Source organism: Scyliorhinus canicula, chromosome 3 (assembly GCF_902713615.1).
Source record: "Scyliorhinus canicula chromosome 3, sScyCan1.1, whole genome shotgun sequence".
Lineage (NCBI taxonomy): Eukaryota > Metazoa > Chordata > Chondrichthyes > Carcharhiniformes > Scyliorhinidae > Scyliorhinus > Scyliorhinus canicula.
Window position 1 is genome coordinate 199,795,343 of NC_052148.1, and position 568,778 is coordinate 200,364,120.

The 568,778-nt window shown below is 47.0% G+C and overlaps 5 protein-coding genes across 13 annotated transcripts in view; 2 read left to right on the forward strand and 3 right to left on the reverse strand.

Moving 5' to 3' along the window:
- Positions 1 to 31,357, reverse strand: part of lrba (LPS responsive beige-like anchor protein) — a 981,767-nt gene extending 950,410 nt beyond the window's left edge. The window contains 1 exon segment of the mRNA XM_038791976.1: positions 30,582 to 31,357. Coding sequence (XP_038647904.1) covers positions 30,582 to 30,848 — 267 coding nt within the window. The 5' untranslated portion in view covers positions 30,849 to 31,357.
- A 132,599-nt stretch (positions 31,358 to 163,956) lies between these two features.
- On the forward strand, positions 163,957 to 180,037 carry rps3a (ribosomal protein S3A). Its single transcript, XM_038791978.1, has 6 exons — positions 163,957 to 164,108; positions 164,589 to 164,692; positions 166,053 to 166,240; positions 168,226 to 168,434; positions 175,813 to 175,922; positions 179,883 to 180,037. The coding sequence occupies exons 1-6, from the start codon at positions 164,047 to 164,049 to the stop codon at positions 180,005 to 180,007; spliced, it is 798 nt and encodes a 265-aa protein (XP_038647906.1). The 5' UTR covers positions 163,957 to 164,046; the 3' UTR covers positions 180,008 to 180,037.
- An 11,372-nt stretch (positions 180,038 to 191,409) lies between these two features.
- Positions 191,410 to 455,797, reverse strand: sh3d19 (SH3 domain containing 19). Of its 4 annotated transcripts, XM_038791979.1 has the most exons (21): positions 455,551 to 455,796; positions 389,660 to 389,705; positions 323,778 to 323,818; positions 321,634 to 321,679; positions 319,863 to 320,010; positions 319,577 to 319,763; positions 313,727 to 314,749; positions 299,793 to 299,906; positions 298,941 to 299,044; positions 252,123 to 252,163; positions 249,523 to 249,781; positions 239,695 to 239,763; positions 239,045 to 239,185; positions 234,741 to 234,816; positions 227,263 to 227,393; positions 222,263 to 222,336; positions 216,071 to 216,294; positions 211,159 to 211,211; positions 209,882 to 210,068; positions 204,702 to 204,805; positions 191,410 to 192,228 (listed from the first exon to the last, which is right to left on the reverse strand). In XM_038791979.1, the coding sequence occupies exons 1-21, from the start codon at positions 455,669 to 455,671 to the stop codon at positions 192,109 to 192,111; spliced, it is 3,309 nt and encodes a 1,102-aa protein (XP_038647907.1). In that variant the 5' UTR covers positions 455,672 to 455,796; the 3' UTR covers positions 191,410 to 192,108. The 4 variants fall into 4 exon arrangements, with proteins under 4 accessions (XP_038647907.1, XP_038647911.1, XP_038647909.1 ...); XM_038791983.1 differs by lacking the exon at positions 209,882 to 210,068 and having other exon boundaries at positions 455,551 to 455,797; XM_038791981.1 differs by lacking the exons at positions 209,882 to 210,068; positions 211,159 to 211,211 and having other exon boundaries at positions 455,551 to 455,797.
- A 16,938-nt stretch (positions 455,798 to 472,735) lies between these two features.
- LOC119963657 (S-antigen protein-like) lies at positions 472,736 to 494,199 on the reverse strand. The gene is made up of 2 exons (XM_038792977.1): positions 494,104 to 494,199; positions 472,736 to 474,223 (listed from the first exon to the last, which is right to left on the reverse strand). The coding sequence occupies exons 1-2, from the start codon at positions 494,197 to 494,199 to the stop codon at positions 472,736 to 472,738; spliced, it is 1,584 nt and encodes a 527-aa protein (XP_038648905.1).
- A 31,723-nt stretch (positions 494,200 to 525,922) lies between these two features.
- The window catches only part of fam160a1a (family with sequence similarity 160 member A1a), a 225,551-nt gene continuing 182,695 nt past the window's right edge, over positions 525,923 to 568,778 (forward strand). For 2 of the 6 annotated variants that reach the window (XM_038791988.1, XM_038791989.1), the window contains exon 1: positions 525,923 to 526,287. The gene's annotated coding sequence lies outside the window, so the exon portion shown is untranslated. Of the gene's footprint in view, positions 526,288 to 563,249; positions 563,392 to 568,778 lie in introns of those variants that run through there. The other 4 variants (XM_038791987.1, XM_038791990.1, XM_038791984.1 and 1 more) reach the window with 3 other exon arrangements.

Genomic DNA, 568,778 nt, shown 5'->3' on the forward strand with positions numbered 1-568,778 from the left:
CAGTTCCGCTTTCTCCCGCCAGTGGAAACAACCTGCCCGCATCTATCCTATCTATTCCCGTCATAATTTAATATGTTTCTGTAAGATCCCACCCCCTCATCCTTCTAAATTCCAACAAGTACAATCCCAGTCTACTCAACCTCTCCTCGTAATCCAACCCCTTCAGATCTGGGATTAACCTAGTGAATCTCCTCTGCACACCCTCCAGTGCCAGTATGTCCTTTCTCAAGTAAGGAGACCAAAACTGAACACAATACTCCAGGTGTGGCCTCACTAATACCTTATACAATTGCAGCATAACCTCCCTCGTCTTAAACTCCATCCCTCTAGCAATGAAGGACAAAATTCCATTTACCTTCTTAATCACCTGTTGCACCTATAAACCAACTTTCTGTGACTCACGCACAAGCATACCCAGGTCTCTCTGCACAGCAGCATGCTTTAATATTTTATCGTTTAAATAATAATCCCGTTTGCTGTTATTCCTACCAAAATGGATAACCTCACATTTATCAACATTGTATTCCATCTGCCAGACCCTAGCCCATTCACTTAACCTATCCAAATCCCTCTGCAGACTTCCAGTATCCTCTGCACTTTTCGCTTTACCACTCACCTTAGTGTCATCTGCAAACTTGGACACATTGCCCTTGGTCCCCAACTCCAAATCATCTATGTAAATTGTGAACAATTGTGGACCCAACACGGATCCCTGAGGGACGCCACTAGCTACCGATTGCCAACCAGAGAAACACCCACTAATCCCCACTCTTTGCTTTCTATTAATTAACCAATCCTCTATCCATGCTACTACTTTACCCTTAATGCCATGCATCTTTATCTTATGCAGCAACCTTTTGTGTGGCACCTTGTCAAAGGCTTTCTGGAAATCCAGACATGCCACATCCATTGGCTCCCCGTTATCTACTGCACTGGTAATGTCCTCAAAAAATTCCACTGAATTAGTTAGGCACGACCTGCCCTTTATGAACCCATGCTGCGTCTGCCCAATGGGACAATTTATATCCAGATGCCTCGCTATTTGTTCCTTGATGATAGATTCCAGCATCTTCCCTACTACTGAAGTTAAGCTCACTGGCCTATATTCTGGCAATAGTCCTGAAGACTTGTGCTCCATAGCTTGCTGCACCCGTAGCCAAGCTGTTCCGGTACAGCTACAACATTGATATCTACCTGGCAATGTGTAAAATTGCCCATATGTGTCCTGTACACAAGAAACAGGACAAATCCAACCCAGCCAATTACTACCCATCAGTTTACTCTTCTTCATGAGCAAAGTGATGGAAGGAATCAACAGTGCTATCAAGCGGTACGGAGCCAGCAACAACCGGATCACGGATGCTCAGTTGGGTTCCGTTGGGGTCACTCAGCTCCTGACCTCATTACAGCCTTGGTTCAAACATGGACAAAAGAACTGAACTCCAGAGGTGAGGTGAGGTGAGAGCGACTGCTCTTGACATCAAGGCAGCAGTTGACCGAGTATGGCATCAAGGAGCCCTAGCAAAACTCGAGTCAATGGGAATTCGGGAGAAAGCCCTGCTGGTAAACTCAGAGGGCGGGGAGGGCCCTTGATTAAATACATTGTGCCAGTTGGCACCCTGGCTTCACAAATGGGCATACTGTTAGATTTAAACAATGTGAGATTGATCTTAGGCACTCAGTATCATAAAATCCATAGAGTGCAGGAGGCCATACGGCTTATTGGGTCTGCACCAAAAAAGAGCATCCTAGCTAGGCCCACCTCCCCATAACCCCACCTAAGAACACCCTTCATGTTACAAAGCTTGAAACTCTGAACACGAGTTTGAAAATCCATTAAGCAATCTACTCAATTTCAGAACTGGTTGCCTCCCCATGCCCAGAGTAAACTTGAAAGTTTAACTAAATTCAACCACATCATGTGCAGAATGGTGAAATACCAACGTAACCCTATCCTTTACATGGCTCAGGTCTTCAATGAAGTATTTTGATGATGAAATTTATATGCACTTCAGTGTCTGTATTGCAATAATGGATTATTGGTTTGGAATTTTAATTGAATTCCTTTACATAGAACATAGAACAGTACAGCACAGAACAGGCCCTTCGGCCCTCAATGTTGTGCCGAGCCATGATCACCCTACTCAAACCCACCCTATACCCGTAACCCAACAACCCCCCCCCCCCCCTTTAACCTTAAATTTATTAGGACACTACGGGCAATTTAGCATGGCCAATCCACCTAACCCGCACATCTTTGGACTGTGGGAGGAAACCGGAGCACCCGGAGGAAACCCACGCACAAACGGGGGAGGACGTGCAGACTCCACACAGACAGTGACCCAGCCGGGAATCGAACCTGGGACCCTGGAGCTGTGAAGCATTTATGCTAACCACCATGCTACCCTGCTGCCCCAGATTACACCTTTCACCAATTCCATTAACTATTGAACATATCTCTTTTTGTTACTTCATGATTGTTAAATGTTTGCATGTTTTGAACACGATTGCTGGGTTGATAAATACATTTTTTGATCGAAGTCACACAACTTCGTCCTTATGGCTGTGAACATATTCTTCAGTAAAATACCATTATTATTAGTCCATGTTCATTGGGCTCCCTCACATGGTCTAGTGCAAGCACTTCATGCCAATTTTGCAGATAATTAAAATATGGAGTTTGAAGTGGTAATGAAGTACAATGCATACAGCAGTTGGTAAAAATGGAGGGAAGTGAGGGGTTTTACTCGCGGGAGTGAGAAAGGGGAGGCGGGGAACAGCAGGAGCGAGAAAGGTAGGGGGAAGCGAGACGGGGGGGGGGGGAAGATGGGTAGTAGGGGAGACAAAGGGGAAGCTTCGAGGGGGTGGGGGCAGTGGCGACTAAGAAAAAGGGTTGGAGAGGAGGGAAAGAGAGAGGGAGAGATGAAAAGAGATGGGTGGGAGCGGGTCAGAAAAATCACCGGAGGGAGATAGAATAACACATCACTGCATGTATTCATATCCCAATATTTGTTCTGGATTTGGTATGCTTTTTAATAAATTGTACGGTAACTGTTTCCATCATATTGCACATAGTGAATTTAAGAGTATGGTGATGAAGGTATCGTAATGTGTATACATGTAGGTATGTCAGGGTCACTGATTTCCAGAGTCCAATTTAACTATGATAGTATTCTGGAATTTCCTCAGTCCTAGCAGGTTTCTTTACACATCACACCTTTCTACTTCACTCTTAACTACGCACCACCAACCCACCGCCCCGCCCCATCCGCCTACCACCGCAGCCAGGTAGCTCTGAAGGTGTGTTGAGCAGTGTCACATACTTTAAAGATTCAAGTCAGGAGCTAGCAAAACCTGTAAGTATATTGCTATATATAAAAATTTTCATGTCATTATAGTTTTATATATATTACAACTAGTTAGAAGCAGTCATGAAAGGGAAGCATTACTGGAAATGGGATATTTACCAGAAAGCCTGAATGTTATTAAAGACAGCATTGGCTTCCTTTTCCTTACAAAATAATTCTTACAAACCTTTAGACACAAACACACTCCAAAATGCCTCAAAATGTCAAAGGGCTGCAGATTTAGAATATTTACCAGTACAAAACAGGTTTACACCACAATGGAATGATCTTGTTTGACCAGACTCAGTGATGTCGCAATTTTGACTCTGTCTCTAATTTGTATTATTAGCAGAACCACAGAAACCAGAGCAAATGATTTTTTCCCCATGGAAAGAATGACCTTGATTGTCACACATATCTACTAAAATCAGGTCAAGAGCAGGACTAACAAAGATCTGGGAACAACCCACCTGTGATATATGGTTCTGGACTTTCAAGTAGAGAATCCAAAAATAAAGACATGATAAATATAGACAAACTGAAAAACATAACAATTGTATTGCTTCATTACCATGGTTCAAGGAAGAACCTCCTCCACTCAGTTGATTAACAGTCCATTATAAATACAAAATGAATAGGGATATTCTGTGATCGACACCTTTTCTCAACAAATAAGACACAGAATTCTTCCCAAAATGGCATAGTTTCTAAGAAATGCAATCAAAGCATTATTTTGGGGGGGAAACTGAACTGAACTGAAAATAATTGCAAACATTCACACAGGAACTGAGTGGAATTGGCTCTGAAGGCTGCAAATCAACTTCAGGCATCATGTGAAATCTCTGAAATGTATCCAGCACCTGGCTTAAACCACTATACGTCACACAAAAAATGCAAAAGGAGGAAGGATTTTATTACTTTTTTTATTGCCTACTCCTCCAACTATCTTGCTCCCCTGGAAAAAAAAAATCAACCCCAATATTTTCATCTGTCCAGTTGTCAACTGATTTTTAGGATCCTTCATTATTTGTTCAATTTTTAGAGTCTTTTATAGCGCTTTAGAGTTGCCCAGATATCAGCAGAAAGTCCCAAATATTCTTGTACATTACTTACACGTAATAGTGGAAATTTAATTTAAACTGCAAAATATTCACCATTTGACAAGATATTGACAGTTATTTCCTCAACTCCCCATCAGCAAAAACAATTTGAGGAAATGTTCTAAAAAGGAAAAGATACCCTTGATACAGATAAAGAGTCAGCATTTGAAACAGCAGGCTACAAAAGATCAACGGTAACATGGTATTACGATTCCAGACCAGACCCCCAAAAGTGGCCTGCGGCACTGGACAGAAGCCCCAATACTTTAGTTTCATTCTGCAAGACCGTGAGGAAAGGATACTTCAACTTCAGGAGTGATTGCATGACGAATCAGGGATATGGTATGTTAAAACAAACTTTATTACTAACAGTATGGAAAGCTTTAGCACCCCGGAAAATAGCTTACAATTACCCCTAAAACAATACTACTCAATACAGTGAATACAATGCCCTTAAATTGCTATCTTTATTCCCACTTAAACAACAAGAAAATAAACCACCTCAGTTCTGAATCCACATTAAATCCCAATGGCACAGAGGAGCACTTACTTTACAGAGATACTCTTTGAGAAAGAGATCTCATAACATTGCTTTACAGACATACTCTTTGAGAAAGAGATCTCATAACATTGCTTTACAGAGAAGATCTAACTCCAGTCAGAACCATGCAGACACTCTGGCTGTAAGACTTCAAAAGCTCCTTCAGCTGGCTTGTTTCAACTGCCCCTTGTCCTCAGACAAGCCTGCACTGCTTTAAACACTATTAATCCCTTTTTAACTAAACTGCAGAGAGCAAAACCTGACTTGTGGTACCAGCTTCATCCTGGACAGAACTGAAAATGCTTTCTCAAAATGCATGATGCCCAAGTTCTACCCTGCAATGACATTACGTCACCAAGCTGAAAACTAATTAACTCCCAGGTAAAGAGCCACATGGCAGCACAGTGGTTATCACTGCTGCCTCACGGCACCGAGGACCTGGGTTTAATCTGGGCCCCGGGTCACTGTCCATGTGGAGTTTACATATTCTCCCCGTGTCCGTGTGGGCCTCACCGCCACATCCCAAAGTTGTGCAGGGTAGGTGAATTGACGACACTAAATAACCCCTTAGTTGGAAAAGAAACAAATTGGCTAATTGAATTTTTTTTTAAGTTCCCCAGAGAATTCCCTTAATCAAAACAAAACTGCATTAGCCATCGTAAAACACCCCTGGCTCCTAAAAGATGCTTGCTTTTCAAACAAGGATTTATTTTAAAACATGACTGCAACTGTCAAACACATTTAACCCTTACTTCACCAAATACCTATAATACAATATATCTGAACTTCTTCCAGTCATCACAACAGAAACACCATGGACATGGTGGGGATGGTAAATATAAATATTACTTGCAGGAATGAGAAGTCCAGCAGCAGATTGGCTACACTAAGGGGACAGAAGCAGCCTTCATGGAGGGGATCAGACTCGGTTCAAAAGGAATACCGGGGAGTCAAATGATGTGAGCGTAGGAACGGCTGCGTTTTCACGGGTTCCTGCTCTACTCATCTTTTAATCCGTCTTTTCATCCTTGTGCACATTTCCTTTTCGGCTTTTCTTGGTTTACATAGTTTGTTCCAAGAATTGTGGGTCGGTGTTCCTGCATGGTAGAGTAGAATTAGAATGTATAAATCCTCGCTTGATTGTGGCGACTGGAAGGAGTTGGGGTGCGGCTCTGCCTTTACTTGCACAGTTGCTTTTGAGCAGGCTCACACACTGACAGAGTGATGTACATTGATGGATGATGGCAGCCAACCAAGATGCTGTTCGGGTTGGGAATCTCAGCTGAGGTACAATTTGTTAAGGCCCAATTCCAAGAGTTGCGGGGTGCTTTTATGGAGGTAATGGTGGTGTACAAGAGGGTCCTTGTAACAGAGAGAGCACTGTCCCTGGTGTAAGCCGACCTCCATACAGTTGAATTCCTGCTGCATGGCCTGATAGTCGAGAGAGATGGGGGAACAGGAGAAGAGTGTTGCTCAGTCCTGTTTCTGTGGTGAAGCACTGGAGAAGTTCCCAGTTGCGTTCAATAATTGGGTGCCACGTTTCAGAAATCGCGATCCGAAGGCTGGGCAAATTAACTTTGATGGAGTACATTTAACCCAGTCTTCTGGGCCTGGGGTCGGTGTGGCCTTTTCACCATTGGTCCTGCGTTCTCTTGTTCTGGATGTCAGTCGTGAGGAGTTGGAGCTGGCCAATCCGATCGAGTCGCTCCCCCCCCGGCCCCAAGTCAGAGGCTAGGTTGTTCACCACCTGGGTTCTGGCGAGATGGCATGGTGGACATAATGGTGCCTCGTGCTTCAACCATCAAAATCCTTAGGAGATACTGACAAGTGCACATTGATCCTGCTTCATCTTCGATTGTGGCCTTCTTTATGCGCCAGTGAAGAAATCTTTGTCCTGAGGTCTGCCTTGCATTTCTGCATCTTGATTGTTATCCTGAACGTAGCTCCCTGTAGATCATGTCACTGTCCATAAGTCAATAAGAGCATAAGATATAGGATCAGAATTAGGCCATTCGGCTCATCTCCGACATTCAGTCATGGCTGATGTTCCCCATCCCCATTCTCCTACCTTCTCCCCATAATCCTGGATCCCCTTATTAATCAAGAACACCAGATTTGTGCTGTTACCTACAGGGCTACAGACCAAGAGATGGATGGTAAAATCAGATAGAATAGTTCTTTCATAGAACATAATAACTAGGAGCAGTAGGTAATTTAGCCCCCGTGCCGGCTCCACCGTTCAATACAATCGTGGTTGATCTCACCATGGCTTCAACTCCACCGTGCTGCCCGTTCTCCGTAACCTTTCAACCCATTACTAATTAAAAATCTGTCTTAACTCCTTAAATTTACTCACGGTCCCACCCAACATCCACCGCACTCTGGGATAGCAAATTCCACAGATTTGCGACCCTTTGGGCAAAGTAGTTTCTCCTCATCTCTGGTTTAAATTTCCTGCCCCTTATCTCGAGACTGTGACCTCTTGTTCTAGAATGCCCCACAAGAGGAAGCATCCGCTCCACATCTACTTTACCCGTATTTATCATCTTAATATACCTCAATTTGACCTCCCCACATTCTTCTAAATTCTAGAGAGAATAGTCCTAAACTGCTCAAACTCTATTCATAAGATAAGCCCCTCATCGCTGGAATCAATCTAGTGAACCTCCTCTGAACTGCCTCCAATGCCACTATATCTTTCCTCAAATAAGGGGACCAAAACTGCACAACACTCCAGGTGTCAACCTAGTGAAGCTATACAGGACTAGCTGAATGCCAAACAGCATAAGCAGCAAGTAATAGTCAGAGCGAAGCGATTACACAATGAACACCTCAGATCGAAGCTCTGCAATCCTGCCACACCCAGCCGTGAATGGTAGACAACAATTAAACAACTCATTGGAGGAGGAGATTCTGTAAATATCCCATCCTCAGGAGGAGCAACGCATATAATGTGCAAAAGACAAGGCTGAGGCATTAGCAACAATGTTCAGCCAGATGTGCCGAGTGGATGATCTATCTCGGTCTCCTCCGGAGGTCCCCAGCATCACAGATGTCCGTATTCAGAGGACAAATCCAACCCAGCCAATTACCCATCAGTCTATTCCCCATCATCAGCAAAGTGATGGAATGAGTCATCAACAGTGCTATCATGGGGCACTTCCTCAGCAATAACCTGCTCACAGATGCTCAGTTTGGGTTCCGCCAGGGTCACTCAGTTCTGATCTCATTACAGTCTTGGTTCAAATTTGGAAAAAGAGCTGAATGCCAGAGGCGAGGTGAGAGTGACATGCCTTGATATCAAGGCAGCATTTGACCGAGTATGGCATCAAGGAGCCCTACCTAAACTTGAGTCAACGGGCATCAGGGAGAAAACTCTCCACTGGTTGGAGTCATACCTGGCACAAAGGAAGATGATTGTGGTGGTTAGAGGTCAATCATCTCAACCCCAGGACATCACTGCAGGTGTTCCTCAGGGGAGTGTCCTGGGCCCAATCATCTTCAGCTGCTTCATCAATGACCTCCCTTCCATCATAAGGTCAGAAGTGGGGAGGTTAGGGTGGCACGTGGCACAGTGGTTAGCACTGCAGCCTACAGTGTTGAGAACGTGGATTCGAATCCCGACCCTGGGTCACTGTCCGTGTGGAGTTTACACATTCTCCACGCGTCAAAGATGTGCAGTTTAGGTGAATTGGTCATGCTAAATTACCCCTTAATTGGAAAAAAATAATAATTGGGTTTAAATTTATATTACAAAAAAGAAGTGGGGAGGTTCACAGATGACTGCACAATGTTCAGCACCATTTGCAACAACTCACACGGTAGCACAGTGGTTAGCACTGTTGCTCACAGCATCAGGGTCTCGGGTTGGATTCCCGCTTGTGTCACTGTCTGTGCGGAGTCTTCACATTCTCCCAATGTCTGCGTGGGTTTTCTACAGGTGCTCCGTTTTCCTCCCACAAGTCCCGAAAGACATGCTTTTTAGGTAAATTGGACATTCTGAATTCTCCCTCAGTGTACCTGAACAGGCGCCGGAATGTAGCGACTAATTTGCACGTTCTCCCCGTCTGCGTAGGTTTTCTCCCACAGTCCAAAGACGTGCAGGTTAGGTTGATTGGCCATGATAAATTGCCCTTAGTCACCAAAAAGGTTAGATGGGGTAATTGGGTTACGGGGATAGGGAGGAAGTGAGGGTTTAAGTGGGTCGGTGCAGACTCGATGGGCCGAATGGCCTCCTTCTGCACTGTATGTTCTATGGCTATGACTCGGGGCTTTTCACAGTAACTTCATTGCGGTGTCATTGTAAGCCTACTTGTGACAATAACAAAGATTATTATTAAGTGCCAGACAATGACCATCTCCTACAAGAGAGGATCTTTCCATCGCCCCTTGACATTCAATGGCATTACCATTGCTGTATCCCCCTCAATCAATATCCTGGGGGTTACCACTAATCAGAAACTGAACTGGACTAACCATATTAATACTGTGGCTACCAGGACAGGTCAAAGACTAGTAATCATATGGAGAGTAACTAACCTCCTGACCTCGCAAAGTCTGCCCACCATCTGCAAGGCACAAGTCAAGAGTGTAATGGAATACTCTCCACTTGCCTGGATGAGTGCAGCTCCAACAACACTCAAAGCTTGACACCATCCGGGACAAAGCAGCCTGCTCAATTACTCCCCTTTCCAAAAGCATTCCAGCCCTCCACCATTGACGAACAGTAGCAGCCCTGGGTACCATCCACAAGATGCACTGCAGGCATTCGCCATGGTTCCTTAGACAGTACTTTGCAAACCCACAACCACTAGCATCAATAAGGGCAAGAGCACCCCACTACCTGGAGGCTCCCCTCCAAGTTACTCACCACACTCTGACTTGGAAACATATTGCTGTTCCTTCACTGTCACTGGGGCAAAATCCTGGAACTCCCTAACAGCACAGTGGATGCACCTACACCTCAGGGACAGCAACGGTTCAAGGCAACTCACCACCACCTCAAGGGCAATTAAGGATGCGCAATAAATGCGGGCCTAACCAACGCCCCCACATCCCGTAAATAAATTTTAAAATACTACTCTTTCTTACCTTGATACTTTATTCCTTTAGCTATAAATGCCAACATTCCATTTGCTGTCTTTATTACCTGCTGTACATGCATGCTAGTTTGTTGTGACTCATGCACAAGGACACTCAGATCCATCTGCACCAGAGCATCGCAAAGTACCTCCCCATTTGGCTATAAAGTTGTATTTCCATTTTTCTTCTTTTTAATAAATTTAGAATACCCAATTATTTTTGTTTTCCAATTAAGGGACAATTTACTGTGGCCAATAAACCTACCATGCGCATCTTTGGGTTGTGGGGTGAGACCCACGCAGTCACCGGGAGAATGCGCAAACTCCACACGGACAGTGACCCGGAACCAGGATCGAACCCGGGTCCTTGGCGCCATGAGGCAGCAGTGCTAACTAATTTCCATTTTTCTGACCAAAATAAATGACCTCACACTTATCCACATTAATTAAACTCCATCTTCCATATTTTGGCCCACTCTCCTATAACTTATCTATGTCCATTTATGGGGGACGCGATTCTCCCAAAGGGAGACAAAGTGCCGACGCCGGAGTGAAAACCTGAGTGTTTAACTCCGGCGTCGGAGGCCGCTCCTCGCCCCCTATTCTCCCACCCCCAGGGGGCTAGGAGCGGCGGCACGTCAATCACGCGCGCCGGGCCTTGGCGCCCACGTCAAAGCAGCGTTGCCTCAATGACGCGGCCGGCGGCGCATAAATAACGTCACCCGCACATGTGCAGATTGGCCGGCGCCAACCCGCGCATGCGCAGTTGCCGTCCTCCCATCCGCCGCCCCGCAAGACATGGAGGATTGACCTTGCGGGGCGGCGGAGGGAAAAGAGTGCGTCTTTCAGAGACGCCGGCCCGACGATCGGTGGGCAGCGACCAGGTGTGGTTGGTGCCGGTGTGAACCGGTCGTATTAGGCAGGCCGAGCAGCCTGTCGCAGAACGCGACACGCCGTTTTGGGGGGGGGGGGGGGGGGGAATCGCGTGCGGGTGCCAGGGCGGCGTGGCGTGAATCGCCCGGCACTCCCGCGATTCTCCCACCCGGCGTGAGGGTCGGAGAATCGTGCCCACGGTTCTTATTTCCTCATTGCAAATTACTGTCCCACCGAATTTTGTGTCATCTACAAATTTGTCTATAGAAACTTCTATCCCGTATTAAAGTTGTTAATGTAGATTGTAAATAGTTGGTGTCCAAGGACCGAACCATGTAGCACCCCATTCATTATATCTTGCCATCCAGAAAAAGACCCATTTACCCTGACTCTTTGGCTTCTGTCCATCAGCCAGTCATCTATCCAAGCTAATAAATTACCCCTAATCCAGTGTGATCTAACCTTGTTTATTAACCTTCTGTGAAACACCTTATCAAACGCCTTCCAGAAGTCCAGATGCACTACATCTACAGGACCCCCATTATCCACTTGGCTTCTAACATCTTTGAATAACTCTAGCACATTAGTCAAACATGATTTACCCTTCATAAAACCATGCTGACTCTGATGGATTGTATTCGACTTTCCAAATGTCCTGATATTACTTCCTTAATAATGGATTCTATTAATTTCCCAACAGATGTTAAACAAATTGGTCTGTAATTTCCTACATTCTGCCTCCCTCTCTTTTTGAACAAGGGCATCACATTCTTATTTTTCCAATCCACTGGAACCTTTCCCGTGAGCACTGCCACTTCCTTTAACACCCTAGGATGTAAGCCATCAGGCATTGGGGACTTGTCTCCCGTAAATCCCAATAGATTGTTGAATACTGATTCCCTACTTTTGCTGATTGTTCTCAGTTCCACCTTTTCTATTATCTCTGAATTACCCGTTCCTATAGGGGTGGTGCAAGTGTCATCCATCGCGAAAACTGAGGCAAAATATTGATTTAGCATCTCCGCCATTTTGGTGTTCCCCACCATTAACTCTCCGATGTCATCTTCCAGGGGACCAACATTCAGTCAGTGACACTCTTCCCTTTTGTGTACTTAAAGAAGCTTTCGCTATCCTTTTTTATATTTTGCTCAAGCTTTCTTTTGTAATTTACCTTGGCTCTTTTTATTACTTTTTTTAGTAATCCTTTGTTTATGTTTGAAAGTTTCCCAATCTTGCAGCCTGTCACTGGCCTTTGCAACATGGGTATACCTTAGTTTTTGTCTTTATATTGTCCTTAACCTCCTCGTTAAGCCATGGATTTTTTTTAACCCTCTTAATGTCTTTCTTCCTCACCGGAATATTTTCTTGTGGAAAAACTGAGTATCTCCTTAAACAATTGCCACTGCTCATCAGTTGTCATACCTTTTCGCCTTTCTGCCCACTCTACTCAGGCCAAATCTATCCTCATGCCAATATAATTACATTTGTTTAATTTCAGAATGCTAGTTGGCTCCAGTTTCTCACCCCCAAACTGAATTTTGAATTCAACATACACTGGTCACTATTCCCTCGAGGATCCTTAACTATGAGGTCATCAATTAATCCTCCCTCCACAATACCAAATCAAGAATAGCCTGCTCTTTGGTTGGTTCCACAACATACTGTTCCAAGAAACAATCTCTAATTCAATGAACTCTCCCACAAGGCTGAAACTGTGCAACTACTGTTTGGGGACCTATAGATTACTCCTACCTATTGCTATTTCTTTGCTATTTCTCATTTATACCCAGACAGATTCCACATCTCGAGGTCCGAAGCTCATATCATTTCTCATTACAGCACTTACCCTTTCTTCAAAAGCAAAGCTACACCACCGTCTTTTCCTTTCAATCAATCTTTCTGAAATACTGAGTACCCTTGGATATTCAATTGCCAGACCTGGTCTCCTTGTAACCATATTTCAATAATCACTGCCAAATCATTCCCATTTGTTTCTATTTGTGCTGTTAAATATTAGTTTAGTTCTGAATGCATCAAGTATTTAGATACGGAGCTTTTAAATCAGTTCTGTTGTCAAATTTCCCTACTCTTTTATAGTTTCTTGATGCAAAAAGACATTCGCCCATTCTGTCCCTCACCGTCATTTTCTGGTAACCATTCGCCACATCACTAACCTGCACTCCTGCCTCATCAGTAAACTTTGGTTTCTAATTTTGCCTGCAACTGAATCCTAGCCCCCCCCCCCCCCCCCCCCCACCCCCAATTCAGTTTAAAGCCCTATCCACAGTCCAAGTTATGCAATTCACCATGACTCTGGTCCCAGCATGATTCAGATGAAGACGGTCCCATTGCAACAGTCTCTCCTTCCACAGTACTGGTGCCAATGACCCATGAATTTGAACCCATTTCTCCCACACCAATCTTTAAACCACAGATTTACCTCCCTAATCTTATTGACTGCGCCAATTAGCTCACGGTTCAGGTAATCCAGAAATTACTACATTTTTGGTTCTGCTTTATAATTTAGCCCCTAGCCGCTCATATTCCCTTAGCAGAACCTCTGTCCTTGTTCTACCTATGTTGCTGGTATCTACATTGACCATGCCAACTGGATCTTTACCCTCCCACTCCATGTTCCTCTGCAACACAGATGGGATATCCCGATCCCTGGCACCAGGTAGGCAACTCACCCTTCGGGACAATCGATCCTGGTCACAGAGAACAGTGTCTGTGTCCCTAAGTATACTATCCACAATTCTGACCATGATGTGGAGATGCCGGCGTTGGACTGGGGTAAGCACAGTAAGACGTTTTACAACATCAGGTTAAAGTCCAACAGGTTTGTTTCAAATCACTAGCTTTCGGAGCACTGCTCTTTTAGGTGAGGAAGGAGCAGTGCTCCGAAAGCTAGTGATTTGAAATAAACCTGTTGGACTTTAACCTGGTGTTGCAAGAGTTCTTACTGCATAATTATGACTACATTTCTCTTCTCTCCTCCCACTTGAATGGCTCTTGATACTATTGTGCCGTGGTCAGTTTGCTCATCCTCCCTGCAGTCCCCGATTCCGTTAACAGAGAGAGCAAGAAGCTCAAACCTGTTGGACAAGGGCTGAGGCTCCTGCAACCCTGTCTCCACTCGCAGCCACACCCTCCTGCCCCTGACCAGTGGCCAAATTCAGGGTAGTTAGTCTGAGGGGTGTGACTGCCCCCTGAAACGGTGTTCAGGTAACTCACCCCCTCCCTGATGCAGCATCCGAAGCTCAGACTCCAGCTCATCAACTCTGAGCCAGAATTGCTCGAGTAACCAACACTTACTACAGATACCGTCACTAGGAATCACAATGGGGTCCACCAGCTCTCACATCATGCAAGAACAACACATCACCTGGCCCTCCATGCTTATTTCATTTAATTTGTTTTTGATTTGTTTTTTAAAAGTTTCAACTGATTCTTATATCTCTCATTTTCTTGATCTGAAAGCAACTTATAATCAGTAATTTAAAATGGATTCCCTATTAACCAATCAAGTTACAGCCTTCCTGTGATATCACTTTTCAGTCTCCCTCCACCCGTGATCTGCTTGATACGGTTAATTTTTTTCCCAGTTTACAGGGAAACTAAAGAAAAATGTGCATGTGATGGCCTGGACCATTGATTATCCTGATTTAACAAGTCTCTAAGATAATATCATGCTGATAACATGTTACGCCAAATGGTGAATACAGGATTTGTGCATAGTCTTTATCCTAAATGTATTTGGATCTTTTTTTGAAATAAATTTAAGAGTACCCGATTTATATTTTCCAACTAAAAGGCAATTTAGCATGATAAATCCAGTGGTCGAGCGAGGCTACCGTGGTTTACTAAGGTAGTTGAATCACTTGTCAAGAGGAAGGAGGAGGCTTATGTAAAGATGAGACGTGAAGGTTCAGTTAGGGCTCGAGAGTTACATGTTAGCTAGGAAGGACCTAAAGAGAGAGCTAAGAGGAGCCAGGAGGGGACACGAGAAGTCCTTGGCAGGTAGGATCAAGGAAAACCCTAAAGCTTTCTGTAGGTATGTCAGGAATAAAAGAATGACTAGGGTAAGAGTAGGGTCAGTCAAGGACAGTAGTGGGACGTTGTGCATGGAGTCTGAGGAGATAGGAGGGGCGCTAAATGAATATTTTTCGTCAGTATTCACACAGGAAAAATACAATGTCGTTGAGGAGAATACTGAGATACAGGCTACTAGATGGGATTGAGGTCCATAAGAAGGAGGTGTTAGCAATTCTGGAAAGTTTGAAAATAGATAAGTCCCCTGGGCCGGATGGGATTTATCCTAGGATTCTCTGGGAAGCTAGGGAGGAGATTGCTGAGCCTTTGGCTTTGATCGTTATGTCGTCCTTGTCTACAGGAATAGTGCCAGAAGACTGGAGGATAGCAAATGTTGTCCCCTTGTTCAAGAAGGGGAGGAGAGACAACTCCGGTAACTATAGACCAGTGAACCTTACTTCTGTTCTGGGCAAAGTCTTGGAAAAGATTATAAGATATAGGATTTATAATCATCTAGAAAGGAATAATTTGATTAGGGATAGTCAACACGGTTTTGTGAAGGGTAGGTAGTGCCTCACAAACCTTATCGAGTTCTTTGAGAAGATGACCAAACAGGTGGAGGAGGGTAAAACAGTTGATGTTGTGTATTTGGATTTCAGTTAAGCGTTTGATAAGGTTCCCCACGGTAGGCTATTGCAGAAAATGCAGAGGCATGGGATTGAGGGTGATTTAGCGGTTTGGACCAGAAATTGGCTAGCTGTAAGAAGACAGAGGGTGGTGTTTGATGGGAAATGTTCAGCCTGGAGTTCAGTTACTAGTGGTGTACCACAAGGATCCGTTTTGGGCCACTGCTGTTTGTTATTTTTATAAATGACCTGGAGGAGGGCGTAGAAGGATGGGTGTGTAAATTTGCAGATGACATTAAAGTCGGTGGAGTTGTGGACAGTGCAGAAGGATGTTGCAGGTTACAGAGGGACATAAATAAGCTGCAGAGCTGGGCAGAGAAGTGGCAAATGGAGTTTAATGCAGAAAAGTGAGAGGTGATTCATTTTGGAAGGAGTAACAGGAATACAAAGTACTGGGCTAATGGCAAGATTCTTGGTAGTGTGGATGAGCAGAGAGATCTCGGTGTCCATGTACATAGATCCCTGAAAGTTGCCATCCAGATTGATAGGGTTGTTAAGGCAGCATATGATGTGTTAGCTTTTACTGGTAGAGGGATTTAGTTTCGGAGCCATGAGGTCATTTGCGGTTGCATTTGGAGTATTGCATGCAGTTCTGGTCGCCGCATTACAGGAAGGATGTGGAAGCATTGGAAAGGGTGCAGAGGAGATTCACCAGGATGTTCCTGGTATGGAGGGAAGATCTTATGAGGAAAGGCTGAGGGACTTGAGGCTGTTTTCATCAGAGAGAAGGTGGTTAAGAGGTGACTTAACAGGGGGATACAAGATGATCAGAGGATTAGATAGGGTGGACAGTGAGAGCCTTTTTCCTCGGATGGTGATGGCTAGCACGAGGGGACATAGCTTTAAATTGAGGGGAGATAGATATAGGACAGATGTCAGAGGTAGGTTCTTTACTCAGAGAGTAGTAGGGGCGTGGAATGCAACACTAGTGGACTCGCCAACGTTAAGGGCATTTAAATGGTCATTGGATAAACATATGGATGATAAGGGAATAGTGTAGATGGGCTTCAGAGTGGTTTCACAGATCGGTGCAAAATCGAGGGCCGAAGGGCCTGTACTGCGCTGTAATGTTCTATTCTATTCTGCACATCTTTGGGTTGTGTGGGTAAAAGCCATGCAAATACGGGGAGAATGTGCCAACTCCACATGGACACTGGGATCGAACCTGGGACTCGGCGCCGTGAGGCAGCAGTGCTAACCACTGCACGACCGTGCTGCCCAAGTATCTGGATCTTATATGGTTTTGTAATCCTTATGGTGGAAGGAGGGGGTGCATTTTATTGCCCACCCCCAGAAAGAAGATGAGCAGAGCCGGAGCAGGGTGGGAGTCAGTAGGGTTAGTTGGTCCTTGCTATTTGGAGGTAGGTCGTGTGTCGTCTCTCCCCCCCCCCCCCAGTTTGAGCTAACCAGCTTCAGTTTGTTTTCTCTTTTAACTTTAATCCAGAGCACCTGTGCTTTTATCTTTCGGGCTCAGGTAGACAGTTTGTTATCCTGATGAGGACTGGGTTATATTTGTCTACTCCCGAGGGTCAAGTCAGTCTTTTCTCCTCAGATGGGTCTCCCTCTCGGATTGTTTTTGTTGCTGTTGGAACTTTTCTGAGGACATGGCTGGCTCATAGTATCCCTCATGGGACAGTAGTTCTGTGATTTGGCTGGGTTCTACCCCTCCCTTCCTTCCAAGTTGACAATGACTTTATGTGCGGGACCTGTTTTGCATTGATAGCTATGGCATTTTTCCCCTTTTTCCTTTGATTCTCTATGACTACTGTAAAAAGAAATCTTGGGGGAGGGGGGGGATGGAATATGTGGCAAGGACATGGGAGTTTGAGGTGGGGGTGGAAGGGACAAAGATAATGAGAAAGAAAGTAGAGGGGTAAATGAAGATTCAGGGCGAGGACAATCGGGGATGAGGTACTGGTGGGTAAGTGAGAAAGAACCAAGAATAGCCCATTTTGCCTCTCGAGTCTGATCCACCGTTGGATATGATCATGGCTGATCTCATCTTGGCCTCAACATCATCCTGCCCGTTCTCCGTCACCCTTCAACCCATTACTAATTAAAGGTCTGTCTAATTCCTTCTTAAATTTAGTCACTGTCCCAGAATCAACTCTCACTCATAATGAAGTAAACTTAAACAATGCTGACTACATTTTCCCTACCCCCTTACACATAGAACATTCAGTGCAGAAGGAGACCATTCGGCCCATTGAGTCTGCACCGACCAACTTAAACCCTCACTTCCACCCTATCCCGTAACCCAATAACCCCTGGGTAACCCCAGGATATTGATTGAGGGGGATTCAGCAATGGTAATGCCATTGAATGTCAAGGGGCGATGGAAAGATCCTCTCTTGTAGGAGATGGTCATTGTCTGGCACTTAATAATAATCTTTGTTATTGTCACAAGTAGGCTTACAATGACATCGCAATGAAGTTACTGTGAAAAGCCCCGAGTCATAGTCATAGAACATACAGTGCAGAAGGAGGCCATACGGCCCATCGAGTCTGCACCGACCCACTTAAACCCTCACTTCCTCCCTATCCCCGTAACCCAATTACCCCATCTAACCTTTTTGGTGACTAAGGGCAATTTATTATGGCCAATCCACCTAACCTGCACGTCTTTGGACTGTGGGAGGAAACCTACGCAGACGGGGAGAAGGTGCAGACACCACATAGACAGTAACCCAGCAGGGAATCGAACCTGGGACCCTGGCGCTGTGAAGCCACAGTGCTATCCACTTGTGCTACCATGCTGCCCACATAAGAAATGTCAATTTACAGGCTTACAATACTTAATTTCTTCTGAGTATGAAACAAATTGTTGTTCACTATCGTAATGGTTTCAATGAAAATCAAGGTGTTGCTCATCTTGCTATTACAAATACGGCCTGTTTAGCACACTGGGCTAAATCGCTGGCTTTGAAAGCAGATCGAGGCAGGCCAGCAGCACGGTTCGATTCCCGTAACAGCCTTCCCGAACAGGCGCCGGAATGTGACGACTAGGGGCTTTTCACAGTAACTTCATTGAAGCCTACTCGTGACAATAAGCGATTTTCATTTTCATTTCATTTTTTCATTTCATTTCATTGGGGTATTTTTTTAATAATTATTCTCCAATTCACTCCTGTAATCAGTGATAACAGTTTACTTTATAACCTGAAAGTAATGTTTTACTAGAAATCAACTTGGCTTTCATATGAAAGGGTTATTATTCCAGCCTGGAATTGCTTGTGTGGCATAACAGCAGGAATAATTATTTGATATAAATTATTGCAACGGTGTTCTTGGGAATTTAAAATGAAGCTCATTGGATTTGAAAAGCTTTAAAGTGTCAGGTGAATTCAAATAATACATCAGTGTTGAATCCATAGATGGTAATATAGTCTATCCTTTCCAGAGATTTTATAGATTCTAAATTTAATGGGCATACCACAGCACAAAATTTGACTTAAGGCAGAAACAGTTATGTTGCTATGAAACCGGAATTCTAAACAAAGAGTTTGTAATGGAACACATTTGGCAGTGAAGAATGGTTTTCTTCAATGATAGATGTTGAAATTATAACAGATAGATTTCAAGGAAATAGTGTTGAGTCTATCAGATGTATGTCTTTTGAACTCAGGAGAAAACAGTCCCCAATTAGGTTTTTATATTCTGTGACGATAAACAAGTCACAAGACCTTGTCTTGTTAAAACTTGTATTCATACTGTTCGGCCTGATTTTACGCACGAACGGCTTTATGCAGCTCTGTCCAGAATGAGAAGTTTAAATTGTTAAAATTTTGGATGAAAAAAATAACTAGAAATCATATATTTAAAGAAAAACTGTCACAATAAAGACACTAAGTTGACCATAAACATTTCACAGGTCTCTGCTGGTTTTTGAAGTTACCTGAACATCCTTCAACATGAAAGAACTGTAAAAGAGCTCAGCTCCTCCTGATGCAACTGAATGACTTTCTATAGCTGCAATTACCAATTATTTCAAGCTTTCATTACATACAAATTGTTCAGGTACAAACTTCCATTTGACTTCGATTCTGCTGCACCTTTGTTAACCAAACTGAACTATAGTTAGTTTATACAATTATAGGATGATGCATACATTAAATAAGTACACCAGAACATAAAGGGGAGTATGCCATCTATGTAGCAACTTATTGAATGTCTTTGGGAAATCTAAATGCAAAACATGTGCTGCTCCCCCTGCCCCCCACACCTTTTCCTTTTGTATGGTACATCCTCAGTGCAATAATAAATTTATCAAATAAGGTTGCCACACCGGACTGTGTTATCATGATCTAAATAACATGCTACTGTTTCCTTAATAATGGATTCTAGCATTTCTCCCAAGGCAGGCTAACTGACCTTTAGTTTTCTGCTCCAGGTCTCCCTTCTTTATTGAACAGAGGTGTTACACTTTTGATTTTCTAATCCACTGGGACTTTTAAGAATCTTGAAATTACAACCATTGCATCCAACATCTCTGCAGCCACCTATTTTAAAACGCACAAATGCTGGTCATCATTTCCAGGGGACTTGTCAGCCTTTAGTCTCATTAGGGTCCCTCGTATTTTTCCTCGAGACAAGTTCCTCCCTCCATTTTACCCTTCCATTTTCTACTAATCTTAAGATGCTTGTTGTCTCTTCTGTGAAGACAGATACAAAATACTTCTTCAGTCTCAGAATTGGTCCCATTACCAATTCCCAAGTCTCACCATTTAGTTCAGCTGCACTTGCAGAAGCACCTGTTTTACTAGTTTGCTTTCTTGCAACTTTACTTTCATATTCTAATTTATCCCTCTTTTTTTTTAAGTCAAGCGTGCCTGGTTCCTAAGATTTTCCATAATATCCTGGCTTGCCACTAATCTTTGTAGTAGAGTTACTCCTTTTCTTTCAACTTGCTTTAATTCTTAACTTCTTTCATTAATCACATATGACGATTCTCTCTCAACTTTCTTTCTCAATGGAATATCTTTGCCGAGTTACGAAATATCTCCATAAATATCTGTCCTTGCTTATCGACTGTCTTACCTTTAACACAGAAACATACATAGAAAGTAGAAGTAGGAGGCCATTCGGCCCCCCGAGCCTGCTCCGCCATTCATTATCACAGCTGATAATCAAGTTCAATAACCTGATCCCACCTTCCCCTCCATATCCCTTGATCCCTTTAGCCGCAAGGGCTGTATCTCATTCCTTTTTGAAATTGCACAACATTTTGGCCTCAACTATTTGTGGCAGTGAATTCCACAGATTCACAACTCTCTAGGTGAAGAAATTTCTCCTCATCTCAGTCCTAAAAGATTTCCCTCTTGTCTTCAAACTATGACCCCTAGTTATGGAGTCCATCATCATCAGGGGGATTCTTTCTAAATCTACCCTGTCTAATCCTGTTAGAATTTTATAAGTTTCAATGATCCCCTCTGACTCTTCTAAACTCCAATGAATATGATCCTACCCGACTTAATCTCTCCGCATATGACAGTCCTGCCATTTCAGGAATCAGCCTGGTAAGCCTTCACTGCACTTGATAGCAAGAACATCCTTCCTGAGACAAGGACACCAAAATTGCACACAATATTTCAGGGGCGGCCTTCCCAACACCCAGTACAACTGCAGTAAAACATCACTATTCTATACTCAAAATCCTCTCGCCATGAAGATCAACATACCATTTGCCTTCTTTACTGTCTGCTGTACCTGCACACTTATTTTCTGCAACTGATGAACGATGACACCAAGATCTCACTGAGTATCCACCTCTCTCAATTTACAACCTTTCAAATAATAATCTGCCTTCCTATTTTTGCTACTGAACCAGATAACCTCACATTTATCCACATTATTCTGCATCTGCCATGCATATGCCCACTCACTCAGCCTGCCCAAATCTCACTGAAGCATCTCTGCATCCTCCTCACAGCTCACCCTCCCACCCAACTTTGTATCATCTGCAAATTTGGAGACAAAATACATTTAGTTTCCTCACCCAAATCATTAATATATAAATTGAACAGTTGGGGTACAAGCACAGATCCCTGTTATACCCCACTAATCACTGCCTACCAATCGTAAAAAGACCCATTTATTCCAACTTTTTGCTTCCTGCCTGCTAACCAACTTTCTATCCATCTCAAGAGACTACCCACAATCCCATGCGCTTCAACATTACATAGTAATCTGCTATGCAAGGCCTTGTGAAAAACCTTCTGAAAGTCTAAATAAATCACATCCACTGGTTCTCCCTGATTAACTCTACTAGTTACATCTTTAAAGAATTCCAGTAGATTTGTCAAGGATAATTTCCCTTTCGTAACTCCATGTTTACTTTGTCAGATTATACCACTGATCTCACCTTTATTAACGGAGCTACCCCACATCTTTTTTCTTTTCACTCTTCTCACCTTTACTTACAGAGCTACCCCACATCTGTTTCTGTTCACTCTATGCTTCCAAAATGTTAAATAGACTTGATCATTCAGTGCCCACTCTTGCTCACTTTACACCCATGTCTTTGTGCCAGCCATATCATTCCCATTTATTTCTATTTGTGCTATCTGTTCATCCATCTTGTTACAAATACTGGATGGATTCAGATAAATACTGTTAATACTATCTTTTTACCGTTTTCTCTACTTTGCCCGATGTACACTTTAATATTGGTATGCTCTGTTGCTCCCTGTCTTAATAACATTTTGTTTAACATTATTCAATGCTGCCACCGCCACCTATGATTTTCTCTTCCAGCCAGCAATGGACTCCTAAGTATGCCAAGTTGCATAACGCACTAACTCTGCCACTGAACTACATGACATTTCAAAGACGACGGTAAAACACAATTATGTTCATTACCTTTTTTGGTGGCTTAGAGAGAAAGGTGACAACAACACCATTTCCGCATGCTCACATACAGAATCCTGTATTTTTGAACTGATATTTGAAAAATTAAGGGGCGATTGGAAGATGCAATCTATTTTAAGTTAATGATGGCTCAATAAATCAAGGGTAACTTCGAACACCAGTTCTTCGTGGTGAATCAATGCCTCACAATTTAATCATTGTGGGAGACTTTAAAAATGTTCTACTCTGTCTCCATTCCCACCTAATACCATTGTTCTTTCCCTCTATTCTCCTTTCTACACAGGATTTACTTTGGCTGAACTATTCCAACTTGTACTTCCTGGTTCATACTCTGCATACGTCAAGAAAGGTTTCCTCAGTCTGATTATTTGAAAAGGCGCACTTACCCAGATTCCCTTTATGGACTTTCACACTGTATCAGACTCTCAAAAGCACACAAAAGATCTGTGGGTAGGTGTAAGCTTAACGAACAGCAGACACCATTTGCTCAACAAGCAGTTTGTTTGTCACTGACCACAAAATACAGGTCACTGCCTCAAACTACATAATGTCATACAGATAAAATCACAATATAAATATAAAAAGATGCAGGCAAACCTTTCCAACTTGCACTGAATCCCACCAATGCATATTGCAACTGCAAAACTTTAAAGTTCCTGTTGACCCAATATACAATGGACATGGTCCACCCATAGAGATACACTCCAAATGCTAAGCCCATTGTGCTTATGTGCAAGTTGACAAAGCCAATCCCCAGGCATCCCCAAGTGCAATGGGACTAACTATGGAATTACGCTTTTGGGGGTACCCACGCTCTCCCTGTTTGCAGCGACCACAGAAACCCAAAATCACTGCTTGGCAGACTGCTGTAGGCCCTTTAACTTATGACAACAATAAGCCTGTACTAATTGATACATTTAAATCCAAGCCAACCTGTTGTACTCATTTTCTTTTAAATAAATTTAGAGTACCCAATTCAGTTTTTCCAAATTAAGGGGGAATTTAGCATGGCCAATCCACCTACCCTGCATGTCTTTGGGTTGTGGAGGCGAAACCCACACAACACGGGGAGAATGTACAAACTCCACACGGACAGTGACCCAGAGCCGGGATCGAACCTGGGACCTCGGCACCGTGAAGCATGCAGTCCTAACCACTGCACCACCGTGCTGCCCCCTACCTGTTGTACTCATGACGGTTGAGATGGTCAAGAGTGTGATCTCGGTGTCTCGCAGCAATCAAACATGGACTGGCTGATCTAATGGGATGGAGAAATCAGCCGGTAATATATGACAGCAGCACAGCAGGCCAGTGCAGGACAGAATGAGCCAGCAAAAGTCCAGCGCAGGAGTAAATACTCCAATGAAGTGGAATGTCCAGTCAAGTCTAATATCAGTGGCTTTGCTGGCAACTGTCTGGCAGGATACTGTTCTTTAGCCAGAAGAGACTTTCTGAAGGCCAGTAAAGATCACTGGGGGATGACAATTTTTAAAAAATATAAATTTAAACTACCCAATTATTTTTTTCCCCCAATTAAGGACCAATCCACCTACTCAGCACTTTTTTTGGGTTGAAACCCACGCAAACATGGGGAGAATGTGAAACTCCACACGGACAGTGACCCGGGGCCGGGATCAAACACTGGCCCTCAGCGCCTTGAGGCAACAGTGCTAACCACTGCACCCGCCATGCCGGGAGGATGACGGTTACTCACTGGTTATAACTGTTTACACATGACCACCAGCCATTATATCAGACCAGCATATGTTCTCTCTTGAAGAACAGAAAATGGCAAAGGGACAGACATTTTATACTTTCTTGCTTCATCAGTTGTTTGCAATCCATGAAAACGTAGGTGGCTTTTCGTCTGCACTTTTTGTTCACAAAATCAATGTGATTGTAGGTAAAATCTTGTAAGGATGTATTTTCAGTTGTCAGTATTTCCAAGTTTGTCAAATGCCCCTGACTCACTGTAATTCACAGATAATTTGTCACTCTTAATACAGAGAAAGAACATTCATCAGAAGTATTTGTGACAGGTATTGATAAAAAGATCTTCAGAATGGTTTCCACATTTGAAAGGGCTGCCTGCAAACCATCACGTAAAAGTCTGTACATATCAGCCGATGATCTCAAAACACTGTGCCTATCTTAATGAAATGAATGAATTGTACGACTTCATCTTCAAAAAGTTTTGGGTCTATATTCTCCCAGTCAAATTCAATAACCTCTCACTGCAGCAGCTTTTAGCATTCTCATCCAAACTTTTGTCAAAAAGCAAAATGATTCAACAATGTTCTTCAGCGATTTACTTCTATTCTGCAACTGTACCATTATTGTGTCACAAATAACATTGATAGTCTCAATGATGATCTTCTTTCCCCCCTTTTAAAGTGATTTTATTGTCTCTGGTTTCATCAAAAAAATTACTTCTGGTGTCTCGTACACTTATCAGAGGGACCTGTAATCCTTTGTTAACGTTAATGCCTCTGCTTTCACTGAGGTATCGCCCATGACAAAATTTCCACCTGAGGCTAACAATGGTGAAGCATTCAAAAAGGTTGTACCAATGTTTTACAGCAATTTGCAAAAACATCAATTATTTGAAGAACACAGTTTTCAACTTCTCTGCTAAGGATTCTGCTTCAGCTTGTCTGATGCGCATTTCTTTATATCGCCAATGTTCAGTCTCAAAGCCAGAACAGCATCTGCACAATCATTATTTTTTCATTGTTAATTGTTTTCTAGGTGCCTGTTCGGAGCCTGATTTCAGCATATCCCACCAATGCATAGAAACGGAAAAGGCGGCATACAAGTTTTGAACAAAGTCAAAAAAAATGTACAGCTCCTACATTGCAGATTAAATTCAAGGAGTGACTGGAACATGAGATGAATAATGCAGTCTTGTTGTAGACCTGAATATTTTCCTGTCATATTTGGGGCATTATCAAAGATCTTCCTCTGACAATTTTTGATGCCAAAACCTAATTTGCTTCCTGTGTCTGCGTGGGTCTCACTTCCCACAACCAAAGATGTGCAGGGTAGGTGGATTGACCACGCTAAATTGGCCCTTAATTGGAAAAAAAATTGGATACTCTTAAATTTTTTTTAAAAATTTTTAAACTAAATTTGCAATGATTTCCAAAACAGTTGTCTCCAGGCACTCAGAAAAGTGGGATTGAAGTTGGACAAAACAGAAATCCCTCTACAACTTCACCATTGCTGATCACGTACCTTAAAACTAATGTTAAACGGTCTACACGACTCACATCTAGGTGTTGAATCAACTGTTATGGATTAGTATTTGGCATCTTTTACTTCATTAGCGAATTGATTTCTGAACCGCTCTACGATTATAGTGATGAAGTAATCGTAGGTTCTGTACGTTAAAATGTTGGCCTTCCCTGAGCCACAATATTGATAAAGGGCATTTGAAAAGTTGAGAAGCTCAAATTTACCGAGATATTCAAGACAGGATACAAAATTACCCCAACTTGACACTGATGACTCATCATGTCCTCTTCGGAGGTAGTCCCAAGGAAGGCAGCAGTTTGACTGCGGCAACACATCTCAGCACGTTCTTCTAGAAAGAACACTCCTTTTCAAACTGAGCTGATAATGCAGAATCAATTCTTCCAGATAATTTACATATTTGAACGATGTACACGTAGCCTTTATATGACTTTTGGAGGTTTCATGAACAGAAATCTCTCTTCCGGGCAGCACAGTGGTTAGCGCTGGGACTACAGCGCCAAGGACCCAGGTTTGAATCCCGGCCCTGGGTCACTATCCGTGTGGAGTTGGCACATTCTCCCGTGTGTGCTTGGGTTGCACCACCAAAACCCAAAAAGATGTGCTGGTTGGATGGATTGGCCACACTAAATTGTCCCTTAATTGGAAAAAAAAATAATATTGGATACTCCTTTTTCTAAAAAACAATATCTCTTCCAAAGTTTCTCCAGTTCAAGTACCCATCGACAAATGATTGTTTCCCATTACTAGGATCAGGGAATAAATTTGAAAACATAACAGTAGACTGCCTTAGAGATGTCCAGAAAAGCAAAATCAACCAATTCTCTTCACCTCATAAAACGGGACTCAGAAAGACTTATAAACTGCTTTCAGCCTCGAACGCCAGATGTTCCATGTTACCCATGTTCGTTGGTGTATTTATTACGAAAAGTTTTATCCATACCCAGTAGAATAGATTTTGGCCATAAGGAAACATCTTCCCTCACTTCAGCAGGAGAGGAATAAGGAGTTTGAGCAGTATCTTGTAGTCCCATTCCCATTTCAAAGTCCACATCTTGTTCACGTTTTTCAGGGGATGTTATCATCTCTGGAAATCACCAGGTTGAAGTCACCAGGCAAGTCACCAAAACTTTTTGTGGATGCTGTTGTGCAGTTTGGGCTCTGCTCAATATTTCAGACCTCCAAACTGTCTTTTTGACGAGCTTCGTCCTCTTGCCTCTCTTTCAACATCCTGTGTTTTTCACTTCCAGATTCATAGTGTCAGTTCACGTTGACTGGGGATGATTCATCTTGATTTCAACGATTCACGAATAAATCTTCAGAATATTCTGTCAAGTGAAGCCTCTTTAAACAAAATCAGCTGATTGTCTAAATTGCTCAGAAGCAGTGACAAACAAAACTTATGAGTTGGTGGTGGGGGTGCTTGAGGTGGTAGTCTTCGAAAATTGTGAAAAGAATTGGAGAGAGGATGAACCTGAGGTCATCCTGTGATGCCGATGGATGGTCAAAGAAAGCCACGTTTCATAAAAGACACCACAATCGACCAGAGAGAAATGACTGACACCAAAAACGCCAGTAAATTCAACTTGCCAAAACAATGAGATATGTTGGTTGCTGCCCCGCCTTCTCACACTCAGCCCTGCCTGGTTGTCCTCTGGCTCTGGTCGGGTGGCCCCACCCCCGAAGGCTTCTGCTCCCCAATTGCTTGAGACATGATGCCAGCACTTGCCTGGCCTTCTTCACACCTCCCAACTGGTGCTCTGCTCACCTCCAGGATCTCGCTCCGATGGCTGGGCCTCGAGCCTCGGTGACCATGTCTGCTCCTGCCTGGCTGCTGCTGATAGTTATCTGGCTTTTTGGACTCTATTCTTTTTGGCTGGTTGTTCATCCGTCCTCCTCAGCCTTGGCCTGGAGGTCACCCACCTCCCCTTAAATGAACGTTTGCCAGCGCATCTTATCGCCTTGCTGAAGGCTTTGCAGACACGCACCCCAACTTTAGGTCGCCTACCTCACTTTTGCCTCAGGTAGTCCGCCAGACCGAGTATCAGAAATCTGGCTACTGCTTTGCACCTTTACTCAATGAAAGTTCAGAAACTTTTCAGCAAATTCAGGAGATCTATGTCTCAACTGCTCTAAGTCTCCACTACCTCGCAACATCTGGCGAACTGTTCTCTAAAGGGGAGACCACCTCTCCATATGGGGCCTCCACATTGGCCAGGGCCCCGCGCTGCAGTGCTGAGTGTTTCATTGAAAGTCCGCCTCTGGCACTAACTTAATATACAGGTGGAGTTTAACCAACAAATCGAATACAATCCACCAATGCTGGTAAGCTTCCCACAGTTATTTCCATGAGGACCAGCCTCCCAAAGGGAAAGTGTTAACACATGAAGCTGTTCCATGACCCTACATAAGCGAGGCAATCTGATCAGTCAATCAAAATTGCAGTTGACCTGCTCCGCATAACTTGGTTTCACTCAAATATTGGGACATCTTGTCTGCAACAAGGCATTGGCCTTGTTCTAAACTTCCATCAAGCTAATAGCCCTACCTCAGAGTCCCCATTAAACCCCAGAAAGATAGGGGTAGCATGGTGGGGCAGTGGTTAGCATTGCTGCCTTACGGCGCCAAAGACCCAGGTTTGATCCAGGCCCTGGGTCACTGCCTGTGTGGAGCTTGCACATTCTCCCCATGTCTGCGTGGGTCTCATCCCTTGAACCCAAAACGATGTGCATGCTAAATTGGCCATGCTCCTTAAATTGGAAAAAAGAATTTCCAATTTATTTATTTGTTTCAAAAAAATAAACCCCAAAAAGGAAGGGAAGAAAGAACTATTAATGCCTTTCACAACTCCAGGACATCCTAAAGTCCTTTACAACCAATAAAGCAATCTTGAAGTAGTAATTTTTGCACACAGCAAGCTCTCACAAGCATCAATATGACAGTGACCAATTAACCAGTTTGTGACATTGTTTGAGGTATAAATACAGCCCAGGGACATCAGAGAGAACACCCCAGCTCTTCTTCAAAATAGCACCATTGATGTTTAAGTTCGCTTCAGAGGGCCAACGTTAACATTTCATCCAGAAGATGGCACTTTCCTCACAGCAGTACTCCCTTGATACAGCACTGAAGAGCCAGCCTTGATTTTTTGCTCAAGGCTCTGGAATGATAACCAGCAAGTGGTCATTAGACAACTGACAAGCACAGATTTGAGCCTCTGTTGGGGAGCAGGTATTGTGATTCATACGCATTGTGCCGAATAGCAAGTCATAAAATGAGAATGCACATTATCACAACCGACCTGACAAAAGCATGGATATACACCATATCTCAATGAATGATGGTTCCACCAAATTGGTTGTAATAGATGCTTCAACAGAAGCTGCTTTTGTGTCTCTGAAACCGATATTCGCACTGTGCAGAAGTTGCAATCTAAATATATTCCTGATCCACACGTTATGAAACTAGTTCCAAGAATTTAGAATAAGATTGAATTTGATTTGTTTCAATATGTTTCATTTCATAGGACAGATTTCTCATTTTCTAATATGTAATACTGTAATTCCAGGGACAATGAGCCAGATTCTGGTACACTGGCTGGGGTTCACTCAAGACATTTAACTAACTGGCAAAATGGGGTGTTTGTAAGTATTGCACTGACTGATGCACTAGTGAAGACATGCATAAAGTGGTATATTAATTCTTTGTGCACTTTTCTAAGCTGTCACCTATACCGAAAGCAACAATTAATGTTTTCTGAAATGTCATCATTGTTACATTTTTCTGCAAAATTAAAGAATACAATACAAATCGTTTAACACAAATGTCATTTCCTATTACATTTGTATATTTCTAGCAATTAGCACAATAGAAATTGTAACACTCCAGTTTTCTTTTATCAAGTAACACCCCTGATCCAAATTGAAACCGATGACTTTCTGTACCAGTAACCTATATCTGTATCAGTGTACTCGTATCCCCCAAAACGCAAAAGGGAGATCTCAGCCGCATTAACTATCACAATTTTGCCTTACGTAACACAGGTGATTTAACATTAACATTTTTTTACTTTCCATGTGCTTGCTGGGAAGTAATCATGGTGCCAAATCAATTGTGCCCGAACACTGGAAAACAAAATAGCTGCGGCACTAGAAAATAACTTTTACTTGAGTGAAACATGCAACTGTGTTGCATAATTTATTACGAAAGCACAGGTATATTGGTGTATATGTAACCTAAATTACAGCACTAAATATTAAATAGATACATTAAAAATATCTCGTTTTCCCCTTCAAATTGGACCCATTAGTGACAAGGCGCTTTCCCAGCGCACCCCAATATTACCTGATGCCGAGATACCGGAGTTTGATGTGGTCGCGCGTTTGTAATTTCACTTCCGCGTCCACATTTCTCACAAACCAACCGACATCAGGTGCTCACATTTTAGGCCGCGGGCAGAACCTTATCGAATAATCGGCCCACCCTTCATACATGCAAAAAAAATGCAGTTGGTAAACTCAGATCAAAACCAGGAATGGTGCAAGTATCCCCACCTCGGTGCGCTGTACGGAAGACAGGTGACAAGGTCAGGCTGTGTCTCCGTCAAAACTTTCAACCCCGAATCATTTTAAAGTTCATTATTGCAAGACGATGAAGCAAAATAAAACTTCTCAAATATCAAACGCACAGTTCTAAGATGTAAAAATGAAAGCGTTGCGTTGGTTGCAAGTGACCATGTGTGTGTGTGGAGACAGAGTGGCTGTGAATTAGGAACTGGTGTTACCGCGGACGCTATCTCTTACCAGGTTAAATATGGTTTCCACCATGTCTCGATTGGTGACTTCGCCGGCTTGCAAAAGACTTTGTAACACGGCGAATTTCATCCGGATCCCTCGAATAGGTACAGGGGGGTTGAGGCCCAGGGAAACAGCCGCATCACCAGCCGGCGAGGTTTTGGTGGTGGAGGGGAGAGAAACATGACCCTCGTCCGCCGCCTGCTCCCCTGGTGTCGGCGCTGGTTGGCCTCCCTCGGAGTCCGCCAGCTGCGGGTTTCCATCCTCTTTGGACATGGCGATTTTCCGCACAGGAGAGAGAGAGAGGAAGATGCGAGAAAACAGCCACCGACAGACAAGTTCAACTTGAATCCAGGCTCGGGTCAGGTGGCTACTCTAAGCCTGCTCGGGCTGGAGAGACGCTGCTGCTCTGTCTCGCCCGTGGGGGGAGGGGGGCTGCCAAATTCGCCGGCTCGTGCAGTGTCGCGCTCGCCTTTGAAAACGACCGTCGGTGTCTCGCGTGCGGACTAACGGTTGGATTCTTTTCCTCGTTCGTCTCAGCCTCGCGCCGCCATGACAGCGTCAAAGCACCGAACTCCAGCTTCCGACTGTACGCGCGCCAGTCGGGAGCAGCTCGAGAGAGAGCCACTGCGCATGTCCGCCACCCAGGGATTGGCCAGCACGCAGCCCAGGTGTGACCAACAGGTAAAGATGAAGGTGTGCACTGGTGGCTGGGGTTGGGAGTTCAAAGAATGCAAGGACGGAGGAAATGTGAGGAGAGTAAGACGAGGGAATGGGAGAGAGGGAGAGGCTCACGGATAGCAACCGCCCTGCAAGTTCGCTGTGAATCAATGGCAGCGCCATCTGCTGCGTGGGCAGACTTGCGCAACCTTAAACCTTAATGTCAAACCGTGCGAACTTCCTGGACGTTTTCTTTGGTAAATCGCAATTAAGTTAGCGTAGTCTTTTTTTTAAAAAGGGGCCGACTCAACTATTGAAAGTAGCAAATAAAACAGATTATGTCGCCATTACATACTAGATTCGTCGGCATCTGTGAAAGAGAAAAGGGCGATTCAAACGCCGTTTGAACGTTCGTCAGGACTAAAATAGGAAAGGCGACTGAGGGACGGTGAGCTGTCGAGGGATTTAAACACACTTTTGATTCATTGGGAGATTAGGAGCAAATGTAATTTTTTAATTAAAAACAGGGGATCAGCAAATATGGGCAGAGGAGTTTGAGATTGTATTATATCATAGAAGCTGTGAGGCCGGGCTGTTGAATCTGAAGGTGATTAAGGTGAATGAGATTTTAAGCGGCAAGTTCCGCTTAAAGTTGCACGTAACTCGATTTGCACATAAATCTTGTTAGGTCATATTACAGTCCAACGACTTGACATATGATATAGGCTAACACTCCAACGCAGGACTAAAAGAAAGAGAATAAATACTTGCATTTATATCATAGCAACGTGAACACAAAATTGGCTGAGTGACAGGGGACAGCAAGTTGGTAAAGGATTTTTTGGGGGCTGGAGGAAGATGTGTAGATGAGTTTTCCAGGTGTTGGGATTCTGGCTTTTCCTGATATATATTAATGACATAGACCTCAGTATACAGAGCACAATTTCAAAGATGTGCAAATTAGGTGGATTGGCCGCTCTTTTGAGGTCCACCCACAAAATAAAAGAAAGGAAACAAACTTAGGGACAAAGCAAAAAAAGGCTGCTCCTCTTAGGGGCACTGCGCGAATGTAACAAAGATCAATGGAAACTTAAAAACATCAAATGAGATTGCAATTAAAGGGGTCAGTAAAGCACCCCAACCCCTGCAATGCCCACCCAGCACAGAAGGCTCAATGGTGCCCGTGGACACCGCATGGTGTTTGCACTGGCTATGCTCACGAGCTCTGACTGTCTCAGAGGCTGGATCCCGAGAGAGCGGGAAAACTAGTGCCCTCTGGCTTTATAGTGGTCGTGTCCTGTCTGGTGATTGGCTGCTGTGTTCTGTGTGCTTACTGGTCATCCTGTGTGTCAAACACTGCCAATCTGCACTCTATTATGTACATAGATGTATATTATGACATCTCCCCCTTTTTTTGTAATTTGTGTTCAGATAATAAATATTAAGGTGCATGTGTGTGAGGACGTGTATATGTGCGTGACTATATACAGAATGTGCTAAAATGGACTTATATACATAGGAAGGTGTCGCTAGTGCAGATATAGGCAGATGAAACAGTAAAAAAAACGATATGTACAGAGGTCAAAACGATGAGGCAACAAAATTGTGCAAACGTTCAGTCTATAAGTTTAGTCTCTGTGGTGGGCGACAAGTCCTGGTTGACTTGGAAAGGCTGGACTGCCGCCAATGCGGTGGTCGCAGAGGTCGGCAGGATTGCTGGTAGATCGGTGGCCTCGTGGCAGGGCGCGTCTGGAGGAAGCAGTGTGTGAGGTGGGACATCATGGTTCGGTGGCGGGCGTGGAACTGTGTGCAGCGCCCGCCTGTTGCGTCGTAGGAAGGAGCCATCAGCCATGCGGACGAGGAACGATCTCAGGGCCACTTGCCTGACCACCACAGCTGTGGCGGACCAGCCGCCATCAGGCAGCTGTACACGAACTCGATCAGTTGCAACCAGCTTGGGGAGATCCGTGGCATGAGCGTCGTATGCTGAATTCTGTTGGGCCCGAGACTGTTGCATCTTTTGTATGACCGGGAAGTTGTCAAGGTTTGGAATGTGGATGGCTGGAACCGTGGTTCGCAGAGTGTGGTTCATGAGCTGGAGACAACCCAGTGGACAGCGGGGTTGCTCTGTATGTCAACAGCGCCAGGTTGAAGTCTGAGCTTGAGTCTGCAGCCTTACATATTAATCTCTTGACGATATGGACCCCTTTTTGGCCTTCCCGTTTGACTGCGGGTAGTGGGGGCTGGAGGTGACGTAACGAAAGTTGTATAGCCGGGCAAAATCAGACCACTTCTGGCTGTAAAAACAGGGGCCGTTGTCACTCATCACCATGAGTGGTATCCCATGTCTGGCAAATGTTTCTTTGCATGTCTTAATCACCGCCGCCGACGTGAGGTCGGACAGTCTCACCACTTCGGGGTAATTGGAAAAGTAGTCGACCAGGAGGACATAGTCACGCCCCTTGGCGTGGAAAAGGTCGCCACCGACTTTGGACCATGAGGAGGTCGCTATCTCATGTTGCTGCAGAGTTTCTTTGGGTTGTGCTGGCTGAAATTTCTGACATGTAGGGCAGTTGAGGACCGTGTTGGCAACGTCCTGGCTGATGCCCGGCCAGTAGACTGCCTCCCGAGCTCTGCGTCGACATTTCTCGACCCCCAGGTGACCCTCGTGGAGTTGGCCGAGCACCATAGCTCGCATGCTCTGCCGAGTCATGATTCTTTCAAGCTCCATAAGGATGCCGTCCACCACCGTCAGGTCGTCCTTGACGTTGTAAAACTGGGGGCACTGTCCCTTCTGCCAGCCATTCGTGAGGTGCTACATCACCCACTGGAGCAGAGGATCTTTGGCCGTTTCCTCACGAATTTGAATGACCCTCTCATCAGAGGCCAGAAAGCTGGAGGCACAGAATTGCACCTGCGTGTCGATTTGGCATATCAAGTCAGTTTGCTCACATGGTGTTGTGATAGACCTGGAAAGAGCATCTGCAACAATGAGTTCTTTGCCTGGGGTGTAGACAAGTTCAAAATCATAGCTGCGTAGCTTGAGAAGGATTTGTTGTAACCGTGGCGTCATGTCATTAAGGTCCTTCTGTATTATGTGGACTAATGGTCTGTGGTCCATCTCAACTGTGAATTTTGGGAGGCCATATACATAATCGTGGAACTTGTCAATTCCCGTTAGGAGGCCCAGGCATTCCTTCTCAATCTGAGCGTACCGTTGCTCAGTGGGCGTCATGGCTCTGGAGGCATATGCAACTGGGGCCCAGGAAGAGGAGTCACCCCGTTGGAGGAGCACCGCCACAATACCATCCTGGCTCGCGTCAGTGGATATTTTTGTTTCCTTGGCGGGGTCGAAAAACGCCAGCACCGGGGCTTTGGTGAGTTTTGCCCTCACGCCATTCTTTCTCATGAGCGAGCAGCCACTGGAATTCCGTCGACTTTCTGACGAGGTGGTGGAGGGCTGTGGTGTGGTACGCCATGTTGGGAATGAACTTCCCGAGGAAGTTGACCATCCCTAGAAAGCGGAGGACCGCCTTCTTGTCCTCTGGGGTCTTCATGGCGTTGATCACCGAAACCTTATCAGCATCTGGCTGCACGCCTTGCTGCGAGATGTGGTCGCCAAGGAATTTGATTTCTGATTGACTGAACGAGCACTTGGCCCTGTTGAGTCGGAGGCCATGCTCGTAGATTCTGTGGAATACCTGCTTGAGGCAATCGATGTGTTCTTGAGGAGTTCCAGACCAGATTATGTCTTCGTCAACATACACGCGCACCCCCTCGATACCCTCCATCATCTGTTCCATTATGCGGTGAAATACATCTGAGGCAGAGATGATGCCAAAAGGCATCTGGTTGTAGAAGTAGCGACCGAACGGGGTATTGAATGTGCATAGCTTGCGACAGGATGCGTCCAGCTGTATTTGCCAGAACCCCTTGGAGGCATCCAGCTTCGTAAAGAATTTGGCATGAGCCATCTCGCTTGGGAACTCTTCTCGTTTTGGTATCGGGTAATGTTCCCTCATGGTGTTGCAGTTTAGATCTTTTGGGTCGATGCAGATTCGAAGCTCCCCTGACGTTTTCTTGACGCAGACCATGGAGCTGACCCAGTCCGTGGGTTCTGTGAGCTTTGATATGATGCCCTGGTCCTGGAGGTCCTGCAACTGCAGCTTGAGGCGGTCCTTGAGGGGTGCCGGCACCCAACGTGGTGCGTGAACCACAGGGGTGGCGTTTGGTTTGAGCAGGATTTTGTATCGGTATGGGAGTGTGCCCATACCGTCGAACACGCTATGGTACTGCGCTATGATGTCATCAATTTGAGCCTGGAAGTTTTCATCAGGTGAGGCCATCGCCTGTGAGAATGGCATGGTGTGGACTTGCTGAACCAGGTTCAGGAGTTTGCAGGCCTGAGCACCGAGCAGGGACGCTCTGTCAGGTCCTACGATCTCAAATAGCAGCGTCGCTTTAAATGACTTATTGGAAACTCCGAGTTGGCATGAGCCACTGGCAGCTATGGCATTGCCATTGTAGTCAAGGAGTTGGCAGGCCGGTGGAAGAATGCTTGGTCTGACGCGGATGGTGTCGAGATCGGATTTCGCGATGAGGTTCGCCGGTGTCCAGCTTGAAGCGGATGCGAGCCTTGTTGACTGTGAGGACAGCACACCACTCGTCGTCAGGATCCACGCTTAGGATTGGGAGGTGCTTCACTATCTTGGAGAAAGGCTGCGCATGCTTTGTAATGATGCCCACCCGGAATAGGGATTTGAGGCACTCGGCATCAGGATCTGTTGGGCTGTCGGGGTCGGAGTCTGGCATGGCCTTCTGTATTGAACAGAGGCTTCTGCGTCGTGGCTGGGATCGCTGGATGCTGGGCAGTGGAGCAGATCTGCAAAGGGCTACGAAGTGGCCAAGCTTCCCACACTGTAGACACCGTCGTGATTTTGCCGGACATTGCCGCTTTAAATGGGCGGAGCCACAATTCGGACACGTCATGACGCCAACGTCAGCGCGTTCCATGCGCCAACGCACATGCACAGTGTGGTCGAATGACATATGCACCTGCGCAGGCTGGTCGTCGGTCTCGCCGTCCCCTCGGTCGTGGCGCGCATGCGCCAGCGCCCGGGAAAAGCGCGTGAAATGGCCACTCTCATCGAGACTCAGGCCCTGCATTTGTGCGATAGCCTGCACCCGTTCCACCTCGTGGGAGTTGAGCTTTGCCGTTTCTGTCGCCCTGATGCGGGAGTACCGATTGTTAGCATGTTCGTGGAGAACGCATGTTTTGATGGTGAGCGTGAGCTGCTTGACTTTCAGGAGCTGCTGGCGAAGGGAATCGGAGTGGACCCCGAAAACGATTTGATCCCGGATCATGGAATCAGTTGTCGAGTCATAGTGACATGACTGAGCGAGGATGCAGAGATGGGTCAAAAAGGATTAGAAAGGTTCATCCTTACCCTGAAGCCTCTGCTGGAAAACGTACCATTCAAAGCTCTTGTTCACCTCAATGTCGCAGAGGCTGTCGAACTTCAGCAGGACTGTTTTAAATTTTGTCTTGTCTTCGCCTTCAGTGAATGTAAGGGAGTTGTAGATGTGGATGGCGTGGTCCCCGGCTGTGGAGAGGAATAGTGCGATATTCCTGGCATCCGATGCAGCCTCGAGGTCGGTGGCTTCAAGACAGAGTTGGAACTTTTGTTTGAAGATCTTCCAATTTGCACCGAGGTTGCCGGCGATGCGGAGCTGCGGAGAAGGGCGGACGTTTTCCATGTCACCGGATGGCTGCTTGCTGGTCAACGCTGATTCACTCAAGATAGGTCCGTCAATTTTCAGCATCACTACCTGGTACCATGATGTGTTGGGCAGGCTGGGTCTATGTGGACTGTGCTTGATGCAGTGTAGCAAGAGACAGACTTCCAACACTTGATGAGATGCAACACGATTTTATTTAACATCTAAACTATTATACATGTTCAACTGTGGGTTGACACTATGCTGACTTGACTGGAGACCTGATGCTAGCCTAACCAGACTTACTGACTACCACATGGTATTTGCACTGGCTATGCTCACGAGCTCTGACTGTCTCAGAGGCTGGATCCCGAGAGAGCGGGAAAACTGGTGCCCTCTGGCTTTATAGTGGCCGTGTCCTGTATGGTGATTGGCTGTTGTGTTCTGTGTGCTTACTGGTCATCCTGTGTGTCATTCACTGCCTGTCTGCACTCCATTATGTACATAGATGTATATTATGACATCACTCTTGCATCCTCCGCAGGACAACAGGGTCAGTGAACGTAAAGAGCACGTAATCAGCGTAACCCCAATTCCCAGCCCATGCAGAACCAGTCCTGACAACCTCCTCCACAGGAGGTGCAGAAAAGACTCCACGCAAATAGAATAGAGTTGGCCAGATAAAGGGACGCCCTGACGCAGTCCTCTCCCAAAGCAAAGAGGCGTAGTCAGGGACCCGTTAACCTTAACGAGACACTCTGCGGTCGTGTACAGAAGTTGGATTCGGGTGATGAAATGCATCCCAAACCCGAATGTTTGTGGTCCACCCTGTCGAACGCTTTCTCCCGATCAAGAGACAGGAAGGCGCTCGACAGGCCAGCCCTCTGGGAATGGTGGACCAGGTCCCAGACCAGATGGATGTTGTCATGGACTGTGCGGCCCTTGACCGTGCAGGACTGGTCAGGGTGGTTCATGTGGTCCAGCAGGCAAACACATCGCCTTGGCAAAGATCTTGTAATCCATGCTGAGGAGGGAGATCGGTCGGCAGTATTTAAAATTTAAGGTGGCGGATATCCCCCCTCTTTGGAAGAAGGATAAGGGGCTGGTTTAGCACAGTGAGCTAAACAGCTGACTTGTAATGCAGAACAATGCCAGCAGCGCAGGTTCAATTCCCGTACCGGCCTCCCCGAACAGGCGCCAGAGTGTGGCGATTAGGGGCTTTTCACAGTAACTTCATTGAAGTCTACTTGTGACAATAAGCGATTATTATTCATATTATTATTAATGGTGGCCCTGTGCCATAAGAGGGGCATCTCCCCAGTCACGGTACTTTCCCCTGGACCCCGCGTAGTCGATTCCCAGGATGTCCCAGAATGCCCTGAAGTACTCCACGGTCAGCCCGCCCAGCCCTGGGTTTGTCCCTGGACAGGCTGTCGAGGGGTATCAAGCCTATAGGCACACTTCAGGTCCTCCCACAAAACTCTGCAAGCATCCTCGCTGGATGGATCCATGGAGAAAAGGATGCTATAGATGTATAAAATTTGGGCTCTGATTTCCTCCGGATCCAAAACGAAGGGCGTATCATCGGCCAGCAGCGTAAGGAGCTGCTGACAGACACTGTGTCTTTTTTCCAGCGAGCAGAAGAAGGGGGAGCCACAGTCCATGTCCTTGAGGATCTGGATCCGCGACCTCATATATGCGCCATGGGACCCGACCAGTTGGCGGACCCACAGCATGCCCTTCTTCTCTCTGTACACCAGCCACAGGGCCAGGTCCTCATCAGGCTGACCGAGATGTGACTCCAGATCGAGCACCTCCTCCAACTCCTTGACCCTGGATTTCCGCTTTTTTTTAAATAATTTTTATTGGAATTTTTACAGAAAATATAAAAATATAACAACAAGTACAGCAACAAGCAGTAATATGCAACTAACAGCCCCATAACATCCACAATTTCCCCCCATAAACCTAACATCACATGTATCACTCCCCCCACCCCCCCCAACAAGAGAACTTAACCATAAATTAAAATTAAATGAATCAAATTTAAATAAAATAAGCAAACATAATCAACGTGTGTCCCGTGTCCCCCCCCCCCCCCCGGTTGCTGCTGCTACTGTCCCAGTACCCTATCGTTGAGCCAGAAAGTCGAGGAAAGGTTGCCACCGTTTAAAGAACCCTTGTACCGACCCTCTCAGGGCGAATTTGACCTTCTCAAGCTTAATGAAACCCGCCATGTCATTGATCCAGGTCTCCACGCTTGGGGGCCTCGCGTCCTTCCATTGTAGCAAAATCCTTCGCCGGGCTACTAGGGGCGCAAAGGCCAGCACACCGGCCTCTTTCGCCTCCTGCACTTTCCCCCAGGAATAGTATGTTTCTGGGTTATCAGACCCTCAGAAACAGTGCAAGATTGGGCGGAAGCAGCAGCAAACAAGAGCCTCTACAAGCAGGCAGGCGGAGGAAGGGCCAGCTCAGATTTCTCAAGCTGACTTGAGGGCCTTTATGAAAGATGAATTCTAGCAGCAGTCGACGCTGTCCCAACGAATCCCAGTGGGGGAAGGTGTCTAGAGGAGCATTCCCCATAATTTATGGTGCTCACCCGGAGGAGGGCAAAGGAAAAAGCTGCAGCAGCTCCCCAAGAAAAGCAGGGGAAGAAAGACAAAATGGCGGCCGGCGGAACACCCGAGGACTGGTGGAAGTGGGCGCAGGAGCAGAAAGCCTCTCTTCTGCGCTGTTTTGCGGAGCTGAAGGCTGAGTTACTGGACTCCCTGAATGCGACTACAAACAAGCTGCTTGGGACCCAGGCGGCACAGGAGGTGTTGATTCGGGAGTTGCAGTAGCAGGCCGCTGAGAGGGAGAAGGAGGCCGTGGTCCTCGTGGGGAAAGTGGAGTTGCACGAGGCACGTCACAAAAAGTGGCAAGACCGCTTGGAGGAGCACGAGGCGAACGAATTTGAGGATCCTGGGCCTGGCGGAGGGGCTGGAGGGGTCGGATCTCCCGGCGTATGTGACCACAATGTTGAGCTCGTTGATGGGAGCGGGGTCCTTCCATTTGCCCCTGGAGCTTGAGGGAGCTCATCGCGTGATGGCCAGGAGGCCTAAGGCAAATGAACCCCCGCAGGCGGTGCTGGTGCGGTTCCATCGGTTCAGTGACCGGGAGTGTGTGCTGCGCTGGGCCAAGAAAGAGAGGAGCAGCAAGTGGGAGAATTCGGTGGTGCGAATCTACCAGGACTGGGGTGCGGAGGTGGCAAAGCGGCGGGCCGGGTTCAACCGGACGAAGGCGGTGCTGCATGCCAAGCAGGTCAGATTTGGAATGCTGCAGCCTGCGCGTCTGTGGGTGACATATAAGGACCGGCACCACTACTTCGAGTCCCCGGAGGAGGCGTGGGCCTTTGTACAGGCGGAGAAGCTGGACTCAAACTAGGGTCTGGGGACACACTATAGCCGTTGCTGTTTTCGCTGTTGCTTTTCTTCAATTTTGACAGGTGTTATTCTTATGCTGGTTTTCTTTTTGCTCTGTTTCCGGGTGGGTTTGTCTGTTGGGTATGGGTGTGGGGTATGTGGGGAACGTTGGGGGTATGTGCTTTATATGTTCTCTTCTGTACGGGGCTGGGGGTTGGGGTGAAACTGGATTTTGAGGAGCTGTGTCAGAAGGGTGGGGTGTGGCAATGTGAAAGCGCGGGCTTTCCTCTGGATGTCCGCGCTGCGGGGCAGGGGGGGCGGAGCTGGAGGTGGGGGCGTGGCCTTCACTGGTTTTCTTTCCCCCGCAGAAGCGGTGCCAAGGAGGTGTGGCAAGAGGGGGATGACCCCATGCCGGGAGGAGATGGGTTTTGGCGGGAGCTGCCGGGTCAGCAGAAGTCAGCTGACTCACGGAAGTACCATGGAGGGTGCGTCGCGGCTAGGAGGGGTCCTAGCCTGGGGGGGTGGGTGGGGGGGGGGGGGATACCGGGTTGCTGCTGGAATGGCCAGGAAGGAGCTGGTGTGGGCCGGGGGGGTAGAGGAGAGGCGTTATCGCCATGGGGAATGGGTCAGGCGGGGCGAGCTGGCCTGGGGCGAGCAGTCGATAAGCTATGGCTAGCCGGCAGGGGAGAGGGGCAGGTTGCCCTCTGATCCGGCTGATTACCTGGAACGTGAGGGGACTGAATGGGCCGGTTAAGAGAATTAGGGTATTTTCTCATCTGAAGGGGCTGAAGGCGGACGTGGCTATTCTCCAGGAGACCCACTTGAAGGTGGCGGACCAGGTTCGTCTGAGGAAGGGGTGGGTGGGGCAGGTTTTTCACTCAGGATTGGATGCGAAGAACCGGGGGGGGTGGCGATTCTGGTGGGGAAGAGGGTGGCGTTCGAGGCAGCTGAGGTGGTGTCGGACAAGGAGGGCAGATATATTATGGTGAAGGGTAGGCTGCAAGGAGAGAAGGTGGTGCTGGTAAATATATATGCCCCGAATTGGGATGATGCTGGCTTCATGAGGCGCTTGTTGGGCCGCATTCCAGACCTGGAGGCGGGGGGCCTGATCATGGGGGGAGACTTTAACACAGTGCTGGATCCCCCACTGGACCGGTCCTGTTCAAGGACGGGTAGGAGACCGACGGCGGCCAAAGTGCTGAGGGGGTTTATGAACCAGATGGGAGGGGTGGATCCCTGGAGGTTTGGGAGGCCGAGAGTGCGGGAGTATTCCTTTTTCTCCCATGTCCATAGGGTTTATTCCCGAATAGATTTTTTTGTCCTGAGCAGGGGATTGATCCCGAAGGTGCAGGATGCAGAGTATTCGGCCAAAGCGATTTCAGACCATGCTCCGCACTGGGTTGATCTGGAGATGGGGGAGGCGCGGGACCAGCGCCCGCTCTGGCGCCTGGATGTGGGGATGCTGGCTGATGAGGAGGTGTGTAGGAGGGTCCGGGGAAGTATTGAGGGGTATCTGGATACCAACGACACGGGGGAGGTCCGGGTGGGGATGGTCTGGGAGGCTCTGAAAGCAGTGATCCGGGGGGAGCTGATCTCCATCCGGGCCCATAGGGAAAGGAGGGAGAGGAAGGAGAGGGAGAGACTGGTGAGGGAGCTCCTGGATGTGGACAGGAGATACGCGGAGGCACCGGAGGAGGGGTTGCTGGTGGAACGGTGTAGTTTGCAGGCCAAATTTGACTTGTTGACCACCAGAAAGGCGGAGACACAGTGGAGGAGGTCGCAGGGCGCGATATATGAGTATGGGGAGAAGGCGAGCAGGATGTTGGCGCATCAGCTCCGCAGGCGAGATGCGGCTAGGGAAATTGGTGGAGTGAAGGATAGGGGTGGGAATGTAGTGCAGAAGGGGACAGAAGTAAATGGGGTCTTTAGGGACTTCTACGAGGAACTGTACCGGTCAGAACCTCCGTTGGGGAGAGGGGGGATGGAGAGCTTCATGAACAGGCTATGTTTCCCAAGGGTTCAAGAGGAGCTGGTAGAGGGGCTGGGGGCGCCGATAGAGTTGGAGGAGATAGTCAGGGGGATTGGACAAATGCAGTCAGGTAAGGCGCCGGGGCCGGACGGGTTCCCGGTGGAATTTTATAAAAAGTATGCGGATCTGGTGGGCCCCGTGTTGGTGCGAGCCTTCAATGAGGCATGGGAGGGGGGGGCTTTCCCCCCGACGATGTCGCAGGCACTGATCTCTCTGATCCTGAAGCGGGATAAGGACCCCTTGCAGTGTGGATCATACAGGCCTATCTCGCTCCTCAATGTTGACGCTAAGTTGCTGGCGCAGATCCTGGCCACCAGGATAGAGGACTGTGTGCCAGGGGTGATAAACGAGGATCAGACAGGATTTGTCAAGGGACGGCAGCTCAACACGAATGTGCGGAGACTGCTAAATGTTATTATGATGCCGGCAGTGGAGGGGGAGGCGGAGATAGTGGTGGCGCTGGATGCGGAGAAAGCGTTTGATAGAGTTGAGTGGGGGTACCTGTGGGAGGTGCTGGAGCGGTTCGGATTCGGGGAGGGATTCATCAAATGGGTGAGGCTGCTCTACGCGGCTCCGATGGCAAGTGTAGTTACCAATGGAAGGAGATCGGAGTACTTTAGGCTCTACCGTGGGTCCAGGCAGGGGTGCCCCCTGTCCCCCTTGCTCTTTGCACTGGCGATTGAACCTTTGGCTATGGCGTTGAGGGAGTCAGGGAGATGGAGGGGTCTGGTGCGGGGTGGGGAGGAACATCGTGTATCGCTGTATGCGGACGACCTGCTGTTGTATGTGGCAGATCCAGAAGGGGGAATGCCGGGGGTGATGGAGCTGTTAGCGGAATTTGGGGGCTTCTCGGGCTATAAGTTAAATTTAGGCAAGAGTGAGGTATTTGTAGTACACCCAGGTGATCAGGAGGAGGGAATTGGGAGACTCCCATTTAAGAGGGCAGTGAAGAGTTTCAGATACCTGGGGGTGCAGGTGGCCAGGAGTTGGGGGACTCTCCATAAGCTTAATTTTACCAGGCTGGTGGAGCAGATGGAGGAGGAATTTAAAAGATGGGACATGGTACCGCTATCGTTGGCGGGTAGAGTGCAGTCCGTCAAAATGACGGTTCTCCCGAGGTTCTTGTTCCTTTTTCAGTGTTTGCCCATCTTTATCCCTAGGGCCTTTTTTAGAAGGGTGACTAGCAGCATCATGAGCTTTGTTTGGGCGCATGGGACCCCGAGGGTGAAGAGGGTCTTCTTGGAGAGGGGTAGAGATGGGGGGGGGGGGGGGGGGGGCTGGCGTTACCCAATCTCTCGGGGTATTATTGGGCGGCCAATGTGTCGATGGTGCGCAAGTGGATAATGGAGGGGGAGGGGGTAGCATGGAAACGGATGGAGAGGGCGTCCTGTGGAGATACAAGCCTGGGGCCCTGGTAACGGCGCCGTGGCCGCTCCCTCCTACGAGGTATACCGTGAGTTCGATGGTGGCGGCTACTCTCAAGATTTGGGGGCAGTGGAGGCGACATAGGGGAGAAGTGGGGGGCTCGATGGAGGTTCCGTTAAGGGGGAACCATAGGTTCGTCCCGGGGAACATTGATGGGGGATTTCAGGGTTGGCACAGAGCAGGCATCAGACAGCTGAGGGACCTGTTTATTGATGGGAGGTTTGCGAGCCTGGGGGAGTTGGAGGAGAAATTTGGGCTCCCCCCGGGGAACATGTTCAGGTATCTGCAGGTAAAGGCATTTGCTAGGCGGCAGGTGGAGGGATTCCCTTCGCTTCCCGCGAGGGGGGTGAGCGACAGGGTGCTTTTGGGGGTTTGGGTCGGAGAGGGGAAGATATCTGATATCTACAAGGTTATGCAGGAGGCGGAGGAGGCGTCAGTTGAGGAGCTGAAAGCTAAGTGGGAGGGGGAACTGGGGGAACAGATCGAAGACGGGACATGGGTTGATGCCCTGGAGAGGGTTAATTCTTCCTCCTCGTGTGCGCGGCTTAGCCTCATCCAATTCAAGGTGCTGCACCGGGCCCACATGACTGGGACGAGGATGAGTAGGTTCTCTGGGGGTGAAGACAGGTGTGTCAGGTGCTCGGGGAGTCCAGCGAACCATGCCCATATGTTCTGGACATGCCCGGCACTGGAGGAGTTCTGGAAGGGGGTGGCGAGGATGGTGTCGAGGGTGGTGGGATCCAGGGTCAAGCCAGGATGGGGACTCGCGATTTTTGGGGTTGGGGTGGAGCCGGGAGTGTAGGAGGTGAAAGAGGCCGGTGTGCTGGCCTTTGCGTCCCTAGTAGCCCGGCGAAGGATCTTGCTACAATGGAAGGATGCGAGGCCCCCAAGCGTGGAGACCTGGATCAATGACATGGCGGGTTTCATTAAGCTAGAGAAGGTCAAATTCGCCCTGAGAGGGTCGGTACAAGGGTTCTTTAGGCGGTGGCAACCTTTTCTCGACTTTCTGGCTCAACGATAGGGTACAGGGACAGTAGCAGCAGCAACCCGGGGGGGAGGGAAAAGGGGGGGGGACAATGACTATGTTTGTTTATTTAATTTTAATTTATTTTTAAGTTCTTTTGTTCATTGGGGTTGGGGGGGTGGGGGGATGTGATACATACGGTCTGGGGGTGTTACAGTTATTATGGGTTATTTTGTTGCATTTCATTGTTTGTAGTTATGTTTTATATTTTCTGTAAAAAATTCCAATAAAAATTATATTTAAAAAAAGAAAATGCCGGAGTTTCCCTCAGGGGAATGAGGGGCGACTCAGTGTCAGGCATGAGGGAGTCCATATCTTCGCTGCAGATGGACTTAAATTCATCCCCTGCGCCCCCCACCGAGCAGCTGTCCTCCCCCGGGCCGTTACCTTCTGGAACCGAGTCCCGCCACATTGACATAGACATAGAACAGTACAGCACAGAACAGGCCCTCCGGCCCTCGATGTTGTGCCGAGCAATGATCACCCTACCTAAACCCACGTAACCCGTATACCCGTAACCCAACAATCCCCCCATTAACCTTACACTACGGGCAATTTAGCATGGCCAATCCACCTAACCCGCACATCTTTGGACTGTGGGAGGAAACCGGAGCACCCGGAGGAAACCCACGCACACACGGGGAGGACGTGCAGACTCCACACAGACAGTGACCCAGCCGGGAATCGAACCTGGGACCCTGGAGCTGTGAAGCATTGATGCTAACCACCATGCTACCGTGAGGCCCTTGAGTGGGGTAGCTGGCACCTACCCACCAATTAGCCCTGGGTCTGCCTCAATCCCACCCCGATTGTCCACAGATGGGTTCCTCCCGGGCTCCTCTCAGAAAAATGGGCAGAGGGAGACTCAGATCCCCGCTCCTCTCGCGATGCCAGGCCACCGGACAGATCCGAGAATGATTCCCCAAAAAAGCTCCGAAATGGAGATGGAAGCCCTCGGAGGCTGGGGTGGAGAGGGGGAGGGGGGGGCACTCCACCACCGCCCAATGACCCTAAGGTCAGAGAGCTGCTGGCGTTGTGAAAACGAACGCCACCGGGGTGCAGAATTGCATCGAGTGGAACGAGCCCTCGGGGATCCCGCTCGCAACCGGCACCAAGGCATCCTGCTTGGTGAACTGCGGCAGCTCAGGGGTGAATAAATGATTCACCTTTTCAGTTTTCCTGCGGGGGCGGGGTGTGATGCTGAAGGGTTCAGTGTGACACCCTATCCGCATCGGGGGTGGGGTCTTGATGTTTTTCTTCCCCCGCCGAAGGAGTGGCGCCGCTTACAAGGGGTGGTCTGCTCTGAGGAAACCTCCAGCCTTGCATCGCCCCCTTCCCTCGACAGTGTGCCCCCGGGGACGCAACTTTGCTGATCTATGCGTCAGACCGGGGTCACGTGCATCACTTTGTTGACCCGTGCTGTAGCGACGCCGGTCCCAGTGCCGAGTCATCAATGGGCCCGGGATGAGATGGAATGTCCGCGGGGCAAGAGTTTTCAGTAACAACCGAGTCGGAGTTCCGGGGTGCGGGGTTCCTGAGGCCGGCAGGGTCGGGGGTGTCTGGGACCGATCAGTGTCTTGCCTTCTTACGGGCCTGCCAGTAGCCAATTGGTTGGTAGGCACTAGCATGGTGTCCCCCCGTGGGGATAGGGCAGCAATGTCAGTGGAGGGGGCAGCAGTGGGTCAGTCGCGGCCATGTTGGTGTACGTGGTGGCCTTGGAGGTGGTGCAGTTCGTTCGCACATGCCCCACTTCGAGTAGGCATGGTACCAAAGGCCATCCGCAGACCAAAATATATGGAAAATCTCCCCTTGATTAGGAGACTTTGAATCCCCCCTCTAATACCTCCTCCCAGGCCAAGCAGATGAAAGCCTGCCGCCAGAAGGAGTAGATGCATGAGGGGGGTATCCTTTAAGCCAAGAGAGAGCGGCGCCACCTCGTTAAGGTGAAGAAGAACTCCATAGGGAGGTAGGGCGGGACATTGTAAAGGGATAACCCTCTCGGTGGTGACCTCAAGAGGGTCCATCGCCACATAGGTCCCGCCCACCATGAGCCCACTCAGCCCTCAGGAAAAACACGAACTTCACATATATACTAGAGGCTGCTGTGAATCTGGAGTGTGGGAGGATAGGGGAATAAAAGCAGATCTTCAGCCCAGGATGGGACCCAGCAAAAACATACTCCATGCTTCCACCCTAGGTCGACCAAACCAATGTAAGTAGGCGCTGGTTTGTGAGCTCTTCAGCCCGAGTAGGGCTCAGCAAAAACACAGTCTGTGCTCCCAGCCTGGCATGACCACTCAATGGAATCCAACCTCCTCCCTGCAGAAAGAAGTCACTGGTGTATGGAGTTTTCAGCCTGGGAGGAGCTTAGCAGAAAACTGGACCCCCCTGTCCTGGAACAAGCACACCTGATAGAATAAGGAAGGCTTCATCCTTGCCAAAAGGCAGATTTGATAATTGGGAGAACCAGGCTGGGCAGGGCCCTCAGCCCTGAGGGGCCCAGCAAACAAGCAGTCCAAAGGGCTCTGTTCCCACCTTGATGTTGAAATCACCTTCTTGTTGTCCTTCTCTCCTCTCTCATTCCTTGCCTCCCTCTCCTTCCTCCAGGCAGCTCATCAGCATCCAACACTGGAAACAGGTAGCAAATTGAGCAACATCAGCAGCAACAGAGAGTGAGCAGCAGCATCAGCCACTCGCCACCACACTAACAACCTCACAACTCCAAAGTCTGCACTGGGAATGTCTACTTTGGATTGGCCATGCTAAATTGTTCCTTAGTGTCCATTGATGTGCAGGTTAGGTGGATTGGCCACAATCAAAGCGTAAGGTTACAGGGATAGGACCGCGAGTGGGCCGAGGTAGAGTATTCTTTTGGAGGGTCGGTGCAGACCCAATGGGCTGAATGACCTCCTTCTGCACTGTAGGGATTCTGATCAATTGGTAATATAAGATTATGGTGTGAATGCAGTTTAGAGTTAGCATTAGAAGTATGTGGTTTGTAGATTTTGAACAAGCATTTGATTTGGTTGACTGGATTAAGCTCTTGACAGTGCTGAAAAACATTGGAAAGATTGAGGAAATCTGTCTGTGGGACAAACAGCAACAGTGAGAATAGCCAATGGGGAATTGGATCCATGTGTAATTGGGAGAGAAGTTCGACAAGGTTATTATTTATCACCAGTCCTGTTCAATGTCTGTGAAGAAGCAATGATTCAGTCAGCATTAATACTGAATCTGGCATTAAGATTAGGGGTGGCGAATGATTACATCAGTTAGATTTGCAGATGACAACACACTTTGTAATAAGCACAGAAGACGGATCACAGGAACTATGAAATAGATATTTAACAGCAGGCGGCAAGTGGAGCAGTGGTTAGAACTGGGACTGCGGCGCTGAGGAGCCGGGTTCGAATCCCAGCCCTGGGTCATTGTCCGTGTGGAGTTTGCACATTCTCCCCGTGTATGCGTGGGTTTCACCCCCACAACCCAAAGATGTGCAGGTTAGGTGGATTGGCCATGCTAAATTGCCCCTTAATTGGAAAAAAATATATTTGAGTACTCTAAATTCTTTTAAAAAGCACTGTTGCTTCTCAGCTCCAGAGTCCCAGGTTCAATTCCCGGCTTGGGTCACTGTCTATGTGAAGTCTGCACATTCTCCCTGTGTCTACGTGGGTTTCCTCCGAACAGGTGCCGGAATGTGGCGACTAAGGCTTTTCACAGTAACTTCACTGCAGTGTTAATGTAAGCCTACTTGTGACAATAAAGATTATTATTATTATAACCAAATTATTATTACAAAACCAAAGTTTTCCCGTACCAGCCTCCCCGGACAGGCGCCGGAATGTGGCGACTAGGGGCTTTTCACAGTAACTTAATTGAAGCCTACTCGTGGCAATAAGCGATTTTCATTTCAAGTATTGCATATCTAAAAATCACCAAAAAAAACTCATATCTTCATAGAAGGAAAATAACTGGACCAGGCAAAAGAATTCAAATGTTTATAAAGCATAATGCCTGCAGAGTGAAATTGCAACAAAGGAACACAATCTAAGATGGCAATAGGAAAGACTGCATTTAATAAGAAAATATAGTTGCTAACCGGAAAGCTGAATAAATAACTCAAAAAGTGACTTATAAAGGAATGTTGCTTTCTATGGACGTGAGACTTCGACCTTCTGGTAAGATGAGACCGACCTGCTAAATAACTTTGAAATGTAGGTTTGGAGTAGAATGAAAAGGATCAACTTAATACAAATAGTATGCTGAGGAGAGTGAACAAACAAATACATTTGCTGAACATAATTAAGAAAAGGCAAAGAGTTGGGGCAATTTTCAGATGAAATGGACTAGTAACAGACATTATGGAGGAAAATTCTCAAGGAAGAAAAGGAAGCGAATATTAATGTTGGATGGCTTGAAAACGGAAAGAGGTTGGTCAGTACTGTGGCGCAGTGGTTAGCACTGCTGCCTGTGCGCCGAGGACCCAGTTCAATCCCGGCCTTGGGTCACTGTGTGGAGTTTGCACATTCTCCCTGTGTCTACATGTTTCACCCCCACAACCCAAAGATGTGCAGGTTAAATGGATTGGCCACGCTAAATTACCCCTTAATTGAAAAAAAATAATTGGGTTCTCCAAAATAAAAAAAAAGAAAATGGAAGGAAGTTATTAGAAAATGAAAAGCCTGGCACAGAACAGAAAGATATGGAGAGGACAATGTGCCAAGCTCCTGCCTTCAGGCAGGGCATACATCAAGATGATGGTGAAAGCGCTTTGGGACATCCTGAGATCATGAAAGACACCATAGTAAGTTTTTCATTCATCACCGCTTACTTCAAAACTGGCAAGATGCCACATCTTCAGTCAATATCAGCATATCTTATCTGGGGCAGAGGTCATGGGTTCAAGCCCCATTCCAGATCTGAGCACATCATCTGCCTCACAATTCAGTGAGGGAATACGACACCATCGTAAGTGCAGTGTTTTGGATGTTGTTATAAGCAGGCCTTTTCTGCAGGGGAAAAAGTATGTGACATTGCATGACACTATTGGAAAAAGAGCCCTCCCAACAATTATCTTTCAATCAACATCTTAAAAACAAATTTTCAAAATATTTATTTCATTGCTGTTTGTGAAATATTGATGTGCGCAAATGACATGCTGTGTTGAATTACAACCGTGATTATACTTAAGTATGTCATTGGTTGTGAAGTGCTTTGCTACATTCCAAGTACACAATAGGTGTATTACAAATGCAAGGCCTTTCTTCGTTTTTGCTGGCCCAATATCCTGAGTTTTTAAATCCTTTCAGTCATTCAGTATTACTGGCAAGGCCTGCATTTGTTGCCCATCCCTAATTGTCCTGAAATATGTGGTGGTAAGCTGCTTTCTTGAATCGCTACAGTCCATGTGGTCTAGCTACACCCACAGTGCTCTGCCTAATGCTATTGTGGGAGTGCTGCACCACAAGGGCAACACAGTTTAAGAAACTCATCATAACCTTATTAAAGTAATCGCAGTTGGGAAATAAATGTGGCCTTGTCACCATTCCCTGTGTTGTGTTTGGTCCTTTGTACTTCACAAACACTTTGACTTGTCCAAACCAGAAACTTTTATTGAGTCCCGTGTGGTAACCAGGACCGGTTTTAAGCCTATTTGACCAATTTCATCAAATTGGGCCCCGCACCTTAAGGTGCCAGCGGCGACAGAGTTACCGTTTGAAGCCTTTTCTGTATTCTAAGAGGAACTATAGGGTAGTTTTTACTTTTGGGGAACGCACCGCATTACCGTCGACAAATCCTTCAGCCCTGCGCCGCCAAATCCTTCCGCCCGGGTAAGTAAGTTTCAAAATTTTAGTATATCAAGCATTTAATGTTTTTTTTTGGTTAAAGACGAGCATACTACACGAAATATAAACATACATAAATTTTTACTTTTGTAGAGTAGGGGCCCCGCCATCACTTTTCTAATTGGGCCCGCAATTCCTAGCACCGGCCCTGGTGGTAACATAACAATCTGATACAGAGCACATTATCACGGAGTCTGCTAACTACTCCTTTGGAACTTGCACCTAGCACTGACCATTCACATATACTGGGCTGTATTCACATGTGTATTCACATACACAGGGGCTGGTTTAGCTCTCTCAGCTAAATCGGTGGCTTATAAAGCAGGCCAGCAGCACGGTTCGATTCCCGTACCAGCCTCCCCGGTCAGGCGCCGGAATGTGGCGACTAGGGGCTTTTCACAGTAACTTCATTGAAGCCTACTCGTGACAATAAGCGATTTTCATTTTTTCATTTCATATGTCTTATTACCCTCTCAATCTTTTTCTCAAGATGGCCAGATCTGTCTTCCTTTATATCGGAGTCGCAAGTCACATGATTTTAGTCTAGAGACCACATGGTGTGTCTGTACCGCCACCTGCTGGTTGGAGGTCGCACACCTTCCAGCTATGATATAACCCATAGGCATATCACCACAGCCTGCATCCTGAAAACAGGAAATAATAATGTGGAGTTGAGACTGTTAAATGAAAATTTGGATAAATTGTCAGAGACAACTGTAAAATACTATTCATAAAAACATGATTAGCAGAACAGGGAATATGTTATTGGGTCCTGATGGCATGCAACTGTTGTTGTAATTTTCATAACTATTCGGCTATAGTGTACCACACTCATTCAAATGACCTGACAGATTTTGGAGTTTTAAAAATGGCCTTTATTTCAAAGTATTGCATGGGAGCTAGTCATTCACCAGGTGCACTTCCATCACCCAGAACAAAGAAAGACAGTGGTAATTAAACCTTTAGGTTATCTTCTAAGTAATTAACATAAACCAATCAAAAGAGTACATTTGTTTAGAAATTATCTGTATCCATTCACAATGAGTAATTAGGATTATATAATGTAAAGCCTATGAGTACAGTTATCCAATCACAATTTGGGCAAATCTATTTAATTATAATATCACCAAGCAGGCATTTTTCTCTATTTAATTGCTAACTTCCGAACATCGGTATGATAGGAATATGTTTAACCAGTGGTGTACCAAACTCCCTCCCCATTGTTCCTTGTTTTAGGTGACATACACGAATTGCAGCTGCATAATGACCAATTTAATCATTGTGTGCGGACTGTGACTAAAGCCTACCTTTTAATTAAATTCCCTGATGGTCCTAGTTGTTTTCTGTAAACAAATTGAAACTAAGGCAGCTAGTGCCTTTTCAAAAGTTCTGTCTCTGCAGTATGTGGGAATTCAGTAGTGAGCAGCTTGTGTGATTTTTAGACATGTCTGACTTTTAACCCTTTCACACCTGAGATTATTAATATTGGTTTTAGGAAAGAGAAATCCTGTTTGACAAATTATCATAGTTTTTTAAGGATGGTGCTAGTAGGGTAGTTAAAGGGGCAGCAGTAGATGTGGTATACCTGGAATTCAAAAAAACATTTGATTAGGTGTTACACAAAAGATTAATAGGGAAGATGAAGGCTCACAGACCTGAGGATAATATATTAGTCTGGATAGAGGATTGGTTAATGCTCAGAAAACAAATAATGCGCATAAATGTGGCATTATCAAATTGGCAGGCACTGAATAGTGGAGTGCCAGTAAGATTAGTGCTGGGGACTCAGCTATTTACAATCTGTACTGTGATGAAGAGGCAGAGAGTAATGTATCAATGTTTGCTGACAATACAAAGCTAGGTGGAAATGTAAGGGGAATACAGGAAGTTGCAAAGAGATAGGGACAGGTTAAATGAGTAACATGATGAAAGATGGAGTATAATGTGAGCATGTGAGAAGTTATTCACCTTGGTTTTAAGAATGGAAAGGTAGAAAGTTTTCAAAAGGTTGTGAAACTTGTAAATGCTGATATTCAGAGAGACTTGGGATGCTAGTACAAGGAGTGCCAGAGGTTAACAGATAGGTAGAGCAAGCAATTAGGAAACTAAGTGGTATGTTGGCCTTTATTACAAGAGGATTGGAGAACCAATTACAAGGGGATTGAAACAACGCGGCCCCAAAGCCCCTCTGCTTAGCTTACTCCTGGCTAATGCCGAATCTCTAGAAAACAAGCTAGACGAACATAAAGCCAGACTCACTTTTCAAAGAGAACTAAGGGACTGCTGTGTGTTCTGTTTCACGGAGACATGACTCACTCCTGCTTCACTGGACTGTGCCTTACAACCAGAGGGCTTCTCAATCCACCAAATGGACCGTACGGCGGCCTCAGGCAAGGCAAGGGGAGGTGGGGTCTGCCTCCTAATCAACATCTCCTGGTGCCTAGATGTAGCAACACTGGCGGGTTTCTGCTCCCCGGACCTAGAATACCTGATGCTAAAATGCCGCCCCTTCTGTCATAATATACACACAAGTATATGATGGTGCATAGACAGGCACTAGTTTTCCCGTTCTCTTGGGATGCAGCCTCTGAGACAGCCAGAGCCAGTGATCAGCAACACGAACATCCACCAGGTGCTAGCAGGATAGTCTGGTCAGGTTAGCCTCAGGTCTCCAGTCAACTCAACATAGCATCAACCCACAGTGCAAGTATGTTTAACAACTCATAGTTCAATAAAATAGAGTTGTACTTCTACAAGTGTTGGTAGCCTGTCTCTCTCACTGCTATGGTAAACCTGAGGTTAAAGACTCTTGGGCTTACCCATGCGTGGAGGACCTGCTTCTTCCGGAGGTCTGTGAAGCCTTTGTTGAAAGATGCGAGGTACACCTCGAAGCAGCTTAGCCAGTGTTCAAAAGTCTCTGTAGCGTCAGCTGCTTGTGGGTTCAGTTGCAAGCGATCAGGCTTGAGTTAGGAGTTCATCTTGAGTGAAGAGTCCATCTTTAGAAGTTTAGTGTATGAAATTGATTCACCATCAATAATAGACAACGGGTGATGAACGTAACTGAGGCTTTAACACACTAAACAGCAAGCCTCCTGCCTCTGGGTGAAGAAGCCAACACGCTCCCGGACGCTCAGTTCTCGACGCCTGCACCCATACCACAGCCGGGACTGAGGCGGTCACAGCGGAAGGTCAAGGCCCCTGACAGACTTGGCCTTTAAGACCACTTCACCCACGCCGGACTTTTTAAAAAAGGGGTGAATGTGGAAAACCACCTTGTGGTAGTATGACTAGAGGTACTACGGTACCTGGGAGTGTGAGCTACCATTGGTGGAGAAGGCTCGCAGTTCATTGGCCCAAGTGTTTGCATTTCATTGGTCAGAATGTAAGGTAGCTCCGCCCAGTGAGGCGGGTTATAAGAACCCGTGTTTCCTAACAGCCAGCCTCTTTCTGTACTCGAGCTGCTGGGGAAACATCTTCTTGATTAAAGCCTTCACTTCGGACTACATCCTCGTTTCAGTAGTTATTGATTGCGCATCAATTTAATCAACAAGATTTTTAAAAGATGGAGCTCCACATCAAGCCAGAGTGTCTACGACTTGGCCCCCATGCGGCTAACGCAGCAGCTACATTCAAGAATTGGCTAGCTTGTTTCAATAGCTACCTCAGCACTGCAGAAAACATACCGACGAGGGAGCAGAAGCTGCACATCCTGCACTCGTGCATAGGTCCCGATATCTACACGCTCATCGAAGACACGTCCGACTATGACTCCGCCATGGAACTGCTAAAAGGACACTACATCCGACTGGTGAATCAGGTTTACGCTCAGCACTTGCTGGCTACGAGGCAGCAGACCCCTGGTGAGTCGTTAGACGATTTTTACCGTGCGCTCCTTATACTGGGGAGGAACTGCGGCTGCCTGCAAGTTTCTGCTAATGAGCACACCGAACTGTTAATCCAAGAAGCTTTTGTTGCGGGTATACAGTCCCCACAGATCCGCCAGAGACTTTTAGAAAAGGGAACTCTTGAGCCTCACGGAGGCACGGGCCCTCGCAAACTCTTTACATGTTGCGTACAGAAACACCCGTTCATACGCCCCTGACCGCGTGGTGGCCCCCTGGGCAGCGTGGAATTCATCTTCCCCTACGGACTCTGAATCGCCTCAGGTCTGCGCTGCAAGACGCCCTGGAAACCCTGCTGGGCCCCGTTGCTATTTTTGTGGACAGGCAAAACACCTCCGACAGCGTTGCCCAGCCCGATCGGCAACGTGCAAGGGCTGCGGTAAGAAGAGCTATTTTATGTCGGTCTGCCAAGCCAAGGCGGTCGCTGCGACTGCAGGACATCACCCCGTCTCTCTCTGAGGGCCCTGTGTGGCCCGCAAACTTCTCCGCCCCCCTCCCCCAACACCACGTGCAACCTCCGGGCGCCGCCATCTTGTCCATCCCCCGCCATGTGCGACCAGTGGGCGCCGCCATCTTGGACCGGATCCGAGGACCCCGGCTTGGGTGACTACGCACCGCCCAATGACGACTCCGATCTTCTGCCACAACTCGCATCAGTCACCTTGAACCAGTCTCGACCCCACACCTTCTCTACGGCGACGACGAAGGTCCTGATCAACTGGCACGAAATGTCCTGCCTGCTGGACTCCGGGAGCACGGAGAGTTTCAAACACCCTAACACGTCCATCCCGTCAACCAAAAAATCTCCCTGGCCTCTGGCTCCCATTCGGTTGAGATCAAGGGGTATTGTATAGCGAACTTCACAGTCCAGGGGAGGGAGTTTGAAAATTACAGGCTCTACGTCCTCCCCCACCTTTGCGCAGCCACACTCCTGGGGTTAGACTTCCAGTGTAACCTACAGAGCCTAACATTTAAATTCGGCGGCCCAATATCTCCCCTCAACAGTCTGCAGCCTCGCGACCCTCAAAGTCGATCCCCCGTCCCTGTTTGCAAACCTCAGCCCGGATTGCAAACCTGTCGCCACCAGGAGCAGATGATACAGTGCCCAGGACCGGGTCTTCATCAGGTCCGAGGTGCAGCGGCTTCTGAAGGAAGGGGTCATCGAGGCTAGTAACAGTCCCTGGCGAGCACAAGTTCTGGTGGTAAAGACCAGGGAGAAGAATAGGATGGTCATAGACTACAGTCAAACAATCAACAGGTTTACAAAGCTGGACGCGTACCCTCTCCCCCGTATATCCGACCTGGTCAACAGGATCGCGCAGTACAAGGTCTTCTCCACGGTAGAACTGAAGTCTTGCCTACCACCAGCTCCCCATCCGCGCGAGTGATCGCAAGTACACTGCGTTCGAGGCGGACGGGCGTCTCTACCACTTTTTAAGGGTTCCATTCGGTGTCACAAACGGGGTCTCGGTCTTCCAACGAGAGATGGACCGAATGGTCGACCGATACGGTTTACGGGCAACTTTCCCGTATCTCGATAATGTCACCATCTGCGGCCACGATCAGCAGGACCACGACACTAACCTCCGCAAATTCCTCCAAACCGCAAAACTCCTGAATTTGACCTATAACAAAGAAAAATGCTTGTTCAGCACCGACCACCTAGCCATCCTCGGCTACGTAGTGCGAAATGGAGTGATAGGCCCCTACCCGGAATGCATGCGCCCCCTGATGGAGCTCCCCCTCCCTCACTGCTCCAAGGCCCTGAAGCACTGCCTCGGGTTCTTCTCCTACTACGCTCAGAGGATCCCCAATTATGCCGATAAAGCCCGTCTCCTCATACAAACTACCACTTTTCCTCTATCAACGGAGGCCCGCCAGGCCTTCAACCGCATCAAAGCGGATATCGCAACGGCCACGATGCGCGCCATCGACGAGTCCCTCCCCTTCCAGGTCGAGAGCGACGCGTCTGACGTATCTCTGGCAGCCACCCTCAATCAAGCGGGCAGGCCTGTGGCCTTCTTCTCGCGCACCCTCCATGCTTCCGAAATCCACCACTCGGTCGAGAAGGAAGCACAGTCCATAATAGAAGCAGTGCGACATTGGAGGCATTACCTGGCCGGCAGGAGGTTTACCCTCCTCACAAACCAACGGTCAGTGGCCTTCATGTTCGACAATGCACAGCATGGCAAGATAAAAAAAACGACAAGATCTTGCGGTGGAGGATCGAGTTATCCACCTACAAGTATGACATCTTGTATCGTCCTGGGAAGCTAAACGAGCCTCCTGATGCCCTATCCAGCGGCACCTGTGCCAACGCGCAAGTGGACCGCCTCCGAACCCTCCACGCGGACCTCTGCCACCCGGGGGTCACTCGTTTCTACCATCTTGTGAAGACCCGCCACCTGCCCTACTCCATCGAGGAGGTCAGGACAGTCACCAGAAACTGCCACATCTGCAAGCCGCACTGCTACCGCCCCGAAAAAGCGCATCTGATAAAGGCTTCCCGTCCCTTTGAACGCCTCAGCATGGACTTCAAAGGTCCCCTCCCCTCTACCAACTGCAACACCTACTTCCTCAATGTGATTGACGAGTACTCCCGTTTCCCGTTCGCCATCCCCTGCCCCAACATGACCACAACCACCATCATAAAAGCCCTCCACAGCATTTTCTCCCTGTTCGGATTCCCCGCCTACATACACAGTGATAGGGGGTCCTCCTTCATGAGCGACGAACTGCGTCAATTCCTGCTCAGCAAGGACATTGCCTCAAGCAGGATGACCAGTTATAACCCCCGGGGTAACGGACAGGTCGAGAGGCAGAACGGTACGATCTGGAAAACCTACGGTCAGAAATCTCCCAGTCTCTCGCTGGCAGGAGGTCCTCCCAGATGCCCTCCACGCCATCCGGTCTCTACTATGCACTTCCACTAATCAAACACCTCACGAACGTTGATGTGACCATCAATTCACACAACACGTAGTTGGAAGTGAACAGTGGTTTTAATGATCTTACAACGGAGCCTGCCTGCGATGAGATGAACTGGCAGGCAGGCTCAGACTGCCAGGCTTTATACTTTCAGTTAGTGGGAGGAGCCATGGGCGGAGCCAAGGGTGGAGCCCAGTACAAACTCCTCATCTCCCCCTAGGGGCAAAGCCGTGCAACTGCTTGTATACCGAGCTTACACAGACACAGTACATCATATATAATAACAGTGTGAAGCACAGGGACTGTGATTCACCACAAACGTCTCCTTGTCTTCCCCAGGAAGTCTTCCTCAGGGACCTCACTCCCGACCTGGCTGGCAGTCCCCTGGCCCATCCTGCTCCGGAAACACTTGCGGGCGCACAAATCAGACCCATTGCTCCAAGCTAACCCGCAATATGCGTATGTGGAGTACCCCGACGGCCGACAAGACACGGTCTCTCTACGGGACCTGCCGCCCATCGGATCCCTCCATCGCCCTCGTCACCAGCCTCACCCACCTCCCCGCCGGCACCTCTCACCGTAGCCCCCTTCCCTGGACAACCCTTTTCCCCACAGGCTATGGCGGGACCCCCTCCAACCGCAACTGCACCCTGTAGGCACCACCCTCCCTGGCCCGCCAACCCCCTCACCTGCGTCACCTGGAGGTCTAGACGCCCCCCCCCCCCCCCCCCCCCCCCCCGGGCCCGGCCTTCACCAGCGCCGTCTAGGGGTGTTGAAACTTCCACAGGGACCGGATCATCACTCCCGGAGTCATGGACGCCCGCAACTCCATCAACATGTCCGCCGAAGCTCCGTCGGTCACAGAGGACGTCCAAGGGCAGCAGAGGGCAGCAGAGCGGTGCTACTGATTGGCTGTTCCGGGGAGATTTGCATACGTGCAGTGCGATCAGCGTAAGTTGAAGGTGGTTTGTGGAGGGGCTATTGTCAAGTGACAGTTAAACCCAAAACACTTCCTCAGTGTTCCCCCCCCCCCCCCCCCCCACCCCCTTCTCTAACCAAAAAAACCCAACCGCGGTCGTTGGGAAGCGGGAGCAGCCTCCAGATTTTCGGCGTCGAGCAGGGGCCTGTCGGGAAGGTGAGTACCTGTATACAAGTCGGGCGGTTGCTAAACCCGAGACACTACGCTTGCAGTGTTCCCCCACCCTTCCACCTCCTCTAACCTAAGGCGTTGAGGGAATATCAGGTAAGCTCTTTTTTTCTTTTTCTTGTTTTTTTATCTAGAGGGGATGGCAGGGAAGGCAGTACAATGCTCCTCCTGCAGAATGTTTGAGGTGAGGGACGCCGTCAGTGTCCCTGCTGATTTCATCTGTGGGAAGTGCACCCAACTCCAGCTCCTCAAAAACCGTGTTTGGGGACTGGAGCTGGAGCTGGATGAACTTCGGATCATTCGGGAGGCAGAGGGGGTCATAGATAGAAGCTCCAGGGAGGTAGTTACGCCAAAGAATAAAGATAGATGGGTGACGGTGAGAGGGGCTGGGGGGGAAGCAGTCAGTACAGGGATCCCCTGTGGTCGTTCCCCTTAGTAACAGGTATACCGCTTTGGATACTGTTGGGGGGGGGGGGACTTACCAGGGGTCAGCCATGGGGTACAGGTCTCTGGCACAGAGTCTGCTCAGAAGGGAAGGGGGGAAAGGAGAAGAACATTAGTCATTGGAGACTCCATAGTTAGGGGGATAGATAGGAGATTCTGTGGGAACGAGAGAGACTCGAGGTTGGTGTGTTGCCTCCCAGGTGCCAGGGTCCACGATGTCTCGGATCGTGTTTTCGGGAACCTTAAGGGGGAGGGGGAGCAGCCTACCAAATACATAGGTAGGAAAAGGGATAGGGATGTAAGGCAGGAATTCAGGGAGCTAGGGTGGAAACTTAGATCCAGGACAAACAGAGTTATTATCTCTGGGTTGTTACCCGTGCCACGTGCTAGTGAGTCGAGGAATAGGGAGAGAGAGCAGTTGAACACGTGGCTGCAGGGATGGTGCAGGAGGGAGGGTTTCAGATTCCTGGACAATTGGGGCTCATTCTGGGATAGGTGGGACCTCTACAACCGGGATGGACTACACCTGGACCAGAGGGGTACTAATATCCGGGGGGGGGGTTTGCTAATGCTCTTCGGGAGGGTTTAAACTAGTTCAGCAGGGGATTGGGAACCTGAATTGTAGCTCCAGTGCACAAGAAGCTGAGAGTAGTGAGGTCATGAGTAAGGTTTCAAAGTTGCAGGAGTGTACCAGCAGGAAGGAAGGTGGTTTAAAGTGCGTCTACTTCAATGCCAGGAGCATCCGGAATAAGGTGGGTGAGCTTACGGCATGGGTTAGTACCTGGGACTTCGATGTTGTGGCCATTTCGGAGACATGGATAGAGCAGGGCGAGGAATGGTTGTTGCAGGTGCCGGGGTTTAGATATTTCAGTAAGCTCAGGGCAGCACGGTAGCATGGTGGTTAGCATAAATGCTTCACAGCTCCAGGGTCCCAGGTTCGATTCCCGGCTGGGTCACTGTGTCACTGTCTGTGCGGAGTCTGCACGTCCTCCCCGTGTGTGCGTGGGTTTCCTCCGGGTGCTCCGGTTTCCTCCCACAGTCCAAAGAGATGTGCGTGTTAGGTGGATTGGCCATGCTAAATTGCCCGTAGTGTCCTAAAAAATAAGGTTAGGGGGGGGGGGGTTGTTGGGTTACGGGTATAGGGTGGATACGTGGGTTTGAGTAGGGTGATCATTGCTCGGCACAACATTTAGGGCCGAAGGGCCTGTTCTGTGCTGTACTGTTCCATGTTCTATGAAGGTGGTAAGAGAGGGGGAAGGGTGGCATTGTTAGTCAAGGACAGTATTACGGTGGCTGAGAGGACATTTGATGAGGACTCAAATACTGAAGTAGTATGGGCAGAGTTAAGAAACAGGAAAGGCGAGGTCACCCTGTTAGGGCTTTTCTATAGGCCTCCAAAAAGTTCCAGAGATGTAGAGGAAAGGATTGCAAAGATGATTCTGGATAGGAGCGAAAATAACAGGGTAGTTGTTATGGGGGACTTTAACTTTCCAAATATTGACTGGAAACACTATAGTTCGAGTACTTTGGATGGGTCCATTTTTGTCCAATGTGTGCAGGAGGGTTTCCTGATGAAGTATGTAGATAGGCCAACAAGAGGCGAGGCCATATTGGATTTGGTACTGGGTAATAAACCAGGACAGGTGTTAGATTTGGAGGTAGGTGAGCACTTTGGTGATAGTGACCACAATTTGATTATGTTTACTTTAGCGATGGAAAGGGATAGGTATACACCGCAGGACAAGAGTTATAGCTGGGGGAAAGGCAATTATGATGCGATGAGGCAGGACTTAGGATGCATCGGCTGGAGAGGAAAACTGCAAGGGATGGACACAATGGAAATGTGGAGCATGTTCAAGGAACAGCTACTGCGTGTCCTTGATAAGTATGTACCTGTTAGGCAGGGAGGAAGTCATCGAGCGAGGGAACCATGGGTTACTAAAGCAGTTGAAACACTTGTCAAGAGGAAGAAGGAGGCTTATGTGAAGATGAGACGTGATGGTTCAGTTGGGTCGCTTGAGAGTTACAAGTTAGCTAGGAAGGCTCTAAAGAGAGAGCTAAGAAGAGCCAAGCGAGGACATGAGAAGTCTTTGGCAGCTAGGATCAAGGATAACCCTAAAGCTTTCTATAGGTATGTCAGGAATAAAAGAATGACTAAGGTAAGAGTAGGGCCAGTCAAGGACAGTAGTGGGAAGTTGTGCGTTAAGTCCGAGGAGATAGGAGAGGTGCTAAATAAGTATTTTTCATCTGTATTCACACAGGAAAAAGACAAAGTTGTCGAGGAGAATACTGAGATACAGGCTACTAGACTAGAAGGGCTTGAAGTTCATAAGGAGGAGGTGTTAGCCATTCTGGAAAGTGTGAAAATAGATAAGTCCCCTGGGCTGGATGGGATTTATTTTAGGATTCTCTGGGAAGCTAGGGAGGAGATTGCTGAGCCTTTGGCTTTGATCTTTAAGTAATCTTTGTCTACAGGAATAGTGCCGGAGGACTGGAGGATAGAAAATGCTGTCCCCTTGTTCAAGAAGGGGAGTAGAGATAACCCCGGTAACTATGGAACAGTGAGCTTTACTTCTGTTGTGGGAAAAGTCTTAGAAAGGTTTATAAGAGATAAGATGTATAATCATCTGGAAAGGAATAATTTGATTAGAGATAGTCAACATGGTTTTGTGAAGGGTGGGTCGTGCCTCACAAACCTCATTGAGTTCTTCGAGAAGGTGACCAAACAGGTGGATGAGGGTAAAGCAGTTGATGTGGTGTATATGGATTTCAGTAAAGCGTTTGATAAGGTTCCCCACGGTAGGCTATTGCAGAAAATACAGAGGTATGGGATTCAGGGTGATTTAGCAGTTTGGATCAGAAATTGGCTAGCTGGAAGAAGACAAAGGGTGGTGGTTGATGGGAAATGTTCTGACTGGTGTCCAGTTACTACTGGTGTACCACAAGGATCTGTTTTGGGGCTGCTGCTGTTTGTCATTTTTATAAATGACCTGGAGGAGGGCGTAGGAGGATGGGTGAGTAAATTTGCAGATGACACTAATGTCAGTGGAGTTGTGGACAGTGCAGAAGGACGTTACAAATTACAGAGGGACATAGATAAGCTGCAGAGCTGGGCTGACAGGTGGCAAATGGAGTTTAATGCAGAAAAGTGTGAGGTGATTCATTTTGGAAGGAATAACAGGAAGACAGAGTACTGGGCTAATGGTAAGATTCTTGGTAGTGTGGAGGAGCAGAGAGATCTCGGTGTCCATGTCCATAGATCCCTGAAAGTTGCCACCCAGGTTGAGAGGGTTGTTAAGAAGGCGTACGGTGTGTTAGCTTTTATTGGTAGAGGAATTGAGTTTTGGAGCCATGAGGTCATGTTGCAGTTGTACAAAACTCTGGTGTGGCCGCATTTGGAGTATTGCGTGCAGTTTTGGTCGCCACATTATAGGGAGGATGTGGAAGCATTGTAAAGGGTACAGAGGAGCTTTACAAGAGTGTTGCTTGTATGGAGGGAAGATCATATGAGGAAAGGCTGAGGGACTTGAGGCTGTTTTCATTAGAGAGAAGAAGGTTAAGAGGTGACTTAATTGAGGCACACAAGATGATCAGAGGATTAGATAGGGTGGACATTGAGAACCTTTTTCCTCGGATGGTGATGTCCAGCACGAGGGGACATAGCTTTAAATTGAGGGGAGATAGATATAGGACAGATGTCAGACGTAGGTTCTTTACTCAGAGAGTAGTAAGGGCGTGGAATGCCCTGCCTGCAACAGTAGTGGACTCGCCAACACTAAACGCATTCAAATGGTCATTGGATAGGCATATGGACGATAAGGGAATAGTGTAGAGGGATAAAAGTGGCAAGTCTTCGCCCCTGGACCCTGTTCAGGTCCAGAGGCAGGAGGCTTGCTGTTTCGTGTATTAAAGCCTCAGTTACGTTTATCACTCGTCATCTATTATTGATGGCGTATTACAGCAAGTGAGATCTTGAACTTACCTTGAGGACCAGTCCAGTGCTGAGTGCCTCCCTATGTCCTCAGTGCAGTACTGTCTGTGGCCACTGCTCTTGGTGGCGCCATTAGTACCGCAGAGCTGCCAGTTTCCGATGAGCTGACTTGAGATGGAACATTATCCTGGGTGGGGACCGAAGTCTTGCCTCATAACAATCACAACTGCTTGCCTGAAAATTAAAGCAGTACGAGCCGGCCAAGCCCTAACATTTACGTTAGGTGGAAGGAGCCTCCCCTTTGCATATAATTCAGCCCATAAAATTCCTTGATGGTAGGCACTTCGATCAATACAGTCACTGATAGATTTATTGGTGACAGATGGATTGGTGAGGATGGGGTCAAGTCGCTCATGTTGGCTGTCTCACCATCTGCCGTAGGCCATACCTGGACTCAGTTAGTCCTCTTGTTGATGTACACTTAGGTCTCCCACTCACAATACATTTCGAGCCCTTCCTACTGTCAGTGCTTCTTCCAAGTGCTGTTCAATATGGAGGAGTGGTGATTCATCAGCTGAGGGAAAAGAGTAGGTATTAATCAGAAGAAAGTTTCCCGGCTCATGTTTGATCTAATGCTATGAGACATCATGGAGCCCAGAGTCACTTCATCCCAAACTGCATCGTATTAATTCCCATTTCCAGGGAGGTACTGTGTGATACATTGTTGTGCCTAAACACAAGCCTCATGGCCTATTGGAGTAGCTACATGATGACTAAATAACAACCTCAGCGTGAATCTGAACAGGGAACAAGCTGATGCTGGATTCATGGAGAAAGGATTGGGAGTGCAAATTATCTGGTTAACCATCAACATCATCCTCCCTGCAGGTCCCGCCACCCCGCCTGGCACTCCCCAACTACCTCAAGAGGGGTCAGGGGCTTAACTAAGGATCATGGATGGAATTCTCCGTAGCTCGATGCCAGAATCGGCAACAGCGATTGGGCAGAGAATGGCTTCCAATGCCGGAATCGGGGCAGGCGCCGGTTTGACAACGGTTCGCGATGCTCCACTCCCTCCAAATCAGTGTCATCAGGCAACGCTGTTGCCGCGTCATCAACCGGCCCACCCACGATGCTCCGCCTCCGATGAGCCAAGCTCCCAACGGTATGGGCCACGTGTGGTCTCAGCGGTCGTGAGCCTAGTGTGCCGGCTGCGGACAGTGTTCAGCACCGCCACACTCGGCCGAGATCCGTGCTGCTGCCCGAGGAGCTTTAGCTAGGACTGGGGGGAGTGGTGGGAGATGGCCAGCGAGTGTGCTCTGGGGTTGGGGTGGGTGGGTAGGCAGCCCAACACGGCCGGCACCATGTTTCCCAGTGCAACCGGTGGGGGTGCAGGTGTGCATGGCGGCTTGTCAGCCCTGGGCATGCACAGCCCGGAACCCGGTGAGGGGTCCACGTCAATTTTCCCGTTGTGAAACACCATGGGCCCTCTGTTGGCATCAGCACTTCACCGCATAAACGGAGAATCCAGCCCCATGCCTTAGAGTACCCAGGCTATACCCACACTAAACTGTCTGGTTCCAAGTGCGCCCTTCATCTCTGCATGCTGTTTTATAATGTTTTACATTTTACAAACAACAATATACAAGATATGGATAAAAATGTTATTTGACTATCAACTTCAAAACAATATAGCCCACAGAGCAATGATACAGAACTTCCTTCATCAATTTCAATGATAAAGGTTGAAGTACAGCACACCAAGGAGGTGGAGGTGTGAGTAACAAGCATAAGGCCACCATTAACTCTGCAGAAGTAAGTAATTACAAAGACAGCTGTTTCTATTTCAGTTTTATTTGTACATCAAGTGTAATTTATATAATAATACTCTTCAAATAATTTTTGAAACTCTCCAAATTACAGACATTTAATCATGAAGCATGAATATTTAAGCATAAGCAACATTTGGGTTTTTTTGTAATTCAATAACTATTGTTATGACCAGAGGAGACAGACAGACTGGAACCTTCCCCCAATTCTTCTTCCCTTCTGTCCATAATCAGGATAGTTTAATTTTAATAAGGCTGGTGTATTCTCAAACCCCTGTTTGTGTGTTTTTTTTACAAAATCACCAGTAACAAACATTCATGGATTTTAAACAAGGAGCATTATTAATTCACACACTTATCCTGGAATGGTTTATCTTTACTTCTCACGCATCATATACACAATAAAGATCCAGCAAATCAAAGGGGGTTTCTCTTCAATAAAATATTATTACCAAACAGATATGTTAACATTTAACATGATTGTAAGAGTCCAGTGGGGGAGCGAACCGTCCCACTCTGGATGAGTCTAGATAGCTGAAGAAAGGATTTTTTGGAGCTTCTTTGGAATAAGAGATACACAGCAGGTAATGTAGGCCGCCTTGGTAATTCTTTCCCAGGTGACCTCTGAATCTTTCAGAACAATTTTCAAAGAGACTTTGAGCTTTTAAGCCTTATGGATCTGGAAAGGCTTGATGCTGTAACTTGCTCTCTGCAGTTATGTTTCTTCAGTTGTTACTTGCAAAGCAAGCAGGATCTTATAACAAAAGACTTGCAAAAAAAATAAATCAGATTTCTGGTCATGTGATGACTGACCATTGACACACAATCAATAAATCTTCATATTGATGAAGTAACATCCACCTTCTATGGTCAGAACTTTTGACATACAATGGATGGGCAGATAGAGAGCCTTAGCATTTACTTGTGCATAGGTTCATTAGCTCTGCTTTGTTAGCTGACAGATCTGGAGTCAGAAAGTCTGAGGGTTTGTTGTCCTTGTTATTTGGGGATATACCCTGACAATGACAGTTATGACATTCCACTAGGTTGTTGTCTCAACATATTTATTATAAAAAGACTTTTAGAAACTTCCAGAAGCTTGACCAACCTGCCTCAGTTGTTCTCGGTGCTTATAATGGTTAACGGTGCTATAGTTGGTCACAGCACTCCATCCTTATTCAGAGTGCCCCACTAAATAACCCATTGTTTCCAAACCATTGGTAAACACTGGTGTGGAGATCAACATCCCTGCACTATTACCTCCAAGGTACTGTCTGAGAAATGAGGAGACTCTGGCAGCAGACAGTTTGCTTGATGCAGCAACAGTAATTCACCATAGGCACCTCCCCTTTAAGAGGTGCAGGCTGCCCATAAATCATGGAACCCCTGCCTGATTTAGTTTGTCTCCTCTTCCCACCAGGAGTAAGTTACTAACTACAAGCAGACGTCACACCAACAACTCGCCCTTACTCTGCAAATTAGGCACACACTTCAAAATGGTCCATCCACTTCATGGTAATTTTGGACACAACTTGAAGCACATCTCCACATATTGGTGACATATCATGCAAAGATCCCAGTTTTTTTGCAACAATCACTTACATTTATATAGCCACTTTAATGTAGCAAAACATTCTACTGCAGGCAAGTGATGTTGTGGAACTAAAGGCAAACTTAATCCTACTGGGATTCCACTGTCAAAGGAGTGACATTATTAAAATATAGGTCGGTGGGGGAGCAATCTGGGTATCCCAAATTACTTTTTAACATCTAATAAAATAGCAGATTAAACTTTGGAATAGGGAAATAAAAATCTCAGCAAATGTCCTGCACAGAGCTGAGAGACACTACAGGGCACTACAGCAATGAGGAACAGTAGATCAATCAAAATCCACCACTAACATTTCTGCAGGATTAAGCTGTTCCCATTCAACAGTTAACAAACTAAATTATCATGGTGAAGTAAAGGGCAATGCTCCAAAAATCTCCATGCAATTTCCACCAGTCACAGGTTTCAAGTGAATTGGTGGATTCTTCTCTGCTCTCTGCCAAGTTCTTGCTTAAAAATAGTAAAGGTCAAGCATTCCAGGTAAAATGGGCCAGTATTTTTTATTATCCAAGAAAATTACAATTGCTCCCTTTACAATTGATTCAAAATCTTCAATGTCCTTTTCAAGCATTCTTAAAAATAGATTCCACAGACTTTTAAAATAAATTACACATTCATCTTACTGCTTAAATGGAAAAGGAAAAAGATGGTCTGCAGAAAATTGTTTTGAATTAGGATTTTATTAAAATAAGGCAGAATCTGGCCAAAGCAGACTGGGAACAGTTCCTTCTAGATAAATCTACAGCAGAAGAGTGGGGGGCATTCAATATGGAATTGGCAAGAGTATAGGTCCAATATGTTCCCTTTAGGATGAAATGTAGGAGCAACAAGTCCAAGGAACCCTAGCTGTCAAAGAATATTCAGGACTGGGTAGGAAGGAAGAGAGGGGCTTTTAACAGGTACAAAGGGAGCAAAGCTTCAGAGGACCTTGTGGAACATAGAAAGTGCCGGGGGGGGGGGGATCTAAGAAAGAACAATTAGGAGAACGAAGAGGGGGCATGACAAAGCACTGGCAGGTAAGATTAGGGAAAATCCCAAGATATTCCATAAATGTATCAAGGGGAAGAAGATTACCAGGGAACGAATTGGACCCATTAGGGAACATGGGGATAATCGGTGCATCACGCCAGATGACATTGATAGGTTGTTAAACAAGTACTTCACATATGTCTTCACTTTGGAACAGAAGGATGTTGGGGCAGAATTCAGACAGAAGGATTTGGGTTCTTGAGAAGTTTGTAGCCAGAAGCTTTATTAATGTGTAAATTTAGTTGTGCATTAATCCTACCCCAACACAATTTTTAAATACATAGTGTGGAATGTGCATGCTGCACCTGTTGGCACTGGAAGTAGAGTGATCTTTATGGAAGTCCATTTCTAATGCCCAAAATTAACCAGTAGCATTGATGTCCATGGAATCATCAGCACCTGATCTACACACTTTAATGGAAATTGACAAACGCTACCCTCCATGTTAGTGCAATAAATATCTTCCCATTAATACTAATCTTTATTATTGTCACAAGTAGGCTTATATTAACACTGCAATAAAGTTACTGTGAAAATCCCCTAGTTGCCACACTCCAGCGTCTGTTCAGGTACACAGAGGGAGAATTCAAAATGTCCAATTCACCTAACAAGTACGTCTTTCGGGACTTGTGGGAGGAGATCGAAGCACCCAGAGGAAACCCATGCAGATATGGGGAGAACATGCAGACTCCGCGGGAATCGAACTCGGGACCCTGGAGCTGTGAAGCAACAGTGCTAATCACTGCTATTGTGCATTAGCAAAGATGGATAGAACATGTGAGCCTGATTATGATTCATTCATTTAACGTCTCCAGTCACTGTGAAACTGCTATCAACAAAGCTAATTAAAACAAAAGATGGATCTCAAGGGCATTTTATTACAAGTCAAAACAGGTTTTGCAAACCTGGTGGAGCTATATATAGAATAGTGTGTTTCATTTTGATCTTTCTACATTCATAATTGAAAGCTTTGGATAGGATTAAGATAACAAGAAATATATTCCTGGACTTGAAGCTTTAAATTGTTCAGAAAAAACTACCCGCAAACATCACTGAAGAAAAGTCTTTTGGGATATGTTGCCCATTTTTAAATATGCCTAAATGTAAGTACGCTTGGATTATGAGTGCAGTACCCAATATTAAGTGACTAAACTTTACCTCCAGTGGAAAACTGATTAAAGTTAAGATTTTCACTTGGGAAAGCCGTTAATTGAATATAATGTATCAACTGTTACAGAAACATGGTTGCAGGGTGACCAGGACAAGTGTGCTCAACATTCCAGGGTGTATAATGTTCCAAAAGAACAGGTCAAAGGGAAAGGAGATGGGATAGCATTGTTAACCAAGGAAGGTTTCAGAACAGTGCTGAATCGTGATATAAAGGCAGTGGATAATGATGTAGAATTGGTTTGGGTTGAAATCATGAATATCAGGGGAAGGAAGTCAAGGGTGGGAGTAGTCTATAGACCACCAAAATGTCACAGGTATGTTTGAAGGGAACTGCAATTATCATGGGAGATTTTAATCTGCCTGTTGATTGGATAAATCAATCAAGCAAGGGTAGCGTATAAGAAGAATTTGTGGAGTGCATCACTGATTGTTTTTTAGAATAGTATCTAACCGGAAATGGGTTATTTTAGATTTGGTTTTGTGTAATGAAGAAGGATTAATAAGGAATCTTGTGGTTAACGGTCCCCTAGGGGTTAGTGACCACAATATGATAGAATTCCAGGTTCATTTTGAGGGTGAGTATTATAGGTCCCTAATCAGTGTCTTCAATTTAAAAAAGGGCAATTATAATGGTATGAGGGAGGAATTGTCTGAAGTGAACTGGGTAAACAAGCTAAGATACAGGTCAGTAGATGAGAGTGGCAGATATTCAATTCGCTGCTCCATAATGCTCAGCAGGGGTTTATCGCAATCAAAAAGAGGGATTGTACGAGAAAGGGCAGCAGGGTAGCATGGTGGTTAGCATAAATACTTCACAGCTCCAGGGTCCCAGGTTCGATTCCCGGCTGGGTCACTGTCTGTGTGGAGTCTGCACGTCCTCCCCCTGTGTGCGTGGGTTTCCTCCGGGTGCTCCGGTTTCCTCCCACAGTCCAAAGATGTGCGGGTTAGGTGGATTGGCCATGCTAAATTGTCCGTAGTGTCCTTAAAAAAAGTAAGGTTAAGGGGGGGGGGGGGGTTGTTGGGTTACGGGTATAGGGTGGATACGTGGGTTTGAGTAGGGTGATAATGGCTCGGCACAACATTGAGGGCCGAAGGGCCTGTTCTGTGCTATACTGTTCTATATTCTATATAAAGAAGCAAAGGAGGTCAAGGATAATGTTAAATTGTTTTGTAAATGTCGCAAGAGTCCACACTGAGTTGTAGAGAGAAATAAAGTTTCATTACAATAACAATTATTATCACATCACGAAAAATCCCAGTCGGGTCTCTCTATTCTGTCAGTACCCAAAGTGGCCAACATTATACAGACGTTTAGCTGTACATGGTTCAGAGTTCCCATCCCTTTTAACGAAGTAGCTCCTAACTCAGCGAGGCTAACTGTGAGTTTAATCATTGCCACTTCGCAAGCTCCTTGCAGGTTATGACACCCCTCCTCCTCCCAAAGTCTTATGGGGGGGCGTCGGACTTGCTTTGTCCCTGGCAATGCTATGTATACCCATGCTGCAGGATTGGGTGGGGTATACCAGGAAGGCGAATGTTGCTTTCGATTGGAACACCGAATCGGAATCTCTGCCGGAGGCTGCTGCACTATAGACTCCCCATCAGAGATCACTGACGGTTGGGTCTCCATCTCTGAATCTGTGTCGACGACCTCTCTCATGTCAGCGTCTTGACTCCCTTGGGGTCAGATCTAGCCTGTTCAAGCATTCAATTCGGCTGGACAAGAACTTTTTGTTATTAAGGAATTTTATGAAGAGTTGGTTGCCTTGGCCTGATGTCCAAGTGCTTTTACATTACTCGACCCTGGACTTGTACTTAGTAGGAAACCGGCCCTGTCTGGCAAATTACAGTTCCGGAGGTTCATTGGGTGCTGTCTGCAAAATTCTGGACATACCATGCAAAGAGAAAAGAGCCTGGGCGGTCAGTATCGAATGGGGCAACACCCTTTAAGGTCCTGGTTGAGGCGCACCTAATAATAATATTAATCACATTGTCACAAGTAGGCTTCAATGAAGTTACTGTGAAAAGCCCCTAGTCGCCACATTCCGGCGCCTTATGGAGAGGCTGGAACAGGAATTGAACCCGCGTTGCTAGTCTTGTTTTGCATTACAAGCCAGCTATCTGAGCCCACTGTGCAAATCCAGCCACCTTCACACCGATGCCAGGAAAAACCATTCTAAGGTGGGTCTGAAGTCTATGGCCCCTCAGCATCTCAATTGTGGCCACCCCAGTCTTGGCATGCAGGGTGGTTTTGTAGCAAAACAGAAACTGGGCCAGCCTAGTGTCTATCGACCCCGAAAACTGTTTTTGCAACCCGCGCTTGATTATCTACACCGCACTTTCCACTAGCCCATGCAAAGCCAGGTTTGAAAGTGTCGTACCCCTTTGCCATTCAGAAATCTGGAGAACTTTGCACTCGTAAAAGTTGTCCATGACTAACACTTTGGGTATGCCATGAGTACAAAAAGACATGCAGCTTCTCAATCATTGCCTTGGAGGTGGTTGCTCCATTCTGTCAACGTCCAGCCATTTGAAATGAACATCAATTAGGAGGAGGAACATGAACCCCTGAAATAGCCTGGCAAAATTGGCATGCAACCATGCCCATGGTTGCCCCTGGCCACTCCCAAGTGGTCAGTGGTACTCTTGACAGACAGTACAAATCATTTAATGTCAGCATCTAGGCCCGGCCACCAAACATAACTGCATGCTAACATTTTCATTTTTGACACTCCGGATGTCTGTTGTGAGATCTTGCAAGATAAAAGTGTGGCCCTTTCCTGGGATGACGGCATGCGAACCCAAAGCAGGACACCATTCTCCACATTAAATTCAGACACTTTGGATGAGTAAGCCTGTAATTCACCTGGGAGTTGTCAATGCTTCCAACTTACAACACGAGATGTCAAACTTTGGAAAGAACCGGGTCCGTTTGAGTCCACTCATGGACCTTAGACGCAGTAACCAGCAACAGTCCATAAAATTCAGGGTGGCCACAGCTTCATCCAACCTGGGAGGAAATGGGGGTCTAGTCAGCAAGAGTAGTCGATTCAATGTCCAGTCTATGTTTGAACAAGTTAATACGACCATCAATTCACACGAGACAGAGAGATGAAGTGAACAGTGGCTTTAATCAATTAGAACAGTGCCTGCCTGCGACTGCTCTGCTCTGAGAGCCGCCTACAGGGCAGCTGCTCTATATACCTCCCTTCAAGGGGGCGGAGCCAGATGCAGAGTCCACGAGGGCACCAACATGATACAATCAGTGTAGTACAGTACAATGGTCCATAGGTGGAGCCCACATGGGCAACAGCATAGTACAATGTAGTACAGTGGTGAATGGTCACCATAATACATTATGTTAAAAAATTGAAGTCCGGCGGGGGTGAAGGGCTCACAGGTTGAGTCTGTCCGGCACCTTGATCGTGCACTGCGATTGCCTGAGCTCTGGTTTACAGCGGGAACGGGTGTTGACTTGTCGGTGCGGGCATGGGTGTTGAACTCTTCGATGCAGGCATGGGTCTGGACTCCGGGGGAGTGTGTCTTTTGGAGCTTCATCCTGTAGGTCGGCGATAGGAGGAGGGGGTATAGGAGGGGTGTGGATGCCATGTAGGGGCGGGGCGCTGTTCGGTGTAGGTTGGGAGGGGCAGGTCATGGTAGGGGATCCTGCGGGTACCAGGTCCCGGAGGGAGACCGTATCTTGTCGGCCCGTCGGGTTGGCTACGTATGCGTACTGGGGGTTGGTGTGAAGGAGCTGGACCCTCCCGACCAGGAGGTCGGACTTATGGCTCCTTACTTGTTTCCAGAGTAGTACGGGCCCCGGTGTCTTCAGCCAGGGCGGAAGCGAGACCCCAGACGTGGATTTCCTAGGGAAAACAAATAGGCGGTCATGCAGGGTCTCGTTTGTGGCTGTGCAAAGAAGTGACCTAATGGAGTGGAGCATGTGGGGGAGGACCTCCTGCCAGTGGGAAGCTGGGAGATTCCGAGACAGTAGGACCAGGTGGACAGCCTTCCATACAGTTGCATTCTCCCTCTCCACCTGTCCGTTTCCCCGGGGGTTGTAAGTGGTAGTCCTGACCGAGCAGGTACTGACGCAGTTCGTCGCTCATAATCAAGGAGCCCCGGTCACTGTGGACATAAGTGGGGAAACCGAACAAGGTGAAGATACTATGTAGGGCCTTAAATAACTGTGGCCATGGTCATGTCGGGGCAAGGGATTGCAAAGGGGTAGCGGGAGAACTCGTCAACGACGTTAAGGAAATATGTGTTGTGGTTGGTAAGGGGAGGAGCCCTTTGAAGTCAATACTGAGGCTCTCAAAGGGCCGGGGTGCCTTCACCAGGTGGGCCTTATCCGGCCGATAGAAGTGCGACTTACACTTCGTGTAGATTTGGCAGTCCCTGGTCACGGTCCTGACCTCCTCAGTGGAGTACGGCAGGTTTTTTTATCATAGAATTTACAGTACAGAAGGAGGCCATTCAGCCCATCGAGTCTGCACCGGCTCTTGGAAAAAGCTATTCAAGGTCAACACCTCCATCCTATCCCCATAACCCAGTAACCCCACCCAACACTAAGGGCAATTTTCGACACTAAGGGCAATTTATCATGGCCGATCCACCTAACCTGCACATCTTTGGACTGTGGGAGGAAACCGGAGCACCCGGAGGAAACCCACGCACACACGGGGAGGATATGCAGACTCCGCACAGACAGTGACACAAGCTGGAATCGAACCTCGGACCCTGGAGCTGTGAAGCAATTGTGCTATCCACAATGCTACCGTGCTGCCCTTGATTGGTTGCGGGCCTTGATGTAGTGGATAAGCCAGGTGACCCCCCCGGGTAGCAGAGGTCATCGTGGGTGGCCCGCAGTCGGTCATCTTGCGTGCTGGCGCATGTGCCGCGGGACAGGGCATCTGGGGGCTCATTGACCTTCCCAGGACAATACACTATATCGCAATTATAGGTGGAGAGTTCGATCCTCCACCTCAAGATTTTGTCGTTCTTGATCTTGTCCCGCTGTGTATTGTCGAACATGAAGGCTACCGACCATTGGTCGGTGACGAGGGTAAACCTCCTACCCGCGAGGTAGTGCCTCCATTGCTATACAGCTTCCACGATGGCTTGAGCTTCTTTTTCAACTGAGGAATGTCGAATTTCGGAGGCGTTGAGGTACAGGAGAAAAATCCTACTGGCCTGCCTGCCTGGTTAAGGGTGGCGGCGAGAGCGACCTCTGACGCATCGCTCTCCACCTGGAAGGGGACGGACTTGTCCACTGCGCGCGTCGCGGATCTGGCAATATCTGCCTTGATGTGGTTGAAGGCCAGGCGGGCCTCGGCTGCCAGTGGGAAGGTGGTGGCTTTGATCACTGGGCGGGCTTTGTCCACATAGTTGGGGACCGACTGGACGTAATAGGAAAAGAACCCGAGGCACCTTTTCAGGGCCTTGGGGCAGTGGGAAGGTGGAGTTGCAGGAGGGGGCGCATACAGTCGGGGTCGGGCCCTAGAACTCCTCTTTCCAAGACATAGCAGGGGGTGGCTAATCTGGTTGTGCAGAAAACGCATTTCTCCTTGTTATAAGTGAGGTTGAGGACTTGGTGGGTTTGGAGAAACTTCTGGAGGTTGGCGTTGTGGTCCTGCTGGTTGTGGCCATAGATGGTGACATTGTCCAAGTACGGAAATGTGGCCCGCAGCCCGTGCTGGTCTACCATTTGGTCCATCATTCTTTGGAAGACCGAGACCCCGTTGGTGACGCCGAAGTGGAACCGGAGGAAGTGGAAGAGGTGGCCGTCTGCCTAAAAGGCCGTGTAGTGGTGGTCCTCCGGGTGGATTGGGAGCTGGTGGTATGCGGACTTAGATCTACTGTGGAGAACACCGGGTCGTGTGCAATCTGATTCACCATGTCTGCCTGATGACCACCACCTGGGCTCTCCAGGGGCTGTTACTGGCCTTGATAATCCTTTCCCGCAAGAGCCGCTGGATCTCAGACTTGACAAAAGTCCTGTCCTGTACCGCCTGCTCCTGGTGGCAACAGGTTTACAGTTGGCGATGAGATTCGCAAATAGCAGGGGAGGGTCGACCTTCAGAGTCGCGAGGCTACAAATGGTGAGGGGGTTAGGGGCCCACCAAACTTCAGGGTCAGGCTCCTGAGGTTGCACTGGAAGTTCAGTCCCAACAGAAGAGGAGCGCAGAGATTGGGGAGTATATATAGTTTAAAATTAGCGTATTCGATGCCTTGTATTGCGAGGTTCGCAACGGTGTACCCCTGGATCTGCACTAAGTGCGATCCAGAAGCGAGGGAGATTGTTTGAAATGCGGGGCAGATTTGGAGAGAACAGCGCCTTACCGTGTCTGGGTGAACGAGGCTCTCCGTGCTCCCAGAGTCAAACAGGCAGGGCGTTTCGTGCCCATTGACCTGGACGGTCATCATGGAGTTCCTGAGGTGCTTTGGGTGTGACTGGTCAAGGGTGACCACGCCGAGTTGCGGGTAGCAAGCGTAATCAGAGGTGGTGGGGTGGTCCCAAGATGGCTGCCTCGGTCGGTTGCACGTTTCGGGCACGTTGAAGACGGCGGCCAAGATGGAGGCCCCCGTTGGTCACACATGTTGGGCGGCGGTGAAGATGGCGGCCAAGATGGCAACCCCCATGAGCCGCACATGGCGGGGGGGGATTCAGGTAACGAGGAAATGGACTGGGCTCCATAAGTGGAATGTAACAACGCTGCTGTAGGAAGCCAGGGAGGATCTTACGAGGTGGGATACACTGCAGTATTCATAGGTGGCCAACAAAAGGGCCCCGCTGGATTCTCACGGAAGCGATAGGCGGGATGAATAAACTAAGTAATGGTTTGTGGTCGGTGATGATGGTAAAATGGCGGCCATATACATATTGATGACATTTCTTTACTGCGAAAACCACCGCCAGGCCCTCCTTTTCTATCAGTACATATTTGCATCCAGCCACAATCAGCGTCCGGGAGGCAACTGCTCTCTGCCATCTGCCATCCTATGCGAGAGATGGACACCAATGCCGTATAGTGATGTGTCACTCGTGACAATGATAAGCTTGGCAGAATTGATGGAACCAGCAATTCACCAGACACGTATTTCCGATATGAATCTAGGCTTTAATCGACTTACTACAGAGCCAGCCTGTTATCCGTTGATGAACTCTCAGTGAACTGCAGGCTGACTCTGGACAAGGGTATTTATACAGCAACACTAGGGGGAGGAGTCGTGGGCGGAGCCAAGGGTGGAGCCCTGTACAAGCTCCTGAGCATTCCCAGAGCTACTCCCCCTAGTGGTCGGATAACGCTACTGCGCTTACAAAGACATAGTGTGAATTATCATGTTACATTCACCATATTCACCCCCTGCAAAAAAATCAAGTCCGGCGGGGGTGGTGGTCTACAACATCAGTCTGTCCGGTGGTCGAATTGTCAGCTGTGATCTGCGGAGCACCGGGGTTGCAGCCTCTTGCGGTGGCTGGATGGGTGTTGTGTGCTGGGGTACGATGGCAGACTCCAGGTAGGGTTGTATCCGAGCTTCATACTCTCCTGGTTCGACCGGGGACTGGGGGCGCTGGCCGGCGCGGGTGCGCGGAACTGGTGGAGCGAGCTCGGGAGCGCGAGGGGGCGGCAGCATGGGGTGTAGGGTGAGAGGTCCTTCTGTGGGGGGTAGAGGGGGCGCTGGATCCGGCGGGTGCCAGATCCCGGAGGGATACTGTGTCCTGACGGCCGTCAGGGAACTCGACGAATGCGTACTGGGGGTTGGAGTGGAGCAGGCGCACCTTTTCAACAAGGGGGTCGGTTTTGTGTGCCCTGACGTGTTTCCTCAGGAATACCGGGCCCGGTGTCCTCAGCTATGCCGGAAGTGAGACCCCCGTGGTAGTGCCCCTGGAAAAAATGAAGAGCCTCTCATGAGGGGTCTGATTGGTCGCTGTGCACAAAAGGGACCTAATAGCGTGAAGCGCGTCGGGGAGGATTTCCTGCCACTGGGAGACCTGGAGCATTCTAGACCGGAGGGTCAGTAGGATGGTCTTCAAGACCGTCGCGTTCTCCCTCTCCACCTGCCCGTTCCCCCTGGGGTTGTAGCTGGTAGTCCTGCTCGAGGCAATGCCCTTGTCGAGCAGGTACTGACGCAGCTCGTCGCTCATGAAGGACGAACCCCGGTCGCTGTGTACGTAGCTGGGGAAACCAAACAGGGTGAAGATGCTATGCAGGGCCCTAATGACTGTGTGGGAGGTCATGTCGGGGCACGGGATAGCGAATGGGAAACGGGAGAACTCGTCTACGACGTTTAAAAAGTAAACGTTCTTGTTAGTTGAGGGGAGTGGCCCTTTGAAATCAATCGCGAGGCGTTCAAAGGGCCTAGAAGCCTTGACCAGGTGGGCCCTGTCTGGTCTATAGAAGTGCGGTTTGCACTCCGCACAGATCGGGCAGTCCCTTGTGACCGCTTTTACCTCCTCGTTGGAGAAACGCAGGTTTCGGGCCCTGATGTAGTGGGCGAGCCGGGTGACCCCTGGGTGGCAGAGGTAATTGTGGATGACTTTCAATCGGTCAATCTGCGCGCTGGCGCATGTCCCGCGGAATAGGGCATCCGGAGGCTCGTTGAGCTTCCCGGGTCGATACTTAATGTCGTAATTGTAGGTGGAGAGTTCGATCCTCCACCTCAGAATTTTACAGGTTTACAGTCCTTAGTGAGATTGGCAAAGAGAGGAGGGGGGGGGGGGGGATTCGCAGCGTGGCGAGGCTGCAGATAGTGAGTGGGGGCAGGGGCCCGCCGAAGCTGAGGGTGAGGCTCTTGAGGTTACACTGAAAGTCTAGGCCTAATAAGAGTGGCGCGCAGAGGTCGGGCAAAACGTAGAGTTTGAATTTTGAGTAGCTAGCGCCTCGGATTGTGAGTGTCGCGGCGGTGCGCCCCTGGATCTGGACCGAATGGGAGCCTGAAGCGAGCAAGATAGTTTGCTGCACGGGGAAAACGGGGAGCGAACAGCGTCTTACCAGGTCTGGATGTATGAAGCTCTCAGTGCACCCGGAGTCGAAGAGGCATGGTGTTTTGTACCCGTTGATTCGGACCTCTGCCATCGAATTTCGCAGATGCTTCGGGCGTGATTGGTCAAGAGTGACTGCACTGAGTTGCGGGTAGTCGGCGGCTCGATCAGCTGTGCTGGAGTGGCCCTGTGATGACTGCCCTCTGAGTTCATAGTCGTATTCTTCCGATGGGTTGTACGAGCGCGGAGATGCAGGTTGGGCCCGTGGATCGCACGTGGCGGGCGGCGAGGAAGATGGTGGCCCCCATGAGTCGCACGTGGCCGGTCGCGTGGTGGAGATTTGCCAAGATGGCGGCCCCCATGGATCGCAGGTGGCTGGAGGGGGCGGAGTCGGGGCATAGGCCGCAGCGTTCCGGGCCCCGCGGGACTGCGGGTGAGGGGAGTGCGGGGACATATATGGACGACGTTTAGAAAGGACACACTCCCGACTGGACGGAACAAGCGAGAAATGGGAGGAAGAATTAGGGACAGAGGTTGGGTGGGGAATCTGGAGTGAAGCCCTGAACAGGGCCAACTCCACCTCCTCCTGCGCAAGGCTAAGCCTCAGGCAGTTTAAGTGGTGGACAGAGCACACCTGACAAGAACCCACAGACTTATCGGGTTCTGGACAGCCTTCTTTGAGGTGTGTCCAAGGTTGTGGGGGTGAGGGTGGAGCCGTGCCTAAGAGTGGAAGTCTTTGGGGTATTGGACCAGCCAGAACTTCATATGGGGCAGAGGGCCAATGCCCTTGAATTTGCTTCCCTAATTGCCCGTCAGAGAATCCTTCTCAGCTGGTGATCAGCAGCAGACTAGCTGGCAGACCTATTGGAATTTCTCCATCTTGAGAAGATCAAATGCGCCATCCAAAGATCGGAAGCTGGTTTCCACAAAGCATGGGGGCCACTTGCCTGTTCCAGGACCTGTTCGAAGGCAACAGTGGATAGAATGAGGGGCGAGGAGTGGGGGGGGGGGGGGGGGGGGGAAATGCACGGGTACCATCAGGGCCACAGAAAGCAGCCAGGAATGTGGAGGGGGGTGAAAAAATTGTTACAAGTAGGCTGGTCAATGTTGTGTTATGTAGTTTGGAATAACACAGGCTGCCGCTTGGTGCAGTTTTAAGTAAAAGATGCTCCAGACTTTGAAATTAGTTCAGTGTGTTTATTTAACTATTAGCACAGTTCTCAATGAGTTTGACTCTCTGCTAATCTAATTGTAGTAACTCAGTCTAACTGAACCAGACTGCTCTAAACCACCTGCTGGGGTGTGATGCTGAAGATACACCCTGTCTCACTCTGTAGATATTGGTCTGTGGAAAGAGGCAGGGTGTGAGGCCTCATTCCTTTAAAGTGAGATACCACTCCTGAGTGTCCTGGGTCCTCATTGGTCGTGTCCTATTCTAACTGTTCATTAGCTGCATGTTTGCATATCATAACAGTCAATGGATGTTTTCTGGGCTGAAGGAAGACTTGTATTTCCCTGGCGGTTGGTATTAAGACTCCTGCTTTTCCTGATATATTTTAATGATTTTAATGATTTTGCTGTGGATAAAACAAAATTTGGAAGCATTATAAACTGTGAAAAGGACAGTGTTGAATTTCAAAAGGACATAGGCAAGTTTGTGGAATGCACAGATAAATTCAACATGGATAAGTGCGAGATGGTGCATTTTGGCAGGAAGAACATGGAGAGATAATGGGCTGGATTCTCCACTGCCTGCTGCCGGAGTTTCCGATGTGGTGGAGAGTCCAGCGTTGGCCAAAAAACGGTGGCGATCTGTTCCAATGCTCCTATCCCACATGGCGACAGCATCTAGGTTTGCGCCCCATGCCAGATTGATGGATTTGCATCCTATTAACGGGCTGGGCATTGGATTCTCCAAGCCTGCGTGAATGTCCAGTCCTCTGGGCTGGGATTCATGTGGGTGAGAATTAGTGCAGGTATTTCCCAATGTCTGGTGCGGTGGACCTCGCGGTGGGCCAAGGTGGTAGACCATTAGGGGGTTGCTCCCAAAGATCATTGGAGGGCCACCCTCCCACCCACAATACAAATCCTGTCCACCTCACCCCCACCAGAGATCCCCCACAGGAGTTACGCTCCATATGAGAGACCCCCACCAGAAAGCACTCCATAAGAGAGAACCTCACCAGAGACCATCCCATAAGAGAGACCCCTTCCTGGAACCTCCCATAAGAGAGATGCCTGCCTGGAAGCCCCCATTACAGAGACCCCTGTCTGAAAGACCTTCATTACAGAGATCCCCGCCTGGAAGCAGGCAGACGAAGCAACACCTGTGACTTCTTAGAAAGCGAAAACCACATCAGCTGTTTTAAATCTTTGATCTGCAAGGCTTTTATGCATATCAATGTAAAATTTACTTTACTAGGCTGTAATTGACAGTTTACACACACAGCCAGCTGTCTGGATTGTTTAACCTCATTTCACATCTCACTTGAGTGAATTTCAAGTAGCCTGCTATGAACCTAGCTGCAATTAACATCAAAAACAGTTAAGTGCTTTCTGGAGCACTTAAATTAGTATCGTACTTTTGCTTTGTTTGTTTTTTTAAACTTTTTGTGATCTTGTTGTTTCTCCCAGTCCCATTTCTAATGTGTTGTTTTCAATTCAGTTTGAGCCATGTCAATTATTTCCTCTCTCTGAAGTTTCATTGTTTTTCCATAATTTCTGAACTATCTCAGTCCAGTTCACTTACCTTTCTTCCAACTTTCTTACAACTCAATCTTGTAATATCACCGACAACCATTTTAAAATCAGAGTCTTTGGTGATTAACTCAGAAAGATCACTTTGCAATATCAGCAAATCTGGTTAACAATTCATGGACGGGATTCTCCGCTTCTGAGACTAAAGGCTGAATTCTCCGATTTTAAGGCTATGTCCGGAGCATGTGTCTAGTATTCCGACCAAAATGTCGGCGTCACCCCCGCACCGATGCTCCACCTGGTGGGGGGCTAGCAGTTGAGCCACATAAAACCCCAGGCTTTGCCGGCACATACAGTAGGAAAATTGCCCGGTCTATGGCCGCGCGTGTGCACAGCGGTGACCTGCAACGGTCGCGCCGTACAACATGGCGCCGGCCGCGTGCTGACTTGGCATGTGAGATAGTGCCCCCCCTATAAACCCCCTTGCCACCCCTGGACCACCCCCCACCAGTTCCCCCAACCCCCGCTGAAGCCCCACCCTGGAGCCCCCCAGGACCAGTGAAACAGTCCCCCCCCCCCCGTGATTTTGGTGGCGCTGGACACAGTCCGCAGACGCCACGCGAGGTTGCCAAAACCTCACACCACAAGTGATCCATGCTGTCAGGAAGTCGGCCCATCAGGGGCGGAGCATTGGGGGAGGGCCTTCAGGTGACGTCCTGAGGCCGTCCCAATGGTGTGCGGCGTATTCACCAATGACGCCATTTTGGAGGGGGCGGAACATCCAAAAAATGGCACCGTCCCTGATTTTGGTGTCAAAAGGGATTCTCCGGCCAATTGCCGAATGCAATTTTGGCGTCGGCATTCGGAGAATCCAGCCCTAAGTATTGATGCCAATGCAGAATTTGTGGACTTTCACGACAGCAAAACTGGTGCCGCACCTGGACTGATTCTGCTACTGTTAAGGGGCTAACACCGGTATATGTGGAGCACAATCTATTCTAATGAGAAATGATGCCAGCTTTGCCCATTTTGTGATTGACACTCATGAACTGGCAAGCTGCAGCCGCATATCCACACTTCACTCCCTACACACACACCATCTCAGCCAACAAGATGGCAGCGATGGGAGCGACACCAAGTTGTACGGACAGCGAGCTGGACACTCTGTTGGATGCTGTGGAGGAGAGGAGGATGACCCTGTACCCTGGTCCAGGAAGGAGGCTGCCAGTTGCCGCTGTTTGGCGTGCCTGGGCGTAGGTGGCAGAGGTGGTCAGCGCCGTGGGCAACATGGTAAGAACCGGCCAACAGTGTCATAAAAAGCTGCACAAACTACTCAGGACGGACAGGGTGTGTAGGCAGCACTGTGACCCTGGCACTAACCCCCCATCCCACACATCCATAACCCTACCCTCTCCTCCCCCCTCCCCACCACCCGGAGGGCGGGCGAACATAGTCCACTGCCTATGCTCCTTGGCCGCCAGTGTGTTGTCTCTGGTCGAGATGGCAGCGGGTCTCCAGGACCGGCAGCGCCAGATTGCGGAGCAGCCTCAGGTGTAGCTCCGCTCGCACCCAGTGTCATGTGAATGTCCCTTTAAGAAAAGTGTGCTTTGTCAAATGGCTCCAGATGTGTCATTGTGTGGGTGTAGCTGAAATCTCTTTTTGGCTCGGTGTTTAGTTTTGCTTTCAGTTGGAGAGCTGCATTGAAACCAAACAGATGTGTATTGATCTTTCTCACCACAATCTAAAGAATGTCTCCAGATTACTTGATGATTTCAAAGTAATACCTGTTTCTGTAAGGAATGCAAAACTACTGGGCGGGATTCTCCGACCCTGCGCAGGCTTGGAGAATTGCCGGGGGGGCGCGCGAATCCCACCGTGCCACTCTGACACTGGGACCGCAATGCTCTGGAGCAGGAAAAAGCTTGCCGATGGGGATTGCGCCGCACGGCCCACAGAATCGGCAGACCTGGCGCGGCGAGCTGGTTCCTGGGCCTGCTGCGAGTCTCCGGCCCGAATGGGCCAAAGTCCCGTCGACGTGACCGCAGCTCACACCGGCGTAAATCAAACATGGGATTTAACGGCGCAACCAGTCATGCTGACTGATGCCGGTGAAGAAGGAGGTAGGCGCTGGCGTGTGGGGGGGGGTCACATGTTGAGATGCTGGGCCGTGGCTGTGGGGGGGGGGGGGGGGGGTTGGGTTTTTCAGGGGCGGAGGCTGGCCAGGGCCGGGGGTGCTGGGCGGTGTCGGGGCTGGTGTCCAGGGAGGGTGGAGGTGGGGGTGGGGGGGGGGGGGGGGGGGGGGGGGGGGGGGTCCGGTCGGAGGCCGGCCAGGGCCGGGGGGTTGGTGTCCAGGGAGGATGGGCAGGTGGATCGGGGCTTGTGTCCAGGGAGGTTGGGGGTATGCGTGGCCAGGTGCCACCTGTCAACAGCCGCGACCATGCAGCCCATGGCACCAGTTTGCAGGGGTGGGTATGTGCAATGATGATATGTCGACTAACCCCACCCCCTGCAGACTGTTATGTTTGACCATCACCCAGCGATGTTGGCCGCTGTGGCAGGGGCCGCTATCACGCATGTAGCCCTATGGCAGCCGGAGCAGGGGTGTTGCCATGGAGGCGGCCGAGGCTGCTGCAGAGTAGCATGCTGCAGAGGGCCAGGCGGCAACCGCGCAGGCTGGATGGGTGGCTGCCCGACAGGACGAGAAGGAGGAGGTGGTGGTGCCACAGCAACGGAAGCGCCAAATGAGGCCCCGTGTGTACCAGCGTCGCTCGTCATGCCAGGTCCTCTCAGACCGGACATGCAGGAGGAGACACCGGATGAGGCTCGAAACCGTCGTCCATGTCTGCCACCTGATAGCACACCTGGCACCGCATGGGACTAAGGGAGGACACCCTCCCCCGGTGGGCGTCAGGGTGACGGTGGCCCTGAACTTTTATGACACAGGGTCGTTCCAGTTGCCAAGTGGGGACCTCTCCAGCATCTCCCAGACATCGGTGCACCGGTGCATCCTTGCAGTGACGGACGCCCTATATGACATCTCAGATTGCTACATCCAGTTCCCTGTGGACTGGGCCCACCAGGATGCCCGGGCAGGGTCTTCGCTGCCATGCCCAGGATACCCATGGTCCAGGGGGCGATTGATGGGGTGCACCTCGCCACGCGGCCACCAGCGGAGAACAGGGCCGTGTTCACGAACAGCTAGGGGTCCTACTGCATGAACGTGCAGGTGGTCTGCGGCCACCGGATGAAGATCCTGCACACCCGCGCCCGGTACCCGGGGAGTGTGCATGATGCATTCATATTGGCACAATGGTTCATCCCCACCATGTTTGAGGGACAGCCCCCGGCTGTGGGACTGGTTGCTGGGTGACAAGGGTTACTCGTTGCGGTCATCGCTGATGATGCCTAAACGGAGGCCACAGACTGACGCGGGGAACCGCTACAACGATGCCCATGCAGCGACCAGGGGTAGGTCGAGAGGTACTTTGGGCTGCTGAAGATGCGCTTCAGGTACCTGGCCCGTTCTGGAGGGGCCCTCCAGTACCCATCGGAGCGGGTCGGCCATTTTGTTGTGGTCTGCTCCGTCCTGCACTATATAGCCCAGCAGGGGGGTGATATGCTGGAGGAGGAGGAGGCGGTGGGGGAAGATGATGATGGGCACGCCTCCCCAGATGAGGAGGATGTGAAGGAGCGTGGGAATGCACGGGACATACGGGCTGGAGAGGGACGGGAGGCTGCCACCGATACCGGATGGGAATGAATTGATAGCCGCACGGTACACAGACTGGGGAGGGGGGGCGGGGGGGAAATCGATGAGCATAGGCACGGACAGCACAGTACCACATCACCCCACTACCCTCATCATACCCATCACCCACCACCCTCACAACGTGCATCACCCACCACCCTCACCACGCCCAGCAACAACCACCCGCATACACACCAGCCCTCCATTACACATCCACCTGCAGCACATCAGGCAGGGCTCACATGCTCTCCAGTGGAAGCGGGTCTATTGCGTGGAGGATGATGACAGCCTGCTCTGCGATGAGCTCCGAGCTCTACATCATTATACAATGTCTGACTCACGGCCACAGTAACACCCTCCACCTGGGTCGTCCCTGCATGTGGCCTGGACACTGCAGCGTATGGACCAGTCGTCTGCCTGGGGGAGGGGTGGCGAGTGCCACCCGGGGGGAGGGCACACGCCACACTCACCAGGACCCGACCTATCACCCCTCGCACACTGGCGCCAACTTCCCACCCCATCCCCGCACACATCGGACAGAGCACAAAGGCAGCTTCTGTAGGTGTGAAAGTAATTTTATCTACAAATGGATCAGACACGTGCCCTAGCCCCTATAACTAGTATGTGCCCTGCAGCCATGCCAACTTACTCCATGTCTAATTTTCTGCCTTACGGGCCCTATGACTATGTCTAGGTGCTTCCCCAGATGGTACAGCAAAACTGGAGGTGGACTCCTGTGATTCCTGCCCTGTGACTAGGGTCCCCTTTGGCGGCCGTTTCCTAGGGTGGCCCAGCCTGGATGGGCCAGGCTGTGCCTCAGGTGACCAGATGGCATGGTGCCAGCCTGTTCTTCCCTTTGCCCACCAGATGCACCTGGGAAGGAGGGGGGGTGGGGAGTCCGAGGTGTCACGGTCTTCCGGAACCTCCCGTGTAGGGGGACCCGTAAAGGGCCCCAGCATCTCCTCCTCACTTGGGGTGCCCGATGGCCCGCAGGGCTCTCCATGGTACAGGGATGCGAACGGATCCAGCACCCGAGGCACCCCCGATACCTGGCGCTGCCAGTCCTGGAGGCCGGCCGTGGTATTAATGAGGGTCTGCAAGTTTGCAGCCATGGAGCTCAGGGAGTTGCCCATCCTGTCTGTGTCGTGCGACACCTGCCAGAACCTGGGCAATGGCGCCGATGCCCTCAGCGATGCCCTGCAGAGACTGGGCCATGGCCTGCTGAGACCAGGCCACGGCGTTGAGCGCCTCTGCGATCTGCAATTGGCTCTCGCTCATGGCTGCCTGTGCGAGGGTAGCCATGTCTTGGGCCACGGATGCCGCTGGCACAGAAAGCCCCAGGCCTTGCATACTGCTACCCATGACCGACACCGTCGCCCCCATTGCCTCCACCACAGATGCCACCCGTGCGGTGTCAGCCTGAGTGGCAGCAATGAGCGACACCACTCGCTGCTTCTGCAGGCGTGTGGACTCCTCCACCTGGGTCTGCAGCTGATGCAAGCCGGCCGGCACCCCCTCCACCTGTCCCAAGGTCCCTGACTGCATCGATGGGTGGGTGTGGGACCTCCAAGAACCCGGGACCCGTCTGGGCGGCAGCTGGTGCTGGGACTAGGCTACCCTCCCCTCGGCTGCTCCTACCTCCACCTGCTGTACCAGGACAGCTGTGTAGTGCGCACCAGTTAGTGTACTATAAGCTTCATCACTAAAGTGCCCAACCGAGGTGAGAGTCTCTGCGATGGTGGAGGGGATAGCCGTGACTTTCCGTCTATGTCCTCATCAGAGCCGAAGTCCGGGGTCCCATGGGGTGGTGTGTCCTGTGTCTGTGTGTCCTGGGTGTCCTGGGTGTGTGTGTCCTGGGTGTGGGTGTCATGGTTGTCGGTGTTATCAGTGTGGGTGCCCTGTGTCATTATATCTTGGGTCAACTGGGACAGGGGGCTGTTGGTGTGGCTGCCCTCCCCGTCGCTGGATGAGTCCCTATGTCGTGCTGGCACCGGCACTGGCTGGGGGCCTATGCCTGATGGCCCGGGTCAAACCCTGGCCTGGGTCGATCCCTGGCACGGCCTGGGGCAGTCTGCATCCGCAGGGATGGGTGCATCGCCCGGTGGTCCTGCAATACACCAGACGGCATGGTTAAATACGCAGAATGGGCTGAGGGAGTGGTGGGGAGAAGTGGGAAGGGGGGATAAGGGCAAAGGGGAGGGGGATGAGGGCAGGGAGCAAGTTGGGGTGAAGGCAGGGGGGGGTGAGGGCAGGGGGAAGGGGGTGAGGGCAGGGGGGAAGGGGGTGAGAGCAAGGGGAAGAGGAGGTGAGGGCAGGGGAAGGGGGCTGAGGGCAAGCGGAGGGACAGGGGGGAACAGGGGAATGAGGGCATGCGGCAATGTCCGGGGAATAGGGCTTCCCTACTCCACTCCCCAGCGTCCAGGAGCACTTTGATGTCCTGGTCCTGAAACCTCGGCGCTGCGCGGCGGGCAGCCATCTTCCCACGTTGCCGTTTCTCCGCTGATGGCACTGCACGGCTTCGATGACGCCGTTCCGGGTCGTGCTTCCCCTGATGCCCGTGCTGGCCCCTTCCGTAGCGCAGAATTCACACAGGTTTGCTGGGTCCAACACCAAAGTCGTCCGCGCCGATTGTGACGCCGGCGTTGGAACTCGGGCACGGTAAGGGAGAATCCCAACCAGTCTTTGTTAAAAAGGGTTTTTTGACTTATGGATGTTGTTTGGAAAGTTATTAAATGTTATCTATAGAGTACTGTATCCTGGGGAGGGGGGCGGGGGGGGGGTTCTCAGTGTTGGTAATTGAAAAGATGTTTACTTTGGGTTTATGAGATGTAAACTGGATTCATAGAATAAACATAGTTTTGTTTTTTAAAAATATTTTAGATCTCTGTTGCATCACACCTGTAGAGTGGGCCCTTGTGCTCCCATAACCAAAATCTATTAAACGTTGTGGGTCAGGTGAACTCCATGATATACTTTGGTGTTCTCTAAACCCTGGATCATAATACTCTTCCCATGGAGTAGCCTGGAGGCCATCAGGCACCCCGAGGGAGGAGAATGTGACAAGGCCTGTGTTGTGACTCCTGCAAGGGAGGTGCCGGCACACCACAGCACCTCGGATTCCTCCCCCCTCCTGTCCCTGGTGCTTCTGGTGGGCAGTGGGCAGCACAGGGTGGCACCACGCCCCTGGGACATTCGAGCAGTAACCAGGCCCATCCAGGCCCAGATGCCCGCAAATGGGGACCCAGGTTGCAGGGCAGGAATCACAGCAGGCTGCCTCCACTCCTGCTGTACCATCTGGGGAACCACCTAGACGTAGCATTAGGGCCCATAAGGCCGAAAGTTAGACACCATTTCAGTTGGCATGGGTGCAAGGCATAGTTTAGTTATATGGGCTAGGGCACAAATCTGTAAATATTTGTTCACATTAAACACCTGTTACCACTGTTACAACCTGCCTCAGTGCTCTGTCAGACGGGTGTGAGGGATGGGTTGGTCTGGGCTACCCACAGAGGGGGGGAGGAATGGGGGATTTTGTGGATGGCCTGGGCTCCCATCCCCCGACTGTCCCCACCTCGATTACCCCAGGGATTCGATGGAATGGCCAGCTCGCCTGCAGGGATCACCCAGGTGGACGGTGGAAAGTGCTGCCGTGGGCAGGTGTCAGACATTGTCATATGTTGTGGAGCACCAGAGTTCATTGTAGAGCGGATTGTCAACATCTTTCATCATGGACCAGAACCGCTGTTACTGGGAAACCGACCCCCCCCCCCCTCCCACGGTAGGGCGGCAGGTATGTATTGAGGTGGCACAGTGGTTAGCATTGATGCCTATGGCGCCGAGGACCTGGGTTCAATCCTAGTCCTGGATCACTGCCCGTGTCAAATTTGCACATTCTCCACGTGTCTACATGGGTTTCATCTATGGTAGATGGATTGGTTATGCTAAATTGCGCCTTAATTGGAAAAAAATAATTGGGCACTCTAGATTTATTTTAAAAGGTATGTATCATGGAGGGATTTTTCGGGGGGGGGGGGGGGTTAACCGTGGTGGGGGGTGGTGCGGTTTCCGTGCCGCTGGCCAGTCCCCCCCTAGTTGGTGAACATGGAGGCGATGAGTGTTCCATGCCCGTTGACCCCAAAGATATGCTGTTAGATAATTTGAATTCTGACATCTCCCTCTGTGTACTCGAACAGGCGCAGAGAATATGACATTAGAGGTTTTGTTAGACATTTAGCTGCTGTTGTTGTATAAAGAGTAAAAGGTTCTCTTTTTCACAAACACCTTTATTTCACTTTAACAGACTCTGCACAAAACTCTATCTTCACGTCACCTCACCCAAAGGCCACCTGAAGCCTCTTTACATATCAGTGTCAATTATTGGATGCTTACCATAAATAAGACAACTAATTGGAATGTCTCTTAACCCATTACTTAACAGTCCCCCCTTCCTTGGAGAAAAAAAAATAATTAGGTGAAAACAAAATTACAAGAAACTCAAAAACACACGCAATTTCCTCCCTTCTCTTTTTTTTCTTTTCTTTTTGGAAGAAAAAGAAACAGCCACAGAAACAGGAACCCTTCATTAACAATATCCAAAAGTTTCTGTGAACTAGCCCCTCTTTTTGTAAAAACAGTCTGACAATTGATAGCTACTGTCGACCCATTTAATTTTTGCTATTTCCCCTCTGTCCAACATCAGTTTCAAACTTGCGGTGTCTATCCGTAACCTTTTTTCATTGACACTTTTTGTAGAGTGCACATTTTCCCACAGGGATTTATTGTCAATGTGACATTAAATAGGTATATTACCCAAATCCCTTAATCCCCAAATTTCTGACAACATCTGAGATATATGAAAGGCCGTATCCACCGCCTCTACAAGGCTTAACATCTCAGAAGCCAAAGTGCTTTTGAACACTCTCCTTATTTTCTTTGTTTCCCACACAAGAGGGCAACATTTGCCATTCTTCCCCAAAAGGAAAATTATAAATCCTCCTGCACTTGAAACCCCATCACATAAATTTGCATGAGGCGCGTCACTAAACTATGAGTTTCAAGTGCCTAAGGTCACCTAAAACTGGGAACCTCAAAACACACTCCTGCATTTTTAGTTTGACCAATGCTTTATTTGCTCTTATTATGTCTTCCACTTTGGGATTATTAATTTTTGTACTCAACTCTCAGACATCAAAACTTACGTCCGGTCTAGTCTGTCTACCTAACCAATTCAGTTGTCCAATTACTCCTTTTCCATCTTTGAAACCATTGCATCTTTTTGTGAAACCCTGCCATGCCTAATTGCTATTGGGCTGATGCTTTCCAAATAAGATTGCTGATGTAAAATTGCCTCTAACTTAGTCTGTCCGATTTCCAGTCCAATATATTTAAATGCATCGGAAGACTGACTTCGAACCCCGAATTCTTTCCTCAAACCAGAGCTTTGAAATCACTAGTCCCACCCCGCAAAAACATCAACATGCATCATAAAGATGCCAGAAAGATTTCCTTCAGAGTGCCAGTAAAACATTGCCGGATCTGCTTTCAACTGGCAACAGCCTAACTTTAACAAAACTGACCTTACAAAAAATGCCAGACTCGAGACGCATCATTTAATCCATATATACACGTGTTCAACTTCCAGAGTACCCCTTCTGTGTTAGCTGCCTCTTTAGGAGGACGGTGAAAAATGTCTCTCTGGAGCTGATGCCCCTGCAAAAAGGCAGCTTTTATATCTATAGATTTGAATTCCATGCCTTTGTGGCTAATAGAGTCAAGAAGTTCTTTAAAATAACCTTTTCTGCTGTAGTTGAATCTACCCTTAAATCCTGATCTTCTAAGTTTTCTTCAAATCCCCTGCCAGAAGCCTGGCCTTTGCCTTATAAGTTCCATCCGGAAGAACATTTTCTGTGCAAATCCATCTGTGGGATAGAGCTCTGGTACTTCCATGTAACCCCAAATTCCCTCCAACTATGCAGTTCTTGCTGTTTGGCATCTTTGACTACTTTTTTATCTAATTTATTGGAAGCCACCAAAATCTCATGTGCATGTGGGCTTCTACTCCTGTTAGTACGTGTAATCTTACTCATGTTCCAAGATCTTGATAAACTACGTCCCCTCTCCCGCCTAGTATCTCATTCTGTACTGCTATTGCTTGATCTATCCCTTCTGCTGTGGGATGTCCTTTCAATAGTTCTCGACCTTTTCCTGTGGACCTGTTCACTATCCGATGTACCATCTGAACTGGCACTGCGTTTCTGTGCCCTCCATTTCTGAACTTCATGTTCCCAATCTATTGTCTTGACTCCCTCCCCTGAATGCTGTACATTCAACCAATATTTATACTTCCCAGTGGCCTTCCCTGCTCTACTCATAACAATTGCATCCTTCCATTGACTAGACCCTTCAAGCAAGTATATCACTTTTGTACCAACTTTTGGCAGTTGTCCTTTTGGAAAAATGGCCTGTTCTAATTAATCAGAAGTGTTGTGTTCCTCTACAGAAACCCTGTCTATATCAGTTAACTGGTCCTCATAGTTCTGTAACACGTGAGTACCAGATGACTCTGGTTCCTCGTCATGCCTGTCTGTTCTGTCTAAATTTGAAAATTTGTATTCTGTATCCATTATCCTTGATGAATGTACCCTCACATTGTTGCAAAATAATTGTTTTGCCATATATGCCTATGATCTTCCCTGGGCCTTTCCATTCATTAAAATTGTCTCTCTTATAAAATACTATGTCTACTTGCTGAAAAACGGTTTATGATGACCATACATTATGCCTTAAAGCTCTGCGAATTCTTTCAGAGACTTCTGCTTCCAAAAAAGCTTTTCTACTGCTATGTAATGCATTTAAATGCGCAGCAAAGGCAGAGCTAATTGTAGTCCCTTCCCAAGCTGGAGGCTGATCTTCCAAAATGGATGGAAATTTAGGATTTCTACCAAACACTAATAGATAGGGACTATAGCCCCCAACCATCTGCGATGCATTCTTTGCATGTACCACCCACGCTAAAGCTGAATTTAGCTTGCAGTTTGGTCTATCTGCCAAAATTTTCCGGAGCATGTCATCTATTACCACATGGTTTCTTTCACACACACCATTACTAAATGGACTTTCCACTGCTGTATTCATATCCATGATATCCCTAAACTCATCATTAAGAAATTCTCCCCCATTGTCCGCAAGGAATTTTGCCGGTGGACCCATTCCTGTCCCTATCCTATTTTTCCCACGATTTGATCCAGAATTAATCTCTTTTCTTTACTTCGTACAATCGCTGATTGACTAAATCTGCTTGCTAAATCTACAAAATGCAAAATAAATATATTATTGGCTTTATCCCAGATCTTAAGGTCCATGGCTACAATGTTGTTAAAATCCCTGGTCAAAGGTAGAGTTACTATCGGTCATGCTGGTGTCCTTCTGTACTTCCTACAAACTTTGCAGCGATCACTAACCTGTTCTATCAGTTTAGTATAGTCTTCATCCCTTAGCCCTGCATCCTTTAATAAATGTTTCAGCCTACGAGGAAACGGATGTGCAAATTGCCTATGCAGTTTTAACACAACAAGCTTTTTATCAGCAAAAGTCCCATTTTCAACTGCCATTAACACATCCTTAACAACTGTACTTGAAATATTGTTTGTCAGTAATGGAATACAACAGTGTCTCGACTGTGTAAATTGTAAGTCCACCGTCTTTCCAAAAACTGTTGCCTTATCCTGTTCCATATCCAGTTTCATGTGTGCTTTCTTCATCGACGGTCTGCTCAGAAGCAAAGGTATCTTATATAGATTTTGTAGAATTTACAGTGCAGAAGGACACCATTCGGCCCATCGAGTCTGCACCGGCTCTTGGAAAGAGCACCCCACCCAAGGTCAACACCTCCACCCTATCCCCATAACCCAGTAACCCCACCCAACACGAAGGGCAATTTTGGACACTAAGGGCAATTTATCATGGCCAATCTACCTAACCTGCACATTTTTGGACTGTGGGAGGAAACCGGAGCACCCGGAGGAAACCCACGCACACACGGGGAGGATGTGCAGACTCCGCACAGACAGTGACCCAAGCCGGAATCGAACCTGGGACCCTGGAGCTGTGAAGCAATTGCGCTATCCACAATGCTACCGTGCTGCCCTAACTTACTTGATACAACATTCGTGCTAATGAAATGATTCACTCCAGCAATATTGGAAGGATCACCACTTTTCAGCAACTTCAGAGTATTATCATCCCCAAACCTGAAAAATATGGAACTTTTAAATTCCTTAACCTTGTTGCGATTTTCGGCATTCAAGGAGTCCAGATAACATTTTAATCAGTCAATTCCACACACAGTAGATGTGCAGCCACTGTCCAGAAAAGCACAATTGAAGGATTCTGCAACCAATACCCTCATTAAAGCATAAAACTGCTTGTTGATAGGACAATGCCTCCTTTCTGGTCACTATCTAATTCCTCTTTTGACTCTTCCATGTCATGTGTCGCTTCAAACACTCTATTATAACGTGTTGGACAGTTGAAAGCATAATGGTATTGAGAGTCACATCGATAACATCGATTTATCATACCCCGGGCATTTCTGGGGTTCATATTCATATTGTAGGTTCTAACTGGGTTTCTGTCTTCATAATTTCCAGGTCCCGATCTCCTTCTATAGCAGTGGTTCCCAACAGGGGGGCAATTTGATTTTTAAGGGGGGCAATTGAGCGCGACTGAGGAGGTCTGGGTCCAAATTTTTTATTTTTATTTTTTTGGATTTTCCAATCTATCAATGCTTTCAAAGCTAATGCCAAATGTGAGCATCTTTTCAAGCAATTTTGTGAAGATAGCAATGCAGACCATGTGAGACTTTTACTTCACACTGAGGCACGGTGGCTTTCGAAGGGGAATTGTTTGAAAAGATTCATGGAACTATTTGATGAGCTTAGTGACTTTTTAAAGTGAAAAGCCTGAAATGAAACACCTGCTAACCGTTGATGGAAAAGCGTTTGTGAGTTATTTAGCAGATATTTTTGAAAAACTGAATGTGTTGAATAAACAACTTCAAGGAACACTTAATGTTTTTTTCTTTTTTCTTACAATTTTTTAGTAATTTCTTGCTCAGAACTTTAACTGTCTTTTGTTTATTTCATTTTTCTTTTTCATGGATGCCATGTTCTTTTGAAGCTTTTTTAAACCAAGGTATTGGCGTTTTAAGCTTCTTCAGCTGAAACGGAGTTCACTTATTGAATGATAAGAATTATATATCACCACATGGGGGGGGGGGGGCATCAGGATTTTAGAGGTGATTAGGTGGGGCATGGCCAAAAAAAGGTTGGGAACCACTGTTCTATAGTCTTGGAACCTGTTTGTAGCCGTGTGATTTTGCCATCCTCTTAGTAGTGTATCTTCCATATTCTGCTTTATTGCAGACTGACCTATTTAGGTCATCAGAGCCATCCGAATTGAATGTTTCCCCAGAAACCTTTTTTAAAACTTCTGTCATCTGATTGAATAAGGTATTCTTATCCGCAAACTGAACTCCTGTCAAAACCAGGAGCCTATCCTTGTTGCTCACTCTCGCACAGTCAAGTAATTTAAAGGCCAACACAGAGTGGAAATTCCAGGTTGTGTTTCTGCAGCCTTTTATATAGTCTGCCAAATTCCATTATATAATCTTCCATGGAGAATTCCTCTATTTTCCGGAACCTATCAAAATCCGACCATGCTTCATACGCACTCAAGTCAGCCTTTTTATAAATCTTATCCTTAAAACATAATAGAGTCTCCAGACCTTCTTCTGAGTCTAACTCTTCCAATTCCAGCTCAGAAAACACTTTGCTTTGGATTTTACTGTCATAAGGTGGAGAAAGAGCCAATGCCATACCTTGTTTTCTAATTCCCAAGTCCACATAACTACTGCACTTCTCCATCAGTCGTATGATCCCCTTTCAGAAAATAAGGCGGAGTAATCATATCCGGCCTTTATTATCCTAGGGTCAGCCACATATCTTTTTTTCTCTTCTCACTCACTCCTTGGCTTGGTCAGGAACAGTTGTATCTTTCAACGCTTCACATTTGCACAGCAACCGCCCTCTGCTACCATTTGTTAGACGTTTGGCTGCTGTTGTATAAAGAGTCAACGGTTCTGCTCCTTTCCACCAACATCTTTATTTCACTTTAACAGACTCTGCACAAAACTCTATCTTCTCATCACCTCACCCAAAGGACACCTGAAGCCCCTTTACATATCAGTGTCAATTAATGGATACTTAACATAATTGAGATAACTAATTGGAATGTCTCTTAACCCATTACTTAACACTTTTCACAGTAACTTCATTGCAGTGTTAATGTAAGCCTACTTGTGACAATAAAGATGATCATTATTATGGTGCACATGTCGTGCGGTCTCCCGTGCCTGCCTGGGCCCCATGTCCTGCCCATCCTCCCCCTCCCCCCATCCTCCACATCAGTCGCAGCCTGGTGTTCATCCTCCTTCAACACATCGCCCCTCTGATGCGCGGTGTGGAGGACGCAGCAAGCCGACACCATGCAGGTGACCCTCTCAGCATCATACTGGAGTGCCTCTTCAGAGCAGTCCAGGCACCTTCAGGAAGCTGAAGCACCACTTGATCATGCTCCCGGTTGCTGTGTGGGCATTGGTCTTGCAGGTCCCTGCGTCGGTCTGTGGCTTCTGGATAGGTGTCATCAGCCACAACCACAGTGGATAACCCCAGCCGACCAGGAGCCAAACCCCCAGCGGGGGTCGTCTCGAATATGTCAGGAAGTGTCGAGTGTGCCAGGATGAAAGCGTCGTGCACAAGGCAGAGAACATAGAACATAGAACAGTACAGCACAGAACAGGCCCTTCGGCCCTCAATGTTGTGCCGAGCCATGATCACCCTACTCAAACCCACGTATCCCCCTATACCCGTAACCCAACAACCCCCCCCCCCCCTTAACCTTACTTTTATTAGGACACTACGGGCAATTTAGCATGGCCAATCCACCTAACCCGCACATCTTTGGACTGTGGGAGGAAACCGGAGCACCCGGAGGAAACCCACGCACACAGGGAGAGGACGTGCAGACTCCACACAGACAGTGACCCAGCCGGGAATCGAACCTGGGACCCTGGAGCTGTGAAGCATTTATGCTAACCACCATGCTACCCTGCTGCCCCTAAGGTGGAGTGATGCGCAGCTGATGGTCACATATCAGCTGCAAGTTCATCGAGTGGTACCCCTTTCGGTTTGTTTAGAGCGGCCTGTCATCTTCAGGTGTTCCTCGGGGTTCATGTATCCTGTTGATCACCCCCTGGACCCAGGGGCATCCTGGTGATGGCAGCGAACCTCACCGCCTGGGCAGCCTGGTGGGCTCGGTCCACATTGAAATGGATGCGTTGAGCCACTTGGGCATCTCCTGCCTCCGTGATGGCGCGGATCCACCTGAGTGCCGAGGTCTGTGAGACCCCGGACAGGTTCCCACACGGCGCCTGGTAGGACCCCGTGGCGTAAAAGTTCAGGGCGACTGTCACCTTGATGGCCACCGTGAGCAGGTGTCCTCCCGCATACCACCGCGGTGCCAGGTGTATCATCATCTGGCAGATATGTAGCACTGTCTCCCTGCTCAGCTGGAATCTTCGGCGGTATGCCCGGTCTGGCAGCTCCTCGAATGACACATGGTGTCGGTACACATTAGGCCTCATGCGCGCCTCCTTGGCACCTTCTCCTTCTCAGCCAGTTGAGCAGCTCACTCTCCATTCTGGGTATCTGCCACCTGTTCCTCTGCGGCATGCCCCACTGCTGCACGCTCCGCTGCTGCAACTTCCTCTTCCTCGAGCAGCTCCATCTCGTACAGCTGTAGGGCATCCCCCAGGACAGCGGCAACTAGCAGGAAGGCCACCATTGCTGGTTGAATTGCGATATCCATTGTTTGCAGGGTGTGAAAGGCCGAAATGTTAGCATGGTGCATACCCCCCATGCCCAACCAGGTTGAAGGGCTACATGTTGCCCCCAGTTGGCACTGCAGGCTCTGCTCCTACGTGTGTCCCCCCATCCCCGCACCCCTAATGCCAGGGGTACCATGGGGCATGGTCCCCAACCTGAGGCAGCCCGGCTAGTGTCTGCCTGGCAGCCTCAGTCGCTCTTCTCCGTTTCCTACCTCCTCTGTCTCTCCTTCATCAGCCATGATGCCAGTTTCATGGTTTTTTTCAAGCATAAGTGAACTGCACCATCGGGAACTCAGCCCATTGGAGGCGGAGGTTCACGGAGGCCCTGGAGAATATCGGGCCAGGCCAGCTAATATGCAAACGGTGTTTACTGTATGTGCGTTCCAGTATGCATTAATGCCACTGTCGAGGCGGTGTCGGAACCTATTCGCCACACAATAACGTTTCCCGATTTTGGCGTCAGCCAATGGTGAATCCCACCACATACTCTCCAATTTTGCAAGTACTTCAGTTGTTTTCTTATTGTCCACTACTGTCTTTTTTTATATTTAGTGTATCTAATTCATTTTTTTTCCAATTAAGTGGCAATTTAGCATGGTCAATTCACCTACCCTGCACATCTTTGAGTTGTGGGGGCAAAACCCAATCAAACACGGGGAGAATGTGCAAACTCCACACGGACAGTGACCCAGAACCAGGATCGAACCTGGGATTTCGGTGCCGTGAGGCAGCAGGGCTAACCCACTGCGCCACAGTGCTGCCCGTCCACTACTGTCTTTGATACATCAGTAAGATTATTTGGATCAGTTCTTTGCTCAACTCAATCGCTGCACATAAATGAGTTTTTATTCATACGAAAGCTTTAGAATTGTGACTCTACATACCATCCACCTTCTTCTTTTTCCCTCCATTTTACTTTCAAATTAAAAAGTCTCATTGTCTTTTTCATGACAAAGTTCTAACAATTTGTTAGTTTTGTTTTTTAATTATGCATTCAACCAATTATTTTGATTTATCATAACCTCAATTTCTTAATCAAGGCATTTTCCACGATACTTCATAAATGCATCTGATTTAAGTTCACCAAGCTTTACCTGAAGATGAGCCCTTGCTAAGTTTGCTTTTTCAAGTTTATCTTTTAGACAGTCAAGGCCTCAGTCAAATGTTCCACTTTTTTCATTCACAAGCTCCTCTTTTAGGCATGAAAGTTGATATTCTGTGTTCATCAGGTTTTCCTCAATTGCTTGTTATCTGCAATAAATGCCTCATTTTCCTCCACAGTATTTTTCAAAAGTTTGTTGGGATCACCATAATCGATGGTCTGTTGCAAAGCAGTTGTCATCACCTTACTGTTTCCGCAAGTAAAATAATTACATAGGATTAAATCTACTCCTCCAATAGGTAATTTAGGAATAATTCTCACAATTCAATTTACAAAATTACATCTTAATTAAAGTTTACACACAGAAACAGGATCAGACCTTCCATAAATATCCCATATTTATACTTTTTCCTTCATAAAATTTCCTGGAATACAAATTGTATCATCAGCTACCATCAGTGATTGATCTGCTCCGATATCTGTTAAAATGTTAATATGTTTACTTACTTTGTTATACGAGTGAGTTACTTTGAAACAAAACATTTGGAATCTCTAATAGCCTGATTTACTTCACCAGTACACAAATAATCCTCTGACCTACCTTGAGACTATCCCTAATTACCATAGAATCTGAAGGTGCACATTTCACCTGCACCACTGTGACACTTTTAACGGCCATTTCCTTTTCAGGTGCTTCCTTTCCTACTACTGCAACTGTGGTTCCATTTAATTTCCAAAAATTTCACATTTTGTTACAATGGAACACTTAGGCCTCCAAATGTCATTTCCACCCTCAGTAGCTTCCCTTTTGATCTGAGGTGAAATTTCCTGACCAACTGGTCCATCTCTTTTTTGACTATTTTCTTTTCTCCTTCTCATGTTTAAAAGGATGATGGAGAAAAGCTTTGGTTCTATGGACCAGTTCATAATCATTAGCTAGCTCTGCTGCCTGTCCAGTAGTTTTAACCTTTTGTCACTCAACATGGGACAAAATAATAATAACCAAAGGAAGTGAATCTTTAAATTCTTCTAAAATAATCACCTCACTAAGGTATACATATGTTTTCTCTATCTTTATGCGCATATCCAATGATCAAAATTATTTTGCTTCATTCTCAAATTCAATATGATTTTGTCCTGCCGGTTTTCTGGCATTTTGTAATTGATGTCTCTATGCCTCAGAAACCAATTCATATACACTGAGGAAACCTTTCTTTACTACATCATAATCTACAGATATCTCTTCCAACAAAGATGCATACATGTCACTAGTTCTACCCACCAGTCTATTTTGGAAAAGTAATGTCCAAATTTATTTGGCCATTACATCTGTTTAGCTATAATTTCAAAAGAAATAAAGAATGCTTCCACATCCTTTTCCTCAAATTTTGGAAGAGCTTCTATAAATTTAAATATTTCCCCACTAAGTTCTTGTCTAGAACTATGACCTTCCTCAACCTGCTCTAGTGTTTCTGCTTTAACTTCCCACATTTTAAGCTTAAATGCTCTCTCCTTTTTCTTTCCTCTTTTTGCATTGCTAACTTCACCATTTCCAATTCCCTTTGGAAAGCTCTCTCTTTGTCGCTTTCCCTTTAATTTTGTTTTTCCTGAATCTCTATTCAAGTTTATTTATTTGTAATTGAATTTTAGCTAATTCAATTGCCTCTCTTTCAAAATACTTGGTCCCCAGACAAACCTTCCAATTATAAATATTTCTCTGTGTTTCAATAATCTCATCTTTCCTTACCCGTGTAGGTAATCCCAATTCCAATTTATCTGCCAATTCAGTTAACTGACTCTTGGTTACGTTCTGTAAACCAGTTTGAGCTACATCTTCCATCTGTAGGAAGGTCTGACTAATTTCCAATGCCATTTTGCAATCTATCCTGTACAATATACCTCACAGTAACTCCAATAATTTTGTCCAGTATCTCAGTACCTCATTTATTCTTTTATTTAAGGACTCATAGATCCCACTATTTAACAGTAAATCCCAGGACAAGTTTTACTATACAGCATCCATAAAATTGCTTTCTACATTTCAAAATATCCCAACAAATTACTACTGATAAGCATCCAATATCTCTTTGTCACATTTTTAAATCCCGCATGAGCCTCCACTTTTGTTACAGTCCCGTTGGTGTTATAATTGGATAGGAAGACAAAAAGACCATAGCTTTACTTTTTTTTATAAAGCATGGAGGAACAGAGTCACAGGACCATAATTAGTTTTAACAACAAGGAAAAACATTTGTTAAACATGAAAAATTGGATTATAATACAATACTTCTTTACTTCCCCCGTAGCTTTACAAATACACACAGATTTAAATATTAACATGGATTACAAAGTACATCTTAAGCTACACTGGTCTCAGGAACACAAATGTTTTCAAGAAGACTGTGACCAATTACACATGGGCGGCATGGTAGCACAGTGGTTAGCACTGTTGCTTCACAGTGCCAGGGACTTGGGTTTGATTTCCGGCTTCGGTCACTGTCTGTGAGGAGTCTGCAGGAACAAGTCTCTTGTTTGGGTGGGTTTTCTCCGGGTGCTCCGGTTTCCTCCCGCAAAGTCCCGAAAGATGTGTTTGTTAGGTGAATTAGACATTCTGAATTCTCCCGAACAGGCACCGCAGTGTGGCGACTAGGGGATTTTCACAGTAACTTCATTGCAGTGTTAATGTAAGCGTGCTTATTGATGGAACAATCAATTCACCAGACACGTGTTTCCGATGTGAATCTAGGCTTTAATCGACTTACTTCCGAGCCAGCCTGTTACCTGTCGATGAACTCGTAGTGAACTCAGGCTGACTCTGGACACGGGTATTTATACAGTTGCACTAGGGGGAGGAGTCGTGGGCGGAGCCAAGGTTGGAGCCAAGTACAAGTTCCTGAGTGCTCCCAGCGCTATTCCCCCTAGTGGTAGGATAGCGCTACTGCGCTTACAAAGACAGTGTGAATTAACATATATACATCTATATTACATTCACCACATTCACCCCCTGCAAAAAAAATCAAGTCCGGCGGGGGTGGTGGTCTAGTCTATAAAGTCAGTCTGTCCGGCGGTTGAATTGTCCGCTGAGATCTGCGGAGTACTGGGATTGCAGCCTCTTGCGATGGCTGGATGGGTGTAGTGTGCTGGGGTACGATGGGGGACTCCAGGGAGGGTTGTATCCGAGCTTCATACTCTCCTGGTTCAACCGGGGACTGGGGGCGCTGGGGGCTGGCCGGCGCGGGGGCGCGGAACTGGTGGAGCGAGCTCGTGGGCTCGGGAGCGACAGGGGGCGGCAGCATGGGGTGTAGGGTGAGAGGTCCTTCTGTGGGGGTAGAGGGGGAGCTGGATCCGGCGGGTGCCAGGTCCCGGAGGGATACAGTGTCCTGATGGCCGTCAAGGAACTTGACGAATGCGTACTGGGGGTGAGACCCCTGTGGTAGTGCCCCTGGAAAATATGAAGAGCCTCTCGTGAGGGGTCTGGTTGGTTGCCGTACACAAAAGGGACCTAATAGCGTGGAGCGCGTCTGGGAGGACTTCCTGCCACTGGGAGACTTGGAGCTTTCTAGACCGGAGGGTCAGTAGGACGGTCTTCCAGACCGTCGCGTTCTCCCCCTGTGGTTGTAGCTGGTAGTCCTGCTCGAGGCAATGCCCTTTTCGAGCAGGTACTGACGCAGCTCGTCGCTCATGAAGGACGAACCCCGGTCGCTGTGTACGTAGCTGGGGAAACCAAACAGGGTGAAGATGCTTTGCAGGGCCCTAATGACTGTGTGGGAGGTCATGTCGGGGCACGGGATAGCGAATGGGAAACGGGAGAACTCGTCTACGACATTTAAGAAGTAAACGTTCTTGTTAGTTGAGGGGAGTGGCCCTTTGAAATCAATCACGAGGCGTTCAAAGGGCCTAGAAGCCTTGACCAGGTGGGCCCTGTCTGGTCTATAGAAGTACGGTTTGCACTCTGCACAGATCGGGCAGTCCCTGGTGACCGCTTTTACCTCCTTGTTGGAGAAAGGCAGGTTTCGGGCCCTGATGTAGTGGGCGAGCCGGGTGACCCCCGGGTGGCAGAGGTCATTGTGGATGACTTTTAATTGGTCGATCTGCGCGCTGGCACATGTCCAGCGGGATAGGGCATCCGGAGGCTCGTTGAGCTTCCCGGGTTGATATTTGATATCGTAATTGTAGGTGGAGAGTTCGATCCTCCACCAAAGAATTTTATCGTTTTTTATTTTGCCCCTTTTCGAGTTGTCGAACATGAAGGCAACCGATCTTTGGCCGGTGATGAGGGTGAACCTCCTACCTGCGAGGCAGTGCCTCCAGTGACGGATAGCCTCCACAATGGCTTGTGCTTCTTTCTCGACTGAAGACTGTCGGAGTTCTGAAGCGGAGAGGGTATGGGAGAAAAATGCAACTGGTCTCCCTGCCTGATTTAACGTGGCTGCAAGAGCTACCTCTGAGGCGTCGCTCTCTACCTGGAATGGGGTGGATTCATCCACCGCCCGCATGGCCGCTTTGGCGACGTCCTCCTTGATGCCGTCGAAGGCCTGGCGTGCCTCGACTGACAGGGGAAATCGTGTGGTCCTAAAGAGTGTGCGGGCTTTGTCCGCATATTGAGGGACCCACTGGGCGTAGTAGGAAAAAAATCGCGAGCACCGTTTGAGGGCCTTGGGACAATGAGGGGGAGGGAGTTCTAAGAGCATACGGTCCGGGTCGGGGCCAAGGACTCCGTTTTCCACGACATAGCCGAGGATGGCTAGTCTGGATGTGCGGAAAACGCATTTCTCCTTGTTGTACGTGAGGTTCAGTTTCTGTGCCGTCTGGAGAAAACGGTGGAGGTTGGCGTCGTGGTCCGGCTGGTCATAGCCACAGATGGTGACATTGTCCAAGTACGGGAACGTGGCCCGCAGCCCGTACTGATCCACCATTCGGCCCATTGCTCGTTGGAACACCGAGACTCCATTAGTGCTGCCGAAAGGGACCCGGAGGAAATGGAAGAGGCGGCCATCGGCCCCGAATGCCGTGTAGTGGCGGTCCTCTGGGCGGATTGGGAGCTGGTGGTATGCAGACTTCAGATCCACCGTGGAAAAGAGCGATCTGGTTTTCCATGTCTGCAATCCTGGGGAGGGGAGACGCGTCGAGGAGCGTAAATCTATTTATTGTCTGACTGTAGTCGACCACCATATGGAATTTTTCCCCGGTCTTAACGACCACCACCTGAGCTCTCCAGGGACTATTGCTGGCCTCTATAACACCCTCACTGAGTAGCCTTTGGACCTCTGCTCTGACAAATACCCTATCCTGCAGGCTATACCGCCTGCTACAAGTGGCTACGGGTTTACAGTCCTTAGTGAGATTTGAAAAGAGAGGAGGGGGGGAAATTCACAGCATAGCGAGACTGCAGATCGTGAGTGGGGGCAGGGGCCCTCCGAAGCTGAGGGTGAGGCTCTTGAGGTTGCATTGCAAGTCTAGGCCTAATAAGAGTGGCGCGTAGAGTTCGGGCAAAACGTAGAGTTTGAATTTCGAGTAACTAGCGCCTCGGATTGTGAGTGTCGCGGCGGTGCGCCCCTGGATCTGGACCGAGTGGGAGCCGCGTAGCACAGGCCTGGGGGAGTCGCTGGTCAGGGGCCCATGATTGAGTCGCGGGGTCCGCGGGGAACGAGTTAAGGCTGCGGAAGGAGACCTCCATCGTGGTAACAGCTTCCACAGTCATTTCTAAGTCCTGGACCCCCTTTTCCAGCAGTCGTTGGCGCACATAGTTAGACCTGAGGCCCGCTACAAAAACATCACGTACTGCCAATTCCCTGTGTTCAGCCGTGTTAACCACTTGATAATTACAGTCATTGGACAAATGATTAAGTTCTCTTAGGGATTCGGCGAGTGATTCCGTAGGCTGCTGACGGCGAATCGTGAATTCATGGCGAGCGTAAACTTCATTAATGGGCCTTACATACTTTTTTTCGAGAACTGCTAGCGCTGCAGTATATGAACTGGCCGAGTTTAGTTGCGCGAGATTCTGTGGCTCACCCTCGCGTGCAGTAGACTTAGCTTCTGATCCTCTGTAGTTTTGACTGTGCTCGCTTCGGCCAGGTAGGCCTTGAAGCACCGGATCCAGTGTGAGAAGATTTCTTTAGCCTCTGCATCCTGCGGGTTGAGTTACAGGCGTCCAGGCTTGAGGGCCGATTCCATAATCGATCTTTACTGTTCTTAACTCGATTAAATTGATGGAACCATCAATTCACCAGACACGTGTTTCCGATGTGAATCTAGGCTTTAATCGACTTACTTCCGAGCCAGCCTGTTATCTGTCGATGAACTCGTAGTGAACTCAGGCTGACTCTGGACACGGGTATTTATACAGCTGCACAAGGGGGAGGAGTCATGGGCGGAGCCAAGGGTGGACCCCAGTACAAGTTCCTGAGTGCTTCCAGCGCTGCTCCCCCTAGTGGTAGGATAGCGCTACTGCGCTTACAAAGACAGTGTGAATTAACATATATACATCTATATTACATTCACCACACTTGTCAAACTAATAAAGATTATTATTGTTATTCCACTCTGAACCCAAGTTAATGTCTGTGGCTATCTCCTCAGAATCTCTGCAGATGATTGTCACATGTGTCTTTCCAACCTTCACTCTCAAAATCACACTTTAAAATCTTCTCTCATAATAATGCTTTCCCTCAGTGGTTTGCATTCCGAACTCCAGTTCAGGTTATACAAATTGAACTTTCAAGCAAAGTTTCTGCTCCACTTTTAACAGTGAAAGCAGTCCAGGATGTCACACCAACCCCTTTAAGATTCCTTATCATGACTGCTGTTCAAAGTACTCACAATTGTTTAACTTTTCAGTCCCAGGCTGTATTAAAATTCATCAAATGTTTAATGTACCTCTGAAGTCTGCTGTCCCACTTTAAATCTACTTATTGTGTCTTTAACTCAGAATACTTTTTTTAATTCTTCTTTGAATTCTTCTGAACAATACCATGATCTCTGCTCTCTTAACTTCAGGTGTCTTAAACATTATTTCTGCCCCAATTCCCTGGTTATCTGGGTTATAATGCACTTTAGGAAGACTGCTTATTTGCAGCTCCTGTCCTGTCCAGTGTTTCTTCCTGCAGAGTTGAGAGGGAAGCAAATCTTCTTCATCCAGCTCAAGGAAGGATCCCGCCACGAGGAGGAAGCTAGTCAAAGACACCTTGAAGGCTTACCTCAAGAAATGGAGCATAGATGTCGATGCTGGGGAGACCTTTGCTCAGAAGAGACCTTCTTGGAGGAGCCTCTTGATTGAAGGGTTACAATTATTTAAGACGGCAAGAGGAGGCCCGGAAAAGGAGCCTGAGAAAGGAATACCCACAACCTAACAGCCAAGGACCAATCCCACCTTTTGGAAACGCCTGCCAAATGAGTGATTGAAGATGTGGCTCTAGGATCGGGCTCAACAGCCCCGCAAGGACCCACAGAATCCAATGACCAGTAACACGAAGTATCTTAAGTGGACAATCGTACTTGTTTGCGATTGATCATTGCATTCTATCCATTATAGTTTCTTTAATGGAATTAACATCGTCATGACAATCCAAAGTTTAGAAAAGATTTTTCATTGTCTGTGAGTCCAAACTCGCTTTATACAGTAAAGTATCCATTTAATGGAATTAACAGCCTCATGGCAAACCACATTTTGAAAATTATTTCACTTTATTTGCAATTTAAACAGATTTATAAACGCTAAACACTAATCATATAAAACATTAACCTGCCGAAAAAATATCTCCCAATGTCTCTTGCCTCTTTTCGATTATCCTAGACCGAAAAATAAAAGTGCAAATAAAAGGTGTAAAAACTCGCAAAAGGGCAAGTGGTCCAAGTTAGCTTTCTCTGCATTTTTCACTGAGCAGCTCCAGCACAGTGAATGGCCCTCGAGCAGGATTGCACCAGGATCTTGACCAATTGGGCCAGTGGGCCATGAATGGCAGATGGAGTTTAATTTGGATAAATGTGAGGTGATGCATTTTGGTCGATCAAATCAGTGCAGGATTTACTCAGTTAATGGTAGGGAGTTGGGGAGAGTTTCAGAACAAAGAGATCTCGGGGTGCAGGTTTGTAGCTCCTTGGAGGTGAAGTTGCAGGTGAACAGGGTGGTGAAGAAGGCATTCAGCATGCTTGGTTGTATTGGTCTGAATATTTAATCCAGGAGTTGGGACGTCTTGTTGAAGTTGTACAAGACATTGGTAAGACCACACATGGAATACTATGTTCAGTTCTGGTCACCGACATGTGAGAGTATCTTTAAGAAATGGGTGTTTGTCAAATAGCTGTAGTGGATGTACGTTTAAGAAATAGGGTTTATCAAATAGCTGCAGTGATGTTACAGTATGGGTGGAGCTGGGCTGTCTGTCTGCTTTAATTTCGCTTTGGACTGGCAGCTACAGGGTGTGTTTCATTTCATTTTGCAGATTGGGAGCTGCACCCAGAGAAACAAGGTGTAATTCTAGTCTCGCTCTGTATGAAAAGAATGTATTCAAATCACTTGCTAATCTAAAAGTGATAACTGCTCTCAGTAGAGAATTTAAACCTGCTCTCTGTGTTTAAAGAGGGTATTTGTCTTATGGATGTTGCAAGGGAAGATTAAGGGTTACTTATAAGGAACTGTATTCTTTGGGGGGAGTATTTGACTTGATAGTTGCTAAAATGTTTACTGTGTGTATTCACAAATGTTAACTGGATTCATAGAATAAACACTGTTTTTGTTTAACATACTTTAGCTCTCTGTTGCGCCACACCTAAAAAGTGGGCCCTTGTGCTTCCCATAACCAAAATCTATTTAAAGTTGTGGGTCAGGGGAGGGGAGCGGTCGCGTGTAGAGGAGCTCCGGAGGGGGGGAACATAGTGCGTCCTGTTCCCCCCATGAAGAACGTGCGCCCAGGTGTGCGAGCTTGGCTGACTGGGCCCCCGCACGGCGGGAGAGAAAGAGGATGAGCAATCCGGACTCCGAGGTGGAGCGGGGCTGGAGACCCAGCAGCTTGGGAACTAAGTGAGCGGCAGGAGAAGCACGAGGGGAGAGCCCTGCCGGGGAGAAGGAGAGGAGGCAGCAAGGGTCGAGCGTTAAACTGCGGCCCGGGGGAGGAAAGGTATGCAGGAAGAGCCGGAGACCAGGAAGCGACTGTAGAGAGTCATGCCCCCCCCCCGAACGGAGATGGCACAGCGGATCGCGGGCCTGCGCGCCGGCCCGACCGACCGAGCCACCCGCCCGCACAGCAGAACACGGGCAGCAGCGGGGCACAGGACAACAATGCGGGGCAGCGAAACGCGGGACAGAAGGAGCGGCGGCCTGAGCCAAAGCGGGGTCCAAGCCAGCAACGAGGTCCAACCCCCCCCCCCCCCCCCTCCCCAGCAGCAACCACCACGAGGCAGGCAGCGGTGGATCAAAGGGGTACTCCCGGCCCGACGAGAAGCCTTTCTCTCTCGCTCTCTCTCCTGGGGCGCAATTCTCCCATCGGGAGACTAAGTCCCGACGTCGGAGTGAAAACCGGAATGTTTCACTCCAGCGTCGGAGGCCGCTCCCAGCCCCCTATTCTCCTATCCCCGAGGGGCTAGGAGCGATGCTGCGTCATTTACGCGCACCGGGCCTTTGTGCTGCGTAAAAGCGGTGCTGCATAAATGACGTCACCCGCGCATGCGTAGGTTGGCCGGTGCCAACCCGGGCATGCGCGGTTGCTGTCCTCCCCGCGGCCGCTCCGCAAGAAGATGTCGGATGGATCTTACGGGGCGGCGGAGGAAAGGAGGCCCTCCTTCAGAGAGGCCGGCCCGCCGATCGGTGGGCACCGATCGCGGGCCAGACCCCTTTTGAGGCCCCCCCCCGGGTGCAAGAACCCCCATCCCCCTCCCACAGACTGCCCCCCCCCCCCCCCAGCGCTCCTGTGCTGTTCCCACCGGCACCGACCAGGTGTGGACGGCACCGCCGGGAACCTGTCGTGTTGCGCAGGCCACTCGGCCCATCCGGGCCGGAGAATCGCCGCTCGCCTTTTGCAAATGGCGAGCAGCGATTCTCCCAGTGGCCAGCCGTGAATCTTGCTGCGCTGGTTTGGGGGGGTGGGAGAATCGCGTGCGGGTGCTGGGGCGGCGTGGCGGAACTCGCGCAGCGCCCTGGCGATTCTCCCACCCGGCGTGGGGGGTGATAATTCCGCCCCTGGTTCCAGGGTGAGTGAGGAGGAGAAAAAAGAAAACAACTCCCTCTTTTTGGGGAGAACAAAAGGAAAAAAAAACAAAAGAAAAGAAAGACTTAGAAACAAGAAAAGTGTTAAAGGGACAGAACACATCCCTCTCTCCTTCCAGCTTCTCAAAAAAAGATAACCAAGCTTACCGGGGGGGGGGGGGGGGGGGGGGGAGAGAATGCCGGGGGGGGGGGGGGGGGGGGGGGGGGGGAAGGAGGTGGAAAAAGGGGGAAGGAAAAAAGTGTTTTAAAAGGGGGGGGAAATACTAGAGGGAGCCAAAGTAGAGGGAGAAAGAGCACCAAAAGCAAACGGGGCAATACACGAGCCCACTCAGATGAGCTAATCGGCGCACAAAGCGGCGGAATGGAAGCTTCACCGCAACTGAAAGAACTGGGCAGACAGGAGCTTTCCCCCCCCTGGGCAAGAGGGGAACTGGAAGGTAGTCTGGTGCCGAGGCGCTGAAGGAATACCAGCAAGAAAGCAAGGCAGGGACCAAAGCAGACATAGAGACCGCAGTACAGACAGCAATGGCCAAGGCCCTGGTGGAGGTGCAGCTCGCCCTGGGCAGAGCTGAGAAGAAACTGGGAAACCCAGGAGGAGAAAGTGGAAACCCAAAAGGCGACCATTCAGGAGCTGAGTGGGCTGCGACAGACATCAGCGATTGGATCACGGCCCGGAGAAAGAGGTGGCGAGACTGGGCACAAAGCAGGGGAGCCTGAAGGGCAGGGTGGACGACCAGGAAAACCGCTCAAGAAGACAAAATGTCAGGATAGTAGGCCTACCAGAGGAGATGGAGGGTAGAAGCGAGACAGTAACTCCCTAGAGTGGGGGAGGTCACCACACTAGCAGAAAGCTAGCACCGGGGGCATGCAAAAAAGGAGGCCGCAGCGCGCCCCTAACAGAGGGGACAGCGCCAGGCGGAGGGCGGGTGGGACCACTCAACAGAGGCGGGGAGGGCAAACGGGACAGGAACAGGGGAAAGAGGGGACAAAGAAGGGATATATGGGAGAGGGGGAGAAGGGGGAGGAAAAGGGCGGGATTGGGAGGGGGGGGGAATACAGGTGGGGGGGCGGAACACAGGGACGGAGGATCAACCAAGGCTAGAAAAGGAACAGCAATAGGGCGACAGAGTGCCGCAACCAAGGGCTCGGAACAAGGAATTGATGCAAGCATCCACCCAATAGCCTCTTGGCGAAGGGAAAACACCCCCAAAGTGAAGGGGGCTACCCGCGTGGCGGCTGGACAAGCGGGCGCGACCATGGCGTGGGCCCCCTGGACGGAGGGAAGCCCCGGGGCGCAGGGGCCCGACCCGATGGATGAGAGCAGTGACAGCGACCACCTGGACGGCCCCCTAACAAGGGCCGGAACCCTGGAGAGCAGGGGCGCGTCCACCAGGTGAATATGGTTAATCCCACAGGAGCGAGGGGACAGAAGCCTCCACCAGTTAGTCACCTCGAACATTAAGGAAGACTCAACAGCCCGAGTTGAAATGATCCAGAGTCCTCAACCACTTAAGAAACATGAAGGCAGATATAATCTTCCTTCAAGAGATGCACCTGAGAGAGCAGGACGGACTGCAGGTAAGAAAGGGCTGGGTGGGACAGACCTACCATTCCTGTTACGGGACGAGGACCAGGAAGGTGGCAATGCTGGTCAGCAAATGGACGATGTTTAGGATGACAAAGACAGTTACGGACCCAGGGGCGGCACGCCATGGTCAGGGATGGGGCATGCCTCTGGATGGGGTATCGATAGTACTAGTTAACATGTACGCGCCCAACTGGGACGACCCGCACTTCATCAAGAAGACTATGGCAGAAATCCCTGACATAGCGACGCACCGGCTAACCATGGGGGCAGACTTCAACTGTGTACAGGACCCAACGCCTGACAGATCGAACCCCAAGACAGGGAAAACCTCAAACATGGCAAGGGAACTCGGTCATTTTATGGAACAGATGGGAGCGGTGGACCCCTGGAGGTTCACCCACCCAGGGGAGAAGGAGTTTTCCTTCGTATCCCCAGGACGTGAGGCTGGAAACGGGCAGGGCCCAACGCCCCACATGGAGGTTGGACATTGCCCTACTAGCTGACAAGGCCGTCAATGAAAAGATATTGCCGACCACAGCAGAATACACGGAGAACAATCAGAACGGGAAGGTCTCGGAAATACTCCGAGGCCCCAACCTTGGAGCTCCTGGCGGAGAGGAAAGAGTTACAAAGGAACTTTGATCTGCTCTCCACCAGGAAAGCAGTGCTTCAACTCCGCCAAGCACGTGGGACCCTATACGAACACGGAGACAAAGCCAGCCGCCTGCTAGCACACCAGCTGAGAAAGCAGGCAGCCACCAGAGAAATTGCACAAGTCAGGGATACTAGAGGCGCATTACAAACAGAGCCAGAAAAGATAAACAATGCATTCAGGGCCTTTTACCAAGGGCTGTACACCTCAGAGCGCCCAACGGGAGAGGCCGGGATGAAACGGTTCCTTGATGGACTGGACATACCAGTCGCGGGGGAGGGCAGAAAACGGGGCCTGGAAGCACCACTAGCATTGGGAGAGATCATGGACAGCATAAGCTCCATGCAGGCGGGGAAGGCGCCGGGACCGGACAGTTTCCCGGCGGACTCCTACAAAGAATTCGCGACAGCACTGGCCCCGCACCTGCGGGAGATGTTCACAGACTCGTTGGCCAAGGGCACACTGCCACCTACACTAGCACAGGCCTCAATCTCGCTGATACCTAAGAAAGATAAAGACCCAACGGAATGTGGGTCATACAGACCCATCTCACTGCTGAACGCGGATGCCAAAATACTGGCCAAGATTCTAGCCAAAAGGCTACAAGACTGCGTGCCAGAGGTGGTCACAGAAGACCAGATGGGCTTTGTCAAAGGTAGACAGCTTGCCTACAACATCAGGCGCCTGCTGAACGTGTTAACGACACCCTCCGGGGAGAGAACACCAGAGGTGATCGTCTCCTGAAACGCAGAAAAGGCCTTCGACAGAGTCGAATGAAAATACCTCATATAGGTACTGGAGTGGTTCTGGCTTGGAACAGGATTCACCTCCTGGGTAAAACTCCTATACAACACTCCCATGGCGAGCGTACAGACAAACAGCACCAACCCCCGATTCTGCAGCTGCGCAGGGGCACCAGACAAGGATGCCCACTGTCCCCGCTGCTGTTTGCCCGAGCGATTGAGACACTAGCAATTGTGCTCAGAACGGCAAAAAGCTGGAGGGGGTTCCAAAGGGGTGGCAGAGAGCACAGAGTCTCACTCTATGCGGATGACCTGCTCCTCTACATCTCGGACCCACAAAGCAGCATGGACGGAATCATTGCGCTCCTGAAAGAGTTTGGCGCTTTCTCGGGCTCCAAACAGGGGCTGTTTAGCACACAGCTAAATCTCTGGCTTTGAAAGCAGACCAAGGCAGGCCAGCAGCACGGTTCAATTCCCGTAACAGCCTCCCCGAACAGGCGCCGGAATGTGGCGACTAGGGGCTTTTCACAGTAACTTCATTTGAAGCCTACTCGTGACAATAAGCGATTTTCATTTCATTTTCAAACTGAACATGAACAAAAGCGAGATCTTCCCAGTACACCCCCAAGTAGGTGGGGCAGCACTAACGGGACTGCCGTTTAAATAAGCCCGACTCAATTTCCACTACCTGGGGATCCAAATAGCCCACGACTGGAAGGAATCCAAAAATGGAAACTCACCAATCTGGCGGAGGAAGTAAAAAAGGACCTGCAAAGATGGAGCACACTCCCACTCTCCCTTGCGGGGAGAGTACAGACAATCAAAATGAACATGCTGCCCAGGTACCTCTTCCTATTCAGAGCCATCCTGATCTACATCCCCAAGGCCTTTTTCCAAGCAGTAGACAAACTAACCATGGCGTTCGTATGGGGGGGGGGGGGGAAGAACGCTAGGGTCACAAAGAAGGGGCACGATTTTCCGCTCCCAACGCCGGGTGGGAGAATCGCAGGAGGGCCTCTCTGACACCCCCCGTGATTCTCCCACTCCCCTCAAAATGGCGTGTCGCGTTTTTCACGGCGACCCACGATTTTCCGGCCCGAATGGGCCGTGCGGCCTGCCGTTCCCGACCTGTTCACGCCGGCGGCAACCACACCTGGTCGCTGCCGGCGTGAACATCGCGCGAAAGGTAAGTTTGGGGCCTGTGGGGGGCAGAGAGGGGATCGAGCACCACGGCCGTGCTCGGGAGGGGACTGACCCGCAATTGTTACCCACCGATCGTTGGGCCGGCGTCTCTAAGAGACGCACTCCTTCCCTCCGCCGCCCCGCAAGATCAAGCCGCCACGTCTTGCGGGGCAGCGGAGGGGAAGACGGCAACCATGCATGTGCGGGTTGGCGCCGGCCAACCTGCGCATGCACGGCTGACGTCAATAAGGCGCCGCCGGCCGCGTCATTATCGGCACGCCGCCTTGACGCCAGCGTCAAAGCCCGCCGGCCGAGTTCCCCGCAACGCCACTCCTAGCCCCCTGGGGGGAGAGAATAGGGGGCGAGGAGCGGCCTCCGACGCCGTCGTGAAACACTCCGGGTTTCACGCTGGCGTCGGCCGTTGCGGAGAATCGCGCCCAAGGTCTTACCAAAAACAAAATCCAGGGGGATGCTAGCCCTCCCAAACCGACAATTCTACCACTGAGCGGCGACAGCCGAGCGAATAAGGGGAAGGATCAAGGAGCCAGAAGCCGAGTGGGTGCGCGCAGAAGAGGCCTCCTGTAAGGGGGCCTCCCTCTGGGCCCTCGCCAGAGCAGCACTCCCATCCCCACCCAAAAAAGACACCAGCAGCCCGGTGGTGATAGCCACCCTCCAGTCCTGGAACCAGCTTCGGCAGCAATTTGGCCTGACCAAAATGTCAGACAAAGCTCCCATCTGTAACAACCGTAGCTTCACACCAGCACTGACTGACGCCACCTTCAAAAGGTGGAGACAGGATGAGGGGACACTGACAGTCAGGGACCTGTACACCGACGGCAGGGTCACGACACCGGACGAACTGACGGAGAAATTCCAGCTGGCCAGGGGGAACGAGCTAAGGTACCTGCAGCTCAGAAACTTCCTATCAAAGGAGACAAGGACTTACCCACACCACCACGACCGACATTACTGGAAGAGTTACTGGACGCAAGCATATTAGAGAGAGGAAACTAGAGACATGTACGACCGACTGGTAGAAGGGGCCGACCCCGTATTGGACGCAGCAAGAAGGAAATGGGAGGAGGGCCTGGGGATCGAGATAGGGTAGGGACTCTGGAGCGAAGCACTGCATAGGGTCAACTCCACCTCCACCTGCGCAAGACTCAGCCTGACGCAACTAAAAGTTGTACATAGAGCCCAACCGGGTAGGTTCTTCCCGGAGGTGGAGAATAGATGTGAACGGTGCCAAGGAGGCTCGGCCAACCACGCCCACATGTTATGGTCCTGCCCCAGACTTGTGGAGTACGGGACTGCCTTCTTCGAGGCAATGTCCAAAGTGGTGGGGGTAGGGGTGGAACCATGCCCAAAAGTGGCGGTCTCCGGGGTTTCAGACAAGCCAGATCTATTCCTGGAGCGGAGAGCAGACACCCTTGCCTTTGCCTCCCTGATCGCCCGACGTAGAATCCTGTTCGGCTGGCGGTCAGCAGCAAAACCTAAAGCTGCAGACTGGCTGTCCGACCTCTCGGAATCTCTCCAAATTGAGAAAATTAAATTTGCCATCCGAGGATCAGACGACAGCTTCCACAGATCATGAGAGCCATTCACCCGATTGTTCCGGGACTTGTTTGTGGCCAACAAACAAGCGGAAGAATAGCCAGGTAGCCAAGAAACAGGGGAAAGTAGCTAAAGCATGAGAGGGGGAAATAGACCGGGGGGGGGGGGGGAGAAACAACTCAATCTAAGAGGAAGGGAAGGTGAACCATGGGGGGGCAAGGAGGGAAGAGAAAGGGAACAATAGAGGAGAGCAAGGGAGGTAGGTGGGGGGGGGGGGGGAGGTGGAGGGGGAGAAGCAGGGAAATGCTAACCAATCTGACATCCACAGGAACAGAGAAAAAGGAGAATACAGGCAGAGGACGGGAGGGCTGGCTGAAGCGGGAGCGTGCATGAGAAGACAACGGCGGCGGCAAATCCGACCGTGAGAAGCGAGGGGCAACATCGGCACCAGACTCACTCGAGGATTGCCCTCTGGAAGTGCCTCACCGGCACAAACGGATGCCTACTTACATATATATAGATATATCATATCCTGTGTACATAACGGCAAAATATACTCTGTGCAAAAATCCAATAAAAAAACATTTATTAAAAAAAAGTTGTGGGTCAGGTGAACTCCATGATACACTTTGGAGTCTCTCGACCCTGGCTAAAACAAATTGGGGGCTCGAGGGGGATAAAAAGTCTATCTATTGGGTTGGCTTTGTGAACTTAAAGACAGTGAGGAGTGAGCATATTGTGGTTGCTTTTCAGGTGTGGTATTCCAGTTTAAGTAGGGAGTGTGTTGTGGACAATGGCTCTTTCAGAGGCTCTGAAGTTTTTGGGGGTGGAGACGGTCACACGCAGTACCTTACAAACAGAGACTAAAAACAGGCTTTTAGATTTGGCAAAAACATTGCAGTTAACATTACCTGTTGGAATACAAAAAGAAGAGGTACTTACGGCTAGCTCTTAAATGCTAGCTGAGCATTTAAAATTGCCTGAGATACAGTCTGACTCACGAGAACTGGCAAATTCAGTTACAGATGAAACAACTGGAACATGAGAAAGAATTCAAGCAGCTTGAATACGCAATGAAGGACAAAGAAAACGAGAGAGAGAAAAGAGAAAAACAGAGAGAAAGGGAGATACAGATCATGAAAAAAGTAAAGGAGAAGAAAGAAACAAAGAAAGACTAGCCCAAGCAGAACAAAAAGAAAGAGAAAGGGAGGAAAGGGTAAAAGAGAGAGAGTTTGAACTTCAGAAATGGCCACGAATCATGACATTCAGTTAAAATTGGCGGATGTAAAGGGAAACGTACAGTTAGAGAATAGTGATGAGGATAAAGAGAAAGAGCGTCATAGTCGAAGGCTTGGTGGGGATCTATTTAAATATGGCCAAGCATTGCCAAGGTTTGATGAGAAGAAGGCAGAAGCCTTTTTCATTTCATTTGAGAAGGTAGCTAAACAAATGAAATGGCCACAGGACATGTGGGTATTACTGATTCAAACAAAGCTGGTAGGTAGGGCTAGTGAAGTGTTTGCATCACTATCAGAGGAGGTACCTGGGACGTATGAGGAGGTGAAAAAATCCATCTTAGGTGCATATGAACTACTGCCTGAAGCCTACAGACAAAGGTTTGGAAATTTAAGGAAAGAATTTGGTCAAACATACATGCTGTTTAAAAGGATCAAACAGAGTAATTTTGATAGGTGGATAAGGGCTTTGAAAATAGACCAAACATATGAAGCTCTCAGAGAAATTATACTTTTGGAGGAGTTTAAAAATTCAATTCCTGATGTCGTGAGAACTCATGTGGAAGAGCAGAGGGTTAAAACTGCGAGGTTAGCAGCAGAAATGGTAGATGATTATGAATTAGTTCATAAATCAAAGCTTGGTTAGCGACATCAGTTTCAGCCTGTGAGGGATGGAAACTGAGGAAAAGTGTAATACTCAAGTGGTAGGGGTAAAGAAGATCCGATGGGAGATACTAAGGAGAGCGTACCTCAGATTAAAAAAGAAATCCAGGAGGGTGGAAGAGACATGAAAGTTTCAAATCTTTCACTGTAATAAACTAGGCCATGTAAAGTCACAGTGTTGGTGGTGGAAGAAAAGCACTAGGAAGGCTGAATTGGTAAAACAGGATAAGTCAGTGGGGTTTTTTAAAGTGGTGAAGGAAAGCCCAAGTGAAGCGAAGGAGATACAAAAGATGGTACAGCCTGATCAGGAGGTGATTGATAAGAAGGTGCCAGATCTCTTCAAATAATTTACTTGTGTGGGTAAAGTTTACTTATGTGTGTCAGGAGGAGCAGGTAAAGAAGTCACAATTTTAAGAGATACGGGAGCTAGTCAATCTGTAATGGTAAGAGATGAGGAGTTATGTAGTTTGGGAGGAAGATTGCCAGAAAAGGTGGTAATATGTGGAATTCAGGGTGAGTAGAGTAGTGTTCCATTATATAAGGTAAGGTTGGAAAGTCCAGTGAAGAGTGGTGAAGTGGTAGTAGGAATAATAGAGAAACTATCTTGTCCAGGAATACAGTTTATCTTGGGTAATGATATAGCTGGATTACAGGTGGGAGTGATGCCTACTGTGGTTGATATGTCAGCGGAAAATCAGACAACTGAAGTGTTGAAGGACGAATATCCTCGGATTTTTCCGGATTGTGTAGTAACAATGTCGCAAAGTCGCAGGTTAAGACAAGAGGAGAAATCAAAGATTGAAGATAAAGTTGAAGTTCAATTATCAGAACGATTTTTCATCATATGGTTGAAAAGGAACAAGAAAAGGTGGAGGATGAGGCTGATATTTTTAGTTCAGGAAAATTGGCGGAGTTACAACAGAAGGACATAGAAATAAAATGGATGTATCAGAAAGCATAAACGGAAGAGGAATTTGAGTGTATATCGTAAAAATTATGTCTTGATGAGAAAATGGAGACCTTTACATATACAGGCAGATGAAAAGTGGGCAGAAGTTCATCAAGTAGTATTGCTGGTAGGGTATAGAAAGGAGGAGTTGCGAGTAGCACATGAGGTACCAGTGGCAGGTCATTTAGGAGTAAGGAAAACTCAAGCTAAAATCCAAAAACATTTTTATGGCCTCGACTACATAAAGATGGAGTTAAATTTTGTCAATCATGTCACACATGTCAAGTGATAGGGAAACCTCAAGCAGTGAAAAAACCAGCACCCTTAATACCCATTCCAACATTTGAGGAACCTTTCACAAGGGTGTTAATTGATTGCGTAGGACCGCTTCCTAAAACAAAAAATGGGAATCACTATCTTTTGACTATAATGGATGTGTCTATTAGGTTTCCAGATGCCATTCCAGTATGCAATATTACAGCTAAAAAGATTGTGGAGGAGTTACTTAAATTCTTTACTAGATATGGACTGCCCACAGAACTACAATCGGATCAAAATCAAATTTTACCTCAAAGTTATTCAAAGAAGGTGTGGATAGCTCAGGGTTAAAACAATTTAAATCAACTGCGTACCATCCAGAATCGTAGGGAGCGGTAGAAAGGTGGCATCAGACATTAAAGACAATGTTGAGGGCTTATTGTCAAGATTATCCAGACGTTTGGGATAAAGGAATTCCATTCGTACTGTTTACAATTAGGGATGCACCTTATGAGTCAACCAAATTCAGTTCTTTTGAACTAATTTTTGGTCATGAGGTAAGAGGACCACTTAAATTGATTAAGGAAAAATTGGTGAGTGAGAAATCGGAACTCACATTATTGGATTACGTGTCAAATTTTAGGGAATGATTAAATAGAGGAGGTGAATTGGCTAGACAGCATTTAAAAATTGCACAACATGTGATGAAATGGGTAGCGGACAAGAAATCCAAAGTTCATAGTTTTGCCAGTGGAGATAAAGTTTTAGTATTGCTATCAGTGGTAGGTGAACCTTTAAAAGCTAGGTTTTGTGGACCTTATCAGATTGAAAGGAAATTAAGTGAGGTGAATTATGTTGTAAAAACACCAGATAGAAGAAAGACTCACCGAGTGTGTCATGTGAATATGCTTAAAAGGTACTTTGAAAGGGAAGGAGAGAAAAAGGAGGAGGTTTTAATGATTCTAACTGAAAGTAACAAACCAAATCCAGATGACTGTGAATTTGACATACTGCAAATTGAATTGGAAAACAAGGATGCTCTTAAAAATTGGGATAAATTGTTGAGTTACCTTCAGAGGAAAGACGTACTGACCTGAAAGAGTTATTGATATCACATGGGCAAGTTTGTGGAGATAAATTGGGAAGTACTAAAATGGCTATACATGATGTAGATGTGGGAAATGCTGTTCCAATTAAACAACATCCAAATGGACTTAACCCTTTAAAATTGGGATAGGTTAACAAAGAGATTGAAAGTATGCTTAAAAATGGCATAATTGAAGTGGATTGCAGCCAATGGAGCTCACCCATAGTGATGGTACCAAAACCAGATGGTACCCAATGGTTGTGTGTGGACTATAGAAAGGTTAATGTAGTTACAAGAACGGACTCTTATCCTATCCCATGTTTGAAGGATTGCATTGAGAAGATGGGGCAATCAGCTTTTATTTCCAAACTGGATTTACTTAAAGGTTACTGGCAGGTACCGTTATCGGAAAGGGCAAAGGAGATTTCAGCTTTTGTGACTCCAGATGGTATATACCAATTCAAAGTTATGTCATTTGACATGAAAAACGCCCCAGCCACATTTCAATTGTTAACTAACAAAGTTGTTTCAGGATTACCCAATTATGCGGTATACATCGACGATCTGGTAATTTTCAGTCAGACATGGAAGGAACATTTAAAGCATCTATTGGAGTTATTCGATCAACTTCAGGAGGTGGGTTTAGAACCTAGCCGAAAGTGAATTTGGAAAAGCCCAAGTCACTTTCCTTGGCAATCAGGCAGGGTCGAATGGTCCCACGGGATGTGAAAACAAAAGTTATTGGGATGTTTGCAATACCCTCGACACAAAGGGAAATAATGCAATTTCTTGGCATGAGTAGATTTTACCGGAAATTTGTGCCGAACTTTAGCAGTGTGGTTGCTCCACTAACGGACTTGCTAAGAAAGTGTAGCAAATTTAAGTGGACAGCGTAGTGTCAACAGGCATTTGACTGCCTGACGGCTGTATTAACCAATGCTCCTGTAGTGGAGAATTACAAGGCGCTCTGTGATCGGATTGAACCAAAGTATCTGACTTTAAAAAGAAATGCCGAGGTGTAGAGAAATGGATGGGTTGTGCAGAGACCTTCTTGTCCAAAGAGACTGTCAATCAAGAGGGTTTCCAGTTGGAGGAAGAAAAACTAAAATGGACTATGTTATTATAAATGTTTGTGTGTTTTGTTTTGTTTAAAAATATATATATATTTACTGTCAATATTTCTTAAAGGAAAGTGAAAAGATGAAAAATGAAACCATCTTGAAGTTGATGGGTTTTTTTTCCTGGGGGGAGGTGTCATGTGAGAATACCTTTAAGAAATGGGTGTTTATCAAATAGCTGCAGCGATGTCAGAGTGTGAGTGGAGCTGGGTTGTCTGTCTGCTTTATTTTCGTTTTGGACTGGCAGCGACAGGGTGTGTTTCGTTTGTTTTGCAGATTGGGAGCTGCATCCAGAGAAAGAAGGTGCAATTCTGGCCTCTCTCTGTATGAAAGGAATGTCTTTAAATCGCTTGCTAATCTAAAGTGATAACTGCTCTCAATAGAGAATTTAAACCTGATCTATGTGATAAAGAGTGTATTTGTCTTATGGATGTTGCAAATAAAGATTAAGGGTTACTTAGAGTGCTGTATTCTTTGGGGGGAATATTTGAGTTAATAGTTGCTAAGATGTTTACTGTGCGTTTAAAAATGTTAACTGGATTCATAGAATAAACATTGTTTTTGTTTAAACATACTTTATCTCCCTGTTGCACCACACCTGTAAAGTGGGCTCTTGTGCTCCCCATAACCAAAATCTATTAAAAGTTATGGAAGAGGTGAACTCCATGATACACTTTGGGGTTCTCTTTGTTAAGTAATGGGTTAAGAGACATTCCAATTAGCTGTCTCATTTATGTTAAGTATCCAATAATTGACACTGATATGTAAAGGGGCTTCAGGTGGCCTTTGTGTCAGGTGATGTGATGATAGAGTTTTGTGCAGAGCCTGTTAAAGTAAAATAAAGGTGCTATTGAAAAGGAGCAGAACCTTTGACTCTTTATACAACAGCAGCTAAACGTCTAACAAATGGTAGCAGAGATTGGTTGCTGTGCAAATATGAAGGGTTGAAAGATCGAACTTTTCCAGACCAAAACAAGGAGTGGGTGAGAAGAAAGAAAAAAAAAGATATATGCTGAACCTAGGATAAAGATGGCCAGATATGACTACTCCCCCTTAGTTCTGAAAGAGGATCGTACAACCAATGGAGAAGTGCAGTAGTTATGTGGACTAAGGTAACTGCCTTGAGAAAGAGAAAACAAGGTATGGCATTGGCTCTTTCTCTACCTTATGAGAGCAAAATCCGGAGCAAAGCGTTTTCTGAGCTGGAATTGGAAGAGTTAGACTCAGACGATGGTCTGCACATCAAACTCTTATATATGGATAAGATTTATAAAAAGGATGACTTGTTAAGTGCGTATGAAGCATGGTCGGATTTTGATAGGTTCTGGAAAATAGAGGATTTCTCCATTGAAGATTATATAATGGAATTTGGCAGGCTATATAAAAGGCTGCAGAAACACAACCTGGAATTTCCACAGTCTGTGTTGGCCTTTAAATTACTTGACTGTGCTAGAGTGAGCAACATGGATAGGCTCCTGGTTTTGACAGGAGTTCAGTTTGCGGATAAGGATACCTTATTCGATCAGATGGCAGAAGCTTTAAAATGTTTCTGGGGAAACATTTGATTCCGATGGCTCTGATGACCCAAATAGGTCAGCCTGTAGTAAAGCAGAATATGGAAGATACACTACTAACAGGATGGCAAAATTGTACGGCTACGTACATGTTCCAAGACTATAGAAGGAGATCGGGACCCAGAAATTATGAAGACAGAAACCCAGTTAGAACCTACAATAGGACGATGAACCCCAGAAATGCACGGGGCATGATAAATCGATGTTTTCAATGTGACTCTCAATACCACTATGCTTTCAACTGTCCAACACGTTATAATAGTGTTTGAAGCGACACATGACACGGAAGAGTCAAAAGAGGAAATAGATAGTGACCAGAAAGAAGGCATTGTCCTATTAACAAGCAGTTTTACACCGGTAATGAGGGTGTTGGTTGCAGAATCCTTCAATTGTGCTGTTTTGGACAGTGGCTGCACATCTACTGTGTGTGGAATTGACTGGTTAAAATGTTATCTGGACTCCTTGAATGCTGAAAATCGTAACAAGGTTAAGGAATTTGAAAGTTCCACAACTTTCAGATTTGTGGATGATAATACTCTGAAGTCACTGAAAAGAGTATTGATCCCTTGCAATATTGCTGGAGTGAATCATTTCATTAGTACGGATGTTGTATCAAGTGAGATACCTTTGCTTCTGAGCAGACCGTCGATGAAGAAAGCACACATGAAACTGGATATAGAACCAGATAAGGCAGCAGTTTTTGGAAAGACGGTGGACTTACAATTTACACAGTCGGGACACTATTGTTTTCCTTACTGACAAATAATATTTCAAGTACAATTGTTATGGGCCAGGGTTTAGAGAACCCCAAAGTGTATCATAGAGTTCACCTGACCCACAACTTTTAATAGATTGTGGTATGGGGAGCACACGGCCCACTCTACAGGTGTGATACAGCAGAAATGGAAAAGTATTTTTTTAAAGCAAAACACTGTTTCTTCTCTGAACTCAAGTTAACCTTTTTAAAACATACAATGAACATCTTAGCAACCATTAATTCAAATACAACCCCCAAAGAATACAACACTAAGTAATCCTTTAAGCTTTTCTTTTGACATCCATAAGACTTAAAAACAAAACCTTTGACAGAAGCACATCAAGTTAAAGTCACTACTGAGAGCAGTTATTAGTTTTAAATCACCAAAGGATCGATTTGCAGTTTTTAGATTACAGAGAGAAAGACGAAAGCCCCTTCTGGCTGTGACTGCAGCTATCCAGCTCTGAAAACGAAACTAAAACACACCCTGCAGCAAACAGCCTAAAACAAAAGTAAAACGCTGACAGACAGCCCAGCTACACCCACTCTCTGACACCACTGCAGTAGTGAACACCCATTTCTTAAAGATACTCTCACTACAGATATTTATATACATACCCATTTATAAACATCCATTTCTTAAATGTACTCTCACATGACATAGTTGTTAAGGATGTGTTAATGGCAGTGGAAAATGGGACTTTAGCTGATAAAAACTTGTTCTATCAAAACTACATAGGCAATTTGCGCATCCGTCTGCTCAGAGGCTGAAAAATGTATTAAAGAATGCAAGAGATGAAGACTATACTAAACTGATAGAACAGGTTAGTGATCGCTGTGAAGTTTGTAGGAAGTTCAGAAGGACACCAGCACGATCGATAGTAACCCTACCTTTGGCCAGGGATTTTAACGACATTGTGGCCATGGACCTTAAGATCTGGCATAAAGCCAATAATATATTTATTTAGCATTTTGTAGATTTAGCAACCAGATTTAGTCAATCAACAATTGTACGAAGTAAAGAAAAGAAAGTAATTCTGGATCAAATCGTGGAAAAATAGATAGGGGCAGGAATGGGCCCACTGGCAATTTCCTTATGGATAATGGGGGAGAATTTGCTAATGATGAGTTTAGGAATATGTGCGAAAAAGTGAATATCACAGTTATGAATACGGCTGTGAAAAGCCCGTTTAGTAATGGCATCTGTGAAAGAAACCACGCTGTAATAGATGACATGCTCCGGAAACCTTTGGCAGATAGACTAATTGCAAGCTAAATTCAGCTTTAGCATGGGCGGTACATGCAAAGAATTCATTGCAGATGGTTGGGGGCTATAGTCCCTATCAATTAGTGTTTGGTAGAAATCCTAAAATTCCGTCCATTTTGGATGACCAGCCTTCAGCTTGGGAAGGGACTACAATTAGGTCTGCCTTTCCTGAGCATTTAAATGCATTACATAGCAGTAGAAAAGTTTTTTTGGAAGCAGAAGTCTCTGAAAGAATTCACAGAGCTTTAAGGAAAAATTGACGGCCATCAAATACTATGTTTCTGCAAGGAGACATAGTATACTATAAGAGCGACAATTTTAATGAATGGAAAGGCCTATGGAAGATCATAGGCATAGATGGCAAAATAATTATTTTGCAACATGGCAATCAAACTGTTCGGGTACATTCATCAAGGATAATGGGTACAGACTACAGATTTTCAAATTTAGACAGGAGACAGACATGGCAGGCAACCAGGGTCATTTATATGCCGTGTTACATAACTATGAGACCAATACTGATATAGACAGGGTTTCTGTAGAGGAACGCAACATTTCTGATGATTGAACAGGCCATTTTTCCAAAAGGACAACTGCCAAAAGTTTGGTACAAGAAGTGACATACTAGCCTGAAGTGTCTAGTCAAGTGGAAGGATCAACCGGTATTTGTAGAGCAGGGAAGGTCACTGAAATTATAAACTTGGTTGAATGTACAGCATTCAGGGGAAGAGTCAAGACAATGGATGGGAACACGAAGTTCAAAATGGAAGGCGCCGAAATGTAGTGCCAGTTCAGATAGTACAGTCGGATGGTGAACAGGTCTGCGAGGAAAGGTTGAGAACGTATTGAAAGGACATCCACAGCAGAAGGGAAAGATCAAGCAGTAGCAGTTCTGAATGAGGTACAAGGCGGGAGAGGGGACGTAATTTATCAAGGTCTCGGAACATGAGAAAGACTATGAATATTAACAGGAGTAGAAGCCCACATGCACGTGAGATTTTGGTGGCTTCCAATAAATTAGATGAAAAAGTTATCAAAGGTGCCAAACAGCAAGAACTGCGTAATTGGAGTGAATTTGGGGTATACACGGAAGTACCGGAGAGGGGACAAAGAGCTCTATCTCACAGGTGGATTTGCATGGAAAAGGTTCTTCCGGATGGAACTTATAAGGCAACGGCCAGTCTTGTGGCAAGGGGATTTGAAGAAAACTTAGAAGATCAGGATTTAAGGGTAGATTTATTTTAAAGATCTTGGCGTTATTAGCCACAAAAGCATGGGAATGCAAATCTATAGATATAAAAGCTGCCTTTTTGCAGGGGCATCAATTCCAGAGAGACATTTTTCTCCGTCTTCCGAAAGAGGCAGCTAACACAGAAGGGATACTCTGGAAGCGAACAAATGTATATATGAGTAAATGATACGTCTAGCGCAGGGGTGGGGCAAACTACGGCCGCGGGCCGCCATCGGCCCGCAAAGGTATTTCTGCGGCCCACCAAGTCATTAAAAAAAAAAAAACTTATTAAAAAAAAAAAAAAATTTTTTAAATTTTTTTTTAAGGTTAATGGGGGGGGCTGTTGGGTTTGCTTACTGGTATAGGGTGGATCGTTGACTTGAGTAGGGTGATCATTGCTCGGCACAATGTCGAGGGCCGAAGGGCCTGTTCTGTGCTTTACTGTTCTATGTTCTATATGAGGCGCCCAGAATCATAACCGGGTGAAGTAATTATTTTACTTAATTACTATGCGGCCCTTTGTGAATTGTGAATTTCTGAATGTGGCCCTTGCACGGAAAAGTTTGCCCACCCCTGGTCTAGCACTGGTATTTTTGGTAAGGCAGTTTGTGTAAAGTCAGGCTGGTTGCCAGTTGAAAGCAGATCGGCACTGTCCTTTACTGGCACTATAGAGGAAATCTTTCTGGCATCTTTATGATGCATGTCGATGATTTTTTGTGAGGTGGGACTAGTGATTTTGAAGCTATTGTAATCTCTGGTTTGAGGAAAGAATTCAGGGTTGGAAGTCAGGCTTCTGGTGCATTTAAATATATTGGACTGGAAATCGGACAGACTAAGTTAGGGTCACTTTACGTCAGCAATCTTATTGGAAAGCAGTCAGCCTATTTCAATTAGTTGTGGCCGGGTTTCACAAAAAGACGCAATGGTTTCAAAGATTGATAAAGACCAACTGCAAAGTTTAATTGGGCAACTGAATTCGTTCAGTAGACAGACTAGACCGGACGTGAGTTTTGATGTCTTAGAGTTGAGTACAAAAATGAATAATCCCAAAGTGGTAGACATAATATGAGCAAATAAAGCATTGGTCAAACTAAAAATGCAGGAGTGTGTTTTGAGGTTCCCGGTTTTAGGTGACCTTAGGCACTTGAAACTCATAGTTTATAGTGACGTGCCCTATGCAAATTTATGTGATGGGGTTTCAAGCGCAGGAGGATTTTGTGCAAAGTCTGTTAATGTAAAAAAAAAGTTTTTGTGAAAAGGAGCACAACCTTTTGACTCTTATACAACAGCAGCTAAACGTTTAACACTCTAACCCCTGGCCTGTAATATCACCCTATTATAGGAATGATATTGTTAAACTAGAAAAGGTGCAGAAGAGATTTATGAGGATGCTACCTGGACTTGATGGTCTGAGTTATAAGGAGAGGCTGGATAGGCTGGGACTTTTTTCCCTGGAGCGTAGAAGGCTTCGGGGTGATCTTATCGAGGTCTATACAATAATGAAGAGTGTAGATAAGGTAGATAGTCAACATCTTTTCCCAAGGTAGAGGGCGGCACGGTAGCACAGTTGCTTCACAGCTCCAGGGTGCTAGGTTCGATTCCTGGCTTGGGTCACTGTGCAGAGTCTGCACGTTCGCCCCGTGTCTGCATAGGTTTCCTCCAGGTGCTCCGGTTTCCTCCCACAGTCAAAAGATATACTGGTTAGGTAAAATTGGCCATGCTAAATGGCCCTTAGGTTAGGTGGGGTGACGTGTTTACAGTGGATAGGATGGAGGTGTGGGCTTAAGTGGGATGTTCTTTCCAGGAGCCGTACAGACTCGAGTGGGGCCAAATGGCCGTCTTTCTGCACTGTAAATTCTATGAAAGAGGGCATAGGTTTAAGGTGAGAGGGGTGTGATACAAAATAGACCAGAGAGCAAATCTTTTCACACAGAGGGTGGTGAGCATCTGGTACAAGCTGCCAGAGGCAGTGGTAGAGGTGGGTACAATTTTTCCTTTAAAAAACAGACTGTACATAGGCAGGGTGGGTATAGAGGGATATGGGCCAAATGCGGGCAAGTGGGACTAACTTTGTGATAGAAATTGGGCGGTATGGACAAGCTGGACCAAAGGGCCTGTTCCCATGCTGTAAACATTTAGGACTCTATGAGATGAACTTCAAGTATATTCAGTGCTTTTTGGTTAGGAGGTCCCAGTTTTGGGTCTTATAGCAATTGTACCGAATGTTATTTCTTTTTGCAGGGCACCGATTAGAGTGAGAATCTACAAGTCAGTCTCAGAATATCTTAGCTGTGTTAGAAAATCAACAAATTTTGGTAAAATTAAAGAACATATTTGCTGAACTGATGATTTTCAAGCAAAATATACAAGAACCAAAATAGGCCACAGCTGTAAAACAATTGCACATCCGGTTTTGCAATATCTATTCTTACTGAAAGCTGTTGAACTTGAACAGATGGGAGATTGGTCTATCTTTTTCTTGTGTCAAAATTATCAACTTTAAAAGTTAAATAGTATAACAGCAACTTACTTTTCTTTGGTGCCTTTTGAAAATGCAAAGCTGGATGTAAAATGATTTTAAAACCATGGAGAGTTTTAACAAGCATTTTAAAAGTAGGAATGGAAGTGATAAAGTTGAGTCATCAAGGGTGAATTTCAAGGGGGTGGATCTAAAGTAGATAAGGAAGTCTACCAATGATAAAACACAGGACACTGATTCAGTCAGTGCTGAATTTTCCCACCCTGCCCACTTTAGATTTGGTGGCGGATGGGAACGGAGAATCTAGTAGGAACCAATGAGTCGGAAACCAGCTGGCGTAAAAACAGTTTGCAATTCTCCCAAAGGCAGGCTAATGGTGAGTCAGTTATTCCACTGCCTGGTGGTGTGAACATTTTTTGCATGCATTAGCACCTCATGAATACTTGCCAGATTCTCCCGATGTCTTCTAATCTTGCGTCACACCAATGGAAAATTATGCCGGCCTTCAACCCATTTGAAAATGCGTGGCATGCACAGGTTGGGCCTCAGTTCTCTACCAACTTTGAGGTGTGTGCAACATACATAGCCTACCTGTCATTGCACTGTGGTGTTCTTGTTGCATTCAATTCAGTCCTGGGGCTGATGGTTTGTGCCTTCTTACTCTACACTGACATTCTCTGTAAGGACAGCACTGCACTGTGGGACTCATGCAGCTTCCACTTCAAACACTGACCAGTACTGTGCCCGGGATTTGGGATTGTGGGAGTCTTCTGCTCCCAGTGCTTGACAACATTGTCTGTAGGGGCACCACTGTGCTGTTGGACTCATGCAGCCTCCATTTGGACTGACTGAAAGTTTAACTGGAAACGGGGTGCAAGGTGAGAGTGGGACTGACAAAGACAAGTGGGAAATGGGGAAGGAAGCTGTGCAGTAGCAGGCCGTAAGAGAAAGGAAGGCTAAGGGGCGTGGAGGTGGATGACAAACAGTAGAAGGCAGAGGGAAGATGGAGGGGTGGATTCAGAAGTTAGGGGGGGTGTGATTTGGAAGGGTCGCTGTTGTCCTAGTATTCATTGCAGTAGAGAACTATGCAAAGGTTTCCGTTTTGTTCAGGGGGCATTCAGACACGGAGTCACAGAATGCAGAAATTCCTGTTGTAAAATGGAAAGGAGTCTCAGATGGCAAGTCAGTCCAGGGTGATTTAGACACGCAGTCAGAAGTCAGAGATAGGAAACAGTGCAGAAGTGCAGCAGTCATGCAGCAGGATCATTGGCAGTATGGCTTACCCCAGTTGCGAGGAAGGGCAAGGGCTGTCTTCGCCACAGGAAAAAGCACAGTTTGATGTGCAGTGGTGTTTTAAAGTGCTGTCCCTGAGCTTGGTGGTTCTGTACTGTGCTGCGGAGGAATGATGATGTTGACTGGGGGTATCTGCACCTGTAAACAGGGAAGATTTAATACTGGGGGGAGGGGGCGGTGGTTAGTGTTTGTGAAACTCTCATGGTGGGATGCAGAGGTCTACATGGGGACATGGGATCTTAGCAGTTGATGAACTCGGGGAGGGTAGAAATGTCCATAATAATAATGATGGGATCCAGTATTATGGGGGAAAGCTGGAGAATAACAGAAAGACAGAAAGAAGCTCAAGCTTCACATCATGATGACCGAGGTAAATCTGAAACATATGCACATGAGGGAAGGAGCACCTCCTCATCTTCAACTTCCGAAGAGGGGTCCTCCTTCTCCAGTTCACCCTCGGGCACGGCCTGACCTCTCTGCAAAGTCAGATTGTGAAGAGCACAGCAAACTGCAAAGATGCAGCAAACCCTCTCCTGTGCATAATGCAGAGAGCCACCTGAGCGGTCCGGGAATCCGAATCACATCTTCAGCAATCCAATGGTCTGCTCTATAAAGGAGCGTTTGACGGTGTGAGCAGTGTTGCACCTTTCGTTGGCTGGAGTCTGAGGGCGATACACTGGAGTCATAAGCCATTGTTTAAGTGGGTAACTCTTATCCCCAGCAACCATCCCTGCAGACCTTCTGGCCCCTTGAAGGTCTCAGGCACCTGGGAGCAAATGAGAATGTAGGAGTCACAGCAATTCCCAGTGAGCTGTGTATAAGCATGCAGGATGTGCTTTTGATGGTTGAATGGCAACTGCACGTTGATTAAATAGAAGCCCTTGCAGTTGATGAAACTCATGGGCCACTGCCAGGGAGCCCATATAGCCACATGAGTGCAGATTATTGCTCCCTGTACCCTAGGAACCCAGACGTAGCTGCAAAGTCTGTGAATCTCTGAGCCTGGCTATCCTTGTCCGGGGCAAAGTTCGCATAATGATGGACCCGCCTGTAAAAGGCATTGGTCACGTCCTAAATACACCAATGTGTTGCTGACTGTGAAATGCCGCATAGGTCCCAGGTGCTCCCTGGAAAGACCCAGGGGCAAAAAAATTGAGCGCTGCCATCACCTTCAGGGCCACTGGACAATCACAGCCTTGCCCTGCGCTGCTTCTCATTCATTTCTAGAAAGAAAACTCATGGACGATAGATCTTTAGTGTTGCCAGTCATCTCCAGTCTGGGCCACTGCGTCTCAGCCTCCTGTTGATATTCATGCTCCCATTGACCTTGTCCCACATGCAATGCCTCCTGCTGAAGCTCTATGTGCAGATGCCTTTCTTTCCTTCATCTCCTGCCCCAAATGAGGATTTGTAGAAAAGCTCACAGGATCACTGGGTCCATTCTCACATTTGGTTCCTCTCTAACAAAAAGATTTTGAAGACCTGAATAGTTAAAGGGTGCTGGGTACAAAGGTGTGATTGAGAGAGCTATGGGAGGAGTTGAACAGCTAAGCTTTGTCAACTAGATCACATTGTTCCTCATGTTGCTTTATCCCTAGGACTCTAGCACACACTGAGAGGTGAGCAACATTCCATTCCACAGGACTTCCGGTGGTGGCCATGGAGTTAGCGGCCACACATTTAGTGCTTCCCACTCATTGAGGATTTTCTTGGTCTTTTCCCCACCCGAAGAGCGAAGCATTTGAGTGCAAGAGGCGCAGGAGTGCCTGGGGAAGGTTTTACTCCTCTGGTGTTGCTGTTGGAGTGACCCATGGACTAGGAGTGAGGCAAGAAGGAAATAACGTCTGGAGCAGGAGAGTCTTTGTTCTGCGCCACAGGATAAGATGGCGGAGGGCAAGGGGGCTGCTCTGCCCACCCAGTGATAAATGGAGCAGTTAATAGAGTTCCTAATAAAAAATGCTGCCAGCAGAGGAAAGAGGCTGTGAAAGACCTGGCCAAAGTGGTGGAGCCGATTACGTCGGGGATAGAGAGGGTAGAGCAGAGGCTGGAGTCCCAGGGCCGGGCGATCCAGAAAGTGGAGGAGGCGGTGGGGGAGCACAAGGAACAGTTGGCCTCATTGGTGGCTGAGGTGGGGGTGATGCGGGAGACCCAAAAGAAGCTGAAGGAGAAATAGGGAAATCTGAAGAATCGCTCCGGAAGATAAAACCTCAGGATCGTGGCTACCCAAAATCATCAAAGTTGCGGAGGCGGCATGTACATGGCCAAGATGCTGGAGAAGCTGATGGAGGAGAAGGAGTTTGACCAGCCCCTGAAGGTAGACTGAGCACATAGGGTGCTGATGAGGAGGCTGCAGGTGGGCGAGCCGCCAAGGGCGATATGGTGCGGTCGCACCGTTTTCTGGACAAGGAGAAGAATCTCCGATGGGCGAGCACCTGGGAAGGGAACGATCTGCAAGTGTGTCAAGATCTGGGAGCAGAACTGGCGAAGAGGACGGCCAGGTTTAACAGGGTTATGGCTGCCCTCTTTAAAGGGGGATGAAGTTCGGAGTATTAAAGCCGGACCGCCTGTGGGTGATTTTCTAGAAATGAGAGTGCTATTTCGGCCGCCAGAGGAGGCAATGGAGTTTATGAGGGGCAATGGACTGGGAGGAGAGTGAAGACATTAAATTTTGGAGATGTTTGTGTGTTCTTTTTAAGTTTTTGATGGTGGGTTTTCAAGAGGACAGGTTTTTCATGGGGGAACATCAAGAGCGAGTGCATCTTTTGTTACTCTTTAGGGGAGTATGGTTATGGAGGAAGGGAAGTGGCGGTTGGTGGAGAGGTTGGAAGTCTTGGGTGGGGGCCACCATGCTAGCTGGATGGGCTAGTTAACGGGAGTGAAGTGGGGGTTGTCAGGAGGCGGGCGTGTGGGGGGATGGGGTTGGTTTTTTGTTCGAGGGTGGGGGGGGGGGTGGGGGGGGGGGAGTGTTTCTGACAAGGGTGTGGTTGGTGTGATGCAGTTGGAAAAGAATCGATGATGGTAGACATCTGAGGGTGGGCCTGGAGATCTGCATGACACGGGCCAGGGGCTGGCTCAAAAAGGGATATGGCTGATTGACAGGAGAGGAGGGCGGGGAGCCCCTCGATCACACGGTCACGTGTGAGTGGGCTGAATGGCCCTGTCAAATGGTCACATGCATTTGTACACTTGAGGGGTCTGAAGATGGATGTGGCCTTTTTGCAGGAGACACACCTGAAGATAGGGGGCGCGATTCTCCACTCCCCACACCGGGTGGGAGAATTGCGGGAGGGCCGGGTGAATCACGACACGCTGCCCTGGCACCCCCCGCGATTCTCCCACCCCCTGCTCGGAGAATCGCCGCTCGCTGTTTTGCACGGCGACTGCCGATTCTCCGGCCCGGATGGGCCGAGCGGCCTGCCCTTCCCGACCTGTTCATGCCATTGGCAACCACACCTGGTCGCTGCCGGCGTGAACATAGCGCAAAAGGTAAGTTTGGGGCCTGTGGGGTGCGGTGAGGGGATTGAGCACCACGGCTGTGCTCGGGAGGGGACTGGTCCGCGATCGGTGCCCACCGATCGTCGGGCTGGCGTCTCCAAGAGACGCACTCTTTCCCCTCCGGCGCCCCGCAAGATCAAGCCGCCACGTCTTGCGGGGCAGCGGAGGGGAAGACGGCAACCGCGCATGCGTGGGTTGGAGCCGGCCAACCTGCGCATGCGCGGCTGACGTCACTTAGGCTCCGCCGTCGCGTCATTCTCGGCGCGCCGCTTTGAAGCAAGCGACAAGGCCTGGCGGCCAAGTTTCTCACAACGCTGCTCCTAGCCAACTGGGGGGGGGGGGGGGGGGGTGAATAGGGTGCGAGGAGCGGCCTCTGACGCCGTCGTGAAACTCAGCCGAATTCACGACAGCCTTCCTGATGCCGCGCGGGAGCGGAGAATCGCGCCCAGGGGACCAGACACGGTTGAGAAAAGAATGGATGGGGCAGATGTAACACTCGGGTATGGGAATGAAGACGAGGGGGGTTGGCGGTGCTGGTGAATAAGCGGGTGGCATTCGAAGTGGAGAACATTGTGGCCGATTCGGTGAGGGAGGCTCGTGAAGGTTAGTGGAAAGTTGGAGGGCATGTCAGTGGCCCTGGTAAACGTTTATACTCCAAATTGGGATGACGTAGATTTTACGAGGTGGATACTAGGGAAGATCCCTGACTTGGACTCTCACTGGTTGATTATGTGGCGGGGGGAGTGGGGGGGGGGGGGGGGGATTTTAGTACCATTATAGAACCGTGCTTGGACCGGTCGAGTCCTAAGTCGACAAAGGTGCGGCAGTGGTGAAGGAGTTGAAAGGGGGGAGGCAGCTCCAGCAGTGGAGGCTGGGTGTGGTATGTTGGCGGATTAGAAGGTGTGCGATTGGGTGAGGGTTCCCATTTGGAGGTACGTTGAGCTAAATGACAGGGGGGCGGTCACAGCCGCAGCGCTGTGGGAGGCAGTCAAGATGGTGGTCGGGGGGAGTTTTTCTCAATTCGGGCACACAGGGAAAAGGTAGAGCAAGCGGAGATGGCAAGGCTGGTAGACAAGGTTTTGAGGGTGGACAGGAGGTATTCAGAGGCCCCGAAAGCAGGGCTGTTGAAGGAGTGGCAGAGGCTGTAGATGGGGTTTGTCTAGTGTTCACGGGGAAGGCGGTGGTGCAGTTACGGACGGCTAGAGGGGCAGTGTATGAGTATGTGGAAAGACATACAGGTGGCGAGGGAGATTGGCAGACGGATGGATGATAAGGGTAGAGTGGTGTTGGACCCAGAGGCGGTGAATGGCTTGTTGGAGGCGTTCTGCAGAAGGCTATACGAGTTGGAGCCCTGGAAGGGGATGCAGCGGTTTTGAACGGGTTGAAGTTTCCCAAGGTAGAGGAGGAGCTTGTTCAGGGACTGGAGGCCCCAATTGGGTTGAAGGAGGTGATGGACAGTGATGCACCATCAATTGGACTCGAGTCATGAAGTAGTTCCAAACAACAGGCTTTAATACACTAGATGTGTGCCCGGCAGTAGACGTACAGAGAAAGGCCGACTGCCAGCCGGTACGGGTTCTTATACCCCACCTCATAGGCGGAGCTACCAACCTCTCAGCCAATCGGCGGGTAGTCACATGTCTAGCCTCAGGCAATTGGAAGAGAGGCACATGACTTGCCTGAGCCAATGGGCAGCGAGTCTTCTGCACCAACGGCAGCATAGTTCTAAGGTACCGTAATCTCCCTAGTCATACTACCACAGACAGTATAGGGCCAATGCAGTCAGGGAAGGGCCCAGGGCCAGACGGAATCCCAGTGGAGTTTTATAAAATGTTTGGGGCGGAGCTGGGGCCACTGCTGGTGAGAGCATATAATAATCTTTTATTATTGTCACAAGTAGGCTTACATTAACACTGCAATGAAGTTACTGTGAAAATCTCCCAGTCGCCACACTCCGGTGCCTGTTATGGGACACTGAGGGAGAATTCAGAATGTCCACATTACCTAACAGCATGTCTTTCGGGACTTGTGGAGAGAAACCGGAGAACCCGGAGGAATCCCACGCAGACATAGGGAGAACATGTGGACTCTGCACAGACAGTGACCCAAGCCGGAATCGAACCAATGAAACAAGGGAGAGGGGGAAACTGCCCCCTACATTGTCGCAGGATTCCATCTCACTGATATTAAAAAAGGATAATGATCCGAAGCAGTGCAGGTCATACGACCTGATGTCGTTACTGAATGTACACACCAAGTTTTTGGTGAAGGTGCTCACCTCGCGAATCGTGTATTGAGTCCCGGGGGTGGTAGGCGAAGACTGGTTTTGTGAAGGGGAGACAGTTGACGGTGAACGTGAGGAATCTGCTTAATGTAATCATGATGCCTCCGGAGGTGCAGGAGATGGATATAGTTGTAATGCTCTTGTCGAATGGCCTGATTAATAATAGAAGAACACTTGTAGCTAAAACTATAAACGATTTATTAACATTAATTGTGGGTCAACTATACACAAAACAACAAATGAATAGCAGTATGATAATGCACAAGCAACCTCTCTCTTCCAGCTCGCCAGGCAGCCTGAGGTCTCCAGACTCTAACATTCACTGCTTATACTAATGAGACTCCTAGTGATCAGTCGGTGAATTACAACACAACCATGATATCATTGCATCGCCTTTCCTTTGAAGGAATAAATTAATACATTATCATTGGTATATTTACATGTGATATCATGAGGCCGTGTGTCTAACAGCATTATTTTTTAAAAATTTAAAAACTGGTTCAACAAATATATATAACAGCAAGCACAGTACGTACCAATAGTCCAAATCTACAAATTGGGTGGATCAGGTTTTCTTCTAACTCTGATTGGTCTTCTCAAAGTTTAACCTTGCTGCTCAAAAGTTGTAGATTCAATGTTCTCCATGACATTCTCATGCTCGGGGACTGCTAAACATCCAATACTGCAGCTGACGTAGATTCGTCATCCATCACGCTGTTGCGAAAGTCTTCTCTGGTTTTCAAGAGTGTGCAATGATTTCTTCTTAAAACCAACCCTTTCTCTGTCTGTACATTGTAGGAATGAGGTGCTCCTTCATCAACTACAATGGCTTTTTTCGACCAACTGCCTGAATCTTCTATTTTCACAATGTAATCACTACTCAGAGGTGATAAAGTTCTACACACTCTATCATAGAACTGCTTTTGTTTTGCTTTAATGCTTTGCATTTCCTGCAGTACCACTGCATTTGCCTCCTTTTCCAAGTTTGGAAGGGTGCTACGCAACCTTCTATTCATGAGAAACTCTGCTGGCGATCCACCATGTGACAATGGTGATGCCTGCAAGTCAATAGTGTGAGATATGGATCAGATTGGCTGTCCATTGCTTTCTTCAACAATTGCTTCACAATATGTATACCTTTTCCGGCTTTTCCATTGGCTTGTGGGTACAACGGACTCAACGTTCCATGATTGAAATCATACGTGACTGCGAAGCGTTACCACGCTTTACAGCTAAAACAAGGACCGTTGTCACCCACGATGACTTGAGGTATTCCGTGTCTAGCAAAAATTGACTTGGTACACAGTATTACACTGTTTGCCATTATGCTTGACAGTGGAGCCATTTCGAGGTAGTTTTAAAAATATTCTATGATCATTAAATAATCTTTCCCTCCTAAGTGAAAGAGATCCACAGCTACTTTCTGCCATGGTGCTGTTGGTAAATCAGATATTTGCATAGTTTCTCTTGTTTGCTTGCAACAATGCATTTAGCATGTGTCACAACAACTAGCCATCCTGTCAATATCCTAGTTTATACCTGGCCAGTAAACAGAGTCACAAGCTCTTCTTAATCCCAAGATGTCCTTCATGTATTCTCTTTAGTACATCTTTGTGAAGAGATTGAGGTGTAACTAGAGTGTACAAATCAAGTACCACTCCATTAATGATACTGAATTCAGATCATATATTGTGGAACTCCAAACATTGACCTCTGGGCCATTGTGAGTTGATATTCCTCATCACCTCTTGAAGAGCCTGATCATTCCTAGTCTCTTCTTGGATCTCAAGCAGTTTTGTATCTGATACTGGTAGTGTAATGACTTAGGCCAGGCCTTTGAGATTGGCCAATTAGAATACGAGTTCCCTGATTAGTGGCCTAATCAGGGAACCGCTTTCTGTGCATGTAACAGGGAGTGTCAGATCCTCTGCACTCCCGGCGTAGACAGCAGACTGAATAGTCATGGTTGTTCAGCTGTTGGGTTTGTAAATAGAAGGAATTCTAGTGACGGGACTTCTGCCTCCATGGACGTATTACAGGTAGTAGTGTGGAAATAAGACTAACATGCAGATATACATCTTCAACAATTTCACTGCTAATATTTAGTATCGGCACTCTCGGTAATGCATCTGCTAAGAACAAATATTTGCCTGGTGTGTAGGTCAGATTGAAGTCATAGCGTTGTAACTTCATCATCAGCCTCTGAATGCCTGGAGACATCTGGTTGAGATTTGTTTTGATGATGTTAACCAAAGGACGATGATCTGTCTCAATTGTGAAAGTTGGAAGCCCACAGATGTAATCGTGGAAGTTCTCCAAGCCGACAACTAAACCTAGGCATTCTTTTTCTATTTGAGCATACCTCTGCTCTGTTGTTGTCATGGATCGTGATGCATATGTGGCTGGTTTCCAATCGTCATGCTCGAGTTGCAGAAGAATTGCTTCTAGACTATTATTGGACGCGTCTGTTGACATTTTAATCTGCTTCGATGGATCAGAAAATGTGAGAACTGGCATGATGGTTAGTAAAGTCTTGAGCTTTTTCCACTCTTGCCCATGTTGCCTAATCCAAGTGAAACCTGTTGTCTTGTGCAGGAGATCACATAGAAGTGTTGTTTTTGCTGTTTGGGATGAATTTCCCTATAAAATTGATCATACTCTTAAGTTGGCTTTCTTGTCGTGTGGTTTTTGCATGTTGAGAATTGCTTGGATTTTTGTCCTTGTCAGGTTCAATATCATGCAATGAGAGCTTGTCACCTAGGAATGTGACCTCAGTTACTCCAAATTGGTACTTTTGTTTGTCGAGTTTCAGCCCATTTCTCCTGACGCTTGTTGGAACTTTAAGCAATCTCGTATTGTGCTCTTCTATGGTTGAGCCCCAAACTATGATATCATCCATGAACACCTTTGATGCCTTCGATTATGTGCTCCATGGCATGGTGAAAAATTTCTGATGCTGAAATTATGCCAAACAGGAGTCTCAGAAAGTAGTACCATCCAAATTGTATTAAAAGTGCAGTACTTTGTTCCTCTTGCTTTAGGTGCCAGAAACCTTGAGATGCATCAGGTTTCATAAAGAATTGCGCACGAGCCATCTCAGATGTGATTCCTCACGCTTTGGTATTTGGTAACGTTCTCTTTTGATATTCTCGTTAAGATCTTTAGGAACCATGCATATGTGAATATCACCATTCTTTTTCTTTACACAAACCGTAGGGCAGATATGGTTAGGGCAGAATAGGGCAGAAAACGGAGTGCTTTCCTCCAAGAAGACACCGCCATTACTGAGAAACATTTTAGAATGCTGTGCTGCTAGCTCGTGAACCTGACAAATCTGAACTGTTCGTTCCAAAGACAACTCCAATTCCCTCAGCAACTGATCCTTCAGCTTATTTTCATTTACACCAAACGCAATCTGGTCCAAATCATAGAAGGTTCCATCGCAGAAAAATTACAGGTTTTAGCTTTTAACTTTAAAACACTGATGAAATGATCTATGGACTCCTCGGTCTTCTGTAAATCTGATCTAAACACAAAGCGCTCATAAATTTCATTCTTTTTGGTGGTGTAATGTGCATCTATTCTTTGAATTACTTTGTTGAAATCTTTACTATTTTCATCGTTTGCAAATTTAAACATATTAAACATAGCAATTGCTTCGGGCCCTGCCGCTGTTAGGAACAACGCTACCATATGCAAATCTGATTGATCTAAATTTACTGCAGAAAGAAACAGATTAAATTGTTGTTTAAACACACACCAGTTGCTTTCCACGTTACCATGAAATCTGAGACTCATTGGTGGCTTCAACAAATCCATGTTGTTAATTCTGGCAGTCTGCAAAATCTTCAAATCACTGTGGACCTTGTGGCAGGTTTTCTCAGTGTTTAATGCCATCCAACCCTGGTACTATGTAATGTTCTTGTTGGGTGGCTTGATTTATATTACAAGATATATATATATATATATATAAGAACACTGGTAGCTATATTTATTAACATTAACTGTGGGTCAACTATATACAAAACAACAAACGAATAACAGTGTGATCATGCATAAGCAACCTCTCTCTTCCAGCTCTCCAGGCAGTCTGAGGTCACCTGACTCTAACATTCACTTATATACTAATGTGACTCCCAGTGGTCAGTCGGTGAATGAAAACACAACCATGATAGCATTACAGTAGTGGTGCCGATGGACGCAGAGAAAGCGCATAGAGTGGGAGGATCTGCTGGTGGTGTTGGGGCAGTTCTGGTTCAGACAGGGGTTTGTGGACTGGGTCCGGTTGTTGTACAAGGCACTAGTTGCAAATCTGCGGACAAACCAAGTGAATTTGGGGTATTTTGGGCTGCATCAGAGGTGCCCAGTCTCCCCATTGCTTTTCGCCTTGGCTATAGAGCCGCTGGCAATGGCGCTTAGGGTGTTGACGGACTGAACATAGAACATTACATAGAACATTACAGCGCAGTACGGGCCCTTCGGCCCTCGATGTTGCGCCGACCTGTAAAACCATCTGAAGCCTATCTGACCTACACTATTCCATTTATAGAACATAGAACACTCTATGTTCACTATGTAACACTGGAGAGGGATTAAGCAGGACGGGTGTCTAGCACAGGGTATCACTCTATGAGGATGACCTATTGTTACACATTTCAGACCCGTTGGCCAGTATCGGGATTTTGGAGGAATTTGGCAGGTTGTCGAGATACAAGTTGAATATGGGAAAGAGGGAGGTATTACCGATTGAGACTAGAGAGCAGGAGAGGAGGTTAAGGGAACTGCTGTTCAGGGTGGAGGAGGCGAGATTTAGATGCTTGAGTATTCTGGTGGCTTGGGGTTGGGCGCAGTTGCACAAATTAAACCTGACTCGGCTGGTGGAGGCAGATGGATGGGGAGTTCAAGAGCTGGAATGCGTTACCGCTGTCGCTGGCAGGTCAGGTGCAGACATTAAAAAAGATGGTGCTGCCAAGGTACCTGTTTGTGTTTCAGAGCCTTCCAATTTTCATCCTGAAGTAGTTTTTTAAGAAGGTTAATGCGTTAATCTCTGGGTCTGTCTGGGGCAGGAAAGACCCCACGGGTTAGGAGGGTCTTTCTGGGACAGGGCAAGGGGGGGTGGTGGCTGGCTCCGTCAAACATGACGAACTACTACTGGGCGGCGAATATTGCCATGGTTAGGAAATGGGTCTTGGGGAGGGATCAGCATGGGGTCGGATGGAGGCGGTATTGTGACGGGGAACACATTTGAGGACTTTGTTGACAGCGCCTCTACTGTTCTCACCGGCCATGTACTCTGTGAGCCCAGTGGTAGTGTCGGCCCTGAGAGGCAGTGGAGGCAGCATCTGGGACTGGAGTGTGCCTCCGTGTGGGCACTGATCTGTGACCACCACAGGGGGTTGGATGCGAGGTTTCGGGGGTGGCAGCAAGCAGAGATTGAGCTATTTGGGGATCTGTTTAAAGGTGTCAAATTTGTGAGGACCTGGAAGAAGAGTATGAGCTGTCCAGGGGGAACGGTTTTAAGTACCTGCAGGTCTGAGATTTCATAAGGAGCGAGATGCCATCCCTTGTGTGGACTGCAACCCCTGGGGTTGCAAGACAAAGTGTGGTTGAGGAACGAAGTTGGGGCGGGGAAGGTGTCCGATGTCTACTAGGTGTTGATGGACTGGGAGGGGGCCCTGGTGGGGACTTAAAATGCAAATGGGAGAAGGAGTTGGGAGGGGAGGTGGGGGCTGGTATGTTATGCTGTTTGATTACCATAAGTTGCTACTGACCATAGACGACGTTGAAAGACACTCCAGTCCTTGAAGTAAGTTGAAAGGATTTATTCAGTAACAACAACTAGATAAATGAGTTTGACACTCTGCTGATCTAACTCTAGTACCTCAATGATAATGACTAACTGTACAACTGGGATCTAGGCCACATGTGTTGACCCAGCCTGAGATCTAAACTATTCTGGTGCTATTCCTACAGTCCCTGCCAGGAGTGAGAGGGAGGGTTTAGTGTGTGTCTGGTTTTATAATGAGTTGTGTAGTGCCCTCTAGTGGGCATGCCACAGTCGTGTTCTGATTAACCCCTTAGTTTCATGTCAGTCTACATATCATTACAGGGGCCAAGACGTGGGCAGAGGCCCTGCGGAGGATGAATACATCCTCATTGTGTGCAAGGTTAAGCCTCATCCAGTTTAAGGTAATGCATAGGGAGCATATAATGGTAGCAAGGATGAGTAGGTTCTTTGAGGGGGTAGAGGATAGGTGTGGATGGTGCACGGGGTGGGGCCCGTGACCCATGTCCACATGTTCTGGGCATATCCAAGTCTGAAGCGGTTCTGGCAGGGGTTCTCGGACGTAATGTCCAAGGTGCTGGGTGTGAAGGTGGTCCCGAATCCAGAGGTAGCGATAGTCGGGGTGTCAGAAGACCCGGGAGTCCAGCGGGTGAAAGAGGCCAATGTTCTGGCCTTTGCCTCTCTGATAGCCCGGGGACAGATTTTGCTTGGATGACAGGACTCGGAGCCAGCAAAAAGCAGGGATGTGGGTGAATGATTCGTGGAATTCCTGAAGCTGGAGAAGGTCAAGTCCATCTCGAGGAGGTTGGTGGACATTGACACACTCCACCCACTCCACTCCATCCTGAGCCCATCACCTGCGAAGCACCGTGCTTAATGTGATCCTGTACCCACCCCATTTGGAGGCTGTGTGTACCATCACTAACGGCAATGCTTCCCCCCCCCCCCCCCCCCCCCCCCCGGCAAGGAACCCTCACATCTCACATTCCCCTTCCTTATTATGTGTTCCCTAAATACAGGCTGCAGATGCCCACTGTGATCATCATCATCTCTGCAGCCCAATACAGACCCTGCCACGACCAGGTACAATAACTGTCGGACAGCCCTGCACACAAGACTGTACATATTTGCTATGAAGCACACAGACCTTGCCTCCCCCTGTAACTGGGGTACACTATACTTCCAATGATTGCTCCTGCTACATGGCTGCTGCTCTTTTGTACTGTCTCCTTTCTCTGACTTAAGACTGAGGTCCACATGGCCCCTAGACTGTCTATCATCTGTGACTTCTTTCCATTTCATAGTAAAAATATCTGCACTCTCTATCTCCTGTCTGCCATCTCTGAACCTAATGGTAGCCTTGATATAGTTCTCATTTCCAAAGAGGACTACGGACAACACACAATTTCACAAAACACTGCAGCCCCGACCTGTTTAGTCTTTGTGAAAACTACCTCTCATGTTTCATAATAACAGGTCACCACCCCTTAACCTGTCCTCTGCGTTCATCTCCTTCTGGTAATACATGTGTTCGCCCTTAGACACCCTTGTTTGTCTGCATGCCATGCAGTCTGACGACCCTGACCTACATAAGAAATCCAGGTACGATGTATGGAAGGCATCAGGGACGCCAAAAGACAATACCGGATCAAACTAGAGTCCCAGGCCAACAACACAAATCCAAGACGTCTATGGCAGGGATCACAGGCTACAAAGCAAGGCCAGGTGGAATCTCTGGGGCAGAACATCCCTCCCCGATGAACTGAACAAGGTCGATGCCCGTTTTGAACAGTCAGCCAATAGATCAGTGCCACCCGCCACAACAGCCTTGGACACACCCATATCCACTATTACAGCCTCGGAGGTAAGAGCTGCCTCCTTGAAAGTAAACCTGTGGAAAGCAATGGGCCCTGATGGAGTCCCTGGGCAAGCACTCAGAGCCTGCGCTGACCAGCTGGCGAGTGTATTCGCAGATATCTTCGACACCTCACTTCTCCGCTCCGAGATCCCTACCTGCTTCAAGAAGACCACCATAATACCAATACCAAAGAAGTACAAGGTAGTGTGCCTCAATGACTACCAACCAGTGGCCCTGATGTAAGTTACCATGAAATGCTTTGAGCAGCTAGTCATGAGACGGATCAACGCCAGCCTCGCAAATGGTCTCGATCCATTGCAGTTCACCTACCGCGGCAACCGATCCACAGCAGATGCTATCTCTCTGGCCCTACAATCAATTCTCGAACAAGGACACCTACGTCAGACTACTGTTCATAGACTACAGCTCTGCCTTCAACACCATTATCCCAACAAACTAATAACCAAACTCTGCAAACTTGGACTTGACCCCTCCCTGTGCAGCTGGATCCTTGACTTCCTCACCAACAGATTGCAATCTGTCAGGATAGGTAACAGCACATCCTCCACAATAGTCCTCAATACCGGGACCCCACAAGGATGTGTGCTCAGTCCTCTACTGTACTCCCTGTACACACATGACTGTGTGGTGAGCTTCAACTCCAATTCAATCTATTAGTTTACAGATGATACGACTGTGGTGGGTCGTAACTCAAACAACGACGAATCAGACTGCAGAAGGGAGATAGATCACTTGGTTGCATGGTGTACTGAAAACAACCTCTCTCTAAATGCTGGAAAGACCAAGGAACTGATCATCGACTTCAGGAAGCGTACTCACGACACACACGCCCGTCTCCATCAATGGCTCCGAAGTAGAGATGGTCGATAGCTTTAAGTTTCTGGGGGTCACCATCACCGACAGTCTGTCCTGGTCCACTCACGTTGATGCAACAGTCAAGAAAGCCCAACAACGTGTCTACTTCCTACGGAAGCTAAAGAAATTCAGTAGTTCTGCATAACCTCTCACAAACTTCTACAGATGTGCCATAGAGAGCATCCTATCCGGCTGCATTACAGCTCAGTATGGCAACTGCTTGGGCCCAGATCGCAAGAAACTGCAGAATGTGGTGAACTCAGCCCAACGCATCACACAAGCTTGCCATCCTCCCATTGATTCTGTATACACCTCTCGCTGTCTCAGAAAGGCAGACAGTATTGTCAGAGACCCCTCACACCCAGGCTTTGCCCTCTTCTAGACCCTTCCATCAGACAGAAGATACAGAAGTCTTAAGATCCGCACATCCAGACATAGGATGACTTCTTCCCCACAGTTACTGGACTCCTCAACGACTCTCCCTTGGACTGATCTGTTCCCTGTAAGAACACTGTTCACGATGCCCTATGCTGCTCTTGTTTGGCCTTGTTCCGCACTGTAGCCAATCATTGTTGGTCGATGTACCATTTGTCAATGCACTCTGTTGATTATTCTTTTGTCTACTATGTACGTACTGTGTACGTTCCCTTGGCCACAGAGAAACACTTTTCATTGTACTTCGTTATATGTGACAATAAATACCAATCACTCAATCAATCGGGCGGCATGTGGCACAGTGGATAGCACTAGGACTGCTGACTCAGAGGACTCGGGTTCGAATCCCGGCCCTGGGTCACTATGCATGTGGATTGGCCCCAGTAAATTGCCCCTTAATTGGAAAAAAAAAATAATTGGGTACTCTAAATTTTTTTTAAAAAATCAATCAATCTTATTGGGGTCCACCTTCCCCCTTGGTCTTCCCTCTGCCTTCCATTGTTCTTTCTCTTCATCTGCTTCCCAGCCCTTCTGCCTACCCTTGTGAGCCCTTGCCCTTCCCCCACCCCACTGCTTGCACAGCCCTCCTTCAACATTGTCCCCCTTGACTTCAATCTGTCCACCCCAACCCATGCTCTCATCTCGCAACCTACCCGCCGGTCGAACTTCGGACCTTTGCTGCGGTGGCTGCCGAGTGCTGCAGCACAATGCTGTCCAGATAAACACTGGTGTGTGCAACCGGGGAGAAGGAGACCCCTGACTCCCCAACCCCAGGTACAGCACTGAACCGAATTGGTGACAGAGGAGAATCCAAGCATACAGCAGCATAGCGCTGTCAATGAAGACCAGCTTGGCGTAGAGATGGAGGTCAGGAAGTAATCTGCCACGACAGACTGATCTCCAGTGCATCAGGAGCAGAGCATATCTATGGCAGGAAGGCTTTGCATGGTGCACTCGCGTCAAAGCCTCTGGCGTCTAGGGACCACCTTGTGCATGCCAGCCTTTATCAGGTATGACGCAGAAGTGATTGCTCTCTGGCATGATGCAAGTTTGCAAGACCTCATGGCATTCCAGCTAGCAGCTGTTTTAATGAGCATTCATGGAACCATAGAATCCCTACAAAGTAGAAGGAGGCCATTTGGCCCATTGAGTCTGCACTAGCCCTCTGAAAGAGCACGCTACCTAGGCCCACTCCTCTCCACTATCCCTGTAACCCCACCTAACCTCCACATCACTGGACAGTAAGGAATAGTTTTAGAATGGCCAATCCACCTAACCTTCACATCTTTGGGCGATGGGAGGAAATCCACGCAGACATGATGAGAATGTTCAAACTCCACACCAAGTGCCGGAATTGAACCCGGGTACCTGGCACTGAGACAGTAGTGCTAACCACTGTGTCACTGTGCCACATTCATGAGATGCAAATTAATACAAATAGTGTTTGCCCCAACAGCAGGAAGAGTGACCCACCATTAACCTGCAATTGGGAGAATTGCAATGGGATTTTATGCCAGTTGGTTTCTGACTTTTTGACTCCTGCCACATTCCCCGCCCCGACTACCACGAAACACGTCACAGGCAGGTTGGGAGAATTCCACCCATTAACATGAACCATGAACTCAATATTTGTCACAGGTGGCAGGTATCAAAAGGAATATGGCCTCGGGCAATGGAAAGATAACACACACAGGAATGTTTGAATGCCTTTGATAGTTCACGTATTTCTATAATTGACTTCATTCTAACGATTTAATTGATAGACTAATCAGGATGTGTAAAATTTAAATGATTGACAGGGGACATGAAAGGAACATTAGGTAATAATAAAACATAACAGGATTTGGGAAAATAATGTAAAAGACTAGTTACTGGGGAAAAGGCCTCAGAATTTGATGAGGCCTGATCAGCCAATAATTTCACCATTCAAATATTTGGTTTTACTGATTAAAAATTTGCAAGGTTTTTCTATAAGCGCTGCTGTTAAGTGTATATTTATTTATTGTCAGTAATAGTTATCACCATATGCTTAATCTGTGAATATCTGTCTTTCTAGATGGTAGTGGTCATGGGTTTGGACAGCACTTTCCACTAATATCTAGGACAAGAACCGCAGATACCTGGGAACCCCACCATCTGGAGGTTCCCCTCTAAGTCACTCACCATCCTGACTTGGAAATATATTGCCGTTCCTTCACTGTCGCTGGGACAAAATCCTGGAACCCCCTCCCCAACAGCCCAGTGGGTGTATCTACACCTCAAGGACTGCAGAGGTTCAAGAAGGCAACTCACCACCACCTTCTGAAGGACAACTAGAGATGAGCAATAAATGCAGGCCTAACCAGTGACATCCACATCCCGTAAATGAATAAAATAAAAACATCTGCCTGGAATGCTTGTCACCCTTTATTATTTTGAAAGCAAGAACATCAAATCTTTAATTGTAAGGATGGAATTGTCTTCGATTTGACAATGCAATGATTTTTTAAAAAGTAACTCTACATTTTGCACAGTTACCGTAAACTGTTATTCCCCCATGTTAGAATAACGTGCAGGACCTTTCCCGATGCATGAAAATTAATTGAAATAACAAAATTATTTGCCCCTAATGACAAGGACAAGAAGGGAAAAAGGAGCAAAATTTTAAGAGCTACAAAGGAGTAAACATTAAAACAGGTAACTGAAATTTCCAACCGTAGGGTTCCAGCATCATCTGTTGATCTATCCTATGGGGAAATAATTCAAGTAAAAGTGCAATCACATGAAGGAAGTAATATAACTAGCTGGTGGTTTGTATTCAACTCTGTGGAACTGGATCGGCCCAGACCAATCAGATGTGTACGAGAGTAAGTTTCTGGCTGGCAGCATGTCAGAATCCATGAGGAAAGACAACAGCACCCTCACCTACCAGCAGAAGGGGAAAAGGGAGGAAATTAGAAATTGTTGATCCATTTCACTGTTGAATGTGGACTGTAAATTTCTTTCCTATGTCATTGTCAGTTGGGTCAGATCTGCTCTGGAGTTGATGATCATCGTAACCAGACCTGCACTGTGCCTGGGAGGAAGAACTCTGGCAGCCTTATACTGCTCAGGAACACAATTGCATATGTTGAAGACAGGGGTGTCCACAGCTGCCTGGACCAGGAGAAGACTTTGACAGAGTATCGCACACCTACATGGTGGATGTGCTCTTCAAAATAGAGTTTGGGGAAAGAATCTGCAGTTGGATAAAACTGCTCTATAGAAGCACAGCACAGTTTCAATCAGTGGGTAGGAAGTAGAAAGCTTTCCAATTCAATCTGGAATCAGGCAGGGTTGTCCTCTTTCCCCAGTCCTGTCATGCGTTGCATGTTCTATATGACCCTAGTGTTGCGAAGGATTGCCATGGAAAACTCCAGGTAGTTGGACTGTGCTGCACCACCTATCCCTCATGGAAATATTTATGTGGAGAGGCATCCTTGACCAAAAGTTCATCAAGCAGTGGTTTGCATAGAGGCTTGTGGGAAAGGGAGATGGTGGACCCTGTCGGATGCTTCCCTGAGCAGTCTGTCAAAGTCATTTTGCAGAATGCCTCATTGCCAGAACTTTCAAACATGCACCATGACATGGTTTGGCTGGTTGTGAGAAAGGCCATCCCTGTCAGACCCTTCCTACATGCCTCAACTGTCATCCGGTCCACAGGTTGCCCTTGAGATAGCTGTGGTCGGAAGATACTATTTTAAAAATTAATTTACAGGATGTGGGTGTCGCTGGTTAGGCCAGCATTTATTGCCATCCTTAGTTGTCCTTCTGAAGGTGGTGGTGAGCTGCCTTCGTGAACCACTGCAATCCATGTCTATGCCTTTGTGTAATGTGCCTTTGCAAAGGTGTGGAGAGAAATGCAGTAGTTTTTGTTAAGGTTCAGCCTAAGCAGTTCTGTGACTGAGGTAAACCACTGATCATACATTACATGTATTACGGTACAGTGCCATTGTACTTCAGTTATTACAGTAAATCCAGGCCTGCTGGCTCCACCCAGCAGGCTCAGTATAAAAGTGTACGCTCTCCTGCACTGCCTCCATTCTTGGGTCCAGCTGCAGGAGACTTAACATCTAGCACAATAAAGCCACAATAGTTCACTATTCGTCGCGTAGTCATTGATGGTACATCAATTTATTGTGCTAGAATTTTGAAGATGAACGTCTTACTCAAGCCGGATTACCTGGAGCTGAACCCTCATGCAGCCAACACCACAGCGACTTTTGAGCACTGGCTAGCCAGCTTTGAAGGATATCTCAGAGCAGCCCCCGAAGTCATCTCAGACCCACAGAAGCTCCAGATCCTCTACGCACAGGTGAGCCCACAAGTCTTCCTCCTCATTCGGGACGCTCCCACCCTACACGGAGGCGATAGAACTACTGAAAGGACAGTATCTCAGGACTGTAAATCAGGTGTTCGCCAGGCACCTCCTGGCCACGAGACGGCAACTCCCGGGGGAGTCTCAGGATGATTTCTTGCGTGCCTTGCGGATACTTGGCAGAAACTGTATTTGCCAGGCGGTGTCGGCAGTCCAACACATGGAGCTGCTGATCAGGGATGCCTACGTCATGGGCATTAAGTCCAACTACGTCAGCCAGCGCTTATAGAAGGGGGTACACTCAGCCTCACAGAGACAGTACAGCTCGCAAACTCCTTAGTTCCTTAGAAGTGGCCTCCCGCAACCTGGAGTCCTACACCTCCGACCATGCGACACCCTCGTGGGCGTCATGGGCCCCGCCATCATCCGACCCGGGTGCACAGCATGCCTGTGCCGCACGGCAGCCAGTTAACTCCAGAGGCCCCAAATGCTACTTTTGTGGCCAGAACAAGCACCCCAGACAATGTTGCCCAGCGCGGAGCGCGACCTGCAATGGGTGTGGCAAGAAGGGCCACTTTGTCACCGTTTGCCAGGCCCGATTGGTCGGTTCTAGGCCCAGCATCGCTACCGCAACATCACACACGTGCGGCCCATGGGCGGCGCCATCCTGGATGTCGCCCGCCATGTGCGCCCGTGTGCGCCGCCATCTTCGGCACCATCTTCAAACGCACCCCAGGACTCCTGCTCGCCTGGCCATACACTGGCTGCCGATACCGCCGCCACCACCGACTGGCCCTCCCACCACCTTCCGCAGCTCGCCTCCATCACCCTTGACCAGTCTCAGCCTCGCAACCTCGCGACCACCACAACGACCGTACGGATCAACGGGCACAAGACGACCTGCCTCTTCGATTCTGGGAGAACGGAGAGTTTCATACACCCAGTTACGGTAAGGCTCCCTCCCAGTTCTCCCCGTGACCCAGAAAATCTCCCTGGCCTCTGGATCCCATTCCGTGCAGATCTGGGGGTACTGCATCGCGACCCTCTCGGTACAGGGCGTAGAGTAGAGTAACTTCAGACTCTTCATCCTCCCCCATCTCTGCGCTGCCCTGTTACTGGGTCTCGATTTCCAGTGCCACCTCCAGAGCCTTACCCTAAAGTTCGGCGGACCCCTGCCCCCCCCTTACCGTTTGTGGCCTCACGACCCTTAAGGTCGATCCACCCTCGCTCTTCGCGAACCTCACCTCGGACTGTAAGCCTGTCGCCATGAGGAGCAGACGGTACAGTGCCCAGGACAGGACCTTTATCAGGTCGGAGGTCAAACGGCTTCTGCAGGAGGGTGTCATTGAGGCCAGTAACAGCCCCTGGAGAGCTCAAGCGGTGGTCGATAAAACTGAGGAGAAGTACCGGATGGTCATCGACTATAGTCAGACGATCAACCAGTCCACGCAGATCGATGCAAACCCCTTCCCCGCATATCTGACATGGTCAATCAGATTGCGCAGTATCGACGCTTCTCCACCGTTGACTTGAAATCCGCGTACCACCAGCTCCCCATCCGCCTGGAGGACCGCCAATACACTGCATTTGAAGCAGATGGCCGCCTCTATGATTTCCTTAGGGTTCCCTTCGGCATCACCAATGGGGTCTCGGTCTTCCAGTGAGAGATGGACCGAATGGTTGACCAGTACGGGCTGCAGGCCGCATTCCATATCTGGATAATGTCACCATCTGCGATCACGACCAGCAGGACCACGACGCGAATCTCCAGAAATTCTTCCACATCGCAAAACTCCTTAACCTTACAAATAATAAGGAGAAATGCATTTTCCGCACAACCCACCTAGCCATTCTTGGCTACGTTGTGGAAAATGGAGTCCTAGGGCCTGACCCCGACCGCATGCGCCCCCTCCTAGAAATCCCCGTCCCTCACTGTCCCAAGGCTCTGAAACGATGCCTGGGATTCTTTTCATGTTATGCCCAGTGGGTCCCTAGTTATGTGGACAAGGTGTAGCCCAGTGTCCATCTTAGCTGCAGGGAGAAAACAGTCTTAGCAAAGGCACGCCCACTCATCAAGTCCACCATTTTCTTCCGGACGGCTGAGGCCCGCCGTGCGTTCAACCACATAATTGCCAAAGCCACGATGCATACAGTCGACGAGTCCCTCCCACTTCAGGTGGAGAGCGACGCATCGGACGTGGCTCCGGCCACCACCCTCAACCAAGCGGGCAGCCCCGTGACCTTCCTCTACCGTACCCTCCATGCCTCCGAAATTCAGCACCTCCTCTGTCGAAAAGGAAGCCCAGGCCATTGTGGAAGCTGTGCGACACTGGAGGCATTACCTGGCCGGCAGGTGATTCACTCTCCTCACTGACCAACGGTCGTTTGCCTTCATGTTTAGTAACACACAGTGGAGCAAGATTAAGAATAACAAGATCTTGAGGTGGAGGATCGAACTCTCCACCTATAATTACGAGGGGCTTGGAATTGTACAGACCCCCCTCAGGGCTGTATGACTCACATTGAATGTATGTAGTGAATATTACATGTATCACAATTGTATTAAAGCACCTCAGAGCGTAGCATGATCTATGTAAACAACATGAATATCATTGGACTTACTGTCAAGGTCAGTTTGAAAAGTCTGTAAAATGCAGCCAAAGAATAAAGACTGATTTTTTTTTAATCTAGTTAACATTTTTGAATATTCAATCCATGTAGAAAACTGTTGTTGCATTTTCTGTGATGGCCATTTAGAAATATTTGGCAATGTTCTTTCAGATATTTTAAGAATAAATTGTATTTTATGCAAAGAAAACCTATCAAGTCGCTTGTTACAAGATGTAAATGTTTAGTCCTTGTAATAAAATCTAAGAAAAGTATAACATCTTTAAAGTAAAATGCAGCCAAAGAATAAAGACTGATATTTTTTTTAAAAATCTAGTTAACATTTTTGAATATTCAAAAATAAAATGTTTCAAATGTGATATTTATGAAAAAGATTACGGATACATATTTTTTGTAATCTTGCTGATGGTGAGTACTTTGCATTCAGCAATGTCATACAGTGCAGTTCATTAATTAGCACAAGACTGAATGTTCCACTGAATTTTATTCAGATCCCATAGGGATAACTTCAGTTGTTTACACGAACCAGGCTGGGGCATATGTTACCATATCTGATGAGCTGTTTTTCATTTTTAGTGCATGTGATTAAGTCATCTGCTTTTTTAATCACATGGTTAACTCTGCTATCTCAACAATTTCAAACACCTGTTCAAGTATTAAATGAAGGAAGATGTTTTGTCATGAAATCGAAGAAGAGTGGATTTAACAGCTCAATCGTTTTAGTTTGAAAGGTGAAAGGTTGCCTGCATGTTAAAAAATTATCCCATATGGTGTGCAGTCTTGAAAATTGTTCTGGATTGAGGAAAATGTTTCATATTCACAATGTCATCTATCGGTGCATTAGTTCCAGCATTTTCTAGGAATAACTGGCAAGTGAACATGTTGTTATCTTGTAAATTTCAACAACTTCAAAAGGACACTGTCTTCACCATATAGTGCAAAGCTTTTTTTGGTTGAGAGATAAATTCTGGCTCGGACAATGAGGAGATTAACCCTGCTCTTCAAATAAGAGTCATGGGACATAATTGTCCATTCCCCTGCTGGCAGGTTGGGGGGTGGGGGGGGGGGGGGAGGTTGGCCATAAAATTCTTCAGATGGCCTTCCCACTGGGCCCTCACCCATCTCAACCTCCATCAACGGTCTCATTTTACCATCGAGCATCCCCCAAAAAGTATGGCCACTGAAGGTGCTTCTGAGGGTAGCACAAGTGGCTAGCACTGAGGCTTCACAGCACCAGAGTCCCAGGTTCAAATCCCCGCTGGGTCACTGTCTGTGCAGAGTCTGCACGTTCTCCCCCTGTCTGTGTTGGCTTCTCCGGGTGCTCCGATTTCCTCCCACAGTCCAAAGACGTGCAGGTTAGGTAGATTGGGCATGCTAAAAAAATTGTCCTTCTTGTCCATAAAAGGTTAGGAGGGGTTATTGGATTACGGGGATAGGGCGGAAGTGAGGGCTTAAGTGGGTCGGTGCAGACTCAATGGTCCGAATGGCCTTCTTCCACACTGTATGTTCTATGTTCTATATGTTCCCCACCTTGGCTTCTTCACTAACATCCCACTCCACTCTGTCTCAGCCCCAAGGTTTCGCTTCATCCCTCAACCTTGCAAGCCCAAAACCTTCCTGGCCCTAGATTCCCAGGACTTAGACCGGAGGACTTGTAGATCCAGTCCTGTCCACTGCAGCTTCTGGTTCCTCAGATTGGCCGGCAGTTCTCTGAGGTGGAACTTCCTCCTGAGTGAGAGGCTGAAGTCCCAACTCCAGTCAATCAAGTGGTTGTGGGGCAGCAAGTATCCGCAGCGATGTGTTGGCCACTGATGTGACCATCAATTCACTTGACACACGATTGGAAGTAAACTGTGGTTGTAATAGTCTTACAACTAAGCCAGCCTGCGACCAGAGGAACTGAGAGCAGGCTTACGGCTGCAGTATTATATATTTCCGGTTAGTGGGAGGGGCCATGGGCGGAGCCCAGTACAAACTCATCTCCCCCTATGGGCAGAGCCGCGCAACGGCTCACATACAAAGCCCACAAGGACGCAATACAACGCAAGGCAATACAGTGTGAATTACGATGCATATAATCCACCACTGCCACCAACTCCTTGGATGACAAGAAGGGAAACTTCTTGGCCATGGGATCTTTTACACCTGCCTGAGAGACCCTATGGGACTCTGTTTAACAACTCATTTGAAAGATATCATCTCCTGATAGTCCCTCAGGATTGAGGATGACTTGCTTCTGCTCCAGTTTGATGGTTTATGAACTGCATGATCTATAGACTCTACCACATACAGAGAAGGTGGTGCTTGAAGGGTTGGGCAGATATGTTGTTTGGAGATTTATGCGCTCTCTCTGCTGCCTCAACTTCATTTTGGTGTATTTCTGATTAAGTCCCTCAATGTGTTCAGTGACTTTCTGAATAGCCCTTCTTCATTTCCTTCAGTCATAAACCCGGGGCCCTAGGAGTTAACATATCTCTTCAGGGACGCTTTGAGAACATCCCTAAGACATGTCCACTGTCCTCCTGGGATTCTCCAGCCATGACCAAGTTCCAAGATGAACAATTGCTTAGGTAGTCTGGTGTCAGGCATACAGACACATCTCTTTCTCAGCCGGTCTGATTTTGAGTGATTAGTGTCTTGATGCTAGGCATGTTGTTCTGGGAGAGAATGCTGCTGTTGGAACGTTTTTCTTATCATCATATTAAGATGATCTTGCGAAGACATCACTGATGGTACTTCTCCAGTGGTTTGAGTTGCCTGCTATAGGTTGTCAAAATCTCCAAAGCATGTGGGAGTACAAGGGTCACTGTTGTTTGATAAACCGTGATCCTCATCTCGGGTTTGAGATCTTGGTCCTCAGATACTCTTTCCCTCAGTCGGCTGAAGGCTGAGCTGGCATAGTGCAGGCAATGATGAATTTTGTTCTATATCTGTGGATTTCACCATTGACCTTAATTGAAGGGGTTGGCTGTTGTGCTGTGGCAGCTGGTTGCAAGAGGACCTTTGTTTTCCAGGTGGCGAATGAAAGAGCCTTTTTTTATATCCCTCAGTACTGCACTGGGAATGTTAGCCTGGATTATGTACTCAAATCTCCAGAGTGTGACTTAATTGCGCCATAAATCTTCTGATGGAGAGATGTGACTGCTGCCCTCTGAGAGATGGTTGACAATTAATGAGCCACTTTTCCATTATTTATGAGGAGGAATTATTGTTGTTAGAGGTAAAGCCATATAAAATCATCGACTTAATATTTTATACAGTTAATAACCATTAGAAGAGTTTCACAGCAAGGGAATGGGTCAGTCCACATTTACACGTGATGATACAACATCGAATAAAGAGAGAACAGAAATTCCTTTCGCTCAACAGGTGGGAGTTTTAATGATAATTAGCTGAGTACATTAACTTGGGTAACAGTACGTATTTATTACCTATTTCTTCCTTCAATGCAAGTTTCCTTGTGAACTCTGGTAAAGTTCAGGAAAGGGCCTGGTTGGGATTTTCCGCTCCCACTTTCGGTGGGTGAGTTCGGCGACAGGAGCAGAAAATCTCGTGAGAAGGTTAAAGTTGTATTTTACATTGGCGGGAAAGCTTGCCACGATTGTCCCCTTATCCCTTCAGTGGCAGGCCATGTTTCCCATCATGCAATGTTCAGAACCTTATTTCCATTCATTTCAATCTCATTATTAGGTCTCTACGCAGGAAACACTCCCCCACCCCCCAATCAGAAAATCCACTCATGCGGTATTATGTCACAACGACACAAATCATGACTGGCTTCAAAAGACGAGCAGACCTCAGAGGGGAGTGCAGAGGTGATCACTGTGCTTTCAGAATAGCTCTGCATATTCAGAGGAGAAAGGGTCCACAGAGAAAAGACTCGGAGTGAGGAGGCATGATTCAGGGTACCGGGGTCAGGATCGGGGGTATTGGGGTATGAGTTCGGGGTACCAGAGTCTGAGACAGGGGTAGCAGGTTCTGAATCGGGGGTACTGAGGTATGAGTTCCAGGCACCAGTGTACAAGGGTGAGCAGCTTTGAACTCAAAGGAGGTTGGAGTAAATGTGGAAGGTTGGGCCGGGGGGGAGGGGGAGACTTCAGGTGAGTGGGGGAAGACTCCAGGCAAGTGGGGGGAAGACTGCCAAGTGTGAAAATCCTGAGGCTTCTTGAAAGGGAAGCCTGGGCCAGTGCTTGGATTGCCAGTCATCACACACTGACCGATCTACCCACATCTGGAGGAGCATGATTGACAAGGGCGAGCCTCGTGGAAAGACGTGTCAGTAATAGTCATCCCACTTCCGGTGGTGGCATTGGAGTGAGTGGCCACACATTTGGCAGCTCCTGCTCGAAGCAGATTTTTCAGTCCTTTTGCCTGATTGCCTTGCGATGTTTTGAAGGAAAAGGGTGCTGGGGTGGCGGAGGAAGACTTTACTCCACCGGTGAATGGATTTGTGGACCAGAAGTGGGTTTAGAAGGAGTTGCAAGAGCCAGAAACTCTTCGTGCGACACAGGAAAAGTTGGGGTAGAGCATGGGGTCGACCCTACCAGCCCAATAGTCGCTAGAGCAGTTGGTTCAGTCAGCAGAGGAGGGAGCTCTGGAGGACCTGGCGAAGGTGATAGACCCTCCGAGAGCAGGGATTGACCGTGTGGAGCTGAGGCTGGAGACTCAGAGCCAGGCAATCCAGAAGATGGAGAAGATGGTGGGAGAGTAGGAGGAACTGCTTACCTCGTTGGTGGCCGAGATCGGGATGACACAAGAAATTCAAACGCGGCTTAAGGAGAAGGTGGAGGATTTGGGGAACTGCTCCCAAAGGCAAAATTTGAAAATTGTGGGGATTCCAGAGGGCATTGAGGGAGCGGATGCAGGCTCTTATATAGCCTAAATGCTGGAGGCGCTGATGGGGGAGGGGGCCTTTGACCAGCCCCTGGAGGTTGATCGGGTGCGCAGGGAACTGATGACAAGCCACTGAGGCGATAGTGGTGAGGTTACATAGATTCCTGGATATGGAGAAGATCTGAGGGTGGCCAGGCAGATGAGGAGATGTACCTGGGAAGGTAATGAGCTCTGGATATAACAGGACCTGGGTGCTGAACTGACCAAGAAGAGAGCGGGACTCAATCGAGTCAAGGCTACCCTCTATAAGAAGGAGGTGAAGGTTCGGGATGCTGTACCTAGTCCACCTCTGGGTGACCCACAATGGTCATGAGGATTATTTTATGGGCACCGGAGGAGGCAATGGCGTTTGCGGGAGACAATGGACAGCAGGAGAGGAAAGACATTGAACTTTGGAGGAGTGAGGGGATGTTGGTTCTCTCTGCCCCTTTTTGGTTTCTTGTTTTTGTAATGCATTATTTTGGGGTATTGGAGAGGGGAGAACCTTGTTGCACTCAGGGATCATTTCTCTTCATGTGGGGTTATTTGGTGGGAGGCTGAAGGAACATGTTGGGTGCGTGAACCTTTTTTTCTCATTGTTATTGTTGTTTGCACCATGGAAGTGTGCAAGTGGGGAAGAGGGGAATCAGTGGGGGGTAGGATAGCTGGCACCATGAGTGGGAGCTGCCAGGCTAGCTGGGCGAACTAATTCATGGAAGCGCAGTGGGAGGTGAACAGGTGGTCAAATTTTTTGAGGGAGTAACAAGGAGGATTGATGAGGGTAATGCAGTGCATGTTGTCATGGTCTCACATGGCATCTGGGCAGAAAAGTGAGATCTTGTGGGATACAGTGGAAGGCAGCAGGTTAGATCCAATATTGTCGCAGTGACAGGAAACAAAGGGTAATGATCGTTGGATGTGTTTGTGTATGTAAAACTGTTTCCTGTGTGTTCCACAGAGCTCAGTGTTGAGACCCTTGCTGTTTGTTGGATATATCAATAATTTAGACTTAAAATGGGAGGCATGATTGGGAAATTTGCAGATGACACAAAGATTGTCCATGAAGTCGATAATGAAGAGGATAGCTGTCATCTCCAGAATTATATCAATGGTTTGGTTAAGTGGGCAGAGAAGTGGCAAATGAAATTCAATTAGGAAAAGGATGAGGCAATGCATTTCAGGAGGGCAAACAAAGCAAAGGAACACTCAATAAACAGGAAAATATTGATGGTTGCTGAGGAAGTGATAAGCCTTGGAGTGCATGACCATAGGTCTTTAAAGGTGGCAGGACAGGTGGACAAGATGGTCAAGAAAGTACATGGAACACTTTCCTTTATTGAGTGAGGTGTTGAGTACAAAAGAAGGATGTAGCATCGGAACTCCACAAAATGCTGGTTAGGTCACGACTGATATTTTGTGTACAGTTCTGGTCACCACATTACAGAAATGACATAATTGATCCAGAGAGAGTGCAGAGGAGATTTATAAAAATGTTGCCAAGGCTTGAAAATTGCAGCTATGTGAGATCGGATAGGCTAGGGTTGTTTTCCTTAGAACAGATAAGGCAAGGTGTGAACTAATTGAGGTGTACAAAATTATGAAGGGTCTATATAGGTTCGGTAGGAAAGACTTGTTTCCCCTGCCTGAGAGGTCAATTACGATGAGGTATAGATTTCAGGCGACAGGTAAAGAATTAGAGGGATCATGAGGAAAAACATTTTCACCCAGAAGACATCTGAAATTCACTGCCGAAGTTGGTGGTTGTGGCTTGCTGTGGAGAAAAATACAGCTATTTTGCTACAATGTACCTCACCTAATCACTCACCAGCAACGAGACGGAGATTCTTGGAGTTAAAAACAAGGCCTTTATTACAAACTATAGCATGGGCTCGAGTGCTCCAACTAGGGGCACACTAGAGCACACTGATTCAAGAATTAGACAGTTAAATTTTGGGGTCCGGTTACAATAAATTAGCATACACTAATCAAAGGTATACAATTATTATTGGTTATTTATGTCCAATCACGACTATCGATTAGGTTTATATCATGCATAGTGAATGAGCACAATTGATTAATTGCAACATGTGCACATCTACTTGATTATAATATCCAATCAGTGCAAAGGCATGTACATGCTGACTAGCTTAATCTAGCACTGGTGAAGATATTCAAAACATATGACTTGATCTTTAAAACTAATTCTCATATAATGTATACAACTGTCCCCCTTTATTCCCTCCTGTTTGGCCTTTGGTTTATTATAATATAATGATCTTTATTGTCACAAGTAGGCTTACATTAACACACCAATAAAGTTACTGTGAAAAGCCCGTAGTCGCCACATTCCGGCACCTTTTTGGGGACACAGAGGGAGGAATCAGAATGTCTAAATTACTTAACAGCACATCTTTCAGGACTTCTGGGAGGAAACCGGAGCACCCGGAAGAAATCCGCGCAGACACGGGGAGAACGTGCAGACACCGCACAGTGACCCAAGCCGGGAATCAAACCTGGGACCCTGGTGCTGTGAAGCCATAGTGCTAACCACTATGCTACCATGTTGCCCAAACAGGCTAATTTTATGTTGTAATTTCCTATCCCCAAACCTCTTTCTCGTGACCAGCAGAAGCTTTAGTTCCATACTCAATGCACAACTTAGTCAGTGAAAGCTGTTGCTTATTAACTAAATGCGTGCCACATCCAACAGTGTGATCAAAGGTGAGGCAAGACTAATTCTTAATTGGCTTACGGGCTATGATGGGGCTAATTTGTTTTTGGAGCGTGATGATCATCTCTTGAAATCATTTCCCATATTTCCCTAAATCAAATAAGCTCAGGGGTTCCATCGGCTCCCCCACTGGCCTTCTGAGGCACTGTTTTTCAAAGTGCGGATTGCAGGCAAGTGTTGGGAGGGTCACACACTAATCGGTCGCAGCATTGCCATGGTGGTCCTGATCATGTGAGAAGCGCCCAAAAGCCACTATTGGGATTTGAATTGAGAATGGCGGCCGCTCACGCTTTTTAAATAAGAAGGAAATGAGGCTGTGTGCAGTCTTCCAGTCAGAAGTGGCAGCAGTGAGCAGGTTGTATACCCTGCATGTACACATGATGTCAAGCAACCTGTATGTATGTGCGTTTGGCATCAAGTCATGGAGGAGTGCTTCTTCCATTTTATAGCTGCTGGAAAGCAAGGTAAGAGGACTGTGAAGATGAATCATTTCCTTACAAGAGATGGGCAGAGACACAAAAAGGCAGTGTACCTGTTGGCCAGGATCTCACAACTGAATCTGCTGGAGAGCTGCCCAGGAGAGTCTACGGCAGGACAGAGCAGTGCTAGTGTTAGCTTGTACAGAGCTCAGGGGCCTCTGGTTAACAGCTTACAAAGAAGAAACGTAACTCGGGAACAGTATAAAGATGATTTCTTGAAGTGTGGTTTTGTCAATTGTGCCAATGTAAATAAGGATGCAACGCCCATGTATGTTATATGCAGGGAGGTACTAGCCAATAAAAGGAGAAATTTCAGATTTTTAAAGAGAAGTTGTGGCTGAATAATTTCTTTTGAGGTTGGGATCCCAGAGTGAGTTACTAGCATATAGCTGACTCCAAATGAAAAAATTTCCCCGCTGTACCTGACCTGTTATAGCACATTAAAAACATGCCAAAAGCCCATGAGGCTATCAGCATTCTGAAGTAGCATCTCCCAGGAGTATCCAGCGCTGAGTAAAACAAGAATTTTGTTGTTATTGCCCTACATTTTCGAGGTTGAATTGTCTATTCTCATAAAGATGAAGGCAGCAAAAAGGAACTGGATGAAGTCTGCATCTGATATGCACATTGCCTCTCCTCCTGTGAACCTGATTAGAGTGAGATCATGAGGATCAAGCAGACTTCCCTTTCACATTAAAGGTAAGTGAACGTGGCATGTGTCATGGAAGTCAGCTGGCGTGAGTCGCAAAGGTTGGCCAGCATGGGTTGCAAAGATTGGTTGGTTCACAAAAGTGGGTCCAAGGAGAAAAAGTTTTTAAAACATGTTCTAAGGTGTCAATTACCAGTGGGACCATCCCTCTCATTAAAGACTGTTTCTGTTACTTCTTGCTAAGGTAAAATAATGTTTTGATATCTCCATGATTGATATCTTGAGCCCATTGTCTCTAAACTTACAAAATCTAAGATGGTTTCACAGTGTGACTTTGAATTAGACAACAGAACTGATCATTTTAATCGCAAGGGTAGTAGATAGTTTGTACCAGTAATTGTTCAACCTTGAACAATATCTCACATCACTGCCTTAGGCCATACGTTCTTTCATCCTTCTCAATTTTGAGTATGAAGCTAAGGCTGAGTAACAGGATGAGCTTGTGTCCCAGAATTCAGTATAAAATCATATTGAGTTGACATCTACCTTGAGGCTGAGATTGCCTGGGCATTTGATGTCCCACAAAATAACTTTACTGCGGTGTGTCAAATATCTCTCAATTGTGTTTTCTTTGGTAAGTGTGGGTAGTAGACTGGCTTTACTAGTGTAATTTTAACTCACAAATTGTTTACTAATCCTGCTATTATTTGTAAAAGATGGACTCTGACCAGTTGCTATGTGATTGATTTCATTCATTGCTTCCTATATGAATTAAATGTAATTTCAACTTGTGAGTCATGTATAAGGTTCCACTTTTCGCAGGGTGAGATCTTACTTCTTCACCCCATGTCTCATTATTATTCTTGATCACTTTCTTTCTTTCTCCAGCCCTTGAGTGGGGTGATCTGTGCAATAAGAAAATGTTGACAAATGTTGGCTGCTGAAAAATACTTTTCACTGTACATGTGACAATAAATCAATCAATCACTTTTTTAAAAATTCAATTTTCTGGTGCCAAATTGTCTTCATAAAATTTCTTTGAATGTCAATACTTTTATTCTCATCGTTGTTCTTGTTACCCGTCAAATAGGATCCATTTTAAATTTCATCCTGCCTTGTTCAACTATCGTCCATCCTTTCCTTGGCTCTCAATTCATTCCGCCGTGACCCGTCAATAATCAGTGTCACATCGGCCTCCTCGAACAGTTCTTCCCTTATCCTATTCCCTTTCTCATTTCCCATCTGCAGATCACAAACACAGTCCTTTTCCTCAATGTTCATATATCCCGCTGGGTTATTTCCCATGTTCGTAATTAGTTTAATCCGCCCATTTTAGGGATTAATAAACTCTCCCATTGAGCCCTTCCAGCGTCTGAAATAGTTCTTAATATTTCCATGTTTGGAATCTGATGTATGGATTTTCTATATCTCGCAGCAGCTGCTGGTTGCTTGTTAGAGTAATAAGCTACACATCGCTTATAATCTCTATGCTCTTGGGTCATTACAGCAATGTAGTAATTCTCATTATTATGGCAGTATATGTGGAATAGGAAAGTCAAATCTAGCAGCCCTAATGCCGGTGATGTTGCGAGGAGTTGTTTAAGAATGGTGAATGTAACCTTGCATTCGTCCATCCATTCTGTCTTTTCAAACTCCTCACTAGAAGCCCGCCCCCACCTTTCACCAGATTTTAAATCGGGCTGACTATTGCCACGATATTCAAAGTTGTCAAATAAATTCTCAAATTCTTGAAGCTACTGCAAATCTTATTCCACTTGCAGATATCAAAAGATTCCTTCTGCTTGGGGAAAATGGGGGAAAACCTGCCTACTCACGTGGCAGCACAGTAGCATAGTGGTTAGCACAGTTACTTTGCAGCTCCAGGATCCCGGGTTCGAATCCCGTCTGCACATTCTCCCAGTGTCTGTGTGGGTTTCCTCCGGGTGCTCCGGTTTCCTCCCACAGTCCAAAGATGTGCAGGTTAGGTGGATTGGCGATGATAAATTGCCCTTAGTGTTCAAAAAGGTTGGGTGGGGTGACTGGGTTATGGGGAGGTTGGAGGTGTGGGCTTGGGTAGGTTGCTCTTTCCAAGGGCTGGTGCAGACTCGATAGGCCAAATGGCTTCCTTCAGCACTGTAAATTCTATGATTCTATGATATCTGACAATTCAAAACTTAAAATGTTGTAATTCACAATTCCTGTAAAAATATAACCACATCTTCAGCTGTGAGCAGACAAGAGTTAATTCTCTGTGAGCTTGAAAGTGGTGGAGTAAAAGTTCTCAATTGGATGTCATTACGTCAACACCCTTTGTTTTAATCTAACAGGATCAGGAACCCATTTTTATTTAACAATCTCTCCTTTATCCCTTTTTGAAAAATCCAATGTCAAATAATTTTTGTCATTGTACCAGTTGTGTCAGGAATCTCTTAATAATAATAATCACTTATTGTCACAAGTAGGCTTCCATTAAGTTACTGTGAAAAGCCCCTAGTCGCAACATACCGGTGCCTGTTCGGGGAGGCCGGTACAGGAATTTAACCCGCGCTGTTGGCATTACAAGCCAGCTGTTTAGCCCACTGTACTAAACCAGCCCCTGGTTCTTTGAACCTGACAAGAAGTTTTAACCCAAGATCAATCCAACACAGGATTGATCATAATCATTTCAAATATCCCAAGCTTTAATTAACCCTATCAACGCATTCTCACATACGTCAATTTGTGTCTGGATTAAAATTCCCACAGGTTTATCACATTATCCTGGAATCATGCTTTTGGCCAGTAAACATGAATCCAGGTAGAAAACTTTGAAAGGAAAGCTTTCTAAATTACACTTTCCCTTTGTTAGCTGTTTGACTTCAATCACTTAAACTATGATCTAAAATCACGATATCAGACAGTAAGCATTAAAGCTTGAAACATACAGCACATAAATATCATTTGTACACAAGCAGAGAAACATAGCATGTGCTTTAGAACAACAGTAACCAACATTAATTATGTTAGGGTCCTTGTGGTTCTGTTGTCAACTTCCACAATGCCTCAGTAAGAAGTCCTGGTAAGACGTTCGCCTGAGGAATGAGCTGTGCTCCGAAAGCTAGTGATTTGAAACAAACCTCTTGGACTTTAACCTGGTGTTGTCAGACTTCTTACTGTACCCACCCCAGTCCAACGCCGGCATCTGCACATCATTAAAAACTCAAGATAAGGTTACCTTTCTGGGGAATTAATCTTAACAAATGTAGCCCAAAATAATGATAAAGCATATCTAAGAACGTTCACATTAAACAAACGAAACACAGATTCTCACAGCTCGTAAATTTCAGTTAATTCTCATCATTCTTTCGCAGCTACAGATTCTTAATTAGAGAGAGCACTGCAAGCTAACAATCCCTTGATTAAAATAAACAAGATCCTCCATTATAACGGAACATATTTTTTTTGTTACCTTTAAGCCAATTTCCAATAACTAATTTTCGGCATCACATATTATTTGTTGATTCCAAATCTCAAACACATTCGCACCCAAAATCCATAATCAAGTCTTATATCAAGTAATTTAGACACATACATTATCCTAGGCATACAGATTTCTGAATGATTAAAAAACAAATCAATTGTCTGCTGAAAAGATTACATAGTTTAAAAACTTATCTTGTTCTATTTTCTTCAACTTTGCTCCAATTTCTTTTCTCTTTCCTTTTGTCTTTGAACCGATCTCAAGTTCCGATATTCATTACTTAATCAAGTTTGAAAGAAACCTTAATAGTTCTTTTTATTCAAATGTTTGAAAAGTTCAAATTGGATTGCTGCCAAGATTATCTCTGTATTGGGAAGACTGGCCGTGTCAATTTGAATAGCTTAATCTCAAACCTAATCTTGCAAATTCTGAAACAGTCCAAATTTGTTTTAGACAGAAACCCATTTGTTATGCTTTGACAGAGTCATCGTACTCGAAACATTAGCTCTTTTCTCTCCCTACAGATGCTGCCAGACTTGCTGAGATTTTCCAGCATTTTCCCTTTCGTTTCAGATTCCAGCATCCGCAGTAATTTGCTTTTATCCAGTGTTATGTTATAACTTTAGCTGACTCAATAATCACAGCCATATCCTATTTACTTCTTACCTTAATTGTTCCTATGTCAGCTGCAGCGACCTGCACCACAGCTAGGGGAGTTGCCATCCACATATACTTCTGAAAGAGCTTGTTTGAGCCTTCCAGCATTTTTTAGTGCACAGTGGCCTGTCTGTTGGAATCCACTCCTATTTTTGCATTTTATCAATTAGGTTCTGATGCTTCTGGGTGAGGAAAAGGGACGTCATTCCTTCGCCTCCCAATTTCAATGATCTTGAGTTCTTCCGTTCAGGCTTTTGCCTTGTCAGATTTTGACATGTCTTATTCATTTTGTGGTTTCTAAACCGTTTGAATGAATTCACACACTGAGGGTGTCCCCTCGAAGAAAACTGCATTACTATGTACTTTATTTCCCTCACACTTGCTTGGGAGAGGTTTCTCAATAATGTACTTCACTCCTTCCCTCAAGCGAGAGGATCATAATCGTATTAAGAAATTGGAGCAACGATGTACTTTGCTCCCCTCGCTCTCTAAAGAGGAGCTTCACAATAATGTACTTCACTCCCCTCACTCACTCCTTTCATCTGGTGTATTCTGAGTTGGGATCTGCTCGTTAATAAATTACTATACGTGTCAGCACCTAGTCAGGAATATAACCAAAGAAAATACTCACCAAACTGAGGTACTGTTATCATGCCTGGCCAGAGCAGATCCCATTCTCATTGCCATTTGTTGCAGAGAAAAATATAACTATTCGGTATAAGGTACTTCACTCCCTCACTTACGACTAACCATGCGGAGATTCTTGGAGTTTAAACCAAGGCCTTTATTAGGAGCTATAGCAATGGCTCAAGCCATCCAACTGGTGGCACACCAAAAAGCACTGATTCAAGGATTATGCACAGTTATAGATATTTTGGTTGGGTTACAAGAAATTAGCACATACCAATTAAGGCTATATATTGGCTTCTGTTTGTAGTTTAAAAAAAATTTAGAGTACCCAATTACTTTTTTTCAAGTAAGGGGCAATTGAGCATGGCCAATCCACTGAACCTGCACATCTTTGGGTTGTGGGGGTGAAACCCACGCAGACAAGGGAAGAATGTGCAAACTCCACACAGACAGTGACCCAGGGCTGGGATTGAACCTGGGTCCTCAGCGCCATAGGCAGCAGAGCCACTGTGCCACCATGCCACCCAAACGTTTACATTTGTTATTGGTTATCTACATCCAATCATGATTATCGATTAGGTTTACATCATTCATAATAAATGAGTACAATTGACCAATGGCAATATGTCCATGTCTACTTGATTACAATATCCAATCAGTGCAAAGACACGTACATGTGGTCTAGCATAATTTAGTACCGACTACAATTATCTGCCTTATGCATATCAAACAAACTCCATTTTCTGGTGCCCCTGGTGATCAGGGGTTGTGGGTGAAGGCAGGAGAATGGGAATGAGGAACATATCAGCCATGATCGATTGCCGGAACAGACCACGTGCGCCGAATGGCCTAATTCTGCTCCTGCATCTTATGGTCTATGGTGTTTAATGACTGCCCTCAAGGTATGGATGTGTCAATAGAAAACAACTCTGTGTGATTAATGCCTCCCTTCCGGTATCCCCAGAAAGTTTTACAGCAGAGCAAATGGTGTAAATGATAAAAGATCCCACATTGTTATTGCTGTCCTTGAGACTAACATCTGTGGTGTCCCGTTCTGAGAACCGTGCCCATGGGTATTTCTTTACAGCTAGTAGCTTGTGCTTTTCAACCAAACTGAAGGTTTTAACTCTTTCAGTAACTGGTGGAGATGTTCAAAACATATAACTAGATCTTTAAAACTTATTCTGATATAATGTATAACGCTGTCCCCCATCATGGCTCAAAAGCTCAATCCATTTAAAAGGTACCTGGATCTGAAGTGCTGTAACCTGCAAGACCGTGGACCAGGTGCTGGAAAGTGGGTTTGAAATGAGTGGCTACTTTCTTTATTTGACCAGAACAGACCTGATGGGCTGAATGGTCTCTTTCTGCCCTGTAACATTTCCGTGGTTCTATGGTGGAAACAATGTGAAAACTGGCAAGTAATCTAAAATAAAATAACAATTTATATGCCAAGAGCTATAATAATTAACTTAACTATGGACAACAGTGACATAAGATCGGTGTCAAGGTGCATTATAGATTGACATTTCAATTATACCATAATTTCCTCATTCTTTCACATTAATCAGGTCCAACAACGTAGTCGCCTGTCAATGGGTTATCGAATTGCTTCATCTTGCTGTGCGCTGGTTTTCCAACATTACAAAGGTGACCAAAGATTTCCACACACTTTGCGGCATCCTGCAGTGAAGAAGGATTCACAGGTACAGCATTTATCTCAGCGTTGAGCTCACTGTCACTGCACAGCGCGGGCGCGGCCAGCGCTTCCCCATTGGACCATCTCGGTATCTCCCAGTTCTCGCGATGTTTCCCGCGCTTGACCCCGTGACCCAGCAAAAGTCTCGCGCGGCGAACTGAGCTCCTCCTCTTCCTCTTCCCAGCTCTTCGAGCAACATGGCGGTCGGCAAAAACAAGAGACTGACCAAAGGAGGCAAAAAAGGTGCCAAGAAGAAGATGTAAGTGAGGCAAAATTGACTGGCCGGCCATCCGCTGTCCCTCTTCAACAGGGATCTTGCGCGAAATGGGGGATATTCCGGGGGATGGCGCTGATATTTAGGGGATTGTGATGATGGTGAGTGTGGGGAGGGAGAGGAGACGCGGTCGCCGGCCTGAGCTACGAGGCGGTGTTGGACCTGCCTTACAATCACAAATGGACGCCCGTGCTTTAGGCATCGCGCGGAAATTAAACGGCAATGTCCGCTGTAACCGAGTCTGGGCTGTTTTAAAGTTCGGAGTTGAGTGGGCCCGGTCTTCCGGAGTGGGATATGGAGTCACGGTACAAGAGTTGGCCTCTATCTTCCTGGCATGGTCTGGAGAACTGTGGCCAGGTGCGCCTACACCTCAGGTTTTCCACGGCTGGTTGAATTGAGAGTTAATTGTGACTGAATCAGGAACTACCATACTGTTCTAAATTTTATTTCACCGTCTCTTTCTAGTGTGGACCCCTTCTCCAAGAAGGATTGGTACGATGTTAAGGCCCCAGCGATGTTTAACATCAGGAACCTGGGTAAAACCTTGGTTACCAGGACACAAGGAACTAGTAAGTGTTTGACAATTAATGGCATTACCATCGCTGAATCTTCTGCTCTTAACACCTGAGGGTTACCATTGACCAGCAACCGAACTGGACTAGTAACATGTATACTGATGCTGGAAGAGCAGGTCAGATCAGGAGTGTGATGGCATGCTATCCATTTGCCTGGATGGGTGCAACTCCCAACACTCGAGAAGCTTGACAGCATCAAGTCAAAGCAGCCTGTTTGATTGGTACCTTACCTACAAACATTTACTTCATCCACTGACAAATAGTGACAGTAATGTGTTCCATCCACAAGATGCACTTTAGGAACTCATCAAGGCAGCACCTTCCAAACACATGACTACCATCTGGAAGGCAGCAGGTGTATGGGAAAATCCGCCTGAACGTTGAAGTTCCCCTCCAAGTTACTCACAACTCACATCCTTCTTTGAAATATATCACTGTGGCTGAGTCAAAATCCTAGACCACCCTTCCTAACAGCGCCGTCGGTGTACTTGCAGCACATGGATTGCAGTGTTTCATGGAACCATGGATTGATGATAAATGCTGGCCTAGCCAGCCATGCCTGCATTCTGAAAATGAATTATAAAACTTAATTCTTTAAGAGTGGTATAATGATTTTATTTCCTGGGCAAATTTAAGCATTCAGAAAATATTAACTCTTTGCCTTGGATTTGTTAAATAATTCCTGAAGTCATGAAGTTTATTAGTAGTTAGAATTTCTGCACTAGAATAAAGACGTGATAATTTAATGGGTGGAAGTCTAAAACCTATATCTAAATCTTAGGGTAGCACAAGTGGATAGCACTGTGGCTTCACAGCGCCAGGGCCCCAGGTTTGATTGCCTGCTGGGTCACTGTCTGCGGAGTCTGCATGTTCTCCCCGTGTCTGCGTGGGTTTCCTCTGGGTGCTCCGGTTTCCTCCCACAGACCTGCAGGGTAGGTGGATTGGACATGATAAATTGCCCTTAGTGACCAAAAAGGTTAGGAAGGGATATTGGGTTACGGGGATCGGGTGGAAGTGAGGGCTTCAGTAGGTTGGTGCAGACTCGATGGGCTGAATGGCCTCCTGCACTGTATGTTCTGCATTCTAAATCATATCTCCTGTATCAGACCTTCGACTTTCGAAGTACAGTCACTAGTGAAACACTGTAGATCCCTGTTGAACAGTGGATTGGCCTTTATGTATGGTAATAGAAATACACTTCTCATTTAAACCTGGGTGACCTGACAATTATTGAGACTGTCCTGATAGTCTCATCAGTATCTGCAAAATTATTTTTGAAAAACGTGCTGCCAGGTAGATGTTGAAGCTTTTATTCTCCAATATCCTCATTTGCCTTGTTTTCTCTATCATGTAGAGATTGCCTCAGAAGGCTTGAAAGGCCGTGTATTTGAGGTGAGTCTTGCTGATTTGCAGAATGATGAAGTGGCCTTCCGCAAATTTAAGCTGATCGTGGAGGACGTTCAGGGCAAAAACTGCCTGACCAACTTTCATGGCATGGACCTAACACGTGATAAAATGTGCTCTATGGTTAAAAAATGGCAGGTACGTTTATTAATTTGCATATCTAGGATTGGAGTTATGAATTTCGCTGCTTTAGATTATTTTGTGCCAATTTAACCAAATTAATTCAGATATGTGATGTAATATGATACAACTGCAAGACCAAAGCGACTGTTCCAGTAACTAAATGATCTATATTTTTGACTCATCTGATGAAGGAGCTACGCTCCAAAAGCTAGTGATTTGAAAAAACCTTGGCATTTCCACATTATATTTTTTATATCTGTTCCATGAAAATGCTAAATTTGAATGAGACAAATTTGGCTTGATTTGTGCCTTTTGTAAGGATACCAGCAGCAGCAGGATGAAATCCTTAAGTGGACATTGTCCACTTGATACCCTCATTTAGCGTCCAGGTAGGAAGGATATCCATGGACCTCCAAGTTTGCACTATGGACGGGTATTAAATTCCACCCATTATGTGTACATCTTCCAGCAGGATCAAAAATGAAGACGCCTTTCATTTTTATTCATGAGTACAACATTTATTCAGTGATCGCTCCCTTGTCTGATTCAGTTGGTCATTGTGCATTAGGCCCCTGATGTAGAGATCAATCTAGGTTGACACTTGAGTGAGTACTGAGTTACTATTTGGAGGTGTTAGGTAAGTGAAGATTAAGTTGCTTCCCTGTGAAGTGAAAATAAAGGATCTGAAGGCTCAATTTGAAGGGGTGGGCAGTTTTCTGGTCTTTTGGCCAATATGTAACCCTCATTTGAGGAAACCGATGACCTGGGATCTTACATATGAAGGTAGATGCTGCATTTCCAATATTGTAATGGTGTCTGCACTTGCAGTGGCACTCATTAACGTTCTTACCTCTTCGCCCAACATTGGTGGCAGTGAGGATAATTCTACATCCACTATAATAATAATCATTATTAGTGTCACAAGTAGGCTTGCATTACACTGCAATGGAGTTACTGTGAAAATCCCCTAGTTGCCACACTCTGGCGCCTGTTCGGGTAAACTGAGGAAGAATTCAGAATGTCCAAATCACTAACAAGCACGTCTTTTGGGACTAGTGGGAGGAAACCGGAGCATCCAGAGGAAACCCATGGAGACACGGGGAGAATGTGCAGACTCCACACAGGCAGTGACCCAAGCCTTGAATCGACCCCGGGTCTCTGGTGCTGTGAAGCAGCTGTGCTTGTGCTACCATGCCGCTATTGACCCATCTTGATTGCCCACAACTGAATTCAGATTTCAGTTTAGGCTTGAAGTTGATTGGAGACTTATATATGTATACATATAAATGCAAACATCCTTGATGGCTCGTTGAAGTATAGTCTCTGTTGTGTTTTGTCTTGTGTAAATATTTTTATCCTACTTTTTCACATTTTCATATTTACAACACATAATTAACAATAACAACAAATACAATGGCAGTCCCCAGGGAGCCGACAATCCCCTCATCCCACCCACCCTCAAACAGCTCCGAACATTTTGATTCCAAAATACCAGGGCAAACAATCATCATTGCCCCCACTAATGTTCGATGTCATCCAATTCGTGAAAATGCATGATGAACAAGGCCCATGAGTTGTAGAACCCTTCCATTCTCCCTCTCAACTCAAACTTTACTTTCTCGAGTGTTAGGAACTCCAGCAGGCCCCCCCCGCCACACCGAGGCACAGTGCGGAGATCCCAGCCTTCACCCCAACAGAACCCGCCTTTGGGCAATCAGAGAGGCGAAGGTCAAGAAAGACATCTGCCTCCGCACCCATTTCCAACCCTGGTCGATCTGACCCCAAATATGGCTTCTCGGGTGATTCGAATCATGCATGCACCCTTGAGATTACCTTAAAGACTTCCCTCTAATAAACCTCCAGTTTTGGGCAGGGCCAAAACATATGAATGTGATTTGCGGGGATGATCTCCGTTGTATATATGGGAAGTAATGTTCTACAGTTTTGTGAATCAGGCAGTGAATGTACTGATGACATTTCTTAATTTATTCTAATTGTAGACCATGATCGAAGCCCATATTGATGTCAAAACCACAGATGGATACTTGCTCCGCCTATTTTGTGTAGGTTTCACCAAGAAGCGCACCAACCAGATTCGTAAAACCTCCTACGCGCAGCATCAGCAGGTCCGCACGATCCGCAAGAAGATGGTGGAGATCATGACTCGTGAAGTGCAAACCAATGATCTCAAGGAGATTGTCAACAAATTGTGAGTAATCTAACATACCATTGTTCTACAAGTTGTGAATTTCGAATCTGGGCATATGCAATCTTGAAGCCGCTTCAGCATAGGTTGTTGGCTACAGAACTGTTTCTGGATGTTGGACACTTGATTTTGGAAATTGAATTGAAACAACTATGGGCTAATACAACTACCATGTTGATTTCCATGGTCTAATGGGATGGAGTGTTGGTGCATGGCTAGGGTACTGAATCCCTAATCATGGAAGCCTTATAGTGCAGAAGGAGGCCATTCGGCCCATTAAGCTTACACCAACCCTCTGAAAGAGCATCCTGCCTATGCCCACTCCCCCACCCTATCCCTGTAATCCCATAGCCCCATCTAAATTTTGGACTCTAATTAAGAATGGCCAACCCACTTAACCTCATCTTTGCACTGTAGGAGGAAACCGGAGCACCTAGCGTTAACTTTGAGTCCCTATGATTCTTCTGTAGAGCAGTTCTTTAGAAGCCAAATGAACTCAAGACATTAACTCTCTTTCTCTCTGCCTAGATAATGCAAGACCTGTTGAGTTTATCCAGCATGTTCTATTTTTATTTCACATTTCCATCCACTGTATTTTGCTTTTATTTGTACCAAATCCCTACTTTGCATATGTTTTTACTAAGGAAGAAGCTGTTGTCAAAGCCATAGTGAAAGACAAGATAAGATGGGATTGTATTGAACTTTGGTGAGGCCACAGCTAGAGTACTGTGCGTTACTGGCTGCCACATTATAAGAAGGATGTAATTGCGCTGGAGGGGGTGCAGAGGTGATTTACCAGGAGGTTGCCTGGGGTGGACAAGTTATGAATAGAGGTTGGATAGGCTTGGTTTATTTTCGCTGGAGTGGAGAAGATTGAGGGGCGATCTAATCGAGGGGTACAAGATTGAAGCGCATGGGCAGAGTGGATAGGGAACAGCTGTTCCCCTTCGTTATGAGGAGACACAAGTTCAAGGTGAGGTTTTTTTGGGGGGGGGTGCGGTTTGAGCAAAACCCTTTTTTTTTTAATAACCTAGAGTGTGGTGATAGTCTGGAATGCACTACCTAGAAGGATGGTAGAGGCGGGTTATGTCACATCCTTTAAAAAGTACCTGGGTGAGAACTTGGCTCGTCATAAGATTAACGGCTATGGGCCAAGTGCTGGCAAATGGGATTAGGTAGACCGATCAGATGTTTTTCATGTGTTGGTGCAGACTCGATGAGCTGAATGACCTCTTCTGCGATGTATTATTATTCTGTGATTCTGGGTAACAATATATAAAGAGGAAGTATTAAAAGGTTAGCTACACTAAAAGTTGGTGAGTCATCCCAGCACCAGATAGGATGTATCTGATGATGCTGAAGGAAATAAGGGCACGAGCTATGGAGGTACAATCCATAATCTTTCAATCCTGAAATGGGGTGTGGAGCCAGAGAACTGCAAATGTTACAAGCTTGTTCGAAAAACTAATGGTTGAACCCAGAAACAAATGCTGTCAGTTGAACCTTAAAGGTAGGGAGGCTTTTAGAACCAATAATCCAGAACAGCAGTAAATTATGGAGTGCCAGCGTGCATGTTAAGGGCCAATCATGTTTCACTAATTTGATTGAGATTTTTGAGGTAACGAGATGGTTAATGAGGGTGGTGGTTGATATGTATGTGGACTTCCAAAAGGAGTGTGGTGAAGTGTCATTTCATGGAGTTGCCAGCAAAGCTGAAGCCCATGGGGGAAAAAGGGGAAAGTGGCAGCTTGGCTAGGAAGGTGGTTGACTGACAGGAAACAGCAGTGAATGGTTGGTTTTTGCATCAGAGTAATGATATGCAGTGGATTTCCCAGTGATCAGTACTAAAACCACTGTTTTACTCTGTATTAATGACCTAGACTTGGATCTATATGGCACAATTGCAAAATTTATGAATGACTCAAAAACTTGCAAAGTGTTATGTACTGGGAGGTGGGTAGTGATGGACTTGAAGAGGACATAGGCTGGTGGTATGGAAGATTAAATTTAATTCTGAGAAGTTTAATGCGATAAGTTTTGATAGGATGAATGAGAGGCAATATAAAACAAAAGGAAGGTGGCACAGTGGTTAGCATTGCTGCCTCACAGCTCCAGGGTCCTGGGTTCAGTTCCGGCCTCGGGTGACTGTCTATGTGGAGTTTGCACTTTATCCCTGTCCGTGCCTGCTTGGGTTTCCTCCGGGTGCTCCCACAGTCCCACGGTTAGATGGGGTGGAGGTGTAGGCTAAAGTAGGGTGCTCTCTCCAAGGGCTGGCACCGACTCGATGGGCCAAATGGCCTTGTGCACCGTAAATGTTTGTCTAATTCTATGAAAATACTGCAGCTGCTGGAATTTTGACGCAAAACCAGGAAACACTGGAAAATCTCAAGTCTAGCGGCCTCTGTGTAGAGAGAAAGTTAATGTTTTGTGTCTATGGCTTCAGAAAAAAAACCTGTAGTAAAAGATACAGTTCGAGGGTACAGGTACAGACCTAGGGGTTTATGCACAAATGGTTGTAATAGCAGGGATGATTGCAAAAATGCTTTAATAGGCATTTATAAACTTTATAAATCGGGAGTACAAAAGCATGGAAGTTATTTTGAACCTTTATAAAACTCTGATTTTGCCTCAACTGGCATACTCTTGTCTAATCTGGGTATTATACTTTAAGAAGGATGTGAAGACTTTTCAAGGATGCAAAAAGATAGACAAGAACCACTCCATGGGTGAAGGTCTTCAGTTGAGAAATTCCGTTGACAATATTGTGAGGATATTGCTATGTGTTCAAAATCATGAGAATTCCAGGCTGGATAGGAGATTGGGACTCGCTGTGTTGCTTTTGCAGAAGACTGACATGGACGTGACAGGCCAAATGGATGCCACCTGTGCTGTATGGTGAGGTTGCAAAACTGGCAGAGATTACAGAATTCGATGTTGAGTAAGCAATTTCACAAGATGGGCCTACAACCGGTTAAGCTGATTGGCGGAAGTTGATTATTAACAAACGTGGCTGCTAACCCATTTCAGATGATAACACCAAGAGGCACTGAAGTTCTGGGTTTGGTAACTTGACTAAAATAAGCTATTTCTAGAAATCCCCTAGTTAAGATTTGATCGTTGTGTGTGGAGCTGTAGGGATGAGACATTAAAAGATGAGATTATAATTGGATCATGTCAAAGGCTGCAGAGAGCTGAAAAAGGACGAGATAATGTGCCATCATACCAGTATCTTTTTTGACTTTGGTTTCAGTTGTTTTGTACTGCCTTGGGTATGGTACCTGCTTGGAGAGGTTCAAATAAGGTAGACAAGAGTTTTAGATGACAACATTTATAAAGGGTGGAAAATAGAAGCTGGCCAGGAATGTATTGCAGTAGGCAAGTCTAGAAGTATAGGCATGGTTTTGAGCTTCAGCACCAGATGATCTGAAGCAAGGGTGAAGATTGGAGATATTCCAGAGGTGGAAATACGTGGTTTCTGTGATGGCATGTATGTATAGTCAGAAGTTCATCTGTGAATTGAGTGTGATATCAAGGTTACAAACTCTTATTTGAATCTCAAACAGTTGGCAGGAAGAGGTGTGAAGTCTGTACTGAGTAGATCTTGTGAGAAACAAAGGAATGGCTGGGTGTTCCCAGCATTGAGTAAGAAATTTCTCCTTCTCTTCCAACCTATATCCACAAAGCTAGAAATCACATAACCCATTTCCTTCTTGACCTTCATTGTCTCCTTTTTGGCATGGACATTCAGTTCATTGACGCCTCCATTCCCACCACTCTTCTTCCACCTCCTATGTCTCTGCGCTCACTTCTTCGGGGAGGGGGTCCCCCTCCCGTTCAACAGATCCTTTTACCCACCTTCAGTATTCTAACTGGACACTCTTCTGGCCGCTTACCCGCTCTTGATCTTTTCATTGAGAACTGTCGGTGTGACACTGACTGTCTTAACTTCTCTGCTCTTCTCACCCATTCTAACCTGTCTCCTTCTGAACTTGCTACACTCTGCTCTTTCTGGTCCACTCCTAACTGTCATCAAACCCGCCGATAAGGTTGTCTGGGGGTACTGACATCTATCCCGCAGAGGCCGAATGACAATTTTCACTCTTCTGTCTATTTCCCCCTGGACCATGGCCCCATCACCAAGCAGCAAGCCATTGTTTCCTGGGCTGTTACTGATCTCATCTTCTCTGGAGATCTTCCCTCCACAGCTTCCAACCTCATAGTCTCCCAACCACGGACATCCCGCTTCTACCTCTACTGCCCAGGGAGGCCCACCGTGTCAGCCTGTTCCTGTCCCAATGACCTCCTTTCTTCCTATCTTGACTCCTATTCTCTCCTCTTGTCCAATCCTTTCCCACCTATACCCTTGATTCCTCTGAGATTCTACATATCAACAGCTTCCAGTTCCCCGGCCCTAACCGCCACCTCTTTGCAATGGATGTCCAGTCCCTCTATACCTCCATTCCCCACCAGGAGGGTCTGAGAGCTCTCCACTTCTTTGAACAGAGGCCTGAACAGTCCCCATCCACTAGCACTCTTCCACCTGGCTGAACTTGTCCTCTCACTGAACAATCTTTCCTTTAATCTGTCTCACCTCCTCCAAAGCAAAGTTGTGGCTATGGGTACCCACATGGGACCCCGGTATTGTCTGTCTCTTTATGGGGTATGTGGACCTACTCCAGCCCCATCCCACAGCTCTATTCGGTACATCAGTGACTGTTTCCGTGCCACCTCGTGTTCCATGTCTATTTCATTAATTCATTAATTTTACTTCCAGATTCTGCCCCTCTATCGCCTTCAATGGACCATCTCTGACTGTTCCCTTCTCTTGATCTTGCTATCTCTGTTTCTGGGGATAGACTGCACTTGTATCCATTAGAAGCAATGCATCTTTCCCTCACTCCCCTTGTCAGCATTCCACAGGGACCGTTCCCTCCGGGATATCCTGGCCCACTCCAACACCTCACCCTCTTTCCATGTACCTTCCTATGTAATCGAAGAAAGTATAACACCTGCCCCATTACCTCCTACCTGCTCACTATCCAAGGGCCTAAGCACACTTTTCAGGTGGAGCAGTGCTTCACGTGAACCTCTTTCAGTCTGGTCTATTGCATTTGCTGCTCCCAGTGCAGTCTACTTTACGTTGGGGAGACTAAATGCAGACTGGGAGACCACTTTGCAGAGCACCGTCGGTCAATCTGCAAGCAGGACGCAGACCTTTCTGTCACTTGCCACTTCTGCTCACCGTCCTGCTCTCATGTTCATGTGTCCATTCTTGGCCTGCTGCAATATTCTAGTGAAACCCAGCGGCAACGGGAGGAACAGCACCTCATCTTCTGATTGGGCACGGTACAGCCTTCCAGTCTCAACATTGAGTTCAACAACTTCCGACTGAATTCTCTCCTCCACCTTCACCCCATTTTTATTTCTATCCATTTATTTTATTTCACCTATCTGGTTTCCCCTCACCATTGCCCCCCACCACCTCCTCCATCTGTTCCCTGTTCCAGGTTGTCCTTGGACACACCATTCACCTTTGTTCTGCCATTAACACATTCTGACCTCTTAATGTACCACTATCAGCACCCTTCTTGGTCATCTCCACCATTTACATTCTGTCCACAATATCTTTGATGTGGAGATGCCGGCGTTGGACTGGGGTGAGCACAGTAAGAAGTCTTACAACACCAGGTTAAAGTCCAACAGGTTTGATTCAAACACGAGCTTTCGGAGCTGCGCTCCGAAAGCTCGTGTTTGAATCAAACCTGTTGCACAATATCTTTGTCAATCTCCACCAATTGCTTACCCTCTATCCAGCCCCACTGCTCCATGCCCCCCACTCCCAGACAGTTAGGTTTGACTAAGTATCACCCAGACTCAAAACATTAGCTTCAATCTCTCCACCAATGCTGTCACACCTGCTGATTGTCCAGTATTTCCTGTGTTTGTTTCAGATTTCAGTATCCACAGTAATTTGCTGTTATCTACCATATGCTTGCTGACTTCCATAACAATCTTGATTACACTTCCTCCGACTTTTTATACGGGCTCTGTTCCATTCTTCCAGTTTCTCCAATGTATCTGTTATGAAGATTCCATCTTTCACACCAGTGCCTGTTCTATTCTCCTCCACTGTGGTTGATGGATTCTTTAATTATATTCTTAGGATTCCAGGCACATCCTCATACCTTCTCCTCCCTTTAAGCACTAGATACTGCTCCTTTTGTCCTCATCATCCACCATCCCAGCCTCCACATTCAGTGCTCATTCTCTGCTATTTCCAGAGCAATGTCACCACCAAATGCATCTTCCCATCTGACGCTCCAAAGGATCTGTTCCTAATGTACTGTTTTGGCTGCTGACGATGTGATGGTCTGAGGCACTATTCAGTTTGGGAAACACAGAATGGGTGATTGCTTTGCTGAGTGTCCATTCAGCTTACACTCACTTCCAGATACTGTCCCAATGCGAATAGCTTTACTGGGGTATAGTTACATAGCACATTTCTACCACGTTCTTGATGGCCGGTTGAAAACGGGCCATGGAATAGTGAGACAAAGTACAATAATCTATTGGGTCTTTTCCATGTTTTGTGCAATATGGTATACGTTTACTCCAGCACTTCTCTTGCTGAGCTTTGAAATACATTATATGGAATTGTAGGAAAGTAAAAATTGAGCCTCCAGTCAAAAAGCTTGTCGCTTGTTTTTGTGTCCCAAACTTGTGCTAGCTTTGATCTTGCTCATGTAAACCTCTCAGGCTCTGTTACAAATCTAACCACGTTTTTTTTTAAGATGGCAGTAATGCCGACCAAATTTGGGGTGGGGGGTGTATTAACCTTTTCTAAATACTAAAACAAAACCTATTTCCCTACTAAAATGGGTATTTTGAATGGAGATGCGAGCGTACAGTTGTGTTGTCTGGCTGTTTTGATAAAGATAAGCTTGATGCATCACAGTTCTACCCCATTCTGTTCTAAAGCCCGCCTGCTTTCCAGCAAGGTTTCTGAGACACTGCTGAGTTTGTGCTCTGTCTGACATGACCATAGAATTCAGGCGCAATTCAGATTTCAAATCATCCCTCCCGAGTGGTGCACTTGTCAATAGCCACAGACTTTGATATTTAAGTTGTAGTCCTGCTTTTATAAACTTGCTTCCTAGTATCCTCCAAATAACCTTTATCTTGATTGAATTCTGGAATGTACAAGTGTGTGGACGAGGCTAGTACTCACCAAGCTTTGTTTACTAGAGTTTATAGTATAGAGAAATGTAAAATCTGAAAGAGACCATTAGACCTGCATGTAATTAATTTAGGAATAAGTAGCTTTAACATGAATGTTGATAATTCCTGTAATGTTCTTAGCTGTCTGATTGATTGCTTTTAGGATCCCAGACAGCATTGGTAAGGACATTGAGAAAGCTTGCCAGTCCATTTATCCTCTCCATGATGTGTATGTTCGAAAAGTCAAGATGTTAAAGAAGCCCAAGTTTGAATGTAAGTACAGTGTACTTGTGCCTTTTTCTATCAGAAGTATTGTGCTTTCGACCGTACAAGCACATCAGATCATGAATAACATGAAACAAAACCAAAAGACAAATTGTTAGGTCTATGGAAGTCTAGAATGGAGAGATTAGATCTGGAGAATGAACATTGCCCATTTCAGGCATATCGTATTTAAAACATTAGGTGGAAGTTTTTTCTAGATACCAATCTTCTATGAAAAAAGTAAGTGGTTTGGATTTATTCAGCACCTTTTAATGCAGAGATACTTGTAGATGGGTGTGTGAAGTGGGTAGGAGCAAGAGAACAGGAATGCAAAGAGGTGTTACTGAAAGTTGGATGGAAATGTCAATTTTCCATCTTTTTGGAGATGGAGATTTGGCAACAGGACCTGGGGAGTTGAAAGTTCTGCCACTAATGGTGGAACATGCAAAAAAGTTTCCATTTATTGGATAACCTATGTGGATGAGGGTGGAAGTATAGGACAGACAGGGCACAATACTTTGAGATGTGCACAAATGTGGGTTTACAGCAGTCAGGACAGGAAGACGAGGGATTTTGGAACAGTATCTACATTTGCTAAATTTGAATCCGCAGCTGCATGCAAGAACTTTGCTACATACCTTAATGGGCTCCAAACTGCACTCCAATTCACCGTTGAAATGGAACAGTCAAATAAACTCCCTTTCCCTGATATGTTGGTTGAGAAATTAGTCCGTGGATTCTCTATTACTGTCTACTGCAAGTCTAACATCACTGGTTAATATATGCATAGGGATTCCTAGTTACACATACTATAAGATTGGCCTTATGGGCCAACTTTTAAATACGCTATTTGCTCACCGTGCAAGTGTGCAGCTGAAATGAAATGCCTCAAAAGCAATTCTGTGGGACAATGTCTAATCTGATCTGATCACTGCACGTTGTCTATTGCTCAAGCTCATGTATGGGGTTCCAGCCGCCATCTTCGGTCCTGAAAAAGTGCACAGTCTGCCTCCAAATACCCTGAAAGGCCATGATATCTGGAGTGAGCCCCAACCAAGGTATGAGAGGGAGCAAGTTCTGCCCTTTCTGGGAAAGACATTTCAAAGAGTTCTGTTCAGCTTGAAACTGAATTGAAACTGAAACAAACACAGACTCGCACGGCAAGGGGATCAGCATCAAGGACCTGTTGAGTCCCAGGAATTTAATATAGCTGGTTGGCTGTCAGCTAAGTCCATCAAGATGTGGCATCACTGGACTAAACCAAGCAGCACATCTCACCGGGGAGGGATTTCTGAGGTCAGTCCAAATAGCACATCAGCCAGGGGTGTCCAGTTTGTTTTTAAAATTGATGCAGACTAAGTCCCAGTAACTGTCCAGGTACACAAGTAGTCAAAGCAAAGAATAACAGAAAATAAAGGAAATACTCAAGGGAAATCAAGTTTCACTGTTACTATACAATAATAACAGAAGCGTATTCTTCACTAACAGGATGCTAATGTCAAGCCAAAAGGTCTACCATACAAATGAGTACTGTAGTGTATGAACAGACCGTACCTGACCAGCCATGCTTACAGAACTCCAAAACATAGTGTCCAGTATTAGATGTGATTCCATGATAGGCTCACACTTGCTAAGCAATCCTGAGTGTGTTAGTCATTGCACTGAAAACCAATTTAAGATTATCAGTTGTGTTTTCTGTGGCTCACTTGCTGGAAGCTACATGTGTTCACATGGGACCTTACCTCTGCAGCCTAAAGCAGCATGTCCATGTCCTTTTCAACTAAACCAAAGCATGGGGGGAGCAACTATTCCCTGGTTTATTCCCTGTGACAGTGCCATGACTAATCAGTTTGTTGAACATGCTTGGCAGTTAACTGTTCTCTGGTGCATTCCCCAGAGCCACCTCTACATATCCGTTCACTTATCAACCAGTGGTCCTTTCTCATGCCGGATAAATTGTTCCCATTGTCAGTATTCTTGCAAGTTGCCCTAAAAAGTGCCAGAGGTCTTTTTTTCAACAATTCTCAAGTTCTGTACTACCAAACGATTTGTGTGTATATATAATGCATTCTTCATCTCTTTATTCAGTATTCGCTTCAAAAATGTAATACGTCTCAACATTGTTTACTTTTGTCATTTCAATCAGGCCATCCTTGATTATCCTAAGGATTTCTAAATCACATTGCAGATTTTGAGAGTTTGCCTCACAACCAATGGGGGTAAACTGGTCTTGCTCCTCGTCAGTCCTTCTCCCTTGCCAGTGCAAAATTGCTGGTCTGCAAATGTGCACTGGCTCGTGCATGTAGTGAGCGCCAATGATGTAATTATGTTGTGCTCGGCCTTCCAGTCCACCTGCGTGAAAAGTTTTTAAATTTGTGTGGGGACACTCTGCAATTAAAAAGATTGGAAGTTTAAGTTTAGCCTGAAGAACAATAAAGCTATTTATTAATTAGGGACACAGACAGGCAATCTTCCAAATTCCAATGTTGAGCCAGCCAAACTCTAATAATAGAATGCTCTGGCATACTGTGCATATCAAGTCTCGCCTATCAAATTGTTAAGTCTGCCAGAGAAGGTAGGCTGAAGCCCAATCTCACATGGATTGACCCCTAAGGAGACTGTACTTACACAGAAGTTGCATGAACTCACAAGAACCTAAATCAAGCAATAATAATAGTTCTGTTCAAAACATAGGAGCAGTTTGATGGTGAAACTTTTGTATATTCACACAATCATTGCTCCAATTTTTTTAATTTCAATTTTTTAAAATTATTTTTTCAACATCAATTTTTATTCTTGAAAATCATGCAGACCACATTTTTCCTTATTGCTGAGGTAAAAAAAATCTGTGGTAGGCTGGTGCTACAATTTGCAATCCACAGTTATTGGGAAGCAGAAAATGGCTAGAAATAAATGGAAGAGATTCATGATCAATTAATGTTAGGTTATGTGCCTAGTGTTGTCTGTTCATAGTTTGTGGAACCTACAGTTATTTAACTAGTCTTATTAATTCTTTATATAGATGCAATTGTATAGGGGATTGGTGAGGCCACACCTGGAGTATTGTGTGGTACAGTTTAGGTGTCCTTATCTGAGGAAGGGTGTTCTTGCTGTGGAGGGAGTGCAGCAAATGCTTACCGGGCTGGCACTTGGGGTGGCATGACTGCTATATGAAGAGAGAGTTGGGATTATATTCATTGGAGTTTAGAAGAGTGAGAGGGAATCTCTTTAAAATTCTAACATTAGACAGGGTAGATGGGATCATAGGTTGAGGATAAGGGATAAACCTTTTAGGACTGAGGAGAAATGTCTTCACCCAGAGAGTGGCGAATCTGTGGAATTCACTACCACAAAGTAGTTGAGGCCAAAACGTTGTGTAATTTCAAGACAGAATTAGACATAGCTCTTGAGGCTCAAGGGATTTTGGGGAGGGGGCTGGTGAAGGTGGGATCAGGGTATTGAATTTGATGATCAGGCTTGAAGGCTGAATGGCTTCCTGCTTCTATTTTGTATGTAAATTAATCTATACAACCCCATATGCCCTCTTTAAAGTCTTATTTTTTAGAGATGGTAAGCATTTTTAATAGACAGAAAACATAAATATGAGAAGTAGACTATTTGGCCCCTGAAATTCTGGCCTTCCAAGTGCACTTTCCTGGCGCTCTCTTCTTCCCCACCCCCAATAACCTTTCACTCTTTTGTAGAGGTGACGGGGATAGTTTTTTAAAAATGCCTGTTTTAAGTAATGGGCTAGATTGTTTGAATTGTTTGAAAGATTGTTTGATTAGATTTTCTAATTTTAGAATAATGGTAACCACCTGTGATTTACTCATGAGGGGTGGACAAATGTTCTGACTGAAGCATTGCTTTATTACAAAATAATCTCATTAAGAATAGATTTGCACCTGTTAGTTGGCTAACCTGATTGCGATGTACTATTAAGATAATCCAAAAAATATTTTCTCCTAGTGGGAAAACTCATGGAACTGCACGGTGAAGGAGGAAGTGGCTCAAGCAAACCATCAGGTGAAGAGACTGGTGCCAAAGTAGATCGAGCTGATGGATATGAACCCCCTGTCCAGGAAACTGTCTAAATATGTATAATAAAACACATCTTCTATGACTATTTTGTCCTTCAATGTTATGTAATCTAAAACATTTTAATTTTAACACCCGAGGCAAACCAAATTCATGCAACCCGCCCTCTTAATATAATCCTTTAAGTCCACCTGTCATATTGCTCAACCTGGGCAATATAAACTTGATGAATTGCAGTGACCAAAACAACTCTAACTGGGATCTAACCATTTTATACAATGGAAACACATAGCTTTCTCCTCTTGTTCATGTGCACTAGCTCTTGGTTTGTTTACCTGGACACCCAAATCTTTCCTCGTTTTATATTTATTGTTAAGCAAATATTTTTCCTTGATCTGAAGTGGGTGGCTTTGCACTTTCCAGTGAATGCTATTTGCCCATGTTGCCTATTCATTTTATCTGGAGTCCTTTTTGCAATTTCCTGGTTCCATCAGTACAGCGTAGTGCCTCTACTATGGATCTGCAATGCAAATAGTTCCACCCTCCTTCAGCTGTGATGAGTGTGTAAAGATTCACTTGCTGGTTGGGATGTTTTGTTTTTAAATTTAGAGTACCCAATTATTTTTTCAATTAAGGGGCAATTTAGCATGGCCAATCCGCCTATCCTGCACATCTTTGGGTTGTGGGGGTGAAACCCATGCAGACACAGGGAGAATATGCAGACTCCTCACGGACAGTGGCCCGGGCTGGGATTCGAACCCGGGTCCTCAGCGCCATAGGTAGCAAGGCTAACTACTGCCACCGTGCTGCCCTCTGGTTGGGATGTTGACAGTATTGTAACAGATCTCTCCGAAAGGTAAACAACTTGTTAGAAATTTAAAATTTAGGTACACGATTTATAAATTAATATTGTACTTTCACTTCTGCATGAAATGTGATTAATATTCTGTGACAGACCCGTTGATTTCTCTTCAGCTAGGACATTTAAATAAAATTGGTTGTCGGGAGTTACTGGTCATATTTAGCAGCAAGGGGGAGGTGGCGCAGTGGGTTAGCCCTGTTGCCTCACAGTGCCATGGTCCCAGGTTCAATCCCGGCTCTGGGTCACTGTCCGTGTGGAGTTTGCATATTCTCCCTTTGTCTGCGTGGGTTCCGCCCCCACAACCCAACGATGTTGAAGATGGGTGGATTGGCCATGCTAAATTGCCCCTTAATTGGAAAAAATGAATTGGGCACTCTAAATTTAAAAAATATATATATTTAGCAGCAAGTATTTGTGCTGCAGTTTATTCTGAATCAAAACTTGCCCTATGCATATTTAAAAATGTGATTATAACTTCCTTGAAGATGCTTTTTTGACACTTTCCCATCCAATTCTACAGCCCACATGATCAATTATGACTTTAGTCATCCACTGGTAACACATTTTTAAAGGTGTAATCCAGTACTTGCACACAACAATAAATGTCTACTAGCTTGTGACTTAAGCAATTGATTGCATTGCACTAGACAATGGTTATGGTACCCTGATACATTCCAGCTATAATCACTGCAGATGATTGTCAGAAGTCAGTTTTAGGACAGTATTGATCTAATAAATGGCATACCCTCAATTGACCAGTTGCAGTACTTGAGCCATGACACAATCCAACATTGTGAAGTTCACTTCAGTAGGTCAGTTATCGTTCAAAATTCACCTCCAGCAATGGAACATTGGCTGCTGTACAGGAAATCTAAAGGTTGTACTGTAGCACAGGAGATCTAAAGGTTGTACTGTAGCAACTTCTCTGAGAATTATCAAAAAAAGATGAGTAGCAATAATCGTAGGAAGACTGTACTTCTGCCAAAGTTATGCAGAAATCTGAATAGGATTTGTATTGCCATTGCTGAATGAATATCCTGGACTTCTCAATCTAGCACTGTCCTAACTACTGCAGGAATTAAAACATGTCCAAAGAGTGGATATTTTTGCTACCATGATTGAGACTATGAAACTGATGTGGTGTCCTTCCACTAGCCCACCTGACCAGACCTGCTGAGAATTTCCAGCATTTCTCTTGGTTTGAACTTGTATCTCTGGTTCCTTGTCCTATTTCCCTCATCCATCAATTCGTGACCATAAGAAATGCCCTCTGTGTGCTTGATCCTATTCCCAATAAACTGCCAATTGTCCACCTTACCTTCCTGTTCCCCAGGTTAGGTGATCATTTTAAATGGTTCTCTGCAAATATGGAATCCCTCTCAAGAAAAACAGCCCATCGTGATCATCTTGTCCTTGCAAACTACCATACTACCTCCAAACTCATTCCTCCTAAAGACTTTGAATGTGTTGCTGCCTCCCAGGTCATTACTGGAACTTCATGTTTGCAACCCTCCAATCAGGATTTTGGCACAATGAACTTGTTGAGGATTTGTTGTGCTGCACGACGGGTGCATAGATCTTTGAAGCATTGAATAGCTATCTGGTTGTAAAACACAGACTTGACTAGGCTAATTGCAAAGGAGTCATAAGCGATGGAACAAGCAATATGACTGGGGAAAAAAGTTGAGTTAGAAGGGTTAAGAGTCAAGGATTGGAATCATTGTTTTATTCACTACGAGGCATTGGCAACAAAAGGAATTCTATCCAATCTTGAAGGCGTGTTGAAAGGAGTTGTGAAAGTCATGAACTTCATTCAATGTAACACACTCAATACCAGGGTTTGAAGTTCTGTATTGTGAGATAGGAGATGAGCACACATTTATTGTTCCACACAGGTACATTGGCTGTCAAGGAGTAGGTGGTTGGCAGTGTACGAATTGTGGAATGAAATACATGCTTTCCTCCTTGAGAACTGGTCCCCTCATTCAGTGATGAAAAATGGCTTTTAACTCTTTCTTACCTTGCAGATATCTTTTCAATTCTAAATAAACAACCTAAAATTGCATGGAAAGGATTTTCTTTTGGCACTGGGAACAATTAGATGCTTTCCAAAAGACATTGAAATTGTGGCAAGTGCCTAAGAAGCCCCAACGACTACATATTCCCTATAATGCTACATCACACTGAAGAAAACAATGTTTGTGAGGAAACTCGAACTTACAAGCCTTATTCAGGCACGTCTGGCTGCATCGATTGATAGTGTTTTTCACTATTTTGCAGCGAAGCTTTACATGTTGAAAGAGGAGGTGGGTGAAAACTCCCTTTGAGTTCAAAAACCAAGGGCTGGATTCTCCGCTTCAGGATTCTCTGTTTCGCCGGCAGCCTGGAGATTTCCAGACAGCATAGACCTGCCCGCAATGGGAACCCCCATTGGTCGGCTGGCAAGACGGAAAATCCTGCTCGTTGTGCCGGTGATTGGCTTAAAGCTGATTCCTAGTGAGGTGACTGAGATGGTGCACCTGACCTGTGACAGCATGTTAAAAACACGTCTAGGGTTATTGTCCTGGATTAGCATCTCCCAGGAGATTCCAGTGATGAGTAAAACAAGCATTTTATTACTGTTGCCCTTCACAATGCCCTCGTGTGAGGTGGAATTTTCTATTTTGACAAAGGTGAAGACAATACAAAGGAACCGGCTGGACTCTGAGCCTAATATGCACATTACTTTCTTATTCTATGAACCTGATTGGAGTGAAGACCAAGCAGGCTCACTTATCAGATTAAGTAAGTGAATGTGGCACACAACCGTGTAATAGTGAAATAAACATGAAATATTTTCTTATGACACAGCCTTTAACAATGTGGTTTGATTGCACCTACAATGAGCTTTATACTGGTTCTTATTATTGGGTCACTTGGGTGAACCATTTGGTTAAAGTGGGTTGCCTGAAAAAACGTGAAGCCTCCCCCACTCCCGGGCAACCTGCACCGCCAGATACCTAAAGTGAGCCCCTGCCCTACGGAATGGCAGCCCCCCCACCCTGGCCGAGACACCACAAAATACTCACTCTTGTCCAGGTTCAGCTTGTACCCCGAGAAAGACCCAAATACTCGCAGTAGCTCCAATATTCCCCCTATCGACACACTCGGTTCCGATACATACAGCAGCAAGCCGTCGGCATATAAGGACACCCTATGCTCTATTCTCCTCCCCCCCCCCCCCCCAGCACTATTCCTTTCCATGCTCCCGAACTTCTTAATGCGATGGTCAACGGCCCAATCGCAACTGCAAACAGCAGGGGGGGGGGGGGGGGGGGGGGGGCATAGGACATCCCTGCCTCGTCCCACGGTGGAGAGAAAAGTATCTCGAGCTGATGTGGTTTGTGCGGACAATCACTTTTAGCTCCTTATATAATAGCTTTACCCAGTTCACAAATCTTGGTCCAATCCCAAACCGCTCCAGAACTGCCATCAGGTACCCCCAATGTACCCGGTCAAACGCCTTCTCGGCGTCCAATGCCACAACCACTTGTTTCCTTCCCTTCCGCTGGTTCCATAAGACATTCAAAACCCTTCTAATGTTTGAAAAAAGCTGCCTCCCTCTCACGAACCCCATCCGATCCTCGCCTATCACCTTCGGGAGGCATTCCTCCAGCCTACCCACCAGTACCTTCGCCAATACTTTTGCGTCCACATTCAGAAGTGATATGGGCCCATACGACCCACACTCTGTTGGATCCTTATGTTTTTTTTAGCAACAGTGAAATCGATGCCTGCCCCAAGGTTTGTGGGATCTTCAAACATCCCCACCATCAGGGGTGCCAGCTTATCCTTGAATTTTTTATAATATTCCACCGGAAACCCATCTGGCCCTGCCACCTTCCCCGACTGCAGCCTCCCAATTGCATCCTTTATCTCCTGCTCCACTATTGCTTCTTCTAATGTAGCCGTGTCCCCCTCCCTTAACCTTGGGTACTCCAACCCATCTAGTAATTCCTGCATCTCACGGTCTCCCCTGGGTGGCTCTGACCTGTACAACCTCTCATAAAACTCCTCAAAAACCTTGTTAACCAGCTCCGGAGCCACCACCAACTTCCCTGCCATATCCCTCACCTGGAGAATTTCCCTTGCTGCTGCTTCTCTCCAGAGCTGACCTGCTAACATACGCCCCACCTTAGCTCCATGTTCATAAACTGCACCCCTTGCTCGTCTCAGTTGGCACACCGCCTTCCTGGTGGATAGTAGGTCAAAGCTCGCCTGTAGTTCCTTCCTCTTTTCCAGCTTCGCTGGGTCCCCATCTTCTGCATAACTCCTATCTACTTCCAACATCTCATCTATTACCCTCTGCCGCTCCAACCTCTCCTCTTTGTCCACCTTGGCCTTAAACGAAATTACCTCCGCCGCCTTTAGAGCCTCCCAGACAACTGCCTTCGACACCTCACCCGTGCAGTTGAAACCTACATATTCCTTTCTCACAGAACAATTGGTTCCCCAAAAGTCCCACATCCAGTTTCCATCCCGGCCTCTGCGCTACCCCCTTCTCCATATCCACCCATTGCGGAGCATGATCTGACACTGCAATTGCTGAGTATTCCGACCCCTTAACCCCAGCGAAAAAAGCGTTCCCCACCACGAAAAAGTCAATCCGCGAGTATACCTTATGGACTGCTGAGAAAAACGAGTACTCCCGTTCCCTCGGGTGCAGAAACCTCCAAGGGTCCTGCCCTCCCATTTCCACCATTAGCCCAGCCAGCGCCTTCGCCCCCCCCCCCCCCCCCCCCCCCCGGTGGGACCAGCGAGCGCGACCGTGACCTGTCCAACCTTGGCTCCTACACCAAGTTCCAGTCTCCCCTACTATCAGTTCGTGTGTGTCCAAGTCGGGGATGGCCCCGAACACCTTCTTTGCGAATCCCACATCATCCCAATTGGGACCGTATACACTTAACAGCGCCACTAGCCTCCCCTCCAGCGCCCCTGTCACAATCACATATCTACCCCCCTGATCTGCCACCACCTTCTCCATCTGGAAGCGTACCCTTTTGCCGACCATTACCGCTATCCCTCGAGCCCTTCCGTCAAATCCAGAGTGAAACACCTGACTCATCCAGCCCTTTTTAAGTCTCACCTGGTCCTTCACCCTCAAGTGAGTCTCCTGCAGCATTGCCACATCGGCTTTCAAACTTTTAAGATGTGCAAGCACCCTTGACCGGTCCTCCTAACTCTCTCACGCTCCACGTGACTATCCTAACTGGGGGTCTCTCACCCCCCACCCTTCTTATCCACCATCATCATACCATCGGGCCCTGACCCATAAGCCTGACCCGCCCTGTCCATTATTAACATCGAACCCTCCCCCCCTCCCAAAAACCCCCCTACATTTCCTCTTGAAAAAACATCTCCCAGCATCAATCCCTTCCCCCCCCCCCTCCCTCGTTCGTCTTGTAGGCCCATCGAAACCTGCTAACCAGGCTCCAATGTCCGCAGCCCTCCTCTCACCTCACCTCCATTCACTAGCCGACTTTAATTAGCTAGCGCGGGTGGCTCCCGCCGCCAAGATATATCGTCTCCTCCCACCCAGTCCCAGAGCAAGAAAAAACAAAACAACAATCCAACCCATACAATTCACTAAAATAAGATATAAACCTGCAGCATTTCTACATTTTCCAGCTCCCAATCACAGTCCAGTCTCTCTTCCAGCACTGCTCCTCACGTCTGTCCCAAACCTTCTGCCCTCACGAACGCCTCAGCTGTCTCGAAATAAAAGTCTTTGGCCTCATACGTTACCCTCAGCTTCGCTGGGTACACACCAATTGCACCCCCTTTTTGAACAGTGCCACCTTCACTCGCCCAAATACCACTCGTCTTTTTGCCAACTCCACCATCAAGTCCAAACTACCGCACCATCCCACTGCACCTCACGCTTCTGCTTTGCCCAGCTTAACACCTTCTCCTTCATGCAATACTTACGGAAGCAGATAATTACTGCTCTTGGCGGCTCGTTCACTTTGGGCTTCGGCCTGAGAGACCGATGAGCTCGGTCGAGCTCGTACTGGGAGGGGTTCTCACCCCCCCCCCCCCCCCCCCCCCCCCCACCATCAGCTCCATCACCTTCTTAGCTAAATATTCTGATATTCTGTGGCCTCGGGCCCTCTGTCCCTTCGGGCAAGCCCACAATTCTCAACTTGTGCCATCTCGAGTGGAGAAAAACTTTATTAAAACTTCTTCTTTCTCTTTTTTGCATCCCTCCAGACTTTCCCTGGGTCTGGACTTCAACCTTCTTAGCACACTCTAGGTGGGAGCCATCCAACATGGGACATCTCTTTTACATCCCGCCCTGGCTTAGGGCCTGCCACCTCGGCCCCCGCTGCTCTGCCCTTCAAGCGCATGCTGGGCCCGACGCCTTGGCACACACCGCCCGCGCGGGTTTCTTCGCCGGTTTTCAAAACTAGCAAGGAACTCTGTTCCGGTTCTGCTTGGGTGCAGCCTGTCCGGTTTCGACAGGTCATATCTTCCCCAGAGCCTGTCCCAGAAATCTAAAGCCTTCCCTCCTGCACTATCTTTCCAGTCACGCATTCATCTGCCTTATCCTCCTATTCTTGTACTTACTTGGACTTGGCACTGAGAGTAATCTGGAGATTACTACATTTGAGCTCCTGCTTGTTACATTCTGGCCACAGGACCATATTATCCCTTTCTACCCAAGTTATTGGCACCAATGTCGATCACGATCTCTAGCTGTTCACTCTCCCCAGAAAAATGTTCTGCAGCTACTCCAGGACACCCCAGACCCAGGCACCAGGAAGGCAACATACCATCCTGGAGTCATATCTACAGCTGCAGAAATGCCTTTCAGCAGAGAATCAGGTTGCTGCGCCTCTGGTCGAGAGCCGCTCTACGCAGCCGGTCTACTGATTCTCGGCCCGGGATGGGCCGAGCGGCTGTGGTAAAAACGGCGAGTCCTGCTGGCGCCATCCACACTGCGCTCAGCCGGTGGGAACATGGCGTGGAAGGGTCGGGGGGCGGCCTGTGGGGGCCGGGGAGGGGGGGGGGGCCTCTGATGTGGCCTGGCCCGCGATCGGAACCACCGATTGGCAGGCCAGTCTCTCTGGCTGCCGACCTTTCTTCCGCGCCGGTCCCTGTAGTCCTGCGCCATGTTGCGTCGGGGCCGGCGCGTCGAAGGAAGCTGCTGCGCATGCGCGCGTTGGCACTGGTGCCACTGCGCATGGGTGGATCCCGCGGCACCCGGTTCACGCCGGGATCAGCAGCTGGAGCGGCGTGAACCACTCCAGTATCGTGCTGGCCAGAATTTCTGATCCTGAGGCCGTGTTGATGCCGTCGAGAAACGCGACGGCGTTTCCAATGCCGCCAACACTTAGCCTCAGGATCACAGAATCCCGCCCAAGGTGTTCAGAAAGATTGAAAAGGAAGGAAAGGTTTGTCAATGGGAACCATTTAGGAGAGAGTGATCATTGTATTGTAAGGTTTAGGATGATGATAGAAAAGAATAATAGGCAATCCAGAGTAAAATTAACTTCAATTAACTAAATTCCAGTGGGACTGGATGTACCCAGGGATGGCGATGGTGATGTCTGGGACATTGTCTTTAGGGTATGAATCTGTGAGTACGACTATCAGGCTATTGCTTGACCATTGTGTGAGACCACTCTCCCAATTTTGGCACAAACCCCAGATTTGACTTTGCAAGGTTGATAGGGCCAAGTCTTCTGTTGTTGTTTCCGATGCCTAGGTTGATGCCGGGTCCTCTGTCCCGTTTCATTCCTTCAAGACTTTTTAGTGGTTTGATTACAACGGAGTGGCTTGCGAGGCCATTTCAGAGGGCATTTAAGAATCAACCCATGTTGTAGATCTGGAGTCATGTGTAGGCAAGACGAGATAAGGACAGCAGATTTCCTTTCCTAAAGGACATTAGCGAACCAAATGGGTTTTTACAACACTCGACAATGGTTTATTGGTCATTATTTCTGAGACTAACTTTCAATTAATTGAACTCCATCAGTTGCTGGGGTGTGATTTGAAATCTTGCCCCAGAACATTAACCTAGGTCTCTGTATTTCTAATCCAGTGACGTTACCGCTATGCCACCATCACCACCAATAGTTTCTCCAAATGGCTGACCAGGAAATTGTCCTGCTCTTACTGCCTGCCATAGGCGCATTGGAAGGATTTACAGGTTGACAATCAACCTGTTTGGTCACGTTACAAACGCACTTTCTATTAATTCCTGGAATGGAACTCAAACCCAGAGTTAAAAATATGGCCACCATCCATTGCTCCACAAGAACTCCTGTCTGAGCACGATTCACAATAAATATTCATGTACTGTTAGGCTATTAACTCACTCTGGCTCATCAGTAAATCTGACATGGCCTGCCCCTTTTGGTTCTAGGACATATTGTTGAAGAAAACTATTTCAGGCACAAGAAATTCTGACATCTGCTATAATCTACATGAAAATTAAAATCCCCGACTAAAACCACCCTGTCTTTGCTACATGCTTGTCGTAAACCTCTGGAGTTTTACTATCTATGGCTACCACCAGGGGGCCTATATTGTACACAACTCCCAATACAGTCTGAAATAATTTTCTATTTAATTCTAGGAATAAAGTCTCCTTATCTTTCCTGTGACCCTTTGATCTGGCATGTTTAGTTCTCACCCTGAACGTCTCACAGCCATGTCTCAATAATGGAAATCATGTCGTACCCTCCTGCAACTTGCAATTAATTCTATTCTTTATACTCTGAGCTTTTGTATAAGAAATGCTCATTTAAACCACACCATGACATGTCCTTCTTCCCTGACAGTTTACTCGTATGTCATTTATTTTTCTAGTTCTTCCTTTACCCTTTGTGCATGAAGCACAATTTCCGATGGTTACTCTGCTTTGGAGCTAATATATATACTTTACCTGAACTGCGATCCGCATGTTTTGGTTTAAAATCCTTATGACCACCCTATCTAATCTTTCCATGAGAATCCTGGTCCCAGCCTGGTTCAGCGGCAGCCCAGCACAACCATAGAGTTTCTTTCTGCCCGCGTTCTGATGCCATACACTTGTGGCGATCTAAAATGGCCGCCCGCAAAGAGTGATGGGAAATATGGCCAAGCTGAGACACAGACAGACTGCAGCCTGCAAATATACAAACTGCAGCCCAGACTTTATGCAGAAACTCACACCGGCAAAAGTCTTCCCGGGACAATGGGCAATGGACAATTGGTCAGGATTGATCAGGGTGATCGAGACCCGATCAATCCATTGGACCTTCACTTGGGACCGCCCAAAATGGCACGGAAGATAGGAGGATAAAAGGAACTGCGCAGGCCACTACTCGCTCTCTTTCGACTGCAGGACAACAGCTACCAACATCAGCCAAGTCCAAGGGCCCACGAGTCCGCCGAAGGACCACAATAGAACACAGGCTACCTTCAGCCTCCGCCAGACTACTAGAACTAGATAAGGCCTTATCTACCCTGTACCTGCCGGTCACCTGGAAGCTAAGTCAAGATAATTTAAGTGTGTTAGTTATAGTCCAATGTGCAAGACGTGTGATCAATTAAGTAAACAATCTTGTGTGTATGTCAAATAAACTATCGTACTAAACAAACTAGTGTGATCATTTGCCCATTGTATACGGTTTAAACACACGTGGTTATAAAAGAGCAACACCCTTTAGCCACATGTGCACCTCCCAAATCTTATTTCTATTCCAATTTGCATGTGCTTTGGTTCATAATCCAGGAGTTACAACCTTGAGGTGCTTTATGTATCCGTATTGCCTGATGCCTTTGCCCCTCTACTCCGCTCAGGGCACATTTTCCAAGGAATATGTGCCTCTCCCCCCCCCCCCCCCCCCCCCCCCTTATTCTTCCTTCTAATATGTAAGGCCTCACACTTATCTATATTGAGGTTCATTTACCAATGACATGTCGGTTCATCAATGTATTAATGTCTTCCTGTATTTTGCCCCCGTCTTTTTCTGTATTTCTCACACCTCTCCACTTAATGTTACCTGCACATTTTTTGAAATTTCACTTCTGATTCAGAGTCTAAATCATATTAAATGGTTAACAGCAGTGGTTCCATTAACCACCTTTTACCTGTTTGTGCAACTAGCTGTAACCCAGATTTGTTTCTATTTCAGCCAGCATGTTATTCATTCTACTACTTGCTCCCTAACTCCACAAGTGCTCACCTTAATCATTTGTCTACTGTCAAAGAGCTTTGGAGAAGTACTTTCTTTGAAGTGAGTATTTCTAGTGTAATTCAATCCACAACTGCAATTGATCGGATTTCAAGCGCATTTGTGGTTTATTTCTGTCGCAGTTAGGTAATGGGTAATCGAGGGTCTTGACCAGCAGGTGTCAATATAACCTGCTAAAGTCAACTATCACTGTGCTGCCAGAATATTGTTCTTTTAGTTTTGCATTGAGCTAAAATACTGGATAGGATTAATATAATACGCAATAATGCCGCATTTTACATAAATTGATTTGCTAAGCTAAATCATGCAAGACAGTTTGAGCGCTGATAAGATTTAAATTGATTCTTCACAAACAAAAGAAGTTCTACATAAATTGAAATAAATACTTTTTATTGAAAAGTTTATCACAAAGCTACGATGCCTGGAAATATTACCAGTGAGGAATCCACAACAGAATAATTTGTCACTGCGAATGTCCAGTTACGGCTGAACAATAATATCACAGCAGTATTCTGAAGCTCTGGTCTGAAAAAGTTTATTTTTTAAAAACATGTTGCCTTCAAAAACCATGCATTCAAAAGAAAAGGTATGCTATGTAATTATGCATTATTTATTGAGATTACATTAAAGTGTTTTTACAATTTGTATGCAAGTTAAAAGATGACAGCGAGAATGGGAAAACCAGCCCTTCTGATGTCAGTACCAGCTCATGCAGGCATCAATGGATTTATTAAAATTGTAATTAGATTGCCTTGACTTTGTTCCTGATTCAATACTGGAATCTGTATTTTAACACTAACATATAAATGTCTTGCAGTAAAATTATAATCTGTAGTTCATCTTGTCATCAAAGTGTGACCACTAACCCACCTACTGCTCCCAGGTGACTGCAGTATGTCTCAGTTCACAGGTAATAGAAATCTGATTAATTAGTTCTCCAAAAGCAACTAAATCTGTTTCAGTCTGTCATGATCTGCATAGTCCACATATTTGATGTGCCTCGGGACATATTAATGATTGATGAAGTTCAATTCTGCTCCGTGCTCCACACTCTTCCTCGGTATAAGGAATTTCACAATGGATCTTGAAGAATCTGGACAAAGTTCCTGGGGAATATTCCCTCCTTCCCCTGCAGTTCTCCTTTCAGCCAATCAGCATCTATTGTTTCGAATATGGTTATCATATCTCCAACCTTGGGGAGAAAAAGTTGCATATTATTGTTAATATTTATGCCTTTAGGAATGCTGCTGCAAGTTAATTATGCCCAAGCTTGCATTGCAATAATGGCATGGTTAGCCGATCTTGAAAAACAAGTTATTTTTGGCAAAATTTCTATTTACTTAATTTTGCTTTGTAGACTGGAAATAATTTTTAAAAATTCATTCATGAGACACAGGCATTGGTGGCAGGGCTACTGTTTATTACTCACCTCTAATTCCCTTGATGAAAAATTCAACAAAAACTAGAATAAATATTTTTCTTGAAAAGTTTATCACAAAGCTTAATTACTCAGGTGGTGGTGAATCACCGCCCTGAACTGCTGCAGTGTAGAACCCATGGTGCGGTTAGGAAGGACATTCCAAGATGGTAACACAGAAACATAGAACTGTACATTTCCAAGTCAGAATGGGCTGTAACCTGAAGGAGAACTGGCAGGTGGTGATGTTCCCATGTGCTTGCGGCACTTGTTCTTTCAGGTGGTGGAGGTCAGAGTTGGTGGAAGCAGCCTTGGCAAGTTGTTGCACGGCATCTTGTTTATCCATAGTGCACCCATGAGGGATTTTAAAAAATTAAAACAAATAATTTTATTGAGGTATTTTACGCATATAGAAAAAGTGATATTGTACAGTACCAAAAAAAAGACACAAATTACAGATTAAACATAGTGCAAACCACGGCTCTGTTCACGCATGGACCTGCCTCAATATCCCCCTACTCTACCCTTGCCCCCCCCCCCCCCCCCCCCCCCCCCCCGGCTCGTACTCGGCTGCCACCTTCGGGCGAACCCTAGTAGCGAACCTCTCAAGGCGAACTTGACTTTCTCTAGGCCAAGAAAGCTCGCCATGTCCGATAGCCATACCTCAGCCCTCGGGGGCTTTGAGTCCCTCCATGTAACAGTATTCGTCGCCAGGCTACCAGGGAAGCAAAGGCCAGAACGTCTGCCTCCCTCTCTTCCTGGACTCCCGGGTCCTCCGAAACCCCAAAGATTGCCACCTCCGGCTCATTACCACCCCAGTTTCCAACACCCGGGACATGACATCTGCGGATCCCTGCCAATACTCCGAGTTTAGGGCACAACCAGAACATGTGTACATGGTTAGCCGGCCCTCTGGCGCATCTAGCACACTTGTCCTCCAGCCCGAAGAATCTGCTCATCCGAGCCACCGTCATGTGGACGACCTTAAACTGGATCAGGCTGAGCCTGGCACATGTTGCGGTCATGTTTACTCTGCTCAGGGCTTCTGCCCAAATACCGTCCTCCAGCCCCCCCCCCCCCCCCGGGCTCCTCCTCCCTCTTAAGCTTCAGGTCCTCGGTCTGCGTATCCTCAGCTCCCATTAGTTCCTTGTAGACGTCTGAGACTCTACCGTCTCCCACCTCTCCCCTAGAAACTACCCTGTCCTGCCTCCCCTTCGGCGGGACACGTGGGAAGGACGGCACCAGTCTGAGTACAAAATCCCTCACCTGCAAGTATCTAAAGTCGTTCCCTCTCGCCAGCCCAAACTTCTCCTCCAGCGCCCTCATGCTCGGAAAGCTCCCTTCCAGGAACTGATACCCCATCCTCACAATCCCCGCCCTCCTCCACAGTCGATACCCCCCCGTCCATGTTCCCCGGGGCAAATCGGTGGTTGCCGCAGATCGGGGATCAAACCGATGCTCTTACCTCCCCTACATGCCTCCTCCACTGGCCCCAGATCCAAAGAGCCGCCACCACTATCGGGCTGGTGGAGTACCGTGCCGGCGGAAGCGGCAGAGGCACCATGACCAGGACTGCCAAGCTAGTGCCCCTGCACGAAGCAGCCTCCATCCTCTCCCAAACCGACCCCGCACCCACCATCGGCAACGCCAGCCCCCCTTCTCCTCTGTTCCTTTCAAGCAGCATCCTCTTCACCCGCGGGGACTTCCCTGCCCATACAAATCCCAGGATAATTTTATTGAGCCTCTTAAAGAAGGACCGCGGGATAAAGATGGGGAGACACTGAAAAACAAACAAGAACCACAGGAGAATCGTCATCTTAACAGTCTGCCCCTCCCCGCCAATGACAGCGGGAGCACATGCCACCTCTGGACCTCCTCCCTCACTCGTTCCACCAGTCAGGACAGGTTGAGTTTATGCAACCTGCCCCAGTCCCGTGCCACCTGAATCCCCAAATATCGGAAACTCTCCCCCACTAGCCTGAACGGCAACCCCTTCAGCCAACATTCCTGCCCCCTCGCCTGAATTACAAACAACTCGCGAGCTTAGCCATGTTCAGTTTGTATCCGGAGAACCGGCCAAATTCCCTCAGGGTTGCCATAATACCGTCCATCCCCACCATTGGGTCCGATACATATAACAGCAGATCATCCGCGTATAACGTGACTCTATGTTCCACTCCCCCCCCCCCCCCCGCCCCCTTCCAGCCCCGAGAAGGTCTCAGTGCAATTGCCAGCGGCTCTATGGCCAGCGCAAACAGCAGAGGGGAGAGAGGGCAGCCCTGTCTTGTCCCACGGTGCAGTCTAAAGTAGTCCAATGTCGTCCTGTTCGTCCTTACACTCGCCTCCGGGGTCTAACCCAGTCGATGAAACCCGCCCCGAACCCGAACCGTCCCAGTACCTCCCACAGATAATCTCACTCGACCCGGTCAAAAGCCTTTTCAGCATCCATGGCTACCACCATCTCGACCTCCCTACTCTCTGGGGGCATCATAATCACATTGAGCAGCTTTCTTATGTTGGCCACCAGCTGCCTCCCCTTTACAAACCCGGTTTGGTCCTCCACAATTACATCCGGTACAGTCCTCAATTCTGGTCGCCAAAATCTTGGCCAGTAACTTGGCGTCTATGTTGATCAAGGAAATCGGCCTGTATGACCCACAGGCCTCCGGGTCCTTATCCCGTTTCAGAATGAGCGAGATGGTGGCCTGCGACATCGTCGGGGGTAAACTCCCTCTGTCTCTTGCCTCGTTAAAGACCCTGACCAGCACCGGCCCCACTATCCCGGCAAATCTTTTGTAAAACTCCACCGGATACCCGTCCGGCCCCGGGGCTTTACCCAACCTCATGACCTTCAGGTCCCCCAATACCTCTTGGATCCTGACCAGGGCCCCCAGTCCGTCCACCAACCCCCTCCCCACTCTTGGGAAGGTCAGTCCGTCCAGGAATCGCCTCATTCCCCCCGGGTGGTTCCGAAGTGTACAGCTTCCTACAAAAGTCCCTAAAGACCTGCTGGATCACCCACTAGATTACCTTCCCCATCCACTACCCTCCCTATTTCCCTAGCCGCTTCCCTCTTCCTCAGTTGCTGCGCAAATATTCTACTGGCCTTCTCCCCATGCTCATAAATCACACCTTTTACCTTTCTAAGCTGCCCTACAGCCTTGCCTTTGGTCAGCACCCCAAATTCAGCCTGCAGCCTCTGCCGTTTCCTGAGTAACTCTGTCCTCGGGAATTCAGCGTAACTCCTGTCCGCCGGTAGAATTTCCTTAATCAGTCGGTCCGTCTCTGCCCTATCTGTCCTGTCCCTGTACGCCCGGATTGAAATCAGCTCCCCTCTCACCACTGCCTTCAGTGCCTCCCAGAGCACCGCTGCCGAGACTTCTCCAGTATCGTTCACCTGCAGGTAATTCTGTATGCCTCTCACACATCGCCTCGTCCGCGAGTAATCCAACTTCCAGCCTCCACGATGGGCGCTGAAAGCTGTCCTTACAAAACAGCAGGTCTACCAGTGCGGAGCATGGTCCAATATGGCAATTGCCGAATATTCTGCCCCCACCATTCTGGCCAGCAGGTCCCTACTCACCACAAAGTAGTCAATTTGGGAATACACCTCGTGGACGTGGGAGTAATACGGGAACTCCCTCTCCGTCGGCCGGCTAAATCACCATGGGTCTGCTCCCCCCATTTGCTCCATGGACCCTCTCAGTTCCTTTGCCATCGCTGGCAACCTGCCCGTTCTTGAGCATGACCGGTCCAGGCTCGGGTCCAGGACTGTATTAAAGTCCCCGCCCATGATCAACTTACGCGAGTCCAAGTCGGGGATCTTCCCTAGCATCCTCCTAATAAAATCCATATTGTCCCAATTAGGGGCAAACACACTGACCAGGACTACTCTCACCCCTTCGAGCTTACCCCTCACCATAACGAACCTGCCACCCCCATTCACGACTGTGCCCTCCGCCTCAAATTGTCCCCTTTTATTAATCAGGATCGCAACCCCCCTCGTCTTAGAATCAAGACCGAATGAAAGACCTGACTGACCCAGCCCTTCCTTCACTAACCTGGTCTGCCACTTTCAGGTGTGTCTCCTGCAACAAGACTATGTCCGCCTTCAGAACCCGCAGCTGCGCAAACACACGTGCCCTCTTCACTGGCCCGTTTAACCCTCTAACATTCCAGGGGACCAGCCTGGTTGGGGGGGCACTTCACCACCCCCCCCCCCCCGCTTTGCCGATCAGCCATCCCCTTTCCTTGGCCAGCCCCCCAGCCATGTGTCACGCTTTCTCTGGCCCGCCTCCTGGCCGGCTCCACCCATGGCCTCCTCACTGTTACCACGCCCAGTTTCCATCCCCGTCAGCAGAACCCCCCCCCCCCCCCCCCCCCCCCCCCCCCGCTGCAACACAATCCTATCACCTAACCCCTGCTCTAATCTAACTACATGGACACCCCCCACCTCGGCTCCCGTTGACTAGCTGCACTCAGCTAGCCTGAGGCTCCCAGCCTCAGCACCAGCCCGTCTCCCACCCATTGTTCCCAGTCACCCCTCCCCCCGACACCACTTCCCCAGATCAGCCCTACTTAAGCAAACACTCTATACAAGTCATAAACAACCCCCACAATAGCACAATTCAAGTTAGACAAGAAAAAAAGAGATAAGAAATAACAGCCACTCTTCAGTCCTTCCGATACAGACACAGAAAAAGATTGCACCAAGTTCCCCTGAAGCATCCATTTTAACGCAACCCTTTTAACTGTTTTCTTTATTAATTCCCCCCCAGCCAAACTCCAATTAAGCAAAGAGCCCAAACAGGAAACATTCAGGTAAACCACGCAAAAACAAGAAAAAAAAGATACATCCCAAAACGGGAGATTCACCAGATATACTTAAAAGCTCTAACATGAGTCCAAACGTCCTCAGCTCAGGGCCAGCCCTTGCTTCTTAACGAAGTCCATCGCCTCTTCGGGTTCCTCGAAATAGTGGTGCTGACCCTTATACATAACCCACAGTCGGGCCGGAAAAAGCAGCCCGAATTTCACCTTGTTTTTATACAGTATCTCCTTCACCTGCCTGTAGCCTCCCCTCCTCCTGGCCACCTCCGCGCTCAAATCTTGGTACACACGCAGGGTGATATTGTCCCAAATACAGCTTTGTGTGCTCTTTGCCCATTGCAGCACCCGTTCCTTGTCCAGGTACCTGTGAAAGCGTACCACCATCGCTCGTGGGGGACCCCCTTGTTGCGGCTGCCTCACCTGCACTCTGTGTGCCCTGTCCACCACCGGCGGGCGCGGGAACACCTCGTTCCCCAGCAACTTCTGAAACATACCCTCCACAAATGCGGCAGTGTCTAGCCTCTCTGCCCCCTCTGGGAAGCCCACGATTCTCACGTTCTGCTGGCGAGATCTGTTGCCCAGGTCCTCCAGCATTTCCAGAAGCACTTTTTGCTGGTCGCTCAGCCTCCGAATCTCCACATCTGCCACCGTTTGAAAGTCAGCCTGCTCCTCCACTGACTTCTCCAACTGCTGGAGCTTCTCAGCCTGATCATCCAGCCTTTTTCCCATCCGATCAATCGACTTCTGAAGCGGCACCAAGTTGTCACGCTTCAAAGCCAAAAAGCCCTCCTGCATAGTCTTCAGCAGCTGCTCCATTGTGGGCTGGGCTGTCGGCTCCTTGCTCTGAACAGCAGCCATGCTGGTCTCTCTCACAGCCTCCACTGTGCCCTTACTCAACCACTTCTTCTGCTGTCTATGGTCCCTCCGGCTTCTTAGGTCCATACAATTCTGTATGGGTCCTGTGCCCGAGTACTATTGCTTTCCAGTTCCACGCTCAAAAGCACAGAAAGGTCAGGGGAAAAGGTCCAAAAGTCCGACCGAAACGGGAGCCACCAAATGTGCGACCTACTCCCTCACAGCCGCCACTGGAAGTCCACCCATGAGGGATTAAATAGAAGGTGGTGGATGGCGTGCCAAGTACGTGTGCTGCTTTGTCCTGTATTATGTTGAGTTTCTCAGGGTGTTGCTGCAGCTGCACTGATCCAGGCAATTGCAGAGTATTCCATCGAGGGCTTGTTTCTTGAAGATGGCAGACAGACATTGGGGAGTCAGGAGGGAGTTACTTGCTGCAGAATTCCCAGCCTCTGTCCTGCTCTTGCTTAAGTTTCTGGTCAATGATGACCTCAGTATGATGATTAGAGCTTCAGTTATGGCAGTGCCATTGAATGCCAATGGTCGATGATTAAATTATCTCCTGTCATTGAATGTCATTGCCTGGCCCTTGTGTGGCATGAATGTAACTTGCTAATTATCATCCCAAGCCTGAATTCTATTCAGATTTTGCTGCATGTAGGGATGGACTGCTTCATTACCTGAGGAATTGTGAATGGAACTGAACACTGGAACAATCAGACAACTTCCCCACTTCTGACCTTATGTTAGATGGAAGGTCATTGATGGAAGCAGCTGGGCCTAGGTCACTACCCAAAGAACTCCTGCAATGTCCTGGGGCAGACACAATCAAACTCCACCAATCAGAACTATCTCCCTTTGTGCTTGCTATGACTTTAGCCAGTTTATGCCCCGATTCCCATTAACATCAATTTTACTAAGGCCCCACACTGCCTCTCTTGGTCAAATGCTGCCTTGATGTCAAGAGCAGTCACATACCTCACCTCTGGAATTCAGCTCTTTTCTCCATGTTTGGGCTTACACTGTAATGAGTCCAAAGATGTGCAGGTTAGGTGGATATGCCATGATCATTGCATAAGGTTGCAAGGAGAGGGTGGGGAAGGGGGCCTGGGTAGAGTGCTCTTTCAGAGGGTTAGTGCAGACCCATTGGGCCGAATGGCCTCCTTCTGCACTGTAGAGATTCGAAGAAGGTCTGGAGTTGAGTGTTCCTGGCAGAACCCAAACTGAGCATCAATGAGCAGGTTATTGGTGAATAAATATCACCTGATAGCATTGCCACAGTTGTAGCTGCACTGGAATAGATTTGACCATAGGTGTAGCTAGTTCTGGAGCACAAGTCTTCAGAATTACAGCCTGGATGGGATGTGGTCGCCACAAAGACTGTGAGACAGTCAGTCCTACCAATATTCTCACGGATAAATGTATCTGCAACAGGTAAATTAGAGAAGATGCGGTTTAGTAAGTTTTACCCTTGCACTGGTTCTCTCAGGAGCTGCTGAATGCCCAGTATGGTATTTCAGCCAGCTCAGTCAGTAGTGGTACAACCAAACCATTCTTGGTAATGAATATTAAAATCTTCCTGCCGGAGTACATTCTGTGATCTTGCTACCCTGAGTGCCTCTTCGCGGTGATGTTCAACATGGAGGAGTATTGAATCATCAGTTGCAGTGGTTTCCTTGTCCATGCTTGGCTTCATGGCATAAGACTTCATAGGGTCTGAAGTCAATATTGGGGATTCTTGGGCTCATTCCTTCCCTACTGTATACTGCCTTGCCACCACCTCTGGTGGGTCAGGATACATCTAAGAATAGTAATGGATGAGTATTGAACATTGGTTGCAAGGTATGATTTGGTGAGTATGACTACATCAGGCTGACTCTTGACTAGTTGGTGGGACAGATCCATAGTGATGAGGACTTTGCAGATCATTGACTGGACTAGATGTGCCTTTGTTGCATCCGGTGCCTAGATCAATGCTAAGTGGCCTGTCGTATTAGACTTTTCTGTAGCGGTTTGATACAACTGAGTGGCTTGCTGGGCCCTTTCAGAGGTCAGTTAAAATTCAATCACATTGCTGTGGGTCTGAAGTTCAGGGCTAAGGATAGTGGGCTCGATTCTCTGGAAAGAGCTTGAAGTGTGGTCCCAAACCCCCAGCCAATTCCCCCCCCCCCCCCCCCAGCCGATTCCCCCCCCACACTCACAATTGAGGGTCCCCCACCCACACCCCACCGAACACTGGGGTGGCAAGCCCAGCGTCCCCGGGCTCTTTGCCTGTGAGCAAAGATGGTTACTCGCCTCATTGGCTCCCCACAGAAGCCCTTCTGCCAGATTCACGTTTTTCAAAAGGACCACTAATCGGCGACAGTGTGGCCACTAGCTGGGGAGGCCTTTGGATATGGGGTGGCTCCCGTTACTGTATGGAAAAAGGGTTTAATGATGAAAGTTGGTTTCTCGCCATGCCACATCGAGACCCCGATTTCGCCCATGTGAATGGGCAGGTCGCATCGCAAACCGTTTGACGCCAGGCGCGGTTCTCACTTTTGGCCTCTCCCACTATTGCGAGAGCGCAATGGGTCTGGAAAATTACACAAAAAATGTTTCCTTCCCTAAAGGACATTAATAAACCAAATGAGTTTTTATGACAATCAGGTAGTTTCATGATCAATAATAAGACTAGATTTTTATTCCAGGTGAATTCATTGAATTAAAATTCCCCTAGTTGCTGTGCTGGGATTGAATTTGTGCCTTCAGAGCGTTGGTCCAGGCCTCTGGGTTACTAATCCAGTAACACAATCACTATGCTACCGTTCCCTGCAGAAAGAATGCATGTCAGGAGAAACTTTTCAAATAGCATAAATTAAATAAATCAATAGCATAAATTAAAACGACAACAAATTTGTGAAATGTTCAATTTTATAAAAAGCAGAATTTAAGACAGGTATCAGTGAATAAGTTTCTATTCAAATACAATGTATAAAGAAAGTAACAGAGACAAAATCATTGGAATGATTAAAAACCTAAACCAGGTTCTACAAAATCATTAGGTCTTTTCTTGTTCCTGATTCTTCTGATGCACTCTATCGCTACTATATTTTACAGCATCAGAGCTCACACCTATTTATTTCTAAATGTCTCCTGCAATTTTATATAAGAAGTCAAGGATAAGTGCACCCCTGTTATTTTAACCCACGTAGAACATTTCACTTGTTGCAATTACTTTGAAATGTGTCAGGCAAGAAAGTAAAACTATTTATAACAAAGTAAAATATTTCAGATTTCCAGCATCTCCACAAAATATGTAGCAGCTCAGGCAGCAACTATGGAGAGAAATAGAGTTAACATTTTGGGTTGATGTTGACCCTTCATCAGAATGTATGAAGTTCTTGACGTTTTTGAGTTCTGGTGAAGCGTCATTACTGATCCGAAATTTTTACTGTTTCTCCCCACAGATGCTGCCCGAATCGCCAACAATTTCTGACCCTGTAAAACAATCTTCACAACAGGGTTCAGATTTACTTCCTAATCATTTGTGTCCTTTGATCCTATTAGCCTAAACTATTTTGGAATTGATTGTTGGATTGATATAGTTTATAATTCCTCAGGCATTTACTATTTTACTTCATTTTTCTTCTTTTGCTTATAGGCTAAGTTTGACTCATTCTTGTTGCATTTCCATGCACCCTTTTTAATGATTGAACACATTACTTCAGTTATGATCTGATCATAACGTTGGCAGTTGTTTCCTTGGTGGACAGATGTAAAGTGATTCATTTAGTCCCTCAACCATACCATATACTTCCATGCAAAATCCACTTTTCAATCTTTAAAGGCAGTCCATTATTATGTTACAATGTGGCCTGTAAATCTTTGGCTCCAATTTACCTGTACCTGATCCATTCTCACTCTACTGAATATAGCCCTGTCCCAGTTAATTAGTTTTACTCTCCTTGTCCTTTTTCATAGATAACCTAATCCTTATGACACAATGATCAAAGTCCCCCAAATGTGTCCTACTGACACTGGATCTATTTAACCGATCTCATTCCCTAGAACCAGAATTCAGTAATGTTTCCTTCTTTGTTGGGTCAGAAACAATGATCTGTAAGTTCCACAGGAACACATCCCTCTGTCTTGATACACTGATACATTTGGAATTTTCTGGTTGTTTATGCCAATAGGATCTTCCGGTTCCACCAATGCCGCAGCCCTGCTGCGTGTTTCCTGGTGGTTCGGTTAGGGGAACATTCAATGGAAAACCCCATTAACAATGCTAGGTCCAGAAGATCCCACCACCAGCTATTGGCGGGGTGCCGCCGCTGCCGGGTTGAGTAGAAAATCCTGCCCAATAGATTTTGCACTTCTCTGTAATTTCCTTGCGCCATGCTTATCCATCAATCACCACATTCCATCACCATGGCCATTTATTGTCACATCTGCAATATTGCTCATTTCCACTTCTCCATCCTTGCCATTGATAGTCTTAACCATGCGGGGGCAGCACGGTAGCATGGTGGTTAGCATAAATGCTTCACAGCTCCAGGGTCCCAGGTTCGATTCCCGGCTGGGTCACTGTCTGTGCGGAGTCTGCACGTCCTCCCCGTGTGTGCGTGGGTTTCCTCCGGGTGCTCCGGTTTCCTCCCACAGTCCAAAGATGTGCGGGTTAGGTGGATTGGCCATGCTAAATTGCCCGTAGTGTCCTAAAAGGTAAGGTTAAGGGGGGGGGGGGTTGTTGGGTTATGGGTATAGGGTGGATACGTGGGTTTCAGTAGGGTGATCATTGCTCGGCACAACATCGAGGGCCGAATGGCCTGTTCTGTGCTGTACTGTTCTATGTTCTATGTTCTTGTTGGCCTCCAATTTTCCACACCTTCCCCAACACTCCATACATTCCAACTTGCCAAACCTCAGCAGACGGTATCCTGTCCTATATTGAGTTGTGTATGTCTACTACTCATGTCTTCACTGACCTCCATGAACTTCCTGATCCCAATGCATTGAATTTCGTTTTGCCATCTTTACATCCCTCAATGAGTATGTCCCACGCTATCTCCTTAACCTCTTACAATCATTTTTTTTTTAAATTTTAGAGTACCCAATTATTTTTTCCAATTAAGGGGCAATTTAGCGTGGCCAATCCACCTATCCTGCACATCTTTGGGTTGTGGGGGTGAAACCCACGCAGACACGGGGAGAACGTGCAAACTCCACATGGACAATGACCCAGGGCCGGGAATCGAACCCGGGTCCTCAGCGCCGTAGGCAGCAATGACCTCTTCCAATCATAATCCTCTTCCACACCCAGTTTGTTGGTACATCGCCCTTTCATGCCAACCTACTGTTATGTTTCTTTGTGTGTGTTTCTGCCCCTGCTGAGTGAGGGCTTGACAACAGGAGTTCACAATAGGCCCAAGGAAGAAGCATTGAGAAACAGCCCAAGTCACTTCCTCAGCAGGGGCTGGTTTAGCACACTGGGCTAAATAGCTGGCTTTTAAAGCAGACAAAGGTAGGCCAGCAGCACAGGTTCAATTCCCGTACCAGCCTCCCCAAACAGGCGACTAGGGGCTTTTCACAGTAACTTCATTTGAAGCCTACTTGTGACAATAAGCGATTTTCATTTCATTTCATTTCTCAAGGACCTTAGTTGAAGTGACTTTAATTCTTTGAGAATGTTTTTTGCTGTGTATAAAGCTGAATTGGAAGGGTAATTGAACCCAAAGCAAAATACTGAAAATGTTGGAAATCTCAAATAGAAATAGAAAATGATGTAAATATTCAGCATGGAGAAAGAAATAGAGATAACGCCAATGACACACAAAAAATGTTGGAAATCTGAAATGAAAACAGAAAATGCTGGAAAAGTCGATTACCTTTTGTCAGAGCTTCCCAAGGCAATAATTACACACTTGCATGGGATTGGAACATTGCCAGTCCTAATATGCGGGAGTCCTAACAAGTTAGGAGCCAGTGATCTGAATGACCAGCCTTAAGTGCACTCAACCATTCATAGAACATAAACAGTAATCTATTGGTTAGCAAGTCAAACGCTTTTTCTGAAGTGACAGGTCACATCCCCGACAAAGCAGAACGCCAGGCCAGCATTCACGGACAGGACTGAGTTATTACATACTGTGGAGATGGAAAAATGTATTAGAAAACAAACAAACAGAATCATCTAATCTTGTGTTGCAGCCTGGATTGTACCAGAGGTCCAAATATTATCCCATTGACTAAGGCGAATTACGCTGTTAGGGTATGTGCAGCAGTGTGGTAAACACAATCAAAAAAGCACATAACCAGAGCAATTCTACCTCTCTCAACACTAGAAGAACAACTTTTGCAAATAATTTTCATTCCATCATAGTATATGTCATAATAAAATCTCCTTTTTGTTGTGTGTGTGGAGAATGCCATGATTCTTTATTGGGACTGACCGTGCTCAACTACCTGATCCATCAGAAACCTATGATCAATCAAAAAGATCACTGGAAACATTAAGGTTTTTTTGATTGGCTTAAGAAAGGTTTCTACAATAAAGGATTGAATAGATATGATGCCACATTACATACCTTAAAATTAAGCTCATTTTTATTCTCCCCAACAAAGTCATATAGTGCTTTGGCTTTTCGTCTTTTATTCCCCGAAACTTGCTGATTTGCTGGGCTTGCTTCTCCTGAAAAAAATGGTTTTATGAATATAAATATTGAAGCTTGTTCAGAAATATCCTCCACAACTTCACGCCATTGTGAATATTATCGACAATATACAACTTTATTTTCCTGTTTTTAAAAACGTATTTTATTCCAAACTTATTCAAACAGTTACAAAACATAAACAGTCCAATAACATGCTCCCCATCTGATGATTTAACATTTTGTACGTGTTTTTCCCCATTTTAACCCCTCTGCCCCACCACTGTGATGAACAGCTCCTCGAACATGGCTACAAACAGTCCCCACCTTGCCTCGAAGCCCTCCACTGAACCCCGCAGTTCATACTTGATTTTTTTCCAAACGGAGAAAGTCATATAAGTCTCCTAGCCAGGCTGCCATTCCAATAATATCCTTCACCAGGCACAGAGAGGCGAAGGCCACAATACCGGCTTTGCTCCTTTCCATCAGCTCCAGCTTCTCCAATATCGCCACCATAGGGTCCAGCCCGACCTCCTCCCCCACAATCTTTGTCAGTGCCCAAACACTCCCGCCCAGTATCTCTCCAACTTTACACAGCCCCAGAATGTGTGCGCGTGGCTGCTGGTCCCCACCCACACTTCTCACACTCATCCCACTCATCCTCGCCCGAGTCATATGCACAGTGTACCATCTTAAACTGTATCAGGCTCATCCTCGCACACAAGGAGGTCAAGTTTACCCTGCGTAGTGCCTCGCTCCACATTCTCCAATTTATCTCCCCTCCCACTTCTCCTTAATCTTCACCACCTGCTCACCCTTCTTGTTCTCCCAACCTTTCATATGTCTCCAAACCTGCTCTCCCCTTCCACATCCAGGAGCAGCAACTGCTCCAACGGGGCATACTTCAGCAGCTTGGGGAACCCTTTCCAGACACTCCGTGCAAAGTCCCTTACCTGTAAATATCTAAACTCACTTTCTCTCAGGAGTTCCACGCTCTCCTTCAGCTCCTCTATACTAGAAAACCTCTCTCCCAGGTACAAATCTCTCCTCCTTACCGGCCTCCCTTCTCCCCACTTCCTATACGTACCATCCGTTCCCTCCCACCCCGCCTCAAATCCATGCTTCTCACACAACGACGTTAACACTGAAATCCCCTCTGTCCTAAAGTGCCTCCTCAGCTGGTTCCAGACCTTTACTGTGGACTGTACAACTGGGCTCTCTGTACATCTGCTTGGCGTCAGCGGCAACGCCGCCGCCACTATAGCCCTCGGGCTGGACCCCCAACAGGATTCTTCTTCCACCATAACCCATTCTGCCCCCTCTCCCTCCCACCACCGCCTCACCTTCTCCACATTCGCCACGCAGTAAATAATGCAACATGTTTGGCAACGCCACTCCCCCCTTCTGCCTCTGTCTTTATAACAGGGTTCTCCTTACCCATGGCATCTTCCATGCCCACATGAACTCTGAAATAACCATATCCAACTTCTGGAAAAAGGCCTTTGGTACAAAAATCAGAAGCGTCTGGAATATAAAGAAGGAACCTTGCCAGGACATTCATCTTCACCACATTGACCCTCCCCGCCAGAGTCAGACGCAGCATATCCCACCTCTTAAAATCGTTATCTCCTTCACCAGCTTTGTCAAGTTCCATTCATGCAACATCATTCACTCTCCCGTTACCTGGATCCCCAGGTATCTGAACCGTCTCTTGCTACCTTCGGCCCGAACCCGAACTTTCCCAGGATCTCGAACAGGTACTGCCACTCCACCCAATCAAATGCCTTCTTTGCATCCACGAACCCCACTCTGCCTCAGATTTGGTACCTGTTCTCTCAACAGGTTCATAATCACGTTCAACGATTGCCTTGTATTACTGGAGAGTTGCCTGCCCTTTACAAAGCCCGTTTGGTGCTCCGCAACCACCCCCAAGACACACCCTTACATCTTCCTCGCCACCAGCTTGGCGAGCACTTTGACGTCCATGTTTATCAGTGATATGGGCCTGTACATCCCAAATTCTGAAGGGTCTTTCCCCTTCTTTAGTATTAATGTGAACATTGCCTGCGTCATCACCCTAATTTTTTATTTCAATACACCTTAATTTATTTTTTTGTATGAATGCCTTTATCAACTGCAGATGGACAAACATGTAAACTGATTAAATCCAAATCAATTGGTTTCGTAAGAATTGTATAGACGTCAATAATAAACTATTAATTACAAACCCCAACAGGTTCTAAATCAAAAAGCACATCTAAGGTACATGGGTCAGCATTTTACACTCTCCCCAGCGGCTTCTGAGGCAGAGTGGGGGGGGGGGGGGGCATAAAATTGCATTGACGGCATTCCCTCCGGAATCCCACCCGAACTGACACAGGAGCCATTTCTGAGTGGGGTGGGCAGGCCCTCAGTCAGGAAGCTCAGTCATGCCCCTAAATAAGGCCTTTACAACCAGAGAATAGAACTGTAGAGTCCCGACAGTGCAAGAGAAGGCCATTTGGCCCATCGAGTCTGCACCCACCCTCTGAAAAAGCACCCTACCTAGGCCCACTCTCCCCGTCCTATTCCTGTAACCCCACCTTGCCTGAACATCTTTGGACACTAAGGGGCAATTTAGCATGGCCAACCCACTGAATCTGCAGATCTTTGGACTGAGGGAGGAAACTGGAGCACCCGGAGGAAGCCCAAGTAGACATAGGGAGAACATGCAAACTCCACACAGCACTGCTGCCTCACTGCACTGAGGACCCAGGTTCGATCCTGGCCCCGGATCACTGTCTGTGTGGAGTTTGCACATTCTCCCCGCGTCTGCGTGGGTCTCACTCCCACAACCCAAAAAAATGAGTAGGGTAAGTAGATTGGCCAGGTTGAATTGCCCAATTGGAAAAAAAATAATTGAGTACTCTTAAATGTATAAAAAATAAAAAACTTCACAGTCATCCAAGGGCGGAATTGAACCCGGGTCGCTGGCGCTGTGAGGCTGTACTGTGCCATTTATACTGCCCAGCCTCAATTTTTTGTTGGCTGCCAGTTGGGTCAGGGTGCCAAACAGAAAAAGTCTCAAGGTGGGGGTGGGCCCTCAATTTGAAGGCCCCTTAAGATTTCCCACCCCCCTCCTCTCCAGCGACCTGGGAGTTCTGCCCTCCATTCCCCCCTTCCAACCCTGACATACCCTCCCTGACACTGAGATCTCCCCCAGGGCACCCCTGCCTCCCGGGACGACTGATACTTGCCTGGGGCGGCCCTGGGTCTTAGGCTCAGGCACGGCACTACAGTACCTCTTCTGGCCACTGCAGTGCTGTGCCTGTAAGGGCTGGAGAGCTGTTAGTAAGTCGGATTGGCTGACAGCTATCCAAGGTGGGACTTTCATCCAAGGGCTGATGGAAGTCCTGTCTGCTGCCAGTCAACAATCAATTGAACGGAAAATGGCAGCGGGGTCTGTCAGAGTCGGGGGGGCGTTCCCTGCCAACTCTCAGGGCAGAAGGCGTTGAGTGCTTGCCATCCTGAAAATTCAAGCCAAGTAAATTATTCCTCATCAATTTCAAGAAATCTGATGGCAGTTTCACCTGGCTACAATGTGACTAGATAACCTACAACTTTGTCACTGGAGTCAACATTTACTGGACAGCTGTAATTTGTGCTTCATTTTTTTTAAAAAGTGGTACATTCCCATTTCCGTCATAATTTTCAGATACATTACAATCTAATTTTTCGTCCCTATTTTGCCTTTCTAGGACACCCATGTCATATGTCAGAGGATGGGTTGGCAATGTGCCCCCCAGCCTTTACATTTACCATCAGGTTAGCAACAACTCTTCCCCTTTCAACCCTTCCTTGTTCTTTTTAGTCTCTTTCTGTCTCTATCCTTCCTGGTTCCTCGATTTCACCAATGGATAACAATTCACGGTATGTCATATAAATTGCCTTTATTCCGATTCTCATGCATCGCATTGGCTGATTTTTCTGAATTCAATGATGACGCTTGTGGTGAGCCACGTATGGCTACGTAAGGCTGTTGTATATATGTTCACTATTGTTCTACTGTTCTATTACTATCATTATCTCCACTGTTATATATACTTATTGTTATTGCTTTTCTGTTATTGATTGTTGCTGTTGTACTGTTGGAATGCTGTTATTGGTGCTGCTTTTGGCTCCGCCCCTCTGAGGAGGCATAAAGCTCGTCGATCTGGGGCAGTGTGGGAGGAACTACAGGTTGGCACACTTTTAGTCTATTAAAGCATTGGTTCACTACTACTCAGCGTCTCGACTGAACTGATGTCCATCAACGCTCCTCCAATGAATTGTTTTAATTATACTATGAATGGAATAATGAGCATTCATAGAATTCAAAGGATTACATGGAACAGGAGTTGGCCATTTCCATAATTCAACTGGATCATGGTGGATCGACATCTTAACTCCACTTACCTGCCTTGGTTCCATATCCCTTAATACCTTTACTTAATAAAGATCTATCAACCTCAGGTTTGAAATTTTCAATTGATATAGCCGTAGTAGCTTTTTGGGGAGGGTGGGAAAAATTGCCCATTTCCAATCAAATCCTTTAACCATTTTAAATACTTCAATTATATACCCCCAAGTCTTCTATACTCAAGGGAATTTTAGTCTTTGCAACCTCTCCTCATAACTTAAGCTCTTTTAGATCTGGCATCATACTGTTAAAATCTGCCCTGTACCCCTGCCAGGGCTACCAGGGGGTGCGGTACCCAGAACAATCTGATACATAAGATGCAGTCTAACTAGTGCTTTTGCAAACTATAGCAAAACATCTACACACTTGAATGGCAGCCCTCTTAACATAACATCGAGCCTTTCACTAGCGTTGAAATTTAGTTTGTGTGTCTATCCACTAGCTTTTAATGACTTACGTATGTGAAGCCCTAATTCTCCCTACTCCTCTACAGTTCCTAACTTCTCATCGTATAAGGAAATATAAGAAAGTATTTTTCTATAACAATATCTTGGTTCCAAAGTTACGAGCATATTGCATTAAAAAAAAATTAAAGTATCCAAATTCCAGGAACAACCAATAAATAAAAAGACAATTCCTTCAAATTCAGTGTTTTGGATTCTTAGCTTAGAGATGGTACCTGAGCAGATTTTAACAAACACAGTTGGGAATGTCCCTTCACGCCCATTCAGTTCCCCCTTGCACCACTCAGAGTCCAACTGCTCTGTGATAAGGATCCGATCTCCCCGTTTAAATGGCAAATCGTCTGCAGATTCGGCTTTGAAATCATAAATTGCTTCACACCACTGAGAGTTTGAGCTTCCAACCTACAGAGTTTACAGAAAACCAGTCAGCTTATTTCAGCAACAGCAGAAAATAAAAACACACATACTGAACCAATTAAAAAGATGACCAGGAGAAATAGTAAATGTCTGTCATGGAAAGTAATTTAATGAATGTAGATAGTACAGGAAGCCCTAAGCTGCTAATGGATCTCGATATCCGGCCTCCCCCAAACAGGTGCCGGAATGTGGCGACTAGGGGCTTTTCATAGTAACTTCATTGAAGCCTACTTCAATTCGCCTAATAAGCGATTATTATTATATCCTGGTAACCACGGGTACACTATTGCTCATTTGTCACCAAACGGGAGTGATCAATACAAATACTCCCTTGTCAAGTTTTAGTAAATTAGAAAATAAGTAAATTAAACTATCCCTTTCATCACAGGTCAGCCCTTGGGAGGACAGAGAGGCACCACTGTGACAAGCTGTTCTGTTAGCAGCTGCTTTGAGATCTGCAAGGCTGGCCCAGGCTGACTTAACATTTTGTCTTACTGTTCTTATGGATACTGCACCCATCAGTACAGTGAACAAATAAACGGCATACATTTAATACCTGTCAATATGTAATATAATAACACATGCTAAATAAGGCGAATATAAAAACTTTTTAAAAATTTTGTTTTTTTCTTAAAAAGAGTACCCAATTCATTTTTTCCAATTAAGGGGCAATTTAGTGTAGCCAATCCACCTAGCCTGCGCATCTTTGAGTTTTGGGGGCGAAACCCATACAAACACAGGGAGAATGTGCAAACTCCACACGGACGGTGGCCCATAGCCGAGATCAAACCTGGGACCTTGGCGCCATGAGGCAGTAGTACTAACCACTGCGTCATCGTGCTGCCCTGAGTATAAACTTTAAATACAGAATTTAGAAAAAGGATGCAAAAATTAGTTTTATTAAGCTAGTTGCACTTAATTGGAATACATTTACGTCCACAGCTCCAGTTTAGTGGCAAATGTAGAAACCTCAATTAGTAACCACAAGGAGGTTGAGAGGGCTCGACTCATTGATATGTATATGTACTTGCATGTAACTTTATGCAAGATTCCATGATTGCAAAAAGAGTCCTACCTGACTACATGAGGAGGTCTCAATTGCTTTACCACCTGCTGATATGTCAGAACCTGAAGAAAGATTCAATACATTTGTTTTTTGTATTATATACACTCAATGATATGATAAAAATACATTATGATCAAAATTACCTTGGAATTTGCCTACATTTCTAGTTTATAGGTGGAAATGTGATAAAGTATTGAACAGTGACTTGGCAGGTGTTTCACTGAGGATGGCTGGTGTCAAAACTGGCTATTTCTCACAATGACATTTTGGCAATAATTTTGAATCAGTCGGTACTTAGTGAAGTCTGATACATGATAGGCAGCATTTCAGAGAAGAATGCATTCAATGCATTTAACTGGCCAATGACATTATGTCTGCATTTAATGGTTCTATTTAAATTTTAAAAACTAATTGCAATTTCAACAGGGATGCAATTAAAATTTTCAAATCTTAGTCAAACCGCTGGTGTAGCAATAAGCTATCAGCACTATCGTGAAAATTGGACAGCAAAGCTGGTGATTACACATGTGCAGTTAATGTGGAAATTCAGAAATTGCTGTCCAAGTTGCCCTGCTCCCCTGAATGTTCCCAAACACTACGGATGTGATTCAGCTAAAAGGGAACAAAGTCCCATAGCAAACACATTTAGCTGCGTGTTTCCCAGTCCTCACAGCACTGAGAAATACATGGCTATAAAACAGCACCCATGTTAGATAAGGGGCCTAAGCGGGGAACGCGCAGCCGAGGCCACACATTGCCCCATTATGGGCTCTGAGGAGCTCTGCTCACCAGAGTTCCTCAGTGCAGCGAGAGAGTGGGACACCATTTAAAAATGGCACCCTGATCTCCGAGGCTCCTGACGTGATCCCCCCAAGCCCCAACATACTATGGGAGGGTCCCCCCCCCTCCCAAAGGCTTCCTGCACCACCAAACTCCTACAGGACACCTCTGGCCCGATCGCCAGTGTACAAAAATGCCAGCTTGGCACATTGGCAGTGCCAACCTTGCAGTGCCCCTGCCAGCTGAAAGTGCCACTGGGCACCATGGCAGTGCCATGCTGCCACCCAGATGGCACTGCTAGGGTGCCTGGGTGACACCAGGAGTGCTAGGGTACCACCCTGCCCAAAAGGGGTCTCTGATCCCCTGGTCCCCATTTGTGGAGGTATCCGAGGCGGAGATAGATCCCACACCTTGGGTAATTCAGGAATCTGCACGTGAGACTAGCCATCTCGCTCTTGTATGCAGATTTAACAAAAAAGTGATCCCGGGTAGGATTGACATCGCAAAGTCTCACGAGATCGTGTTAGATCTCGCCATACGCTGCGAGCCGGGTAGATCCCGGGAGCGAGGTCCCCGGCTTCTATCAGCCACGCTGCGCGCGCGGCAAACTGCTTTTCAGGCGCACAGTGGCCGTTGGATCGTGCCCTACATCTCAGCATCTGACTCACTATTCAAATATACTGAGGAGCATGATGTGCTGTATTTACTTGATGGACAGAGAGTAAGAATAACAGGAAAAAAGTCTCATTCTTTCAGAATTCAATCATTGTTGGAAATTTTAAAAAAATATTTTTTCCCCCAAATATTTTCCTGTCTTTCTCTTTTTATCTCTCTCTCTCTGAATCCAATCTTTCTTTGACCCCCTCGTTTCACTTTCTGCAACTGGTTTGACACTGTATTCACTATTGTAATTGACACGTCATGGTTCAGAATCAGTCTGCTTTTTACCAATTCTTCAGTCTGATAGTTAAAGAGATACACCATTGCTTGGACTTTTCACACACACCCCAAATGCACTGTCTAGGGAGTGGTACTATTTGGATCCTTATCTGGCAGGACCTTGCCATGCAAAAACCCTCATAGAAAGTTTGTGAACAAATGAAAGTCTAACAAACTGAGTGTCTCAGACCAAAATATGGTCCAATGCCATGAGAAAATGCTGCATTAATTTAATAAAGAGAATATTAAAATTATAAAGGAGCACTGAAATTTACCCCATGAAAAGCAGAAGGAAAATAGAATTTTCATCAAGCGATCACTAATTGCGTCCATGAGTAAACTAGCAGGGATTTATGGAATTATAGAAACCCCATAGTGCAGAAGGAGGCCATTCGGCCCATTGAGTCCACACCAACCCTCTGAAAGAGCACCCTATCTAGACCCACGCCTCCACCCTACGCCATAACCCCACCTAACCTTTTGGACAGTAAGAGACAATTTAGCATTGGCAATTCGCCCATTGCACTGTGATTGTAGTGCTGTGACATTTAAATGTTTAAATTTATAGTGACTGATGATGCCATAGTAATAGCCTTGGTGACAAAGTCCCCCCAAAATACCTGAAAGAGCCTTTGTATAGAAATTTGAAGGGCAATTTATTGGATTGATTTCCACTTTGAGAAATGTGGGTTGTGAATCTCACCACTTTGTTTCATGGTAACAAATACAAATGCTGACTTCAGTTTCTGTTGGGCGAGTTTGCTTTATATCAGACAAAGTAATTTTTTCAGCCGAACCAACAGAAATCTAGTCAATCAGAATTCATTTGCAGTAACTTTGCACTTCTGAAATGGTTTGACAACCACTTAACTATTAAAGTAATGACCAAGAATGTGAAATTAGCTGTAAATATCAGGAAACTAATCAGGCATAGCATTGAAATTTCAAAGCCTGATGAATTGACAATACTGTTGCTCTGATTATGAAAGACAATTTTATTACCTCAGGCGCTAGACTCCAAGTATTTACTCTCATGCATAATCAACAGTTGTGTTTTGAAATCATACACACAGTTTAAACTACAGTCAAGTTTTACAAATTGTATGCAAAACATAACTTGCATTGTAAATGTAGGGTAATCATTCAATAACATTTGTAAACTGCAAACGGATGTCAGACGTGTGATCTACCGGTCACGCTGCGCCTGAAAGTCAGTGCGCTGCGGCGCAACATGACCGGTAGATGCCGGCAGCAGGGCCGGTTTTAAGCCTATTTGACCAATTTCATCAAATTGGGCCCCACACCTTAAGGGGGCCCCGTGCCAGCGGCGACAGAGTTACCGTTTGAAGCCTTTTCTGTATTCTAAGAGGAACTATAGGGTAGTTTTTACTTTTGGGGAACGCACCGCATTACCGTCGACAAATCCTTCAGCCCTGCGCCGCCAAATCCTTCCACCCGGGTAAGTAAGTTTCAAAATTTTAGTATATCAAGCATTTAATGTTTTTTTTTGGTTAAAGACGAGCATACTACACGAAATATAAACATACATAAATTTTTACTTTTGTAGAGTAGGGGCCCCGCCATCACTTTTCTAATTGGGCCCGCAATTCCTAGCACCGGCCCTGGCCGGCAGAACCCACTCCCGGGATCTACCCGGTCTGCTACGCCTCACGAGATCTAACAAGATCATTGTGGGCGGGATCACTTTTTGGCAAATCTGCACATTAGAGCGAGACAGCTAATCTCACTCTAACATGCATTTCCCCGAGGTAATCGAGGCATTGGGCTCGGAGACCTCGGGCAATCGGCGTTCAGTATTGATCCCCACAAACGGGGACCACAGAGAACAGCACTCATGGGGATCTCCCAGGGGATTGGAGACCCCAAGGTTAATGTCCTCTGGGCAGGGTGGTACCCTGACACCGCTGTGCCACCTGGGCACTGGCACTGACAACCTGGTAGTGCTATCTGGGTGCCAACCTAGCACTGTCAAGGTGCCCAGGTGGCTCTGTCAGAGTCACTGCCAAGGTGCCAAGCTGGCATTTTGGTTTTACTGACGGGGATCGGGTATGGTGGTGCCATGTGCACGTGAGGTGGGATGTGGAGGTCCAGAGGACTCCCTTATAGGTGAGTTGGGACTTTGGGGGGGGGTTGAGAGATCCTGATGCCATTTCCCGCACTGAGGAGTTCCGATGTACGGGGCTCCTTGGGGCAGGAGACGGGACTAAGTGCAGCTCCGACCGTGGGTTTCCCATGGAGGCTCCATATCTAACCAGAGTCATGTTAGATTGCATTGTGTTTCTCGGAGCTGCGAGTGCTGGGAAACACACGGCTAAACGCGCTCACTATGGGATTCTGTTCCCGTTTTGAGAGATTGGGCCCTAGATCTCAAAGAATAAGGCTAAACAAGAGTTGACAACCCTAATTACACCATTTGGCACAGCAAGACGGTTCTAGGTTTGATTGCTTTTACTCAAATCAACCCGTTCGATTGGACAAAATTGGTCAGGTAGAGTGGTGTATGGATGCAAAGATTAATTTTGTCCTACTGTCTTTGCCTTCTGCTGCTGAATCATGGTTTGACATCAATGGAAGTCCCTCAGAGACACAGATATAGATCAACTAGCAGTTGATTTACAATTAAAGAAACATGGGGAGACAGCAGCCTTTAATCCTCCTTTACTCAACCATTCTCAATTCAAACATGACAATCTATTTTCATTGTGATTTTCAAGTCAAGTAGAACCAAATTAAATCAACTCATGGTGAAATGTCACCCACGTGAGATAATGCAATTTTAAAGAAACAGAATCTCATTAAAACACAAGTAATCTCCGAATCCTTTCTCTTCTACAATTATTTCCTACCTCTTATCTTCCCAGTGCCCCTAAAGGTCTCATCATTATCTTCAACTTCAGATGGGCAGATGAGTGTAGAACCATGTACCATACCAATAAAGCTCCATGTGAATGCAGGAAACCAACCAATCAGAAAAAAGCGATAAGTTCACTGTGAATTACACTGGAGGATTGCAAATTCAAGTTAGGCAGCCCTTCACGGGACTGATCTCATAGCATTTGCATTTTGTAGTTTTTTTTGTGTGTGTGTCGTAACTTTACTGGCTCTGACTCAATATTTTTGAGGTCAAAACTGAAGATTTATGACACTTCACAATTCTCGTCACTTAAAAAAAAAGTCTCACCTGGAGGAGGAGGTGAATTCAGTGCAGCCTGCTGCTCAGAGGTTGGTAGATCCTCAACAATCTCAACAAAATTCAGAGGGAAAATTCCAGAGCGGCCTTTCAGCTGTCCTCGAGCCCACTCCTCACCCATATACTGTTTCAGTGCAATAACATCCCCTTCATAGAAAGTGAGTTCATCAGCCTGATCTCCTTCAAAGTCGAACCGAGCCACACATCGGGGACCCCTGGATGACAAGTGATTGGTCAGTAAATATCGTTATCACACCATTGCACATTCACATTTTATGTTGTAAATCCACTGACTATATATAAACAGCAATTTGGGTTTCCTAATAACATTTCAATCAAAAACAAGAAACATTTAATAAAATACATGTTACGTGCTCAAATTGCCACCAATAATGTTAAAAATTGGTATCATTGAAAATCATCTGCATGCAACAGGTTTCAGCAATATCCGCATAACAAACGTAAAAATATCCAGGTAGGTTTTTTTGGTCTTAAGTTCAATTCAGTCCTGTCGCCAATGGCTAGGCACTGGTGCAGTCAGAAATGCAATGTGTTGACTGTTTAAAATTCTCTCTGGTCAGTTAATTTGCACAATAATCATTCACAGCCTACGGTTGGGCATATTTTAGGCTACTAAAGCTGGAAGGAGACATGGAAAAGTAGTGCTTTCCAAAACTAAAGAGAAAGGAACACCATAGTGGAGGCATGAAAAGAGTTTGTCGGGAGTGATAATGCAGCCCAGTATCACACTGTGTTGTATGGCTGGCAAAGTGGACATTGGGATACAAGAAGTGGGGAGAGAAGGTTGGACATATTTGACACCATGGAGTATCTTCTGTACAGGATATTAGTGTAGCATTCCCAGAATGAGCTGCAGCTTTATTGGGAAAGGGTTAAAGTAGCCTACCTCCTAGCACTACCTAGGAGCTTCAGGTGGAATTTGGCTTCAAGTCAGATTAAAACCAGAGGGCAGTCACTGCCAAGGTGCCAAGCTGGCATTTTGTTTTTATTGACGGGTGGTGCCAAGTGCACGTGAGGAGGGATGTGGGGGTGCTGAGGTGCTTATAGGTGAGTTGGGGCTTTGTGGGGTTCGGGGGGTCACATCGGGGGTGGGGGGGGGGGGGGGGGTCGAGAGTCGAGAGATCCGGATGCCATTTCTCTCTCTGCATAGACCACAATCAGTAAGGATAAACAACACCACCTTCACGATAGCCCTCATACTGGGGCCAAGCAAGGCTGCGTACTTAAGCCCCTACAATACTCTTTATACACACACGACTGAGTAAGAGTACAGGAGAGCGATAGTGAACCTAGTGTGGTGAAACAACAACAATTTCTCCCTTAATGACAGCAAAACTAAGGAGCCAGTCATTAACTTCAGGAAGCAAAGTGTTCTACATGTCCCTGTCCGCATCAATGGTGACGAGATGGAGATGGTTGACAGTTTCACCAACATCACGTCCTGGTCCACCTGCATCGATGACACGACAAAGAAAACGCAGGAAACTAAGGAAATTCCGCATGTTCACATCAACTCTCATCAGTTTTTACAGCTGCACCATAGAAAACATCCTATCCGGCTGCATCACAGCCTGGTATGGCAACTGCTCAGCCCAAGACATTACAGTAAGAAGTCTTACAACACCAGGTTAAAGTCCAACAGGTTTGTTTCAAACACTAGCTTTTGGAGCGCAGCTCCTTCCTCAGGTGAATGAAGAGGTATGTTCCAGAAACATATATATATAGACAAATTCAAAGATGCCAGACAATGCTTAGAATGTGAGCATTTGCAAGTAATTGAATCTTTATAGATCCAAAGCTAGGGGTAACCCCAGATTAAAGAGGTGTGAATTGTCTCAAGCCAGGACAGTTGGTAGGATTTTGCAAGCCCAGGCCAGATGGTGGGGGATGAATGTAATGCAACATGAATCCAAGGTCCCGGTTGAGGCCGTACTCATGTGTGCAGAACTTGACTATAAGTTTCTGCTCGGCAATTCTGCGTTGTCGCGTGTCCTGAAGGCTGTCTTGGAGAACGCTTACCCGGAGATCAGAGGCTGAATGCCCTTGACTGCTGAAGTGTTCCCCGACTAGAAGGGAACATTCCTGCCTGGTGATTGTCTTGCGATGTCCGTTCATTCGTTGTTGCAGCATCTGCATGGTCTCGCCAATGTACCACGCTTCGTGACATCCTTTCCTGCAGCATATGAGGTAGACAACGTTGGCTAAGTCGCACAAGGATGTACCACATACCTGGTGGGTGGTGTTCTCACGTGTAATGGTGGTATCCATGTCGATGATCTGGCACGTCTTGCAGAGATTGCCATGGCAGGGTTGTGTGGTGTCATGGTCGCTGTTCTCAAGGCTGGGTAGTTTGCTGCAAACAATGGTTTGTTTGAGGTTGCGCGGTTGTTTGAAGGCAAGTAGTGGGGGTGTGGGGATGACTTTGGCAAGATGTCATCTTCATCGATGACGTGTTGGAGGCTGCGAAGAAGATGTCGTAGTTTCTCCGCTCCGGGAAAGTACTGGACGATGAAGGGTACTCTGTCGGCTGTGTCCCGTGTTTGTCTTCTGAGGAGGTCAGTGCGGTTCTTTGCTGTGGCACGTTGGAACTGTCGATCCATGAGTCGAGCGCCGTATCCCGTTCATATGAGGGTATCTTTCAGCGTCTGTAGATGTCTGTTACGCTCCTCCTCGTCTGAGCAGATCCTGTGTATACGGAGGGCTTGTCCAAAGGGGATGGCTTCTTTAATGTGTTTAGGGTGGAAGCTGGAGAAGTGAAGCATCGTGAGGTTATCCGTGGGCTTGCAGTGAAATGAAGTGCTGAGGTGACCGTCCTTGATGGAGATGAGTGTGTCCAAGAATGCAACTGATTTTGGAGAGTAGTCCATGGTGAGTCTGATGGTGGGATGGAACTTATTGATGTCATCGTGTAGTCGTTTCAGTGATTCTTTGCCATGGGTCCAAAGGAAAAAAATGTCATCGGTATAACACCAGATATTCAAGCGAATCCGCCTCCCATCCATTGACTCTATCTACACCTCCCGCTGCCATGGGAACCTTATCCGCCTGAGTCGATTGTGGATATTGGTGCAAAAATACACCGGGCTCAGGAACAGCAGGAATGTTGTCCTGTTCCACCTCCTCTGCCCCAAAGGTTTTCTCAAGAGGACACCACTTTTGTTTGGAACCATGCCATTGGTGCCTGCTGGCTCTCGGGGACTGTTCTCTGCAAGGCTGCTCCGGTCTCTTACTGGGTTCAGGTCGGGAACCAGCAACTATAGCACCATTTGGATCACCGTCAGTCGCGCTGACTCCCTCTATGCCCGCTTCTTGACCTGCACCCTGTCTAGGTGGATCCGGTCCCACAGTCTGACAAGCCCACTGAGGCACTGCGTGCTGGACTTGCTATGCATCCACAGGACATACCCTCTTCTGATTCTGACATGAACACGCAGTCTTCTGTGGCATCCGATGTGGACTCCGCCGCATAACCGCTTCCTGCCACTGTCCTACCATGGCGTTCCAGTAGAAAACGTCATTTCCTGGTGCGATATTCACCATCGGACCCAATGCTTTGGGCACACGTTCCGCCAGAGCCAAAGAAAGTCCGTTGCTCCTCCTCTCCTGTTTCTCCTCCCCTGCCAGTGGAGGATCCTTCAGACTTGGGAGGGAAGGATTGAAGAGGTGTATTCATATTACACTTACGGCATGGGAACTCATATTCCCAGAATTCATGGGGAAATACAGGGCAACTAGCATACTTCTTGTACAAAGCTGGTTGGTGAGGAACCGACCGGCACTCACTCGGTTGGATAGCGCCAAGTGCTATGTATCTAGGGCTTTTGAATAAATCGTTATTGTTTCACTCAACTCGGTGTGGACTCCCCCTTCTTGGAGATACCAAATTATTTCCATGATCTATGCAGCCTTAATAATGGCCGAAAACGGGCCCCTTTCCCAATTGCATGTTGAAATAATTGTTCTTCAAATGAACTGATCACAGAAATATGTATGTAGTCAACATGCTACATTTCTCAATGCACCATTGAAATTTGGACAGAATGACAGACATAGGCAAAATGTTGCAGTGACAGAACCCTTGGCACATAGCCTTCTCATTAACTAAGCAAATAAAAAGGACACGTAGAAACACCTTTACAAGGCTCCCTTCGCAAACAATGCTTTATCTTCCTCTGTCTCTTTAAATCACTTCCATTTCCATCATTACCCAATAATTCTGGATGCAGTTTTACTTATGTTTATGAATGGACGAATTAGACCCTGATCTAGTGACCAAATTACATCCATTCTGCCATATCATAAAATGGTAAAGATGTTACCAGAAATGTGCATCATGGGCAGAGTTTGATTACACACAATTTCTCCTCATATTTATGTGCTTCACATCCTAATTGCACTCAGATAGCTCCATATAAAGTTATTTTCCTTTATAACATAAACTTAATATTGATGGTAACAGGCAATTTGATTTTGCTTTCTTCTCTGAATGTGGTGTCTAACGCTGGGATAAAGTACCATCATTGCTGCCATGACTTCCATACCTCAGCAAAATAGCTGTTCATTTATTCGAGATAGAAAGTTCTTTTTCAGGGACATCATAATTGAGTTCACACCAGTCTCCTCACTAGAAAAAGTAACTGGACAATGCTTAGTACCAAGACGCCCTTGGTGTTTCCCGTTCCCAGCCCAAGGGTAGTAATTCTGCACAAATTAAGGATTAAACCTGGACATTCTGGTGCATACCACTCAGTACAAGACTACATAATTTACCCTCTGATATATTCTGGGACTGTAAGTAAAGATGGGTAATTTATTTAAACCTATTTTAGTTCTATCTGATCTTGGAAATGAGGGGCCTGTCATCCAATTCAAGGTGCTGCACCGGGCCCACATGACTGGGACGAGGATGAGTAGGTTCTTTGGGGGTGAAGACAGGTGTGTCAGGTGCTCGGGGAGTCCAGCGAACCATGCCCATATGTTCTGGGCATGCCCGGCACTGGAGGAGTTCTGGAAGGGGGTGGCGAGGACGGTGTCGAGGGTGGTGGGATCCAGGGTCAAGCCAGGATGGGGACTCGCGATTTTTGGGGTTGGGGTGGAGCCGGGAGTGCAGGAGGCGAAAGAGGCCGGTGTGCTGGCCTTTGCGTCCCTAGTAGCCCGGCGAAGGATCTTGCTACAATGGAAGGATGCGAGGCCCCCAAGCGTGGAGACCTGGATCAATGACATGGCGGGTTTCATTAAGCTAGAGAAGATCAAATTCGCCCTGAGAGGGTCGGTACAAGGGTTCTTTAGGCGGTGGCAACCTTTTCTCGACTTTCTGGCTCAACGATAGGGTGCGGGGACAGTAGCAGCAGCAACCCGGGGGGGTGGGGGGGGAAGGGGGAGGGAAAAGGTGTGGGGGGGGGGGCGGACGATGACTATGTTTGTTTATTTAATTTAAAATTTATTTTTAAGTTCTTCTGTTGTTCATTGGGGTTGGGGGGGGTGGGGGATGGGATACATGCGTCGATACGGTCTGGGGGTGATACAGTTATTATGGGTTATTTTGTTGCATTTCATGGTTTGTTGTTACGTTTTATATTTTCTGTAAAAAATTCCAATAAAAATTATATTAAAAAAAAAGGAAATGAGGGGCCTGGTACCCATTACATGGATTCAATGAGACAGAGGTTGAGTGATGGTATATATATGGTTCTAAGTTACATAATGTTGTAACTAGGAGGTAAGTTATAACTGGAACTTCTCAACGGTAATACTGGTCTGCATTCACGTAGCTCAGATCATTCACTCTAATCTCAGTGATGCTAAAACTTATCCCAGAGCTGCTGCACATTCCATGATGGAGTCACACTGCTTGTACAAATGCAGCTTTATTTGTGCGGACCGAGAACGTACAAATAATATTGTTCTTCTCAAAACGGAGTTAAAATTTAATTAAGTGAACAAATAAATAGGCCCATTGAACACAGATAACCTGACATGAATGCAATTAGTTGTGCTTGGCTGAATGGAAAATAAAATCAGAATAAACTATGCATTTTCATATCAGTAAAATGTAATGCACCAGAAAATCAAACAATTCAAAGGGTAAAATATAATAAATATTCAGCTGAGGGACTGAATAACGAATCAGCGCTTCAAGATTCTTGAAATATTTAGACTTGCCTGGCAAGTGAAGCCGATTTAAATGTAACTTTCTTCACATTGCTCTCCTGTGAATCATCTGTCGGCATATCAACCTATCAAAAATAATTCAGTCAGGTTAAAACATTGTAATTATCAGTACTCGAAGCATATCTCAAGAATAACATGCTATCAAACACATGCAATACTAACAATGGGAACTTTACAACATTTAATAGCCCCTCCATTGTGGAGCATTCATTTCGATAATTTCCTCATATGGGGAGTTCCAATCCTCAAGCAGACTATTCTGAAGCTAGTGAGTGGAATGTTTTCCGAAAGAGAGGAAAAGAATATTGATGGGCAGTGGAGCGAGTCTTCATTGCTCCTTTACACACTGTGAATGCCAAACCCCTCTCCAACATTTTTTAAAAATTCATTTTTTACAGGAGATGGGTGTCGATGCCGAGGGCAGCATTTATCACCCATCCATAGTTGCCCGTGAGAAGGTGGTGGTCACTTGAATATTACAGAAGGCGTATTTAAGAAGAGTAAAGAGGAAAAATCAAGCAAGATTCCCCATTGTGAGTGCTACCTACTGGAAGGGGGAGGGCTAAAGAAGAAGAGAAGGTGACCAAGAAAGGGAGAGGGATCATGAAAAGTAGGAATATAGGGCTGCAATATTGTGCTCTCGTTGGTGGTGAACCTGGAGGTGGGAAAGGTATTTATTTAGGCAGGATTGTGCTGTACCGGAACCTCACTGCCCTCCCGACTCTGCCAAAATTAGGTCCTGGCTGGGAGCATCCATGGTCAATCTTCATCACAGCCAGTTGAGGGTCATAAGTGGCCAATTAATGACCATGCAAGGGCCTCATGCCGTTAACGCTGGTATTAACCCAGCTGTAGGTTGATGAGGGAGAGGCCCTCAATCAAAGGCACTCAGTACCCGGTCGATGGATTGGACATCAAGAAGTGGGTAGCCTGCAACGAGCCATCCCTCTGCCCTTGCTGCTGACCACCCCTTCTCCCCAAAACCCTGAAATCCTGAGGTTGCCCTTCCAGCAGCTGCCACATTCACCCAGTGGTGCTGCTGAGTAGGTGAGACCTTCATTCTTGGGGTCCTGATTACAGGGCAAGGCCTGCCGCTGGCCTTGCCAATGTCTGATTCCACCCATCGTTAATGAAAGAGGTAAAGTCAAAATGCAAAGAGAAAAACAGAACAAAGGGGAGACAGATGGGGGGGGGGGGGGGGGGGGGGGAGAGAGAGAGAGAAGAGAAAGGGGGGGGGGAGAGAGAGAGAGAAGAGAAAGGGAAAGAATGAGGAAGATAGAAAAAGTTGTTGCCTTGGTTTTTAGGTCTGCTTGTGATTGAACAGGCAACTGAGACACTGTACAGACATTTTGACTTTGACCGTGCCAGATTGGGGAGACCATTTTCAGTAGGGAAGCTGATTTACAAATTGGCGAGCTAGCAGATTTCTATTTCCTGTACCGCTGTATTAGTATCCCACCCCCAGGTTACCTCACCATTTAGAGAGGGTGGGCAGGATGGAATACCAATTCTATCAATGTAAGGATTTCTAATTAAAGGGATCAGCAGCAATTCGAGGCTGTAAGCACAGGAATGGATAGAAGACCTGGGAAAGCTGCCACCTGGATCCCTCACTCTAAACCTGGACATCCTGCTGCGGGATCTGAGGGACTGCAGTGAGGTGATCTTTCTCAAGGGTGAGAGGAAGAGGACAACATTGCAAACCAAAGAGCTTGTATGGAAGTGGCAAAGTCATAGCTTCCTCCAATACGGAGACTGAGCACCAGGAAGTTAGAGGGGGTCAAGAGGATGGGAAAGATGAATGGTATAACACTTCCAGGTGTCAAGCCCTATACTCTGACTTTTCTAGCATTCTCCTGCAGAGAATTCCTCAGAATCACAGTTCACATTATTCTTCTCTCTCCAGGTACCCCACATCCCCATTCAAACAGCTAACACACACACTCAACCTCAACTTAGCGTCCTCTCACAATGCCTCATGTAACCCTGCACAAATGTTGTTCTGCTCGCTGCATACAAGCCATCATGAATACTCTCTGCTCTCTTTCCTTCCAGTAGAAGAAAGCACACACCTTGATGAGAGGCAAAAACCTGCCTGAGGTTGAATGGGAAGGAGGGGTCCTCCGGTGGCAAGTTCCTTGCTGACCACTGACAATGCATGCCCACTAGGAGGGAGGTCTTGTTTCAGGAGGCTGCAGGTATCAACAGTGACCTGGGAAAGCCCGAGCTCATGAGGAACTGGGAGAGTTGATCTTCAGCATGTAACCCTTTGTTTAGAGTCTTGTCTCCTTCCATCTGGACCTCAGTGCCATGGAATCAATACAGCACAGAAGGAGGCCATTCACTCCATTGAGACACAGCTGGAACACTGTAGAGCAATCCATTCAGACTCCATTTCCCGTTCTGTCCCTGTCGTACTGAAAGTATATTTCAAGCAAGTGCCTACCCAATTACCTTTTGAAATCAGAGAGTTCCATGTCTCCACTTTCACCACCCTCATGGGAAGTGAGTTCCAGGTCATTACCACTCACTGGATAAAAAGGTTCTTCCTTACATCAACCCCTCCACCCCCACTCCCCCTTATCCGTTGCCAAAAATTTGTCCCCAAGTCCTTGTTACTAGCATCTAATGGGAACAGGTTTTCTTTGACGACTTCTGTTATAATCTTGCACACTTCTCTCAGATCACCCTGGACCTCTTCTGCTCCCTGCACACTCTTTAGAATGGTGCCATTAAGTCTATATTGCCTCCCCCATCCCTTCTGCCAAAATGTAGCATCTCACACTTCTAGAACATAGAACATACAGTGCAGAAGGAAGCATTCAGCCCATCGGGTCTGCAGCAACCCACTTAAGCCCTCACTTCCACCTTATCCCCGTTATCCAAAACCCCATCTGATCTTTTTGGTCACTAAGTACAATTTACCATGGCCAATCCACCTAACCTGCACGTCTTTGGACTGTGGGAGGAAACCAGAGCACCCGGAGGAAACCCACGCAGACACCGGGAGAATGTGCAGACTCCCCACAGACAGTGAGCCAGTGGGGAATCGAACCTGGAACCTTGGCGCTGTGAAGCCACAGTGCTATCCACTTGTGCTACCGTGTTGCCCTACATTAAATTCCATCTGCCACTTGTCTGCCCACTCTGCTAGCCTATGTCCTGTTGCAGTTTATTGGTATCACCGTCACTATTTACCACACCATTGGCAAATCAGAACCATTGGCAAATTGTGAAATTTCTCTCTGAATTCCAATACCCCAATCGCTTTGCAAGACTATGATACCGTCACTGATTGGCAGCGACAGCCCTTATCCCTTTTTCCTTCCATATCTTTTCTGAACAAGTTACATCTGTTACTATAAAGTGTCCAGTTTTCACCATCTTTAAGCCACCTTTCTGTTATTACTGTAATCCGAAGCCGATAGGCCAGGTCTGCCATTCACCTGCAGTCTTTCCCACTGCTGACATCACTGATATGTGCCTATTAACTGGTGCCAGTACTTGCTTGTGTCTGCTCATAATGTTATCAGTCTTGCTCCCTGCAGCTTTCCGTTGCTGCCCCCCCCCCCCCCCCCCCCTCCCTCCCACCTGTCCCCTCTTCTGGACCCTCACTAGCCTAGCTCCCTCCACAGCTGCAGTCCCTAATTTCTCCTCCATTTACAGACGCTCCTTGAGAGATCACAGCACTTACTGTTGCTCCTGGCATTTGCCACTTACACTGCACTTTCCAGCCAGGGCGAACCCCGGAACTGCTTTCTCTCTTTGTTTTGGTCTAGGTTGCAGCAGCCAGGATGCCACTGGATTTGATGTCTCAAACACTGCAACGACATGTGTGGGTAGTGTAGCATCTGCAGTTGCAAAGTTTCAGCCTTTCAGTATTGCCACTACAATCTATTCCCACTCGGCTATTTGTCCTTGTAACTCACCAACCTTATTCATCACATTTTGCAGGTTTGCATACGTGTATTCTAAACGTGTCCTTATATTCTCGTGGTCAGCTCCATCAGCCATGGTAGGTAGTACTTCCTTCTCTCATACTTTCCAGCACTCTTGCTCTCAATACACCTTGTATCAACTTTCTTATTCTGGTGTCCAGTTCCTGCCAAACCTAGTTTAAATCCTTTGCAAATACACAAGCGAACCTCCCCACAGGAATATTGTCCAACCCCTCTGCCCTTTGGAGCGGCATGAGGCCGAGGAGAAGACAGTTAGTTGTGCTGCTGGCAATGCTGTTGCTGCTTCTGCTCTTGCCATTCATGAGAGGAGCAAGGTGGAGCTGCTCCCATGCCATGGTAATGGCTGGCAGCAGGATGTGTTGCTGTAGGTGAGTGAAGTGCCTTCCAAGAAGTTAGTAACCACCTGTCAAGCAGTAACAGCACTCTTGGAAAATAAGTGCTTTGAACAGCAGCCTCTCACCTGTCCATAGCTACAGTTCTTCAGTTTTACTGATCATAGGCTCCGCAGCCTGTCAATGTTCACTGAAAAAGGTCTTCCAAATGTGTCAGTGACATGGTAAGTTGCTGACAGGTCTTGAAATAAATGCCCTGCCTAGGAAATCAATAACCAGGGTTAAACAAGCTCTTAATTGCCATTTTAATTGATTTAATTAGTTTCCTGTCAGATCCAATTGAGTTTTCTGATGGCCTCAGAACCTGGGACATTCAGTGTAAAATTCAGGGGATTTAACTGCCCTGATGCCCCACCTCCCTGTTGGCGAGGAAAATTCCCCATATTTTCTGTTCTCACGCATGAAAATATAATTTGGGGAGATGGTAGGAGATGTAAAGAGTAACTGCTGCCTATGGAATAGTATTTTGGTATGACTCGTCATCTTCAGATAAGGAGATGAAAACAAGGAAGGGATCTAAACTCAAGGAAGAGAAGTCAAAGAAGAAGATTTATTTAAAACCCAAAAACTCACGCAAACATTTGGTACTAAATCATGATTAGTACTTTTAAATGGAGAAAAATGTCAACCTACAACTTACAATAACTTTGACAAAGTTGGCAGGAAAAATCCCAGTATGCCCCTTGCATTTCCCACTGAACCAATCTTTGTCCAATTTCTCCAGTAAGTACACGGTATCTCCTGACTTTAGATTCAGTTCATCATTTTGATCTGGAAAAGAAATAAATAACTGGTCTGCTCATTGCTTCCTCAAGGTGCCATGTAACCATCTCCAGCTCACATCAAACACTGTCATAATAAAAAGTATAACTGACAGTTTGACACCCTTTACACAAACATTATTTTTGATTATATACTCATCTGGGTACATTTAATTTACTTCACATACATAGCTGAATTCACGTTAATCCGCAATTAGCTTAAATTGAAATCAAAGTTTGAATTGAAACCTAATTGCGCGTGAACATGAATCTTACATTCCCTTTAAACTGCTGAAACAGGCAAGTGGAGTGGAACAGAAAGAGTAAAACAACATTGGGCTAGAATGAAAATTCCTAACAGGAAAGTAGCCATTGTAGATTTTTTAAAAATCCATCTATTGGTTCATAGAGCAACATTATTATATAAATGGCTGATCGCCCAAACCATTATTGTTCCTCAAGCAAACCACCTTCGCTGGAGCAAGAAAGAAGGGGAAGACCAGAAGAGATTACATTGTGGTGCCACTAGAAGTCACGTACGAGGTGAACTGATACAGGCCAATGGTTCACATCATAGCTATACCATGGCGGATCGATTGGCTGGATGGCTGATTCGTGATTCGAAATGACGCCAACAACATGGATTCAATTCAGTGACCACAATTCAGTTACGTTTACTTTAGCGCTGGAAAGGGATAGGTATATACCGCAGGGCAAGCTAGGGGAAAGGCAATTATGATGCGATGAGGCAAGACTTAAGATGCATAGGATGGGGAAGGAAACTGCAGGGAAACTGCACAATTGAAATGTGGAGCTCGTTCAAGGAACAGCTATGCGTGTCCTTGATAAGTATTGAGCTGTCAGGCAGGGAGGAAGTGGTCGAGCGAGGGAACAGTGGTTGACTAAAGTAGTTGAATCACTTGTCAAGAGGAAGAAAGAGGCTTTTGTAAAGATGAGACATGAAGGTTCAGTTAGGGCGTTCGAGAGTTACAAGTTAGCTAGGAAGGACCTAAAGAGAGAGCTAAGAAGAGCCCGGAGGGGACATGAGAAGTCTTTGGCAGGTAGGATCAAGGATAACCCTAAAGCTTTCTACAGGTATGTCAGGAATAAAAGAATGACTAGGGTAAGAGTAGGGCCAGTCAAGGACAGTAGTGGGAGGTTGTGCGTGGAGTCCGAGGAGATAGGAGAGGTGCTAAATGAATATTTTTCGTCAGTATTCACGCAGGAAATAGACAATGTCGTCGAGGAGAATACTGAGATACAGGCTACTGGACTAGAAGGTCTTGAGGTTCATAAAGAGGAGGTATTAACAATTATGGAAAAAGTGTGAAAATAGATAACTTCCCCGGGCCGGATGGGATTTATCCTAGGATTCTCTGGGAAGCTAGGGAGGAGATTGCTGAGCCTTTGGCTTTGATCTTTATGTTGTCATTGCCTCCAGGAATAGTGCCAGAAGACTGGAGGATAGCAAATGTTGTCCCCTTGTTCAAGAAGGGGAGTAGCGACAACCCCGGTAACTATAGACCAGTGAGCCTTACTTCTGTTGTGGGCAAAGTCATGGAAAGGGTTATAAGAGATATGATTTATAATCATCTAGAAAGGAATAATTTGATTAGAGATAGTCAACACAGTTTTGTGTAGGGTAGGTCGTGCCTCACTGCCTCACAAACCTTATTGAGTTATTTGAGAAGGTGACCAAACAGGTGGACGAGGGTAAAGCAGTTGATGTGGTGTATATGGATTTCAGTGAAGCGTTTGATAAGGTTCCCCATGGTAGGCTATTGCAGAAAATACGGAGGCATGGGATTCAGGGTGATTTAGCAGTTTGGATCAGAAATTGGCTCGCTGTAAGAAGACAGAGGGTGGTGGTTGATGGGAAATATTCAGCCTGGAGTTCAGTTACTAGTGGTGTACCACAAGGATCTGTTTTGGGGCCACTGCTGTTTGTCATTTTTATAAATGACCTGGAAGAGGGTGTAGAAAGATTGGTGAGTAAATTTGCAGATGACATTAAAGTCGGTGGAGTTGTGGACAGTGCGGAAGGATGTTGCAGGTTACAGAGGGACATGGATAAGCTGCAGAGCTGGGTTGAGAGGTGGCAAATGGAGTTTAATGCAGAAAAGTGTGAGGTGATTCATTTTGGAAGGAGTAACAGGAATACAGAGTACTGGGCTAATGGTAAGATTCTGGGTAGTGTGGATGAGCAGAAAGATCTCGGTGTCCATGTACATAGATCCCTGAAAGTTGCCACCCAGGTTGATAGGGTTGTTAAGAAGGCATACGGTGTGTTAGCTTTTATTGGTAAAGGGATTGAGTTTCGGAGCTATGAGGTCATGTTGCAGCTGTACAAAACTCAGGTGCGGCCGCATTTGGAGTATTGCATGCAGTTCTGGTCGCCGCATTATAGGAAGGATGTGGAAGCATTGGAAAGGGCGCAGATAGATTTACCAGGATGTTGCCTGGTATGGAGGGAAGATCTTATGAGGAAAGGCTGAGGGACTTCAGGCTGTTTTCGTTAGAGAGAAGAGGGTTAAGAGGTGACTTAATTGATGCATATAAGATGATCAGAGGATTAGATAGGGTGGACAGTGAGAGCCTTTTTCCTCAGATGGTGATGGCTAGCACAAGGGGACACAGCTTTAAATTGAGGGGAGATAGATATAGGACAGATGTCAGAGGTAGGTTCTTTACTCAGAGAGTAGTAAGGGCGTGGAATGCCCTGCCTGCAACAGTAGTGGACTCGCCAACATTAAGGGCATTCAAATGGTCATTGAATAAACATATGGATGATAAGGGTATAGTGTAGATGGGCTTTAGAATGGTTTCACAGGTCGGCACAACATCGAGGGCCGAAAGGCCTGTACTGCGCTGTAATGTTCTATGTTCTATTCCCACACCGGGTGAGGTTATTCATAAAGGCCCTCCCCCCACTTTCTCAACCTTGCCCCTCGCCTGAGGCGCGGGGCCCTCGGGTTAAACTGCCACCAGTCAGCTCTCTCTCAAAAGAGGAGAGCAGCATATGGTCCTCTGGGACTGTGGCAAAGTTTACACTTTAGACCATGGAAACCACAGTGCCTGAAGGGGTGGATGGGTAATCCAGAGCTCACTCGCAAAACAAGGGAAATGTCGGTTAGTTATTCACTCTGGCTATTACCAGCCATTACTATGTGCCGAAAGTCAGGGGGATGAACTCCAGAAATACAACCTTCATCGCAAGTTAAATAGCAAATCTCATCTACAATCCTCTTTTATTCAGATTACAAAATACACATAAAACTCCAATAAAGTTTGAACCTGAAAATTGATGCATCCCCTGTCGACAAGCAATTTTCCGTTCCTTGACTGACACCTCACGTTGTGAGTAATTAGCCTGTAATTTTATGAGTGAAAGTCTCATTCAGCTGAGTCACATAAGGGATCTTCCCTGTGCCATACTGTGGAGGATTTTGTCAACAGTGTGCCCTTCCCAATGGAAGAACTGGAAGTATGTGCCACGTCCGCTATCTTGCATTTTCCTGGTTCCCTAGATTACGGCCAGAGTTTTAACTGCCGGCAGCAAGTGCGGGAAACACGTACGATTCTGCAGCTGGGGAAGCTTTTTATTGGTGAAACCCATCATCAGCTGACAATGCTGCAGCTAGGGGTGGGCTAGAAACCAGCCTCCTGGCCAAACATGGAGGTTCTTCATTGTGGCTAAAACCTTCCTGACCAGCTCCATTGCCATTAACATTAGACTTGAGAGCGCAAAAGGTGTTTATCAAATTGAAATTTTGCTTATAAATATTTCACATTACACTGGTTTCACAGTGGCACAGTGGTTTGCACTGCTGCCTTACAGCATCAGCGACCCGGTCTCAATTCTGGCCTCTGTCTGTGTGGAGTTTGTACGCTTTCCCCTTGTCTGCGTGGGTTTCCTCCGGGTGCTCCAGTTTCCTCCCACAGTCCAAAGATGTGCAGGTTAGGAGGATTTCCCATGCTAAATTTGGCCTTAATGTCTAGGGACGTGTAGGTTAGGTTCTGGGTTACGGGAACAGGGCAGGGTGGATGGGGGAGTGTAAATGGGCAGAGTGCTCATTCAAAGAATCAGTGCAGGCTCGATGGGCTGAATGGCCTCCTTCTGCACTGTAGGGATTCTATGATTCTATTTGTGCATCATCACTACTTTTGAGCTGAGCTTAGTCAGAAAGGTAAATGTACTGGCACACCTCATGGCTGCAAGGGAGTTAGGGACATTTACTATGTTGCGGAAGAAGCAATGTTGTATTGCATTGATAATTTTTATTGAATTTTCATGTTAGTGTCCAATATTGTTGTTATTTTTGTGGGTTGTTGTTGTGTTGGTGATTGGTCACATTAAGAGTCTAGTCACATGATATCTGTGCCATCATTGGCTACTTCGCAGACTTTGCCTCGGTCTAGCCCCAGCCTTTGTACAGTTCACAGCCGTCTAATAAACCTCTCTTGATCATTGCATTCGACCCCATGTGCTTCAGCATTCCATTCTTTTATCCTATCAGTACAATGCACAACAGTTGTACTTTGGGACATAGCTGAACTTGCAGGCTCAGCTGACCCTCCCTTCTATGCATTGTGAAGGTCACTGTCGGAGATAACTCTCAGCGAGGATAATTGCAATGTTGTAGGTGAACCCTGTGAGGACTTTGCCAGCCAACACCGTGAGGTGGACATACATTTGGACAGTACATTGCCCTATATTCCCCTTTTTTCTTACCTTGACTGATTGTTCCACCAACTCACCCCCACCCTTTGATAACAACACCCAGGATGCCAAGTCCTTCCTACTTGACTAAGGGAGGAGAAGATGAAGTATGAATGCAAGCTAGCGAGTAATATAAAGGAAGATGGAAGAGATTTTTTTCAATATACAAAAGGTAAGAGAGAAGCAATAATAGACATTGGACCACTGGAAAATGTGGCTGGAGAAATAATAATGGGAAACAAAAAATTGGCAGAAGAACTGAATAGTTACTTTGCATCAGTCTTCACAGTGGAAGACACCAGTGGGATGGCAGAGCTCCAGGAGAACCAGGGGGCAGAGGTGAGTTCAGTGACCATTACTACGGAGAGGGTTCGAGGGAAACTGTAAGGTCTGAAGGTGGGTAAGTCACCTGGACTGGCTGGACTACACCCCAGGGTCCTAAAAGAGATAGCCGAGGAGATTGTGGAGGCATTAGTGATGATTTTTCAAGAATCACTGGAGGTAGGAAGGGTCCCAGAGGACTGGAAGGTGGCTAATGTAACACCATTGTTCAAGAAGGGAGGGAGGCAGAAAATCTGAAATTATAGGCCGGTTAGCCTGACTTCGGTCATTGGTAAGATTTTAGAGCCTGTTATTAAAGATGAGATCGCAAAGTACTTGGAAGTGCATGGTAAAATAGGACTGAGTCAGCATGGCATTGTCAAAGGGAGGTCGTGTCTGCCAAATCTGTTAGAGTTCTTTGAGGAGGTAACAAGGACGTTAGGCAAAGGAGAACCAGTGGACACGATTTATTTAGATTTCCAGAAGGCCTTTGACAAGGTGCCGCAGAGGAGACTGTTAAATAAGTTAAAAGTCCATGGTGTTAAGGGTAAGATCCCGGCATGGATAGAGGATTGGCTGACTGGCAAGAGAGTGGGGATAAAGGGGTCTTTTTCAGAATGGCAGCCGGTGACTAGTGGTGTGCCTCAGTGGTCTGTGCTGGGACCACAACTTTCACAATATACATTAATGATCTGGAAGAAGGAACTGAAGGCACTGTTGCTAAGTTTTCAGATGATACAACAATCTGTAGAGGGACAGGTAGTATTGAGGAAGCAAGGGGGCTGCAGAAGGATTTGGACAAGCTAGGAGAGTGGGCAATGAAGTAGCAAATGAAATATAATGTGGAAAAGTGTGAGGTTATGCACTTTGGAAGGAGGAATTTAGGCATTAACTATTTTCTAAATGGGGAAATGCTTAGGAAATCAGAAGCACAAAGGGACTTGGGAGGCCTTGTTCACGATTCTCTTAAGGTTAACGTCCAGGTTCAGTTGGCAGTTAAGAAGGCAAATGCAATGTTAGCATTCATGTCAAGAGGCCTAAAATACAAGACCAGGGATGTAACTTCTGAGGCTCTATAAAGCTCTGGTTATACCCCATTTGAAGTATTGTGAGCAGTTTTGGGCCCCATATCTAAGGAAGGATGTGCTGGCCTTAGAAAGGGTCCAGAGGAGGTTCACAAGAATGATCCCTGAAATAAAGAACTTGGTGTATGAGGAATCGTTGAGGACTCTTGGTCTGTGCTCGTTGGAGTTTAGAAGGACGAGGGGGGATCTTCTTGAAACCTACAGGATACTGCGAGGCCTGGATAGAGTGGACGTGGAGAGGATGTTTCCATTTGTAGGAGAAAGTAGAACCAGAGGACGCCATCTAAGGCTAAAGGGGACGATCCTTTAAAACAGAGATGAGGAGGAATTTCTTCAGCCTGAGGGTGGTGAATCTGTGGAACTCTTTGCCGCAGAAGGCTATGGAGGCCAATTCACTGAGTATCTTTAAGACAGAGATAGATAGGTTCTTGATTAATATGGGAATCAGGGGTTATGGGGAGAAGGCAGGAGAATGGGGATGAGAAAATATCAGCCATGATTGAATGGCGGAGCAGACTCGATGGGCCGAGAGGCCTAATTCTGCTCCTATGTCTTATGATCTTATGAACTATGCCATGCCCCCAACCCCACCGTATGTTCTCTCCTAGATCCTTCCTCCACTCCTCTATGCCCCTCGACCCCACCCCTCATCACTGACTCACCCTTGCCAAGCATCATTCTCCTGCTCCCCTGCCTTGTGCCATTGAGTTAAACAAAGAAAACCATTTACAACAACTGCACGCTACCTTTAAACAAATGTGAATCAGCGGCCATAAGATTCTTGTGCACTGCTGATTTTACCTTGAAGATTGAATGTAATTTTAAATGTTTTACACTAATGAGTTTCATGACGTGCAAATGTATTCCAGGTATGAACTGTCCACGGGCTGGCGTGAGGCTCAACACGACATCAACTTTATTGATTTTATATTCCACCTAATTAAATTACCCTGTATGCCATGTTTCCCACGCTGCGGCCTCCGTCAAATTCTCCTGAGTGTTATTAAACTAAGCTTTGAAACTTACTCCCTCACTACACAATCCCATAAAAATATACTGATTTAATCAACATAATAAAATGAAAGCTTGCCCCCATACATTTAACAGCTTATTTTTAATGTCACAGTCAACATAATGAAAGGTGTAATATTGAGCAATTAATGATAACTCGATGAAACATTTTGATGGAAGTAGTGGATTTTCCCATTCCCAGAGTTGCCGAGTTCCTTACCTGCAGTGAAGTCATGCAGCACTATAGCATGGGGAGCACTATTTTCTCCAAACTGCTGTTCAGAAGGGAAAGGTTTCTAAGAAAACAGAACATGGGACAAAGAAAATGGAAATTTGTGTCCTTTTCACTTTTTCAAATGTGAAGGTAAAAAAGGAGAAGCAAAAAATACTAAACACAAAGAAAGCAGAGCAAAATTGTTAAATTACAAAAATGATGTAACTCAGAAGTTCACAATCCAAGCAGCTTAAAAGAACCATAGCATTGTACAGCATAGTAGGAGGTCATCTGGTCCACTGAATCTGCGTCAACACTTCTGGAAGAGTAATCTAGTTAGTCCCACTCCCTCGCCCATTCCCATATCCCTGCAATTATTTCTGCTTGAATTCCAATATGTTTTTAAGGCTACTATTGAATTTGTATCCACCACTCTATCAGGCTGTGCATTCCAAATCCTAACCACTAGTTGTGCTTAACCTTTTCTACTCATGTCATCTCTGGTTCTTTTGCCAATCACTTTAAATCTGTGCCCTCTCGTTAACAAGCCACTAATGCAAAATAGTTTCTATCTGCTCTATTTAAACCCTTCATAATTTCAAACACTTCTACCAAATCTCATCTTTGACCTCTGCTCTGAAGGAAAACAGTTTTTCCAGTCTATTAATGTAATTGTAATCTCCCATCCCTGGAGCAATTTTAGTAAATCTCTTCTATACACTTTCTAAATCCTTCACTTCTTTCCTAAAGTGTCGTGCACAGGATTGGACACAATACATCAGCTGGGGCCCAACAAATGATTTATATAGGTTCAGCATAACCTGCTGGCTTTTGTACTCTTATGTCTCAAATTATAAACCCAGACTCCTATATGGTTTGTTAATTTGTCCTTCAAAGATTTGTGTACAAATGCCGTTAGGTCTCTATTCTTGCACTACTTTTAAAATTATACCAAGGATAGAACAGTACAACACAGAACAGGCCCTTCGGCCCTCGATGTTGTGCCGAGCAATGATCACCCTACTCAAACCCACGTATCCACCCTATACCCGTAACCCAACAACCCCCCCCCCCCCCCCCCCAAAACCAACCTTACTTTTTTAGGACACTACGGGCAATTTAGCATGGCCAATCCACCTAACCCGCACATCGTTGGACTGTGGGAGGAAACCGGAGCACCCGGAGGAAACCCACGCACACACGGGGAGGACGTGCAGACTCCGCACAGACAGTGACCCAGCCGGGAATCGAACCTGGGACCCTGGAGCTGTGAAGCATTTATGCTATCCACAATGCTACCGTGGTGCCCCTATAGTTCTCTCGAACTATATTTCTAGCTTCCTCACAGTTTCCTAGTGTTTCAGGTTTCATGTCATTAGCAAATTTCAAAATGCTGACTTCTACTCCCAAGTCATTAACATGTACCAAAAACATCAGTGGTCCAACTGATGAATCCTGGGGAACATCACTGTACACATCTGTCCAGCTGAAATAAACATCCACTCACCATAACTCTATTTCCAACCCTTAACCAACTTACCATTAAGCAGTTCATGTTGCTATTTCTCCTTTTATCCCAATTTTCTAACAATTCTATTATGTGCTACTTTGTCAAACACTTTTGGAAGTCCATATACACATCACCAGCTGCACTGCCCTCATCTACCCACTCAATCACCTTATCAAAATCTCAAAATAAGTTAGTCAAACAGAATTTGCCCATAATAAATCGTGCTGGATTTTGGTTATTAGTTTATGCTTGTCTAAATGGCTGTTAATTTTCTCCTTGGTTATTATTTCTAAAAGCTTCTATATCACCAACATTAAAATGACTGGCCTGTAGGTCGATTCTCCTCCTCCTTCTTTGATTGATTATGTGAATCAGAATTTTGCACCAAATTGATCAAGATGATCAGATATGTGCGATATTAATCTTTAATTTGAACGGCTTGAACTGCTTTCAAGTGACTTTTTAAAATGCAAGCAAGGATAGTGACGTAAGACGTCGGCCACAGGTCACTTGATACGTCTAGTTTAACAAGTTGGCCAGCTTCTGGAAATTTCAAGTTTGCATTACAATCAAGACATGTCATGAAAACCGCCTATGGGATTTCACACCGGCTGATGTCAAAAATTACTTGAACTGAATCCGTACAGGCTCTCACCATTTGAATTTCTATAAAACTACCTTTCAGGTAGTGACAAAAAGGCTACCTGGCTTTATAGATGTTCTTTCTCGCTCATCACAGGGAAGAATGGTCCATTCAGATATGATAAAGAAACAAATCAATTGGGTAATAAAAGTAGCTTTGAGTTAATCAATTACAACTGAAACAATAATAATAATCTTTATCGTCACAAGTAGGCTTAGATTAACACTGCAATGAAGTTATTGTGAAAAGTCTGAGTATGGGGAGAGAGGTCATGCAGCCAGAATAACCAAATTGAAATGTCTTTTATTCGAACACATAAGCTGCTAAAATGGCAGTCTAGTAGAAGCCTTTCAATGGAGCAGTAACATCATCTGTCTCAAGTTCAAGACTCTGTTACAGTTTAGAATCCATCACAGAGATAGAAAATTTCCATCGTAAGTAACAAACATTTGGTAAAGACGTGATTATGTTTTTAAAAAAAAAGAAACTGCAGTCACAAATACCGACAAACTCTCTATTTTTTTTTTACATTTTAGCATGCTTGTGTTGCATTGCAAATTCAGGATGTGGGTATATCTTTTTAAATATCTTCATATCTTTCCCCGAGTGGATTTTTCACTCAATAAAGACTAACCTCTGTGTTTAAAGTCAAGAAAGCCTTTCAGACTGAGTTATTTGCCAAGAACATGTAAATAGTTAAATACAGACACTGAATTAATACCTTCGTCTTCACAAATTACAACAAACCCTGTTATGATCTATCAAGGAGTGGGAAAGAAAGGCCGAGTTCTGACACACGTCCTCACTGATCTTAACAATATCAATATAAATCAGCCCGAATACCCTGGTTTAGAGCAAATAAATCGCATTGATACAGCTGGTATGCTTCAGAAACCCACTGAATTGATGGCTTAGCAGTAAATCATTGTTTTAATTCGGAAACCTAGTTGAACAGCCAAGCACAATAGTGCAGGGCAACACCCCATAGACTCTTAAACACACCCAAAACATGTGCAGCGAGGTGAAATAAGCTACACATAATTGATCTGGAAAGAGCCAAACATGGCAGCACAGTAGCATTGTGGATAGCACAATCGCTTCACAACTCCAGGGTCCCAGGTTCGATTCCGGCTTGGGTCACATCCTCCCCATGTGTGCGTGGGTTTCCTCCGGGTGCTCCGGTTTCCTCCCACAGTCACAAAGATGTGCAGGTTAGGTGGATTGGCCATGATAAATTGCCCTTAGTGTCCAAAATTGTCCTTAGTGTTGGGTGGGGTCACTGGGTTATGGGGATAGGGTAGCGGTGTTGACCTTGGGTAGGGTGCTCTTTCCAAGAGCCGGTGCAGACTCGATGGGCCGAATGGCCTCCTTCTGCACTGTACATTCTATGATCTATGATCTATGACAATGAAATCTGCAGAGTTTTCTATCTATACCCTGCCCACAAACTGCAGTGACTTCCTGGTCTGCAGCTGTGTCAACATAAGTTGGCTAACAGCCTGACTGGCTGCACCCACCAAGCTATGGAAAACTTACAGGATTCATGAGATCAGATGCAGCCTTGTATCTTACTGCTCCAAAGACACTTTCAGCTACCATTAGGAATACCTAATGGGGGTAATGATCAGTTTTAGCCTGAAACCTGGCAAACGTGCTCCCAGGCATGCTGCAATCATAGACGACTAGAGATGGTGGCATGGAGTGGCACAGAGGGCAACTCAACTACGTTATGCAGCACTACTTACTGTGCATCCATCAACAAGAGAAGTCGTCTGACTCTTCAGACTCATCTCTGCATCATGGGCTTCCTTTCACTACATTTTGGCTCATCACTTCTTACCCTCCTCACCATAAATGTTTGCAAAGGCTGTTAATGAGTTGAAATACTTTTGAGCCTTTCCAAAGCTTATTGTGACAGTCGCCTATAATTATCTGATCCCTTTAAATTCCTACCACTCATATGTCCCTTGCACAACACCTCATCTACAACCAGGGCCAATTAGAAATAGAAAAATGAATTCCGTTGGAAAATTGGGTGCAAATAGCATATTTTCCTACATACCATTGCAAAGACCATTGCTACTCAAAGTATTTTAAAACAAAATTTGACATGGCTATTCCACCAGGTAAGACTGCAAATGCAGTGTCCACACTGACCTTGCCAGTCCCTTTCACTACCTCCTCATCTAGTGGAGTAATTATCTTCAAATGAGATGAAGGTACTTTGCCAGTATCAAGCCCCTTTTGGCACTGGAAAGACTGCTCCGTCTGTTGCTGGAGAATTAGGACTTCACCTCGCTGTTGAAGCAGAGAGAATAAAGACAAAAATGGAACTTTAATATTAGTTACATTTAACAGAGCTATTTTCCCAGTTCTTCCATTCTATTCCACTCCATAATCCACTCTTCCACAGGATAGCCACAAGTCAAAAATGTATCAATGCAACCCATTCCTTACCACGAGACCAAAAAAAAATTACCGTCGGTGATTCAAGAAAAAGCTGAGACAGAAAAAGAAATCATCATTTGGAATGGGTCAATTGCTGGCCAGTTTTTTCAAACAGTTCCTCAAAAGGCTGAGCAACTCTGAATATTTTCCCTTATCAGCAACAAAAATGCTTTGTTACTTGAAGGAACATCAAATGAAGGAATCATTAGAACCCTCAAACTTAGCAATTTCAGTTGAGAAATAGTTTTGGCAAGATTAAAATTAAATGATGCGTCTCAAGTTGCTGCTTCAAACTAACAGTTTCTTTGCTTCCCATACCCCTGCACAATATAGAATGTCTAAATGGAGGTCCTTCTCACCTGGAATGACAATTCTCCTGGGATCCTGGAGTTAACATCACATTCAGCAATTCCATGGGGCACAGGCAGCTGGAAATACATTGTTTTAAAAATATAAAACTGAGATTTAGAAAAAGGAAGAAGCAACATCCACTCAGAGGATTGTAGACACAGGATCGGGAGTAGACCATTTAGCTCATCAAATCTGTTCTGCCATTAGAACATACAGTGCAGAAGGAGGCCCTTCATTCGGCCCGAGTCTGCACCGACCCACTTAAGCCCTGACTTCTACCCTATGCCCGTAAACCAATAACCATTTCTACCCGTTTGATCAGTAAGGGCAATGTAGCATGGCTAATCCACCTAACCTGCGCGTCTTTGGACTGTGGGAAGAAGCTGGAGCACACGGAGGAAACCCACGCAGACCCGGGGAAAACATGCAAACTCCGCACAGACAGTGAACCAGCGGGGAATCAAAACTAGGACCCTGGCGTTGTGAAGCCACAGTGCTATCCACTTGTACTACCATGTTGCCCTGAAAGTGACATCATGCCTGATCTGCTGTTAGATGTTTAGCTGTTGTTGTATAAAAGAGTCAAAAGTTCTGCTCCTTTTCACCAACACCTTTATTTCACTTTAACAGACTCTGCTCAAATCTCTAACATCACATCACTTGACACAAAGACCATCTGAAGCCTCTTTACATATCAGTGTCAACTATTGGATACTTAACATAAATGAGACAACTAATTGGAATGTTTCTTAACCCATTACTTAACAGTCTCCCCTTCCTTGGAGAAAAAAAATAATTAGGTGAAAACAAAATTACAACAAACTCAAAAACACACATGCCAAACTCAAAAACCCCCTTTTTTTTCATTTTTTGAAGAAAAAAGAGTCACAGAAACAGGTGTCCTTCATTAACAATATCCAAAAGTTTCCGTGAGCTAGCCCCTTTTTTTGTAAAACAGTCTGACAATTGATAGCTACTGTTGACCCATTTAATTTTTGCCATTCCCCCTCTGTCCAACATCTGCTTCAAACTTGCGACGTCTATCCTTAATCTTTTTTCATTGACACTTTTTGTAGAGTGCACATTTTCCCACAGGGATTTATTGTCAATTTGACATTCAATAGATATATTACCCAAATCCCCTAATCCCAAAATTTCTCTCAATATCTAAGATATATAAAAGGCCATATTCACCGCCTCTACAAGGCTTAACGTCTCAGAAGCCAAAGTGCTTTGACCACTCTCCTTATTTTCTTTGTTTCCCACACAAGAGGGAAACAATTACCATTGTTCCCCAAAAGGAAAATTATAAAACCTCCTGCGCTTGAAACCCCATCACAATTTTGCATAGGACGCATGACTATCAACTATGAGTTTCAAGTGCCTACGGTCACCTAAAACCGGGAACCTCAAAACACACTCCTGCATTTTCAGTTTGACCAACGCTTTATTTGCTCTTACTATGTCTTCCACTTTGGGATCATTCATTTTTGTACTCAACTCTAAGACATCAAAACTCACATCTGGTCTAGTCTGTCTACCGAACCAATTCAGTTGCCCAATTAAACTTTGCAGTTGGTCTTTATCAATCTTTGAAACCATTGCATTTTTTTGTGAAACGGCTAACTGCTATTGGGCTGATGCTTTCCAAGTAAGACTGCTGACGTAAAGTTGACCCTAACTTAGTCTGTCCGATTTCCAGTCCAATATATTTAAATGCACCGGAAGCCTGACTTCCAACCCTGAATTCTTTCCTCAAACCAGAGATTACAATAGCTTCGAAATCACTAGCCCCACCCCACAAAAAAATCAATCATCAACATGCATCATAAATATGCCAGAAAGATTTCCTTTACAGTGCCAGTAAAACATTGCCACATCTGCTTTCAACTGGCAACAGCATAACTTTAACAAAACTGACCTGACCGAAAAATACCAGACTCTAGACCAGGGGTGGGCAAACTTTTCCGTGCAAGGGCCACATTCAGAAATTCACAATTTTAAAGGGCCGCATAGTATATTAATTAATAGTCCCGGTTGTAACCAATTAGCGTGCGGCATATACCTCAGCGCTTCCCCCGGCGGCATCCTGCCTTTAGCCCTCTTTTTCTCTACTTTTCAAAAATGGCGCTTCACCCGATTATGATTCTGGGCGCCTCATATAGAACATAGAACAGTACAGCACAGAACAGGCCCTTCGGCCCTCGATGTTGTGCCGAGCAATGATCACCCTACTCAAGTCAACGTATCCACCCTATACCAGTAACCCAACAGCCCCCCCCCCCCCAATTAACCTTATTAAAAAAAAAAAAAATTAAAAAAAAAAAATTTCTTTTTTATGACTTGATCTTGGTGGGCCGCATAAAAACCTTTGGCGGGCCACATGCGGCCCGCGGGCTGTAGTTTGCCCACCCCTGCTCTAGACGTATCATTTAATCCATATACACATTTGGTCAACTTCCAGAGTACCCCTTCTGTGTTAACTGCCTGTTTAGGAGGATGGAGAAAAATGTCTCTCTGGAGCTGATGGCTCTGCAAGAAGGCAGCTTTTATATCTATAGATTTGCATTCCCATGTGGCTAATAGAGCCAAAGAGATCTTTAAAATAACCTTTCCTGCCGTAGGTGAATCTACCCTTAAATCCGGATCTTTTAAGTTTTCTCCAAATCCCCTTGCCACAAGCCTGGCCGTTGCCTTATCAGTTACATCCGGAAGAACCTTTTCCGTGCAATTCCACCTGTGGGATAGAGCTCTTTGTCCCCTATCCGGTCCTTCCGTGTATACATCAAATTCACTCCAATTACGCAGTTCTTGCTGTTTGGCATCGTTGATAACCTTTTCATCTAATTAATTGGAAGTCACCAAAATCTCACGCGAATGTGGGCTTCTACTATTAGTATTCGTAGTCTTACTCATGTTCCGAGACCTTGATAAACTACGTCCCCCTCTCCCGCCTGGTATGTTGTTCTGTACTGCTACTGCTTAATCTTTCCCTTCTGCTGTGGAATGTCCTTTCAATAGTTCTCAACCTTTTCCTGCAGACGTGTTCACTGTCCCATGTACTATCTGAACTGGCACTGCATTTCTGTGCCCTCCATTTTTGAACTTTGTGTTCCCAAACCAGTGTCTTGACTCCTTCCCCTGAATGCTGTACATTCAACCAATGTTTATACTTTCCAGTGGCCTTCTCTGCTCTACTAATAACAATTGCATCCTTCCACTGACTAGACCCTTCAGGGAAGTATGTCACTTTTGTACCAACTTTTGGCAGTTGTCCTTTTGGAAAAATGGCCTGTTCTAATTAATCAGAAGTGTTGTGTTCCTCTACAGAAACCCTGTCTATATCAGTTAACTGGTTCTCATAGTTCTGTAACACTTGCATACCAGATGACACTGATTCCTCATCATGTCTGTCTGCTCTGTCTAAATTTGAAAATTTGTAGTTGTACCCATTATCATTGATGAATGTATCCTAACAGTTTGAATGCCATGTTGTCTCTCTTATAGTATACTATGTCTCCTTGCTGAAAAACGGTATTTTATGGCCTTAAAGCGTTGCAAATTCTTTTAGAGACTTCTGCTTCCAAAAAGGGGTTTCTACTGCTATGTAATGTATTTAAATGCTCAACAAAGGCAGAGCTAATTGTAGCCCCTTCCCAAGCTGAAGGCTGGTCATCCAAAATGGACAGAATTTCAGGATTTCGACCAAACACTAATTGATAGGAACTATAGCTCCCAACCATCTGCAATGAATTCTTTGCATGTACCACCCATGCTAAAGCTGAATTTAGCCTGCAAGTCGGTCTATCTTCCAAAATTTCCGGAGCATGTCATCGATTCCAGCATGGTTTCTTTCACAGACACCATTACTAAATGGGCTTTCCACAGCCATATTCATAATGTGATGTTCACGTTTTCACACTTATCCCTAAACTCATCATTAGCAAATTCTCCCCCATTGTCCGTAAGGAATTTTGCCGGTGGTCCCATTCCTGTCCCTATCCATTTTTCCACGATTTGATCCAGAATGACTCTCTTTTCTTCACTTCGTACAATCGTTGATTGACTAAATCTGGTTGCTAAATCTACAAAATGCAAAATAAATATATTATTGGCTTTATCCCAGATCTTAAAATCCCTGGCCAAAGGTCGGGTTACTATCAATCCTGCTGGTGTCCTTCTGTACTTCCTACAAACTCCACAGCAATCACTAACCTGTTCTATCAGTTTAATATAGTCTTCATCCCTTACCCCTGCATCCTTTAATATATTTTCAGCCACTGAGGAGACGGATGCGCAAATTGCCTATGCAGTTTTAATACAAGCTTTTTATCAGCTAAATTCCCATTTTCAACTGCCATTAACACATCCTTAACAACTCTACTTGAAATATTATTTGTCAGTAATGGAATACAATAGTGTCCCGACTGTAAATTGTAAGTCCACCGTCTTTCCAAAAACTGTTGCCTTATCCTGTTCCATATCCAGTTTCCGGTGTGCTTTCTTCATCGATGGTCTGCTCAGAAGCAAAGGTATCTCACTTGATATAACATCCGTGTTGATGAAATGATTCACTCTGGCAATATTGCAAGGGGTCAATACTCTTTTCAGTGACTTCAGAGTATTATCATCCCCAAACCTGTGGAACTTTCAAATTCCTTAACCTTGTTACAATTTTCTGCATTCAAGGAGTCCAGATAACATTTAACCAGTCAATTCCACACACAGTAGATGTGCAGCCATGTCCAGTACAGCACAATTGAAGGATTCTGCAACCAACACCCTCATTACAGGCATAAAACTTCTTGTTAATAGGACAATGCCTTCTTTCTGGTCACTATCTATTTCCTCTTTTGATTCTTCCGTGTCACGTGTCACTTCAAACACATTATGTTGGACAGTTGAAAGCATAATGGTATTGAGAGTCACATCGAAAACATCGATTTATCATACCCCGGGCATTTCTGGGGTTCACCTTCCTATTGTAGGTTCTAACTGGGTTTCTGTCTTCTTAACTTCCGGGTCCAGATCTCCTTCTATTGTCTTGGAACCCGTTTGTAGCCGTGCGATTTCGCCATCCTGTTAGTAGTGTATCTTCCATATTCTGCTTTATTGCAGGTTGATCTATTTGAGTCATCAGAGCCACCGGAATCGAATGTTTCCCCAGAAACATTTTTAAAGCTTCTGTCATCTGGTCGAATAAGGTTTCCTTATCTGCAAACTGAACTCCTGCCAAAACCAGGAGCCTATCCTTGTTGCTCACTCTAGCACAGTCAAGTAATTTTAAGGCCAACACAGGCTGTTGAAATTCCAGGTTGTGTTTCTGCAGCCTTTTATATAGTCTGCCAAATACGATTATATAGTCTTCAATGGAGAAATCCTCTATTTTCCAGAACCTATCAAAATCCTACCATGCTGCATACATACTTCACAAGTCATCCTTCTTATAAATCTTATCCATGAAACATAATAGAGTCTGCAGACCTTCTTCTGAGTCTAACTTTTCCAATTCCAGCTCAGAAAACACTGCTCTGGATTTTACTGTCGTAAGGTAGAGAAAGAGCCAATGCGATGCCTTGTTTTCTCTTTCCCAAGGCAGTTACCTTCATCCACATAACTACTGCACTGCTTCATTGGTCGTACAATCCCCTTTCAGAAAATAAGGGGGGGGGGTAGTCATATCCGGCCGTCTTTATCTTAGGTTCAGCCATATATCTTTGTTTTTTTTCTTCTCACTCACTCCTTCGTTTGGTAAGGAAAAGTTGTATTTTCCAACCCTTCACATTTGCACAGCAACCATCCTCTGCTACCATTTGTTAGACGTTTAGCTGCTGTTGTATAAAGAGTCAAAAGTTCTGCTCCTTTTCACCAACACCTTTATTTCACTTTAACAGACTCTGCACAAAACTCTAACATCACATCGCCTGGCACAAAGGCCTCCTGAAGCCCCTTTACATATCAGTGTCAATTATGAAAAAATGAAATGAAATGAAATGAAAATCGCTTATTGTCACGAATAGGCTTCAATGAAGTTACTGTGAAAAGCCCCTAGTCGCCACATTCTGGCGCCTGTTCGGGGAGGCTGTTACGGGAATCAAACCGTGCTGCTGGCCTGCCTTGGTCTGCTTTCAAAGCCAGCGATTTACGTAACATAAATGAGACAACTAATTGGAATCTCTCTTAACCCATTACTTAACATATGTAACCAAATTGTAAATATCTACTTCCTACACCTTCAAAATATTCCCAAAGCCAATGATCTATTTCAAAGTGCTCAAAACTATTTTGTAGGCAAGTGCAGCAGCCAATTTGCACATAGCAATGAGACGATTGACCAGTTTAGCAGTTTTTGGTGATGTTGGTTGAAAAGTGCTACAGGATCATTTACATCCACCTGAGGTTTGATGGGGCTCTCAGTACGAAGGTGTCAGCCTGGATCAGCGCTTCCCAAACCTCTTCCTGTTGCAACCTCATTTATGGACTTGAATGTTACCATGAGCCAGGCGAGTGAATAGAGCATTGAGAGTTCGGGGAGGGAATGAAGGGCTGAGAGAGCATAGGAACAAGAGTTAGCTCTTCAGCCCATCGAGTCTGCTTCGTCATTTAATATTATCATTGCTGATCGGACACTTAAATACATTTTACCCACTATCCCCATAACCCTTTATGTTATTGTTAATCAAAAATCTATCAATCTCTAGCTTAAACAAACTGAATGTATGAGTTTCCACAGCTCTCTGGGGGGGAGAATTCCCAAGATTCATAATCCTCTGTGTCAGGAAATTCCTCCACTTCTCGGTCCGAAGTGGCATTTCCCTTGTTTTGAAATGGTGCTCCTGGTTCTTGACTCCCCAACCAAGGGAAATATCTGCATCTACCCTGTCTATTCCTTTAAATATTTTGTAGGTTTCAATGAGATCACCTCTCATTCTTTGATACTCTATAAGGAATATAGGCACAGTTTGCTCAACCTCTCTTCATAAATAGTCCCACCACCCCCGGAACAAGTCTGTTGAACCTTTGTTGCACTCCTTCTATGGCAATAATATCCTTCCTGAGTTAAGGGATGCAAAACTTCACACAGTACTCCAGGTACGGTCTAACCAAGCTCATGTACAATTGAAGCTAGAGTTCACTACCCCTGTACTCAAGTCCTCTTTGCGATAAAGGGTAACATTACATTAGCCTTCATAGCTTGCTGCGCCTGCATGGTAGCTTCAGTGACTGGAGGGGTGTGGTGGGAAGAGCTGTGACAATGGGGGCGGCTGTTTGAACTGCAAGGTTTCTAATAGCAAGTGTCACTGGCTTTTATGAAACAGGGTTCAGGCATCAAAGATCAGTCAGTTGGACCACACACACCATTTCAAAAAAAAGTAAGGGGCCTTGCAGCTGTTAATGGGTGACACAGGGATTAGCACTGTTGCCTCACAGCCAGGTAGCCGGGTTTGATTCCAGCCTTGGGTAACAATCTGTGTGGAGTTTGTATGTTCTCCCCGTGTCTATGTGTGTTTCCTCTGGATGCTCCAGTTTCCTCCCAATGATGTGCAGGTTAGGTAGATTGCCATGATCAATGCACAGGGCTATGGGCGAAGTTGGAGGAGTAGGCCAAGGTGGGAGTACTCGATGGGTGAATGGCCTCCTACTGCACTGATGGGATTCTATGGACACTTAGTCAGAGCTCTCGGGAAGCTATTTCTGCCTTGGAGCTCATGGAGACAAAGTTGTTTTTCACAATCCTATCCACAATTTGCGAAGCTCTGGCCCAGATTATGTGGTCAAGGATTAGACTAATAAACCTCATTACAAAGGTTCAAACAAGACAGCAAACTGCATACCTTTTCCTATCGTCACATCATTTGTATGCAGCTCAATCCACAAATGTAAAATGTTATTTCTTGCAGCAAAATAATAAATTCAAGTATACAGAATGTGTTTCTAATTATGCCACATATATCAAACATGAAATCTTTTACTCCAACTCTCGCATTTGGCTTTTATGATTAAAGATGCATTTCTATCTTCATCTGGCTTGGGTTGCTACCTTTTTTCACATTTAGAGTACCCAATTCATTTTTTCCAATTAGGGGGCAATTTAACATGGCCAATCCACCGAACCTACACATCTTTGGGTTGTGGGGGCGAAACCCATACAAGCACGGGAAGAAAGTGAAAATTCCACACGGACAATGACCCAGAGCCGGGATTGAATATGGGACCTCGGGCGCCGTGAGGCAGCAATGCTAACCATTGCGCCACTCTGCAGCCCGTTGCTACCTTCATAATGTAACATTTATCGTCCAGGGCAACGGGATGAGGACTCATGAACAATTTGCAAATTCCTGTTTGAATAAACTCTCACAAATACCAGGATGTCAATTTTACAAGCACCATGCTATGAAGACAGAAGATGAAAACCGATTCCAATTAGATTCAGATAAAAAGTGAAAGTCTGAAAGTGCAGTTCTGTCAGAACGAAAAACTAAGGGAAGATCTTATTTCAGCTGCTGAGTGTGCATTTCCAACATTTTTCTTTATTGCTGAAAAGGACATTTTGTTGAAGCTTTTCAACTTGCACTCATCAGGACAATCGCAAGAATACCCAATATCAGGGAAATAACGACTGACTCTGTATTCTTGCAATTGACCTACGAGCGCACAATGACAAGCTTCGACAAAATTTTAGCAATTCTTAAGTTCTGTACTCCCAAATGAATTTTGTATATTAAAATTATGCAATTAGATTTCCGGTTTCCTCCCAGGTTCAATTCCAGCCTCGGATGAATGTCTGTGTGAAGTTTGCCTTTTCTCCCTGTGTCTGCATGGGTTTCCTCCGGGTGCTCTGGTTTCCTCCCACAATCGAAAGATGTGCAGATTAGATGGATTGGCCATGCTAAATTGCCCATTTGTTTCCAACGGTTAGGTGGGGTTACTGGGTTACGGGGATAGTGTGGAGATGTGGGCTTAAGTTGGGTGCTCTTTCTAAGGGCCAGTACAGATTCAATGGGCTGAATGGCTTCCTTCTGCACTGTAAATTCTATGATTCTATGAACTGACTGAGAGTGTAAAACAGGCAATATCGACTATATGTATTCTACATTCTGACAGCATAATAATCTCAGGAAGGGTGGGAGGAATCTGGAACTTCACTGATTTGTCACTATGTTTGTTAAAGGGGTAGGAAGTCTAACACATTGCGATGTCTGATCTCTGCCACTTGCAGAGCGACCCAGGTAGGACCTATTGCTCTTTGAACAAAGAATGACACAGAGAAAATGGGGATGAAAAACTAACTTAAAAACTCAATTAATTCAACAATACAAGAGGACACATTGTGTTGGGTCTGTGAGAAAATGGTACTTTTTCTAATTTACCATTTTAAAATTTAAAACATTGCAAACTTGTCATTTCAAAGTTTATTTTTTTTATAAAAGAAAAGAACCAGCACCTACAACCTAAATAAAAATAGGCGCAATTGTAATTAGCTTTAAATCAGCTCTCAGTGTTTGAGTTTCTTTTCATGGTCAATGCTGAGTTGGTTGATGTCAACTGGAGACAGTAGGTGCTACTACAATGGGCCTCAACATAGTGAGGAGGGGAAAAAAAAAATCATGTTCCTCATCACTATCCAGTGGATGTATATGGACATTGGGCAAGATGAAACTGACCTGAAATTATCTCTTTAGTCATATAGTTTTCCAACATTCCCTTTTGAGGCTGTATCTTTGAACTGTATCTGAGCCTTCATAAGAAGAAATTACATAAAGGAAGGACTTCATACTGCACTTCTGGACTGCTGATATTCTCAAAACAGACCAATCTCTATGCCCGTTGATTACCGTGTATTTATTGTAGAGTGGATGCCCAGGAGCTGGTCGAGGTGGAAGTTCAGGGCGTTTTTTCGGAAACACTTGACTTTTGGGGCGAATCTTGGTGTGGGCACGTGGGCTGCTTTTGCCTGCAGTGCTGTTTATTCCCAGTTCAGATGAAGAACGGCGGAGTTGGTTTGGTGCAGCAGAAACCTTTGGGGGAGGAGGCCGAGCTGGGCCAGCTTTCGCTGGGGGAGGACGTGCAGGAGGGACTTTGCCTGTAACTGTCCTGAAATATAAAGAAGCTTCAGTCACATGGTCTGAAGAGACTGCCTACAGGTTGATTGAAGTTATGCCACCTAGAAGCCAACTGTAACTTATGTTAACATAAAGTTCTATACAATCTTGAAAATTCATCAGAATTAGGTTTTACATTTTAAACGAGGTATTGCTTGAACAGCTCTCTTAAATTAACCTACACATTGTCCATCACAAACACCAATAGAAAATCCGATAAACAGTCTTGAGAACAATGACCATTAATCATAGTGGTAATAACAGTTTTTTAAAAATATTGTACTACTAAGATCATTTTGACTCTGCTGGAGTATGACTTTGAAAATCAAAATCAGATCCCTGAATCTGCAAAAAATTAAAATAACAAACTGGGTTAACAAATTAAAATATTAATTCATCAAAGTGATTCAGAAAAATCAAGCGAAACCCTGCAGACTGCATAGTTTGTTAATTAACTTCCTGGCCTTCTTATTTAAATACTATTGCTGGGATGGTAGGTTCACATAGTGAATGTACCGTATAGTAAAAATTCACACGCTCGGAGATAGGCTCTGATTTAAAATTTGCATATTAAAAAATGATCTAAATAATTTCACACGGCTGGAAGTCTCGTATCTATTGGTACAGAGGAACAGATGCTTGATAAACTTGAAGGGGAGAATTTTAGTCTTCAATTTGCACAACAAATACAGCTGAGACTGGTGGAACACACCAGATAATTCACCTCTCCTAAAGCAGTTGATTTCTTGCTGCAGTAGGGGCAGGTTTAGCTTACTCAGCTAAATCGCTGGCTTTTAAAGCAGACCAAGCAGGCCAGCAGCACGGTTCGATTCCCGTACCAGCCTCCCCGGACAGGCGCCGGAATGTGGCGACTAGGGGCTTTTCACAGTAACTTCATTGAAGCCTACTTGTGACAATAAGTGATTTTCATTTCATTTCAGTATGCATGTACCAGACACCCTGATAGTGGCAGTGATAGAGGGCCTGGGGGAAAAGATGATTTGGGAAAGGAAAGAGGCGGCGATGGACAGGAAAGAGTGAAGGAGGAACACAAGAAGATGGGTTTCATGGGTTGGAGGGGCAATGCGGGGAAACGAGGGGCAGAGATCGTGGGGAGGAATGCATGCCGGGATGCAAATGTAGGATCGTGGGGCAGAGGGAGAGGGCGCAATCGGTGCAGTAGTTTGCAGGGACCGACCTGCTGGCTCTGGCAGCTCCCAACTCCCTTCAGGTTGTCGGAATTTCAGGAAACCTGGACAACAGCGGTTCAATTTAAATAGCTGCATAAGACTGGAGAAGGCAGCCTCATTAGAACATTAAAGACTCTCGGGTGCCTATCCATGGCAGGTTACTCATCTGACCCCAAACTCACCCCAATTAAACTGGAGGTAGGACTTATTCATGGTGGGATTGGGTTAGTTTCCATGTACCCATTTAACTGGCTGGGATTAGCAAACTTGGCATTGATCACAGTTGAAGCATGAAATATTTCTGATCTGTATATCACAGTTACATATTGGATTAAACTTACTGAACAATTGGAGTCCACCATCATTACCCAAACACAATTTTAGAACTTTAATTATATGGAATGGTGAATTAAATAACTGTTGACTTCAGAGTTGCATGGACAAATCCACTGTACAATACAACTTGTTAAAGTACTATTAACATGTGATGTGGGTCACTCATTTAACATCTAACTGACCGGAGGTCAGCAGCCTGTAATGCTAACTACACATCTTTCTCCCCACAAATGAGGCCTGTACCTGATATATTTTGGGCATTTGTGACAAATGTTCGCAAGCAGTAACACACTGGCCATTCCCTGAAACAGTTATAACAAACTATTTGAATCCTTCTGGGAGGGTGAGCATATATTATCCCTTATGGGAAGCCAAAAGAAATCATATGAGACTTTTGCTACAATAGAGAAGAATTCTCCCATTTCGGTGCACCTGACCTGGGTGCAATAATCTGGGCCTTGACATTTGAACACACATGTTATTTAGTGTATGAGACCAGAATAAACAGGTTCAAATTTCAAGCTGGACCCTTTGTCGAAACTGAAGAGCCTGAATGGCGGTCCATGTTTCTTCTCCACATATGTGACGGGCCTGCTGTGGATTTTCTGCATTTTCTAGTTTGTTTCAAATTACACATTTGTATTTTCCCCTTTCTACTTCTTATTTTCAACAGTATGTTCTACGCAGGTTGCCAAGGTAAACAGCTGTCCAGAATTTCCATGGAGTCTGCAGCTTCACTTTTGGGGTGGCCGAAAGTAGCTCATTGCATTTTGTACTATAATCTGCTTCAGATCTACAAATACTTACAAAGGCTGGCCAGCAGCTGGTCGTTGCACATCACCAAGATCCTGAAAAAGTGAAAATAATTCTTTTTAAAAACAGGGATAAATATTCAGTAATTTAACAAGCCCACCAGAAATTTGAATTTCTCCTTATGGTTGCTGCCAATGGTTCTCTGTCCATGGCAAAAAAAGGGATGAAAATGGGCCTTGCCGTCCATGTTGATGGGGTATGCAAATAAGATGCAGCCATTAGCATCTGTTGGGGAGGTAGGGTATTTAAAAAAAAACATTTAGAGTGCCCAATTCATTTTTCCAATTAAGGGGCAATTTAGTGTGGCCAATCTACCTACCCTGCGCATCTTTGGGTTGTGGGGGCAAAATCCACGCAAACACAGGGAGAATGTGCAAACTCCACATGGATAGTGACCCAGAGCCGGGATCAAACCTGGGACCACAGCGCCATGAGGCAGCAATGCTAACCACAGCACCACAATGCTGCCCCAGGGATGTAGGGTATTGACAGATGATTCTAGTCCATTTTTCAATCGTCATCAACCATAAGGACAAGAAAGTTCAATTTTCGGGATTAAATGCCTCTCTGAGCTCAGGGCGAGCGCAATCGCAGGAATTTAATGCCTTTGCAAAACGTGGAACACAAAATAGCCATTTGTCATTGTTCCTTGATTGATATCACCAAATAAAACTTGTTTAGGCTGAGTGACCTGATCTGGGAAATGTAGAGACATAAAGATTATTATTATTATAACCTAGCAGAATAGATTGCCAGCCCTTTATATTATTTTGGGAACTAATGGTGACAAATGATCAGCCCCTTTTGAAGGACACTTTCATGTTACTGTCACAAAACAAAAAAAACCCACAAAGGAAACTTTAAAATTGAAGATTCTTCTTTTTAAAAATGTAATTTTATTAAAATTTTTCAGATTTTACAAATAACACAACAACAAAAAAGCAAATAGGAGCAGTAAACAATGCAAAACAGGTATAGTACAGAACAAGAATTACTGCAAACATAGGAACAAATAAGACAGGATAAGTTTAGAACCACACACTTAAATAACTAGTGCTTCCTTTTAAATACCGGATCAATCCAATAACAAGTTAATAATGGATGAAAAATCGAGGGAAATGAGGATAAGGCCATGTAGATATGAAAGGATAACAGTTCAGGGCGTTTACCTACATTTGTTGCTAGGTTAAGACATTCAATATCATATATCATACAAAATGACTCATGGAAAGCCGATCAGGAGCAATTCAGACAATGTGGAGCCTATTAATTTAAAATAGGGATCCCACTCTTTACAGATAATGAACAGCCAGAAGAGCGGTGGACTGTAGTTAAGCAATGGCTGTTAAAATACAACCCGCCAAAAACTGATTAGATAAATGTTTACTGCTTGTATTCAGAAGAAGACAGAGGAAGCAGCAGAATGAGGAAAGGTTTAGGAAATTATGGGCGGAGCACTCAGGAATGGAATTGTCGGAGGGACAGGAGTCTTGGGACACAAATACTCTTGGGCCATTGAAGGTTGCCCTTGTTGCCAGTTTGAGAATAGATTTGTTTAATGCATTAAAACTGGTGTTTCCTGTGTGGGACAGAGTATCAACAACATACGCGATATTAATAGATCGATGTATTCAAATTGACTGAAATATGGATGCTAAGGTTCGTGCTCTCCAGACTGAGGTACAGCCTAAACATGTATCATTTCAGTCAACAAATAATGCTTTACCTAATTCAAATGCTCCATGGGAGCCAAAACCAATACGGGGAAAATGTCACCGTAGTGGGAAGGAAGGGCATTGGGCTAGGTTGTGCCGGGCTAAACAACAGTGGCATCAGGGATATGACATCACGTACTGTGAGCCATTTAGAGAAGCATACGGGCCCCGCCAGTGGCTCCGTACGGGGAGACGTATAGGTCTGACCCACTGTCACCGCCATATCGAGAAATGTATATGCCTCCGCCTCCACTCATCTCTGCTCATCCAAAGATTGGTACAGACTGTATAGTTGATTGCTGGGAAGTATGTTTCCCAGGGTGTTTACGGGTTTTAACATGTTTTGATACATGTCTGTAATAAAATATATTTAAAAAAAAGAAAATATCACCATAACATCAGGCTGCATTGATGGAGTGCCAAAAAAAACCGAGAAAAGCCCGCCCTCAATCCCCTGTCCCTGCCTCGCTTCACGCCTTGATTGACAGCAGGAGGGATGGATTACATGTATTACTGATGGCGGGCGGTAAATAAGTAGACTGTCTTTTTGGTAGAGGAGCAGAGTTAACATGCTTTCCTCTTGAGTATGCAAAATTGTTTCTTTTGGATCACAAAATAACTGTAGCCCATGGTAGAGGGGGCGATACATTGATTATCAAAAGAATTCAGACCATGTTAATACAATTCAGCTCACATGAATTGATTTCTCCAGTCTGGATAGGTCCAGTGGACCAGGCCATTCTGGGTCTGGATATTGTAGCCCAATTAAATTCTTCTTTAAACTTTGAAAATGGAAAAGTAATATGGTCAATCAGAACCATCAGGAAAGATCAGCTTTATAAACATCCAATTTGGGCCAAAGATAAGAATGATTGTGACCTACTACATATGGAACCAACATCATTCACTGGAATTTCCCCATCATGTATCAAACAATATCCCATCAATTGCTCAACTGAAGGAATGCTCCCTATAGTAAAGCAACTAGAGGAAGGGGGGTATTGATTAAAACCCACAGCTCACCGAATAGCCCAGTTTGGCCTGGCCAGAAAACAAATTGCACATGGCACCTGACCGTCGACGACAGAAAGGTGAACCTGTGTATTGATAAGAAAGCTCCTTTGATGGCTGACCCTTCCACCATTTTTAATGCTCTAACACCAGAACTTGAATGGTTTTCAGTTATAGACATGGCCAATGGCTTTTGGTCGGTACCAATAACACAGAAGGGTCAACCATGGTTTGCCGTTACCATTCAACAGCAACAGTAAACCCGGACAAGACTACCACATGGTTTTCATTATAGTCCTACTGTATTTCACATTTAAGGGAATTGCCCGAGTTGCTCTCCAGCATTATACAGTATGTAGATGACATTTTGTTAGCCACCATTAAAGAAGAGGATCATGAGAAAGATTTGTGTGTTCTTCTGGATCATCTCAGCCAGGGGGACATAAAGCCAGCGTGGCCAAAGCACAACTTGCTCAACATGAAGTTATCTATTTAGGTCAGAAGATTTCAAAGGGTAAAAGGAAACTTACCAAAGATAGAACAGAGGCAATTCGGGCTGCAAAAGAGCCCACCACTGTTTAAGGACTTGGATCTTTTTTGGGTTTGTGTAACTTTAATATAAATTGGATTGATTCAGTTGGCACAACCATTGAATGACCTCTTAAAGGGAAATCGGAAATCAAAAGAGGAAATCATCCTTACAACAGAACAGAGAAAAGACTTTGTGAATCTGAAACAGGCCTTGTGCTCAGCACCAGCTCACGGAATTCCAAATAGCGAGAAACCATTAACCTCATTTGTTCATGAGAAAAAAGGATACATGACAGCAATTCTAGCACAGGAACATGGGATCAACAGAGACCAATTGGGTACTATTCAGGAAAACTGGACACAGTAGCCCTCGGATAGGGAAGTTGCCTAAGAGCCATAGAGGCCACATATAAAGCTGTAACGTTATTGCAGGCATTGTCCTAGAAACAAAGTAGACCATTAAATGCCCTCATACAGTTCATGCATTACTTTCAATGGATAGAGTCACACTATCCATGGGCAGCACAGTAGCATTGTGGATAGCACAATCGCTTCACAGCTCCAGGGTCCCAGGTTCGATTCCGGCTTGGGTCACTGTCTGTGCGGAGTCTGCACATCCTCCCCGTGTGTGCGTGGGTTTCCTCAGGGTGCTCCGGTTTCCTCCCACAGTCCAAAGATGTGCAGGTTAGGTGGATTGGCCATGAAAATTGCCCTTAGTGTCCAAAATTGCCCTTAGTGTAAGGTGAGGTTACTGGGTTATGGGGATAGGGTGGATGTGTTAACCTTGGGTAGGGTGCTCTTTCCAGGAGCCGGTGGGCAGGTCCAGGAGCAGACTCGATGGGCCGAATGGCCTCCTTCTACACTGTAAATTCTATGCAAAAGTCACCTCAGCCAGGTGGACTAAATGGACAACAGCTTTGGAAGACCCGAACCTCCATTTCCAAAAGGCAAGCCCGGAAAATCTATCAAGTTCAGAGTGACTCTGCTGCCTGAAGGAGATTAGCAGGGCCCTGGAGTACCTTCAGCGGGCGCCCCATGCGACATGGCGGACTCACACCACGGACCGGACCTGAAAATATAGGGGAACCAAATCTAGGGTTTACCTGAGAAAGAGGGTTCAGTTATGGAGGCCTGCATGTTACCTGCTGACTACCTTTTCCGGATGGTACCAACCCAATTACGACAGAGACCAGAATCCTCTCCATATAAACCTCGCAACCACCTTCAATCAGGAGGGATCAGTATTTTTGACATCTTATCACCCTAAGGTACTGGAAATGGGATATAGTAATTGCACTCATTATTTTAATGTAAGTAGGGCTTACAAATGTACTTCAATATTAATTTAGGTCTCTCTTGGTTCCTCCCTATTGTCAGGCCTACATAATTCTACCGGCGGAGGGGATTTATCAGACCGTTGGTACCCAGAAGATGTTGCTCACTTTATTTCCTATAATGGTACTTATTTTGTTTGTAACCACAGGACCTATCCTTGGTTCCTCTTTTTTGGTCAGGATCATGTTCTCTGGGGTATGTGATAACCGCTATTCGTCATTTCCCTTCTCTATTGGAGGTAACGGGATAAGAAGTAAACGTGCCATCACTATACGAGATAGACTTCTTGCTCAGTTCATTCCTTTTTATTGGGGTGCCAAGGTAACCATAGAGTTTAATAAGATGACAATCATCATAGAAAAGGTAGTTAATGACACATCCATAGCCCCGTTAAAGGTTTCCGCTGAAATGCTGGCTATCTATACTGTGGCCTTTCAAATCGAATGGTTCTTGATTATATTCTCACCAAGAAAGGAGGGACATGTGCCCTCATTGGATCAGAATGTTGTACTTATACTCCAGATAACTCAGACGAGATTACTGAGTTGGCAAAACACTTTTAAGAATTGCTCATTCCAGTGTTGAAGGTTGTTCCTGAACAAAGGGACCATCAAAGACAACCGTGAATATGTTTCTTTTAGCTTTTATTTCATTTTTCTTTTTGCTTTGCTTTACTTCATTCATTCTATTTGGTTTAGAATAATCAAAAGGGGGAATGATAGATTATTGATTTATTGATGTCTTTAGGTACTGATTGAGTGCATGGCTAAAGAATGTAATTATTCAAAATGTCATGACTTTGAAAAAATAGTAATTGGACTTTAGGGTCTTGTGTAGAAATTCAGACACTGTTGAACGAGATTTCATATAGTGAATAGGCCATTGTATTTCAGTGCATTAAGTAATAAGAATATACCAAATAATTAGTTACAGCAAGATTTATGGGCAGCAGTGGCGCGATAAGCCTATTCTCATGAGGCGGCGCACACAGACACAATCATTCCTGACGGTTACCAGTCAATCTTAAGTGATGGCCAATGTTTGCTTAATAAACTGTCCTCTAAGTAACAGACATCAATTTGAACAAATCAGGAGGCCTCCACTGAGAATTAGAAACAAATGAGAGTAAATGAGGATTAGACCATAGATAAAGATTCCCTTACAAGTAAGGACTTGTTCTTAAATCCCTGCCTTCCCGAATTCTTGAATCATCCTATTCGTTTATTTTTAAAAGTGATTTCTTTATGCTTTATGATTAATGATTTCCTTTGCCATGTATTTGACCAACTCATGCATATTTTGATATTTAATTTCTAAGTTTTGATTTAGTTCATATGCAAGTGTATTAAAGTGAATAATTATCATTAAAGTTGTATTTTGGACACCTCCAATCAACCGAACAATTGACTCTTATTAGAAGATAAAATAAGAGATCCTACAATTAGGCATAATATATATAAGCGGAGCAGTATCTTAACTTGAGTCTCCCTTTTCGACAGCGGAGGCGGCCCGCCAGCGGGATCTTCTGTTCTGCCGTTATCAATGCGATTTCCGAATATCCCACTGGCATGAACACCCAGTAAATTCCGCCCAGTGTGTCATAGAACTTACTAATTAACGATTTAGGATCCACAGAATTCAGGATTTCTCTACCAGGGAAATGGAGGAGTCAAGATGTAAAGTCTTATTCAGGATAAAGTCTCTAAGCTGTAAATACTTAAAAAATTGAACATCTTGGGATGTCGAATTGTTGGAAGAGCTGCTCAATGGATGTCAAGGAAGCAATTCTGAACATGTCTCGCAACCTACAATGTGTCAATGCCTCTATCCCTCCATGTGTCAAATCCATGGTCCATAAGACATGGTGGGAAGTCTAGGTTGCCCTGGATGGAAGAGGGAGTGGAAGTTAGTTTCCATCTCCCTTCTAATAAGCAGACCAATCTTCACTCTCTAAGAGTATTGATAATAATAGGATTATCACATTTTCCGGCACCAGCCTTAGTGTTTTTTATTGGTATTTTCCAGTTTTTAGAGTAACGCCTCAAGTGTGTCTGATATTTACAAGTAAAGTTGTTTCTTAGTTACACAGCTTTTACATGTGGTTTCCCCCATCTGCCCCCCCCCCCCCCCCCCGCCCCCTCTCCCCTTCCTTTGTTGGTGGCTTAGTATCCCTCTGAGTGATGCTTTCTGCCTTTGGCGTCACACTACGTTGAGATCTAAAGCATCACCACTACATGCCTATGATACAACACCATAATCCATTCGACAAGGTCCTCACTTGCCCAAATCTCTGCAATGTGCACCCCAAATAATTCCATTCAACCAGATCAAAGGCTTTTTTTGCATCCAAGGAGATCATCAACCCATCCAGAGCCCGCTTCTGAAAGACCTGAATCACATTCAACAATCTCCTAGCATCATTACTAAACCTGTCCTTAATAAACCCTGCCTGATTCTCCGAACAATCGTTGGAAGAATACCCTCCAATGCTGTCGAAAAACATGCGGCGGGTTGTGCAGAAAATCCCGCCTCTTCTGTTAGTACATCGGAGTCTTGGGGGAGAAAAAGACTTGGGGGGTGGGGGGCTGTGGAGCGGAGCTAGCATTGTCTGTAGACTGTAAAGTCAACATTTAAAAGGGAGATTGCCTCCAAGGGGCATCTCCCTTTGGGTATTTACTCATCCTCAAAATCAGGGAGAGTCGGTGATAGGGGCCCTGCCTGAACAAAGTGACAGTACATAACCACCAATGGTTCAAACAGCAAATCCTTAAACTCCCTGTAAAACTCACACTCAAAATCACTTCCCTTCTAGTGATGGCATGCTGCTGTCCCTTAGTGACGGCATGCTGCTGTCCCTTAGTGACGGCATGCTGCTGTCCCTTAGTGACGGCATGCTGCTGTCCCTTAGTGACGGCATGCTGCTGTCCCTTAGTGACGGCATGCTGCTGTCCCTTAGTGACGGCATGCTGCTGTCCCTTAGTTTTTTTTTTTATAAATGTTTTTATTCAGTTTTCGTATTTTATATTGAACAAATTACAAATTGTTAGGAGAGAGAAACAAAAAAAAAAAACAAACAAAAACAAACACGCAAAAATTAACATACATATTTACAGGTAAGCATCTTCGTAGTAGTAACTGCGCCCCCCCCCCCCCCTCAACATGTTTATTTAGCTTGGTTTTGGGCCTTAGCTAGCCATCGAACCCCCGTAACGAACCTGTAGCCCCCCCCCCCCTCCCGCTACCTTCCCCCGACTATTCTTCCTCTTGTACATTGGCCACAAATAGGTCCCGGAACAGTTGCATGAATGGCTCCCACGTTCTGTGGAAGCCGTCGTCCGACCCTCGGATGGCAAATTTGATTTTCTCCATTTGGAGAGATTCCGAGAGGTCGGACAGCCAGTCCGCAGCTCTGGGCGGTGCTGCTGACCGCCAGCCAAACAGGATTCTACGGCGGGCGATCAGGGAGGCAAAGGCAAGGGCATCCGCCCTCCTCCCCAGGAATAGATCTGGCTGTTCTGAAACCCCGAAGACCGCCACTATCGGGCATGGCTCCACCCTCACTCCCACCACTTTGGACATTACCTCGAAGAAGGCTGTCCAGTACTCCACGAGTCTGGGGCAAGACCAGAACATGTGGGCGTGGTTGGCCGGGCCTCTTTGGCACCGTTCACATCTGTCTTCCACCTCCGGGAAGAACCTACTCATACGGGTTCTTGTTAAGTGGGCTCTATGTACCACTTTTAGTTGCGTCAGGCTGAGCCTTGCGCACGTGGAGGTGGAGTTGACCCTATGCAGTGCTTCGCTCCAGAGTCCCCACCCGATCTCCATCCCCAGGTCGTCCTCCCATTTCCTCCTTGTTGCGTCCAGTACGGTGTCGTCCCTATCTACCAGTCGGTCATACATGTCACTACAGTTCCCTTTCTCTAGGATACTTGCGTCCAGTAGGTCTTCCAGTAGTGTCTGTCGTGGCGGTTGTGGGTACGTCCTTGTCTCCTTTCGTAGGAAGTTTTTGAGCTGCAGGTACCGTAGCTCGTTCCCCCCAGCTAGCTGAAATTTCTCTGTCAGTTCGTCCAGTGTTGCGATCCTGTCGTCCGTGTATAGGTCCCTGACTGTCAGTGTCCCCCCGTCCTGCCTCCACCTTTTGAAGGTGGCGTCGGTCAGTGCTGGTTTGAACCTATGGTTGTTGCAGATGGGAGCCCTGTTCGACATTTTGGTCAGGCCAAGTTGCTGCCGCAGTTGGTTCCAGGATTGGAGGGTGGCTGTCACCACTGGGCTGCTGGAGTGTTTTTTGGGTGGGGATGGGAGTGCTGCCGTGGCGAGGGCCCGGAGGGAGGTTCCCATGCAGGAGGCCTCCTCCGCACGCACCCACTCAGCTTCTGGCTCCTGGATCCATCCCCTTACTCGCTCGGCTGTTGCTGCCCAGTGGTAGAATTGTAGATTCGGGAGGGCTAACCCTCCCCTGGTTTTTGTTTTTTGTAAGACCTTCTTTGGGATCCTAGCATTTTTACCCCCCCATACGAACGCCATGATGAGTTTGTCCAGCGCTTTGAAAAAGGCCTTGGGGATGTAGATCGGAATGGATCTAAACAGGAAGAGGAACCTGGGCAGTACGTTCATTTTGATCGTCTGAACTCTCCCCGCGAGGGAGAGCGGGAGTGTGTTCCATCTTTGCAGGTCCTTTTTAACTTCCTCCGTCAGGCTGGTGAGGTTCCATTTGTGGATCCCTTTCCAGTCATGGGCTATTTGGATCCCCAGGTAGCGGAATTTATGTCGGGCTTGATTGAACGGCAGCCCCTTTAGTGCTGCCCCCCCCCCCCCCCCCCCCCCCCCTTGCGGGTGTAATGGGAAGATCTCACTTTTGCTCATGTTGAGTTTGTAGCCCGAGAAGGCTCCAAACTCTTTCAGGAGCGCGATGATTCCGTCCATGCTGCTTTGTGGGTCCGAGATATAGAGGAGCAGATCATCCGCATAGAGTGAGACTCTGTGCTCTCTACCTCCCCTTCGGATCCCCCTCCAATTTTTTGCTGCCCTGAGCGCGATTGCTAGCGGTTCGATTGCTAGTGCGAACAGCAGCGGGGACAGTGGGCATCCTTGTCTGGTGCCCCTGTGCAGCTGGAAGTATTGGGAGTTGATATTGTTGGTCTGTACACTCGCCATGGGAGCGTTGTACAGGAGCTTTACCCAAGCGGTGAACCCTGTTCCAAGCCCGAACCGCTCCAGTACCTCTATGAGGTATATCCATTCGACTCTGTCGAAGGCCTTTTCTGCGTCCAGGGAGACGATCACCTCTTGTGTTCTCTCCCCGGAGGGGGTCATTATCACGTTCAGCAGGCGCCTGATGTTCGCGGTCAGCTGTCTACCTTTGACAAAGCCCGTCTGGTCCTCTGTGACCACCTCAGGTACACAGTCTTCTAGCCTTTTGGCTAGGATTTTGGCCAGTATTTTGGCGTCTGCATTCAGCAGAGATATGGGTCTGTATGACCCACATTCCGTTGGGTCTTTGTCTTTCTTAGGTATCAGCGAGATTGAGGCCTGTGCTAACGTGGGTGGCAACGTGCCCCTAGCTAGCGAGTCTGTGAACATCTCCCGCATGTGCGGGGCCAGCGCTGTCGCAAATTTTTTGTAGAAGTCCGCCGGGAATCCGTCCGGTCCCGGCGCCTTCCCCGCCTGCATGGAGCTAATGCTGTCCATGATCTCTCCCAGTGCTAGTGGTGCTTCCAGATCCCGTTTTCTGCCCTCTCCCACAACTGGTATGTTCAGTCCGTCAAGAAACCGGTTCATCCCAGCCTTCCCCGTTGGGGGCTCTGAGGTGTACAGCTCTTGGTAGAAGGCCTTGAAGGTTTTGTTAATCTTCTCTGGTTCTGTTTCCAACGTGCCTCTGGTATCTCTGATTTGCGCAATTTCTCTGCTGGCTGCCTGCTTTCTCAGCTGGTGGGCCAACAGGCGGCTGGCTTTGTCTCCGTGTTCGTATAGGGCCCCGCGTGCCTGGCGGAGTTGGTGTACTGCTTTCCTGGTGGAGAGCAGGTCAAAGTTCCTTTGTAATTCTTTTCTCTCCGCCAGGAGTTCTACAGTCGGGGCCTCGGAGTATTTATGGTCTACCTCCAGTATGGAGTCGACCAGCTTCTGCCTAGCCACCCTTTCCTCCCTATCTCTTTGCGCCTTGTAGGCTATGATTTCCCCTCTTAGTACGGCCTTAAGCGCTTCCCAGAACGTGGAGGGTGAGACCTCCCCGTTTTGGTTGATCTCAGTGTACTCCGCTATGGCCTGCGCTATCCTTTCGCTGAAGGCCTTGTCAGCTAGTAAGGCACCGTCCAACCTCCATTTGGGGCGCTGGGCCCTTCCCGTCTCTAGCCGCACATCCATGTAGTGTGGAGCGTGGTCTGATATCACAATTGCGGAGTATTCCACCTTGTCTATCTCTGGAAGCACCGTTTTCCCCACCACAAAGAAGTCAATTCTGGTGTACACGTTGTGTACTGGGGAGAAGAAAGAGAATTCTTTCTCCCCCGGGTGGGCGAATCTCCAGGGGTCTACTGCTCCCATCTGCTCCATATAGTGGCTGAGTTCCCTTGCCATGTTTGAGGTTTTCCCCGTTCTGGGGTTTGATCTGTCCGTCGTTGGGTCCTGTACACAGTTGAAGTCCCCCCCCATGATTAGTCGGTGCGTCGCTATGTCCGGGATTTCTGCCATGGTCTTTTGGATGAAGCTCGTGTCGTCCCAGTTGGGCGCGTACACGTTAACTAGAACTACCGGCGCCCCATCCAGGGCCCCGCTGACCATGACATACCGTCCCCCTGGGTCCGTAACCGTCTTTGTCGCCCTAAACATTGTCCTCTTGCCAATCAGGATCGCCACCCCCCTGGCCCTTGCCCCATAACAGGAATGATAGGTTTGTCCCACCCAGCCCTTTCTTACCCGCAGTTGGTCCTGCTCCCTCAAGTGCGTCTCTTGGAGGAAGACTATGTCGGCCCTCATGTTTCTAAGGTGGGTGAGGACTCTAGATCTCTTCACTGGGGCGTTAAGTCCCCTTACGTTCCAGGTGACTATTCTGGTGGGGGGCCTCTGCCCCCTTGCTCCTGTGGGGTTAACCATATTTGTCCGGTGGACGCGCCCCTGCCCTCTGGGGTTTCCCTATGTTAGGGGGCCGTCCAGGATGTCCACTATCACTGCTCTCCCCATGCGGTCGGGTCCCTGCGCTCCGGGGTTCCCCCTTGTCCCGGGGACACCCGCCATGGCCGTCCACTTTGTGTCCGCCACGCGGGTAGTCCCCTGCACTCCGGGGGGCCCCTTCACCCACAGACCGTACTGGGTGGGTGCTTGCAGCAGTTCCCTGTTTCGAGCCCTTGTCTGTGGCACTTTGTGGCCCTATTCCCTTACTGGCCTCTTTTGTCCCTTCGTCCCTGCGTTTCCCCTCCCTGGTCTCTCGCCCCCCGGGTGCCCCCCCCCCCCCCCGCTCTATCCCTTTCGGGGATACCTCTGTGTACCCCTCCATTGCCCCTCTCTCCCCCATTCCTGTCCCCATTTTCTCTCCCACCTTTGATGGGTGATCCCCCCCCTCCCCTGCCTGGCGCCTTCCCCCCTGTTGGGGGTGCGCTGCGGCCCTGCTCTGTTGCGCGCCCCCTTCGCTAGCTTTCCTGCTAGCACGGTGGCTCCCCTCTCGGAGGTTGCTGTCCCGCTTCCCCTCTCCCCTCTCCAGTACTCCCGTTCCCTCGTGCCGGGGCCTGGCCTCCCACCTGGAGCGGGCCCTAGGGCATTGGGTTGTTTTCCGTTCTGGGTGTTCCTGCCAGGGGGGAGGGGGCTGGCTTTGCCTCGCCCCTCCCCACCCCCCCGTCGGCATGACGTGTCTCCTTGCCATGGGCCCCTCGTCCCTACTTCCCATGGCGTTTTTCCAGCCCGTGCTCCTCGACGAATCTATTCGCCTCGGCAGGGGCTGTAAAGAAATATTCCTTGTGTTGGTATGTGACCCAGAGTTTTGCTGGGTACAGCATACCAAAACGTACTTTGTTCTTATAGAGAGCTGCTTTCGCTCTGTTGAACTCCGCCCGTCTCTTAGCTATGTCCGCTCCAAAATCCTCGTAGATTCGGATGGCGTGCCCGTCCCAATTGCAGGCTCTATTCTCCTTGGCCCAGCGCAGGATTGTCTCCCTATCCCGGTACCGGTGCAGTCTGGCTATAACTGCTCTCGGTTTTTCCCCTTCCTTGGGCTTCGGGCGCAGTGACCGATGAGCTCTGTCCATTTCCGGTGGGGTGGGAAAAGTTTCCCGCCCCACTAAGGAGCCCAGCATCGCAGCCACGAATGTTGTGGGATTTCTACCCTCTATCCCCTCTGGCAGGCCCACTATCTTAATATTTTGCCTTCTCGAGCTGATCTCCTGGTCGTCTACCCTGCCCTTCAGGCTCCCCTGTGTTGCACTCAGTTTCACCATTCCCCTCTCCAGGGATATGACCCGGTCGCTCGCGTCAGTCGCTGCCTTCTCCAGCTCTTTAATGGTTGCCCCCTGGGCTTCCAGTATCTTCCCTTGGGCTTCCAGTATCTTCCCTTGGGCATCCACTTTCTTCTCCAATCTGGTCAGAACCTGCTGCACCCCTGACATGGCCCTGGTCACTGCTGCCTGTGCTGCGGCCTCTGCGTCTGCTTTTAACTCTGCCTTGAATGCCTGCAGCTGCTCCCTCACCACCTCGGCAAAGGCTTCCTTCCAATTCACGCCCCCCTCTAACCCCAGGGGAGAGGTTGCCCGCCCGTCCAGCTCTTCTGGATGCGGCGAAGCATCCTTCCCGCCGCTTCGCGTGTTGACTCGTTCGCCCGAGCTGGCTTTCCCTTTGCCCAGTCTACTTCCGGTGCCCCCTTTCTCTTGGCTCCCTTCTGGCACTTTTTTCTCCCCCTTCATCTTTTCTTCTCTCCTTGTTCTTCTTTTTCCCCACCCTATTTTTATTTTATTTATTATTATATATCTATATATGTATATATATATATATATATATTTTTTTTTTAAATTTATTTCCCCTACCCCTTTTCTCTTTACCAGTTTTCTTTTGGGAAGAACAGAAATACAAGTCTCTTTTTTCTTTTGTCTTCTTTCCCCACTCAACCAGGAGAGAGAGTCCCTTTGTCTTTGCCACGTGGTGGTCACAGCAGTTGGGGGGGGGGGGAGGGGCGAGTGGGCCGGTGGTCGCTGCTGGTTGGGGGGGGGGGTGGTCGCTGCTGGTTGGGGGGGGGGGGGTGGTCGCTGCTGGTTGGGGGGGGGGGGGTGTCCCCGCTGCTGGCTGGGGGGGGGGGGGGGGTTGTGTCCCCGCTGCTGGCTGGGGGGGGGGGGTTGTGTCCCCGCTGCTGGCTGGGGGGGGGGGGGGGGGGGGGCCCGCGGCTGGGGGGGGGGGGGGGGGGGGGTTGTGTCCCCGCTGCTGGCTGGGGGGGGGGGGGTTGTGTCCCCGCTGCTGGCTGGGGGGGGGGGGGTGGGTTGTGTCCCCGCTGCTGGCTGGGGGGGGGGGTCCCCGCTGCTGGCTGGGGGGGGGGGGGGGGGAGAAGAGAAGAGGGGCCGCCGCCGCCGCCGCACCGCTCCTGGCCCGCGTGGGGGGGGGGGGGGGGAGAAGAGGGGCCGCCGCCGCCGCACCGCTCCTGGCCCGCGTGGGGGGGGGGAGGGAGAGGGGATGGACCTGCTGCTGTTGGGCCCCCCTGTCGCCGCTCCGCTGCCGCTCCGGCTCCTCCGCTCCGGCTCCTCCGCTCCGGCTCCGGCTCCTCCGCTCCGGCTCCTCCGCTCCGGCTCCTCGGCTCCTCCGCTCCGGCTCCTCCGCTCCTCCGCTCCGGCTCCTCGGCTCCCGCTCCGGCTCCTCTGCCGGCGCTCCTCCTCCGCCGTCCGGCCTGTCGGGGGGGGGGGGGGGGGGGGGGTTGTTCTTCTTGTCTACCGCTTGCGGGAGCCCCTCTCCCTGCGACCTCCTCGCTCGCCGCCCGGAAGTCAAGTCTGCTGTCCCTTAGTGACGGCATGCTGCTGTCCCTTAGTGACGGCATGCTGCTGTCCCTTAGTGACGGCATGCTGCTGTCCCTTAGTGACGGCATGCTGCTGTCCCTTAGTGACGGCATGCTGCTGTCCCTTAGTGACGGCATGCTGCTGTCCCTTAGTGACGGCATGCTGCTGTCCCTTAGTGATGGCATGCTGCTGTCCCTTAGTGACGGCATGCTGCTGTCCCTTAGTGACGGCATGCTGCTGTCCCTTAAGGCCATATTATCTTTTTAAAGATCCTCTCCCCCCCACCCCCCTCTCCACCAACTTCGGAGTGGTATAATTTTATAATACATGTTTATATTTAGTTACCATTACAGTGTATATCACTGGTGAATCTAGGAGTCTCTGTTGTAATAGTAATCTGCTAGTACACCCAGATCTTGTAATTTTAACCTTGTCTGAAGGTTTCTTTAATTGCTCAGTGATCTGTGGGATTATCATTTTTTGGATATTGTTTCTAGTTGTATTTGGGAACTTGTCCTCGATGCAATAGAACATGGTGTGCAGAAGGAGGCCATTCGGCCCATCGAGTCTGCACCGACCCACTTAAGCCCTCACTTCCACCCTATCCCCGTAACCTAATAACCTTTCCTGACCTTTTTGGTCACTAAGGGCAAATTATCATGGCCAATCCACCTAACCTGCATGTCTTTGGGCTGTGGGAGGAAACCAGAGCACCCGGAGGAAACCCCCGCAGACACGGGGGGGGAAATGTGCAGACTCCACACAGACAGTGACCCAGCGGGGAATAGGGCTGTATGGTGGTTGAGAAGCTGGAATGGATCTGATTTGTCCTCAGTTACGCCTCACCATTGTGCCTCTGTGTGTAATGACCTCATCAGACCAGATTCAGAACAAATCCTTGTCAATTCTGTACCAGCATTTTTATCGTGCACGCTGGTCGTCTTCTCTTGCAGTTTTAGAAGTTGTTCTCTTGTTTCTGAGAGTAGAATGCTTAAGAATAGATAAACTGAAATGCACTGATCTGCCAAATATGAGCTCTGCCAGTGATGGAATAGTTACACTTCAAAACGCCGCTCTCAAATGTAGTATTGCAACGTGTAGATCTTGCTTGATCTGTACACATTTGAGAATTAGGGATCACAGTACGTGCCATTTGTTCAGCTAAAACATTAGATCTAAGGCAATGAGGAGAAGTAGTGTGATTGATATTCCACTGTCTCACTTGTGAGTCTTCTCATTTCATCTATGCCCATGTTTGAGTGATGACGTTGTTGAAGAAATCAGGTCGTAAAGATTCCAGTATGATGATCTGCTTGCTTTCAAAATGATTTCCCAGGAGATGCCTAGCTTATCCCAGTAAGGCCAAAATGATCTCAAGTGTTCATGGGCATGTGGCACGGTGGGACAGTGCTTAGCACTGGAGCCTCACTGCGCCAGAGACCCGGGTTAAATTCTGGCCTTGAGTGACTGTGTGGAGTTTGCACGTCGCCCCCCCCCCCCCCCCCCCCCCCCCCAAAGAAGTGCAGGTTAGGTGGATTTATGAGGATATGGCAAGGGAGTGGGCCGAGGTAGGGTGCTATTTTGGAGGGAGGAGTGGATTGGTGGAGAACGTGATGGTCGAATAGCCTCCTTCAACACTGTAGGGATTATGTGCTGAATTGAACCAGGCCATCCTTCGATTGTGGTTTTCTATGGTTTTCTGTGGAATCTTTCACTGTTTCTGGTTGTAGCTGCTGGCGTTTGCCTTGCGCAAAATGTGCCAGATCAATTTGGAGAATAGCGTCAAGTTCAATGAAGTCAACTTGCAGTCTAAGATCTTGTATACCTTCCGTTTTCGTTGGGTTAGGCAATCTGCTAATTGTATCCAATGTGACCATCAAGTTACCTGGCTTATACCTAATTTCACAATCATAACCTTCAATCTTTATCAAGGAGAAGATGCAATCTTGGCACTGCACTGATTAATTGTTTTCACCCAATGATCTTCAGTGGCCTGTGGTCAGTCTCTATCACAAATCTTTTGCCAAATGGATAAGTATTAAAATGCACGATTCCAAACATTAAACCTAATGTTTCCTGCTCATGTTGAGAAGTTAGATTACAGATATTTTGAAGCAAACGCAAGTGGTTTGCCTTTCTGCTGCATTCTCCCAGACCTTTCTGTGAGGTATCTATCTCCAAGGTAGTTGTCTCCCTAGGATCGTAAAATTGCAATGTTGATGCTTCTGATAATGACTGTATCTCTTCCTCGAAGAGATATTGTTGGTCTTTGTGCCACAGGAAAGACACATCTGTTCTCAACAATTTCCTCAGCAAGGACGTTTGTGGAGCAAAATTGGAAATGTACGAAGACAGAATTATAACACTTGGATTTGAGTATATAGTCAAGATGATATTTCTTGGTATAGAAGAACTGCATTTGACGGAGGTGTTGTCATTCAGATGAGAGATTAAGCGGAAGCTTGTTGCCTTTTCAGATGGATGCAAAAGATCTTGGGTAGCACAGTGGTTAGCACTGTTGCTTCATAACGCCAGGGTCCCAGGTTCGATTCCTGGCTTGGGTCACTGTCTGTGCAAAGTCTGCACATTCTCCCTGTATCTGTATGGGTTTCCTCCGGGTGCTCTGGTTTCCTCCCACAAGTCCTGAAAGATGTACTGTTAGGTAATTTGGACAGTCTGAATTCTCCCGCTGTGTACCCGAACAGGTGCCGGAATGTGGCGACTGGGGGCTTTTCACAGTAACTTCATTGCAGTGTTAATGTAAGCCTACTTGTGACAATAAAAAAATTATATTCGCAATCTCTCTGGCCCTTCTTTATTACAGCTTTGTTTGACTCTCCCTAACTCACTAATGATCTGACTCATACCCCACTTACCCACCTTTCCCAACTGAGCTAACCTGGTGCTGATCCTCTTGACGTGCTGTCTCACACACAGAACTGCAATCTCACCACTACTTAGCAGCTCTTAAGCATTTGAAGGCACAGTTCTGGGATAGTGCCCAACTATGCATTCACCACAATGAGATTTTAACACTCTCCGGTGTTATGTTTTTGTACAGAGATAATCATGGAGTCAGCGCACCATCTAGTTCTAGACTAGTCAAATTTATTATTGTATAACAAACTGTGGGTTGGAAACTAATGCTAATAAACTGGAACAAATACAAACACAACTATCCACGACAAATTCTCCTTCAGACTCCCCCTAGATTACAGTGTCACGTGCTATTACTTGCCTGACACCTAGTGGTCAGGGGCTAAACATATTTACATATACAACTGCTTATGCATTTCACTACATCCCCTTTCCTGGAGATTTTGAATAAAACATATTGTACAGTATTTCAATAAATATCACATATGAAATGCATAACAAGGTATTTTGCATCATGTACAGTTACATTGTCCATTCACAGATCCAATCATTCAGGTTTCTTTCTTGTCTTGCTGATCTTCTCAACTTTGGTAGATCTGGTGAATCTGTTTGATAGTTCTGAACTTCTGTAGGTATAGCTGCTGCTCTGACCATATCACTGTTCGGAACTTCTGTTTAGCACAGGGCTAAATCGCTGGCTTTGAAAGCAGACCAAGGCAGGCCAGCAGCAGGGTTCGATTCCCGTATCAGTCTCCCCGAACAGGCGCCAGAATGTGGAGACTAGGGGCTTTTCACAGTAACTTCATTTGAAGCCTACTTGTGACAATAAGCGATTTTCACAATGACATTTCATTCGGCCACTGGTTGTGTTGGTTTCAAAAAATGTAAGTCTTCATATACATCCTCAGCTGGCAGTTGAGCAGCAGGTTATTTCACTTTGAGGAATGCTCGTCTACTCTCCTCAGAACCTGTCCTTGCTCAGTTACTACAGTATAGGATCTTGGACCTATTTTCTGGAATACCATTGTTCATTTTGACCAGCCATCAGGATCTACCACTCTCACCACGTCATTCAGTTTCAAAGGTTTCAGAATCCTGGTAGACTTGTCATAATACATCTTCTGCTTCTTTTGTTGAGATTGCAACTGATCCCTTATCTTCTCAGTTACTTGTTGTTTGGCATGACATGGCAGAATTGTTCGAAGCTTTCGACAACAGATCTGATGAGGACAAACCACAACTTAATGGAGATGTTCGATAACTTAGCAGTGCTAAATATGGATCATCTCGACTGTCCATTGCCTTTTTCAGTAATTGCTTAACTATCTGAACTCCTTTTTCTGCTTTGCCATTTTATTTCGGGTATAATGGACTTGATATTACATGCCTGCAGTCATAGTACTGTGCAAATGCCTTCCATTCTTTACATTTGAAACACTGTTCATTGTCACTCATTACTACCTCAGGTATTCCATTGCTTTTGTGTGCATGACAACAGACTAGACAACTGTGCTACTTCTGGATAATTTGAATAGTAGTCCACTACTAGCAAATATTCTTTGGCATCAAGGTAAAATAAGTCTATCCCAACCTTTTGCCAAGGAACCGATACAATCTCGTCCATTTCCATCGGTTTCTTTCCTTGTCGATATTGATATCGGTGACAAGTGGTGCACTTTTCCACCATGTTCTGTATGTCTTTATTTATTCCTGCCCAATTTACAGTATCTCATGCTCTTCTCTTGCATTTCTCAATTCCAAGATGACCCCATTGAATCTTCTGCCGTATTTCCTTGCGCAGAGACTGTGGTATTATGATTCTCTCTTGCCTTCGTCAGAAAACATTTGCTACACTTAGCTCGGATCGTATGTGATGATACTTAGAACATGGATCTTTCGGTCATCCATTGTTGAGATTGTGTATCACCATTTGTAATCCTTAATCTTTCTCGGTTTCTTCAATAATCAGTTTAGACTTTGCATCTGACACTGGTAGTGTTTCCATGATCATATCTACATGAACTTGCACATCTTCCCCCATGGAATTGTTATCTGGTGTTGTTGTAGCTCTGGACAACGTATTCTTTCTGCAGGAGACGCACCTACGCATGAAGTACCAGGTTAGGCTAAGGAAGGGGTGGGTGGGTCAGGTTTTCACTCGGGATTTGATTCAAAGTCGCGGGGGTGGAAATTTTGATGAGTAAGAAAACAGGGTTTGTGAGTGTGAAGGAAGTGAGGGATCCGGGTGGGAGATATGTGATTGTGAGTGGGGTATTAGAAAGAACGCTGGTGGTGTTGGTGAATGTGTATGCACCGAATTGGGACGATGTAGGTTTTATGAGGGGGTTTGCTGGCAGCAATCCCGGTCTGGCCACACACCGGTTGATCATGGGAGGAAATTTTAATTGTGTCCGAGAGTAGATAGATCGAGTCCCAGATCAATGGGTAGGATACGTATGGCAAAGGAGCTGGGTGGGCTTATGGAAAAGATGGGTATGGTGGACCCGTGGTGCTTCAAGAAACCAGGGGGAAGGGAGTATTCCAGAATTGACTTTTTTTCTGGTGAGCTGGGAGGTTTTCGTTGGGGTGGAGGGGGCAGTGTACGTGGGGACAATAATTTTGGACCATACGCCTTATTGGCTGAAGATTCGGCTTAGATTGGGAAGTGAGCAGATGCCGGGGTGGAGGCTCAATTCGGGGTTGTTGGCAGCTAGACGGTTTTGTAACAAAATGCAGGCTGTGATTAAAGATTATGTAGAATTGAACCAAAATGGGGAGGTGTTGGCAGCCACTTTTTGGGAAGTGCTAAAAGTGGTGGTCCAAGGGGAGATTATCAAGTTCCAGTCACATGCAGATAGAGAGAGGGAGGAATATGTACGGCTAATGAGTGCGACAGTGTGGGTAGATAGGGAGTACTTGAGGGTGCCCATCACAGAGGGATTGGCGAGGAGGAAAAATTTACAGGGGCAATTTGATAGGCTGACAATGAAGAGGGCAGTAGGACCGCTGTGTAGGGCAAGAGAGGTGCAGTACGAATTCGGAGAAGGCAAGTTGAATGTTAGTGCATCACCTATGGAGGCAGGCCGCATCCAGGGAAATATTGAAGATACGGACTGGGGCAGGGGATGTGGTGTGAGAGCCGGGGAAGATAAACGAGACGTTCAGGGATTGTTATAAGGAATTGTACAGGGCGGACCCGGGGGATGAAGAGGGAGAGATGGGTTGGTTCGTAGATGAACTGGAGTTTCCACAGTTGGAGGAAGAGAAGAGGCAGGCGCTAGAGGAGCCCCTGGAGCTGAGGAAGATACTGGACAGTATAAGGGGTATGAAGTCGGGGAAGTTACCGGGGCCCGATGGCTACCCGGCGGAATTTTACAAGAAGTTTGCGATGGACCTGGCACCACATGTCTTGGGGGCGTTTAATGAGGTGTTGGGAGAAGCTGCCGGAGACAATGACACATGCAAAGATCACATTAATACCAAAAAAGGGGAAGGACCCGTGGGAATATGGGTCGTATCGGCCTATAATCGCTGTTAAATACAGACGTGAAAGTGCTGGCTAAGTTGGTGGCAGGAAGGATGGATGGTTGAGTCCTGGGGGTGGTTGCGGAGAATCAAACAGGCTTCGTGAAGGGCAGGCAGCTTTCTAACAATATAAGGAGTCTGTTAAATGTGATCATGACCCCGTAGAGAGCTCAGGTACCAGAGGTGGTGGTGTCCATGGATGCGGAGAAGACATTCAGCCGGTGGAATGGCAGTGCCCGTTTGAGGTCCTGGGAAGGTTTGGGTTTGGGCCGAAGTTTGTCGCTGGGTGCGCCTGTTATATGTGGCACCGAGTGCGAGTGTGCGGACCAACGACATGGGTTCACGTACTTTGATCTACAAAAGGGGAACAAGGCAGGGGGGCCCACTTTCACCACTGCTGTTTGCGCTGCCGACACAGCCTCTGGAAATGGCTTTTAGGGGGTCGGCAGAGTGGCGAGGGATTATGAAGGGACGAAGGGAGCATCGGGTGTCGCTATATGCGGATGACATATTATAGTATGTTTCGGACCCGCTGAAGAGCACGGAGAGGATCATGAGCCTGTTGGGGAAGTTTGGGCCGTTCTCGAGATACAAGTTAAGTGTAGGGAAAAGCAAAGTGTTCCCAGTGAATGAGCCAATTTAGGGGGGATGCCATTTAAGCTGGCCAGAGACAATTTCAGATACCTGGGAACTCAGCTAGCAAGGGAATGGGCAATGGTGCAGAAATGAAATTTCACAGAACTGATGGATGAGGCTAGGGAGGATCTCAAGAGGTGGGACACGCTGCACTTGACTTTGGCAGGGAGGGTCCAAGTGATGAAGATGTACATTCTGCCGAGGTTCCTGTTCATATTCCAAACACTGCCGATCTTTATACCGAAGGCCTTCTTTCCAAAACTAGACACAATTATTTCAGACTTTGTATGGGCAGGGAAGGTGCTTAGGGTTAAGAGGACCCTGTTACAGAGGCAGCAGAGAGGGTTGGCGTTTCCGAACTTGCTACATTATTATTGGGCGGCGAACGTGGAGAAGGTGAGGAGATGGTGGGAAGGGGAAGGGTAGAATGGGTAAGGATGAAGGTGGAATCCTGTAGGGAGTCCAGCTTAAGGGCTATCGTGATGGCAGCATTGCCAATGGCGCCAAGCAGGTAATCTTGCTGCCACTTTGATTGACCACCACTGAACAGTACGTTGTGTTATTATAAGTTTTTTAGCTTATTATTTTAGTCTGCAAATTTAATGGTTTCTCTGCAATGGGTAGCAGATTATCGAACTCCCTTCTAGCCTCAAGTCCTTTCTGTGTCCTTTCTTTGTCGCTCGTTTCCAAATTCAATATTCACTGCTGAAGATCACTTTGTCGGCACAGCAATTGTGCTTTTTGGCAGAGGTATAGGTGATTACATGACCCACGAGAGCTGTTTTGGAGATGTTCACGGGCAGTATGTAGCAGTGGTTAGCACAGTCGCTTCAGAGCTCCAGCGTCCTAGGATCGATTCTCGGCTGGTTCACTGTCTGTGCGGAGTCTGCATGTTCTCCCTGTGTCTACGTGGATTATTTCCTCCAGATGCTTTGGTTTCCGCCCACAGTCCGAACATGTGCAGGTTAGGAGGATTGGCCATCCATTATTGCCCTGAGTGTCCAAAAAGGTTAAGTGGGGGTTACTCGGTTACGGGGATAGGGTAGATACGTGGGCTTGCTCTTTGTAAGGGCCGGTGCAGACTCGATGGACCGAATAGCCTCCTTCTGCACTGTAAATTCTATGATTCAATGTTCAACTGAAAGCACTGGGGCATTCGCTGACATGTGCTGAGTATGCTGTGCTCCCAGGTAAGTTAGGAATGCTGAATCACACAGAACGACAAGGTTCAGGCACGAGTACCGAGGTCAAACTATTCAGAGTGAAAAATCTTGTTTCACAGTTTGAGTGGAGATTTGGAAATCTATATTTGAAGCTCAGAGGTCGCCAAGGACAGCGGTATTTGTCATTTTCAGCTCTTCCTGGTGGCTAAGTATTTTTCCCAATAACATTTCCAGCTCTTTCTGGCCATGTGGCTACCAATCACTCGGCTGCCTCCCTTAAAGCGACTGGAAACGGAAAGAATAAATGTACCAAATTCAGCCATCTGGGGTATAAAGTACACAAGTAATTAGATGCAAGAACCCGAATGCTGTAAGGGAGGAGGTGGCAGCAACCCAAGCAGATAAAGCTGTAGACCAGGCTAACATTACACATAAGCAGTAAATTAGAGAAAATAGCTGAAGAGCTGTGTGGGAGCATTTTGACACAACAAATTTTGTGTACAGACTGGATACGGGTGGGTGAATGCTGAGAGACCCAGTTACTGAGTCATGAACCCGACATTCCTCTGACTCTGGTGCATTGTGTATTGCCACAATGACCCACCCACCTCTCTTCATTTGCAATTGTGTCTTCAGGAATCTAGACCTTAAATCAACATTCAAAACAAACTGGCGGTGGGTGAATTTGCCCTCCAAACCTCATAGAAAAAAATCAAAGCTAGGACTGAAAAAATTAAAGAAGGATCACCCATATTATGTCTATCTATTTCATTTCCACAGTCGAAACCGGGCTGAACAAATGCAGGCACAAATGTTTGATTGTGGATGGGAAAATAATACAAAGGGCTGGATTCGCCACTTTGTGATGGCGGAAGTGAGAATCACGATCGGGTACAGAATCGCACAAAATTTGTAAAATCTGTTTTGCGCCCGGCACCAAATCTGATGCCATGCTCTGGCCCTCACTGTGCAAAACGATAATTTGCATGGATTTTAATCTCATTAAAGGCTTGGACACTTCATGCTCTACATCTCAGTGATGTACCATACTTACTTAGGTGGCGGTCTCGTGGGCGTGAATTAGTGTAAGTATTTCATAGAATAGTACAGAATCTCTACAGTGCAGAATGAGACCATTCAACCCATTGGGTCTGCACCGACCCTTGGAAACAGTACCCCACCCAGGACCACATGCCGACCGACCCCATCCCCACCCAGCCTTTTTGAACACTAAGGGACAACCTAGCACGGCCAATCCACCCAACCTGCACATCTTTGGACTGAGTAAACCAGAGAATCCGGAGGAAACCCACACAGACACGGGGAGAAAGTGCAAACTCCACACACAAATCCACCCGAGGCCAGAATTGAACCTGGGTCCCTGGTGCTGTGAGGCAGCAGTGCTTACCGCTGAGCTAGAGACGGGGCCTGGGCGCCATGGCTATGGAAGGGAGCCTCAAACATTGTTGGGCTTGCTGGGGGCTGGTTACCCCGGCTGGGGGCAGTAGGGGGAAATGACTTGGTGCCAAGTCCGTTGACTCTGGGTGTCTCCCTCGGGGTCGGAGTGGCCTGGATCAGACTGATACTGCTGCAGTAAACGTACCCCTCTGCAGGCTCCTGACTGCTCACTCTGTGTTATGGATGCTCAGAAAGCCTCTGGTCACCTGGGAGCCCATCCAGGCCACTCCTCTAGACACCCTCATACCCCTGTTGTATCATCAAGGAGATGGGCGTGGCCAAGCTCAATCAATGGCTCACCAGGTGTTGGCATGCATCAGAAGTGCTGCCCCACTGCAGAGGAGGCAGGGGATTAGCCAAACTCACCCCACCCAAAGGACACCTGCATCGTGGCCTTTGGAACCCTCCCTGGTTCTCTGCCCCTCTCAAAGCAGAGGCCTCACCAGTAATCGCACCTTTCAGGATCACGAGCTGTCTCCTTCTGATGAGGCTGACAGCAATGGCTGCCTCTTCCACCACCTCCCAGGTGCTGCTCAGGAGGGTGGGCTTGAGTCTGCGGCACACCCCGGTAAAGAGACTGTTCCCCCTCTCCTCACTGACATGGAGCTGTTTTGCGCCCGGCACCAAATCTGACGCCATGCTCCGGCCCTCACTGGCGGCAATATCGGTGTTTGCGGATCTGCGCAAAACTATCATTTGCATGGATTTTAATCTCATTAAAGGCTTGGACACTACATGCTCTACCTCTCAGTGATGTACCACGCTTACTTAGGTGGCGGTCATGTGGGTCTACATCGCAATCCCAAACTCGGAGTCAGGTCTTCTCTGAGACATCTTTGTGGCTGCATGGAGTGTGTGGAATGCTTAAACACAGTTTCAGCTGTCAGTCTCTTTGGCGTTAATTCCAAACCCGGCGGTTACAATGTCCACTGGAACAGGAATTTCTCTCAATTAGCGGCAGCAGAATGTTGGCTCATTTGCATGTCCTGTCCTGACTCGCTTACGAAATAGCACCCCAAACGGAAATGCAAATCACATACTATTCAGTCCCGGCAGGAACACAGGGCAGGATTCTCTGGTCGCCAACGCTGAAATCGGGTTCTGCAATCGGCCGGGGAATCTCTGTTTGTGACGGAATCCGGGGCAGTGCCACTTTCGCGATGTTCCACCCCCTCCAAAGCGGCGTACTCTAGGGGTACGCCGCACGCCGTATGGACGGCCTCAGGACGTTACCCCAGGCGCTCCCCTTGATGCTTCTGACCCAACCGGCCGAGTCCCCTACGGTGTCGGCCACATGTGCTATTCATCGTCGGGAACTGAGCGTGGCAGCTGCGGACGCAGTCCAGCACTGCCACAGTCGGGGAAGAGCCGATCCACGGGCAGGGGGGACTTTAGCAGGGGCTGGGGCCACTGGTGGTGTTGGTCCGGGGGTCATGAGCCTGGCCAAAGAGGGGGCCCTATTTGACAGGCCGGGTCCGCGCGTGGCGGCGCCATGTTGCACGGCGCGGTTGCTGAGGCCACCACCGTGCGCATGTGGGGCCATGGACCCGGCAATTCTCCGGCCATATCGGCAGCTAGAGCAGGGTGATCCACGCTGCTTGCATGCTATCCCCCAGCCAAACGGAGGATCGATAGCCGTCTTGCGCCGATTTCTCAGTCGTAAAACGCCAGTGTCAGAACATAGCCTGAAAATCAGAGAATCCAGTCCACAGTCTCCCAAATGGAAAATTCTGGCCAATGTTTTACTGGAGAAGCAGCGTTTAGGGAGGGATAGAATCTGCAAGGAGCTCCTCCAATCACAGATTCTGGGTGGGATTCCCCGCTGGCGGGATTCTCTATTTTGCCAGCGCCAGGGAGTTTCCCGACGGCGTGGGGCTCCCCACAATGGGAAACCCCATTGACCGGCCGGCGTAACGGAGAATCCCGCCGGCGGGTCGAGGCAGGAATGTGGCGCGGCGGGGCGGAGAATCCCATGCTCTCTTCTCATCTCCTCTAATCATAGATTCCCTCCCTCCAGTTCTTTGGTGCCCCCCCCACCCCCCGGATGTCTTACAAAGTATGCCAATCCACTCCTCAAGATGAACAAGGAGCCATCTATGACCAGATCACATGATGTTACCCTCCCATTGTTGACTCTCTTTCATCAATTCAATTATCCAAATATGGCTGCGCTACAATTAATTGGCACATGAGCACGATTAGCATGGTCATCGCCTTCAGTGAAAAGGCCTGGTTACCTCCCTCCCTTCCTCTCTGGCCTCGGTTTTTCATCCTAATTCCCTCCATGGGGTTTTCGCACATAGTCACTCCTGAAGAGAATTGGGAGGCCAATTAAAAAGCAGGAGTCAAACCGGGTGTTGCTGAACAAGTGCCACCTGTTATCATCCACACACAAGAAGAAATGATTCAGGAAAGCAAGCCGAAAAATCACAATTCACCAAGAATAAGAACATAAGAACTAAGACCTAGGAGCAGGAGTAGGCCATCTGGCCCCTCGAGCCTGCTCCGCCATTCAATTAGATCATGGCTGATCTTTTGTGGACTCAGCTCCACTTTCCGGCCCGAACACCATAACCCTTAATCCCTTTATTCTTCAAAAAACTATCTATCTTTACCTTAAAAACAGGTAATGAAGGAGCCTCAACTGCTTCACTGGGCAAGGAATTCCATAGATTCACAACCCTTTGGGTGAAGAAGTTCCTCCTAAACTCAGTTCTAAATCTACTTCCCCTTATTTTGAGGCTATGCCCCCTAGTTCTGCTGTCACCCGCCAGTGGAAACAACCTGCCCGCATCTATCCTATCTATTCCCTTCATAATTTTAAATGTTTCTATAAGATCCCCCCTCATCCTTCTAAATTCCAACGAGTACAGTCCCAGTCTACTCAACCTCTCCTCATAATAAGACCATAAGACCATAAGACATAGGAGTGGAAGTAAGGCCATTCGGCCCATCAAGTCCACTCCACCATTCAATCATGGTTGATTTCAACTCCATTTACCCGCTCTCTCCCCATAGCCCTTAATTCCTCGAGAAATCAAGAATTTATCAATAATCCAACCCCTTCAGCTCTGGGATTAACCTAGTGAATCTCCTCTGCACACCCTCCAGCGCCAGTACGTCCTTTCTCAAGTAAGAATGTTTATATTTAAACTTCAGGTTTGGTAGGGAACATGATGTTTGAAAACTTTTGCCAGCATGGATACATGTTGGGACTGTTAGTCATTGGGAGCACAGTGTCCTGTGGTGACCAAAACAAGAGACTTTAAAAAGAAAAGCACCAGTATTACTAGCTACAATTTTCAAACAGCAAACGGCATCAATATACTAAGTAATATGCCAGTGGAAAAAACAATCTTGCACACTACATCCATTATGTGACTTCATAGGATCTTCCTGCACTCTTTGGAAAATAGAATTTCACAAAGACTTCACCTTGTTTTCAGAATTAACAAACATCAATTACTGGAAACACACAGGCCAGCAGCTGTGAATATAACAGACACGTTTCCTGTAAAGACTACAAAATATTTGAAGATTTACATCCAAAATGTTAACTCCTCTGCTCTGTCCACAGGTACATTGTGCTTCAAATTTCCAAGCATCAACAGTATTTTGATTTTGAGCTTTCACTACCAAACTAATGTATTGAACAAAATAGGTGTATGATCCAGAAATGGCTTGAACTCTGTTGCCCATTACAAGAACTAATCTGCATCATGTGGTCTTGTCAGCTTGTTGACGAATAGTAGCTACAAAGTTGCTACTCTCAGGAACAGTGGGAAGGTAAGATCAGGAAAAGCATAAATTCATTTTGTAAGCTGAATTTTAAATCAATGTCCCCCACAGCGGTTTCCCAGCAACTCGAGCTGCGTATCCAATCTCTTCCTGCTGGGTTGGTCATTCCCCCCCGCCACCTCCAGCATCATTTGTATGTTTGTGCTACGGTCTTGCCTGACTACATACAAATGATTCTCAGTCTGCTAATAGTCTAAACAGTACATAGCTAAATGAAATCCAGACTGCACAAATGGCCCTTTACCAAATGCAATGTACAAGGTTGAGGATGATGATGGGATTGGGTGGGAATTCATTTGTCACCTCTCCCAATCCCCAACTGGAATATAGTATAGGAAGCCAGGATTGAAGAATCAAAGGGCTGTTGGATGCTGCAGTCCTAAGGAGATGTGGCCATGGAAGGATTTGGAATTCATTGCACTAGGGGATAGGGAACTAAACACTGTCTGATAAAGTAGAAGAATTTAGTGTGTTCAGGTTGTTGGGTTTAGATTTTGTACTCATCAGAGCTTTTCTACGGTGAAGTTAGGGAAAGCCTGTGAAAGTGCAGATGTTAAAGGTGAAGATGGCAGAAAATTGAATAAGGGCTTCAGTATTAGTGGCGAGAAACAGCAAGGAGGGGAATTTCTGTGGCGTTGGAAGTGAACAGGCTTTATAATGGAGACAACGTGAATTCCAAATTTTGTTTGGGGTCAAATAGGACACTAAATTCAAGTACGTGGTTCAGCCAAGGAACGAGCCAGACAGTGAGATCAAGCTGGGGGCAAGGATATAGAGTCAAAACCCACATATGGTATCTTTGATCTTCTCAACAGTGAATGAATTAATCATCCAGACAGCCCCAAGAACTCTGCAGAGAGCAAAATGAAGACCTTTACTCTGTTGACCTAACAAAGGCATTTGACATTGTCAGTAGAAAAGGTCTCTGGGAAACCCACATCAGATTTGGTTGTCCAAACAAATTCACCAACTCCATAATGGCACAATGGCTTAGACTGGTGGAAGATGATCCTAATTACTAGTTAAGGCTGTTATAAATGATAGTAAACAAGGATCCACCCTCACACAATAACTCTTCAGCATTTCATTCACTGTAATGGTTCTTGCAGCTTTCAATCTCAAAAAAATCAGAGTCAAGGTTAGATTCAGCACAGATGAACAACTCTTTAACCTCAGAAAATGACAAGCTAAAACAAAGGCATCGAAGGAAAAAAAGCAAATTACTGCGGATGCTGGAATCTGAAACAAAAACGGAAAATACTGGGCAATCTCAGTGGGTCTGACAACATCTGAATATTATCATCATCTGTGGAGAGAGAAGGGAGATAATGTTTTGATTCTGGGTGACTTTTGGCTGTAGGTTGTGTTTAGCACACTGGGCTAAATGGCTGGCTTTTAAAGCAGACCCAGGCAGGCCAGCAGCACGGTTCAATTCCCGTACCAGCCTCCCCAAACAGGCGCCGGAATGTGGCGACTAGGGGCTTTTCACAGTAACTTCATTTGAAGCCTACTTGTGACAATAAGTGATACTGGGGCTGTTTAGCACACTGGGCTAAATCGCTGGCTTTGAAAGCAGACCAAGACAGGCCAGCAGCACGGTTCAATTCCTGTAACAGCCTCCCCGAACAGGCGCCGGAATGTGGCGACTAGGGGCTTTTCACAGTAACTTCATTGAAGCCTACTCATGACAATAAGCGATTTTTATTTCATTTCATTTTGTCAAAGCTGGAGAGAACTAGATAAATGGGGTCAGAATTATACTGTTGTGGAGGGGGGAGTGGAGCAGTGAGGCTGGATAAATGGGGTCAGAATTATACTGTTGTGGAGGGGGGAGTGGAGCAGTGAGGCTGGATAAATGGGGTCAGAATTATACTGTTGTGGAGGGGGGAGTGGAGCAGTGAGGCTGGATAAAGAGCCAGCGATAGGTGCAGACTGACAAAGACGCTATGGATAGAAAGACAAAGGGAATGTAAATGGCGGTGATCGAAGCTAAGAAGGGTGCTGATAGTGGCACAATAAGAGATCATTTTTTAAAATGGCAGAACAAAAGCAGCGTGTGAAAGGACAACTCGGAACAGCGAACAGATGGCACAAGTGGGGTGGGGTGGGGGGAGGGAGGGCACAACGGTGATGAAAGACGGATCGATGGAAGAAATGAAAATTAATTGATGGAAATAAAAATGGGGTGAAGGTGGAGTATAGAGTTCACAATATGAATTTGTTGAACGCAATATTAAGTCCGGAAGGTTGTAACATGCCAGTTTGCAGTGGGCTTCACCGGAACATTGCAGCAGGCCAAGAACGGATATGTGGACATGACAGAGGGCACAAGTCAGGAGTGTGATGGAATACTCTCAATTTGCCTTGACGCGTGCAGCTCCAACAACACTCAAGAACCTCAATATCATTTGCTTCTGTCTTCACAAAGGAGGACATAAATAATGTACCAAAAGTTCTGAGAAACACAAGTTTTGGTGAGAAAATGGTTTGGGGGAAATTGATGGATTAAAGGCTGATTAATCTCCAGGGCCTGATAATATTTATCCAAAAGTATTTAAGAAAGTGGTCCAGAAATAATAGATCCATTCCATTGATGGTCATTTTGCAAAATTCTCTGGACTTTGAATGGTTCCGACAGATTGGAGGGTAGCTAATGTAAGCCCACTATTCAAAAAGCGGGTAGAGAGAAAACAGGGAACTAAAGACCATTGAGCCTAACATCGGTAGTGGGGAAATTGCTAGAGTCCATTATCAAGGATTCCATAGTACAGCATTTGGAAAGCAGCAGTATAATAAGACAAAGTGAGCATGGATTTACGAAAGGGGTATCAATCCTTGACAACTCTACTGGAATTCTTTGACAATATAACTAGTAGAGTTGACCAGGGACAACCAGTTGATGTGGTTTATTTAGACTTTCAGAAGGCCTTCAACGTAGTCTCACATAGCAGATTACTATGTAAAGTTATAGCACATGGAATTGCAGGTAGTGACTTGTGATGGATATAATGCTGGTTAGCAGACATGATACAAAGAGTTGGAATAAATGGGTCTTTTTCCGAATGGCAGGTTGTGACTAGTGGGGTACCACAGGGATCAGTGCTAGGACCCCAGCTGTTCACATTATATATTAATGATTTGGACGAGGGAACTAAGTGTATTATCTCCAAATTTGCAGATGATACAAAACTGGGTGGGAGAATGAACTGTGAGGAGTATGCAAAGATGCTTCAGGGTGATTTGGACAGGCTGAGTGAGTGGGCATATGCAGTATAATGTGGATAAATATGAGGTTATCCACATCGGTAGCAAAATGAATGAGTGTAAATTGAGAAAGGTGGATATTCAGCGAGACCTTGGTGTCCTGGTAGATTAGTCGCTGAAAGTAAGCGCACAGGTACAGCAGGTAGTAAAGAAGGCAAATAGTATGTTGGCCTTCATAGCAAGAGGTTTTGAGCTGAGGAATACGGATTTTTACTGTAATTTTACAGGGCATTGGTAAGGCCACCCTTGGAATATTGGGCTGGAATTTTCGGCTGCGCCCGCTGCAAGATTGCCAAGGATGGGACATGGACCATGTGACGGTCGATTGACCTCGGGCGGGAATTTCCAATTGCTGGGCGAGTAAAATCTTGCCGATGGTGTGCAATTCTGGTGTCTTATCTGAGAAAGGATTTTCTTGCTATAGAGGTAGTGCAAGGCTGTCGTATGAGGAGAGCCCAAGTCGGTTAGGATTATATTCATTGGAGTTTAGAAGATTGAGAGGGGATTACTTGACTGATACTAATACTTGCTAAACCGTCAATTTTCTTTCACTGCCACTTCTGAGTTTTATTGTTTTTGTTGCTTACATGAATCATATTGTGTATCTTCTGTTGCTGAAGCATTATTCTTTTGGCGAGGTCATTACTGTGAATGAGGATTGGTACTCAATTGACGAAATAAAGGTCAATTAAATAAAATTTTAACAACTTATTGGGAGTGGTAGTGTTTAATTAATTGAAATGAATTAACTAAAAAAGTAAAGTCAATTAATTTAAAAAGTATTACATTAATAACACATAATAAAGATATCAGGGGAGATTATGTGTTGCGACTGCAGAGCGTCAGTGTTCCTGGACAATCAATGGTGCCAGGGTTAAGGACATCTCCAGTAAGCGAATGAGGTATGTGGCTTCAGGAGCTTCAGCTGAGAGCTGCAGACACTGCTCTGCATCAGGGAGGGGGAAAGTACCTGGACACTTTCTAACAGAAGGTGGTCATACCCCTTAACGTGCATAGAGCTTCAGAGGGTGTGATAGGGAGGGTATGAATCAGGAAGGTAAATGGATCATGCAGGCAGTGATGGAGAAGTTCCAACACCGGACCTCACCCAATACATATGAGGTCCTTGCTGCAGTGTGGATGAGGTGAAGGATTGCAAAGTTGTTGAACAGACTGGCCATGGCACCATATGGGGGGAACAGATAAGAATATGGTTGTGAGTGGAGACAGTATAGTCTAGGTACTGCTCTCTGCAGCTGCAACCATGAGCTCTGAACATTGTGTTGACTGCCCGCCCAGTGCCAGGTTTAAAGACATCTTTTTGTGTGTGGTGAAGGGGGGGGGGATTCTATGATTCTATATTAGATAGCACATGTCATTCCACTATTTAAGTAGGGTAGGAGAGAGAAAACAGGGAACTACAGACCTGTTAACCATACATTCGTGGTAGGGAAATGCTAGAATCAATTATAAAGGATGCAGTAAATGGACGGAAATAATAATCTAATTTGGCATATTCAACATGGATTTATGTACGGGAAATCATGTTTGACAAATCTGTTGGGAGTTTTTTTTGTAGTTGTTACTAGCAGAAGTGATAAAAGGGAGTCGCTGGATGTAGTTACTTGGATTTTCAGAAGCTTTTGATAAAGTCCCACACATAAGATTGATCAACACAATTAAGCTTATAGGGTAGGAGATAATATACTGGCATGGATTATGGATTGGAAATGCAGTTTTGGTCCCCGTACCTTAGGGAGAATATTATCACTATAGAGGAGTGCAATGTAAGTTCACCAGATTTATTCCCGGGATGGCAGACCTGTCCTTGAAGAGAGATTGGGTAAACTGGGCCTGTATTTTCTAGAGTTTGAAAGAATGAGAGGTGATCTCACTGAAATGCACACAATACTTAAAGGGATAGACAGAGTAGATGCAGGTAAGGTGTTTCCCCAGTTGGGGACCAGGGGATACAATATCAAAATAAGGGGGAAGCCACTTAGGACCGAGATGGGTTCTATCTTCAAAAAGTACTTCATTAGCTGCAAACTACTTTTGGACTTCCTGAAGTTGAACAAGGCATTGTATCAACTGATTGGCAGCAGTACAGTGAAGTTTCACTAAATTGGTCCCTGCTACGAAGGGATTGTCCTATGATGAGAGGAGAATTTCATTTTTACTCAGAGTTGTGCATTTTTAAAATTCTCTACCCCAGAGGACTCTGGACGCACAGTCGTCGAGATTGACAGATTTATAAATACCAATGATGTAAAGGGATATGGGGATAGTGTGGGGATAATGTGGGGAAAAGGCACTGAGATGGATGATCATCCATGATCATACTGAATAGCTGAGCAGGGTCAATGGGCTGAATTACCTACACCTGCTTCCTTGTTCCCATGGCTCACTCAGAAAATTAGGGATAGTATTTGATTAAAAGAGGCTTATTATATTGCAAGAAACAGTAACAAATATGAGGATTGGGAGTGCTTTAGAAGCCAAAGGGCAACCAAAATGTTGATGAAAAGAAAAGAGTAGAGAGTAAACCAGAGAAATGCTAGAATCGATTATAAAGGATGCAGTAAATGGACGGAAATAATAATCTAATTTGGCATATGGTTGTAAGAGCTTTTTTAAGTATATAAAGAGGAAGAGAGCTGTTAACATTGATTTGTTAGAACCAGAAGCAGGAAAAAATATCATGGGGTATGAGAAAATGGCAGAGGGAATGAACGAAGTTAACACATGGTTCATTCCAGAAATGGACGGTTAACTAGGGGCTAAAAAATGCGAGGAAATGAATATCAACAGAGAAAAGATATTGGAGAAATGCAAGGGATTAAAATGCAACACATCCCCGCGGCCTGATGACCCCCACCCTGAGTTCTAAAGAGATAGTGGATGCACTGGCTGCGATTTTCCATAATTCATTGGATTTAGGAATGGTCGCATTGGATTGGAAGTTTTCAAATATTAGAACCATTTTTCAAGGAAGGGAGAAAACAGGGAACTACAGGCCAGTTAGTCTAACATCAGTTGACAGGAACATACTGGATCTTCAAAAAGCATAGTTTACTAAAGGCAACTCCTGTTTCACAAATTTACTGGAGTTTTTCGAGGATTTAACTAATAGGGTACATAAAGGGGAAACCAGTAGATATAGTGGGCTGGATTCTCTGATTTGCAGACTAAATTTTGATGCCGGCGTGGGAACAGTGACGTTTTACGCCAGAAAAAAATGGTGCAAAAGCTGTACTGATCCTCTGTTTGGTGGGGGCAGCAGCCGTGCTGTGCAAATCCCCCGGTTTTAGCTGCGGATACAGCCAGAGAATTGCCACGTCCGTGGCTGCGCATGCACACGGCGGTGGACTGCAGTGGCAGCGTTGGACTCAGTCCACAGCTGCCATGCAGGGTCCACGGAAAAAAAAAGGATAAGTTCCACGCCGTCTGGGAACTCGGCCCATCAGGGGAGGGCCTCAGGTGACGTCCTGAGGCTGTCCCGACTGCATGCGTACGCCGTTTTTCAGAGGCGGAGCATCGCAAGAGCGGCGCCACACCCTATTTTGGCGCAAATGGGGGTTCACCAGCCAATCGCCGAACACGATTTCGGTGTCGCCGACCAGAGAAACCCGCCCAGTATATCTGGATTTCCAAAAGGCTATTGATAAGGTGCCACACCAAAGTTTAATGGACAAGATAAGTGCACATAGAGTTGGAGGTAAAATAATAGCATAGATGAAGGATTGGTTAACAAATAAGTCGAGAGTCGGCATGATTGGGACTTTTTCCAAGTTGGCAGGTGGTGAAGAGTGGAGTACCACAAGCATCAGTGATGGGGCCTCAGCTATTTACAATCTATATTAATGACTTAGAGAATGACACATCTAAATTTGCAGATAATACCAAGATAGGTAGAAAGGTAAGCTGTGGAGAGGTCACCGAGAGGCTGCAATGAGATATAGAGGTTAAGTGAGTGGGCAACAAGATGACAAGTGGACCATAATGTGGGGAAGAGTGAAGTTATCTAGTATTGTCGTAGGAATAGAAAAGCTGAATATTTTCTAAAGGGTGAGAAACTGGTAAATATTGTTCAAACAGACTTGGGTGCACTTGTATACAGAATGCAAAACGTTAACATGCAGGTACAACAAACAATTGGGAAGGCAAATGGCATGTTGGCTTTTATTGCAAGGGGATTGGAGCACAGGAATAAATCATTCTTGCTGGAGTTCTGCAGGGTTTTGGTGACAACACACCTGCAATACAGCATGCAGTTTTGATCTTGTGGTGAATGTGATTCACATCAGATTATAACCTGTATATACATGTGTCTATATTGTAAGTGCAGTTGCACTACCTGACCACCGGGGGAGCAGCTCTGGGAAAGCTCGAGAGTTGTACGGGACTTCTCCCTTGGCTCCGCCCAGGACTCCTCCCCCTGGAGCTGCTGTAGAAAGATCAGTGCCATAGGGTCAGCCGGCCAGTTCACCAAAAGTTCAATGGCTAACAGGCTGGCTCTGTTGTAAGTATATTAAAACCGCTATTCAAATCCTACAAGCACGTGTCCATAGAATTGTTGGTTTCAACAATTTAATATACTTAGGAAACAGTCGAAGAAATCATGGAAGCAGCCATCAAGCCCAGACGCCTAGAACTGGACCCACAGGATGCAGAGGCTAAGTAAATTTTTTCTCACTGGCTGAGATGTTTTAAAGCCTACCTGGCAGAAGCCAGCACCGCCGTAACAACGGAGGAACAAAAACTCAGCCTACTGCACGCGAGGGTAAGCCACAGAATCTCCACACAGCTGAATCCGGCCGGTTCTTACACCGCAGCGCTGGCAATATTGGACAAAATGTACGTGAGGCCCATTAACGAGGTTTATGCACGCCATGTGTTTACGACTCGCCGTCAGCGGCCTACAGAAACGCTTGCCGAGTTTGTAAGGGAATTGAACAATCTTTCCAATGACTGTAATTATCAAGCCGTTACCGCGGCTGAACATAGGGAGCTTGCTGTGCGGGACGTTTTCGTAGCGGGCCTTAGGTCTAACTATGTGTGCCAAAGACTGCTAGAAAAGGGGGCCCAGGACTTAGACACTACTGTGGAGGCTGCTACCACTATGGAAGTTTCCTTCCGCAGCCTCACGTCGTTTCCCGCGGACCCCGCGACCTCATCGTGGACCCCCGACCAACAGTCCCCCCCAGGCCTGTGCCGCAAGGCCCCCCAGCTACCACGCTGCCAAAGCCAGTTACTCTGCTGCCCCAGCCAGCTACTCAGCTGCTCAGCCAGCTACTCAGCTGCCCCAGCCTGCCATTTCTGTGGCCAAAGCCAGCACCCGCGGCAGCACTGCCCAGCCCGATCCACGACCTGCAGCAGCTGCGGGAAGAAAGGCCACTATGCCAGAGTGTGCCTTGCTAAAAGGGCCCCAGTTTTTAACTCCCCTGCAGAGAGAACAAATCGCTCCCAACACCAGCGGGCCTGCGGGGCCGAAACGCTGCGGCCTACGACCCGACTCCGCCCCCTCCCACCACGTGCGATCCATGGGGGCCGCCATCTTGGCAAACCCCCACCATGCGGCCGGCCACGTGCGACTCATGGGGGCCGCCATCTTCCTCGCCGCTCACCACGTGCGATCCACGGGCCCCATCTGCATCGGCATGCTCAGAAAGCTCATCTGAAGAATACGACTTCCCCGGGCACTCACCACGTGGCCTGCAACTCAACGCAGTCCGCAACTCAACACGGTCACCCTGGATCAATCCCGCCCCAAGCACCTACGAAGTTCGATAGCGGAGATGACGGGTACAGCACGCCATGCCTCTTTGACTCCGGGAGCACCGAGAGCTTTATACATCCAGAACTGGCAAGACGCTGTTCGCTTTCTATTTTTCCGGTGAGCCAAACTATCGCCCTCGCTTCGGGCTCCCACTCAGTCCAAATCCAAGGACGCACCGTCGCTATGCTCACAAGTCGAGGCGCTAGTTATTCTAAATTTAAACTTTATGTCCTGCCCGACCTCTGCGCGCCACTCTTATTAGGCCTGGATTTCCAGTGCAACCTCAAGAGCCTCACCCTCGGCTTTGGCGGGCCCCTGCCCCCACTCACTATCTGCAGCCTAGCCACGCTGCGCATCTCCCCCCCCCCCCCCTCCTCTCTTCACCAATCTCACTCCAGGTTCCAAGCCAGTAGCTACTCGCAGCAGGTGATACAGCTTACAGGATAGGGTCTTTATCCGATTGGAGGTCCGACGGCTGCTCAGTGAGGGGATCATAGAGGCCAGTAATAGTCCCTGGAGAGCTCAGGTGGTGGTGGTCAAGACCGGGGAAAACTTTTGCATGGTCGTCGACTATAGCCAGACCATAAATCGCTTTACGCTCCTAGACGCGTATCCCCTCCCCAGAATTGCAGACATGGTTAATCAGATCACCCAATATCGGCTATTTTCCACGGTGGATCTGAAGTCTGCATACCACCAGCTCCCAATCCGCCCGGAGGACCGCCACTACACGGCGTTCGAGGCCGATGGCCGCCTCTTCCACTTCCTCCGGGTTCCCTTCGGCGTCACCAACGGGGTTTCGGTGTTCCAACGAGCAATGGACCAAATGGTAGACCAGTACGGGCTGCGGGCTACGTTTCCGTATCTGGACAATGTTACCATCTGCGGCTATGACCAGCAGGACCACGACGCCAACCTCCACCGTTTTCTCCAAACGGCACAGAAATTAAATCTCACTTATAACAAGGAGAAATGCGTTTTCCGCACAAACAGACTGGCCATCCTCGGCTACGTCGTGGAGAACGGAGTCCTGGACCCAGACCCGGACCGCATGCTTAGAACTCCCCCTCCCTCATTGCCCCAAGGCCCTCAAACGGTGCTTGGGGTTCTTTTCATACTACGCCCAGTGGGTCCCTCAATATGCGGACAAAGCCCGCCCACTCTTTAAGGCCACACAATTTCCCCTGTCTGCTGAGGCACGCCAGGCCTTCAGCTGCATCAAGGAGGACATCGCCAAAGCAGCCATGCGGGCGGTGGATGAATCCACTCCCTTTCAGGTTGAGAGCGACGCCTCAGAGGTAGCTCTAGCAGCCACTTTAAATCAGACAGGGAGGCCCGTTGTATTTTTCTCCCGTACCCTATCCGCTTCAGAACTCCAACACTCCTCAGTCGAGAAGGAAGCGCAAGCCATCGTGGAGGCTGTTCATCACTGGAGGCACTACCTCGCAGGTAGGAGATTCACCCTCATCACCGACCAACGATCAGTTGCCTTTATGTTTGACAACTCGCAAAGGGGCAAAATAAAAAATGATAAAATCCTTCGCTGGAGGATCGAACTCTCCACCTATAATTACGATATTAAATATCGACCGGGGAAGCTCAACAGTCATTAGGGCCCTGCATAGTGTCTTCACCCTGTTCGGTTTCCCCAGCTACGTGCACAGCGACCGGGGTTCGTCCTTTATGAGCGACGAGCTGCGTCAGTACCTGCTCGACAAGGGCATCGCCTCGAGCAGGACTACCAGCTACAACCCCAGGGGGAATGGACAGGTGGAGAGGGAGAACGCGACGGTCTGGAAGACCGTCCTGCTGACCCTCCGGTCTAGAAAACTCCAAGTCTCCCAATGGCAAGAAGTCCTCCCAGACGCGCTCCTCGCTATCAGATCCCTCCTCTGTACAGCTACAAATCAAACCCCTCACAAGCGACTCTTCATTTTTTCTAGGGGCACTACCACGGGAGTCTCACTTCCGGCGTGGCTGAGGACACCAGGCCCGGTCCTCCTGAGGAAGCACGTCAGGGGGCACAAAACTGACCCCCTTGTTGAGAAAGTGCGCCTCCTCCATTCCAACCCCCAATATGCATTTGTGGAGTTCCCGGATGGTCGCCAGGACACAGTATCCCTTCGGGACCTGGCACCCGCTGGATCCAGCCACCCCCCCCCCCCCCCCACCCCAACTGAGGAACCCCTTACCCCGTTCCCTATGCTGCCGCCCCCTCGTGCCTCCGATTCCGCAAGGTCACCCCACAGGTTCCACGCGCCAGAACCAGCCCAGCCCCAGCGACCCCAGTCTCCGGTTGAGCCAGAGGTGTATAAAGTTCGGGCGAGACCCGCCCCGGAGTCTGCCATCGTGCCCCAGCTCTCAACACCCACCCAGCCACCGCAAGAGGCTGCAACCCCGGTGCTCCGCAGATCGAAACGAACAATTCGTCAACCGGACAGACTAACTCTGTGAGCCACCACCCCCGCTGGACTCGATTTTTTTCACAGGGGGTGAACGTGGTGAATGTGATTCACACCGATTATAACCTGTATATACATGTGTCTATATTGTAAGTGCAGTTGCACTACCTGACCTCCAGGGGGAGTAGCTCTGGGAATGCTCGAGAGTTATACGGGACTTCTCCCTTGGCTCCGCCCAGGACTCCTCCCCCGGGAGCTGCTGTATAAAGATCAGTGCCACAGGGTCAGCCGGTCAGTTCACCGAAAGTTCAACGGCTAACAGGCTGGCTCTGTTGTAAGTATATTAAAACCGCTATTCTAATCCTACAAGCACGTGTCCGTAGAATTGTTGGTTCCAACAGATCTCCACATTTAAGGTATACTTGCATTGGGGACTGGACAGCAAAATGTCCCTAAATTGGTCCCTACATCCTACGCTGCGATGAAAGATTGAACAAATTAGTTTATTTTCTCTGGCGTTTAGAAAAGGAAATCTCATTGAAATGTACAACATTCTGAATGGACCTGGTAGGGGAGAAATTAAGAGATTACTTCTGGTGGTTGGGGAAATATCAAAGGCATGGGCACAGTCACAGGATAAGGGGGCCAGTCATTTAGGGCTGAGATGAGGGGAAGTTACTTTGCTCAAAGGGCTGTGAATCATGGAAATTCTGTGTCCCAGAGAGTTGTGGATGCTCCGTCATTTAATTTTTTATTTTTTTATTTGATTTATTCAAAATTTTTCAATCATTTTTACAAACCACTGGAAAAAGAAAAACAACAAAAAGAAAACATAGCAATAAAACAGAAAACAACTTATCACCCGCCCAAACCACCCCCCCCTCCCCCCGGTCTGGTTTCGCCAACCAGAGAAATCCCACCATGTTCTTGACCCAAACCTCCACGCTTGGGGGCTTCGTGTCCCTCCACATTAACAAGAGCCTTCTCCGGACTACCAAGGAGGCAAAGGCCAGAACTCTGGCCTCTTTCGACTCCTGCACTCCCGGATCTTCTGATATCCGAAATATCGCTAACCCCCGCTCGGTGTTACCCGAGTGTCCAAGACCTTGGACATAGCCCTTGCGAAGCCTTTCCAAAATCCTGTAAGTGCCGGGCATGCCCAGAACATATGGACATGATTTGCTGGGCACCCTGAGCACCTCACACACCTGCCCTCCACCCCAAAGAACTTACTCATTCTCGCCACTGTCATATGCGCCCAGTGCACCACCTTAAACTGAATCAGGCTAAGCCTGGCACAAGATGAGGAGGAATTAACCCTGCCCAGGGCGTCAGCCCACAGGCCCTCATCCAGCTCCTCACCCAGCTCCTCCTCCCACTTGCCCTTCAGCTCCTCCACTGAGGCCTCCTCCGCCTCCTGCAGTTCCTGATATATTTCCGATATCTTGCCATCCCCTACCCACACGCCCGAGACCACCCTGTCCTGTATCCTCCGGGCAGGCAGCAGCCGGAATTCCTCCACCTGCTTTTTCACGAATGCCCGAACCTGCAGGTACCTAAAGGCATTCCCCGGGGGTAGCCCAAATTTCTCCTCCAGCGACCTCAGACTAGCAGAAGTCCCATCAATGAACAAGTCCCCCGTCCTTTTGATACCCGCCCTGTGCCAACTTAGGAACCCACCGTCTATTCTACCCGGAACGAACCTGTGATTGCTCCGTATCGGGGCCCAGACCAAAGCCCTTGCCTCCCCCCTGCCCCCAGATCCCCAATGTCGCCACCACCACCGGGCTCGTAGTATACCGCGTCAGCGGAAGCGGCAACGGTGCCGTTATCAGTGCCCCCAAGCTAGTATCTTTACAAGACACCGCTTCCAAACGTTTCCACGCCGCTCCCTCTCCCTCCATTACCCATTTCCGAATCATGGATATATTCGCTGCCCAGTAATAGCTGCAAAAGTTCGTCAGCGCCAACACCCCACCCCCGACTGCGCTCCAAGAACGGTCTCTTAACACGCGGGGTCCTGTTTGCCCACCCAAATCCAGTGATAATCCTGTACACCCGCTTGAAAAAGGACTTGGGGATGAGGATGGGAAGACATTGGAAGACGAACAAGAACCTGAGGAGGACCGTCATCTTTACGGACTGCACCCTGCCCCCCAGGGAAAGCGGCAGCATATCCCACCTCTTAAAGTCCTCCTCCATCTGATCCACCAGCCGCGTTAAATTGAGCTTGTGCAGGACACCCCAGCTCTTAGCCACCTGAATGCCCAAGTAGCAAAAGCTCCTCTCCACCATCTTAAGCGGTAGCTCTCCCAGTCTCTTTTCCTGGCCCCTCGCATGTATCACACAAAGCTTGCTTTTTCCAACTTTCAGCTTACACCCCGAAAAGTCTCCAAAATCCCTAAGAATCTGCATGACCTCCCCCATCCCCCTCCACTGGATCTGAAATGTACAGGTGCAGGTCACCCGCATACAGTGAAACACAATGCTCCTCACCCCCCCCCGAACCAACCCCCTCCAGTTTACAGACTCCCTCAGCGCCATGGCCAGCAGCTCAATCGCAAGGGCAAAACAGCAGGGGGGCCAGGGGGCACCCCTGCCTCGTCCCTCGATGTTATCTAAAGTACCCCGACCACAGCCGGTTCGTCGACACACTCGCTACCGGGGCCTGATACAACAATTTGACCCACCCTATAAATTCCTCTCCAAACCCAAATCTGCCTAACACTTCCCACAGGTACACCCACTCCACCCGATCGAAGGCTTTCTCCGCATCCATTGCCGCTATCACTTCTGCATCCCCCCCCCCCCTTCCGAGGGAATCATGATCACATTCAGGAGCCTCCGCACATTCGTATTCAGCTGCCTGCCCTTCACAACCCAGTCTGATCCTCATTGATCACTCCCGGGATACCCTCGCAGATACCATCAGCGAGTTCATGATAATGTCACAGCTGACTTTAACTAGAGATTTCAAGCACTTCAAACAGGGCAGAAGCCAAACTGAAGAAATTCAATGATGGGTGACTGAATATGTTGGTTAGATATGGGAAAGTACCACAGATAAGTAGGGCTTATATTCTTCTATTTTGTTCTTACTCTTGTCATTATGGCATAATCCATAATCCATATTTAGATTCACAAATGTGAGCTGTAGCTCATTTTGGCCTCATGAGCATTTTCTTTGGCTCTGAAATCTCGACAAGATTTGGAACTATGACGAGGATAATAAACTTTGCTTTAAATTTTGCTTCTCCTGCTGTCTGTATTCTATGCCTCTTCTCATCTTCATGAAGTGACTGAATATGCAATAAAGGAAGACTTGCATTCATACAATGCCTTTTTCAACCTCAGGAAGTCCTAAAGTACTTTACAGTTAATCAAGTATGTTCTGAAGTGTTGAAACCTTTTCTTTTAAATCGAATATTATCCCTAATTTTTTGTGTGAGCCATCGGAACATGAAATGAAATGAAAATCGCTTATTGTCACGAGTAGGCTTCAAATGAAGTTACTGTGAAAAGCCCCTAGTCGCCACATTCCGGCGCCTGTTCGGGAAGGCTGTTACGGGAATCGAACCGTGCTGCTGGCCTGCTTGGTCTGCATTCAAAGCCAGCGATTTAGCCCTGTGCTAAACAGCCCCAGAACATAGGAGCAGGAGTAGGCCTTCAGCCCATTGAGCTTGCTCCGCTATTCAAATGATCATGGATGATCATCCATCTCAATGCCTTTTTTCCACATTATCCCCATATCCCTTTTAGTCACTGGCATTTAGAGATCTGTCAATCTCTACTTTAAACATACTCAATGACAGAGATTCCACAACCCAATTTCAAAGATTCACAACCCTATAACAAAAATAAAATCCCCTCATCATAGGTCACGGTGGTTAGCACTGCTACCTCACAGTGCCAGGGATCTGGGTTAAATTTCAGCCTCAGGCGACTGCGTGGAGTTTGCACATTCTCCCAGTGTCTGCGTGAGTTTCCTCCGGATGGTCCAGTTTCCTCCCACAGTCCAAAGATGTGCAGGTTAGGTGGATTGAACATGCTAAATTGCCCCTTAATGTCCAAAAGGTTAGTTTGGGTTCCTAGGTAGGGTGCTCTTTCGGAGGGTCGGTGCAGACACAATGGGCTGAATGGCCTCCTTCTGCACTGGAGTGATTCAATCGATTCTATGGACAATGCCCTGATCCCAGGGACCAATTTAGTGAAATTTTGTTGTACATTGAAAGTACATTGTTTCTTCAATGTGGAGAGCAAAAGTGCACAAATACTCCAGACGTGGTCGCACCGAAACCATGTAGAACTCTTCATTACTCATGTAATAAAGGAAACTCAGCAGCCAAGTTGTGCACAGCAAGCTCCCACAACCAAAAATGTAATAATAACCAAGTAATCTTTTTAAAACTGATGTTGATTGAAATATGAACACTGGACAGAACACCAAGGATAACTGCCCTGTTCTGCCACAATATTTCTCGAGAACCTTTGGGTCCACTAAGAGAGCAGGTGATTTAATATCTGAGTTGAAAGACAGCACCCCTGGCAATTCAGCACTGCTTCAGTACTGCATTGTGGTGGCAGCCTAAAGTTTTGAGATATGAAGTAGATATGATTCAGGTCATGGGACAGTCCCGGCCGTGAACAGGGTAGCCAACCTTTTTTTTAAAATTTAGAGTATCCAACTAAATCTTTCCAATTAAGGGGCAATTTAGCATGGCCAATCCCCCTACCCTGCACATCTTTTGGGTTGTGGGGGTGAAACCCACACAAACACAGGGAGAATGTTGCAAGCTTTACACGGACAGTGGCTCAGAGCCGGGATCGAACCTGGGACCTTGGCGCCATGAGCTGACCGTGCTAACCACTTGCACCACCGTGCTGCCCTAAATGCAAGCTTTTCAATTATTTATTAAAATCCCCTATGAAAGCTATTATTGAATATGCTTCTCCTCCTTCGGGCAGAGTGTTCCAGATGATGAGAACTTATTGCGTAAAACAAAATTATCCCCAATTCCCTTCTGGTTCTTTCAATTATCTTAAATCTGTGCCCTCTGGTCATTGACCCACCTGCCAATGAAAATAGTTTCTCCTTATTGACTTTATTTTAAAACCCTGCAGTCTTGATATTGGCTATGAAATCTCCTGTCTAAGGAAAACACAGCTTTACTAGTCTCTCTTATAACTAATGTCCCTCAGGGCAGCACGGTAGCATTGTGGATAGCACAATCGCTTCACAGCTCCAGGGTCCCAGGTTCGATTCCGGCTTGGGTCACTGTCTGTGCGGAGTCTGCACATCCTCCCCGTGTCTGCGTGGGTTTCCTCCGGGTACTCCGGTTTCCTCCCACAGTCCAAAGATGTGCAGATTAGGTGGATTGGCCATGCTAAATTGCCCTTAGTGTCCAAAATTGCCCTTAGTGTTTGGTGGGGTTACTGGGTTATGGGGATAGGGTGGAGGTGTTGACCTTGGGTAGGATGCTCTTTCCAAGAGCCGGTGCAGACTCGATGGGCCGAATGGCCTCCTTCTGCACTGTAAATTCTATGTAAAATTCCATTTGATGCAGCATCGGCCATGTGTGCGTAAGAGTACAATCCAATACATGAAAGGTAGCAGCTTGGTGTTGAGCAGGAAGAGAAGTGATATTGAGGAAGGAATGGGGAAATGATTAGTGGAAGATTAGTAGCAAGAAATACTGGGCGCGACTTAACCAAAACGTCTTTCAGTGTGGTAGTGACCAGGAACGGCCATGAGCTTCCTAATGCTTGGCCTGGCGAGGCCATCATTGCCATAAAACGTTAGCAGGTCCATTTGAGAGGCCCATGGGCTTCACGCCACAAATCATGGTCCCGCCGGCTGATTCACCAGGATTGCACTCACCAGCCCCCCCCCCCCCCACCGCTAACAAGGGAGAGCAGCACTTAAACCGTTCCTGCATAGTCAGCTCATCGCCATGCTGCCGAAAAGACCAGCCCCACGATTAGTGGATGGCAACCTGGGCAGATTACTGGACACAGTAGAGGCATGATTTTGCAATGGGAGCAGACTGGTCAGATCGCAAACAGATTGACACCCGGCGCAGTTGTTGTTTTCGGCTTCTCTGCGATTTACAGGCCTTGTTGCGCTCTCGCTTGAGCACAACGCAGCCATTAAATCATGCCCATTAACTGGAGCAACAGAAAATAGCAGTGGAATAGCAACTGGGCAGAGATTTCCCAAGGTGAAAGACATAGAATATGTTAGTGAATTTTAGATGGAGTTTGAACCAGAGCGAAAAAAAACAAAAGAAAATTTATGGCACAGAAGGAGGTAATTTGACCTGTAGCCAGAGAGGGTTGGAAAATGATGGTCAGAGCCTGTGCTGTTTCTTCCCTTGCTTTTCTTAGCGAACTGTGATATATTTAATCTGGGCCTGATGATTTCTCTATGTTCAAGGACACTAAACCCCTTATTAGTTCCTCCTTCTCCAAGTTTCCTCTGAAACTGCAACGTCGGCCCCATTGTCCTCTTTCGGAAAAACAAATTCAAAGTATTCATTAAGAACCATACCCATATTTTCACCTCCACACATGGGTTTTCTCATCGATTTTCCAGGACCATGTCCGAGCAGCTATACTTTACGTAGGGATATTGATAAGAAATTTGGCTATGGGAGGCTTCACTCCCAAGTTCAACACCGTCATCCTCAATATTGCATGCACATTTACCCGCGAGGTTATAATGAATGGTCACAGGTTTTGTTTTTAATCATTGAGCCATCCATCTGCACTCATGACACTGGCTTGGAAATTCATCCATGGCTGTTCAATGGAAACCCCCTAAAAATGAATCAAGTGGTTGTTTCAGCCGATTGTACCTGCTCTCCATGAATTATACTGGTCTCTGATTAAAGTGTAATGAGGAGACTGGGAGAACTCTTGTGGATTTCTAGGCCATCATCTGCAATTCAGTGACCCCTACTGGAGGTAGGCAGATGATCAGGTGAGAAAAGGACCACACTGAATGTGCAATAACACCACAAACATTGTTCTATGACTCCTTGTAAAGGAGGGTGGGTCATGAGTGAAACACTGGACTGGGGAGAGTTTTGATGCCCTGCATGCCTGAGAAGACCGCTCACACTCACTAACTGAGCTCCTGAATGAAGAGCAGTGGTTCATAGAGGCTGCAACTGATGTTCATGGAATTGTTCCAAGTACCCAAAGAGTTGGGAATTTAAAAAAAAAATTTTGAAAGGTAAAAGCTGGCAAATCACCAACTGTTCATAGTACTATTAGTACTCAGATCAATTTAGATTATATCTATAATACATATTTATAACTGCCTATAAAACTCCCTGTAGGAAATGCGTATCTTACCCCAATGGCAGTCTTGGGCACAATGCTGGGCTTCTGTGCAATTAAATTGCTAACAGGAGTCTCCACAGGGAGAGGGGGTGGACTTTCAATGTCTTCAGAAGATGCTGGTGAAAGAAACGAGAAGGGACAGTCAGCATACATATCTTGCAGGCCAGGTTAAAATTTAAATAATATGGACACAGAAATATCACAAAATTTCAGCTTATGGTTGAACAGTTGAGGACTCTGGGTCTGTACTCATTGGGACTTTAGAAGGATGAGGGGGTGGGGGGGGATCTTATTGAAACTTAGAGGATGCTGCGAGGCCTGGATAGAGTGGACGTGGAGAGGGTGTTTCCACTTGTCGGAACAACGAGAACTAGGGGTCATAATCTCAGACTGAAGAGACGATCCTTCAAAACAGAGATGAGGAGGAATTTCTTCAGCCAGAGGGTGGTGAATCTGTGGAACGTTTTGCCGCAGAAGGCTGTGGAGGCCAAATCACTGAGTGTCTTTAAGACAGAGGTGGGACCTTTCTTGATTAATAAGGGGATCAGGGGTTATGGGGAGAACGCAGGAGAATGGGGATGAGAAAAATATCAGCCATGATTGAATGGCGGAGCAGACTTGATGGGCCGAGTGGCCTAATTCTGCTCCTACGTCTTATGGTCTTATCCAGAAGATCTAACAATATCCCATTTTCCCAAAGAAATTAGGTAATTCTCAATTCTTTCCAACCACTTGTATTCCTGATTGTTGTTGCACAACTTGGATTTGGCAAAAGGTGCCAATCCCAAACTTCCCACATAAAACTTCTGGAGAGGAAGAGAACATAAAAAATCTTGAACATGTTAACAAAGAAAGAACACTTACTTTTATCTAGTTTATTGGGTATGCGAATTACTGTTGGTTTTCGCAATAAAGGTGGCCGACTTGATGTAATATCTGTGGGTGCCTTCTGACCTCTAGGTAAAGTCTGAAAAGGATCTGTTAGGACAGAAAGTAGAATTGGGATAATGTTCCATATTTAGTATTGAATGTGCCCTTCACCTGTCACCCAGCGCTGATCATGTACCTTTTACTAGTAGTAAGTGTTATTGTGCTGGAGATGAACTGGAATAATTATAGGATGAATACAGCAAGCATCTTGTGGAACTGTTGCTCATTGTAGAGAGAATGGAAGAACAGAAGAGAAAAAAAGTGAGCAGAAAGAGAAATGGGATGAAAAAGCTAGAGAAAGAAAAAGTGAAAGAAAGACAAGTGAAAGTAAAAGAATAAATAACAGACTTATATGGCGCCCTTCACATTCTTGTGATGTCACGTGCTTTACTATCTGTGAATTACTTATGCAAATGTAGTTAGTATTTAACGTAGGAAATGCAACAGCCACTTCCACCAAGCAAGGTCCCACAAACAGCAATAGCAGCATAGAACAGGAGTAGGCAATTTAGCCCCTAAAGCCTGGTCAATGAATCATGGCTGATCTGAGACCTGCTTCCATATACTCATATTTGCCACCTATACCTTAATCCTTTTGCTTAATAAAAACGTATCAATCTTAGCTTTTAAATTAACAACTGACCTCATATCAATTCCTTTGTGAGAAGAAAGTTCCAAACTACTTCCACACTTAGCAAGTCGAAATATTTCCCAACCTCACCCCTGAACAGCCTATCTCTAAACTTTAGACCATGCCCCCTTGTCCTGGACTCGGCAACCAGCAGAAATAGTTTCTATCAATCCTATCTGTTCTGCTTGATATCTCAAAAACTTTGATCAAATTACCCTTAATCTTCTAACACGAGGGAACACAATGCATGTTTGTAATTGCTCTTCAAAATTGGCTAATCTACGTTGCTCTCCCTCCAAGACCAATATATCTTTCCTAAGGTGTGGTGCCCGGAACTGCAGGTATAGTCTAAACAGGGCTTTGTGTGGCTGAGAGATAAATAATCTAATTCCTTGCGTTAGTGGTATTAACTGAAGGATAAATGTTGGCCAGGACTGTGGGAAGATTTTAATCCATCCTAACCGACAGATGCCATTCAGTTTATGCTCTTGAAGTATCAGCTCAAGTTATGGAGTGGGGGGGGGGGGGAAGCTTTCCGAGTATGAGGGCGCTGGAGAAGTTTGCTTTGGTGAGGGGAAACAAATTTAGATATCTGCAGGTGCGGGACTTTCTGTGTAGACAGGTATCAACCTTCCCACTCCTGCCGCTGAGGGGATTCAGGACAGGGTAGTGTCCAGAGGATGGATAGGAGAGGGGAGCGTCTTGGACATTTACAAGGAATTTATGGGATCAGAGGAGACGCAGACAGAGGAGCTGAAACGCAAGTGGGAGGAGGAGCTGGGAAGTGAGATAGAGGAGGGCCTTTGGGCGGACGCGTTGAGTAGGGTTAACGCGACCGCAACATGTGCCAGGCTCAGCCTGATACAATTCAAGGTCGTTCATCGGGCTCACGTGACAGTGACCGGGATGAGCAGATTCTTTGGGGTGGAAGACAGGTGTGCAAAATGTGCGGGAGGACCAGCGAACCACGGCCACATGTTCTGGGCATGTCCGAAGCTTAGGGATTTTTAGCAGGGGTTTGTGGATGTCATGGGGGGGGGTTTAGCATAGATTAGGGGGTTAAGTAATGGTGGGACCTGTTAGGGAGGGAGGTGGTATTTGCACTATGTTTATAGTCTCATGTACATTGTTTATATTGCTGCTGTTACAAGCCAAAAAAAAAACCTCAATAAAATGTTTATTTTTAAAAAAATTATGGAATGGGATTGTTTGGGCATCATTACTTCTTTATTTCCAGCAAGTGCAAGTCTTTAAACACATGAATAATTGAAAGATAATTAACTGTTCAAAACTTTTGTTAGTTACTTATACTTTACAGACCTGGACATTTGGGCATGTGGGGTGGGGGGCATGAGGTTTGGGGCAGTGACGTTGGGAACAATTCTTGCGCTTATTTACTGAAACCAGAGGTGCATATTAGGCCTCAGGCCTCATCACCATCATCGAACGGATGTGCTACAAATATTAACAGGCAGCTCACTGGCAGAGTGGAATAGAAGATTATGCTGATACAACACCAGCACCAGCTCTCAGATGGCTAAGGGGATCAGGAAGTGTGAAGACCAGGTAAAGAAAGGGAATTTTGAGGCTATTATATAACAAATGCTAAGAGATTAATTGAATTCGGTATAGCAGAGTTTAACATTCTCCATAAAGTTCTCCATGAAGTGGAAATCAAGTGGAAATCAGGTAGTTAATCTCAAGTGAGAGGGGGATGGAAATTTGAAGGAACCAGCTTGGGTCACCCTCATCTACCTTCAAGCCAGTGTCCTAAAATTGTGGGCAAAGTTATAGCTCATGGAATAAAAGGGACAGGATCAACATGGATACAAAAATGGCGGGGAGACAGGAAACAGTGATTAGTGGTGAATGGAGTTTTTCCTCACTGGAGGATGGTTTGTAGTGGAGTGCCCCATGGAGTTAATGTTGGGATCCTTGCTCTTTCTGTTAGGTTGTTGCACAAGGTTAAATTTCACGGAATCCAGCCAATTGGATGCAAAATTGGCTTGGCAACTGAAGCCAAAGCATGGTTGTGGAAGGTTGTTTTTCAAACTGGAGGCCTGTGACCAGCGGTGTGCCTCAGGGATCGGTGCTGGGTCCACTGTTACTTGTTGTATATATTAATGATTTGGATGAGAATGTAGGAGGCATGGTTAGTAAGTTTGCAGATGACACCAAGATTGGTGGCATAGTGGAAAGTGAAGAAGGTTATACAAGATTGCTACAAGATCTTGACCAATTAGGCCAGTGAGCCGATGAACGGCAGATGGAGAATAATTTGGATAAATGTGAGGTGATGCATTTTGGTAGATCAAATCAGGGCAGGACCTACTCATTTAATGGTAGGGAGTTGGGGTGAGTTACAGAACAAAGAGATCTAGGGGTACAGGTTCCTACTCCTTGAAGGTGGCAGCATGGTAGCATGGTGGTTAGCATAAATGCTTCACAGCTCCAGGGTCCCAGGTTCGATTCCCGGCTGGGTCACTGTCTGTGTGGAGTCTGCACGTCCTCCCCCTGTGTGCGTGGGTTTCCTCCGGGTGCTCCGGTTTCCTCCCACAGTCTCAAGATGTGCGGGTTAGGTGGATTGGCCATGCTAAATTGCCCGTAGTGTCCTTATAAAAGTAAGGTTAAGGGGGGGGTTGTTGGGTAACGGGTATAGGGTGGATACGTGGGTTTGAGTAGGGTGATCATGGCTCGGCACAACATTGAGGGCCGAAGGGCCTGTTCTGTGCTGTACTGTTCTATGTTCTATGTTCTAAGGTGGAGTCGCAGGTGGATAGAGTGGTGAAGAAGGCATTCAGCATGCTAGCTTTTATTGGTCAGAATATTGAATACAGGAGTTGGAACATCTTGTTGAAGTTGTACAAGATATTACTAAGACCACACATGGAATACTGTGAACAGTTTTGGTCACCCTATTATAGGAACAATATTGTTAAACTAGAAAGAGTGCAGAAGGAATTACGGTGATGCTGCCAGGCCTTGATGGTCTGAGCTAGAAGGAGAGGCTTGGTGGGCTGGGACTTTTTTCCCTGGAGCATAGGAGGCTTAGGGGTGATCTCATGGAGGTCTATAAAATAATGAGGTGCATAGATAAGGTCGATAGTCAACATCTTTTCCCAAAGGTAGAGGAGTCTCGAACTAGAGGGCATAGGTTTAAGGTGAGAGGGGAGAGATACAAAAGAGAGCAGATGGGAAATTTCTTCACACAGAGGGTGCTGAGCATCTGGAATGAACTGCCAGAGGCAGTGGTAGAGGCAGGTACAATTTTTCCCTTTAAAAAACAGTTAGACAGTTAAATGGCAGCCAAATGTGGGCAAGTGGGACTAGCTTAGTGATAGAAACTGGGCAGCACGGACAAGCTGGGCCGAAGGGCCTGTTTCCATGCTGTAAACATCTATGGCATCTCTTAATAACCTAAGCCTCGGAGACTTCCGGTGGCTGTGATGGAGTAGGAAGCCACACATTTGGGAGCTCCCGTTTTAAAGAGACTTTTCGGCTCTTTTGAGAGCCCAAAACGGAAATTTTTCGACGTCTCCCGGTGGGGGAAGGTGTGCTGAACGACTTTCCCCGCAGTCCATGCCTCGAACTCGGAGTGGAAAGGGGGAAAAAACAACAGCAGCTCCTCATAAAAAACGGGGGAAGGGATCCAAGATGGCCGCCGACAGAGCTCCAGAGGAATGGAGGCTCTGGGCCCAGGAGCAACAAACTGATCTCCTGCGCTGCTTTAAAGAATTCAAGGATGAGGTACTGAGCTCTCTGCAGGAAACGGACAGAAGGCTGTCAGAGATTCAGTCCACACAGGGTGCTGCCATCAAGGAGTTGCAGACGCAGGCCACTGAACGAGAGGAGGAGGCCGTGGTCCTCGTGAGTAAGGTGGAGGGGCATGAGGCACTCCACAAGAAGTGTCAGGAACGCTTCGAGGAGCTTGATCACTGCATGAGGCGGAAAAACCTGCGGATCTTGGGCCTTGCGGAGGGGCTGGAGGGATCGGACCCGACAGCCTACGTGGCTGTAATGCTGAATTCGCTAGTGGGGGCCGGGTCTTTCCATCTGCCCTTGGAGCTGGAGGGAACGCACAGGGTGCTGGCCAGGAGGCCCAAGGAAGATGAACCCCCGCGTGCGGTGCTGGTGAGGTTCCACCGGTTCAGTGATCGGGAGTGCGTGCTGCGCTGGGCCAAGAAGGTGAAGAGCAGCAATTGGGAGAATGGGGTAGTACGGATCTACCAGGACTGGAGTGCGGAGGTGGCTAAGCGGCGGTCCGGATTTAATCGGACGAAAGAGGTGCTTTATAGAAAAAAGATAAAGTTCGGAATGTTGCAGCCCACGCGCCTGTGGGTAACTTATTTGGACCGGCACCATTATTTCGATTCCCCGGAGGAGGCGTGGGCCTTCGTGCGGACGGAGAAACTGGACTTGAACTAGGGGTTGGGGGTTGCGAGGTCGGCTGTAAGATATTAGTGCTGGATTCTGCTGTTGCTGTGTTCCCTTTTTCTTCTGTTTTTTTTCTTCTTGTTTTAGTACTTTTGCAATTTTGATATGGTTATTTACGGAGGGGTTGTTCTGCTATGTTCTTGTTCTTGTGCTGTGGGGCATTGTTTGGGCTGTGTATCTTGAGGGGAGGGTCGGGGGGGTCTGTTGTATTCTAGGTCGGAGTGGGGGTATGGAGTGGGGCTGATATTTGGGAGCTGCGTCAGAAAGGTGTGGTGGGGTAGGGCGAAAGCGCGGGCTTTCCTCTGGTTTCCCGCGCTGCGGGGCTGGGGGGTGGAGACGGTGACGGGGGAGGTGGGGCCTTAACTGGTTCTTCCCCGCGCTGGAGCGGTGCCTGGAGGAGGGCTAGATTGGGGGATGATCCCACTTCGGGAGGGGTCGGGCTATTGGCGGGAGTTTCCGGGGTCAGCAGAAGTTAGCTGACCCACGGAAGTACAATGGAGGACGGTTTGCGGCTGGGAAGGTTCCTAGCCTGGGGGGGGGGGGAGAAGGGAGGGGAGGAAAGGGGAATACCGGGTTCCTGCTGGCAGGGTCAGGAAGGAGCTGGTGTGGGCCGGGGGGACAGAGGTGAGGTGTTGTCGCCGTGGGGACGGGGTCGGGCAGGGGGTGCTGGCCTGGGGCGGGCAGTCGACGGGCTATGGCTAGCCGACGGGGGAGGGGGGCGGGACGACTTCTGATCCGGTTGGTCACCTGGAATGTGAGAGGGCTGAATGGGCCGGTGAAGCGGTCGAGGGTACTGGCTCACCTGAAGGGGCTAAAGGCAGATGTGGCAATGCTTCAGGAGACCCACCTGAGGGTGGCGGACCAGGTCCGCCTGAGGAAGGGATGGGTGGGGCAGGTTTTCCACTCGGGGTTGGATGTGAGGAACCGGGGAGTGGCGATTCTGGTGGGGAAAAATGTGTTGTTTGAGGCATCGGAGGTGGTGGCGGATAAGGGGGGTAGGTATGTGATGGTTAGGGGCAGGCTACAAGGAGAGAAGGTGGTACTGGCTAGTGTGTATGCCCCAAATTGGGATGATGCGGGCTTTATGAGGCGTATGTTGGGACGGATCCCGGATCTGGAGGCGGGAGGTCTGATCATAGGGGGGGACTTTAATACGGTGTTGGATCCTTCACTGGATCGGTCCAGCTCTAGGTCGGGTAGGAGGCCAGCGGCGGCCAAGGTACTGAGAGGGTTTATGGACCAAAAGGGTGGGGTGGATCCATGGAGGTTTGTAAGGCCGAGGGCACGCGAGTACTCTTTCTTCTCCCACGTACATAGGGTCTACTCTCGGATAGATTTCTTCGTGGTGAGTAGGGGACTGATTCCGAGAGTGGAGGAGGCCGAGTATTCGGCCATTGCAATCTCCGACCACGCTCCGCATTGGATAGAGTTGGAGATGGGGGAGGTGTGGGACCAACGTCCGTTGTGGCGGTTGGATGTGGGGTTGCTGGCGGAGGAGGAGGTGTGTAGGAGGGTCCGGGCAAGTATTGAGGAGTACCTTGAGGTGAATGATACGGGGGAGGTTCAGGTGGGGATGGTCTGGGAAGCCCTGAAGGCAGTGATTCGTGGGGAGCTGATATCCATCCGGGCACACAGGGAGAGGAGCGAGAGGAGTGAGAGGGATAGACTGGTGGGAAAGATGCTGGAGGTGGACAGGAGGTATGCAGAGGCACCAGAGGAGTGACTGTTGGGGGAGAGGCGCAGCCTGCAGGCTAAATTTGATTTGCTGACCACTAGAAAGGCGGAGGCACAGTGGAGAAAGGCACAAGGGGCAGTGTACGAACATGGTGAAAAGGCGAGTAGGATGCTGGCTCATCAGCTCCGTAAGCGGGATGCGGCTAAGGAGATTGCTGGAGTGAGAGACAAGAGTGGGAATGTGGTGCGGAAGTGGGTAGAGGTGAATGAGGTCTTCAAGGACTTTTACGGGGAACTGTACCGGTCGGAGCCAACGGGGGAGAGGAGGGGAATGGAGAGGTTCCTTGACAGGCTTTCTTTCCCGAAGGTGCAGGAGGAGAAGGTGGAGGGGCTGGGTGCGCCGATTGAGCTGGAGGAGCTAGTTAAGGGGATCGGGCAGATGCAGTCAGGGAAGGCACCGGGGCCGGATGGGTTCCCGGTGGAATTTTATAAAAAGTTTGTGGACCCAGTGGGCCCCTTGCTGGTGCGGACACTCAACGAAGCGTGGGAAGGGGGGACTTTGCCCCCGACGATGTCGCGGGCGCTGATCTCGTTAATTTTAAAGAAGGACAAGGACCCCCAGCAGTGTGGTTCATACAGGCCCATATCTTCGTGGGCAGCACGGTAGCATGGTGGTTAGCATAAATGCTTCACAGCTCCAGGGTCCCAGGTTCGATTCCTGGTTGGGTCACTGTCTGTGCGGAGTCTGCACGTCCTCCCCGTGTGTGCGTGGGTTTTCTCCGGGTGCTCCGGTTTCCTCCCACAGTCCAAAGATGTGCAGGTTAGGTGGATTGGCCATGCTAAATGCTAAGGTGCTGGCAAAAATCCTGGCCACCAGGATAGAGGACTGTGTGCCAGGGGTTGTGCACGAGGACCAGACAGGTTTTGTGAAGGGAAGGCAGCTGAACACGAATGTGCGGAGATTGCTGAATGTCATCATCATGCCGGCGATTCAGAGGGAGGCAGATATAGTGGTGGCGCTGGATGCGGAGAAGGCCTTCGATAGAGTGGAGTGGGGGTACCTATGGGAGGTGTTGGGGAGGTTTGGATTTGGTGAACGGTTCATTAGATGGGTACGGCGGCTATATGAGGCCCCGATGGCGTGCGTGGCCACGAATAGGAGGAGGTCAGAGTACTTCCGGCTTTACCGAGGGACCAGGCAGGGTTGCCCCCTGTCCCCCTTGTTGTTTGCACTGGCAATCGAGCCGCTGGCGATGGCGTTGAGAGATTCAGAGAGGTGGAAAGGCTTGGTGCGAGGTGGAGAGGAACATAGGGTGCTGTTGTATGCCGACGACCTGTTACTGTATGTGGCGGACCCGGTGGGAGGGATGCCGGGAGTGATGGAGTTGCTAGCCGAGTTTGGGACCTTTTCAGGTTATAAATTAAACTTAGGCAAGAGCGAGGTGTTTGTGGTGCATCCTGGAGACCAGGAGGAAGGAATTGGTAGGCGTCCGCTTAGGCGGGCAGGGGAGAGCTTTAGGTACCTGGGGGTGCAGGTGGCCAGGGACTGGGGGACTCTTCACAAGCATAACTTCACCAGACTGGTAGATCAGATGGGGGAGGAGTTCAGGAGGTGGGACATGCTGCCATTGTCGTTGGCGGGGAGGGTACAGTCCGTCAAAATGACGGTGCTTCCGAGGTTCTTGTTCCTTTTTCAGTGCCTGCCCATCTTTATCCCCAGGGCCTTCTTTAGGAGAGTGACCAGCAGTATTCTGAGCTTTGTGTGGGCACATGGGACTCCGAGAGTGAGGAGGGTGTTCCTGGAGCGAGGAAGGGATAGAGGCGGGCTGGCGCTGCCCAACCTTCTGGGGTACTATTGGGCAGCCAATGTGTCAATGGTGCGTAAATGGGTGATGGAGGGAGGAGGGGCAGCGTGGAAAAGAATGGAGATGGCATCATGTAGAGGTACGAGCCTGGGTGCCATGGTAACGGCACCGTTGATGCTCTCCCCTAAGAGGTTTACCACGAGCCCGGTGGTGGCGGCGACCCTAAGAATCTGGGGACAGTGGAGACGGCATCGGGGGGAAACAGGGGGCTCGATGGAGGCTCCACTGGGTGGCAACCATCGGTTCATCCCGGGGAACACGGATGGGGGATTCAGGGGGTGGCAAAGGGCGGGCATCAGCAAATTGAGGGACCTGTTTATTGGCGGGAGGTTTGCGGGCCTGGGGGAACTGGAAGATAAATTTGGCCTTCCCCAAGGGAACATGTTCAGATACCTTCAGGTAAAAGCGTTTGCTAGGCGACAGGTAGAGGGATTCCCTTTGCTGCCCTCGCAGGGGACGATGGACAGAGTGCTTTCGGGGGTGTGGGTAGGAGAGGGGAAGGTGTCTGACATCTATAAGGTAATGCAGGAGGTGGAGGAGTCGTCAGTGGAGGAGCTGGAGGCTAAATGGGAGGAGGAACTCGGGGAGCAGATAGAGGACGGGACTTGGGCGGAGGCCTTGGAGAGAGTCAACTCTTCCTCCTCATGTGCGAGGCTTAGTCTCATCCAATTTAAGGTGCTGCACCGGGCCAATATGTCCGGGACTAGGATGAGTAGGTTCTTTGGGGGTGAGGACAGGTGCACCAGATGTTCGGGGAGTCCAGCGAACCATGCCCATATGTTCTGGGCATGCCCAGCACTGGAAGAATTCTGGAAGGGGGTGGCGGGGACGGTGTCGAGGGTGGTTGGATCCAGGGTCAAACCAGGGTGGGGACTCGCGATTTTTGGAGTTGCGGTAGAGCCGGGAGTGCAGGAGGCGAAAGAGGCCGTTGTCCTGGCCTTTGCGTCCCTAGTAGCCCGTCGAAGGATTCTGTTACAATGGAAGGATGCAAGGCCCCCAAGCGTGGAGACCTGGATCAGTGACATGGCGGGATTTATAAAATTGGAAAAGGTCAAATTTGCCCTGAGAGGATCAATACAAGGGTTCTATAAACGATGGCAGCCTTTTCTGGACTTCCTGGCTCAGAGATAGGTAACTTGGTCAATAGTCAAAATTTTTCAATAAAAATTATTTAAAAAAAAAAATAACCTAAGCCTCGTCATACATGGAATCATTTCACAACTTGGGAATAATACAAAATTTGGAAGTATTTTGAACTATTAAGAAGATAGAGTAGAACTTCAAAAAGACACAGACAGGTTCATGGAGTGGGAAACAAGTGGTAAATGAAATTTAATGCAGAGTAGTGTGAAGAGATTCATTTTGGTCAGAATAATGCAGAGAAACAATAGAAAGTAAAGAGTACAATTCTAAAGGGAGCAGTGGAATCTGTGCATATGTGCATAAATCACTGAAGGTGGCAACACAGATTGAGAAAATGGTTAACAAAGTATATGCCATCCTAAGCTTTATTAAGGGAGTTAAATGAAACCTATATCAGACACTGGTTCAGCCTCAACTACATGGGTGGCACGGTAACACAGTCATTAGCACTGTTGCTTCACAACACCAGGGACCCGGGTTTGATTCCCATCTTGGGTCACGGCCTGTGCGGAGTCTGCATGTTCTCCCTGTGTCTGCATGGGTTTTCTCCGGGTGCTTCGGTTTTCCTCCCACAAGTCCGAAAGATGTGCTGTTAGGTGAATTGGACATTCTGAATTGTGTGTGTGTACCCAAACAGGCACTGGAATGTAGCAACAAGTGGATTTTCACAGTAAATTCATTGCAGAGTAATGTAAGCCGATTTGTGACAATAAAGATTCTTATTATTATGACAGTGTTGTGTCCAGTTCTGGGTGCTGCACTTTAGGAAAGATGTGATTAGAGAGAGTGCAGAAAAGATTCACAAGACCTGTCTCTGGGAAGAGGAACTTCAGTTATGTAGACAGATTGGAGAAGCTGGGACTGTTTTCCTTGACGAGGAGACTTTCCAGATGAGATTTGATAGAGGTATTACAAATCATGAGGGGTCTGGGTAAACTAGATAGGGAGAAACTATTCCCCCTAGTGGAAGAATCAATAACCAGAGGACACAGTTTTAAGCTAATAAGCAAAAGAAGCTATGATGACTAGAGGAAAACCTTTTTCACGCAGTGAGTGGCTAGGATCTCGAATGCACTGTCTGAGGGTGTGATGGAGGCAGGATCGATCGAGGCATTCCAGAGGAAATTAGATTGTTATCTGTAAAGGAGGAATGTGTAGGGCTAGGGGGGGGAGGTAGGAGAGGGAGACTAGGTAGCTTGTTCCTAAGGAGAACCGGTGCAGACACAACGGGCTGAATGACCTCCTTCTGTGCTCTAAGAATACTGTGTTTTTGTGAATTAGAAATCTCATCAATTGGAATGATGGAGAAATGAACAGTTTTTAAAAAAAAACAAATTTAGAGTACCCAATTAATTTTTTCCAATTAAGGGGCAATTTAGTGTTGCCAATCCACCTACTCTGCACATCTTTGAGTTGCGAGGGCAAAACCCACGCAAACACTGGGAGAATGTGCAAACTCCACACGGACAGCGACCCAGAGCCAGAATCGAACCTGGGACCTCGGCGCCGTGAGGCAGGAGTGCTAACCCACTGCGCACCATGCTGCCGAGAAATAAACAGTCTTAATAGACAAACTGTTCCACGATTTGTGACCAAGTGTAACCGTTGTTCCCCCCCCCCCGCCCCCGCCACCACCACCACCACCACCAACAAGTGAAGGAGGTAACTGCTGACAACTGGAGGAAAAGATCAAGTCATTTATTCATGGGCAGAATCATCTGAACAGTAATAGATGCAAAAAACACCGATTCAATATCATTCTCTATCAAATTTTTAAATTATCATCTTCAAGTCTCAGATATCGGTTCTACCCAGGGGCCTTGTAGGTACTGGCATCCACACTAGAATAACGAACTAAAATGTCCCAGGTTTCATTCTCAGTCTGTTCTGACTTAACTGTGTGCGTGTGTGTATCTCAGTGGTTCTGTTTGTGTGCGTCTGAGTGTGTGCGTCTGAGTGTGTGCGTCTGAGTGTGTGCGTCTGAGTGTGTGCGTCTGAGTGTGTGCGTCTGAGTGTGTGCGTCTGAGTGTGTGCGTCTGAGTGTGTGCGTCTGAGTGTGTGCGTCTGAGTGTGTGCGTCTGAGTGTGTGCGTCTGAGTGTGTGCGTCTGAGTGTGTGCGTCTGAGTGTGTGCGTCTGAGTGTGTGCGTCTGAGTGTGTGCGTCTGAGTGTGTGCGTCTGAGAGTGAGTGTATGTGAATGTGCGTGTCTGTGTGCCTGAGTGCGTGTCTGTGTGCCTGAGTGCGTGTCTGTGTGCCTGAGTACGAGTCTGTGTGCCTGAGTGCGAGTCTGTGTGCCTGAGTGCGTGTCTGTGTGCCTGGGTGCGTGTCTGTGTGCCTGAGTGCGTGTCTGTGTGCCTGAGTACGAGTCTGTGTGCCTGAGTGCGAGTCTGTGTGCCTGAGTGCGAGTCTGTGTGCCTGAGTGCGAGTCTGTGTGCCTGAGTGCGTGTCTGTGTGCCTGAGTGTGAGTGCGTGTCTGTGTGCCTGAGTGTGTGCCTGTGTGCCTCAGTACGTGTCTGTGTGCGAGTGTGAGTGCGTGTCTGTGTGCTTGAGTGTGTGCCTGTGTGCCTCAGTACGTGTCTGTGTGCGAGTGTGAGTGCGTGTCTGTGTGCTTGAGTGTGTGCCTGTGTGCCTCAGTACGTGTCTGTGTGCGAGTGTGAGTGCGTGTCTGTGTGCTTGAGTGTGTGCCTGTGTGCCTCAGTACGTGTCTGTGTGCGTGTCTGTGTGCGAGGACGTGCCGGTGTGCCTCAGTACGTGTCTGTGTGCCTCAGTACGTGTCTGTGTGCCTGAGTGCGTGTCTGTGTGCGAGGGCGTGCCTGTGTGCGAGGACGTGCCTGTGTGCGAGGACGTGCCTGTGTGCGAGGGCGTGCCTGTGTGCGAGGGCGTGCCTGTGTGCGAGGGCGTGCCTGTGTGCGAGGGCGTGCCTGTGTGCGAGGACGTGCCTGTGTGCGAGGACGTGCCTGTGTGCGAGGACGTGCCTGTGTGCGAGGGCGTGCCTGTGTGCGAGGGCGTGCCTGTGTGCGAGGGCGTGCCTGTGTGCGAGGGCGTGCCTGTGTGCGAGGGCGTGTCTGTGTGCGAGGGCGTGTCTGTGTGCGAGGGCGTGCCTGTGTGCGAGGGCGTGCCTGTGTGCGAGGGCGTGCCTGTGTGCGAGGGCGTGCCTGTGTGCGAGGGCGTGCCTGTGTGCGAGGGCGTGTCTGTGTGCGAGGGCGTGTCTGTGTGCGAGGGCGTGTCTGTGTGCAAGGGCGTGTCTGTGTGCGAGGGCGTGTCTGTGTGCGAGGGCGTGTCTGTGTGCGAGAGCGTGTGTGTGCGCGAGAGCGTGTGCGCGCGCGAGGGCGTTTGTGCGCGCGAGGGCGTGTGCGCGCGCGAGGGCGTGTGCGCGCGCGAGGGCGTGTGCGCGCGCGAGGGCGTGTGCGCGCGCGAGGGTGTGTGCGCGCGCGAGGGCGTGTGCGCGCGCGAGGGCGTGTCAGTGTGCGAGGGCGTGTCTGTGTGCGAGGGCGTGTCTGTGTGCGAGGGCGTGTCTGTGTGCGAGGGCGTGTCTGTGTGCGAGGGCGTGTCTGTGTGTGTACAGAAGTGGGGGGGGCAAGGTGATGGCCCAGTCATGTATCCTGTAATTAATTATACAATCAGTAAAACTTCCCTTAAAAGTAATTTGATAAGGTGCTTCTTTACTCAATTAAGATCTATTTAGTTGAGGTATATAATCTAGAAAGCTGGTCTGCGCTGGGTTAGTTAAGAGAAGCATTGTGGATGCTATAATTGATCGTTGAGCTCTTGGGCAGAAGGTGGGAGTTGAGACAAAGTAAAGAATTTGGGCTGGAGTTTCTGATCCGAACTGCAACGGACAAACCTCGGCAGGCATGTGTAAATGTTGATGTTGGGTGAGGACAGAACCTTCACCATAATGCTCACCATGGTCAACTAACATTCCAGTCCTATTGGCTGGCCTCGCAAGATGATATGCATAAGGTGCCAGAAGGCTGCTGGTATATATGGATAATCAGCCATTTTAGAAGAGAGGGGCAGACAATTGAAAATAAAATAATCCTCAGGGTTCAAATAATACCTTCTCTTTCTGTACAACCATATAGTGCAGTCTAGAGAAAACTGAAGCTAACATTTCATTACCTACTGTCACTAGGGAGGTCACATTATCTCCTGTTGGAAGAGCAGGTACAACGTCATCATCATCAAAACTTATCAGATCTTGCAAGCTTGCAATCATATCTAGAGAAGCTGCATGTTTGTTGGTTGTAGATCCTTCGACCTGCATCAGGGAGACCTTTGCTATGGGTAACACTGAAGGTCGAGAAACAGGAGGTTTCAGTGCTGTAGAAGATGCATCACGGTTTTCAGAAATGGTCTTTTTTGCCACTGTCGGTCTTGGTGCTGGAACAGGAACTTGATTCCTTTTATCTGTAGGTCTTTCGCTCTGAGGGGTGACAGTAGCTGAATGCGCTTCCTCCCCAGGACCTAAATTACTGTTACTCCCATTGTTCGGTTTGGACTCTGCAGAGATACTAGGTTTCGGTTTCTTGGGTGGCTCTGGCTTGGATTTAGCAGCTGCAGGCGTCTTTGGTGGTTTTGGAAGGAGGATTGGCCCATGCCTCTCTGCTGCTACAGGTTTTGTTTCTGCCACCTTATCAGATCCTCCTGAATTCCTGTCAGCCACAGGAGGTTTGGGAGCTACAGTGGGTTTCCCGTGGATCACCGCAGGCTTTGGCCCAAAAGATCGTGGAGCTACTTCTGGTCTTTTTGATGGTCTTGTGTTCCCAGCAGAATTCTCAGAATCAGTTTGTGTTTCAAATGCCTTTATCCTGGCAAGGAAGCTGTGTCCACTGTTATCTCCCATTATTTCCTGGTTGGCAAATTTATCTTCTGTCAATGGATTTTGGCACAATGTTAACCCACGTAGAACACCACTTTCTTTATCTCCTCCCTCAGAAGTCTCACTTTGCTGTTCTTCAAAAAATATCTTGAAGTTAGTTAAGGACCTGGGTTTTGGTATGGGTCGCTCCACAACATTAGTGTTTGTTTGGACACTTTGTTCCCTACTGGAATTACTTTCTATTGAAATCAAAGGTTCACTTTCCACAGGTCTAACAGGAATGAGACACACAGCTGGTCGGGAAGGTTTCACTGGTCTCTGAACTAGAACAAAAGAGGCATAAAATAAGTTGAAAATAAATAAGCTACGTAAAGAATAGACAAACATGTACATCATTTTTTTTTTCAAAGTCTGTTTTGGGATTTGGATGTCATTGGCAAGGTTGTCATCTACTGCCCGTTCCCAATAGCCTTTCAGGAGGCGGTGGGCTTCCTTCTTAAACAACTGCAGCCTATGCCCTGAAGCTACTCCCACGGTTCCATTAAGTAGGGAGCTTCAGGATTTTGAAGGTACAGTGCTATATGGTCAAGTCAGGTTGGTATGCTGCTTGGAGAGGACCTCTGAGGTGATGGGTGTTCCCATGCACCTGCTGTCCTGGTCCTTCGAGCTTGTGGAGTTTACAGGCTTGGAGGGTGCTGCCAAGGAAGTTTGGATAGTTGCTACAGGTAGCACACACTGCAATCAGGTTATGCCAAAAGGTTGGATGTTCAGGCTAATAGGTGAGAAATTAAAAATCATCATGCATATTAAAGGCAACAAAAAAGTATGTAGATTACAACCCGATTGACATGTGTTATGACCTTGGTACCTAACAATGTTGCTCAAGTGGTTGGCTTAAATTCGCAACTCTAATCCTCTGCTAGCATGAATATTTTACAATCATCTTGATATTGCGGTACAAAAATGCTTTAGCCATTTGTGCTCATTGCTATGGGGCAGATTGGACAGCAACATCTGGAACCCACACAGTAAACACAGAAATCTAAAAGTTGTCTGAAACTTTGTCCTTCCATCATCCTTTGCTACATCAGTATCTCTGATAGATTCATCATAAAAGAGCATAATGTTGCCATACTTCCCCACCGGTTACTCATTACAAACACAAGAAAAAGTTAGGACTGGTGCATTCAGGAGTAAACACATTTTTAAGAGCATGATAAATCTTAATTACTGCCAAATAATCTCACTGGCTCTGAAAGCCAGGCTGGCCCATATGCAAGTCTCGTTCTTTCAAAATGTAAACACTGTTGGAGATTATAAAAGAATTAAATATTTAGATATTTTCATTCTTTTTTTCCTGTCTCCTGCATCTTTATCTTAATCTCACCTCTTTTTAATTCATATCCTGTACACAATTTTATATATCATGAAATATTTTAATTTACCCTTCCTGGTTTAGACTTAAATTGGACCCAGAAATAGGAGCAAGGATCCGATAAGCTCATACCCAATGATTGGGCAGGATTTATGCTGCCTGCTCATTTCCATGATTGCTGCATGCAGCCAATATTTCCTGTTTTCTTTATTGGCTACACTCATTAGCAGTGGCCAAATAATTTAGTTCCGGCACTACTAAAGGTTAGACTGCACCTAATGGGTGGCACAGTCATTAGCACTGCTGCCTCACAGCTCCAGGGACCCGGGTCCAATTCTGGCCTCGCGTGACTGTTTGTGTTGAGTTTGCACGTTCTCCCCGCGTCTGCATGTGTTTCCTCCGGGTGCTCCGGTTTCCTCCTACAGTCAAAGATATGCAGGCTGGGTGGATTGGCCATGCTAAGTTGCCCCTTAAGTGTCCAAAAGGTTAGGTGGGGTTACTGGGATAGGTTGAAGGCATGAGTTTACGTTGGCCCGGTGGTTTGCAGTGCTGCCTCACGGCGCTGAGGACCTAGTTCGATCCCGACGGCTCTTTCCACGGGCCGGTGCAGACCCAATGAGCCAATGGCTGAATGCCCCCCCCCCTTCTGCACTGTAAATTTTATGATTCCTAAAGGGTATGCATTGTGGCTGTTCATGGCGCCGTGGTCCTTCTAAGTATCAGGCTGCGGAAGACCCAATTATGGCTGCCCAGTGACAAGAGATAATGGCAGAGTTCACTACCAGGAATTGAGCCCCAAGGAACTGGATGCAGAATAAGTTTAATGACATTATACAAGTTTTTTTCTATTAAGTGGCAATTTAGCGTGGCCAATCCACCTAACCTGCACATCGTTAGGTTGTAGGGGTGAGACCCATGCAGACATAGGGAGAATGTGCAGACCCCACACGGATAGTGACCCGGGGTCGGGATCGCAGTGCTCACCACTGGGTCACCGTTCCGCCCTCAATGATTTTATCCAAGTTGCCATGGTCTGTGAACACACCTTCAAATGTCTATCAAAACTACCACTAACTTCATCCACATATCAATTCACTACACTCCCATTATTCACCTACCAACAATCCTGATCAGTGAGGACTCACAAGAACACAAGATCATAAGAAACAGGAGCAGGCTATTCAGCTCATCCATATGAATATATTATTCCCAATTCCATGTGCTCTAATTTTATTTACTATCCTCCTGTGCGGGATCATATCAAAAGCCTTCTGAAAATCGAAATAAACTCCATAGACAGGTTCTCCTTTACCTATGCTACAAATGACATCCTCAAAAAACATCAATTGGTTTATCAAACATGGGGCGCGATTGAAAGGAAACATTTCTAAAGTGTCATTTTGGGTGTGATTGGCAGGGTGTTTCTCGATGGCCACATTGGCAAGACTGTGGCCTGTAATGAATAGCATTTTGTGCCAGAAATGAGCCCCTATGAGGTTGCTGTCTGATTTGCCAGACTCGCGCCTCAGCTGTCGAGGAGAGACAGGACATCTTGTTAACCCTGAGGGGGTCGGAAGACCACCAGCAGAGCCACCAAAACTGCCTGGGAGGCGGTGGCAGCGGCTGTCAGTGCAGGCAGCATGACCAGGAGGACCATGGTCCAATTTTGGAAGAAGAACAACAACCTCCACCGAGCTGCAAGGGTAAGTTACCATCTCTTTCCTGGCATCAGTTCCACCTGCCGCCCTCAAATTCCCAAACCTCCCCCCGGGCCACAAATCACAGGCTGACACCTTGCACCCTCCCCACATCCGATCTTCATGCTTGTTCCTCAGCAACCCCTGGCATCCATCAGCACAAGCCCTTTATGTCCAGGTGCGGTGCCCACATATGCCACCTGCCATAGACCCCCCCCCCCCCCGATCCATCAAGTGCCTGGCTCACAATGTCTTCTTTTTGTCCCCCCACCCACCAGGAGAAGATAGCCCATAATGAGCAGGGAAGGGCCAAGGCAAAGTTCGGAGTACCAGAGATCCGAGTCCTCATCGCCTATGTGGTATGGGCCCTGGAGATCGTGGGGTTGTCCGAGGAGAGAACAGTCACTGACAGTCGGCCTGTGCCGCAGAGGTGAGGTTGCATTGCCCCTTCACAAAGATGACCTGCGTCAAGTGAGTTGTTCATATCAGGCAAAATGACCCTTCCCTCTCACTGATCACATGTCCATTGTCTCGCAGGTTCTCCATCTGGTGGGGCTGGGCCATCTGGAGTCATTCGCCCACCACAGCCAAGAAACTACCTCAGAGAAGAGCTCGGAGACATCATCACCAAGACGTCACAGCTATCATACCCACCTTCCACCAGCACGGAGATAAGCACCTCGGTACGCGACATTAGTGGACAGGCTTCTGGGGCACAATCTGGTGATCACCACACAGTTGTTGATGCACATCAGGTGGTGGCAGGAACATCCAAAGGAGACAGCAGTCTGGGGTCTGCTGACTCCCAGGACTCAGCTGAGTCCCAGTCAGAGGCCAAGACTCTGGGCTATCCCAGAGCTGGTGCAGATGATAGGCACAGCCATGACTTTCAGGAAGGGATGTCATCGATATTCCAGCGAGTGCAAAGCTGATTGGAAGACCATAAAGGCTATGAGCGTAGGAGATGATACCAACAATGCGTGGCACCAAGGGTAATACTGCTAGGGGTGGCGACCATAGTGGAAAGGCTGGCGCAAGAGGTCAGCGTCTTGAGTAATGGTGTCCAAGGCATGGATCAGTCTGTGGCAACCATGGTTGAGGGCCTTGACATCAGGTCCCAGTCATTGAAGGACAAGTCCCAGACGCAGCTGGACATTGCCAAGGCGCTGCAGAGCAAGGCCCAGCCAGTCACTGAGGACCATCGGTGATGGTGTTGACACCATGGTGCAGACAATGGGGAGCCTCCAGGACTGGTGGAGCCAGATGTCGCAGAGGCCTCTGGAACTCACTCCAACTACCTCGCCGCCCCACAAGTCCCCCCGGGTTCTACGATCACCCTCAGGGAGGAGGACTGGAAGGCAACCCAGGGCATGTCACCAAGGAGACAATGGTTGTCTCCAGTTCTTCTGAATGCCCCCTCCTGACACCAGTGCATTTCAAGGACAGCAAGCAGAACAGGGTGGCACGGTGACGCCGGTGACACAGTAAGTTAGTCGGGGCCCTCCGGCTCCAGGAAGAGGATCTGAGTGGACACTGGGGATGGGTGGGCCACTATGTGTAGCTAGAAGATATAGAAATGTTGAATATTCACTATTAAAACATGTTACACCTGATACCTATGCATCCTCTGTCACATTAATCTTCACAGTGAGCCTACCTGTACCTCCCCCTCCTGTTGCCCTCCACTCATATAATACCTGCAGTGCAGAAGAACGCTATTCGGCCAATCGAGTCCGCTGACCTTCTGAAAGAACACCCTACCTCGGCCCACTTCCCCCACTATTCCCGCAACATCTTTGGACACTAAGAGATAACTTAGCATGGCCAATCCACCTAATCTGCACATCTTTGTACTGTACTAGCACCCGGACAAAACCCACGCAGACACAGGGAGAATGCGCAGACTCCACACAGTCACCCAAGGCTGAAATTGAACTCGGGTCCCTGGCGCTGTGAGGCAGCAATGCTAACCACTGTGCCACCGTCCTGCCCATAGATACTGATTGTAGTCAGTGCAATCATGAGTCATATTCTGCCCTTTACTTCCATGCGGTGTTATGAACAGGGTGCTCCCCTACCTGTCACAGGAGTGATCCCTCTCAAACTTGTAAAATCAGCATCTGCGCTCCTTGTCTCTATATCCTCAAGGTCCTGGTCAAATTCAGTCTGTGTTGATGTGGTAGTTGTTGATCGCTTTGGGGCAGGTTGTCTGGGCGCCGGCTGCTGATTAATTTCTCTGATCACCTGTTCATAGGAAGGTGGAGGCTGCAACCAATGTTCGGAAAATGAACATCCCATCAACATAATCTCAGCAAAACAAATTCTGAAATAAGATCAAACTCTTTTTACAAACAAATTTCTTACTTCTGCTGCAACAGGTTCGTCGATTCTCCAGAGAGTCCGGGGATATGGAAGTCCCAGGCCAGCAGAAGTCACACAGTTCCCTGATGAACCCGGATACCAAGGGCTTGGTCCTATGGGTTCTGCAGCGATGACTGTAATGTCTGGGCGCCTGAGGGAAGATGGAAACATTCTTTCAGTGAGCCAGGAATGTAGCACTGAAGGCACATGTCTCTCGACACACAAACTGAGGCCATATTTAGTTAAATTAAGACAAAACATCACATAGTTGTGAACGATAATAATGCATCCCCTTACTTGCTCCATGGGCATTTATAAAAATGGAAAAAGCTGGACAAATCAATATGCAAAATCTTAAAATGCAGTTATGCTGTCTGTGCCCAATTCATTGATCTGACCCATGAATGCATCGGTCATAATAATTCGTATCTGTACCCTGAGATAAGGAAAAGAATAACTAAAGTTCCCCCTCCTGATCCTACGCTCTGCTGTATAGTGCAAGTCCAGTCAATGGACAAAGACAAAACTGCCTGCAGTTAGGTTGTTAGCACTTTTGTTCGAGTGACTGTTTCATTTTATATGTTGAATAAATTCTGTATTCTACACACTTGAGGTACAACTCATCACATGCTGTTATTGGCCATATATATTGGGCTGGATTCTCTGATTTTGCGGCTACGTCCGGAGGAAGCGTCTGGTCTTATGACCAAAAAGTCAGCGCGCCACCGCACTGATACTCCGCCAGGTGGGGGGCTAGCAGCTGCGCCACGTAAAGCCCCTGCAGATACGGACGGAGAATAGCCGGGTCCATGGCAGTGCATGATGGCGACCTGCGGCGACTGCACCATACAACATGGCAGCAGCTACGTGCGAACCCAGCCTGCCAGATAGTGCCTCCCACGACCTACGTCGCCACCCCCGACCAGCCTCCCCATCACCCCCCCCCCCCCAGCCCCTGCCGAAGCCCCCCCCCCCCCTGCCAGCGGAACGGCTCCACCCCCTACCCCACCCCCAGTTGGACCCCGAAATGCGAGAGGACACGTGACCGACGCAGTTGGGAAGTTGAACCATCAGGGCGCAGCATCAGGGAGGGCCTCAAGTGACGTCCCAAGGCTGTCCCAACGGGGTGCAGCGTACTCCGCAATTACACAGTTTTTGAGGGGGCGGAGCCTCTGAAACACAGCGCCGCCCCCGATTTCAGCGTAAAAACGGATTCTCCAGCCAATCGCCGAACGTGATTTTGTGTTGGCAATTGGAGAATCCAGCCCATTGTATTTAGGTATAAAATACATATATTTTAAATCAAGTCACTTTTCAACACTGATGGATGTTTGAATGATCAAGGCTGGAAAAACAGGCATCCAATGAAGATCTGACCATCACTGAACAAAAGAAACAGACCGACCAATTCAGGGCTTTGCTCACCATTTAGTGAAGTGCACCACATGTTTGTAAAACAAAACTGTGCAACCGTGAGCCATCCCTTAAAACAGTATAGGGCGTTTGGTAGGTAGTAGATTTGGTCCTACCCGAATACCCAATATTATCCACAAAGCTATGGAGAAGCATTTGGCTTCTGCTCATGGAATAGAAAATTGGAAGGAATACTACCCATTCCACTATTCCTGGCTTGCAGTATCGCTGCTAGAACATGGGTACACATACAACCACCTGTCCAAGCAACAGCAAATGTGTGAGCGGGATTAGAGGGAGAAAAGATTAAAGAAAATAAGGGTAATATCAATTTCAAACAGACAAAAATGAGCTTCCATACCTTCGTTCTCTCCGCGATTCACTCTGCGGCGATGTGCGAACTGTTGCTAAATAACAGAATCAGGAGAAAACAGAGAATCTGAACAGGACCGATAAAGCACTAATTTGCTGCGACAGCAGGGAAGTGTTAATGGGAACATTCATTCAATCAACAGTATCTGTTTAGCAGGAACAAATGGAGCCAGTGATTTGTTTTCTGGCAGGACAGTGATATACTCACGAATTAGCATCCTGGGCATAGATTTTCATCAGATTTCCAGAGTTACTGTGGCTTCGCAAGCAATTCCGAACAGTGGGTCAGTGAAAATGAGTTAACCCTCAGTCCTGGACTTTCTCACTGATACTCACTGCATCTTTACGACACTTGCACACCACTGTTTTCTCAGATTCAAACTATTTAACTTGTTGGAGATTGCAGTAACATTGATGCACTTAAATAGCAACAGTGCAAATTGTGACTGGATGGTGCAATGATTGACACACTACCCTTTTGTCTCTGAGATTTAGCCATATTCATTTGGAGTGAAAGATTGCAAGGGTCTATTCTGAAATAGGTTAAAGTAATATCAGCCAGTTCTCAGGGATACAAAACTGCAACAAACTTCAAACATTTGAAGGCCACATTCAAAGGCTAGAAAGTTGATATATGAAATTGGAAACATCACTTTACTGTAGTTTGGAGTACCTTTTTAAGATTCGGATTAAACTACATTGCTAAACAGAGGAATCTGAGTTGGCTATGTTAGATGTGGATATTAGATGACAGAAGTTTACAGATGAATGTTGTGTCTCAACAGAGATGTTCCTCACCTTAATAAGCAGCAAACAACACTTCACTAATTCAACATTTACACTCAGGAAGATTGTGAGGGGATTTTACTGAGGTATTCAAGGTGGGTACGTGCATCAGTAGGATGAGCTCCGAAACATGTTTACTATGGCACACAGAACAATAATCCATGGATACAGAATGGGACAAAGCTGAATTGATTGATCAGACATAATCGCTTCATACATAAGTGGTGAATGTTTGGAATGAACTGAGGCAGATAATATCAGAAGCTTTAGAGAGAGTTGAACAGGCATTTAGTGAAAATAAAATCTCCTGAGTGATATTGGTAGTGAGCTCTACATTTTATTTTTCAATTCTGGGACTGACCAGATGGACCAAAATAGCTTTTTTCCCCCAATTCCATACATTCTTATGCTTCATCCTCAGAAAATTACATATATAAATTTCAAGAAGTGATCCATAAAACAAGGGTGAAAGGGTGAAACTAAACGATGTCCTCATTATTTCAACATGACAAAGACAAAACTTCACGGTTGCGTTAGGAACTTGAGAGTTTCTTGCACTGTGGCTGTTCACACCAGCAGCATATTCCGGCCCCACACCAGTGCACGGCTTTCCCGGCGACGAGGAGTCCCGTTGGTGGGCCACTTCCGCCGCTGAAAAGCGGTTGGTCGGTAAATCAGCATTCCATCTGAGTCTATCATGGAACATCCATATAGAAGCCTCTCCTGTTTTTGAATCTCACCCAGACACAGGAGGTGAAATTTTTCCAATTTTTTTCTAAGTTGTTGTCTCCAGTGGGAAAAGCAGAGGGCAGCCGGCCAGCTGCCTTGGAACCCCTGCCCCCATGGGAGTGGGGAGGGGGGAGGGGGGAGGGGGGGTGGAGATTGATATAACAGGGATGCCGGCTAAAGTGTATGGAAATGTTTGCTAAAGGAGTTCTCGGGCATTTATGGTGGGAAACCTATTACTTCATTGGCAGGGGCTTGGGGACAATCTCAACGGGAACTCACATCAATGTAAATGCTGGTTTTGAGACTCCCACTGGATTCTCCACCCCCTCCACCATTCCCGCCTGCCAAAACCTGGGGCGGTAACTCCCTCCCTGGGAGAATTTGCCTAAAAGTGCAAGCACAGAGTTCGTCCCTTGCTACGTGAGAGATTGTCAAATCATTTGCTTGGCTGTTGAAAGAGTCTGGGCTCTCCTCCTTGGCATCACACTGTGTTCTGCAAACTGTTTAGAACTGCCAAGAATCCCCAGTTTAATGAGAAGTCTGACCTCACCGCAGACCCCTCTAGTTGCACCTGCTGATATGCAAGCTAGAATATATTAAAAGGTGCTGTTTACTTACTTCTCTTGATAGCTGCCCTTATTGTAGATAATGGTCCATTGCTGTTCAAAAAAAACAAACGTTCAATCATTTGGACATACATTTGCATCACATTATTACTTTTACGTAAGTTACTCCTATAAAATTAACATTTCCATTTCCTATCTCAACTTTTTTTTTAAATTTAGATTACCCAATTATTTTTTCCAATTAAGGGGCAATTTAGAGTGGCCAATCCACCTATTCTGCACATTTTTGGGTTGTGGGGGCGAAACCCACGCAGACACGGGGAGAATGTGCAAACTCCACACAGACAGTGACCCAGAGCCGGGATCGAACCTGGGACCTCAGCGCCGTGAGGCGGTTATGCTAACCACTAGGCCACCGTGCTGCCCTCCTATCTCAACTTAAGGTAATAAAAAAAAACAAATACAACCGCACATTTATTAATGAATGAAAGGCAAAGGGCGCGAGCTACCCGTCCGCGACCCACTAGAATGAGGGTGGGACACGGCCGGTAGATCCCATGAGAGGCCTCGCCTGGGATTCCCGACAGTCCTTACACCTTGCAAGATCTAACCAGATCTTGCGGGACATTGCGATCTGGCGGGACCCAGACTCACATAATTAATTATGGGCATCACGGTAGCACAGTGATTAGCACTGTTGCTTAACAGTGCCAGGGTCCCAGGTTTGATTCCCGGCTGAGTCACTGTCTGTGTGGAGTCAACACGTTCTCCCCCTGTGGGGTTCCTCCGGGCGCTTCGGTTTCCTCCCACAAATCCCAAATGATGTGCTGTTAGGTGAATTGGACATTCTAAATTCTCCCTCAGTGTACCTGAACAGATGCCAGAATGTGGTGACTAGGGGATTTTCACAGTAACTTCATTGCAATGTTAATGTAAGCCTACATGTGACACTAATAAAGATTATTTTAAAAAAGCTTTAAAGCACTTTTAACTACGCTCGCGCCAGATGGAACAACCACCTGGGATCCATCAGCCTTGTGGAGGAGACCCTGGCTGAGCGCTGTTTAGCACTGGTCCCCACAAAGTGAGGAGGTGGGGGGGAACTCAGCATTGGGGCCCTAAATGGCAACAAAGTGTCGTTACATAGCAGCACCGGGAACGACCCTGCTAATGCCACCCAGAATGGACTCTGATTATTTTTGGTTACATCACGCCTAGAGTAAAAGAAAATAGGGCAATACAGAATTTCACTGGCCCAGTCGTGATTAGTCGAGTTTACTAAAGTCCTGTAACATGCGATTGGTTGGACAGGGCTTCAAAATACACCACACCCTCTTGGTGCTTCACACCCAAGTAGAATTCTTCTCTGTGCCTCTTGCAATAATTATGGGGCATGGAGGGAAAAATAAACTGAAAAGGAAGTGAATTAATCACTCAAAAGAAACTGGGGTTTAGCATAATTTGCCCAATGATTCAACAATATAGTAGTGTGGGACACTATAACTTAAGGGTCCCAGTTTGACCCCTACACTGACCTAACTGATTGCTGCCAAAGGAGGGTGGATCGTGGATCACTAAAATGTGCTTCGGTGATCCCTTATCCATTTAGTGATCCCTGATGGAAAGTCAGCATGTTGACGTTGGAGAGCATTTACCCGTGAGCCACCAACACATTTAACTATGCCTTCCCCAGATGAGGAGCTCAGCACAAAAATGCAAGTGTTCCCACTGCATGACATATGGTGTAAACACCCCCCCCCCCCCGTCCCATCCCCCCACCTCTGAGATTTCCTGATCACTCATTTTGATGAGTGTCAGGAAAGTGGCGGCTCAAGTACCACGGTGGCGCAGTGGGTTAGCCCTGCTGCCTCACGGCGCCGAGGTCCCAGGTTCGATCCCGGCTCTGGGTCACTGTCCGTGTGGAGTTTGCACATTCTCCCCGTGTTTGCGTGGGTTTCACCCCCACAACCCAAAGATCTGCAGGTTAGGTGGATTGGCCATGCTAAATTGCCCCTTAATTGGAAAAAATGAATTGGGTACTCTAAATTTATGAAAAAAAGGAAAGTGGCGGCTTACACCGCTTTCCTGCACCTTTCACTAATCCTCTGCCGAATTTCCCCCTACAGAGGAGAGTGTACCCACAATGCCAGTACAATGTACTTGCTTCCCAATCTGTGTGCAAGTATGTGATAAACTGAAACATTCAATCTGGTGTAATATTTCACTTGGGTTCAGCATGTGTCTGTAAAAAGGGTTAACACTTTGAATAATGCAGAGAAACCAACAGCAATAAGGGGAAACTAAGGAGCATTTAAGGATGAACTGGTTTATTTTTTTAAAAACATCAATACGTCACAGCCGGTTTGAATGAACTCTACTGCTCAACTGGGAATTAATACTGTCCCACATTAACCCATTAACCATTGATTATTTTGTTGCAAAAGTTGTAAACCTTCTGCACTAGTGCAGAATATTGTATCTCAATGGAATACCATTTCACACTTTGACATTGCAGCTTGTTTTGGGTTATGGTTGCCTTATCCAGAGCAGTGTTATTGCTGTCCTGATTCAAACTTACTGATCAGAATGTCATTATGACATATATATTTTCTAATTGCCTTCTAATCTTACTCATTCTTCCTGCCAACGAACAAATTCCATTTGAATAACCAAACTAAATGGCTCGGTTTTTCATCAGCACACACTTCTCTTGGCACACGGTCAGTTCTGAATCCTGGAACAGAATGACGCTCATGAAACAGCAAAACAGCTGCGGAAGGCTACAAATGTTTGCACCAACTCAGGCAGGGAGAATGCTGTTCTGCCATCTGGGATTCCGACCAGCTACGAAGGCAGCATTCGCTGTGACACCCGTGTGGAATTTCCCTACAGCCTGCCACAGTGTGTAATCACAGGTATTAATCCTCAGGCAATAGCCCTTCTCTAAATGTCAATCAAGCAAAGAAAGTTTGGAACTCTTTCTCACACACAGTTTACTGCTTGATATGATGTACTTATACATAATATAAAACACAAAAGGAAGAGAACTGTTCATGATTGGAACTTAACATTAAGGTTACAGCATTTACTTCAAGGGTTCATTAAGTTATCTGTTTAAGTGTCAAGCGTTTAGACCATACACATGGTATTAAGCCAATTGGTCATCCATCTTTGTGCACAATTTTCACTCAGAATAAATATGGTGTTGCTGCAGAACAAGACACACTTTCACAACATTTCAAAACACATCTCACCCAAGTATCAGCCCAGCTATCTTCATGTCATCATTCTACTTTCCAGTTTTACCAATTTGTTACTTTCTGCAGCATTCCAACCAGTCAACTGACCTCCGTCTTGGTTTGCCAGCTGAGCAGTCGGCCGCTAGCTCTCCTTACCATTCTCCTCCTTAGTTTGACCTCTTCCCTCTCCGAGCCTGGCCTACAGTCTCCATCTCTGATCTGCACAAACGCTCTCAACTGTCAGATGTGGCAGCCTTGTTCCAAAATATATACACCTCCCAGTTCCAGCAGAGCAAAATTAAATTCTCCGTGTTCCACCAAACTTTCGTTTCTCATCTTTGCCAAGCTCCAAACACACATCCTCTTACAATGCTCTTGCTCCTCCCCACATCCTGCCTATTGGATTCATCCCACAATCTCCTGTTCTAATTAACTTTCAGAGCACTGGAATTTCTTACTTCCTTTAGTCTTTCCTTCCTCTTAATTTTTTCAAGCTTTTAAAACCCAAGTACAGTGCCACATAATCGTCACTCCTTCCTAATTCACCTCATATGGCTCTCATTTTTTTCAATCTTGGTCATGTTTCACACTCTGAACTTTTCCAAACCCAAGTAACCACTGGTGAACAATTCAGTGATTCCTTCGCCTCACATGTGATTTGCTCCGGGTTAGCTACCGAGTGCAAGCAGAAGATCCAAATCAAAACTATTTTAGGCACTGCACAGTAATACACCATCCAACTCAGGCCATGTATTGGTGATCCAGTGTTAGTCATTTAGAAGGTGAGGCAGAGGGAAATATATGGATCACGACTGAATGAAAAAGTTTTATCGTGTGGGAGCGAGCGGGAACTGCCGCGAGCTGGCGAGGCCATCACTGCAACTCAATCTTGTCCATGTGGTATATTTGGACTTTCAGAAGGCGTTTGACAAAGTCCCGCATAAGAGATTATTGTGCAAAATTAAAGCACATGGGATTGGGGGAATTGTATTGAGGTGGATAGAAAACTGGTTGGCAGAGAGGAAACATAGAACAGTACAGCACAGAACAGGCCCTTCGGCCCTCAATGTTGTGCCGAGCCATGATCACCCTACTCAAACCCACGTATCCACACTATACCCGTAACCCAACAACCCCCCTTAACCTTACTACGGGCAATTTAGCATGGCCAATCCACCTAACCCGCACATCTTTGGACTGTGGGAGGAAACCGGAGCACCTGGAGGAAACCCACGCACACAGGGGGAGGACGTGCAGACTCCACACAGACAGTGACCCAGCCGGGAATCGAACCTGGGACCCTGGAGCTGTGAAGCATTTATGCTAACCACCATGCTACCCCTGCTGCCCCAACAAAGAGTTGGAATTAATGGGTCCTTTTCAAATTGGCAGGCAGTAACCACAGTATATATTAATGATTTGGATGAGGGAACAAAATGTAACATCTCAAAGTTTGCAGATGATACCAAATTAGGTGGGAGGGTGAATTGTGGCGAGGATGCAGAGATCCTACAGCAAGATCTGGACAGATTGGGCGAGTGGGCAAATCAATGGCATGTGCAGTATAATTTGGATAAATGTGAGGTTATTCATTTTGGAAGCAAAAACAGGAAGGCAGAATACTACCTGAATGGTTATAAATTGGGAGAGGGGAGTGTGCAGCGGGACCTTGTGCACCAGTCGCTGAAGGTAAGCATGCAGCTGCAGCAGGCGGTAAAGAGGCTAATGGTATGTTGGCCTTCATTGCAAGAGGGTTCGAGTACAGAAGCAGGGATGTGTTGCTGCAATTATACAGCGCCACACCTGGAGTATTGTGTGCAATTTTGGTCTCCTTCTCTGAGGAAGGATGTTCTTGCTCTCGAGGGAGTGCAGTGAAGGTTTACCAGTCTGATGATAGGACTGTCATATGAGGAGAGATTGACTAGGTTGGGATGTTCTCGCTGGAGCTCAGAAGAATGAGGGCGGATCTCAAAGAGACTTCTAAAATTTTAACGGGACTAGACAAGGTAGATGCAGAGAAGATGTTACCAATGATGGGTATGTCCTGAACCAGGGGTCACAGCCTGAGGATTCAAGGTAAACCATTTCAGACAGATATAAGGAGACACTTCTTCACACAAAGAGTGGTGAGCCTGTGGAATTCATTACCACAGGAAGTAGTTGATGCTAAAACTTTGAATATATTCAAGAGGCGGCTGGATATAGCACTTGGGGAGAATGGGATCAAAGGCTATGGGGAGAAAGCAGGATTAGGCGATTGAGTTGGATGATCAGCCATGATCGTGATGAATAGCGGAGCAGGTTCAAAAGGCCAAAAGGCCTCATCCTGCTCCTATCTTCTCTGTATGTATCTATGTAATCTTAAGAAGGCTCCACGCCACAAATCATGGCTCGCCAGCCGATTCGCCGGCACTGCACCTGCCAGCCCCCTGCAAACATGTTAGAGCAGCACTTACACAGCCAACCCCACTCAGCTGGCAGCCATGGCATCAAAACAACCGGCCCCACGATTTGGGGTTGCAGACCTGGGGAGGCTCCTTGAGGTGGCCGAGGCCAGAAAGGATGTCATGTTTCCCCCGTTGGTCCCCAAGGGTCAGCCAGTGCCGCCTAGGAAGAAGTGGCAGCGGCCGTCAGCTCGGACAAGGTGACCAGGAGGACCGGCACCCAGTACTGCAAGAAGGTCAACGACCTACACCGGGCTGTATGGATGAGTTATCACCGGACCCCTCCACCCAGTCAAGGGCACTACCCCCACCCAGTACCATGCTGTGACCTGGCCCACCCATGCCACCCCCTCAAAAGCTTCCTCACACCAACCATCCCCCCTCCCCCGCCTGCTGTGAATTACATGTGCAGCTAGTGATGCCCTCTCTGTGTCCCCACAGAAGTTGTTGTCCCACAATCGTTGGGAGAGGGCCCAGACAGGTGACTGGGTGGTGGACATCTGAAACTTCACCATGTTTGAGGAACTGGCCCTGGAGGTGACATGGGTAGCCGAGGACAGAGCGGTTACCAACGTTGAGATCGACACATGGCGCAGAGGTGAATATCCACCAGATGAACTGTCAAACGCGAGTTGTTAATGCCATACAGAATGACCCATCCCTCTCACTGACCACATGTCCAGTCTCCCGCATGTCCTCCAACCCACGGCACCAACCCTGGCCCATCCAGGATGCCCCCCCCCCCCCCCCCCCCCCCCGCCAGCCCAGGAGAACACCTTGGGAGGAGAACTCCAAGGATGCCACCGTAGACACGTCACTGGTGTCATCGCCACTCTCCACCAGCGCAGAGACACACACCTCGGTGGGCACCGGTAATGGGCAGGCTTCTGGGGCACATTCTGGTGAGCACCACACAGTTGCTGATGTACATCAGGTGGAGGCAAGAACACCCAGGCGAGACAGCAGTCAGAGGGATGCTGGAACCCTGGAGCCAGCTGGTTCCCAGACAGATGCTGAGCCTCTGGAACAGGTTCACCCGGAGCTGGTGCAAACGATAAGGTGCAGCCGTGATATTCAGAGGGGGATGTCAGTGACCCTCCAGCAGGTCCATAACCAATTGGAGGAGTTCTTGAGGCTATGGGCACTGGAGTTGGCGCCAGCAATGGATGGCACCGAGGCCATCACTGCTAGGGTGGCAACAACAGTGGTGCATAACGTCAGCAGCATGATTGGACGTGTCCAAGGCGTGGCTCAGTCAGTGACGGCCATGGCTGAGGACTTCAGCAGAATGTCCGACTCACTGAGGGACGTGACCCAGTACCAGGAGGACCTTGATGAGGTGCTGTGGAATATGTCCCAGTCTCAGGCATAGCCAAGGTGCTGCGGGGCATGTCGAAGTCAGGTATAGCCAAGACGCTGCGGAGCATGTCCCAGTCACAGGTGGACATTGTCGCTGCAATCCAGAGCATGTCCCAGTCCCAGAGGTACATCACCGAGGACATCAACACTGTGCTGCAGACATTAGGGAGCCGCCAGGCTGGCAGAACTAGATGCTGCGGGGGCAGCTGGGCTCGAACCAGCTGGCCCTCTGTCCCGAGGTGACCCCTAGGGCCCTATGGGCACCGACCGGGATGAGGGGGCGCTGGGTGCAAATCCGGACCTGTCCGATGGAGTGGTGATGGTGGCCACCAGCTCTCCAATTTCCACCCCTCTGATGACGCGCTGTCTCACAGTGAGCACCCAAAACAGGGCGGCACGGCTGTGCATGTGCCCCGGCAAATGCGCTGGGAACCCCCGGGCCCTGAGCCCCCAGAGAACACCCACCAATGGCATTAAAGACCGTGGGACATAATATAGCAGCTGTCTGCCTCCACCTCTGATGTGCATCCTGGGGATACACCTAGACGCAGTGATAGAACACGGCGGACTAAATATGTTGAGGTTCATTGAGAGGGCGGAGGAGGGTTAGGGGGTGCAGAGGGACGAGGGGAGGATGGGGAAAGAGTGTGCGATGACGGACGGGATCACGTCCTATGCGATGCGGGCGATGATGAAGGCCCCCCTGGACCTCCGGGCATGATAGGCCCTCACCTCCAGCTGGCCTTCCGGTTTCTCCCCAGGATCATCCTGCAGCCACTCCTGGACCGGTGCCTCCTCATCTTCCTCCTCGGAGGTGGCCACATATTCCTCCAAGACAGCCCAGTTCCAGCAAGGCGATATGCGTGTCATCTATGAGCCACTGGACCTGGGACAACCCATCAATGATGGCAAATGCAGCTGCGCAGGCATCCTGTTGGGCAGGTGGTGTCAAAAACCAGGGTTGGAGAGGGGAGGGTTTCGGAGATATACAAGGATTTGATGGAGTGGGAAAGGGTCCCTATCAGGGAGGTGAAGAGGAAGTGGGAAGAGGAGCTGGGAGGAGAGCTGGAAATGGAACTGTGGGAAAAAGCCTTGAAGAGAGTCAATTCATGTCCGCCGTGTGCCAGATTTAGCTTGGTCCAGTTCAAGATTGTCGACAGGACCCACATGACGGCAGCCTGGATGAGCAGGTTCTTTGAGGAAGTGGAGGACTGATGTGGGCAGTGTGGGGGTAGCTCGGTGAACCATGTACAAAGGTTTTGGGCATGTCCAAAATTCAGGGGATTTGCAGACGTTATGTCAGAAGTCCTGGAAGGGAGGATAACTCAGAGTCCAGAACTGGCAATATTTGGGGTATCGGAAGATCTTGGGCGTTAGATAAGGACAGGGAAGGGCAGCACGGTGGCACAGTGGTTAGCATTGCTGCCTACGGCGCTGAGGACCCGGGTTCGAATCCCGGCCCTGGGTCACTGTCCATGTGGAGTTTGCACATTCTCCCAGTGTCTGCGTGGGTTTCGCCCCCACAACCCAAAGATGTGCAGGATAGGTAGATTGGCCACTCTAAATCGCCCCTTAATTGGAAAAAATAATTGGGTACTCTAAATTTATTTAAAAAAAAGATAAGGACAGGGAACATAGTATACGGGTAATTAGAGGATAGGGCAGGGGTAGTAGGGGACGTTGGTTGCTGTTTTTTAGGTGTTTTGCATGTGTCGGCCCGCGGGATTGTTTAAGAAATGTTAATGTATTAAACTGTGAAAAATACAAATGCTTCAATAAAATATTTTCAACAAAAAAAAAGAAACAGCCTTCAGCCACACGGCTGCTCCTGGAATGGGTACACACGTTCCAGGGGTTGGCATGGCAGACCCACGCACGGTTGCCCCACCCAGCTGAGACCCTCTGCTTCGATACCCCCACCCCCATGGCAGCCCACCCCAACCAACGCTGAATCCCCCGGTAGCCGCAGTTGACTCCCCCACCTACCTCCGAGTAAAGGGCAGCAATCCCCGTTCCCTGGGCTAGTTGCTCGGGAGCGAAGCTGGCTACTCACCTCCTCAGGTCCCCTCAACAGCCCCTCCACCAGCTTCACATTTGTAAAAAGAGTACTAATAGGAGCTTGCATGACTACTTGCTGGGGCAATTGGATCACAGGAGGCTGTTGAATGGGGATAGCTCCCGTTAATTGTATGGAGATTGGGCTTCAGTGGTGATTATTGGTTTCTTGCCCTGCTGCAGCAGGATCCCAATTTCGCCTACAGGAGGTGGCCGTTTGGATCTCAAACAGATTGGCCCCTGATGTGGTTCTCGTTTTTGGCCTCTCCTACTATTTTGTTTTGATAAATTTAAAGTGCCCAATTATTTTTTTTCCAATTAAGGGGCAATTTAGCATGGCCAATCCACCTAACCTGCACATCTATGGGTTGTGGGGGTGAAACCCATGCAGACATGGGGAGAATGTGCAAACTCCACACGGACAGTGACTCAGGGCCAGGACCCAGGTCCTCAATGCCGCAATCCCAGTGCAATCCACTCTGCCACATGCCGCCCTTCTCTCCTGCTATTTAACGGCCTCGTCACACTCTTGCTCGAGCTCAATGCGGCCACTGAACCAGGGCCATGGTACAGGACAGGCGAGACATGTGATGGAATAAGCAATGCAATAATGCAGTGCTTTTCAAACTTTTTTTCCAGGGACCCATTTTTACCAACCAGCCAACCTTCGGGACCCACGCGACCGATCTTCGCGACCTACCCGACCCACCTTCGCGACCCATGCCGGCCGACCTTTGTGGCCCACGCCGGCACCTGTGCAACCCACCATTTTCGCTTACCTTGTTTGTTGCTGACAAAAGTAGAGGAAATGGTTTTGGGTCCCTTTGGCTCCAATGGTCCCTTTGGCCCCCCCGAACTTGGAAAATAAAAGGCTGCGACCATATATTTTTTTTAAATGTGGCCGCACTGCACATGCGCACCGATGATTGGGCACGCATGCGCAGTGCGGCCAAATTTTTTTACCTGTTCCTGGCCATTTTGAAGGCCGCTTGCGGCCGGCATTATTAAAAGCCGGCTGCTGCAGCTGTTGCGCGTGGATTTGCGCGATTGGGACCACCGCGTTGAATGGTTCCGTGACCCTCCCGATACCCGCTTGCAACCCACCCGCGGGTCGCGCCCGAGTTTGACAATGCCTGCAATAATGTATATGCATGTTTTGTCAGGGTTCAGACAGGTATACAAATTTAGCAAGTATGTAAAGCATAGAAAACAGAGCACGTTGACCTCTTTTGCATGTATCAAGGCTGTTCCAGCCTCTGCAAGTCATGTTTCTCCCCAAAGTTAAAATTGGAGCTTGGTGGGAGTCTAAAATTCGGTTTTACGCTGGCGTGAATTTCCCGTGGGATCTTTGGCTGATGCCCATCATCGCAGATCAGGAAACCCACTGGAGGCCAGTGTGAAAACTGATTTGTATCTCACTAATAGGATGCAGATGAAGTCCAACTGGAATCTTCCAATCTTCCATCCATGTCCGATTCTTGGGAAAAAAACTCTTCCAACTGACTAAAATCAGTGTATAGATTCCATGGCCTAGCCCTCCATTGCAGTTATCAATCTGCAAAACTACACCCTCACCACCAGCTTTGATGCCTAATGCCCCATAAAAACATCTTATCCTGGTCATTTCCCCTAGTAAGATGCTCACTTGCACTCCCTTAAGTCCAAAGGATGCAGACTTGAATGGCTATTGTGGATAACTGGTTTAGCCATTCATTGCCAGATCTGGCTGGGCCACATAAAAAACTAATGGGTGCCACTCTGGTCTGCAAACAATCCTCAATGTTGCAGGATTATCCTGGACTGCAAAGGTAACCCGCAGCTTATTTTCTTATTGTAAACTGTATTCTTATACCACTCACCCTCCCCCCACCCCCTCTTCCACCACGCTCACCTTCAGAAACAAGTATGAGGACCACATGGAATTCTTTATCACTAAGATATGGCATCTGTTCAGCTGGCCCTATCACTTCCTCCCTTCCATGGCCCACCAGACCAAACTTGCTTGAAAGCTTCCTCTGTCCTAGGCTTGAACTCCCATCTTCCATTCCTATCTCCAGTGATGCCATTTCCCCATTTGTTTTGTTGATGAGTCCCATATCCTACTCCCTTAAATCTATTTAGATAAATTGCTGATCGCCCAATCCCATTTCTCTCCCTGGCCCCTCGTCAGGTACTGTCCTCCTCCCCTTCACATCTGGCTTCACCACCCTCTCAAAAAAAAATCCAGAATCAAACTAGTTTTTTAAAAATTGGAAAACAAAAAAGCAGCAACTCAAAATATTGTGTTCCAAAAGGTCAGTTGAAATTCATTAACACGGTGATTCTGTACAACCAGATATCCTGCTCTATTGTTGCAACAATAGTTGTTCAAATCCCAAAGAGAAAACAAATGCTAGTTTTGCAGGACATTTAAATACAGGACACTGATTGAACAAATACTTCATCCAGGGAACACAATGCAAAACTACAGGACTTTCATGGCTAGATAAATTAAACAGTCTCTGATACAGATCAAACTTCAGCCTTTCCTCTACATTCCTGCGATAAATTTGGGTCTGCTGTTGTTACCTTCTTGGAGTATAGTGTTCAATTCTGGTCACCACACTATCAGAAGGATGTGGAGGCTTTAGAGAGGGTGCAGAAGAGATTTACCAGGATGTTGCCTGGTATGGAAAGCATTAACTATGAGGAGCGGTTGAATAAACTCGGTTTGTTCTCACTGGAACGACGGAGGTTGAGGCGCGACCTGATAGAGGTCTACAAAATTATGAGGGGCATAGACAGAGTGGATAGTCAGAGGCTTTTTCCCCAGGGTAGAGGGGTCAATTACTAGGAGGCATAGGTTTAAGGTGCGAGAGGCAAGGTTTAGAGTAGATGTACGAGGCAAGTTGTTTACACAGAGGGTAGTGGGTGCCTGGAACTCGCTGCCGGAGGAGCTGGTGGAAGCAGGGACGATAGTGACATTTAAGGGGCATCTTGACAAATACATGAATAGCATGGGAATAGAGGGATATGGACCCAGGAAGTGTAGAAAATTGTAGTTTAGTCGGGCAGCATGGTCGGCACGGGCTTGGAGGGCCGAAGGGCCTGTTCCTGTGCTGTACTTTTCTTTGTTCTTTGGTTCAATATCGTCAGTTGCTCCTGCGAGCAGACTCTATGTCATTTTTGAGTCAAGTGTCACTGCCTGAAATCTACTTGGACAATAGTATAACTAAGGATTGTAAAAGGGATACATACCTCCTTGTGATATAAACTCAATGGCAAAGTCTACCGCATGCCTCCTCATCTTTCTGCAATTTTTTGAAGGCAGACTGAGAATACCCTTGGTAAGGTAAAGCTTAATACCAATCTTTAAGCTGCTTTATTTCACAGCACATGAACATAGTGAGCAACCGATATTATCAAACTCACTGAATCCAAACTGGCACAATTGTGCTATAATGTAAAATATTAAACACACTACATTTCCCCACATTGGTGTTTTGCCTTGCTTGGCATAAACAAATAACTAACCTCCTGCATTCTCCTTTAGGACGTGACCAATGTTTCCCACAAACTTTCAGGCTAAAAATGTCCATTTTATCCTTGTGTATGTTAATGTTGCAAATGTTGTGGCTATTGAGTGCATGTTCTAGTTGTGTTTAAGATCAGTTGATTCTAATTGGGGAAAGGGTACGGCACATCTACAAGATCCAACTATGTGGGAGGGAGCAGTAGTCTGCACTTACATTACACTGAGTTTTGTGAGCAAACCTATGTTGAAAACAGAGATGTTTACAGCATGGAAACAGGCCTTACGGCCCAGCTTGTCCATGCCGCCCAGTTTCTATCACAAAGTTAGTCCAACTTGCCTGTATTTGCCCCATATCCCTCTCTACCCACTCTTACCATGTAACTGTCTAACTGCTTTTTAAAAGACAAAATTGTACCCGCCTCTACCACTGCCTCTGGCAGCCCGTTCCAGATACTCACCACCCTGTGTGAAGAAATTTCCCCTCTGGTCTTTTGTATCTCTCCCCTCTCACCTTAAACCTATGCCCTCTAGTTCTAGACTCCTCTACCTTTGGGAAAAGATGTCGACCATCTACCATATCTACGCACCTCATTATTTTATAGACCTCTATAAGATCACCACTAAGCCTCTACGCTCCCGGGAGCCAGCTCATATCACCGTAGTTTAAGATTCAACACCCTCGTCTCAAAATCAACTACGTCACTCACCAACACGATGAAAAATTCCATCATATTATTATGGTCGTTTATCTCAACTATATTGCCAATGATTCCTTTCTCATTACACAGTACCCAGTCTGGGATGGCCTGTTCTCCAGTTGATTCCACAACATATTGCTCCAGAAAACCATCCAGTGCACACTCCAGGAAATCCTCCTCTACGGTATTGTTACCAATTTGATTTCATAGAACAGACCGACTCCAGCTTCTTCCTTTGCCGGACGAAGGTTCACTGCCTTAATACTTTGCACAGACAAAAGGGAAGGCCTGCCAGACAAACCACTGCTGAGCCCCTGGGATCAAACACATCATGGTACAGTGGGAAAGAGGTGTTTCATAATTACAAGAATCAGCTAACAAACTGTAATCTTTTACAGCCTTTGGGGAAACATCTTCAATCTCAGCCTAATAGCATATTAAATATATTTTGTCTCTTTTTTCTAAACTTGGGTAAATACATTTTTCTCCTAGCACTCAACATTTTAAAACAACTCCTCCCCGTACCCCAACTTCTGTGGAAATTGTCTTGAATTCTGGCTATAAATATCAAACTTGTTGCACGTTAAATACATAGTCACAGAGTCACACAGTACAGAAGAGGCTCTTTAGCCCATCGAGTCTGCACTGACAAAACTACACTAAATCTACACTAATCCCACTTTTCAGCGCTTGGCCCATAGCCACGGATGTTATGACATTTCAAGTGCTCATCCACATACCGTTTAAAGGTTGTGAGATTTCCCAGGCAGCGCATTCCAGACCCTTAGCACCTCTGGGTGAAAAACATTTTCCTCAAATCCCTCTAATCCTCTTGCCCTCACTTTAAAATGATGCCCCCTTCTTACCGACCCTTCAACTAAGAGAACAGCTATTTTCTATCCACCCTGTCCATGCCCCTCATAATTTTATACACCTCAATCACATCCCCCTTAGCTTTCGTTGCTCTAAAGAAAACAATGCACGCCTAGTCAGCCTCTCTTCACAGCTAAAATGCTCCATCCCAGACACCATCCTCTGCACCTTCTCCAGTGCAATCACATCCTTCCTCTAGTGCGATGGCCAGAACTGCACACAGTACTGCAGCTGTGGCCTTCTCCACACCTCTGTGAAGATGTGGCCTTCCATTTAGGTTACTGCATGTGCAATGTGTAGTAGCTCCTAATAGCTATAATACCCTATATTCCAGCAGGTGCTTCTCTTTACTCCATTCAAATTCTTTTAAGTCCAGTCTGGGTCAAACACGAACATTTGTCCCCTGTCCCAAGCCAAGTTGTTTGAGATGACATTGTGTAATTGTCCAACAGATGAAATTTAGTCGATTCGATCTTGCATTTGGTTAAGTTCCTTGCTGAGGAGTAAAAGCTCAACGAGTTAGAAACTTGTGCTGCTTCAAACAGAAATCTGAACAAAGATATTTGCAGTGCTTTATTTAATTGGTGCGGTTTTACCTCAATTTATTGAAACGTAGTTTCACAAAGACAAAACTGGCTGCCACAGGGAGATTTCAAATGATGCACAAAATAACCAAGAAAACTTACAGACGGTGAACAATAGCTCACGGCCCTGAGTATAGGTATCTGACATGCTGTTAGGGGAAAGTGAAGTGCCACAACTTCGGCTTCAGGCATACTCAAAACTACCAGTCCTTGAATACACAGAAGACTGCAACAAAAATTACATCAAGTTGCTCTTACTTTCACCTGAACATGTTCCTGCTCCAGGAACCCAGTTGTATGTTGTGGCTGGGAATTCCTGATCTTGCCAGGCCTATCTCAAGTTTTTCCATCCAGCCTGCAGCAGAGTCCCATATTTCAGAGTAGTAGCAGCAGTGGTGGAAGCTACGAGGTATGGGGCTAGGAGACTACATGTGGAGCTTGATTTTCAGCTGGAAATGCACAGACACACCGACTATCACCGACTGTCCATGGGCAATTGACATGTAACACAAATACAAGCAACTTGACATATCCACAATAACGTGTTAGCCAGGATGTGGAAACAAGTGCAACCTAATTTTACCATAATATTTCAATAGTCCTGGAGAGCAATTTGACAACTTAATCTCACAAGGGTAGAGGCAACATGGTGCAGCTGTCTTTTCACTCTCGGAGGTCTTATTAGTTTTATCATAGGCTTCCATTGCACAAATCTGCACCTTGCCAGAACATATTTCTTTGGTGCTTTCACGTCATTTGTGTGGACTGGGACCGAGGGACCCACCCACCCCACCCACGAGGGACCCACCACCCCTCCAGTGTTCGCACAGTCCATCTCCACCCGAAACTTGCATTTTGCAATAATCCAAGACAAACTGGTCTTTCCAGGTGAAGTATGGAATGCCACTCCCTGATAATGATAATGATAATGATACTCCCTGATAAGCCTGTAAATTAAAATTTAAAATCCTGGTTCACTTCACCACACAGCCACTTTGCAAAAGGATTAGAACGGAAACATTTAGGAATTCATTTACGACAGCATAAATTTAGTGACGTACAGATGACCATTTATCCGCTAATTTATTTATTCCTATTTTTGACTCTTTGATCGGCACTTTTAGCAAAAGTGGTAAATTGCACATGTACATGTTCAGAGAAAGGTAATTCATGGCATTAACTGCACTGTGTGACAGTTAGTTCTGCGGATCCAATATTGGAGAGTATTGGTACAGACTAATAAAGCAAAAGTCTTTTTTTAAAAATACATTTAGAGTGTCCAAGTATTTTTCTTCCCAATTAAGGGGCAATTTAGCATGGCCAATCCCTGCACATCTTTGGGTTCTGGGGGCGAGATCGCCTCAACACGGAGAGAATGAGCAAATTCCACACGGACAGTGACCCAGGGCCAGGATGAAACCCGGGTCCTCGGCACCTTGAGGCAGCTGTGCTAACCACTGTGCCGCCGTCCTGCCCTGTAGAGTGGCAAACCAATGCCAAATGATACCAGCAGCACTACTGGTCACTGTCTGTGCAGATGAACTGATAGTAGGAACAAGTTATCTTTAATGGTATTGACTTTTAGGTCACTGATGTACCATCAATTAACGACAGACGAGGAGTTGGGAGAGAAACTGTGGCTTTAATCAGCTTAAAGACACCTGCTGACAGCCGGTCCCAGAATGAGGGCAGGGCTGGAGGTTGGTTACTTGAGCCCGAGGGATGGAGCCACGGGCGGACCCAGCAGGGACAAGCTCAGGCATGTAACAATACAACAGTACAATACAATACAGTGGTTTACCACATTCACCCCTGTTTTTTTTAAAAAGAGCCCGTCGGGGGTAAAGTGGATGGGTTGAGTTATAGAGAGAGTCTGTCGGGGCCATTGACTTTCCGCTATGACCACCTCAGTCCCGGCTGTGGTGTGGATATTGGTGTCGGATGAGGTGTTGAGGCCTGCGTGTCCAGGAGGGTGTTGTCTTCTGCGTCTCGTAGTAGATGAGTAGCAATGGGATGGGGGGGGGGGAAAGAGAGGCGATGTAGGGTCCGGGGTAGTGGTGATGGTCACTGCGGAACCTGCGGGTGCCAAATCCTGAAGGAAGACTGTGTCCTCCTGCCGGTCATGGTGTGCCACGTAGGCATATTGGGGGTTAGCATGGAGGAGAAGGACCTTTTTGACCAGTGGATCCGACGTATGGATCCTCGCGTGCCTCCGGAGAAAGACGGGCCCTGGGACCATCAGCCAGGATGGGAGCGAGACCCCTGAGGTGGACTTCCTGCGGAAAACAAACATCCTCTCATGAGGGGTCACATTGGTGGCGGTACGCAGGAGCGACTGGATGGAGTGGAGCGCATCGGGAAGGACCTCCTGCCAGCGGGAGACTTCTAGACTGCAGGGCAAGAAGGACAGCCTTCCAGACCGTCACATTCTCCCTCTTCACCTCTCCGTTTCCCCGGGGGTTGTAGCTGGTCGTCCTGCTGGAGGCGATGCCCTTGCTAAGCAGGAACTGACACAACTCGTCACTCATGAAAGAGGAACCCCGATCGCTATGGATATAGGTGGGGAAACCGAACAAGGTGAAGAGGCCGTGGAGGGCCTTGATGACTATGGCAGAGGTCATGTCAGGGCATGGAATGGCGAAAGGGAAACGTGAGTACTCATCAATGATGTTGAGGAAGTACAAGTTATGGTCAGTGGAGGGGAGGGGCCCTTTGAATCGACGCTGAGGCGCTCAAAGGGGCAGGAGGCCTTTACCAGGTGTGCTCTGTCTGGCCGATAGAAGTGCAGTTTGCACTCTGCGCAGACCTGTCAGTCCCTGGTCATGGTTCTGACCTCCTCGATGGAGTAAGGCAGGTTGCGGGCCTTGATGCAGTGGAAGAACCGGGTGGGTGACCCCTGGGTAACAGAGGTCATTGTGGAGGGCCTGAAGTCGGTCTACTTGTGCGCTGGCACATGTACCGGGATAGGGCATCTAGGGACTCATTGAGCTTCCCAGGTCGATACAAGATATCATAATTATAAGTGGAGTTTGATCCTCCACCTTAGGATCTTGTCATTCTTGATCTTGCCCCGCTGTGTGTGTTATTGAACATGAAGGCAACCGACCGATGGTCAGTGAGGAAAGCGAATCGCCTGCCGGCCAGATAATGCTGCCATGTCGCACAGCTTCCACAATGGCTTGGGCTTCCTTTTCAACGGAGGAGTTTTGAATTTCGGAGCCCTGGAGGGTACGGGAGAAGAAAGCCATGGGCCTGCCCACCTAGTTGAGTGTAGCGGCCAGGGCAAAGTAGGAAGCATCGCTCTCCACTTGGAACGGGATGGACTCGTCTACTGCGTGCATCGCGACTTTAGCAATATCTGCTTTGATGCGGTTGAAGGCCAGGCGGGCCTCAGCCGTCAGGGGGAAAAAGGGTGGATTTAATGAGTGGGTGGGCCTTGTCCGCATAATTGGGGACCCACTGGGCATAGTAGGAGAAGAACCCCAGACATCTCTTCAGGGCCTTGAGGCAGTGGGGGAGGGAAGTTCCAGAAGGGGGCGCATGCGGTCGGGCCCTAGGACTCTGTTTTCCACAACGTAGCCAAGGATGGCTAGGCAGTTTGTGTGGAAAACGCATTTCTCCTCATTGTGTGTGAGGTTAAGGAGCTTGGCGGTGTGGAGGAATTTTTGGACGTTGGCGAAATGGTCCGGCTGGTCATGGTCACAGATGGTGACGTTATCCAGATAGAGGAATGTGGCCCGCAGACCGTACTGGTCAACCATTCGGTCCATCTCCCATTGGAAGACCGAGACCCCATTGGTGACGCCGAAGGGGAGGGTGAGGAAGTGTAGAGGCAGCCATCTGCCTCGAAGGCAGTGCATTGGCGGTCCTCCGGGCGGATAGGGAGCTGGTGGTACCCGAACTTCAAGTCAATGGCGGAGAAGACTCTGTACTGCGCAATCTGATTGACCATGTCAGATATGCGGGGAAGAGGGTATGTATCGAGCTGCGAGTACTGGTTCATGGTCTCACTGTAGTCGATGACCATCCGGTGCTTCTCCCCATTTTTGACGACCACCACTTGGGCTCTCCAGTGGCTAGTACTGCCTCCATGAACCCTTCCCGCAGGAGTCGCTGGACCTCCGATCTGATAAACGCCTCGTCTCGAGCACTGTATCGTCTGTTCCTAGTGGCGACGGGCTTACAGTCCGGGGTGAGGTTCGCAAAGAGCGGGGGTGGGGTGACTTTAAGGGTTGAGAAGCTACATACGGTGAGGGGGGGGACAGGGGTCTATCGAACTCTAGGGTAAGACTTTTGAGGTGGCACTGGAAGTCAAGACTTAGTAGCACGGCAGCGCAGAGTTGTGGGAGGACATAGAGTTTGAACCCTTTGAACTCGATGCCTGTACTGTAAGGGTTGCAACTCAGTACCCACAGACTTCCACGGAATGGGATTCGGAGGCCAGGGAGATTTTCTGGGTCACGGTTAAGATTGGGAGGGAGCAGCGCCGTACCGTACGTGCTCTCAGTGCTCCCAGAGTCGAACAGGCAGGTCGTCTCATGACCACTGAACTGGACTGCCATCATGGATTTGGCGAGGTGATGAGGTCGAGACTGGTCGAGGGTGATGGAGGCAATCTTCGTAAGGTGGGCGGGCCGATCAGATGAGCAGGGGTTCCGGGAGGCGGCAGAGCGATTCAAAGATATCGGCTCCCACGGGTCGCACGTAGCGGGTGGCATTGAAGACGGCAGGCTCCACGGGGCGGGTGGTGTTGAAGAAGGCGGCCCCGACAATTTACACGCAGCGCTGCTGGGCTTACAAACAGGTTGGGCCTGGCAGACTTTAGAGAAGTGGTCCTTCTTACCACACCCACTGCAGATCACACTCCTCACTGGGCAGCGTTGTCTGGGTTGCTTACCCTGGCCACAGAAGTAGCATTTTGGGCCTCCGGGATTGGCAGGTTGCTGTGCGGCACAGGCTTGTGGCGCCCCCGGGTTGGGTGATGGCGGTGCCCACCACGTCCACGAGGGTGCCGCCTGGTCGGATGTGTAGGCATCCAAGTTGCGGAAGGCCACTTCTAATGAGTCCGAAATTCGGACTGTTTCTTGGAAGTCGAGTGTACCCTCTTCTAGTAGGCGCTGGCGGATGTCATTCAATTTTATGCCTGCAACATAGGCGTCCCGGATCAGCAACTCTTGTGCTCGGCAGCCGATACCACCTTACAACTGCAGTTCCGACCGAGTACCCACAATGCGCGCAGAAATTTGGTTTGCCATTCTCCAGGGTGCTGTCGCCTCGTGGCAAGGAGATGCCTAGCGTACACCTCGTTGACTCCCTTAACATACTGTCCTTTCAACAGAGTTATCAAATCCTCGTACGAGTCAGCGTTCCTGAAGGAATACTTGCGGGCTCACCCAGGAGTTGGGGATTCGCAGCTTGTGGGTCTCGGCGATAGCGGAGGACTTGACGTACAATTCGAAGCAGCGTAGCCAATGTTCAAACAGAATAGTGGCGTCGGCTGCCTGGGGGTCCAGCTCCAGGTTATCAAGTTTTAGCGATGGATCCATCTGAAAATTTTAAGCTGATTAAATTAATGTACCATCAATTGACGACAGATGAGGAGTCGGGAGAGAAACTGTGGCTTTAATCAGCTTAAAGACACCTGCTGGCAGCCGGTCCCAGAATGAGGGCAGGGCTGGAGGTTGGCCACCTTTATACATGGGCCCGAGGGGAGGAGCCACAGGCAGAGCCAGCAGGGACAAGCCCAGGCATGTAACAAGACAACAGTACAATACAATACAATGGTTTACCACAGTCACATTGTCCTGTATTTGAGTCCCATGTTCTATGATGTCAGGAAGGTGTTTGTCTTGTAATTCAAACCATTAAACTTTGTACCTGATCTCCCCATTTCTGTGTTCTCACAGCTGTGGCAAACCCCCCCCCCCCCCCCCCCCCCCCCCCCAACCACAGCTCTGGCTTCCACCTGCTCTCAAAGTGCTGGCGCAAACCCCATACCTCTGCCAGCTTTTATCACTCTGGCAGAACACCTCCCACCCTGCACCTAGTCATTCTGCTTTCGTAGCTCTGGCCCTCACTTGCTGAATTCCGCTAGCGCCCATCTTGTCACAGCTCTGGCAGAATCCTCCCCTCCCATAACTCTGACAACACCTCCATCAACCTTATGGGCCCCCGTGACAGGTGGTCCCTTAATCTTCTCTGCGACTGTTGGTTGCCCTGTTACAGATGTGAAAATATGGAAAAGCAATGAAGTCCAGATGACAGCTAAGCGACAAAAACAAAATATTAAGGACACTGGAAATCTGCAATGAAAACAAAAATGCTGGAAATACTCAGCAGATCAGGCAGCATTAGTGGGCACAGAATCAAGAGTTAACTTTCCAGACCTTATGACAGAATAGGTGAGTGTAGAAGAGTCTTCTTTTTAAAAACCCCACTCTTTGGGAGGGGAAGGGAAACCCTGCCATCCTAAAACCAACACATCACTGTTAATTTAAGACTCCAAGGAGATTAATTGGCTGGAGATGGGAGTTTTGCCCCTCAGTCCAGAGGATGTTCTGCTGTAGAGTGCTCAGGCCAAACTGACTGGCCTGGAGGTCCCTAGTCCCAGCAGTGCCAGAATTTGGACTGTGAGGGAGTCCAGGACCAGGTAAATGTGTGGGTCTCAGAGCAGGGAGGGCTGGTAAGGCCCAGGGACTGGACATATTGGTTAAGAAGCCATGGGAGAGGGGGTAGTGGGAAAAGAGTGCGCACAGAGGACAGCCCTTGTTGGGGGTAGGGGTGGTGGGTGCAGGGAGTTGAAGGGAGGCTGTTCAGGGAGGTGCCTCTCCTTTCCCATCCGAGGCTTGAGCGGGTCACATTCTGGGCATACCCGCACTCCTGAACTTCTCCCACCAGCCTGAAAATGGAGGCTGGGTGGGAAACAGTTCAAGTGCTTATTAATTGGCCATTTAAGTTCCTCAATTGGTACAGGAGCCTAGGCCTCACCATTTCACTGTAAAATTACAGACAGGTTGTGGTAGGCGAGAGCCCACCACTACCCCCAACCACCCCAACTCTCCGGCTTCACAAGCCCTGCCCACGGTCAATAGATTTTTTCATTGTCAGCTTCTCGCCCATAGTGATTTTGCGGCGGGCGGGGCACAAGAATCCAGCCCTTAGTAACACATTTGAGGCCTGGGGAGTATCTCACCAATTTAGGCCACACATAAGATTTTGTTTTCAGCGCTGGGGAGCTGAACTCCGAGATCGAGCCACCATTTTGAAACAGAACCCGGATTTCGAAGTGAGCTTGTGGGTCCCCCCACAACACCCCCCCCTCCCCCCTTCCCCCCCCCCCCCAACCCATGGGCGATGTCACCTGCTCCCCCCACAAACATGGGCATTACCCCATATCCTGACACCCAATGGTATCCCGGGCAGGGGGGGTCCTCCTCGTAAAGCCCCCCACTTACAGGTCCCGCTCCTTTCAAGGACCCCTACCCGTCACCCCCTCCAACCTCCCGGAGGCCCCCACTTAGCTGCCCTGCACACTTCCACCCTTCAAACACCCCTTCCACCCCCCTTTCATGGACATGCCCCCCCCTTGGCACCCAGGCAGTACTCCTGCCAGCTTGGCAGTGCCATGGTGGCAGTGCCACGGTGCCAGCTGGGCAGTGCCAAGGTGCCCACATTCCAGGGGGAAGGCCAGGGTGCCACCCTGCACCCACCCTGACCACCCAGGGGCCTCTGATGACTGGGACCTGTTTGTGTGGAGCAGTGCTAAACGGCGCCCGGCTGTGGATTCGCTGGCGAAGCCGGTGGATCCTGCGATGCCAGTGGATTGCAGGTACGTTCACTGAAGTCAGTTTAAAACCAACTTCAGCGAGCGCTGTTTGGTCACGCCCCTTGTGGGCGTGTTTCTGGCTCGGATGCCTCGCGGGACTTGGGTGGATACCTCAAGGCGTGAAGACTACTGGGAAACCTGCGAGGGGGCTCTCCCGGCATTCACCGGCCACACCGCGCTCAAGTGAGAGAGTGCAATGCAGCCAGGGGATTGCGTCCTCTATCTCCAACCTGCCATATTCTTTTTTTTTTTTTTAAATTTTTTTATTGGAATTTTTTGCAGAAAATATAACAAAAAGTATAGCAAAAAGCAGTAATATGCAACTAACAGCCCCATAACACCCACAATTCCCCCCATACCGTAACATCACATGTATCACATTCCCCCACCCCCCCCCAAACAAGAGAACTTAACCATAAATTAAAATTAGATAAATCAAATTTAAATAAAATAAGCTAACATAATCAACGCCCCACCCCCCCCCCACCCCCACCCCCCCCCCCCACCCACCCCCCCCCGGGTTGCTGCTGCTACTGTCCCAGTACCCTATCGTTGAGCCAGAAAGTCGAGGAAAGGTTGCCACCGTTTAAAGAACCCTTGCACCGATCCTCTCAGGGCGAATTTAACCTTCTCAAGCTTAATAAAGCCCGCCATGTCATTGATCCAGGTCTCCACGCTTGGGGGCCTCGCGTCCTTCCACTGTAGCAAAATCCTTCGCCGGGCTACTAGGGACGCAAAGGCCAGCACACCGGCCTCTTTCGCCTCCTGCACTCCCGGCTCTACCCCAACCCCAAAGATCGCGAGTCCCCATCCTGGCTTGACCCTGGATCCCACCACCCTTGACACCGTCCTCGCCACCCCCTTCCAGAACTCCTCCAATGCCGGGCATGCCCAGAACATATGGGCATGGTTCGCTGGACTCCCCGAGCACCTGGCACACCTATCTTCAACCTGCCATATTCTTAACTGTCCACTCTACTAAAGGCCATTAACAAGATTCCCATTAAAAACCTACATAAGATTCAAGTGACGTCCGGTGGCGACAAGTCACACACGAGTGGCTCCCACCAGGATACTTTATTTGTGGCCCTTTTTGCCCAGATTCTGGGGATAGTTTTGCATGAAATCCCATCTGTTTGATGGTATAAAGTGTGCACACACGGAATGCCAAGAAGGACCAGGTGGGCAAAGAAAATTGTAGATAGCCTTCTCGAGGCTCCTCAGAGGAGATAATGGTGGACCTGCAACTCCGGCCACTCCAAAAACGGCCAAGATACCTGCCGATGTCTTAATTTGAGAAGCAATGGAGGGTTGTGCCTGGGGATTTACGCAAGTCGATAGATAATGCCTTGGCTCCCGTTCGGTCGAAGTTAGAAAAACAGTTAATGCCCATGGGGTGGTGATTAACAGCTTGGAGACGGCTCTCTTGAAACACAGCAACCAAATTGCCTCGCTGGAGGCGGAGATCTTTCTGATGACCAGTGAAAACAAAGCACTGAGAGCCAAGGTAGATGATCTGGAGAACCGCTCCAGGTGGCAGAGTGTCAGAATCGTCGGATTGCCAGAGAGTATGGAAGGCCCAATTCCCACTGAGTAATTTTCTGAGATGTTTGGGATGAAGTTGGGGGCAGGTGGATTCACATCCCCTCCCGAGTTGTATCGAGCCAATCGGATACTCCAGCAGAAGCTCCGACCCAACGAACCACCAGGGGCTGTTATTGTAAAGTTCTGCAGCTTCCAGAAGGAACGGGTCTTCAAATGGGCAAAGGATCATCGGGACTATAAATGGGAAGGCCACACCATCAGGCTTCACTGAGGCATTTGAGAGGAGCTGACAAGGAAGCGGGCGGCACTTAACAAGCCCAAAGCCGCGCTGTGTAAGAGTGGAGTTCGGTTTGGGGTGGTGTACGTGGTGAGGCTCAGAGTGACTATTGAGGCAAAAGACTTTTTCCGATGCACAGGAGGGTGCAGACGCCTTGGTAAAAAAGCATGGGCTTGATTCAATTGTGTTTTTGCAAGGTTTTTGGGGTGGGAAAGTGGTTGTGGAGAATTGTTGGGGCTCGTTATACATGTTTGTATTTCTTTGTTCTTGAGTGGGATGATTGCTTCATATTTGGGTGGAGGGACTTAATGTTATAGAGGTGTTTCTCTTTGTACTATGGCTGTTATGGAGAATAAACAGCTCCTAGTTGGAATATGATATTTGAAGGGGTTTTGTTCCACTGTCTTTAGTCTGGGCAGTAGTTTTTTTTTCTTCACCTGGGTGGGGTTGTCCTGCCAGCTGAGAGTTAACTAGCTAACAGGAATGAAGTGATGGAGGTGGCTGTAGCTCATTATTCGAGTTTGGCTTTGGATAATGAGCTTAGCGTTTGCATTTTGTTTGGGGTTAGGGTTAGCAGAAAGGTGGTTTTGTTCGCTTGGTTGTTATTGGTACATACATTTGGATGTGGTATTGTTTGGGGGTGGGGAAGCTCCCAATTCAGATGGTCACCTGGGATGTAAGGGTGTTGGGTTTTGATGAATAAACGAGTTCTATTTTTGGCTGTTAAGATCGTGACAGAGGGCGGCACGGTGGCACAGTGGTTAGCATTGCTGCCTACGGCGCTGAGGACCCGGGTTCGAATCCCAGCCCTGGGTCACTGTCTGTGAGGAGTTTGCACATTCTCCCCGTGTCTGCGTGGGTTTCGCCCCCACAACCCAAAGATGTGCAGGGTAGGTGGATTGGCTACGCTAAATTGCCCCTTAATTGAAAAAATAATTGGGTACTCTAAATTTAAAAAAAAAAAAAAAAAAAAAGATCGTGACAGATCCTAATAGTAGATACGAGATTGTCAGTGGGTCTTTGGCGGGCACTTTGATGGTCCAGGGCACTGTCTATACGCCAAATTGGGGTGAGACGGGTTTGTTAGGAGGTTGCTGGCCTCCATTCGTGACTTGGACTCTCATCAACTAATCCTGGGACGGGGGGCTTAAACTTTGTTCTAGGCCTGAAGTTGGACAGATCTAGGCCCAAGTCATCAGGGGTGGCAAAGGCCTTTTTGGCTTTTATGAAGCAGATGTAGGGGAGCAGCTTCATTTTGCACCCGAGGGATAAGGATTGTTTTGTTTTTACCCCCATGTCCATCAGGTGTATTCACGGATTGACTTTTTACCGGTGGGTATGTCTCTTCTCCCCTGGGTGAAGTGGGCAGGATATCAGCGACAGGGCCGGCTCAAGGCACCGGCAACTCGGGCAGTCGCCCGGGGCGCCATGTGCTAGGGGGCGCCAGAGACTCGGGTCCCGCGCATGCGCAGTTGGGCCGGTGCCAACCAGCGCATGCGCGGTGGCCGACTCCCCCAGGGCGGCCCCCCCCTCCGTCTGCCCCCCCCTCGGGTCCCCCCCACCCTCGGGTCCGCCCCCCCCCCCCCCCCCTCGGGTCCACCCCCCGCCCTCGGGTCCGCCCCCCCCCCGCCCCCCCCCAAGGGCGCCGAAGTTCAGCTTGCCCGGGGCGCCAGCAACCCTAGGGCCGGCGCTGATCAGCGATTGTGGTTTTGGACCATGCTCCATACTTTTGTGGACTTGGTCCTAGAGTCAGGCACCGCCACGGAGGCCGAATACAGGGTTGTTAGCAGACAAAAGATTTTGTGAATGTATATCCTCCGCCATTGAAGAATATATCAAGTTTAACAAGAGCAAGTCTATCTCATCCTTTATGCTATGGGAAGCCCTTAAGGTGGTCATTAGAGGAAAGATAATTTCCTATAAAGCATACGTGGAAAGGACTGCGTGGGTGGAGCAGCAGAGGCTAGCGGACCCCATCTTTGAAATGGACTATCAGTACTCGCTTGACCCTACCCGGGAAGGATTGCTTGCAAGCAGGAAAAACCTGCAATTTGAATAGTTATCAAGGCATTGAGCCAGCTGCGGAATTCGAAGGGGAATATAGGGAGAAGACGCCTTCCCTTTTAGCTGATCAGCTGAGGCAGAGGCAGCCTCCCAGGAGATTAGGGACTCGGGTGCCAGTTTGGCTTCCGCCCCGTCTAAAATCACTGCGGCTTTCAAAACATTGTGTTGGGATCTTTATAGATCGGAGCCCCCGGGGGACAGTTCAGTCATGGCGGAGTTTTTAAGATGGTTTCTCCTTCCTTTTGGTGGAGAGGAAGGCAGGAGGAGTAGGAATCGCTGTTGAGCCCAGAGGAGATTTTAATGCCGACAGGTAAAGCCTCCGGCCTTGATGGATTCCCCATCGAGTTCTTTTTTTCAAATAAATTTAAAGCGCCCAGTTCTTTTTTTTCCCAATTAAGGGGCAAATTAGTGTGGCCAATCCATCTACCTGAACATCTTTAGGTTGTGGGCGTGAAACCCACGCAGACATGGGAAGAATGTGCAAACTCCACGGACAGTAACCCAGGGCCGGGATAGGGTCCTCTGCGCCGTGAGGCAGCAGTGCTAACCACTGTGCCACCATGCCGCCGCCAAACCCCCCCCCCCCCCCCCCCATCGAGTTCTACAAATACTTTGTGGGTTAATTGATCAAGTCTATATTGGACATGTTCAATGATTTATTGTCCCGAGGTTCGCTGCCTATTACACTTTACAGGCTTCTATTTCTCTGATCCTAAAAATGGACAAGGACCCTATGGGATGGGTGTCATTTTGACCCATATTGCTTTTGAATTCAGACGCTAAATTACTTGCAAAGGTGTTGGCACTGGGATTCTATGATCAGAGGTGATCATAGAAGACCAGACAGGCTTCGTTAAGGGACAACAATTGTCAGCCAAGAAACGTCTGCTGTTAAATATTGTCCTTTTTCCTTCTCCTGTGCCTGAACCAGAGGTGATTGTGTCCATGGATGGCAGAAGGCATTTGATAGGGTGGAGTGAGGATATCTCTCCGAGATCCTGGGAGGTTTGATTTGGGAAAGAAGTTCATAGAACATAGAACTGTACAGCACAGTACAGGCCCTTCGGCCCACGATGTTGTGCCAAACTAGTCTGAAAATAAGATCAAAATCAACCTACTCCCAATCATTCTAGTGCACTCCATAAGCCTATCCAATAACCGCTGGAAAGTTCCTAAAGTGTCCAACCCCACTACCATAGCTGGGAGTGCGTTCCACGCCCCGACCACTCCCTGAGTAAAGAACCTACCTCTGACATCCCTCCTACATCTTCCACCATGAACCTTATAGTTATGCCCCCTTGTAACAGCTATTCATATTGGATTTGACTCCTGTATAAGAGCCCCATGGCTAGCGTCCACACTAATGTCCTGAATTCGGAGTATTTTTTGTTGAACAGGGGTAGGAGACAGGGATGTCCACTGTCTCTGCTTCTATTTACTTTAGCGATTGAATACTGGCCGTAGCATTGAAATCGTCCGATAGGTGGAAAGGGATAATTGGGGAGGGAGGGAACATAGAGTGTCCTTGAACGCAGATGATCTGCTTCTTTATATTACTGACTCGGGTCCACTATGGATGAGATAATGAAGCTACTTAAGAGTTTTGGCTCCTCCTCGGTGTACAAATTGAATCTGGAGAAGAGCAAATACTTCCCGGTTAATCCACTGGGGATTGGCGCCAATCTGGGGATTGAAGAGAGCTATTTGGGCAGCATTAGATGACAGATATTACACTTAAGCCAGTTTAAAAAGCTTTAGTTCCATTATACTGGGAGAAGGTACAGAGTTACACAGTTAAGTGTAATAATACAAGGACACAATTTGTCTCTGAAGAGGCCAGTTCCAGGGGTGAAAATTGCAGGTGTTAGTTCTCAAGGTTTGTTGTTCAATGTGGGACAATGTACCATTTGCTGTGGCTCCAATCTGTCTGCTGATAACAGCAGGGAGGATAGATGGATGGCATCCATGCCTTGACAGGAGCCAGTAAAACGGCAGGAAGGAGGCGATCAACGGATACACCCTAAATGTCAGACCACCAATATCACTAATTGCAAACCAACATATGTGTCTTTGTAAGGATTGGATCGTTTACTTAAGCATGCGGACCTTAATGTGATTGCTTAATTATCCTCATTTACTATGCATCACGTAACTTTAATCAATAATCCTAATTGGACTTCGATCGCTAGTAACAAATTGGTACATGCTAATTTCTTGTAATCGAATCTTGAAGTATAACTGCCTGTATTATCATTAAATCTGGGCTTCTCTGGGGGGCAGCACAGTGGCGAAGTGGGCTAGCCCTGCAGCCTCACGGCGCCTAAGTCCCAGGTTCGATCCTGGCTCTGGGTCACTGTCCATGTGGAGTTTGCACATTCTCCCCGTGTCTGCGTGGGTTTTGCCCCCACAACCCAAAGATGTGTAGGTTAGGTGGATTGGCCACGCTAAATTGCCCTTTAATTGGAAAAAATTAATTGGGTACACTAAATTTTAAAAAATAAATAAATAAAAATCTGGGCTTCTCTGGTGTCCCACTTGGAATGCCAGAGGCCCCAGCTATAGCTTGAAGAGTCTTTGTCTGGTTTCCCACGAGTGGATGAGTCGGATTAGTGGATGACTAAGGTCGAACAGCTGTAACTTTCTCTGCAACAGGATATTATTACTTTCTGCCTTGCCAGATCTAGCTTTTATTATCTGGGTATACCAATGGGCCACGCTCCATATATTAAATTATACTTAGTCTGAAGAATGGGGTCAAATCTAACATAGACATAGAGGTTTACAGCATGAAAAGAGGCCCTTTCTATAATAGGGTGACCAGAACTGCACACAGTATTTCCAGTGTGGCCTTACTAATGTCCTTTACAACTTCAGCAAGACGTCCCAACTCCTGCATTCAAAGTTCTGACCAATGACCCTGTCCACCTGTGATTCTACTTTCAAGGAGCTATGAACCTGTACTCCTAGATCTCTTTGTTCTATAACTCTCCCCAACTCCATACCATTAATTGAGCTGGCTTGCAGAAATGGGATAACCTCCTCGTGTCCTTGGCGGGCAGGGTTCAGACTATTAAAATGAATTTTCTCCCAGGTTTTTATTTATTTTTCAGTGTCTCCCCGCTGTTCGCCCTAAATCCTTTTTTATTAGAGTTAACAAATTAGTGTCCTCTTTTATTTGGACAGGCAATACCCCAAGGATTCGTACAGCGTTCCCCCAGAGGGATAGACAATAGAGGGTTTAACTTTACCCAATTTGATATTTTATTTTTGGGTTGCCTATATTGAGACAGTGCTGGGGTGGCGTCATGGTTAGAGTTCTACAGGGGGGCAATTGGAGGCGAGTTCTTGTAGGGAGAGGCTCTAGTTTGGTGCCTCGCTTCAGTTTTCTCCTGTGAGATTTTCTTCGACTTCGATGGTGGTGCCCACCCTGCGGATCTGGAAGCAATTCAGACGTTTAAATTTAGCTCCATTGCTGCCTCATGCAGCTGAAGACCCGGGTTCGATCCCGGTCCCGGATCATTGTCCGTGTGGAGTTTGCGAATTCGCCCCAAGCCTACGTGGGTCTCACCCCCACAATCCAAAAAGATGTTCCGGGTAAGTGGATTGGCCTCTCTAAATTGCCCCTTAACTGGGAAAAAATAATAACTGGGTACTCTAAACACATACAAGCAAATAAGGTCATGGGAGGGGAAGGGTCTGGAAAGGTTTGGGGACTTATTCGTGGAGGGAAGGTTTGCCAATTTTCAGGAGCTGTCGAAAATATTTCAACCTCCGATGACCAATTTGTTCAGATTCTTCCTGATTCATGATTTTTTGCAGAAGACTATCCCTTCTTTTCCCCTGGCACCACCATCTTCCCTGTTGAAGAGGATTTTATCTTTGGCCGTGTCTGGTGGGGGAAGCATTTCAGTATTTATGGTCAGATCAGATCGGCAGAGTCGGCTCCATTGGATGATGTGAAGTTGTAATGGGAGGGTGAATTGGATGCTGTTTTGGATGAGGTGGTGTGGAGCGAGGCTCTTCATAGGGCAGCTCCACATCCTCCTGTGCTCGGCTCGGTTTGATCCAGTACAAGGTGGTGTGCAGGGCTCACCTGATCAAGGCGAGGAGGAGTGGGTTTTTTTCGGGGGTGGACGACAGATGTGAGCGGTGTTTACATAGATTTACATAGAATTTACAGTGCAGAAGGAGGCCATTCGGCCCATCGAGTCTGCACCGGCTCTTGGAAAGAGCACCCTACCCAAGGTCAACACCTCCACCCTATCCCCATAACCCAGTAACCCCACCCAACACTAAGGGCAATTTTGGACACTAAGGGCAATTTATCATGGCCAATCCACCTAACCTGCACATCTTTGGACTGTGGGAGGAAACCGGAGCATATGAACGTGATCCCACCTCCCTGGCTCAAATCTGTGGTTCCCCTGAATCGGCATTCAGGGGAAGTGTTGGCAAAAACTGCCTCCAAATTCTCAATGAAGCTATTATTACCGGACTCCCTGAGAATTCCCCCGGGGCTATCGCGAGCGACACTGTTGCTAATGCTTTCAATCCCGACCCCCTGCACAAATTCTCCTCCATTCTGACCCACTGAGAATCAACCCCTATGACCCAGCTCCGCACTTTCTCCACATTCGCCGCCCAGTAATGAAATGAAATAAAATGAAAAGAAAATCGCTTATTGTCACGTCTCAGGGGCCAGCCAATCATACGCATATGTCCTGGTCGTGTCCTAACTTGTTCAGCTTTTGGGTCTCCTTCTTTAACACATGTCAGAGATTCTTAACATCAAACCGGAGCTTTGACCTCTCGTGGGCATTTTCGGGGTATTGGACTCGCCGATTCTGCAGACGGATGTCTCATTAACAGCCCGAAGGAGAGTTCTGCTTGGGTGGAGGTCTCCTACTCTGTCCAGTGCCTCGGCAAGGTTGGGTGACCTAATGGAATATTTTCATTTGGAGACGGTCAGATACACCATTAGAGGCTTGGCAGAGAGGTTCTACCCGAGATAGCAGCCATTCATTTCCTTTTTCAAAAAGCTAGTCATTTTCAGTTGTTAAGGGTTTTTTTCAGTTTATTGTTGGGGGGAGGGTTAGGTTTGGATGTGTTCTTAAGTGTTGATTGTGTTCTTTTTATATTGCAACATGAAGCATCCACGTTATATTAGATTATGTTATTTTGTTGAAATTCAAAAGTTTTCAATAAAAATATATATTTTAAAAAGATTCCCAAGTTGTGACCCAAGATGTAATCGATAGCACAATGCAAATTTTACGGTCCATACAGAGCAGGTTCCTTGCTCTCCCCTGCCCACCATCAACAACAGAGCTGGAAGAGCCAACTAATCAGAAGCAACCCAGCTAAGTTTTAAAGCACTGCCAGTCTGAACACCCTGCAGGCCAACTCGGATAATAAGAAGAAGAATTGCTTATTGTAAGTAATCTTCAATGAAGTCACTGTGAAAAGCCCCACATTCCGGCACCTGTTCGGGGAGGCCGGTGCGGGAATTGAACCCGCGCTGCTGGCACTGTTCTGCATTACATGCCAGCTGTTCAGCCCATGTTCAGCACGATGCCCTCAGAACCTTCATCGTCAGATAAACCCCAATACTGGAATCCAATAAGCTTTGGGGAAATCACTCAGTCGCAGCATTCCCCCAAAGATTGGTTTAAAGAACCTCAGGCCGCCCCTCTCATTGCGATGAGGAAAACCTCACCAGGCACTAACTGCCGTGTTCTGTCCGCAGCCTCCCCGATTGTGGCCCATGGTGTCAAGTTCCCACCCTCCCCCGATAGGTCGTCGATTTGGCCAGGTGGTAGGCAGAACTCGAGAAATATCCATTTAACCAAGGCCCTGCCCCCCAACCAGGCTCTTGCACAACCTTCCAGCTCACCTAAAAATCGAGGCCAACAAAGATACACTGCTGAGGGTGTGCTGCATTGTCGGAGGTACTGTTAAAAAGAGGCCCCATCTATCTGCTCGGTTGACTGTAAAAAGTCCCATGACACTATTTAGAAGAGCAAGGAGTTATCCCTGGTGCTCTGGCCAATATTTATCCCTTCATTAACATCTCAAAAACAGATTTTCAGATCATTATCACATTACTGTTTGTGGGAGTTTGCTGTGCACAATTTAACTGCCCTGTTTTCTACGTTAATAAGTGATTAACTACGTTAATAAGTGATTAACTACGTTAATAAGTGATTAATAAGTTAATACAGTGAGTAAGTGAAATGCTTTGAGACATGGGTGTTATATTAATGAAAGTCTTTTGGGTTTTTTCTTTACAGTCAGCTGATGGACACTCATCTGTCTGAATCTAACCCAAAGCAGCACCTGCACAAAGCAACTTACACTAAAAAAGGCTTAAAGGGAAGTTGAAAGTCAAGGCATTTTATTTCTCCCCCATAGCTTTCCTGTAGCTAAAAATGGCAGCTCACCTACATTCACTGTAGAAGTGTTAGATGATGTTGAAGAACAGATCAAGTTGATTCTTTTACACCAGGAAGGCACTTGGGCTGTTACCTTCACACACACAGTAGCAATGTCAAAATCAAACCACAAAAATTGCAGAGTTACATGTTGGCACCACCATACCACATGGAAATCCAGATTGAGGCACAGCAAGAAAACTAGGCTTTGTGTCACCTTTAAGACCATATCTGTTGGCTTAGTATCAATTTTTTCTCTGATTATGGAAATACCAGTTGTTGTTGTTGAAGGTTTTACCTTTGCTTTTGTTTTTTTGTTAATGGTATAAAACAAGAATTTGAGAGCGCTCTATTGGAAAAGGTCATATGGGTGTGCCTCTTCACCCAGCAGAATTTTAGATATGTTGTCTGAATTCCAAAGAAAGTGGTGTCACAACAATCCAGTGTTGCTGATACACTGTTAACTGAAACCACCAAAATACAACTACGTTGCAAAATATTCTGTGGTTTGTAGTTTCTTCTCTTGTCTGAAAATGACTCATTCAGGTGTCACAGTAGTTTACGAGAGCAGATTAGGTGTGCATTAATGTACTCCTGCAAATTACCTCACAAATACTAAGTTATCAGCGATAACTCAAAAGACAGACAGCAAGTTGCTGAACTTTTTACACCACAGTATGCACATCCTCCCCGTGTGTGCGTGGGTTTCCTCCGGGTGCTCCAGTTTCCTCCCACAGTCCAAAGATGTGCAGGTTGGGTGGATTGGCCATGATAAATTACCCTTAGTGTCCAAAATTGCCCTTAGTGTTGGGTGAGGTTACTGGGTTATGGGGATAGGGTGGAGGTGTTGACCACCTCCACCCTAGGGTGCTCTTTCCAAGAGCCGGTGCAGACTCGATAGGCTGAGTGGCTTCCTTCTGCACTGTAAATTCTATGATAATCTATGATTAATCTAGGACAAAGGTTCGGCACCTTATTGACACCTGTTTTCTTCCACTGCTGAAAATCAAATCGCCCCAGGAATATCCATTTTACAGCCTACTTTCCTATCTTTTTTTTCATTGCATCATTCAAAACTTTCTGCCTATGGTCTTTATCTTATTACACCCATGGAGTTTGACCAGCTCATTTGAAAGAAATAATATCACAGAACCTGTTGCATTTGCCCAGAATCTTAAAGGCTCTAGAAATGCACCTTAGCTCAGTCACCAAATCTTGCTCCTGTACTGCAGATTGGGACCTTCCAATTTTTGTTCAGGGAAAGCTGGTTGAGATTGATACCTACCGTCTTATCATTAAATTGACTATAAAACCAAAGATATCAGCACAGATATTCATGGCAAATAATAGCATATTGTTCTGTTAATCCACCTCTCCAGGTTAGAAGACTGAGGAAGGTAAACAGGAATTACAGCAAAAAGAGAGAGTATGATGACAAGCAACATTTAAAATATGCTTAGGGGGAAGTTTTAACCCAAATCAATAAGACAGGATGGCCTTTAAAATGGGAGCTTTAACCCCAACACGCTGTTCCCAAGGGAACCCCACTGGTTACCATTTTAATTTCTCAATGCAGTTCAATGGCTGAGAAACTGGCTCGAAGACTGCAGAAACCGTCTGCTTCACCCAATGTCTGTGTCTATGTATTTACATTGTGTATCTATCGTATGTCCTATGTTTCTCATGTATAGAACCATCTGCCTGGACGGTACGCAGAACAATACTTTTCACTGTACCTTGGTACACATGACAATAAACCCAAATCCAATCCAAACCTCACATTTATACTAATTTATAACTCAGACCTGGGTGGATAGGCCATCATGACTTTCCTACCAAGCTAAATTAGCTCAGCATTCTAGGCAGCACGGTAGCACAGTGGTTAGCACTGTGGCTTCACAGTGTCAGGGTCCCAGGTTCAATTCGCCGCTGGGTCACTGTCTGTGAGGAGTCTGCACGTTCTCCCCGTGTCTGTGTGGGTTTCCTCCGGGTGCTTCGGTTTCCTCCCACAGTCAAAAGACGTGCAGGTTAGATGGATTGGCCATGATAAATTTCCCATAGTGACCAAAAAGGTTAGGAGGGGTTATTTGGTTACGGGGATAGAGTGGAAGTGAGAGCTTAAGTGGATCGGTGCAGACTTGATGGGCCGAATGCCCTCTTCTGCATTGTATGTTCTATGTTTCATATATTGGGAGGACGTAGTTATACCAATTCCTTCATACATAGAAAATAGAAGCAGGAGGCAATTCGGCCCTTTGAGCTTGCTCCGCCATTCATTATGATCATGGTTGATCATCAAATTAATACTCTGATTCCACACCCCCCACCCCCAAATCGCTTGATCCCTTTAGCCCCAAGAGCTATATCTATTTCCTTCTTGAAATCAGACAACATTTTGGCCTCAACTACATTTCGTGGCAGTGAATTCCACAAATTAATTCTTTTTTGGGTGAAGAAATTTCTCCTCACCTCAGTCCTAAAATGTTTACCTCTTATTCTCAAACTATGACCCCTAGTTATGGAGTCCCCCACCATCGGGAACATTCTTTCTGAATCTACTCTGTATAAACCTGTTAGAATTTTATAAATTTCTGTGAGATCCCCTCTCAATCCTAACCAACTTAATCTCTCTCTTCAGATCACAGTTCTGCCATCCAAGGAATCAGCCTGGTAAACTTTACTGCATGTCCTCCATAGCAAGAACATTGCTCCCGAGAGGGGGGCACCAAAATTGCACATTAATATTTCAGGCCTCACTTCAGGCCTCACTGACACCCTGCACAATTGCAGTAAAACATCCTTATTCCTATACTCAAATCCTCTCGCTATGAAGGCTAACATACCATTTGCCTTCTTTACTGCCTGCTGTACCTTCGCACTTACTTTCAGTGACTGATGCATGAGGACACCAAGAGTATCCACTTCTCTCAACTGACACCATTCAAGTAATAATGCCTTCCTATTTTTGCTACCGAAGTGGATAACCTCACATTTATCCACATTATACTGCATCTATCATGGATATGCCCACTCACTCAGCCTGTCCAAATCGCGCTGAGGCATCTCTGCATCCTCCTCACAGTTCACCCTCCCACCCAGTTTTGTAATATCTGCAAAGTTGGAAATAATACTTAGTTGCCTCGTCCAAATCATTAATATATAATGTGAACAGCTGGGGTTCGAGCACAGATCCCGGTGGTACCCCACTAGTTACTGTCTGCCAATTGGAAAAAGACTCATTTATTCCAACTCTTTGCTTCCTGTCTGCTAACCAGTTTTCTATCTATCTCATGACACTACCCTCAATTTCATGTGCTTTTAACTTTACATAGTAATTTGCTATGTGAGACCATGTCGAAGGCCTTCTGCAAGTCTAAATAAATCACATAGACCATAAGACCCTAGGAGCAGCATTAGGCCACTCGGCTCATCGAGTCTGGTTGACCCTGGTTAACTCTATTAGATACATCCTCAAAGATTTCCAGTAGATTTGTCAAGCATGATTTCCCTTTCGTAAATCGATGTTGACTTTGTCGTCTTATATCGCTGCTTTCCAAATGTTGCGTTATGGGATCTTTGATAATGGACTCCAGCAACTCCCCACTGATGATGTTAGGCTCACTGGTCTATTGTTCCTTATTTTCTCTCTACCTCCCTTTTTTAATAGCTGGCTTACAATAACTACCCTCCGATCTGTAGGAATCATTCCAGAGTCAAAATAATTTGGAAAATGACCGCACTGGATGTAATATTTCTTGGGCCACTTCCTTAACCACTCTCCGATGAAGATGATCAGGCTCTGGAGATTTATCTGCCTTTAATCCTGTCAATTTCCCAAAAAAACAGTTGGGTAAGGTGGGTGAATGTTGGTGGGGAATTGCGATTGGGGAGTTGTTTATATAAGCCACACTGGCTGGGTTTTGTTGTTTGATGTGTGGTTGTTTATTTTGTTAAAATTTATATTACAAATGTCTTAATAAAATATTTTTCAAAAAATAAATTGAAGACAAAAGAAACGTACGGACTTAGCTCCTCAGCCATTTCTTTGTTCCCAGTTTCTGACTAGAAGGGGTCTACATTCGTTCTTATTTATCTTTTTCTTTTGACATACTTATAGATACTTTTACAGTCAGTTTTCATGTTCCTCGCTAACTTACTTTCATACTCTATTTTCCCCTTCTTTTTCAATGCCTTGGGCCACCTTTGCGGAATTTTAAACTGTTCTCAGTTGATTGCTTTTTCCTGCCAATTTGTATGCTTCTACTTTGAATCTGATATTATCTCTAATTTCCTTTGTAAGCCATGGTTTGGTCAAAGTTCCCTTTCCACTCTTGCGCCAAATAGGAATAAACAACTTTTGGAGTTGACCTATTCATTCCTTGAATGCCAGCCATTGCTGGTCCACTGACCTTCCTTTCAGTAGTGTTTCTCAGTCCATCAGAGCAACTCATGCCTCATGCCATCACAATTACCTTTATCGAATTCAGGACCCATGTCTCAGAATCAACGACCTCACAATCCACATTGATAAAGAATTCTATCATATTATGGACACTCGTCCACAAGGGCTCCCTCACAACTGGATTGCCAAGAAATTCTTTCTCATTGCACAATACCCGGTCCGATGGCCTGTTTCCTGGTTGGGTCGTCAATGTATTGGTCCAGAAAACCATTCCGTGTGCACTCCAGAAATTTGTCCTTATTGTACTGTGTCACCCAATCTATATGCAGATTAAAGCCACCCATAATCACAGATGTTCTTTTATCACATGCATCTCTGATTTCCTGTCTAATGCTATTCCCAACATTACTACTGCAGTTTGATGGTCTGTACTCCATCGCCACAAATGTTTTTTGCCCTTGGTGTTTCTTAACTCGACTGTACAGATTCCACATCATCTGTGCTAATATCTTTTGTCAATAATGTATCAACATCTTCTTTAATCAACAATGCAACTCCATCACCTTTTCTTTTCTGTCTGTCCTTCCTAAACACAGAATAGCCCTCAATGTTTACTTCCCGTCCTTTGTCCCTTGGAGCCATGTCTCTGTAATCCCAACCATAACGTACCCGTGTACATATATCTGTGCAGTTAATTCATCCATTTTATTTTGAATGTTCCGATCGCTCAGGTACAAAAGCATAAGGCTAGTCCTTTTAACATTCCTTCTCCCTTTTCTACTATTTTTGAAACTGTGTCCTTAACCTATTCTGGTCATTTATGAATCTGTCTATCTCTTGTGGGATTTGGAAAAGCAGGAGTGTTTCTTGAAGTAGCGCAAGGTAAGATGCCGTCTCTCCTGCCTCGGACTTTCACTTTTTCTCCTACAATATATTTCCGAAGCTCCTCCCCCACAACAATCAGCAGTCCCCAATTGCCCAAACTTCTGCTCTTGCCGATTGCCCAGCTGCTGCTTTCCTCACCTTTCGGACATGGAGCATGTGTAGATAAGGTCCCAGAATTAAAATACCTTAGGCCTGCAGTCTGAGTAGTCTGTATTATACACCCGTCCTGTCACTTGCAAAACTCAGTGGGAGCTAAAAATCAACCGCACAGACATAGAATATAGAACATAGAACAGTACAGCACAGAACAGGCCCTTCAGCCCTCGATGTTGTGCCGAGCAATGATCACCCTACTTAAACCCACGTAACCCGTATACCCGTAACCCAACAATCCCCCCATTAACCTTACACTACGGGCAATTTAGCATGGCCAATCCACCTAACCCGCACATCTTTGGACTGTGGGAGGAAACCGGAGCACCCGGAGGAAACCCACGCACACACGGGGAGGACGTGCAGACTCCACACAGACAGTGACCCAGCCGGTAATCGAACCTGGGACCCTGGAGCTGTGAAGCATTGATGCTAACCACCATGCTACCGTGAGGCCCCACGTGAGACAGACACATACACAATCACACATACCGACACACATACACACTCACATATACCAACACACATTCAAACTGTAGCACCTGAGAACAGTTAATATGGCACAGGTCAAGCACCAAATACCAGATCTTTCTAGTCTGTATAGTTCAGCTACTCACAGAACCATTGAGGCAGCTGCACAATTCACTGTACCTTGGTACACGTGACAATAAAACAAATCCAATGTTCTAGTTCAATGGAAAAGGGGAGTTACAGCTTACAATTTCAAACTAATGAACTAAATACCTTTTTCCCACCACCACCGCTTCCGTTTTGACACAATGGGCATAACTTCCTAGCACCAGGATGTCGCATCATGTGCGGAGGGGGGTAACTCCAAAGATAGGTTTTGAACAGCCACCAACCCCCCCCCCCCCCCCCCCCCCCCCCCCCCCAACCCCAGATATTCCCATGTAAGGATTACACAGAAATTGCCTGGGAAGTTCGAACTCCAATCAGTAATTTCCCTTCACTGGGAACCATCTGAAAATGCGACTTAAACATCGCAAATTAGGTACCATATTCTAAAAGGTGTAAAAGGACACAACAATGTGGTCCCAATTATGATCAAGGTTTAATAACCCATCTGACTTATTTATTGAAAAATATTGGCAAAGGACCAAGGCCTCTAGTACAGGAAGAGGTTAATAAGGGGCTGGTTTAGCAGAATGGGCTAAACAGCTGGCTTGTAATGCAGAACAAGGCAGCAGCACGGGTTCAATTCCCGTACCGGCCTCCCCAAACAGCCGCCGGAATGTGGCGATTAGGGGCTTTTCACAGTAACTTCATTGAAGCCTACTTGTGACATTATTGCGATAATAATACTGAATAGAAAATTAAGAGCGTGATTTAACACCCAAAAACAGAGTTTTTAAAAAAATTTACAAGATGTGGGCATCGCTGGTTAGGCCAGCATTTATTGCCCATCCCTAGTTGCCCTTCAGAAGGTGGTGATGAGTTGCCTCTTGAACCACTGCAGTCCTTCAGGTGTAGGTACACCCACTAGTGGGAGATTCAGCGATGTTAATGCCATTGAATATCATGGGGCGATGGTTAGGTCCTCTCTTGTAGGAGATGGTCATGCCCGGCACTTGTGTAGCATGTATGTAACCTGCCACTTGCCAGCCCAGGATCGCCCCTCTGAGACGGGTTCGATCCCGACCCTGGGTCACTGTACATGTGGAGCTTGCACATTCTCCAAGTGTCTGCATGGGCCTCACCCCACAATCCAAAAGACGTGCAGGGTAGGTGATTTGGCCACACTAAATTGCCCCTTCATTGGAAAAAAAAAAGAATTGGGTACTCCAAGTTTATATAACTAAAAGGTCACCCGGGGCGCGGGAGTTCGTTCCCGGGCCTCGGGAGAGTTGGGTGCAGATATGTTTAAATGACCCTAATGGCTCACTTAAGTATGTTAATCTGGATCTCACCCTGCGAGGGGGAGGTCTCAATCTCACGAGTAGTTCCGAGCTTCGCAAATCTTCAAACAGCAATGTTTGTTCTTGCAGTACATCCATGCTGCCTGTGCAATGTTCAATTGACCTGACTTGAAAAGCATGTGGTGCTGCTGCATTAGTACAGGGTGGGGTTGTTTTAGAAAAAAACCTAACCACCGACAACTAAAATATGCCCTGACTCTGTCAAACAAAAAGGAAACGGTCTTCAGTTTCAGCAGTCATCCTGACTGTTCGAAGCATGCCTTGAAATGATGTGTTCCCTATTAAGTACATATGCAACAACATCTTTAAACAAAAACATAGTGCTGTTTTTCATGAAACCATAAGAAGATGCGTTTTCTTCATTTCTCTCCAATAATTTTCCTCCCTCCTTTACAAAATGTATTGACTGCTTGCTAGGCAATGGTTCAATGAGCACCAGACATCTCCAAAATCTTAGCCAAGTGGCTATAATTAATGCATGATATTTGACATAGTAGACTATGTGACCTTGGAGAGCATTTCACCAACCTGGGTCTGTCCTCGTTTTAGAACATAGAACATAGAACAGTACAGCACAGAACAGGCCCTTCAGCCCTCGATGTTGTGCCGAGCAATGATCACCCTACTCAAACCCACGTATCCACCCTATGCTCGTAACCCAACAACCCCCCTCCCCCCCCAACCTTACTTTTTTGCACTTATAGCAGAGGTCTGAGATCAGTAGTAGAAACCCAAGATTAATTGCCTCCTAAAATTAAAAGCAGAAAATACTGGAAACCTGATTCAGGCTACTCCTGTGCAGAGACAAAGGAAGGGTTGACATTTCAGGTCAATAATATGTCTTATCAGAACTGGAAGATGTTACAGATTATGGAAGAACAGAACCTGGGCAAAGGATATGGAAAAAAAAAAGAGAGAATGGTCTGTGAGTGGGTGGAAGTCAAGGATGATTCAACGACAAAGAATGTGGTTACGAGGATGAAAGGAGGTAATAAATTCAGAAATCACTGAAACAAAAGATGTATCTGAAACCCAGCCAATGTCACAGAGGAAATTCCCCGTTCAGAAAGTTGAAAGAGGATTGACGATACGTTTGGTGGTGAGATGGTGGAAATGACAAAAATGTACGATCTATCAAATGCACAGGCAGGAAGGTGAGCATAAAGGAGTCCCTAACATGGGGAATTTTCTCTTTCCGAGCCTAATGGCTCAGAGGACAATATTGGGATGAAAGAAGGCCAGCAGAATAATCTGCTCACTGCAGAATAACCAACCTTCCACATGCTGTAGTAGCAAAGGTATTTTTCTAGCTGGTCCATTGAGTTCTGGTCAAAGGCTCCACCTCCTCCACCCACCCACCCCCCACATCCAGTAAGTTAATGGTGGGATATATAGTAATGGCCACTGCCGCCGAATGTTAAGGGGAGATTTTCTTTTACAATTTTTAAAAGTTTAAAGTACCCAATTCATTTTTTCCAATTAAGGGGGAATTTAGCGTGGCCAAATACACCTACTCTGCACATCTTTGGATTGTGGGGGTGAAACCCACGCAGACACGTGGAGAATGTGCAAACTCCATACAGACAGTTATATTCGGCGCCATGAGGGAGCAATGCTGACCACTGCGCCACCAGACCATCCAATGCGGAAATAGTTAAACAGTTGCTGAGATGTCCATTGCCTGACAGTGGTATGAATGTTACTTGCCACTTAGCAGCTCCAGCCTGTTGTCCAGGTCTTGGTCCATGTGTAGATGAACTGTTTGATTATTGGGGAGTTGGGAATGGAACTAACAGGGTGAAATTTAATATCCTTTGCTGTAGCAAGTTCGGAGGTGGGGGTGGGCACCTCTTGGGTGGGGACAACACAATTTTCCCACATCTGCCCCAATCAAATTCAGGATGGGAAGGCAATTGATGCCCACTTTAGTGCCTAATCGCTTCACCAGTGGTAGCCACATAGACAACCCGAAAAGCAAGGCCTAGTGTTTTTGCTTGCCCCGGGGGTGTATGGTGGCAGTGGTCCCTTGATCCAAGACATTCAAGGGGAGGGTGATGCTGAAAACCACCATCCTGCTGACCTTGCCTTGGACACCACCTCCACCCCCCCCACCCCCCCACTTCCCGCGCACTAACTCCCCCCCCCCCCCCCAAAAGAAAACACAAGCTTCTTTTACAACCCCCTGGTGGGCTGATGGGTGCATTACCAGCAGTTGCAACCATTCCCTGGTTTTGCTGCCTGTTGTTTTTTAAAATCTTCCATCGGATTCGGGTGTCGCTGGCTAGGCCCACACCAAATTGCTCGAGAAGGTGGTGGTGAGCCACTTTCTTGAATCACGGCAGTCCATGTGGTGTAGCTACATGCACAATGCTGTTAGGAATGGAGTTCCAGGATTTTGACACAAAGTCAGTGAAGGAACAGCAAAATAGTTCAAGTCAGGAAAATGTGTACCTTGGAAGGGAATTTACAGATGGTGGTGTGCCAATGCATCTTGACCCCTTCCCTTTCAAGGTAATGGTGATTGGTTAGGAAGATGCTGTCAAAACAACCTGGGTGCGTTGCTGCAGTGCATCGTGTAAATGGTTACCGCTGCTGCCACTGTGCTCCAATGAAGGAAGGAATGAATACTGAAGTGATGTATGGATTGATAATCAAGTGGGATGTTTTGTCCTGGAAGGTGTCCAGTTTCTTGAGTTGCTGGAGCTACATTCATCCAGGAGTATATTCCATTGCAAATAACATTCGCGCCACACCAAGCGCCAGGCAATGATCATCTCTTACAAGGGAGGATCTAACCATCACCCCTTGACATTCAATGGCAGTACCATTACTGAATCCCCCATATAAAATCCTGTGGGTCACCATTGACCAGAAACTGAACTGGACTAGCCATATAAATACTGTGGCTACAAGAGTAGGTCAAGGGCGAGGAATCCTGCGGCGAGTAACCCACCTCCTGACTCCCCAAAACCTGTCCACCATCTACAATAATAATTATTAACATTGTAATAATAATCTTTATTAGTGTCCCAAGTAGGCTTACATTAACACTGCAATAAAGTTACTGTGAAAAGCCCCTAGTCGCCTCACTACGGCACCTGTTCGGATACACAGAGGGAGAATTCAGAATGTCCAATTCGTCTAACAGTACGTCTTTTGGGATCTGTGGGGGGAAACTGGAGCACCCAGAGGAAACCCACGCAGACACGGGGAGAACATGTAGACTCCACACAGACAGTGACCCAAGCCAGGAATCAAACCTGGGTCCTTGGTGCTGTGAAGTAACAGTGCTAACCACTGTGCTACCATGCCGCCCATCCAAGTCAGGAGTGTAATGGAATACTCTCCACTTGCCTGGATGAGTGCAGGTCCAACAACACTCAAGAAGCTCAAAACCATCCAGGGTAAAGCAGCCCACTTGATTGCTCCCCTTCCAGAAACATTCAATCCCTCCACCGACTAACCCATAGTAGCAGCCGTGTGTACCATCTACAAGGAACTCACCAAGGCTCCATCGGTATGCCTTTCAATTCCATGAGCACTAACATCTAGAAGGACAAGGCCAGTAGATACCGGAAAACACCATCACCTGGACGTTTCCCTCCAAGCCAGTCACCATCCTGACTTGGAATTATATCGCTGTTCCTCAGTCAAAATCCTGGAACTCCTTCCCTAACAGCACACAGTGAATGGATGTACCTACATCACATGGACTTCAGCGGTTCAAGAAGGCATCTCATCACCAATGGCAATTAAGGATGGGCAACAAATACTACCTAACCAGCAAAGCCCACATCTTGTAACAATGAAAAGTAAATTATTGACATATGCCTTGTAGATGATGGACAGGCTTAGTAGAGCCATGAGGTAAGTTGTCCTCTGCAGAACTCCCAGGCATTGATCCACTCTTGCAGCCACTGTGGCAGGTCTAGTTCAGTTTCTGGTCAATGGTAACTCCCAAGATGCTGATGGTGGTTGAGGGTGGTGGGATGGGGGGGGTTTGCTGGTTCAGCAATTGTAATGCTATTGAATAGTAAGGTGGATTGGTTGAAATCTCTCTTGGAGATGATGATATCCCAGCACAAATTTTACTTGCCAATTATCAGTCCAGTCCTGAATATTGTCAGGTTTTACTTGATATCGGAATTGTATCTGACAAGAGCAACAGGAAATATACAAGGATAACGATGGCGGAGTTTGTGACAATGAATGATAGTCTTATGCACAGTATCGTATCTACGCCAGGCTGGGTTAGTCAAAGACAGCTTTCCAAACTTCGGAATAATCACAAGGTGACTGTCTCCAACACCAAATAAAGATCAGTTGACTTAACCAGAATGAAATGTGCAGCTTTACTTGCAAAATCAGTCAAGACATGTTACCAAAACATTCGTTTGCAGCACTTATACTGTTGAAAACCAACGATGTAACCACACGTTCACTGCTTCCAATCAGAAATATTGCACAACATTAAATGGACTGTTGACTCATGGCACTGGCTCAGACATCAACAGATCAGAAAGTAAAAAAATAAAGTGCACAATGACTAGGGAGCACTGCTGGTGACCTCAGGCCAATCCCTCCTCCTTATCCATTTTGCCCATCTCTTTGAACATCAAGTATATCCTGCAATATTTAATTCCAAACCTTGAACACTCAGCAACCATGTTTTTGTAATGGTAATTAGATCAAATTTATTACATTCGATATGTGCTGTTAATTATTCTACCTCATTGTGAATAGTGTTGTTAGCTGTAATATTTGTCTTTTTTCCCCATGATGTTATTCTAATCACTAACTAATGCCTAATTACATCTGTCAAGCTTCCTGACCCAATGTGTTGATTTATTCCCAAAATATTGCTTTATCGTGCAACCTCAACATTCCTCTTATTGTTTCGGAATTTATTGTTTTCTGAATTCTCCCAATCTTACTGCATTAATTTAAAGCGTCCTTTATTGCCCTCGTTATTCAATTAGTCAGGACATTAGACCCAGTCTGGTTTTAAGTTAGAGGGAATGGTACAGGCCAAGAGGGAAAGTAGAAAGGAGCTCAAACAGGGCATCAGGAGGGCAAAATGAGGTCACAGGATTAAGGAGAATCCCACTGCATTTTATACGTATATTAGGAACAAGAGGGTAGCTAGAGAAAGAGTTGGTCCACTCATGGACAAAGGAGGGAAATTATGCATAGAACCAAAGGAAGTAGTGAGATCCTAAATGAGTATTTTGCATCGGTATTCACAAAGGAGAAGGACACGTTGATTGGTGGTCAGAGGGATGTGTAAACACTTTAGAACAAGTCATTATTATGAGGGAGTGTTAGGTGTGTTAAAAAGCATTAAGGTAGACAAATCCCCAGGGCCAGATGGCATCTATCCCAGATTACTGAAGGAGACGAGAGATGAAATCGCTGGGCCTCTGACAGAAATCTATGTTTACTCGTTGGTTACAGGTGATGTCCAAGAGGATTGGATGATAGCCAATGTTATTCTGTTATTTAAGAAAGGTAGCAAGGATAACCCGGGTAATTATAGGCCAGTGAGTTTGACATTAGTGATAGCAAAATTATTGGAAAAGATTCTCAGAGATAGGATCTATGCACATTTGGAAGTGAATGGTCTTATTAGCGGTAGACAGCATGGTTTTGTACGAGGGAGGTCATGTCTCACAAATTTAATTGAGTTTTTTGAGGTGGTGACAAAAATGATTGATGAGGGAAGGGCTGTGGATGTTGTCTACATGGATTTTAGTAAAGCATTTGACAAGCAGGCTGGTGCAACCGATTAAATCACATGGGTTCAGGGTTAAACTAGCTGGATGGAATGAGAACTGGCTTGGCCACAGAAGATAGAGGGTAGCAGTGGAAGGCTGTTTTTCCGAATGGAGGTCTGTAACTAGTGGTGTTCCGCAGGGATCGGTACTTGGACCTCTGCTGTTTGCAATATATATATATAAATATATATATAAATGACTTGGAAGAAAATGTAGCGGGTCTGATTAGCAGGTTTGCGGATGAAACCAAGATTGCTGCAGTTACAGATAGTGATGATGATTGTCAGAGAATACAGCAGGATATAGATAGGCTGCAAATGTGGGTGGAATTTAACCTGGACAAATGCAAAGTGATGCATTTTGGTAGATCCAATTCAGATGGGAGCTATAAAATAAATAGCAGAACCATCAGGAGCATAGAGACAGAGATCTGGACGTGCAGGTCCACAGATCCTTAAAAGTGGCAGCACAGGCTTCCGGTTGCGGCGATGCAGTGCTAAGCCGCACGTTCGGTGGCTCCCGCGAATTTCGGGCTCTTTTAAGGGCCCGCAACGGCGCTGTTTTGACTTTTCCCTGGGTGGGAACGCAGCCTCGTGCTTGGCGGCCGGTGGATGGGCTGGACTAGAAGTGGAGTGACCAGAAAATCAACTTTGCAGCAGAAGAAGGTGCGAGGCAGAAAGGACAAGATGGCGGCGGGCGGGGAACCGGCAGCGTGGCAGCAGTGGGCGAGGGAGCAGCAGGAGCTGCTGCTGCGCTCCTTCCAGGAACTAAAGGCTGAGATCCTGGAGCTGTTGAGGGCATCGCTGGACAGGCTCGGGGCGACTCAGACGGCTCAGGCTGCTGAGATTCGGGAGCTGCAGCAAAAGGCTTCGGAGAACGAGGACGAACTCCTGGGCCTGGCGGTGAAGGTGGAGTCACACGAGGCGCTTCACAAGAAATGGTTGGCAAGGATGGAGGAGATGGAGAATCGCTCCCGCCGGAAGAATCTGCGGATTTTGGGCCTCCCGGAGGGGCTGGAAGGTTCGAATTTGGTGGCCTACGTGGTCCTGATACTGAACTCGCTGATGGGCGCGGGGTCGTTCCGGGGACCCCTGGAGATGGAGGGTGCCCATCGGGTGCTGCTGCGGAAGCCCAGGCCGAACGAGCTGCCCAGGGCGGTGCTGGTCCGCTTTCAACTCTTGGTCGACCGTGAGTGTGTGCTTCGTTGGGCGAAGAGGGAGAGGAGTAGTAAGTGGGAGAATACGGAGATCAGGATCTACCAGGACTGGAGTGCGGAGGTGGCGAAGAGAAGGGCTGGGTTTAACCGGGCAAAGGCAGTGCTCCACAAGAAGCGGGTCAAGTTCGGCCTGTTGCAGCTGGCACGCCTGTGGGTCACCTATAAAGACCGCCAACTTTACTTTGACTCCCCGGAGGAGGCCTGGACTTTTGTCTAGGCAGAGAAGCTGGACTTGAACTGAAGACTGGGGGCTGGGGAACATTGTACACAGCCTGGAGGCTTTGTCCTCCATGATATCCTTTCGATTTTTTCTTTGTGGTTCTATTAAGACGATGTTTTTTCTTGTCTGCTTTTCGGGACTGTTATCTGTTTACTTGGGTGTTTCACCATATCATGTTGGGATTTTTATTATTTGACTGGTTGCGGGTTTGGGTGGGGTTCGCAGCCCTGTTGGGTCATGTGCCTGTCTTCCCGCGTTTTGGGTCGGGGGGGCGGGGCTTGGAATGGGGGCGCGGGCTTTTCTCCCACGCTGGAGACGCAGGGGGCGGGTTCGGCATTGGGGAATGGGAGCAGCCGGGGTCAGCAGGAGTCGGCTGACTTACGGAAGTACAATGACTGGAGTTACCTAGCATTGGCGGGGGGGGGGGGGGGAAAGAGGGGGGAAACCAGGTTGCTGCTGGAATGGCCAAGAAGGAGCTGGAGCGTGTAGAGGGGGTCAGGATGGGGGTCTGTCGCTGTGGGGAACGGGCTGAGCGGGGGGTGCGGGCACGTGGCGGATTACAGAAGGGTGATGGCTCGTCGACGGGGGAGGAGGGCAGGTGGCCCTCCGATCTGGCTGATCACCTGGAATGTGAGGGGACTGAATGGGCCGGTTAAACGGTCCCGCGTGTTCGCGCACCTGAGGGGGCTGAAGGCGGATGTGGCTATGCTTCAGGAGACGCACCTGAAGGTGGCGGATCAGGTTAGGTTGAGGAAGGGGTGGGTGGGCCAAGTGTTTCATTCGGGGCTGGATGCAAAAAACCGGGGGGTGGCGATCCTGGTGGGGAAGAGGGTGTGGTTTGAGGCTTCGAGTGTGGTGGCAGACAGCAGCGGAAGGTACGCGATGGTGAGTGGCAAGCTATAAGGGGAGCGGGTGGTGCTGGTCGATGTATACGCCCCGAATTGGGATAGAACATAGAACATAGAACAGTACAGCACAGAACAGGCCCTTCGGCCCTCGATGTTGTGCCGAGCCATGATCACTCTACTCAAACCCACGTATCGACCCTATACTCGTAACCCAACAACCCCCCCCTTAACCTTACTTTTTAGGACATTACGGGCAATTTAGCATGGCCAATCCACCTAACCCGCACATCTTTGGACTGAGGGAGGAAACCGGAGCAGCCGGAGGAAACCCACGCACACACGGGGAGGACGTGCAGACTCCGCACAGACAGTGACCCAGCCGGGAATCGAACCTGGGACCCTGGAGCTGTGAAGCATTTATGCTAACCACCATGCTAATGGTGCTAAGGGGATGATGCAGGTTTCATGCGGCACATGTTGCGCCGGATTCCAGATTTGGTGGCGGGGGGGGGGGTCTGGTAATGGGGGGGGATTTCAACACGGTGCTGGATCCACCACTGGATCGATCCAGTTCCAGGACGGGTAGGAGGCCTGCGGCGGCTAAGGTGCTGAGGGGGTTTATGGACCAGATGGGAGGGGTGGATCCATGGAGGTTCGCGAGGCTGAAGGCCAGGAAAGGGTGAACTCCTCCTCTTCTGGTGCGAGGGTTAGCCTCATACAGTTTAAGGTCCTGCAGAGGGCTCATATGACCGGGACAAGGATGAGCCGGTTTTTTGGGAGCGAGGACTGATGTATTAGGTGCTCTGGGTGCCCAGCAAACCGTGTCCATATGTTCTGGGCATGCCCGGCGCTGGGGGAATTTTGGAAGGGTGTAGAAAGGATGGTATCGAGGGTGGTAGGATCCAGGGTCAATCCAGGCTGGGGAGTCGCAATGTTTGGGGTTGTAGTGGAGCCGGGAGTGCAGGAGGCGAAAGAGGCCGGTGTTCTGGTCTTTGCGTCCCTAGTAGCCCGGTGGAGGATTCTTCTTCAGTGGAAGGATGCGAGGCCCCCAAGCGTGGAGGCCTGGATCAACGATATGGGGTTTATTAAATTGGAGAGGGTGAAATTTGCCCTAAGGGGGTCAGTGCAGGGGTTTTTCAGGAGATGACAACTATTCCTAGATCTCCTGGCAGAACGGTAAAATCAAAAGGTCAGCAGCAGCAGCAACCCGGGGGAGGAGGGCTCTTTATTTTTGTTTTGGGTTGAATCTTTGCCAACGACAGGCGTTTATTTATTGTTTCTCTTTTGTATATATGGGGGGGGGGGGGGGGGGGGGGGGGGGGGAGTTGTTCTTTTTGTTCTTAGAATTTTCTGTTACTGTTTTCTTTTTTGAGAAAATGTGAAAATTTGAATAAATTTTTTAAATATTTTTTTTTTAAGTGGCAGCACAGGTGGAAATTATTGTAAAGAAAGCATATGACATGCTTCCCTTCATCGGACGGGGCATCGAGTATAAAAGTTCCCAAATTATGTTGCAGTTATATAGAACGTTGGTTAGGCCACATTTCGAATGCTGTGTCCAATTCTGGTCACCACACTACCAGAAGGAAGTGGAGTCTTTGGAGAGAGTACAGAAAAGATTTACCAGGATATTTCCTGGTATGGACGGTATTAGCTGTGAGAGATTCAATAAACTGGGATTGTTCTCCCTCGATTGTTTCTCCCTGGAGGGGCTGGTTTAGCTCAGGGCTAAATCACTGGCTTTGAAAGCAGACCAAAGCAGGCCAGCAGCACGGTTCAATTCCTGTACCAGCCTCCCCGAACAGGCACCGGAATGTGGCGACTAGGGGCCTTTCACAGTAACTTCATTGAAGCCTACTCGTGACAATAAGCGATTTTCATTTCATTTCCAAAGACGGAGGCTGAGGGGTGACCTGATAGAAGTTTATAAAATTATGAAGGCATTTGGATAGGGTGAACAGTTGGAGGCTTTTTCCCAGGGCGGAAGTGACAATTACAAGGGCACAAGTTGAAGGTGAGGGGGGATATTGACTGGAGATGTGCGGGGAAACTTTTTACACAGAGGGTGGTGGTGGCCTGGAATGCACTGTCAAGTGAGGTGGTTGAGGCAGATACGTTAGCGACCTTTAATGAAATGAAAATGAAATGAAAATCACTTATCAGAAGTAGGCTTCAAATGAAGTTACTGTGAAAAGCCCCTAGTCGCCACATTCTGGCACCTGTTCGGAGAGGCAGTTACGGGAATTGAACCCTGCTGCTGGCCTGCCTTGGTCTGCTTTCAAAACCAGCGATTTAGCCCTGTGCTAAACAGCCCCTGATAGGACTTATCTAGATTGACACATGAACAGACAGGGTATAGAACAGGGGTGGGCAAACTTTTCCGTGCAAGGGCCACATTCAGAAATTCACAATTCACAAAGGGCCGCATAGTATATTAAGTAAAATAATTACTTCACCCAGTTATGATTCTGGGCGCCTCATATAGAACATAGAACAGTACAGCACAGAACAGGCCCTTCGGCCCTCGACGTTGTGCCGAGCAATGATCACCCTACTCAAGTCAACGTATCCACCCTATACCAGTAAGTAACCCAACAGCCCCCCCCCCCCCCCCCCCCCCCCCCCCCATTAACCTTAAATAAATTTTTAAAAAAATTTTTTAAAATTTTTTTTTTTAATGACTTGGTGGGCCGCAGAAATACCTTTGGCGGGCCGCATGCGGCCCGCGGGCCGTAGTTTGCCCACCCCTGGTATAGAAGGATGCAGGATGAAGGATGCAGACCTAGATAGGGCTCGTGATGGGCGCAGGCTTGGAGGGCTAAAGGGCCTGTTCCTGTGCTGTACTGTTCTTTGAAATAGGGGAAATGGGATATGCAGATATGCTAATGTTGGACCTACATACCAAACAACCTCGTTCTACCCCAAATTACAATTGTTAGAATCTTGCTGGAGTCCAGATTTTACTGGACATCCGAAAACCCACATATTCACTGAAAGAATAAAGTTCACTGTTTGCCATAAAATTATTACCACTGCTTAAATGGGAACTTTCCTCTAGCCAGATTGTTCTAAACTAAACGGCTCGAACAGGAGGAATCTATTCCAGCAATGAACTTCTTTTTAACCCCTCTGCCTTACCATTGTTTATCTCCCAGGCTGCTTGATCACATGACCAGTTACTGGAAGCAAGTTACCTTCGTTTACAAGAAATCACCTTCCAGAGAAACCGAGTACTTAAAGGGACCATCACCGCAACATAAATACTGGGGGCGATTTTGAAGGTGGGAGGGCTTGGAATGCCAGTGAGGATTTGGGGGGAGTGGGGGAAAACACAGGCTGGCAAGGATTGCTGGGGAGTTGTGGGGGGGGGGGGGGGGGGGGGGGTATAGCCATCTGGGATGGCCACTTACAACTAGGAACAGGGAAAGCCGCAAAGCATAGCGGGAAAAATGGACAATGCGAGATTCAGGCAGGCTCAGAGTCTGAAATATATATTTGAGTGTGAGGGATCCAGATGGTATCGAAACCCCAACCGATTAGCATTTGATGGACCGATTAGCATTTGATGGACCGATTAGCATTTGATGGCCCATCTCCGCCAGACAAAGGACTGATACTTGAGCGACCAGTACAGTCCCAGAAATTTCGGCACCACCCCCTGTACTAGGGAAGCGTAAACAACAGGGTCAATGACCGCTTGCTACACGCCCAGCCATCAAGGCATTCAGCCATTTATTGATTCAAATCAAACATAGTGATCAGGGATCACCCGATTAGTGGGGTCCAAACTGAAGGACCACCCAAAAGAGCACGAAAACCCCCAAGCACAAGAAGAGAGTCCACCATGTGTTCGGCCTCTTTGGACCTGGCACTCAGGCAACGTCCATCTCCAATCGCAGCACCACGAGGAAGCAAGTTCAAGTTCAACGCCCGCGACCAAACGAATGAGCCCAGCTGAGCAGCAGTTACTTCTGCAGACCCGATTGATAGATCCAGAATCGAACAACGGCCACTGTTCCTCTGACCTAAGCCAGGTGCCTGAAGTCAAGTACAGGTTGTCTCAGCTGATAGGTGTGGGTTTAACTAGTAATGTTTATGTTGCATGATTAATCATGTGTGTAAATAAAGTACCATTGACCTTGAACTAACTAACTGGCGTTTGGCTCTTTGATCGATAGCCGGCTGAACCTTGTGGTAGTATCATTTGATAACTGGCGACTCTGAGCATTAGAATATTGATATCCAAAGGAAGGAGGTCAACCTCACTGACTGCCATATTTACAGTAGGTACAAAAAGGCAACAGGTGAGAGGGGAGGTTGATTCCCTGATAGCTCTCTGATGGGGGCTGTTAGGCTGCATTGTCGAATTGGGTACCCTTTAAAGATGGCATCCCGATTTCTGTGGAGTTGGTTACTGCCTCTATGATTCCCTGTCCTGTCGGACTGACACTGTAAACCATACCCACTCATTTTCTTTCTCTCAGAAGCTCAATATTTGGAGAGAAAGGTTGTCCGTGGAACAGAGCGTTACAGGCCAGTTTTCAGTCTGAGCCTGACACTTGTAAAATTCTAGTAAGATACCATCCATAGTTCCCCCCCCCTCCCAAAAGCACATGGGCCATCGCGCTGCAATAAGCCCTCAATTGACTTTGTCCAATTGATATGGGTGATAGGCTGCACCTGATAAACTAATAACCTCTCAGAAGATGTTAGGTTCAAATTTCAATTTGGGTACCATCAACTGATTGACGTGGTGATAGGAATGAGTGTATTGTAATTCATTGAATCCCTACAGTGCAGAAGGTAGCCATTCTGCCCATCATGTCTGCACCAACCCTTCGAAAGGGCACTCAACCCATGTCCACATCCCATTGTGATGACAGGGTGATATGAGGATATTGGATCAAAGATCTAGTGGGCAATTTAGGGGGCAAGCCGGAAGGTAAAACTGCTAGTACTGAGTCAGAGTTATATGCCCACACCTGGCCTAAGTTACATTGTCCCATTGAGATCTAAACTAGTTAATGGGCATAAACACGATACCTCTGTTTAACCGGGGTGATTTACCAAAGATCCATTGTCCTCCGGGACACTCTTGTCTGACCAACCATCATTTATTTATTTTCTTTATTCGTTCATGGGATGTGGGCGTTACTGGCCAGGCCAGCATTTGTTGCCATCGCTGAGGGAACTTTAAGAGTCAACCACATTGCTGTGGGTCTGGAGTCACATGTAGGCCAGCCCAGATAAGGATGATAGATGTCCTTCCCTAAAGGACATTAGTGAACCAGATGGGTTTTTTCACCAATCAACAATGTTTTCATGGCCGTCAAAAGACTTTAATTACCAGATTTTTTTTATTATTGAATTCAAATTCCAACATCGGCGCTGTTGGGATTCGAACCGATGTCCCCAGAGCATTACCCCCTGGATCTCTGGATTACAAGTCCAGTGACAATACCACTACCCACTGTCTCCACAAAAGAAAAGCCCATTACGGAGTCTGATGGCCTCTTTTGTCTGTAAATTGGAGGTTAGTTGCATATTCATAGCATGGCCCTGTTCTTTTGTGCAAATGGAAGTGGGTAATCAAAAGTCCAGATAGTGATAATGAATTCAAGTCCGGACATGACTGGACAGAACCATTTTTGAGGGGCTGGGCGGAGCTGAGAGAGATAAAAGTATCCTGTTCGAACAGGTGGGGGCAGAAGGATTTGGAGAATGATCGGGAGAGGCCATAAAAGACTGCCACAGTGGCAGGTATTCGGCAGGATCTGAAAGAGCTTCACTACCAGCAGCAATATGTTCTATAATGCCAAATATAATTTTTGCCTTCATGTCTGAGTGGATTTGAGAGCTGAATGTTAATTTTACGTCCTGTTTAATGATAAATTGTGTGTTTGGCTTAAGACATCCATGTAAGCTGTTCTTGTTAGGTTCGAAGTTTAAAAGTTTAAGTAGTTTTTATTTTGTTCTAATAAAGTTTTGTTTTGTTTGTAAAAATAACCAAGCCCTATTTCTCATACAATCACTCCTGGAGGGAATTGGTCTTTTCGCATAGTCTTTTTTAAAAATGTTGCGGTTCTGGTCTAGATTCTTAGCCACTGTTGGCATCTAGTCTGGCATCCGTAACACCGTCTAACCCACCCTATCAGCTAACTTGCACATCATTCAACATTAAAGGACAATTTATCATGGCCAAACCACCTAACCCGCACATCTTTTGACTGTGAGGAAACTGAAGGAACTAAAGGAAACCCATGCAGACATGGGGAAACGTACAAACTCCATACAGACAGTGACCAAGGCTGGAATTGAACTCGGCGCCCTGGCCTGTAAGGCTAGCAATGCTAACAGTGCCACCGAGCTGCCCATTAGCCTAGAGTCCTGGAATGGAGCTAGGGGAAAGCGTGTCAGGATTTTTGATTTTAAGTACTGACTGGAAAATACAAGATTGGGCTTGACTGTGATAGTGTTCATTATTGAACAGCCTTGGATGCAGTACTAAAAAGCTGCTGGCACCCATGGGACCAAATAAAACTCAGCATTTTCAGGTGGCAAATAAAATAATTAAACAAAAGCTTATAAATATAGCCTGCATCGTCCCAGTTCAGTAATTGTTATGGTGTTTGCATGTGCAAGTTGCTCAGTAGTCCAGACAAGTTGTCATGTCGTTTTCCTATTACTCGTTTTAACCATAGGTGGCAATTCACGTGTCTCGAGTTTGATGCCCACCCAAAATGAGTATTTAAACATAACTGCCTACTACAAATGACTCAACCATTTTCAATGACTATATCTCACCAGCATACACCTTGTTTCAACTAATACTTGGTTGAACATCGACAGCAGCTGTACAGAAATCTGTAACAAAAAACATTCCACTTCCCCATCTCAAAAGAAGGAACAAAGAACCCATAACAAGAGTAAACAATAGCGTTGAATAACTCAAATAAATGTGGTTATTCTTGTGTTTTCTCTTTCATGGAATTGCATTCTGAAGAAGGTTTTTTCCAGCTGGTGGCGTTGGTGGGGAGGAGAGAGGGCAAAATCATGGGACTCTGATACTTTTGACATGGGCCAGGCTTGACCAGGGAGCACAGATTTGTTTCCCCCCCCCCCCCCCCCCCCCCCCCCCCCCCCCCACCTCCAGCCTGGTGTTGGGGAAGAGACAAATGTGGACTAGTGCTCAAATTTCTCATCTATCCATGCAAGTGATACACAAACAAAATTGCCAAGGTTGAGTTTTGTTGTAAACTTAAGAGCAATTAAGTGATTCTGAAATCTGCAAAAAAATCTCATTTTAAATTGTACATCTGTTTTTTGGCTTTATGCTTCATGAATCATTGTTTGCATGCTTCAAACATCTGTTACACATAGAATGTCTGACTGGACTATAATTCATGATTTGTCTATTGTTCACTAGCCAAGAACTATTAACTCTTAATTTTCCACAAATATTTTTAGTGCGCATTTAAACGGCTAAAGGAAATAAAGACAGGATTTGGAGTGTAGAGGAGATAGCTCTCAAATAGTTCAACATATAAATGTGTTGAGCAATGTGTCTGCATCACACAGGTCAGCAAAGTCCAGGTTCAACCGTTGATCTGTTAATGTTCAGCATGGAGGCCTAAGGGGGTAGCACTGTGGCTAGCACTGCTGTCTCGGTGCCAGGGACCCAGGTTCAATTACGGCCTTGGGTCACTGTCTGTGTGGAGTTTTCACTTTCTCCCTGTGTCTGTGTGGGTTTCCTCCGGGTGCTTCGGTTTCCTCCCACAATTCAAAGTTGTGCAGGTTAGGAGGATTGGCCATGATAAATTGCCCCTTAATGTCCAGGGGTGTGCAGATTAGGTTATGGGGTTACAGGGATAGGGTGGGGTGAACGGGGGAGTAGACATGGGTAGAGTAATTCAAAGGGTGGTGCAGACTCAATGGGCTGATTGGCCTCCTTTTGCACTGTAGCAATTTTATGATTCTAAGCATTCACAACGATTCCTGCAAGCTGGTGCGACATTGATGACAATTGAAGACTTTGACATTAAAGAGACACAGTTCAACTGTCAACTCTCATTTAATGGCTACTATAACTTTATTTTCACTGTTGTCATGACTGAACATAGTGCAAGTGCACATCATGTCATAGATTTAGATTTCTATTGTTAAGCTTTATAAATCCCGAACAGTATTTTGTTTACTAAGTGATGCATGGGCAAACAGGAGCAGTGTTGCATTAATTCAAATTTTATTTGTGCCATAGCTACCAGGAAGGTAGCTCCATGAGGTCGCCCAGTGAAGCATGTGCAGAAAGTATTTCCTTTGCTTGGCAGTATTGCAAGTTCATTTGAATACTGGCCCTTCAGCAGAAACAATAAAATATAAAGTATCTTCGAGATTCATAGCGCCAAGATGGTGGACATTCAAGTTTCTTTGCGTTGAAATTTATTCCAAAAAAATATTTTTCCCTTTTGCATATTTAATATCAATCAAAAAAGAGAGAAGCTAGAAGATAAAAAGCAGTGCTGAATATTGGCCCTTCTGGCATCTGAAAATGAACAGATTAAAAGTGCAACAGGACTCAGGCTGATCGTCACTTAAGTTGCAGCGATGGTAAACATTTTATCACTGTTATTTCAGGGGCACAAAAAAAGGCTTGAGAACACAAAAGTGCAGTTTGTAGTGATGGTGGATTTCAAAATTAATGTCAATGTGCATTTCATTTTATTGTGAAACTTGGGATTTTCCTCCGGGTGACAAATCTCCGCCTCTCCCCCCCGACAAACAGATTTTTGGCAACATTTCGTCCATTTTCTGGTATTTTGGAACCAACTTTAATTCAGGAGTAGGCACACATTTTAAGATTATTTTTAATTTTAAGAACTTTGGTAACATTTTATACGGGTCATTTTCATTTATTGCAGCTGTAATTTGAGATATGTCATGCTAACTTAAGAGCTGAACCTCTGCAAGCTTACACCAACCATAGCAAAGGGTGCAAACCTTACATTCAGAGGACAAAACCAGCTGACTATACAAACTGTTCCAATCTGCTGGCAGCCCAATGTCAGAAGGGAGATTACCCTAACTGAGGGCATATTCAATTAACTGTTTAAAAAATGAAGAAATGTAGTGACTTACAAAACTCAAGCTGTCTCCAAGTACGTTACAGAAAATTAATTTCATAACTCCAAAAAAAGTAGGTTTATTGAGACTTTACATTTTATAAAATAATGCAACAAAGTTACAAAATAATACATCACCAAAAGCGGGGGGGGGGGGGGGGTAGAGAGGAGAAAGAGAGAGAGTGAGAGAGAGAGAGAGAGGGGGAGGGGGGGGAAGAGAGAGAGTGAGAGAGAGAGAGAGAGAGAGAGAGAGAGAGAGAAAGGGAACCCGCCAGAAATGGCTTAACCCACAAGAGCACAGCATGGAACAGGAGAACAACGTCACTACTGGCTTAATACTATATGACCGAAAGCAGCCCTATATTTCCTGATACTAGACCACCTGCACCCACATGAGTCAGGATCATATTCCTCACTCCCATCCTTGCAAAAACAAAAGAAAATACATGAAAACCCAAATCTACGGGGAGCTATAAACATACTACACAACACAACCAAACCCCCAGAACGGGCCCCAGGCAGAACTACAATTATAAAGAAAGGCGGGGACTGGCAATAATAACATGTTCGGACTATGGTCAAGCCCGTAAGGCCTCCTAGGGTAGAAAAAATGGAGAAGAAGAACGAGAGAAAATAAACAACCTACCCCATCTATCCCCACCGGATGACAATACCCATCAGTGAAGAGGAGAATAGGCCACTCAATCAACAAGAGGGCGGCCCACCACCCCCAGGGTGAAACGGCAGGATATCCACCAAGACACAGAACCTGCGCATTAGAGAGACAAGGAAACAAAACCCAGTCTCCCAATAAGCCCCACTCCACACCCTTGAGAGGGACATCCCAATACCCAGGGCTAACAGAATAACAGGCACAGGATTGGGCATGGCTTAGCCCAGCACCCACCAACACATAAGGAACTATTCCCCCCGGAGCCTCCAGCACATCCCAACAACCTACACCAGCCTCAAGCCTGTACTTTGTATTCATCCAAAGATGGCCACCTGCAAAGGACCATGGGATTTATGGCCAACCCAGGACTCGGACAGATACACAGCCTATGTGTATCTAAAACACAGGTAACCAGACCGGATTGAAACCCCCAGTCGTTTGCATTTTAATGGCCCATTTTCCCAGGACAATAGAATTCCAATCAAGCAACCGGTACAGCCACAGACTGATCGGTGCCACTCCCTTACTCAGAAAGCACAACTGCCAAGGCCAATGACCGCGAGGGGCCCGCCCAGCTACCAAGACACTCGCCCCTTTATTGGCCGAAATAGAAGAGAGTGATCAGAGCCCTTTCGAACAATTGGGTCCAAGGTTAAGGACCGACCCAAAGAGCGTGAAATCCCAGAGGGATAAAAGAGAACGCAGCCATGTGTTCTGTCTCTCTTGGATCCAGCCTGTGCCCACCCAATTGCAGCAGGAACAGCCAGCCAAGTTCAAGCCCAACGATTTCTACCTGATGGATGAGCCCAGCAGAGACAGAGCCACTTTCTTAGAACCAGACAAATGAAATCCAGATAAAGGCCTTATCCATTTGCACAGTGCCGGTCGCCCTGAAGTTAAGTATAGGTTATTGTAGCTGATAGGTGTAGTTTAACTCATAGTAGATATTGTGTTTACATGTTGAGGTAACTCATGTGTGTAAATAAACCATGTTTTGAACTAACTAACTGGTTGTGTGGTCATTTGATCGATATAAGGGAAGGCTTATGGTTCACCGAGATAAATAGAAATACCCACAGTATTGGCGACGCTTTTGGGACCGAAACAGAGCAACAACTTTTCCAATCCCATCCAGGGCAACGCATCACAACAGGATGTTTATTCAAGCCCCAACCGAGCTACTGCCCGAGAAGAAAGGAAACCATCAAGGGCAGCACGGTAGCATTGTAAATAGCACAATCGCTTCACAGCTCCAGGGTCCCAGGTTCGATTCCGGCTTGGGTCACTGTCTGTGCGGAGTCTGCACATCCTCCCCGTGTGTGCGTGGGTTTCCTCCGGGTGCTCCGGTTTCCTCCCACAGTCCAAAGATGTGCGGGTTAGGTGGATTGGCCATGATAAATTGCCCTTAGTGTCCAAAATTGCCCTTAGTGTTGGGTGGGGTTGCTGGGTTGTGGGGATAGGGTGGAGGTATTGACCTTGGGTAGGGGGTGGGGTGCTCTTTCCAAGAGCCGGTACGGACTTGATGGGCCGAATGACCTCCTTCTGCACAGTAAATTCTATGTAATCAAGACACCCAATAATTAGGCACCCTGGGAGGAAGGGACGATTTTCTTCTTCTCCTGGCACAAACAGAAACCCACCCTCCTCAACCCACTGGGCCAGATCAGGATATGAACCAACAGAATGCTCACACAGAGAAGAGAAAAGGAAGAAAGAACCCCCAGAGATGAGACACCCAGCTTAGATCAAGGTGACCACGCGTGCTGAAAGAATTTCCAGAGTAACTTCCCTCCTCAACAACCCAACCACCACAATAGCCAGGAGAGGAACATGAAGAGAGGCCCAAGCAGAGGAAAGGAAAAATTCATCCTCAAGGAGGAGACAGAAATGACCCAGTCCTCCTCAGGATAAAACTCCCCAGGCCAATGAAGGATGAGGTATGGATTCTTAGTTCAAAGAATAGTGTGATGAATGTAGAAATTGTTATATGTTTTATTTTATATCTTGTATCTGCTGCAGTAATAATTTTAAAAGCCTGGTTAAGGTATATATTTGTTGCAGTAATATTATTAAAGAACCTAGGTGAGGGTATCCAGAGCTGTAATTAAGGAGCCGTAAAAGAATGAGGTAATTATTGATTATAACCACTAACAGATAAAGGGCTAATGGAATTGTGTTTTGATTTCTGGAGATTCCCTAGAGTGTAGATAATTTATGAGGAAGTGGTGTTTAGACAGCTGAGCAGGTCATGGAACCTAGTGGGATACAGATGATGTAATTAATGGGAGGAGCCAGGTCTGTATGTAGTTTTGCAGTGTGTTATAGGATTTTTAAGTTGAACAGTAGTTTTACCAAATGCTGTTAGGTTAGGAGAAATGAACTGAATCTGCTCTTGAAAGTAACTCTCTCCAAAGTCTCTAAATAGCTAATCAAGTAAACCTGAGATGTTAACTTTATTTATAAATGGCAGTTGAACTGTATTGCGTTGCTTAATTGGAGTTAGTGGCAGGTATAGATAGTAAGTTCAAGCTTTTCCTTTGGTTAAGAACTGTTTAACTGATGATCATAAAGTTATTTCTTTGATTTTAATTTGGTTAATTCTGTGTTTAAAGTAAAATTTGTTCAAACTTTGTCAGAGTCATCACTCCTGGGGTGAAGTATCTTTTCCTCACAGTTGTACAAATAGAAACATTGTTTGGAGTTCTCATCCAGTATGACAACAAACTTTGGGGCCTTAAGGATCATAAGACACAATTGCCAAAAGGGGTAAACGATGCAAAAAGCACACTTCCCATAAGTGATTCAAAATGATCTTACTAACACAGGTTACCAGGATACGGATAATAAGCAACACAGGCGATCAGGCTCACATTTCAGACTCTCCTAACTGTCAAAAGACAGCAATAATAAAAAGTCAACAATATGACCAACAGGGATTAACGATCAGAATTCCCAAAGAGTCGCAGGGAAAGTTGCAGGATAAGGACGTCTTCCATGTTGCACAAGGCGGCAAAGGGTAATGTATGATCAACGAGCACTCTCTAGGATTCCATTAATCGAAGCCTGAGACACCATCATTTACATCATGCTATTTCGCCAATCCTCAGCCGGTCCACATCCTAAGACCTGGCCGAGGTGAATGACTCGACCGGCTTGGCCATTTCAATCCCTCATGATGAGCATCAAGAACAGGACGAAATAGGACCAGTGATTGGTGGACCCTACCAACCCCTGGCTTTGTAGGCCAAGATACATTGTGTTCCATCGAATCTGATGCATCCAGCCTCCAAATCAAGATTACCAAAGCATGGCACCCAATTTGCGAACTCAATTGGGAATTTATCTCCCATCGCTCACCAAGAACCAGGCTTAGTGGGGCATCTGCCCGCCCCATCTTCCGAGCCCAGCAGGACAAATGACACACCATGTAGCAGGATTCCGACGACACAAAGACAGCCTCTAACCATGGAGTGGTCTTTGAGTGCAGGAACCCTTGCATGCGCCTCCACCGCTCTTCTCTCGATTCCCCACAATCCTCAAAACGAGCACCAATGATCTGCACCGCAGAGCTAAAATTCTCAGGTCAAGGCAACATCTTCGATGACAGCCATTATCCGTTGCACACAGCGCCACCAAGGCAAGAGCCCAGACAGCAGCAATTGCACCACTACCCAGCCGGGCCCCATCCCAGGCCACTCTGATGGCCCCAAAAAAAGAAGCTATTTTATCTCGGCTCGGTCTTGCCCAATCGGGAACTTCCAAGGACATGGCATTAGCCACTTAGCCCCAAGAAGAAAAAAGTATAAAATGAGCATCAGGATGAAATGACGGATTAAAAGACCAGCAGAGCCAGAGCTAATAAAAACGCACATCAAGTGAACCCTATTATTTTTCATTTTACGTAGCTTCAGGAGGGGCAACATGAGTCACCATCATTGAAACAGTTTCAGACTTTAGCACTAAGCATTGATAAGACAACAATAATTTGTATTCATGCTGCACCTTAAACGTACCAAAATGACCCAAAGCACTACGCACGAGCATTACAAAGCAACATTTGATGCCACGTCATCCAAGGAGATAGCAGGGCAGGCAGCCAAAATCTTGGTGAAAGAGGTGGGTTCTAAAGGACGTCTTAAAAGAGAATAATGATGGATCAATTGAAATCTGGGAAGACAGAATTAGTGGAGTGCAGATATCCCAGGGGAATGTGGGACTGAAAGCAATTACGGAAATAGGAAGTGGTGTGGTCCCCTCTGCCTGTGCGAGGTCATCACAAGGTCCAAGCTCCCACCCAGGGCCTGCCAGCTTGGCCAAGATGAGATCCTTGCCTTGCCTTCATCCAGGCTTCATCGCAGCTTGTTTTCCATCCGGGACTCACTGCAGTCCCGCGGTGGCCATGGCTCCCGGTGAGGCTGATGGGGAAAGGGGAGGTTCTGACCATTTGGTTGGCTGGCAGCTCTGTGGCGGGGCTTAAGGGGACAGATGCCCCACCCTCATTATAAAATTCAGTCTGAAGAGTGAGTTTTTTTTTTAAATCGAGGCTTGGCTCAACTAGAAACCAAGGTAGATCAGTAAGTAGGTGTGAAAAGGTACGAGTTAGGACTCAAGCAGCAGAGTTTGGATGAACTCAAGTTTATGGAGAATAGAGAGCAGGGCATCAGCCCGCATTGGATTGGGATAGTAGTAACATTTAGTTGTAACAAAGGTATGATGTGGAACTGACACCAAATAAGCTGAGGCAGTGATGGAATCATGAAATGCTGCAGAGGTGAAAATAGATAATCTTCAGAATGGTGCAGACAGGATCAAACATAATACCAGTGGCAGAGGCAACTGATGGTATAGTCACAACCTTAGCGACAAAGAAATCCATGAGCTCCTCTAAGCCGCAATCCTCCATTCTTCGGGATTCTGTTTTCCCACTGGCTGCACCCCCGCCCATGGGTTTCCCAGCAGTACGGAGTGGCTTCAATGGGAAATCCCATTGACAAGCGGAGGGAAGAGAGAATCTCTCCACCAGCGAACGGCGTGTCGCTGGGAGACATGTGGCTGGAGACATGTGACTGGATGAAATGAAATGAAAAAATGACATGAAAATCGCTTATTGTCACAAATAGGCTTCAAATGAAGTTACTGTGAAAAGTCCCTAGTCGCCACATTCCGGCGCCTGTTCGGGGAGGCTGGTACGGGAATTGAACCGTGCTGCTGGCCTGCCTTGGTCTGCTTTAAAAGCCAGCGATTTAGCCCTGTGCTAAACCAGTACCAAAGAGAGAATCCAACCCCTAATTCTTATTTGAGGTGAGAGTGGAGCATCACACCAACAGAGTATTCTATTGTCTCATTTCAAGTGCTGATCAGTTTGGTGTACAGTTCAAAATGTTCTGTTCTGAATAGCTTAACATACTTGACTAGAACATGATAGAACATAGAACATAGAACAGTACAGCACAGAACAGGCCCTTCAGCCCTCAATGTTGTGGCGAGCCATGATCACCCTACTCAAACCCACGTATCCACCCTATACCCGTAACCCAACAACCCCCCCTTAACCTTACTTTTATTAGGACACTACGGGCAATTTAGCATGGCCAATCCACCTAACCCGCACATCTTTGGACTGTGAGGGGAAACCGGAGCACCCGGAGGAAACCCACGCACACAGGGGGAGGACGTGCAGACTCCACACAGACAGTGACCCAGCCGGGAATCGAACCTGGGACCCTGGAGCTATGAAGCATTTATGCTAACCACCATGCTACCCTGCTGCCCCCAATGATGACCTGGTTTGTGCTAGGTTCTTCCTTTATATATGCCTACTACCCATTGCTTGACCTATTAAGACATTCTGTGTTTCATATAGGTCTTTTAGTTCTATGATTTCTCTCATTAACCCTCCTGATATTACTTCTGCTTTGTAATCATTTCCTATTCTTCATCTAACACTTGACAGGTTACATCTTTTATTTTCTGCTATGTGTTGGTCTGTTGTTGTATTTCTTCTCCCTTCCCCTCCTTTTTTTCCCCCCAAAAGCTGTTCATCTGTCCTAACTTCCAGTTCTTGGGAATGAGGAATAACTGAAATATCTCATCTGCCCTCTCCACAGATCCTGCCAAGCCTTTCCAATAACCTCTACAATGTCACACAGATTTCAGAGCACCAGCCCCTCCCTCCAACCAATTTGATCGATTGATACTGACATCTTCTAACTCCAGTAAAAAATGTATAATCATGAAATGAATTCAAACATTGTCAACTTAGAACGCAGACAATTGGTGGTGCATGTGTTTGCATGTTGTCGCGATTTCAATTTTCCCCTGGAATAAAGGCTCCCAGCGGCATGAAAAGAAAGAAAAACTTACATTTATATGATGCCTTTCACAAACTCCGGACATTTTAACCAGCCAAAACTTTGGAAGTGTAATCACTGTAGTAATCTAGAAATTGCTGCAGCCAAATTGTGCACAGCAAACTCCCACAACGAGGTGATAATGAGCAGATAATCTGTTTGTGTGATGTTGTTTGAGAGATAAATATTGGCACTATCGTGCAAACAAACCAAGTTTCCATGGAGACAAACAAGAACAGAATTGCCATCCATTAACATTATAAGCATGAACTTTCCATTTAATAAATGCACAATAATATTGAGCAGAAACGTCATTACCAGCCCACTCCCACACAAAGAGGTTAAAGTTGGGTGAAATGCAGTTACCCCCTGTATACTTACTGCAGTCTAAGTAGAATAATGCAACAGAATGTTTCACTAAGTGACCACAATTAATGAAACTGAGTTTCCAAATGGCAATTCATTTATAACGAGGACTATGTGAGAATATCTGTAATCGATCAGGACCCCAATGATTGGAAGAATCTACACCATCAATAATCCCTCTTTCAGTTCAGTCATATCTCTGATCTGCTCCATTGTTCTTTTTTTTAAAAAAAGTAAGAAGTCTTACAACACCAGGTTAAAGTCCAACAGGTTTGGAATCACTAGCTTTCGGAGCGTAGCTCCTTCATCAGACTACGCTCCGAAAGCTAGTGATTCCAAACAAACCTGTTGGACTTTAACCTGGGGTTGTAAGACTTCTTACTGTGCCCACCCCAGTCCAATGCCAGCATCTCCACATCATGGCCACGGTCATGGTCACCCAGGTCTAGATTCAGGTTGGGTTGGTTTAACAGAGCCACTTCCAGCAAAGTTCAAAACCTGGCGAGGGCAAAAGGTGAGATTGATGTCCAAGGCGTCTACTACTGAAGAAAATTTATTGAAGACCAATGCCTCGGCATTATAATAAACAAGTGAAAAATAAATTGCTTGCGTTTAAAGTATGGTATCTGGCTTACAGTTTAGAAAATTCCCGGCTGCCTGTTTAAACCAAATTATCTGGCCAAAAAGAAGGCTGTCTGGTCCAAAACGGAATCTGTAACAAACTTTGTTTGATTCCATTTAGCCCATTATATACATCTTTGGGATAATTCCAACTGAAATAATCTTCATTGCACATCTTCATGCTTTACTTTGCAAAAATAAATATACAATAAATACTGGAAACAGATCAAGAATCAAATTGTTCAAATTGACCTCCATTGTACTATAACAAATAATAATTTAAAAGAGAGCCCAATTCAGCAGAGTTTTTCTTTACTTAAAACTAGTTCCTAAAACAATGCTACCAATTACCACATTTCTTTCTCTGCCTAACACGCTCCAAGGGATTAGTGGAAACCAGGAGAATAACAACATATTCCATACATCCACTTCATGCTTTCCAAATAGTCACTTTTTCCTTACCTAGAGCTGCGAGATGACTGGTCTGGTTTGTTTCTATCGGAACGATCTGTAAACCACAAAAAAAAGGGTCATTTTGGAGTCATGTAATTTACATTTTTCAATTCAAACAGATTATTTTGTGTGACGAACTGTGGGATACAGTACGCAGACAAGTGGTTTAAAACCAATAAATATCTTGTTAATTAGCCCATGTTTGTGGAAGGTGTACCGTGAAAACCTATTACTGTCAGACTCGAGCACGACCACTGGTTTTTAAACTTGACAAGAAATATATCTGCAAATATTAAAATTTGATGATTTGCCCATTAGTATCTGGAAAATGGGTGAAATAGTTTTATCTCTCCCTTACCCCGCAGTTCACTCACTCACCACCTCATGCAATGATGAGTCTTGTTTATATTTTCAATTATCAGCATAATGTAGATGATAATTATGACACTTCTGTTTGTATTCAAAATTCATCTTATTTGTTTTGGGTTTTTTTTTTAAAAGCTTTATTCAAATTAAGATGTGGAAATATGCCGCATTACGTTCTTTCCAGTTTATAGAGTATCCATAATACGAACATCAACTAAAGTTGCAATAAGTTTGTGCTCAGTATATATATTTTTTTCTTTCTTTCTGTCCGCCTCACTTATGTACATGCACGCACAATGAGGGAGAATCTCTGAGCCCCGCGCCGGGCCGGAGAATCGGCACCATTCCCGTTGGCGTGTTTGGCGCAGCGCCGGCCGCGGGCCGCTGGAATCGCCGATTCTCCGGCCTGGATGGGCCGAGCGGCCGCGCCGATACAACAGAGTCCCGCCGGCGCCGTTCGCCCCTGGTCGCTGCCGGCGGGAACTCTTGCTGGCGGGGGGTGTGGAGGGGGGATCCTTCACCCGGGGGTGGGGGGCCTCCGATTGGGCTTGGCCCGCGATCAGTGCCCACCGATCAGCGGGTCGGCCACTCCCCCCCCCCCCCCCCGGGCCTACTACCTGGCGCGGCCAACCCCTGAACACCGACCCCATGTTGGTCGAGGCCGGCGCGCTAAGTAAGTTCCCCGTGCATGCGCAGGTTGGCGCAGTCCAACCCGGGCACTGTTCGCGCTGTCGTGAAATGCGATGGCGCGAACACTTGGGCCCAATATTGGAGAATCGCCCCCAATGTATTAAATAACAATCAGTAAAGCCTTTGGAAATTTGTCCTCCAGTTTCTCTACAAATAATTTTGAAATACAGTCACACAGAGTTTATCATACAAAAGCATTCCACCATTTACAGTTTACAAGTTACAGATGCACCATGGGAAATAGTACAAATTGAACATACTCTGTGGGCTCTACCTTCAACTAGTCACTGTTCTGAGCTTTGGGAGAGGCAGAGGCCTTCAACTGAAACCTTTGATGAAGGTTACGAAAGACAAACATTTCAATTGATAAACAATCAGGTTACTGCAAAACTGTATCATTTTTCAATTCTTTTGTTTGTGAAAGTTTGATGCTCAGAAAATTGTACCGTATGACTTGTCCGATTCATCAACAGCTATGGTGAAATGTTTACAGATAGTTCTTCCATTATAAAATGCCTACAGTATAAACGTATACTCAGAAAATTTCCAGCACAAAAATCATTATAGGAACATTTCTACAATATAGCTATGTTGACACATCGATTGTGGAATATTATAGTGGCATCATGGTGAACTCCAACCATTTTCATTCATGATCTTCGAGTAATACAAAAACTATGTATTGGAACAATGCCATTACGTATGGTTTATAACATGTATCATGTGCAGACTAATTTAGTTTCAACTCAGAATATAAATTAATTAATTAAAGATGAAATAACTTCCACAATGACAATTTTTATGTCGAGACATAAATAAAATTAATAGTGAACAAACTGAAAAATCTCAGTAATTCCCACTGTCAATATACCAGTGATGTGATATAAAAAGCCAGTAATTAGGCTGGGAATCAGATTCCAGATGCGGCTTAACCACCACGTTGCACCCGATGCAGATCTGGGAATGCCGGTTAAATAGCGGTAAAAGGCCAAAATCGAGATGCGCGCTGGGTGCGAAGTGGTTTGCTGTCTAACCAGCCCGTCCAGATGGTGAGTTCCAGATCATGCCCAAATATGATGAGCAGATCAATAACCCCAATGTGCATTAATTTTCATCTCATTAGGGAGATTGAAGTCGAATGCAATGGCCTACCGGAATTAACCGGCCCTGCAGCGAAAAATCACACAGCTGTCCTTTAGTACTCCTTCTTAAAAGCATGAAGCTGCGCAATGGCAGCTGAGGGGAACTGAGGAGGTAAGAAGCCATTTCCGTTTTCCGGCATGCAGCTCAACCCCCTCATGGGGGTTGGGCTTGAAAGGTGGCTGAAGTGTTCCAGGTCGGAGGTAGCCCTGGGCCCGGTTTGGGGGGGGGGGGGACTATTTTGTCCTCGAGGCCTTCAAGTAATCTATAAACATTGTGGATACCCATAACAGGGGCAACTACAACGGCTGCCTGACATCCTACCAATTCCAGGACAGAGTCCTGTTCTTGGTTATATGCTGACGACCACATTAACTCTCTTTGACTGTGAGCAGCCTCAAGCTTCACAGCTGAAGGCTATTGCTGATAAGGAATAGGCCTTGTGAGCTATAAGAGCACTTCACAGCTGCAGGCATGTTTGCTGCTTGCTCCTACATGTAGTTGCAAATGCCTGGAGGCTGCTGTTGCTGTTTCCTTCCTTTCCTGTAGCTAGAAAGAAGAACAATTATTTCTCAGTTGCCTGGGTCCTGGAACACCGGGCTGCGGGGGGGAGAGAGAGGAGGAGGAGGAGGAAATGTAAGAGTTCAGAAGGCAATCCAGCTTGAAACAAACAGTGGGACCTGGTGCACAACATTGATCCAACTGGGCCACCTGGTAACGTCATTGAAGAAATGCTTTCACAGATTGTTGATGCTTTTGTTGCTGGCATAGTGAATGCTGCATTCAACTGGCACGTCACTGCGGGTTAAACACGCCGGAATCCAAAGAGGTGCAACTGCACCTTGAGCGCCAGTGGAATATGTGGATATCAGGATTTAATTCCAGCGAGATTAGACCGTGTAGGAGGGCATGCACAACTGCGGCTCCTGGACGGAGAATAGCACTGATACGTAGAACAAGTAACACTTGATGAACAGATCATTTCTGCGACAAAATTCTGGACACGATCACACAGTCTCAGGCTTATCCTCCTTTTCTTTTTTATAAATAAATTTAGAGTACCCAATTAGTTTTTCCAATTAAGGGGCAATTTAGCGTGGCCAATTCACCTAACCTGCACATCTTTTGGGTTGTGGGGGCGAAACCCACGCAGACACGGGGAGAATGTGCAAACTCCACACGGACAGTGACCCAGAGCCGGGATTCGAACCCGGGTCCTCAGCGCCGTAGGCAGCAATGCTAACCACTGTGTCACCGTGCTGCCCTATCCTCCATTTCTGTTAGAAGAACTTGCGAGGTGTAATACCCTGTGTTTGGTTTTCTTGTGAAAATTAACTGCTATAGCTTTGTATTAGTACCAATATGGAACAGTGACATTTCCTTGTTCTTTAATGGTTAATTGATTTTTAAATCTTTGTTCTGTTGACTGCTTGATAAACTGCTAAAGAGGTGCTGCAGGTTGAGCTTGCTGATTGCTCCTGCTGGTAGCTGCAAATGCCTGAAGTCCATGAGTTTGTTTGTTTCTGCCTCGGTGGCCTGACGTAAGGAAAGGGAAGATGTAAAATGACCAGCTGCCAGCACTGGGGAAGAGGTGCTTTTTCTCTCTTCTGGTGTGCTCTGCATCGGTGTGACTTTCCACTGAGAGTCTACTGCTAGGAGGTGCGGGAGGGGAAGAGAGAGGCGGATTCATCCAAATGCAGCTGCAGCTGTCTGGAGCCTATGTGTTAGTAATCCTGGAATGGTCCTCGAAAATGTCAGGGATCTCAGAGTGTCCCAGGATGTAGTGGTCATGTACAATCCCTGTGAAAGGTGCTTCCCATAGGACGAAGCCTAGCCCGCCAGCTCATCGCTTCCCCACCACCATTCGCTTCCTTCCCCACCCACATGCCTCAAACCACCTCTCCTCCTTCCCCCCCTCCCCCAACTATCCTGTTCTATCCTTGTCAGTGGGATAATATACAAGGCAGGAGAGTGATGTTAACTCACTGTGAGATGAGCTCTGGTGCTCCTTAGTTTCTGTCAAATTCTGACTCCTGTATTTCTGCTGACAGTGCGCTCACACCCTCTGAATGGGGTCTACACATCGGGGCATTTAATCTCGGAGCACTGTACATGGGGGGGGGGGGGGGTGCAAAATGTGGGGTCTCTGTCTCTACAGATGATGTACCTCCTTCTGACCAGCCTAGTTATTAAATGTCGATGACCTTTGTACAGCTACCTTTGGAGTTGGGGTGTAGAGTCCTCAGGAGTTGTTAGTGGCTCCTCACAGATAATATGGTGAGAGTTTTCAAAAAAATTGCCCAAGTATTATCTTTTGTTTAGAGGTCACAGGCAGACATAGGTTCAGCTATTTTAAAGGTCTTTGTTCACAGTTTTAAATTTTTAGTAAGAAGGCTTACAACACCAGGTTAGAGTCCAACACATTTGTTTCAAACACTAGCTTTCGGAGCACTGCTCCTTCCTCAGGTGAATGAAGAGGTACGTCACATGTGTTTGAAGCAAACATGTTGGACTCTAACCTGGTGTTGTAAGACTTCTTACTGTGCTCACCCCAGTCCAACGCTGGCATCTCCACATCTCAAATTTTTAGCAATAGCAATGCACATATTTTATAAAAATATATAGTGTGAGGTTTTAGTCCCTCACCTATTATTGGTGTGATACTGGGATGATATATACCATTAGAGGCACCATAATCTGCTTCAGTGTTCCTTGGCTGCAAAGATCAAACTTAGCCACGTCCTAAACTCAAACATTGTAGTTACTGAGCCTACAATAACTTTTTGATCCAGAATCATCAGAGCTTTAAGTAATTCAAAAGAGACTGCCTGTCAGAAGTTAATCTGAAGAGACAATTTGAAACGGTGGTGATCTTTGAACTGGAAGCAGTATAGAAAGGAATTTTTTAAAGCTCTTTGAAATGTCTGTGGAATCTGTTTTAAATAATATTTGAAAAGGAATTTTAAGAGTTTGCATCAAGTCTAAAAGGAATCAATTATAATTTTCTTGGATTATCAGAAATACTGGTCCATGTGACCTGGTGACCCTTGATTGGAGACTGGACCAACAGAAAGGAAATTAATTCCAAACGCCATGCTGCCAGACATAACGGAGAGCTACAGGCAAAGGAGAGCTACAGCAAAGGGGGGGAAGCAGATAAGGTGTTTTTACAAGGAGCTGTATTCACGTAAAACAATTAACTAGGTCAAGAAACTGAAGGCAGTGTTAGAGCAGGGATTGTGAATTGGAAACTGTTTGAGCTACTGCGTTTAAACGGAGCTGATCAGGCTGTTTAATGGAGTTTATTAAAGGAGTCAGATAAAGGAGTCTCTGGATAATCTGTATCATCAAGCCTGTCATGAACCTAGCTAAGGTGATTCGACAGGTTTGCTGATCTTCTGACAACTGTCGCTGGGGCCCTCAGATAGAATACAGCTGCCAGTCAATGTGACTCGAGGGTCAAGTCGATTGAGTGGGAAAGTAAGAGATCTTACTTTCCCATTACTTTCCCAGATCTGCGGCGCCAATTTTTGCGGGGAGTGATGAGAGATGTACCTCATATTTTCCCTGTATTGTCTATTTAAAGGTAGGTAAATGTACCCTTTTATTTGAAATATTAGTTCCCGTTATTTCATGTTTATGTTGTGTTAGCAATTACCAAATGTTTTGTTAAAAATTACCAAAAATGCAATCTTGCAGTAAAAGAGGCCAATATACATTTATCTTTTTTGTTTTTGCAATTTTCTTCCAACAGTCCAATTATTAACAGATTTTGTAATTTGACATTCTTCTTTATGGCAAGAAACGCTACCTTATATGATTCTCCGCTTGCTCAGGTCAAGAAGGGCTAACGCAAACTGGCTTGCAATCTTTTTGCTGGACTAAACACTGTTTTAAACTATGCTACCAAACCTTTTGAACTGGTAGGTATTTCATAGATTAAGGTTTTAGAGACTGAGGTAATAAGTGAAGTTATTGAAGGTTCAAGAACAATGAGAACATGTTACTTAACCTTCGAAATTTGAGGCTGGATCTTCTGCGCTCTCTGGTATGGAGCTCGGAGGTGGGAAGAGGATAAATAATGAGGAGGATAGTGGCATACTGGAACCCCACCACCTTCCCAATGCAGCTAGCATCAGGTTCTGGGTGAAAAAGCATGAGCCACTCAGCTCCTTGTTGTGAAGCCCACTACACCATTCTCCCCACGATTCTCACCCTGTAAAACTCCCGATCCACATTGCTTACCTGGGTCGCTCAACAATCTTGGGAATCCAGTAGATGTTATACCCTACAGCAGGCACCTGCTCTCCTATGGTGCTGCTGAGCACAAGAACAAGCTGCCAGCCTCTGAATGGCTGTAACTTGAGTAGGCAAGGCCTCTGTCCCCAGGGTTATCAGGGGAAAGCCCGCTGCTGCCGGATCGCTAGCTGGCAGTCAAGACCCCGACACCTCAACACGATTCCACTCTATGGGAGAAATTCTCCATTTGGGAGGCTAAGTGTTGAACTGTGTGCGGTTCGTATTCCCATTGGGGGTGCTAATTGCAGAGCAATTCAGGGCATGCTAATAGGCCAGCACTCTGCTGGCATGAATCCCGAGCAATTCCAGACTCAACGGGTGTTCTAACTGCTGGAGCCAGATTTAGCGCTAAAGAGCCTGGCAGGTGGAGCGGTTTTTCAGTGCTCCACTTATCACACACTCACTGCAGCTATCAAGGTGACTCCGAGTAAAGATGCCCCCCCCCCCCCACCCCAACGTCAGGAGTCCAAGGTGGATCCACATCTCCATGCCAGTGAGGAACGGATGGACATCCTATTCCCCAGGATGGGCCGGAGATTTAAAGCCTGCCCTCCTGAACACTGCCTAGGAGGTGGTGGCAGAGGCAGTTAGTGCTGTCTGCCTCAGCAGGATGAGGCAGCTGGTGATCTGGAGGGGTAGCGGTGACTAGTGAGCCCTCTGCCCTAAGGGGGGCAGAGAACCAGAGTTCCAAAGGCTATGGTGCAGGTGCCCTCTGGTTGGGGTGAGCTCTACTGATCCCTTGCCTCCTACAGACATGCTCAATATATGGAAGCTGACTATTTATGATGTATGCTTACACACTTGCACACTTGTTGGAGCTCTGTCTTTTCGAGGACTGTTGCATTTAGGATTTGGTCCTACCAGGTGTCATGCCAAATAAATGCATGTCATATTTTTACTACTTTTAAAATATGAATTTTATCCAGTATGGAATCTTTTGGAATAGACTTTTCTTTTGCAGCATATGGTATCCATTTGAAAAGATGGCCACTGAAAGTCATCTGATCTGATGTGCAAACTTGAAAACTGCCATTTTCTCCCACAAGGACAAACTGATGCATTCCAGACTAAGGGATGTCAACTCTTGTCAGTCCAAAGATGTGCAGGTTAGGTTGATTTGCCATGATAAATTGCCCTTAGTGTCCGGGGATGTGCAGGTTAGGTTATGGAGTTAAGTGGATAGGGTGTGTCATGTGAGAGTACCTTTAAGAAATGGATGTTTAAGCAATGTACCTTTAAGAAATGGAGCAGCTCATATTACTGAAGTGATGTCAGAGGGTGGGGGGAGCTGAGCTGAGCTCACTTCTGCTTTTTGGGAGTTTTGGTTTCAGTTTGAGAGAGCAGCTGAAAAGTGCCTGGCTGGTTTGCTGAGAGCTGCAAGAAGAAAAGAGCTTGGGTCTGTCTGTGTTTGCAGTGAGCTGGATCTGCTGTGATCAATGCCAGGAAAGACTTTCTCTGAATCATTTGGGTGATTTAAACTCATAATAGTAATGTCTTTAACCTGATGTGTTTCTGTTTAAAGGTGTTAAGTCTTTTGGAGATTTGAAGGAACATTTTGAGGGATTATTTAGTGTTGTATTATTTTCGGGGTTATCTTTGAAGTAAGGGGGTGTTGAGTGATCCAATGTTTATTTAAAAGGTTAAGTTGAATTCATGGAACAAACATTGTTTTATGTTTAAAAACCCACGTGTCCATAATTGTAATACCACACCTGGAGACCAAGCTGTGTGCTTCAAAAGCAACAATACATTAAAAGGAGAGGTTGGTTGAACTCCATGATACATTTTGGGGTTCGGAAAACGCCGCTCCCATAACAGGTGGGATACGGAGTTACCTGGGTATGGTGCTCTTTGGGGTGTTGGTGCAGACTCAAATGGGCTGAAGGGCCTCCGTTTGCACTGTTGAGATTTTATGAACTACCCATATCCTGAGACCATCCAAAAGACATTCCTGAGTTGAATGCGTCTTTCTGAAACAAAGACAGTGATTTTTCTCAATCTTTCTCGGGATAAACGTCTTCTAAATCTTTGTTTATCTGGAATAAACCAGATTGTGTGGCTAATGAACCTAGGACCAACACCATATTTGAAGAGGTAACTGTGAGAAACCACATGGTATGGCAGCTTTGTTGGTCTCCCTTTTAATCTTTAAGCATTGTCTGCTGAAAGACACAGCAGCAGCAAAAAGGATACTAATATCTCGGCCTCAGGAATTAGAGACTGTAACACCACAAGGTCGCCAAGCTGGTTACTTTTTGGGTCCACCAATGCAACAAATTGACATCCTGGTAACAAGACTACAAGCAACTAACTTTGTGATCTGCAAAGAGTCCAGCTTTTTGAGAGAATCTAGAAAACCACTTTGGCACGTGGCCAGTGGCGACAGCAGCTTGGTAACAGGTGCCAACGTCGAAAACAGCAACCCGCAACTACACTTGGTAGCTTCATATGCAGCACTCGTGGTAGAACCTCTATCTCAAGGATTGGTCTTCACAGCAAAAGTGCAACAAAGGAAAACACTCCAACTAAATGGATTGCTTGTTGTACGTCCATCATCTTTCACAGATGGAAGGATACCAACAGCCACAACAATGCCAAACAATAATGGGTTTGATGCTAACATGCCTATTATGTATTTCCATTTCTTGTTTTTTTAATTCTGAAATTCAGCATTTGTAGCTCTTACTTCATTTTGTTAGAATATGCAATTCTCAATTTGCAAGTACTCTATAAATCAAATGGGCGTGTCAGTAAACCAGACTCAATGTTAATTGATAATGAAATCTAGCTCTGTGTCACAGGAGGCCCCTATTAATTGAAATTGAATGAGGCCAGCTACTATTAGCTTACATTTGAACTGTAGAGGTTAGATAGAATCTTTCTCAAACCCACTTCTCTCTGTAATGTAGCAGGAGTGGCTGAATTCAGAATTACTTCTATTGTCTAGCTATTGTGAAGGACATTGAGACACACTGGAATAGATTTCGAAACCAATGGATTTAAAAGTTGTGGGAGATGTTTGAAAAGCAGCAGGTTCATTTTCAAATGGTCTAGATTACTGCCCAAAATCAAAGTCTATCCCTGTCATTCCACAATATAAACATAAAAGGCATATTCAGAATAGAAAATTAAAATCAATATTATACTTTATTGTAACTGGGTGGAAATTACAATGCTTGGGGGCTTAACTGATCATCACTTTTCCCCTGCTGTCACAGAATCATGTTGCTCAGGCCTTTTAACCATTATTCAGAAATTAATTACTATTTCACTTTAAACTCATTTAGTTAGCACTTGTTCAATTATCAAACAACCTGAATGTAAAAGTCATGGACAGACTGTGAAGACATTCCTCTATCTTGTTAATTCCTCCCACTGCAATTGGGACCCACTAAAAGAGCAGATTTCAATTGTGTTATAAAAGTTCTGTTCATTTAAGGATCTTAATCACAAGCGATTTAAAATGATTTCTGAATGCAATTCACAATTTGTGACAAATAAACCAGTTTCTAGTAAATATTCCAATAATTTTACGAAGTAGGTGAACCAGACATGAAAGATCTTTGGTTTGACCCTCCACCTGATCAGATTGTGGACAAGGGACACCGTAATCGGTCTCAGCTTTCTGGGTTAGGCTCTCATTCCAATCACTGAAAAATAGCCCCTGCGGAAATGTATCTGGATGGAGATTCGGTGCACAGAATCAGCTGGTTAGCACTGCTGCCTTATGGCACTGAGGACCTGGGTTCAATTCCGGCCCCGGGTCATTGTCACTGTGGAGCTTGCACATTCTCCCAGTGTTTGCGTGGGTTTCACCCTCACAACCCAAAGATATGCAGGGTGGGTGGATTGGCCACGCTAAATTGCCCCTTAATTGCAAAAAAAGAATTGGATATTCTAACTTTAGTTTTAAAAAAGCTATGTTCTCCCTGGTGTAGAAATATCTTACTAACACTCAGTATCAGATAGATCACACAATTAACTGAGTTATCATAGGCTCAAGGGCCCTGATATTCCAGGAGAGAAACCAGGAAGTAAAAGATTTCTGGATATCCTGCTGAAATTAGGATGTCCTAAACATTTTCTGCAGGTCTCCTGCCCATCAGGTTAAAATTATCCCCCACAGCAATAGTAATTCAGAAAGTTTCAACAAAGCTTAACAAAAAATACATAGCACATAAATCATACTGGCCGGAATTCTCCGGGGCCTCAATCTCAAAGTTAAATTTAAGGCCGCCCACCCCATAGACATCGAGATTCCCATTCCCACCCTACCTCCAGCGGAAAAACACCCGACATACTATACACACAGCAAAATTATGAACTGATTTGCATTAATGAAAATGTGCAATTAGGTTTTAAGCTATTTTTAGAACCGCAAATATTCTGAGACGTCTTCAGGTTGAGAGAGACGAAGAGCACAGTTCTGTCTGCACTTGTACTCATCTCGGGATGCTCTGAATTGTTCCAAATTCTTCTTAACACATACTCTAGAACACAGCAACTGTTTCATTTTCTGTCCCACTCCTCTCCTGTAAGCAATGGCTTCATGCTAGGGTGTGGTTCCATAGTCCGCAATGCTCCTGGTGCTCCATCCAAGTGCTCAATATTCATGTGTGAGTGATTGTGCCAGTGGATGATTCGACAATGGAGGACAGCAAACTAAAATCAAGTCTTGTTACTGGCCAACAGTTTTTCATGCACGTTCTCATTTTACACCACGAGTCATTATAGAACATTGCATTCCCACCATCAGTCCCTCACCCTGCCTCCAAAAAGGCTTGAAAAGTACCTGCCTCCAAAAAGGCTTGAAAAGTACCTGCCTTGTGAACAGAGGCTGCATAGGGAAAACCTCCACACATAAATGCACATCAGGAAATTATATCAGAAAGGTATCCCACCCACCCTCTCTTCCCCCCCCTCTCTTCCCCCCCCCTTCCCCCCCCCCCTCTCTTCTCCCCCCCCCCCCCCCCCTCCCCCCAGGATAAGAATTCCCATAACAGCCAGGACGGAAGCATGGCAGTAACCAGCCCCCAAAGAGATAGGTAGATATCATACAGCAGGAGGAGGATGCTGCTAGTTGGAAGGTCAGGATAGATTAGATCACAGGACTGCAATTCATCAAAGAAAATGTTGCCTCTGGGGTGTTAGTGAAGGTGTTGTATCAAGGAATGAGTTTTTAAACTGTCGTGGGTTGTTTGCTTTAGAGTATCGTGGATTGTCAGCTGTAAAAATATGTGTTTTCAGACTAAGTTGTTGAAGCCTCCTCATTGAAGCGGAAGCTCTTAATAAAAATATTTCACTTTTCAGCATTGTAGTTACAGAGCCTCGAGGAAGTTAACATTGTGTGATGGAGGCGAGTGCCCTACTGAGTGCCCTCTTTGGAAACAGGATGCAAGCCAGTTGATGATGTCAAAACAAGACAGTTTTTAAAAAAGATTTTCATGGGATATACGGGGTCACTGGCAAGGCCAGCATCTGTTGCCATCCCTAATTGCCCTTGAACAAAGTAACTTGTCACACCATTTCAGAGGACAGTTAAGAGTCAACAACATTGCAGTGTTGTTGTGGAGTCACATGTCGGACAGGCAAGGCAAGGATGGCAGATTTCCTTCCCTGAAGGACATCAGTGAACCAGATGTGTTTTTACAACAATTGTTTCATGGTTACCATTACTGAAACTAGCTTTTCCATTCCACACTATTAATTGCCATGGTGGGAATTGAACCCTTGGTCCCAGAGCATTAGCCTGCATTGCAAGTCCTGCGACAATACCACTATATTGTCCCATCACGTGTCCCATTTCACTCAGTCTTTTAGCTCACCTCATGCACAATGTCCCAACTCTCCTCACGCACCACCAGTGTCCCAGCTCTCCTCACGCACCACCAGTGTCCCAGCTCTCCTCACGCACCACCAATGTCCCAGCTCTCCTCACGCACCACCAATGTCCCAGCTCTCCTCACGCACCACCAGTGTCCCAGCTCTCCTCACGCACCACCAGTGTCCCAGCTTTCCTCACGCACCACCAATGTCCCAGCTCTCCTCATGCACAACCAATGTCCCAGCTCTCCTCACGCACCACCAATATCCCAGCTCTCCTCACGCACAATGTCCCAGCTCTCCTCACGCACCACCAATATCCCAGCTCTCCTCACGCACCACCAATATCCCAGCTCTCCTCACGCACCATCAATGTCCCAGCTCTCCTCACGCACCACCAATGTCCCAGCTCTCCTCACGCACAATGTCCCAGCTCTCCTCACGCACCACCAATATCCCAGCTCTCCTCACGCACCACCAATATCCCAGCTCTCCTCACGCACCATCAATGTCCCAGCTCTCCTCACGCACCACCAATATCCCAGCTCTCCTCACGCACCACCAATATCCCAGCTCTCCTCACGCACCACCAATATCCCAGCTCTCCTCACGCACCACCAGTGTCCCAGCTCTCCTCACGCACCACCAATATCCCAGCTCTCCTCACGCACCACCAATATCCCAGCTCTCCTCACGCACCACCAATATCCCAGCTCTCCTCACGCACCACCAGTGTCCCAGCTCTCCTCACGCACCGCCAATGTCCCAGCTCGCCTCACGCACCACCAATGTCCCAGCTCTCCTCACGCACCGCCAATGTCCCAGCTCTCCTCACGCACCGCCAATGTCCCAGCTCTCCTCACGCACCACCAATGTCCCAGCTCTCCTCACGCACAACCAATGTCCCAGCTCTCCTGACGCACTGCCAATATCCCAGCTCTCCTGACGCACTGCCAATATCCCAGCTCTCCTCACGCACCACCAATGTCCCAGCTCTCCTCACGCACCACCAATATCCCAGCTCTCCTCACGCACCACCAATATCCCAGCTCTCCTCACGCACAACCAATGTCCCAGAACTCCTCACGTACAACTAATGTCCCAGAACTCCTCACGCACCACCAATGTCCCAGCTCTCCTCACGCACAACCAATGTCCCAGCTCTCCTCACGCACCACCAATGTCCCAGAACTCCTCACGCACAATGTCCCAGCTATCCCCTATTTCTGATCTTTCGAAAAGAACAATAACTAAACTAATTAATTGACAGCTGTTTAAAGGGGCACTGCAAGAAGAAGACAAAACTCAAAAGGAAACATCGTTGTTTATGGGGGTGATGATGCATTCCAGCTCCTGTGGCACCCACCAATTATGGTCACCTCAAACGTAATGGTGGAATCCCCTATTTATACTTTATTTTAAAGTAACAAATTAACAAGCAAACAGATCAATGAACTAAACAGATGAGATCAAATTCAAGTGATATCTCTTAAAGGGGCACTGTAACAAATGATAAAAATCTTAGAGAATATATCAAATCAATTCAAAATGTGGTTTGGGGGCTGATGGAGAACTCCAGCCCCCACAGTGCCCATCAATCATGGAAGTCCTGAACTATTTTGATTAACATTGTTATGACCCTCTTGACTAGCGTGCGGTTAGTTCCAGCCTCACTTGACCCGGAGTTGCAACACAATTGAAATTAACAAATAATTCTTAGAAACACCCAACATCTTTGGCCTGATGCTGCACAATAACTACAGTCACCAGATTTGTAAAGTTAAACGCAATTAATTTTATTAATAACAATAACTATAATTAAATAGGTAGCAAATACAGCAGGTTAACTATTATCTAATTCCTAACCCCCTCTTTTTCTTTAAAATAAACATTTTATTGAGGTATTTTTGGTGTTATAATAACAAAAAAAACAATGTACATGAAACTATAAACATAGTGCAAAAGCCGTCTCCCTCCCTTACAGGTCCCACCTTTATTAACCCCCTACTCTAAGCTAAACTAACCGCCCCTCACTTCTGCTGACGATTAATTTTCCGCGAAGAAGTTGACGAAGGTTGACACCTCCGGGTGAACCCTAACAGTGACCCTCTCAAGGTGAACTTGATTTTCTCCAAACAGAGAAAGCTAGCCATGTCCGATAGCCAGGTCTCCGACTTCGGGGGCTTGAGTCCCTCCAAGTTAATGATATCCGTCTCCGGGCTACCAGGGAAGCAAAGGCCAGAACGTCTGTCTCTTTCTCCTGGATTCCCGGATCTTCCAACACCCCGAAATTTCTCCGCTGGACTCAGCGCCATCCTTGTTTTTATCACCGTGGACATGACATCTGCAAACCCTGCCAAAATCCCCTAAGCTTCGGACATGTCCAGAAAATGTGGACATGGTTCATTGGTCGTCCCGCACATTTTGTACACGTCTTTCACTCCAAAGAATCTGCTCATCCGGGCCACTGTCATATGAGCCCGATGAACGACCTTGAATTGTATCAGGCTGAGCCTGGCACATGTTGCGGACACGCTGACTCTACTCAACGCATCCGCCCATAGACCATCCTGTATCTCTCCTACCAGCTCCTCCTCCCACTTGCGCTTTAGCTCCTCGGTCTGCGTCTCCTCTGACCCCATAAGTTCCTTGTAAATGTCCGAGACGCTCCCTTCTCCGACCCACCCTCCAGAAACTGCCCTGTCCTGAATTCCCCTTAGCGGTAGGAGCAGGAAGGTTGACACCTGTTTACGTAGGAAGTCCCGCACCTGCAGATACCCAAAATTGTTTCCCCTCGCCAACCCAAATTTCTCCTCCAGCTCCCTCAAGCTAGGAAAGCTCCCCTCTGTAAACATATCCCCCATCCTCTCAATCCCTGCTCTCCGCTATATCCGGAACCTCCCATCCATACTTCCCGGGGCAAACTGGTGATTATTACAGATTGGGGACCAGACCGATGCTCCCTCTGCTCCCACATGTCTCCTCCATTGCCCCCAGACTCTCAGGGCTGGTGGAGTACCGTGCCGGCTGGAACGGCAGAGACGCAGTTACCAACACCCCCAGACTGGTGCCCTGGCATGAAGATGCCTCCATACGCTCCCATGCCGGCCCCTCGCCCACCACCCACCTCCTGATCATGGCTATATTCGCCGCCCAGTAATAGTTACTAAAATTTGGTAGCGCCAGCCTGCTCTTTTCCCAACTCTGCTCAAGCATTACCTTCCTTACCCGCGGGGTCTTGCCCGCCCAAACGAAGCCAGAGATTACTTTGTAGACCCGTTTAAAAAAGGACCGGGGAATAAAGAATTGGAGACATTGAAACACGAACAGGAATCTCGAGAGGACCGTCATCTTCACCGTCTGCACTCTCCCAGCTAATGACAATGGGAGCATGTCCCATCTCCGAAAATCATCCTTCATTTGGTCTACTAGTCAGGCCAGATTTAATTTATGCAGCCGGTCCCATTCCCGCGCCACTTGAATGCCTAGGTACCTAAAGCTTCCCCCTACTAATCTAAACGGCAGCTCCCCCAATCGCCTCTCCTGTCCCCTCGCCTGGACCACAAACATCTCACTTTTCCCCATATTTAGCTTGCCCCGAAAACCGGCCAAATTCCTCTAGAATCCTCATGATTTCTTCCAACCCCTCTATTGGGTCAGATACATACCAAAGCGAGTAGTCTGTATAGAGCGAGACTCTGTGCTCCGCTCCTCCCCCCCCCCCCCCCCCCCCGGCTCATACAAACATACTCCAACATCAAAAAATCCCCACACAATTGCCCAACAGAAAAACACCAAAATCTAAACAAGCACACCTCCATCCCCCAACTGTGCTAATGAAAACCTTAACTCACTCAGCTCTGCTACTAGTCCCAAATCAATGCAGTAGGCATTACAAACAGCTTCCACAACTTAAAATGGGAAACGCTTTTTTTTTTTTAAAAGAACAGAAAAACTGAAAAAATCCCCCCTGAACGTTGCAGCAAAGTTCAAAAGTTCTCAGTCCACCACCCGTCCTTTCCTTTTCACGAAGTCCAGCGCGTCCTCAGGCGACTCAAAATCAAAGTGCTGTTCCTCGTACGTGACCCAGAGATGGACCGGATACAACAGTCCGAACTTCACTTTTTCTTAAAAAGGATAGACCTAATCTGGTTAAACCCTGCTCTTCTCCTGGCCACCTCCACACTCGGGTCTTGGTAGACCCGCAGTATACTGTGTCTCACTTACAGCTCTGTGTCTGCTTGGCCCACTGTAGAATACGCTCCTTATCCAAGTACCTGTGGAATCTCACCACCATTGCCCTCGGGGGGTCTCCCATTCGCTGCTTCCTTGCGAGTGCTCTGTGAGCCCTGTCCACCTCCAAGGGTCGGGAAAATGCCCTATCCCCCAGCAGCTTCTCAAACATGTCTGCGATGTATGCCCCAGCGTCCGCTCCTTCGGACCCCTCCAGGAGCCCAACGATTCTCAGGTTCTGCCGGCGGGACCTATTCTCTAGGTCCTCCACCTTCTCCAGGAGCTTCCTCTGCTGGTCTCTCAGCATCCCCACCTTCAACTCTACCCGCAGTTTGATGTTCCTCCTGCTCAGCCAGCGCCTTCTCCACCTTCTGGATAGCCCAATCTTGAACGTCCAATTTAAGCTCCAGCCGCTCAATTGACTCTTTTATCGGGTCCAAGCAGTCCCGTTTCTGCTTAGCAAAGCCTTCCTGAATAACTTGCATCAGCTGTTCCGTTGACCACTAGGTCGACAAACCAGAGGTCCAGTCCTCCGCCATGCCGTCTCCCGCTGCAGCTTCAGCCCAAGCCTTCTGTCTTTCTGTTTCTGCCTTTATGAGCACTTCTAGTCCTCCTCTCCATGTACTGATGTGGGAATTCAGTACACATCGGCACTGTATACAATTGCCTCTGTCATCGGTTTTACAATTCATGTCCGGTAGAAAATCGGGGCAAAGGTCCAAAAGTCTGACCCTAGCGGGAGCCAACAAACGTGCGACTTACTCCTTCATAGCCGCCACCGGAAGTGCATTAAAGATATTTTAAATATTGTGTTTGTGTTAATAAAAATGTTTAGTTTAATGTACCATATCCTTATTTCATCATGAAATCTCTCCTGGAGCGAGGTATCCTTTCCTCACAGTCTTACAAAATTAAAATCAGATATTGGGGTTTCTGCCAAGTAACTGAGCCACTGTTGGGGTCTGGTATTGTAATAGCCTTGTCATGGACAGGAGGGGGTCTGTTTAAACAGCACAAATTTCTCCTCTCACTAACCCTTCGTAAACCAAAAGGTGTTTTGATTTGTTTCCCTTTTTAATAAGCAGTGGTGTATTTCCCAACCCCTCAATTTTTGTGTAATCCAATTTCTGCTAATAGTCTCACAGCATTCACGTGGTAGGATGAACTCAAAAAAAGGTCAATTTATTTCACACACGCAAAAAATGCAAAAAATAAACTCCTCCACACACATCCAGTAAAAAGAGAAATAGAGAAAACATGCAATATTACAGAGGCCACAGGGAAAATAAATATTGGTTCATGTGAGGTCCAGAGTCCAGAACCATATTCCAATGAGGAATTCCTTCAGAAGGATCGATGGGCTGAAATCCAGGAATTGTAAAAGTCGCTTTTCCGGTGGTGTTGAATTCACAAGTTGAAATAGGCACACAAAGATGAATTTGTAGACAATGGGGTCGAAGATGATTAACCTTCAACAATCACAACCATCTTCCAATATGCCAGCTATGATTCCAACCAGTAGAGAGTTTTCCCCTGACTCCTATTGACTCCAGTTATGCTAGGGCTCCTTGATGCCACACTTGGACACATGCTGCCTTGATGTCAAGGGCAGTCACTCTCACCTCGGAATTCAACTCTTTTATCCACTTAACTATGTGGAGTCCCAGTGTCAATGTTGAGGTGCATTCTGCTGTGTATATCCCAACTTACTGCCAAGCTTGTTGTCCTACATTGGCTTCTGGTTGAGCAATGCCACCATTTTTAAATCCACACTCTTCTTTTCAAATCCCTGTCTGGCTTTTCTCCATATGTGGCTCGGGTGTGAAAATTTGATAATGCTCCTGGGAAGCACCTTGAATGTTTTACTATATTAGAGCTATACAAATACAAGTTGTTGCTTATACATCTGACCAACAGATTTAAAATAGTTACAAGTTTGACTAAAAGATTAATGTTGCTCACCTTGAGGTTGCCAGCCTCATTGTGAGAGTGAAACGTTTTGAGTCAGACCTGCTGAGATTGTCCAGTATTTTTTGTTTTAGTTTCAAATTCCATCATCCGCTGTAATTTTCTTTTATCGTTGTGAAAGGGAACAAATTTTCCTCACCTTTTACACTACCTCATTCCGTCCTGCTCGAGTTAGAGCCTTATTCCAGTCGCAAACGGATTACTCTGTCCGATCAAGCTGCTTCATGGGAGATTTCTTATTTGGGCTTGTGCTGTGCAGACCCCTGGGTGCAATCCAGGGGCTGTTTAGCTCACAGGGCTAATCGCTGGCTTTGAAAGCAGACCAAGGCAAGCCAGCAGCACGGTTCGATTCCCGTACCAGCCTCCCCGAACAGGCGCTGGAATGTGGCGAATAGGGGCTTTTCACAGTAACTTCATTGAAGCCCACTCGTGACAATAAGCGATTTTCATTTTCATCTCAGCTCGGCCAAACAGGCGCATTTAAGCACAATTTGCCAGTTGTGCAGAAACTCCATGCCAAGTACTTTCACACAGACACAGAGCACAAGCGCTCACAGAGATAAGCCACATCATATCCTTCCTTTATGTCAATTGGTCAAAGGAGGGTCACTACAGCATTTCTGCATTTTTGAAATTCTGTATTCACTCCCCTTCCCAAATTAACAGTCATACAGCTAAAATAAACATCAAGATTCCAGTTGTCAGTACCCCAGATTAACATTAGAGAGGCAATGGTTTATTATTAATGGCCGGAAAATCATCCACAACATGGTGCTGAATTTCCATTACGCACTCCTGGTAGCCAAGCTCCCTCCCTGAAGTGTAACATTAGATATTTACAATGTAAAAGTTCACCTGAACATTGTGGCCTTCGCATGTTTGCAGATACAACTCATACATGTGAACAAAAAGATTTTTAATACAGTTGGTGGCACCTTGTGCAACTTTCAGCTGCTAATTTATCCACTGTCAAATACCAGCAAAAATAAACTGGAACAATGTGGTCTTTCCTCATTCTTTTAACATCGCCCAGAGCCGGAAGCAAATCTACCTATACCTACGTATTTGGAAAACACCATTACAAGTTTTAAGACAGTGACAGAAAACCTTTGTTCCTACCTGAGTAAACATGGAGTCTGTGGCACCCCCAAGCCCCTGTTTCTTCAGTGTGATACTGCACAGAGTAAGAACAAAGTATACAAACTAGCCAATAACAATAGTCCGAACACAGCTTCCTTTTCGACAACAGCTATTGTGTCTAACAGGAATGCTGTGTTGCAGGAAGTGAAGCGAATGCCTTTCACAGTTTCTTGCCCATGTCCATGCAGGACGTTTCTCTGTTCAAAGCCAGATGGAGGTTGGGCCAGTTTATAGCAATAGGCAGACGATGGAAAACAAAAGGGGAGGAGGGGCAAGCAACAAATACTTCAAACGCAGTTTGGTCTGTTCAATCCAACAAGGATTAAAGTGTCATTTGCCGAACATGCTGATGACAGCAACTGGATTCTGAACAATTCATTACATCTGTCATACACTGTAGAAAAACAAGTTATTCATTTCCCTAGGATAAGAGATTTCCGAAACTTTCTACCTCTGAACATTAACCATGTTTTCCCCCATGTTAAAAAGGAATCACTTATGAGGTGCTTCTTCTGAACCTTTTGGCAGTTTTTAATCGATCGGAGAGGAAACATCAAAATTCAATTATAAGTAAATTGTCTCAAAACAATACTGCTATCCCGGTTAATTTTTCCCTTCTGTTCCCAACGGTTTTCTCCTTTCCCCCCTCTCCTTCTGACAACACTGGCTCCTACATGTTACAAGGCAGATCTGTTGGGCCCCCCGAGCTCCTGACCTATGGTCGACTTTGCACAGAATAACCTTCAGCAGGGTATCCACTACTACTCTTACATTTTGAACAACTTCTGGATTTAATCTTTTCCTGCCAACCTCTCCAAATTTGAACCCTGGTCCTTCGATGCTCCAAGTTGACTCAATCGAGTCTCCAAAGTCAATTTCATCCCAGCATAGTACCTCTGACTTTAACTCTGGACTTGTCTCCTTCCTGTTTTCGGTTTGTAATCAAGACATCCCTCTTCTAACCTCCGCCACACCAGCGTAAACTGAATTCCCTCCCTGTCAATTTTCAAGCAATTTTGGCTGCTACTCTGAACACAAGTCAGTGATTGGTGAGATATCGCAGGAAGGAAAAACAAAATATACAAACCAGCCAGTGAGTGGCAGGACTTTCATCCCCGAGTCGGAAACTGATATACTCAAGCCCCACTCCAAAGACTTCACATAATCTAGGCCGACACTTCAGTATTTTATGGGGGGATGATGCACCAACAGAGGTACCATCGATTGAATGAGATATTAAAGAGAAGCCCTGTCTGCCTTCTCAGGTGGACTCAGAAGATCAAAGGAAAGCAGGGAAGATCTCTTGATGGCCCGACTCATATTTATCCTACAGCCAACATCTAAAATGGACGATCTGGCTATTTATTTCATTGCTGTTTGTGGTACCTTTCTACCAAAAACTAACTGCCACATTTCCACCATTACAACAGTAACAACATGTCAAAATACTTCATTGGATATAAAATGCTTTGGGATGTTCTACGGTTGTGAAAGGGGCTATAGAAATCAACGTTCCTGCTTTCCCTTATCTACCTATAGTAATATGGCCAATTGCCGCATCCATAGCACAGTCTGGTCAAAAACAAATGACAGTTGAGACTCGGGACTCAGCCCGGTCCTCTCTTCAGAGGTTAAGAGATGGTGGCTTTTCCTCAGCTATTAAAGGAAATTTGTAAATGTATGAACTAAAAAGCAACAGAATTTGCATTCAGATAGAATATTCCAACATCCTCAGAATGCCCCAAAACATTTTGTATTGAATTACTTTTACAAGTTTAGTCACTGTGGTAATACAATGTAACGCAACAGTCAATTTAACCACAGCACCCATTCATTTATGGCAAATTAGATTATCTATTTTAGGACTCCCTTTGCTCCCTTACATAAAGCCAGATCTTTTGCATCCATCTGAAAAGGCAACCAGGCTTCCTCTTAATCTCTCATCTGAATGACGTCTCCGTCAAATGCAGTTCTTCTGTACCAAGAAATCTCATCTTGACTACATGCTCAAATCCAGATGTTAGAATTCTTTACCTGAGGGAGGGATTTAAATACTTTGTTCCAGCAGCCAAAAATACAGGGAGCCATCCTATTTTCAAGCCACCTTCCCTGAAGACCATGAAGCACTCTAGTTCTCACATGATAGCACCTTAACAAAAGATACTCCTCTCAATTTTTATTCAGTACATAACGGAGCCTGGGAACACAGCAGTGGGGAAATCGTACCTACATTCTATTATTCCACAGCACTGTGCAAGTTACAACTCTTAATCATTCACAAGTCCTTCAGACCTTTTTACTGTGCATAAACAATAGGTTATTAAATAATTCATCTCTTTTCCCATTAGGTAGTTTATCAGGTTTACCCAGTGCACACACAGAGTAATTTTTATATTAATATTTATTGAGTTGAGCATTATTCAAGTGTGGCCAAGTGAGTTGATACGAAAACTCATTTTGGGTACTAGCTGTTTGAGGTGCACACATTTAAATGCTTGTGAGCCAAAGACAACGTTCAATAGTGTAATCAAACATGAAGCACCAGTGCACGTTTCACCAGATGAGTTTTAACCCTCTGCTTTTATGTCACATTTATTTATCCTGCAGCACTTCAACCAGCACAAAGCTAAAACCCTTCAGTCTTTCCTTCTCCAGGGAAAGATTTCCAGCCTGTCTAGTCTTTCCTGATAGAACCTCTCATTTCTGATACCAACCTTGCACAGGGAAAATTGTAATGGGTTGTAGTGTGGTGCTTTCTCCACACTCTCCAACAACTCCCGGAAAATTAGAAGCCAAAGAGCATTGGCCTTTGGTGAAAGGGCACCCACCAGAAATTAGTGGTAAATTACACCTTCAAACAGGCCCAGATTCACAAGCTTGTGCACACGGGCTTGATTTGTGCTGCCATCAGCCCTAGAAGTCCATTCATAGTGTCAATTGAATGGGACCACTCAACTGGAAGTCAAGATGAACTGAACTGCTTCCATTTGAAGAGGTCCCTTTAATTAAAGTAGAATATGAATATTATACTTCATTTTTCTCTCCTGCGTATGCCATGCAAGTGGTGATATGGAACAGAATCCTCCGTGGATTGGTAATCACCTTGGACTAGAGCTCTATATTTCTCACCCAGACCTCCAATCTGGCCTGCTGAGAAATGTGGAATGTAGCTGCTCCCGGAGGCCTTCCGTGTAGTGTAGGAGCATCGGAACCCACACCCCTTTTTTAACAGCACTAGCTGCTGTATTTAGGCAACACGGTGGCAGTGGTTAGCATTACTGCCTCAGTTCCAGGGACCTGGGTTCAATTCCAGCCTCGGATGACAGTCTGTGTGGAGTTCGGATTTTCTCCCCCGTGTCTGCGTGGGTTTCCTCCGGGTGCTTCGGTTTCCTCCCACAGTCCAAAGATGTGCGGGTTAGGTGGATTGGCCATGATAAATTGCTCCTGAAGGTCCACAAGGTTAGGTGGGGTTACTGGGCTACGGGGATAGGGCGGATATTTAAATGTCCCTTTGTTTAAATGTCACTCTGACAGGTTAGGAGAGATTAGTATGAAGGACGAATGAGTAAACGGTTTAGATGGGTCGGGGAGGTAGGGTGGTACGGTAGCTGCAGGGGATATACTCAGTGGGATCTTCAGGGTGAATGGATGGTGGAGGCTGTCGGTTGCAGGGTGGGGGGGGGGGGGGGGGGGAGAAAGAGAGCACTACTCTAGTTACCCAATTTAAATCAGAGATTTGGAGGACTCCGCGCACAGGGTGATTGCCCATCAGTAGCTGAAACTTTGCTGGCAATTCCAGAGTAGTCCTTACGTGGGAACCCCCAAGTGGTCACCCAGTGCATCTTCTGGATACCTCCACCATACAACCCTCTGGGAAACAAGACCTGGGTCACACTACGACATGACTCTATTGGTGGAAGTGACTCTTTGGTGTCTTGCCTAACTGGCTATTTTTCATATGTAAACTCAACACAGAATGCCAACGGGCATTTTGGCCGCAATAACCAAATCGGATTAATGTCTGCACACATGAGGAATTTCACCATGGACCACTGGAGAACAATCAAGAGCTAGATCCTTTATAATTTCTCCTTTCGCGGCTTGGGAATGTTAACAATAACTCAGCGATTGCTGAGATTGGCTAAGCGAACCCTCAGAATTTAGCCACAGGGGCCAGGAAATAGACTTGGAACTTTGCTTATCTGTACAATTCAATATGACATCAAGTGGTACATTTATCCACTTAGCAATTAAACAGGCTTCTGTAGGTAATTAATTGACATTCAATTGCTCTGTAGGAGACTAGCAAACTCATCTTGGACTTTGGCTGAAAAGATCAACAATGACCCTTGCTACTTTGCATTAATCTCACTCTGTGCTTTCTATCCAATATTGGTGTTGGAGTATTACTGGAATAGGAACTCAAAATGACTTTCTCTAATCCCCTTCCTATTAATAAATCACTTTAACTCTGCACTCGATCCAAATACTCAATTGGGGTTAGGGGAGTGCAATTTACAATTGGTGGTTGCACTGGACCTTGTGCCTCCATGATCTTTTTTCCACACCAATAAACCACTCAGAAGTCACTCCTTTAAATAAACATAAATGTATTTCTCACTTCATAATTCCTCCCATTTCTCATCTACTTGCTGTCCCTCGGCAACATCATCCAAAGGTGCAGAGTCAGTTTTCACATGGACACTGACAACACCTGGCTCTACATCACTACTTCTCGCCACTCCTCCAATGTTGCTAAATTATCTGACTTCTTATCAGACATCCAATACTGGATGAGCAAGATTTTCCAAACTCTGTTTTTCCAAGGTTCCAGTATCCCTCAGTACCCCTCATTTAATGAATGACTGGAGCTGCATACAAGTCCAACTCCTAGTCAATTGTATGTACACATTTAACACCACTTCTTTTCATTTCAGGGTAGTGTCCTGGGCCCATCCATTATCAGCTGCTTCATCAATGACCTTCCTTCCATCATCAGGTCTGAAGTAGGCTTGGTTGCTGATGATTACACAAAGTTCAGCACCATTTGTGACTCCTCAGATCGGAAGCCGTCCATGTCTACATACAGCAAGACCTGAACAAGATCCAAACTTGGGATGTTAAGTAGAAAGTAACATTTGTGTCACGCAAGTACCAGCCAATAACGGTCTCTAACAAAAAAGTATCTAACCATCTCTCTTTGACATTTAATGACAGTAGCATTGATGAATTCCTCCAACTATCAACATCCTGAGAGTTAACATTGACCTGAAACTGAACTGGACTAGCCAAATAAATATTGTGGCTATAAGAGGTCAGAGGCTGGGAATTCTGCAGTAATCACATCCTGACTCCCCAAAGCCTGTCCATAATCTACAAGGCATAAGTCAGGAGTGTGATGGAATACTCCCCACTTGTCCGGGTGAGTGCAGTCTAACTCTCAAGAAGCTCAACACCATCATGGACATGGCAGCTCACTTAATTGGCACCCCATTCACCGCCTTAAACATTCACTCCCTCCACCAACAAAGAACGCTGATCGCAGGGTGTACCATATAAAAGATGCACTGCAGCAACTCACCAAGGCACCTTCCAAAAACATGACCTCTATCACCTCAGACCAGGGCAGCAGAATCATGGGAGCAGCCTCCTAGTCGCACACCATCCTGACTTGAGTTTTCTCATCATTCCTTCACTATTGTTGTATCAAAATCCTGGAACTTTCTTCCTAATTGTACTGAGTGTACATATAGATGAACCGCAGCAATTCCAAGAAGGTGGCTCACCATCACAATCTCAAGGGCAATTAAGGATGGGCATTAAATGCTGGCTAAGCCAGCAGTGCCCGCATCTCACTAAAAATAATTAAAAAATAAAATACACCCTGACATTTCACCTTCCGTTTATAACCTTTTCTAGTGTACTCCCACCTTTAAAATCTCTTTGCAGAATCATCCCAGGTTTCCTCTCTGTTCATCTGGGCTGGCTCCTTTTAACTGACTGAAATGAAAATCACTTATTGTCAGAAGTAGGCTTTAAATGAAGTTACTGTGAAAAGCCACGAGTCGACACATTCCGGCGCCTGTTCGGGGAGGCTGATACGGGGATTGAACCGTGCTGCTGGCCTGCCTTGGTCTGCTTTAAAAGCCAGCGATTTAGCCCAGTGTGCTAAACCAGCCCCTAAAAAAAATCTGCTCATTTTCAGTCCTACACTTACCTCTGATTACTTTTTTTTTGTCCAGTTTCATTATCCAGATCAGATCCAGCACCGCATCCTTCCTAGTTGGACATGTAGCGTCCTGATTGAAGAAACTGTTCTGGTTGCATTTGAGAAACCCTCCCTGTTTTGAGCACAGTTTTTAAATTTACCCGAGAACAGTAGGATGCCTTGGTTTGGCCCATCAGCTATTATTCCATCTGGAGATAGGATCATAGAATCCTTACAGTGCTGAAGGAGGCCATTTGGCCCATCGAGTCTGCACCGACCCTCCGAATGACCAACCAATCTGGGCCCACTACCCCGCCCCATCCCCCAACCTTTGGACACAATGGCCAATTTAGTATGGCCAATCACCTAACCTGCACATCTTTGGACTGTGTGAGGAAACGAGAGCACCTGGAGGAAACCCATGCAGACCTGGGGAGAACATGCAGACCTGGGGAGAACATGCAGACCTGGGGAGAACATGCAGACCTGGGGAGAACATGCAGACCTGGGGAGAACATGCAGACCTGGGGAGAACATGCAGACCTGGGGAGAACATGCAGACCTGGGGAGAACATGCAAATTCCACACAGACAGTCGCCCAAGGCCGGTATTGAAGCAGGGTCCCTGGCGCTGTGAGGCAGCAGTGCTAACCACAGCTCCGCCATGCTGCTACTGCTATAAAATTCCTACAAGTTTCTTACATAAGTTATTTACAACTACTTGGAAGTTTAGAATACATTTCCAGTCTGCTGACAAACCATTATATCGATAATCAATAAAAGCTTTTCTTTTGTGCCTGTATTAGGTCAAGCGGAGAACATTCCAGTTGGAGAGCACCTCAGGAAATGATTATTGTATAGCAAGGTCGAGGTTAATTTGGAAAAGAACGCGCAGCAACCTACAATAAAAAATACTTAACTGGAGGATAGATAATTTCAGGTAAATTGGAGTCAAAGACCAGCAGGCAAAAGATTATTGGAGCAACTGTAACTTTTAAAGGGGAGATGGTTCATGCACAGTCTAGATATATTCTTTGAAGGCCAAAAGGGAGGGCAAAACAGCCAGAGCTCCCTGGATAACAAAGGAGTTAGAGATTAGGATGAAATTGAAATAGGAGGCATTCGGCAGATGTCATCTTGATAATCGCTTCTCGGCCTTTTTTTTAAAATAAATTTAGATTACCCAATTATTTTTTCCAATTAAGGGGCAATTTAGCGTGGCCAATCCACCTACTCTGCACATTTTTGGGTTGTGGGGGCGAAACCCACGCAGACACGGGGAGAATGTGCAAACTCCACACGGACAGTGACCCAGAGCCGGGATCGAACCTGGGACCTCAGCGCCGTGAGGCGGTTGTGCTAACCACTAGGCCACCGTGCTGCCCGCTTCTCGGCCTTTTGGCCAAGATGAGCGTGAGGTCAGATGTAATGCCTGGATCTGGTATGTCTCTCTTGTGGGACCATGAATTGGATTCAATTTGAATTAGTTTTTGGAGCAGGCAAGGAGCTGGATTAGGGTTTGCCCCTGTTCACACTCTTGAGCTCTGGCTTTGTAACTCTGATAAAGTAATTTAAAAAACCCAGATTGTCATCTTGATAATAAAAGGGAGAATCGGTTTTCTCTTCCTGTACCTGGTGATGGCCGAGGCAAATTTTCATCTGTTCCCATAGCAAGGTCCCTGGAACAGATCGCTAACCTGTCACCAAGGACCTATTGCTTGAGGGGTGCCACTTCATCTCAAGCATCTCCAACCAGGGGAGTCTCCACTCTTTCTGTCTGCCATTGGTGTTGGAAAGATTTTGCAGGTTGACATACTCAACCTGTTTGGCCGCATTATGAACAGACCTTCCCTGACCATCAAATCCTGGGGTTCGACTCAACCCCAAAGCTTCTGGTTTAGAGGCAGGGACATCACCCACTGCACCACAAGACCTCAGTGAGACGCAGGTTTAATAAAGCACGTATAGAGAAGTGAAAAAGGAAATCTGAGGGACAAAGAGGCAATGGAGAAATAAGTTAATGGCTAACGTGAAAATGAATCCAAAGGTCTACGACAATTGGTTATTAGTAATGGGGTTATGGTAGGAATAATGGCACCAATTAGCAATTAGGGACCAAAAAGATGTCTATTGGTGGAGGCAGAAGGCACCCCAGAGGCACTAAGTGAATATTTACCAAGGGGACTTGCCAAAGCTATGGTAAACAAGAAGGTTTGCTGGGAATCTGAATGAAATAAAAAATAGAGCAAAGGTACGAGAAAGGCTGATCGTACTTCAATTGGATAAGTCACTGTGTCCGAATAGGATGCATTCTGGGCTGCTGAGGCAAGAAAGATTAGAAACTGCAGAGGTGCTGCTTACAATCTTCCGATCCTCCTTAGATACAGAGGTGGTGCTCAAGGTCTAGACTACAAATATTATAATGTTGTTCAAAACATGGGGCAAAGGCCTGGCAAATGTAGACAAGTGAATATAACGCCAGCGTTGGGAACGTTGGTGAGAAACAATAATGTGGAGAAAACTAACAGCCACTTGGACATGCACGGACTAATAATGGAGACTCAGCACAGGTTTAAGGGAAAATCTTTTTATTTAATAAATTTAGAATATCCAATTTTTTTTTCCAATTAAGGGGCAATTTAGCATGGCCGATCCACCTACCCTGTACATCTTTTGGGTTGTGGGCATGAGACCCACGCAGACATGAGGAGAATGTGCAAACTCAACACTGACAGTGATCCAGGGCTGGGATCGAACCTGGGATCTCGCGCCAAGAGGCAGCAGTGCTAACCACTGTGCCGCTGTCCCGCCTCGGGAAACTCTTGTTTGACTCACTTGATTGAATTTTTTGACAAGGTAATAGAAGGTGGATGAGGTCAATGCAGTCGATGTTGTGTATGCGGATTTGAAAAGGTGCGTGGTAAAGTGCACAAATTAGACTCTATGGCAAAATTGAAGCCTGTGGGATAAAAGGAGCAATTGCAGAGTGGATACACAATTAGCTAAAGAAAAGAAAACAGAGTTGTGATGAATGGTTGTTTCTTGAACTAGATCGAGGTGTACAATAGAGTACCCCAAGGTTCAGTACTGGGACCGTTGCCCCAAGGTTTCCCAACCTCCCCAGTGCCTAGTTTATTTATTTGGACTGATTTGAAGAATTACAGTAATCATTCATCAGTGTAGTACAGAGGGACAGCTGCACTGTTGAAGTTGCCGTCTTTGGAATGAGACATTAAACCAGCACTCCAAATGCCTGGACAGGTAGTGTAAAAGATCCCAGCTTGAATCTCCAATCTTCTACAGCTCTTCTTTTCAGGCAGGATACCATTATATGACAAAACATGAAGTCCTTGTATTGGCCAATGCTATTGGATTCAATTCCTTAACAGTGCGTTATTCTATTGTACTCATTCACAGGTCAGATTTACAATGTATTAAAAATAAATATTTACTTCCCTAAACAAAGTCACTCTCGTGACTCTGATTGTGAACAGGTATGTGTGGGGGAAACCTGATAAAGGCCCAGTTTGTCAGTGATGTCTTTCAGGATTCAGCTTGGCAAGTGGTGGTACTAACAAGCCACACAATTGATGGCGGATGTGGAGTTCCCTACCTTCTGGGCCCTGCATTCCTTCAGAGCTCCACATGTTAGAGGTGGGGGTGAGCTGTAAGCATTGATCAGCAGGAAGTTTTTTAATGAAGCCACGAGTTATCATGGTACATGGAAACCCAGGGCCACCCAGTTGGTGGCACAAGATGTATATACCCAGTGATGGTGATAGATGAGGCTGGGATGCTGCTTTTTCAAAGTGTTGCCAACGTGAACACCGGTTCCCAAATGTTGGTGAAAGTGATCTGTATGATTAGCTTGGCTGAGAGTGCTCAACTCTTGCCCAATTGGGTTACTTAGGTCATTGTTTATAAGTTTTTAAAAAAGAGAGTAAAAAACTCAGATGGACCCAAGTAATTGCCTACAACAGAGTAATTTCAAAAAGAAATTAAGAGTCAACCACATCTCATGGCACTGGAATCATTAGAGTAGGGTGGCAGGCTCCCTCGCCTGAAAGAAGTTAGTGGTCCAGTTGGATTGCAGCTTTCATAATTATCTTCTGGTCCTAACCCATAATAACCTTTAAACGAGTGACCCCACATTCCCCCAAAAGATTCACTAAATAAAGGTATATTACCTGATCCACTGCCAGGCAAGAGAAAGGCAGACGGTTGTATGCTCAATTTAGCTGCAATCAGCAGTAACAATGGCTGAGTTAATCATTCATTTGAAGCTCTGTACCTGTAGACCACATCATTATCCGGTTTACTCCAGTAAAGTCTTAATTCCAAGGTTCTCACCCATGATCACCCTTGGAACTTTCAAGTGGTTATTGGATAGACACAGAGAGCACACCAGAATGTCAGGGAGTGGGATAGCTTGATCTTGGTTTCAGACAAAGCTCGGCACAACATCGAGGGCCGAAGGGCCTGTTCTGTGCTGTACTGTTCTATGTTTTCTATGATCATTATCCTGCTGTAATATTGGAAAATTGGGTGAGAACAGGAATGGGCTCAACCGTGAGGGCCTCAATCTGAGCTGACTGTCAATATTGAACATTGAAGCTCACACAAAGATAGCAGAGGGCTACTGTTTCCCATGAAGCTGTAGACCAGGATGAACAGGAGGGGAAGAGGAAAACAAAATGGACCCACTTACTATTGTGCAATGTAATTGCAATGCAGATAAAGGATGGCAGAGCTTCACTGAAGTAAACATGAGCACAGCTGTTTACGATCTAGTCTGTGGTACAGGCCTCAGCTTGATCATTAAGCCCCTACTGCCTTCACACACTGTGCTGGATTGACAACATGCAGTATGAGCAGAAATAATGTTTATGTTGGTGTGCTGCAAACACGCTAATCTGAAATAAAAAGGTTAACATTTCCTTGGTAAAGTTTTGGGATTGGTCTAAGTTCATGCACCATAGAGTGTCATGACAGTTGTGGCTTCATGCACAAATACCTTCATTCCGATCTTCTGACTAGATTAACAGCAGGAACTTGTAAACCCATTCCTAGTGTATAAGATGTTTCGATGAGAACATCCACTGCAAGGAATTGCAGTATCATATTTTTTTTTTTTTTAAAGTGCCTGTTGATTGAAATTCTAACAATCAGGAATTCATAGCTTCCCAAGTAGAAACGCCAGCTTTAAACAATCTTTCCACTCAGCACTTTCCAGTGTAGTGGGGCCTGTCAGTCTGCCACAAAGTTTGTAACCAGACTGGGAGGAGAATTCAAACACTAACTTCATACTGGTTTTGTGTTTCTGTTTAACCAAATTCTTACAATCCCTGTGGGGAAACCATAAAGATAAATAACTAAATTTGTCTAAATGAAGAAATTACCAACAAGATTTCACTTTTTGTAGCTATTGGATACAATCTACCGGCCGCGTTTGCCCGAAAGGTGGCGCAGCGTGGCCGGTAGATGCTGGGAGAATCCTCTTCCAGGATCTACCCAGCTTGCCAGCCTTGTGAGATCTAACGTGATCTCGCAAGACCTCGCGATCTGAATCCCGCACATTGTGGGTGGGATCACTGCTTTGCAAATCTGCATATTAGAGTGAAGCAGCTAGTCTCTCTCTAATATGTGCTCCCCTGATCTAGACGAGATGTTGGGATCTAACCCCCTCACCTCAGAGATCTTGGATGAGTGCCATTCAGTGCTGGTCGCCACAAATGGGGACCAGATGGAACACCACTTGTGAGGATCTCCCTGGTGTGTGATCGGGAGACCCCGAGATGGTTGCCCTCTGGGCAGAGTGGCACTGCTGGTGCCACCCAGGCAACTTGGCACTGGGTGCCAGCCTGGCACTGCCAAGGTGCCCAGGAGCACTGGCACTGTCAGGGTGCCAGGCTGGCAGTGTCAAGGTGCCAGGCCAGCATTTTCCCGTGCTGAAGATTGGGCCCAGGGGTGCCCTGCATGTGTGAGGTGGGGTGTGGGGGGAGCTTCAGGACCGCCTTATAGGTGAGTTGGGGATTTGGGGGGTTCGAGAGATAGGGATGACATTTTAAAATGGCGCCTGTAGTAATCCACGGGAGGCAGGAGTTCCGTCACCACACCAATATTTATTTACAATAACGATATTACAGGAGCAGCTACAAACAGTGCTGCTAGCAGTCCAGTCAACTTAAGACTGGCTCACAAAGCCTACACAGGTGATTATATGGGCCCCCTCAATGAGCTATCATTGAGGGAGCTCATACTCCAATTGGCCAATCAATAAAGCCAATTGGAGTTCATTACAGCGCCCAATCTCTTACTGCTCTGAATTCCAGCGACTGGAGCTCCTCGGTCCAGGAAATGGGACTAAGTGCGGCCTCGGCGGGCTGTTTCCCGCTGAGGCCCCGATTTGCAACAGAGTTCTGATAGATAGCGTGGTGTTTCATAATAATAATAATAATCTTTATTAGTGTCACAAATAGGCTTACATTAACGCTGCAAAGAATTTGCGGTGAAAAGCCCCGTCACCACATTCCGGCTTCTGTTCGCGTACACGGAGGGAGAATTCAGCATGTCCATATTACCTAACAAGCACGTCTTTTCGGACATGTGGGAGGAAACCGGAGCACCCGGGAGGAAACCCACACAGACACGGGGAGTACGTGCTGACTCCGCACAGTCAGTGATCCAAGCTGGGAATCAAACCCAGGTCCCTGGCACTGTGAAGCAACAGTGCTAACCACTATGCTACCATGCCGCCCAGTGCTGCAAGCGCCGGGTAGCACACGGCTAAACTCACTCGTCACAGGCCTCTGTTCCAATTTGGTTAGATCTTGCCCTTGACGCAACGCAAATTAAATCTGAATTAACAAGCAAGTTACACTCCAAATGAAAAGGTAAATTTCACTCTAAATAGTGAATACAACAAAGGGTATAGTAAACCAGGTGGATTTTTACAACAATTGACAAGGTTTCGTATTCACTATTGAGGCAAGTTGTTTTTAAATTCCACATTTATTAATTGAATTTAAATTCCACCATCCACCATGATGGGATTTGAACCTGCGACCCAAGAACTGAGCCTCTGGATGACCAACTCCAATGACCTTACCACAACTCCACCACATCACCAGTAACAAAGTTACACAACACAAACATTCCCCTTCAACATGTGTGGCATTATGTAGCTACACAATTTCACAATATTTTGTTCTTCATTCATGCAGCAGTCTTACTCAGAAACAACTTTCACCACTGAGTTTTATGGGTATGATTAACATCAGCAAGATACACTTTTACCACCCACTCTCCCTCGGGTCATGACAGTCCTGGTGGTGTAGTATTCCAGAAGTTGTTTTTCAACCCACCTCAGTTCGTGGTTTGGCCACTGATGGCAAAACACTTGGCTGCGAGTTATTTACACAACTTTCGGGTTTTAAAACTTTCGAACTAGCTTGCACAGTGCCTCTTGAGTTCCTGTCTTGCGTGCCAAGCAGAAAAACTGGCTTCTGCCAAAGAGAGATTTGTTTCTCCTACTCACAGTAATTCTGTGTTCCTCTTTCTGTCTCGGTCTGCTTTCTCTTTTGTGACTACATCTGTGCCTTCACCCTTGAGCTCCTCTACTTATAGTTCTCCTTTGAGTTTGGTATCACAGTTTCTGCGCAACTTCCTTCCAAGTGGTGGTACTGCTTCCAGGTCAAGGATTGCTCGGCCACATGGACCAGTATTATTCCAGAAAATTACAATCAATTCCTTTATGATTGATGCAAACTTTCAAACAAACATTCTTGAAAGCAATTATAGATTCCACTGACACTACAAACTTTCATACCTGTACTGCTTGCGGGTCAAAGGTTGTGACAAAATAGCAAGGATTAATTTTACCAGAGACCAAGATGAGGCTCAAAATAAAAGATACATTGAAACAAATACAGAGAACAATTAGAATTGTTCAAAATTGAACTGAATGTACATATGGAGAAATAGCAAGATAGATTGAAGCATTAAAAATAGTGATTAAAAGTAGAATATACTTGGGGGAAAACCAATAGGGTCATGAGCATCAGTGGCTGGTTCTAACTTCTATCCCACAGCAACGCCCATAAGCAATTATCTTAACACCGACCAGGAACTGAACTTGGAATCTCCTGAGTCTGCATAACACACTCACTGAGGTACTATGGAATCTTTTGCTACATCTGGAGCCAAAGAGTCAGAGTTTTACAGCAAAAAACAGAGGCCCTTCTGCCCATCATGTCCGTGCCAGCCATCAAGCACCTATCTCTTCTATTATATTTTTAGGTACTTTTTCTCATGGTTTATTGGACTGTCAAATCGTTGTAAACGTAGGCCATGCCAAGTTACTTTTCATACAAAATCTTCAAATACTAAACACTAATTCCTGGCATGGAACAAATGGCATACACTGGAATCTGCAAGTTATGGGTAAATACCATCCGAGATACAGCAGAATATCAGCACCTTAGTGCTACTCTTGTCAGTCATGTTACAGACAAATACTGCTGTTTGCCTTCCCATAATACTCATTCCTTCTATTGCCTCATTTTGAAAATAGTTATTGAATGAAGAATTTATCATTTCAGTCATCTTTGGTTTCAATTATCCATGAAATTGAAAACAGCATTCCTCGGCACTATTCTGTCTGAACAACTCTTTCAAGTTCTGACCTCGCTATATTCTGCAACGGAGTAATGCTGACACCACACATACAGAAATAAACAACCAAAGAAAAAGCTGAAAGCAACTGTCTTTAATTCGACAGTTGTTATAATGGTAATGAACCACAACAATATGAAACGGGACAAATGAAGAAAAGCCATTCACACAATAAGGAATGTCTTAGCCCTGCCCCGTCCGATAATAGAACCATAAATCCCTCACAGCAAACTCATTTTGATCCTTTATTTGTAGCTTGATTCAAACACCAGGCCAACCAGACCTTTCCCCTATGTTTAAAATGCAGGCACTTCAAATATATCACAAGTTAAAACTGTTAAAAAGTACTGTATTATAAAGGAGTAAGCACCTACCAGTATTCAAACTGAAACATGCCCCCTCCACAGAATCCTGGATATTTGGCAAACAGGCTGAGCTTTGAAGTATTGCATCATACATTGTGCCAGTTTTGATGGCAAACTAACTGGATTAAGATTGCACACCATTACTGGCGTGTAAAATAAAATCCATAAATGGATGGGGAGGAAGGGCTATGTTATGAGTTGTGAATCGTTACAAATTGCTAAATGATTTACATTTGCTTCCCCATCAGGCTCACAAAACGAGATCTCATAGCCAGTCTCCCCATGCAAGTCAATGTAAATGTGAATTAAACTCAACAAAAAAAGTTATGTCTGGTATTTCACAATGCAAGGACTCTTTCAATTATATGATTTAAATCCTTACACAGCCACTCGAATTTGGAAATCTAGAAAAAAACCAAAACTATGGAGTCTCATTCATAGATGTAGTAAATTGCTTCTAGTTTAAAAAAAAGTAACAGGCAGATTCTCCATCCTGCCAGACCCAGTTTTTGGTGCAGCACACCCCCACCAGCAGCAGGATCCTCCGTCCCAGCAGCTGAACACTGGGTTTCCCATTGTGGCCACCCCCAAGCCATTGGGAAATCCGTAGGTCTGAGTGCTCTGCTGGCAAAGTGGAGAATCCCGCCCAACATTTAAAAAACAAAATTTTACTTCCCTTTTCTGCCTCTTTTACTCTCTTAATTCAATCTTCCTCTATCTATTTCTCTTTTCCGTAACTTATTGACTTTAATTCATCCTATTTCATCAGTGTTGTTTCTTGCTCTATCCTTTAAATTCATTGATTAATGAGATAGGTTGTTGAGCCATGTTCCCCAACGTTCCAGGTGCCCCGTTGGCCTCACTGCACCACACCATTGTCAACTCTCACATCCAGCGACTTCCAGTAGCGGCCATATCCGAATAGGTCGCGTGCACAGCAGCTCCCGTCGGGATCAGAGTGTTGGGCCTTTAAACGGAGCAGCAATGGCACTTTGGCGGTGATTCCCGGCGTGGCAAAGGATGCTGGAGAGGTTCCCCCCCCCCACTGCTGCATGGAGGGAACCAGGAGCGGGGCCATTAAAAGAGAGATTGTGGGGAAGCGAGCGGAGTGGAGGTCAAAATGGCAGCTGGCTGGGACCAAGCAGCGTGGGCCCAGTGGTCGAGAGAGCAGCAAGAGTTTTTGCGAAGCTGCTTCGCAGAGCTGAAGACGGAAATGCTGGCCCCAATGAAGGCCTCCATGGAAAAGATGGTGGTGACTCAGAAGGTACAGGAGAAGGCGATTAAAGAGGTGGAGAGGAAGGTATCTGATGATGAGGATGAGATCCTGGGCCTGGCGGTCAGAGTGGAGGTGCACGAGGCCCTGCACAAGAAATGGCAGGAGAGACTGGATAACCTCGAGTATAGGTCCAGGAGTCACAACCTGCGAATTCTGGACCTCCCTGAAGGTGCGGAGGGGGCGGACGTGAGCACGTATGTGACTACAATGCTGGGGACGACGCTGATGGACGCGGGGGCCTTCCCGCGGCCCTTGGAACTGGATGGGGCGCATAGAGTCCTCGCAAGGAAGCCGAGGGCGAACGAACCACCGAAGGCGATGGTGATAAGGTTCCATCGCTTCACAGACGGGGAGCGTGTCTTGCGTTGGGCAAAGAAGGAGCGGAGCAGTAAGTGGGAGAACGGCGAGATTCGTATATACCAGGACTTGGGAGCTGAGCTGAACTGGCAAGGAGGCGTGCGGGATTCAACCGGGGGCTAAGGCGGTCCTCCACAGCAAAGGGGTGAAGATCGGGCTCCTGCATCCGGCGAGGCTTTGGGTAACGTACCAGGACAGGCACCATTACTTTGATACACCGGACGAGGCGTGGACATGTATTAAACATGAAAAGCCGGACTCAAACTAAGGGGCAGCTGCACATGGGTGAAACACTCTGGCAGGGATATGTAATCGGTTGTTGGCCTGATGTAAGATTCGCAGTAGAATTTAAGTTGTTCTCTTTTCTTTTTCTGGGGTTTTTCCCTTTTTTATTTATTCTGGGTTTCTCTCAGGGCATGGGGTAACGCCCGGGTTGTGTTATCCTGCGCACGGGAAGGATCCGGATGGCTCTTTCCCTCTTACCCTGTGGGGGAGGGGGGTTGAGGACCCAAAGGAGGAGACAATAGTAAGATTGGAGATAGGGGTGGGAGCGGCCGGGGTCAGCATGGGTCAGTTGACTTACGGAAGCGTAATGGGGGGGAAATCAGTGCTAAGCGGGTGCTTGGCCGGGGGGGGGGGGTTGGGATTGGGGGGCTGGGGGGGGAATGGGGCGCTGCTTTGCTGACTGACAGGGAGCCAACTGCTGGGGTCGGATGGAGAGTCGGGTTGGGGGGCCTCCGGCGGGCGGGTTGGAGCGAGCGGGGGGCAAGGGCACGTGGCTGGCCAAAGAAAGGAGATGGCTAGTCGGCGGGGCGGGGTCAACCCCCCCCCCCGTTCAGGCTGATCACGTGGAATGTGAGGGGCCTGAACGGGCCGGTCAAGACGTCCCACATGTTCTCGCATTTAAAGGGGATAAAGGCGGACGTGGCAAAGATTCAGTAGACGCACTTAAAACTCGCTGACCAAACGAGGGTAAGGAAGGGATGGGTGGGCCAGGTGTTCCATTCGGAACGAGACTCCAAGACCAGAGGGATAGCAATTCTGGTGAGTAAACGGGTGGCATTCGAAGCAGGGAGTATTGTGGCGGACAAGGGGGGCAGGTACATAATGGTGAGTGGTAAGCTGCAGAGGGCCCAGATGGTGTTAGTGAATGTCTATGCCCCGAACTGGGATGACGTGGAATTCATGAGGCGCCTGTTGGGTAAAATCCCGGACTTGGAGTCAAGTAACTTGATCATGGGGGGGCGATTTTAACACTGTCCTGGATCCGGCACTGGACCGGTCTAAGTCCAGGTCGGGAAAGAGACCTTCCGCGGCCAGGGCCCTGTGGGAGTTCATGGATCAGATGGGGGGCGTGGACACGTGGAGATTCGCGTGGCCTAGGGCGAAAGAGTTCTCCTTTTTCTCCCACGTCCATAAAGTCTACTCGCAGATTGGCTTTTTTGTGTTGAGCAGGGCGTTAATTCCGAGGGTGGAGGGGGTTGAGTATTTGGCCATTGTGGTCTCGGACCATGCCCTGCATATGGACCTGCGACTGGGGGCGGAGCGGGGGACAGGGGAGGTAACAGCAACAACGGTTTGGGAGGCTATGAAGGCGGCCATTAGGGGGGAGTTAATTTCTATTAGGTCCCACAGACAGAAGAGGGAAAGGGTGGAGAGGGAGAGGCTGGTGGGAGAGATACTTAGAGTAGACAGGAAGTACGAGGAGAAAGTATGGGGAGAAAGCAAGTAGGATGCTGACGCACCAACTTCGCAGGAGAGAGGCGGCCAGAGAGACCCGGGAGTGAGGGATAAGGAAGGCAATACGGTGTTGAGCCCAGAGAGGATCAATGAAATCTTCAAGGAGTTTTATTGTAAACTGTACGAATCAGAACCCCCGAGGGGAGGGGAAGGGATGAAGCAATTTATGGATCAATTGAGGTTCCCAAGGGTGGACGAAGATCTGGTGGAGGGACTGGGTGGGTCCCAATTGAGTTGGAGGAGATAGTTAAAGGACTGGCAAGTATGCAGTCGGGCAAGGCCCCGGGTCCGGACCGCTTTCCTGTAGAATTCTAAGAAATTCTCGGAGCTACTGAGCCCACTCCTGCTAAGAACCTTTAACGAGGCAAAGGAGCCCCCCCCCCCCCCCCCCCCCCCCCCGGCCCCCGACGATGTCACAGGCATTGATCTCGCTCATTTTGAAGAGGGAGAAGGATCAGCTTCACTGTGGGTCCTACAGGCCGATATCGCTCCTGAATGTAGATGCCAAACTGCTGGCAAAAATTTTGGCTACAAGGATAGAGGACTGCGTCCCGGGAGTGATTGAGGACCAGACGGGTTTTGTCACGGGCAGACAATTGAACATAAATGTGAGGAAGCTCCAGAATATCATTATGATGCCCTCAGAAGGAGGGGACGCAGGAGTAGTGGCTGCAATGGATGCAGAGAAAGCCTTTGACAGGGTGGAGTGGGAGTACCTGTGGGAAGTGTTAGGTAGGTTTGGATTTGGTGAGGGATTCATCGGGTGGGTCAAGCTACTGTATCAGGCCCCCGTAGGAAGTGTATCCACGAACCGGCTGAGGTCGGAGTGTTTTAGACTGCATCGAGGGACGAGTGCAGACTGTGAGGATGATGGTTCTCCCCAGAGTCCTGTTCATTTTCCAGTGCCTTCCCATCTTCATCCCCAAATCCTTCTTCAAGTGGGTGAACAGGATTATTACGGGATTTGTGTGGGCAAGACCCCGCGAGTTAAAAGGCTGTTTTTGGAACGCAGTCGGAGGGGGTGGGGGTTGGCACTGCAGAACCTCTGTAGCTACTATTGGGCGGCTAATATGGCCATGATTAGGAAATGGGTAATGGTGGAGGCGTCGGCGCGGGGGCGGCTAGAGGCGGCGTCATGCAAAGGCACCAGCCTAGGGCCACTAGTAACGGCACCGCTGCCATTCTCACCGGCACGATACACCACAAGCCCGGTGGTGACGGCGGCACTGAGGGTCTGGGGTCAGTGGAGGAGGCATAGGAAGGACGAGGGGGCCTTAGTTTGGACCCCGATACGGAACAACCATAGATTTTCTCCGGGCAGGATAGACGGGGGGGGGGGGGGGGGTTCAAGGCTGGTATAGGGCAGGCATTAGAAGGATGGCATACCTGTTTATAGATGGGACTTTCCCTAGCTTGAAGGCGCTGGAGGAGAAGTTCGGCCTCCCCCCGGGAAATGCCTTCAGATACCTCCAAGTCCGTGACTTTCTCAAAAAACAGGTAGAGACATTTCCGTTGCTACCCCCTCGAAGGATACAGGACAGGGTGGTGTCTGGCATCTGGGTAGGAGAGGGCAAAGTGTCGGACATCTACCAAGAGCAGCAGCAGGCGGAGGAAGCCTCAGTGGAGGAACTGAAGGGCAAGTGGGAGGAGGAGCTAGGTGAGGAGCTAGATGAGGACCTGTGGGCTGATGCCCTGGGCAGGGTGAATTCTTGCTGATCATGTGCCAGACTCAACTTAATTCAGTTTAAGGTGGTGCACGGGGCTCACATGATGACGGCGAGAATGAGAAAGTTCTTTGGGGTGGAGGGCAGGTGTGCGAGGTGTTCAGGGAGTCCGACGGACCATGTCCATATGTTTTGGGCATGCCCGACGCTGAAAGAATTCTGGCAGGGCTTTGCGAGGGCTATGTCCAGGATTTTGGACACGCGGGTGAAGCAGAGTCCAACAATAGCGATCTTTGGGGTGTCGGAGGATCCGGGAGTGCAGGAAGCGAAAGAGGCCGAGGTTTTGGCCTTTGCCTCCCTGGTAGCCGGATCTTGTTAATGCGGAGAGACTCGATACCACCGAGTGTGGAGACCTGGGTTAGTGACATGGCTGGGTTCCTCAGCCTGGAGTGAATAAAGTTTGCCTGAGAGGGTCCTTGCTGGGGTCCTCCCGGCGGTGGCAACCTTTCCTTGACTTTCTAGGGGAGCAGTAAAGTGTCAGCAGCAAGTTGGGGGGTGGGGTGTCGGTTGGGGGGGGGGGGGGGGGGTTCAGCTGGGGGAACTGTCTATTTAATGTATATTTTCTTTTTGTACAATGACAACAGCCACCTAGTTTTGTTAAATATTTTTACGTTTATTTTTCTGTTATTAGTTGTGTAAAAATTCTGTTTGAAAAAGCTTTAATAAAACCATTTTTATTAAAACGCTCACTTCCAGCCTAAAGTTAACGTTTGCTACACAGCAAGGGGAAGAAAAGTTCAACTCACAGCACTCACCAAAACATGCCCCACACTTTACTTCTCAAAAGATAAGTTTGCATTTACTGTTTCCCATAACGTTTTACATCCCTTGTGCACACAATACTAACTTCACCTACCCAGGACAGATTAGGATACTTCACTGCCACCGTGGAAAAAACATTTTCAATCTGAATTCAACTTTAACATATACAACCTTTTGTTTTAACAAAGGCAGAAAGTTTCAATGGTTTTAAGGGAAGACAATGAGTTGTCAATCACAGCAGTAAATTGCTCTCTTCCATCATGTTGGGTGGGGTTACTGGGTTATGGGGATAGGGTGGAGGTGTGGCCTTGGGTAGGGTGCTCTTTCAGGGAGCCGGTGCACTCGATGGGCCGAATGGCCTCCTTCTGCACTGTAAATTCTATGTCTATGTCTATATCACTATTTTGGCCAGTTAATGAAAGAACTTCAATTGCAAGACCAAAACTATTTGCAGTTACGCACCATCTCATTTGATACAATGCCCGTAGCCTCCATGAGTCAGCCACTATTCTCTCTAACAATATTTTCATTGTAGTCGCTCTGACACCAAAACTAATTCAAACTATTGCCAGGAATAAATTTATGCAATAAAGCTGGAAAATCTTGCTGTATAGGGAGGCAGTGACATAGAGGTAACGTCACCAGATTACTAATCCAAAGGTGCAGGTTAATGCTCTCGGGACATGGGACCTTTAATGAAGTCACAGGGAGTCTACACAGAGTTATAACAAAATAAATAAAGGTTTATTTACAAGGTTTAAGATGCACTGCTCCTAATAGCACCCAGCCAGGACTGAGCAGGTCGAGGCTGACCTTATATACAATGATAATTGAACTTCCCCCGCGCCCTTAGCGGGGAAGCCCATATTCCGCAAGGGAATACAATTATTCCCACTTCGTAAGGCCCCTGTGGGTACAGGTTATAACAGGATCAAATCCCATCATAGCAGCTAGTGGAATTTAAATTTAGTTAATACATTTAGAATTAAAAGCTAGTGTCAGTAATGGTGATCATGAAACCATTGTAAGAAGCTCTCCTTACTTGCTCTGGCCTAAATGTGACTCCAGACCCACAGCAATGTGATTGACTCTAAAATGCCCTCTGAATTGGACCAACAAGCTGCTCAGGCCTTTGTACCACAATCACTACACCGTTGAATAAAAGGAAGGAAACCACGGAGACCATCAAGCATTAACCAAGACCCCAGAAATGATAATGGCACACCCAGCCCCATCGACAAAGGGCATTGCTGCTAACTGGGTCTGTGGCAGATGGTGAAGGAACCAACAGAAAGAATAAACCTACTTGATCTCATCCTCACCAATTTATCTGTTGCAGATGCATCTGTCCATGGCAGTACCTGTAGACGTGACCACCATACAGTCCCTGTGGAGATGAAGTCTGAAGTCCCATCTTCTCATTCAGGATACCGGCCATCGTGTTGTTATGTGGCACCACCACCATGTAAAATGGGATAGATTTCGAACATATCAAGCAACTCAAAACCGGGCATCCATGAGTTGCCGTGAACCATTTGCAGCAGCAGAACTGTACTCGACCACAATCTGTAACCTCATGGCCCGGCATATCCCCAACTCTATCATTACCACCAAGCCAAGGGATAAATGCTGGTCCAATGAAGAGTGCAGGAGGGCATGTCAGGGATAACACCAGGCATACCAAAACATGAGGTGTTAACCTGGTGAAGTTACAACACATGGGTCTGGATTTGCCATTATTGGGACTATATCCCCACACCAGCATCAAACGGTTGAGTTTCACACCAGGAAAAACTGGCATAAAAGGACCACAACTTCCTAACCCTGCAGGAGACGAGCAGGGACCCAGCGTAGATCGGGCTGATTTTGCTGAAGCTATGGGCCCCTGCACTTGCGGGTCGGAAGACACAAATGCACACGGTGATGGCCTCCAGCGGCCGCGCCATGCTCTATGGCGGACTCGGACTGTGGAGTTGGACCCGAAAAAGAAACACCCCCCCCAATCAGCCGCGCGCCTGACTTTGTCCACCCGCACAAACATTTCCTGGCCACCTATAAGACTCCCCCTGCCCTCTGATCGTCCCGCCCCCGACCAGGGCAGCTGCAGACTCTGCAGCTGTCACGCGAGTATCCCGACCAGCTGGACTACATTAGTGCCACGCTGTCAGGACTTCGGGGGTGGAGAATGGCAGAGTGGGCCTCTGGCAATGGCCCCAGGTCGGTCCTAGGCGGCGTGGCGCACTCCCAGAGTACGCCGCTTTTCGGGTCCCGGAGAATCGGGGAACCAGCTTCGGTCCCAATTCCGTGCGGGACAATGGATTCTCCGCCCCCGCGTCAGCTGTGATTTTCGAGTCCGGGTGCAGAGAATCCAACCCAAGGACTACTTGTGCCAAACAGCAAAAACAGCATGCGATACATAGAGCTAAGCAATCCCATAACCAATAGATCAGAGCGAAGCTCTGCAGTCCTACCACATTCAGTTGTGAAAGGTGCTGTCCAGTTAAACTAACAGGTGGTGGAGGCTCCACAAATATCCTCATCCTCAAAAGATGGGGGAGCCCAGCAGTTCAGTGCAAAAGACAAGGCTGAAGCATTTGCAAACATCTTCAGTCAGAAATGCCGAGTGGATGATCCATCTCAGCCTCGTCCTAAGGTTCTCAGCATCACAGGTGCTAACCTTCAGCCAATTCAATACCAAGAAACGATTAAAGGCACCAGAGGCTGCAAAAAGCACTGACAATATTCCAGCAATAGTGCTGAAGACTAGCCACTTCCCAAGCCAAGCTGTTCCAGTACAGCTACAACACTGGCATCTACCGGTTAGCACTGTTGCTTCACAGCACCAGGGACCCGGGTTCAATCCCCAGCTTGGGTCACTGTCTGTGCAGATTCTGCATGTTCTCCCCGTGTCTGCGTGGGTTTCCTCCGGGTGCTCCGGTTTCCTCCCACAAGTCCCGAAAGATGTGCCGTTAGGTGAATTGGACATCGTGAATTCTCCCTCAGTGTACCCGAACAGGCACCGGAGTGTGGCGACTATGGGATTTTCACAGGAACTTCATTGCAGTGTTAATGTAAGCCTACTTGTGATGTGACACTAATAAAGATTATTATTACCCAGAGATGTGTAAATTGTCCAGTTTTATCCTGTCTACAAAACAAAGCAGGACAAATCCGACCCAGCCAATTACCACCTTATCAGTCTATTCTCGATCATCACCAAAGTGATGGAAGGGGTTGTCAACAATGCTATCAAGTAGCACTGACACAACAATAGCCTGCTCATTGATGCTCAGTTTGGGTTCTGCCAGGGTCAACTCAACACAGCCTTGGTCCAAACATGGGCAAAAGAATCACAGAATGATTTGGTGCAGAAGAGGCCCTCTGACCCATTGAATCTGCACCGATGCATAAAACGAACAAAGACAAGTACAGCATAGGAACAGGCCCTTCGGCCCTCCAAGCCTGCGCTGACCATGCTGCCCATCTAAACTACAATCTTCTACACTTTACAGGGTCCGTATCCCACTATTCCCATCCTATTCATGTATTTGTCAAGATGCCCCTTAAACGCCACTATCGTCCCTGCTTCCACCACCTCCTCCGGCAGCAAGTTCCAGGCACCCACTACCCTCGGTGTAAACTTGCCTCGTATATCTCCTCTAAACCTTGCCCCTCGCACCTTAAGCCTATGCCCCCTAGTAACTGACCCCTCTACCCAGTGAAAAAGCCTCCATCCACTCTGTCTATGCCCCTCATAATTTTGTAGAGCTCTATCAGGTCTCCCCTCAACCTCCGTCGTTCCAGCGAGAACAAACCGAGTTTATGCAACCTCTTCTCATAGCTAATGCCCTCCAAACCAGGCAACATCCTGGTTCTTCTGCACCATCTCTACAGCCTCCACATCCTTCTGGTAGTGTGGCGACCAGAATTGAACACTATGCTCCAAGTGTGGCCTAACTAAGGTTCCATACAGTTGCAACATGACTTGCCAATTCTTATACTCAATGCCCCAGCCAATGAAGGCAAGCATGCCGTATGCCTTCTTGACTACCTTCTCCACCTGTGTTGCCCCTTTCAGTGACCTGCGGACCTGTACACCTAGGTCTCTCTGACTGTCAATACTCTTGAGGGTTCTACCATTCCCTACCTACATTAGACCTTCCAAAATGCATTCCCTCACATTTGTCCAGATTAAACTCCATCTGCCATCTCTCCGCCCATGTCTCCAAACAATCTAAATCCTGCTGTATCCTCTGACAGTCCTCATTGCTATCCGCAATTTCACCAACCTGTGTCATCTGCAAACTTACTAAATCAGACCAGTTACATTTTCCTCCAAATCATTTATATACACTCCGACAGCAAAGGTCCCAGCACTAATCCCTGTGGAACACCACTAGTCACAGCCCTCCAATCAGAAAAGCATCCTTCCATTGCTACTCTCTGCCTTCTATGACCTAGCCAGTTCTGTATCCAACTTGCCAGCTCACCCCTGATCCCGTGTGACTTCACCTTTTGTACCAGTCTGCCATGAGGGACCTTGTCAAAGGCCTCACTGAAGTCCATACAGACAACATCCACTGCCTTACCTGCATCAATCATCTTTGTGACCTTCTCGAAAAAACACCTGGCCTGCCTACCTAATCCCATTTGCCAGCACTTGTCCCACAGCCTTGACTATTATCATGTGCCAAGTGCTCATCCAGGTCCTTTTTAAAGGATGTGAGACAACCCGCCTAAACCATTCTTCCAAGCATTACCTCCTCTGCAGAAAAAGGTTTTCCTCAACCCCCCCTCCCAAACCTCCTGCCCATCACTTTGAACGTGTGTGTCCCTCGTAACTGACCCTTCAACTAAGGAGTGAGCAGCTGATCCCTATCCATGCCCCTCATAATCTTGTGCACCTCGATCGGTTCACTCCTCAAGTCTTCTCTGCTCCAGCAAAAACAACCCAAACCTATCCAACCTCTCTTCATAACTTAAAAAGAGCTGAATTCCAGAGGTGAGTGAGAGTGACTATTCTTCACATCAACGCAACATTATCCGTGTGTGGCATCAAGGAAAACTGGAATCAGGGAAAAAACTCACCAATGGTAGCAGTCAAATATAGCACAAAGGTTTGTGGTTATTGGAAGTTAATCATGTCGGTCCAGGACATGGCTGCAGGGGTTTCTCAGGGTAGTATCCTAGGCCTGAACATTTTCAGATGCTTCATCAATGACATTTCCTCCACTGGGGGCAGCAAGGTAGCATGGTGGTTAGCATAAATGCTTCACAGCTCCAGGGTCCCAGGTTCGATTCCCGGCTGGGTCACTGTCTGTGTGTAGTCTGCACGTCCTCCCCCTGTGTGCGTGGGTTTCCTCCGGGTGCTCCGGTTTCCTCCCACAGTCCAAAGATGTGCGGGTTAGGTGGATTGGCCATGCTAAATTGCCCGTAGTGTCCTAATAAAAAAAGTAGGGTTAAGGGGGAGGTTGTTGGGTTACGGGTATAGGGTGGATACGTGGGTTTGAGTAGGGTGATCATGGCTCGGCACAACATTGAGGGCCGAAGGGCCTGTTCTGTGCTGTACTGTTCTATGTTCTATAAGATCAGAAGTGGGGATGATTGCTGATGATTTCTCAATATTCAACACAATTTGTAACTCCTCAGGCACTGGAGCAGTTCTTGTTCACATACAGAGAAACAGAAACTAGAAGCAGGAGGACAACATTTGGCTCTTTGATCCTGCTCTGCCATTCATTATGATCAAGGTTGCTCATCAAGTTCAATACCCTGATCCCGTCTTCTCCCCATATCCCTTTAGCTGCAAGTGCTATCTAATTCCTTCTTGAAATTACACAACGTTCTGGCCTCAAGTACTTTCTATGGTAGCAAATTCCACAGATTCACCAATCGCTGGGTCAAGAAATGTCTCCTCACCTCAATCCTAAAAGCTTTACCATGTATCCTCAAACTAGGGGTCCCTAGTTCTGGACTCCCCATTGAGAGCATTCTTTCTGAATCTGCCGTGTCTAATCCTGTTCGAATTTTGTAAGTTTCTATGCGATCCCCTCTCACGCTTCTAAACTCCAATGAATATAATCCTAACCGATTTAGTCTCTCCTCATATGACAGACCCGCCCATCCCAGGAATCAGCCTGGTAAACCTTTGTTGCACTCCCTCCATAGCAAGAACATCCTTCCTCAAGTAAGGACACCAAAACTGCACACAATACTCCAGGTGTGGCTTCACCAATACCATATACATAGAACATAGAACATAGAACAGTACAGCACAGAACAGGCCCTTCGGCCCTCGATGTTGTGCCGAACAATGATCACCCCACTTAAACCCACGTAACCTGTATACCCGTAACCCAACAATCCCCCCATTAACCTTACACTACGGGCAATTTAGCATGGCCAATCCACCTAACCCGCACATCTTTGGACTGTGGGAGGAAACCGGAGCACCCGGAGGAAACCCACGCGCACACGGGGAGGACGTGCAGACTCCACACAGACAGTGACCCAGCCGGGAATCGAACCTGGGAACCTGGAGCTGTGAAGCATTGATGCTAACCACCATGCTACCGTGAGGCCAATTGCAGTAAAACAAGACCTGGATAATATTCAGGCTTGGGCTGACAAATGGCAAATAACATTCACGCCACACAAGTGCCACGCAATGACCATCTCCAACAAGAGAGAATCCAATCATCGTCTTGACATTCAATGGCATTACCATCACGGAATTGGCACTATCAATATCCTGGGGATTACCATTGATCAGAAACTGAACTGAATGAGCCACATAAATACTGCGACTACAAGAGGTCAGAGGCTCGGAATTCTGACTCCACTCATGGTGCCCCAAAGACTGTCCACCATCTACAAGGCACAAGTCAGGGGTTCGATGCACTACTCTGCACTTGCCTTGTTGAGAGCAGCTACAACAATAGTGAAGAAGCTCGACATCATCCATAACAAAATAGCCCAATCCATTGGCACCCTAGGCACCACCAGCAAATAGTGGCAGCACGTGTACCATCTACAATGTGCACCACAGCAACTCACCCAAGGCTCTTTCAAGAGCACATTCCAAATGAGTGACTTCTATCTACCACCTAGAAGGACAAGCCTAGCAGATGCATGCATCGCCTGCAAATTTTCCTTCGTGCCACACAGCATCCTGTCTTGGAAGGGAGTCTGGAACTCCCTTCCGAACAGTACTGGGGGTGTCCCTACACCAGATGGACTTCAGCAATTCAAAAAGGCAACTCATCCCCAACCCCTCAACTGCAATTAGGGGTGGGCAATAAATGCTAGCCTATCCAGCGACACCCACCATGGAAGAATAAATAAAAACAAGATGAAATTTTAACAAGTTGATAATGGATCTTTTCCTTGGTGTTAATATTTTTACTTTATGCACACCCTTTTACCCAGAAGCTTCCTCATAATTTTCAGTTTAATTTTATTAGAAGTGTAATCAGAAAAGGAACTCCGAGCTATTGGGTGTGCAGTAACAATCTCAAATCTCATTTATGTTGTAAATGTGTTTCACCAGCTGGAGGGAAAATACCTCCAATACTGCCTTAACACTGGTTCCATCCTCCACCCTGAACTATTCACAGCTGAATTTCACCTCCTCTTGGGGGCTCCCCAAGTCAGACTGTTAGTAAAGGAAACTTGAATTTTGAACCTGAAGATGCTGAGCCTGGTGAGCTGCAGTTTTGTTACCAGTGAACCCTCGCCCTTTTCACACATTCCCCATGTCACAACCACAAGGACATTATAACAAAACCCGATTCTGACCTCACCTGACATTCATGTGCATACTTCTCCAACAGGAATGAATGAATAACAATTATGAGCAAGAACTTGATTTGCTTTCTTACCCTCCGTAGGTCCAAGAACATTCACAAGTGTTCATCGAACACAACCCCCCAACCCCCCCCCCCCCCCAATGGAGGCAATCTGAGCAGAAAAGTCATAGCAGTCCACTTACCATTAGGGCCATTAGTCATTCAGGAACGTAGGGAACTCAGTGAATTGTGGTTAAGGTGTGGTTGTTCTGAACTTTTATCTTTTTAGTAATGCTCTGCTAACTAAATTGTATTATATCTCCTCCATGATACATAATGAAATGTATCTTCAAAATAATTATCAATACTGCTTATAAGAAAAAGAACTTTATTTCGTAAGATATGTTTGGAAATGAGTCACCGAGTATAAAGATGCAATGTGTACTCCTCCCATTAGTATGCTTTGTTAATAAAAAGCAATCAATTAGGGAGGATCCTGCAGACCTTCGGAACCACCCGAGTTTCACTCCTACTCTTTATCTCACTGGATTTCTCGTGGCCAATTTAAAGCATTAAATCCTTGATGCAGTGTCGCTTCACAAGCACTAGTTACCATCAGTACCTCACTTACATGGTCATTATTGATGTACTAGTGCTAACAAACTCACAGGCGGTACTACAGCAAAGCTAGATCCTGTTCTTGCCAATTATCCACAGATTCACATTGCCAGCAGAAATCAGTGGATAGCTAACACAAATGGTTATCACAGTTCACTTTGCCATTCATTTCCCAAGCCCATGTTTAGTGAAATGAATTGAGACAATACTATCCTAGCCTGGATCAAGGAATTCAGCACAATAGAAAATGGTGGAAAAACTCAGCAGGTCCGGCAATATCTGTGGAGAAAGAAACGGTGTTAACATTTTGGGTCCGAAATGATCCTTCATCAAAACTGGTGACTGACAGAATTGTAAAGTGTTTCATGCTGTTGAAAAAGGAGGGGGGGGGGGGGGGGGAGACAGGGGGAGAAAAGTAGAAAGTCAAGGACAGGTTGGAGGTTAGGAGACATTGAATTATAAGGACTGAACACAAGACAGAGAGAGTGGTAATGATGCTATTAAAGACAAATCAGGTGTTAAGAAAGGAGTAAAGGTCTGATAGCAAATCAGCAGAATGTGTTAAAATGATACATATGTGACCATGACAGCAAAGCTGGATCAACTTAAAACATCAGTTCATCTGACATTATGGCCTGAATATTCGCTCCTGGGGCAGCACTTCCATTCCAGAGTATTGGGGTTTTTTGGCAGCCAAGCTGGCCGACACCAGTTTGTGTGCAGAGGCTGTAGGGCACAGAGAGTGGCTGCATGGAAGGGCTGTCTTGGTGCACCAGCACTTCGAAGATGTATTTTATAGCATTTAAACAAAAAACAGCCCTCACCCTTCACCCACCCCCATAACCCATCCATGCCACCATATGCCTTCTACCCCATGGCCACTCATACTCAATGCCAACTTATGCCCCACTACCCACCCCTCATGGGCTCTCGTAATCTATATGCCACAACCCCGCACCGATCTCCATGGGCTTCATCGCCCCAATCTCAATTTAGTGCCAACTCATGCTCACCCACCTACTTTGCTCTAACACCTATTATGCCAACTCAGAGTATCCACCATGGACAGATTTCAGAAGCCACACTGAGATTACATCAAATGAAGTTCTAAATATCTAACATACCCGGTGGCGCAGTGGTTAGCACTGCTGCCTCTCAGTGCCAAGGTCCTAGGTTCCTTCCCAGCCCTGGGTCAATGTCCGTGTGAAATTTGCACATTCTCCCCGTGTTTGCATGGGTTTCACCTCCACAACCCAAAGATATGCAGGTTAGGTAGATTGGCCACGCTAAAATTGCCCTTAATTGGAAAAATGAATTGGGTAGTCTAAATTTAAAAAAAAACAAAAAATAAAAAAATTCTCATTCATAAACCCATTACATTAACATTCCTTCAACTACATAATCTTTTATAAGAACACATATTTCATTGAAGTGGTTAATCCCTTATAAATACAAGCACTGGAATTCCTAGTCCCATTTCAAAGAGTCTATAACCAATTGGAGCTGTCACTCAAACGGTGAAATGGAAGGCACTCCATTTTGATGATGGAAAGCTGAGAAATCAATCATGCAACAAAAACCCATTAATAATAACCTTTAGGCTTATGTCAACAGACAGACTGAAATGGCAACTTTTCTTTAAACACTATTTTGTCAAGCATTTATAGGGCAAAAAGCAGAAGTCCCACATCTATACTGTCCCCAGCAGTCACGTTTCAGCGATATTGTCAAGGGGAACAGCTTCAGCTTTCCTTAATAATTTGTTGAGAGTCTGGATTAGAAGATTCAACGAAGGTTCCATGTTTATGTGGAGGAACTGTGGGGTAATCATGTTTATTTTGTTACAAATATGAAGTTTTGGGACAGTCTCTTTAATTTAGATAAAAATGGAGGAATGATGACCTGCTCTGAACCCTGCCCTGAATCTTGCTCTACAAGTTTAAGTGGCTTGACAGTTAAAGGGGAGCCGCAGGATGTTCTACTGGCAAAATGGTGCAGGATATTCACATTATAGACAAAGGCAAAAGTATCTGCACTGATGTTGGGTAGACTGTTCATCTCCAAGTCTCACAGGGAGACGTTAGGAATCTCAGGTTTTACGAATGGTTAGACATTAAACTGTCAATTTAATTTCAAGATAGAGGGCGTGAATTAACCACCGCTTTGCGCCCTGCGCAGATCTGGGCACGCCGGTTAAATAGCGGGAAAGGCCAAAGTCGAGATCTGCGCCAGGCGCTAATCAGTTTGCTATCTAACCGACCCACTCCCAGTGGAAAGTTCCGGATCACGGCCAAATATGGCGAGCATATCATTAATCCCGATTAGCATTCATTTATATCTCACGAGCGAGATTGAAGTCGAATGCACCAGCCTCCCAAGAATTAACCGGCTCCCCAGCAAGAAATCACGCTGACATCATTTAGTATTCCTTTTAAAAATTGGAAGCTGGCACAATGGCTGCTGAAAGGAACGGAGGAAGTAAGTAGTAATTTCCATTTCAGCCATGCAGTTCAAGGGCACCGGATCTGCTGCCCCAATACTCAGGTAGAGAGGGAGGGTCTGTTTTACCTGGAGTGCAGGGAGGGGAGGATTTTGGCGGGACTACTATCGCGGAGTGGATGCAGGAAGGCTTGCTCGAGAATTCTGTGGATGTTTCTAAAGACCTGTTGTGTGCGTTGACTGTGTATTCTGTTCAGGACCTGTGGGTCGCCTGTTAATGCCCCTTGTTCCTGTGGCACAATCCTCAGACAGGCTGGTGAGGGAAGATCAGGACACTTTTGGGACACTTTCATTGACTTTTTATGTTCAGTAGCCATCTGCTGTTCACGTAACGGGAGATGTGCAGGTCGCTGGTGTTCTCCGCCATGCTCTGTGCTGGAGTGGCCGTTCCTGGTGCGCCTTTCCGATTTAAGTCAGGGGGGCGGTTGTTCTGGGTAGCAACTGATTGGTGTCCTCATTGTGTTGTCTTTTCCATTGTGATACTGTCAATAAACTAAAATATTGCAGGTTGTGTTTGCTGTTGCTTGTGGCTGCGATGCCTGGAGGCTGTTGTGGCTGCTTTCTTCCTTTTTCTGTTGTCAGAAAGAAGGACAATTTTTTTCTAAGATACCCCTGGACAACCGGGCTCAGGGGATGGATGAGTCCAGAAGGCAATCGGTTTGAAGCAAGAAGGCGCTGAGAGACCTGGTGCACGACATTAATCCAAATGGGCCACTGATGACGCCGTTGAAGAAATGCTTTTGCAGATTGCAGTTGTTTTTGTTGTTGGTGTGGTGAGTGCTGCACGCAACTGGGCTAAACATGCTGGAAAACCAGGATGTTCAACTGCACCTCGAGGGCCAGAGGAATATACGGATATCAGGATTTGGTTCCAATGAGATTGGGTCGTTTGGAAGCACAACTGCAGCTCCTGGACAGAGAACAGCACTGATACGTGAACAAGTCACACATTGATGTTCCCAACAGGAGTCTGGGGTCTAGGGGGCTCCTGCTGTGGCCGGGGGGGGGGGGGGGGGGTATAGAGTGAGATTTTCCAGCACAACTGGCTCGGTGGATGGTACTCAGTCCAGACAGGCAGGCGTCAGCAGTGTCGATGCAGGGTTGAGGCGGCACACCACGTGCAGGGGGCTGCTGCACACCCTGACGACCCGGCCGCCCATCAGGCCGAGGAGGAACGTAGAGGGGGACGCCAGTGACGGCCCAAGGTCTTTCGAGGAGATGCTGGACAGCATGTGCCGCAAGAGACTCCGTCTCAACAAAGAGACAGTGCAGTACCTGTGCAATGTGCTCATGGACTTGGCACCCTGTGGAGGAGGAGGAGGACACCCACTCCCGGTGGCCATGCATGTCACCACAACCCTGAACTTCTAAGCAACCAGTTCGTTCCAGGGCTCCAGCAGGGATTGTGCGGCATTTCCCAACCTACAGACTACAAATCCATCCGTGAGATCATGGATGCACTGTATGCCCGGGGAACAGGCTGTATCAACTTTCTGGACCAGGTCCACCAAGATGCCTGGGCTGCAGGATTCTATGCCATTGCCGGGATACCCCAGGTCCAGGCAGTAATTGATGGCACACATGTTGCCTTGCGCGCACCGGGGCATTAGCGTGTGCTCTTCATTAACAGGAATGGGTTCCACCTCATGAATGTTCACTTTGCGTCTGACCACCACTTCCGGATCATGCACAGGGAGCACGCAGGACAGGTACACCCTGGAATCTCGGAGATCCCTGGTATCTTAAAGGACCACCCTAGGATGATGGGTTGGCTCTTGGGGATAAGGGATACCCGCTGAGGTCCTGGCTGGTGATGCAGTGCAGAGACCGAGTTGGAGACATGATAAAAGAGACCTGTGCCATCAGCAAGCGGTCCATCGGACTGCTCAAAATGCAGTACAGCCCCCCTCCTCACCGAGAAGATCTCCCGCTTTGCTCAAAATGCAGTGCAGCCCCCCCCACTCCGAGAGGGTCTTCCGCTTTGCGGTGGTCTGCTGTGCCCTGCACAACCTGGCACAGCAGCAACGCAACAGGCTGGAGGATAGACACGAGGCCTCCTCTGAGGAGGAGGCACAACCAGGAGGCATTGGAAAACGAGCCCGGGGAGGACACACAGGAGAAGCCGGAGGAAGGAAGACAGCCGTTTGTGAGGGGCCAGCATGTCCAGAGGACCAGAGAGGCCCTTAACCTCACCCAATTCTCATAGGATAAGACTTTGTCCGCCAGCTCACTCCCCCCCACCTCTCCCCCCGGCACTCCCCCCGTCCCGGCATTACCTCTCCCTCCCCCCCACACTACCCTGTTCTATCCTCCAGGGATGTGTTTAACATCACCCCAGGGTGATGGGCCAGTGTCGACACTTTCAGCAGGTCACTATACAATGCAGTATAGTGGTCTCGCTGTGAGGAAAGCTCCTCAGTTTCTGCTCCAGTCTGCTGACAGCACGCTCACACCCATCCTCTTAATGGGGTCTGCATCGGGGGCGATTGGTCTTGGACCACTGTGCCTGGAGGGCAACGGGAGGGGGAAGCAGAGGGAAACAGGGGGTGCATGTAGGTCTGCTGTGAAGATTAAAGTGCCAGGGGCTTCACATGCATCAGATGTAATATGTTTTAATGGTGAACGGTTGACATTTCCATTCTCCCTAGCTACAGATAGTGAAACCCCCAGCACCCAATCAGTGATCCTCTCTCTCCTTGATCCTCCATGGTCCACTGATACGTCTAGGTTTGTCCCCAAGATGCACATCGGAAGTGGAGGCAGAACTACTCTGGATGGCCCAGCCCATCAAGGACTAAGATTGGATGTGGGGTATAGTAATGACCAGGGGAGTTCAGCGGGTTCACAGGGAGATGTTTATTCAGCTTTCCAGCTTCACATCCACAGCGCCTGGTTACACATTACCGGGTCTCTACTCCTTTCTCTTGGCTATTGCAGAGGCTGACCTATTACACAAATACTGGTTAATTCCCGGTCCAATCAGGACAAGGGTACAATCATCCCCAGCTGGATGAACCACATGCAGGTTATTACATGGAGAGGATACGAGGTGTCAGCCGGTGGATTGGGGGGGGTTTGGGAATGAGGAGCGGCAAGCAGAACTGATGCCAGGAGAGAGGTGGTAACTTCCCCTTGCAGCTCGGTGGAGGTCGTTGGTCTTTTTTTTTTAAATACACATTTAGAGTTCCCAATTCATTTTTTCCAATTAAGGGGCAATTTAGCGTGGCCAATCCACCGACCCTGCACATCTTTGGGTTGTGGGGTCGAAACCCACGTAGACACGGGGAGAATGTGCAAACTCCACACGGACAGTGACCCAGACCCAGGATCGAACCTGGGACCTCGGCACCGTGAGGCAGCAGTGCTAACCACTATGCCACCGTGCTGCCCAGGTCATTGGTCTTTGACATTATACGGCAGTCCTCCTCGTCATGCTGTCCACACTGAGGGCCCTGCCACTACCTCCCAGGTGGTATTGGTGACCCTGCTGCTGGCCCTCTGACCCCCCTCGGGAGAACGGGATCTCCCGTCTCGCATCAATGCCGTCGAGAAGCCAGGCAGTTCGACATCCGTAGAGCAAGGAGCAGGTCTGTGCACTGCCAAGCTTGTGTGTTGACTGGGAGTAAGTGGTGAGGGAGCGTTTAAAAGCAGCTTCTCCTCGTTAGCAGCACGACACTGAGTTTCGAGTCTAGTGAATCACACGGCGAGGCAGCCAGGAATGGCAAGAAGCTCGTGGGGGCTCTAAGTGCCGTTAAATATGGGCCACGATTTCGCCAATGTTGCCACCGGGAAACATTCCACCAAACACACCCAAAATCACACTTAGAAATGTTTCCATTAAACCGTGCCCAGAATGTGGTTGGAGGTCTAAATGATAGCTAATTAGGATAACCCCCTGGACACAGGGCCCATTTGCTTCACATTGCGATGGAGATTGAATTTACGAAGGAATAGTCAATGAGAAGCCATTATAGAATTGGGTTGCATTCTAGAATTGGTTGGGGGGGGGGGGGGGGGGGGAGAGAGAAAGAGAGAGAAAGAGAGAGAAAGAGAAAGAGAAAGAGAAAGAGAGAGAGAGAGAGAGAGAGCTCCCGCTCCCATTCATTTTTTTCTTACTCAGGAGGCCAGTGTGGTGCTTTTGGATTGAAAAGGAAATAAATTCAGAGGAACAGAATTTTTCTCTTGCTCTGACTCCAAACAACACAAATCGGCATCTCTATGAACAAGATTTAGACAAGAAGACTAATTCATTGCTTTATCTTGTGCAAACCATATAGTTCAGTCCTCCCCTTGCCCTCATCTCCAAGTGTTTCTCCAAGGCCCTTGCTCATCCCACCATCTTCCTCTAGCCCCTTGGCTTGTTTCACCAGATCTCTTGCTCAGTCCACCCCCACCCTCAATGTGTTTCCCCATCCTTGGTGCCTACAGCTCCCAACCTCAGCCTAACCACACATCTGGCCTTCTCCTGGCTCCTGCCCAACCCCACTCCTGTCCTTCTGACCTTTTCCAAACCCCAGCTCGCTCCCTACTTCAAACTCCAGCCCCCAGCCTACTCCCAGCTCTCAAACCCACTTCCACCCACAGCTCCTGATCTTGACCAAGGCTCCCAAACGACCACCCGATCATGGCTCGAGCCAATTTTGGTTCCTGACTCCACGTCTGGCCTGTTCCCACCTCCTGAACAACACCTAATTACGCTCCCATTCCAACCATGGCTTCCCGGATGCTCCAGCTCCCAACCCATCAATTGATGGAGGCTCTCCACCCGCTCCTGGCCCACTGTGGCTGCCAATCCCACTCCCAGCTCCCCTCCCACTAATGAGCCTAATGCAGAGAGAAACCAGCCTGTGATCAGACAAGCAGCTTTACGGGCAGCACGGTGGCACAGTGGTTGGCATTGCTGCCTCACGGTGTCGAGGTCCCAGGTTCGATCCCAGCTATGGGTCACGGTCTGCGTGGAGGTCACAGTCGGCGTGGAGTTGCACATTCTCCCAGTGTTCGCGTGGGTTTTGCCCCACAACCCAAAGATGTGCAGCGTAGGTGGATTGGCCACGCTAAATTGCCCCTTAATTGGAAAAAATGAATTGGGTATTCTAAGTTTAAAAACAAGACAAGCATCTTTACAACATCTTTCCAATCCAAGTCAGCTGTATCACAGGCAGTGCATGGTAGGCCGGATAAAGAGGCGTCACTGGCCTGATTCCAGCCCATGGGCTGGCTGGCTGCCTGTTGCACCAGCCTGGGATAGAGATAAGAATCTTCAAGGTAATCTTCAACATGGAAGTCAATTTGAGGATCAGAAGTTACCCGCCTGGAAAAATAGGAAAGGAAAAAAGGAAGCAAGGCATTGGGACTTACGACTGGTTTTTGACAGGCTCCTGGAGAATTAAGTCTCCATATAACCATTGGTGTGGCACGGTTTCGCAGTGGTTAGCACTGCTGCCTCACAGCACCAAGGACTCGGGTTCGATCCTGGCCCCAGGTCACGGTCTGTGTGGAGTATGCACATTCTCCCGTGTCTGTGTGGCTCTCACCCCCACAACCCAAAAAGATGTGCAGGGTAGGTAAATTGGCCATATTAAATTGACTCTTAATTGGAAAAGAAGAATTGGGTACTCTAAATTTATTTTTAAAAATAACCACAGTGGGAGATTTTCAGTCATTTTAAAAGTTAAATGGAGGATCTTTTCTCTAGTTCAGTGTGTAAGTTGCCTCCTGAATAGTGTTCAGACAATGTTACTTTTACTTTGTTTGGTAGAGTAAAAGTCTTAAAACGTGAAATCTCATGTCATCCGCTCCAATTTCTCTGGCTGTCTACAGCATAAATATGTTCCGTATATCTAGACTTGGCCAAACACAGGAAAACATTTACACTGCAACCATACTTGGCATCATAGTCGCATATTCTTACAAGTGAACCAAAGGAAGGAAAACATAACCTCCCGAACTTGCATTTCTACAGCACTTGTCTGCTGCAGAAAGTGTTGCAAGGGGCATTTTAAATTGAGGAATGCAAACAGAGGAAGCTGATCAGGTGAGAAAAGGGAGGTAGGGAAGGTGACAATATGTTGGGACTAAAGAGACAGTGGAAGATGAGGATTTTGAGAAACTTTTTGAAAGCAGTGTTTGATCTATGGAAGAGTTCCAGAGAATAAAAGTGTAATAATTGAATGGGCAACCACCAGTACGGAGTGGAGATGAGGAGTAGCTCAATGCTACAGAAACAATGGAGGGAATATACAAGGTTGTAAGCCCTCAAGGACTCTGCTTACTTCCACACTCCCAAATAGCATAAATTATCAGTTGGCCATTAGACTGAGGTGGGTAGAAGGTACCAGGTTGTTTTCAAGCATCACAGTAGCACACAATCCAGCGTAACAGCTGCAAACATCGCCTCATTCCTCTGGACCATATTCGGTGCACACCATACCCCAATGAACCACTATTACACCAGTCGTTGGTTGAGAACTTTGATAGCATCTGCTTGCCTTTCTGAAATTCAGTCATACTAGCAGACATCTGCAGCACAGCTGATGAGCTGACCTTCGTAGGTTTTCCACAGCATTGAATTCAAAATCCTTAATCGTGTTCACAAATCCATCCAAGATCCTTCCTTTGCAACATCTTCCAGCTCTTTGTCCTTGGGCCTTGTCCTTCAGTCTTCTGACACTGATCCTATTGGGCATTGCTCCCCTTATTCCCAACACAGCAAGTGTGTGTTTAACCATCTCTGCCCTATTCTTTGGGACTTCGTTCTTAACCCCCCTCTGCATTGCTAACTGCTGCTGCCTTCAAAAACCTCTGCAAAATCTGTCTCTTTCACCATGTTTTTGGTCATTTCAGCGACCTAATTCTTCTCCATTGCTCCCCTGTGTAATGCTCAGCACATTTACTACATTCTAGAAGCCATAGAAATACAAGTTGTTTTGAAGAAGAAAATGGTCTATTATAGAATCTGTGCTTTCAGTAAGACAGTAACATATAAAAGGTGAAGAGGAGCAATTAAAAATGCAGCGTATTTCAGATGCAGGGTGTATGAAGGGTGCAGGAGGGTGTGCCAAGAGCAGCACAGGGTATACCGAAAAATGAGGTGTCAACCTGATGAAGCATGCCAAACAGCATAAGCAGCAGGCGACAGATACAGCTAATGATCCCACAACCAGCGGATCAGAACTTAGCTCTACAGTCCTGCCACATCCAGTCGTTGTTGTGTTATGCTTCTTCATGTAGCATAAGCTGCTTCCTTGATGAAGACTCTGACAAAGGAAGGTTCAGACTTGGAGATAGGTTTAACACATTTATTGAACAGTTAACAATTCTCATATTTGGGTTCGACTCTCCTGCGAATCGTACTATAGTAACTCAATCTAACTAACCAGTCTGCTCTAATCCATGTGGTGGGTATGATGCTTCCCTGATCTGCCCCTGTGTCTCTGAGTGTCGCCTATGGAAAGAGAAAGAGCATGTGTGCCCTGTCCTTTTATATGGGTAGCCCCCTTGTGGTAGTATCACCTCTGGGTGTGTCTTGACTGCCCATTGGTCGTGTCCTATCTTACTGACCTATTGGTTGAATGTCTGTGTGTCATGATGTCTCTGGTCCTCCCTCTAGTGTTTATTTAGTTCTAGTGTATCTACATTAACCCCTTGTGATTTTACAGTGATGCATATCACCACAGTCGTGAATGGTGGTGGAAATTGAACAATTCACTGGAGGAGGCTCCACAAATATCCCCATCCTCAATAATAGGGGAGCCCAGGACATCAGTGCAAAAGAAAAGGCTGAAGCATTTGCAACAATCTTTAGTTAGATAATCCATCTCAGCTTCCTCCCGCGATCCCCAGCATCACAGATGTCAGTCTTAAGCCAATTCCATTTACTCCATGTAATAACAAAAAATGCCTGAAGATATTGGATACTGCAAAGGCTACGGGCCCTGACAACATTCCAGCTTGTGCTCCAGAATTAGCTGTGTCCCGAGTCCAGTGCAGTTACCATACTGGCACCTAGCTGGCAATGTGGAAAATTGCTTCGGTATATCCCATTGATAAAAAGGACAAATTCAACCCATCCAATTACAGTCCCATCTGTCACACTCAATCATAAGCAAAGTGACGGGCAACCATGAGTTTCTCAGGATAGTGTCTTCGGCCCAAACATGTTCAACTATTTCATCAATGACCTTCCCTCCATCATAGGTCAGATGGCGGGGGATGGGGGGAAAGAGCGAGAGAGTGAGAGAGCGAGCGCGAGCGAGAGAGCGCGCGCGAGAGAGGGGGAGAAAGATGTTCACTGATGATTGCACAATGTTCAGCAACATTCGTAATTCCTCAGATCCTGAAGAAGTCCATGTCCATATGCAGGAAGACCTGGGCAACACTCAGGCTTGGGCTGATAAGCGGCAAGTAACATTTACACCCGACAAGTGCCAGGCAACGACCACTTCCAAAGAGAAAGAATTTAACCATCACCTCTTCACATTCAATAGTATTACCTTTGTTGAAATCACAACAACCTGGAGGCTGGCATTTACCAGGAACTGAACTGGGCTAGCCACATAAATGCTGTGGCTACAAGAGCAGGTCAGAGGCTGGGAATTCTGTGGCGAGTAACTCACCTCCAGATTCCCCAAAGTCTGTCCACCATCTACAAGACACAAGTCGGGAGTGTGATGGAATACTCTCCACTTGCCTGGATGAGGGCAGCTCCAACAACACTCAAGAAGCTCAACACCCATGTGGAGTTTGCACATTCTCCCCGTGTTTGCGTGGGTTTTTCCCCCACAGCCCAAAGATGTGCAGGGTAGATGGATTGGCCACGCTAAATAACCCCTTAATTGGAAAAAATAAATTGGGCACCAGAACAAAGCAGCCTGCTTGACTGGTGCATCTTCCCCACCTTAAACATTCACTCCCTCCACCACCAACTGAGTGGCAGCTATACATACCATCTACAAGATGCAGTGCAGCAACACAGCAAGGTCCCTTTGAAAGCACCTAGAAGGGCAAAGGCTGCAGACACATGCCACCACATATAAGTTCCCCTCTAAGCTACAAACTATCCTGACTTGAAAATATATCATTGTTCATTCATTGCTGCTGGGTCAAAATCTTGGAATCCCTACCTAACAGCACTATGGGTCTACATATACCACATGGACTGCAGCAGTTCCAGAAGACAGCTCACCACTACATCCTCGAGGGCAAATAGCGATGCGCAATAAATGCGGATCTCGCCAGCAATACGCTCATTGCGAATTAATGAAAAAATGTGATGGCATAGGCAGGGAAATAATAATTAATGGAGGTAATATGCTGTATAATGTTTACACTGCAAACGGTATGAGCTGAACTAAGAAAAGCAAGTTGCAATAAATGTCTGGTTCAAGAGGGGAATTTGAAAAGTTGAAGAATGATGCTCCATACCTTATGAACCAGGGACTGCTATAAACTGCTTAGTCGTTAGCTGCTAAGTGAAGCAAAGGCAGTACATCACAGGTAAAGGGCAACAGACTTAAGCATGTTGAATCATGTGGTAGATATGACCCGTGTTTCACTTGGGAGAGTGGATAACTAGGATGTAGAACATACTGTATAACATATAGGAGTACTAAATATGAAAAGAGGCACATTTAATTTCAAAGTAAAATCCTCATTTCCTGTTACACCCTTTTTATTAATGTAAAACATTTCATTCTGCTGCCTTGTGATTATATAGCAAACCTTGTCACCCTTATCACTGTGGGCGATATGGCAAACACACTGCAATGGCAAACTTTCAAGGGAGGGAATAAGAAACTGAGATAAATGATATGGAATAAGCATGACAAAATAAAACACTCATGTTTCACGCTCATGACTTAAAGTACTTCAGACATCATTTATCCTCAATCCAAAATAAATATATCAGGGTGCACATCAAAGATGGGTAATTTACACAAAATGATCTCACTGGTGCCAGCTTCCTTATAACTCAATTGATAAATGCACTGTGAATCAAAGTGGCCAGAACAATCAAAAGCAAGATACTGCCACTGCCATAAAAACAGTAAATGCTGACCTATTCTGATGGAAGGCAACTGACCTGAAACATTAACTTGGTTTCTCGCCCCACAGATGCTATCAGATCTGCTGAGTATTTCAGCTTTTTTATTTTAGACCAGGAAAATCCCCTGTTTGATTACAGGTTTCTGTCAATTTCGGTTTTGCATCTGGTCTCTTCTGTGCTCATGTTATGCACTGATTCCAGAAGGAAAGTGATTATATTGACCTGGGGGAGGTTAGAATTGGGATTAGCCTTGATGCTTCTCACGACTAATCAGCCTGCTGATATTTGATGTGGAGATGTCGGCGTTGGACAGGGGTGAGCACAGTAAGAAGTCTTACAACACCAGGTAAAAGTCCAACAGGTTTGTTTCCGATATAGATATAGACAAAGTCAAAGATGCCAGACAATGCTTAGAATGCTCTGGCATCTTTGAATTTGTCTATATATATGTTTCTGGAACATACCTCTTCATTCACCGGAGGAAGGAGCAGTGCTCCGAAAGCTCGTGTTTGAAACAAACATGTTGGACTTTTACCTGGTGTTGCAAGACTTCTTACTGTGCTGATATTTGCTTAGGGCTGGTGCTTGTGAAACTGTATCCCAACACAAACTAATGCGCCAAGTAGAGAAAATAAAACAGTAAAGCTGAAAGGCAGAAAACAATCTAAGCATAAACAAGATGCAGAGGTGTAATTACATTACAACACAAAATGTCCCAATTTTAACTAAGTGCTGTTCCTGTTAATTCTGTTAATACAAAACACTAGGATATAAACAAATTTAACATGGTGGCACAGTGGTTAGCACTGCTGCCCCGTTTCAGGGACCCGGGGTCGATTCCGACCTCGGGTGACTGAGTGGAGTTTTCTCTTTCTCCCGTGTCTGCATGGGTTTCCTCCAGGTGCTCCGGTTTCCTCCCACAGTCCAAAGATATGCAGGTTAGGTGGATTGGCCATGCTAAATTGCCTCTTAGTGTCCAGAAGGTTAGGTGGGGTTACTGGGTTACGGGGATAGGGTGGTAGCGTGGTCTTAAGTAAGATGCTCGTTCCAAGGGCAGGTGCAGACTTGATGGGCCAAATGGCCTCCTGCATTGTAAATTCTATGTTTCTAACATCTTTCAACTTATTTTTGTCAATTTTGATAGCCCTTGTTCGGGAGACATAACTAGGTAGAGGTAATGGAGAAAGATTATCTGTGGCATCATCCGGTTTAAACATATGAATGTCAGTTGGATGATTAAACTAGAGGAGCTGGACTGCAGAAAGATTCATAAATTCGGTCAATATTGATTCTCTGTATGGGAAGACATGAGCATAAATTTGATAACAAAATAAAGGAATGAAGTATAGGAGTGAAGAAGTTATACCAGCTATGATCTTATTGGATGCTGCAACAGGCTTGAGGGGCCAAACAGAATCTTTTGGGGAGCTCGCCTGATGATCTGAAAGTATCTAAAGCAGGGGTGGGCAAACTACGGCCCGCCAAAGGTATTTATGCGGCCCACCAAGTCATTTAAAAAAAAGTAAATAAATTTTTTTTAAAGGTTAATGGGGGGGGGGGGGGGCTGTTGGGTTACTTACTGGTATAGGGTGGATACGTTGACTTGAGTAGGGTGATCATTGCTCGGCACAACATCGAGGGCCGAAGGGCCTGTTTTGTGCTGTACTGTTCTATGTTCTATATGAGGCGCCCAGAATCATAACCGGGTGAAGTAATTATTTTACTTAATATACTATGCGGCCCTTTAAAATTGTGAATTTCTGAATGTGGCCCTTGCACGGAAAAATTTGCCCACCCCTGATCTAAAGTATTGAAAAAGACTAAGATGTTGGATTTGATTTCCTGTCTGTGTTCGAGTGCCACACTTTATGTGGCCAGCTGTGGAGTGCTACAACTGGGCAATGTTGTGGATTACAGAAGGACAGAAATCAGCCACGATTGCTGTTTCTAATCCACATAAGAGATGATCGAGTTTTGATTCTTGCCCTCTCTGAACAAATAGGTGCTGTCATGAACTGTCCAGATTTACACTTGAAGAGTGGCCAGTTGGAAGATGCACCAGAGGAAGGCAGGTGACCAAAGAATCATATTCCAATCACATTCCAGAGAATTGGGATGGAGCAAGTTACATTCAAACAAGATTAATTGTGGGCACTGGAGATTTAAAATTACAACAGAAAATGCTGGAAAAACTTAGCAAGCCTGGCAGCATCTGTGGAAATCTGAAATAAAAAGAAAGTCTGTTGAAACGCATGACCCCAGCCTTCAGCAGAAGGGTAAACCATCCATTTAAACTCAGTGTGCATGAAGTAATGTACAGACTGGCCAAGTTTCTTTGATCAGTTAACGAATAAATTCACTTCCTCATGCCGTACAGAACTAAAATTCCAGTCCAAGGAAGGTTTTATGAGGGTGAAGGCAATTGCTGCAGAGAGTGAGGTGCCGCCAGATTTGCTGTGGTTCAGGTACTGTTTTTGGTCCCTTCATGTTTTTCTGTTCAATACTTAGCTTAGTAATTATTTTTTGCAATGAGGTAAATGCATGTTTCTGAAAATCTGTTGAGTTCAGTAATGAGGATGAATTGGAATAATGTGCCAACCAAATTATTGTGTTGACAGCTATCCAACAATTCTGAATGAAACAGCTACATAGAATCCCTATAGTGCAGAAGGAGGCTATTCGATCCATCAAGTTTGCACAAATCCTTCAAAAGAAGTCTACCCAAACCCATTCCCCCTGTAACCCCGCTCATTGATTATGGCCAATCCACCTAACCTGCATATCTTTGGACAGTGGAGGAAACCGGAGCACGGTAGCATTGTGGATAGCACAATTGCTTCACAGCTCCAGGGTCCCAGGTTCGATTCCGGCTTGGGTCACTGTCTGTGCGGAGTCTGCACATCCTCCGTGTGTGCGTGGGTTTCCTCCGGGTGCTCCAGTTTCCTCCCACAGTCCAAAGATGTGCAGGTTAGGTGGACTGGCCATGATAAATTGCCCTTAGTGTCCAAAATTGCCCTTAGTGTTGGGTGGGGTTACTGGGTTATGGGGATAGGGTGGAGGTATTGACCTTGGATAGGGTGCTCTTTCCAGGAGCCGGTGCAGACTCGATGGGCCAAATGGCCTCCATCTGCACTGTAAATTCTATGATAAAACTCACCCAGATACGGGGAGAATGCGTTAACTCCACACAGACAGTCACCCAAGGCCGGAATCGAACCCTTGTCCCTGGTGCTGTGAGGCCTTGTCCCCGTGCCGCCTTCATGAATGGACAATATTGTGCTCAACAATATTTTGTTGAGCCCTTCTGTTGGCATTCACTGTCCAGACCAAGGAATAGTAACTTAAACAAACGAGTGGATGACCTGAAAATAAGTCAGCATACTGAGAAACACTGAGTAACTATGGTGGAGAGGTAGGGAGATACATGCACTGGCTCCATATTTTCTGGAATTAATTTTACATCACCACTGGATAAACCTACAATGAATCTCTCACAATTGTTAATCCTACTCCTATTTTCATCACGTATAACAATGACATAAACTAATTGTGGCCACTAAACGGCCTAAATTCTGTTAAAAACTCTCGACCCCTTCAGCCAACGCACTGTTACAGAGAATATAAATCCAGCAGGCTCGCACAACGTGTGCAATGAGGAGAAGGAGTCTGGATCCGCGTTTCAAAGGCGAGTTGCAAACTATTGAAACGTCACCTTTGATCTTCGTGCTGTTTTTCCCCAATGACTCAAATTAGTTTTACTGCCTTGTAATCCCACCCTGACACTTTCCCTCTTCATTGCCTGAGCCACAAGCTGCCCGCCGCCCGTCAATGGGGCGTTGAGAACTGCACCAGAGACAACAAGTTAGTCAGTCCAAGATCTCCTGGAAAATAAATTACATCTATTGGGGGAATTTGAAATACTTGGCGCATTAAAAACACACACGCACACAGTGAAATGCGTTCCCGTTTAGTTAAAAAGATCAACGTTATTCCTATTAATCTAACCCAGGATTTAAATGGAATGATCATTCCTGAAGAAAAGTGACAGGAGTTTTAACCAGCCAACAAAAATAAAACTCAACCCTTGACGCCTCGCGCCTGCTGAAAGTATTCTCTCCCAATGGGCTGGGGAGAGTGAGGGATAGTAGACACCCCGGGAGGGTGGGGGGGGGTGTCGCCACCTTTTACCTGCTGAGGAGACGCCGCGCCGCCCGGCAGCCGGAGAGATGTGTCTGGAGCCGGGGTCCCTGTCGATCGCCCCTCGTACCTCCTCCTCTTCCTCCTGAAGCCAGGCTTCCGCCATCATCATACGGAATATATTAGTGCACAGAGCAAAGGCAGCAGCTGCCAGCACCACCCAATGAGAGGAACAGCAGCGAGTCCGCCAAGAGCACAGTGCGCGGCTGTAGTTAGTCAGTCAGTCCCCCCCCCAACCAACCAACCAACCCACCCACCACCACCAGTCAGGCTAACCTCCACCTCCTTTACTCCTACCTCAGCACTACACCGGAGGAAGTGGCTACCTTTCACCGACTTCCGAAATATTCCTCTGCCAACAGGAAACTCGGGAGCTGAACTAAGACAAAAGGTGGCGGTAGCGACCGGGACTTGCATCCAGTCCCAAACCGTGGCAGTCAGCTGAGTAGCTTTTTCTAAATAATTGGCCGAGATTTATCTTTGATTGTGACTTTAGCACAACGAAAGAAAAAAAATCACAATGTGCTGTTCTCTGTGTGAAGTAACATATTTATGGTTACAATGATTCACAGAACAAGTTGTCTTGTGTGGGGGAAAAAAAAACCCTTTGGCGGGACAGGTAGTTTTTCGTGCAGTCGGTAAACGGTCCCCTCAACATTTTCAGCGAGCACGCCTGGTGCCCACCAGAGTTTGTGGGGCAGTGTGTTGGTAGGTACACTGCATACACTGTGAAGGGTGCAGCTGGCATTAATCATGTAAGCAGGAAAGCTGGTGGGAGATATATTTCCCTGGCCACTCTAATCCTGGCCACAATAAGTGTCATCTCCCGCCTTTCATGATGTGGACTACCAGTGGGTACAGAGATAAGTGAGGTCCTGACTGAGCCACACCAGTAGGAGCACCTGGCATACAATACTCCTGCCCTTAGCTTTGCCTGACAATTGGGCAACACAGTGGTTAGCACTGTTGCCCCATGGCGGATAGGTTCGATCCCGGCTCTGGGTCACTGTCCGTGTGGAGTTTGCACATTTTCCCTATGTTTGCGTGGGTTTCGCCCCCACAACCCAAAGATGTGCAGGGTAGGTGGATTGGCCACGCTAAATTGCCCCTTAATTGGAAAAAATTAATTGGGCCCTCTAATTTTTTTTTAAATGACAATGATATTGAGCTTTAGAAACACATGAAAATAGTTGATGCCCCAGGTAACCCTGGTCTTCAACATTAGCAGAACTGCTTGGATTTTCAAGGCCGTTGTACTTTTAACATTTTAACAACTATGTTGTTGAATAATTACGATTTTTTATGAACTGCTGCATCATTCACTTTTAAAAGTGTTTTGTTTCCAGCTCCCTTCCTTCACCAAACTGCAGAGAAATTATAACAGTGAAACAGGCCATTCAGCCCAACCTGTCTATGTTGGTCTCTGATGTCTTGACCTCCATACAAGACTCCAAATCACATACGCCTGTTTTTTTCCATATCTCTTTTATCTCCCTTACCTTCAACCACCTATCTAACCTTAAACATTGACATGATCTTTGTTTCAATCTTGTATATTCAGCATCAACAATTTGCATTTATATAGCATCTTTAATGTAGTAACATGTCACAAGGTGTTTCGCAAAAGAGTTATCAAACTAAATTTGGCAATGAACCATAAAGAAATAGCAGGGCAGCTGACCAAACAACTTGGTGAAAGGAGTAAACTTTAAGGAACTTATTAAAGTAGAAGAGGAAGGTAGAGTGACAAGGAGGTTTAGGAAGGAATTCTGGATGGTCCAAAGGAAATTGAAAGCATAGGCAGCAAGGTGGTGCAGTGGTTAGCACTGCGCTTCATGGTACTGAGGACCCTGGTTCGATCCCGGTCCTGGGTCACTGTCTGTGTGGAGTTTGCACATTGTCCCTGTGTGTGCATGGGTCTCACACCCATAACCCAAAGATGTGCACGGTAGGTGGATTGGCCACGCTAAGTTGCCCCTTAATTGGAAAACTTTTAAAAACAGAAATTGAAAATACAACTGCCAATGATGGAGCAATGAAAACTGGGTGTGCAAGATGCAAGAATTGGAAGGTGACAGGAACATTGGTGATCAGTCATAATTACTAAGAACATGAAAACTTAATTTTCTAAGTGTGAAATCTCATTTCTTTTGAATTTAATTAATGTTGGAGATGTAAACAATTTTTATTTTTCACTTTTTCAGTCTCTCTTTTATCCTATCTTTCTTTCCAACTCTTTATTTTGCTCTCTGTACAGGTTATAAATCTAATTTATATTACCCAGTTTTGTCCCTGCGTGGTTCATTGATAGATTAAAGAGCCTCCCTGTTTGTTGCCCTGCTCACACATGTCAGACCCATGGTAGAGGGCTGGAGTAGATACCTAAAGACAGCATGTCTGTGCTTTAAAACCCACAAAAACACTGTGGACAACTGTCGGTGTAGCGAACAGTGAGTACTGTTCCTTCACTGCTGACTGCGAAACCCAGGCCAATATTTTGTTCTCCAAAGAAAAACTACATAAACATTTTGTTACAGCGATGTTAGTGATGGTGATGTTATTGCATTTCACTGTGTTAGCTTGGAAACAAAAACAGTTTTGCCACTTTAAATGAACACTGTGGGCTTATAAACAAACTTTTAATAAGTTCGTAGCAACATCATGGACTTTCAATATAATAAAGTATCTAATGTGTTGCATGCAACGGAAATAAGCATTGTGGGAGAAAGATAAATGGTGATGAATCATTCAAGTAATAGGTTTTAAAGGAGAGGGATCCGGGAGAATACTTCAGATTGTGAGGCTAAGTTGGTTGAAGACCTAGCACGCATGGCAGGATGAGGAGGCTGTATGGGGGTGACCTGCAAGAGAAGCCAGAGTTGGCAGAGTAAATGGAATATGCAGGACCATAATGTTGAAAGGGATTGGATTTGGATTTGTTTACTGTCACGTGTACCGAGGTACAGCAAAAAATATTTTTCTGCAAGCAGCTCAGACAGATCATTAAGTACATGAAAATAAAATAAAAAGAAAAGATAAATATGTAATTGTAGAGACAGGGAGGGGCAAGACCCTAGATAGATTCTCAGGACCAAACAAAATGATGTGTTCAGGAGCAAAATACTGCAGATGCTGAAAATATGTAATAAAAATAAATAATGCTGGGAATATTCAATAGTCTCACGGCATCTGTGGAAAGAGAAACATGTATTCAGGTCAATGACCCTCTCACCAAAATTTATGAACTGTCATCAACCTGAAATTTAAAACTATGTGTTAGTTTACATGTACTCAACCCGATGGTCAAGACAGTCATCGATGAGACAGTAGCCAGCAATTCCTACTTAATCTATCCTTGCAGGTTCCCTTCACCCTCCTCCTGTAATCGGTTATGATTTACAATCTACAGATTATATAACCATGCACTTCTTGCTTTTCATCCATTGCCCTCACCCACAAAACCTTCCCTCGTGCCTTTATAATGTCAAATACTCAAAAATTGAAGTTTGCCCTGTCCTGCGAGAGAAGACACTGATGACGAAGAAACACAATCCCTCTACCCGACACATGTAACTACCAGCTCAAATACAGCTATTGCACGTACTTTAGAAGATCGCAAAGAGTGGAATCTGCGCATGGTAAGTCACAGAACACAAGTGGGCTCCAGCTAGGTTAAGGGGAAAGAATTGAGTGGGTGTCAGGTACCAGAAGTGTGCCAATGCACTGTTCTGCTGCAGAGATTTCAGACGAGAGCTTTGATGGGGTAGAGTTCTGCTGATGCTTATGCATATCGTGATATGTGATGCATTGACTGGCCAACCAGAATGTCTGCTGTCACTGCCAAAGAGCGTGAAACCTGGCTCCAACTTGGCACGGGGGCTTTGCGAAGACCTTTGAGATGGATAAAAATTGTTTCATTGTGTCTCTATTAGAACATTTCATGCTTGTTTATGAGAAAGATGTTTATAACAACAAGAATGACTTAGTTTGGTGGGGGTGGGGGGGGGGGATGGGAAAGCTGGGGGGAGTGTGTTGATGGTGACTATGGGTGATTCCTGATTCCTTTTTGTCATTTGTTTATGAAAACATGCGGGCTAATGTTTGGGGTTTGGTGGGAGGATGGGATCGTTGTTATTGATATGGGGATTGACATATTTGTTACTGATTATTGTTTGTTGTTGGTGGGGGTAAATTTGGGAGAAAATGTGAAAAAGGAGAATTAAAAATCTTTTTTTAAAAAACAACAAGAATGACTTGTGTTAACATAGCACCTTTAACATTGATGAATGTCCCAAGGCACATCCCAAAAGTATAATCAAGACAATTCATTCAGAACCAAAGGAGATATTGGGAGAGATGACCACAAACTCGGTCAAGGTTTAAGGACAGCTGTAAGGATCGATAGGGAGATGGAGAGGCCAAGTGGTTCGCAGATGGAATTCCAAGTTGTGACACAGAATCATTATGGTGCAGCAGGCCATTCGGCCCATTGTGTCTACACCGGCTATCCAAGTGAGCATTATGACTTTGTGCTTTCTCCCCATATCCCGGCACATTGTTTATATTCAAATAACCATCTAATGCCATTTTGAATGATGCCTTGATTGAACCTTCCAGGCAGGGTATTCCAGACCCAAAGGCACATAAGCAATTGAAGGCAATTTGCTTTCCAAGGTGGGTGATGGGAGGGGAGGATGTACAAGAAGCCGAAGCAGAGTAATGATGTGTTTAGGAGGACATTGTAGGTCGGAGAATGTTACATTGGAAGAGACAAGAACAGGAAGAAATTTAAATGCATAGATGATCATTTTTAATTTGAGGCAGAGGAAGACTAGCAGCCAATGTAGGTTAAGTGGGAACAAGGGCAATATGGAAGCAGGATTTTGAGTGGTTTAGAATACAGGCAAAAGATCCTTGCATGAGTTGAGGTGAAAGAATGTGGTGGATGATAGATCAGCCAGGATGGCATTGGAGATGTTAGGAGATGGAAATAACTAATCTCTGTAATGGAAAAGCTAGGGTCAGAAGCTTGGTTTTGGGCTGACTAGGACACGAAGGTTACAGTTTGGTTAAGCCTCAGACAGGGGATGGGGATGGAGATGGAATCAATGGCAATGATTCACGATATGTGGTAGGGACTGAAGATGATTACTTTGGACTTCCCAGTGTTTAACTGGAAGAAACTTTGGATGATTTTAATTATACATTTATTTAATTAAGAATACTGTCTGATGCCTTTCAACTATGGACATTATTTTCTTACTTTAAGTCTTAAAATAAACAATGGGTTGCATGTTGTATCCAAGCCAAGCACCCACCACCGGACTTACCTGGCTCAGGGATCCATTGGGCTTTCTTCTTCTTCCAGGTTGCAGTCAGGCAGTGCACACTAACATGTTCTTGTCAATGCTGGATTGGCCAGCAGTTCCCACAGGCCTCGCCAGTGAGGGCCAGATGTCCTACACTGTCCCTACTTAGCCTGCCAGCGGAGTGGGCTGGTGTGGAGTGGATTGGCTCCTCATCAACGCTGCTTCCCGCAGGAGGGGGAAGAGGCGGCAGTTGTCCACCCCCTTGTAATATTTATCCAATCTGCATTTATATAGCAACCACAACAAAATAAAACAGTCCAAGCTACTTCACAGGAACGTTATAACACTAAATTTACAGGAAGGGGTAAGACTATGAAGAGATTTCAAAAAGGTTGACAATTTAAAAATGGAGGTTCTGCTGAACGTTAAGCCAGGGTAGGTCAGCAAGCACAAGGGTGATGAGAGGAGCACAACTTAGTGTGACGTAGGATACATGCAGCAGAATTTTGGATTTTGCTCAATTTTATGCAGCATGTATTGTGTTTGGTCTTTTATACCTTATGAATGAATCCACCAAAAATCAGAATCTTTTATTTAGTCTCATGTGATAAGATAGCAATCTGTTACAGAGCACGTTATCATGGATCCTGCTTATTACTCCTCTGGAATCTGCCTAGCACCAACCATTCATTTTGTATTTCTTATTATCCTTTCAATCTTCTTCTGAAGATGGCGGATGTGTCTCCCCTTATAAGGGAGTCACTGGTCACATGCTCTTGGTCTAAAGACTCCATGATGTGCCTGCACCGCCACCTGCTGGTTGGAGGTCGCATACCATCCATCTATGATATCTATTCCACAGCATGGAAGATGAAAATCTGGTCAGAGAGAATGGGAATAGTCTAATATAGATGCAACAAAGACATAGGATGAGGATTTCAGCACCAGAGGCGCTGAGGCAGTGGCAGAGGTTTCACTATGATGAGTGTCTTTCATTTTATATTATAACGTGTGAATCAAATTTTCTTAAACTATATCACCCCGCGTGTTAGAGCAGGGCTGGAATTGAACTTTTCAAGCAAGCCCTTTATATGTAACCATCATCTAGGTAGAATTTTACAAAGTAAGTTGTTGCTGAGTAGTCCTGCATTGTCTTCTGCTGAAAGGCCTTGCATCAGAACTGGTGTAAAATAAGCCTGCAATCAGATTCAGTGGTCTAAGGGACTGCATGTAACAGTCAGCATTTTGAAGAAAAAAGATAGCCTGAATTTCTATTTGTAAGATGGTCTTGTCAAAGTTTGAGGGTAGAGTTGATTTATGTACCACAATTGCAGTTGTCTTGGGAATACTAGCAAACATAGTTCCTCAGAGTTTAGACACACACGTTAAATATTGGGCTGCATGAAAAAGGATCATGACAATTGTTATGGACCTATGTGGCTACAAAGACAATTATTTTTCTATCTAGACCCATGACCCAGACCTTAGCCTGAAAATGATTCAAGCAGCTTCATTCTCTGTATATCACCTATTTTATTTTTCTTTCATTTCTGTTCAAAAATAAAAGAATGTAAAATAAAAGTACTTGCCAACCTTTCCAAGAGGCAGTGGTTCACGCTGGGGTAGAGCTGCACATGCAGTGGTTCACACTGGGATATAGTTACACAGACAGTCGTTCACGCTGGGTATAGCTGCACAGGCAGTGGTTCACGTTGGGTATAGTTACACAGGCAGTGGTTCACACTGGGGTATAGTTTCACAGGCAGTGGTTCACGTTGGGTATAGTTACACAGACAGTGGTTCACGCTGGGTATAGTTACACAGACAGTGGTTCACGCTGGGGTATAGTTTCACAGACAGTGTTCACACTGGGTATAGTTACACAGGCAGTGGTTCACACTGGAGTATAGTTGCACAGGCAGTGGTTCACGCTGGGGTATTGTTTCACAGGCAGTGGTTCACACTGGGGTATAGTTACACAGGCAGTGGTTCACACTGGGGTATAGTTACACAGACAGTAGTTCACGCTGGGTATAGTTACACAGGCAGTGGTTCACACTGGAGTATAGTTGCACAGGCAGTGTTCACACTGGGGTATAGTTACACAGACAGTGGTTCACGCTGGGTATAGTTCCACAGACAGTGTTCACGCTGGGGTATAGTTGCACAGGCAGTGGTTCATGCTGAGGTATAGTTACACAGGCAGTGGTTCACACTGGGGTATAGTTGCACAGGCAGTGGTTCATGCTGAGGTATAGTTACACAGGCAGTGGTTCACACTGGGGTATAGTTGCACAGGCAGTGGTTCACACTGGGGTACAGTTGCACAGGCAGTGGTTCACACTGGGGTATAGTTGCACAGGCTGTGGTTCACACTGGGATATAGTTACACAGACAGTGGTTCACACTGGGGTACAGTTGCACAGGCAGTGGTTCATGCTGGGGTATTATTGCCCAGGCAGTGGTTCACACTGGGGTATAGTTACACAGACAGTGGTTCACACTGGGGTAGAGTTTCACAGGCAGTGGTTCACACTGGGGTAGAGTTTCACAGGCAGTGGTTCACACTGGGGCATAGGTGCACAGGCAGTGGTCCACGCTGGGGTATTATTGCCCAGGCAGTGGTTCACACTGGGGTAGAGTTGCACAGGCAGTGGTTCACGCTGGGGTACAGTTGCCCAGACAGTGGTTCACACTGGGGTATATTTGCACAGGCAGTGGTTCACACTGGGGTATAGATACACAGGCAGTGGTTCACACTGGGGTACAGTTGCACTGGCAGTGGTTCACACTGGGGTACAGTTGCGCAGACAGTGGTTCACACTGGGGCATAGTTGCACAGGCAGTGGTTCACACTGGGGTAGAGTTGCACAGGCAGTGGTTCACACTGGGGTATATTTGCACAGGCAGTGGTTCACACTGGGGTATAGTTGCACAGGCAGTGGTTCACACTGGGGTATATTTGCACAGGCAGTGGTTCACACTGGGGTACAGTTGCACAGGCAGTGGTTCACACTGGGGTATAGTTGCACGGGCAGTGGTTCACACTGGGGTATAGTTGCACAGGCTGTGGTTCACACTGGGATATAGTTACACAGACAGTGGTTCACACTGGGGTACAGTTGCACAGGCAGTGGTTCACACTGGGGTATAGTTGCACAGGCAGTGGTTCACACTGGGGTATAGTTGCACAGACAGTGGTTCATGCTGGGGTATAGATACACAGACAGTGGTTCACACTGGGGTACAGTTACACAGGCAGTGGTTCACACTGGGGTATAGATACACAGACAGTGGTTCACACTGGGGTATAGTTGCACAGGCAGTGGTTCACAGTGGGATATAGTTACACAGACAGTGGTTAATACTGGGGTACAGTTGCACAGGCAGTGGTTCACGCTGGGGTATTATTGCCCAGGCAGTGGTTCACACTGGGGTATAGTTACACAGACAGTGGTTCACACTGGGGTACAGTTGCACAGACAGTGGTTCACACTGGGGTATAGTTGCACAGGCAGTGGTTCACACTGGGGTATATTTGCCCAGACAGTGGTTCACACTGGGGTATAGATACACAGGCAGTGGTTCACACTGGGGTACAGTTGCACTGGCAGTGGTTCACACTGGGGTATAGTTGTACAGGCAGTGGTTCACACTGTGGTACAGTTGCGCAGACAGTGGTTCACACTGGGGTACAGTTGCACAGGCAGTGGTTCACACTGGGGTATAGTTGCACAGACAGTGGTTCATGCTGGGGTATAGATACACAGACAGTGGTTCACACTGGGGTACAGTTACACAGGCAGTGGTTCACACTGGGATATAGTTACACAGACAGTGGTTCACACTGGGGTATAGTTGCACAGGCAGTGGTTCACAGTGGGATATAGTTACACAGACAGTGGTTAATACTGGGGTACAGTTGCACAGGCAGTGGTTCACGCTGGGGTATTATTGCCCAGGCAGTGGTTCACACTGGGGTATAGTTACACAGACAGTGGTTCACACTGGGGTACAGTTGCACAGACAGTGGTTCACACTGGGGTATAGTTGCACAGGCAGTGGTTCACACTGGGGTATATTTGCACAGGCAGTGGTTCACACTGGGGTATAGTTGTACAGGCAGTGGTTCACACTGGGGTATAGTTGCACAGACAGTGGTTCACACTGGGGTAGAGTTGCAAAGGCAGTGGTTCACACTGGGGTATAGTTGCACAGGCAGTGGTTCACACTGGGGCATAGTTGCACAGGCAGTGGTTCACGCTGAGGTATAGCTGCACAGACAGTGGTTCATGTTGGGGTATATTTGCACAGGCTGTGGTTTATGCTGGGGATAGTGGTACAGACTGTGATGGCCATTCTATGTGTAAGAGTCAATGAGAAATTCTATCTTGTGTGAACATTATAATGCGGCTCAATCCCATCCCTATTTTGTACCCATACAATGTATTTTAATTTTTAGTTGGAGTTATTATGTAGTTACCAGTTGTAGGAAAATGAGCTGATTCTTTTGCCTCATTAGCCAAAGTCATTGAGCTGACTGTAGTGTCCCTCAGGTTGTTTCAGTTTCAGTGACCTAAATTACCACATACTGAGGGCTTTCCTGATACATACAGGTCAGCTGAGAGTATTTAGTGCACTTGAAATTATTCAGAATAGTAGGAGGAAAATGATATGGCGCCAAACAGACCTTCGGCAATTTAGCAGGGCAGGCAGTACCACAGGCAGCCCTGAACATCAAGGGGGTGACACGGTGACACAGTGGTGAGCACTGCTGCCTCACAGTGCCAGCGACCTGGGTTCGATTCTGGCCTAAGTGACTTGTGGAACTTGCACGTTCTCCCTCCTGTGTGGCTTTCTTCTGGGTGCTCAGGCTTCCTCCCACAGTCCAAAGATATGCAGGTTAGGTGGATTGGCCATGCTAAAATGCCCCTGCGTGTCCAAAGATGTGCAGGTTAGGTGGATTGGCCATGCTAAATTGCCCCTTCGTGTCCAAAGATGTGCAGGTTAGGTGATGTTATGGGGATGGGTTGGGGGAGTATGCCTAAGTTGGGTGCTCATTTGGAGAACTGGTGTAGGTTTGATGGGCTGATTATCACATAATTTACAGTGCAGAAAGAGGCCACTCGGCCCATCGAGTCTGCACCGCCTCTTGGAAAGAGCACCCTACCCGAGGTCAACACCTCCACCCTATCCCCATAACCCAGTAACCCAATACTAAGGGCAATTTTTGACACTAAGGGCAATTTATCATGGCCAATCCATCTAACCTGCACATCTTTGGACTGTGCGAGGAAACCGGAGCACCCGGAGGAAACCCACGCACACACGGGGAGGATGTGCAGACTCCGCACAGACAGTGACCCAAGCCAGGAATCGAACCTGGGACCCTGGAGCTGTGAAGCAATTATGCTATCCACAATGCTACCGTGCTGCCCCTTCTGCATGTTAGAGATTTTATGGACATGCGAGCCATGGAATAAACAGTTTGCGGCACTGTCTGTCTCGGGGGAAGCTACGTAGTCAGCATCGAGCCACTAAAAGTGGTGATATATGAACTTTTCACCGATGGTTAATAATCCTTCCCCCGTCAGCTGTGGAGCAAATGACAAAAACTCCAGCGACTTGAGCACATAATTCAGGCTAATAGTTCTCAAACTTTTTGGTTGAAGGACCCTTTTCAAAATGGGTTAGTAAACATGAACCACTCCCATTTAAATTGTAATATTGTATAATATATTATATAATAGCCTTGCTGAAAAAAGAGACATATTATCAAAGTTTCTCAACTTGGACTCATCAGGACAACAACGCAAGATGAACCAACAGACAAGCGAACAACAATTAGTGCTGCATGAGAAGATGGTGCTGATTGGTTGGAAAGTGGACTCGTGCAGTTGGGTTTAATTTTAACGACACCATGCTTGCCCAAATAGATTGTGTTGCCATGGGATCCCCTCTCTGCCCAGCTCTTGCATTAGGGGAGGTGGTAGCATAGTTGTATTGTCACTGGACTAGTAAACCAGAGACCCAGAGTAATATTCTGGGGACCCAGGTTCAAACTGCAGATGTGAAATTTGAATTTCCTGGAAGTGTGAAATTTAAAAGTCTAATTTTGACCATGAAACCATTGTCGATTGTCCTAAAACGGCATCTGGTTCACAAATGTCTTTTAGGGAAGGAAACCTGCCGTCCTTAGCCGGTTTGGCCAACATGTGACTCCAGATCCACAGCAACGTAGTTGACTCTCACTGCCCCTTCAAGGACAATTAGGGATGGGCAATAAATACTGGCACAGCCTGTCACGCACATGTCCCTTGAACGAATAAAAAAATACATATTTGTTGGCTTCCACGGCAAATATATCTTTGATGGGATGGTGCCTGACCTCCAATCCCTTGTAAATTTCCCATAAGTAGATGATAAGCTCGCTATATTTATATCTGCATGCAAGAACTTCCTTTCACACCTTAATGGGCTCCACCCTGTGCTCAAATTTACCATTGAAATGGCGCAGCCAAATGAGCTCTCTCTCCTCGACGTACGCGTTGAGAAATTTGCCAACGGGTTTTCTACTATTGTCTACACAAACCTACCCTCGCTAACCAACATACAGGTTTCTACAGTCCCACGCACTATAAGATTATCCTGTAAATAGGGCCGGAGCCATTTGCTCAACCATCCAAGCTTGTTGCTGGGACGCATCAAGGCTATCCTGCAGGATAATGGATACCCTGATCAGATCAGTGCTCGCTGCGTATCATGAAAACTTTTGATTGGGTCGAAGGCCCACTTTTGGCCTTGGAAAATGGCCAGTCTACCTCAGATTTCACTGGAAGGGTAAGGTGTTTCAAAAATTTGAGCGACAGGTGAAGCTAGCCGTTTCATGCTGTTACAATACAACAGTCCATTGACCGGATGCTACCATCAAGATAAAAAGACATTCTGGCTATCATACAAATGGATAATGTGGTACATGAATTTTAGTTTAGATGTGATGCCAGATATGTCTTTCGTTCATCCCAAAGACTGGCGGATTGTATGAAAACATCATGTCGCTTCGGCCGCTCACATCAGGCAAAGTATCTACCCAGCCTGTGCTTGCAAAACTCACAACATTGGCTGGGATTCTCCAATCTGAGTTTGTACCGCTTCCAGCGAGAACGGAGAATTTGGCGCTCAGCCAAATCTCCATTCACTGCAGCAGGACCGGAGATTCCCGTCATAGTGTTCAACATTGGATGTGATTCCATAATTGGACAACACTTGCTAAACAATCCTGATTGTGCTAAGAGTTGCCCTCCTAGCCAATTTAAGATTATTAGCTGGACTCATAGTATAATTCGCTTACACATTCTACAAACCATTTATTTCACACAAAGGACCTCATCCTTTGCAGACATGTCCATGCATTGCGTCTTTTCCAACTAAACAAAAACTTGGAGACCACCATTCCCATTGTTCAGTAGCCACAGAAATACTGTAACCGATAAGTGTTGACCTGCCTGGTTTGAATTTGAAACAAAAGCTCAACAGTTCACTGTTCTCTGCTGCATTTGCCATGACAATGAGCCCACTTGCCAACACATCAGATCTTCTCATGCAGTCTAAATTGTTGTTCCCTTTGCTGTTGATGTTTGAGCTAGGACAATGTGTGTAATATTTGCTTTTGGACTAGATTTAAAACGGGCAATATCGGATTGGCCACCTATTGTACACCTGACCACAACTTTCCCATTCCATTAACTTAATACAAAGGAAAATCAGGCAGGGTGTATAAGAAGCAGTCAATCATAGTTTGCCTGTTTTACACCATCCCAAAAGTTCAAATTACTGCTGGTGACTGGAGGAAGACTATTCAATTGCAGGGAAAAACTCTGCTGATCTTCCCCATGACAATGCACATAATAATAATCGTTATTGTCACAAGTAGGCTTACATTAACACTGCAATGAAGTTACTGTGAAAATCCCGTTGTCGCCAAATTATGACGCCTGTTCGGGTACACTGAGGGAGAACTCAAAATGTCCAATTTACCTAACAAGCATGTCTTTTGGGACTTGTGGAAGGAAACCGGAGCACCCGGAGGAAAACCACGCAGACACAGGGAGAGCGTGCAGAGTCCGCACAGAGAGTGACCCAAGCCGGGAATCGAACCTGGGACCCTGGTACTGTGAAGCAACAGTGCCGACCACTGTGTTACCGTGCCGCCACATAGTGACGAGGAGCAAGAACATTGGCTGATTCTTCCCTCTATAACCAGGAAGATAATTACAACTGTGACATTCTTAACAGTTCAATTCAGATTCCCAAATTGTGGGAATGAAATTTGAAAATCAAACCAGTTGAAGCATTGAAATTACCTTGGAAACCATTTCTGTCGAATGATCCATGCAGATTTTCTTTCTATATAAAGTTTAGGATGTTCATTCCAAAGGCTCACATGAGAATCAATTTTCCTATATCTCTCAGGCCAATGTTATGTTTGAAGTAACATCCAAACATTAGAAGGTGGTGAAAAATTCCATGTGACTCTTATATTGTTAGAGCTCCCCCCTGTGACTCTAATGATTATTACTACCCCAGGAGGCAGCTCTCCCAATCAGTATGCAGGGAAAGGGAGAAAATGTGCCTGTGCTGGCCAGGCTCATCAAGAGGCACTTCAGAAATCAATATCTCCCCTTCATTATGGCCCAACCTCATATGCCAAACTTTGTTGCCTGAGCTGAGTTACCAAACCTCCTTTAGATTATAATAAATGTGTTTTGCTTTGTGGAACACTTCTGGCATTGTCAAGAGACTTCAGACTCTGTCAGGAACAAGAAGGTGTTTCTTTATAAAGACTAACTTGGTACAGGAGGTTTTTCAACCCGAGGCTGCCCTGGAGCAGAGTTCCAGTACTTTACATGGCTTCCAGTTGTAATACTGCCTGAGAGAGGGGCTGGTTTAGCACACTGGGCTAAATAGCTGGCGTGTAATGCAGGACAAGGCAGCAGCGCAGGTTCAATTCCCGTACCAGCCTCCCTGAACAGGCACTGGAATGTGGCGACGAGGGGCTTGTCACAGTAACTTCATTGAAGCCTATTTGTGACAATAAGTGATTATTATTATTATTGTTAGAGGACTCCGTTCTCTGGGATGATCATTCAATCTTGGTTCCCATTGGTCCCACAAGTCAGAAGTTCTTGAGTGGGGTGCTCTTTCCAAGGGCCGGTGCAGACTCGATGGGCCGAATGGCCTCCTTCTGCACTGTAAATTCAATGATTCTATGAGGTGACCCTCTAATGCTATACTCTCTTAAAGAGACAGACGTTACAAACGCTACACTCCTCCCCCTTTACCTTTTTTTATACAATCTTCAAAATCGATTTACTCAAACCCACATTCTAAATAAACATTATACACACAAGTTAAATATTTGTAAATCGACGTGATAATTGTTCAATCTTGAGGCTGACGTTTAACATAACACTTCTACTAGTAGGTTTCAACTTTACACTGTTCCAAAAATGGTCTTGTATGGGAGTCTTCCATATAGGCTTGCTGCTTTCCGAGGTCTGTCCTAGACTCTGTGCTGACCAAGGGCTACATTCTTCTCTCTGCGGACGATATCACTCTCCAATTCTCCGCTGATCCTTTTCTTCTGTCACACACCTTACTCTGCAATGTATACAGGTACCATTATCACAATACAACACAATCTTATGGCTTGGCAGCTCATTTGCAAACTTGGTCTGTTCCTTGTGAAGGAAGGGTCATGTTGCTCTGTTTCTGGTATTTAAGTTTTGTAATAAAGTTCCTTCACTTTCTATTCAGCATCTTTTCCATCGACCATGTTATCATATTGTTTCTTTTTTTAAATAACTTTAGAGTACCCAATTATTTTTTCCAATTAAGGGGCAATTTAGTGTGGCCAATCCACCTAACCTGCACATTTTTGGGTTGTGGAGGTGAAACCCACACAGACACGGGGAGAATGTGCAAACTCCACACAGACAGTGACCCGGGGCCGGGATGGAACCCGGGTCCTCAGCGCCATAGGCAGCAGTGCTAACCACCGCCACCGTGCCGGCCTATCATATTGGTTCTTGTGCATTTCTATTAGTGCGACCATTTCCACTATCTTGTTCTGGGATGTATAATCTCAGTTTCCTTCACTGTCCGAATTGCTGCTTTGTCTTGTTCTCTCCGGCGTAACTTCCTTCAACTGGGTGGCTCCATTGTTCCAATTTCTTTCTTTCATCGTCGGCATCAACGAATCTTCTGCTTGGGCCTGAGCAGTTCTTTTATTTCATACATCTGCTTTCTCCTCCGCCTGCATTTTGCACTCAGCCTCCACCAGTTACAGTTTGGTCAGAGCCAGTTCACGCTCCATCTCCTCTATCTTGACTTTGATCTGAAGGACGCTTCAATGAACTGACAATTTTAAATGGCCCATCTTTGTTAAAAGAGTTCTCTGTACGGAACACAATCTTCAACCTGTTTCCAAATTTGTTGCAACTCAGCTTTCTTTCCCAACTGTTGCTTTCACCCAATTGAGAATTGATTTGTTTGTATCCGATAATTAAGCTGTTCTTCTTGGTTTCTGACTCACATTCTCAGTATGCGCAAGTTCTACTCTGAGTACATTTGACTCCTGTCAACATTGCCCCTTCAGCATTCCAACCTTGATTTCCAGCTCTTTGTGAGAAATTCCCAGTCGACTGACATTTTTCGCCAGCTTAACACCGAACACATCGGAGTTCTTCCTCAAAACACTGCCGCTTTTTTTTCCTGTGAGGATAACTTTCTCTTGTCGAAGAGAATAACAATTATTTTTACTCCATTGCTCTGCTTTTGCAATCCATTCAGTTTATCCGTTTCTGAGTTTCCTCCCAGGTGAATCCATCATTCCCTTTGAACAACATTTGATAATGATCTCTCCCTCTCATGCTTTCAGCAAACTGACACTTTCCCTTTTGTTGTAGTTGCAACTAGATCTACGTCTCCGTTCATCATTTCTGCCGTCTTCTGATTATATTTATTCAGCGGTCCTTGTGAATTGCTAACTTGTTCCAATAATTGTGTTCTCTCTTTGAGTTTGTCCATTGCTAAGTCCTCCTCAGCACCCTCAAATACCAGACAGTTTCTGCCTCTCTGAAGGTTGCCAATTTCTCCGGTTCATTTGTGTTTCCAACACAATTGATCGTTCAGTTGGGCTTCTAGACAATTTCCAATAATGGCTGTGGTAAATGATACCTACACTTTGATTTCTGCCTCAACAGAATAGTGACTCTTGCAGTAGATGATACAGAATGTCCGACACGAGCGCCATGGATCAAATGTTTGCTGCGTTTCACTCTGAGACTAGTAGTTCTCTCACCCGTCACAAAACTGATAGCATCCATTACATGGGATTTCCTTGGCTCTTCAAGTTCCATGCTTTGACCACTGTTGTTGAGCTCTGCTTGTGTTTTTTCTCTCAACTCTTTTTACCTTTTATTCACATCTTCATGCTCTAACTTCAGTTACTTCACCACTTGCTGGTAAATTTTGTCCTGTTTCTTAATGGCCATAATCGATTTCCTAGCTATTTCCACCTTTTTCATCGAGCTTGTTTTTCTTTGAGCTTAAATATAAGTGGAATATAAACTTCTCATTTAGATTGGGGTCACAAACTATTACCTCAGTTTCTATTTCCTGTAGTTCTAGGTGAAGTTTATTCAACTATTTTTTTCTTCACTCTTATTACTTCAGCTGAGATTAATCTTACTTTCTGGCTAATTACAGCTTTATCATTTGCTTGTAATTTATTGAACTCTCAAAGAACTTCTCTTTACAGTGCATCAGGCTGGGAATGCAACGGCGTCTTCCTTTCATCCCTTCATTTAATGATGTCTTTCGGTGCCCTCCTCCTGGGGCCCATTGGTGCCCTCCTCCTGGGGCCTATCGGTGCCCTCCTCCTGGGGCCTATCGGTGCCCTCTTTCTGGGGCCCATTGGTGCTCTCCTCCTGGGGCCCATTGGTGCCCTCCTCCTGGGGCCCATTGGTGCTCTCCTCCTGGGGCCTATCGGTGCTCTCCTCCTGGGGCCTATCGGTGCCCTCTTTCTGGGGCCCATTGGTGCCCTCCTCCTGGGGCCCATTGGTGTCCTCCTCCTGGGGCCTATCGGTGCCCTCTTTCTGGGGCCCATTGGTGCTCTCCTCCTGGGGCCCATTGGTGCCCTCCTCCTGGGGCCCATTGGTGCTCTCCTCCTGGGGCCTATCGGTGCCCTCCTCCTGGGGCCCATTGGTGCTCTCCTCCTGGGGCCTATCGGTGCTCTCCTCCTGGGGCCCATCGGTGCCCTCCTCCTGGGGCCCATCGGTGCTCTCCTCCTGGGGCCCATCTGTGCTCTCCTCCTGGGGCCCATTGGTGCTCTCCTCCTGGGGCCCATCGGTGCTCTCCTCCTGGGGCCCATCGGTGCTCTCCTCCTGGGGCCCATTGGTGCCCTCCTCCTGGGGCCCATTGGTGCTCTCCTCCTGGGGCCCATTGGTGCTCTCCTCCTGGGGCCCATTGGTGCTCTCCTCCTGGGGCCCATCGGTGCCCTCCTCCTGGGGCCCATCGGTGCTCTCCTCCTGGGGCCCATCGGTGCTCTCCTCCTGGGGCCCATCGGTGCCCTCTTTCTGGGGCCCATTGGTGCCCTCCTCCTGGGGCCCATTGGTGCTCTCCTCCTGGGGCCTATCGGTGCTCTCCTCCTGGGGCCTATCGGTGCCCTCTTTCTGGGGCCCATTGGTGCCCTCCTCCTGGGGCCCATTGGTGCTCTCCTCCTGGGGCCTATCGGTGCCCTCTTTCTGGGGCCCATTGGTGCTCTCCTCCTGGGGCCCATTGGTGCCCTCCTCCTGGGGCCCATTGGTGCTCTCCTCCTGGGGCCTATCGGTGCCCTCCTCCTGGGGCCCATTGGTGCTCTCCTCCTGGGGCCTATCGGTGCTCTCCTCCTGGGGCCCATCGGTGCCCTCCTCCTGGGGCCCATCGGTGCTCTCCTCCTGGGGCCCATCGGTGCTCTCCTCCTGGGGCCCATTGGTGCTCTCCTCCTGGGGCCCATCGTTGCTCTCCTCCTGGGGCCCATCGGTGCTCTCCTCCTGGGGCCCATTGGTGCCCTCCTCCTGGGGCCCATTGGTGCTCTCCTCCTGGGGCCCATTGGTGCTCTCCTCCTGGGGCCCATTGGTGCTCTCCTCCTGGGGCCCATCGGTGCCCTCCTCCTGGGGCCCATCGGTGCTCTCCTCCTGGGGCCCATCGGTGCTCTCCTCCTGGGGCCCATCGGTGCCCTCTTTCTGGGGCCCATCGGTGCTCTCCTCCTGGGGCCCATCGGTGCTCTCCTCCTGGGGCCCATCGGTCCTCTCCTTCTGGAGAGTCTTTCACTGCTTACTCCGAGTCTGGTGTTGCCGCTTCCTTGAGGGCTTATTACCTCGTGCTGCCTACTCTTTGAGGTCTTCATTGCTTCCTTTGAGGGCTTGTGTTGCTTACAGATCCCCTTTTTAGAGTTGCCCTCTCTCTGGGGTCTTCGCTAATTCTTCTGTCCCTTTTCCTTTCTTCATTCTTGTGGTTGTTGCATTAAATGTTGTATAACATTAAATATAGTAAGAAGTCTTACAACACCAGGTTAAAGTCCAACAGGTTTGTTTCAAACACGAGCTTTCGGAGCACTGCTCCTTCTTCAGGTGACTGGAGAAGTATGATCCAGAAGCATTTATATAGACAAAGTCAGAGATGTTGGACAATGCTTGGGATGCGAGCATTTGCAGGTAATCAAATCATTACAGACCCAGAGAGAAGGGTAACCCCAAGTTAAAGAGGTGTGAATTGTCTCAAGCCAGAACAGTTGGTGGAATTTTGCAAGTCCAGGCCTGATGGTGGGGAGTGGATGTGATGCGACATGAATCCAAGGTCCCGGTTGAGGCCGCACTCATGCGTGCGGAACTTAGCTATAAGTTTCTGCTTGGCGATTCTGCGTTGTCGCGTGTCCTGAAGGCTGCCTTGGAGAATGCTTACCCGGAGATCCGAGGCTGAATGCCCTTGACTGTTGAAGTGTTCCCCGACTGGAAGGGAACATTCCTGCCTGGCGATTGTCGCACGGTGCCCGTTCATTCGTTGTCGCAGTGTCTGCATGGTCTCACCAATATACCACGCTTCGGGACATCCTTTCCTGCAGCGTATGAGGTAGACTACATTGGTCGAGTCGCACGAGTATGTGCCGTGTACCTGGTGGGTGGTGTTTCCACGTGTAATGGTGGTATCCAAGTCGATGATCTGGCATGTCTTGCAGAGATTGCCCTAGCAGGGCATTACACGTTACACGTGGAAATGTGGAATTACCACGTGGAACAATGCGCAGTTCGGAATGTTGTACCTCGCCAAACTCTGGGTGACTTTCCAGGGTAAGCAGTACTACTTCACTGCACCGGCAGAAGCAAACAAGTTTGTACACAAGCATGGGTTGGGAAGGCAACAACACCAGCAGTGAACCAGACCTCCAGTGAACTCGGTTAGAAACAAGAGAGACTATTTGCACGAGACTGATCTGCTTCGTCTTCGATCTGACGAGGAGTCTCAGAAGGGAGGGGGTGAGAGCAGTAGGATGCAGAAGGGGAGGGGGAGAGCGGGGAAGAGAAACGCAATGGTTGGGGGAATGATGTGAAGCAATCCCGGGAGTGGGAGCTGGCACAGGGATGTGTGAGCGAGGGGTGGTCTCGGCACAACTCCCGCCAGTGCCTGGCAGCAAGGGAGGGGGGGAGAGAAAACGCTACATGTGGGGAAAATAGGTGGGAAAACAGGAGGGGGACAGCTGGGGGGGGGGGGGGGGGGGAGGAGCCCAGGAGGATAGCCGAGGCATAGGAGGCAGGGGCAAAAGGCTGGCTACAACTGTTCACACATAGCGACAACCGGAAGAAGGGCACCAAAAACAGCCATTTTGGAGTTCCTCATACAAAGGGAAACCCCGGAGTGCAGGGGTGCATCCACATGCCATAACAATAATGGTGGCCATCTTGGTTGGCCACTGGACAAAGGGACACCCCGGAGTGCAAAGGCAGAGCCACATGGTGAGTACAGTGACCACAGCTATCTTGGATGCCTCCAATCAAAGGGGAACCCCGGAGTGAGGAGCATATCCACAAAGTAAGTATGGCTGACCCCCCATCAGGATAGTCATCTGGGATATCAGGGGACTCAACGGCCCGGTGAAAAGATCCAGAGTCTTCGCCCATCTGAAAATTCTGAGAGAAGACATAGTCTTCCTCCACAAGACTGACCTAAAGGACAAGGACCGATTATCGATAAGAAAGAGCTGGGTGGGACAGACTTACCATTTGTGCTATAGGATGAGAGCTAGTGGGCTGGTCATATTGCTCAATAAGAAGACAGCATTTACAGCGAACAAGACTGTTATGGACCAAGTGGGATGGTACTTCAGGGTTAGTGGTGTCCTGGAAGGGGCACCAATGGTCCTTGTAAATGAGTACACTCCCAACTGGGACAACACGGAATTCATGAAGAAAACCATGGCGGAAATCCCCAACATACACACACTCGAGGGAGGGGACCTTAACTATGATCAGGACCCAAGGACAGACAGATCAAACCCCAATTCGGGGGGAAAAAAAATCAAACATGGCAAAGGAATTGAATGTTTTCACGGACCAGATGGAGGCAGTGGACCCATGGAGGTTCACCCACCCAGGGGAGGAGTTGTCCTTCTCCCAGGTACACAGGGTATATACTAGGATTGACTTTTATGTAGTGGGGAAAGCGGTGCTTCCAGGGGTAGTAGAAATGCAATCGTAATCTCCAACCACTACGCGGATCTGAGGTTGGAGACAGGCCAGTCACAATGCCCCCCCCCCGGGAGGCTGGACACGGCCCTCCTTGCCAATGAAGCATTCTGCAAATGGATATCACAGATCAGAGACGGGTATGTTACCATCAACCAGAATGGGGAGCTCTCACCCTCCACGTTCTGGGAGGCACTGAAGGCCGTGTTAAGAGGGAAAATTATTGCTTACAAGTCGCTGAGAGATAGGAAGGAGTGGGCAGCCAGGTGACAGCTGGTCGACTACATACCGGAGGTAGATTGGCGGTACTCCTCGACCCCAGCACTGGAACTACTGATGGGAAGAAAAAAGCTACAGTTGGACTTTGCCCTGCTCTCCACTGGGAAAACAGTGTACCAGCTCTGCCAGACGTGGGGACCTTTTATGAACCTGGAGACGAAGCCAGCCACCTGCTGGCTCACCAGCTGAGAATGCAGGTAGCCATGAGGGAAATAGCCCAGGTTAAGGATGGTAGCGGTCGGCTAGTTGCAATGCCAGAAAGGGTCAACAAAGCCTTTGCAACATTCAACCGGGAGCTGTACACTTCCGAGTCTCCCTCGTGGACTGGACATGCCGATTGAAATGAAAATGAAAATCACTTATTGTCACAAGTAGGCTTCAAATGAAGTTACTGCGAAAAGCCCCTAATCGCCACATTCCGGTGCCTGTTCGGGGAGGCTGGTACGGGAATTGAACCGTGCTGCTGGCCTGCCTTGGTCTGCTTTAAAAGCCAGCGATTTAGCCCTGTGCTGAACCAGCCCCTATTGTGCGAGAAGAAAAGAAACAGGGCCTAGTAGCACGATTAGAACGGGGGGAAGTCATGGAGAATATTACCTCCTTGCAGGCGGGGAAGGCACCATGGGCAGACCTATTCTTGGCATAGTTCCGCAAAGAATTTGCACCAGAACTGGATCTGCACCTATGGAAGATGTTCGCAGATTCGCTAGTAAGGGGCACCCTGAAACCAACACTGGCACAAGCCTCACTATCACTGATACCCAAAAAGGACAAAGACCCGACTGAGTGCATGTCCTACAGGTTCATCTCACCACTCAACATAGATGCAAAGATCCTGGCAAAGTCCTTGGTGAGGCGGCTGGAGAGCTGCATGCCAGAGGTAGTCACAGCAGACCAATCGGGCTTTGTCAAAGGAAAGCAGCTAACAGTGAACATCAGGCACTTGCTGAATGTGATAATGACCCCATCCGGGGGAGAACACCAGAAGTGATCATCTCTCTGGATGCAGAAAAGGCCCTCGACAGAGTCGAATGGAAGTACACCATAGAGGTACAGGAACGGTTTGGGTTCATGCCAGGGTTCACCTCCTGGGTGAAACTACTATACAGCGCTCCCATGGCGAGCATGTGGACTAACACCATCATCTCTAAATACATCCAACTGCACAGAGTCACGAGTCTGGTGGAGGAAGTTAAAAGGGACCGGCAGAGGTGGGGCCCACTCCCACTCTCCCTCGTAGTGAGAATACAGACGATCAAAATGAATGTACTGCCCAGGTTCCTCTTCCTGTTTAGCTCCCTCCCGAAGAACATCCCCAAGTCCTTTTTCAAAACCGTGTACAAACTAATCATGGTGATTGTGTGGGGCAAGGGAAGAACCCGAGGATCTAAAAGAGGGTCCTACAAAGCAACAGAAACGTGGGAGGCCTGGCCCTCCCAAACACACAGTTCTACCATTGGGCTGCCACCACGGAAAGAGTGAGGGGATGGGTGAAGGAACCGGGAGCAGAGTGAGTGAAGATGGAGGAGAGTTTCTGCATACGGACGTTCCTCCGAGCCCATGCCACAGCTGTTCTCCCATCCCCCCCTGGCCAAATACTCGGAGTCCAGTGGTAGGTGCCAATATCCGGACATGGTACCAAATGAGGCAGCACCACAGGTTTATTCCCGGAATAATGGATGCCAACTTCAAAAGGTGGAGACAGGACAAGGGACACTGATGGTTAGGGAGATGTACCAGTACAAGGACATTGGGTAGCGACCCTGGGGAAACTCACAGAGGGGTTCCAATTACCACAAGGAAATGACCCGAGATACATTCAGGTTATAAACTTCCTCTGTAAGGAAACAACGATGTACCCCCAGAAACCAGGCACTTGTTAGTGGGAGAACTGCTGGACGCGGGTGACATAGGGAATGGAAACTGTATGGGTGACCGTTGGAGGAGGTACACTCCCCGCTGGACAAGACAAGGAAAAAATGGGAGGAGAAACTCGGCATAGAGATAGTGGGAAGACTCTGGATCGAAGCACTACACAGGAAGAACTTCACCTCCACATGCACAGGGCTGAGCCTAACGCAGCTGAAGGTGGTGCACAGAGCGCACCTAATCAGAACCCAAATGACTGGGTTCTTTGTGGAGGTGGAGGACCAATGTGAACGGTGTCAGGGAAGCCCGGCCAACCACCCACTTATTCTGGGCTTGCCCCAGACTTGTTGGGTACTGGACAACCTTTTGTGAGGCGATGTCCAGGTGTGTGGGAGGGTGGGTGGAGCCATGCCCAAAAGTGGCGGTCTTCGGGGTTTCAGATCAGCTTGAACTCTTTATGGGGTGGGTGGGGGGGGATGCCCTAGCCTTTGCCTCCCTGATCACCCACCGGAGAATCCTGCTCAGCTGGCGATCGGCAGCGCCACCCAAAGCGGCAGACTGGCTGACTGACCTGGCAGAATTTCTCAGGCTGGAGAAAATAAAATCTGCCATCCGGGGGTCGGAAGACGATTTCCATAGGACGTGGAAGCCATTCACCTACTTTTGTTTAATAAATTTAGAGTACCAATTCATTTTTCCAATTAAGGGGCAATTTAGCATGGCCAATCCACCTAGCCTGCACATCTTTGGGTTGTGGGGGTGAAACCCACGCAAACGTGGGGAGAATGTGCAAACTCCATACGGACAATGACCCAGAGCCGGGATCAAACCTGGGACCTCAGCACCGTGAGGGTGCAGTGCTACCCACTGCGCCACCGTGCTGCCCTGCCGTTCACTAACTTTCTCCAAGATCTGTTCTTTGCCGGCAACCAGTAGAAAAGGGGTGGGGGGGGGGGGGGGATACACAAACGAGGCATTGGACAAAGAGGAAAAGAAGAGAAAGGGGAAGAGTTAGCCGCAATACCCAAGTAAGGAAATCCCGAAGGGGACCATCGAAATGGAAAATTAGCAAAGAGGGTTTTGTCTCACTCTAGGTCCACCCACTGGCATAACCTCAGACTTTGTAAAATTGATTTTGTAACCCTTTTAACCACTTCAATAATAGCAAGAACAGAAACATCCGGCTTAGATACAAACAGCAACACGTCATCTGCACATAACGTGATCGTCTGCTGGTTCCCTGTACTGTGTAGCCGAAAAGTCAAAGAATCCTATGTAATTGCCTCGGCCACAGGTTCTACAGGTAAAGCAGACAATAATGTCCAAAAAAGGTGAGGTAGAGTTACGGGCATTGGGTGGAGGCGTAGGGATAGGGTGGACGTGTGGGCTTAGGTAGGGTGCTCTTTCCAAGGGCTGGTGCAGACTCAATGGGCTGAATGGCCTCCTTCTGCACTGTAAATTCTATGATTCGATAAACAGGGATAACGGGTATCCCTATCCAGTACCTCGCTAGAGGCAAACATTCTCAGTATTGTAACCATTCATAAGCACTGTGGCAAGAGGACTTTGATAACGAACCTGTAGCCACTTAACATACTCTCGTCCCAACTCAAATTTCTGTAGCATATAAAATAAATTATTTCATCCTACCCAGTCCAAAGCTTTCTCTACGTCTAAGGAAATCACTAACCCATCTAAGGCTCGTCTTTGAAAGACCTGAATAACATTCAATAATCTCCTGACATTGTTACACAAATTCTGGCCTTTAAGGAATGCCCTGGGTGATTGGCGGGAGAATTTCCTCCAAGCAGTGCACAACACTTTGGACAACAATTTCAAATCTACATTCAGGAGTGAAGTTGACCAGTAGGATGCGTCCACCTTCAAAATCAAGGAAATTCACTTATTGAAGCATCTGCTTCAAATGTGTGACATTGCATATCAATCTGCAGATTCATTAAAGATCTTTAAATTCCTTGTAAAATTCACATCGAAAACCATCAAGCCCAGGGACCTTCCCAGATTGAAGCTCCGTCATGACCACAGCCACTTCCCCCTTAGAAACAGCAGAATTCAGGACCAACCTTTGGTCTTTTTGAGATCGTTGGGAGCTTAAGAGAAAGTACTCCATTAGTGTCAGTGTATCCCGAGACTGGCCTGATTTATATAAATGGATATAAAAACCCTTAAATGTTTTGGTGATGTCCTCTATTTTAATCAGTCTATTAGCTTTGGAATCCAGCACAAAGGGATTAGCCCTAGTGTCTGCCCTTTCCGGAGGCAGAAAGGCCTGCTATCTTCTCGGTTTCATTCATTTAACTTTCATTCAAAGTTAAATTCATTTAACTTTTGTTTTGCAAACTTTAAACTCCTCTCGGACTGCTGAGTCAGCAAAATTTCCAGTGCTGCATGAATTGCACTAATAGCCATCAGTGACATGTGGTTAGGATGCCAACTATACTCCCTCTCTGCCTCAGCTAATTTTACTTCCAACTGGCTCTGCCACTCCAACATTTTGCACCTTTGTTTTTAATGCCACGTTATACAAATGATGTACCATCAATTCGACTCAAGACACAATTAGGATCTGAACTGTGGCTTTAATCAGCTAGTTGTTAGCCCGGTGGTCGACTACAGAGAATGGCCGACCGCCGAGAACACTGGGTACTTATACCCCGCCTCGGAGGCGGGGCCTACTTGCCTCTCGACCAATTGGAGAGCAGTCACATGACTAGTCCCAACCAATCGGACGAGAGGCACATGACCAGCCAGAGCCAATGGGAAGCCAGTGTTCTGCACCAATGGCAGTGCTCATATCCATACCACCACAACAAATTAGACCAATCTGGAGATGCGCTGACCCTTAATGGAGCTTGACAAACCAACGCCAGTATCCTTGCCTCTGGGTTGGGGGGGGGGTTCTGGTTACTGGGTGTTTTTGTCCACCAAGGGATTGAGGTGGCAACGTAAGCCCCCCCCCCCCCCCCCCACCCCATAAAGGAATTAGCCAATGCCAAATCAGCAACGTGCATGAAGACTTTACTAACAAAATCAGGGGAATAATTTGGTGGACCGTACACATTCATTATCGAGACAGATTCTCCACCAAAAGTCCCTTGACAATCAATATCTACCCCCCTTTCCCCTCACACAGTTCTCTACTTTGAAAGGTACATTTTTATTCACTAATCCTGCTATGCCCTGACTACTGGTCAAGAATGAGGCAACAACGCCTGCCCCACCAGTACCACTTCAACTTTGAGTGCTCCTCGTCATCAAAATAAGTTTCCTGCAACAAAGCTATGTCAACTTTCTCTTTTTTTTTAAAGCAGAGACTTTTCTCTTAATAGGATGAAATACTCCCGGCGCATTCCAGGAGAAAATGTTGAGAAGAGCTACTGCCATTGCTCAATCAGCCAGAGAAAATAAAGGATAGGATTTTCATTCCACATTCGGGCATGTATCAAAACATATCTCCAGGCGCACCAAAGGCACCATAGACACCGGCCACGATTTAACAATATAAAACAGAATCCTGTTTTGGGCAGGTTTAATGGGGTGTTTCTCGGCAGCGCTGAGAACAAACCCGCTATTAAACGGGACTCTGTCTCTTTCTCGGGTCTTGGTGAGGAAAGTCCTGTAATCAGGGTGCCATTCTTAAATGGCTCCCCGCAACCTCACCACCCCCAACCACAGCCTCCAGACCCCCCCCCTCCCCAATGCTCCAAATTACCTGCTCGGGGGTCCTCGAGCCACATTGTCCCATCTCATAAGCTCAGGGCACCTGGAGGCCCGATCACTAGTACAGGCAAACCGACACCCAGGCACTTCGGCATTGCCTGCATGGCACCACCAGGGTGGCACTGCCAGAGTGCCAGTCTAGCAGTACCAAAGTGCCCGGGTAGCATAAGGGGTGCCAGGGTACCACCCTGCCCAGAGCCTGACCACCCAGGGGCCTCCAATCATCTGGGAGAGCCCCCCCCCCCCCCCCAAGTGCCGCTACTCTGGTCCAAAACAAAAAATACACAAACAATTCACAACATTAGTTCTAGGGGGCCATTCCTCAGCACATGTGGACCTGTAGGGCACTCCCTATAAACTTTCCTTCATTACACTGAGGAGATATATACCTCAGAAAAGAGGAGAAAAGATAATCCAAAATGGCAGTGGGAGCCAAATGCCCCTTGTGGTGATAACCACTGTAGATATGCATACTTGCAGTAGGGGGATGTATGGCTGTACCTGTAATACAGGTTGTTCCGGTAAGCCCCTGCCGGCTAGCTCCACCCTACTGGGAGCTTGTGTATAAATATGCGTGTGAGTCACTCAGACTCTAGTCTTCAGTTGCAGCCGGAGGAATAGCATCACACAGCAATAAAGCCTCGATTGTACTTGTCTCTCGTCTTTGAGTATAATTGTTAGCACCACACCCCTCCCACATTTTGATCCTACCCGTGAAGACCTAAACCATTCACCCACCTCCCAGCAGTGGCGCTAAACATTTTTATCATGATTAAAGTAAGGAGACTTTAAATCATAGATTATCAGCATAAATGTACGGATAAGAAGAAAAGATGGATATCTCTCATGCAGCCCTACTACCAAACCACAGCGCACCCCATAGCTGGAAGGAGCACTCTGAAGGGTGTTTTCTATTCAAGGTAAGTGAAAGTCCCTGAGACTCTTAAGGATAAAACATTCATTATAGCGCTCAATTTCTACACCTCCCTGCTAATATGATAAATTGCAAGATCAGGCAGGAAGCATTATAGCAGGGATAGAGTCCGGATTTTTCAGTGAGCTGTAGATTGTTATTCCAAATTATTGCCTTCCATAGAGTTCACAAAAGCCGAGGCACTAGCTGGATTATCGAATGTCTTTATGGAATTGTCAGATACCATGCTCAGTCTCACAGGATTAAGCTGGGCGTAATTCATTCCAGCAGCCTTGAGTTGTTTTCTAACTTCACCGAAGCCTCTGAGCCTCTGTTGCATGGCCACCAGGATGTTTTTGAATAAAGAAACCCTCGCTCCCCCATGGAGCCAGTTCCTGTTACATTACTTGAAGTAATATGTGTTACTCATTTGTTTATGCTGAGAAGCTCTTAACTTTGATGATAATGAATACCTGAAGTCGTCCAGTGATAACAAATCATTTATTGAGTAACTAATCAATTAACTTGTGAGTTTGATTCTTTAATAATTTTACCAGCAGTTAAATTAAACAAAGGGCCAACGCAGTGGCACAGTGTTTAGCACTGTTGCCTCACGGCGCCGAGGTCCAGATTCGAACCCAGTCCTGGGCCATTGTTCGTGTGGAGTTTGCACATTCTCCCTGTGTTTGCATGGGTTTCGACCCCACAACACAAAGATGTGCAGGGTAGGTGGATTGGCCACACTAAATAGAATTTACAGTGCAGAAGGAGGCCATTTGGCCCATCGAGTCTGCACCGGCTCTTGGAAAGAGCACCCTACCCAAGGTCAACACCTCCACTCTATCCCCATAACCCAGTAACCCTACCCAACACTAAAGGCAATTTTGGACACTAAGGGCAATTTATCATGGCCAATCCACCTAACCTACACATCTTTGGACTGTGGGAGGAAACCGGAGCACCCGGAGGAAACCCACGCACACACGGGGAGGATGTGCAGACTCCGCACAGACAGTGATCCAAGCCGGAATCGAACCTGGGACCCTGGAGCTGTGAAGTATTTGTGCTATCCACAATGCTACCATGCTCTAAATTGCCCCCTAATTGGAAAAAAAATAATTTGATACTCTAAATTTATTTTTTTTAAATTAAACAAGACGGAATTAGATTAAACTATGAATTTTATACTTGCACTCTGAGCTAACTCTACACTTCTGTTCTCTAGTCACAACACACCTGAAGAGAGCCGGAAAACAGATTAAGCTTGTATTTATACCCCCTGTTAATGTTGCCCTTTCGTATTCATCTGACTGTACTGACTACACACTAACCCTTTATGTATATACATATACACTACAACACGCCTCACCGCTTCCAATAATCTTTGGCGATCCATCAAGTCATGAAAATGAATAATTATGTTCTGGGGACATTGATTGTCACTGGGCCACAAAGACAGGATACAATGTGCCCTTTCCAACATAATACGCCCAGCTTTTGTATCCAGCTTAAGAAACCATGGCCATCAGTTCTCAAAGAATTTAATCGGGATCTCGCCCTCTACTCCTTCTGGCAAAGCAACGACTCGCACATTTTTATTCCGGCCTTGGTTCTACAGATCCTCCAGGATTTCTGACACCAAGTAGCTATTTCACCAAGGATTACAAGGGGGCTTCAGCTAAAGAAGTTACATTTTTGACAGTCAGGCTTCTCTCCGCTATATCATTGTATTGGAAACAACCGGTAACACAACAGTCACCAACACACCTTCCTCTCGCTAGAAGACAACATGATGTACAACTGGAGATAGCAGGAACTAACCGGAGGGGAATGGGCAAGTCCTGTCTCCCATAAAGGAGTCAGTGCTGGTCAATATTGGGACAGCCATTACTGAGGCCATGACAAGGATCATGACTGAAACCATCGAAAGATGACGGTATTCTCATAATTAATCCTTTTCACATCTCGCTTCCCTCTCATCTTGCAGTTTCTTCCTACAAGCTGAAGATGTTTTAAGCATGCACATCTTACTTTCCTTCCTTCCTTGAACCACAGCTTTATTTTTGTGCTTCTCTCCTTTTCAGATACACAAAGACTGAAACCTGATCAGAGGAGGAAGAGTAAGAAGACATCACTCAATTTCATATTTTCAGCCATCAACTGAGATACTGACACAATGTTTAGTTTACAAATAAGAGGTGGGATCTTGAATATGGTGAGACACCGGGCACGATTGTCCTACAGCCAGGGTGCAGGCAAGAATAGTCCAGATGCCAACCTGAAAGCCTGTGGTCAACATTGAGCAGCATGATCTAAGTCAGGCACCAATTTGATGCAGGGCTTTGTGAAGATTCTGGAGCCCCATCATTTCTGGCATGGAAATGGTTACCAACACTTGTAGACTTAACCATGATGCATTATCAGATGGCTGATGCCACAATTTTCATTAGAGCATGAGCAGCAACCTCCTAATGGCTGAGTACTGCAGTGAAAGCTCAGATGTTGCTTTGCAAAGTTACCATAAACTGTTGCCATGTTGGCTATGCATTACAGTGTGCAAAAGGCCTGCAGTGTATCACCGCAATCCATCCTCTAACTGATTACTAGGCTTGCTGTGGCAATCATAGAATTTATCATCGAATTTACAGTGCAGAAGGAGGCCATTCGGCCTATCGAGTCTGCACCGGCCCCCGGAAAGAGCACCCTACCCAAGGTCAACACCTCCACCCTATCCCCATAACCCAGTAAACCTACCCAACACTAAGGGCAATTTTGGACACTAAGGGCAATTTATCATGGCTAATCCACCTAACTGGTACATCTTTGGACTGTGGGAGGAAACCGGAGCACCCGGAGGAAACCCACACACACACGGGGAGGATGTGCAGACTCCGCACAGACAGTGACCCAAGCCGGAATCAAACCTGGGACCCTGGAGCTGTGAAGCAATTGTGCTATCCACAATGCTACCGTGCTGCCCCTAGAGGATGGCAGTGCCTTCATGGAGCTCTCTCAGTATTCATGTTTCCACCCCTGCCACTCCATCTGTCACCTGTCAGCCCAAACTACTGCTGCCAATGCGGAGATGGAACAGCCTGTAGTCAGGCCTTCCAGACCCAGAGTTTCTCAGTGTTGTCCTCCAAGGTCACTTGCCGTCTCCTCCATTGAACGTCAGCAGCCTTCCAGCAGTCATGCTGCAGCCACTGGAGTCACAAAAAGTGGGGTCAGTTGGACAGGCAAAGGCAGACCGAGGCGGATACTAAAGGAATATCAGTATTGACTTTTATATACAGAATAGCATGACTGCATTTATAAACTTGGTTTGCAATGTTTAATTTTTGTTGGCTTTTTATTTTACATTGTGGTTGCTGTGATGGTCAGAGACAGAGGGAAGGTAAGATATGGGATAGTTAATAAATGGGGAATTGGGGTTTCAGTTACTAGTATTACACTGGGCGGAGTTCCTCACAGCCAGCCATAGACTATCTTATCACGAGTTCACAAGATATAGGAGCAGATTTAGGCCATTTGGCCCATCGAGTCTGCACCGCCACCCGCCGGCGGAGAATCCAGCCCCTTAAATTTACTCACCAGCATCCACCGCACTCTGGGGTAGCGAGTTCCTTAGATTCACAACCCTTTGGAAAAAGTAGTTTTTCCTCAACTCCGTTTTAAATCTGCTACCTCTTAGCCTAAGACTATGACCTCTCGTTCTAGATTGCCCCACTAGTTACTCCTCCCTTCCTCTCTGCCTCCTCATGCTCCTGTTCCTCAGCTGCTCATTGTTTGGCTGATGACAAGTCTCCCCATGATGATAATATTGTGCAGTATGCAGCAGACCATCCTTCATCTTGATACCCATTCTGCTAAGTACTGCAGGCCTCCTCCAGAGCAGTCCAGGCAGCAGAAATATTGTTTTGAACACCCCAGTGATCTGCTGTATTACATTCCATGTGCCAGCATGGATTCCATTTTACGTATGTGCATGGGTCATCAGCCAAGTAGTCAGTAAGTAACCTTTGTCACTCATTAGCCATCCTTTAGTTTGCCATGATGGCTCAAATGCAGTTGGCACAGAATGAAGGCAAAATGCTTCCTGATACCAGGATACAGGGCATTGACCTACATGAGTCACAATCTATGATCACACAACAGCTCGATATTGAGGGAGTGGAATTCCTTTTGGTTCCTGTATAGCATAGAGATGATATGCGGTGTCTATAAATCAGCGTGTGCACGGTGTATGGCACCATGGTGAGATGTGCAATCCTAGAGAAGCCACATGTTCCTTCTTCCTCCTTCTCTCTGTGAATAAGAATGAAATGTAGTTGGCTCTCTTTAAGGAGAGAATTGCAGTGACCTCCCTTATGAAACTGTGAACGGCAAACAGTCAGATGTTCCAACTATCATCAGCTCCAGTTTGGATGGGGCCAGATGCATTGAGGTTCATTGCCCCGTCACTTTCACAGCCACCAGCAATGTGGTCTTTGCCCTGCTGTAGTTGCAATTGTGGTTACAGCAGATGACATATTTCAGTGAGGCCATCCTTACAAATATCTTGGACGGCCCAGTGGCACGGTAGTTAACACTGCTGTCTCACAGCGCCAGTGACCCGGGTTCAATTTGGGCCTTGGTTACTGTCTGTGTGGAGTTTGCATGTTCTCCCTGTGTCTGCATGGGTTTCGTCTGGTGCTCTGGTTTCCTCCCACAGTCCAAAGAAGTGCAGGTTAAGTGGATTGGTCATGCTAAATTGCCTTTTATTGTCCAAAGAAGTGCAATAGGTGGGGTTGTGGGATGCTGGAAATAGGGCAGAGAAGTGGGCCTAAGTAGGGTGCTCTTTCAGAGGGCTGGTGCAGGCACGATGGGCGGAATGGCCTCTTTCTACACTGCAGTAATTCAATGATTCTATCCCACACATTGGGTGGGATTCTCCGATCTCCGACGCCAAAATCACGTTCGGCGATCAGCCTGAGAATCCCCGTTCGTGAGAAAATTGGGGGCAGCGCCACTTTCGCGATGAAGCCCACCCCCCAATGTTCCGCCCCAGACCGGCCGGGTTCCCGACAGTGTCACGTGTGCTTTTTTGTCGGGAATTCGGCGTGGCGGCTGTGGACTCAGTCCCGCACCGCCACAGTCGTGAGAGAGCCAATCCGTGGGCAGGGGGGACTTTGGCAGGGGCTGAGGGCACTGTTGGGGGGCAGTCCGGGGGGCACTATTTGGCCGGGTCCGCCATCGGCCGGCGCCATGTTGCACTGCGCTGCCGCTGCAGGCTGCCGCCGTGCACATGCACAGCCACGGATCCGGCAATTCTCCAGCCGTATCAGCAGCTTTGAGCCGGGTGCTCTACACTGCCTATCTGCTAACCCCCCACCAAACAGAAGATCGATGGCCATTTTGCGCCAATTTTTCCTACCCCGGCGTTAGGACATAGCCTGAAAATCGGAGAATCCAGCCCATTGTTGCTTTTTAAAAAAAAAAAAATTTTTTATTCAAATATTTGCCTAATATCAACAACAAAAAGACAGATTTTTTTTTACAAAGAACAGAAAGAACAGTCCTCCCCCCCCCCCCCCCCCCCCACGCATACACAGCGGAAGAGATAAACTAACACCCATCATTCCCCCAATACATCTGCCCGTCCCTTCAATAGACAGGACAGAACCCCCCCCCCCCGCGTATACACAGAAGAGGAAATTAATTAATGCCCGGCAGTCCCTTCCACCCTCCCTCCCTCCCTCCCTCATGGCTGCCACCTCCTGAAAAACCCCTGCACTGATCCCCTTAGGGCAAATTTCACCTTCTCTAGCTTGAGAAACCCTGCCATGTTGTTGACCCAGGCCTCCACGCTTGGGGGCCTCACGTCGTTCCCCTGAAGAAGAATCCTCTGCCGGGCTACCAGGGATGCAAAGGCCAGAACACCGGCCTCTTTCGCCTCCTGCACTCCTGGCTCCTCCGCAACCCCAAATAATACTGCGAGCCCCCAGCCCAGATTTACCCTGGATCAGCCCATTGTTCCTTAATGAGGAAGGAGAATTGCTTCATGAATATCCTGGTAGGAATGAGCACTACAAGGGCAATTAGGGATGGGCAATAAATACTGGTCTAGCCTGTGACATCCACATCCCATGAATCAATAAAAAAAACTTGCTGAGGGTCACTCCTCTTTCTCCCTCTTCCAGCAGCTCGTCCTGCTGCACTACACATGTCCACTGCGCATTCTCTAACTCGTGCCGAATTTCAAAGGGAATCTTCACATATGCACGATGTCTGGGAGTAACTTGTTTGTGCAGGAGCCTTAAAGTCCTGTGGCCATTCTCTGCGTATGCCCTCACACCTTTACCAACATGGCATCTGATGCAATTGACCACAAAAGTGTGCGCACGCACCACAGACACTACTTTGGAGGTTTAGAGACTCTTGTAGCACTCCAATAAAATGGGCAGAAATTATGCCAATTTCTTGTCCATGGAGTTTAACCAGCTGAATACGTAAAGTATGGGGAAAGCTGAAAAGACTAGATCAACGGGTAACATAGAAGGGATCCCAAGAGTAGTTCATGAACATGTAAATTATGAAAGAATAGTCAAAGGGAGGATGAGACTAATTTGGAACCAAAAAGAGATCTTATTATGGAGGCAGAGGGCTCAGTTGAGGTATGAATTAAATGCTTGAAATCTGTTTTCACTAATGATGGGAATGCTGCTAATCTCACAGCAAGGGAGGAGGCAGTAGAGTAATGTGACAGGATAAAAACGAGATAAAGGTACTTTAGTTGGCAGTGTTCGAAGCAGCAGAGTGACAGTCCAGATGGGATGCTGAGTCCTAAATTGCTAAAAATCAGAGTGAAATTACAGAGGCTCTGGCCATAATCTTCCAATCACCCTCGCTGAAGCACAGTAGGATTACAAATGTTACATCCCTGTTCAAAAAGGGAAAAATGAGAAAGCTGGCAACTATGTGCAGGTTAGGTGGATTGGCCATGATAAATTGCCCTTAGCGTCCAAAATTGCCCTTAGTGTTGGGTGGGGTTACTGGGTTATGGGGATAGGGTGGAGTGTTGACCTTGGGTAGGGTGCTCTTTCCAAGTGCCGGTGCAGACTCGATGGGCCGAATGGCCTCCTTCTGCACTGTAAATTCTATGATATAGGCTAATTAGCTTATGGCTGGTATTGAGAAAACTTTCAGAGATATTAATCCAGAACATAATTAACAGGTGCCTGTATAAATGTGGGTTAATAAATAAAACCCAGCATGGATTCAAAATTGTGCTTAACTAGCTTGATTGAGTTGATGGATGAAATCGAGAAAGTCATGTGGTTAATGTTATGTACATCGGCTTTTACAAAGGAATTTGAAGTACCACAGAATAGACATTTTTGTTCAATTAAAGTCCATAGGAGTAACATTCCGTTAATCCCATGGACTTCAATTTTGCAGAAATGCTGTCTGCATGTGAAATTGGCTAAGAGACAGAAAGCTTAAGGGAGTAGTGATGAATGGCAGTTTTTCAGACTGGATGAAGTGCATCCCAAGGGTCAATATTGGGACCACTGCTTTTTCATTTTATCTATTGGGTGACTGTGAGTGCGGAGTTTGTATGTTTTCCCTGTGTCTGTGTGGGTTTCCACGGGTGCTCCGGTTTCCTCCCATTGTCCAAAGATGTGCGGGTTAGGTAGATTGGTCATGCTAAATTGTCCCTTCGTGTCCAGGCATGTACAGGTTAGGTTACGGGGATAAGATGGAGTAGGTGGGGAGTGGACTTGGGTAGTGTGCTCCTATAGAGGGTTGGTGCAGATTCATTGGACTGAATGGCCTCTTTTTGCACTGTAGGGAATCTATGAAGGATGTGGGATTTTGGTTACATTAAGAGACTCGAGAAGGTAGGGTTATTCGTCATTAGAACAGGGAAGGTCGAGGGGAGCTATATTTCAGGTGTTGCAGAAAGATCCAGAGTCAGAGGACAAAGGTTTATGGTAAGAGGGAACAAAAACGGGAGTCAACATAAGGGAATTGGATCAAATTCTTGAAGGGAGAAATTTTTTTAAATAAATTTAGAATACCCAATTCATTTTTTCCAATTAAGGGGCAATTTAGCGTGGTCAATTCACCTACCCTGCACATCTTTGGGTTGTGGGGGCGAAACCCATGCAAACAGGGGGAGAATGTGCAAACTCCACACGGACAATGACCCAGAGCTGGGATCGAACCTGGGAAAAGGGAGAAATTTTGCAAGGTTATGAGGAAAGGGCAGGGGAAGGGACTAATTGGATAGTTCTTTCAAAAAGCTACCACAGGCATGATGGACTGAATGGTCTACAATTCTGCTCTACGTTCTGCTCTAGAATTTGGATTTTGTGTGTTTCTTGGATTGTAACCAATTCCTCAGGTCCTTGTTTGTACCTGAATTGTTGCCGCTAGCTGGTAAGCGTTAATATATGTGCTGGTTAAATGATAAGCAAGGGATGCTTTTCAGTCTGTGGAGGGACTTACCATTAAGGAAGGAGCAGGATCAGTTCCTACTAGCTGTGGGCAGCCTGTTAAATACTTTGAATTCCCATTTCAGTGATAGGATTTGAATTTTGGAAGAATTCCGAAAACGAAACTGGGATGAAAAGTCTGTGTATAGGTGGCTGGGGAGATGTTTGCAGAATTTCCACAGATTTCTTTTAAAATTAATAACAGCTGCATCAATATCCCACATTATAAGCAAGAGACACAGCACGTGGTATCACAACTGTCAAGACAACGAGAAGCAGAAAGCTAAATTGCTCTCTGCTGCTCGGCTCATATTTCTATTTACAGTTCATCTCACAGTCCTAAACTTAACTACTTTTCCTTCAAAGGAAAGAGTGTGTTTCAACATCTTTAGTGCTGATCCTTTAATTTGTATATAAAGCAACCAACCAATCTAGGCGTCCACAGAAGTCTTTGAATATCCCAGAGTGAGGAAAAAGAACACCACTATTAACTACAATATTCCAAAATTAGATATCCCTCCTGAATAAAATACATTTTTACTTTTGGATGCATAGACCATTGAATAGTACCATAGGATCCCTACAGTGGAGAAAGAGGCCATTTGGGCCATCAAATCCACGCCAACCCTCTGAAAGAGACCCTAACTAGGCCCATACCCAACACTATCCCTGTAACCCCACCTAACCTGCACATCTTTGGACACTAAGGGGCCATTTTAGCATGGCCAACCCACCTAGCCTTAGACAGTGGAAGGAAACCCATGCAGACACGGGAAGAAAGTGCAAACTCCACACAGACAATCACCCAAGGCCGGAATTGAACCCGGGTCCCTGGCGCTGTGAGGCAGCAGTGCTAGCCACTGTGCCACCGTGACAAATACAGAAAGAAAAACAGCCTGATTCCCATTGAGTGGTATTCCTAGCTTTATACTTCAATGTGGAATGATGCAGACTACAAATTACTAGTGTAATTCAAAAGAAGTTTGAGAATATACTGAAGACAGGTTAACTTAACCTTTGTCACCTGTGTTCGGGTCAGTTCTCAAAAAAGATCTTTTCTGCAATATCGAACTGCCTATTTCTTTCCATTTCGTACCTGAAATTTGGTGTGCGTCCCACTGGCATCTTTATAACACAAGCAGTCGCCCCTTATAAATGCAGGAAATGGCCATTTGATAGTGTGTTGCACTAGTCTGTTGACGGAGTTAACATTGAGATACCAGTGAAACCTCATCATTCCCATCCAATTAGCCCTTTTGTCTTTTAGATGACCTTTTATAGGATTCTGTTTAACTAATTTAACACAAACATTCACCAGTACACTGTAAACTATAAACTGAGGTTCTGTAACACACATGGACCCAGATCTTCAGGCATCCAGATGGTCATACCCTGGCGGTATTTGGGAAGACGTGCTGGGGGACCTCTCGGAAATTCCTTTGCAAGGACTCCATGGGAATTACCCAGTAAGTTTCAATTTCTGGTGGGCAGTTCCCTGGTGTCCAGAACCCTCCAAAACCACGTCTAACTTTGAGCTGGAGTTGAAGACTTTGGATGGTTCCAATTCAATTACCAGAATATCTACCCAGGAAATATTAGACAGGAACAAACCACATCTAACACCTGGGCAACTATACAACTGACACCCCCAACCTCCCATTACCACCTTCATGACCACAAACACCCCCTCACACCCCCACAATGCCCCCAACATTCCTGACCCACCAAACCCACGACCATCTGACTCCACTTCCTACCCTCGAATCTCCCCAGCCGGACCTCCCAATCTCACCAACCTACTACCCTGCTGCCCTACCTAGTTTGCACCCCACCTGCTCGATCATCCTGTCACCCTACCTAGTTGGTGCCCTACCCTCCATGCCACCCTATCTACCCCGCCACATACTACCCTACCACACTGCCACCCTACCCACCCTGCCACCTACTAATCTGTCACACTGCCACCCCATCCACCCTGCCACCTACTACCCTAACACACTGCCACCCTACCACCTACCAATCTGCCATCCTATCCATCCTGCCACCCTGCCCACATGGCACCCTACCGCCCACCCTATCCGCTTACCTCACTCACATTCATTCATTAACACAATGTCCCAAAGCTTTTAATTGTGTTAGTGCCTTGTTCAGATTGGTGGGCTTGGGTCCAACCCCACCCTGGGGAAGAGGATGTTCCTCCTCTCCTCAATGGCTTCCAGCATCCGGTCGATCTCCGACTCCGGGAACCTTGGAGCAGGTCTTTTAGTAGCCATCTTCTTGGCTGAAGCACTGCCAAGATGGGTGCCCTGCAGCACAGCATCAAGGACACACAGACAATGCGGAACCACATGCAGGCACAGTACCCACTTCAAACTTCAACTGTCCTTGCAGCACATGGACACCAGCTGACATCGAACAGCACAACGGTGAGCCCTGGTATAGCAAAGAAATGCCTGAAGCCAAATAAAACGGAACCACTTCCTTCAAAACTTAATCGGGAAGCTGGGCTGGGAGCAAAAGCCGGTAAAACATTTAAACAGCACAAGCTCAAAACAAAGAACACCCTACATATCAAAGACGGCGATACAGCAGAATCAGCCAAGAGACTGTTAGAAACTTTTTAAAATACCGGACACTTTAAAAAGAAATTTTGCATGTGTACAATGTGACCCATTTTAAAAATTCAAGTATTTGTAAATAGTTCATATGTGCATGTAAATGATTTAACAATCATCTTGCAAAAGAGAAGGATGTAAATGATATGTAGAGTATCATCTGTGTATAATTTAATAACTGAACTGAAAGATAGGTGCCATATGCAGAGACTAAGATTCTAGCATCTGACCACTAGGTGGCGTGACAACAGGAGAACATTACTGGAACACACGAGGTGTGCAGCTTAATGTGGCTAGCAGACCCAGAGACCAGTCACATATCTAGTGGCTCCTTAGTCAATAGTAATTAATACTAGTTAATCATAATTATTTGTATTTAGCCACAGTATCCAACTGTACTTATCGTTCACATCGTAGAAATCTTTATAGTGTTTAGTTAGTTAATAAATAGTTTTGTTCTTTAACAAAGCCGTATGTTCTCTAATTGATTCAACCACAAAGACATCGTCATCCGTGAACATAGAGAACATGACACATGCCACCTTTGGTTTGCCAATCATTTTAAAATAGTAGCATCTGGTTCACAACCTTGCACCAATGGGAACAGTTTCTCCTTATCTATTCTATCCAGACCCCTCATGATTTTGAACACGTCTATTAAATCTCCTCTCAATCTTCTCTTCTCAAAGGAGAAAAAGCCCAGTCTAACTTCATAACTGAAATTCCTCATCCCAGGAACCATTTTCACAAATCTTTTCTGCACTCTCCCCAATGCCTTCATGATCGTTAATATTCAACACAATACTCTGGTTGAGCCAAACATGTGTATTGTAAATATTCACCATATCTTCCTTGCTTTTGTATTCTTTGCCTCTACTTATAAAGCCCAGGTCCCTATGTGCTTTAATAACCACTTTTTCAACCTTCCCTGCTACTTGCAACAACTTTTGCAAACATACCTCCAGGAATCTCTGCTCCGCCCACACCATAAGTCTACTCTCGATTATCAGCAAAGTGATGGGATGTGTCATCGAAAACTCTATTGAGTGACACTTACTTCGCAATAACCTACTCACTAATGCTCAGGGCCAGTCAGCTCCTGACCTCATTGCAGCCTTTAGTCCAAGCATGGACAAATGAGCTGAACTCTTTTGAGGTGAGGTGAGAGTGACTGCCCTCGACATCAAGGTAGCATTTGGTTGAGTATGGCAGTAAGGAGCCCTAACAAAACTGAAGCCATGGAAATCAATGGAAAAACTCTCCACTGGTTGGAGTTATACCTAGCACAAAGGAAGATGATCGTGGTTGTTGGACATTAAGCCTCTCAGTCCCAGGACATTGCTACAGGAGTTCCTCAGGGTAGTGTCCTGGGCCCAACCATCTTCAGTTGTTTCAATGACCTTTCCTCCAACATAAGTTTAGAAGTGGAGATGATTGCACAACGTTCAACACAATTCTGCAGAGATTAACTCATATCCTGACTCCCCTATCCTGACTCCCCTAAGTCTGTCCACCATCGACAAGGCACAAGTCAGGAGCATGATGGAATACTGTCTAATTTCCTGGATGAGGGCAGCTCCAACAACACCCAAGAGACTTGACAGTGTTCAGGTCAAAGTAGCCTGCTTGATTGGCACCTCTTTCACCACCTTTAATATTCACTCTCTCCACCACCAATGCACAGCTGCAACAGTGTGTCCCGTCTATATGATGCACTGCAGCAACCAAGGCTCCTTTGACAGCACCCTTTAAACCCTCAAACTCTACAACCTGGAAGGACTAGGGCAGCACAATGCTTGGGGACAACAAGTTCTCCAAGCACACACCATCCTAATATATTGTTGTTCCTCCCTACACCACATGGACTACAGCCATTCAAGAGAGCACCTGTTGCCATTAGTTGATAGTACAAGAACAAAGGTTTTGGGCAAAAAATACAAGAGGGTAAAGAGGATGAACTTTATAAGCAGCAAGTGGTAATGCCCTGAATCTCACTGTCCATGAGGGTAATGGAAGCAGTAACAATCCAAAGTAAATTGGATAGGTACTTCAGTAAAATCAACTTGCAGGGCTAAGGGGGTACAAGCGGGGGAATGGGACTGACAGGATTGTCCTACAGAGTGCAGACATAGACTTCAGCCACAATATCTTTATGAATTGACTGACACCAATTGGTGGACCAGCAGATGGATAGTTACAGAATGGTCTGCGTAATGATTTTAGTTCAGTGTGAGTGACTAACTGAACCTTTGAGCTATTGGGGCATCACTTGCATCTTGAGTAGCAATGTGGCCAGCTGGTCTTTCTCCTTGCCATTGGAATCCCAATCAGGTGAGGGGATCTGAAGCGCTTGTTCGGCCCACATCGCTATTTCTCGCTGCTGTACAATGCAGTGCATCACAATTATCTTGGAGACTGTCATCTGCGAGTACTGAAGCATACTTCCAGACTTGTCCAGACTTGTCCAGGTACCTGATGCACAACTTGAGTATGCTGATGACTTGCTCGATGGTAAGATTGTAATATGGTTCCTTGTAGTACTCCTAATTCTCACTGATGAAGTTTTTTTTTTTAGGTGTCATCAGTCCAGCTTTGAAGGAGTTGTCCCTTTTCACCTGGCAGCCATCCTTACCGGATTGTTCCAGTTTGTAATGTGGGGGCTGTCACAACATGAAAGCACCATGGCAACTCCCAGGGAACTGGCTTCCAATTGCACAAACCTTTTCTTGTGAGTGCACACCAATTGTGTATTGATGTAATGCAATCCCTTGCAGCTGCCAAGTATACCTGGCTGATCGGGGAGTGCTCGGATTGCCATCTTTGTGCAGTCAATGACCTGTCGTACCTGTGGAAAGCCAGCCAGAGAGAGACAATCCCCAGTGCACGCTTATTTTGGCTGTTGTAATCACAGGGGAGGGGTTTATACCTCCCAGTCTTATTTGTCCATCACCTACCAACAATGGAACTCTTGCTATGTCTCCAGTGATGGCCTGCAAGGAACTGAATGTAAATAAGTTAAGGATGGTGCTGACTACACAACCACTGGTAATGAATAGCCATCCAGCAGATCTTCTTCTAGGTGGCTACAGATCTTTGCAATCAGCTTGACATCACATTACAATCTCAACATTCAGAAACACTGTTGCTCACATCTAAGAAACGGAGCCTTTGTGCACCTTTAGATTGAGCAGGGCCCTCAGTGAGCTTGTTTCCCGTGCTACTTCCTTCTCTGCTGGCTATCTGCAGCTCCCTCTGCAGCATAGCCTGGCTGCTGCAGGTCTCATTCTAGTCTCTTTCCCCAGTCCAATCGAAAGCAAGCATGATGTCACCCATTGTGACGTTCAATGTTTGAACAGCTCCAAATTCCCCAAATCACTCTCTCACAACATGCACTCTCGCCCTGGAGGGAACTGAGAAAGCAACTCGGAGGACGGAACTTTTAGTTAGATCAGGCTTCCATTCTGATAAAATGCCACACAATCTCATCTCCTTGCCTTGCAACTTTCCTGAGACCCCCCCTCCCGGGAACCTCCATGCTATACCAGTTAATTTCAATTCCAGCTCCCAAATGCATGGTAGGAATCTAATTTAAATGTGCTATTAAGCACCCTACCTCCCCGCAACAGGACCCTTAGAAGACCCAAATTCACTGCCATAAAAGTGCCTGGGTGTGTGTGCAGTGGGTTAGGATTGCACTCTAGAAATTTTCCATTTTGCCGCAACCCTCTCCCACCTCATTGTGGGCAGGCGAGTATCAAGGTCCTTTAGTCTGGTCTCTCTTTAACACACACTTTGAGAATTGGGAGTGCTACAAGGTGTCATAATATGCACCCATGCACATCATGAGGTAAAAGCAGGCAGTGACAGACACCCAGGTGAGCCAATCAACTTACAGAATAGAACATGACCAATCACCAGACAGAACACCAGAGGGGGGCTTCCTAACTATAAAACACACGAGGCATCAGCACTCCGCCTCTTTCCACTGGTGACAACTGTCGTGACAGTCAGGGTGTACATATCATAGAACATAGAACATAGAACAGTACAGCACAGAACAGGCCCTTCGGCCCTCAATGTTGTGCCGAGCAATGATCATCCCACTCAAACCCACGTATCCACCCTATACCATTCAACACCTTCTACACATGGATCAGAGCTAGCCTGGTCTAGATAGTTAATGTTAGTTTACTTAGAGGAGCAGAGAATCAACCCACAGGCAGTTGTGTGCTTCGTTGCTGAAGTTCAATAAATTTTATATTGAACCAACGGCCACATTTGGTGTATACTGGATCAGTTAACTGCATCGCGTGCAGTCTGTGTTACCCCAGGGTGCACAATACGACATGATGCCAGAAGTGGCTACTGCTTCTAAGTAACTTACCATCGAAAATTCATTGACGACCAGCAACTGCCTTCCAGTGGCTTGGAAAAGATCCCGGCACCTCCGCATCTCCGGGAACCTTGGCGCTAACTGGCGTGACTTCAAGCAGAAATTCAGTCTATACATTGAGGCCTCGGGCCTCAAAAGTGCCTCCGATGCCCGAAAAATTGCGCTGCTGCTGTCTACTGCGGGGGACCAGGCATCCAAATCTTCAATTCGCTCACTTTTGCCAACGGTGAGGACAAGACCAAGTTCCAGACCACCTTAGCCAAATTCGACAGTCACTGTGAGGTCGAGGCATACGAAAGCTTCGAGCGTTATGTCTTTCAGCAGCGCGTTCAGGGTAAGGACGAGCCTTTTCAGTCGTTTCTCACTCATCTTTGCATTCTAGTGCAATCCTGCAACTACAGTGACACCACTGACTCCCTCATCAGGGATCAGATTGCGTTTGGCGTCCACTCCGACACCCTGTGGGAGCAGCTCCTAAAAATAAAAAACATGACCCTGCTAGTGGCCATCGAAACGTGCAAAGTCCACGAACAGGCGAAAAGTCTCTATTCCCGCCTTAAGTCGGCAGAGCAGGACCAACTCGCCTCCCATGAGGCTGAGAGTGTACAGGCCATCGCCCGAATGCGGGGCCTGAGCTTCGATGAAGGTGGCCATTTTGTGCACTTTTCCAGGGGTCCCACGCATGCGCACCACGGTCGGGAAAACGGAGCAGCCGAAGACTACACTGCGCAGGTGCCAGTGGCGGCTGATCGCACTGCGCATGTGCGATGACACGCCAAGCATCACAACGTCGATGTGATGACGTGCCCCAACTGCGGCACCGCCCATTTAATGCGGCAATGCCCTGCAAGAGGCAGGCGATGTCTCAACTGCAAGAAGCATTGGTCATTATGCGGCTTTGTGCAGATCTGCACCTCCGACAGAGGGCCAGCGATACCAGTTCCAACGCAGATGAGTTCAAAGCGTGCAGCAAGGGCTGCTGGACTTGGAACCCAATCCCGTCACCGATCCAGAGTACGACTGCCCGGAGTCCCCATATCGAGTGGGCATCATCACCATGCATGACAAGGCCTCCTCGCATTCACCAACACACACCCATCCTTAATGTGGATTATGCGGACGAGTGGCGTGCCACAGTATAACTCAACGATCGTAGCATCCGGTTCAAGCTGGACACCGGTGCTTCGGCCAACCTAATATCCAAAGCAGATCTTGCTCGTATCCGAAGGCAACCTACCATCCCTCCGCCGGCCTGCCAGCTGCCCGACTACAATGGGAATGCCATCACGGCGTTAGGGTCCTGTCACCTGCATGTTTCCAACAAGGCCATCAAGGCCACTTTGCGGTTTGAGATTGTCAAGCCCGGCAAGGCTTCTCTGCTTGGTGCCCATGCATGCAAGCTACTCCATCTCGTCCACCGTGTACATGTCCTCTGCCAACAGCACTCTTCAAGCCGACATTGAGGAGCTACAATTGCAATACCCGGATGTGTTCAGTGGGATGGGTAAGCTGCCCTACCACTGTAAAATTCTGCTCAGGCCTGATGCCACGCCTGTCATCCATGCACCACGCCTGGTGCCGGCGTTCCGCAAGGACCGTCTAAAGGCACAGCTGCAGGAGCTCCAGGGTCAAGGAATAATATCCAAGGTGACGGAACCAACTGACTGGGTCAGCTCGATGGTCTGTGTCAAGAAGCCCTCTGGAGAACTGCGCATTTGTATCGATCCCAAGGATCTGAACCGCAACATTATGAGGGAACACTACCCGATCCCGAAGCGGGAGGAGTAACGAGTGAGATGGCGCATGCCAAATTCTTTACAAAGCTGGATGCATCGCGTGGCTTCCGGCAGATACAGCTGGACGAGTCGAGCAGGAAGCTCCGCACATTTAATCCATCCTTCGGAAGATATTGCTACAACCGCATGCCATTCGGCATTGTTTCAGCCTCTGAAATCTTTCATCGAAAAATGGAGCAAATGCTCGAGGGCATTGACGGTGTGCAGGTTTATGTTGATGACGTCATCATCTGGTCCACGAGCCCAGAGGAACATATTTCTCGTCTGCAACAAGTCTTCAGGTGCATACATGCCAACGGCCTGAAGTTAAATAAAACCAAATGCTCCTTTGGTACATCATCAAATAAGTTTCTGGGTGATCAGATCTCCCAGCAGGGCGTGCAGCCAGACCCGGACAAAATCAATACAATCAGCACGATGAAGACCCCAGAGAACAAGAAGGCAGTCCTCCGCTTCCTGGGGATGGTAAATTTTATGGGGAAGTTCATTCCCAACCTCGCGTCACACACCACGGCCCTCAGACACCTGGTGAAGAAGTCCACCACTTACCAGTGGCTGCCCGCACATCAAGCAGAGTGGCTTCAGTTGAATGCGAAGCTAACCACCACTCCTGTTTTAGCCTTCTTTGACCCAGCAAAGGAGACTAAAATCGCCACAGACACCAGGCAGGACAGCATTGGGGCGGTGCTCCTCCAGAAGGATGACACCTCGTCCTGGGCTCCAGTGGCCTACACGTCAAGGGCCATGACCCCAACTGAGCAACGATATGCTCAAATAGAGAAAGAATGCCTGGGCCTTCTCACTGGCATTGTGAAATTCCACTATTATGTCTATGGTCTCCCAACCTTTAAATTAGAGATGGACCACAGACCCCTAGTGCTCATTATATACAAGGACTTAAATGACATGACACCCAGGCTCCAGCACATTCTCCTTCGGATTGGTTTATTGTCATGTGTACCGAGGTACAGTGAAAAGTATTTTTCTGCGAGCAGCTCAACAGATCAACATCAACTTCGACTCCACAGGTATGATTTTGACCTGTTTTACACACCTGGAAAGGAGCTAATCATCGCGGATGCCCTGTCGCATGCCCTCACCTCGCCATGTGAGCAGGTAGACTTCATACACGACATTGAGGCGCAGGTGAAACTTTGTACCAGCACCCTCCCGTCATCCGACGAACGACTTGTCATCATTCAAGAAGAAACCGCCAAGGACCCTCTGCTGCAGCGGGTCAAACATCACCTCACGAATGGCTGGCAGAAAGGGCAATGCCCCCAATACTATAATGTAAAGGATGACCTAACTGTTGTCAAGGGGATCCTCCTGAAATTGGATCGCATCGTCATTCCACGCAGCCTCCCTTGGTGCTCACGCAGATACATGAGGGACAACTCAGTATTGAGAAGTGCAGACGCAGGGCCCGGCAGGCTGTCTATTGACCCGGCATCAATGAGGATATATGAAACACGGTCCTCAATTGCGCGACCTGCCAGCGCTTCCAGCCTGCTCAGCCCAAAGAAACGCTCCACCAGCATGAGATTGTGACCTCTCCGTGGTCTAAGGTCGGAGTGGATGTTTTTCACGCCAACGGACGTGACTACGTCTTGATAATTGATTACTTCTCCAGTTACCCCGAGGTAGTGAACCTGTCTGACTTAACATCCAGGACTGTCATAAAGGCCTGCAAAGAGGCATTCGCCAGGCATGGTATCCCGCTCATGGTCATGAGCGACAACGGTCCCTGTTTCTATAGTCAAGAATGGTCCAACTTCGCAAAGCAATACCACTTCCAGCACATCACCTCGAGCTCACATTACCCACAATCTAATGGGAAGATCAAAAAAGGGGTCTATATCGTGAAGCAGATGCTCTATAAGGCTGCGGACTCAGCTTCGGACTTTAATCTTGCTCTTCTGTCCAACGGTATGTCTCCGGCACAGCTCCTTATGAATCGTAACCTGCGGACGACTGTACCAGCCATTCATGTACCTGACCTGGATCACCTTCCAGTGCTGCAAAAGATGCAGCAGATCAGAACCCGGCAAAAGCTGACATATGATGCTCATGCTACGGATCTGCCCGTGCTCTCTCCGAAGGGCGCTGTTTGCATCAAGTTGCCTGGTGGAGGCTGGTCAGCTCCAGCTATTGTTGTTCGAAAGGGTCACGTTTGTGGTTCGCATGGCTGATGGATCTATTGTAATGCACAACAGAAAGGCATAACGCAAACTTGCCTGCCCACCACCGTATCTCACTTTCCCAGATGTCGTTCTGCCCTATCCGGACACCTCGCTCCACGAGGCCACCAATCTGGCTGCATGCTAACCGGTCAAGACACCATCATCCCCATCTCCACCTCTCAGGCGGTCCACAAGAATCCGACGACAGCCTCAACGACTGGACTTATAAATAGTTCCTTTGTATATATGCTGTTATGTTTCTGCACGCTAGACACTTACAGGTACGTATCCATTCACTCACCAATTGCTGTATATAGTTACTTTTGTAAATATGTCGTATACGCTCCAAGCAGCCGACAATTTTTTAAAAAGAGGGGGAATGTCATAATATGCACCCATGCACATCATGAGGTAAAAGCAGGCAGTGACAGACACCCAGGTGAGCCAATCAACTTACAGAATAGAACATGACCTACATGACATGACAGAACACCAGAGGGGGGTTTCCAACTATAAAACACACGAGGTATTAGCACTCTGCCTCTTTCCACTGGTGACAACTGTAGTGACAGTCACTGTGTACAAATCATTCAACACCTTCTACACATGGATCAGAGCTAGCCTGGTCTAGATAGTTAATGTTAGTTTACTTAGAGGAGCATTGAATCAACCCACAGGCAGTTGTGTGCTTCGTTGCTGAAGTTCAATAATTCTTATATTGAACCAACGCCTACGTTTGGTGTATACTGGATCAGTTAACTGCATTGTATGCAGTCTGTGTTACCCCAGGGTGAACAACACGAACCAAGGAACCATATTACTGTTGAGCAGACTATTCCTAGGAATAAAAGAACAACAATATTCCTGTGTCATCACTTTCTAGTGACTCTTGTTGGAAAACATGCTTCTGTGGAAATGGGTGAAGTAAATTAAGGTATTCTCGTTCTTAATTTGCCCCTGGAACTAAACCTTTTCTCATTGTAAGAACAGAAAAGTGAAAATTAGAGGAGGGAAAAGGGAAATAAGAAGAACTGGTGACTGGCCAGCCTAAATAATGCAATACCCAAACACTAATTATTAATTGAAGTTAAATGTAGACTTAATTTTTTGCCAGTTATCCCCAAGCTCTACACATTTGTTTGAATGTTCCTGCAGTATTCCTTTCACAACTGGGATTTGAATCCTTCTCACTTACTAAAGGGCAAAGGAACTGATATCAGTGAAACAAGCCAAACTCAGGTACAAAGGGATGTGGAAATTCCAATACCGAAACTGTAAAACACAAATTAGATTTGAATATAAAAGAATCATGCCGTAATATCACTAAATTCTGTACGATTAATGCAAAACAAAGTCAAAGGTGCTCAACAGATAAATCCTGGATAAAAGCAAATTACTGTGGATGCTGGACTATGGAAGGAAACCGGAGCACCCGGAGGAAACCTACGCAGACACGGGGAGAACGTGCAGACTCTGCACAGACAGTGACCCAGCAGCGAATCGAACCTGGGACCCCGGCGCTGTGAAACCACAGTGCTAACCACTATGCTACCGTGCTGCCCAAGTGGGGCCTCACGGTAGCATGGTGGTTAGCATCAATGCTTCACAGCTCCAGGGTCCCAGGTTCGATTCACGGCTGGGTCACTGTCTGTGTGGAGTCTGCACGTCCTCCCTGTTTGTGCGTGGGTTTCCTCCGGGTGCTCCGGTTTCCTCCCACAGTCCAAAGATGTGCGGGTTAGGTGGATTGGCCATGCTAAATTGCCCGTAGTGTAAGGTTAATGGGGGGATTGTTGGGTTACGGGTATACGGGTTACGTGGGTTTAAAGTAGGGTGATCATTGTTCGGCGCAACATTGAGGGCCGAAGGGCCTGTTCTGTGCTGTACTGTTCTATGTTCTATGTTCTAAGTGTCTGTATGATGCCAGGTATGTAGGCCATACATCCCAACAACTTCTGGATAGTGTCAAACAGCATGTTCCTACAGCTGTTCACAACAGTCAAAGCACTGACCATACTCAATCAGCCCGTGCTTGCAAAACTCAAAACACAGTATCCGACATTAAATGTGATTCCGCAATAGAACAACACTTGTTAAACAATCCTCATTGTGCAAAGCATTGTACTAACAACCAATTTAAGATTATCAGGCTGGCTTACAGTGTGCACATGCTAGAAGCTACATATACTCACACATCCTGCCATTTGAAAACACAAAGAGCATGTCCATGCATTGCACTTTTTTTTCAACTAAGCAAAAGCTTGGCGACAGCCATTTCCTGATTCATTTCTCATGACCTATCAGTTGACTTGACTGGTTTGAATTTAAACATTAGCTTGGCACTGTTGCCTGGTGAATTCTCCATGGCAATACTTCTAACAATCAAAGTTCATTTGCCAACCAATCATCACTCTTTTCTCATGCAGTATTCATTTTTTAAAAATTACTTTATCAGACTTTCAAAGCCAGAGCTCACAGTGTGGACAGGGGCAAACCCCTAATCCAGCTCCTTGCCTGCCCCAAAAACCAATTCAAATTGAATCCAATTCATGGTCCCCACGTGAGAGACATACCAGATCCAGGCATTACACCTGACCTCACGCTCATCTTAGCCAAAAGGCAAAGAAGCGATCCCATGCAGTATTGTTTCCTTTGAGATTTGGTATTCTTGCAAATCTGTTCTGATGAATGCTAGATGAAAAGCTTTGACAATGTGAGTCAGCAATACTCATGTTCTGTACTACCAAATGACTATTTAAATCAAGCAGTTTTAGTTACACTATAAAATTAATACAGCACTTTTATCTCCCTTATACAAACTTCACTGCGTAATCTCATCCTTGCCCCCTCTGATTTGGTCCTTACACCCTCCACAGCAGCCCAAAAATGAAAAGATTCTGAAACGGTGTGGGGAGGGTGTGGGGTGGTGGGGTGGTGGTGGTGTGGGGGGGGGGGGGGGGGGGGGGGGGGGGGGGGGGGGGGGGGGGGGCAGAAATCATGGTTGGATTACTGTCAGACAGCTTTTGGTGCATTCTTGGATTGGGCAGTGCCAACATGGTAAATCATGCTTAACAAATCTACTGGAGTTTTTTGAGGATGTAGCTGGTAAGATAGATAGGGGGCAATGAGTGGGCATTGGAATATTTGGACTTTCAGAGCGCTTTTCATTAGGTCCCCCTTCAGAGGTTAATGGATGAAATTAAAGCACATGCTAATGTATTGACATGGATCGAGAATTGATTGACTGACAGGAAACAGAGAGTGGGAACAAATGGGTCTTTTTGTGAGTGGCAGGCGGTGACTAGTGGGGTACCGCAAAGGTCAGTGCTTGGGCCCCAGTGATTCATGATATATATTCTACATATATATCAATAAATTACCCGAATGAGGGAACCAAATGTAACATTTCCAAGTTTGCTTTTGATACAAATGTGGTGGAATTGTGAGTTGTGAGGAGGATGCAAGGTGATTTAGATAATTGAGTGAGTGGGAAAACACATGGCAGATGCAGTACAACGTGCCTAAATGTGAAGTTAGACACTTCTGCGAATTATCTCAATTGGAAGTATGGATGTACAAAGTGACCTGGTGTACTTTGACACCAGTCAATGAAGGTGATGAGGCAGGTGCAGCAAGCAATTAGGAAGGCAAATGATATGTTGGCCTTCTTTGCAAGAGAATGTGAGTTCTGAAGTGTAGATGTCTTATTGCAGTTATACAGGGCCTTGGTGAGACCACATTTGGAGTATTACATGTAGTTTTGATATCCCGACCTAAGAAAGGATATACTTTTCATCGAGTGCAGCAGAGCTTCACTAGGCTGATACCAGAATTGGCAGGACTGTCCCATGAGGAGAGATTGGTTCAACTCGGCCTGTATTCACTGGAGTTTAGAAGGATGAGAGGAGATCAGATTGACACATATACAATCCTAACAGGGCTGGACAGACTAGATGCAGAGAGGATGGTTTCCCTGGTTGGGGAAACTAGAACCAGGGCACACAGCCTCAGGATACGGGATAAACCATTTAGGACTGAGATGAGGAAAAATGTCTTCACTCAAATGGTAGTGAACCTGTGGAATTCTCTACCACAGAAGGCTGTGGGGGACAAGTCACTGAATGTATTCAAGAAAGATAGATAATTGTTTAGATTTTAGTGGCATCAATGCAACTGGCATTGAGGATCAGCCAAGCTCGAAGGGCTGAATGGCCTTCTCCTGCCCCTAGTTTCTATGGTGGGAGAACATTGAATGGGAGAGGAATGGGCAGCAATAGAACATAGAACATTACAGCGCAGTACAGGCCTTTCGGCCCTCGATGTTGCGCCGTCCTGTGAAACCCCTCTAAAGTCCCTCTACACTATTCAATTATCGTCCATATGCCTATCCAATGACCATTTAAATGCGTTTAGTGTTGGAGAGTCCACTACTGTTGCAGGCAGGGCATTCCACGCCCTTACTACTCTCTGAGTAAAGAACCTACCTCTGACATCTGTCCTATATCTATCTCCCCTCAATATAAAGCTATCTCCCCTCGTGCTGGACATCACCATCCGAGGAAAAAGGCTCTCAATGTCCACCCTATCTAATCCTCTGATCATCTTGTTTGCCTCAATTAAATCACCTCTGAACCTTCTTCTCTCTAACGAAAACAGCCTCAAGTCCTTCAGTCTTTCCTCATATGATCTTCCCTCCATACCAGGCAAAATCCTTGTAAATATCCTCTGTACCCTTTCCAGTGCTTCCACATCCTTCCTATAATGCGGCGACCAGAACTGATGATGAGTTAAGGTGATAATATATTAGGAGATGAGCTCTCAGCGCCAACTTGAATATTGTTTCAAATTCTGGACATGCATTTTAGGAAGGATAGAATCATAGAATTCCCACAGTGCAGAAGGAGACCATTCAGCCCATCGAGTCTGCACAGACTCTCAGAAAGAGCACCCTACCTTGGCCCACTCCCCCGTCCTATCCCCGTAACCCCACCTAAACAGCACATTTTTTGACACTAAGGGGCAATTTAGCATGGTCAATCCACTTAACCTGCACATATTTGGACCATGGAAGGAAACCAGAGCACCCGGAGGAAACCCACGTAGACATGGGGAGAAAGTGCAAATTCCACACAGTCACCCAAGGCTGGAATTGAACCCAGTCCTTGGAGCTGTGAGGCAGCAGTGCTAACCACTGTGCCACCCATAGGCCCATAGAGGATGTCACAGCCCTGTAGCAGATACAGAGGAGATTCACCCATATGGTATCAGGGATGCGGAACTTTGGACTTGGTTATGTGAATAGATTGGAGAAAGTGGAGTGGTTGTTCTTAGAGCAAAGAAGGCTAAAATGTGATTTCATAAAGTTGTTCAAAATGATGTAGAATTTTCAGAGTGTAAGGAGGAAGATGTTGATTTCATTAGCAGGTGGGTTTGTATCCAGAGGGCACAGATTTAAGATAAAATGAACTAATGAACTAGGATAGAGATGGTTCAGGGTTTTTTCATGCAATCAGTTGTTGAAAGTAATGCATTGCCTGAAGGGGTGGTGGAAACAAATTAAATAATATCATTCAAAAGGGAATTGGAAAGGGGGAAATATCAGGTTCTAGGGAAAGAGCAGGTGAATGAGGCTAAATGGATAGCTCTCAACAATCCAGCACAGGCAAGAATGGGACATATGGGAATCATCTCCTTCTGTGCTGTATGAATCTATGTACCCACAACCCCACTTACTGATGATGATAATCTTTATTGTCACAAGTAGGTTTACATTAACACTGCAACAAAGTTACTGTGAAAAGCCCCTAGTCGCCACACACCGGCGCCTGTTCAGGTACATGAGGGAGAATTCCGAATGTCCAATTCACCTAACAATCACGTCTTTCGGGACTTGTGGGAGGAAACCGGAGCACCCAGAGGAAACCCACGCAGACACGGGGAGAACGTGCAGACTCCACACTGTCAGTGACCCAAGCCGGGAATCGAACCTGGGACCTGGAGCTGTGAAGCATCAGTGCTAACCACTGTGCTACACACTATTTATCCATCTGAAGAACATTAGTGATGTTTCTTGACATGGGTTCAGCATGGACTGAGTGTTGGTTTCCTAATACTGCATGCTAATGTGGAGACTGGATGGGGATAAATGGCCTTCCTCTTGATGGAACCATCAATTCACTAGACATGTGCTTTCAGATATGAACAGTGGTTTTAATCTACTTACTTTAGAGCCAGCCTGTTACCCGTTGAACTCACGATGAACTCATGCTGGCTCTGGACACGGTTATTTATACAGCAGTCTAGGGGAGGAGTCATGGGCGGAGCCAAGGGTGGAGCCCTGTACAAACTCCTGAGCATTCCCAGAACTACTCCCCCTAGTGGTCGGATAACGCTACTGCCCTTACAATAGTATTGGTTAATACAGTGTGAATTACCAAGTTACATTCTCCACATTCACCCCCTGCAAAAAAAAATCAAGTCCAGCAGGGGTGGTGGTCTACAAAGTAAGTCTGTCCGGTGGTCGAATTGTCCGCTGTGATCTGCGGAGCACCGGGGTTGCAGCCTCTTGCGGTGGCTGGATGGGTGTTGTGCGCTGGGGTACAATGGCGAACTCCAGGGAGGGTTGTGTCCGAGCTTCATACTCTTCTGGTTCGGCCGGGGACTGGGGGCGGTGAGGGCTGGCCGGCGAGGGTGCACGGAACTGGTGGAGCGAGCTCGTGGGCTCGGGAGCGCGAGGGGGCGGCAGCATGGGGTGTAGGGTGAGGGGTCCTTCTGTGGGGGTAGAGGGGGAGCTAGATCCGGCGGGTGCCAGATCCCAGAGGGATACTGTGTCCTGGCGGCCGTCAGGGAACTCGACGAAGGCGTACTGGGGGTTGGAGTGGAGCAGGCGCACCTTCTCAACAAGGGGGTCGGTTTTGTGCGCCCTGACGTGTTTCCTCAGTTGTACCGGGCCCTGTATTCTCAGCCATGCCGGAAGTGAGACCCCCGTGGTAGTGCCCCTGGAAAAAATGAAGAGCCTCTCGTGAGGGGTCTGATTGGTTGCTGTGCATAGGAGGGACCTAATAGCGTGGAGCGCGTCTGGGAGGACTTCCTGCCACTGGGAGACTTGGAGCTTTCTAGACCGGAGGGTCAGTAGAACGGTCTTCCAGACCGTCGTGTTCTCCCTCTCCACCTGCCCGTTCCCCCTGGGGTTGTAGCTGGTAGTCCTGCTCGAGGCAATGCCCTTGTCGAGCAAGTACTGACGCAGCTCGTCGCTCATGAAGGACGAACCCCGGTCGCTGTCTACGTAGCTGGGGAAACCAAACAGGGTGAAGATACTATGCAGGGCCCTAATGACTGTGTGGGAGGTCATGTCGGGGCACGGGATAGCAAATGGGAAACGGGAGAACTCATCTACGACATTTAGAAAGTAAACGTTCTTGTTAGTTGAGGGGAGAGGCCCTTTGAAATCAATCGCGAGGCGTTCAAAGGGCCTAGAAGCCTTGACCAGGTGGGCCCTGTCTGGTCTACAGAAGTGCGGTTTGCACTCCGCACAGATCGGGCAGTCCCTGGTGACCGCTTTTACCTGCTCGTTGGAGAAAGGCAGGTTTCGGGCTCTGATGTAGTGGGCGAGCCGGGTGACCCCCGGGTGGCAGAGGTCGTTGTGGATGACTTTCAGTCGGTCAATCTGCGCGCTGGCGCATGTCCCGCGGGATAGGGCATCCGGAAGCTCGTTGAGCTTCCCGGGTCGATACTTAATACCGTATTTATAGGTGGAGAGTTCGATCCTCCACCGAAAAATCTTATCATTTTTTATTTTGCCCCTTTGCGAGTTATCAAACACAAAGGCAACCGATCGTTGGTCGGTGATGAGGGTGAACCTCCTACCTGCGAGGCAGTGCCTCCAGTAACGAATAGCCTCCACAATGGCTTGTGCTTCTTTCTCGACTGAGGAGTGTCGGAGTTCTGAAGCGGAGAGGGTATGGGAGAAAAATGCGACTGGTCTCCCTGCCTGATTTAGTGTGGCTGCTAGAGCTACCTCTGAGGCATCGCTCTCAACCTGGAATGGAGTGGATTCATCCACCGCCCGCATGGCCACTTTGGCGATGTCCTCCATGATGTAGTTGTAGGCCTGGCGTGCCTCAGCTGACAGGGGAAATTGTGTGGCCTTAAAGAGTGGGCGGGCTTTGTCCGCATATTGAGGGACCCACTGGGCGTAGTAGGAGAAGAAGCCCAAGCACCGTTTGAGGGCCTTGAGGCAATGGGGGATGGGGAGTTCTAAGAGTCGGGGTCTGGGCCCAGGACTCCGTTTTCCACCACGTAGCCGAGGATGGCCAGTCTGTTTGTGCGGAAAACGCATTTCACTTTGTTGTAGGTGATGTTTAATTTCTGTGCCGTCTGGAAAAAGCGGTGGAGGTTGGCGTTGTGGTCCTGCTGGTCATAGCCGCAGATGGTGACATTGTCCAAGTACGGAAACGTGGCCAGCAGCCTGTACTGGTCCACCATTCGGTCCATTGCTCATTGGAACACCGAGACCCCATTAGTGATGCCGAAGGGGACCCGGATTAAATGGAAGAGGCGGCCATCGACCTCGAATGCCGTGTAGTGGCGGTCCTCCGGGCGGATTGGGAGCTGGTGGTATGCAGACTTCAGATCCACCGTGGAAAAGAGCCGATACTGGGCGATCTGATTTACCACGTCTGAAATCCTGGGGAGGGGATACGCGTCGAGGAGCATAAATCTATTTATGGTCTGACTATAGTCGACAACCATGCGGAATTTTTCCCCGGTCTTAACGACCACCACCTGAGCTCTCCAGGGACTGTTGCTGGCCTCTATAATCCCCTCACTGAGAAGCCTTTGGACCTCCGATCTGATAAATACCCTATCCTGCAGGCTATACCGCCTGCTACGAGTGGCTACGGGTTTACAGTCCTGTGTGAGATTGGCAAAGAGGGGAGGGGAGGAGATTCGCAGCATAGCGAGGCTGCAGATAGTGAGTGGGGGCAGGGACCCGCCGAAGCTGAGGGTGAGGCTCTTAAGGTTACATTGAAAATCTAGGCCTAATAAGAGTGGCGCGCAGAGTTCGGGCAAGACGTAGAGTTGGAATTTTGCATAGCTAGCGCCTCGGATTGTGAGTGTCGCGGCGGTGCGCCCCTGGATCTGGACAGAGTGGGAGCCTGAAGCGAGAGAGATAGTTTGCCGCACGGGGAAAACAGGGAGCGAACAGCGTCTTACAAGATCTGGGTGTATGAAGCTCTCAGTACTCCCGGAGTCGAAAAGGCATGGCGTGCTGTACCTGTTGATTTGGACCTCTGCCATCGAGTTTCGCAGATGCTTCGTGCGCGATTGGTCCAGGATGACTGCGCTGAGTTGCGGGTAGTCGACGGCTCGATCAGCTGTGCTGGAGTGGCCCCGTGATGACTGTCCTCTGAGTTCGTAGTCGTACTCTTCCGAAGAGTTGTCCGAGCGTGGAGATGCAGGTCAGACCCGTGGATCGCAAGTGGCGGGCGGCGAGGAAGATGGCGTCCAAGATGGCGGCCCCCATGAATCGCACATGGCCGGCCGCATGGTGGAGGTTTTCCAAGCTGGCGGCCCCCATGGATCGCATGTGGCGGGAGGGGGTGCGGTCGGGGCATAGGCCGCAGCGTTTCGGGCCCCGCGGGCCTGCGGGTGTGGGGAGCGATTACTTCGTGCCACTGGGGAGTTGGAAGCTGGGGCCCTTTTTGCGAGGCACACTCTCGCGTAGTGGCCTTTCCGCCCGCAGCTGCTGCAGGTCGCATTGCGGGCCGGGCAGTGCTGCCGCGGGTGCTGATTCTGGCTGCAGAAATGGCAGGCTGGGGCAGCATAGTGGCTGGCTGGGGCAGCATGGTGGCTGGCTGGGGCAGCATGGTGGCTGGCTGGGGCAGCATGGTGGCTGGCTGGGGCAGCATGGTGGCTGGGCGGCTGCGTGGCACAGACCTGCTGGTGTCGCTGGTCGGGGGCCCATGATTGGGTCGCGGGGTCCGCGGGGAACGAGGAGAGGCTGCGGAAAGAGACCTCTATCATGGTAGCAATTTCCGCAGTTGTTTCTAAGTCTTGGGCCCCCTTTTCCAGCAGTCTTTGGCGCACAAAATTAGACCTGAGGCCCGCTACAAAAACGTCGCGTACAGCAAGTTCTCTATGTTCAGCCGCGGTAACCGCTTGATAGTTACAGTCATTTGATAAATTATTGAGCTCTCTTAGAAATTCGGCGAGTGATTCTGTAGGCCGCTGGCGGCGAGTCGTGAACACATGGCGTGCGTAAACTTTGTTAATGGGCCTTACATACATCTTATCGAGTATCGCTAGCGCTGCAGTATATGAACCGGCCAGTGGCGTGCAGAGGGGGGGGGGCCGACGGTGCATTGGCCCCGGGCATCCATTGGATGGGGGCATCAATCAGAGGCTATTGCTCTCCCCAATGTCACCCATATGCCTAAATTTTTCCACCTGAATTTAATAAATTCAGTGACTACCGACATGTACCTTGTGTCAGGGTGAGGTGACTGCGCTCCCAGACTCCCCCGCGGTGGGGAAACCGCTCTATCCGCCGCGCGGGCGGGCGGCCCGGGACTGCGCATGTCCAAGGGAGGGGGAGCTCCTCACATGCAGGGAAAGGCCCCACCCCCTGATCTGCGTGCTGAGATGTTGACCAATGAAAAAAGATTGAGGACCGGAGGGACTGTGGTTCTCCAGCCAATCAGAGCTCCTCACATGCAGGGAAAGGCCCCGCCCCCTGATCTGCGTGCTGAGATGTTGACCAATGAAAAAAGATTGAGGACCGGAGGGACTGTGGTTCTCCCGCCAATCAGAGCGCGGGTTTTGTGTGAGTGATAATTGAGCTTTCACACCGACGGAATCTTCCTCCTGTCTCCAACAACTGTGAGTAAAACACTTTCTTTTCTCCCCCTTTCCATTTCTTTTTTCATTCTGACCATCAATTGGTCACTTGCAGCAACTGAAGGGAAAGGAAGTGAATCCAGGGAGGGTTCAGACTCTGGAAAGCTTGGCCCAGGTCTCTCTCTTAAAAATATTGACATCCTTTGCTCCCTCAGTTTGACACATGAAATGAAATGAAAATTGCTTATTGTCAGGGGCTGTTTAGCACAGGGCTACATTGCTGGCTTTGAAAGCAGACCAAGGCAAGCCAGCAGCACGATTCGATTCCTGTAACAGCCTCCCCAAACAGGCGCTGGAATGTGGCGAATGCGGAATGTGACAATAAGCGATTTTCATTTCATAAGTAGGCTTCAAATGAAGTTACTGTGAAAAGCCCCTAGTATTGACCAGGACACGGGGGTAACTCCCCTGCTCTTCTTCAAAATAGTGGCTGCGGGATCTTCAACATCCACGTAATAGGGACAGACAGAGCCTCAGTTTAACAACTTATTTGAAAGAAGGCTGTTCTGACAGTGCAGCACTCCCTCAGTTCTGAGTGTGATTAGGGATTCAGTCATTCACCCCAACTGCTGACACACCAGCGAGTTCACTCTGGGGAGAGGCTGTTCACCTGCTCTGTGTGCGGGAAGAGATTCTCTCAATTAACCAACCTGCTGACACACCAGAGAGTTCACTCCGGGAAGAGGCCGTTCACCTGCAGTGTGTGTGGGAGGGGATTCACTCAGCCATCCATCCTGCGGAGACATCAGTGAGTTCATACAGGTGAGAGACCATTCACTGCTCTCTGCACACAACGGTTTAGAACATCATCTACATTGAAATGAAAATCACTTATTGTCACAAGTAGGCTTCACTGAAGTTACTGTGAAAAGCCCCTAGTCGCCACATTCCGGTGCCTGTTCAGGAGGCTGGTACGGGAAGTTATATTCAAAATGTTTTCCTTTCTCATAATATTTCTCGGTATATTAGGCCTTATACTTGAGTCTTTGGGGCATACAATCAAGATTTGCCCCGGGCATCACCAGACCTCTGCACGCCACTGGAACCGGCCGAGTTTAGTTGCGTAGAGATTCTGTGGCTCACCCTCCCGTGCAGTAGACTTAACTTCTGTTCGTCAGTTGTTTCGGCTGTGCTCGCTTCTGCCAGGTAGGCCTTAAAATGCCGCAGCCAGTGGGAGAAGATTTATTTTGCCTCTGCATCCTGTGGGTCGAGTTCCAGGCGTACAGGATTGAGGGCTGATTCCATGATCGATCCTGACTGTTCTTAAGTAGATTAAATTGATAGAACCATCAATTCACAAGACACGTGCTTTCAGATATGAACAGTGGTTTTAATCTACTTACTTCAGAGCCAGCCTGTTACCCGTTGAACTCACGATGAACTCAGGCTGGATCTGGACACGGTTATTTATACAGCAGTCTAGGGGGAGGAGTCGTGGGCGGATCCAAGGGTGGAGCCCTGTACAAACTCCTGAGCATTCCCAGAGCTACTCCCCCCAGTGGTCGGATAATGCTACTGCGCTTACAATAGTATTGGTAAATACATTCACCACACCTCTATGCTTTGAGAGTCCACATACAGCATCCAACACCCCAACTGGACCTTTGTTTACCTATTCTTAGTACTTTGAGTCCCTCCATGCCAACATCGTCGCTGGGCTACCAGGGAAGCAAAGGCCAAGACGTCAGCCTGTTTCTCCTCCTGGACTCCTGGGTCCTCCCGAAACCCCAAAAATTGCCACCTCAGGACTCATTGCTACCCTAGTTTTCAATACCCGGGACATGGCGTCCGCGACTCCCTGCCAGTACCCACTTAGTTTAGGACATGCCCAGAACATGTGTACATGGTTCGCTGGTCCTCCGGCACATCTGGCACATTTGTCCTCCAGCCCAAAGAATTTACTCATCCGGGCCACCGTCATGTGGGCCCGGTGAACCACCTTGAACTGGATCAGACTGAGCCTAGCACATGTTGCGGTCGTGTTTACTCTACTTAAAGCGTCTGACCATATGCCGTCCTCTATCTCCCCCCCGAGCCCCTCCTCCCACTTAAGCTTCAGTTCTTCGGTCTGTGCCTCCTCTGATCCAATTAGATCTTTATAACCAGTTATTATATTTCATATTTTGTTATTTTTTTTAATGTTGGGGTGTATCCTTCTCCTCTAAATATGTGTATATATATATATGTTTCTTATTCTGTGTACATAACGGTAATTATACCTTGTTCAAAAACCCAATAAAAACATTTTTAAAAAATAAAATAAATAATTGTCGGAGACACTCCCCTCTCCCACCTCTCCTCTGGAAACTACCCTGTCCTGCATCCCCCTTGGTGGGAGGCGTGGGAAGGATGGTACCAATCTGTGTACGAAATCCCGCACCTGCAAGTACCTGAAATCATTCCTCCTCGCCAGCCCGAACTTCTCCTCCAACACCCTCATGCTCAGGAAGCTCCCTTCCAGGAACAGATCGCCCATCCTCGCAATCCCCGCCTTACGCCATGGTTGGAACCCACCGTCCATATTCCCTGGGGCAAATCGGTGGTTATCGCAGATTGGGGACCAAACTGATGCTCTCACTTCCCCTATATGCCTCCTACACTGGCCTAGATCCGCAAAGTCGCCACCACTATAGGGCTGGTGGAGTATCGTGCCGGCGGGAGCGGCAGAGGCACCGTAACCAAGGCTGCCAAACTGACGGCCCTGCACGAAGCAGCCTCCATCCGCTCCCAAACCGACCCCGTACCCACCATCCATTTCCTTACCATGGCTATGTTAGCTGCCCATTAGTAGTTGCTAAAGTTCGGCAACGCCAGCCCCCCTCCCTTCGGTTCCTCTCGAGCATCGCCTTCCTTACCTGTGGGGACTTTCCCGCCCTAACAAATCCCAGGATAATTTTATCTAGCCTCTTAAGGAAGGACCGCGGAATGAAAATGGGGAGGCACTGAAATATGAACAAGAATCTCGGGAGAATCGACATCTTCACTGTATGCACTCTCCCCGCCAATGGCAGCAGGAGCACATCCCATCTCCAGAACCCGTCCCTCACTTGCTCCACCAACCGGGACAAGTTTAGCTTATGCAATTTACCACAGTCTCGCGCTACTTGTATCCCTAAATATCTGAAGCTTTCCCCTACCAGCCTGAACGGCAGCCCCCTCAGCCTACTCTCTTGACCTTAGGGGCAGCACGGTAGCTTTGTGGATAGCACAATCGCTTCACAGCTCCAGGGTTCCAGGTTCAATTCCGGCTTGGGTCACTGTCTGTGTGGAGTTTGCACATCCTCCCCGTGTGTGCGTGCGATTCCTCCGGGTGCTCCGGTTTCCTCCCACAGTCCAAAGATGTGCGGGTTAGGTGGATTGGCCATGATAAATTGCCCTTAGTGTCCAAAATTGCCCTTAGTGTTGGGTGGGGTTACTGGGTAATGTGGATAGGGTGGAGGTGTTGACCTTGGATAGGGGGTAGGGTGCTCTTTCCAAGAGCTGGTGCAGACTCGATGGGCCGAATGCCCTCCTTCTGCACTGTAAATTCTATGTAATCTCTCGCCTGCACTACCCACATCTCACTCTTTGCCATGTTCAATTTATATCCTGAGACCCGACCAAATTCCCTCAGGGTTTCCATGATTCCGTCCATCCCTGCCATTGGGTCTGACATGTATAACAGCAGGTCATCCGCGTATAACGAGACTTTATGTTCCACTCCCCCCCCGAACTAGCCCTTTCCAGTCCCTTGAAACTCTCAGAGCCATTGCCAGCTGTTATCCCTGCTCTCCGGGGGCATCATAATCACATTGAGCATCTCCTTAGATTGGCCATCAGTTGCCTGCCCTTTACGAACCCAGTTTGGTCCTCCGCAATCACGTTCGGTACACAGTCCTCAATTCTAGATGCCAAAATCTTGGCCAGTAACTTAGCGTCTGCATTAATCAAAGAGATCGACCTATAGGTCCCACATGCCTCCGGGTCCTTATCCCGTTTCAGTATAAGCGAGATAGTGGCCTGCGACATCGTCGGGGGTAAGACCCCTCTGTCTCTTGCCTTGTTGAACACCCTGACCAGCACCAGCCCCACTATCTCGGAGAACTTTTTATCAAACTCCACCATGTATCCATCCGGCCCTGGGGCTTTACCTGACTCCATGACCTTCAGACCCCCCCCCCCCCCAGTATTTCTTCGGTCCTGATCGGGGCCCCCAGCCCATCTACCAACCCCTTACCTACTCTTGGAAAGGTCAGTCCGTCCAAAAAGCGCCTCATCCCCTCCGGTCCCCTCGGGGGTTCCAAGATGTACAGCTTGCTGTAAATGTCCCTAAACACCTTGTTCAGTCCTACCGGGTCCCCCACCAGGTTTCCCTCCCCGTCGACTACCTTTCCTATTTCCCTAGCCGCTTCTCTCTTTCTTTGTTGTTGTGCAAGCATTCTGCTGGCCTTCTCCCCAATGCTCGTATATTGCGCCCTTTGCCCTCCTCAGCTGCTCTACGGCCTTCCCTGTAGACAACGCCCCAAACGCGGCCTGCAGCCTCTGTTGTTTCCTAGGTAACTCTGGCCTCGGGGTCTCCGCGTAGCTCCTGTCCGTACGTAAAATTTCCTTAACCAGTCGGTCCATTTCTGCCCTGTCTGTCTTGTCCCTATTGGCTCGGATTGAAATCAGCTCCCCTCTCACCATTGCCTTCAGCGCCTCCCAGAGCACCGCTGCCGAGACTTCTTCTGTATCATTTACCTGCAGGTAATTCTGCATGCATTTCCTCAGCCTCTCACACACTGCCTCGTCCGCCAGCAGCCCAACTTCCAGCCTCCATTGTGGGCGCTGAAAGCTATCTTTGCAAATCTGCAGATCAGCCCAGTGCGGAGCATGGTCCGAGATGGTAATTACCGAAGATTCTGCACCCGTCATCCCTGTCAGCAAGTCCCTGCTCATGATAAAGAAATCGATTCAGGAGTACACCTTTTGGACGTGAGAATAGCACGAAAACTCCTTCACCGACGGCCAACTAAATCTCCATCGGTCAGCTCCCCCCATTTGCTTCATGAACCCTCTCAGTTCCTTTGCCATTGCTGGCACCCTACCCGTTTTTGAACACGACCAGTCCAGGCCAGGGTCAAGAATTGTGTTAAAGTCCCCACCCATGATCAGTTTACGTGAGTCCAAGTCGGGGATCTTCCCTCGCAACCTCTTAACAAAATCTACGTCATCCCAATTAGGGGCATATACATTGACCAGGACTACTCTCACCCCCTCAGGCTTACCCCTAACTACAACAAATCTGCCACCCCCATCCGCAACTGTGCCCTCCACCTCAAATTGGACCCGCTTGTTGATCAAGATCGCAACCCCCTGGTCTTAGTGTCGAGCCCCGAATGGAAGACCTGACTAGTCCAGCCCTTCCTTAAACTGACCTGGTCAGCCACTTTCCAATGAGTCTCCTGTAACATGACCACGCCCGCCTTCAAAACCCGTAAATGTGCGAACACACGTGCCCTCTTGACTGGCCCGTTTAGCCCTCTGACATTCCAGGTGATCAGCCTGGTCGGATAGTACCTCGCCCTCCCCCGCCTTTGCCAATCAGCCAGCTCCTTTCTTTGGCCAGCCCCCAAGCCATGTGTCGCGCTTCCTCTGGCCCGCCTCCTGGCCACCTCCACCCCTGACCTCCTCACTGTTACCATGCCCAATTTCCAACATTGTCAGCAGACCTACTCCCCCCCCCCCCCCCCCCCCCCCCCCCCCCAGCAACACCACCCTATAACCTAACCCCTGACATAAACTAGCTAAATGAACACCCCCCACCTGGCTTCCGTTGACTAGCCCACCCAGCTAGCCTGGTAGCTCCCAACTCTGGTGCCAGTGAGTCTCTCACCTATTGTTCCCTGGCTCCCCTCCCCCCGGCCCATCCACACCACTTCCCCAAATCAGCCCTGCTTAAACAAATACTCTAAACAGGATAGAGACAACCCCAACAATAGTGCAATTTAAGTCAGACAAAACAAAATAGCAGGCACTGTCAGCCATTCCTATCTGAACGCAGAAAGAGATCGCAAAAATTCCCCGAAAAACACCCCCCATATCCGAACCAGTCTAACTATTCTCTTTTTCTAACAAAACTCAAACACAAAAGCAAAAAAGAGACATGAAGAGAAAAAAGACAAAATACACATAAAAACCAGGATACAAAAGCATGAAAAATCATGCAGGCATCTCTCAGAGACAAGAGAAAAAGAATTAAAAGTTCCAACACGAGTCCAAGAGACCTCAGCTCAGGACCAGCCCTTGCCTCGTTGCAAAGTCCATCACCTCTTCGGGTTCCTTGAAATAATGGTGCTGGCCCTCGTGCGTGACCCACAGGTGGATAGAGCAGCCCAAATTTCACCTGCTTCTTATATAAAATCTCTTTAACTTGCTTGTAGCCTGCCCTCCTTCTGGCCACCTCTGCGCTCAGGTCTTGGTAAATGCGCAGGGTCCTATTGTCTCAGTTACAGCTTTGTGTGCTCTTGGCCCATTGAAGAACCCGCTCCTTATCCAGGGACCTGTGGAACTGGACAACCATCGTTCGTGAGGGACTCCCTCGCCGCGGCTGCCTCACCTGCGCTCTATGTGCACTTTCCACCTCCGGCGGGCGAGGGAACACCTCGTTCCCCAGCAGCTTCTGGAACATATCTGCCACATACGCGGCAGCATCCAGTCCCTCGGCCCCCTCCAGGAGACCAACGAGTCTTAAATTCTGCCAGCGAGACCTGTTCTCCAGGTCCTCCAGCTTTTCCAGGAGCATTGTTTGTTGGTCTCTCAACCTTCGAGTCTCCATCTCCACTACCATTTGAAAGTCTGCCTGCTCCTCCACCGTCTTCTCCAGCTCCTGGATCTTCTAAACCTGGGCATCCAGCCTTTTCTCCATTCGGTCAAATGATTTCTGGAGTGGTTCCAAATGATCACTTTTCAGTGCTAGGAAGCTCTCCTGCATAACCTGCAACAGGTGCTCCACTGTCGGCTGAGCTGGCAGTGCCCGGATCTGGACATTGGCCATATTGGTTTCACTCACAGCCTCCTCCTTGCCCTTGCTTGTCCACTTCTTCAGCTGTTTGCGCTCCTTCCTACTTCTTAGTTCCATACACCTCTGTATGGATTCAGTGCCTGAGTGCTATTACTTTCCAATCCAGCGCTTAAACGCGCAAAAATGTTGGGGGAAAAGGCCCAAAGGTCCGACTGGAGCGGGAGCCACCAAGTGTGCGACTTATTCCCTCATAGTCGCCACCGGAAGTCCTAGGGTGTCCTTATATGCTGATGACTTGTTATTATACGTGTTGTCATAATATATACCAGTATATCATGGTGCAGACACACACTGATGGACACACACAGGGAGCAATCAACATGTACAAACACCGCAGCCAATCACCAGTCAGAATACACACACTATAAAGGCAGAGGGCACCACGGTTCCCGCTCATTCTGGGTGCTGCCTCTGAGTGTAACAGGAACTTCCTCAGCCCAGCACGGACTCACACCAGGCGCTGAGAGAATCAACTGGTTCGGAAAAGGCTTAGGTCTCTAGTTCAAGTTAGCATTATTTAGACCCACAGTCATCGTGTGTTAGTTAGTTAGAAGTAGTTAATAAAATTGAGTTGAACCTTCATCAGTGTTGGAAGTGTCTGTTCATCTCTCCAGCCGACACTCGCCAACACATCATGATACCAGGAGTTGAGGAATGCTCGCACTTCTGAGACCTACCCTTCAGTGATCTGCCTTCCACCAGCCTCGCGCCATCCTACAGAATGGACTCTGTTCGCCCGCCGCCGCCTCTCCGCATTGCAGGGAATCTGGGCTCGAACTGGAAACTTTTCAAACAGCGCTTCCAGCTGTACCTCGAAGCCAGGGACCTGGAAGCTGACTCGGACTCACGGAAGATTGCTCTCTTCCTCTTCACAGCCGGTGACTATGCTCTGCACATTTACAACTCGCTCACCTTCGATGAGGGGGAGGACAAATCGAAGTTCAAGACCATAATTCTGAAGTTCGAGAGCCACTGTACGGCCGAGGTCAACGAGAGCTTCGAGAGATACATGTTTCAGCAGCGAACTCAGGGTAAGGACGAGCCTTTCCAGTCCTTTATTACCCATCTCCGCAACTACGGGTCCACCTCTGACTCCATGCTCCGTGACCAGATTGTTTTTGGTGTTCAATCTGAGCCCCTGCGCCAGCAGCTATTAAAAGTAAAGCAGCTCACTCTCTCCACGGCCATTGAGAACTGTGTACTTCATGAACATGCCTCCATGCGCTACTCCTGCATCCAAGCCGCTGAAACCGCGCGGCAAGCCCCTTGCGAGGCAGAACGGGTCCAGATGACTAAATCTCTTCAGGCTCTGGATCTGAAAGATGGTGGCCATTTCGCGCGCTTTTCACGGAGTCCCGCGCTTACACGCAGCGAGCGTGCTAATGTCATGGACCGCTTCGCACAGGTGCACGCTACGCTGGATCGCCCCGCGCATGCGCGATGGCGCGACGAACATCCCGACGCTCCGGCGTGCGGCAACTAGGGCTCCGCCCACTTAAAGCAGCAATGTCCCGCGAAGTCCCGACGCTGCCTGCTGTGTGGCAAACAAGGCCACTACACTGCAATGTGCAGATCTTCCATGCCTGCTGTTCTTCGAAGGTCCACCCAGCCCCACAGAGACGTCAGGGCTATCCAGCCTGCCATCAATGAACCTACTCTACACCTTGATTCCGACTGTTCCTGCAATGACCCACAGGTCCCGTTCCAAATCGGCGTCATTACTACCAACAGGATGTCCCCCAACCGTGGCACTGAACCTGTCCACGTCCACAGCGTCAGCCAGGATGATTAGTGGTGTGCCACCCTTACGGTCAACCAGAATTCGTCGCCCACCTCAGAGACTTAACTTATGAACTCTGTACACATGTGGACTCTGAAAAAATGTTTTCCTATATACTTTATTGTTGCATTCGTTATCCAGTAATTCGTAAATAAATTTGTTGGTTTTTCCAGTTCATGGTAGTTATCTGCACCAGGCACCTTCCTCTGTAAATAGTCTTGTTCCCTGTATATAGCTTTGTACATATGTCTTCGCACCTCACACGTAGCTAGGTACATTGTCCACACACCCACACTATTTATTATCATATGCCTAGGTCAACATTTTTTATAAAAGGGGGGTGTCATAATATACCAATATATTAGGTGGATTGGCCATGCTAAATTGCCCGTAGTGTCCTAAAAAGTAAGGTTAAGGGGGGGGGGGGGGGGGGGGGGGGGGGGGGGGGGTTTGTTGGGTTACGGGTATAGGGTGGATACGTGGGTTTGAGTAGGGTGATCATTGCTCGGCACAACATCGAGGGCTGAAGGGCCTGTTCTGTGCTGTACTGTTCTATGTCTATGTCTATATCATGGTGCAGACACACACTGATGGACACACACAGGGGCCAATAAACATGTACAAACACCGCAGCCAATCACCAGTTAGAATACACACACTATAAAAGGCAGAGGGCACCACGGTTCCCGCTCATTCTGGGTGCTGCCTCTGAGTGTAACAGGAACTCATTCAGCCCAGCACAGACTCACACCAGGCGCTGAGAGAATCAACTGGTTCGGACAAGGCTGAGGTCTCCAGTTTAAGTTAGCATTATTTAGACCCACAGTCATCGTGTGTTAGTTAGAAGTAGTTAATAAAATTGAGTTGAATCTTCATCAGTGTTGGAAGTGTCTGTTCATCTCTCCAGCCTACACTAGCCAACATATCACGTGTCTGAACCGAGTGTGTCAATAGGAAGAATACTGGAGCTGCTTTGGGTGTTTGGGTCTTTCTCAGGGTACAAATTAAATCTAGACAAGAGTGAATATTTGGTGGTGGTTCGGCAAGGGCGGTGGGGGGGGGGGGGGGGGGGGGGCTGCCATTCCGTAGGGCAGGGACTCACTTCAGATACCTGGGAGTGCAGCTTGCTCAGGATTGGGGGGGGGGGGGCTCCATAGGTACAACATTTCTAGTTTGGTGAGGAGGGTGAAAGCTGAACTGACAAGATGGGGTGGTCTCCCTCTATCACTGGCGGGTCAGGTACAGGCGGTTAAAGTGAAAGTGCTGCCGTGATTCCTGTTTATTTTTCAATGCCTGCCGATTTTCCTGCCAAAGGCATTTTTTAGAGAGATTGAGGGATGATTATCTCGTTCATATGGGGAGGGAAGATGGCCAGAATTAAAAAGGTGTTACGACAGAGAGGAAGGCAGGCATTGAAAAATAATAAGGCATTGAAAATAATAAGGCATTGAAAAAATAATGGTTTGGGTCTTCTGAACTTGATGTATTTATACTGGGTGGCGAATGTGGAGAAGGTACGGAGCTGGGTCAGAGGGGTTGACTTCCAATGGGTCAGAATGGAGAAGGAGGTCGGGATTGAAGGTGCTCGCGACAGCTCCGCTCCCGACGACCCCGGGGAGATAATCAGTGAGTCCGGTAATAATAGCTTCATTGAGAATTTGGAGGCAGTTTCGCCAGCACTTCGGGTTGGGGACAGATCAAGGGAAATCCCGATTCAGGGGAACCACACATTTGAGCCAGGGAAGTGGGATGGAAACTTTCGGCGATGGGAGGAAAAAGGAATTGGGACACTAAAAGATTTGTTTCTTGGGGGTCGTTTTGCGGGATTGAAGGAGCTGGGAGCTAAGTATGGGCTAGAGCAGGGGGGAATATTTAGATACATGCAGGTTCGAGACTTTGCCAGAAAGGAGATACAGAGCTTCCCGGTTGAGCCAGCTTCCACATTGCTGGAGGAGGTGCTGACGACAGGAGGACTGGAGAAGAGGGTAGTATCGGCAGTTTACGGGTTATTTTGGAGGAAGAGAAGGCGCTGCTTGAAGGGATCAAGGCAAAGTGGGAGGAAGAGTTGGGAGAGGGTATGGAGGAGGGGTTCTGGTGTGAGGTGCTCCGGAGGGTGAACGCCTCCACCTCGTGTGTGAGGTTTGGGCTGATACAGCTGAAGGTGGTGTATAGAACACATCTTACAAGGGCGAGGATGAGCCGGCTCTTTAAGGGGGTAGAAGATGTGTGTGAACGTTGCGGGGGGAGGCCCAGCAAACCACGTTCATATGTTTTGGTCCTGTCCAAAGCTGGAGGATTACTGGAAGGATGTGTTTAGGGTAATCCAAGTGGTGCACATGAAACTGGACCTGGGCCCTCGGGAGGTCATATTCGTGTTGTCGGACCAGTGAGGGTTGGAAACGGGCGAGGAGGCAGATATTGTAGCCTTTGTCACATTGATCACCCGAAGGTGGATCCTGTTAGGGTGGAGATCAACCTCTCCACTCTGTCCCCTGGCGTGGCGGGGGGACCTGCTGGAATTCTTGATGCTTGAAAAGATCAAATTTGAACTGAGGGGAAGGATGGAGGGGTTCTGCAATTCATGGGCGTTATTCCTTATGCACTTTCAAGAATTGGATCACATCAAACAATAGGGGGGGGGGGCAGGAGGGGGACTGTATGTGTTATTGGTGACTATGGGTGATTCCTGAATCCTTTTTGTCACTTGTTTATGTTAACATGTGGGCTAATATTTGGGATTTGGTGGGAGGATGGGATCGTCGTTATTGATATGGGGATTGATTACATTCATTACTGATTATTGTTTATTGTTGGATGTAAATTTGGGAGAAAATGTGAAAAAGGAGAATAAAAATATTTTTAATGAAAAAAGTCATCTCAGGTTAACCCTCAGGTTAAATCACCACCAGTCAGCCCTCCCTCTCAAAGGGGGAAAGCCTGTGGTATTGTGATTTTCATCAGTACTGGTGCCCCATGCTGTACATGTCCTCCACCCAGTCCATGCTGAGCCCAGTGACAGGACACTGGTACTCAGTCCTGACTAACCCCAGTCTCACAGCATTAGCACCCAGTCCATGCTGAGCCCAGTGACGGGACACTGGCACTCAGTCCTGACTAAACCCAATCTCACAGCATTAGCACCCAGTCCATGCTGAGCCCAGTGACAGGACACTGGTACTCAGTCCTGACTAACCCCAGTCTCACAGCATTAGCACCCAGTCCATGCTGAGCCCTGTGTCCGGAGGGGCGGCTCCCTCTGGCGGCCGCTGTGGTGGTGAGCTGGGGGAAGGCTGGGCTCCGCTCCTCTCTGAACACAGGTTAACTCTCACAGCTCCACCTACCCCCGGCCTTTGCACATCACTCACCGCAACCTGGACACTCCCCGACACTTCTCCTTTTACACCCCCAGCCCCCGAGAACCGGTGTGACTAAAATGCCTGTGAGAGGAGCTGGTGAACTTGTGTGTGTGTTCTGAGGCGGGAGGAAGTGACTGGCTGATCCAGGGGTTTAGAAACTGCAGAAATCTCTCCCTCCCCCCCCCACCCACCTGTCTTTCTGATCCCAGGGAACGGCAAAGAGAAGAAACAAGACTCCAGGAACTGGAGTAAGGGAAGGTGGAGACAGTCATTTTGCAGAGCGTGTGCTGCCTTAACCGGGTAAGTTTAAATGTCCCACTGAGGTACACAGGCCAGGCCGGAGCTGGGGATTTGAGAGGTTTAAACCCCTTTTACTATTTGTGCGTTTGTCCCTCCCTCAGCTGCTAATCCAGAAGGGAATACTGTGTTGTTGTGTTCGCGGATTTGCCCATCGGGGTAACTCGATCCCTTTTCTTTAAACTCTGCATCGAGCTGCTCCCCCACCCACTAGAAAGGGGTGTTGTACACAGGAGTTTTCACCGCCTCTGCCTGGCAAACCGGGTCATTGGACAAGTTTATACTTGTGAACAGGAGAAGTCCCAGTTTAAGGTATTGTGCCTACTCGCGGCGACACCTGTTTAAAAATGTTTTTTGTGTGTGTGTTTTATTGGTTGTGAAGTATATTTGGTCTGCTTCTCCTGCCCATGGTAAAAGGTGTTTGCAAAAGGAAGGGCAGAATGGTGCAGCGGGGTGTTATTTTCACAGCACTTACCTGGATTGCTCGGACAGTCGATCATTACTATTAAGAGCCTTCAGATAACCAACTCTGTCGCCCTGAATGTTGCTTGGGGAGGGAACCCACTTGGAAATGGACATAACTTGATGTCGATCGCTCTAAGACCGTTCATTCCTTTTAACTAAAGCCTTTGGGGGGGGGGGGGGGGTGGAAAAGTCCTGTTTGGTTGGAATGTAATGGGACCTTGGTTTATGTAGAATAAGCTTAGTTCTTCACTACTCCCTTGTTAAGTCACACTCAGGACTGGGAGCAACATGCAGTCAGGGACATGTTCGGAATCTAAGAGTGCACTGTTTCCTGGGCTAGACAGGTTGATTTGAGAATTATCATGTGATGTGTCCCTTGGAACTGAGCTGGAACGGTTGTTAAGGAGATATGCTTTGGGACGTTACATCATCGTTAACCCTCTCAGAGCTGTGACAGAACCCAGAGTAAAGCAGCTTAGGCTTTTTTCAAATGCATGGTTAGAATGCATTTTCGTTTAACCGTCTAAAATTCTGGAATTTTTAAAAATGGGAATGAGTTAAAACCTGTGTTTTGAAAACTTTTCGGTGTTGAAAGAATTACGCCTGTTGGTGGTAGAGCTGTTTTGGTGCAATTGATTTGCAATGTTTTATCTTCTCTTGTCGTTTCCCATTATCCCCAGTGTAAGGGCAGTATGGTAGCACAGTGGTTAGCACTGTTGCTTCACAGTGCCAGGGTCCCAGGTTTGATTCCCGGCTTGGGTCACTGTCTGTGCGGAGTCTGCACGTTCCCCCCTGTGTCTGCGTGGGTTTCCTCCGGGTGCTCCGGTTTCCTCGCACAAGTCCCGAAAGACGTGCTGTTAGGTAATTTGGACATTGTGAATTCTCCCTCAGTGTGCCCGACCAGGCGCCGGAATGTGGTGACGAGGGGATTTTCACAGTAACTTCATTGCAGTGTTAATGTATGCCTACTTGTGACAATAATAAAGATTATTATTACAAGTGAATGCATGTGGTAACCAGAACATGATGGGATCATATAGTTTGATCCCTCGTTTGCTGGTTAAAAATTCTGAATTCCACTTGCAATAAACAAGATGCTGGAAATTTCATGTGGGGGAGGTGTTCTCGGGCTAGGGGTGCACTGCTGTATTCACTCCAATGTTCGGTGGTCTTTGTTTCCACTGCCAAATCTTATAGGTTACTTGGTTTCATGAGGGTATTCTCTTTGTGGTGCTCAAGCTTTGCATCGGCTGTTCTTTAAACCCCAGCCAGTGCTTAGCAACAGGACATCAAAGAAGATGCAAAAGTATTCTTCAGTAAATACATGATCGTTGTAGGAAATCCTGATACAACAAATGTATTGATTTGTGCTCCTGGAAGAAATTCAGGATCTATTGGAAAACAATTATAAACAATCTCTAGCAAGTAGGGGATCTCGCTGTGTTCCAAATGTGTGTTTTAAATCTGGGGTTGTAAAGCGTGCCTTAACTGCTCGGTAAGTGGTACTTTGGTTTCTAATGAGCTTAACACTGGTGAGATGTTTTTGAACATCTTCCCTCACCCCTCAGTTGATTTTTGTTCTTCTATTTAGTTGATTGGTCCTAAAATACAGCACCCATGTGAGAAGCTAGTATTAAAAATCTTTAAAGAAAGCTCACTCAGGGAGGGGGACCATTCTTTTTCAATCAAGTTGAAGTTTTACATTGAGTATTACAGATGTTTGGCTTTTAATATTCCCATCCCTGGACCAGAGGGATGTGACAGCTCAGGCCTCTGGCTATTAATGTATAAAAGTGCTTTGGGAATAGGTTGCTTGTTCACCTTTTTTGATGGAACAACACAGACTAGAGGACCAAAGGCTGTAATGGAGAGATTTTGCTTCTCCTTCATTGCTACTCTTGTTAATTACAGTCAATATAATTCAAGCTACTATTAATGACCTGAGGCTTCTGTCTTCCCTGTTGCGCATTACTCTTATACAGAGGGTAAATGCTGCACAGATGTTTAGAAAATCAAAACAGGAAATATTGGAAATACTCATCAGGTCGGGCAACATCGATGGAGATGAACTGTTAATGTTTCAGTTTGTCAGAATTGGAAAATAAAACGCACAAAACCAGCTTTAAGCAAACAGTAAGGCAGAGAAAGGAGGCGGAGGGGAGGAAACAGTCGATATAGGATAGAAGGCAGGTGATCAACCTGACAAAAGGGATGGTATTGGAACAAATCACCAGTGGGAATGAGGGGGAAACTCTCCACTGGTTTGGAGTCATACCTCGCACAAAAGAAGGTGGTTGTGGTTGGACTCCAACAATGATCTGAGCCCCAGGACATCACTTCAGGAGTAACTCAGGGCAGTGCAGCAACCTAATCCACCCATCTTCAGCTTCATCAAACCCTGCAACATTAGGTCAGGAATGGGAATCTTCGCTGATAATTGCATGGTGTTCAGTTCCATTCCAAAATGGTCAAGTAATGAAACAACCCGTGGTTCCACCTAGCATGACCAGAACAACATTTAAGATGGAATTCACCCCGCCATCCCCCATATATCCACTTAATGACCTTTTCCCAGCCAGCATTGCCATTGCTACATTCCTCACGATTAACATCCCAAGGACCACATTTAACCAGAGATGTAACTGGATGAGCCACATAAATACTGTCGCTGCAAGAGCAGGTTGGAGGCTAGAAATTCTGCGGTGAATAACTTGCCTCCTGATTACCCAAAGCCTGTCCACCATCTACTAGGCTCAAGTCAGTTATGTTATGGAATACTTGACTGGCTGAGTGCAGCTCAAGAAGCTCAATGACATCCAGCACAAAGTAGTCTGTTTGATCAATACTCCAAGCACCACTTCAACCATTCACTCGCTCCACTACCGGTACACTATGGCAGTAGCGGTGTACCATATAAATTCTGCACTGCCATAACTTGCCTTCTTCAAAACAAGGCTTCTTCAAAGGGACCTTCCAATTCCATATGATCTCTACCACCTAGATGAACAAGGGCAGCAGATGCCAAATGAAATCTTAATCCATTTCCTATCGTGCAACATCTTCTCTTCCATTCAGCATCTCATCTTGAATCTCCTCTCTTTGTTCATTTAAAACTTTTGTTTACCGCCCACCAAATACCAGAAAAAATGTAAAATCCTCATTCTCCGCCCCATATCTTCTCCTCAGAAATTTTGAGCTCCAGACGAGACTATCCATCGTAGCGGCCAATCATTTTCTATTGTCTGTAAACTTTGCTGCCTGTGCTCTATCTGTCACCAAGTCCTGTTCAACCATCACCCCTGTATTTGCTGACCTGCGTTATTGTTTTTAAGTCCTTTAGTAGCTCCACAACCTTATGAAATGTTTTTGGTCCTCCGATTCGGACCTCATTCACATCCAGGTTTTAATTATTCACTAGTGGTGGCTGTGTCTTCAGTTACCAAGACTCTAAGCTCTGGATGATTGACTTGTCCTCTTTGTCGCTTGAGAATCATAGGCTGCTGTGGGCATACACCAACTTTCTCTGCCTGTAGCCATATTTTGTGCTTTTTCCCCATAAGAGCCCTGTTTCCCTCAGCTTGGCCATCACAGTGCCAAGCCAGGTTTGTCTTGCCTGGTTTTTTCTTCCCTGGTGTTGTCCGTTAAGGGCCACTTTGGCTATACTCTCCAATGGCATTCTGAATAAGCCAAGCCAACAGAGTCAGTGGTGCTTGATTTCGCTTACAATCCTGCGACAGCCAGTTTTTTCATGCAAGTTTAAGTTGGAGATCTAGTTTGGTCAGGACATGCGGCAGGTTTTCCTTCGGCATCTTTCTATCTCTCTATCTCCCTTTTTCCCCTCTTTTAGGCCACTCCTTACAACCTACCACTTTGACTGAGAATATTGTCATCGCCGTCTGTGGCTCGATTTCAAATTTTGTTTGACATTGCAGGTTGTTGTTTTATCTTTCCTTGCCGAGTCTACAGCCATGATTCTTCTGGTGCCCTCTGCCACTTTAACAGCTTTCGGCCTCGAACCATCTCCTTTTTCCCATAGACAATCAATCCTCTAAACACAGCCATGCCACTCCAGGACGATGTGGAGGACCTGGGCTTCTCCATGGAATAGAGACCACACCATACCCCATCTACCAGCAGCCTCCTTCCTCTGGCTGAACTTGTTCTCACATTGAACTACTTATTTAACTCCACTTGTTTCCTCTAAATAAAATATGCTGCTGTAACTTGTATCACGTTGGAAACCGATATGGGGCCTAGCTATGCCTGCCCTTTCATATGAGAACATGGAACATTTTCATTCCAGTCTCCAAGTCCCTCTCTCATATATCTTTTGCGTATATTTATGACTCTAATGGTGCCACTTCCAGCTGCTATTCTGAACTGGAAACTTTCACCAACTTTGCTTTCACCCAAACTCTCTGATTCCACAGTGCCCTTTCTTGACTTCTTTATTTTGGGGCAGCACGGTAGCATAGTGGTTAGCACTGTGAGTTCACAGTGCCAGGGTCCCAGGATTGATTCCCTGCTGGGTCACTGTCTGTGTGGAGTTTGCACTTTCTCCCAGTGTCTGCGTGGGTTTCCTCCGGGTGCTCCGGTTTCCTCCCACAGTCCAAAGTCGTGCAGGTTAGGTGGATGGGCCATGATAAATTGCACTTAGTGTCCAAAAAGGTTAGGAGGGGTTATTGGGTTCAGGGGATAGGGCTGGATAGGGTTGAACTGAGGGCTTAAGTGGGTCGGTGCAGACTCGATGGGCCAAATGGCCTCCTTCTGCATTATATGTTCTATGATCTCAACTTCTTGGGATAGCTGTCAACCAATATCTTCTCTAAGCCCACCAACTTCCACAGCTACCCTGATTATACTTTCCCCAACCCATTTCCTGTTTAGGACTCCTCTGAGGGGTGACCTGATGGAGGCCTACAAGATGATGAGGGGCATGGATAGAGTGGATGGGCAGGCACTCTTCCCAGGATGAAGAGGTCAGTCACCGGGGGCATAGGCTTAAGGTCTGTGGGGCAAAGTTTAGAGGAGATGTGCGAGGCAGGTTTTTTATGCAGATGGTGGTGAGTTCCTGGAACGTGTTGCCAGGGCAGGTTGTGGAAGCAGATATATTAACGGCGTTCAAAAGGCATCTTGACAAAAACATGGACAGGGAGGCTTTAGAGGGCTATGGCAATAGGAAGTGCTAAGGGTTTTGGCAAAGGTATCATGACCGTTGGTGCAGGCTTGGAGATCCGAAGGGCCTGTTCCTGTGCTGTATTGCTCTTTCAATTTGGCGTACCATCACTGCTAATGAGACCGTCATCTCTACACTGAGGAGACCAAACGCAAATTCATCCTTTTGCTGAGCAGTTTTGCATAATCCGCAAGCATGACCTTGCCTTTCATTCCTCGTCATTTTAATTCTCTGTTCTATTCCCACTCTGAGCCCTCTTTCCTTTACCACCAACATTGTTGCAATGAAGCTCAAAAGAAGTTTGAGGAACAGTGCCATTGGATATTATTTTAGAGGTTTCAGGCTTGGGCAGCACGGTGGTGCAGTGGTTAGCACTGTTGCCTCATGCCATTGAGGATCCGCGTTCGATCCCGGCCCCGGGTCACTGTCCGTATGGACATTCTCCCCTTGTCTGTGTGGGTTTCACCCCCAGAACCCAAAGATGTGCAGGGTAGGCTAAATTGCCCCTTAATTGGGGAAAAAAAAGAATTGGGTACTCTAAATTTATTTTTTTTAAAAGAGAGGTTTCAGGCTTAATATTTTGTCAGGTAATAATAGTGATAATGATTGTCACTGGGAATAAGGTTGAGAGGGCAGGGTCTTGGGAAATCCCAAAATTTAGGGCTGAGCCAACTGTCCGCTTGTGGAAAGCAAACTGTATCTCTGACTCTCAGTTTTAATCCTTGCATCGCTGCTTTTGAAGTATCTCTTCCAGGTGATGGATCCCATGTGGTGTTCATCACCGGCTCGGACACAGGCTACTGTCTCTATCGACTTGAGTGGAGATGTCTGTCATCTGTGTCCAATTGGAGGATTAGACCAAGGTTATGGTGAAAGGGGCTCAGTTAAGGTTTGGATGGAGCTGGATGTTTGGGAGGCACGTTGAGTTACACAAGAAAGTAAATTGAATGAAGAGGTCGTTCTTTCCAGCAGGGATGCAAAGGAGGAGACAAGTGCTACTGTGGAATGCAGTATGACCTCCATTATATTGAGTGCAAACTTGGTGGAGACTTAAGTAGAAAAGTAGAAACGCATCTAACTATTGTATATGGAATTGCAGTTTCGCACAGGTAATTTATTTGCCACTTTATAGGAACAATAACCTCAGAATTCACAATAGTTAAAGCAACAGCCATCGTCAAGAGCTGTCCTAGAAATCTGACTCCAGGTGGGGAAGTATTTTGGTGGCTAATACGTTGGAGAATTATTTGCGTCAGTGGAAATACTTTTGTCTTGAAATATACTTGGAAATAAAACTTAAACTTGGTGAAATTTGTTCGGAAATATGATAACCAATTAAAAAAGGGGAAACCCAAACTTCACCAGGGGGTGGGGGAAGAAAATTAACCCACAATAAATTGTCACAAGACAGTGTGCACAGGGAATAATATTAAAATAAGTTCTCTGTTTCAATTTGTATTCCAACCCATTGGTTCTCTGGACCCTGGCCAAGGATGCAGGCAGGTACCCTGTTCTGGTGATGCTTCTTCTGAACCACTGCTCATTGACGTCCAGCAGCAGTCCAGATAGTGTAATGGTAATGCAGAGGCCTGGACTAATAATCCAGATAGCATGGGTTCAAATCCCACCATGGGGTTTAAGAATATGATTTCAGATTTTCATTTTTTTTAAAATCTGGAAATAAAAAGTTGACATCTGCATAAGTGACGATGAAGTTGCTTGATTGTCATGAAAAAAATTGAACTGGAACTCTTGCATCTTCTTTTGTACACCTGTTAATCTGGGATGGATTCAGTGCTTCGTGTTGTCATTATCTTTCTGGTTTATCAGTATATCCAAATTATATCAAAAACCATTTGGGGAAAAAAAAAGCCCTCTACAAACTTCTTAGAACAAGCAAAATGAATATCTAGGAGAGAGGGTGTTTGCCACTCTCGAGTAATAATAATAATTTTTTTATTGTCACAAGTAGCCTTACATTAACACTGCAATAAAGTTACTGTGAAAATCCTCTAGTCGCTACACTCCTGCCCTTGTTCGGGTACACTTGAGGGAGAATTCACAATGCCCAATTCACCTAACAGCACATCTTAAGAACAAAGAAAAGTACAGCACAGGAACAGATCCTTCGGCCCTCCAAGCCTGCGCCGACCATGCTGCCCGTCTAAAGTAAAATCTTCTCTACTTCCAGGGTCCGTATCCCTCTATTCCCATCCTATTCATGTATTTGTTAAGATGCCCCTTAAACGTCACTATCGTCCCGGCTTCCACCACGTCCTCCAGCAGCGAGTTCCAGGCACCCACTACCCTCTGTGTGTAAAAAAAGTTGCCTCATGCATCTCCTCTGAACCTTGCCCCTCACACCGTAAACCTATGCCCCCTAGTAATTGACTCCTGTACCCTGTGAAATGTCTCTGACTATCCACTCTGTCTATGCCCCTCATAATTTTGTAGACCTCTATCAGGTCACCCCTCAACCTCTGTCATAGCTAATGCCCTCCATACCAGGCAACATCCTGGTAAATCTCTTCTGCACTCTCTCTAAAGCCGCCACATCCTTCTGGTCGTGTGACGACCAGAATTCAACACTATACTCCAAGTGTGGCCTAACTAAGGTTCTAAATTGCTGCAACATGACTTGCCAATTCTTATACTCAATGCCCAGCCAATGAAGGCAAGCATGCCGTATGCCTTCTTGACTACCTTCTCCACCTGTGTTGCCTCTTTCAGTGACCTGTGGACCTGTACACCTAGATCTCTCTGACTGTCAATACTCTTGAGGGTTCTACCATTCACTGTATATTCCCTACCTGTATTAGACCTTCCAAAATGCATTACCTCACATTTGTCCAGATTAAATGCCATCTGCCATCTCTCTGCCCAAGTCACCAAACTATCTAAATCCTGCTGTATCCTCTGACAGTCCTCATTGCTATCCGCAATTCCACCAACCTTTGTGTCGTCCGCAAACTTACTAATCGGACCAGTTACATTTTCCCCCAAATCATTTATATATGCTACAAATAGCAAACGTCCCACCCTGATTCCTGCAGAACACCACTAGTCACAGCCCTTCAATTAGAAAAGCACCCTTCCATTGCTACTCTCTGCCTTCTATGACCTACCCAGCTCTGGATCTATCTTGCCAGCTCACCTCTGATCCCGTGTGACTTTACCTTTTGTACCAGTCTGCCATGAGGGACCTTGTCAAAGGCCTTACTGAAGTCCATATAGACAACACCCACTGCCTACCTACATAACCATCTTTGTGACCTCCTCGAAAAACTCAAGTTAGCGAGACACGACCACCCCTTCACAAAACCGTGCTGCCTCTCGCTAATACGTCCACTTGCTTCCAAATGGGAGTAGATCTTAGGAAACCGGAGCACCCTGAGGAAACCCACGCAGACACAGGGAGAACGTGCAGATTCTGCACAGACAGTGACCCAAGCCAGGAATCGAACCTGGGACCCTGGTGCTGTGAAGCAACGGTGCTACCCACTGTGCTACCATACTGCTACAGTGCTCGATATGCTATGCCCCAGAGTTGTTCCCAGCTTTGATTTCACTTTACCTAGCTCCAAGTAACAGTTGTGGTGCTTCTTTGTAACCATGTGCTTACTGTGAAAGGGAGAGACATTTCCCTCTGCTACTAGCTGTTAATAGCATTATGCGAAGTTTGAGAGTAGCTTTGATTGAGTCTTTAAATAAGTTGCTTGACTACTTTTTGGCTGTATTTGTTGTGTGACTCAGAAATGAAAACACTGACCTCAGCTTAGGAAACAAAAGCAGTTAAGTTTTCCTCCTCGCTGTTCAATGACAATCAGCCATTTGTTATAAACAAACGTTCTTGGCCACACAGTCACTAAGTTGTTATTTGCATAAATGAGACCTTGCTTTACATTAAATTTTACATCTGCTACCCAGCAGTCTGCACTGACTCATTTTAGTGTTGTTCCCTTTCACACTTCCCCTTGTTCCTATGACATATCCAAGATGTTTGTCTTTCCTTTTTATCCTGATAAATTTATACACTTGCAATGCAGGGACAGGTTAGGCCTTGTTTAAAAAACACTTTTATTAACCTACAATTAAACTTCTGTTGGAAACCATGCATACCAGAACAATACCAGTGTATAACCCAACCCTTGGTTTTTTTGTGCGTGCTTTGAAGCTGGTGTGGCTAAAATGCAGGATCAGAATGACGACACCCTGCCTTTTATTCTAGATAACTGGGAATGCAAGTATGAAAAGATCAACATACAGTTCCCTCTTTACCTGCCAGATGTGTATGTGTCAAGAGTAGGTCATAACTGGAGTCATACGAGGCACTTTGTTGTAAGACCTATTAATTTTATTTTGAATGCTTGTTCTTGCTCCCTCTCTTAACGCGCATATTAACTCTCTCTCTCTCTCTCTCTCTCTCATATCCATGTTGCCTGTGCCTCAGTCAAGGTGTAATGCACCAAGTGGGTGGCAATGAGACTTCATGAACAGCTGGTTTAGGCTGCAAACCACAAATAATAACCTCAAGGTTTGATCTAGGGATAATGACAGCACAATCTCTTCAAACAATTGCAGATTGAGAGCGCAGCAATTTTGCTGTTCTGATGAAAGGTCATCGACCTTAACTGTGGACAGTTTCTCTTGTCACAGATGCTCTCTGACCTGCTGAATATGTCCAACATTTTCTGGTTTTAATCCTGATTTCCAGCACCTGTAGTATTTTGTTTTTGTATTAATAAGGAAGCTGATAGTTTGTCTGAGCTTTGACATGTTTAGAAACATAGAAAATAGATGCAGGATGATGCACTATCAATTACAACGAGACGAGAGTAGAGTGTAATCTGTCATAATATACACACAAGTATATGATGGTGCACAGACAGACATTGATTGACACGCAGGATGACCAATGAACACACAGAACACAGCAGCCAATCACCAGACAGGACACGGCCACTATAAAGCCAGAGGGCACTAGTTTTTCCGCTCTCTTGGGATGCAGCCTCTGAGACAGTCAGAGCCTGTGAGTAACAACTAGAACATACACCATGTGGTAGTAAGATAGTCTGGTCAGGTTAGTCTCGGGTCTCCAGTCAACTCAGCATAGTGTCAACCCACAGTTAAAATATGTTTAATAGTTAAGAGTTCAATAAAATAGAGTTGCATTTCTTCAAGTGTTGGAACCCTGTCTCTCTCACTGCTATGGTAAACACAGTCCTCACAGACCCAGCATACCCAACGCATCATAATCGAGGCTTTATTATGCAGAGATGTGTAGTCTCCTGCAGCTGCTGCCAAAATGGCTGCAGCTCGGAGAGCCCACACATTTATACTCCGCCTACTGGGCGGAGCCAGCAGGCAGGGATCTACCCCCGTACCTGTAGTACAGGAGCCTTACCGTAATACACCTCATGTGATATATATACAACAGTGGTGACTACCACACAGGAATAGGCCATTTGGCCTTTGAGCCTGCACCGCCATTCAGTATGATCATGGCTGATCATGCAAATTCAGTATCCCGCTCCCGCCTTCTACTTGATTCCTTTAGCCGCAAGGGCCACGTTCAACTCCCTCTTGAATATATCCAATGATCTGGCCCCAACAGTTCTTCCTTATCTCAGTCCTGAATGGCTGACCCCTTATTCTTAGGCTGTGACCCTGAGTTCCAGACATCCCCAACATGGGGAACATTCTTCCCGCATCTAGCCTGTCCAGTCCCACCAGGATTTTATATGAGATCCCACCTCATCCTTCTGAACTCCAGTGAGTTCAAGCCCAGTCGATCCTGTCTTTCTTCATATGTCAGTCCTGCCATCCCGGGAATTGGTCTGGTGAACCTTCGCTGCACAGCCTCAATAGAAGAAACACAATTAAATAAGATGTGTCTTTGGGTCACATATATTCATGAATTCTACACGGCAAACAATAGAACACTTTGTCTACCTTATTAACAAAACTACATGATACAACTCCTGACTGGAGAGACTTCAATGGGGAAAGGTTCCTTGAGAAGTTATGCTTCTGTTTTCTTTACTGGATGACTGTTCTCACTCTCAAAACATTCTCCTTTGTTCACAAAATAGATGGTTCTTTCTTTAAAGTGGCACTTTTCCACAACAGGGAGTTTAGTTCTCAGCATCCAGGGACTTGGAACTAAAAATCGTGTCTGCTTTTTTATCATGGGGCAGAGAAAAATGAAATCTTCAATCGAATTTCTGGGACACAACACAGTAGTTCCATAAATATTCATGGTTTGTGTCATTATCCTCTTTGGCTTGCTTTATCAATGGAAATAAATGTTGTGCTCATTGAAATATTAAATTAAAATTAAGTAAAAATATTTCTTCTCAAAAGGTCAAACCTTCTGTTACATTCATTGTTGGTCGGTGCGGAAGTGGTACAGATATCTGGTCTGCTCACGTTTCTTTGTTAAAACATCTTTTGTTTTGATTTATTTATTGTCATGTGTATTGAGGTACAGTGAAAAGTATTGTTCTGTGTACAGTCCAGGCAGATTGTTCCATACAACATTGAGTCAGAGAACAGGAGGGAGATAGAGAACCTAGTGGCGTGGTGCAATGACAACAATCTCTCCCTCAATGTCAGCAGAACTAAGGAGCTGGTCATGGACCTCAGGAAGTGAAATGTCGTACACGCCCTGTCTGTATCAATGGTGCTGAGATGGAGATGGTTGACCGCTTCAAGTTCCTAGGTATAAACATCGCCAACAATCTGTCCTGGTCCACCCATGTCGACGCTACGACCAAGAAAGCAATGCAGAGCCTTTAATCCCTCAGGAAATTAAGGAAATTCTGCATGTCTACATTGACTCTTATCAATTTCTACAGGTGTACCATAGAAAGCATCCTACCTGGCTGCAAAACAGCTCTTCCCGCATCTAGCCTGTCCAGTCCCACCAGGATTTTATATGAGATCCCACCTCATCCTTCTGAACTCCAGTGAGTTCAAGCCCAGTCGATCCTGTCTTTCTTCATATGTCAGTCCTGCCATCCCGGGAATTGGTCTGGTGAACCTTCGCTGCACAGCCTCAATAGAAGAAACACAATTAAATACGATGTGTCTTTGGGTCACATATATTCATGAATTCTACACGGCAAACAATAGAACACTTTGTCTACTGCTCGGCCCGAGACCGTAAGAAACTACAGAGAGTTGTGAACACAGCCCAGTCCTTCATGCAAGCCCACCTCCCATCCATTGACTCTGTCTACACCTCCCGCTGCCTTGGGAAAGTGGGCAGAATAATCAAAGATCCCACCCGGGTTATTCTCTCTTCCAACTATCGGGAAGAGGATACAAAAGTCTGAGAACACGCACCGATAGATTCAAAAACAGCTTCTTCCCCGCTGTTACCAGACTCCTGAATGACCCTCTTATGGATTGAACTCGTGTGTCTACGCATCTTCTCTACAGCTGTAGCACTATATTTTGTATACTGCACTCCATGTCTTATATTTGTGTATTTACATTTTGTATTTATAGTATGTTCTATGTTCATATTTTAAAATTAATTTATGGAATATGGGCACCGTTGGTTCGGCCAGCATTTATTGCCCATCCCTAGTTTCCCTTCAGAAGGTGATGGTGTGCTGCCTTCTTGAACCGCTGCAGTCTCTGAGGTGTAGGTATACCCACTGTGCTATTGGGGAGGGATCCGAACCCAGCTCCCCAGGTCGTTATCATGGGTCTCTGAATTACTAGTCCAGCGACAATGCCACTACACCATTGCCTCCCCCTACTGACAATGGATGACATAAGGACAGTAGAAAAAGGTACATGAGATTTAAATAATATAATGGATTGTGCTGATGCATAAGGAGGGGCATTCACACTAATAGGGATATTCTACAGATCACCTGATAAAGATGGATTACGGCAGAAGAATTATGTAATATGTAAGCAAATTATGGAATGAGTGAAAATAAATAAAATAATGTTAAATGAACCAGAGCAGATAAGAGAAACAAGCATATGGGAACACTTCGGCAATAGTGATCACAACAAAATAAGATTTAGATTTAAGATGATTGAGAAAGGTTTATGTGAGTTAAATGCCAAAGTAACATTGAGGTGATGAGCATGGAACTAGGGCAAATAATCTGTAAAAACAATGTTGACAGAGCTACAACAGCAATGTGAAATATTTTTTAATGGAGTTGAGGATCAATGTCTTCTGACAAAAAAAATAGTAAACGATGAAACACCATGAAAAAATTGTCACTCACTGTCAAGGTAATTGAGTGAAGCACTAGATAATTGAGTGAAGCACTGGGTAATCACGTGAAGTATTTTTAAAGTGTTGTCACTGTTGTAATGAAGGAAACGTGACAGTTAATTTGCACGACTCTTTTTGTTCCTTTATTATGTTCTTGATTTGTTGATATCTTCTGCTGCATCTTTAAGTGAAGGTGCCATTATCTTTCCTATCACCAATGATAAGGTCTATAGTTCGCTAGACTTGGTCTATCTTTTTAAAAAATAAATTTAGTGTACCCAATTCATTTTTCTCCAATTAAGGGGCAGTTTAGCGTGTTCAATCCACCTACCTTGCACATATTGGGTTGTGGGGGCGAAACCCATGCGAACACTGGGAGAATGTGCAAACTCCACACAGACAGTGACCCAGAGCCGGGATCGAACCTGGGACCTTGGCGCCATGAGGCAGCACTGCTAACCCACTGCACCACCGCGCTGCCCTGACTTGGTCTAACTTCTAATGAATGATGACAGATGAGTTGAGGCAAATAATTTGAGTGGAAGTTAAGTAAGTACATAAAGGAGAAATAATTGAAGGATGTGCTGATGGGGTTAGATGAAGGGAGAATGGGACGGTATGGAGGACCGTTCAACTGGCCCTATGGTCCAGGAACCTCCCGGCCTCCCGCTGGCAGGAGGTCCTCCCTGATGCACTACACTCCATTCGGTCACTACTGTGCACCGCCACTAACAGTACACCCCATGAACGTCTTTTTGCCTTCCCCAGAAAGTCCACATCCAGGGTGTCGCTCCCGACTTGGCTTGCAGCTCCAGGACCCGTCCTGCTCCGTAGGCACGTCCGACTCCACAAGGCGGACCCATTGGTGGAGAGGGTGCAATTGCTCCATGCAAACCCCCAGTATGCCTGCGTGGCATATCCCGATGGCCGCCAGGATACAGTCTCCCTCAGGGACCTGGCACCAGCAGGTTCCACACGCACACACCCCCCCGGCCCGGCGCCAGCCTCCCCTCCCCCGGCACTCCCAGAAGCAACCCCCCCAGGACCATCCGTCCTCCCCCTGCCCACGCCCGAGGATGAAGAGGATTTTGGCACGCTCCTGGAGTCACCGGACATCAGACCAGCATCGGCATTGCCGCCACAACTACGTCACTCCCAGCGGCACGTCAAGGCCCCGGACAGGTTAAACCTCTAACTGGTCCACTGCACTTCAAAAGACACTTTTTGTTTCTCTCTATCGGATATTGTAAATGTAAAAACCATTTGTTGTATACAGTTCTCCACCACCCCCACCGGACTCAATTTTAACAGGGGGTGAATGTGGTAAACCACTGTTGCACCTCTATTAGAGGATGTATGATAGGACCTGTGGTACAGGTACATTGGTAGTCCCTGCCTACTGGCTCCACTCAGTAGGCGGAGTATAAATATGTGTGTCCTCCATGCGGCAGCCATTTCGCCAGCTGCTGTGGGAGGCCACGCATCTTAGAGCAATAAAGCCTCAGTTGTACCCAAGTCAAGTCTTTGTGCAATTAATCGTGCATCACTCTCGCACTGCAAAATGTTCTGGAGTGTAATAATAGTTGTTACATAAAACTGGCAGTCTGTGGACTGAAATGTAGGTTCAGGACATTTTCCCAAGGTCCAATACATATCAGTATTTACTGTAATGTTGAAAGGTAAAGTAACCCCTGCAAGTAACGAGGCAACAATCGTGTGCATTATTACAAACCTCAATGAGATAGTGGACATGCAGTGTTGTTTCAGAACTGAATGTGATTTTTCTCCCTTTCAATTATTTTTTTATTCATTTGAGTTCCTGATTTCAGCCAGGCTGCGGAAAGAGGATTGAGAAAGTGAATCAGTTCTTGTGGTCTCTTAGTAGCTGGCTCGAAGTATTTACAGGAGTTGGAGAACAATTCAATGCGATCTGCCTCAGTGGAATGGGGAGCCCTACTGAAGTTGAAACAAGATTTTAAAAATAGATTGAAGGGAATAAATAACCACCTTTTGAGTTGATTTACTGTATGTGTGTTACAGATAGTGTGAAAGAGAACTACTAAAATTCCTGTTTATTTCCTTACTGTCCTTCATGAGTAATGTTTGTGAAAGAAAGATTGTGTGTTTTTTAATCCCCAAGCGTATGGATAATTTGAATAACCAGCAATCTTTTATTGGATTTAAATAAAGAGGATTGTTTATTTACACAGTCACCCCAAATCTAACGCTACAGTACTCACTTGTACAGTCATGTGCATAAAAATACTCTAGAAAAGTATAGTTGGAGAGAATAATGCATATTTATCAGTTATAAACAAAAGGAATAGTTGATAATTCAGGTGATTGTCCTGTTGTGGAAAACATGCGTGACTGGCTAGATGGAAAAAACATCTTAACCCCACAAGTGCAACTTGGTTAACTTTGACATCTGGAGTCACATGCCAAAGTGGTTTTCAGGATCCTCTTAAAGAGATGGACTTTCTGCAGGTCACAAAAGTTGTTTGTGGTCCGATTACCATTGGTGGACCTGAAAAGGAACAGGTTTGGAGTCATTATGATGTTGCAATCTATGCTATTTCAGCTGCTGCTGTGCCATTCTGTAGACAATGCTTAAAGATCCAATTGCAGACATGTCTGCTTTACCATGTGATTTCTCACCATTCCCTTTTCCAAATATTTTGATGGTCTTGAGTTGATCAACCCCACCCGGTTTATTGTTCAAAGACATTCATCCTGACTGGGTGAGACATTCACTGTCTTTGTTTCAGAAAGACCCACTCAACTCAGGAATGCCTTTTGCATGGTCTCTGGATATGGCTAGTTGACATCTCTTGGTCTGGAATGTATCCTTTTGTCCTTGTGAGCCAGGGTGGCAGATTGAATTCACAGATTAGGTCAGATGACGTTTGGTGGCCATCTTTTCGAGCACATGTTGAATGGGCAGCACGGTAGCATTGTGGATAGCATAATTGCTTCACAGCTCCAGGGTCCCAGGTTCGATTCCGGCTTGGGTCACTGTCTGTGCGGAGTCCGCACATCCTCCCCGTGTGTGGGTGGGTTTCCTCTGGATGCTCCGGTTTCCTCCCACAGTCCAAAGATGTGCAGGTTAGGTGCATTGGCCATGATAAATTGCCCATAGTGTCCAAAATTGCCCTTAGTGTTAGGTGGGGTTATGGGGATAGGGTGGAGGTGTTGACCTTGGGTAGGGTGCTCTTTCCAAGAGCGGTGCAGACTCGATGGGCCGAATGGCCTCCTGCGCTGTAAATTCTATTTTAAAAGAGAAGTCAGTTCCAAAAGATAGAAGCAACTTTAATGCTATTTACCGTTGCTATTGTACACACAATTACCAAGTGGGGTATTGTCATGGTGACCTTCCGCTCTGTGATCAACATACACTTGAGCAATTGCAAAATATTTGCAAAATATAGTTCATTAATACAAACGCAAAAGAAAAAAGGCTCTATTAGAGGTATTTCTCTCAAATGTTATGTACACCAGGCAGAAAATGAATTGACTAACACAGTTGTAGAATGACTGGAATTTAATTTTACTAACATCAAGTTGTTTCTACACATAGTACATTGAAGAAAATTCTCTTTTTTTTTCATTGTGTAAATGTGATATAAAATGTTCAGCTGCTGGACTTTAATTACTTATTTTATTAATGTAGCTCAGAGATCCAGTTGCTGCTGAAGAATATGATTGCTTGTACGTTAAAGTAAGGTGCCATCCCTGATCCACAGTGTTTTGTACTTGAATTCATTCATGTTTCAAAATTCTGGGCTCTTGGCTTTTAATGAGCCCAAATCCATTGAGTTTATTTTTCTGCTTAATATGAGGGAAAATGACACATGGTTAGAATTGAGTTATGCAAGTGTTGAAATGTCACTGGAGGGAAAACCCACTTTACTTCACATTCTTCATGAACCAGGAAAGGTTTCAGGCAGTTGTTAATGTGACCCTGAAACACTGCTTAACATTGTTACTGGGTTGAAAAAAAAATCCTTCAACTTGGCTGCAGTTCAGGCATTAGGATCTGGATCCAGCATAGCAGATGGTATTCCAGCCGATCAGAGAAGGAACATATTTGACCTTAGAATAGAATTGATATATCTCTCTGCCAAGGCAATTCTCCTGTGTTTTCTGATTCTTGCATCAGAAGGGCTGCACAGTTGGAGAGGAAAATAATGTGTGTGTGTGTGTGTATAGTGTGTGCATGTCTGTACATGTACATATGCATATGTACATGTGTGCATGTATGCATTGTGGCATGTCGTGGCATGTCGTTTGACAATACACAGCCATGTATGAAAAGAACACCGTGACGTGAGGAAACATACACATATGATTGAAAAGAAACTCACAACGTGTGTATGTTTTGACCTGGAGATGATCAGTAGCAATTTGATCATAGAGGACATTCAGATCCGATCTGAGGAGTGATTTTGTAATTCTATGAGAAGCTCAGTCTGATGGTAACACGTATCAGAAATTTGAGTGAGCACCTTATATAGGTGTCTGAAGAATTAAAATTTTGTGTACAACGCGGATCCAACTTTCAAAAATGCACACCTGACATGAGCAACTCTCTGTCGCAATGTAAAGTGAGAAAATGACCCCTCTGCTATCTGCTTTAATTTTCACTAAAGGTTATTTGGATAATAATCAGGGTCAAGAATGTTGTGTCTCATTTTTTTTGTATCTCCATTTCTTTCTTAAGCCAGGGACTATAATACTCATTTTCGTGAGTCTCCAGGGTCACCAGGGAAGGTGCCCGCCTGTATCTTCAAAGAAAAATGTCTTCCTCCACTCAATAAATGAATTCTAAAACAACCTAACCGTTGTTTGAAATGAGTGACTTGAAAATGCATCACTTGTGAATCTTTTGTGGATGGCTTGTTCAAAGTTTCTGTTTTCAGTACGTTCTACTGTTTGAAAGGTGGGAGCAATTGATTCTGTTCCTTGAAAGAATGTAGATACCCTGCCAGCTTACTTACTGAAAATATTATTCCAGTCATAATGGTAGTTTGGAGACTTAGAGAATATTGCTGACTGTCCTTGGCTTTCAAAGACCTTAATTTGGCCCAAGTGCATTTTGTGCACCAGTGAGGTATGTTGGCTGCCGAATTCATGGCGTGGATTTATGTTTTTATCCGCCTGAGTGAAACGCAAAAAGGTGAACCTACAGAAAGCATCATATGTCAACAAAATAAATTGCCTTTTTCTCCTTCAATTGAAATGAATGCAGGGAAATCCAGTGTGCTCGACAAAGGGCGTATCACCTTTCTCACCCAAATTTTCCTCTGCTGTTATCTGCCAAAAATGCTGATTACTATCTGGCAGTAAAGACGAAAATTTAATCCTTCAGCTACAAAACTAGTGACTCATTTCTTGTGGGTTTCTATTTTGTATCTACAGAATTAAAAAAATAATGAATTGATAAATCAAAAAATGAAGGCAACTTTTTATCTAATGTTAACTTATTTATATTTTGTGGTTTGCAGTAATGTTTGTCACATAAGATAGCTTCTCAGAGAATTTGGAGATAATTTTGATGTTTTATTGAAGTATACCATGTGAATGAGGTGGCAGCGTAGTGGTTTTGTCACCGGGCTAGTAATAAAGATTATTATTAATCTAGAGATTACTGAGGACTCCGGTTCGAATCCCACCGTGACAGATGGTGAGATTTGAATTCCATAAAAATCTGGGATTAAAAGATGACCGTGAAACTATTGTTGATTGTTGTGAAAACACATCTGGTTCACTGATGTCTTTTCGGGAAAGAAATCTGCCATCCTTACCTGGTCTGGCCTACATGTGACTTCAGATCCACAGCTATAAAATGGCCTTGCAAAGCACTCAGTTCAATGGCAAATGCTGGGATTACTGTACCAGGTTAGAACTTTTTCACTTCCTCAGACACTGATGGAAGTATGGGAATGATTCGATGCTCTTTCTGGCTACCTTGAGGAAAGGAATTTGTTTTTGAAGGGATATTTGGTGAAATGGGGAATATCCAAGTTGGGCTTCGGTGACTTGGGTACTTTCTTGCACTGTTGAAGAGTGTGTCGAGCCAATGAAATGAATAGTAAAGTGGCAGCATAGATGCATAATGGGCTGGCTGACAGGAAACAGAATGGTGGTGAACAGCTGTTTTTCAGACTAGAGGAAGGTATACCTTAAGCTCCCCCATGGGTTGTCACGAGACCAATACTTGTTATACATTAACAATTGTATCAGGCACCACTTCAAAATTTGTAGATGACACAATACTTGGAAGTATTGATGTTAGTGATGGACTTTAAGAGGACAGGCTGGTGAAATGGGCGGACATGTGGCAATATGAAATAAAGGACACCACTCTAATGGGAGTGTAGTGGCAGGGAGATCTGGGGATATAGAAAAAGAACAAAGAAAAGTACAGCACAGCAACAGGCCCTTCGGTCCTCCAAGCCTTTGCCGACCATACTGCCCATCTAATCTGAAGCCTTTTACACTTCTGGGGTCCGTATGCCTCTATTCCCATCCTATTCAGGATGTCAAGATGCCTCTTAAACATCACTATCATACCTGCTTCCACCACCTCCTCCGGCAACGAGTTTCAGGCACCCACTACCCTCTGTGTAAAAAAAAACTTCCCTCGCATATCTCCTCTAAACTCTGCCCCTCGCACCTTAAACCTACGTCCCCGAGTAATTGACTCTTCCACCATGGGAGAAATCTTCTGACTGTCCGCTCTGTCCATGCCCATCATAATTTTGTAGACTCCTATCAAGTCATCCTCGACCTCCGTCATTCCAGTGAGAACAAACTTGAGTTTATCCAATCTCTGTGACATTACAATGTCAGCACTCTTCGCCCGACATTATCCCAGCTTTTCTTGACATTAAAAATGTTGAATGTGTGAGACCTTCTTAAGTCTTCCAACGCTGTGGAATCTGTAGGGCAGAGAAGCAGGCTGTTCAGATCAACAAGTACATGCCCACGTTTGTCCTCTGCCCAGGCCTCCTTCCACTCCAGTTACCCTCTTCCCACCCTTCACATCCCTGCCTGATCATTCTTTCACCCACTTTTATTTACTTTTATTACATTTCATGTTGCTATCTGTCAGCCATCATATCTGACTTCAATCCTTTCATGAAACTAATCCCTGTTCCACGCCTAATGTTAGAATCATAGAATCCCAACAGTGCAGAAGGAGGCCATTCAGCCCATCGAGTCTGCACCGACCCCTCAAAACAACACCCCACCTAGGCCCAATCACCCGCCCCATTCTGTAACCCCATCCAACATTTGGACACTAAGGGGCAATTTACCATGGCCAATCCACACAATACACATCCCTGGACTGTGAGAGGGAACCCGAAGGAAGCCCACGGGAGAATGTACAAACTCCACACAGACGGAATCAGAATCAAAACTGGATCCCTGGCGCTGTAAGGCGCAATGCTAACCAGTTTATGTGACGTCCAGTTTTGAAAATTGAAACTTATTATTGCTTTCTACATCAAGGCTATTAAAGTAATTGAATGTGCCGTTTTTGCCTAAACCCTTCTTTGCCAGGCAATACTGCTGTTTGAACTCCTCCAGTTAAATTTCTGTCCCCACCACAGAGATGAAACAGCCCTTATCAAAGTCACAAAAGGCAACTTGTGTATCTGTGCCAAAGGTAAACTATTCTTTCTTGTCCCTCTTGGTCTGTCTGCAGCCTGTGACATGGTTAGCCACATCATCCTACTTCAATGCTGCTTGACCATCCTTCAACTGGGTGGGTCACTTGGAGGCCACATGATGAAAGCTGTAGGAAAATGCCTTCGCACTCAATTGGCAATCTTGTGGCTCCTCAAGAACATATGGACCAACTAGTGCTTCCTGAAGACCTCCAGTGGCAGTTCCCCCACCCCGAATTGGAGAGATTCCACTTCTCATTGTAGTCCAATCTCCTATTCATTCCCAAGCTCTACTCTGAATTCATATGCATTTGCGTTTCGTAGTTAAGTTTCTCCTGGGATCTGTCTGATTTTCCAGAAATACATATGCAGAAATCATTGAAGGTGGCAGGTCAGGTTGAGTGAATGTTTAAAAAGGCATAAGGGATCCTGGACTTTATAAATGGAGGCATAAATTACAAAAGCACAGAAGGTATGAAGTCTCAACTGGGGTATTGTGCTCATCTCTGTGCGGGGGGGGGGGGGGGGGGGGGGGGGGGGGGGGTTGGGAGGTTGGGGGGAGGAGGAAAGTCCCGGGATCCGCAAGAGTGCATTGCAAAGGAGAAGAAACATGGGAGGCCTTGCCCTTCCAAACTTACAATTCCACCACTGGGCAGCTACCACAGAGCCAATATGAGGCTGGGTCACAGAGTCGGGAGCAGAATGGGTAAAGGCAGAGGAGAGTTCCTGCACGGGAACAGCGACCACAACATGGTTCAATTTGAATTTGTTATAGACAAAGAAATAGACAAGTTGCAAAAATAAAATTTTTGATTTGGGCAAAGTAGATTCTCGCAACAAGGTCCCACAAGGGAGAAGGCAAATGCACGGTGGCACAGTGGTTAGCATTGCTGCCTCGGCTCCAGGGACCCAGGTCCAATTCTGGCCTCGGGTGACAGTCTGTGTGGAGTTTGCACGTTCTCCCCGTGTCTGTGTGAGTTTCCTCCAGCTGTTCCGGTTTCCTCCCACAGTCCAAAGATGTGCAGATTAGGTGGATTGGCCATGCTAAATTGCCTCAGTGTCCAAAAGGTTAAGTGGGGTTACTAGGTTACAGGATAGAATGGAGGTGTGGGCTTAGGTAGGGTGCTCTTTCAGTGGGTCAGTGCAGATTTGATGGGCTGAATGGCCTTCTGCACTGTAAATTCCATGATTCGATAAGGTGGATTCATAATTGGCAGAGGGTGATGATAAACGGCTGCTTTAGTGTCTGGAAGCCAGTGACCAGTGGCGTACCACAGGGATCTGTGCTGGGCCCCCTACTGTTTGTCATTTATATTAATGACATAGATGACTATGTGGGGGGTAGGATCAGTTAAGTTTGTAGATGACACAAAGATTGTCCGGGCGGTTAATAGTGAGGTTGAGTGTATTGGGTTACAGGAAGATATAGACGGGATGGTCAAACGGGCGGTTAAGTTTCAGATCGAATTTAACCCTGTAAAGTGTGAGGTGATACACTTTGGAAGGAATGATTTAACAAGGAAGTGTACTCTTACACTGGGAAGTTCAGAAGAACAAAGGGACCGTGGCGTGTTTGTCCATAGAACTCTGAAGGCAGACGTGCAGGTTAATAGGGTGGTGGAAAAGGCATATGGAACACTTGCCTTTATCAATCGGGGCATAGATTACAAAAGCAGGGAGGTCACTATGGAACTGTATAGAACTTTGGTGAGGCTGCGCCTGGCGTACTGTGTGCAATTCTGGTTGACACATTATAAGAAGGATGTAATTGCACGGAGGGGGTACAGAGAAGATTCACCAGGATGCTTCCTGGGATGGAACATTTACGTTATGAAGAGAGGTTGGATAGGCTTGAGTTGTTTTCTCTGGAGCAGAAAAGAATGAGGGGTGACCTGATTGAGGTGAACAAGATTATGAGGGGCATAAACAAGGTGGATAGGGAGCAGCTGTTCCCTTTAGTTGAAGGGCCAGTTACGAGGGGACACGAGTTCAAAGTGAGGGGTGGAAGGTTTGGGGGGGGGATTTGAGGAAAAACCTTTGTACCCAGAGGGTGGTTATGGTTTGGACTGCCTGGGAGAGTGATAGTGATGGGTTGCCTCACATCCTTTAACAATACCTGGATGAGTACTTGGCACACCATAACATTCAAGGCTATGGGGTAAGTGCTGGCAAGTGGGAGTAGGTGGGCAGGTCATGCGTCGGTGCAGACTCGATGGGCTGAAGGTTCTCTTCTGTGGTGTAGTATTCATAGACGGCAGGATAGCGACCCTGGGGGAACTGATGGACAAGCTTCAGCTTCCAAAATGTAATAAATTGTGATGCATGCAGCTAAGGAACTTCCTCCGTGAGGAGACAACAAAGGTCCCCCGCCTACCAGGACATGCCCTACTGGACAGACTCCTGACAACAGGCGAGCTAGGGGACAGCAACTGCGTGGACGTGTACAAACAAGTATTAGAAGAAGTCCAGTCGGCATTGGACGAGACATGGGAGAAATGGGTGGAAGAGTTAGGCAGAGAGATAAGGGGAAGACTCTGGGCGAAGAACTTCACAGGGTGCACTCCACCTCCTCGTGCACAGGGCTGAGCCTAACACAGCTGAAAATGTGCACAGGGTGCACCTGATGAGAACACCCCTGAGTGGGTTCTTTCGGCAGGTGGAGGATGTAATGTGAATGGTGCCAAGGGCGCCTGGCCAACCACACCCATATGTTCTGGTCCTGCCCCAGACTGAGTAGGTTCTGGACAGCCTTCTTTGAAGCCATATCCAGAGTTGTGGGAGTAAGGGTGGAGCCGTGCCCACTAGTGGCAGTCTTTGGGGTCTTGGAACAGCCAGAATTGTTCATGGGGAGAGGGGCAGATGCCCCAGCGTTTGTCTCTCTGATCGCCCGCCAGAGACTCCTGCTCGGCTGGAGATCATCAGCCCCATGCAGACTGGCTTTCCGACATGGCAGAATTCCTTGAATAGAAAAAATTTAATTTACCATACAAGGATTGGAGAAAGGCTTCCACAACAGATGGAAGCAATTCACCAGCCTTTCCCAAGACCTATTCGTAATCAGCAACCAACAGGGCACGGGGTGAGAGGGAGGAAACTAGAACTAGTACCACCAATGGAATGAAACGAGGGGGGGGGGGGGTGCTGAAGGGCTGGTGAGGGGCGGGGTAGGAGAAAGTGGGGTGGGGGTGAGGGAATATCAACTCAGACACAATGCAAACAAGGCAGGGGAACCAAAGCAGACAAACAGCAGTGAAGTACACAGGTATGACCTTGCCAGAAGTGTGCCCAGAGGCCATCAAAGGTGCCCCGGTATGTTCTAATACCAGGAGGTGGTGCACAAAGCATAGGAACAGCACAGAGGGAGTGGCCGAGGTCGGGGACCACAAAACCAGGGCCCAACAATAATACTTTTACACTTGCTGTTTCCCTCCTGGACTTGCACATTGGTATCATAGTCTCTTCCTGTACATATCTAAACATATACACAGTTTGTAAAGACCTGAATGTTACTGCTTAATGTCCTCTGCAACGTAACTATAAAATGCAAAGCAAGAAAAATAATTTTTTTAATGTATTGGGAGTGCAATGCCCGTGGCTGTGGTGGAGGCAGGTTCAGCAGATTTCAAAAGGGAATTGGATAAGTACCTAAAGAGAGTGTTTATTGGGCAATGGGGAAAATGTGGGGGAGTGGGGCTAGCTTACTTGTTCTTGCAGCAAGCCGCCACAGACAAGACCACTTGAACGACTTTCTTTTGTGCTGAGCATTCTATGATTCTAGGCTAGGTTAATTGAAAATGGAAATGAACATTCTGAGTCACTTCACATTTTCCCTCAAAGAGCAGCAAAAAACAGAGACGGAGGGGTAGGCTGCAGGAAATGACTGGATTTCTTAAGATTGTTCAGTCATTATTTGCTGGTGCTATGATTTTAGCAAAGTGTAATGGTGCGTATATAATCTGCACTGGCGTGTCATTGGCGATATTCATGTGTTTTTCTGGAGTTGAATCCATCAGTTCTCACATGGTGTAGATTTTATTTACTGATGGTAATGGAGGAATGGATTCATCCAGTGAATACTTTGGAAAGTTATTACAGAAAATCCAGGGCTGGTAAAATATTTAATTGAAAATTATACTAAATTTGTTGCTCCTGAAGAAAATAGTATCAAGAGAAATAATTATTACAACCCCACCACATGTAGGCATCAAGCAAGCATGTGACAAAGAATCATAGAAATGTACAGCCAGAAAGAAGGCCATTCAGCCCATTAAGTGCATGCTGAGTGACAATGTGTCATCTGGGAATAGAGGGATACGGACGCCGGAAGTGCAGAAGATTTTAGTTTAGACGGGCAGCATGGTCGGCGTAGGCTTGGCGGGCCGACGGGCCTGTTCCTGTGCTGTACTTTTATTTGTTCTTTGTTCAATATAATCCTACTTTATAGCTCGTGATCTCTAGCCTTATGGGCTGCTGTATTTCAGGGACATATCGGAGTACTTTCTAAATGTTAGGATGGTAGAGGCAGAAACCCTTGTTTCAGCCAATGAGTTCCAGATGCCACCACCCTCTAGATGAAACGGAAATCCCCCGGAATCCCTTCTATACCACTTAATATAAATCTCTATCCCCTGTGGACGTCTCAACCAAAACAGATAGGGTCTTCCTATCCACCCTATCTAGATACCTCCTAATTCTATATGCTTTAGCTATGTTTTCCCTCAGCCTCCTCTACAGTTCCAAAGAAAAAAACTCAGTCTATCCAATCTTTCCTCATAACTAAGACTCTCCAGTTCTGTGAACTCCTCCTCTGTACCCTCTTCCACATCTTTCTAATTGAATTGCATGCTATGGCTTAACCACTGTTTTGAACATTTCTGTATAAAGAGTACATGTTGCAAGCAATGGTCCACAAAGGCACAGTAAAGGATTTGTTTATAGAGTTTCAAATGTTTGAAATATAGGAAATTTGCAGTTTGGCAGTTTTGTGTGCTGGTAATGTAACTGTTCAGATTATTTTTTTGTCTGAATTCAAGCTGTGCACAATTCCCAGCGAAAGGAATGGATATGCAGACTCCTCTTGGGCTTTGGGAAATGTGCAACAGCAGTTCAAGATATATTACCAGCTGATTTTTAACTCCCATCTCTGTGAGGAAGTGTCTAGCCCCTGCTGACTGCAGGTCTCCTCCCAGATTGTTCGGGTCAGACTTGCTTTGTGGGAGAATTTTGGATGTGAATTTGTATTTTGTTACTATGATACGTGGACTGGAGTATTGCGTTAGCTGCAATTGTAGTTCTGGTTTTGAAGAAGATGCTGAACAATCCGACGAACACAATCCAACATGAGCATTATGAGGTTAAAACTTGATGGAGGTCGAGAGGTAATTATCTTGCCAAGCTGCCAAAACTTAATTTTATTTTTCTTGGAAAGCAAGTAAGGGATGTCTAAGGATACATGGTCTTTGAGCTCTCTTTCTGCCTTATTCAGCTGCTAAAGGAAATTCCCTTTTCAAGCGCATGCCAGCGTTTGAGAATCTTTTTAGCGCTTCTTCCAAGTTAGCTAAGTGTTCCTCTCCCAAGGAACCGTTAATCAGGGCATCATCTAAATAAACGGCAACTTTGGGGAGTCACTGCAACACATTTTCCATGGTGTGTTGGAAAATTGCATGTGCCGATGATACCCCAAATGATAACCGAGGAATACTCATGTTTACATACAAGCCTTTGTGTTGTTGATGGTAACGTACCCTCGGGAAGCCTCAACTAACTCCAGTTGCAAGTAAACATGGCTTGTATCCAGTTTGGTGAAGGTCAAAACCCCAGCAGGTTTAGCATACAGGTCCTCAATCTTAGGTAGGGGGTACCAGTCCAAGCTGGCTGCTCGATTGACTGTTAGTTTATAATCCTGCAAATTCAGACCACCTTATCTGGCTTGAGGACGGGTACAATGAAATGAAATGAAAATCGCTTATTGTCACGAGTAGGCTTCAATGAAGTTACTGTGAAAAGCCCCTAGTCGCCACATTCCGGCGCCTGTCCGGGGAGGCTGGTACGGGAATCGAACCGTGCTGTTGGTCTGCTTGGTCTGCTTTAAAAGCCAGCGATTTAGCCCAGTGAGCTAAACCAGCCCCTGGGTGTGGCCCGTTCTGCAAACTGTACCGGTCTAATCATGGCGAGGTCTTTAAGGTGCTGAAACTCTGCTTCCATTTTTTCTAACATGGAATAAGGGACTGGTCTGGCCTGACAGAACCTTGCTGTGGCCTCCGGGTCTGCATATATTTTGGCTTGGAACCCCGATCTTCCCCAATTCGACCCAGAAGATCTCAGGATACGTTTGGATAACTTTGTATAGGCCCCCCTCACCCAGTTTGAATATTTCCACCCAATTCAATTTTATGTGTTGGAGCCAGTCATGCCCCCAATAAGCTTTAGTACCTGTCCACTTACAACGACAAGCTGGGCTGACTGCTGCCCGGAAGCTAACGGGGCTGCTGTGGTCTCCTTGATTTTTAGCACCTCTCCTATCTGGTTAACACTGTTGCTTCACAGCGTCAGGGTCCCAGGTTCAATTCCTGGCTTGGGTCACTGTCTGTGCGGAGTCTGCATGTTCTCCCCGTGTCTGCGTGGGTTTCCTCCGGGTTATCTGGTTTCCTCCCACAAGTCCCAAAAGATGTGCTTGTTGGGTGAATTAGACATTCTGAATTCTCCCTCGGTGTACCTGAACAGGCACCGGAGTGTGGCGATTAGGGGATTTTCCACAGTAACCTCATGCTGTATAATGTAAGCCTACTTGTGACACTAATAAAGATTATTATTATAAGTGGCCAACTGGGCCACAGTGTTCTTCAACTCAACGGTTTAACCCTGTCTTGTAAGTAATGATAAACATGTTCCCCTAAAAGTGTTGCTGAAGCCCTGATGTCTATTTCCATCTTTAAACGGTGTCTGTTGACAAGTAGTCACTATGGTTATTGGAGCCACTCTGCCCATCTCAGTCTGGTTCAACATCATCATGTTCCGTACAGTTGTCTAGTATTCCCCCATACCTTTAAACACACATGTTGTGTTAGTCTACTGAAGGTGTTGATTAATTGGAATAAGCATCCACTTGATATTTCAGTTTCTCTCTCTGAAATTGCTAACTTGATTGTTGCACAAAGTATGTTAGTTGGCCATCAACAACACAAGAAGCTCGATACCTGATACCATTCAGGACAAAGCAACCTGCCTGATTGGCATCCCTTCCACAAACATTCACTCCCTCCACCACTGACGTACAGTGGCAGCTGTGTGTACCATCTACAAGATGGACTGTGGGGAACTCACCAAGGCTCCTTCGACAGCACCTCCCAAACCTATGACCACTACCTTCTAGTAGGACAAGGGCACAGACACATGGGAACACCATCACCTGGAAAATTACCATCCAAGTCACTCTACCCTGGCTTGGAAATATATTGCTGTCCTTCACTGTCACTGGGTCAAAGTCCTGGAACTCCCTCCCTAACAGCACTGAGGGCATACCTACACCATGGGACTGCAGTGAAAGGCAACTCACCACCACCTTCTCAAGGACAATTCGGGATGGGCAATAAATGCAGGCCTAGTCACGACACCCATATCCCACAAGTGAATAGAAACAAACCGGTTTCTGACACATTTCAGGTGACGTCATGGTGGTGGTACAACTCTGAGGAAATTTCCAACCAATGGAATGATTTTAGAAATTTTGGCTCCTGAAGTGGGGTGTTGCTGGACAAGAGTTGGGTGTGTGCTGCTGTTCTTTATTTTCCATCTAGTAAAATGAACAGCTAGAAAATCCCATGGCATGTATGTGTGTTTGTGTGTCAGACTGAATTGCTGATGTGCATGCCTGACAGGCATAGTTCTACCCCTGGAATGTTGCCCCTGTGTTCAAATGACAGTCACAAATCTGATAAACTTTATACAGTAGAACCATAACTTCATAAAAGCACAGTTTCTGTGATTGATTGAAAAGATAACAAAATGATCATGACTTTGAAGCCGGCGTGCTAACATTACCAGATTTATACAAATAATAATTGATACACGAGAGTGGTTAGTCGGCAGAAATGTTACTGTGGGCTTTTGAGCATACAACATTGACAGAAAGACCAGCTGCTCCATCAATCCTGCCCCTCACTCCCAATTCCTTGGGCATTATGACAAGGCACTTCCTTAATACCCTGAAAGTGGCAAATGGATGGGGAAAAGTGGCAAGGGTGACGCACTCTCTTGGGATGCGAATCCTTCCAACAAATCACTCTGCTGTTGTATGTCAGCAACCATGTAGTTGCCAGTTATTTTACTTGGCTTTTTTTGTGTGCTGGCAATTGTGATATGAGTCGTGTTGTGTTACATTTTGACTGATACCTTTCATCAAGAAATAAATAGCAAATATGGTGTGTCCAAATAACATGTCTGTTGCCATCAAATTGTCAGACAATTTTGTAAGGTTCTTTTAGCCTCTGCATGAGCCAGTAGTTGTCACATCCAGGATAGAAATGCATTTTACTATAATCCAGTGAGCTCCCTTACAATAGGAATGGTTCTACACCTATTTATTTTCACTTCTTGCAATTTCCGAGAACTTGGGAGAACAGGGGGTGGGCAGAAGCTAAAAGAGAAAATGTTTCCTGGATTTTTATTCCATTTGGACTTTTATTTACAACCCACAGCACCTGTAATCCCAGCTGAAGATTTTCAGGCATTGTATGGAAAATAAAACGCAACAATAAACATTCAAACTTCATTGTAGTGTCATGATCTAAAAATATCTCGAACCACCCTTTCACATCATACTGCTGCCTTTCTGAGCTCCTTGCCTAAACACTGGTCAGACCAGTTTTATAATCTGCTCTTTCCTAACATATACCTGGTTCCAAATTAATTTTTTAAAAACTTAATCTTTTTGTTTTGGGAGCTGATGTAGTTTATAAATTATGTACTGCTAGGCATTAGTAGTTTATGAATTGATCTCTTTCGCATTTTTTTCTCATTTTAAATGAGGGGCGAAATTCTCCGACCCCCCGCAGGGTTGGAGAATCGCCCGGGACCGGCGAAAATCCCGCCGCCGCCGTGGCCGGAATTCTCCGCCACCCAGGAATTGGCGGGCCGGGAATCGCGCCGCGCCGATCGGCGTGCCCTCTGCGCCGATCGGTGAGCCCCCTGCGGCGATTCTCCGGCCTGCGATGGGCCGAAGTCCTGCCACTCAGAGGCCTCTCCCACCGCCGTGGTTTCAACCACCTCTGGTGGCGGCGGGACTGGTGGCGCGAGTGGGCCCTCGGGGTCCTGGGGGGTGCGTGGCGTGATCGGACCCCGGGGGGTGCCCCCACGGTGGCCAGGCCCACAATCGGGGCCCACCAATCGGCCGGCGGGCCAGTGCCGTGGGGGATACTCTTTTTCTTCCGCCTCCACCATGGCCTCCACCATGGCGGAGGCAGAAGAGAACCCCCCCTACCGCGAATGCGCCGGAGGTGACGTCAGCGGCAGCTGACGCACCGGCGCATGCGTGAACTGGCGAAGGCCTTTCGGCCAGCCCCGACGCCGGCCGGCGGGTGTCAAAAGCTGTTGGCGCCGGCTTTGGCGCCAGTCGGCGTGGCGCCAACCACTCCAGCGTGGGCCTAGTCCCCAAATGTGCGGAGAATTCCGGAGTGGTTGGCGCCACTCCGCTACGCCAGGACCCCCCGCCCCGCCGGGTAGAGGAGAATCCCGGCCCAGATGAATTTAAGTAAGTAAAATTAAGGTGGGTCATGTTGCCGAAGTTTCTCAGCTTACATTCATCAGGAGCAACGTGAAAACGGCAAATTTCATACGATCACATCAATTTATAGTACAAGAGAAAAAGGTGCTGATTGCTTTCTCCCTGGCAAGTCAACTTTGGCCGAAGTGTTGCCAGGGAGAAAGAAATGGGGAACTATGGAATCATAGAATTATAGAATTTACAGTGCAGATGGAGGCCATTCGGCCCATCGAGTCTGCACCGGCCCTTACAAAGAGCACCCTATTGAAGCCCACAAATCTATCCTTTCCCCGTAACCCTGTTCCCAAACTCCTGGGTAATTAAAAAAAAAGGTACATGACTCGACCGTATTTCTTTTGGTTGGAGAGAATGAGTCCCTGCATATCAATGTATATCACTTTGAGCAAGCAGAAATGAGCCACATTACCAGCTTGACTGATTATCTGAAATTGGTTGTTAGTGTAGCTATTAACGAACTCTGGATTGTTCAGCGAGTGCTGCCCAATTGTGAAATCACAGAACAAATAGGTTCTCTGGTCTATGATTTATCTAAATTAAGTTGCTAATTTATGTTGAGATTTGTTAATTTTGTGTTGTGCATACACTGACAATCGATAAACATGTGATCCCTATAGCCAGGAATTAATTTTTATCCCTTTGGTTTGGGATTGACTGGTATTCAGAAACCAGAAGCAAGGAGTCAAACCCAATGCACCCTTTGATGCTCTATTGCAACTTCAGCAGCTTTGTGTTTACAAGCTACTTTGGGATTCTCTTATTCAAAGAGAATGTTTCGCTTCCTTCGAATTATTTTTGTGTTTAGGATTATCAGAGGGAACTGATTCATGTCTCTGTTTAAATAAACTCGTGCTGTAGTTTAAAATTGTTGTGTTGTAACATTTTGAGTTGTACAACACGCTAACTCTCCAGTGCTTTAACTGTAGATCTCTTTCCATTTATAAGTGAGAGGCAAGCTTTTTTGTAGTTTACGAGAGAACTGCAAACTGATTCTTGTGACAATTGGTCAATTCCACTTGGGAGTTTGGTAGTAAAGGGTGAGGGCAAAATAAAAATGTGGAGCTATACAACTTTAGACTGTCACATTTTGGAGCTATTGGGTGGAATTCTCCCACTTATAGAGAATCGGGCGTGAAGGGAAGATTCCGGTCGGGCCTTCATCTACACGTCCCATCCATGGGATGCAAATGAGTTTCCCTCCAGCAGGATTCCTGATCTGTCATGCTGGGCAGCATCGGAAGGTCACACCTTAATTTCATGCCTTCATGAAAATTACTTTTGGACCTCTCACTGATTCTCCCCCCTCATGCCTACCATTGATCCCGCTGGTGGGGCATTGGAGAATTCTGCCCTCTAAGTGGGAAAATAATCAGAGCAACAGTTGCATTTTTAAAGATTATTTATGGAGTATATTCAGGAGCATTCCCTATACAATGTCCAGACGGCATGGTGGCACAGTAGCACAGTGGTTAATACTGCTGCCCTGCAGCGTCAGGGACCCGGATTCAATTCCAGTCTCGGGTGACTGTGTGGAGTTTGCACGTTCTCCCGTGTCTGGGTGGGTTTCCTCTGGGTGCTCCAATTTCCTCCCAAAGTCCAAAGATGTGCAGGTTAGGTGGATTGGCCATGCTAAATTGCCCCTTAGTGTGCAAAAGATTAGGTGGGGTTACTGGGTTATGAGGATAGGGTGGAGGAGTGGGCCTAGGTAGGATGCTCTTTCCAAGGGTTGATGCAGACTCGCTGCACCTCCTTCTGCACTGTAGGGATTCTATGATTCAGTAGACCATAATAACTAAATATGATTAACAAAAAGCTTAACAAAATATATGTAGAAAAAAGGCTGGTAAGATTGGGAATCTTTGCAATGGTTAGTTCAGAATACCTTAGAGTCTTAGTGTAGTAACCCTCACGAGACCCATGGGGACACCTCAATTGATCTCCCCATGGGTCTCATGGAATACGAGCTCCCGTGCTAATGGGCGGAGGCCCGCACAGCTGGATCCCGTAAATCCACCTTATAAAAGCCAGCCGGACTGGGGACCAGCGTGATTGGGAGCCCCAGTTGGGATGTTTGGACTGTTAGTGGCGTTGTGTCCTTTACTTTGTGTTGGTTTACTCAATCCTGTTTAATTTATCTTCTCAAGCCTCCTGAGCTTTTATAGTTGGAAAGGCAGCAGGAAGAGCACTCGGGGAAATGCGAGGAAATTCTTATTGCTCTGGTTGACGGTTTTAGGAGCCTTATAAATGCAGGAGAGTAGCAATGTTTAACCTGATGTTCAAATAAAGTGACAGAACAAAGAAAACTGCAGCACAGGAACAGGCCCTTTGGCCCCCAATTCTGCACCGACAATGCTGCCCATCTAATCTAAAACCTTTTAAGCTTCTGGGGCCCAAATCCCTCTATTCCTATCCTATTCATGTATTTGTCAAGATGTCCCTTAAACATCACTATCGTACCTACTCCCACCACCTCCTCTGGCAGCGAGTTGCAGCTACTCTTCCACCCTGGGGTAAAAGCCTTTGACTATCCAAAAGATGAGTTTGAAGCCCACACAATATTTGTTTCCAAACCGATAGTGGAACATTTTGGTGAGTGTTCCCAATATTTGGCAAAGAACACAAGGGGGACAAACAGTATTCGTGCTTGAGAAGAGGTCAGATTTTACAGACTTGCTGGAATTCTTTGAGGAGGTAGATAAATGAGCTGATTAAATCTCAGGCGGAAATTTCCTTTTGTTCTTTTCTCGGCGCTGACTCGGGCGAGAAAAACGATGTGCAGCTCGCCGGCGGCACAGCTTACTTTTCTCGCCATATTGTCCAGCACCTGGAGGCGGGTCCCACGCTATCACACTGGTGATGGGCCTGAAAAAGCCTGTAACATCAGGGGTGTCCAGAAATTAGGATACCCTTTAAAAAGGGGACTCCCACCCCCCAAAGGTATAGTGGGAACCCTCTTTTGCGGCCCCGGTGTGGTCTCTTCACTTGGTTCATCTTATTCCAGACCTGTTGTCAACCTCTTTGACATGATGGGGCAAATCCCAATATGGGGTGGGGGGCAATAGAATGGGGAAGCTCTACAATTATATGTTAAAGCATTTCACTGAGGTTCCTGATCTTTCTAACAGTAACCTCTACATCAATGATTGTGGGCGGGGACAATTGTGCCACAAGATCTCGCCGGAAATATTCCTGTTTCTTCACTCTTGTTTTGCGTCCGCATCGCCATTTGCGGTCGCCATGAACACTGGTGCAAAATTCATGCCCTCATGAGTAGATATAATTTACTTTTGCTCTTCAGGAAGTGGTTGATGGGGATCCACATGTGAATCATAGAATCATAGAATTTACAGTGCAGAAGGTGGCCATTCAGTCCATCGAGTCTGCAGCAGCTGTTGGAAAGAGCACCCTACTGAAGCCCACACCTCCACCCCATCTTAGCAACCCCACCAAACCCTGTTGGACACTAAGGGCAATTTAGCATGGCCAATCCACCTAACCTGCACATCTTTGGACTGTGGGAGGAGACCGGAGCACCCGGAGGAAACCCACGCAGACATGGGGAAACGTGCAAACTCTGCACAGACAGTGACCCAAGCCGGGAGTTGAACCTGGGACCCTGGAGCTGTGAAGCAACTGTGCTAACCACTGTGCTACTGTGCCCCATGTGAAGCCCTTGAAGAAATGAAGGTTCAAAGTTTTAATGGCCAATTAGCTAATTTTTAAAAATATATTTTTTATTCTCCTTTTTCACATTTTCTTCCAAATTTACACCCACCAACAATAAACAATAATCAGTAACAAATATGTCAATCCCTATAACGATAACAAAAATCCCATCCTCCTACCAAACCCCAAACATTAGCCCGCATGTTCACACAAACAAATGACAAAAAGGAATTAGGGATCACCCATAGTCGCCATTAACACACACAGCTCCCCTCCCCCCAACCCTCCCACCCACCCGCCCCAACTAATGTTCGATGTTATCCAGTTCTTGAAAGTGCATAATGAATAATGCCCATGAATTGTAGAACCCCGCCATCCTTCCACTCAGTTCAAACTTAACCTTCTCAAGAGTCAAGAATTCCAACAGGTCCCCCCGCCACGCCAGGGCACAGGGTGGAGAGCTTGCTCTCCAACCTATCAGGATCCGCCTTCGGGCGATCAACGAGGCGAAGGCTACAACATCTGCCTCCGCATCCGTTTTCAGCCCTGGCTGGTCCGACACCCCGAATATGGCCTCCCGGGGGCCCGGGTCTAGTTTCACGTGCACCACTTTGGAAATTACCCTAAAAACCTCCTTCCAGTAATCCTCTAGCTTTGGACAGGACCAAAACATATGAACGTGATTAGCGACCCCCCCCCCCCCCCCCCCCCCCTCCCCCAGCAATGCTCACACACATCTTCTACTCCTTCAAAGAATCGGCTCATCCTCGCCCTAGTGAGGTGTGCTCTCTATACCACCTTCCGCTGTATCAGCCCCAACCTCATGCACGAGGTGGAGGCATTTACTCTCCGGAGCACCTCACACCAGAACCCCTCCTCCATATCCTCTCCCATGTCTCCTCCCAACTTTGCTTTGATCCCTTCCAGTGGTGCCTTCTCCTCCTCCAGAATAACTCTGTAAACCGCTGACACTACCCCCTTCTCCAGTCCCCCTGTCGTCAGCACCTCCTCCAGCAATGTGGAGGCCGGCTCCACCGGGAAGCTCTGTATCTCCTTTCTGGCAAAATCTCGAACCTGCATGTTTCTAAACATTTCTCCCTGCTCCAGCCCATACTTGTTAATTTGATTGAAATCTCTGACTTAGATGCAATAATTAATGTTCTAAATATATACCTCTAATCGCTATCCTTAAGTAACGCAGCAGATTATATTCCCTGTGAAATATTACCATTGTAGTTTATAGTAAATACGCGGCATAAACACAGAACAATTGCAGGCTTTCAAAGGTTTCTGGTCTTGTTTGTTTGTTTCAGTGGTGACACTTTCCTTTCAGAGTCAGAAGGTTGTGGGTTCAAACCTCAGTTCAGAATGGGGAAGTAGTGGCTCAATGGTATTATTGCCGGACTAGTAATCCAGAGACCCAGAGTCATGCTTTGGGGATCTGGGTTCGGATCCTACCTGGCAGATGTTGAAATTTGAATTCAATAAAAATTTGGAATTAAAAGTCAAATTATGGCATTTGTCGTAAAAACCCATCTGGTTCGCTAATGTCCTTTAGGCAAGGAAATCTGCCATCCTCACCTGGTCTGGCCTACATGTGACTCCAGATCCATAGCAATGTGGTTGACTCTTACATGCCCTCGGCGATGGGCAAAAAATGCTGGCCCTGCCAGTGATGCCCACATCCCAGAAACAAATTTAAAAATTGTATTTCTGATCTAGGCTGATCCTTTACTGAAATAAGGCCATTGGCATTATTTTTCATATGCCAGTTCAGATGGCCATAAAAGATCCCATTCAGAGAAAAGCACTGGAGCTCTCCAAGGTTTGGGCCAGTCTTTAGCCCTCACCTAAAACCACAAAAGAAGATTAACCCCTTAAACGTGTGATGTACTATATCCGACTGCAAAGCAATCAGTGATGACTCACCATTTTCTTTTATGATTTCCTGTTGGTAGGATTTTGGTGTACACCAGTTGGTTTCTTCCTTTTCCCTGCACCAGTCATTGCACGTCAGAGGTATTTCGTTGGCTGTGAAGCACTTTTTGCCCATCCCCAAGGGCACGTGAAGCACTTTGAGACGTTTGGAAGATGTTACGGAAAGGTAAGTTTGTTCTTTCTGTTTTCTATCTATCAAAAACGATCTAAACTCGGCGAAGTGGATCATTTCACGAATAAAATCTGAATTATGAGATGAATAAGTGTTTTGAACATTAGAACAAGAATTGACATATTGAAGAAACACCCATGAGCAACAGTGGAGGGAGGTGAGAGCATTTACTTCCTCAGTGGAAAAACAAGGTTAATCAGGCACTAGGATATATCTCATGGGAATTCAGTTGTGACTCAAAACAAGTTGCATGGATCACGGGGAAAGGTGACTTTGTAATAGAACATAGAACATAGAAAAATACAGCACAGAACAGGCCCTTCGGCCCACGATGTTGTGCCGAACCTTTGTCCTAGATTAATCATAGATGATCATAGAATTTACAGTGCAGGAGGCCACTCGGCCCATCGAGTCTGCACCGGCTCTTGGAAAGAGCACCCTACCCAAGGTCAACACCTCCACCCTATCCCCATAACCCAGTAACCCCACCCAACACTAAGGGCAATTTTCATGTGTAGATTAAATCCATTAGAGAAGAAAAGAATACACCAGTCAATTCTATGGGGATCCAGTCTTGATGAGTTTTAAGAAACTAAGTGCACTGATACAAATACTCATTTGACATTCCATCTTGAGCCGAATACAATGGCTGCGTATCACTTCAGTGATACAAAACATTCAACACTAAAGACAATATATAGATGCCAAGAAAAATCTTCAACAGATAACCAATCGGGAACATTATTAAAACAGTTAAAAAATATGAATTAGAAACTGTTTTGCAAGATTTGAAAGTTGCATTAATAACAATACATACGGACTTCCTAAAAACTATATATTTTAGTAAAGGCCCGACATCAATAGCCTCCACTTGTTTCAAACAGGAACATGCCATCATCTCGGCTTCATAACAAGGTTTGGTTACACAGATATAATATCCAGATTACACAGATATAATATCCACATCGGACACAGCTTCTTCCAATTTAAATGCAGATCTCAATAGGGCAAAGCCACAATCTACATTTTGCTGACATCATGTATTGTTGATCAAAGATTAGATTTGTCCTGACAGAATATGCAAAAAAAAACAAATGCATGTGGATTTTTCCAACAATTATAGTACACAAAACTTCAAAAATCCCTTCATAAATTGGAGGGAAAAAGCCCTCAATGTGAGTCGCACATCAGCTGAACAGTCGAACCATTGTCAACATACAGACCAGCTGGAATTTAAACTGCTAGCACAAAAGGAATAGGTAATTTAAATTAATTATTACACTACAGTCACAACACTAGGAAATGAAACCTCAGTGATGTCCCATTTCAATTGCCCTAAATTGGACAAAATGTACAGTCTTCTCTTCCTAATCACTTATTTTTTTTTAAAAATAATTTTTATTGAAAGAGTTTTTCCATACAGACATTTACCCCTACTAATTTTTAAATTATTTACAACACAATCCCTCTAGGCAAATATCCCTCCCTCGCCCGCCCTCTCGCGCGCACCATTCCTCCCCCCACCCCCCCCCCAAGCAACAACTTAACAAACAAGGCAGCCTACAGTTACAGACATGAGCAGCGAGCAGACTTGCCCGCGTTACAGTCGTGCATGTCCCCCCACGACCTTTGCTGCCCCCCCCCCCCCCCCCCCCCCCGGGTTGCTGCTGCCACGACCCCGAACGCCTATCTCTGATCTAAAAAGTCAAGGAAAGGTTGCCACCGCCTGGAGAATCCCTGTACCGACCCTCTCAGGGCAAATTTGATCCTTTCTAGCCGAATATAGCTAGCCATATCGTTAATCCAAGTTTCCACGCTTGGAGGCCTCGCGTCCTTCCATTGAATTAGTATCCTTCGTCGAGCCACTAGGGACGCAAAGGCCAGTATTCCGGCCTCCCTAGCCTCCTGTACCCCTGGTTCTACCCCGACCCCAAAGATCGCAAGCCCCCATCCTGGTTTGACCCTGGACCCCACCACCTTCGACACCGTCCTTGCCACCCCCCTCCCAGAACCCTTCCAGCACCGGACATGCCCAGAACATATGCACATGGTTCGCTGGGCTTCCCAGACATCTGACACACCTGTCCTCACCCCCAAAGAACCGGCTCATCCTTGTCCCCGTCATGTGAGCTCTATGCAGCACCTTAAATTGAATGAGGCTCAGCCTCGCACACGAGGAGGAAGAATTGACCTTCTCCAGTGCATCCGCCCACGTCCCGTCTTCTATCTGCTCTCCCAGCTCCCCTTCCCACTTGGCTTTCAGCTCCTCCCCTGATGCTTCTTCCGCCTCCTGCATTATCTTGTAGATGTCTGATATCTTCCCCCCTCCGACCCAGACCCCCGAGAGCACCCTATCACTCGCCCCCTTACTGGGAGCAGGGGGAACCCCTCCACCTGCCGCCTAGCAATGCCTTCACTTGTAAATATCTGAACATGTTTCCCGGGGGGAGCTCAAACTTCTCCTCCAGCCCTCCCAGGCTCGCAAACCTCCCCTCTATAAACAGGTCCTTCAGCTGCCGTATGCCCACCCTGTACCAGCTCTGAAATCCCCCGTCGATGTTCCCCAGGATGAATCTATGGTTCCCTCTTATTGGCGCCGCCAACAGACCTCCCATTTCCCCCCTGTGTCGCCTCCACTGCCCCCATATCTTGAGGGTGGCCGCCACCACCGGGCTCGTGGTGTACCTCGTGGGGGGGGAGCGGCCATGGTGCCGTTACTAGGGCCCCCAGGCTTGTGTTGCCACAGGACGCCCTCTCCATTTGTTTCCAAGCTGCCCCCTCCCCTTCCATCATCCACTTGCGCACCATTGACACATTTGCCGCCCAGTAATACCCCGAGAGATTGGGTAGTGCCAGCCCTCCACTGTCCCTACTCCGCTCCAAAAAGACCCTCCTCACCCTTGGGGTGCCGTGCGCCCACACGTAGCTCATGATGCTACTCGTCACCTTTTTGAAGAAGGCCCTAGGGAGGAAGATGGGCAAGCACTGAAATAGAAACAAGAACCTTGGGAGGACCGTCATTTTGATTGACTGCACCCTCCCCGCCAGCGACAGCGGTACCATGTCCCACCTCTTAAATTCCTCCTCCATCTGTTCCACCAGCCTGGAAAAGTTCAACTTGTGGAGGGTCCCCCAGTTCCTTGCCACCTGCACCCCTAAGTACCTAAAGCTCTTTCCTGCTCGCTTGAAGGGGAGTCTCCCAATACCCTCTTCCTGGTCCCCCGGGTGTATCACAAAAACCTCGCTTTTGCCCAAATTTAGTTTGTACCCCAAAAAGTCCCCAAACTCTGCTAATAGTTCCATTATCTCCGGCATTCCCCCTTCTGGGTCTGCCACGTACAGCAGTAGATCATCCGCATACAGCGATACTCGATGTTCCTCCCCTCCCCTAGTCAGTCCTCTCCACCCCCCTGAACCCTCAGTGCCATCGCCAACGGTTCAATCGCCAGTGCGAAAAGCAAGGGGGATAGGGGACATCCCTGCCTGGTCCCTCGGTGGAGCCCGAAATACTCCGACCTTCTCCCGTTTGTCACTACACTCGCCGTCGGGGCCGAGTAGAGCAACTTCACCCACTTAATAAACCCTTCCCCAAACCCAAACCGTTCCAACGTCTCCACAGGTATTCCCACTCCACCCTATCGAATGCCTTCTCCGCGTCCAGCGCTACCACTATCTCAGCCTCCCCCTCCACTGCCGGCATCATAATTACATTCAGCAATCTCCGCACGTTCGTGTTGAGCTGCCGCCCCTTCACGAACCCCGTCTGGTCCTCATGGATTACCCCTGGCACACAATCCTCTATTCTAGCTGCCAGGATCTTTGCCAGCAACTTGGCATCCACGGTCAGAAGCGAGATAGGCCTGTAGGACCCGCACTGCACGGGGTCTTTATCCCGCTTCAATATCAGGGAGATCAGAGCCTGCGACATTGTCGGGGGCAGAACCCCCCCCTCTCGCGCCTCATTAAAGGCTCGTACCAGTACCGGTCCCACCAAGTCCACATTTTTCTTATAGAATTCCACCGGGAACCCATCTGGCCCCGGCGCCTTCCCCGCCTGCATCTGACCTATTCCCTTGACTAGCTCCTCTAGCCCTATTGGCGCCCCCAGCCCTTCTACCAGCCCCTCCTGGACCCTTGGGAACCTCAATTTGTTTAGGAAGTCCTCCATTCCCCCTCTCCTTGTCGGCGGCTCAGACCGATACAACTCCTTGTAAAAATCCCTGAAGACCCCGTTCACTTCTTGCCCCTTCTGCACTACCTTCCCGCCCCTCTCCTTCACTCCCCCAATCTCCCTAGCCGCATCTCGTTTGCGAAGCTGGTGTGCCAGCATCCTGCTCGCCTTTTCCCCATACTCATAGACCGCGCCCTGCGCCCTTCTCCACTGCGTCTCTGCCTTCCTGGTGGTCAGCAGGTCGAACTTGGCCTGCAGGCTGCGCCGTTCTCCCAGCAGCCCCTCCTCTGGTGCCTCCGCATATCTCCTATCCACTTCCAATAGCTCCCCCACCAGCCTCTCCCTCTCCTGCCTCTCCTTTCTTTCTCTGTGTGCCCTTATGGAGATCAGCTCTCCCCTGATCACTGCCTTCAGGGCCTCCCAGACCATCCCACCTGCACCTCACCCGTGTCATTCAAGTCCAGATAGCTCTCAATGCTCTTCCGGACCCTTTACACACCTCGTCGTCCGCTAACAGCCCCACATCCAGCCGCCACAGCGGGCGCTGGTCCCGCGCCTCCCCCATTTCCACATCCACCCAATGTGGTGCATGATCAGAGATCGCAATGACCGAGTACTCAGCTTCCCGTACCCTCGGGATCAGCCCCCTGCTCAACACGAAGAAATCGATTCTGGAGTACACTCTATGGACGTGGGAGAAAAAGGAATACTCCCTCGCCCTCGGCCTACCAAACCTCCATGGGTCTACTCCTCCCATCTGCTCCATGTACCCCCTCAGCACTTCTGTCGCTGCCGGCCTCCTATTGGTCCTTGAGCTCGATCTGTCTAGCCCGGAGTCCAGCACTGTGTTAAAGTCCCCCCCCATGATCAAGCCCCCTGCCTCCAGTCCCGGAATGAGGCCCAATAGGCGCCTCATAAAACCCGCGTCATCCCAGTTCGGGGCATATACGTTGACCATCACCACTTTCTCCCCCTGCAGCTTACCCTTCACCATCACATACCTACCCTCCTTATCCGCCACCACCTCCTCCGCCACGAACGACACCCTCTTTCCCACCAGAATCGCCACGCCCCGGTTCTTTGCGTCCAATCCAGAGTGGAACACCTGTCCCACCCACCCCCTTCTCAGGCGAACCTGGTCCACTACCTTCAAATGGGTCTCCTGTAACATTGCTACATCAGCCTTCAGTCCCTTCAGGTGTGAGAATAC

What these genes read in the sequence shown, in the direction of transcription:
- rps3a (XM_038791978.1), top strand. Translation starts at nt 164,047, where the DNA reads ATGGCGGTCGGCAAAAACAAGAGACTGACCAAAGGAGGCAAAAAAGGT. An exon ending in AAAGGTGCCAAGAAGAAGAT is followed by an intron (nt 164,109 to 164,588) that starts GTAAGTGAGGCA and finishes GTCTCTTTCTAG; the next exon opens with TGTGGACCCCTTCTCCAAGA. An exon ending in TACCAGGACACAAGGAACTA is followed by an intron (nt 164,693 to 166,052) that starts GTAAGTGTTTGA and finishes TCTATCATGTAG; the next exon opens with AGATTGCCTCAGAAGGCTTG.
- LOC119963657 (XM_038792977.1), bottom strand. Translation starts at nt 494,199, where the DNA reads ATGGCTACTAAAAGACCTGCTCCAAGGTTCCCGGAGTCGGAGATCGAC. An exon ending in GGAACATCCTCTTCCCCAGG is followed by an intron (nt 474,224 to 494,103) that starts GTGGGGTTGGAC and finishes ACTCTCCAGAAG; the next exon opens with GAGAGGACCGATGGGCCCCA.
- sh3d19 (XM_038791979.1), bottom strand. Translation starts at nt 455,671, where the DNA reads ATGATGATGGCGGAAGCCTGGCTTCAGGAGGAAGAGGAGGAGGTACGA. An exon ending in AAATCGGCTTCACTTGCCAG is followed by an intron (nt 216,295 to 222,262) that starts GCAAGTCTAAAT and finishes CTTGTCATCCAG; the next exon opens with GGGTCCCCGATGTGTGGCTC. An exon ending in GAATTCACCTCCTCCTCCAG is followed by an intron (nt 211,212 to 216,070) that starts GTGAGACTTTTT and finishes ATCTTTCTTCAG; the next exon opens with GTTCTGACATATCAGCAGGT.